This window comes from Homo sapiens, chromosome 12 (genome assembly GCF_000001405.40).
Source record: "Homo sapiens chromosome 12, GRCh38.p14 Primary Assembly".
Taxonomy (NCBI): domain Eukaryota; kingdom Metazoa; phylum Chordata; class Mammalia; order Primates; family Hominidae; genus Homo; species Homo sapiens.
The window spans coordinates 56402875-56964517 of record NC_000012.12 but is presented as its reverse complement, the minus strand read 5'-3'; the positions used below and the strand labels follow the sequence as shown (position 1 = coordinate 56964517).

Here is a 561643-nt window from a genome sequence, read left to right as displayed (position 1 = left end):
AAATGGTATTTCTAGTTCTAGATCCCTGAGGAATCGCCACACTGACTTCCACAATGGTTGAACTAGTTTACAGTCCCACCAACAGTGTAAAAGTGTTCCTATTTCTCCACATCCTCTCCAGCACCTGTTGTTTCCTGACTTTTTAATGATTGCCATTCTAACTGGTGTGAGATGATATCTCATAGTGGTTTTGATTTGCATGCTGCCTTCAAGCATCTGTTTAACAAAGCACATCTTGCACGGCCCTTAATCCATTTAACCCTGAGTGGACACAGCACATGTTTCAGAGAGCACAGGGTTGGGGGTAAGGTCACAGATCAACAGGATAAGAATTTTTCTTAGTACAGAACAAAATGAAAAGTCTCCCATGTCTACCTCTTTCTACACAGACATGGCAACCATCCGATTTCTCAATCTTTTCCCCACCTTTCCCCACTTTCCATTCCACAAAACCGCCATTGTCATCATGGCCCGTTCCCAATGAGCTGTTGGGTACACCTCCCAGACGGGGTGGTGGCCGGGCAGAGGGGCTCCTCACTTCCCAGTAGGGGCGGCCAGGCAGAGGCACCCCTCACCTCCCAGATGGGGCGGCTGGCCGGGCGGGGGGCTGACCCCCCCACCTCCCTCCCAGACGGGGCGGCTGGCTGGGCGGGGGGCTGACCCCCCCACCTCCCTCCCGGACGGGGCGGCTGGCCGGGCGGGGGGCTGACCCCCCCACCTCCCTCCTGGACGGGGCGGCTGGCCTGGCGGGGGCTGACCCCCACCTCCCTCCCGGTCGGGGTGGCTGCCAGGCGGAGACGCTCCTCACTTCCCAGACAGGGTGGCTGCCAGGCGGAGGGGCTCCTCACTTCTCAGACAGGGTGGCTGCCAGGCGGAGGGGCTCCTCACTTCTCAGACGGGGCGGTTGCCAGGCGGAGGGTCTCCTCACTTCTCAGACGGGGCGGCCGGGCAGAGACGCTCCTCACCTCCCAGACGGGGTTGCGGCCGGGTAGAGGCGCTCCTCACATCCCAGACGGGGCGGCAGGGCAGAGGCGCTCCCCACATCTCAGACGATGGGCGGCCGGGCAGAGACGCTCCTCACTTCCTAGATGGGATGGCGGCCGGGAAGAGGGGCTCCTCACTTCCTAGATGGGATGGCGGCTGGGCAGAGACGCTCCTCACTTTCCAGACTGGGCAGCCAGGCAGAGGGGCTCCTCACGTCCCAGACTATGGGCGGCCAGGCAGAGACGCTCCTCACTTCCCAGATGGGGTGGTGGCCGGGCAGAGGCTGCAATCTCAGCACTTTGGGAGGCCAAGGCAGGCGGCTGGGAGGTGGAGGTTGTAGCGAGCCGAGATCACGCCACTGCACTCCAGCCTGGGCACCATTGAGCACTGAGTGAACTAGACTCCGTCTGCAATCCCGGCACCTTGGGAGGCCGAGGCTGGCGGATCACTCGCGGTTAGGAGCTGGAGACCAGCCCGGCCAACACAGTGAAACCCCGTCTCCACCAAAAAAATACAAAAACCAGTCAGGCGTGGCGGCGCGCGCCTGCAATCGCAGGCACTGGGCAGGCTGAGGCAGGAGAATCAGGCAGGGAGGTTGCAGTGAGCCGAGATGGCAGCAGTACAGTCCAGCTTCCGCTCGGCATCAGAGGGAGACAGTGGAAAGAGAGGGAGAGGGAGACCGTGGGGAGAGGGAGACGGAGAGGGAGAGGGAGAGGGAGAGCTGGCCATTTTCATGATATTGATTTTTCATATCCATGACCATGGAATGTTCTTCCTTTGTTTGTGTCCTCTTTTATTTCATTGAGCAGTGGTTTGTTGTTCTTCTTGAAGAAGTCCTTCACATCCCTTGTAAGTTGGATTCCTAGGTATTTTATTCTCTTTGAAGTAATTGTAAATGGGAGTTTACTCATGATTGGGCTCTCTGTTTGCCTGCTATTGGCGTATAGGAATGCTTGAGATTTTTGCACATTGATTTTGTATCCTGAGACTTTCCTGAAGTTGCTTATCAGTTTAAGGACGTTTTGGGCTGACGATGGGGTTTTCTAAATATACAATCATGTCATCTGCAAACAGGGACAATTTGACTTCCTCTTTTCCTAATTGGATGCCCTTTATTTCTTCCTCTTGCCTGATTGCCCTGGCCAGAACTTCCAACACTATGTTGAATAGGAGAGGTGAGAGAGGGCATCCTGTCTTGTACCAGTTTTCAAAGGGAAGGCTTCCAGTTTTTGCCCATTCAGTATGATATTGGCTGTGGATTTGTCATAAATCGCTCTTATTATTTTGAGATATGTTTCATCAATACCTAGTTTGTTGGGAGTTTTTAGCATGAAGTGCTGTTGAATTTTGTCAAAGGCCTTTTCTGCATCTATTGAGATAATCATGTGGTTTTTGTCATTGGTTCTGTTTATGTGATGGATTATGTGTATTGATTTGTGTATGTTGAACCAGCCTTGCATCCCAGGGATGAAGCCAGCTTGATCATGGTGGATAAGCTTTTTGATGTGCTGCTGGATTTGGTTTGCCAGTATTTTATTGAGGATTTTTGCATCGATATTCATCAGGGATATTGGTCTAAAATTCTCTTTTTTGTTGTTGTGTCTCTGCCAGGCTTTGGTATCAGGATGATGCTGGCCTCATAAAATGAGTTAGGGAGGATTACTTCTTTTTCTATTCATTGGAATAATTTCAGAAGGGATGGTACCAGCTCCTCTTTGTACCTCTAGTAGAATTGGGCTGTGAATCCATCTGGTCCAGGACTTTTTTTGGTTGATAGGCTATTAATTATTGCCTCAATTTCAGAGCCTGTTATTGGTCTATTCAGAGATTCCACTTCTTTCTGGTTTAGTCTTGGGAGGGTGTATGTGTCCAGGAATTTATCCATTTCTTCTAGATTTTCTGGTTTATTTGTATAGAGGTATTTATAGTATTCTCTGATGGTAGTTTGTATTTCTGTGGGATCAGTGGTGAAATCCCCTTTATCATTTTTTATTGTGTCTATTTGATTCTTCTCTCTTTTCTTCTTTATTAGTCTTGCTAGTGGTCTATCCATTTTTTTTGACCTTTTCAAAAAACCAGCTCCTGGATTCATTGATTTTTTGAAGGGTTTTCTGTGTCTCTATCTCCTTCAGTTCTGCTCTTAGTTATTTCTTGCCTTCTGTTAGCTTTTGAATTTGTTTGTTCTCGCTTCTCTAGTTCTTTTCATTGTGATGTTAGGGTGTCGATTTCTTGTCTTTCCTGCTTTCTCTTGTGGGCATTTAGTGCTATAAATTTCCTTCTACACACTGCTGTAAATGTGTCCCAGAGATTCTGGTACATTGTGTCTTTGTTCTCATTGGTTTCAAAGAACATCTTTATTTCTGCCTTCATTTCGTTATGTACCCAGTAGTGATTCAGAAGCAGGTTGTTTAGTTTCCATGTCGTTGTGTGGTTTTGAGTGAGTTTCTTAGTCCTGAGTTCTAATTTGATTGCAGTGTGGTCTGAGAGACAGTTTGTTGTGATTTCTGTTCTTTTACATTTGGTGAGGAGTGCTTTACTTCCAACTATGTGGTCAATTTTGGAATAAGTGTGATGTGGTGCTGAGAAGAATGTATATTCTGTTGATTTGGGGTGGAGAGTTCTGTAGATGTCTATTAGGTCCGCTTGGTGCAGAGCTGAGTTCAAGTCCTGGATATCCTTTTTAACCTTCTGTCTCATTGATCTGTCTAATATTGACAGTGGAGTGTTAAAATCTCCCATTATTATTGGGGAGTCTAAGTCTCTTTGTAGGTTTCTAAGGACTTGCTTTATGAATCTGGGTGCTCCTGTATTGGGTACATATATATTTAGGATAGTTAGCTCTTCTTGTTGAATTGATCCCTTTACTGTTATGTAATGGCCTTCTTTGTCTCTTTTGATCTTTGGTGGTTTAAAATCTGTGTTATCAGAGAGTAGGATTGCAATCCCTGCTTTTTTTTTCTTTTTTTGCTTTCTATTTGCTTGGTGGATCTTCCTCCATCCCTTTATTTTGAGCCTATGTGTGTCTCTGCATGTGAGATGGGTTTCCTGAATACAGCACACTGATGGGTCTTGATTCTTTATCTAATTTGCCAGTCTGTGTCTTTTAATTGGGGCATTTAGCCCTTTTACATTTAAGGTTAATATTGTTATGTGTGAATTTGATCCTGTCATTATGATGTTAGCTGGTTATTTTGCTCGTTAGTTGATGCAGTTTCTTCCTAGCATCAATGGTCTTTACAATTTGGCATGTTTTTGCAGTGGCTGGTACTGGTTGTTTCTTTCCATGTTTAGTGCTTCCTTCAGGAGCTCTTGTAAGGCAGGCCTGGCGGTGACAAAATCTCTCAGCATTAGTTTGTCTGTAAAGAATTTTATTTCTCCTTCACTTATGAAGCTTAGTTTGGCTGGATATGAAATTCTGAGTTGAAAATTCTTTTCTCTAAGAATGTTGAACATTGGCCCCCACTCTCTTCTGGCTTGTAGAGTTTCTGCTGAGAGATCCACTGTTAGTTTGATGGGCTTCCCTTTGTAGGTAACCTGACCTTTCTCTCTGGCTGCCCTTAACATTTTTTCCTTCATTTCAACCTTCGTGAATATGACAATTATATGTCTTAGGGTTCCTCTTCTTGAAGAGTATCTTTGTGGTGTTCTCTGTATTTCCCAAATTTGAATGTTGGCCTGCCTTGCTAGATTGGGGAAGTTCTCCTGGATAATAACCTGAAGAGTATTTTCCAACTTGGTTTCATTCTGCCCGTCACTTTCAGGTACAGCAGTCAAACGTAGGTTTGGTTTTTTCACATAGTTCCATATTTCTTGGAGGCTTTGTTCACTTCTTTTTCTCTTTTTTCTCCAAACTTCTCTTCTCACTTTATTTCATTAATTTGATCTCCAATCACTGATATTCTTTCTTCCACTTGAGCAAATTGGCTATTGAAGCTTATGCATGCATCCTGTAGTTCTCATGCCATGGTTTTCGGCTCCATCAGGTCATTTAAGGACTTATCTACACTGTTTATTCTAGTTAGCCATTCATCTAATCTTTTTTTCAAGACTGTTAGCTTCCTTGTGATGGGTTCCAACATCCTCCTTTAGCTCAGAGAATTTTGTTACTCTGACCTTCTGAAGCCTACTTCTGTCAACTCATCAAAGTCATTCTTCATCCAGCTTTTTTCTGTTGCTGGCAAGGAGCTGTGATCCTTTGGAGGAGAAGAGGCACTCTGGTTTTTTGAATTTTCAGATTTTCTGCTCTGGTATCTCCCCATCTTTGTGGTTTTATCTACCTTTGGTGTTTGATGTTGGCGACCTACAGATGGGGTTTTGGTGTGGATGTCCTTTTTGTTGATTTTGAGCTATTTCTTTCTGTTTGTTAGTTTTCCTTCAAACAGTTTCCTCAGCTGCAGGTCTGTTGGAGTTTGCTGGAGGTCCACTCCAGTCCCTGTTTGCCTGGGTATCACCAGCAGAGGCTGCAGAACAGCAAATATTGCAGAACAGCAAATATTGTTGCCTGATCCTTCCTCTGGAAACTTCGTCCCAGAGGGGCACCCACCTGTATGAGATGTCAGTCGGCCCCTACTGGGAGGTGTCTCCCAGTTAGTCTACACAGGGTTCAGGGACCCATTTGAGAAGGCAGTCTGTCTGTTCTAAGAGCTCAAACACCATGCTGGGAGAACCACTGCTCTCTTCAGTGCTGTCAGACAGGGATGTTTAAGTCTGCAGAGGTTTCTGCTGCCTTTTGTTCAGTTATGCACTGCTCCCAGAGGTGGAGTCTATAGAGGCAGAAAGCCTTGCCTTGCTGCAGTGGGCTTCGCCCAGTTTGAGCTGCCCAGCTGCTTTGCTTTCCTACTCAAGCCTCAGCAATGGTGAGCAACCCTCCTCCTGCCAGGCTGCTGCCTTGCAGGTTGATCTCAGACTACTGCACTAGCAGTGAGCAAAGCTCTGTGGGAATGGGACCCACCAAACCAGGCACAGGATATAATCTCCTGGTGTGCCATTTGCTAAGACCATTGGAAAAGTGCAGTATTTGAGCAGGAGTGTCTTGTTTTTCCAGGTACAGTCTGTCACGGCTTCCCTTGTCTAGGAAAGGGAAATCCCCTGACCTCTTACACTTCCTGGGTAAGGCAATGCCCTGCCTTGCTTCGGCTCACCCTCTGTGGGCTGCACGCACTGTCCAACCAGTCCCAGTGAGATGAACCAGGTACCTCAGCTGGAAATGCAGAAATCACCCATTTTCTGCATCAGTCACACTGGGAGCTGCAGACCGGAGCTGTTCCTATTTGCCCATCCTCTCCCTGCTTTCTTTACCTCTGAGGTTGGATTCTCCCTGTGGGATCCTGCAATCCTTCTGCCCCAAAAAACTATTATAGCAGGAGGGAACCTGTTCCTGCTCACTCTTTGCCTTCTCCTTCTCATCCTAGACAGCCTGACCGTGCCCTAGTTTTCAGAGGAGTGATTGATTCTGGGGTGCGGAGCAGGATGAGGAAACTCAGGCTCAGAGAGGGATTTCCACCTAATGTGCCTGGAAACCATGGGTAGCTACCCAATAAGGCCTTTCTATGTTCAGAAGGTCATGGACCAGGAGTGTTGGTATCGGAGCTTTGTAGAGACAGTTTTGACCCCTGTACTTAGAGCAGAGGGGTGTGTTTGCCATGGAGAGTGTGTGTGGGCAGCTGTGTGTAAGCCTGTGTGAGTTCTGTGTATGTTCCTGTGTGAATATATGTGTGTGCTCCTTCATGGACACAGCATGCATGTAGTGGGCATAGCAAGGCAGAGAGAAATCAGGAGACTAGGGGCACATTGCCCAGTAGGAAGATAGTATCTTCCTACTGGGCAGGACTTGAGGTGTGCAAAGGTGTGCATGAGTACTGCAAAAGCAGTTCAAAGAGCAGAGAGGTGGGGCCAGAATAAATATGTTGCAGAAAGGCAGTCATCAGGGAGGAAAGTGAGGATTCCCTGCCAAAATGCCTGAGGGCTTCCCTGCCTACCACAGCCCTCTGTGTTCTTAAATCCTCCTGTCTGAACAGAGGCCAGACTCTGGTTTCCCCCACAGCCTGTCTGTGTCTGTCCTCTGCAAAGCCATGTGGCTCTACCTGGCGGTTTTCGTGGGCCTGTACTACCTTCTGCACTGGTACCGGGAGAGGCAGGTGCTGAGCCACCTGAGAGATAAGTATGTGTTCATCACGGGCTGTGACTCTGGCTTCGGGAAACTGCTGGCCAGACAGCTGGATGCACGAGGCTTGCGGGTGCTGGCTGCATGTCTGACGGAGAAAGGAGCCGAGCAGCTGAGGGGCCAGACTTCAGACAGGCTGGAGACGGTGACCCTGGATGTTACCAAGACAGAGAGCGTTGCTGCAGCCGCCCAGTGGGTGAAGGAGTGCGTGAGAGACAAAGGTAACCACCCAGGTTTGTCAAGTCTGTCTGTGTCTTCCCTCTGTGTGAAGGGACCACCTCCTGTCTGCTCCCTGGGAAGATTCCTACAGTGTCTTTCCAGGTTGAAGTAACAGTAGCTTTCTAATATTTCTCACTTAACAGGCTGCCTGAACCCCATCTCTTTTCAATCCTTAACCTCTCCCGACATTGGAGGTGTCTAGTCTTGGGGAGAGTTTGCCCTGATGAGATTTTCTCTCCAGAATTCCTCTCTATCCTCTCCCTCCTGTCTAAGCAGAAGTCATGTGTTGTTTGATGCTAAGAGCCTGGGTTAGAGATCTGGAGACTTGCTGGAGCATCGTTGAGAAGGGAGCACAGGGCTGCAAGTGTGCACGGAGGCTGTGCCTGTGCTGGAGCCAGGCTTATGTTCCCAGCACTTTACCTTGTTTTTGCTAGGGCCCATCAGCGTCCACTGAGAGCTACGATCATCTCCATCTTCAGAGGAGAGTATCAGCTTAAGGACTGCTTAAGGAAGGCAGAACTAGTAAGGGGTTACTTTTTCTTTCTTTCTTCTTTTCACTACACTAATTCATCTGTCTTATTATAGAGGAAGAAAGAAACATGGATTTATTTTATGTAACAATAAATCAGAATATGATCTTTGTGGAAAACACTGAAAAGAATAAAGATGAAAACAAGTTTCCCTGAAATTGTCATCCACACATAAGTCCTTTTTACAATTATACAAAATTAGGATTTTATATTTTGTTCTTAGTTTCAGTCACCTTAAATTCTCTGGAGAAGATGAACACTTTTCCACCATAATGACTGTTTTTATAAAATTATATTTAATTATTTAGAATACTGTATCCTTCCAATAGCCTTACCTATGTAATCCATACTGAGTGGTTGGATATGAAATTCCTTCCTGCTTTTTATTCATCATAAATGTCATCTTGGTGGACTTTTATTTGCCAACGTCTCTGTAAGTGTGAGTATTGATTGGATTCTTAAAAATGAGATGTCTGGGTGGAGGAATCTGCATTTGCATCAGGGCAGGGCCTGTTATTGAGCAGGGGACAGGTTCATATGCCTGGGCCAACCCTTCCAGATCAACAACTGCCACCCCCTGCCTGGACTCAAGGGACCCTGTGCTCCTGCCCCCTAGCTCTGTGGGTTGAAAACTCTATTGACTTGAAGTCCTGGGGATTGTGTATTTGCATCTTCCAGAGAGATTTTCCCAGAGCTGGGTGAACTTGGGACTAAAGGGAAGGATGAAGAGTGGGCTTCTGATGCAGTAGGAGGAGAGGGTGACATTTTCTGGGGCAGAGGGTGGAGTCTGTGTACTGAGTGGGGTGACGCAACCTTGCTTTCTTCCCAAAGCCTGTGCATTGGAATTCCCCTGTGCTTTCTATAAAAATGTTACTGATGCAGGATGTTTCAAGACCAGTGCCCTGAGTTCAAACACTTGGGAAACAGGATGTTTCCCAAGTTCCCCCAAGCCTAGGATTTCAGGTCTGTCTCTTTCTCTCTTTCCTGTCTCCCTCACTCTCCCTCTTTCTTGTCTCTTATTCCATCAACAGATAGTTGCTGGACAATCACTATATAAGGTGTTAGCACACCTGAAAATGCAGCTGTATGTCTGTAATGTCTGCAACATTCATGTTTAACTAACCAAACATTGGTCTTCATGTTTCCAGACTAATGCATGGACAATAGTTCTTTAACATGATTTCATGCAGTCCTTAAATAGGGGTAATAGCTTATTGTCTTTCAGGCAGTAGGCTGGTCCATGAAGAGTAAATGGAGAAAGACCTGGGTTTTGTGGCCCACCAGCTGCTGAATGCTCAGCCCCCACCCCTGTGATACTGTGGTGTTTGTTATACCCTCCTCCCCATCCCACACCTGTCAGTCTGCCCTCACTTTATTGGGATGTGATTTGCACCCTAACTCTGTCCACCTGCACAGGCACAACACAGTGATGCTCTCTCATCTTCCCACTGTCCCAGGACTCTGGGGCCTGGTGAATAATGCTGGCATCTCCTTGCCCACGGCTCCCAATGAGTTGCTCACCAAGCAGGACTTCGTGACCATACTGGACGTGAACTTGTTGGGGGTGATTGATGTGACTCTGAGCCTGCTGCCCTTAGTGAGGAGGGCCAGGGGCCGTGTGGTCAACGTCTCCAGTGTCATGGGCCGGGTGTCACTTTTTGGTGGAGGCTACTGCATCTCCAAGTATGGCGTGGAAGCCTTCTCTGACTCCCTCAGGTATGGGTCTGGGATGGGGCCCACCCTAGTCTTCCTGCTCCTGTCCTTGTGGGGAAGTCTTTTCCAGGGAGTTCCTTGAATCCCAGCCTGTAAGTTCCTTTCATGAGATCACTCTCTGTCTTCATGTGTGACACCCTCATCTTCCTCTTTCTGGATTGGGCTGGCCATTCACTGGGAAGCACCTTCCTGAGTGCTGGGCGACAGGAGGGGCCCCAGGTCAGAGAGTTTCTTGAACGATACCTCTTCCCTGGATGGATCTCTTGGTCAGAAACTGCCAGAGGCAGAATTGGACCTGGATCTTTGGCTTCAGATCCTACCAAGAGGAACACAGTACTGAGGTTACCAAGCCCAGGACAGGGGAACACTGTGTATCAATGACTAATCCCAGGGAAGGACCCTAAACACTTCTTCCCATTGCACCTTGGTATTGGAGCCACAAAGGCAGACCAGGCAGTCAGTGCTGGATGGAAGAATGCTTTGCACCCTAGAGAAGGAGCAGAGAAAGATCAGCTACAGCAGTGTGTGTTGGTCCCCTAGCCAGGGAGGCTCTCCCAGCAGCTGACACTGGGCATGTGGCTTGCTAACACCCCTCTCTTGCTGTAGTAGAAGGACCCCAACCCCTCCTCCCAGGAATCTGAAATACTTGTAAACCTGGGGCATGCCTTAGGGCCGCGGACACACACAAGCTCATGCAGACGCAAGAGCACTCACTGAGTCAGAAACAGGGAAAGATATTTCCACACCAGGAGATGGGTGCCTGGCTCTGGGGCTCTTCCTCTCTAGGGAGAGAAATGCTTCAAGCCCTGAGGCCATTCCTTCATGGCTCTCTGGGGCCCAAAGACAGCATGCAGGAGATGGTCTTTCCCAGCAGAATTCATATCCAGAGCCCCTTTGACGATGGGTAGAGCATCTGAGTCCACACAACAGACACTTTAGGCCCTTGTCCAAGTGGCCAAAAATCCATCCTTAACAACAAGGTTTTGTCTGTGACTTAAAACTTGATACCTGGGAGAGGGACAAGAGATATAGAATCAAGTGCCAATGCTTATAAGGTTGGTGACCAAGTCAACCTTGCTGGCCATGGTACCCACCTGAGTTGAGGAGAGTCCTGGAGATTCCATCTGAGCTGGGGATTGAAAACTCAAGCTGGGGATTGAGAACTCCACCTGGCAGCCTGGTAAGGAAGACTGGGAAAGGCTCCTAGATGAAGGAATGCCATCAGCCCAGGCCCAGAGTGAGCATTAGCCACCTGCATGTACTGCAGAATCCTCTTGTGGTGAAGGTCAAGGCCAAGCCTGGTGGGGGATGCTGGGCAGGTGGTCATAGGTGGGCTCCTTGAGGGCCTGTGGGCCCTGGACAGGAGTTGTGGCTTATGCTGTTGGCAGTGGAACCCCCTCCAGAAAAGGGATTTGCTCAGGGGAGCTCCTTGGTCCAGTCAGCTTCTAGACTCCCACTGACTGCAGGAAGCCCAGTGGTTGTAAGTGTGGGGAGCCAGACTGAAGACAGATGCTTCTTAGAGGACAGCTGCCATCACCCAGCTCAGAGGCCAGGGAGATTCCTGGGGCAGGAAAACGAGGGAGGGGACTGAGGACTGGAGAGGAGGCAAAATGTGGGAATTCTGGTGATCCACTGGATGTGAGGGACATAGGAGGAGACAGCACTAAGGTGCTGCCTTGCTTTGGAATTGGTAGGATTTAGGGCTAGTAAGCTCAGGTGTGTAAAATATGGAAACTCCATACAGAGGGAATGCCACCATGATAATTATGACCCCTTGATTGCTGGAAATTAAATATTCCAAGCTTTCTATTTTACCCATTGTCCTCATATGTTGTGATATCATAGTTTTACTTTTATTGTTTGTGTTTTACCTTCCAAGACCCCCGAAGTTTTTCCCCTCTGCTTCTCTGTCTTGCAGGAGGGAACTCTCCTACTTTGGGGTGAAGGTGGCTATGATTGAACCTGGCTATTTCAAGACTGCTGTGACCAGTAAGGAGAGATTCTTAAAGAGCTTCCTGGAGATTTGGGACCGGTCCAGTCCAGAGGTCAAGGAGGCCTATGGCGAGAAGTTTGTTGCAGACTGTGAGTAAGCTGTGGACAGTGGGGAGAGAAGCAAACCCTCGTGTGGAATCCTTGGTCTACCATTGGTGTCTGAAGGGCATTAGAGTTTGATCCCCAGGCTCTCCCTTCCCCACAGAGTGGAGACCTTTAGCCCCATTTCCATGATGGGTGCTGTGTGGTCAACTGGTCATGAAAAGCAAGTGTCCAGGCTTCTCAGAACTTGGGACCAGTGTCTATCTGAACCCATCGTTACTGAGGAACAAAGGGAAGCCAGAAAGGGAAGACATTGGTGGCTGATCACAAGCTGGCATTAGAGACAGCTTGTTTTTATGTGCTGAGACTTCTACTGTGGGTGGAGACCATCATTTATGCAGTCCAGATATTCCCAAAGAGAGACAGACATGACTTAGTGTGAGACACTTGCTACTTTCACATGGATGGGCTCCAGCTCAGGGAATTTGGATAAAAGAGATTTGAGGCATTGCTTGACTGGGGGTTGTGGGGTGGCATGAGTTCTTAGACCCTTTCCACTCTAAGTTGAATCCAAAGCAGGAGCGGTTAGAGGTGGAAATATACATGGATTGTTTCTGATTCTTAACAGATAAGAAATCAGCTGAACAAATGGAGCAGAAGTGCACACAGGATCTGTCGTTGGTGACCAACTGCATGGAGCATGCGCTGATTGCCTGCCACCCCCGTACTCGCTACTCAGCTGGCTGGGATGCCAAGCTTCTCTACCTCCCCATGAGCTACATGCCCACCTTCCTGGTGGATGCCATTATGTACTGGGTCTCTCCAAGCCCGGCCAAGGCTCTATGAAGCTAAGGTTGGATGCATGGTTGCATGGATTTGGGGTGTGCTATGAGGGGTGGTGTATCCTTGGGAGAGATATAAAGTGGAGGGAGGGAGCCGTCCGGTCAGTAGGGCACCAATCCCACCTCCTTCATTACCTCCTGGCCATGATTCTCCTGGGAGATAATTCTGCTCTCTGGAGATGTTGGTAGGAAAGTTTCAAGTTACGCAGCTGAGAAACAGGGACCAAATAGTGCTCCTGGGTGCATTGTCACCGTGGGTGGCCACTCAAGGGTCCAAGCCTCTAGGGCCATCCTTGGGCTAACAACTGGGGTGGGTGTGAGCAGGTGGAAGGAGCCTCAGCCCATGCCATTACCTCCTGCTTCCTTATCAGGCTGTGTGTTAATTCTGGGCCAGTCTACACCCTCCCACGGGGTGGAAATGGCCTGGAGGATGTGAGGGCACCCCTCCTCTGAAGATCCCTGTACACGTGGTGTTGGGACTGGAACCATTATGCGGCCCCATAGGCCTCAGGAGTCATCCCAGAAGCAGTGGCTGGGAGGTGGTGTCCTAAGTAAGGATCTGTGCAGAGGACAAATAAATCAGTTTTTGATTTGTCTTGAAAGCATGGACTTCCTTTGACTCTTTTGATGTTGAAAAAGTTGATAGTTTCACCCATGTGCAGTGATTTGAATGTTCTTGTGAAGCTCCACTTGGATTCCAGACACATGAGATTGCAATCCCTCTCTGAGTCTGGGTTCCCACCTTTGCTCAGCACCCAGAGTCACTCCATCCAGAAAGTCAGGTCACTGTCAGCCTCCCTAGGACTAGAAGTCAAAGGCAGAAAAGAGTGAACAGGAATAGATCTCCTCCTAATATTGAATTTTCTGCTAGAAGGAGAACAAGATCCCAATGGGGAAGTCTGATCTTAGAGGCAAAGAAAGGGGAAAAAGGAAAATGGGGATGGGAACTCCCAAGCTGCTGGGAGGGAGTAATGGAGTGACTTACACAAGAGGGTGTCAAGAGTTTTTACACTTTCACTCCTGAAGATGTCCTTTCCCTAGATTTGGGTGGCCTTGGGGAGCAGTGGCAGGAAGAGGCAGGTACCTTCCTGAATATCAGGGGATGAGAGGCATGGCCTGAGAATGGATTTGAAGAGAGAAGTTGGACTATCCCTGCCCTCTCCCAGCCCTTGTTGCCACCAAGGTGAGGGGCAATTGTTTTCTTTCCAGGGGGTTCTGGAGTAGCCTGTGGTCACAGAAATAGACCCAAGGACAAGACAGCAAGGCGACCTCAACAGCCATATTGACAGGCAGGCCTCAGATCCCTTCCCTGGGGCAACTGAAGCCTCCTCCCCTCACCCGTGCCCTCTCTGTGTCCCTTAGTGACGGACCCTCACTTTAAAGTCATTGCACTTTCCCTGTGTCATCCCTCAGGTCCCCCACCATATCCCAACACACCCACCCCTCCAGTGACAGGGAGTGAGAGTCACTGCTGGACTCATCTTTCATATTTTCTCTCCCTTTGTTGAGCCCCTGCTGTGTACTGGAGAGAAATTCCCTTGAATGACCTGGTCCTCATCCTCAATGTCTTCAGTTTTCTGATGATGTCGCAAGTGTGGACTCAACACAGAAAGCATTAGGGGAAAGGGGTGTAGAATCCTGGACTCAACACAAATTGTAGTTGGGAGGTAACTCCCCAGGATTCTCATTTTTCTTTCTTCAGGATAAAAGTCTAGGTCTAGGATATGGAGCCTTTAGGAAGCCCCATGTTGTTTAACAAATCAGTATTTATTGTAGAAACAGAGATTGAGGTCAGATGTTGCAGGGCCACTGAATTTAAAACACGCAATGAGGCATGGTGACTCATGCCCGTAATCCTAGCACTTTGGTAGGCTGAGGTGGGTTGATTACCTGAGCTCAGGAGTTAGGGACCAGCCTGGGCAATATGGTGAAACCCGGTCTCTATTAAAAATACAAAAAATTAGCTGGGTGTGTTGGTGTATGCCTGTGTTACAGCTACTTGGGAGGCTGAGGTAAGTGGATCACTTGAGCCTGGGAGACGAAGGTTGCAGTGAGCTGAGATTGTGCAACTGCACTCCAACCTGGGTGATAGAGTGAGACCCCCATCTCAAAAAAAAAAAAACAAAATAAAACAAACAAGCAAATGAAACACACACAGTGAGGAGCAGGTGGAGATAAATGGCAGAGTAGAAGGCTTCACGGATCATTCTCTCTTCCCCACCCCACACCAAGACACCAAGTTAACAATTGTCTCCGTATCAAAAAACACCTTCATAAGAACCAATAATCAGGTGATGATAACTCTTTAACCTGGTTTTAACCTCATATTGCTGAAAGAGGCACTGAAGAGATAGAAAAAAACAGTCGTGAATCACAGACCCTACCGCTCTCCAAACCCTGGCAGTGGAGGCACAGTGCTGAGAGCATCTCTGGGTGCTGCGGGAGGGAGAACACAGCAATTGTGAGGCACTGAACTCAGTGCTATCCTGTTAGAGCAGGAAGAAAAACCAGACCAAAGTCAGCTGATGCCCATCCATGGAGGGAGCATTTAAACCAGCCCTAGCTACAGGGGAATCACCGATCCCAGCAGTCCTGAGTGCCCACAAACCTCGATACCAAGGGCTACAATGCTCCATGTCTCCAAATAAACTTACATGGCAGTCTAGGCCATAAGAACTGCAACTCATAGGTGAGGCCTAGTGCCACAGGGGAGTCTCTGATCACAGCAAACCTAACTTGAGTGCCCGCAAACCTCGCCACCAAGGGCTACAATGCTCTGTGTCTCCAAGTAAACTTGAAAGGCAGTCTAGGCCATAAGGACTGCCCCTCATAGGCTAGGGGTAGTGCAGAACTAGGCCCAGAGGCACTGGATTAGGGGGACACATGACATATTGAGACGCAAGCTGGGGCAGCAAAGGGGAATGTTTGTATCACCCCTCCCCTAACCCCAGGCTGCACAGCTTGATGTTCCAAAGGAGACCCCTTTCTTCCACTTGAGGAGAGGAGAGAGAAGAAGAGTGGGGAGGATTTTATCATGCATCTTGGATACCAGCTCAGCCACAGCAAGATAGGGCAATGATCAGAGTCAGGAGGCCCTCATTTCAATCCCTAGCTCCCATATGACATTTCTAGACAGACCCTGGGCCAGAAGGCAACCCAGTGCTTTCAAAGAAAGGACCCAGTGCTGGCAGCATTCATCACCTTCTATCTGAGGAGACCTTGGGCCCCAAATAACCAGCACTGATGGGCAGTTACTACACTGAGGACCTTGGGTGAGCCTCTGAGACTTGCTGGCTTCAGGTGAGACTCAGGACATTCCCAGCTGTGGTGGCTATGGAGAGAGACACCTTCTGTTTGAGAAAAGTGGAAGGAAAAGTAAAGGAGACTTTGTCTTGCACCTTAGGTGCCAGCATGGCCACAGTGGAGTGGAGCACCAAGCAGACTATTGTGGTTTGTGATTCCAGGACTTGACTCTTGGATGGCACTTTCTGGACCCACCCTGGGCCAATGGGGAGCCCACTGACATGAATGGTGTGTCCCAGGCCAGGCAGCATTCACCACAAGCTGACTTAAGAGATCTTGGGCTTTAAGGGAATATTGATGGGAGTCTAGCGGTACTCCATGTGGCTTGGGGTGGTGGTGACTATGAGGTCAGGCTCCTCTGTCTTTGGACAAGGAAGAGAAAAGCAGGAAGGATTTGTTGTGTGGAGTGAGTGCCAGCTCAGCTGCAATCCAACAGGACACCAGGTACATTTCTAAGGTTTTTGACTCTAGTCCTTGATTCCTGCACAGCACTTCTGGAACCACACGGAGACTGGGGGACATCACTGCTCTGACAGAAGGACACAGGCCTAACTAGCTTTGTTATCTGCTGATTGTAGAGCCCTTGGGCTTGAGCAAACATAGGCAGTAGCCAGGGCCTTACAACAGGCCTTGAGTGAGACCCAGCACTGTGGTGGCTTCACGTCTGACCCAATGCAGTCATAGTGGTGGTGACACAGGGGTGCTTGTGTCACTCCACCCCCAGCTTTAGCTATCTCAGAACAAACACACACAGAGTTACTCTGTATGTATGGGAGAAAGTAAGGGAAGAGAACAAGAGTCTCTGCCTGATAATCCAGAGAATTCTCTCAGATCTTGTCCCAAACATCAGGGTGGTACATCTACGAGGTTCTGCAAGAACCATAGAATTACTGGGTGTGGGGTGCCCCCTAGAGCAGATACGGATTAGATCACAACACTGAAGTCTTTCCAAATATTTGGTAAGTCTTACAAGAAGGATGACTACAAATAAGCCCAGACAGTGAAGACTACAATAAATACATAACTCTTCAATGCCCAGATACCAAAGAACATCTACTAGCATCAAAACCATGCAGGAAAACACGGCCATGCCAAATGAACTAAATAAGGGACCAGGGACCAATCCTGGAGAAACAGATATGGGGCCTTTCAAACAGAAAATTTAAAATAGCTGTGTTGAGGAAACTCAAGGAAATTCAAGGTAATATAGAGAAGAAATTTAGAATTCTATCAGAAAATTTTAACAAAGAGTTTGAAATAATTAAAAAGAATCATACAGAAATTCTGGAGCTGAAAAATGCAATTGGCATATTCAAGAATGCATCAGAGTCCCTTAACAGCAGAATTGATAAAGCAGAAGAAAGAATTAGTGAACCTGAAGACAGGCCAGTTGAAAACACATAGAGGAGATAAAAGAAAAAATAATAAAAAGCAATGAAGCATGCCTTCAGGATCTAGAAAACAGACTTAAAAGGGCGATTCTAAGAGTTATGGGCCTTAATGAGGAGGTAGAGAAAGAGAATATGGGGTAGAAAGTTTATTCAAAGGGATAATAACAGAGGACTTCCCAAACCTAGAGAAAGATATCAGTATGGAAGTACAGGAAGGTAATAGAACACCAAGCAGATTTAACCCAAAGATAGTAATCAAACTCCCAAAGGCCAAGGGTAGAGAAAGGACCCTAAAAGCAGCAAGAGGAAAGAAATGAATAACATACAATGGAGCTCCAACACATCTGGCACCAGATTTTCAGTGGAAACCTTACAGGCCAGGAGAGAGTGGCATAATATATTTAAAGTGCTAAAGAAAAAATCTTTTAGCCTATAATAGTATAATAGTATATGTGGTGAAAATGTCCTTCAAGCGTAAAGGAGAAAGAAAGACATTCCTGGACAAACAAAAGCTTGTACCATTGTACAAGAAGTGCTAAAGGGAGTACTTTAGTAAGAAAGAAAAGGACATTAATGAGCAATACATAGTACCTGAAGGTACAAACCTCACCGGTAGTAGCAAGTACCCAGAAAAACACAGAATATTATGACATTGTAACTGTGGTGTGTAAACTACTCTTATGCTAAGTAGAAAGATTAAATGATGAACTAATCAAAAAAAGTAACTGAAACAACTTTTCAAGACATAGTCAGTACAATAAGCTATAAACAGAAACAACAAAAAGTTAAAAAGTTGGGGAACAAAGTTAAGGTGTAGAGTTTTTATTAATTTTCTTTGAGCTTGTTTGTTTATGCAAATAATGTTAAGTTGTTATCAGGTTAAAATAATGGGTTATAAGATAGTATTTGCAAGCCTCATGGTAATCTCAAGCCAAAAAACATACGATGGATGCACAAAAAATAAAAAGCAAGAAACTAAATCATATCTCCAGAGAAGAACATCTTCACTAGAAAAAAACAAGAAGGAAAGAAAGAAGGAAAGGAAGTTCATAAAACAACCAGAAAACAAATAACAAAATGGTAGGAGTAAGTCCTTACCCATCAATAATAACATTGAATGTAAGTATCCTAGACTGACCAATCAAAAGACATAGACTGGCTGAATGGATGAAAAACCAAGACCCATTGATCTGTTGCCTGCAGAAGAAACACTTCACCTATGAAGACAAACATAGACTGAAAATAAAGGGATGGAAAAAGATATTTCTTGCCAATGGAAACCAAAAAGAGCAGGAGTTTTATCTCAGATAAAATAGATTTCAAAGAAGGTCACTATATAATGGTAAAGGGGTCAATTCAGCAAGAGGATAAAAGAATAATTTTAAATATGTAATATATGCACCCAACACAGAAGCACCCAGATAGATAAAGGGAATACTATTAGAGTTAAAGAGAGAAATAGGTCCCAATGCAATAATAGCTGGAGACTCCAACACTCCACTTTCAGCATTGGACAGATCTTCCAGACAGAAGAATCAACAGGGAAACATCAGAATGAATCTGCACTGTAGACCAAATGGATCCAATAGATATTTACAGAACATCTCTTCCAATGGCTGCAGAATACACATTCTTTTCCTCAGCACATGGATCATTCTCAAAGATAGACCCCATGTTAGATCACAAAAGAAGTCTTAAAACATTGAAAAAAATGAAATAATATCAAACATCTTCTCTGACCACAATAGAATGAAACTGGAAATAAGAATAATAATTTTGGAAACTACACAAATACATAGAAATTTTAAAATATGCTCCTGAGAGACCAGTGTGGGTCAATGAAGAAATTAAGAAGAAAATTGAAAAATTTCTAAAAACAAATGATAATAGAAACCCAGCATACCAAAACCTATGTGATACAACAAAAGCAGAACTAAGAGGGAAATTTATCGCTATAAGTGCCTACATCAAGAAAAAAAAAGGAAAACTTCAAATGAATAATCTAACAATGTATCTTAAAGAACTAGAAAAGCAAGAGCAAACCAAACTCAAAATTAGTCGAAGAAAAGAAATAATAAAGATCAGAGCAGAAACAAATGAAATTGAAATAAAAAAAAACTTAACATAAGATCAATGAAACAAAAAGTTGCAATTTTAAAGTTAAACAAAATTGACAAATCTTTAATCAGACTAAGCAAAAATACAAAAAAAATAGAAGAAGATCCAAATAAATAAAGTCAGAAATGGAAAAGGAGACATTACAACTGGTACTGCAGAAATTCAAAGGATCACTAGTGGCTACTAGGAGCAATTATATGCAAATAAATTGGAAAATCTAGAATAAATAGACAAATGCCTAGATGCATACAACCTACTGAGATTGAGCCAGAAAGCAATTTAAAACCTTATTATTTAAAACCAATAACAAGTAATGAGATTGAAGCTGCAATAAAATGTCTGCCAGTAAAGAAAAGCCTGGGACCTGATGGCCTCACTGCTGAATTCTACCAAACATTTCAAGAATAACTAACACCAATCATACTCAAACTATTCCAAAAAATAGATGAGGAGGGAATACTTTCAAACTCATTCTATGTGGCCAGCATTACACTGATACCAAAACCAGACAAAGTCACATCAGAAAAAGACTATGGGCCAATATCTCTTATAAATTTTGATGCAAAAATTCTCAACAAAATACTAGCAAACCAAATTCAACAATACATTAGAAAGATAGTTCATCATGATGAATAGGATTTATCCCTTGCATGAAAGGATAATTCAACATACCAAATCAATCAATATAATATATCATATCAACAGAATGAAGCATAAAAGCCACATGATCATTTCAATCAATATTGAAAAGCATTTGATACAATTCAACATCTAGTCATGATAAAAACCCTCAAAAAACTGGGGATAGAAGGAACACACTAATCTCAAGATAATAAAAGCCATATACAACAGGCCAACAGCTAGTATCATACTGAATGGGGAAAAACTGAAAGCCTTTCTTCTAAGATCTGGAACATGACAAGGATGGCCACCATCACTACTATTATTCAACATTGTACTGGAAGTCCTAGCTAAAGCAATTAGACAAGAATAAGATATAAAGGGCATCCAAATTAAAAAGGAAGAAGGCAAATTATTTTTGTTTGTAGACGATATCATCGTATATTTGGAAAACCCTAAAGACTCCACAAGGAAACTATAAGAACTTATAAACAAATTCAGTAAAGTTGTAAGATGCAAAATCAGCATAAAAAATCAGTAGCATTTCTATATGCCAACAACGAACAACATGAAAAAGAAATTTAAAAAGTAATCCCATTTACAATAGCCACAAATAAAACTGAATACGTATGAATTAACTTAATCAAAGAAGTGAAAGATCTCTATAATGAAAACTATAAAACACTGAGGAGAAACATTGAAGAGGACACCAAAAACTGGAAAAATAGCCATGTTCATGGATTGGAAGAATCAACACAATATTATTAAAATGGCCATACTACCCAAAACAATGTACAGATTCAATGAAATCATTATCAAAATACCAACGACATTTTTTACAGACATAGAAAAGTAATCTAGGCTGGTGTTGATTGTCTGGCTTTTCCAGGTGCACACTGCAAGCTCTCAGTGGATCTACCATTCTGGGGTCTGGAGGATGGTGGCCCTCTTCTCACAGCTCTGCTAAGCAGTGCCCCAGCACCCCACATTTCCCTTCCACACTGTCCTAGCAGAGGTTCTCCATGAGAGACCTGCCCCTGCAGCAAACTTCTGCCTGGACATCCAGGCATTTGCATACATGCTGTGAAATCTAGGCAAAGGTACCCAAACCCCAATTCTTGACTTCTGTGCACTGGCAGGCTCAACACCATGTGGAAGCTGCCAAGGCTTGAGGCTTGCACCCTCTGAAGCCACAGCCTGAGCTCTACATTGGCCCCTTTCAGCTGTGGCTGCAGCAGCTGGGATACAGGGCACCAAGTCCCTAGGCTGCATACAGCACGGGGACCCTGGGCCTGGCCCATGAGACCACTTTTTCCTCCTAGGCCTCCTGGCCTATGATGGGAGAGGCTTCCGTGAAGACCTCTGACATGCCCTGGAGACATTTTCCCCATTGTCTTGGGGATTAACATTTGGCTTCTTCTTCCTTAGGCAAATTTCTGTAGCCAGCTTGGATTTCTCCTCAGAAAATGAGATTTTCTTTTCTATTGCATTGTCAGGCTGCAAATTTTGTGAACTTTTATGATCTTTTTCTCTTTTAAAACTGAATGCCTTAACAGCACCCAAATCACCTCTTGAATGCTTTGCTGCTTAGAAATTTCTTCTGCCAGATACCCTAAATCATCTCTCTCAAGTTCAGAGTTCCACAGATCTCTAGGGCAGGGGCAAAATACTGCCAGTCTCTCTGCTAAAATGTAATGAATCACCTTTGCTCCAGTTCCCAACAAGTTCCTCATCTCCATCTGAGAGAACCTCAGCCTGGATTTCATTGTCAATGTCATTATCAGCATTTTGGTCAAAGCCATTCAACAAGTCTCTAGAAAGTTCCAAATTTTCCCACATTTTCCTGTCTTCTTCTGAGCCCTCCAAACTGTTCCAACCTTTGCCTGTTACCCAGTTCCAAAGTAGCTTCCACATTTTGGGTGGCCTTAGAGAGCAGTGGCAGGAAGAGGCAGGTGCCTTCCTGGAGGCCAGGGATGAGAGGCATGACCTGAGAATGGATTTGAAGAGGAAAGTTATCCCTGCCTTCTCCCAGCCATTCTTGCCACCGAGATGAGGAGGAATTGTTTTCTTTCCATGGATGCTGGAGTAACCTCAGGTCACAGAAATAGACCTAAGGACGAGCCAGCAAGGAGATGTCAATAGGCACTGACAGGCCCCAGGTCCCTTCCCTGGGACAACTGAGTCCTCTCCCCCTCACCTGTGCCTTCTGTGGCCCTCAGTGACTGACCCTCACTTAAAAGTCATTGCACTTTTCCTGTGCCATCTCTCAGGTCCTCCACCATATCCCAACACACCCCCTCCTCCAGTGGCAGGGAAAGGAATGGAGACTTGGAACCCACAGGAAGGAAACACCCAGGGCTGCTGGGAGGGGGAATGGAAGGACTTCCACAGTGCCCCCATGGGATCCTTCACTCCTTCTGCCCCAAAAAACTATTATAGCAGGAGACGATCTGTTCCTGTCCACTCTTTCGGCTTCTCCTTCTCATCCTAGACAGCCTGACCATGACCCAGTTTTCTGAGGAGTGATTGATTCTGGGTGCTGAGCGGGATGAGGAATCTCAGGCTCAGAGAGGGATTTCCACCTAATGTGGCTGGAAACCATATGTAGCTTCCCAATAAGGTCTTTCTGTGCTCAGAAGGTCATGGACCAGAAGTGTCAGTACAGCAGCTTTGTAGAGACAGTTCTGACCCTTGTACTTAGAGCAGAGGGGTGTGTTTGCTATGGAGAGTGTGTGGGGGCTGCTGTGTGTAAGCCTGTGTCAATACACGTTTGCACCCACATAAACATCTGTGTGGGCACAGCAATGCAGAGAGAAATTTGTGGACTAGGGAAGCATTGCTGAGTCATAGTAGTTTCCTACTGGGCAGGACTTGGGGTTTGCAACTGCATGCATGAGTACTTGCAAAGGCAGTTCAAAATAGTAGAGAGATGAAGCCAGGATAAAAAAAAATGTTGCAGAAAGACAGTGATCAGGGAGGAAAGTGAAGACTTTCTGCCAAAATGCCTGAGGGCTTCTCTGCCTACCTCAGCCCTCTGTGTTCTTAAATCCTCCTGTCTGAACAGAGGCCAGACTCTCATTTCACCCCAGCCTACCTGGGTCTGTCCTCTGCAAAGCCATGTGGCTCTACCTGGTGGTCCTCCAGGGCCTGTACTACCTTCTGTGCTCATACTGGGAGAGGCAGGTGGTGAGCCAGCTGAGAGACACATAGTGTTCATCATGAGCTGTGACTCACGCTTCAGGAAGCTACTGGCCAGACAACTGAATGCACAGGCTTGCGGGAGCTGCATGTAGGACAGAGAAGGGGACCAAGCAGCTGAGGGGCCAGACTTCAGACAGGCTGGAGACGGTGACCATGGACATCACCAAGACAGAGAGCATTGCTGCAGCTGCCCAGTGGGTGAAGGAGTGTGTGGGGGACAGAGGGACCACCTCAATCCCTCCTAGTGCCTGTTTGTTTCTCTTCTCTCTGTGTCACTAGGGGAGACCTAGTGTCTGCTAACTGGGAACATTTCCAGGACTTTTATTTTCGGGGGCTTGAGCTTTCTGCTTTCCAAAGCAGAAGTCCTAGAGTGGTTGTGGCTGGGCCCAGGGTTAGAGGAGTCCAGGCTGTGGTTAGAGCCCAGTCTCTGGATAACGTTGGGTCCTGACGGTTGGCATGAGACCATCGGGGATGGGGCTGGGCAGGATCCAGGCTTCTGATCTCAGCATTCTCTTACTGGTTCCTTCACACTTGTCCCTGTTGAGGGCTTTAAGATGATCTCCGCTTGATTCACGAGGACACTGGGGCTTGGAGAGCTGAAGGGACTTCACATCAAACACCGAGTGATGAATCCTGTTCCTTTTGGGGAAAGGGAGATCATTGATTGCTTTGTTCTGATTGTAAATGGAAAACATGAAGAAATTATAGAAGAGGATAAGATTGGATAGATAGGAGGATAAGATAGGATTTCTCATTGGAGAAATCATAGAAGAGGATGAGAGTGAAACAACATTCCCCCTAATCCCAGCCTCCAGGGTTAATTTCCCTCTACTTTACACATTCTGGGGTCAGCATTTTCATCATCAAGTTTCTTCCCCAACATAACAATCAAGGTCTCCATATTCCAGCATGTGGAGAGGCCATAATTTGTTAAAGGGATTCTATATTGTTGAATGCCGAAGTTTGTTACCCACTTTTCCTGGCATAAATAACATCTCAGTAGCGATTCTCTACCAAGGTTTGTTGACAGGCTTAGCAGTGCTATTCAAGAAAAGTACAACTATTGAATCAAAGAATCCTCATTCCTTCAAGTCCAGGAAAGGTTTCTGAGTAGGGGAAGGGCCACCATTGCAGGCCTTATTGTTTTTCCAATATTCCTAGGGTCAGTCTCCGTCTCCTGTACCCCCCAGCCCTCACCCACTCACACCCCTGCCCCTGCTGGCCTGGAGTCCGTAGTTCTGTAGCTCTGACTGCTCCAGATCTTTCATGCTATTAGTTTGCTCCCCTATGTCTTCTGTAGAGTCTTCCCCAAAGCTTGCTGGACCCTATGGGGATAGGGCAGAGGTGGCCTTATGAGATGGTGGGAGGAAAAGGTGGTACTTCCTGGGGCAGAGAGTGCAGTCTGGACACCTGTGTGGCATGAGACCTCTTTCCTTCCTCCCCTCCTGCTCTGGCCATTCAGTCCACAGTGAGCTTTGGGACTCCCAGGTACACAAGGTGACCTTTTCTTCCAGGACAGATATTGCCTTGACATTGATGCAGGTTGTAGCACAGCTTGTCCCCTGATGCCCAGTGCAGGCCTGCTCTCTAACTTCCCCCAGTCTTAGGATTTAAGTGTATCTCTCTTAACCAGGATGCAGAAAGCAATTATTTATGTGTTTTTCTTATTCTTTCCTTCCATTTTCCTTTCTCTTCTGTCCTTTCCCCTTGGTTTCTCTGTCTTACCCCATTCCTGTCTTCCTGTTTTCCTGTCTCTGTCTCTCTCCCTTGGAGAGATATTTGTTGGGTCCTGGAGGCATGGGGAGAGCATCTGAGTCCATACAATATACTCTTGTGGCCCTTGGAAGAGTACCCAATAAACTCAGCCTAGGACAACAACAGGGTTTTGGCCCTGACCTAAAAGCTCTGACACCTGAGAGAGGAGCAAGAGAGCCAGAACCATTGTTGCCAGTTCTCATAGGGGTTGTGACCCAGTCAGCCCTGGTGGCCATGGCAGCCTCCTAAGCTGGGGAGGGTCCTGGCAGTGGGATCTGAGCTGGAGATTGAGGATCCCCACCTGGCAGCCTTGAACAGAAATGGGGGAATGACTTTTGTCTTCAGCCCAGACCTAGGGGGAGCCTCAGCTGCCTGCCTGTGCTGTGGGGTCCTCATGAGGTGAAGCACAGGGCCAGGCCTGTGGAGGAGGCTGGGCAGGTGGGTTCATATGGGCTCGTGGAGGCCCTGGACAGGAGCTGTGCCTCATGCTGTTGGCAGTGGAACCCCCAAAGAAGGGATTTGCTCAGGGGAGCTCTTTGGTCTAATCGGCTTCTAGACACCCACTTACTGCAGGGAGCCCAGTGGCTGTGAGTGTGGGGAGCCAGACTGAAGGCAGAGGGACGCTCCTTAGAGGACAGCTGCCATCACCCAGCTCAGAGGCCAGGGAGATTCCTGGGGCAGGAGAAGAAGGGAGGGGACTGAGGACTGCAGAGGAGGTAGAATGTGGGAATTCTGGTGATCCATTGGATGTGAGGGGCATAGGAGGTGATAGCACTGAGATGCTGCCTTGCTCTTGAATTGGTAGGACTTAGGGCTAGTAAGCTTTGGTATGTAAAATATGGAAACCCCAGAGAGAGGCAAGGCCACCATCATAACTTTTATCTGCTATCTGCTGCCCTTCCCAACTCTCCAAGCTTTCTTGCATCTCCCACTGTCGTTGCATGCTGGGTTTGTATTGGGTTTCTTTGTTTTTTGTATTTTGCCTCCCAAAATTTCTTAAGTCCTTGCCCTTCTGCATGTCTGCCATGCAGGAGGGAGCTCTCCCACTTTGGAGTGAAGGTGTCTGTGATTGAACCTGGTCACTTCAGGACCAGTATGGCCGGCTCTGAGAGGCATTTACAGAACCTCAAGGAGCTGTCGGACTAGGCCAGCCCCGAGGTCAAGGAGACGTATGGGGAGAAGTTTCTGATATCCCGTGAGTGAGCTGTGGACAGTGGGGAGATAAAGAAATCCTTGTCTAGAAGTCTGGGTCCATCATTAGTGCCTCCAACAGTATGAGAATCTGTCCTCCAAACTCTGCCTCCCCAAAAAAGTGAGGACATTTATCCCCATTCCCAGGGTGCCATGTGGTCAACTGTTCACCTAAAGGAAGCATCCAAGCTTTCTATAATTGGGACCACTGCCTCATCTGAATCCCTCATTATTTTGAAGAGGAAACTAAAGTCAGAGACAGTGGCTACCAGTGGGCTCATGGGCAGCTGGGTTTAGAGATAGCTGATTTTCATATTCTTAGGCTGTTAGTAGAGACCTTCCATTTATGAGTCCAGATATCTCAAAAAGAGAGGCAGAGGGGGCTTAGAGTGAAACGGATGTTCCTTGGGTGAAGGTTGGGGCACTCTCTGGGGAATATGGATGGATTAGACTTGAGGCATATCATTTGGGGGGCCTGGAATTCTTAGACACTGTCCTCCTAATTCAGAGCTCTAAATGGGAGGGAAGGGATGTGCTAGTACTTTAAGGATCTTTCCTCATCCTTAACATGCATCAGAAAAGCATCTAGAAGGCTTTGGGCAAAATGCAGTACGAATCTATCCTTGTTGACCCACTGCATGGAGCGCTCACTACTCAGCTGGCTGAGACACCAATCTTCTCTACCTCCCCATGAGCGACATGCCTACCTTCCTATGGACGTCACGCTCAACTGGGGCTCTCCAAGGCTGGCTAAGCCCCTGTGAATCCAAGACTGGGGTGCATGGTTGGGTGGAGCTGGGTGATCTGGGTGAGGTGATGTGTCTTGGGGAGAGTAATGGTGTGGTGGGAGGGAGCACTCTTGCCATTTGGATGCCTATCCCAGCTTCTTCCTCATGCCCTCCACAGAATTCCACTGAGATATCACTCAGGACTGGCAACATAGGAGGAAAGAACCAAGGTGTTCTTCTAAAGATTGGGACCCAGTAACGCTCATAGGTGTCCTGTTGCCTTTGAGTCTCTTGGCCAATTCTGAGGAGTCTACACAATGGGAGCGTGTGAGGAGGGGAAGGATCCACAGCCCACACCTTCTCTGCCTCCTGCTTCTTCCCCAGGTGTGCATCAACCTGGCCAGTCTATTACACTCTCTCCATGATGGAAATGGCCTGGAGGAAGTGGATGGGGGCTCCTCTGAATATACCTGTGGATAAGGTGTGGGGCGACAGGGCAGCCATCAGCCTGACCCCTAGACCTCAGGTGCCAGCTCTGGGGGCATTGGCTGGCAGTGGTGTTCTCGATAGGGATTCTGACAGAGGACACAGGAACCAATGTTTGACCCTCTTAAAACCATTGGCTGGCAGTGGTGTTCTCAATAGGGATTCGGACAGAGGACACAGGAACCAATGTTTGACCCTCTTGAAACCATGACCCTCAAAAAACCATCTGGTTACTTTAGTTCTAGAGCAAAAGCTAAAAAGTGCAGCCATGTGCAGCAAGTTGCCTTCTAGTCTGAGGGGAGCATGGGCTGTGAACAAGAGGGAGGAGGAGGCAGGTGCCTTCATGGGGATCTGGGGATAAGAGGGATGAACTCAGGAGGAAATTGAAGAGAGAAGTTGGATTATCCCTGCCCTGTCTCAGCCCTTTCTGCCACCAAGGTGAGGGGCAATTGTTTCCTTTCCAGGAGTGAATCAAGTAGCCTGGGGTCACAGGAGTGCACAGAGGGACAAGGAAGCAATGACATGTCACAAAGGCACTGGCAGGCCTCTTTGTAGCACTTTGTAGCGACCTCTTTGTAGCACTCAGTGACCGGCCCTCACTTTAACATCATTGCACTTGGGAGGGGTGCTGTTTCATGGGGTGAGAAATAGAGTGGTGGGAGGGAGCTCTCAAGTTCAGGGTCATGTACCTCACTTCCCTCACCTCTGTTCTAGTTTTTTTCTGGGACGTTATTCAGGACTCTGGTGATATTAGGAGGAAAGAACCACATTTTGCTGCTTAGGAAGGGAGACCCAATCACAGATAATGGCATCCCACTTCCTTGGGCTCTGAGCTTCATGGCCCACCTGTCAACCTGAAGAATCCACACTTGTGGAAGGTCTTGAGCAACTGGGGGTGGGTGAGCCCACACCTGCTCTTCCTCCTGTCTACCTCATCAGGGTGTGTCTTGGACCTCAGCAGTCTATGCTCTCCCACTGGAGGGAAATGGCCTGGCAGAGGAGAGGGCTCCTCTCCTCTGAGATACCTGTGTGCATGGGGTGGGGATGGGGAGTGCAGCTACCAACCTGACCTATCAGACCTTAGGGGCCAGCTTGGCAAGGAATGCTGTCATCTGAGAGAGGGAGGCATTTCTAGCCCTGGGAAGAAGAGCCTTCTATGTGGTCCTACCTCCCTCACACCCCCCACCCTCATGGACTGTGTGTTTAGTTTGAGGCCAGGGGAACACTGCCAGCATAGAGGCCCAGGAGGTGCTGAGTCAGGCCCAGGCCTGTGCTGGGGCAGTTCTGAGTTATCCTTATGCTAAGTCAGACCCAACTCCTGGACCTCACCTGTGTCCTCAAGGACTGGGATACCCAATGCCCCGGACCTGCTCAGTCTTGAGTGACATGGTCTGACCTGTTTCAGCCAAGACTTCTCTGTTCATTCACCCAGGAGGCAGACAGAGACTGGGAGATTGTTCCCAGATCCCGCATAGGAGGTGCTCTGCCTCAGGTTGGTTATGAAGTAGGTGTGGTTTGCTTTCTACCATTTCCCACCTCCATCCCCTATAAGCTTTAGGTCTGCTCTTTGGGGGTGGGTTCATAATCTGGCCCCCTCCCCTACTTTGTTAAGGAACGGCCAAACCCTGCGGGGCTTTCCCAGGGTGACACCTGCTTTATGTGATTCCACGCTGGTCAGACTTGGCAAATGGTGGATCACAGAGATACATCCTTTGTCCCTTCACACTAGAGAACTTTGTGGTCCCATTTCTGTGTCAGACTCGCTAAGCCATGAAGGTGTGAGCTAGGACCAGGCTCATCCCAAGGAATGGTGACCCTAGATGTTGATCCAAAGAACCACAGAGGCTCCAGCATCATTCCCTGCATCTTATGCAATTCTGGGTGTGGCCCCTCACTACTCACACCTCTGGTTTCCTTATTTCCTTTCCTTTACCACCTTACCTCTTAGCTTTCTGTAAATTATTTGCTAAATTGCCTAGAATCTCTGTTTCTCCTCCAAGTCCCGACCCTGAGAATTTTCTATGTCTCTGGCCCCAGTTCTCTGCTCCTCCTATATCTCATCCCCTCTTACAGTCAAGGCCTCTGCCCAGACAATTCCCTCAGCTGCCCAGTGAACTCATGATCCCTCCTCATCATCTTGCCCAGGGCTGCTTACTGGTGACCTGAGTATGACCCCCACAGGGTGTCAGGCCTGAGTCCCCCAGGTCTTTCTGCTTTCTGGTGGCTAAGCTTCACATGCCAGCCTCCCCTATAGGAGGGCCCTGCTGCCTCTAGCCTCAGGACAATGGAGGTACATCCACCCTAGGAGAAATCCATTGCTTTTCATCCTCTCTCATGATGGAGACTTACCTAAGAATTCCAGAGAGCTGATGACCTGCGACTTGTTTCTCTTGGGGTTTGGAAGGTACAGAACCAATGTTGTTTGTTTTACATTAATAAATTTGTCTTGAGTATTTTCCCTGAAAATAAACTTATTTACATACCTGCACTCACGACAAATGATTTTGATCCCTGGAGACCAAAATCCCCAGGCTGGGTTGGGGGCAGGGTGGGGACAGGATTTCTAGGGGAGCTGTCTGGGGTGAGTCCTCATCTTTCATTTGCCTGCCTTACACCGCCTGGGTGAGCCACCACTCATCACCAACATTACAAGTGGATTATTTCCAATTCTTGGCAGCTTTACCCATCAGGGCAGGGGGAGAGAGGGAGGCAGCTACCAGGGCTGTCAGAGGTGACAAGGCTTCAGGTTGGACTTGAATTTCTTGCATCTGGGCTAATTGCTGTGGTGATGCATCCACCTATAAAAATTACAGCGTGGCTCACCCAGGGACCTAGATTTGTTGCAAGCTGTGGGAGGAAGGAGAGTTCTTCTTCCAGGTGGTTTCCTGCAGACTGCCTGCTAGGGCTCAGAGGACCAGCTTCTTCCCTGCTGTCTCCTGAGCCCAGTCCCTCTTGGCCATCACATTCCCCTTGCCCTATGGCGGCCCTCACAGACCTCTCATTTATGTATCGCTGGTTCAAGAACTGCAATCTGGTTGGCAACCTCTCAGAGAAGTACGTCTTCATCACAGGCTGTGACTCTGGCTTCGGGAACCTGCTGGCCAAACAGCTGGTTGATCGGGGCATGCAGGTGCTGGCTGCTTGCTTCACTGAGGAGGGATCCCAGAAACTTCAGCGGGATACCTCCTATCGGCTGCAGACCACCCTACTGGATGTCACCAAGAGCGAAAGCATCAAGGCGGCGGCCCAGTGGGTGAGGGACAAAGTGGGCGAACAAGGTGGGGCGAATTACATTCTTTGGCTTTCTTGGTTTCTCCTTCTTCCTCTTCCTCTCTCCCGAAGCATCTGACAGTATCAGAGACCCTGATGTCCAGATTGGGTGGGAGGGGTGATGTAGGGAAAGGCCCCTGCCTCAATCTGATTGGAAGCCACTGCATGGTTTGGCCTGTTCACATGAAGGGGTGATTTCCCAAGGAAGTTTTCTGTCCTGGAAACTCAGAGAAACGGGAAAGAGGTCTCAATAGGAAGCGAGGGGGGAAGATGTGTTCTGTGTGTCCAAACCTCTAAAAATGGACGTGCCTGGCTGGGCGTGGTGGCTCACGCCTATGAGCCCAGCACTTTGGAAGGCCGAAGTGGGAGGATCATGAGGTCAAGAGATCGAGACCATCCCGGCCAACATGGTGAAACCCCATCTCTACTAAAAAGTATAAAAATTACCTGGGTGTGGTGGCACGTGCCTGTAGTCCCAGCTACTCAGGAGGCTGAGGCAGGAGAATCACTTGAACCCGGGAGGCGGAGGTTGCAGTGAGCCAAGATTGCGCCACTGCACTCCAGCCTCGTGACAGAGCAAGAATCCCTCTCAAAAAGAAAAAAAAGAAAAAAAAAGGATGTGCCTCTCTGATGTTTCAGCAGTCCTAACCATCAGCTCCTGGGGAAATACAAACACATTTCTTGTTGGGATCAGGATGGGGGAGGGGGAATGAGACAGGAGGCTGGATCCCATGAGTGGGTGCAGTTTGTCTCCTTGACTATGTCAGGCAGGGGAGAAAGAGATCTGGTCTCTTCTTGACATCATGGTGGGTGTTGATTTGACTTCAGGGCAAGTATGTATGTCACAGTGGCTGCTCCTATTGGGAAAGGAAGCTGTGGACTGGGGCTGGCCCAGGACTGTGTGGGGACCTGCCTCATGCACTTCCAGCACACAGGGTGTGGGCCCAGGAACAGGAGGAACAGGATGGCTGAGTTGCAGAAGCAGCAGACTAGAGGAAGTCCTCCCTCCTAAAGGAACTAGTCTGGAGCCCATGCGCAGGTCAGGGCAACAGAGCCCTGGAGCCAGGGGGATCTAGACAGTAACTCCCTGCTTGATTCTTCTCCTTAGCACTTATCACTAGTCAATGTACAATAGATTTTACTTATTTATTGTCTGTTTCCTCTGCTAGAATAAAGCTTCCTGGGGACAAGGATTTTTGTCCCTTTTATTTACTGTACATCCTTAGTACCTAGAATAATGTCTGGCACCTAGTAAGGTACTGAATAAATAGATTTGAGTGAGCTAATTAATTAATAATTCAGCAAGAGTGAGCCTCTGTCTTCAGCAGGCTGTCTCAGCCAGTTCCCTACATTCAGCCTTGAGCCACTTGCCTTAATACCTCACTTAGCATGTGAGTTTCCTGTTGCTATTGTAACAAATAACACAACTGTGGGGTCTGAAGACAATACAAACATATTATCTTGTAGTTGTGGAGGAGTAATGTCTAAAATAGGCCTCACTGATCTAAAATCAAAGTCAGCAGAGCTGTGTTCCTTCTAGAGGCTGTAGAGGAGAATCCGTCTCATCGACTTTTCCAGCTTCCAGAGGCAGCTGGCATCCCCTGGCTCCTGGCCTGCTACCTCCATCTTCAAGGCCCGCAAGGTTGGGCCCAGTCTTTTTCACACTTTTCTCAAGCTCTCTGATTCTCCGGTTTCTGCCTCTTTCCACTTAGGACTTGTGATTATATTGGGCTCACCAGGTTAATCCAGGATAATTTCCCGTGTTAGCTTCCTCCCTAACTTTAAGGACAATTAATTAGCAACCTCCATTCCACCTGCAACCTTAATTCCCCTTTCCCATGTAATCCAGCAGATTCACAGGTTCCAGAGATAATGAGGATGGGGACATCTTTGGGGGACCATTATTTTGCCTAAGCCACTTGGCAATATCCTGGTCTAAGAAACACTGGGAACTGGGGTGGGTAGGGGGATGGGAGAGGAAGTTCTTTCATGCTTTCTCATTGCTCCTGAATGGAGAAAGGCAGGGAGACTGGGTAGGGGCATGGCTTGGGTGGGGACCCCAGCCCTAGAGGGAGGGGTGGACTAGGATTTATGTTTGTGTTGAGACCTGCCCTCAGGAGACAGTGGGATGCGCCTGCAGAGTATCTTGGGGCTGCTGAGGCTGGGGCTGTGGTGCGAATCACCAGGCAGTAGGACTTGGGGAATCCTTGCATGAAGGAGCTGGAAGGGGTCCTTGAGGAGTGTTTAGAGGGGTTTACAGTAGAACCCCAATATGTAAAACAAATGAAAGGAGAGCTTCTCCTGCATTTTCCTCCCCCTAGAAGGCTTGCAAAATACAGCCTGGAAACAACTGTTTTAGTCTAATCTGATGAAGAGCCTGAGGCCCAGAGAGGGAAGTGACTTGTTCAAGGCTGGAGGTAAAACCAGGACTGGACCTGAAGCTCTTCAACCCTGGGCCCCTGCAGAGTTGAATGACAACACTTAGCATTATTTCTTTCCATTTGTACCAACCTAATTGAAATATCTCAAGGATAGTCCTCATCACATTTTCCATAATTATTTTATTTAAATATTTTATATATTTATTTATAAATATTATTATTTCCTTCTAGGCTTGTGAGTTCCTTGAGGGATAAGATGCTGTGTTGTTCATTTTATGTCTCCTTTGCCCTGTATTTTACTTTATTTTATTTTATATCGTTTTATTTCATTTTATTTTTAGAGACAGAGTCTCACTCTGTCACCCAGGCTGGAGTGCAATGGCACCATTATAGCTCACTGTAACCTCGAACAAGGTAACCTGTAACCCGGGCTCAAGTGATTCTCCCACCTCAGCCTCCCAAGTAGCTAGAACTACAGGCACATACCACCACGCCTGACTAATTTTTTTTCTTTTTTTGTAGAGACAGGGGTCTTACTCTGTTGCTCAGGCTGGTCTCAAACTCCTGGCCTCAAGTGATCCTCCCACCTCAGCCTCTCAAAGGGTTGTGATTACAAGTGTGAGTCACTGCACCTGGCCTCCTTCACCCTGTAATTGTCACAGACTAGATAAATGCATGAATAAATGTGTGAAGATGAATGAATGAATGGATTGATTTTGGTAGTATGTGAAATGCAGTTGGTTATACTTAAGTGAATAGAGAGGGAGAAGTATGATGGGGAAGGGATCTAAACATTAATTCATTGGTATGAAAATGAAACTCTTATCCCAAAGCTGATAGCTGAAATGCTGTCACCTAACACCTCGATTGTAGCTAGTACAGAGCGCCAGCTAGCCGGCAGACTTTATGTGAATCAGGAAAAAGTGTCCCTTCAGGGAAAACGAGTTAGTAAAAGACACACCTTCCTTTTATGTTATAGCCTGACCGAGTTATGTCTTGTGCACCTGCTCAACCATCCTTGAGGGCACTGAGCCGGTGGGGAGCAGAACTTGGTTCTTTCCCAGGCCCACTGATGATTTCTGTGTGGTTCATCTCACCCCCAGGCCTCTGGGCCCTGGTGAACAATGCTGGTGTGGGCCTGCCCAGTGGTCCCAACGAATGGCTGACCAAGGATGACTTTGTGAAGGTGATTAATGTGAACCTGGTGGGACTGATCGAAGTGACCCTTCACATGCTGCCCATGGTCAAGAGAGCCCGGGGCAGGGTTGTCAACATGTCCAGCTCTGGTGGTCGTGTGGCTGTCATTGGTGGTGGCTACTGCGTCTCCAAGTTTGGCGTTGAGGCCTTCTCTGACAGCATAAGGTAACTGGGCCCTGGTACTGAACAATTCTGGGTGAAAATCCCAGAGATTAGAGAGGGTTGGGAGTGACAGCATGTGGGCAGGGGAATTCCGCAGACAGGAAGCTAACACAATAGCAGAAGGAAGGTTAGACCTCAAGGTGCTTTCTCCAAGGACCAAGAGCAGGGATGAGGAGAAGAGGTAGGGTGGAAATACAAGGCATCAGGTGGGCCTTCCCTTGAGCGGCACCAGGGTGAGTGAAACCCTGTTTGGGCCTGTGAGAGGAGGGAGAGTCCCCCAAACAGACAGACAGGCCTGGAGGCACAGGTCCCCTCTGGGAGGTCCTTAGAGGAGCGTGCAGGCCTTGTGTATATCCACACCATTCACCGTGTGGGTGTTGAGTGAGGGGTTGCTAATGGGAGGGACCTGGTGGGAGGCAAGGCTTTGGCCTAGATTCTCTATTGACTTCTTCCCGCTGGTTGTGCCTAATGCAAATTGCCCAGAGACTGTTGGGCCAGTTTTGGAAAGGGCTGAGTCCCTAAGGAAGGGCTTATTTGCACAAAGGCAATGCCAGGGCCAAGTACAGGGGTGAGAGAAGCATCTCTAGGTTCCTGAAAGACCAGCCCATCCAGAGGTGACTCTCCGTGATGATTGTCATCTTGGGGCCCAGACTGACTGCAACTCTTCTTTCCCAGGCGTGAGCTCTACTACTTTGGGGTGAAAGTCTGCATCATTGAGCCAGGGAACTATCGGACAGCCATTCTCGGCAAGGAGAACCTGGAGTCACGCATGCGAAAGCTTTGGGAGAGGCTGCCTCAGGAGACCCGGGACAGCTACGGAGAGGATTATTTCCGCATCTGTAAGTTCCTGGGGCAGGAGAGGGGTCTCTGAGGGGGGCGAGTGGGTCTTGGGGTCATTAGCTGGCTTTCCGTTTACAGATGGTGAGACAAAATGCAGAGGAGTTCAGGACCCAAGGTCACATAGTGGCACAGCTGGGGTTTGAGAATAGAGAGCAAGTGGCAGAATCATCACTTCTGGAGCAGCCCGGGGAGTTAAGGGCAATTCAGCCCACTCCTGGCACCTGCCCCCACAGCATCATGATGCAGGGGAATCAGGTGAAAATGCACTGAGATAAATACAGCAAAGAGATCAAGGGCATGGCTGCTGGAGCCGGACTGCCTGGGTTCAAATCCTGGCTCTACTACTTACCAGCTAGGAGACTTTGGACCTATTACCTAGTTTTCCCATGCCTCAGTTTTCTTATTTACAAAATGGAGCTAAAGATAGTGCCTCCCTCATGGGGTTGTTATGAGGGTTAGTATGTGTGAAGTACTTTGCACATTCTGAGTGCTTGTTAATAAAGAAGAAAATGAGCACATGGGGATTTAAAAGGGAGGGTCTCTAGGCAACTCTCTTTCTTTCCCTGAGCTGAGGGTCTCCTGTGAATCATAGGTGTTTTTGGAGGGTAGAGGTGGGACACGGCAGCTGTTTACCCTGCTGCCCCAAAACTTTCTGCCACGAAAGTTGTCTGCTGGATGTCGTACGTCAACAGAGCACAAAGCCAAGTCAGCCATTTTTTTCACTTAATACATACACACTTTATTGCATTTTTGTTTTTTGTTTTTGTTTTGAATCAGTAATACAAAGCATGCAAGGCTGCCATGTCCCAAGCCTGTGTGGGGCTGGAGAGCTGGAGCGGACACAGCAGTATGCCTGCCCTTCACTGCCTGTAGCTTATGGCCCAGTAGGGGAGACAAACATAAATCAAAACACATGTGTTTATGGTAGATGTGGATAAGTGCTACAGAGGAGAAACAGGGTTGTGAAAGAAGAATGGAGCAGGAAGTTGCGGTCCCAATTCAGACTATGGTGAAGGGGAGAGCTTCTGAGTTGACTTTGAGGAGGAATAAGAGTTAGGTGTTGCTGGGAAGGGGAAAGAGGGGATGCGTAGGGACTTTTTTTCTGCAGGAAGGCTCTGAGGCAGAAAACTCCATTTGAGGAACTTTAAAGAAACCAGCAGGTGGGAAGCAATGGGAGGTAGCTGGGGTATACGGAATAAATTAGAGCATCAAAGCACACTGAGGATTAAGGGGTGAGGGAGAGGAAGCTATCAAGGGTGAGTGTTAGCTTTACAGCTTGAAGAACATGGTGAATGGAGGTGTCTTCATTCATTGATTTAGGGAAGTCTCAGGGAAAAATGTTTGGAGTACTCCTTAGATAAATTCATCTTTTAGTGCTAGACATGTTAGGATTCTGTGAGAAGAAAATGTCTAAGGATTTACACTAGTTGGGACTTACTCAGTGACAGAAGATCCAATGCAAATTATTTAAGCAGAAAAGGAATTTCTTGCCTCACCTGACTAAAAAGTTGAGCAAGATAAGCTTCAGGTACAACCTGACCCAGACTGCAAATGATGTTGCTAGGACCTGGTTCCACCCATTTCTTGGCTCTGCTTCTTTTGCACTGACTCCAGTCTCTAAGCTCTCTCCCCTGTGGGAGCCACATTGCTGCAGCCTCTCTTCACCTCCACCTAGGGTGAGGTCTGCTGGGAAAATAGGAGAGTTATTTCCAGTACCTCTCCCAAAAGTCCTAATGTACACTCCGACTTGGAGGACCTTATGGTGACCGCGTCATGGGGGACCACAAGATGCACCCAACCCTAAACCAATCACTGCGCCCAGGGGAATGTGAAGGTGTGATTGGCTCAGGCTGGGCTGTGTGCTCTGCCCAGACCAATGGACACAGTGTGGGGGAGGCATAGGTCCCCAGAGGGAAATCTGCAGCTGTTGGGAACAAGGAGAGAAGATGTTAGCATGTGTGGGGAAGAATATTTATCCTCTGTGTGATCATTCTTAGCAAAGAGTAGTTCAAATTATTTGTGGAGCTGCTTGGAGGCTGGGGTGAAATGGGTTCAGCCAGTGTCTGGAAACCTCACAAAGTCATTTTCTAAGTAAGCACTCAGGGTGAAGAGAGCTTGTAGCATCTTTAGTGTGGTCCATGAAAGAATATGTATAAAGGCAAACTCCTCCGAAAACCTTGTCCAAAAGCTAGTATTGTACTAAAGAATAGTAAGGATTGGGTTTATAAAATATCTTAGGCCAATTCACCTGTAGTCCACACCATAATTTCAGAGGAAAATTTTCAGGCAGTGGTCAACTACATTTAGATAAACGTTTTCCCAAGTGGTTATACTAGAATTTTTGCTTCAGTTGCCCAGTGTTTATTGGGATTCAGAGATGAGACACTCTCCAGGAAACTAGCAGGGAAGATGTGAAAGCAAATACACCACCACATGAAGAATCTTGCTATAATGGACATGCATACAAAACAAAGCAGCAATGCAGACTTCATTCTGCTGTCACAGAAGCCTTACAGAGGTGACAGTTAATGCCTTAGTGAGTTTTGAAGGATGAATAGGAGTACACCAAAAGGGAAAGAGATGGCGGATGTTTCACACAAGAGGAAGGGTGTGAGCAACGTTTTAGTGACCTGACATAGCATTGTATGCTTTTGGAGGCAGTGCAGATTCAGGCTTGTATTCCAGCAGTCCCTCTAATCATGTTGTATAGCTCTCCAAACTTGTTTATCCATTTATAAAGTACAATTCCTCTCTCATGGATTGTTAGGAGAATTAAACAGAAATGCAAAGTACTCAGCTCTGCTACAGTAAGAGCTGAACAAACCTTTGCCATTGCCATTATAGTCTGGCAGGAGTGCTGTGGGTGATGATTGAGGAGGGGAGAGATTAGGAGTCAGATCATGAAATGCTTTGATTGCTATAGTAGGGAGCATGGCTCTTATCCTAAAGGCATTAGAGAGCCTTGTAAATGGCTCTGAAATGAAGGATCAGATTTGTGTCACCGTGGGAAGGATAAAAAGTCCACCTGGGGGACTACTGCAGAAACCCAGTGAAGGAACGATAAAGACATGAAGTTGTAAGTCCTGATGGTTCTGGTGGTGGGGGGTGGCTATGTGACAGACAGAAGAGATATTTAGGAGTAGTCCTAGAGCATCGCTGGGTACAAACTCAGCCAGTTGCTGTGACTGACCAAACAGGCCCCTGGCTTGTAACCCCTAGGACCAGGCCTGATACTTTATAGATTTTGTCCTGCTTAATTCTCCCAATAACAAAAACATTTTCCCAGGTGCCCAGCTCCAAAGCCTATGTCCTTCCTCACTGTGAAGGAGAGTGACAAAGCTGGATGGGTCCTTCCGTCTCCCATCCTACTCCATGCCTAGCAGGGTGCCCAGCACTGAATGGCAGCTAATATCTATTTGAGAAAACAATGAAAGCAAGTGCCTCATACCATTCCCCATGTCTGGGGTAACTTCTCCCACCCCACTGCCTGTGCAAGCCCTCCCCACCTCTCAGAACCCAGTCCCCAGCCCATCTCACCATGTCAGCTTGCTCCACATCCTCAGCCCACAAAGCTTTCCCTGGCGCCGAGGGGGCAGAGAGAGCCTCCTGGGCATCCTGAACGATTCCTTCGACCCTCAGCCCTGCTGCTGGTGGCCTCTGTGCCAGCTCTACGGTCAGAGGTCAGGGTGTGGCTTCCTAAGACATTACTGCTTTATGGACAGTCTGGCTTTGAGTTAGTGTGGCTCTTGTTGAGATCCCAAAATATAGTTTGGCTTTTCCCCTGCATCAGTTTTCTTTCCAGGAAACAGAAAATGGAGTTTCTCGGAGTCTGGGGTGAAGGGGACTGAAGTGATGCTGCCCCATTCTCACCAACCACCCACAAGGGTCCTGGCCCCAAGCGGGTGAATTCCTTGCCTGCCTGGACCATTCTCAAAGTCAGGGCAGCTTTGGCTTCCTCTCCATTTTCAAGTTTTCATACCTTATCAGGGCAGTCTGACTTTGAAGCATCATTTTCCCTGGAGTCCTCAGGGCTCTCAATGAAGCATGAATCCCCCTGTCCTGGGGTGAGGATGCAGATGAGGGCCTGGTGGGTGTGTGGTGTGGCCCTTCTCCCATTTATGTCATGAACTTTGGCAGACTTGTACTATTTGGGTGCTCTGTCCCCATCTCCACCCCTGTGGGTCAATGCAAACAGAACAACTCCTCACATTTGTGAGGGCCCCACGAGGTGCTTGTCTATGCCTTAGATTATTTGAGTGACAGTGGCCTTATGACTGAGGTAGGGGCAGTATTACTATTTTTAAATAATATTTTCTCCTGCATGTTTTTGTTTAAATGTGGGAACTCTAGGAAGTACATAGAAGAAAAAAAAAAGGGCTGTTTTCCCATCATGTTTGCTCTTCTGTACTCCCCCAGTGTCTACCCTGCTGTTAATCATCTTTGTTATTCTCCAGGACAGATATTTTTTGAGATGGAGTCTCACTCTGTTGCCCAGGCTGGAATGCAGTGGCGCGATCTTGGGTCACTGCAACCTCCCACTCCTGAGTTCAAGTGATTGTCATGCCTCAGCCTCCTGAGTAGCTGCGATTATAGGCACGCGCCACCACGCTCACCTAATTTTTGTATTTTTAGTAGAGACAAGGTGTCACCATGTTGGCCAGGCTGGTCTCAAACTCCTGACCTCAGGTGATTGGCCTGGCTTGGCATCCCAAAGTACTGGGATTACAGGCCTGAGCCACTATGCCCAAACTTTAGGAAAGATAGTATTATCTCCATTTTATAGACAATAAAAGTTTAAGCTCAAAGTCATATAACTAATAAGCGGCACAGTTATAAGGAGAATGTGCACAGTTCTTCTCATCACCAGTCTAATGCAATAGTAGGACTTCAATGCACAATTGTTGAATTCAGAAAGATAAATAAGACTATTTGTTTATTTATTTATTTATTTATTTATTTTGAGACAGCGTGTCATTCTGTTTCCCAGGCTGGAGTGCAGTGGTGTGACCTCGGCTTACTGAAACCTCAGCCTCCTGGGTTCAAGTGGTTCCCATACCTCAGCCTCCCGAGTAGCTGGGATTACAGGCATGTGCCACCAAGCCCAGCTGATTTTTATATTTTTAGTAGAGATGGGGTTTCACCATGTTGGCCAGGCTAAGATTATTTATAATAGTCTTATAAATGTGTGTTTGTATAAGGGACCACCTGGAGGGTGTGGCGGACCTGCCTGAAATGTTAGATCAGGGATCTGATGGAAAGGGAACTTGGATGGAATTCGGAAGAAGCCATCTTTTATGAAGAATAACAGAGCCTTTTTCCCCTCTCTGCCCTCAAACAGATACTGACAAGTTAAAAAACATAATGCAGGTGGCAGAGCCCAGAGTCAGAGATGTCATCAACAGCATGGAGCATGCTATTGTTTCCCGGAGCCCTCGCATCCGCTACAACCCTGGCCTGGATGCCAAACTCCTCTACATCCCTCTGGCTAAGTTGCCCACCCCTGTGACAGATTTCATCCTAAGCCGGTACCTTCCAAGGCCAGCGGACAGTGTCTAAACTGGGGAGGATCAATGGGTCAGTGGAGCCTAGAAGTGGGGGAGGAAGGAAGGACCGTGGGGTCACAAAAGGTGGTATCGGTTATCCTGGGGGCATTGGCTGCAAAGGAAGCTTGGCTCAGCTGACACCCACTGCTGTCGAATTTACCAGTAACTTCTAACAGAAGGTGAATGCCTCTTCCCACCCTCTGGGACCCCACAGAAACCTGAGGTGGTCTTTGCAGGTTCAGCGATCTGCAGCAATAGCTCCAAGGACGTCTGTCACCCAATCAGGATACAGCTTTTTCTGGTCCTGGAAAAGTCATGGAGAAGAAAACCAGCTCCTGTGGAATCATGAGCCCCTTTCAGTTATCACTGCCACTGAGAAATACTGTGGGATAATCTTGCCTCCAGGAGAATCTAACCACCTTCCTAATGGGTCCCTCAATATGCATAACTTCATTCACATAACCCATTACTGAAGTATGCGGTAGGGCAGATAGGGAGTGCAAGATTAAATCAGACAAAAGTTTAAAATATTTTCTTTCTTTTTAGATTCTTCTATCTATAGGTTATTGGGATCCACATGAAATAACATTCATTTATTTAATCACCATTAATTTTTCAAATATTTATTGAGTGCCTACTACCTACCGGGCACTTTGTAGGTGCTGGGGGAATATAAAGATGATTAAATCATGGTCTTGGTTTTTTATTGTTTATTTTGTGTTTTGCTTTGCTTTGTTTTAGCACAATATCTAGTAGCTGAGTTAGGACAAACAGCGATAGAAGGAATAGAAATCAGAATACAAATTTTTAGAGCTATGAAGGACCCTGGAGGTCTTCATCCAATACTTCACAAGCTTGGCTGTACCTTGTATCACCCAGTCAATTAAAAAATACAGACTCCTGTGCCAATATTAGAAAATCTGATTCAGTAGGACTGAGATAAGGTCCAGAAATATGTGTTTATAACAAGGACCTATATGATTCTGATGCACCCGAGCAACTTGGAGCCACCAATAATTCCATAGAATAAGTAACTTAACACTCAGAGGGGGAAGTGACCTACCCAAGCCCCCAGTTTAGTAACTAAGACAAGGATAGAAATGAGGCATTCAGACTCCCAGACCAGGATTATTTTTCAGTTATAGGAAAATCAATTTCTCAAATTAGTAACACTGTCAAATAAGTCATTGAACTAATTTTTTTTAAAAAAAGACTTAAACTCCTGGGTCATATGAAGTTCTGTGGAAGAGACTTTTTTTTTTATCTTGATAAATGGTCATGTAATAAAGGTCAAATGTGATTTTTTTAACTAAAATATCTTTAATTTGGGTCTCTTCAACATCTGAAAATAATAAAATATAATCCAGGTACATCTGCAAAGACTCCAAATAAGGTAACACTCACGGGTTCCAGGGGTTAGCTTATAGATATATCTTTAGGGAGCTACTGTGCAACTCACTACAGTTTGTTGTTTGCAGCACTTCTATTCCTGGCACCAAATTCTAAATCAGATAGAATGCATTCAACAAGTAACAGAAAAACCAACTCACACTGGCTTAGACAATGAAGAGTGAGGGCAGGGCCCAGTGGCTGAATGATGGCATTGAGGCTGTAGGCTCTTTCTACTTCTTTGCTCCGCTGCCCACAGTTTTATCTTTACCCTTTGTTGCTGTGGTGTGACTGCCAGGCAAAGGGAACTCTACATTTCCTCATTCACAACTTAGAGAAGAAGAAAGAGCCTGCCTTTCCACAGCATTCAACATTGAAGAAGTTTCTTTCTTAGAGCCCTCATCATGTGTCTCCTTGAATCTCATTGGCCCAAATTGGTTTAGGCTTGTCCACCCCTGGCAAAGAGGTAAATTGCCATGAATTGCTTAGATTAATCACGGGACAGATGGGATGTTGGGAAATCAGTCACAATGTCTACTACCTTGGAAAATGCAAAACTCAGACATTATGCTGTTGAGAGGGTTGAACAAAGGTCAAAAATAAATTTTCTGAAGACACAAAAATTTACTAAGGGGAAACTGGCTAGGTAATATTTTGAGATAATAATTTACACTTTTTCATTCCTCCCTGTTTTTTTTTATTTCCCCTTCTTCCATTCAAATAGATAGCCAATTTGGTACTTCTTTACCTAGGGTGAGATGTTTGATGGGATAAAACACATAAATTTCCTGCACTTTTTCCAGCTTTAGTTTCCCCCAACCCTGATATATTTAGAAAAATTATAGAGTTGTGGGAAAGAAGTAAAACAGAATGTGACTTATGGGTGTACCAAATGACTCAGAGAAAAAGAGACTTTCCCCTATGACAAAGAGATTCACTCTGATGAGATAAGAAGTTGATGTTTGGGGTTCCCAGGACAGGAGGGACCAGGGCCCACTTTCTAGAGCACCTTGGGGGCACACCATGGGGAGGTGACAAGACTCAAGAGAGTCACAGCTACATTGTATGTTTAGGCAGATTCGACTTCAGATGACCTCACAGGAGACTCATGTGTCCCACCATGGCAGGAAGGTAGTAGAAATTTGCTAGATATAAAGGGCATGTAGACTGGAACAGCAGACACTAAAGTGGTAACCTTTAGAAGATAGAAGACTTAATTTTTTGGTCTGAGGGCCATCTCTCCACCTCATCATTAATAGCTGAGGTATTTTTTGAACTTATGAGCTGAGATTCATATATGCTCCAGAGTTACATTTTGGTTGATTTCATATTAGAACCATCACCTTTCTTATATAACTTTTGTATTTTCCTGGAGTTTTGAATTGCCTTTTCTTGTTCATTTATTCAGCTTCTTAATCATTTTTATCTCCATTTTTAAAGTAGGGGAGTAATGTGATCTGATCTATATTTTTAAAAGATCACTGGGGGGCTCTGTGGAGACTGAAATGAAGAAGCAATGGTGGAAGAAAGGAGGCCATTGCATAATCCAGGCAAGAGATGATAGTGCCCTAAGCTGAAATGGTGTTAGCAGAAATGATGCTAATAGATGAAGTCAATATATAATTTGGAGGTAGAACCATTGATGGACTTTAATCATTAGTCAGTCTGTCAAGAAGAATTTATCAGGCTCCTACTATGTGCTAAATGTGGTTCCAGATTCTAGAGTTATAGTGGGGTATAAGACAGAGTCCTTGCCCTCAAAGAGTTTACATTCTAACGGAGGGAGGGGTTGGCCAATAGACATATAAAAAGTGAATGAAATAATTTTATATACTGATAAGTGCCATGGAGAAGAGAAAATATAACAATGTAATAGATGACCAGGGAGGCTGCTTACCTTTTTTTCTAATCAACATTAATGAGGTAAAGTTTGCATAAAAAGAAATGCATCCATCTAAGTGTACCATCTGATGAGTCTTGTCACATGTTTACACCTGTACAACCACCACCAGTCAAAATATAAAACATTTTTCTCATCCTAGAAAGTTCCCTTGTACCTGTCTGCAGTTAATCATCCCTCCTCTCCACCCTGGTTCCAGACAACCACTGATGTGTTTCTGTCACTATAGATTCATTTTGAGACTGCTTACTTTTTAAAAAGACCACTTTTGCTGCCATTGGGGAATGAATTGGAAGAACTGGATTGAAGAGGTGCAAGTCTAGACCTGATAAGAGAAGTGTGACAATAAAATAATAGAAATAAAAATAACTGGCATTTATTGGACATTTATTCAGTCCAAGCACTGCGCTTAGAATTTCCCACATATTATCCATTCAATTTTATTTAATCTCTGCAACAAGTCCTGTGAGGTTACTCCTATGTTATAGAGGAGGAAACTGAGGCTCACAGAGGTAAAGTAATTTGCACAAGATTACACTGCTAATAAATGGCAGAGTCAGAGTGCGGTTCGCCACATGCTACAATAGCAAGCACTTCCAGAGTGCTCACCACATGCCAGACACTGTTCTAAGCACTTTAATTTTCTTTTTTTTAATTTTTTATTTTACTTTAAGTTCTGTGATACATGTGCAGAACCTGCAGGTTTGTTACATAGGTATACATGTGCCATGGTGGTTTGCTGTACCTATTAACCCATCATCCAGGTTTTAAGCCCTGCATACATTAGGTATTTGTCCTAATGCTCTCCCTCCCCTAGCCCCTTACCCTCAGACAGGCCCCAATGTGTGATGTTCCCCTCCCTGTGTCCATGTGTTCTCATTGTTCAACTCCCACTTATGAGTGAGAACATGCAGTGTTTGGTTTTCTCTTCCTGTGTTAGTTTGCTGATAATGATGGCTTCCAGCTTCATCCATGTCCCTGCAAAGGACATGATCTCATTTTTTTAAAATTTTATTATTATTATACTTTAAGTTTTAGGGTACACGTGCACAACGTGCAGGCTTGTTACATATGTATACATGTGCCATGTTGGTGTGCTGCACCCACCAACTCGCCATCTAGCATTAGGTATATCTCCCAATGCTATCCCTCTCCCCTCCCCCCACCCCACAACAGTCCCCGAAGTGTGATGTTCCCCTTCCTGTGTCCATGTGTTCTCATTGTTCAATTCCCACCTATGAGTGAGAACATGTGGTGTTTGGTTTTTTGTCCTTGCGGTAGTTTGCTGAGAATGATGGTTTCCAGTTTCATCCATGTCCCTACAAAGGACATGAACTCTTCATTTTTTATGGCTGCATAGTATTCCATGGTGTATATGTGCCACATTTTCTTAATCCAGTCTATCGTTGTTGGACATTTGGGTTGGTTCCAAGTCTTTGCTATTGTGAATAGTGCCGCAATAAATATAAGTGTGCATGTGTCTTTACAGCAGCATGATTTATAATCCTTTGGGTATATACCCAGTAATGGGATGGCTGGCTCAAATGGTATTTCTAGTTCTAGATCCCTGAGGAATCGCCACACTGACTTCCACAATGGTTGAACTAGTTTACAGTCCCACCAACAGTGTAAAAGTGTTCCTATTTCTCCACATCCTCTCCAGCACCTGTTGTTTCCTGACTTGTTAATGATCGCCATTCTAACTGGTGTGAGATGGTATCTCACTGTGGTTTTGATTTGCATTTCTCTGATGGCCAGTGATGATGAGCATTTTTTAATGTGTCTTTTGGATGCATAAATGTCTTCTTTTGAGAAGTGTCTGTTCATATCCTTCACCCACTTTTTGATGGGGTTGTTTGTTTTTTTCTTGTAAATTTGTTTGAGTTCATTGTAGATTCTGGATATTAGCCCTTTGTCAGATGAGTAGGTTGCGAAAATTTTCTCCCATTTTGTAGATTGCCCGTTCACTCTGATGGTAGTTTCTTTTGCTGTGCAGAAGCTCTTTAGTTTAATTCGATCCCATTTGTCAATTTTGGCTTTTGTTGCCATTGCTTTTGGTGTTTTAGACATGAAGTCCTTGCCCATGCCTCTGTCCTGAATGGTAATGCCTAGGTTTTCTTCTAGGGTTTTTATGGTTTTATGTCTAACATGTAAGTCTTTAATCCATCTTGAATTAATTTTTGTATAACGTGTAAGGACATGATCTCATTTTTTATGGCTGCATAGTATTCCATTGCGCATACGTGCCACATTTTCTTTATCCAGTCTATCATTGATGGGCATTTGGGTTGGTTCCAAGTCTTTGCTATTGTTAAGTAGTGGTGCAGTAAACATATGTGTGCATGTGTCTTTATAGTAGAATGATTTATCATCCTTTGGGTATATACCCAGGAATGGGATTGCTGGGTCAAATGCTATTTCTGGTTCTGGATCCTTGAGGAATCGCCACACTGTCTTACACTGTCTTCCACAATGGTTGAACTAATTTACACTCTTACCAACAATGTAAAATTGTTCCGATTTCTCCACAGCCTTACCAGCATCTGTTGTTTCAGCACCTTAATTTTCATAACAATCCTGAAAGGTGTTATTACTCCAGTTTTAATGAGAGGAAACTGAGGCCCAGAGAGGGTGATTATAATACATAGCCTATAAGCATCTGGCAGAGCAGATTCTTTGAGTTCTGTAATGCTATTATTTAATTGTTTGTCATTGCTTTATTTCATCCTGGGGAGCATCTCTGTACACATGCATTTGCAGCAGGGTTTTCTGGCCAGCAGCTGTAATGTGGCTTGCTTCTGTTTCCAAGAACTTTCTGAAACCTCTCCTAACTTGCCTTATTTGGGGGCCTCTCCTCCAATTTGTTCCCCGTGAAGACAGGGGCCTCTGTCCTCCAGGGGCTTCTTCCTTTCCTGCGGGACATGCCTGCCTTTCTCAGAAATTTCAGAATCTCAGAAAGTTCCCCGGTCTCCAGTGAACCTCAAACAAAAGGTGAGGAGAGCTGGGTGCAGTGGCTCATGCCTGCACATGGACAGATCACTTGAGCCCAGGAGTGCCAGACCAGCCTGGGCAACATGGCAAGACCCCCATCTCTACAAAAAAATATAAAAAGTTATCCAGTCATAGTGGCGAGCACCTATAGTCCCAGCTACCTGGGAGGCTGAGGTGGGAGCATTGCTTGAGCCCAGGAGGTTGAGACTGCAGTGAGCCATGATCATGCCACTGCACTCTAGCTTGGGCAAGAGGGTAAGACCATGTCTCAAAAGAAAAAAAAAAGAAAGAAAAGAAAAGAAATAGTAAGCGCAAGTGAGAGGAAAGAAGAATTCAGAGGAACATGGGGATCATTGAGCTCCTGCCTGGCTAGCATGTTTGGCATGTTCTTATACAGGAGCAGTGTAAATACTGCCTCTACACCAGAGCAAATGGAAACAGAGGATTTTAATGCCAAACTTGGAGCTGTTAGAAGAAAAATCTGAGCCAAATTACATTGAACAGAGTTTGATTGAGCAAAGAACAATTTGAGAATCAGGCAACCCTGGAACCAAAATAGGTTCAGAGAGACTTCAATCCTGGAAGAAAAGTTACGGAGAGAAAAAGGAAAGTGATGTACAGAAAATGAAGTGAGGTACAGAAACAGCCAGAATGGTAATAGCTCAGTGGGCATTTGCCTTATTTGAACAGTTTGAACAGTTGGCCTCCTTTGATTGACTGAAACTCAGTGATTGGTACAGTCTGTTTTCACAGCCAATTAGGTTACAGTTCATTATACAGAGAAAACTGTATCCCAGACTTAATATATGTAAGGAGGAGCTTTAGGCTAAACTTTTTAACAGAACAACAAGGTGTTCCTTTGAAGCCAAGCATGATGATTAACACCTGTAAACCTAGTGCTTTGGGAGGCTGAGGTGGGAGTAGTACTTGAGGCCGGGAGTTTGAGATCAGCCTGGGCAACATAGTGAGACCCTTGTCTCTACAAAAAGTAATTTTTTTTTTTTTTTAATTAGCTGGGCAGAGTGGCACATACCTGTAGTCCTAGTTACTCAGGAGGCTGAGGTGGGCGGGTCACTTTAGGCCAGGAGGTCAAGGCTGCAGTGAGCTATGATTACATCACTGCATCCAGCCTGGGCAACAGAGCAAGTCTTCATCTTAAAAAAAAATTAAAAAATTTTTTAAAAACTTCCTTTTAGAATTTCTGACATGGAACATGAGGGGGGAGGAATGAAAAAATTGGGTGTGCATATTTAACAGTCAAGGACGAGCTTCAACTGGGAGATGAAAATGCACTACAAGTGGACAATTTTTGAAGGCAGAATTGAGACTTTACTTAGGTGAACTATGAGAGGGCATTGTGTATAAAGAGAGAAATGCCAACTCTTCTTTTTAATTTTGCCAAGTAAGGAAAGATCTGAATTTCTCTTTTTACTGAAGTGAAGGAGAAATCCTTGCATGTGGCTCTGTCACCTTTTCTCTTGAGAGACAGGTGATGGGTGAGCCCTAGCTGGCCCCATAATTTGGCCCTAATTATGGGCCCTGATTAGGGGTCTGAGATTAGTTTCCTCTTCATAGCGACACATCCTTGGGTGGTTCCCAGCCACACGTCTCCTAGCTTTCTCAACAGACCGAAGTTAGAACTGGCTGTCATTGGAGCCGACCTTCAAAAATACTTGGCAGGTGGCCAGGCGCAGGTGGGATTACAGGTGGCTCACACCTGTAATACCAGCACTTTGGGAGACTGAGGCAGACAGATTGCTTGAGCTCAGGAGTTGAAGACCAGCCTGGGCAACATGGCAAAATCCCTACTCTACAAAAAATATAAAAATTAACTGGGTGTAGTGGTGGCATGCACCTGTAGTTCCAGCTACTCAGGAGGCTGAGGTGGGAGGATCACCTGAGCCCAGGAGTTTGAGGCTGCAGTAAGCCAAGATCACATCCCTGCATTCCAGTCTCGGCAACAGAGTGAGACCCTGTCCCAAAAACAAAAAACAAACAAACAAAAAACCTGGCAGGTGACAATCTGAAACCAAGGGCTTAGTTTGCAATTTGATCAGGTCTGCCTGCCCTGCTTACTTTTGGTCCCTTGCTTTTTGTTATTCTTTCTTCCTTTATCCGTGAACCTGAAGGCCCCAGTATAGCTGAAGGCTGTTGCTGGATGCTGAATCTTAACCTTTACTGACTATTTGATAGCATTCATAGGTCACCATGGTAATAGTCACTTTAGTTGTTTTTCAGGAACCTGGGCCAGCTCTTGTCCAGTTCAAACTGGTTGAGACTACTGTCCCTCAACGGGGTCTGTGCAGGTGGCCTTTTGACATTGGGGGGCCCAAAACTCACCCTCAGATCATGCTAATGTTTTCATTTTCTGTATATATATTCTATGAAATGCCATGAATTCTGACTATGCCTGCGCAGGATGGATCTGTTACTTCATTTTTCCTTACTGCCAATCATCTTTCCCCATATTTAGACCACCCCATTTCCCTAACCCGTAAATATCCCCAAGCATTATCTTCAAGGAGGCAGATTTGAGAGCTGTTCTCCTGCCTCCTCACTCAGTGGCCTTGCGAACGAATCTTTTCTCTCTTGCAAAACCTGTGTCATGAAGATTTATTTACCATGCATGGGCAGAATGAACCCAACCTGGCCTGTAACAAGTCCCTGAATCAACTGACTGTAGCCAGGAGTCCAAGGTTCTATTAACAGCTTAGCTTTGGTCAGATGCTCATTCCTTGATCAACTAATGGAGGTTGGGGTAGGTGGGATCTCTAAGATGATGACATCTTCTATTTAAACCACATAGTAAGAGTATTTCCCAGAGACAGAGGTAGATAGGTACATGAATGCTATTATAGACCAGCAAGATAAAGGTCAGTTGACTATATTATCATTTTATGTTATAAATATTGTATTTAAATATAATATTCTAAATATTATTGTATTTAAATATAATAGTCTAAATATTATTGTATTTAAATATTTATATTATAAATATGATTGTATTTAAATATCATATAAATATTATTGTATTTAAATAATATTTAAGTAAATATTAAATATAAATGTTAACTTTTAAATATTATTACATATTATTAAATATAATTTAAATAATATAAATATTATTGTATTTAATATTGATATTGTATTTAAATAATATTTATAATATAGTTTCTATAATATAAACATATTAATAATACAATTATAAATACATAATTTATAAAACTAGAAGGGGCCAGGCATGGTGGCTCACACCCATAATCCCAGCACTTTGGGAGGCCAAGGTGGGCAGGTTACTTGAGGTCAGGAGTTCGAGAGCAGCCTGGCCAATATGGTGAAACCCTGTCTCTACTAAAAATACAAAAATTAGCTGTGCGTAGTGGCACACGCCTGTAATCCCAGCTGCTCAGGAGGCTGAGGCAGGAGAATTGCTTGAGTCCAGGAGGCTGAGGCTGCAGTGAGCCGAGATTGTGCCACTGCACTCCAGACTGGCCGACAGAGCAAGACTCTGTCTCAAAAAAAAAAAAAAAAACCTAGAAAGTTATATAACAAAACTCACCAGTAAGTGTTTTTCTTGAACAATAAAAATGAGAAAAATTCTTATTTTAAAATTTTATTTCCAATATTTCTACAACTAACATGTATTAGTGTTTTTTTTAAAATTATACTTTAAGTTTTAGGGTACAAGTGCACAACGTGCAGGTTTGTTACATATGTATACATGTGCCATGTTGGTGTGCTGCACCCATTAACTCGTCATTTACATTAGGTATACCTCCTAATGCTATTCCCCCCCGCTCCCCCCACTCCACAACAGGCCCTGGTGTGTGATGTTCCCCTTCCCGTGTCCATGTGTTCTCATTGTTCAATTCCCACCTATGAGTGAGAACATGTGGTGTTTGGTTTTTTGTCCTTGCAATAGTTTGCTGAGAATGATGGTTTCCAGTTTCATCCATGTCCCTACAAAGGACATGAACTCATCATTTTTTATGTCTGCATAGTATTCCATGGTGTATATGTGCCACATTTTCTTAATCCAGTCTATCATTGTTGAACATTTGGGTTGGTTCCAAGTCCTTGCTATTGTGAATAGTGCCGCAATAACTATAAAGAACTCAAACAAATTTACAAGAAAAAAACAAACAACCCCATCAGAAAGTGGGCGAAGGATATGAACAGACACTTCTCAAAAGAAGACATTTATGCATCCAAAAGACACATTAAAAAATGCTCATCATCACTGGCCATCAGAGAAATGCAAATCAAAACCGCAAGGAGATGCCATCTCACACCAGTTAGAATGGCGATCATTAAAAAGTCAGGAAACAACAGGTGCTGGAGAGGATGTGGAGAAATAGGAACACTTTTACACTGTTGGTGGGACTGTAAACTAGTTCAACCATTGTGGAAGTCAGTGTGGCGATTCCTCAGGGATCTAGAACTAGAAATACCATTTGACCCAGCCATCCCATTATTGGGTATATACCCAAAGGATTATAAATCATGCTGCTGTAAAGACACATGCACACGTATGTTTATTGCAGCAGTATTCACTAACAGGTATTAGTGTTTTTTAAGTAAGTAAAAGGCTGCATTTCAAGCTCACCAAGGCTGTGGGCCCCTTCAAGCCTGACACTCTTTAAATTCTTGGAGGCAGCAACTGTTTTAGAAGGGAAGAATTACTTCTAGAATTCTTCTAGAGTTGTAGCTGTTTTGAACCCTTCTAGCAATTTGCTCAAGCAAGAGTATAGGACCTTTGTTTGCTGTTAACAGTATTTAGAGGGGGTATATTTGATCAGTTTCTTCTTCATCTTCAATTTATGACACTTTTCTGTGCCTTTATTTTACTTGGAAATTCTCATCATAGATTTCCAATGTGTGCTTCTAGATGCCTGTTCCTGATGAAAAGTGTTTTTCTGCCTGCTTAGTTCCTGCAGGTGTCCTCTCCTATAAACCTGTGGGAATGGGTAGTTCCTTATCTTCCAATTTCTAAGCCCTTTTTCAATCTTTCACTGCATTTTCACAGGGTAAGGGTTTGTCTGAGTCCCAGGGACTACCCACTACAATCTTTGTCTCTATTATTTTATTTATTTTTGTATTTATTTATTTTTGAGACAGGATTATGTTCTGCTGCAGTGGCACCATCTCAGCTCACTACAACCTCTACCTCCCAGGCTCAAACGATCCTCCCACCTCAGCCTCCTGAGTCGCTGGGACTACAGGCACACACCACCACACCTGGCTGATGTTTAAATTTTTATGGTAGAGATGAGGTCTCACTACATCACCCAAGCTGGACTTGAACTCCTGGGCTAAAGCAGCTCTCCTGCCATGGCCTCCCAAAGTGCTGGAATTATAAGCCTGAGCCACCATGCCCAGCCCCCATCTTCCTCTCTGTTGATTTGACTTTGCCCATGTACGTTTACACCCTTTCTTCTCCACCATTGGCATAGTTTGGAGCAAACTAAATTCAGAATAATTTCCTGCCTTTTGCATTTTCCATCTGCAAGAAACTTTCTTCCTCTCCTCTCCAGACAGTCTCTTAGGGTCATCCTTTGACATCCCAGTGGCCTGTCCTGTAATTCTTCACACCCTATTCACAGGAGATTTTTCATGAGCTTTGGGCTCAGATCTAGAACCAGGAACACAAAAGAGCCTCCCCATCCCACTAGCAGAATAGCTTCAGTAGTTCCTGGAATTTCTCACATTGGGTTCTGTTCCCTACGTGAAGAAAGAGAGGTTTGCCATTCACAGCCATCTTCTCTAGGTTGATGCTGGGCTCCTTGTTGCTCAGCAGAAAAATGCTACAGCCATCAGGGCTGGATAGAAATGTCAGTCAGTCTCTCTCTTTCTCTCTCTCCCCTTTCTGCCTTCCTTCCTTTCTCTCTCCTTCGCATCTTCCTTCCTATTCTTCCAATCTTTCTGAATGGTTAATCTTTCTGCCATTGAGTGTGGGCAGTTATTCAGGCCACACTTTCTGACACTCACTGCCCACAACTGCCCACACTCAATGGCTCCTGGATTGATAAATTAGTCTCAGTAGATTGTATTCTTATTGTAAGATGTTGCCTCTGCTGCATGTCACAGACACCAAAACTAACAGTAGATTACACACAACAGACTTTTCTTTCTTTCTCATAGAAAAACCTGGAATGATATGGTATTTGGTCTTTATTAAGTTGTCAGGGGCCCAGACTCCTTCTGTGTTTTTGCTCTGCCATCTTATCATCCAAGATGGCTCCAGCCAGCAGGAATGGGGAAAGGGAGGCAGGCCTCCGCCCTTTAAGAGCAAAACATGGATGTTTTGCATACCTCACTGTGGTCACATACATTGGCCAGAATTTAGTCACATTGTCACACCTAGCTGCAAGAAAGGCTGAAACTCTGTTTCTCATTCTGAGCAGCCATACATTCAGCTAAACATTTTATTAATACGAAAGAAGAAGAAAATTATGTATTGTGGGACAGCTGGCAGTCTCCACCACACAGAGTAAATCAATTCTTTTGGTGGATCTTCAGCAACAGGATCTTCTTTCTTTGGTGTTAGACAGGTTTAATGATTGAATTTCTGAATGAATGGGTCAAGTAGTTGGAATTTTGCTAGGAGGAGTAGATTAAACTTTCAGACTCTAGTAATTCTTCTCTTCTAAATGTACCTGGGACTCTCTTAACAGCAGAGAATTGAGGAGAGTTTGGAGACATTTTTATGATCAGCTTTGGTCTTTGCATTGCTTCCTTTGTAGATGAGAGATCCTTCCTGTTTGTTTGTGCTTGGTTTTTTTTTTATTGAAGTATAATTTATTAAATTCATTCATTGAACTTTTTGTAAGTATGCAGTTTGATAATTTTTACTAAATTTATACAATTGTGCACCTATCACATAATCCCATAATAAAATATTTTTTTCATCCAAAGTGCTACCCAGTTCCAAAGTCACTTTCACATTTTCAAGTATCTTTTCAGCAGCACCCCACTCTACTGGTACCAATTTACCATATTAGTCCATTTTCATGTTGCTGATAAGGACATACCAGAGACTGGGTAATTTATACAGGAAAAACGGCCTAATGGACTTACATTTCCACATGGTTGGGGAGGCCTCACAATCATGGCAGAAGGCAAGGAGAAGCAAGTCACATCTTACATGGATGGCAGCAGGTAAAGAGAGAGAGCCTGGGCAGTGGAAGTCCTCTTCTTAAAATCATCAGATCTCATGAGGCTATTCACTATTATGAGAATAGCATGATAAAGACCTGCCCCCCATGATTCAATTACCTTCCACTGGGTCCCTCCCATGACACATGGGAATTGTGGGAGTTAGAGTTCAAGATGAGCTTTGGGTGGGGACACAGCCAAACCATATTAAACAGCATGGGGAAAACTGCCCCCATGATTAAATTAACTCTCACTGGGTCCCTCCCATGACACATGGGGATTATGGGGATTACAATTCAAGATGAGATTTGGGTGGGGGCGCAGCCAAACTATATCATTCTGCTGCCATTCTCTTCCAAATCTCATGTCTTCACATTTCAAAATACAATCATGCCTTCCCAACAGTCCCCCAAAGTCTTAACTCGTTCCTGTACTAACCCAAAAGTTCAAGTCCAAAGTCTCATCTGAGACAAGGCAAGTCCCTTCCACCTATGAGCCTTAAAGTGCCAAAATGATCTCCTTTGACTCCATGTCTCAAATCCAGGTCATGCTAATGCAAGAGGTGGGCTCCCACAGCCTTAGGCAGCTCTGCCCCTGTGGCTTTGCAGAGTATAGCCCCCTTACCTACTGCTTTCACCACTGGCATTGAGTGTCTGCAGCTTTTCCAGGCACATGGTGCAAGCTGTTGGTGAATCTACCATTCTGGGGTCTGGAGGATGGTGGCCCTCTTCTCACAGCTCCACTAGGCAGTGCTCTATGTGGGGGCTTCCACCCCACATTTCCCTTCCACACTGCCCTAGCAGAGGTTCTCCATGAGGTCTCCACCCTTGCAGCAAACTTCTGCCTGGATATCCAGGCATTTCCATACATCCTCTGAAATCTAGGTGGAGGTTCCCAAACCTCGTTTCTTGACTTTTGTGCATCTTCAGGACTAACACCACATGGAAGCTGCCAAGGCTTGGGGCTTGCACCGTCTGAAGCCATGGCCTAAGCTGTACCTTGGCCCTTTTTAGCCACAGCTAGAGTGGCTGGGATGCAGGGAATCAGTTCTGAGGCTATGTACAGCAGCGGGGCCCTGGACCTGGCCCAGGAAACCATTTTCCCTCCTAGGCCTCTGAGCCTATGATGGGAGGGGCTGCCACGAAGTTCTCTGACATGCCCTGAAGACATTTTCCCCATTGTCTTGGTGATTAGCATTTGGCTCCTCGTTATTTATGCAAATTTCTGCTGCCAGCTTGAATTTCTCCCCAGAAAATGGGTTTTTATTTTCTACTGCATTATCAGGCTGAACATTTTTCAAACTTCTATGCTCTGCCTCCTCTTGAATGCTTTGCTGCTTAGAAATTTCTTCTACCAGATACCCTAAATCATCTCTCTCAAGTTCCAAATTTCACTTATCTCTAAGGCAGGGACACAGCACCCAGGCTCAACCCCAATCTTGCTCCAAGATTGGAGCAGGCACAGGGAGCAAGGAGAGGCCAAGCAGCAGGAGCAGACACCCCGAGCCTGCAGGGCTAAGGGAGCCTTCCTGGGCCCCAAGAGTGCAAAAATGCCTGGTTCCACAGTGGTGGCAGGACAGCTGCAGCTGCACCTGAGAGCTCCTGACCCACCAACTGAGAAGGAGAGGGGCTCCCACTTGTCCCCAGAACTCAGGGGCAGCCCAGAGCTCCCCCTTGTCTGGCTTGCAGCCCTGCCCAGGGGTCTGCCTCCGGGAGCAGATTGAGGGCCCTGGGCCTGGTCCTTGGAAGTGTCAGGCTCAGCAGTCACCCCAATGGAGGGCAGACCACAGGGACATGGCCCTGGGCAGCTCCATGCAAAGCATCCTCCCAAGGCTCAGGAACACAGCACCCTCAGGCAGTGGCTGTGCCACTGACTGGGTTCCTGAAGTGGGTGCCGCACCCACTTCCTGCCATGGGCCCCTATAGCGAGGCCCAGCTCTATGTCCTGGACCAGGCCTCTGCACTTCATTTGCAAGTGTGGCACCATCCCAAACCCAGCTCTGCTTCAGGGACCCTCTCTGCCTGACCATACTGCTCCCCCACCAGCAGGTGACTCATCCTGGCCCGAGGGCAGCGGGCTCCAGGGAATGTCCACCTCCTCCCCATGCCCTCCTCATGGCAGCAGCAGGTGAGAGTGGCAACATGGGGCCAGGGTCCAGAGCAGCAGAGGCTCTGGGCTGTGAGCAGATCCCACTTGGCCATGTGAGAGTGGGAGTGGTACAGTCGGTTGCCTCAGGGATGTGGGCAACAGGGGTCCCCTCACCACCACTGCTGCTGCTACAGCTGCTCCTGCTGCCATGCTCCCACCTCCCCGCTGTAGCCAGCACAGTGGCAGTGTCCACTCTAGGCAGACTGCCACTGCCATCAATCCCCCTCTGAAAAGGTACATCTAACTGCCATTAGGATAAGGATGATGACTGATCTCAACTGCTTCATGCTGACAGGAGACATTGTTTGGGGGAAACAGCAGCCGGATCTCTCTCAGAGGCCTATCAAAGGGTCCCTGGTGAAAAAGGGAATCATCGCCTGAGGCTCCAGTTCTATGACTACTTAGAGTTTGATGGCCTGTCCCTCTTGTCTCTTCTGAGCTGCAGTCAGAAATCATTGGGCAGTTCACCTCCACAACTGTCAAAAGCTTCAAATAACTCAAAATAAAAGCTTCCCTAACTCTGAAAAACAAAATAAAGTATTAGCAATATCCCAAACAAAAAGTCAAGAAAGATTACCTTAGTCTTCCACTAGTTCAGTCCACCCAGTCAACTCTTTTTTGCAATCTCCAAAGTTATCAGAAACCTGCGCTGAAGGATTATAATCTGTCTTTGAATAGGATCAAAACAAGACAACAAATGTCTGTGAATATCAAAATGTCCTAGGGTACTTACAGTCAAAAACAAAATTGACAAAGAAATTTGGTCACATCTGTGGTTTACAATAACCCAACACAATAACCTTAATAATGATTGATAAGACATACTCAGACATCAGGATTTTAGAAATGCCATGTAATTTTCAAACATAGATTAACATTATTCACTAAAATATAACCTGAAGATCAAACACTAGTTTATTTTGACAATCTTATGTAACTAAATATGTCAAATAATCCCAATTACCTCTCCTTTGGATGCTCCAGGGGACCTCTGTAGCATCCAAAAGTTTGGGGTTAGAAAAGACAATTTTGAAGCTGAAATTTGATTTTGGGAAGCCTATCAAATATATGTTAAAGGCTTAAAATGCTTAACAGAATTTCAGGTTACCATAAGTCGTCCATTTAGTCAAAATGATGACTCAAATTTTAAAAAGGAATAAACCTTTACTCATTAAGGGGGAAGACCTAGTTTTCCAAACAACCAGTCTCTTGTCCTTCCCTTTTTTTTCAGTAGTTTATTCACAAGACAAACCAAAATTTTTCATTACATGAAAATCTTGTTCAAGAGACAGAAAACCAAATTTTACCCTTGCATTAGTCAACCTCAATTTTTTAATGAAACCTTACAGACAAATCCATCCAATCTTAATCGGTTTGACCATGAGTTGAGATTCTTATAAACCCTTTTTTTTTTTGAGATAGAGTTTCCCTCTGTCACCCAGGCGGGTGTGCAGTGGCAAGATCTTGATTTCAGCTCACTACAACCTCCACCTCCTGGGGTCAAGTGATTCTCCTGCTTCAGCCTCCTGAGTAGCTGGAATTACAGGCATGTGCCACCATGTGTATTTTTAGTAAAGACGGGGTTTTGCTATGTTGGCCAGGCTTATCTCAAAGTCCTGACCTGCTAACCTCAGGTGATCCACCTGCCTTGGCCTCCCAAAGTACAGGGATTACAGGTGTGAGCCACTGCACCCAGCCAAGATTCTTATAAGCCTTTTATAATCCTTTACAAATTTTTGTTAAAGAGCAGGTCAGTGCCTCAAGAAAACCTTGTTGTGCTTTTATTCCAATGTTCACTTTATGGAAAAACCATATTATATCCTTTTGAGTTTGGTCAATATGAATTTCTTTTACAAGATTAATTTTTATAAACCTTCCACAATTTGTTCAAACCTTTAGCTTTTAAACAATCCTTTAACTCTCTAAACTTAGGTATAGATTTACATTCCCATGCCATGTGGTTTCTTTTACCAAAACCACATTTTACTCTTCCTATACACCTTGCATATAAATCTATTTTCAGTAGTCTCAATTACATGTTGAATTAAAGGCATTAAGGCATCTATTTTTCTTAAGAATATTTTATCTAAGCACTTATTTTTCCCTAAGCCAGTCAATTAGTGCTCTTTTGTGTAAATATCACACACATAACACATGTATAATTACACAGACAGACAGAGATCCGGTAGTTGTATAACTTTTCATTTGCCAATCTTCTAACTGGATTACTGGCCTCAGGGTGGAGCCCTTCAAGAACCAGGACTAGGAAAACATGCAATTTCTTTTTCTTTTTTATTCATGACTTTCCTCATCAAAAAGTCATACCTTCATACTATTGGCTTTGAAGATTTCTCCTTACTAATTGTTTTTTTTTTCTTTTTCTTTATTTCTTCTAAAAAAAAAAAGAGATACATGTGCAGAAAGTGCAGGTTTGTTACATAGGTATACGTGTGCCATGGTGGTTACTGCACCTATTGACCTGTCCTCTAAGTTCCCTCCCCTCACCCGCAACCCCCCCACTGGCCCTGGTGTGTGTTGTTCCCCTCTGTGTCCATGTGTTCTGAATGTTCAACTCCCACAGATGAGTGAGAACATGCAGTATTTGGTTTTCTGTCCCTATGTTAATTTGCTCAGGATGGTGGCTTCCAGCTTCATCCATGTCCCTGCAAAGAACATGATCTCATTCTTTATGGCTGTGTAGTATTCCATGGCATATATGTACCATATTTTCTTTATCCAGTCTATCATTGATGGGCATTTGGGTTGGTTCTATGTCTTTGCTATTGTAAATAGTGCTGCAATACACATACGTGTACATGTGTTTTTATAGTAGAATGATTTATAATTCTTTGGTTATATACCCAGTAATGGGATTGCTAGGTCAAATGGTATTTCTGGCTCTAGATCTTTGAGGAATCACCAGACTGTCTTGCACAATGGTTGAACTAATTTACACTCCCACCAACAGTGTAAAAGCATTCCTTTTCCTCCACAGCCTTGCCAGCATCTATTGTTTCCTGACCTTTTTTTTTTTCTTTTTTTGACATGAAGTCTTGCTCTGTCACCCAGGCTGGAGTGCAGTGGTGTGATCTCAGCTCACTGCAACCTCTGCCTCCTGGGATCAAGTGATTCTTCTGCCTCAGCCTCATGAGTAGCTGGAATTACAGGTGCCCACCACCATGCCTAGCTAATCTTTGTATTTTTAGTACAGATGGGGTTTTATCATGTTGGCCAGGCTGGTCTCGAACTTCTGACCTCAGGTGATCTGCCCACCTCGGCCTCCCAGAGTGTTGGGATTACAGGCATGAGCCACCACACCCAGCCTCCCGGCTTTTTAATAATCACCATTCTAACTGGTGTGAGATGGTATCTCACTGTGGTTTTGATTTGTGTTTCTCTGATGATCAGTGATGTTGAGCTTTTTTTCATATGTTTTTTGGCCACATAAATGTCTTCTTTTGAGAAGTGTCTGTTCATATCCTTTGCCCACTTTTTGATGGGGTAAAAATATGCAATTTCTAAGGCCTAATAAATAGGTATAGCAGGATGATAAAAACAGATTTTGAGAGGGATTCATCCACCCTTAATCCCTGGGGTTCCATGGGGTAAAGAGAGTTTTTCCCAAAATGGGTCAGTGGCACCTCATCTGCTTTTCCAAGGGAGTCCCAGGCCACCAGATGCTATCTTGGAGACCCTGGTATGTGCATTAAGAGTGGCCAGACAAAAATGGAGAAAAATAATTCAGTCAACTGAGAAGAAAAAACCTTTTCCAGAAAAACAAACAAGATCCACTAAGAAAAAAGACATAAAGGCCTTTTAAATATACCTATAGCTTGGATATCCATCTTTAAGTAAGCAGTCTTTTAACCATAGCATTTCTTTTTTAAGAAGTCCTTTTAAATATCTTACTACCCAACCTTAGCCATGCCAAATGGCCAGTACTTCTGGTTTTTGAACTCATGGAAAGGCAGAGAATACAGTGGTTTTTTACCATTCCTGCAACCAGTTTGCACAGAAAGAGAGAAGACATAAGTCCAACTGGTAAGAACTTTTACCCTTTTGCCAGCATGTCAGACTTCTGGGTTCCCTTCCCGTTAGCCATGGAGCCCTATTTACCCTGGAGTTTTATGAAGGGTAACAGATAAAGGAAAGTTGTCCCTCCTCAAGAGATTGCCAAGACGTTTAAGGTTTGGGGAAATTAAACTTTTCCCAGTTTAGGGGATGCATCCAAAGGGAGTGTCTTTTAGTACAGAGATGCAATTACCCACCTGTGAAGGGAAGACAGAGAAAGAAAAAATAAAAAAGATTTTTTTCTTTCTCCATAGTCTGAGGTTCAAAGGAGTTCCAGTGATTTATGATGCACTCAAGAAGAGTGCAGGCTGAAAATGGTTCCTTACCCATCTGGAAAGAGGGGAAATGGCATCCCTTTGTTCCTCTCTCTTTCCAGAGAATAGCCAGGGTACATGATGGAGAGAAAAAAAAGGCATCACTTTTTCTTCTTCTGACCTTCTATCCCCAAGTCCCAGTGGCCTTTGCAAGTGTCATCCCATGGGTGCAAGTGCAACCTTCACCCATGTAGCAGGGAGGCCTAGTGGGTAGGAATATTTGCACTTAGCTATGTGCCACCCTATCCTCCTGCTGTCACTAACCTTTGGGTTCCCTAGACCTTATGACGTGAGCATGACCTACATCCACAAAGCAGGAGGGCCTGATCAGCAGGAATTAGTCATGCTCACCTGCACTGTGCCCCTTGACTCCTGTTGTCATCTGCCTCAGGTCTAGTGTTCCATTCCAGGGCTTCAAACTGAAGCTTGGGACAAATAAATGCCTCAGGAGAGTGTACAGATCCATTAAATTAGTCCCAGGTGGCCCTCACCAAATTGCAGCCCACAACTGGCTGGGGCTGCTCCTCTGTTGCTTCCCTATCATAAGCAGGTGAAGCTGTGGGACCAGGTCTTCCTCAAACAAGGGGGAGAAAGGGAATCCCAGGAATTGACCTAATAAGGTGCTTCCCAAAAGGAAAAAAAACTAACCCCTCACATAGAAAAGCTCCCTGTATTCATAGGACTATGTTGGCTCCTGACATTGTAGAGGAATGAAACCTGAGATGCCCCTCACGGTCATGTCAAGAGAGAAGTGGGGCCTAGATTGGAAAGGAGAACTGAAAGTCCTGCTCCAGAGTCCAGAAGGAGGTCCACCCTCCTTCCCTTGACCCCCAGAGTCATCTGGGTCTCCAGGGTGGCAATGGCAGTCTGAACCACTGGAGCCAGTGACAGGAGCCCCAGGACCCATCAGTCCTGCTGGACCATTTGGGAGACCATCCTTGGACCTGGTGACTGGTGTTTAAAGGAACAGTCCACCCTCCCATGATCCCCATCACAAACAGGACAGGATTGAGGTGGCCTCCCCCTGCTGTCCAGACAGTCCCTCCTAAAGTGCCTGGGCCTGCCACATTTGCAGCAGTCAACAGATGTATCTCAGGGACTCTGGGGTCCATGAGCCCACAAGGCAGTTATTAGAACCTCTGCCTTTTTCCTGTACCTCCCCTCACTTTTCTGGACTTCCTCCTGGTTCCCACTGCAAAGACCAAGGTGGCTACTCCCAGGAGGCCCTCCAAAGTACCGTCTGGTCCAACAGCTCATTTCCACAGTCCCCTCCTAATATCAAGGGCTGCCTCTGTGATAAACTCATCCCCTAGGACCAGTTGTCTCTTGACTGAATCAGGAGACAGAGAGATATGCTTTAACAAGTCCCCTCCCAACACTCCAAGGGACTCCCACCCAATCTCTGGTCTACCATGGATAGCCCAGTGAAATCAAGAGGCCTGGTTCCAGTCCCTCACAAGCACTCCAGTATGCACACCTGAAAGTGTTTTCTCCTCCATTCTCTCATTTCATCATTGAGATACCATTTAGGATCCTACAATGGCACTGCTATTCTTTCAATCAGATAAGGCTCCTCCCCCTTCCTGACCCTATATAAAAGATAAAGTTCATCCCCAAAATTCTCTGCTGCTTGCAGCATGGCTGGCTTTTCAGTGGTGGTCAGGCTTTGATTCAGAAGTAACATGACATCCCTCCTGGAGAGCTCAAATACTTGGGTTAAGTTCTGGAAAGCCTCTATATGCCTGTCAGCACCATCAGAAAACTTGCCAAGATCCCCCTTAATTTACCTTAAGTCCTGTAGAGAAAAGGGGACCTTGAACTTAATGGGGCCATATCCACCAGGCATCTGTTGTAGGGACAGGAGTGAGACAAAGACCTGCCTAGAGCAAGGATTTCTAGGCTGGGGCAAGCTTGAGAGAGAACCTGGATAGAGAGGAGGGGAGGAGGTGATTCCCCCGATGGAGGCACCTCTGGAGTTACCTCTGGAGTTTTCTTCCCTATTTCCCTGGGATTGCTCATTGTAGCCTCTCCTGAGACAACTGCTAGGAGGGCTGAATCAATCCTGCAACATTGGCAAAGGTTCAGGTTATCCTGCAAGGCAAAGAAGGCCTGAACATATGGGACCTCAGACCATTTGCCCTTGCATTTACAGAAAAAGTCCAGCTGCAGGATAGTATTGAAATTAACACTTCCTTCCTGAGGCCATACTTCTTTTCTGTGCCTCAAGATGCTTGGCACTAAGTTTTCAAACAAGGAAATGACAAGAACATTTTCACCACAAATTTATGTACAGATACCAAGGCCCACTTTGCTTCATCTGTGCTACTCTTAATCTTCCATTTTATACTTTTGATGACTAAGCCAAATGCTCATTCTACCCAGTACTATTATCTCTGTGGTTTGCAACATCTTTAACATTTAACATTGTATATAAAGAAGAGATAGGAAACATGACAGCCATGAAAGAAAGAAAGAACAATAGGAAAGACTGGAGGTCCTAGTTCTAACACTCTAATGGGTGGTCAGGGACCAGAATTAGTCCAGGGGTCTTTGGATAACACCAAGGTGTAGCCTCAGCCAGATACCCTCAGTTTCCCCAGGGCCTCCTTCCAGTCCCATGTGACAGCTAGACCTCTATAAAGGAAAACTAGGTTGGAACAAAGCCAACATTCCCAATATCCAAGGGTAAAAGGGGATTGACTGTCCTCCCCAGCAAGCCTGTCCTCTGTGTCTTAAGTTCAACAGCCATGCTAGTCACATTTAACTGGTTGACAGAGGCCCAGTATTTTCTTTCATCTTGGCTATTGTGGAATTTAGAGACTCTGAAAAAAGGACAGAAAGAGCAGGTCCACTTTTACTCACCCTTCTGCAGATCCTGGACAAGCCCCCATAATGTGACAGAATCTTTGGGGTGTCACTTTTCTGGCCAGAAACCTGTGGCCAGTGGCACCTTTGTCCAAGTTTTGCTCAGGCCTGCTGGACTCATTCTGCCCACTTGACCTGGAAGACTACACTCAGCTCATGCTACCAGCCTGGATCCCACGCCTTCAAGGGAAACTGTGAGTCATGCACGGAGTGGTGAGTGATGTGTGAGTGAGCGAGGGTTCTGGCCACTGTGCAGTCAGACATACTGGCTGCTGCCACAGGGTGGGGAGCTCCAGGTGCTGCATGGGCACCAGCTCTCTGCAAAGCTGCAGCTGGACCAGGCACACTGCAAGCAGCTTCCTCGCTGGCACTGGAGAATGTGGTAGCACCTGGAAGCTTGGAGACGCAAGGAACTACAGGGTCCCAAAGAGGGAGTCACAGCCCTGGCTCAGGGAGCTCTCAGGTCTGGGCTCCCTGAAGGGCCACAGCTCTTCTCTCCTTCTCTTTGCCCACCATATGCCAAGCAAGGGGCATGTCTCAGCCTTGTTTGTGTTACAGATCTTTTAGCCTTGCCATTCAATGGGTCCCAAGTTCTTGTCCTGCAACCAGGAAGAATGAGGTACACAGACAAGTGGAGGGTGAGCCAGATAAAGAGGAGCTTTATTGAAAGATAGAACAGCTCAGAGGAAACCCACAGGGGACAGCTCCTTTTTGCAGCCAGGGTGTCCTGATGAGTTTTCTGCTCCTAGCAGAGAGGGTAACCCCTCTCTGCACTGCTCATCCCAACAAGTGTTCAGCTATCAGCAGAGATGGTAACTCCTCTCTGCAGCTGGTCATCCCATTGTGTGCTCTGCCTCAGGCCAAGCCCAGGGCTTTTGTGGGCCTCAGAGGGGAGAAAGTGCACACTGATTCATTCATATGTGGCCATGGGCAGGCCCAGAAAAGGCACCATAAGTTCCCACTCCGGTCTGCATGACTGGCAGCCCATGGGGCACAGGAAATGCGGGTCACATGGGTCCCCCCCACCACCACTGCTGCTCCTGCAGCCACTCCTGCCACTACTTCTTGCACTTCCCCACTGTAGCTGGCACAGTGGCAGTGGCTGCTCCAGATAGCCCGCTGCTGCCATCACTAGGTGCCCATCAATGGTGGATTGTGTAAAGAAAATGTGGTACATATACACTGTGGAATACTACACAGCCATAAAAGAGAATGAAATCATATCCTTTGCAGCAACATGGATAGAGCTGGAGGCCATTATCCTAAGTGAATTAACACAAAACAGAAAATCAAATACTGCATGTTCTCACTTATAAGTGGGAGCTAAACATTGGATACTTATGAAGTATGTCAACAATAGTGCCTGGGGACTAATAGGGGACTAATACAGTGGGGAGGGAGAGAGTGGGACAATACTTGAAAAAGTAAATGTTGGGTCTCACTTCCCGGGTGACAGGTTCAATCATACCCCAAACCTCAGCATAAGCATCATGCCATATACCCATGTATCAAACTGCACATGTACCCCCTGAATCTAAAATAAAAGTCAAAATGATTCTTACAATAAATAAATAAATAAATATTTTTAAAAGAAAAGGAGAAAACTGTAGGCCATCTTCTGCCAGCAACCAAGCAAATAGTTTTGACTTTTGATTCATAATAACTGATTGTGAACCTCAAACAGGGCCCTGATCTGTAAAATTTCATTTTTGTTATACCTAACTAAAACAGAGTTGAGAAGCCAGGAAGAAAAAGCACTCTGGACACACATAACATTGCTCCAAAAAATGTAATTATCTGCCAACCTGGCTGCTGAAACTGCCTGATGTAACCCGAAGCCAGTTTTATCTATTAGTTGCTGAAATGACCTACTGCAATTTGAAGATTAATTTTACACCCAGCCCCCACCCACCATCATTCACCAATCAAAAGTTTCCAGCTCACCAGAACATTTACCAGGTGCCCATGAACTTTTTCAAGGAGCAATACATAGCATTTCTGTTTTTTATAAAACCTCCAACTTTCTCTTTGGCCTTCAGACATACTGAAGACCATCCAGTCTGTATGTATGCCCAGAATTGCAATCCTTTCTCCCACACCAAAAAATTATATTTAGAGATTTGTCTCTACATTTTTATTTTAAGTTTGACAGATCCGTGAAGGAAAAGTCCCTCAAAGCTGGTTGGTTTTATCCCAAGAAAGCCAGCTTCCTAAGGTCTTATTCCTTGATGGCTGCTTCTCCCTAGCAGGTTAGGCTTCCCCATTGTCTCATCTTCCCTGCTGCATCTTACATACTTGAATATGCACACAGATACATTGAAAATTTGCTTTCTAGAACAATCCAACTCCAGCTTCAGTAAGACCAGTAACCTATATCTGAGGTACCCCAATGAAGGCCTTGCTGAAGATACTCTCCTCCAAGTGCCAAAAATCAAGGGAAATAGCTTATTCATTTATTCAACTGATTTGTGTTGGGGCACCTACTGTAAGTGAGCACTGTGCTAGGGCCTGGGGATATGATCGTGAACATGCCACAGTTCTCACCCTAGAGCAACTTTCAGTGTCAAGAAGTAGACACAAATAAATAAGAATTTATAATAACATATGATATGCATAATGGCAAGAGAAGAATAGGCTGTCATAGGAACTCATACAAGGCAGAGGCAATTAGTCTAGGCTTGGGAGGTCAGAGAAGATTTCTTGGAAGAAGTAATGTCTGCACTGAGAGTAAGGAATGAGTCAGAACTAGGCAGGCAGCTAACTGGCCTACACTGTGCATTATTCACAAATGTTCAAGACCAGGCAAGTTTAACTCAACCTCTCACCCACTCACCTTACTTCTAGGTCACCTTCTCTACTTTGTCTCCTTGCCTCACCCTACCTATGTAATTTGGCATTTTATCTTCCAGGAATTCCAGCTCATATTGACATTTATTTTAGCCAGATAGGTTTACAAAGGTAAATGTGTAGCAATAAAAGGGATCCTTGGCCTGGCAATTGAGAAACAAAATCCCCAAATTCCTGGAAGCTTCTGAGCATGAGGTGCCAAGCCAATTGGCTGGGCTTCTCTACAAGAGTTCAGGTACCTGATGGGGGTTGGACTAGATAACCTTGAAATTCTAGTCCTGGGTCTACTATTGAGTAACTGTGTGATGTTGGGCAAGTTTCTTTTTTTTAATTTTAAGTTCTGGGATACATGTGCTGAATGTGCAGGTTTGTTACATAGGTATATACGTGCCATGGTGGTTTGCTGCAACTATCAACCTGTCTTCTAGGTTTTAAGCCCTGCATGCATTAGGTATTTGTCCTAATGCTCTCCCTCACCTTTCCCCCATGCCCTGACAGGCCTTGGTGTGTGATGCTCCCCTCCCTGTGTCCATGTATTCTCATTGTTCAACTCCCACTTATGAGTAAGAACATGTGGTGTTTGGTTTTCTGTTCCTGTGTTAGTTTGCTGAGGATGATGGTTTCCAGCTTCATCCATGTCCCTGCAAAGGACATGAGCTCATTCCTTTTTATGGCTGCATAGTATCCCATGGTGTATCTGTGATGTTGGGCATTTTCTTAACCTTGCTAGGCTCTCTTGGTTTTTTATTAGCAAAAGAGAGGGTGTAAGTCCCCAGATGCCTTCCACCTTTAATAGGAAGTGAATCAAGTTTTTATGCAAAGCTAACTAGAATAGATTCTTGAATGGACAGTACCATAGAAAGCAAGCTGAGGTCCTCACTAAAATGAGAAAGATTCTACCTAAAGTGCCAAGGTAACGTTTAGGAATAGAGCTAGTGGGCTTGCAATCTACCCCAATAGCTCTCTCAGGCTTACAATGCACTTCTCTCATAGGTCTTTTTTCCACGTGGTTGAAGAAGGTTTCCATTGTGCTTCTATAGGTTGCACTTACTTATAAATGTTATTGATTGAAGTTAACCAGATCTGTCTCTAGGGACAGACAGCAAGGGACACATACTGTTTCGTATCCCCACACTTGTTACTGCGTCTGGTTATATTCATTTCTCTCTCTTACTAACATGTTTTCCTGGAAGAACCCCTGCTTCTAACTGGGACTAGGCAGAAACCTACAGTAAGTAAGGTAGACCCATTCCACAGCTCACTCCAGGTGTCCAGATGCCACCTGCAAGCTTAAGCCAAACACACTGATGGCCACTAACTCCAATATAATGACAAGTCCTATTCTGATAAATCCCACAATAATATGACCTATTGGCTGAATACATGTTGGCTAAATATGCAAGTCTTCAATATGCTCAAAGAGTCAACCCAAATTCTCTGTTTTCCAATTTCCAGTTCTAGAATAAATAACTTCTCTTTTAACACTCCTGCTGGGAAGGGAAGGTGGTGGACAGCACTTTCATCTAGTTTAAGCCTGGGGTTCTTACATGTTCCAGAGAGCAGGAGGGGGTGCCCGAGGTCGAGACATCCACACAGCTAATAATGTGTGTGTGTGGTGCATGTGTTGGGGGGGTGTGTGTGTGTGGTGTGGTGTGGTTTGTGTGTGTGTTGTGTGTGGTGTGTATGTGGTGCGTGTGGGGGGGTGTGTGGGGTGTGTGTGCAGTGACTGTGTGTTGTGTGTGTGTGATGTGGTGTGTGTAATGTGTGTGTTTGGTGCATGTGTGGTGTGTGTGGTATAGTGTGTGTGGTGTATGTGTGATGAGTGTTGTGTGTGTGGTATGTGTGTTGTGTGTGTGTGGTGTGTGTGTGGTGCATGTGTGTGGTGCATGTGGTGTGGTGTATGTGGTGTGCATGTGTGTGGTGTGTATGATGTGATGTGTGTGTGTGTGGTGTGGTGTGTGGTGGTGTGTGTGGTGTAATGTGTGTATGTGGTGTGTGTGTGATGTGCATGTGTGTGTTGTGTATGGTGTGGTGTGTGTGGTGTGCATGTGTGTAGTGTGTGTGCATGATGTGTGCACAAGGTAAGGATGGTGGAGGAGGGCAAGGGATGTCAAGTTGGTTTTCATTTCATTTGGGGAAAATGAAAGGTGAATGATTGAGCCGTTCATAACTGGCACAGGCATAAGGGGACTGTTTACTACAGACCCATTCTAACCTGCAAATAGTGGTGTCTTCTTGACCCTACAGTGCTGGGCTCTTATGAAGTGCTCATGTTTGTGGGATCAAAGAATGTCACATATGTATTTGCTTCCTAAAGGAAATGTGTATTTGTCAGGCATATTTTCCCCTTGTAGCAATGTTGTTTATGTTGTTCCTGAGCAGATATTAAAAGGAGTGCTTGAGTATACATTTAATAAACCTCACCCGTGTTATAGACCCTGGAGTCTCATCTGTTTTTCCCTTGTTACCATTTACCTTAAAACAAAGGAGCAAACAAGAAAACACACACACACACACAAGCCCTTTTATCATTTTTCCTCATTATATAAGTAACATATGCTCATTGTAAGACATCAGAACACATGGATAAGAAAGAAGGAGGAAATAATAATGAGCATATATGTCTCATTATTATTAGTAGAGATAATAGTATAGTACTAGTACTAATAGATATAGTTAGTAGAGATAATATCTCTACCACTCAGAGACAACCAGTATTAATATGTTTGTGACCATACATACAGACTTTTTTTGATGCATGTCTATGGTTTAAAAATGGATCACAGGGCTGAGTGCAGTGGCTCATGCCTGTAATCCAAGCACTCTGGGAGGAGGCCAAGGTGGGAGGATCACTTGAGCCCAGGAGTTTGAGACCAGCCTGGGCAACATGGCAAAACCTCGTCTCTACAAAAAAAAAAAAAAAGTACAAAAAAAAAATTAGCCAGGCATGGTGGCAAATCTCTGTGGTCTCAGCTACTCAGGAGGCTGAGGTGGGAGGATTGTTTGAGCACAGGAGGTCAAGGCTGCTGTGAGCTGTGATCTTGCCACTATACACACTGTGATCTTGCCTGGGTGACAGAGCAAGATTGTCTCAAAAAATTTTTTTAATTAAACAAATAAATAAATACTGTGTCATAGTGTTCATATGATACTTTTTTCTCTTAATACACATTTAAGTGCTAAATATATTTTATATCGTATTTACATCACAGTGTTTTTATTGTATGACTGTGCCACATCTTATCTATTCTTGGCTGGCTGGATTGTTTCCAATATTTAGCGATCATTCACAGCACTGCAAGATAGTTAAATGTTTAAGTGGTTATTTTATTGTTACCTTTCATATAGTAAAATTTTGAAAATAAAAATGCTGATCCAATGGGTGTGCATATTTTATGTGGTTTTTAAGATTATTTTACGAGCTACCAAGTTACCTTCAGAACGCTCAATCAGTGTCTGAATACCCAGGTCCTTGAGTTCTTGCCAGCCTTAGACACTTATTTATAACAGAAACAAGCAAACAAGACATTTGGTTATTTTAAAGTAATTTTTGTTTTACTTGGCATTTCTTTAATTGCTGGGGAGGTAAAATTTCTTTTCATATGTTTATTGATGTTTTTCTTTTTAGCCAAGTCAGTATTTGAGTCTTTTGTTAATTTTTCTGTTGAATAATTTAAATGCCTTGTTTTCCATGGGAATTATATCAGTGCCTAGAATCGCCCTGACTGGAAGCCCATTTTGTAATTATAGGTGTTAAGTGAGGCTTTGAGTGTGTGCATGTATGTATGTGTGTGTTCTTGAGCAGGACATTTATGAGTAGGAAAATCTTTTCTGGGGATACTTTGATTATTAAAATTAATGTTTGATTTGTTAAACTTACAACTAAAAACATATTTTTTCATAATTTGTTTAATCTATTTTATTTTATTTATACAATTTAGCAAATATTATCAATTTCTTTTTTTTGATAGTGAACATTTAATTTAAACCTGACAAAAAATACATCAATGCATATGCTACCAAGACTTAGTAATTAAATCATATTAGGATTGAGAAGCTCTTATTCTAGCATGATTTCTATATGAGCTGCCATATTGTTCACTTTGACTCTTTTTTTTTTATTGTACTTTAAGTTCTAGGGTACATGTGCACAATGTGCAGGTTTGTTACATATGTATACATGTGCCATGTTGGTGTGCTGCACCCATTAACTCGTCATTTACATTAGGTATCTCCCCTAATGGTATCCCTCCCCCTCCCCCTACCCCACGATAGACCCCAGTGTGTGATGTTCCCCATCCTGTGTCCAAGTGTTCTCATTGTTCAATTCCCACTTATGAATGAGAACATGCGGTGTTTGGTTTTCTATCCTTGCGATAGTTTGCTGAGAATGATGGTTTCCAGCTTCATCCATGTCCCTACAAAGGACATGAACTCATCCTTTTTTATGGCTGTATAGTATTCCATGGTCTATATGTGCCACATTTTCTTAATGCAGTCAATCACTGATGGACATTTGGGTTGGTTCCAAGTCTTTGCTGTTGTGAATAGTGCCGCAATAAACATACATGTGCATGTGTCTTTATAGTAGCATGATTTATAGTCCTTTGGGTATATACCCAGTAATGGGATGGCTGGGTCAAACGGTATTTCTAGTTCTAGATCCTTGAGGAATTGCCACTGTCTTCCACAACAGTCGAACTAGTTTACAGTCCCACCAACAGTGTAAAAGTGTTCCTATTTCTCCACATCCTCTCCAGCACCTGTTGTTTCCTGACTTTTTAATGATCGCCATTCTAACTGGTGTGAGATGGTATCTCATTGTGGTTTTGATTTGCATTTCTCTGATGGCCAGTGAAGATAAGCATTTTTTCATGTGTCTCTTCACTGCATAAATGTCTTCTTTTGAGAAGTGTCTGTTCATATCCTTTGCCCACTTTTTGATGGGGTTGTTTGATTTTTTCTTGTAAATTTGTTTAAGTTCTTTGTAGATTCTGGATATTAGCCCTTTGTCTAATGGATAGATTGCAAAAATTTTCTCCCATTCTGTAGGTTGCCTGTTCACACTGATGATAGTTTATTTTGCTGTGCAGAAGCTCTTTAGTTTAATTAGATACCATTGGTCAATTTTGGCTTTTGTTGCCATTGCTTTTGGTGTTTTAGTCATGGAGTCCTTGCCCATGCCTATGTACTGAATAGTATAGCCTAGGTTTTCTTCTAGGGTTTTTATGGTTTTAGGTCTAACGTTGAAGTCTTTAATCCATCTTGAATTAATTTTTGTATAAGGTGTAAGGAAGGGATCCAGTTTCAGCTTTCTACATATGGCTAGCCAGTTTTCCCAGCACCATTTATTAAATAGGGAATCCTTTCCCCATTTCTTGTTTTTGTCAGGTTTGTCAAAGATCAGATGGTTTTAGATGTGTGGTGTTATTTCTAAGGGCTCTGTTCTGCTCCATTGGTCTATATGTCTGTTTTGGTACCAGTACCATGCTGTTTTGGTTACTGTAGCCTTGTAGTATAGTTTGAAGTCAGGTAGCATGATGCCTCCAGCTTTGTTCTTTTGGCTTAGGATTGTCTTGGCAATGTGGGCTCTTTTTTGGTTCCATATGAACTTTAAAGTAGTTTTTTCCAATTCTGTGAAGAAAGTCATTGGTAGCTTGATGGGGATGGCATTGAATCTATAAATTACCCTAGGCAGTATGGCCATTGTCATGATATTGACTTTTCCTATTCATGACCATGGAATGTTCTTCCATTTGTTTGTATCCTCTTTTATTTCATTGAGCCGTGGTTTGTAGTTCTCCTTGAAGAGGTCCTTCACATCCCTTGTAAGTTGGATTCCTAGGTATTTTAATCCTTTGTAGCAATTGTGAATGGGAGTTCACTTATGATTTGGCTCTCAGTTTGTCTGTTATTGGTATATAGGAATGCTTGTTATTTTTGCACATTGATTTTGTATCCTGAGACTTTGCTGAATTTGCTTATCAGCTTGAGGAGATTTTGGGCTGAGACGATGGGTTTTTCTAAATATACAATCATGTCGTCTGCAAACAGGGACAATTTGACTTCCTCTTTTCCTAGGTGAATGCCCTTTATTTCTTTCTGTTGCCTGATTGCCCTGGCCAGAACTTCCAACACTGTGTTGAAAAGGAATGGTGAGAGAGGGCGTCCCTGCCTTGTGCCAGTTTTCAGAGGGAATGCTTCCAGTTTTTGCCCATTCAGTATGATATTGGCTGTGGGTTTGTCATAAATAGTTCTTATTATTTTGAAATACATCCCATCAATACCTTGTTTATTGAGTTTTTAGCATGAAGGGCTGTTGAATTTTGTCAAAGGCCTTTTCTGCATCTATTGAGATAATCATGTGGTTTTGTGTTTGGTTCTGTTTGTGTGATGGATTATGTTTGTTGATTTGCATATGTTGAACCAGACTTGCATCTCAGGGATAAAGCCAAATTGGTCTTGTTGGATAAGCTTTTTGATGTGCTGCTAGATTTGGTTTGCCAGTATTTTATTGAGGATTTTCACATCAATGTTCATCAGGGATATTGGTCTAAAATTCTCTTTTTTTGTTGTGTCTCTGCCAGGCTTTGGTATCAGGATGATGCTGGCCTCATAAAATGAGTTAGGGAGAATTACCTCTTTTTCTATTGATTGGAATAGGTTTATAAGGAATGGTACCAGTTCCTCTTTCTTCCTCTGGTAGAATTCGGCTGTGAATCCATCTGGTCCTGGACTTTTTTTTGGTTGATAGGCTGTTAATTATTGCCTCAATTTCAGAGTCTGTTATTGGTCTATTCAGGGATTCAAGTTCTTCCTGGTTTAGTCTGGGAGGGTATGTGTGTCCTGGAATGTATCCGTTTCTTCTAGATTTTGTAGTTTATTTGTGTAGAGGTGTTTATAGTATTCTCTGATGGTAGTTTGTGTTTCTGTGGGATCAGTGCTGATATCCCCTTTCTCATTTTTATTGTGTCTATTTGATTCTTCTCTCTTTTCTTCTTTATTAGTCTTGCTAGCGGTCTATCAATTTTGTTGATCTTTTCAAAAAACCAGCTCCTAGATTCATTGATTTTTTGAAGGGTTTTTGTGTCTCTATCTCCTTCAGTTCTGCTCTGCTCTTAGTTATTTCCTGCCTTCTGCAAGCTTTTCCATTTGTTTGCTCTTGCTTGTCTAGTTCTTTTGATTGTGATGTTAGGATGTTGATTTTAGATCTTTCCTGCTTTCTCTTGTGGGCATTTTGTGCTATAAATTTCCCTCTACATACTGCTTTAAATGTGTCCCAAAGATTCTGGTACATTGTGTTTTTGTTCTCATCAGTTTCAAAGACCATCTTTATTTCTGCCTTCATTTCGTTTTTTAGCCAGTAGTCATTCAGGAGCAGGTTGTTCAGTTTCCATGTAGTTGAGTGGTTTTGAGTAAGTTTCTTAATCCTGAGTTCTAATTTGATTGCACTGTGGTCTGAGGGACAGTTTGTTGTGATTTCTGTTCTTTTACATTTGCCGAGGAGTGCTTTGCTTCCGACTATGTTGTCAATTTTGGAATACGTGTGATGTGGTGCTGAGAGGAATGTATATTCTGTTGATTTGGGGTGGAGAGTTCTGTAGACGTCTATTAGGTCAGCTTGGTGCAGAGCTGAGTTCAAGTCATGGATATCCTTGTTAACCTTCTGTCTCGTTGATCTGTCTAATCTTGACAGTGGGGTGTTAAAGTCTCCCGTTATTATTGTGTTGGAGTCTAAGTCTCTTTTTAGGTCTCTAAGGACTTGCTTTATGAATCTGGGTGCTCCTGTATTGGGTGCATATATATTTAGGATAGTTAGCTCTTCTTGTTGAATTGATCCCTTTACCATTATGTAAGGGCCTTCTTTGTCTCTTTTGATCTTTGTTGGTTTAAAGTCTGTTTTATCAGAGACTAGGATTGCAACCCCTGTTTTTTTTTTGGTTTTTTTTTTTTTTTTTTTGCTTTTCGTTTGCTTGGTAGATCTTCCTCCATCCCTCTATTTTGAGCCCATGTGTGTCTCTGCACATGAGATGGATCTCCTGAATACAGCAAACTGATGAGTCTTGATTTTTTAATCCAATCTCCTGTCTGTGTCTTTTAATTGGGGCTTTTAGCCCATTTACATTTAAGGTTAATATTGTTATGTGTGAATTTGATCATGTCATTATGATGTTAGCTGGTTATTATGCCCATTAGTTGATGCAGTTTCTTCCTAGCATTGATGGCCTTTACAATTTGGCATGTTTTTGCAGTGGCTGGTACCAGTTGTTCCTTTCCATGTTTAGTGCTTCCTTCAGGAGCTCTTGTAAGGCAGGCCTGGTGGTGACAAAATCTCTCAGCATTTGCTTGTCTGTAAAGGATTTTATTTCTCCTTCACTTATGAAGCTTAGTTTGGCTGGATATGAAATTCTGGGTTGAAAATTCTTTTCTTTAAGAATGTTGAATATTGGTCCCCGCTCTCTTCTGGCTTGTAGAGTTTCTGTGGAGAGATCTGCTGTTAGTCTGATGGGCTTCCCTTTGTGGGTAACCCAACCTTTCTCTCTGGCTGCCCTTAACGTTTTTTCCTTCATTTCAACCTTGGTGAATCTTACAATTATGTGTCTTGGGGTTGCTCTTCTCAAGGAGTATCTTTGTGGTGTTCTCTGTATTTCCTGAATTTGAATGTTGGCCTGCCTTGCTAGGTTGGGGAAGTTCTCCTGGATAATATCCTGAAGAGTGTTTTCCAGCTTGGTTCCCTTCTTCCTGTCACTTTCAGGTACACCAATCAAATGTAGATTTGGTCCTTTCACATAGTCCCATATTTCTTGGAGGCTTTGTTCATTTCTTCTTATTCTTTTTTCTCTAAGCTTCTCTTCTCGCTTCATTTCATTCATTTGATCTTCAATCACTGATACGCTTTCTTCCACTTGATTGAATCGGCTACTAAAGCTTGTGCATGCATCACATAGTTCTTGTGCCATGGTTTTCAGCTTCATCAGGTCATTTAAGGTCTTCTCTACACTGTTTATTCTAGTTAGTCATTTGTCTAATCTTTTTTCAGTTTTTAGCTTCCTTGTGATGGATTTGAACATCCTCCTTTAGCTCGGAGAAGTTTGTTATTACCGACCTTCAGAAGCCTACTTCTGTCAACTCATCAAAGTCATTCTCCATCCAGCCTTGTTCCATTGCTGGCGAGGAGCTGTGGTACTTTGAAGGAGAAGAGTCCCTCTGGCTTTTAGAATTTTCAGCTTTTCTGCTCTGGTTTCTCCCCATCTTCATGGTTTTATCTACCTTTGGTCTTTGATGTTGGTGACCTACAGATGGGTTTTTGGTGCGGATGTCCTTTTTGTTGATGTTGGTACTATTCCTTTCTGTTTGTTAGTTTCCCTTCTAAAAGGTCCGTCAGCTGCAGGTCTTTTGGAGTTTTTCGGAGGTCCACTCCGGACCCTGTTTGCCTGTGTATCACCAGCAGAGGCTGAAGAATGGCAAATATTGCAGAACAGCAAATATTGCTGTCTAATCCTTCCTCTGGAAGCTTTGTCTCAGAGAGGCACCTGCTTGTATGAGGTGTCAGTCGGCCCCTACTGGGAGGTGTCTCCCAGTTAGGCTACACGGGGGTCAGGGACCCACTTGAGGAGGCAGTCTGTCTGTTCTCAGAGCTCAAACACTGTGCTGGGTGAACCACTGCTCTCTCTTCAGTGCTGTCAGACAGGGAAGTTTAAGTCTGCAGAAGTTTCTGCTGCCTTTTGTTCAGCTATGCCCTACCCCCAGAGGTGGAGTCTACAGAGGCAGGGAGGTCTCGTTGAGCTGTGGTGGGCTCCACCCCAATGTTATCAATTTCTTAAGGGGAACTTAAATTAATATTTCATTGTGTTAATTAAACTCACTTTAAAAACATAAACTGTGTTCATAAATTTAACATATTTAATTTTCTTTTAAAGTATGTCTTTAATAGAATTGTAAACAAAAGAAAATAAATAAATACAATTATCAATTGTATGACTGATAAACCCTAAATAAGCCTTATAAATCAAGTAATACAACATATAAATATGGCAAAGCCATGTTATCTTAAACTTTCTAATATGATTTATAATATAGCACAATTTTCTTTTATCTTAAAATCACAAATCTAATTGAATACTCATTATACATTTAAAAATTGGAATTAGAAAGCAAATGTGTTTGATAATCTATTATGTGAAATTGTTCATAATATGCCACATTCTCTTTTATTTTTAAATACTTAAAATACTGTATAAATCATTTCCAAATTTAATTCAAAATAATAATTCAGGGTTTGGTTTACTTGACTGTCTCTATACATTACCATTTCTATACTCTATTATAAATCTCCTCAGACATTTACCCAATAAAGAGAAAATTATTTCATTCCAAATAATTTGACATTGCCTTTTAAAGTGGCTGAACTTGGATATAAACCTGAGATTTTGATTGGGATAAGAATATTTATAGCTGTAGACATATAGCAAGAATTTTCTCACAATGATGGGGAACATTTATTAGAAGCCCTTTTAAATGCCCCTATGCTGCATGGGGATGCCTCACACAACCCACTACCCCCGCCTTATAGTGGGTGCCCCTAATTCGCACATCCAGTCTGTATTAGTCCATTCTCATGTTGCTATAAAGAACTACCTGAGACTGGGTTATTTATAAAGAAAAGAGGTTTAATTGACTCAGAGTTCTGCAGACTGTACAAGAAGCATGGTCCAGGGAGGTCTCAGAAAACTTACAATCACAGCAGAAGGTGAAGGGGAAACAGGCACATCTTACATGGCCAGAGAAGGAGGAAGAGGATGAAGGGGGAGGTGCTACACACTTTTAAACAGATCTCATGAGAACTCACTCACTATCATGAGAACAGCAAGGGTGAAATCTGTTCCCATTATCCAATCACCTCCCACCAGGCCCCTCCACCAATATTATGTATTACAATTGGACATGAGATTTGGGCAGGGACACAGATACAAACCATATCATTCGGCCCTTGGCCACTCCCAAATCTCGTGTCTTTCTCACATTGCAAAATGCAATCATCTCTTCTCAACAGCCCACCAAAGTCTTAACTCGTTTCAGCATTAACTCAAAAGTTCACAACCAAAAGTCTCATATGAGACCAGGCAAGTCCCTTCCACCTATGACCCTGTAAAATAAAAAACAAGTTAGTCACTTCCAAGATATAATGGGGCTACAGGCATTGGGTAAGTACACTCATTCCAAAAGGGAAAAATCAGCCAAAACAAAGGGACTACAGGCCCCATGCAAGTCCAAAACCCAGAAGGGCAGTCATTAAATGTTAAAGCTCCAAAATAATCTCCTTTGACTCCATGTCTCACATGTAGGCTACATTGATGCAAAGGGTGGGCTCCCAAGGCCTTGGGCAGTGCCACCTCTGTGGCTCTACAGGGTACATCTCCCTCAACTGATTTCATGGGCTGGTGTTGAGTGCCTACAGCTTTTCCAGGTGCACAGTACAAGTTGTCAGTGTATCTATCATTCTAGGGTCTGGAGGATGGTGACCGTCTTCTCACAGCTCCACTACGCAGTGCCCCAGTGGGGACTCTGTGTGAGAGTTCCAACCCCATATTTCCCTTCTGCACTGCCCTAGTAAAAGTTCTCCATGAGGGCTCCACCCCTGCATCAGACTTCTGCCTGATCATCCAGGTGTTTCCATACATCCTCTGAAATCTAGACAGAGGATCCCAAGCCTCAACTTTTGCCCTCTGCACACCTGCAGGCTTAACACCACATAGGAGCTGCCAAGGCTTAATGGCTTGCACCCTCTGGAGCAGCAGCCTGAGACTTATCTGGGGCCCTTTTAGCCATGGCTGAAGCTGACGTGGCTGGGATGCAGGGAGCAGTGTCCCAAGGTTGTGCAGGACATCAGGGCCCTGGGTCCAGTCCACAAAGCCATTCTTCCATCCTAGATCTCCAGGCATCTGATGGAAGGTGCTGCCACAAAAGTCTCTGATGCCTTCTGATACATTTTCCCCATTGTCTTGGCTATTAACATTTGGTTCCTCTTTATTTATGAAAATATCTACAGCCAACTTGAATTCCTCCCCCAGAAAATAGGTTTTTATTTTCTACCACATGGTCAGACTGAAAATTTTCTAAACATTTATATTCTGCTCCCCTTTTAAATATAAGTTCCAGTTTCAGATCATCTCTTTGCACACATGGAGGACCATACACTGTTAGAAGCAGCTAGGCCAAATCTCAAATGCTTTGCTACTTAGAAATTTCTTCTGCCAGCTACCCTAAATTATTACTGTCAAGTTCAAATTTCCACAGATCCTTAGATCAGGGGCACAAGGCTGCCAGTCTCTTTCCTAAAGCATAGCAAGAGTGACCTTTACTCCAGTTCCCAATAAGTTCCTAATGTCCATCTGAGACCTCCTCAGCCTGGAATTCATTGTTCATATCACTATCAGCATTTTGGCCACAACCATTTAACAAGTCTTTAGGAAGTTCCAAACTTTCCCTCATCTTCCTGTCTTCTTCTGAGCCCTCCAAAGTGTACAACCTCTGCTCATTACCTAGTTCCAAAGTTTCTTTCACATTTTCGGGTATATTTATAACAATGCCCTACTTCAGGTATATTTATAGCAATGCCCTACTCCTGGTACCAATTTCCATATTAGTCCATTCTCACATTGCTATAAAGAACTACCTGAGAATGGATAATTTATCAAGAAAAGAGGTTTAGTTCACTCACAGTTCTGCAGGCTGTATAGGAAGCATGGCTGAGGAGATCTCAGGAAACTTATAATCATGAGAGGGGAAGCAGGCACATCTTACATGGCTGGAGAAGGAAGGATAGGGAAAAGGGATAGGTGCTACACATTTTTAAACAACTAGATCTCATGAGAACTTACTGTCACAAGAATAGCAAGGTGGAAATCTACCCTTATGATCCAATCATCTCTCACCAGGCCCCTCCTTCAACATTGGGGATTACAATTCAACATGAGATTTGGGCAGAGACAAAAATCCAAACCATATCATGATGTAAGCCTGCAACTCTCATTCAGGTTGCTTCACCAACTGACTGGATCCAATGGATCCTTTCCAGTTATATTCTAAGCTGAATTATTTTCCTATTCTTTCTATCTGTAATGAGACAATTCTTACTGATATTCAAATGTCATCTTTTTGTATTCTGTCAAGTCTATGTCTGAGTCTAGGGTCGTAATTCTAAGGTCATTCTAGTGACAAGAGGGTTTTTAAATATTTTTCTGGCCAAGACAAGTAAAGCAAGATAAGTACAAAGTATTAAATTTACTTGAATAAATAATCACTGGCACTTAACTAGGTTTAACTGGTTTAACTCCTTCCTTTCCTTCTTACTCTCTCCCCTCTTGTGCAAACCACCACAATCATATATTATCACTTCACTTATAATGTTAAATCCCTAGTTGATGCATAATGTAGCTACTGGCTGTAAGTCAGGAGATGAGCTCAGAATTTGGAATAATTTTAGAAATAATGTCACTCAAATGCAAGATGAGTCATCTTAGAAGAACCTTTACCCAAGAGATGATTTGCAAATGTCTCACTAAGGTGTCATGGGACACTTCAGAATTTCATCAGGGCGAGGCATGTCTCCAAGAAAGCAGGCCTGGAATATAATGTGTGCACATTCCATGCATGTACTCCATACACTGCAGCAAGTGAGAGTAGAAGAGGGTCTACCAGGGGTGATGGGTTTCCTGGATCCTAGGAGAAGGTAGCCAAAGAGAAGGACCATGCCTGGTGGCCTGCTGCCCTGTGCAAGAGAGAGGCTGTTCTGGCCTCAACAGCTGCTGCTGGCTCTCAGGACCCCATACTACTAGAGTGAAGAGAGGCAGTTCATTCCAGGAACTTGATAGAAATATTCTTTAAAAACATCAGATTTCTTTGGCTGTAAACCTGGCCTCATGAAACAACCTTCTGATCTCTAATAGGTGCTCTCAGTGTCCTTGATCTCACTCAGAATAAGTTAGTGGCCCATGATTATGCCCTACGTAGGTTTTCCACCTAGCAGTAGCTTCTCTTGTAAATTGGGTTCTGGGTTTGTAAATCAACTTCCTTTCAGAGCTTGATCTCCTGGGGTAATGGTTGGAATTGAATGTGAGGACCTGCAAAGCTAAAATACAGACATTGCCTGTGAGCTCTTTCTCCAAGTAGAGCTCCCTGGATGGGGTCTAAATTGGCCAGTTGACCTTCTGACCATTAGCTGAGTTTTCTTCAGGCAAACTTTGACTGTGGATATGGTGGATATAGAATTCAGAATCAGCAGATTCTGTTTTTTCTATGGGATAAAACAAATTTTGATGGAAGTGGAAAGAAAAGTTCAAATATGAAAGAAGTTGGCAATTGTTTTCTATCATATGGGAAGTAATGAGCCTTGATGAGGCTTGGTGAATAACAGGGCTATAGCTAGAGCAGAGACATAAGGATCAGTAGCAGTCAAAGTTGTGTGTTATTCCTGACATGGCATGCTCTTTGGGGGCAGCCCAGTGTCATGGGTGGGGAAGCACATGGACTCTGGAGCCAGCTTGCCTAGGACTGATCCCAGGATCTATCACATACAAACTGCGTAACCTTGGGCAAGTAAATTAATTTCTGCATGCCTTAGTTTCCTTAACTGTAAAATGGGTTATTGTAAAGATTAAATGAGATGAGGCACATAATTAAAACTGCATCTGATATATAGAAAGTGAGACGTGTTTACTATTATATTATTACTAGGTGATAGAATATCTATTGTCTAATAATAATTGTGGGATATCTTATTTTTCATGAATTACATGAGAAAGAGAAAACCAACCAGCTTGTTAAGGAGCTGACATAAAGAATGTAAGGGGCCAAATGCAGTGGCTCATGCCTGTAATCCAAGCACTTTGGGACACTGAGGTAGGAGGATCACTTGAGCCCAGGAGTTTGGGACCAGCCTGAGCAACATAGTGAAACTTAACCTCTACAAATAATAAAAACTTAGCTGGATGTGTGTTGCAGGAAGTCAGGGACCCCAAACAGAGGGACCGGCTGAAGCTGTGGCAGAACATAAGTTGTGAAGATTTAATGGACATTTATTAGTTCCCAAAATTAATACTTTTATAATTTCTTACACCTGTCTTTACTGCAATCTCTGAACATAAATTGTGAAGATTTCATGGACATTTATCACTTCCACAGTCAATACTCTTATAATTTCCTATGCCTGTCTTTAATCTCTTAATCCTGTCATCTTCATAAGCTGAGGATGTATGTCACCTCAGGACCCTGTGATGATTGCGTTAACTGTACAAATTGTTTGTAAAACATGTGTGTTTGAACAATATGAAATCTGGGCACCCTGAAAAAGAACAGGATAACAGCACTTTTCAGGGAACAAGGGAGATAACCATAAGGTCTGACTGCCTGCAGGGCCGGGAAGAACAGAGACATATTTCTCTTCTTGCAGAAAGTGAATAGGAAAAATATTGCTGAATTCTTTTCCCAGCAAGGAATAACCTTGGGGAAGGAATGCATTCCCAGGTGGAGGTCTATAAATGGCCGCTCTGGGAGTGTCCGTCTTATGCAGTTGAAGATAAGGGATGAAATATGCCCTGGTCTCCTGCAGTGCCCTCAGGCTTGCTAGGATTGGGAAATTCCAGGATGGTGAATTCTAGTCAGACCAGTTGTCTGCTCTTGAACCCTGTTTCCTGTTAAAATGTTTATCAAGACAATGCATGCTCAGCAGGACATGGATACTCATCAGTAATTCTAATTTCGCTCTTGCCTTGTGATCCTGCTCTGCCATTTGCCTTGTGATCTTTTATTGCCTTTTGAAGCATGTGATCTCTGTGACCCACTCCCTATTCATACACTCCTTCTCCTTCTAAAATCCCTAATAAAAACTTGCTGGTTTTGTGGCTTGAGGTCACCATCATGGTCCTACCAATATGTGATGGCACCCGAGGAGGCCCAGCTGTAAAATTTCTCTCTTTGCACTCTTTATTTGTCAGACTGGCTGACACTTAGGGAAAATAGAAAAGAACCTACATTGAAATATTGGGGGCTGGTTCCCCCAATAGATGTGGTGGCACACACTTGTAGTCCCAGCTACTTAGGAGGCTGAAGCAGGAGAATCCCTTGAGCCCAAGAGATGGAGGCTGCAATGAGCCATGATAGCACCACTGAACTCCAGCCTGGGTGACAGAGCAAGAGGCCTTGTCTAAAAAAATACAAATAAATAAATTAAGATTTGTCAGCTAATTCTTAAGTCTATAATTTTTTATGAATAGCAATGGCCAAGCCTTTTATTTGAATTCATTCAGACAGGATTTATTTTTATTATTCAAGAAATGTTTACATAGCCCATATTAAATGCCAGTCACTGGAATAAGTGCATTGTAAATACTAACTCATTTAATCTTCTGTAACAATCATTTGCTATTTTTAACATGTCAATTCTACGGATAAGGAACCAAGTGAGATGAAAGCTGAGGTTCTAACCTGGGCAGTCAGGCTCCAGTGACATGTGCTGAACCACCGTGTGACACTGATGTCTCCCACCTCCACACAGAATTGTAACTGCAGAGCAAGTGGATTCAAGACCCTGCAGCTCAACAAACAGCTCTGATGCAAAGCATTTTTTCACCTGTTTGTCTTGTTTAAATTTTTTTCTTCATCAGATTGGTATAAGAAAAGGAATTATAGTTTTCATGATCTGAACTGGGCTTAAGGTATACAGAATTTAATTTTTCTTATTGGGATAATAAAGCCAAAAGAAATTAACCACTTGGGGTCATCAGGCAACTGTAGTGCCCCAGGCTTTACATTGAAGCTACACCAAGGATAACAATGTCACTCTCAGTCAGGTCAGCCAAAGTGAAGGCCTGTGAGCTCTTGTAGTAGGTATACAATAATAATTAAATTTAGTAAATTCCTGTCTAGCCTGGAATGCCTATAATTTTGAAGGCATATTACTGGCCTTGCAAAGTTTCTTCTCTTTTTAGAACTTCTGGTGCTGCAAGGATTAAACTCAGTAAGTACAGTGTTTATTTGTTAATAAGAAGGAAATTAGGCAGGTGATTTCTTGAAGCAATCAAAGCCCCATGTTGCTTTTGCTTCTAACAGTGTAAGTCTAACCCACAACAGAATTAAAGGACAAGAACTGTGTCTTATCTCTTATGTTATTTGCACTCAGTGACCAGCTTGTGTTTATTCCATTCAATTGAATCTTGAGATGCAACAGAAATGTGCTGGGTTAAATATTTGACTGGGAGGAAATATACTGAGTCTTAGCTGAACACTTAACAGCAATTATCTTTGGGTAGTCAGATGCCTGTGGTTTTTATTTTCTTCTTTATACTTTTGATATTTCCCCTAAACCACAACCTTAGGTGTTTGCAACAGAAGACTACTTAGAGAAAGAAGAGAATCCTTCTCTCTATCTCATTCCTTTTCAAATTGTGGTTTTTATTTTTACAAACAGTATATGGGCACACAGACAACCAAATAGTTACAAGGGCTGTTATGAAAACCCACAGGAGCTTCCCTCCTATTTCCTTCTATTTCCCACTCCACAGAGGATACCACTTTGGATTATTTTAGCTGATTCCTTTTAGTTTAGTCATAATGGTTATTTCTCTCTTGCAGCAGCAGTTTGAGCAGAAGCAGGCCAAGGTGGCATGGTAGCTTCCCAGTGTCTAAAGCCCTGACTCCTTATACCTTGCTTTACCATCTTTAGGTGTTGTTCTTATTCACATGTTCCAATATGGCTCATTACCAAGTTTTAATTCCAACCAAGAGAAAAGGAAAAATAGGAACAAGGAGCACATACTCCTTTCTTTTAGGGCTGTGAGTTGTAAGCTGAACAAATTTTTTGCCAGCATATCATTAGCCAGATTTTAGTCATAAGTCCACATCCAGATGGAAGAGAGGCTAGAAAACTATTTTTTTTTTATTTTTTTAGTATTTATTGATCATTCTTGGGTGTTTCTCGGAGAGGGGGATTTGGCAGGGTCATAGGACAATAGTGGAGAGAAGGTCAGCAGATAAACATGTGAACAAAGGTCTCTGGTTTTCCTAGGCAGAGGACCCTGCAGCCTTCTGCAGTGTTTGTGTCCCTGGGTACTTGAGATTAGGGAGTGGTGATGACTCTTAACGAGCATGCTGCCTTCAAGCATCTGTTTAACAAAGCATATCTTGCACGGCCCTTAATCCATTTAACCCTGAGTTGACACAGCACATGCTTCAGAGAGCACAGGGTTGGGGGTAAGGTTATAGATTAACAGCATCCCAAGGCAGAAGAACTGTTCTTAGTACAGAACAAAATGGAGTCTCCTATGTCTACTTCTTTCTACACAGACACAGTAACAATCTGATCTCTCTTTCTTTTCCCCACATTTCCCCCTTTTCTATTCAACAAAACTGCCATCGTTATCATGGCCCATTCTCAATGAGCTGTTGGGTACACCTCCCAGATGGGGTGGCGGCTGGGCAGAGGGGCTCCTCACTTCCCAGATGTGGCAGCCAGGCAGAGGGGCCTCCCACCTCCCAGACGGGGTGGCTGTGGGGCGGGGGCGCCCCCCCAACCTCCCAGACGGGGCAGCTGCCGGACCGCGGTGCCCCCCACCTCCCAGATGGGGCGGCCGGGCGGAGATGCTCCTCACTTCCCAGATGGGGCGGCTGCTGGGTGGAGGGGCTCTTCATTTCTCAGATGGGGTGGCCGGGCAGAGGCACTCCTGAGTTCCCAGACAGGGTCGCAGCCGGGCAGAGGCGCTCCTCACCTCCCAGACAGGGTGGTGGCTGGGTAGAGATGCTCCTCACCTCCCAGACGGGGCGGCCGGGCAGAGGCGCTCCCCACATCCCAGACGATGGGCGGCCAGGCAGAGACCCTCCTCACTTCCTAGACGGGATGATGGCCGGGAAGAGGCGCTCCTCACTTCCCAGACTGGGCAGCCGGGCAGAGGGGCTCCTCACATCCCAGACAATGGGTGGCCAGGCAGAGATGCTCCTCACTTCCTAGACGGGGTGGCAGCTGGGCAGAGGCTGCAATCTCAGCACTTTGGGAGGCCAAGGCAGGCAGCTGGGAGGTGGAGGTTGCAGCGAGCTGAGATCACGCCACTGCACTCCAGCCTGGGCAACATTGAGCACTGAGTGAGCAAGACTCCGTCTGCAATCCCTGCACCTCGGGAGGCTGAGGTGGGCAGATCACTCGAGGTCAGGAGCTGGAGACCAGCCCGGCCAACACGGCGAAACCCCCTCTCCACCAAAAAATACAAAAACCAGTCAGGCATGGCGGCGCGCGCCTGGAATCACAGGCACTCGGCAGGCTGAGACAGGAGAATCAGGCAGGGAGGTTGCAGTGAGCCGAGATTGTGGCAGTACAGTCCAGCCTCAGCAACAGAGGGAGACCGTGGAAAGCAGGAGACGGGGATGAGGGAGAGGGAGAGGGAGAGGGAGAGGGAGAAGGAGAGGAAGAGGGAGAGGGAGAGGGAGAGGGAGAAGGAGAGGAAGAGGGAGAGGGAGAGGGAGAGGGCAAAAATTATTTCTTTCCCAACACTGAAAATTCCTTTTGCTACTATAAAAAGGAGAAAATGGGTATTAATTTCTACCCTCCATGCACAGTGATTGGTTCATGAATGAGTTATTGAGGTGGGAAATTAAAGAAAGAAAGAGAAATAAAATTAAAAAGAGAAATAAGCTTTCCTGTATTAGGCTGACTTGTCCCAGAGGCAGAAACAGGCACAGCCCAGACCCAGGAAAAGTCTTGATAATACTATCTAATGTGCCCTGAAGACTCTCCCAGCACTCCCTCAACATAGGGAGGAGAAAAACAAATTTTCCTTTCTCTTATGGTATGAGTTTATAGATTCCTGTTCTCTGTAACTAGTAAATTCAAGTATTCTGTTTTATCTAAGTGGTATAGTGAACACCCTAAACCATCTGAGCAGGGGTGAGATACAGCCATCTGGGTGCCATAGTGAAGGTCATGGAATGCTAGGCACTAGGGCAAACCCAGATAACAAACATCTGGGCTGCATAGCAATGGTCTTGTGTAATCCTGAGTTATGAGCCTGTCACAATTTGATTAACTGTCTTTGTTCTGCCTCTGTATCCTTGCTTTTGCACCATGGTAAGCCTGCTTCAAGCTAGCATGCCCCCTTTTTGAAGTGTGTATAAAAATTAAGTGCTGTCTTTGTTCTAGGCTCAGTTTTTGGATAAGTCTGCTGGGTCTGAGTGTACTCAATAAAGATCTTCCTGTATACACCCCAAGGTCTCTCTTGTCCTACTAATTCCTGCAACATTATGACCCAAGCCAGGCCAATGAGAGTCAATCCTGGGGTTTGTGCTAAAATTATTATGAAACTTGCAATGCTGATAGAATGTAGGCTTGACTACTGGCCATCCTGACCATGTCAAGGAGACAGCTTGACTGAGAATGACATCAACACAATGAGAATGGAACCATGAGATGGAGAGAGGCAGTGTACTAATGACACAGTTTAAGGCCCTGAATCTATCTGGGTAGTTTCTTCTGTAAATGTTTTCTCTTTGAACACAATACTGCATACTAAGATGTTGAACCTTTAGAGTTTCATCCACTGTTCTTCATCCTGGCTGTATTAAAACGTCCCAGGACAAAGCTGGGATTTGTCCTTTGAATTGCCACCTAGAATTGCACAATGTGCAATTCAGCAAACTTGATGTGTGGGATACTAGCTAGAATTTACAAAAATTTCTCCTTGACAGATGTTTATCTCATTCTACTTTCATGTATTACATAATGTCAGGAGGTGGATATCTTGCTACTTCTGCTATTTTCACTCCCACTGCTCTAAGTGGAGCTGCACTGACTGCTGACCTAGATGCACACTAGTATGTGGTTTGTGTCCTTGCTGTTTTCCTGGTGTTCCTGTACCTTGAACTTCCCAATTATATTAGCCAATACAGTCTCTTTTTGTCTAAGCCACTTTCAGTTGGATTTCTGTCACCAGCAACCAAAATAATCCTGACTCATGCTCCAAGTAAGCCTTGTTCAAGGAAGAGACTTTGCATCATATTCTAAATGTTCTAGCCTCGATGGCTTTTCCTAAACTGGAGAATAAAATTTAAAAGATTAATATGTATATCTTTTCCTTGGGAACATACATATAAATATAAAATTATATTTTTAAAGGTTAGAAGGATACACATCAAACTAGTAACAGCGAGTTACTTCCTGAGAAACAGTAAGCAGAGCAGAATTAGGGATAATGATCAAAAGACCCTTTGGTTTTATCTGTAATATTCCAATTTTAAAGATAAGTTTAAAATATTGTGATTTTTAAGTTAGTGATAAAAAAAAAACTTCTAAAAAGCAAGATTATCTTTTCTTCTCCTCTACCAGTCCATTCCTGAGTAGTTCAATTCAAAAACAAGGTAAGCACACATGTTGAAGGGAGGTTGCAGTGCATGATAGGAACCACAATGACCAGAAGGAAGTGTCAGAGCACAAGAAGGTTGAAGAGGGAGTCCACGAAGGAAGGCTGCTTGGGATGAAGTGTTGGAGCCCAAGTGGGGCATGAAGGAAATATGTACATAAGAGGGGCAATGGTGGGCCAGGCATGGTGGCTCGTGCCTGTAATTCCTGCGCTTTGGGAGGCCAAGGCAGGTGGATCACTTGAGGTCGGGAGTTTGAGACCAGACTGGCCAACATTGGGAAAGCCCATCTCTACTAATAATGCAAAAATTAGCCGGGCATGGTGGCAGACACCTGTAATCCCAGCTACTTGGGAGAAGAATTGTTTGAACGTGGGAGGCAGAGGTTTCAGTGAGCTGAGATTGCGCCACTGCACTCCAGCTTGGGTGACAGAGCAACACTCCATCTAAAAAAAAAAAAAAAAAAAAAAAAGGGCAATGGCAAGAGTTTTGAACAATAAGTAAATCTACTAAGGAAATGAAAATAAGAGTGCTCACTGGGAAGGGATTAAGAAATATGGAAAGATAAATGTAAGAATATACAGAGGAAACAACCACTCTCTCTCACTACTTAATCAACATAGAATACTTCTGTGGCCACAGATGTGATGTGTGAGGATTTTTCCCCACAGTGAACCCTGAAAATGTGAGACAGGTTTCAGTTAATTTAGAAAGTTTATTTTGCCAAAGTTGAGGACATGTGCCTGTGACACAGCCTCAGGAGGTCCTGATGACATGTGCCCAAGGTGGTCAGAGCACACTTTGGCTTTATACTTTTTAAGGAGATATGAGACATCAATCAACACTCGTAAGATGAACATTGGTTTGGCCTGGAAAGGCTGGACAACTCAAAGTGGGGAGGGGACTTCCAGGTCATAGGTAGATAAGAGACAAATGGTATAATTATTTGGAGTTTCTGATTAGCCTCTCCAAAGGCAGCAATCAGATATGCATTTACCTCAGTGAGGAGAGGGATGACTTTGAATAGAATGGGAGGCAGGTTTGCCCTAAGCAGTTCCCAGCTTGACTCTTCCCTTTAGTGATTTTGGGGACCCAAGATATTTTCCTTTCACACCATCAACAACCAATTCTCCAGCAGAGTCTCCAAAGGATACAGCTGGGTGTCCTCTAATTCAATTCAATTCTAATACTACCTACCTGGAAATAATGTCAGATTCCATAGGTTGAGGGCTCAGTCCCATAAGATTATTCCAGCTGCTGATACCAATTATAATAGGTTGTCACATATAATTCTGACAGATCAGCTATAAACTGGGGTTCCCACTCTCCCCTCCTCAGGCTTGATTGTTACTAGGATGGCTCACAGAACTCAGGAAAACACTTAATTTACCCATTTATTATTAAGGATATGACAAAGGATACACATGAACAGCCAGATGGGAGAGGCACATGGAATGAGGCTAGTAGGAAGGGAACAAAGCTTCCATGCCCTCCCCAGAACTCCCTCCAGGCAACTCCATGTATTCAGTTATCTGGACGCTTCCAGAACTCAGTCCTTTTGGGTTCTTTGGGTTTTTAATGGAAGCCTCATTATGTAGACACAATTAATTAAAGCATTGGCCATTGGATTATCAACTCAACCTTCAGCCACTCTCTGCTCCCCAGAGGTTGAGGGGGTGGGGGGATGGACTGAAATTTCCAACCCTCTAATCTACATGGTTGGTTTCCCTGGCAACCAGCCTCCCTCTGAAACTAGGGCCCCAGCCACCAGTCATCTCATTAGCATACAAAAGACACTCTTATCGCTCTAGAGATTCCAAGGATTTTAGGAGCTATATGTCAGGAGATGGGGATGAAGGTCAAATATATATTTCACAATATCACAGGAGAAAACTGGAATGAACCCTGAGATTTTGAATTGGCATTGAAGGTATCCATGTTAAAGCATACCATTGGCCCACAGACAAGATAAACTCCTCAGGGCAACTGAGGTGCTCAAATTTAAAACAGAGCCAAGTGGCCATGGCTGGATTTGGGAAAAGTCATGTACTCTCTGTTCTCAGAAGATGTTGTAAAAATATCATAGGACCTCCATTCCTATAATCAAGCTAAACCAGTTCCTGTTGCTATTAAGACAAATAGGGGCCAGCAATCACCCCCATCGGCCATTTTAAAGAAACACCTGACAGAGACTTCTGGTTTGGGGCTTGGAAATAAACCAATCAGAGATAACCTGCCACAGCCAATCAAGGCTCAGCTGTATCAACCAATCAGGGCTTAGCTGCCCCAGTGAGTCCGAACTAAGGAAGTTTCAATCTTTCATTTGCATGAACAGACCTGATTGAGAACCTGGAAAGGAACTTTTGCTATAAAACCGAAACCTCTCTCTGCTCTCTGGAATGCACCTTCATTTTACACTGAAGGCTGGACCCAGCTTGGAAACTGTTTACTGGAATAAAGTTACTTTCCTCCAAATTCCTTTTCAGATAACTTTTTTTAAAGTTTTAAAATGTTCACTTTATTTCACATAACACTTAACCAGATATCATTTATGTCTGAGGAAGAGATAGCCCAGGAGACTGATCTATAGTAAAACATTCTAAGAAATGCAGTCCAATCTTATACATGTCCAGGCATCCCTAGACAAGTATATCATGATGCAGAAATATAGGTATCACTACCACATTTTACACAAAAGGGAATTATCAATAAACTTTAGAAAGTAGTAAATTCACCTGTCCCTTAATATAGGAATATGCAATTGTTACAAAGCCATAGTAAATGGTTTATATTAGGTTGGTGCAATAGTAATTGTGGTTCTGCCATCACTTTTAATGTAATTTTATTTTATGTTATTCTGCTGTTACATAGGGCATAACATTTTCACAAGACTTTTTTGGGACTTCAGTCAATGACGAGCAACACACAATAGTTGTCCAACTAAATAACAATCACTAGACAAACAGGACACCTCCTTACATATACACAAATCTGCATAGAAATGTACTAAAGTTTTAGACTTGGACTTGTGTGCTTTGTTTCCCCTTTCTAGTGTGTTAAGAAGTGACATGTACTTCAGTTTGCCAAAAGAAATGCTAGTATTCTGGCAGCAACATGCTACTTCTATTACATAGTAAAGTAGATACCAGAACTATAAAGGCAGGAAGTGTAAATGAATTTTTATTGGGAAGGAAAGCTGCCAACTTAAACAGCAGCATATGAAGAGTGAATAAGGAAACTCTTATTTACTCTTTCCACAGATTCACATGACCTCCATAATATGTGATATAGGAGACATTTCAATTTGTGACACCTCAACCCAGAAATGGCAAGCGCTTTTCCATTCAATCTGATATTTCTGGATTTCTACTAAAAAGAATACATTAAGAGCATGGAAAAGTTGATTATTGAGAAGAAACCCCCAAAGAGTAAGGGAGGGAATGTAGAAATTAAGACGTTACATCGAACACTGCTGGGGATAGGCCCCCAAATCTGGCCATAAACTGGCCCCAAAACTGGCCATAAACAAAATCTCTGCAGCACTGTGACATGTTCGTGATGGCCATAATGCCCACGCTGAAGGCCGTGGGTTTACCAGAATGAGGGCAAGGAACACCTGGCCCACTCAGGGCAGAAAACTGCTTAAAGGCATTCCTGAACCACAAACAATAGCATGAGAAATCTGTGCCTTAAGGACATGTTTCTGCTGCAGATAACTTGCCAGAGCCCATCCCTTTGTTTCAGCCCATCCCTTTTGTTTCCCATAAGGAATACTTTTAGTTAATCTATATTCTATAGAAACAATGTTTATCACTGGCTTGCTGTCAATAAATATGTGGGTAAATCTCTGTTCATGGCTCTCAGCTCTGAAGGCTGTCAGTCCCCTGATTTCCCACTCCACACACTATATTTCTGTGTGCGTGTCTTTAATTCCTCTAGCACCTCTGGGTTAGGGTCTCCACAACTGAGCTGGTCTTGGCAGAACATTCTTTAAATTATAATTAACTACATTTTTATATCTCCACAGTAATACAAAACACAGTCATTTGCAAAACTGGTTCAGATTACTTAAATACCAGATACATTTTTTAGTCCTCTACATAAGCATTTGGAAGGTACTTAAGTTTATATGAAATTAAGCTATGAATGCTTTTCTACAGCAGTAACTGCACATCAGGAAGGCCAAGACAAACACAAATCAGGGAATGGCATTTTCCCAAAGATGCAGTGTGAAAAAGCTATAAACAGTTAATTCCAAGCACATGAATGGGTTTCTTTGCTATAGGAAATTCAAGTGGAATAAGGAAAGGAGATGCATAAAAAGGTTTCTTGAAGGGAGGAAGGATGACACTCTTTATGCATTTAGTTTTCAGCCCCTTCTACTGCATCACATTCTTCCTTGCACTGTCTGATATCCATAGTGTTAGGTTGTCTCTAAGCAGATAAGGGTGCTGTCTTTGTATGAATCTTCATTCCGTGTATCAAGTTCTGCAGTGTATCTGTTTTATTCAGCATGCAGGTGAGCTCTGCATTATTAAGGGTCTCACAGTAAAATACAGAAAAGTTAAGAGCAAGCCCCAGGTAGATTGGGTGGGTGAGTTGACTCTCTTTCTTGCTTATATCAAATACTTCTTGGTAAGCTCCTTGGGAATTATCTATCTTGTTTTCAATCATCACCACTTGCAACTTCGGCAAGGTACAGGAAGTAATCTCCCTTCATTTTCAATTAGAAGACCTTACTCTCTGGATTAGTTGCATCAGCTATTAAATACTCATCCAGCAATTCCAGGACTGTGGTACAGATGGATCTCAGCTCAGACTCTACTTTCTCCTGATAGCCCTTAATCAGCTGCAACTTCTTGTCGGAGGTAACAGTTTTCTGCTCAATGCTCAAGGTGACCCTCTAGGCAGACCTGTGATCCCCTGACCATGTATGTGTAGGCCACTGAAAGCAGGTTGAGCTCCTCATTGAACAGCTTGGTGCCCTGCTCTGTCACAGCCTTCACCCAGGTAGTGATGTAGTCGTACCATCTGGCCAGCTCAGCCAGCTTGGCCTTCTAGGATCAGCTCCGTCTTCTCCGTGGCAGGCACAGGGCTGTGACTGGGACAGAGGCAGGAGATGAGGAGAGTGAGGGCAAGCCCCAAGCCAGATTGAGAGGAGTTCTCAAGAGCTTCCGCCCAAAGCCATCCCTAAGGAGAGCCTGGCCGCTCCGTGAGGGCAGTGCCTTGCTCAGGCCCTCAAGCCCAGCACTGCCAGAGGAGGCCCATGGGACCACCCTGGCACTCCCTTTTTCAGAGAACTTTCATTCACATTCTTGGCATCAGAAGTGGGATTTGAAGCAAACTACAACTCTCCTCCCTGCATCATCCTAAACCAATACATTAGGGCCTGCAAGAGCCCCTTGGACTCAGTTGTCTTCTTGGCCTCAGTTGTCTTCAGGATGGGAGGTGAGTAGGGGGGTGGCCTTCAGTAAGTCCTCTTGAATTCCCATGCTTTGGCTAAGGTCTCACAGACTTAATTTTCTTCAGGAAGCCTGTTCATCTGGCTCCACAAGGTACCCATTTGCGGGATATGCTTGCACTTTGTAGGGTACATTCATACTTCATGGGGTATGCTTACACTTCAGTTTTGCCAGGATGCATGGACTTCTACTGCACTTGAAAGGATGCATTTGTCAGGTCAGTGCAAAAGTTTTGTGGAGACATTCACGCTAAGGACACTGGAAGGGAAGGGATGTCTTTGTTAAGTCAGTGCAATGGGTAGCTTGTATTTTAAATTTTCTCTGCTGATCAGCCACTTTTCAGCACTCCAGCTGGCTTTATAAGCAAAAATTATAATCCAGGGAGTTACAATTGGCTAAGTCTCTGGAAAAAATTACCTAGGATAATCCTAAACTTCTTTGGCAGAAATGGAGCTCTTTTGAAATTCAAATGTTCCTGTGTGCACAATTGGAATAGAAAACACCAAAACTGCCAGAGATAATGGAAAGTTTTTTTTTCAGATGAGATCTGTCACATTCAAGGTGGTATGGCTGCAGACAGGGAGTCTTTTTTTCCCAATTGGCCTTTTTTTTTTTTTTTTTTTGAAGCAAGTTATCTACAAATGGTTTAGCACCAGGTTTCCCAGGAATGTGCATTACATGACAGGCAAGGGGGTGGCTACACCTTGTTTCCCAGGACTAGGGGCTCTCTGCACTGCAACTGGCCCTTTTGAAAGTTATTTTATTTTATTTTACTTTCAGTTCTGGGATACATGTGCAGAAAATGCACGTTTGTTATATAGGTATACATGTGCCATGATGGTTTGCTGCATTTATCAACCCATCATTTACGTTTTAAGCCCCACATGTATTAGCTATTTGTCCTGATGCTCTCTCTCCACTTGCCCCCACCCCCCAACAGGCCCCAGTGTGTGTTGTTCCCCTCCCTGTGTTCATGTGTTTTCATTGATCAACTCTCACTTATGAATGAGAATATATGGTATTTGGTTTTCTATATTCCTGTGTTAGTTTGCTGAGGATGATGGTTTCCAACTTCATCCATGTCCCTGCAAAGACATGATCTCATTCCTTTTTATGGCTGCATAATATTCCATAGTGTATATGTATCACATTTTGTTTATCCAGTCTATCATTGATGGGTATTTGGGTTGGTCCTTTAGAAAATTCTAAACAGAATCAAAAGGCTACCATTGCCTCCCTTAAGAGAAAATAATTCCAGGCTGGATGTGATGGCTCATGCCTGTAATCCCAGCACTTTGGGAGGACAAGGTGGGTGGATCACTTGAGGTCAGGAGTTTGAGACCAGCCCGGGCAACATGGTGAAACCCCATCTCTACTGAAAACACAAAACTTAGCTGGGCGTGGTGGCGCACACCTGTAGTCCCAGCTACTTGGGAGGCTGAAGCATGAGAATCACTTGAACCAGGGAGGCGGAGGCTGCAATGAGCTGAGATTGCACCACTGCACTCCAGCCTGGGTGACAGAGTGAGACCTTGTCTCAGAAAGACAGAGAGAGAGAGAGAGAGAGAGAGAGAGAGAGAGAGAGAGAGAAAATAATTCCAAATTGAGTGAATGCCTTAATGAAATAGAAAGAGAGATTAGAGCTTTAAGCCTGAAACTAAAACTGCAAAAAACCCTCTGGAAGAAACTTCTTCCACTAGACTCCCCTTTCTGCCACTCTTCCTGTCTTCATTCCCCTTTCTGCCACTCTTCCTGTCTTCTTGTCTTCTTCCAGTCTTTCTTTCAGAAAATCTTTTTGCCACCTGTCCTTTATCCTTCACTTTCTCCTGCCTCTTTCACTCTTTCAGCTGGTTATTTTGGAAACATTTCTAAATTTTTTCTGAACTTGTCTGTGTGTTTTCTTGTAAAATCCTGTGAGAAATTCCTGCAATTGTATGTTACATTGATATCCATTTTAATCCTCTTCTAACACACCCAGACTTCTTGAAAAAGCTTAAATTCTTTCTGTGCTTGAGGTATAAATTTCCTACCTTGTTTTCTTTAAAGCTCGGTAAAGGCTTCAGCCATGTGGAACAGATAAATTTCAACCTGTTCCATTTACAGAAATGCAGTTGGAATCAAATTGTTTTTTTAAACTAATCAGTTTTACTTAACTCATAGCTAAGTTTTAAAACAAAAGCTATAAGATCTTTATTTGTGTCTGTATTTTTGTGTATATATATGTTTACATATCTATTCATATATTGTCTATAATTCCAAATTGTTTTATAAATAAATGAGTACTCACCAGGTGCAATGGCTTATGCCTGTAATCCAAGCTCCTCAGGAGGCTGGGGTGGGAGGATCACTCGGCTCACCTCAACCTCTGCCTCCTGGGTTCAAGCTATTCTCGTGTCTCAGCCTCCCAAGTAGCTGGGACTACAGGCACACACCACCACACCTGGCTAATTCTTGTATTTTTAGGACAGATGGGGTTTTGCTGTGTTGGCCAGGACTTTGAGGCTGCAGTCAGCTATGATTGGGCCACTGCACTCCAGCCTGGGTGACAGTGAGAGCCCATCTCTTAAGAAAAAAAAAAGAATACTCATAGATTAAGCAAATAATCTGAAATGCTTTTCAAGTTAATGTGATTTAGTCATCTTTTGGCAGATGGGACTAGACTAATATTGTTAAATAATTGTTAAATAATTTTAAAAAAATTGTTGTTTTGATGGAAATTGCTGCATCTTCTGAGTTATCAGCAAAATGTGCTTGTATTTAACTTTAGAGTTCTTGCTTTTATAATATTTGCCTGGAAGGCAGTAATGTACAATTGGTTGACAGAAACAGCTTGGGATAATGGCTAGATTTGTTTGATGTCTCTGGAAATTTTCTAGGCATAATTCTTTGAGAGTGAATGGATTTGGTGAATGTGGACAGGATAAATTTTGTAAATTAACTTTTGATAATGGTTTATGTTTTGTAATATGTTTACTTGGGAAGGTTTTTTAAATCTCTTTGGTAAGTATACCCTAAGAGTTTAGTTAAGCTAAATTAAATGATGGATGTTCATTGAATGTCTAGGTCATTTACAGATAAAATATAATGCTGAGATATTTGTTGTTGAATGTAAGTATAGGCTCATATACTGCTGGCTTCTTATTTCCAAGAAAAACAAAAGTTATTTGAATCTGTTAGTAGAAATGTCCTGTTTCATATTAAAGAGTTGTTTTGTTAGAAAGCCTATGTCTCTGGAAATTGTAAAATGTGTATCATGGATTTTTGGTATGTGATTGGTGGTTAAGAGTTGATAACTTCTAGCTGGGTGTGGTGGCTCATGTCTGTAATCCCAGCACTTTGGGAGGCCAAAGCAGGTGGATCACCTGAGGTCAGGAGTTTGAGACTACCCTGGCCAACACAGCAAAACCCCATCTGTCCTAAAAATATAAGAATTAGCCAGGTGTGGTGGTGTGTGCCTGTAGTCCCAGCTACTTGGGAGGCTGAGACATGAGAATAGCTTGAACCCAGGAGGCAGAGGTTGAGGTGAGCTGAAATTGTGCCACTGCACTCCAGCCTGGGTGATAGAGTGAGACTCTGTCTCAAAAGAAAAATTGATAACTTCCTGGGTTTTCTTTGAAAATTAGGGTTTCTAAGAGTTGACATTATAACTAATGTGTGTGATTAAACTACTAGAGATGAAAAAGACCATTCCATATGTAAGCATATGAGAAGTATATGATGTATTTTTGGTAAGGAAGGTTGAAAAGGAAGAGGATTATTTTGTATAAGAAAGAATGTTGTATGGCAAATTTTTCTCCTAGAGTAAAATGATTGGTTATTTAAGAAAGAGAAAGTGTAAGAAAAAGCAGAATGTCCAAGCATATCATAAATGGTCTGAGTAAGTCATGATAAGGTTTATAAAAATAGCATTTATAGAGGAAATTTTCTGTGTCATCACTTTGTCTACAATTGGAGGGAAATTATTTATGGGTCTTACTAGGGATTGAACTTTGATGTGAAAAACACACTGATGCAGATTTTGTCCCGTGTGTTAGAATAGCAAGGTTTCTTTAGAATGTTGATTTGCTCTTAGTAAAATTATAGGAGGTTTTGATTAATTCTGAAATGTGTTTCTTTGACAGCCATCCTCTCAATTACAAACAGTTTCTATTTCTGCCACATTTCTCCCTGGAATCTATCTAACTTCTTTCTCTAGTTTCAGGTTGGAAATACAGCTCTACTTCTTTCTATCCTAAAAAGATATGGTTTTTGCTTGGTTGGGATGATAACATTCTCCTTCAACCTTTTTGTTGACTCCTGTAACATTTTTCTGGTTCTGCCAGTTCACTTTTCATCAGGTTTAACTTTCAGGTTATCTAAATGAACTTACCAAAAGAAAAAGCAATCACATTGCAAGAGATTTTCTTTTCTTTGCCTTGTGGGCAATTGGCCTAGGAAACAAAGATTCTGTTTTACCAAGATAATTTCCTGTGCTTCAAGTTATCTTTATTAGGTTTTTTATTACTTAGGAAAACTGAGCTTTAAAAGGGTTAAGGTTTTTACATTCATGTAACTTTTTCTATTGTTTTTGACATCTTTTGATTGTCAGTCTGGTTAAATGAATAACTATCATCTTGCAGCGAACTTTGATTCTATTGAATCAGATACTTTGAACTTTAAAGCTTGTGACATCTTTGGAAGGTTTCCTGGGATCAAAGCCCTAAATTAAATCTTTTAGATATTATTAGGAAGCATTGTCAAATAAAAATTATTTTTAACTTTCTTTAAGTTGCATGTGTAAATGTGTTATTAAAATGTGTTTCAAAATTTCATGTGATAAAATTCTGAGATATAGTGATATGTGTTGTCAATCAGCTATAGTCCAAAATTGCTTTTCATGGAACTGCTGATCAGTGTCAAGCAAGGTAAAATTGATTACATGAAATTAAGTAATTGATAAGGATAATGTTTTATGACTTTTATTTAGAGCATTCTTGGTCTTACATGTTTTGTTTTTCAGATTCAAGGAAATTTACTTCATAATTTTTTATAGTTTGTAATAATTTGGTAAAATATCCTTTCGTTAACAAAAGTGGAAGCATTTGCTTTTTCTCCCTACTTGAGATCTCCAAAATTTAGAAACTATTTTTGAGTATTCTTATTTTATTTACATGCTCTCTATAAGCAGGATACAAGTGGAATTCTCAGTTATAATATCAAGGTTTTGACTGAAATGTCATATTTAAGAATGTACATAAAATGCCTGGCTTCAAGAGTTCCCAGGCTTACCGTAAGTGAGTCAAAATTGCTACTTCCAGGCATGCCCAAGGACACTAAGATTGTAAGTGAAATCTAAAGTTTGCCTTCATTTGGCTTCCTAAACTCAAAAGGTTTTAAATTTAAGATTCCTATAAAATCAGTGTAAAAAGAAAAACTTATGTTTCCAAAGAAAAACTATATAACTGTTACTATATTGTAGATCTGTACATTGTTTTCAGATCCTTGTTATTTACCTGTAGACTGGACTACACCCTGAATTCTCCTAATTTCCTGATGCCTCTGCCAAACTCCAACAAGGAACACTCTTAGACAATTAACAGGTGCTTACCTGACTTTCTACCTTGCCTGGCCCAGGCTGTTCAAATTGGCTATGAGCTCTTAGTCACAGAAGTCCCACCAAGGGACTAGACAGACCCAGAGCAGGTAGCCACATCACTTCAACAATAATATGGGACAAAGACATAACACTGGTAGTCAATGCTGCCTATGGCAGGTTTCAACCAAAGGGAGTGAAATGTCAAAGTATGCCCCTGGCCAACAGACTAAATGAATTCCCCATGGCTAACTGAGGTGCTCAAAGTTACAGGAAGTATGGCTGAGAAGGCCTCAGGAAACTTACAATCATGGCAGAATGCAAAGGACAAGTAGGCACATCTTACATGCAGGAGCAGGAAGAAAAGAGTGAAGGGGGAGGTGCTATACACCTTTAAACCACCAGATCTCATGGGAACTCACTCACTATCATGAGAACAGCAAGGGGGAAATCTGCCCCCATGATCCAATCACCTCTCATTAGGCCCCCTCCTCCAACATTATGAATTACAATTCTATGTAAGATTGGGCAGGAACACAGATTCAAATTGTATCATTCTGCACTTGGCCCCTCCCAAATCTCAGGCTCTTCTCACATTACAAAATACAATCATCACTTCTCAAGAGTCCCCCAAAATCTTAACATATTTCAGCATTAACTCAAGAGTCCACAGTCCAAAGCCTCATCTGAGGCAAGGCAAGTCCCTTCCACCTGTGAGCCTGTAAAATCAAAGACAAGTTAGTTACTTCCAAGATACAATGGGGCTACAGACATTGAATAAATACACCCATTCCAAAAGAGATAAATCACCAAAACAAAGGGGCTACAGGTCCCATGCAAGTCCAAAATCCAGTAGGGCAGTCATTAAATCTTGAAGCCCCAAAATAATCTCCTTTGGCTCCATGTCTCACATGTAGGCTACACTGATGCAAGGGGTGGGCTCCCAAAGCCTTGGGCAGCACTGCTCCTCTGGCTTGCAGGGCTCAGCTCCCATGGCTGCTCTCAAGGGCTGGCATTGAGTGCCTGCAGCTTTTTCAGGTACATGGTACAAGCTGCCAATGGATCTACGATTCTGGTGTCTGGAGGATAGTGGCCCTCTTCTCACAGCTCCACTATGCAGTACCCCAGTGGGAACTCTATGTGGGGGCTCCAACCTCATATTTCCCCTCCACACTGTCCTAGTAGAGGTTCTCCATGAGGGCTCCATCCCTGCATCAGAATTCTGCCTGGACATCCAGGTGTTTCCATAAATTCTCTGAAATCTAGGTGGAAGCTTCCAAGACTCAACTTTTTCCCTCTGCGCACCCACAGGCTTAGCACCACAAAGAAACTGCCAAGTCTTAAAGGCTTGCACCCTCTGAAGCAGTGGCCTGAGATATATCTGGAGCCCTTTTAACCATAGCTGGAGCTGGAGCAGCTGGGGTGCAGGGAGCACTGTTCCAAGGTTGTGCAGGGCAGCAGGGCCCTTGGCCTGGCCCAAGAAACAATTTTTCCATTCTAGGCCTCTGGACCTGTGATGGGAGGGGCTGCTCTGAAGGTCTCTGTCATGGTTTCAAGGCATTTTCCCAATTGTCTTGGTTACTAACATTTGGCTCCTCTTAAGCCAATTTCTGTAGCTGACTTGAATTCCTTCCCTGAAAATGGGGTTTTCTTTTCTACCACATGGCCAGGCTGCAAATTTTCCAAACTTTTATGCTCTGCTTCCCTTTTAAATATAAGTTCCAGTTCCAGTTTTATGTCATTTCTTTGCTCATGAATATAAGCATAGGCTGCTAGAAGCAGCCAGGCCACATCTTGAATGCTTTGTTGCATAGAAATTTCTTCCACCAGATGGCCTCAATCATCACTCCCAAGCTCAAAGTTTCACAGATCTCTAGAGCAGAGACACAATGCCTCTAACCTCTTTGCTAAAGTATAATAAAAGTCACCTTTGCTCCAATTTCCATTAAGTTCTTCATCCCCATCTGAGACCTCCTCAGCCTGGACTTCACTGTCCATAACACTACCAGCATTTGGTCACAACCATTCAACAAGTCTTTCAGAAGTTCCAAACTTTCATTTTCCTGTCTTCTTCTGAGCCCTCCAAATTGTTCCAACCTCTGCCCATTACCCGGTTTCAACTCACTCACTATCATGAGAACAAAAAGAGAGAAATCTGCCCCTGTGATTCAACCACCTCCCACCAGGTCCTTCCTCCAACACTGAGGATTAAAATTCAACGTGAGATTTGGGTGGGGACACAGATCCAAACCACATTAAGAACAGTCTTATACTCTGTGTTCTCAGAAAGATGTTTTAAAACTATCCGCAGGGTGCGGTGGCTCATGCCTGTAATCCCAACACTTTGGGAGGCCGAGGTAGGTGGATCAATTGAGGTCAGGAGCTCAAAACCAGCCTGGCCAACATGATAAAACCCCGTCTCTACTTAAAAAAATACAAAAGTTAGCTGGGTGTGGTGGCGCCCACCTGTAATCCCAGCTACTCAGGAGGGTGAGGCAGTAGAATCACTTGAACAAAGGAGGCAGAGGTTGCAGTGCCAAGATCGTGCCACTACACTCCAGCCTGCAGCCTGGGTGACAAGAGTGAGACTCCATCCCAAAAAAACAACAAAAACTATCATAGGAACTTCCTTTCTATGATCAAGCCAAACCAGTTCCTTTTGTGAGTGCCAGGATAAACTGCATCCAGAAATATCCCCCCTAGGTAGTTTGAAAGAAACAACTGACAGAAATTTCTGTTGGGGTTTGGAAATCAACCAATCAGAGATCACCTGTCTCCCACTCAGGGTTTAGTTGTATGAACCAATCAGGGTTCAGTGGTATTGACCAATCAGAACTCAGCTGCACTGACCAATCAGAACTAAGTTTTTCCATACTTCATTTGCATAAATAGACTTGACTGGGAACCTGGGCAGAGAAACTTTTGCTATAATACCTGAGTCCTCTCTTTGTTCTTTGGAATGCACCTTCATTTTACAATGAAGGCTGCCATCTCTCCAGTTTGCAATTTGTTCTCTGGAATAAAGTCTCTTTCTTCCAAACTCATTTTCAGAGAACTTTTGTTCACAATGTGAAGTCAAGGTTTTCAGTACATAGAGGGGGTAGGTAGATTAGGTAGATAGATAGATAGATACTTGACTTAGTCTATTTTCTGCTGCTATAACAGAATACCACAAACTGGGTAATTTACAAATAATAGAAGGTTATTTGGCTCATGATTCTGGAGGCTGGAAAGTCCAAGAGCATGGCACTGTCATCTGGCTAAGGTCTTCTTTCTGCATGATAACGTGAGTGGAAGATGGACATGAGCACACAAGGCAGAGAAAGAAGATCGTCCAAACTCATCTTTTTTTCAGAAACCCACTCCCACAATAACCAACCCACTCCTTCAAAAATGGCCTTAATCCATACATGTAGGGCTTCACCCTCATGACCTAATTACCTCTTATTAGGCACCACCTCCCAACACTGTTGCACTGGGGATTAAGTTTCTAACAAACTTTTGGGGGGATACATTCAAACCATAGCAATACTTAAACCTGAATATCTTTGTGTGTTTATATGTGTGTGTGTGTGTGTGTGTGTGTGTGTGTGTGTGTGTGTGTGTGTTCCCTTTCTCCCTGAGAGGGCCTGGGAGCAGCAAGATCTCAATAACAATGCAAACACCTAGTACTAAGATCGTGGCTTCTAAATACCATTCCCCCATTGAAAGGAAACAATCTGCTTGGAGAAATGGCTGACTTCAGGGCTGATGCAGGGAAAATACAAGGTGAGCCAAGCTGGTTTTAAATGGGTCCCACCAGCTAAACAAGTGATAATTGAAGCATCAAAATAATTATTGAAATCAATAGATAATAACCAATCAAATAAGATAGAAAACTTGGAGTCCATACTAATGGACTGAATTGTATTCTCCCACAAGTCATATGTTGAAAGCCTAACTCCCAATGTCTTTGTAGATATGTATTTGGGAATAGGGCCTTTATGAAGTAATTAAGGTTAAATGAAGTCATAAAGGAGGGGCTTTATAAAAAAAGAGACCTCTCTCTCTCTGCCATCTGAGGACACACCAAGAAGACTGCCATCTACAAGCAAGGAAGAGAGCCCTCACCAGAAACCAAACCAGGCTGGACTTTGATCTTGAACTTTCCAGATACCAGAACTGTGAGAAACTTAATTTTTGTTGTTTAAGCCATCCACTCTATGGTATTTTTTTTTCCTTCTTCCATGTGTCCAAGGCATGAACCAAGCATGGGAACAGACCAAAAGCCAAGCTGGGATAAACAAGGGGTTGCTTTGTCCCTGGCTGGTATTAGATGGTCACCACCAACCAGATGCTACTCTACCAGATCGGGAACATCTATGGGTTTTTTATGGTAACCCTAAGCTGACTAATACATTGATATTAATTAATTAGTTAATGGGCAATACAATATTTACATATTTTCATAGTTACCTCCCTACAAAACACTTACTAATTACCAAAGGAAATTATAGTAAAGAAGCCTAGAAGATACCACCTGAACCAAGTGAGGAAAGTGAGCATTGTCAGTAACGGGACAAATTGAAATTATACACCACCTGAGAGTATCTGATAAGAGGAATACAGCTCACTTGTGTGATATTCCTGCTGAATTTAGCCACAAGGAAATATCAGATAAAGCCAAATTGAGGGACATTCTACAACATAAGTTGGTTTGTAACCTTCAAACATGTTTAGGTCATGCATCAAAACACAGGCAACAAAAAACAAAATAGACAAATAGGACTTCGTTAAACTAAAAAGCTTCTGCACAGAAAAAGAAACAATCCACAGAGTGGAGAAAAAAAAAGTGTAGAATGGGGGCCAGGCACGGTGGCTCACGCCTGTAATCCCAACACTGTGGGAGGCTGAGGTGGGCAGATCACAAAGTCAGGAGACCGAGACCATCCTGGCTAACACGGTGAAACCCCTTCTCTACTAAAAAAATAAAAAAAATTAGCTGGGCATGATGTCACAGGCCTATAGTCCTGGCTACTTGGGAGGCTGAGGCCAGAGAATCACTTGAACCCATGAGATGGAGGTTGCAGTGAGCTAAGATTGCGCCACTGCACTCCAGTCTGGGCGACAGAGCGAGACTCCATCTCAAAAAAAAAAAAAAACAACTGTAGAATGGGAGAAAATATTTGCAAATATTTATCTGACAGTAAACTAATGTCCAAAATATATAAGGAACTCAAACAACTCAACCAAAACAAAAACAAATAACCCCATTAAAAAGCAGGCAAAAGCTGAGCACAGTGGCTCATGCCTGTAATCCCAGCACTTTGGGAGGCCAAGGCAGGTAGGTTGCTTGAGCCCAGGAGTTCAAGACCAGCATGGGCAACACAGTAAAACCCCTTCTTCACAAAATAAATAAATAAATAAAAATTAGCCAGATGTGGTGGCATATGCCTGTGGTCTCAGCTACTGAAGAGGCTGAGGTGGGAGGATCACTTGAGCCTGGGAAGCAGAGGTTCCAGTGAGCTGAAATCATGCCAATGCACTCAAAGCCTGGGTGACAGAATGAGACCCTGCTTCATAAAAAAAAGTGGCCAAAGGATATGAATAGATATTTTTCAAAAGAAGACATATATATGGGTAACAGATATATGAAAAAATGCTCAGAAATGCAAAGTAAACCCACAATGAGATGTCGTCTTATCCCAGCTATTATTAAAAAAAAACAAAAAACAAAGAGTTGACAAGACATGGAGAAAAGGGAACTCATACACTTTTGATAGAAATGTATATTAGTACAATCTCTATGGAAAATAGTATGGAGATTTCTCAAAAACCTAAAAATAGAATTACCATTCAATCCAGCAATTCCACTACTATCTATCCAAGGGAAGTAAATCAATATATCAAAAAGATATCTGTACTTGTATGATCATCACAGCACTATTCACAATAGCAAAGATATGAAATAAATCTAAATGTCCATCAATAGATGTATGGATAAAGAAAATTATATATATATATATATATTACACTATTTAGCCATAAAGAATAAAATCATGTATTTTGCAGCAACATGGATGGAACTGGAGGTCATTATCTTAACTGAAACAAGCCAAGCACAGAAAGTCAAAAACCTCATGTTCTCACTCATACATGGCTGCTAAAAAATGTGTACACATGGACATAGTGAGTAGAATGACAGACAATGGAGACTTGGAAGGGAGAGGGGTTGGGGGGTGCAGATGATGAGAAAGAAAGTTAATGGGTACAATGCACATTATTTGGGTGATAGATACCTTAAAAGCCTTGCCTTGACGAATATGCAATCTATGCCTGTAACCCCATGAATTTGTACTAATTTTTTAAAAAGTGTTTAAGTCATTGTATTAGGGTTCTCTAGAGAGACAGAACTAATAGGATAGATATATATATATAAAGGGGAGTTTACTAAGTATTAGCTCACATGATCACAAGGTCCCACAATAGGCCATCTGCAAGCTGAGGAGAAAGGAGAGCCAGTTTGAGTCTCAAAACTGAAGAACTTGGAGTCTGATGTTTGAGGACAGGAAGCACCCAGCACGGGAGAAAGATATAGGCTGGGAAGCTAGGCCAGTCTAATCTTTTTATGTTTTTCTGCCTGCTTTATATTGTAGCTACCCTGGCAGCTGATTAGATAGTGCCCACCCAGATTAAAGGTGGATCTGCCTTTCCCAGCCCACTGACTCTAATTTCCATTGGCAACACTCTCACAGACACACCCAGGATCAATAATTTGCATCCTTCAATCCAATGAAGTTGACACTCAGTATTAACCATCACAGGCATGAAAGGCAAGGAAAGACTGAAGCATTGTTGCAGATTGAAAGAGCCTAAGAGACTGACAACTAACTGCCACATATGGTTCAGAACTGAATCTTTGACTACAAAGAACAATATCTGATCAATTGGTGAAACATAAATAGGGTCTAAGATTAGATGATAGAAATGTAACAATGTCCATCTCCTGATGTTGATGGCTATATTGTGGCTCTGTAGAAGAATGTCCTTGTTAATAGGAAATACAACTAAAGTATTCAAATGTGATAGGGCATCATGTTAGCAACTTGGTCGCAATTCCAAAAAAAAAAAAAAGGTTTTTTACACTGTATTTGCAACTTTTCTGCATATTTGAGATTGCTTCAATATAAAAAAGCAAAGCACAAAATAGAATGTATCATAAAGCAATATTTATGTTAAAATGGGACACTGACTAGCTCTAGAAGAATACCCAAGAAACTAGCAATATTGCTTTCCTCTAGGGAAGAGAACAGGAAAACTGGGAGACAGTCCTGAGGGAGAGGTAAAGACTTACATTTCTTTATTTTTTGAGACAGAGTCTCACTTTGTTGCCCAGGCTGGAGTGTAGTGGCGTGAACATGGCTTACTATAGCCTCAACCTCCTGGGCTCAAGAAATCCTACCACCTCGGCCTCCTGGGTAGCTGGAACTATAGGCGTGCACCACCTTGCCTGGCTATTTTTATTTTTTGTAGAGACGTGATTTTGCCATGTCACCCAGGCTAATCTCAAACTCCTGAGCTCAAGCATTCACCAACCTTGACCTCCCAAATTTCTGGGATTACAGGCATGAGTCACTGCACCCTGCCAAGACTTACATTTCACCTCTTTTATTGAAGTCTTTTTTTACCATATGTATGTACTTTTAATTAAAAATTTTTAATTAATATTTTAAAATAAATAATACATATTTTTAATGTGACCAGAAATTTGATTTCTAGGTATGTACTAGAGAATCACTTGTATATATGTACAATGAGGCATTTAGGAGGATGTTCATTGTAGCATGGTTCTTAGTAATGAAAAATGGAAAACAAGGGTTCATTAATCTAAAAAAGGCATAAATTTAATAGAATATTATACAGAAGCTAAAAAGGACAAAATCTACATGTATTAATATGCATAGATTGATAAACTATCTTGAATAAAAGGGGCATGCTGCAGAATATGAAAATAGAATATATTTTATGTTAAAAAAAATCAGGCCAGGTGTTGTGGCTCATGCTTGTAATCCCAGTAGTTTGGGAGGCTAAAAAGGGCAGATCACCTGAGGTCAGGGTTTGAGACCAGCCTGGCCAACATGGTAAAACCTCATCTCTACTAAAAATACAAAAATTAGCCGGGTGTGGTGGCTTACACCTATAGTCCCAGCTACTCAGGAAGCTGAGGCATGAGAATCTCTTGAACCCAGGACAGAGGTTGCAGTGAGCTGAGATCACGCCACTGCACTCCAGCCTGGGCAACAGAGTGAGACTCGGTCTCAAAAAAAAAAAAAAAAAAAGAAGAAAAGAAAAGAAAATCAACTGTAGAAGATATGTGTAGTTTCTGTAATTCCTTACTGCTCAAGTCACAAGATTTTTTATTTCCCCAATTGCTCCTATAGATAATATCATTACAGCAAAACCTAAGATTTGTCTTTTTAGATGTATTTCAGATTTTTGGATTCAGGCAACTGACTGACACCACCTGGACTCATGGCTCATGACTCAACTGGTCCTGTGGCCCCACCCCCAGAGGCTGACTCAGTGCATGAGGACCATTCTCCACACCCCCATCATTATGTCCCTAGACAATCAGTGACAACTATTCCCTAGTCTCCTGCCCACCAAACTCTCCTTAAAAACCCCTAACCTCTGAGCCTTTCGGAAGACTGATTTGAGAGATAATTCCAGTTCTACATGGCCAGCCTCATGTCAGTTAAACTCTTTCTTTACTGTAATACCACCACAGTCTCAATGAACTGGTTTTGTCTGTACAGTGGGCAGGAAGAGCCCATCGGGTGATGACACTGTGACTTAACCAATCCTATCCCTTCTTTACAAAGAATGTCCAAGGCAAAATATTTTAAGAAAGGCACATAAGTCAGGGAAGGACATGAAAGAGTATGCCCATGCATCTGGGGACAATGTCCAAGTACAAACTCAAAGGGGCAAGAAATACAGACCGCTTCCTTACCAGATCTGAAGAGCTTCAAGAGGAGAGAGGTGTTAGTGCTGCCACTTGCCAGCCCAGTCTCATATCTCTCTCACTGACCCATCCTCTGCAACAGCCATGCTTAGAGACATTTAGTTCCTTGAATATCCAAGTTCATTCCTATCCTTGTCTCTGCCTTTCACCCAGAATGCCTTTTCTCTTCTCACCTACCTGCATGGGTTAGAACTCATTTCCTTTGTGAAGTCTTCTCTCTGCACCAAGAGAAGGTAAGTCACCCTGTCATTGGTGCCCCTGAGCACCTGGTATATACCTGCATTTGTATTTATTGTATAGCCATTACAGAATGTTTTCACCCACAGAACTGGGTTCAGATTCTGGCTCATTTGGCTGTGGAGAATTTTGTCTAACTCACAGAGTTTCTGTAAGGAGTAAATAGGGCACTTGACACAGCATTGCCCTTAAATTAACTCTCTGATGTTCACTCTTTCCTCATAGGAACCATGAGTCAGGTTTAGTGACTTAAGGTACTTAATAAACAATTAATTCTTTAGTAACAGACCCATTCCCATCATTCCCATATGGGGTATATTTTATATATTTTGTATATATAAAATATATATTCATATGCGTATGTGTCTTATAGTAACATTACATTGGTTTTGAAACAGGTAGACATTTTAAAGGAACAGCAATAAGAATAAATCTAAGTCCTGATATCTCCTTTGCATTCCCTAATGAATTATCTTATACATTTGCAAGATTTGGACATTCCACTTCCAAAGGCCCTCATTTCAGATGGCATCAGTAAGAATGCAACCCAGGCCTATCACTCAGGAGTACACTCCTTTAGCAATGGTCAAGTCTTCCTCAGCAGTGAGGCTCTTGCCTCAGGTTGTCACAAAGAGCTTCTACACCATACTTAGAAATGCAGTAGCTACCATCAAACACAGATATTCTCCCATCTCAGCTAGAAACATTGATTACTCTTCTCCTGGCCTTTCTGATAAGGGGATGAAAGTTCTGTGTCACCTCAATGAATCCAATCAAGTTCATATTCAAGATCTTTAAGAGGTAAGGTGCAGTCACTCACACCTGTCATCTCAACACTTGGGAGACCAAAGCAAGAGGATTGTTTGAGGCCACGAGTTTGAGACAAGCCTGGGCAGCATATAAAGACCCTATCTCTACAAAAAAAATTTTTTTAATTAGCTGGGCATGATGGTGTGCACCTATAGTCCAAGCTACTCAGGAGCTTGAGGCAAGAGAATTGCTTGAGCCCAAGAGGTCTAAGCTACAGTGAGCCATGATCGTGCCACTGCACTCCATTCTGGGTGACAGAGTGAAATCCTGTCTCTCAAAAATATATTGAAATAGGGCTGGGTGCAGTAGCTCATGCCTGTAATCCCAGCACTTTGGGAGGCCGAGGAGGGTGGATCATTTGAGGTCAGGAGTTTGAGACCAGCCTAGCGAACATGGTGAAACTCTGTCTCTACTAAAAATACAAAAATTAGCTGGGCATGGTGTTATGTGCCTGTAATCCCAGCTACTTTGGGAGGCTGAGGCAAGGTAATCGCTTGAACCTGGGAGGCAGAGGTTGCAGTGAGCTGAGATTGCACTACAGTACTCAAGCCTGGGCAACAGAGCAAAACTCAGTCTCTCTCTCTTTCTCTGTCTCTCTCTCTGTCTCTCTCTCTCTCTATATATATATATATATATATTCTGTTTTCCAGAGAAATGTGGAATATATATATGTATATATATACACATATATATACACATATATATACATATATATATACATACATATATATACATATATACACATATATACATATATATACACATATATACACATATATACATATATACACATATATATACATATATATACACGTATATATACATATATACATATATATACATATATATATACATATATATATAGAGAGAGAGAGAGGGAGAGAGAGAGAGAGAGAGAGATGAAAATACTTCATGATGGGATAAAGGATAGGAAAACTGTAGAGGTGTCAATTAACATAATTCCTTAAGAAGATAATATGGCAACAGTCTCCAAAAGCCTTAACAATTTTACCCTTTGAATTTATAATTTTACTCCTTGGAATTTATAGTAAGGAAATAATACAAGTGGAGAAGAAGCCTTTTACACAAAATGGTTCTTTGTAAGTTCACATAGAGACTTACAAAGAACTACAAGGCAAGAATAATAAATTCTGAAAAAGAATAAGAGGAGCTTGCTCTGTCAAATATCAAAACTATAAAGCTATAGGTACTAAAAATGTGCTGTGCTGGCACTGAAATTTCCACATTTCTCTGGAAAACAGAATAGAGAACACCAAAATACAACCAAATATATACTATATGGAATAGGTGTATGATAAAAACTGGTCTTTTAAATCAGTAAGGAAAATACTGGCTTTTCAATAAATGGTGTTGATAGAATTGGCTATACAATTGGAAGCAAAACAAATTAGATCCCTATCTCACATCATGAACAAATATAACTTATTTGTAGATTATAATTAGAATTGTTTTGCATTCATATGAGTATTAAAAGAACATATAGGAGAATAGTTTTATTATCCTTGGAGTACAGAAATATTGGGGGAACCCACTCCCAATATTTCAATGTAGGTTCTTTCTATTTTCCATAAGTGTCAGCCAGCTGAGAAATAAAGAGAAAGAGTACAAAGAGAGGAATTTTACATCTGGGCCGCCAGGGATGACATCACATATTGGTAGGACCAAGATGCCCGCCTGAGCCTCAAAACCAGCAAGTTTTTATTAAGGGTTTCAAAAGGGGAGGGGGTGTAAGAACAGGGAGTATGTACAAAGATCACATGCTTCAAAGGGCAAAAAGCAGAACTACCAATAAGGGTCTAACAAAGATCACATGCTTCTGAAGAAACAGGACAAAAGGCAAAAGCAGAACTACTGATAAGGGTCCAACAACGATCACAAGGCAAAGGGCAAAAGTAGAACTACTGATAAGGGTCTATGTTCAGCGGTGCATGTATTGTCTTGATAAACATCCTAAACAACAGAAAACAGGGTTTGAGACAGAGAACCCATCTGACCACAAATTTACCAGGGTGGAGTTCTCCCCACCCTACTAAGCCTGAGGGTACTGCAGGAGACCAGGGCATATCTCAGTCCTTATCTCAACTGCATACGACAGACATTCCCAGAGCAGCCATTTATAGACCTCCCCCCAGGAATGCATTCCTTTCCCAGGGTATTAATATTAATATTCCTTGCTAGGAAAAGAATTTAGCGATATCTCTCCTATTTGCACATCCATTTATAGGCTCTCTGCAAGAAGAAAAATATGCGACCGGGCGCGGTGGCTCATGCCTGTAATCCCAACACTTTGGGAGGCCAAGGCAGGTGGATCACGAGGTCAAGAGATCGAGACCATCTTGGCCAACATGGTGAAACCCCGTCTCTACTAAATATACAAAAAATTTGCTGTGCGTGGTGGCAGTCGCCTGTAGTCCCAGCTACTCGGGAGGCTGAGGCAGGAGAATGGCATGAACCCAAGAGGCAGAGCTTGCAGTGAGCCGAGATCGCACCACTGCACTCCAGCCGGGGCGACAGAGCGAGACTCCATCTCAAACAAAAAAAAAAAAAAAGAAGAAAAATATGACTCTTTTTGCCTGACCCCGTAGGCAGTCAGACCTCATGGTTGTCTTCACTTGTTCCCTAAAAATCGCTATTATTCTGTTCTTTTTCAAGGTGCACTGATTTCATATTGTTTAAACACACATGTTTTACAATCAATCTATACAGTTAGCCCAATTATCACAGTGGTCCTGAGGTGACGTACAACCTCAGCTTATGAAGATAACAGGATTAAGAGATTAAAGACAGGCATAAGAAATTATAAAGGTATTATTTGGGAACTGATAAATGTCCATATTAAAATGAAATCTTCATAATTTATGTTCCTCTGCCACAGCTCCAGCTGGTCCCTTCATTCGGGGTCCCTGACTTCCCACAACATAGAAAGTCTTTTCAAGCATTACACAAAAACCTAAATGAAACAAAGGTAATGATTTATAGACTTGAAAAAAAATTAAAAACCTCTTTATTACCAAAAAACATTTTAAAGAAATTAAAAGATGATTCAACAGAGTGCCAAGACAATTCAATAGGGGAAGAATTTTTTTTCCAAATTGTGTTAAGACAATTGTATATCCATGTGTAAATTTAAAAAAATGAAATTGTACTCCCTATATCACACCACATATAAAATATTAACCCAAAAAGAATGAAAGTCCTAAATATAAGAGCTATAACCATAAAATCCTTAGAAGAAAAAGTAGATGTAGATCTTCGTGACTTTGGATTAGACAGCAGTTTCTTAGGTATGACTCTGGCACAAGCCATCAGAAAAAAAAAATAGATAAATTGGACTTCACTAAGATTAACAAATCTTGTGCTTCAAAGGACACTAGCAAGAGAATGAAACAACAACTCACAGAATGAAGAAGAATATTGCAAGTCATATCTCTCACAGGGATCTAATATCCAAAATATATACTTTTTACAACTCAATAATAACAAGACAAATAGCTCAATTTTAAAATGAGCAAAGGATTTGAATAGACATTTCTCCAAAGAAGATCTACAAATGACCAATAATCACATGAAAAAATGCTCAACATCATTAGTCATTAGAGAAATGCCAATCAAATCAACTATGACATATCACTTCACATCCAGTAGGATGGCTAATATGAAGATGACAGACAATAACAAATGTTGGTAAAAATGTAAAGAAATTGGGACCCTCATACATTGCTCATGGGACTGTAAAATGTTTCAGCCACTTTGGAGAAGAGTTGGGCAGTTCCTCTAAAAATTTAAATATAGAGTTTTATATGACCCAGTAATCCCACTGTTAAGTATATATCCAAAAGAAATTAAAACATATTCACTTGTATATAAATTAAAATATATGTCCGCTTACATAAAAAAACTTGTATATGAATATTCATAATATTAGTCATAATAGCCAAAAAGTGGAAATAACCTAAATGTCCATCAACAGATGAATGGACAAAATGTGGTATATCCATACAATGGAATATTACTCAGCCATAGAAAGGAAGGGAATAATATTTTTGAAGCACCCAGATTCATAAAGCAAGTTATTAGAGACCTTTAAAGAGACTAAAACTCCCACACAATAATAGTGGGAGACTTCAACACTAAACTGACAGTATTAGACAGATCAATGAGGCAGAAAATTAACAAAGATATTCAGGACCTGAACTCAGCAGTGGATCAAATGGACCTGATAGACATCTACAGAACTCTCCACCTAAAAACAACAGGATAGGTATCCATCTCATCACCACATGGCCCATATTCTAAAATCAACCACATAATCAGATACCAACATTCCTCAGCAAATGCAAAAAAAAAAAACTGAAATCATAACAACCACTCTTTTGGACCACAGAGCAATCAAATTAGAAATCAAGACTAAGAAATTCACTCAAAATCATACAATTACTTGGAAATTTAATAAACTGCTCCTGAATGACTTTTGTTTAATAAAATTAAGGAAGAAATAAAGAAATTCTTTGAAATTAATGAGAACAAAAATACAATATACCAGAATCTCTGGGACACAGCTAAGGCAGTGTTAGGAAGGAAATTTATAGCACTAAATGCCCACATCAAAAACTTAGAAAGATCTCAATTTAACACCTAACATCACAACTAAAAGAACTAAAGAACCAAGAGCAAACCAACCCCAAAGCTAGCAGAAGACAAGAAATAATCAAAATCAGATCTGAACTGAAGGAGATTGAGACACAAAAATCATCCAAAAGATCAACAAATCCAGGACCTGATTTTTTGAAAAAAATTAATAAAATAGACCACTGGCTAGGCTATTAAGAAAGAAAAGAGAGAAGATCTAAGTAAACACAATTAGAAACAACAAAGGGGATATTACTGCTGGCCTCACAGAAATAAAAATAACCACCAGAGAATATAATAAACACCTCTGTGCACACAAACTAGAAAACCTAGAAGAAATTGATAAATTCCTGGACACATACACCCTCCCAAAACTAAGCCTGGAAGAAATTGAATCCCTGAACAGAACAACAATGAGCTCCGAATTTGAATCAGTAATAAATAGCCTACCAACCAAAAAAAAAAAGCCCAGGACCAGAAGGATTCACAACTGAATTCTATCAGATGTACACAGAAGAGCTGGTACCATTCCTACTGAAACTATTCCAAGAAACTGAGGAGGAGGGACTCCTCCCTAACCAATTCCAGCATCATCCTGATATCAAAACCTGGCAGATACATGACAAAAAAAAAAAACTTGAGGCCAATATCCTCGATGAACATCAATGCAAAAATCCTCAACAAGATACTGGCAAACTAAATCAAGCAGCACATCAAAAAGCTAATCCACCACAATCAAGTAGTCTTTGTTCCTGGGATGTAAGGTTGGTTCAACATATGCAAATCAATAAATGTGATTCATTACATAAACAGAACTAAAGACAAAAGCCACATGATTATCTCAAAAGATGCAGAAAAGGCTTTCGATAAAATTCAACACCCTTCATGTTAAAAGCTCACAATAAACAAGGTATTGAAGGAGCATACCTGAAAATAATAAGAGTCATCTAGGATAAACCCACAGCCAACATCATACTGAATGGGCAAAAGCTGGAAGCATTCCCCTTGAACACTGACACAAGAAAAGGATGTCCTCTGTCATCACTCCTACTCAACGCAGTATTAGAAGTCCAGGCCAGAGCAATCAGGCAAGAGAGAGAAATAAAGTGCATCCAAATAGGAAGAGAAGAAATCAAACTATCCCTGTTTGCAGATGACATAGCTAGAAAACTCCATAGTCTCAACCCAAAAGCTCCTTCAGCCAATATGCAACTTCAGCAAAGTCTCAAGAAACAAATTCAACATATAAAAATCACTACTGGCCAGGTGCAGTGGCTCATCCCTGTAATCCCAGCACTTTGGGAGGTGGAGGCGGGCAGGTCATCTGAGGTCAGGAGTTCAAGACCAGCCTGGCCAACATGGTGAAACCCCATCTCTACTGAAAATACAAAAATTAGCTAGGCATGCTGACTCACACCTGTGATCCCAGCTACTTGGGAGGCTGAGGCATGAGAATCACTTGAACTCAGGTGGCGGAGGTTGCAGTGAGCTGAGATCACCCCACTGCACTCCAGCCTGGATGACAGAGTGAGACCCTGTCTCAAAAAACATATATATAAATAAAAAATCATGACCATTCCTATACAACAACAACAGCTAAGCCAAGAGCCATATCAGGAACACAATCCCATTCACAATTGCCACAAAAAGAATAAAATAAAATACTCAGAAATAAGCTAACCAGGGAAGTGAAAAATCTCTGCAAGGAGAACTACAAAACACTGCTGAGAAAATCAGAGATGACACAAACAAATAGAAAAACACTCCATACTCTTAAATAGGATGAATCGATTTCAATAAATGGCCATACTGGCCAAAGCAATTTACAGATTCAATGTTATTCGTATTAAACTATAGATGACATTCTTTACAGAACTAGAAAAAACTATTTTAAAATTCACATGGAACCCAAAAAGAAACCAAATAGCCAAGGCAATCCTAAGCAAAAAAAAAAAAAAAAAAAAAAAAAAAAACACGAAGCTGGAGGCATCATATTATCCAACTTCAAACTATATTACAGGGTGACAGTAACCAAAACAGCATGATACTGGTACAAAAACAGACATATAGACCAATGGAACAGAATACAGAGCCCAGAAGTAATGTCACATACCTACAACTATCTGATCTTCAACAAACCTCACAAAAACAAGCAATGGAGGAAGGATTCCCTAATCAATAAATGATGCTGGGATAACTGGCTAGCCATATATAGAATTGAAACTGGACCCCTTCCTTATGCCATATATAAAAATCAACTCAAGACAGATTAAAGATTTAAGTGTAAAACTTAAAACTATAGGCCGGGTGCGGCGGCTCATGCCTGTAATCCCAGCACTTTGGGAAGCTGAGGCAGGCAGATCACAAGGTCAAGAGATTGAGACCATCCTGGCCAACATGGTGAAACCCCATCTCTACTAAAAAATACATAAATTAGCTAGGCATGGTGGCACATGCCTGTAGTCCCAGCTACTCGGGAGACTGAGGCAGGAGAATCGCTTAAACCCAGGAGGCAGAGGTTGCAGTGAGCTGAGATCATGCCACTGCACTCCAGCCTGGGCAAAAGAGTGAGACTTCGTAAAAAAAAAAAAAAAAAAAGTCTAATATCCAGCATCTTTAAGGACCTTAAACAAATTTACAAGAAAAAAAAAATTGAAAACTGGGCAAAGGACATAAACAGACACTTTTCAAAAAAAGACATATATACGGCCAAAAATCATATGAAAAAAACCCTCAACTTCACTGATCATTGGAGAAATGCAATCAAAACCCCAATGAGATACGATAACATCTCACACCAGTCAGAATGGCTAGTATTAAAAGGTCAAAAAACGGCCAGGCATGGTGGTTCATGCCTGTAATCCTAGCACTTTGGGAAGCTGAGATGGGAGGATCGCTTCAGACCAGGAGTTCAAGACCAGCCTGGTCAACATAGTGAGACCCCCATCTCCATTTATTATGTAAAATTTTAAAAGAAAATAAAATAAAATAAAAAAGAAAAAGTCAAAACACAACAGGTGCTGACAAGGTTGCAGAGAAAAAGGAACACTTATCCACTGTTGGTAGGAGTGTAAATTAGTACAACCATTGTGGAAATCAGTGTGGTGATTCCTCAAAGAGCTAAAAACAGAACTACCATTCAACCCAGCAGTCCCATTAGTGGGTGTATATCCAAAGGAATATAAGTTATGCTATCATAAAGACACATGCACATGCATGTTCATTGCAGCACTATTCACAATAGCAAATACATGGAATCAACCTAAATGCCCATCAATGGTAGACTGGATAAAGAAAATGTGATACATACACACCATGGAATACTATGCAGCTATAAAAAAAGAGTGAGATCATGTCCTCTGTAGGAACGTAAATGGAACTGGAGGCCATTATCCTTAGCAAACTAATACTGGAACAGAAAGCCAAATACCACATGTTCTCACTTATAAGTGGGAGCTAAATGATGAAAACGCATGGACACATAGAGGGAAACAACAGACATTAGGGCCTGTGAGAGGGTGGGTGGTGGGAGGAGGGAGAGGATCAGGAAAAATAACTAATGAGTACAAGGTTTAATATCTGGGGGATAAAATAATCTATACAACAAACCCCCATGACATAAGTTTACCTATATGATAAATGTGCACATGTAGCCCTGAACTTAAAATAAATGTTAAAAAAAAAAGAAAACCTAGGATATGCAATTGATCTTAACAGTAGTTATTACTAGGTTGCAGGATTTCCTTTAACTTTTATTTTGTTTTTTATACTTATCTGATATGGTTTGGCTGTGTCCCCACCCAAATCTTCATCTCCAATTGTAATCCCCACATGTCAAAGGAGGGTCCTGTAATCCCCACGTGTTGAGGAAGGGAGGTGATTTGATCATGGGGGCAGTTTCCCCCATGCTGTTCTTGTGATAGTGAGGGAATTCTCACAAGATCTGATGGTTTTAAAAGTATGGCATTTCCTCACCCACTCACTTTTCTCTCCTGCTGCCTATGCTTGCTTCCCCCTTTGCATTCCACCATGATTGTAAGTTTCCTGAGGCCTCCCTAGCCATGTGGAACTGTGAGTCAATTAAACCTCTTTCCTTTATAAATTACCCAGTCTCAGATATTATCTTTACAGCAGTGTGAAAATGGACTAATACATTATCTATAGTCTTCACAATTTCTACAATGAGTTAGATTTTATAATCAGAGAAAAATAAACATATTTTAGAACAACTTGATTTTAGTCCAGAATATGCATGATTTATATTATTCTATGAAAAAAAAATGCCAAGTGCCAGATATTTGTGTCATATAACCCCCTCTCGATAGATTTTGCCCCTCCTACTTTGATGTGCTCACATTGTGTCTGCTGAGTGGATAGTGGGCCATATGTTCCCATCCCTTTGACCACAGTTTATCAGATAAAGGTAGAATTGATCCTGGTTAGCCTATCGTATTATCTGGAAATTGGAATTGGGACTCAGAGCCGCTTGTTAATTCTCTGCTGAGTTATTGAACTTGGAGACCAAGTACGGATAGGGTGCACATTTTCTCTATTATTATTATTATACTTTAAGTTCTAGGGTACATGTGCATAACATGCAGATTTGTTACATAGGTATACATATGCCATGTTGGTTTGCTGCACCCATCAACTCGTCATTTACATTAGGTATTTCTCCTAACGCTATCCCTCCCCCAGCCCCCCACCCCCCAACAGGCCCCGGTGTGTGATGCTCCCCTCCCTGTATCCATGTGTTCTCATTGTTCAACTCCCACTTATGAGTGAGAACATGCAGTGTTTGGTTTTCTGTCCTTGTGATATTTTGCTGAGAATGATGGTTTCCAGCTTCATCCATGTCCCTGCAAAGGACATGAACTCATCCTTTTTTATGGCTGCATAGTATTCCATGGTGTATATGTGCCACATTTTCTTTATCCAGTCTATTACTGATGGACATTTGGGTTGGTTCCAAGTCTTTGCTATTGTGAATAGTGCCACAATAAACATATGTGTGCATGTGTCTTTATAGTAGCATGATTTATCATCCTTTGGGTATATACCCAGGAATGAGATTGCTGGGTCAAATGGTATTTCTAGTTCTAGATCCTTGAGGAATAATCACACTGTCTTCCACAATGGTTGAACTAATTTACACTCCCACCAACAGTGTAAAAGCATTCCTATTTCTCCACATCCTCTCCAGTACCTGTTGTTTCCTTACTTTTTAATGATCGCCATTCTAACTGGCATGAGGTGGTATCTCACTGTGGTTTTGATTTGCATTTCTCTAATGACCAGTGATGAGGAGCTTTTCTTCATATGTCTGTTGGCTGCATAAAAGTCTTCTTTTGAGAAGCGTCTGTTCATATCCTTTGCCCACTTTTTGATGGGGTTGTTTTTTTCTTGTAAATTTGTTTAAGTTTTTTGTAGATTCTGGATATTAGCCCTTTGTCAGATGGATAGATTGCAAAAATTTTCTCCCATTCTGTAGGTTGCCTGTTCTCTCTGTTTCTTTTGCTGTGCAGAAGTTCTTTAGTTTAATTAGATCCCATTTTTCTATTTTGGCTTTTGTTACCACTGCTTTTGGTGTTTTAGCCATGAAGTCCTTGCCCATGCCTATGTCCTGAATGGTATTGCCTACGTTTGCTTCTAGGGTTTTTATGGTTTTAGGTCTTACATTTAAGGCTTTAATCCACCTTGAGTTAATTTTTGTGTAAGGTGTAAGGAAGGGATCCAGTTTCAGCTTTCTACATATGGCTAGCGAGTTTTCCCAGCAATAATTATTAAATAGCGAATCCTTTCCCCATTGCTTGTTTTTGTCAGGTTTGTCAAAGATCAGATGGTTGTAGATGTGTGGTGTTATTTCTGAGGCCTCTGTTCTGTTCCATTGGTCTATCTCTCTGTTTTGGTACCAATACCATGCTGTTTTGGTTACTGTAGCCTTGTAGTGTAGTTTGAAGTCAGGTAGCATGATGCCTCCAGCTTTGTTCTTTTTGCTTAGGATTGTCTTGGCTATGCAGGCTCTTTTTTGGTTCCATATGAAATTTAAAGTAGTTTTTTCCAATTCTATGAAGAAAGTCAGTGGTAGCTTGATGGGGATAGCATTGAATCTATAAATTATCTTGGGCAGTATGGCCATTTTCATGATATTGATTCTTCAGATAGGGTAGACATTTTCAACCACATGTATAGAAATAAGGAATTCAGTCTTCATAGAAAAATAAGATCAATATAGAAGACCAAGAACTTCTGGTTCAGAACTCAGACCTACATAAAGAAGTGTTGTGCAGGAAGGCTTACATGGAAAAAGCAAAAAAATAAAATAAAATAAAATTGAAAATACATAAAGAAGAGAAGAGCATCAGAAAAGGAATAAGTGAAAGTAAAATAAATAATTTTATTCTTAATTGATGTAACAGTTTGTTCAAAATAATAATAGCAGCAATGTATTTGATTTTACATACACACATACACACACATATATTATACTCCCATACCTGTGGGTTCCCCGTTAGTGGATTCAACCAACTGTGGATCAAAAATATTCACACACAAAAAAGAAGGCCAGGCACAGTGGCTCACACCTTTAATCTCAAGTGCTTTGGGAGGCCAGTGTACACGGGAGGATCACTTGACGCTAGGAGTTCAAGACCACCCTGAGCAACATAGCAAGTCCCAGTCTCTACAAAATAAAAAGTTAGCTAGGTGTGGTGGTGCACCCCTGTAGTCCCAGCTACTTGAAAAGCTGAGGTGGGAGGATCATTTAAGCTCAGGAGTCTGAGACTAAAGTAAGCCATGATCATGCCACTGCACTCCAGCCTGGATGACAGAGCAAGACCTTGACTGAAAAAATTGTTTTTCAAAAAAAATTAAAAATAACAATGCAACAATAAAAATAATACAGATTTTAAAACAGTACAGTATAATAATTTACAGGAGGTTAAAATACAGGAGGATGTACATAGGCTATATGCAAAAACTATGCCAATTTGTATAAGGGATTTGAGCATCTGCAGATTTTGGTATTGGCCAGGGGGTCCTGGAAACAATCTCCTGTGGTTACTGAGGGATGATTGTGTGTGTGGGGGGGTGTGCATGTGTGTGTGTCTACATAAATATACACACATATGTACAGAACATATATGTATAAGTGAAATGAATGACAGCAATGATTCAGAGGGGACAGGAGAGAGGAATTAGAATTATTTTGTTATTATTTTGTTATTTTGTTACTCACACTACCCATGAAGTGGTATAGTGTTATTTGAAAGTGGACTTGGATTAATTGTAAATATACATTGCAAACTCTAGGGCAACCACTAAACTAAAAAATTTTAAGGCTGGGCACGGTGGCTTCATGCCTGTAATCCCAACACTTTGGGAGGCCGAGGCGAGCGGATCACGAGATCAGGAGATCAAGACCATCCTGGCTAACACAGCAAAACCCCGTCTCTACTAAAAATACAAAAAATTAGCCGGGTATGGTGGCAGGCGCCTGTAGTCCCAGCTACTAAGGAGGTTGAGGCAGGAGAATGGCATGAACCGGGGAGGCAGAGCTTGCATTGAGCTGAGATTGCGCCACTGCACTCCAGCCTGGGCGACAGAGCAAGACACCGTCTCAAAAAAAAAAAAAAGTTTAGAAAGAAGTACAACTGATATGCTTAAAAAGTAGAAAAAAAATAGAGTCATATAAAATGCTCAATTAAAACCACAAAAGACAGAAAAAACAATAGAAGACAAAAATAGGAAAAAAGAACAAGAGCAACAAATAGAAAACAGCAAAAAATATGATAGATACTAATTCAATTATGTCAATAATCCCTTTGAATGTCAATAGTCTAAATAGACCAATTAATTAACAGGGTTTGTCTGAGGAAATAGAAAAACAGGACCCAACCAGTAGTCTGTCTACAAGAAACCCACTTTTTATATAAAAACATATATAGATTAAAAGTAAATTGGGCCAAGCGTGGTGGCTCACACCTGTAATCCCAACACTTTGGGAGGCCGAGGTGGGCAGATTCCCTGAGGTCAGGAGTTTGAGACCAGCCTGGCCAACATGGCGAAACCCCATCTCTACCAAAAATATAAAAAATTAGCCGGGTGTGTTGGCATGTGACTGTAATCCCAGCTACTCGAGAGGCTGAAGCAGGAGAATTGCTTGAACCTGGGAGGTGGAGGTTGCAGTGAGTAGAGATCGTGCCACTGCACACCAGTCTGGGCAACAGAGCAAAACTCCATCTCCAAAAAAAAAGAAAAAAATTAGCCAGGGATGCTGGTGCCTGCCTGTAGTCCCAGCTACTCAGGAGGCTGAGGCATGAGAATTGCTTCAACCCAGGAGGCAGAGGCTGCAGTGAGCTGAAATTGTGCCACTGCACTCCAGCCTGGGTGACAGCGTGAGACTCTTGTCTCAAAAAAAAAAAAGAAAAAAGAGAGAAAGAAAAGAAAAAGAAAGAAAGTAAGAAAAAAAAATATCAACAGAGTAAACAGACAACCTACAGAATGGGAGAAAAGTTTTGCAAACTATGCGTCTGGCAAAGATCTAATATCTAGCACCTATAAGAAACTTAAACCAATTTACAAGGGAAAAAAAACATTAAAAAGTGGACAAAGGACATGAAAAGACACTTTTCAAAAGAAGACATAACATGTGGCCAAAAAGCATATGGAAAAAAAAGCTCGACATCACTGATCATTAGAGAAATGCAAATCAAAACCACAATGAGATACCATTTCACACCAGTCTGAATGGCTGGTATTAAAAAGTCGAAAAATAACAGATGCTGGGAAGGTTGTAGAGAAAAACACCTATACACTGTTGGGAGTGTAAATTAGTTCAACCGTTACAGAAAACAGTGTGGCAATTCCTTAAAGACCTAAAGACAGAACTACCATTCAACCCAGAAATCCCATTACTGGGTATATACCCAAAGGAATGTAAGTTACTCTATCATAAAGACACATACATGCATATGTTCATTCCAGCACTATTCACAATAGCAAAGAGATGGAATCAACCTAAATGCCCATCAATGATAGACTGGATAAAGAATGTGGTACATAAACACAATGGAATACTATGTAGCCATTCAAAAGAATGAAATCACGTCCTTTGCAGGGACATGGATGGAATTGGAGGTCATTATCCTTAGCAGACTAATGCAGGAACAGAAAACCAAATACTACATGTTCTCATTTATAAGTGGAAGCTAAATGATGAGAACACATGGATATATAGAGGGGAACAATGAACACTGGGGTCTATCAGAGGGTTGAGGGTGGGGATAGGGAGAGGATCAAGAAAAATAACTAATGGGTACTAGCCTTAATACCTGGGTGATGAAATAATCTACACAACAAACCCCATGATACACGTTTACCTATGTAACAATCCTTCACGTGTACCCCGATCTTAAAATAAATGTTAAAAAAAGAAACCTTTCTTCTTTTCTAATATAGGCATTTAGTGTTATAAATTTCTCTCTAAGCACAGCTTAGCCCCACTCCACAAACTTTAATGTACCACATTTTCATTTTCACTCAGTTGAAATATATTCTAATTTTTCTTTGTATTTCTTTTTTAATCCATGCATGTATCATTTAGCCAAATATTTTGTAATTTTCCAACTACTGGGAGATTTTTTGGATACTTTTCTGTTATTTATTCCTAATTTAATTCCATTGTGGTCAGAGAACATACTTTTTAAGGTTTAGAAGATTTTCTTTCTTTCCCAAGGTGAAGGAGAGACCCCTGCCATGGGACTCTCCCTGATAGCCCTCGTGGGCCTGTACTACCTTCTGCGCTGGTAGTGGGAGAGACAGGTGGTGAGCCTCCCTTGAGATAACTGCTTCATCATGGGCTGTGACTCGGGCTTCGGGAATCTGCTGGCAAGACAGCTGGATACGCAAAGCTTGAGGGTGCTGGCTATGTGTCTGATGGAGAAGGAGGCAGAGCAGCTGAGGGGCCAGACTTCAGACAGGCTGGAGACGGTGACCCTGGACATCACCAAGACAGAGAATATCGCTGCAGCCACCCAGGGAGTGAAGGATGCATGGGGGACAGAGTACAGTGCAGGGGATGGATGGCGGGGGCAGTGGGGGAGTCTGTCCTTCAGACAAATTGCTTTGTCCTCAATGTCTCTGGTTAGCCAGATAATGTTCCAGGTACAAAATATTAGGGGTTAGCTTAGGCATATACTGGGGATGTGTTTTCATTGCTGACAGATACATTATGAATGATGACTGTTCTTAGGACTGACAAATACAAGCATTTTTATGAGAACAGTGAATGAATGCTTGGAATCAAGATTGCTCTGAAATATTCAGGTTGTGTGGTACGTGTATATATCTGGGTAGAAGGAGGGAATGAATGAAAGATAGGGAGGTATAGATAATAAAGGTATAGAAACTGGTATAGAAAGCAAACTGCAAGAACAGTGGCCCTCAAAAATCCAGGGCATGAAAATGCTAACTTAGTAAATAAGAGGTGCTTATTCTTTTTCACTCTTATTTGGAGAAACTTACTTCACAAAAGGATTCTTAGCTGCATCCTTTAAAGCAGGAGGTAATTACACTGTCTACATTTTATTTTGCCTTACTGAGGGTGGATCACTTGTGTAAATCAGTGTTTTCCAAGCTTACTTAATCATAAGATGAGAAAGACCTGATTAATCGAGGGGGATTCTTAATAAGTTTTATTATTCAAAAAGTACCCCTAGCTGAGTCTTAGTATGAGGCAATCAAATCACATCTATATTCTGATCACTAAGGCATGGTCTGTGTTTTTCTAGGTGTTGTTTTCCTACCATCAGTTGTAAGCTAGAGTTTTTGAAGCAGCCCAGGGAATTGGCAGAAACTTTGTGAGCCTAACCAAAGACTGTAAGACAAGAGCCAAATTTCAATGATTGCTGGAGAAACTCCAAAGCAGGCCATTTGGGGCCCTCTGGTGGCTGGGGGGTACACCGAGCAGGACAGCAGGACCAGCTGCAGCTGAGTTCCAACATGCCATTTTACACATTCCCTTGACTTATCATGGCAGATCTTGACTCTCATCCTTGCATCAATGTGGCACAGGCCTCAGGGCCAGCTGGCATCCTACACAAGTCCTCTGAGGGGTGAGGGACAGAAAACCCCACAGGGAGAGGCTGAAGCCAAAAGGTCTCCTAATCAGCCTGAGGCACCAGGAATAAACTTAAGGTCCAACAAAGTCAGGTCTTTTGTCCTATTGCCATGAGGAAGACTGCATACCAGGGGACTCATGGGTTGTCTGATCAAAGGAAAAGAGAATTATTATAGGATATGGAGATGAAGCAATTTCTTGATAGACTCCAAGCAAAGCAGGGCTCTGTGAAAAGAGATCAACTCCAGGTCTGGATTACAAAATGGTCCCAAGGTCTTGTTTCATTAGAAAGCACAGTTTAGATGTGAAATGTTTCCAGCAACCCCTATCTAAAGTTCTGCACCTGGGTTATATAATGAGGCTGCTTCTGTGTCAAAGTGACTCAGGCAAGGGTGGGATATTCATTTTTATGATATAATTTTTTTAGACATGAGGTTTTGCTTTATTCCCCAAACTGGTCTCAAACTTCTTGCCTCAAGCCATCCTCCCACCTTGGCCTCCCAAAGTGCTGGGATTATAGATGTGAGTCACCATACCTGGCCTCTTACAATAGAATTTTAAACACTGAAGTGTTTGATAGTCTTTGCTTTTACAGAACAAGATTTCTCAGTGAGTAAAAAGTCTATAGTCACTCAAAGAAAGAGGTCGTTAAGACACTTTACAGTTGCAGCATGTCCTTCAAAAAACCCTTTGGCCAGCCAGAAAGATACTTTCTCTGTTCAAATTAATATTTACTTTCTCAAGGATCAGGGCAGGGCATTGAGAGGGGTGAGTGCAGGAGAGGGAGGTTGGTGAGCAGCACAAGGACTTGCCTTCTTTAGAATTCAATCTGTAGTTATCTTGCATTTCCCTCCTGCACATATCCCTTCTGCTCCAAATTTTGAAAGGAAATAGGGAATTAATATTCTCTCCCTGACCCTGGAGTCCTCCCGTCCCCGGGGCCTTGGGTCCAGGCATGACCAAAGGAAGTGAATATTTTAGCCCTGGGACTATTTCTGTTTGAGGAAAGTAAAATGTCTTCCTTTTGAGATTTGAGCAAGCAAAGCCTTCTTACAGCTCTTGACAGCAGCATAGATTTGTGGTTAAAACTCACAAGGAAACCGCTTAATCTGTTTTTCTTAGGTTTCTGATTTACTTGGCAACAAACTAAGGCCAAAAAAAGGCCGGGAAAATGGAATCCCTTCTGTCTTTGCTCCCGCCTGGCTAGCTTTCTACCCACGTGGATTACCCCCCTGGCATGCTCAAACAGCTGAAGATTCTAATGCCTCATAAATAAAACTGTGTGATAGTTTTTAATAAACAAAAACAAAATCTTTTTAAAATGTGGCTATCACTAGTTCACTGAAAATTACTTGGCTACCATTAATTTGTTTTAACATAATTACTTATCACTTTTCATCTTGCAGGATCAGGAATTTGTTTCAGGTAATGATAACTAATCTATAATTTATTTTTAAATGCCATAATGTTTAGGAACAAATTTAATCAACTAATGAGGTTGATATATTCTAATTACACTCAAATCAGTGTTTTTTATTTTGCTATTGTCCTTATAATCTGGAGAAAATAATGTTTGAGAACCAAAAGAAATTTTGTGGATCCTTGAAAATTTCCTAGACACAGAGCCTACAGTAAAGTGGCCATGCTAGAAATGCTTCTTTATTTCTCTCCTCTTCCTCTCCCTTTTATAGGAATAAAACTCAGACGAAAAAGGACCTCTGCTATCTCAGATATAAATCTGACTAACTGACTAAAGATTGAAGAGTTTCACAAAGTCATAACCCTCCTTGTTTTCAGAAATAATCCCATTACACCTTGAGGACCTAAATCCCAACTTGCTGGTACTGGCAGCTTCCTAGGTTCACCTTGCCCAACTTTTTCCTCCTCTCTGAACCTAACCCTCTTTTTAAAGGCAATTCCCTCCTTGAACACCTCCATGATGATTCTGTTACAGTAGGTAGCTAGTCAGAGGTGAGCAGGGCAGGAGAGGGCCACTCTCAGCCCCCACCACCAGGAATGTCAGGCAATAATCAGGTGATGGTCAGGCAGTTGTTGCATTGTCTCTAAAAAATAATTGGTCACAGCCAGCACCAGCGAAAGCAACCTCCCAATAGATAGAAACACCCAAACCTAGTAATTAGCAGCTTCCCAATAAGATCTCAGGATTAGGCAAGTAGGCTCAAGAATGCACCCTAAGAGGCAAAATGGCAGACAACCTTCCTCTAGGAACACTGGACTGGTAAGGGAAAAACACCTCATATGAGCGTGCCTACAACTCCAGCAAACACGCTGCACATGTGGCCTCTCCCAAGTGCTAGCAGTCCACTGTGTATGCAGAGAGCCCATCCCAAGGGAAGAATCAGGAGAGAAGGACAGCAAGATCCCAGAGGTATGCCAACATATAAAACCCCAGTCAAACCATGTGCTTGATCTCTCAGGTCGATGATTGGCCCTCTTCCAAGCGTACTTTACTTCCTTTCATTCGTGCTCTAAAGCTTTGTAATAAACTTTCACTCCTGCTCTAAGACTTGCCTCAGTCTCTCCCTCTGCCTTATGCCCCTCAGTCAAATTCTTTCCTCTGAGGAGGCAAGAATTGAGGTTGCTGCAGACCCATATGGATTCACTGCCAGTAACATAAGTTGTTGCCGTGACTCAGATATGCTCTGCTGCTAACATACTTTGGTGCCACGTGACTCATGTCATTTCCTGGTGGTAAGACACCTCTATGCCTCTCCTTCTTTGGCTTGAAGCATTCAATCCCCGTACGTGGTTTCCTTTTTCCCTTTTGCTCTCCTGCTTACTAACAAACCCCCAGAATGATTCCTCTCAGCCACAAGTGGCTCTGCTCCCCCTAGTTGATCTCTCAGCTCACCTGATGGGTGGCTCATGGGGTGGGAAGGACCTTGGGGTCCACATTGAGTAGAAGGAGAACCTAATGGTCCTCCAGGACAGGAGGTGCACAAGAGTGGTAGGGCTAAAGCTAAAACCATGCAATGTCTGGGGTCTTCTCTGCTTTTTCAACTAAAATCACCTCTTTCCCAAGAACCCACACTGCCTTTTCTGTTTTCTCCATGTGTATTCTGAAATGGCCTTGTGCACCCACTGGATTGTACTCCCTGGGGGCAAGTCTGCCTCTTTACTTTCAATTCACATGCCATCTGACTTCTTAAACACACAATCCCTGTTATTTGTGCACCCACAGCTCTTGCTGCATCTGCATGGCCACAAAGACACGGGCTCCCTTGAGGATATCCCCTGAGATTTATACTTGTTTTCACCCTACCAGCTTGGATGACCTCAAACTGTTCTCCGTCTGCTGGCACATTGCCAGGACAGACACTAACTGGAACCCCAGGTCTGCCAGCTCCTTATGACTTAACACATGCTTTTCATTCCTGTTATGCCCCAGGGCCAAGTTTTCCTGTGGCTCTTGAAGCAGTTTGTCTGTACGGGACCTCACTCTGTGGTCTTTTAAGGATCCCATGTACTTGCTTTTTTTGACTTTGCACCCTTTTGGGAGGAGGGGAAATTCTTTCTTTGCCATTTGTGATTTCTTACTCCAAGTCCCAAGTCCTCTGGAGGTTACTACTTTATGTCAAGAGGGCAAATAAATGTTGCCCTCAGGAATTCAAGGGCCGCTGTTTTTACAAACATATGAAGGCTTTCCATGAGTATTCTTCTCACTTCCTCCCACTTCCTCCTGTAGCCTCCATTTCTCTAATTAGTTCCATGCCCTTCTCAATATGCATCAAGACCTCCAAGGTCATATTAGAAGGGAGGGAAGTCCAGCCCCCTTGAAGCAGTTAGCTAAAAAAAAAATATGGGAAATAGGAATCTGAGAAAAGAGGTTATCATTTTGTTGCTAGAATGCTCCAAATGAGAGTCACTATAAGGTCATAGAGATAAGGCTATAGGACAGCCTAAGGCTGCAGGTACAACAGACCCATAGGACAAAGATGAAGGTTCGTCCCAGGCTAACAGATTACCATTAGAACAGAGATGCAGGCAAGTTTAGGGGTACATAGTAAGACTGGTTCATTTCAGAACCCCAAGGATTAACCGGGGGCCCACTGTTCACTCCAGTGTCTCCTCTGTTCTCAAGTGGGTAATTGTGATGAGACGGGACCAAGGTTAAGGGTACACACTGAGACCAGTTCATTCCAGAACCCTAAGGGTTAATGGGGGTTGCCCTATTCAGGATAGAAGGAAAGTAAAAGGGTATGCCTTCTTTTTCCTTTTTTCCTTTTTTGTTCTTCTCTGTTTTCTCTTTGCAGATGGGTAATCGCATCATCATACCACAGGACACGTCCCTCGGATGCATCCCCAAAAACTGGGAAAAGTTTGATTCCCCCAAACCTAAAAAAAAACAAAAAACAAAAAACAAAAACTCATTTTCCTTTATAATACTGTTTGGCCTAAAAATGAACTGACAGAAAATTACAAAAGTCAGCCTTAGAACCCAGTGCCCTTATGCAGGAAATCCGCAAATTAACCTCCTCAGTCTTTCATAACTGACTGCAGAATAAGGAGGACAGGGCTAAGAAAAAGAAAAAAAAAACAGGGACAAGGGGCAGGCTCAGCTGTTGGCTGATTTACAAGCTCTCCAGTCCCCTCCAGATTGCCCTCAGAATACCCTCCCAGGTAACTGCCATTGGTGTGGGGAGCCAAGGCATCAGAAGGCAAACTTCCCCAATGGGATAAATGGGAAAAAAGCCCCTCTAGGCTTGTTCCCTCTGCCACAAGCTCAGCCACTGGAATGGGACTACACTGAGGGCTGAAGAGCCCCTGGGACAAGATCCCAACCTTTGATGGCCTTGAGCTGAAAGGGCTCTCCACTCTGGCTGGCTTCCGAATCAGACATCGTCATCAACAGAATAAAGCCAAGGGCAACTCTGGAGACAGCAAGTAAAATTATAAATTTCCCTTTTGGGTTCAAGACTTGCCTACTCTGTCCTAATCTCCTCTGAGCAGCTCTCCTCCAAATCCAGTCAGGTAATGGGGGCAAATGGCACCTCCTCCCTCCAAAAGAAAAGATTCACACCCCTTTGGGCAAAAATATACTTTCCAAGATGGGTGCTTACTTAGTATTTACCCAACCTTTGAATTCATCTTTCCCTCTAGCCCAAGCTTGTACAACCCATAGCCCATAGGCCACATACAGCCAGGACAGCTTTGAATGTGGCCTAACACAAATTTGTAAACTTTTAAAAAACATTATATTTTTGCTTTTTTTTTTTTTTAGCTCATCAGCTATCATTAGTGTTAGTGTATTTTATGTGTGGCCCAAGACAATTCTTCCAGTGTGGCCCAGGGAAACCAAAAGATTGGACACCCCTGTTGTAGCCCTATTTCTCCTGGGAAAGCTACCTAAATCTTTAATCAAAAACTTCATCCTACACAGTCCTGCCTCAGGGGTTTAGACATAGCCCACACTAAATCGGACAAGCCTAAGCAAAAATCTAACTGAGCAGTCTCTTGAGGGGGGATAACTTCTACTGTACGTAGATAACCTCTTATCTGCTCCCCCTTCACAGGACCCACACAGCAACATACAGTACAAATCTTAACTTTCTAACAGAGGGAAAATGATTTGTTTTATTAAAAGATAAAGTAAAGAGGTATTTTTTGTAAGGAAGGTTATAAAGAGGTTGTGTATGAAAAAGGATCTGGTATGGTAAATTATTGTCCTAAAGTAAAATAACTGGTTGTTTAAACAGAGGGATGCTTAGGACAAGTCAGAAAGACCAGGGATGTCATAATTAGTCTGTGTGAGTCATGAAAAAGATTCTTGAAAGGGAATTTATGAAAGAAATGTTATACAATTTTAAAAGTTATTAGGCCCTCTACATGCTTCATAAACCACTGTTATTACTCTTAACTGTGCAACTTGCCTGCTCTAAAAGTAGGTAAAGCCTGGGGACATGCAGAGTTAGCCACGCCCCCCAGCTATGCTGGAAAGAATCCGACTGTATCTGCACTTCTGTCTGGTGTCCTGGGTGCCACATATAATTAAAATCGCACCAGGTTTTTCACCAAAAGTAAAAGTTACTAAGAGTTAACAGTGAAACATGTACTTGAGACTACTGGAAAAACAGCTTTTCATGCAAGGAGTATAAGGAAAATAGAATGTGTTTTTGGTAAAAGATTATGAGAAGGCATGGGAATGTGGATTTTTTTTTTTTTTTTGCCTAAGTTTAGAGGGTTAAAGGATTGTTTTAAGTTAGGATAAAGCTGAAGGTTTAAGCAAGTTTTGGAAGGTTTATGAAAGATTAATCTTGAAAAAGAAATTCTGTATGTGAACATACTACCTAAATTATAGGGGTATTATTCAGTTTATCCATAAATCAAACATTGGAATAAAAGCACAACATGGACTGAGAAGGGAAAAATGCCTCAAGTGAGCATGCATACAACTCTTACAGCATTGTTCTGCTCTTTAACAGAAAATTGTAAAGGGTTATAAAAGGTTTATGAGAATATTACCTTATGTTCAAACTGATTAAGATTGGATAGATTTGTCTATAAGGTTTTATTAAGAACTGGGTTTGACATCAATGTACACTAATGCAAGGTAGTATCTGGCTTTCTTGGGGCTGCATTTGTATAAATGTCTTATTGGTATGTGCTCCAAAATTATGTGAAACTTCTATAATTCTAATACAACAGTATATGTTATCAGTAATAATTATGATTGTTCTGTTAAATTATTGTGTGCCACAGAGGTAACAAATTTCCTTGTCAATTGTGCCTTTAAATATGGCTGCCCTAAGACTTTTTGTCATCGACATAAAATTGTTGTCTTGTTTTAATACTTTTTAAAAGGTGGTTTCATAATCAGCTATAGGACTCGAACAGGTGCTCTGTGTGTGTGTGTGTGTGTGTGTGTGTGTGACAGAGTCTCACTCTGTTGCCCAGACTGGAGGGCAGTGGTATGATCTCAGCTCACTGCAACGTCCGCCTCCCAGGTTCAAGTGCTTCTTCTGCCTCAACCTCCTGAGTAGTTGGGACTACAGGCACGCACCACCACATCTGGCTAATTTTTGTATTTTTAGTAGAGACAGGGTTTCACTATGTTGGCCAGGCTGGTCTCAAACTCCTGATCTCAGGTGATCCACCCACCTCAGCCTCCTGATGTACTGGGATTACAGGGGTGAGCCATGTGCATGGCCTTACAGTTGCTCTTAAATGCAGGTTTCTGATAACTTTGGAGATTGTGACATTAGAATAAAGGGAAAACTTTCAGGATGCTCATGGAAAGCTGAAATGTTCATGAATATCAAGCAGAACAGGAGTTAACTGCATGAACTAAACTAATAAAAGACTAAAATAAACATTTTATGACTTTTTGCTCAAAATATTGCTAATCCTTTGTTTTTCAAAGCCAAGAAAACTTTTCTCATGAGCTATTTACAGCTTTTAACAATTGAGTAAAGTATACTCCTATAAACAAAATTTGGAGCATATTTCTCTCTATCATTTTTCCCCAAAATTTGAAAACTATTTGTGAGTATTATTAACTTACATTAATATAGTTATTTGCATAAGTGCAATAAGAATCTGTTTTTTTCGTATCCGGACACAATTGGAGACACTGCTTATTTTACCAAGGCTTTGACTAGAATGGCATGCTTTCCTTTAAGGAATCAAATTTGACTTATTGAGCCAATAAAAGTCCCTTGGGAAAACTGGCCTCATACCTTGTCTACACAGTCCCTGTACAGGGCTCCTGACCTGTAGTAAGTAAAGAATCTCACTTTGTAACAGGCCCAAGAGTCTCAAGTTATCTTGATACCTCAAGAGGAGAGGAATTTACCCAACTCATACAGGTATTTGATGTCATCAACCCATGGCTAGGCTTAAGGGTTTTAAAAAGTCTCATCCGGGATTCCTTACAGAACAAAGTTCCATCAAAGCCGATTTAAAAAGGAGCCTAAATGGCAAATAATTATTCTTGTTGTGCTTTATGCAAATAAGCCAAGTAGAATAAAGCTAAAACTTATTTTGCAAACAAATTAGTCCTATCATTATTTGTTTTTAATAAAAATGAGGACTGGAGAGAGAAAAATTATGACTCAAGAACTATGGTACACCTGTTATTAGACTCTAGTCTCATTAGTTGTTTTTCAGTTTTTGTCTGCAATTTAGATTGACCCTGCTTATTCCTGTGAACCAACCAGTGGTCTCTGGCTGCAGCTCAGAAAAAACAAGAGGGATAGGCCATCCAACTCCAGATGATCCTCAGTGAGGGATACCGTCCTCTCAATATTCAAGAGTCATCCTTCTGCAGGGGACCCCTAAACTGCCCATCAGTGGGACACGACAGAGGTGAAACCCTGACACTGTCTCCTGTGGACCTGGCTGGATACTGTTTTCACCAAACTACAGAGCCACCCTGCCCTGACAGCTAGCAAGAGGCCAAGACCCACAGAACAACCACCCCCACCCCTCTGTCAGCAGGAAGCAGTTACGGAAGACTGACCTTTGTCCATTTTCCCCCAAAGAATTGAGGTCTTGGACTCTTGAGGGGGAAAATACAGTAGGTAGCTAATCAGACATGAGCAGGGCAACAGAGGGCCACCCCCCATTACCACCAGGAATGTCAGGCAACAATCAGGTGATGGTCAGGCAGTTGTCAGACTGTCTCTCTGAAAATCTGAAAAATAATTAGTCACAGCCAGCACCAGGGAAAGGTAGTCTTCCAATAGATAGAAGTACCTAAAACTGGTGATCAGCAGCTTCCCAATTAGATCTCAGGAGTTGGGCAAGTGGGCTCACGCATGAACACTAAGAGGCAAAACAGCAGATGACCTTCCTCTAGGAACACTGGACTGGTAAGGCAAAATTACCTCAAGTCAGTATGCCTACAACTCCAGTAAATACCCTGCACATGTGGCCCCTCCCAAGTGCTAGGAGTCCCAAGGGAAGAATCGGGGAGAAGAAATGTAAGACCCTGGAAATATGCCAATATATAAAACCCTAAGTCAGTCAAACCATGTGCTTGATCTCCCAAGTCGCCCACTTGGCCCTCTTCCAAATGTATTTTACTTTCTTTCATTCCTGCTCTAAAACTTTATAATAAACTTTCACTCCTGCTCTAACACTTGCCTCGGTCTCTCCTTCTGCCTTATGACCCTCAGTCTAATTCTTTCTTCTGAGGAGGCAAGAATTAAGGTTGCTGCAGGCCCATAGGGATTTGCCACTGGTAACAATTCTAGCCTATAATCCTGTTCTAGATCCTTTCATATTTACTAACAATGAACACTTCATGTACTTGTTTAATATGCTTTTTATATAGAGCAAGTTATAAACTCTTTGAGAGAAAGGATGTTGCCATAATTATATGTGTGCATGTTTAGTATGGATAGAAAATCTTTCGGTCTTTCTCAGGAGCTCTCGGTGGTGCTGGACACAGAAGAATCAGTAAATATCTCCTGCACCAGTTGGTGCTAGTACAGCACCAGGACTAGATCCTTTGTCCTTTCTCATCTGAGAAGAAAACTCAGTAATAGATAGCGGGTGAGGGGGAGCATGGAGCCAAAGGCATGTATTGTGCAAGATGCCACCCTCTAGACCCATAAATCCTTAACTCTTAAAAAATAAAAATAGGGAAGGAGGCTGAGTGCAGTGGTTCACATCTGTAATCCCAGCACTTTGGGATTGAGAGCAAGAGAGCAAGACCCTGTTAAGAAAAAAAGAAAGAAAAAGAAGAAGGAAGGAAGGAAGGAAGGAAGGCAAGTGAAGGAAGGAAGGAAGGAGGAAAGAAAGAAAGAAAAAGAAAGAAAGAAAGAGAAAGAAAGAAGGAAGGAAAGAGAGAGAGAAGGAAGGAAGGAAAGAAAAAGAAAGAAAGAAAGAGAAAGATAGAAAGCGAAAAGAAAGAAAGTGGTGCTGGCAAGCACCACCACTCTCAGCTAATTTTTGTATTTTTGTAGAGACAAGAGTTTTGCCATGTTGGTAGGTTGGTCTCGAACTCCTGGGCTCAAGCAGTGTGCCCACCTCGGCCTCCCAAAGTGCTGACATGAGCCACCATGCCCAGCCCCTTTGCCCAATTTTTAATGGGGTTGTTTGTTTTTTGCTTATAAATTTTTTTAAGTTCTTGTAGATGCTGAATATTAGACCTTTGTCAGATGCATAGTTTGCAAAAATTTTCTCCCATTCTGTAGGTTGTTCACTCTGTTGATACTTTCCTTTGTTGTGCAGCTCTTTAGTTTAATTAGATCCCACTTGTCAATTTTTGCTTTTGTTGTGATTGCTATTTGTGTCTTCATTATGAAATCTTACCCCATTCCTATGTCCAGAATGGTATTGCCTAGGTTGTCTTCCAAGGTTTATATAGTTTTGGGTTCCACATTTAAGTCTTTGACCCATCTTGAATTGATTTTTGCATATGGCGTAAGGAAGCGGTCTAGTTTCAATTCTGCATGTGGGTAGCCGGTTATCCTAGCACCATTTATTGAATAAGGAATCTTCCCCCATTGTTCGTTTTTGTCAGGTCTGTCAAAGATCAGATTGTTGTAAGTGTGCAGCCTTATTTCTGGGTTCTCTGTTCTGTTCCATTAGTCTATGTATCTGTTTTTGTATGAGTACCATGCTGTTTTGATTACTGTAGCCCTTGTAGTGTAGTTTGAAGTTGGATAGTGTGATGCCTCCAGCTTTGTTCTTTTTGCTTAAGATTCCCTTTGCTATTCTGGCTCTTTTTTGGTTCCATATGAATTTTAAAATCTTTTTCTCTAGTTCTGTGAAGAATGTTAATGGTAGTTTAATAGGAATAGCATTTAATTTATAAATTGCTATGGGCAGTATGGCCATTTTAACAATGTTGATTCTTCCTATCCATGAGCATGAAATGTTTTCTCATTTATTTGTATCATCAGTGATTTTTTTTTTTTTTTTTTGAGATGGAGTTTCACTCTTGTCGCCCAGACTGGAGTGCAATGGCACGATCTCAGCTCACTGCAACCTCCACCCGCCAGGTTCAGGTGGTTCTCATGCCTCAGCCTCTCAAATAGCTGGGATTACAGGAATGTGCCACCATGCCCAGCTAATTTTTTGTATTTTTAGTAGAGATGGGATTTCACCATGTTGGCTAGGCTAGTCTTGAACTCCTGACCTCAGGTGATCCACCCCCCTTGGCCTCCCAAAGTGCTGGGATTACAGGCATGAGCCAGCATGCCAGGTCTTCATCTCTAATTTCTTTCAGCAGTGTTTTGTAGTTCTCCTTGTAGAGGTCTTTCACCTTCCTGGTTACCTGTATTCCTAGGTATTTTACTTTTTTGTGGCAATTGAGAATGAGATTGAGTTCCTGATTTGGCTCTCGGCTTGACTGTTAGTGGTCTATAGGAACACTAGTGATTTTTTCACATGATTTGACCATGATCTTTTAGAGAGAGAAAAGTTAAGATCCAAGATACATATTGCCCCAGGAACATTTCCTCCAATGTCTATTTCTAAAGCAATCTATCAGTATTGCAGTTATTTAAATTTCAACTAATGTTTTTTCTCTGTCTGGATATGATGCAAACATACTCTGAATTGATAAAGCTTTTCGGTGGAATAAGGTGTGGGGACATGCCTATGATAGGCCTACAATTATCTGAGTACATCAAGATTCTCACAGGAACTGCCTCACTCTTGGCAGCACACAAAGGTGCCCTGGAATCATTTCCTCCTCGGCTGTGGAAGTCTCTGCAGTCTTGTTTCAGGAATCCTTGTCCTTGACCACCTTTTCCTATCTTTCTAGCTCACACCCTTACAGTAGTAAATGTAGTAAATATCCTTACATCCCACCAGGATCTACACTCACACTCATTCTACCATCTCTTCACTGTCATTCATACCCTTCATGTATTCACTCCATACTCTAGCCAGCTTACATTCCATGAACAATTGTTTCAATCCCTTGTTCATAATCAATTTACTTGCCTGTCTCCAGGAAAAGTGTACTCACTCAGCCATACCACAGCTGGCTGAATCCATCTCTGGCTGCTCCACATGAACATAGCTGAAGAACAACCAAGCTGATGTGTATTTAAATTGACAAAACTTGGCCAGGCATGGTGGCTCACGCCTGTAATCCCATTTGGGGGGGCCAAGGTGGGAGGATCACTTGAGCCCAGGAGTTCAAGACCAGCCAAGGCAGCACAGTGAGACCCCGTCTCTACATTTTAGGTAAATAAATAAATTGACAAACCTTCCTTGGGCCGTGAGTACTGCCCAGCAATTATACTATATTTCCCTAGACCATTCTGTCTCCCACTCTCCTAGGCAGCTGATTTATACCTTTTCTTCTCCCTTCAGACTTCCAGTATCTCCCCCCAATCCCACTTTGAGTCAATAACCTTGCTTCTTACTTTCCTGAGAAAATTGAAGCATTCTAAAGAAAACTTCCACCACTCCCAGCACCATGTGGTTCTCCTGTCAGTGTCTTCCAGTGCATAGCCAGTCTTCTCTCCTGTCACCAAAGATGAGCTCTCCATGAAGCTGTCTCCTGTGCACCAGATCCTACCCTCCACCTCATTCCCCTTTTCTACTCAGGCCAGCCCATCAGCACACAAACACACTGTTTCTCTCACTTTATCAAAAAAAAAAAAAAAAAAAAGGAAAGACAAGCAAAAAAGAAAATGCATTTTGCCCCTCCATGTAATACTGCATTTCTTTGCTCCCCTAATATAGATCACTTCTCCAAAGAGTGGTCTATACATGCACACTTTCACCACTTCTACTCAACATTGTATTGGAAGTTCCAGCCATAGCCATCAATCAAGAAAAAGAAATAAAAGGCCACCACACTGGAAAGAAATAATGATCTCTGTCCATGGATGAGATTATCTTATACATAGAAAACCTTAAAGGTTACACACATACACACACACACACACACACACACACACCTGTTAGATTAATACGCAAATTCTACAAAGTTGCAGGATACAAAAGCAACACACAAAAATCAACTGCATTTCTATACATTATCAATGAACAATCCAAAAGGGAAATTTTTTTAAATTCCATTTACAATAGCATCAAGAAGAATAAAATACTAAGGCATAAACTTCATCAAGGCAGCAAAATACTTGTACACTAAAAACCACAAAATGTTGCAGAAAGAAATTTTAAAAGGCACAAAAATTGGGACAGGTATGGTGGTTCATGCCTGTAGTCCCAGCTGCTTGGGAAGCTGAGGCAGGAGGATCACTTGAGCCCAGGAGTTCAAGGCTGCAGTGAGCTATGATTGTGCCACTGCACCCCAGCCTGGGCAACAGAGGACACCCTGTCTCTAAAAAAAAAAAAAAAAAAGGCCACGCATGGTAGTGGCTCAGGCCAGGCATGGTGGCTCACGCCTGTAATTGCAGCACTTTAGGAGGCCAAGGCGGGTGGATCACCTGAGGTCAGGAATTCGAGACCAGCCTGGCCAATATGGTGAAACCCCATCTCTACTAAAAATACAAAAAATTAGCTGGGCGTGGTGGTGTGCACCTGTAATCCCAGCTACTTGGGAGGCTGAGGCAGGAGAATCGTTTGGACCTGGGAGGCAGAGGCTGCAATGAGCCAAGATTGCATCACTGTACTCCAGCTGGGCGAAGGAGGAAGACTCCATCTCAACAACAACAAAAAAGATGCAAATAAACAGAAAGCACTCCATATTCATGAATTGGAAGACTTAAGATTGTAAAGATATTAATACCACCAAAAGTGATCTACGGAGTCAATGCAATCCCTATCAAAATCCCAACAATATTTTTACATAAATTTTAAAAATCCATTCTAAAATTCATTTGGAATATCAAATGACCCCAAATAACCAAAACAATGTTGAAAAGAACAACAAAGATGGCAATCTCTCACTTCCTGATTTCAAAACTTACTACAAAGCTATGATAATCAAACCAGTGTGTTACTGACATAAAGACAGATACCTAGACCAACGGAATAGAATAGATAACACAGAAATAAACCCTTGCATATATGGTCAAATGATTTTTAACGAGGGTGCCAAGACCATTCAATGGGGAAAGGACAATCTTTTCAACAAATGGTAACGGGAAAACTGAATATTCACCTGCAAAAGAATGAAGTTAGACCTGTACCTTACACTATATGCAAAAATTAACTCAAAATAGATCAAAGACCTAAATTTAAGAACTAAAACTATAAAACTCCTAGAAGAAAATACAGGGAGATGGCCGAGTGTGGTGGCTCACACATGTAGTCCCAACACTTTGGGAGGCCACAGCAGGTGGATCACTTGAGCCCAGGAATTGGAGACCTGCCTGGGCAACATGGCAAGACCCCATCTCTACAAAAAATACAAAAATTAGCCAGGCATGGTGGCATGCACCTGTAGTTCCAGCTACTAGGGAGGCTGAGGAGGGAGGATTGTTTGAGCCCAGGAGGCAGAGGTTGCAGTGAGCTCTGATCATGCCACTGCACTCCAACCTGGGCAACAGAGCAAGACCCTGTCTCAAAAAACAAAAAAACAGGGAGAAAGCTTCATGACGTTGGATTTGGCAGTGATTTCTTGGATATGACACTGAAAGCACAGGCAACAAGAGGAAAAAAAATGGACACATTGGACTACATCAAAATTAGAAACTTCTGTCCACTCCTGAATTTTTGTTAATATATTTTGCTGCCGAAACAAAGAGTTTGCAGGTTTGGTATACCCTCTGATAGTGGGGGCATATTGACAGCTGCTATGTCCATCACAAACACATGCCTTCCTCTGCAAAAGAGTAACTGTGCAGCCAATTATCCTCAAATGACATGAACTTCTTCCTCGACATTTCTCCCTTAAATTTCCAGGGAAGATTTTGATTTATTTACTTAACAAAACAACCCTCGCAAATTTACCAGGTGGTTGAAAAATAATTATAATAGTAATAATAGGCCAAGTGCAGTGGCTCACACCTGTACTCCCAACACTTTGAGAGGCCAAGGCAGGAGGATCCCTAGAGCCCTGAAGTTTGAGACCAGCCTGGGCAACAGAGGGAGACACCATCTCTATAAAAAAAATTTTAAATTAGTCAGATGTGGTAGTACACCTGTAGTCCCATCTGCTCAGGAGGCTGAGGTGAGCAGATCACTTAAGCCCAGGAGTTTGAGGCTGCAGTGAGCTGTGATCGCCACTGCTGCACTGAAGCCTGGATGACTCTGCCTCTAAAAAAAAAAAAATTAATAGTAATAAGAAAATAATATTATAATGGACACTATCACAAAAGGCAAATACCTTAAACTATTCCTGCAGTGTTGTTTTGTCCAGGCCGAAACCAAAACTGGAGCCCCAAAGTCTGTAGCAGGGAAATTCCCAAGAAGGATTATCTGTAAACCATTTGGAGATGGGGCTGGTTGAGATTCCAAAGAGAGAAGCACTAAACACCAGGGTAATTAGTCTAAAGTATTTATCAGGGGAACTTACTTACAAAAGGGGCTGCAGGAATCCTCTCAACAGCAAGCGAAAGAGATGTTCCACCTAGCTATGTCTGCAATAAGGGGGTTGTGTTATGGAGTTTATATGAGGGTTTGAGGAGTTTGGTTAAGGGCTGGGGCTAGTTTCTTTCAGTGTTCTGGACAACAACCTAAACATGTTTACCAGAGCCTGGGAATGTTCAAGGACCTGACTTAACCCTGCAAAAAAACATGCAACTGGCCAGGTCACAGAGTGGTCAAGGCACTCTGTATTTCTTAGTCGGGATAGATAAAAAGGTTGGGAAAACTAGAGGACCCTATGAATGTATTAGCCAAATAGTATTTGATCAAAAGCATAAATGAAAATTGATGATCCCAAGCATTCATGTGGGAAATCAACTTTTTTTCCTAGAGCTTATCCAATAGTCTAGACAAAATTCTATTTCTGTAAAAAGTAATCAACTTATAAGATGTAGCTAAAAGAGTAATGATCAATATTGTTTCAGATTGCCTAGCACATTTTCTCATGTTCCAAATACAGATCTCTGTGTCCTCCCAGTTCACTCTCATCCAACCCAGCCCCCCCCCATGTCATTTAAACAAGGAAAAGATATGACTTTGCTTTTATTATCTAGGTTAGACAAAATGTTCCCTGAGTTTCCATCAAGTTTTAATTTTGCCAAAGAAATATAATCACAGTTTTCTTAAAAGCCTGTCCCAAGTAGTCATGCCTCTATCTCTGAATTTATTGGCTATCCGGTTATCTTAAGCTTTAACCAGCACAAGTTTCTTTGACGAATTCTTACTTGCATTTAGAAAGGTCATGTTCTTCAGTTTCTGGAGATTGCCTTGAGCTGAGAACAGGCTCCATCAAAGGTCATGGATGGCAGAATGGGCTGGCCATGAAAGACCTCTGAACTCCAGTGGAAAAGCAGATGGAACTTGGAAAGTAAACTAAGGCTACCTCAAAACAACGGCCTTTGTCTTAGGGCAGGCAAGTCAATAGATTATATGAAAATTGTTCTGGGCCGGGCACGGTGGCTCAGGCCTGTAATCCCAGCACTTTGGGAGGCTGAGGCAGGTGGATCACCTGAGATCAGGAGTTCGAGACCAGCCTGGCCAACATGGTGAAACCCCATCTCTACTAATAATACAAAAACTAGCTGGGCGTGGTGGCACACGCCTGTAATCCCAGATACTCGGGAGGCTGAGGCAAGAGGATTGCTTGAACCTGGGAGGTGGAGGTTGCAGTGAGCCGAGATAGCGCCATTGCACTCCAGCCTGGGTGACAGAACAAGACTCCGTCAAAAAAAAAAAAAAAGAAAGAAAAGAAAGAAAAAGGAAGGAAGGAAAAAGAAAGAAAAGAAAAGAAAAGTGAAGGGGTGACTTTCCCCTCCACAACTGTGGGTATTTCTAGTTGGGTGGGACGAGAGACTGAGAAAAGAAATAAGACACAGAGACAAAGTATAGAGAAACAACAGTGGGCCCAGGGGAACGGCGCTCAGCATACCAAGGACCTGCACCGGCACCGGTCTCTGAGTTCCCTCAGCTTTTATTGATTATTATTTTCATTATTTCAGCAAAAAGGAATGTAGTAGGAGAGCAGGGTGATAATAAGGAGAAGGTCAGCAAAAAACATGTGAGCAAAAGAATCTATGTCATAATTAAGTTCAAGGGAAGGTACTATGCCTGGATGTGCACGTAGGCCAGATTTGTTTCTCTCCACCCAAACATCTCAGCGGAGTAAAGAAAAACAAGGCAGCATTGCTGCAAACATGTCTTGCCTCCCACCATAGGGCGGTTTTTCTCTCATCTCAGAATTGAACAAATGTACAATCGGGTTTTATACCGAGACATTCAGTTCCCAGGGGCAGGCAGGAGACAGTGGCCTTCCTCTATCTCAACTGCAAGAGGCTTTCCTCTTTTACTAATCCACCTCAGCACAGACCCTTTACGGGTGTCGGGCTGGGGGACGGTCAGGTCTTTCTCATCCCATGAGGCCATATTTCAGACTATCACATGGGGCAAAACCTTGGACAATACCCCGCTTTCAAGGGCAGAGGTCCCTGTGGCTTTCCGCAGTGCATTGTGCCCCTGGTTTATTGAGACTAGAGAATAGCGATGACTTTTACCAAGTATACTGCTTGTAAACATTTTGTTAACAAGGCACGTCCTGCACAGCCCTGGATCCCTTAAACCTTGATTTCATACAACACATGTTTTTGTGAGCTCCAGATTGGATCAAAGTGGTTGGGTCAAAGTGGCTGGGGCAAAGCTACAAATTAACAACATCTCAGCAAAGCAACTGTTTAAAGTACAGGTCTTTTTCAAAATGGAGTCTCTTATGTCTTTCCTTTCTACATAGACACAGTAACAGTCTGATCTCTCTTTCTTTTGCCTACAAAAAGAAAAGAAAAGAAAAGAAAAGGAAAGGAAAAGGAAAAGAAAAGAAAATTGGCCAGGCACGGTGGCTCATGACTGTAATCCCAGCACTTTTGGAGGCCAAGGAGGGAGCATCACTTCAGCCCAGGAGTTTGAGATCAGCCTGGGCAATACAGTAAGACCCTTGTCTCTACAACATATATTTTTAAACAGATATATTTTTTAGTCAGGCATGGTGGCACGTGCCTGAAGTCCCAGGTACCTGGGAGGCTGAGGCAGGAGGATCACTTGAGCCCAGGAGTTCAAGGCTGCAGTGAGGAATGATTAAACCACTGTACTGCAGCCTGGGTGACAGAGCCAGACCTTGACTCAAAAAAAAAGAAAAAAAAAAGAAAAAGTGAGGTTGGAAAACTCATTCATGAATTTAATATATGACCAGGTATATTATTCTCAATCATATTGATGCTTTGGAATATTTCGTCCTCAAATCAATTCCTTTTTTGTTCCTTAAATACCTTAATCTCATATTTTGTAAAAACATAAATTCTGAACGCTAACCTACCCACCCAAGATAAAGATCTTGACATTAAAGAAGTCTCTTTCATTCAAATGATGCCTTGTAATATCTCTCTGCCCTGAGCAAATGTGAACCATGATGAACATGAAAGCCCAACAGTGTCAAAACCATCTATTTCAATAGATTTGTCAATATTTCACACTTGTAAAAAGGTGTTAATGTCACATAAATGTTATATAAGTTACATTAGATGTTCTCCTGGCTGGGTTTACTGAATTTTGCCAGATAGTTTCTGTTTCAGCCTAACCCCAGATTATTTTCTCTTTTAAGAAGTAGAGGGCCAGGCACAGTGGCTCACACCTGTATAATCACAGTACTTTGGGAGGCTGGGCTCCCAAAGTGCTTGAGCCCAGGAGTTCAAGACCAGCCTAGGCAACATAGGGAGACCCCATCTTTAAAAAAAAAAAATTAAAAATTAGCCGGGTGTGGTGGTGCGCACCTATTGTCCCAGCTACTTGGGAGGCTGAGGAATTGCTTGAACCATGATCACACCACTGCATTCCACCCTGGGCAACAGAGTGAAACCCCATATCAAAAAAAAAAAAAAAAAATTAGAAGCAAAAAAATGGGTTTTTCATGTATGTACACTAGGCAGTTTACAAAAGTGAAGAAGATAATTGCTCTTGGTCCTTTTGGATCACTGGCATTTCTCCTCACCATCACTCTATATAATCAGTCACCAAGTCCCACTCATTCTTTCTTTGCAGTGTCTCTAGGATCCATTCTTTCTCTCCATTTCAAAATAAGATAACAGTTTTTTAATGTTTTCTGTAAACTAGAAAGTACTATACAAATGTGAGATATTATTTCCACTATGTTCTCCTTACTCCAGGTCATCATTGTCATCACCTCCTCTTAGTTAGGTCCCTGTACCCTTCTGATACCCCCTTCTCCAGTCTTACTCCTTATTCCCACTAATTTGACATTAAAGATCATAACTATCTTGGTCACAATTGTGTCTTCTCTCTGGGACATAGAAGGTGTAGCAAACATGATAAGCAAGTACTTAATAGCTATGTCATATAAAATGTCCATACATGTTGGTAGACAAAAACATCAAGACCCCATTAGATTAAAGACCACAGAACTATGTATGTATCTGAGAATTGGAAAGTTACCAAAATAATTGATGCTCCTGGTGAGTCCTTCTCCACCAAAAGCTCTTACTTCCCCCAGAGGTAACCACCATCCTGCTACCTATTTTTTTTCCTGTTTTGCTTTATAGATTTACTATATGTTAATATACATACAGATATATAGATATATATCTCTCTCCCTAAACAACGTTAGGTTAGTTTTCCTTGCTGCTTTTGAACTTTATAAAAATCTTTTCACATTACAGTCTTCTAAACCTCCTTTTGTCACTCAGCCTTACATTACTAAGATTAATCCATATCGATATTGTATAGTGTAGTTCATTTATTCTCACTGCTGAATAATTTTCCACCATACGACTATATCACAATTTTTGTCTTTTAAAAAAGTTTATGGTGGCCAGGCACAGTGGCTCACGCCTGTAATCCCAGCACTTTGGGAGGCCGAGGAGGGCAGGCCACCTGAGGTCAGGAGTTTGAGACCAGCCTGGCCAACACGGTGAAACCCCGTCTCTACTAAAAATACAAAAATTAGCCGGCTGTGGTGGCGGGCTCCTGTAATCCCAGCTACTCGGGAGGCTGAGGCAAGAGAATGGCTTGAACCCGGGAGGTGAAGGTGGCAGTGAGCCGAGATCACACCATTGCACTCCAGCCTGGGCAACAAGAGGAAGACTTGCTCTTTAAAAAAAAAAAAATTATGGTGAGTTGTTTTTTTTGTTGTTGTTGTTGTTTTTTGAGACAGAGTCTTGCTCTGTCACCCAGGCTGTAGTGCAATGGCATGATGTTGGCTCGCTACAACCTCTGCCTCCTGGGTTCAAGCAATTCTCCTGCCTCAGCCTCCCGAGTAGCTGGGATTACAGGCGCCCACCACCACACCCAGCTAATTTTGTATTTTTAGTAGAGACGGTGTTTCACCGTGTTGGTCAGGCTGGTCTCAAACTCCTGGCCTCAAACAATCCACCCACCCTGGCCTCCCAAAGTGCTGGGATTACAGGCGTGAGCCACTGCGCCTGGCCACCATAAATAAGAAGACAAAAGTAAGATACATTTATTGTAGGTAATTGGAAAATACAGAAAAATAAAAATAAAGATCATTTGAAATCGCACCACTGTTAGCGTCTTGATTTATATATCATTTTGACCTGTATTTTTAACAGAATTGGATCATACCCAACATAATCTACATTTTACTTAACCATATAACATGAACATTTCCTCATTCATTAAGCATCATCCTTCTACAATTTGACCTTTAATGGCTATTTTTTTTACCGTAACATGGATGATGGATCCTGAAGTTTTTTGAACAAGAGAACTGAGGTTGTCATGAAAAGCCATTCCGAAAAGCAGGATGGGCAGAAGCTAAAGGTGAAAGGCCCGTTCAGAGGCCAGTGATGTCACCTGTAACAGACGCAATCACCTGTTATTCACCATTTTCTGTTCTTCCAAAGGAGATACTTCTCTTCCGTGCTCCCCTTTCCATGAGGGGACTCAGTTCCCACTTGTCTTCTCCCAATTCCCTCAGGAAAGATACAGCCTGAAGGCCCACCAGCACCAGCAAGGGTGACTCAGCATAATTGTTACCTGACTTCAAATCCTTGAAAATGATTTTCAGCAAGTTCATATTTGTTTCACCAATCACTTCATGCCTTGTCAGCTACTGATAAGTCCTTTCTCTTCAACACACACACACACACACACACACACACACACCACCACACACATGATTTATTTGGAAGCAAATTTCTGCTCTACTTTCATGGCCTACTCACCTAGTACATTCTCTGAGAAACCTTCCCCAAATTATTTCCTTTCCCTCCCCTCTCTGAGCAATGACTTCTTTCTCTGAGCCCCACTGTCCCAGCACCAGCTGCTGTTGTCCCACATGGGAGGTAGTTTTTTGCTGCAGTTTAAGCTATGTGCCCTCCCAAGACAGGGATGCTTGCCTCCTGACCTCAGCGGTCCCAGTGCCTGGCTCATGGGAGCTCAGTTGTGTTAAATGGATGCCAATTTGAAAAAGAAAAGAAAAAGGAATATACGAAAGGTTTAGGAGACATCAGATTTCCTTGGGTCTAGGCTGAAAAGAACTCAGTTCTGAGTAACTTTGTTATACAATCACATCAGAAGTTTTTCACAGTGCTATTTGCCATCGTGTTGCCTCGGTGCCCTGCGTGTTCCACATAAAACTGCCATTTTATTACCACTTCCACCCACACCAGAAACCTGCAGTACATCTCAATGAGCAATTCTTTATGTCTGCAAAGATCTAAAGTGCCTGTCCCTGCTTTCTCATTCAATGAATATTTAGTAAGCAACTATTATGTGCAAGGAACAATCTCTTTGGGCAGCCGTCTTGAGACCCACCGCCAGAAGTAAATAGGGGCATTATTATAAATGTACACCCAGACACTGAATAATGACGGATGAGGATGCGTCCAGCTTTACCTCTGCAACTTGTGCTTTCAAAATCAGTACATCCTGTCCTAGCTTTCCCTGTGCCTTTTCAACTTTATAACTTAGGCTGCCCACATGATACAAGCATCTAGAAACAGCTTTTAAAATAAGGCTATTTAAGTTTAGAAAAACTTTGTTGTTCATGATCACTCCTATGCCTAATGAGAAGTAACAGTACCAGAAAAGTAAAGTGCGTCCTCACACAGGCAGAACTGAAGGTCTTATATCTCCTGTAACAAAATGCATCACTCTTCCTCATAACATTGAATTGCACAGAAATAGAAGTTCAGTTTCTCATGCGATAAAGCAGTTAACGCCTGTAATCCCAGCACTTTGGGAGGCCGAGGCGGGTGGATCACGAGGTCAGGAGATCGAGACCATCCTGGCTAACACGGTGAAACCCCATCTCTACTAAAAACACAAAAAAAAAATTAGCCGGGCGTGGTGGCCAGCGCCTGTAGTCCCAGCTACTCGGCAGGCTGAGGCAGGAGAATGGCGTTAACCCGGGAGGCGGAGCTTGCAGTGAGCCAAGATCGCGCCACTGCACTCCAGCCTGGGCAACAGAGCGAGACTCCGTCTCAAAAAAAAAAAAAAAAAAAAAAAAGAAGTTAACAAAGTTCATTCTGTGTTGAGAACAGGGCTGGAGTGAGGTAGAGAAAGCCTGAGACACACAAAGGAAGGGGACCTCCTCAGAGGAGACTTAGGAAAACGTGGTGTTATGGGGAAGAAATATAAAAAAGAATGGTAATCAAGGGGCAGACACTATAGCAACCTCAACTGAAGTAAAGGCTGAGTAGCATCCACTAATTCTGCAATTCACCAGTTACAAGCACGGTTTCAGTGCTGGCAATGAAAAGGACTGAATTGCATTGGATTGAGGAAGGCATGAGGGTGACAAAGTGGAGGGGAGAGTGTAAACTACTCTTTTAGGAATCTGATTTCAAAAGAAGACCAAGACAGGATAGTATCTAAAAGAGGTCCCAGGGTACCAAGAGGGGCCTTTTAAAGACAGTGGAGAGATGCAAATGTGTATCTAGGCTTGGCAGACGAGCCAGTGGACAGGAGAAGCTGAGGATGAGGGTGGGGGTGGGGGGCTGGAGATTGGATTCAGAACAGAAGGGAAGGAATTTGCCCTCCATAGGAGAGGGACACTTCTGCCATAAAACTGCAGGGGAAGAAATTATATTGGGCAGTGGGGAAAACAGGAAATGAAGGGATTTCTCATGTGACACAATTTTCTCTCAGTGTGACAAGTAGTCAGTGGTGTCAGGGCATTGAAAACAATAGTGAGTGTTTAAAATAACACTTGGGGAAATTGGAGACAGCTGGTTAGGGACATAACTGCTGCAACAAGCTCAGTGCTGGACTGCAAGCTCAGTATTGTATTAGCAAGTGAGTAACTGAAACAAAGGATGGTGAGCGTGAGGACACACAGAGGAAGAAGCCACTCTCCCTTCTTCCTCCTCCTAGGAAGAAAATGAAGGCAGGAACATGTTGACAGATTGAAGAAAATGGAAGCAATGGTCAAGGGACCTGCAGTTTCCATGAGGTCAAACAACAGGATTTGGGAGGACAGAAGGGAGAGACCTGGAAAGATAGGACTACGAAATCAGTAATTAGGTACTGAAACTTAAGACTTCAGAGAAGGAGTGGCTCTGAGTGCTTAAAGTCCAGATTGAGGTTATGATCTGTGTGGTTGCCTGAAACAAATGAAGATCACTAAAGTTGGAGAGATCAAGGGTGAAACTAAGATACTGTATCGTCTTCATGAGCACCAAAGACACTCAAAATGATGGCAGGACTGTGACAGAGAGGAAGGTCCTAAGCCAGGTGAAAACATAATGGGTATGGTGGACATTTGGTTTTTGACGGCCCAGCTTCCATTTCTTCCTCTTCTAATGTAGCACCCTGATTTCCTTTTGGAGAATTACCTCTCTCTGTGGTCTGCAGGCTAGGTGGGTATGTAAATCCCAACACCTTGTCCTCCCCTATCCACGGTATGGGCACAACACCTCTCTATCCTCTCTGTCTCTCCCAAAGCTGGGATTACAGGCGTGAGCCACCGCACCTGGCACTTGTTCTTCATTTCTTCTTTCCTTTCTTCCTGTATATCATATTTCCTAAATTTTCTTTCTTTTTTTTTTCTTTTTTGAGACAGAGTCTTGCTCCGTGGCCTAGGCTGGAGTGCAGTGGCGTGATCTCGGCTCACTGCAACCTCTGCCTCCTGGGTTCAAGTGATTCTCATGCCTCAGCCTCCCGAGTAGGTGGGACCACAGGTGCAGGCCACCACACCAGCTAATTTTTGTATTTTTAGTAGAGACGGGGTTTCACCATGTTGGCCAGGATGGTCTGGAACTCCTGACCTCAGGTGATCTCCTGCCTCGGCCTCCCAAAGTGCTGGGATTATAGGCGTGAGCCACCATGCCCAGCCTACAAGAGAATTGTTTTAAATGTGGAAAAAAAAAAGATTTTATGTTTTAATATTCACAAATATGTTATTTTAGAAAAAAAAATTTAAAATAGATTTTAGTAGAATTATTACATGTATTCTAATAAAAATAAAAGCTAATTTGTCAGCCAGGCATGGTAGTCCACACCTGTAATCCCAGAACTTTGGGAGGCTGAGGCATGTGGATTACTTGAGCTCAGGAGTTCGAGACCAGCCTAGCAAAGATGGCAAAACCCCATCTCTACAGAAAATACAAAAATTAGCTCGGCATGGTTTTGTGCACATGCAGTCCCAGCTACTCAGGAGGCTGAGATGGGAGGATCACATGAGCCTGGGAGGTAGAGGTTGCAGTGAGCCATGACTGCACCACTGCACTCCAGCCTGGGAAACAAAGCCAAACTCTGTCGCAAAAAATCCAAAAACAAATTTGTCAGTTAATACATATTTCAAAAATTATTATTTTATCACCACTTTCATTCCCAAAATTGTCCTGGTTTTGACAATAAATTATTTAGTCACCCTATATTTGGGATCATATACTATTTTACATCTGGGTTTTTTTCTTTCTTTCTTCTTTTTTTTTTTGAGTCAGGGTCTCACTGTATTGCCCAGGCTGGAGTGCAGTGGCACAATCATAGCTCACTGCAGCCTTGAACTCCTGGGTTCAAAGGATCCTCAGCCTCCCAAGTAGCTGGGACTACAGGTACATGCCACCACATCTGGCTAAGTTTCTATTTTTTTTAATAGAGATGGGGTCTCACTATGTTGCCCAGGCTGATCTCAAACTCCTGGCTTCAAGCATTCTTCCTGCCTCGGCCTCCCAAAGTGCTGGCATTACGGGTGTGAGCCACTACACCTGGCCTGGTCATTTTTTGCAATTAACATTACATTTTCAACATTCTCCCATGTTCAAATATCTTCAGAACATCCCATTGAGTTTTCTACTTAGGATTTGCATGTCTGTCTCTCTGCACTTGTCCCCATCCCTCCTTTAAAATAAACAACTTGTCTTGAAAGTCAAAGATAGGAATTTAACATTTTTTGCCATGTTATGATTTGCTTTTTTCAATCTGACATATTGATGCTGGAAAGTCGTTGACATCCATTCCTTCCACAGAATATTTACTGTGTTTATATCTGGCTAGCCCTAGGTACTACCTAGCCTAGATACTCAGAGGGGTATACTGTTCTCCAGAATGTTATAATCTACAGTGGCAGAGAAGTCTGTGGATAGAAAACAGAAAGCAGCTCCAGAATACAGTTGATGAAGTGGCACAGGAATCCCTAGGAAGGAAAGGATACCCGGGCGGGTCATTCCAGGTGGTAGGGATAGCATGTATTATAGTAAGATACAAACTAATACTAAGGTACAAGATTTGGATTATTGTTTAAAACCATACTCCAACTCCAAACTTTATTTAACATACATGTAGGGAGACAACTGAACCAGAGATGTTCTTTGTATTTTTTATTCATTCACTCTACAAACCTCCATGTACCAAGTACTGGCAGGCTCCAGGGGAAACTGAAGTCTTCAAAATTTTACAGGCTAGTGGAAGAAATAGCTAAGTTACTCAACGCTTTGGTTATAATGTGGTAAGTGTTAGGGCAGCCATACACCCTGATGTTGTGCTATGACCAGAAGAGAAGCAATTCATCAGATTAAGAGGGATAGAAGGGCAGTTGAGGAGGTGTTCTCAGAAGTGAACCCTGAACTGAGACTTTTTTATTGTAGTAATAAAATATACATAACATAAAATTTACCATTTTAAGCACTTTAAGTGTACAGTTCAGTGGCATTAATTACATTCACATTATCATGCAATCTGCCCTGAGACTTTAAAAAACTATTATTATTCCTTTTTTTTCTTATTACAATCCTCATTGTAGAAAATTTAGGACCAGGTGTGGTGGCTCACGCTTGTAATCCCAGCATTTTGAGAGGTCAAGGCAGGTGGATCACCTGAGGTCAGGAGTTCAAGACTAGCCCAGCCAACATGGTGAAACCCCATCTCTAAAAAAATACAGAAATTAGCTGGGCATGATAGCGGTGCCTATAATCCCAGCTACTTGGGAGACTGAGGCAGGAGAATCACTTGAACCTGGGAGGCAGAGGTGGCAGTGAGCCGAGATCGCGCCACTGCACTCCAGCCTGGGCAACAGAGCGAGACTCCGTCTCAAAAAGAAAGAAAATTTAGGAAATATGATATACAGGAAGAAAGGAAAGAAGAAATGAAGAACAAGGGCCAGGTGCGGTGGCTCACGCCTGTAATCCCAGCTTTGGGAGTCCAAGGCGGGAGGATCACGAGGCCAAGAGTTCAAGACTAGCCTGGCCAACATGGTGAAACCCTGTCTCTACTAAAAATACAAAAAATTAGCCAGACGTTGTGGTGGGGGCCTGTAATCCCAGCTACTTGGGAGGCTGAGGTAGGAGAATTGCTTGAACCCAGGAGGTGGGGTTGCAGTGAGCAGAGATAGCACCATTGCATGCCAGCCTGGGCAACAGAGCAAGACGCCATCTCAAAAAAAAAATAGAAGAAATGAAGGGACAAAGGAAGGAAGGAAGGCAAACAAAGGATGGAAGAACTACAATAATCCCACGGGAGATAAACCTTGTGAATAATCATTGTGTATCCTTCCAGGCTTTTCTTTAGGTGGATGTGTGTATTATGTATCCTATTTTAAAATCAAAGTAGGATCATACAATTCAGACTGATTTGTAGTCCCTTTTCATTTTTGAAGTATATTATGAATATATGTATTAAATATTCTCCTATGATATGGCTGCTTCATTTTTCATAAACCATTTCCCCTATTTTTGACAATTCAGGCTATTTCTCATTTGTTCTTTATTATACGTGTGTGTGTGCACGTGTGTGTGTGGATAGGTAGGTAGGTAGATAGATAGATAGATAGATAGATAGATAGATGGGTTTTTTTGAGACAGGATCTCGTTCTTTCACCCAGGCTGGAGTGCAATTATGCGATTATAGCTCACTATAACCTCCGCCTCCTGGGCTCAACCAATCCTCCCACCTCAGCTTCCTGAGTAGCTGGGATTACAGGCGTACACCCCCACACCCAGCATTTTTTTTTTTTTTTTGTAGAGATGGGGTTTCACCATGTTGCCCAGCCTGGTCTCCAACACCTAGGCTCGAGCAATCCTCCCACCTCAACCTCCAAAAGTACTGGGATTACAGGCATGAGTCACCATCCCTGACCTGTTCCTTATTATATTTTTTTAATGCAGCCAGGAACATTCCTTGTAATTAAGTCTTTGTTGGGTCTGTACTTTATTTCCATAGAATAAAGTCTTAAAATTAAATTTCTGGATGTAAAAATATTCTAATGTTACAACTTCAAATGATGTATACAAACTGAATCAAACAGAGTTGAATCAATTTATAGTCCCACAGTCAGTGGGTGAAAGTGCCCTGGGCCAGGACTTCAGACTTCCTTACGGACTTGCTGCCCCACATTTGGGAAGTGATAGTTGCTGCTGTCACAGAGGTAAAATGTCCGAGTCAAGAAAAACCCTGAAAACCATTCTGGGGCTTTACTTCCTTTAACAAGAAGTAAAGGCCTGACATCAAGAGCTACTTACTTGGTACTCCTGCAATAAGAAGCTCTGCAGGTGGTGAGTATCAACCTGGCCCTCAAATGATTACAGAGGCTTTGGTTGCAATAAGAAGCTCTGCAGGTGGCAATAATATGGAAGTGCTGGGAAGGGAAGAGGGTGGTCTCTTTAAACAATACAGAAGTGGGGAAGGGAAGTGCTGGGTAGAGGAGGGCATGGTCCCTGGCTAGGGCTCTACCCCCATGGACCTAGGTGAGGACAGGCATTTCCTGCCCAAATGTTGCATTTCCCAAGACCTCCCCTGGCCTGCCACACCCCTATTCTGTGCCTATAAAAACCCCCAAGACCCTAGCAGGCAGACACACAAGCTGCTGGATGTTGAGAGGAGCAGATCGGTGGAAGAAGACACGGGCAGCTGGACGTCAAATGGAGCATATCAGCAGAGGAACACACGGGCAGCTGGAGGTCAAGAAGAACGCACCAACAGGCACTGGTATGCCAGCAGGCCACTGACCAGCAGAAGCAGAATGACACAGAATTTGGCCAGGGCAGTTGAAGGAGAGCCCAGGCCGCTGAGTAGCCTGACTCCAGGGGAAAATCTTCCCACTCCATCCCCTTTCTGGCTTCCCCCATCTGCTGAGAGCTACCTCCACTCAATAAAACCTTGCACTCATTCTCCAAGCCCAGGTGTGATCTGATTCTTCCAATACACTAGGGCAAGAATCCAGGATACAGAAAACCCTCTGTCCTTGCAACAAGGTAGAGGGTCTAATTGAGCTGGTTAACACAACCACCTATAGACAGCAAAACTAAAAGAGCACCCCTTAGCACACGCCCTCTGGGGCTCAGGAACTGTAACCATCCACCCCTAGATGCTGCTATAGGGTCGGAGCATCACATTCTGCCCATCTGTATGCTCCCCTAGAGGTTTGAGCAGTGGGGCATTGAAGAAGCGAGCAGCTCCCCTGTCACACGCCCTGTGAGGAGGACAAGATAACTTTTCCCATTCGACTAAGAGTATCAACCTGGCCTTCAAATGATTACAGAGGCTTTGTGTTGTGCTCTCCCTAGCACCCACCCTATCATCTATCCCAAATGTCTTTCTCCTACTCCCAGAACAAGAACCCCATCATGCTGGCTGCAGTAAGGAGGCGCGACTGGGGCTCTATGCTTCATGGAGCCAGCGGGATCTGGGGACAAGCAGGAGCTCCGCCACTTCTGAGTTGGTGGGGCAGGAGCTCCCTGGATGCAGCCACAGCCACCCAAATCATGGCTGCAAACCTGGGCCTCCTGCTGCATGGAGGAGGCAAAAGCCCTGGCACCCCGAATGCTGTGGACCTGAGCCTCCCTGTGCTCTTAGGGAGGCCAGAACTAGGCAGCAGCCCTGACTGCCTAGGCACAGCTGCAACCACCCACACTACAGCTGCAGACCCAGACTACCCTGCACTCTTGGGGGCCCAGGAAGGTCCCACCTGCCCTCACAGGCTCAGAAATCCCTGCTGCTGCTGCTGACTGGCTTTCTGCCTGCTGTTGGCACCTGCTTTGATCTCAGAACAAAGTTGGGGCCAAACCTGGGTGCTGTCGCAGCCCAGTCAGATGTACACATGCTCAGTGCAGTGCTGACATGCCAGCCCCCTGCCAGCTCAGCCCCCTCCAGACATTGGGCACTGATGTGCCTAGGAGGGAAGTTGACAAGGGGCTGAGGGCAGCTCAGCACTGGCCTGCAGGTGCACCTTGGCACCTACAGCCTGGGTGCCATGAATGGCAGCAGGAGGCACACAGGTTCCTGGGAGGAAGGGGGTGGGTCCCTGGTGAGGCCCCACCTTGAGGCCAGGGAGACCCTGAAGACTGGGGGCCAAGCATGCCAGTCCCATGGACCATAGTGGGAACTTGTGGTGTCTTTTGTATGCCTGCCCGTGGCTGCCCATGGACCAACTGGTGCTCATTTCCTCCCCTCTGAGGCCCATTAAAGCCCTGGGCTCAGCCAGAGCTGAGCAGATGTCGGGACAACCAGCTGCAGAGAGGAGCAACCCACTCTAGGGCCTCTTCTCTGCTGAGAGCTGCAGAGTTGATGGAGAGATGACAGGGAGATGACAGGATGACCTGCCTGCAGAGGGGAGCCACCCACTCTAGGGTATCCTCTCTCCTGAGAGCTGTATAGACGACGAGACAACCACCTGCAGAGAGGCGCTACCCTCTCTGCTAGGATCTGAACACCCATCAGGACAACCTGGCTGCAGAAAGGAGCTGCCCCCTGTGGGTTTCCTCTGAGATGTTATATTGCTCAATAAAGCTCCTCTTTGTCTTGTTCACCCTCCACTTATCTACGTACCTCATTCTTCCTGGTCTCAGTACAAGAACTTGGGACCCACTGAATGGTGAGGCTAAAAGAGCTGTAACACAAACAGGGCTGAGACATGCTTCCCCCTTGCTCTCCATGTTGCAGGCAAAGAGAAGGAAAGAAGAGCTGCAGCCCTTTGGGGATCCCAGACCTGGGAGCTCCCCAAGACTGGCCCGTGATTCCTTCTTTGGGGCCCTGCAGTTCCTGGCATCTCCAAGCTTCCAGCCACCACCATATTCCCTGGCGCCAGCCATGGAAGCTGCTTGCGGTGCACCTGGTCCAGCCTTAGCCTAGCAGAGAGCCAGTGCCCATGCCAGCACCTGAAGCTGCCTGGCCCACTGAAGCAGCTGGCATGTCTGACTGTGCACACTGGTCAGACCCCATGCTTGCTCATACACCCTACGCCATTCCGCACCTGACTCACCCTTAGCAGGCATGGGAACCAGGCCAGTAACGTAAGCTGAAAACAGCCTGCTGGGCCAAGTGGACAAAATGAGCCCAGCAGGCCCAAGCAAAACTCAGGCAAAGGCACCGCCAGCCACAGAGGTTTCCAGTGAGAAAAACAACACCCCAAAGATCCTGTAATATTTTGGGGGCTCATCCAGGATCTGTGGAAGGGTAAGTAAAAGCAGATCTGCTCTTTCTGTCCTTTTTTGGAGTCCCTAAATTCCACAATAGCTAAAATGAAAGAAAAATGCCAGCCTCTGTCAGCCAGTTAAAAGCAACTAGTGTGGCTGCTGGACTTAAGACACAGAGGACAGGCTCGCTGGGGAGGACACTGTCAATCCCCCATCACCCTCAGGTTTTGGGAATGTTGGCTTTATTCCAACCCGGTTTCCTTTCATGGAGGTCTAGCCACTGGGTGGAAGACAAAGGAGGTTGTGGGGCAACTCAGAGTATCTGGCTGAGGCTTCGCCTCGTTATCCAAAGGCCCCTGGACTAACTCCAGTCCCCGACTGCCCATTAGGGTGTTGCCACTAGAACCTCCCATCTTTCCTATCTTTCTTTCTTTCCCACTCTTTCTTTCTTTCACGGCTGTCAAAGTTCCTATCTCTACTTTATATACAACGTCGAATGTTAAGGATGTTGTTGCAAACCAGAAATATTACTGGGTAGAATAAGCATTTGGCTTAGTCTTCAAAAGTATAAAATGGAAGGTTAAGAGTAGCACAGATGAAGCAAAGTGGGCCTTGGTATCTGTACATAAATTTGTGGTGAAAATGTTCTTGTCATTTCCTTGGTTGCCAATTTAGTGCCAAGAACCTTGAGGCACAGAAAAGAAGCATGGCCCCAGGAAGGAAGCTTTTCTGTAAATGCAAGGGCAAATGGTCCAAGGTCCCATACATGCAGGCCTTTTTTGCCTTGCAGGGTAATCCAAACCTTTGCTGATGTGGTAGGATTGAATCAGCTCACCTCATGGCCATCTCAGGAGAGCCTGCAAAGGGCAATCCCAGGGAAATAGGGAAGCAAACCCCAGAGGTACCTCCAGTGGGGGAATCAACCCCCTCCACTGTTTTCTCTCAAGCTTGGCCCAGCCTAGAAATCCTCATTTTAGGCAGGTCCCAGTCACAACTGCCCCTACAACAGATGCCTGGTGAATATGGCCCCATTAAGGTCCAGGTTCCCTTTTCTCTACAGGACTTAAGGCAAATTAAGGGGGATCTTGGCAAGTTTTTAGACAGCTCTAACAGGTATATAGGGGCTTTCCAGAACTTAACCAAAGTATTTGAGCTCTCCTGGAAGGATGTCATGTTACTTGTTTTTTTTTGAGACAGAGTCTCACTCTGTCACCCAGGCTGGAGTGCAATAGCGTGATCTCAGCTCACTGCAACCTCTGCCTCCCAGATTCAGGCAATGCCTCAGCCTCCTGAGTAGCTGGTATTACAGGTGTCCACCACCATAACCGGCTAATTTTTGTATTTTTAGTAGAGACAGGTTTCACCATGTTGGCCAGGCTGGTCTCAACCTCCTGACCTCAGATGATCTGCCTGCCTTGGCCTCCAAAAGTGCTGGGATTACAAGTGTGAGCCACTGCACCAAGCCTCATGTTACTTTTGAATCAAACCCTGACCACCGCTGAAAAGCAGGCCACCCTGCAAGTGGCAGAGAATTTGGGGAATGAGCCATATATATATATATATATATATATATATATATATATATTTTTTTTTTTTTTTTTTTTTTTTTTTTTTTTAAAGACGGAGTCTCACTCTGTCACCCAGGCTGGAGTGCAGTGGTGCAATCTCAGCTCACTGCAAGCTCCACCTCCCAGGTTCACACCATTCTCCTGCCTCAGCCTCCTGAGTATCTGGGACTACAGGTGCCCACCACCATGCCCGGCTAATTTTTTGTATTTTTAGTAGAGACAGGGTTTCACCATGTTAGCCAGGATGGTCTCGATCTCCTGACCTCATGATCCACCTGCCTCAGCTTCCCAAAGTGCTGGGATTACAGGCGTGAGTCACTGTGCCTGGCCAATGAGCTTTATATCTTATATAGGACCAGGAAAGGGTATGAGACTTATCTGATTGGAAAAATAGCAGTACCATTGGAGGTTGAAAATTGGACCCCAATGATGAAATAGGAGAATAGAAGAGGAAACACTTTCAGGTGTGTATACCGGAGGGCTTATGAAGGACAAGGACTAAGGCCCTGAATTACACCAACCTATTCATGGTAGAATAGGGATTTGATGAGAATCCCACTGGCTTCCTGGAAAGGCTAAGAGGGAGGGGCCTTGGTAAAACACACCTCTCTATCTCCTGATTCAGTAGCAGAATAGCTGGTCCTAGGCACTGACTTTATCACACAGGTGGCCCCTGATGTCAGGAGGGGGCAGCAGAAACGGGCTGTGGGACCAGATGGTACTTTGGAGGGCTTCCTGGTAGGAGCCACGTTGGTCTTTTGCAGTGGGAACTGGGAGGAAGTCCAGAAAAGAGGGGAGATACAGGAAAAAGGCAGAGGCTCTAATAGCTGCTCTGTGGGCTCATGGACCCCAGAGTCCCTGATATGCACCTGTTGACTACTGCAAATGTGGCAGGCCAGGTCATTTTAGGAGGGACTGTCTGGACAGTGTGGGGAGGCCACCTCGACCCTGTCCAGTTTGTGATGAGGACAATTAGAGGGCGGACTATCCCTGGAGACACGGGTCACCCGGTCCAGGGCCGGCCTCCCTTATAGTGCAGCGGGACTGACAGGCTCTGGGGCTCCTCTCCCCAGCTCCGGTTGTTCAGACTACCATTGCCACCCAGGAGCCCCAGGTGATTCTGGGCATCAAGGGAAGGAGGGTTGACCTCCTTCTGGACTCTGGAGCAGGTCTTTCAGTTCTCCTCTTCAATCTAGGCCCTCCTCCTCCTTTGGCACAACCGTGAGGGGCATCTCAGGTCTCCTTCTGCCACTGTCATAGTCCTGTGAATACAGGAAGCTTTTTCTTGCAACAGGTTAGCTTTTTTTCCTTTCAGGAGGCACCTTATTAGGCCAGGTCCCCAATTCCTGGGACTCCCATTCTCTCCCTTGTTTGAGGAGGAACTGGTCCCACAGCTTCACCTGCTTATGATAGGGAGGCAACAGAGGAGCAGCCCCAGCCAGTTGCTAGCTGCAATTTGGTGAGGGCTGCCTGGGACTAATTTAATGGGCCCATACACCCTCTTGAGGCACCTTTTTGTCCCAAGGTTTCTGATAATTTTGGAGATTGTGAACAGGAGTTTCTTTGAGTGAACGGAACTAACAGAAGACTGAAGTAATCTTTTTTGACATTTTGCTTGAACCATTGATGATCCTTCGTTTTGTTTTTCAGAATCAAGGAAGCTTTCCTTTTGAGATATTTGTAGCTTTTGACAGTTGTGAGGGTGAACCAACCAGTGATCTCTGACTGCAGCTCAGAAGAAACAAAAAGGATGGGCCGTCAAACTCCAATGGTCATGCAAATGGAGCCTCGGACAATGGCTCCCTTTTACTGGAGACCCTTATATAGGCCCCTGAGAGAAAACCTGACTGCCATTTTCCCAAAAACAATGCCCCCTGTCAGCATGAAGCAGTTAAGAATGGTCACTGTCCCTATCCTAACGGCAGTTAGATGTACCTCTACAGAGTGGTGATTGATGGCAGTGGTGGGCCATCTAGAGTGGCCGCTGCCATCACACAGGCTGCAGCAGGGAGGTACAGCCAGAGCTGTATACTCCATGCAGCTGGTGGGAGCCTCAGACAAGTGGGAGCCCTGCCCCTTCTGATTTGTTAGGGTGGGAGCTCCCCAGGTGCAGACACAAGTCTGCCCAAGTTATGGCTGCAAACTGGGCCTCCCAAAGCACAGAGCAAGAAGAAGCCCCACCCCCTGGGGCACAGGTTAAGCTGCCCAAGTCATGGCTGCAGACCCAGGCCTCCCTGTGCTCTTGGGGGTGCTGGGAGCAGGGAGGAGCCCTGTCCTCCTAGGCGTGGCTGCAGCCACCCAAGTCGTGACTGCAGAGCATGACCTCCCACTCCACAGAGCAGGACCCCCACCCCCTGGATGCAGCTGCAGACACCCAAACTGTGGCTGTGAACCCAGGCATCCCTGCACTCTTGGAGACCCAGGATGGTCCTCTCCCCCTGCCCTCACAGGCTTGGAAGTGCCTGCTCCTGCCGCCTGGCTTCTCCCTGCTGTCGGTACCCACTCCGATCTAAGAGCAAAGTCATGGTCAAGCCTGAGCTCTGTCACAGCCCAGCCAGGTGTGTACATGCTCAGGGAAGTGTTGACACACCAGCCCCCTGCCACTTCAGCCCGCCTCTGGACCTTGGGTGCCAAAGAGCACAGGAGGGAAGCTGAGGGGGTGATAAGGGCAGTTTGGCACTGGCCTGCAGGTGCCCCTTGGCACGTACAGCCTGGGTGCCATGAATGGCAGCAGGAGGCAGACAGGTTCCTGGGGGGAAGGGAGTGGGTCCCACGTGAGGCCCCACCTTCAGGCCAGGGAGGGCCTGAAGGCTGGGGGCCAGGCTGCTGCTCCCATAGACTGCAGTGGAAACTTGTGGTGTCTTTTCCAGGCCCATCCATGGCTGCCCATGGAACAATCAGTGCTCACCTCCTCCCCTCTGAGGCCCATAAAAGCCCTGGGTTCAGCCAGAGCTGAGCAGATGTTGGGATGACCTGCCTGCAGACAAAAGCTACTCTCTCTGCTGATACCTGAACACTTGTCAGGATGAATTGCCTAGCAGAGAGGAGCTACCCTCTCTGCTAGGAGCTGAACACTCATCAAGACACCCTGGCTGCAGAAAGTAGCTGCCCCCTGCAGGTTTCCTCTGAGCTGTTCTATCACTCAATAAAGCTCCCCTTCATCTTACTCACTCTCCTCTTTTCTGCCTACCTCATTCTTCCTGGTCACAGGACAAGAACTCAGGACCCACTGAATGGCAAGGATAAAAGAGCTGTAACACAAACAGGGCTGAGACATGCCCCTTGCTTGCCTCATTGTGGGCAAAGAGAAGAAAAGAAGAGCTGCAGCCCTTTGGGGAACCCAGACCTGGGAGTTCCCCAGACCAGGGCTGTGACTCCTATTTTGGGGCCCTGTGGTTCCTGGCATCTCCGAGCTTCTGGGTGCCAATGTGTCCTCCAGTGCCAGCCGTAGAAGCTGCTTGCAGTGTGCCTGGTCTAGCTGCAGCCTCACAGAGAGCCAGAGCCCATGCCAGCACCTGGAGCTGCCCGGCCCACTGCGGCAGCTGGTACGTCTGACTGTGCACAGTGGCCGGATCCCACACTCACTCACACACTCCTCACTGTTCCATGCCTGACTCACCCTTGGCAGGCATGGGTCCCAGGCCAGTAGGGTGAGCCAAACACAGCCTGCCAGGCTGAGTAGGTGAAACAAGCCCAGTGGGCCCGAGCAAAACTCGGGCACAGGGGCCACCAGCCACAGAGGTTCCTGGCTAGAAAAACAACACCCCAAAGATCCCATAATACAATGAGATACCATCTCACACCAGTCAGAATGACTATTATTAAAAAGTCAAAAAATACCAGATGCTGGCGAGGTTGCCAAGAAAAAGGAATGCTTATACACTGCTGGTTGGAATGTAAATTAGCTCAACCATCGTGGAAAACAGTAAGGCAATTCCTCAAAGAACTGAATTCAGAACTACCATTCAACCCAGCAATCTCATTACTGGGTATATACCCAGAGGAATATAAATCATTCCACCATAAAGACACATGCACATTAATGTTCACTGCAGCACTACTCACAATAGCAAAGACATGGATTCCACCTAAATACCCATCAATGGTGGACTGGATAAAGAAAATGTGGTACATATACACCATGAAATTCTATGCAGCTGTAAAAAAGAACGAGATGATGTCCTTTGCAGGAACATGAATGAAGCTGGAAGTCATTATCCCTAGCAAACTAACACAGGAACAGAAAACCAAATACTGCATGTTCTCACATATAAGTGGGAGCTAAATAATGAGAACACATGGGCACAAAGAGGGGAATAACAGACACTGGGGCCTGCTTGAGGGACGCAGGAGGGAGGAAGAAAGAGAATCAGGAAAAATAGCTATCAGGTACTATGCTTAGTGTACTTGGGTAACAAAATGGTCTGTACACCAAACACCCATGACATGCGTTTGCCTGTATTAACAAACCTGCACATGTACCCCAGCCTGAACTAAAATAAAAGTTAAAAGTAAGCTGGGCATGGTAGCTCATGCCTGTAATCCTAGCATTTTGGGAGGTCCAGGCAAGTTAATTGCTTGAGCCCAGGAATTTGGGGCCAGCCTAGGTAACATGGTGAAACCCCATCTCTACAAAAAATACAAAAAGTTGCCGGGTGTGGTGGTGTGTGCCTGTAGTTCCAACAACTTTGGGGGCTGAAGCAGGGGGATTGCTTGAACCTGGGAGGTCAAGGCTACAGTGAGCACTGAGCTGAGACTACACCACTGCACTCCAGTCTGGGTGACAAGATGAGACCCTGTCTCAAAAAAAAGAAAAGAAAAAAAGTTTAATTTTTAAAAAGTTAAAAATAAATAAATACATTTTAAAAATAATCTCTCCCTCACAAAGCATCAGAAAAACAGACTTTACACTTCACATAATTTTATATTTTCTGTGTTTGCTTCATTCAGCAAATATTTATTGAATAACTACTAGGTACAAGATCTTGTATCTAGGTTAAAATTTTATTGACACATTTATTCATTTCTTCCCAAGGACTAAGGTCTTTCGTAATGCCGATGCCCTCCAAACATTCTACACTTTACTTAGATCAGTTGGCAGGATTAAAAGGTCTTCCTGTTAATAATCAGCTTGAAAAAAATTCTTTAAAACAGTGTTTGGCCACAAGAAACTTCCCAGCAATATCCATTACCCTCAAAATTAGCGCAATCTGGTTCCACTTTGTATAATAAAATAATGTGTTGTTTTTCAATTGCTATTGACCCCAGGTTGCAAGTTATATAAACTGAGTGTGCCCAGGTGAACCAAGAATGCAACCATGGGCAGCATCTAAATGCCTGAACCAAGGAAAGGGGATGGAATTAAGAAGTCGACACCAGGCCAGGCAGAGTAGCTCACACCTGTAATGCCAGTGCTTTGGGAGGCCGAGGTGTGAAGATTTCTTGAGGCCATGAATTTGAGACCAACCTAGGCAACACAGCAAGACCCTATCTCAACAAAAAAAGAAAAAAAAAGCAAGAGGACACTTCATGGCATGATCCATGATCCAATCAGATTGAACCCTGGCATCATCCCATGGCATGATCCAATCAGATCATGCCTCCTGGCATTACTGCATTGCAAGATCCAATCAGATCATGCCTCATTACCATCTTCAGACTCCAGCTTGAAAGACAAATTTGAACATTGCCTCCTGTCTTGTGGCCAGTCAATTTGCAATAAAGCTTTGTTTTCTCAAAAGCTGGTGCAATAGTATTGGCTTTTATGCATATCAGGCAGCAAGCCATTTCTTGCTAGGTAACAATGAGAACATAGAAAAGCAGATTTAAATTACTAGTCCCTATTGAAAATATATAGTTTATTTTTTAATTCAACAAGTGCTTTTTACTGTTTTATATAAGGTATAGTAATATGTGTGTAAAGTAGTTCCTATAGAGATTACACAGACCATGACATTTTATTTTTATTATTAAATATTTGAAGAATACAAAATATTATAGACAATATTGATTATCACCTATACTGATGTATCTAACCCATAAGGTGATGAAATAATCTGTACAACAAAACCCCCTGACATGAGTTTACCTATATAACAAACCTGCACATGTACCCCTGAACCTAAAAGTTAAAAAAAAAAAAAAAAAAAGGCCAGCGTGGTGGCTCATGCCTGTAATCCCAGCACTTTGGGAGGCCAAGGCAGGAGTATCACTTGAGGTCAGGAGTTCGAGACTTCGAACTAAAAATACAAAATTAAAATACAAAAATTAGCCAGATGTGGTGGCATGTGCCTATAGTCCCAGATCCTCAGGAGCCTGAGGCAGGAGGATCGCTTGAACCGAGAAGGCGGAGGTTGCAGTGAGCCAAGATCACACCACTGCACTCCAGCCTGGGTGACAGAGAAAGACTCCGTCTCAAAAAAATACATTACTTCAGTTAACATCTCCAATATCCCTCCTCAATCCCCAAAGGTAACTACTGCCAACAATTTGATGTTTATCAGTCTCTCATTCTCAAAAATATTTTAGTACTTTTACTATATACATATATATCCATAAACAATATGTAGCACTTCCTGCAAGTTTTAACTTTTTTTTTTTTGAGATGGAGTTTTGGTCTGTCGCCCAGGCTAGAGTGCAGTGGCATGATCTCAACTCACTGCAACCTCCCCGTCCCAGGTTCAGAGGATCCTCCTGCGTCAGCCTCCCAAATAGCTGGGATTACAGGCACACCAGCATGCCCAGCTAATTTTTGTATTTTTAGTAGAGACAAGGTTTCACCATGTTGGTCAGGTTGGTCTCGAACTCCTGACCACAAGTGATCCACCCACCTAGGCCTCCGAAAGTGCTGGGATTACAGGGGTGAGCCACCACACCCAGCCAAATTTTAACATTTTAAGCAAAATGTCATACCACTATTCACATGTTCTGCAACTTACTTTTTCATTCATTATGTTATTAACTTTACCCACATTGATAAATGCAAATCAACCTCATTCATGTTAACCATCATATAAAAAGGATACATGGATGAACAGGATGGATAGATAATAGTTAGATGTAAACAGACCAAAGGACCAACTGTTGCATGAACATACTACAAGTTACTCATTCTCCTATGAATGGGCATATACATTGTTTTCAGTTTATTATGATTCAAATAGAGCAATGAAGATTCATGTACAAGTCTTCTTGTGTACATGTACATCTACCACCTGTATCTGAGATTGCAATTATTTGGTCATAGGGCAAACATGTTTCAAGTTTAACAGATATTTTCCGAATTGCTTACAGAAGTGGTTGTACAAATTCACACTTGCCCCAGAAGTGTTTAAGCTGCACTTTGGTTTAGAGCTTTATTCATGGTATTGGCTGACTTTTTTTTGCCACTATGAATAATGTAAAATTGTATCTCACTGTGGTTTTACTTTGCATTTACCTGACTACTAGTGAAAATTAGCATATTTTTATGTTTACTGGCCATTCTGACTTTCTGTTCGTCTGTCCAATTTTCTATGAAGATTTGTTTTGCTAATAAATGTATACAAATTCTATTTCTTTTTTTTAAATTATATGTTGTTACTGTAGTTTTTTTGGGTTTTTTTGTTTTGTGTTGTTTTGTTTTTTACTTTAAGTTCTGGGATACATGTGCTGAAAGTGCAGGTTTGTTACATAGGTATACATGTGCCATGGTGGTTCGCTGCATCTATCAACATATCATCTAGGTTTTAAGCCCCATATGAATTAGGTATTTGTCCTAATGCTCTCCCTTCCCTTGCCCCCCACACCCAACAGGCCCCAGTGTATGATGTTCCCTTCCCCGTGTCCATGAGCTCTCGTCGTTCAACTCCCACTTATGAATAAGAACATATGGTGTTTGGTTTTCTGTTCCTGTGTTTGTTTGCTGAGGATGATGGTTTCCAGCTTCATCCATGTCCCTGCAAAGGACGTGAAATTCTTTTTTATGGCTGCATAGTATTCCGTGGTATATATGTGTCACATTTTCTTTATCCAGTCTATCATTGGTGGGCATTTGGGTTTGTTCCAAGTCTTTACTATTGTAAATAGTGCTGCAATAAGCATACGTGTGCATGTCTTTATAGTAGAATGATTTATAATCCTTTGGGACCCAGTAATGGGATTGCTGGGTCAAATGGTATTTCTGGTTCTAGATCCTTGAGGAATCACCACACTGACTTCCACAATAGTTGAACTAATTTACACTGCCACCAACAGTGTAAAAGCGTTCCTATTTCTCTGCATCCTCTCCAGCATCTGTTTCCAGACTTTTCAATGATCGCCATTCTAAATGGTGTGAGATGGTATCTCATTGTGGTTTTGATTTGCATTTCTCTAATGACCAGTGATGATGAGGTTTTGTTCATATGTTTATTGGCCGCATAAATGTCTTCTTTTGAGAAGTGTCTGTTCATATCTTTTGCCCACTTTTTGATTGAGTTTTTTTTCTTTTGTTTAAGTAAATTTGTTTAAGTTCCTTGTAGATTCTGGATATTAGACCTTTGTCAAATGGATAGTTTGCAAAAATTTTCTCCCATTCTGTAGGCTGCCTGTTCACTCTGATGATAGTTTCTTTTGCTGAGCAGGAGCTCTTTAGTTTAATTAGATCCCATTTGTCAATTTTGGCTTTTGTTGCAATTGTTTTTGGTGTTTTAGTCATGAAGTCTTTACCCATGCCTATGTCCTGAATGGTGTTGCCTAGGTTTTCTTCTAGGGTTTTTATGGTTTTAGGTTTTACATTTAAGTCTTTATTTATCTTGAGTTAATTTTTGTATAAGGTGTAAGGCAGGGGTCCAGTTTCAGTTTTCTGTGTATGGCTAGAAATGCATATGGCCAGTTTTCCCAGCACCATTTATTAAATAGGGAATCCTTTCCCCATTGCTTGTTTTTGTCACTTTGTCAAAGATCAGATGGTTGTAGATGTGTGGTGTTATTTCTGAGGCCTCTGTTCTGTTCCATTGGTCTATATATCTGTTTTGGTGCCAGTACCATGCTGTTTTGGTTACTGTAGCCTTGTAGTATAATTTGAAGTCAGGTAGCGTTATGCCTCCAGCTTTGTTCTTTTTGAGACAGAGTTTCTCTCTTGTTGCCAAGGCTAGAGTGCAATGGGGCAATCTCGGCTCACTGCAACCTCCGCCTCCCAGGTTCAAGTGATTCTCCTGCCTCACCCCCCCAAGTAGCTGGGATTACAGGCATGAGCCACCACATCTGGCTAATTTTTTGTATTTAGTAGAGATGGGGTTTTGCCATGTTGGCCAGGCTGGTCTTGAACTCCTGACTTCAGGTGATCTACCTCCTTCAGCCTCCCAAAGTGCTGGGATTACAGGTGTACACCGCCATACCCGGCCTACAATTTCTATTTTTTTGTTTTTGTTGTTTTTCAGTTTTTTTAGACGAAGTCTTGCTCTGTCGCCCAGGCTGGAGTGCAGTGGTGCAATCTTGGATCACTGCAAGCTCCACCTCCCGGGTTCACGCCATTCTCCTGCCTCAACCTCCCTAGTAGCTGGGACTACAGGCGCTTGCCACCACACCTGGCTAATTTTTTGTCTTTTTAGTAGAGACAGGGTTTCACCATGTTAGCCAGGATGGTCTCTATCCCCTGACCTCGTGATCCGCCCTCCTCAGCCTCCCCAACATGCTAGGATTACAGGCGTGAGTCACTGCGCCTGGCCCAAATTCTTTTTCTTAACAATAAAACCTTGTGGTTATCTATGGTGCAAATATATTGCCCAGCTGGTGGCTTGTCTTTTTGCTCTAAGTTAAGGGGTATTTTGATGTAGAGAAGTTCTTAATTTTGGTCAAATTTAACAATCTTCCTTTATGATTAAGTTTTGTGTACCTTATTTCAAGAGGCTTCCCTGTTCTAAAGACATAAATATATTCTCAATGTTTTATTTTAAATCTTTTAAAGTTTTGGTTTTCACATTTAGGTATTTATTGCATTGGGATTTGTTTTTGTGCCTGGTATGGGATAAGTATCTAATTTTATAATTCTCTGTTTTTTAAAAGTTGTCCTCTCACCATTTATTGGGTCATTTCCCCACCACCTCATTTTCCTCCCACTGTCATATCAAGTTTTCATGTATGTCCATTCTATTCTTTTTTTTTTTTTTTCTCGAGACAGAATCTCACTCTGTTGCCCAGGCTGGAGTGCAATAGCACAATCTTGGTTCACTGTAACCTCCACCTCCCAGGTTCAAGCAATTCTCGTGCCTCAGACACCTGAGTAGCTGGGATTAAAGGTGTGTGCCACCACACCCAGCTAATTTTTGTATTTTTCGTAGAGACACGGTTTCACCATGTTGGCCAGGCTGGTCTCAAACTCCCGACCTCAGGTGATCGGCCACCTTGGCCTCCCAAAGGGTTGGGATTACAGGCATGAGTCACTGCACCCGGCCTTTCCACTCTATTGCTTACATCTATTTGTCTATGTTTACCTTGCACCTATTTGTTTATGTTACTACAGTTTTACTGCAAGTCTTAATGTTTGGGGAGGCAAGTTTCCCTCACCTTGTTCTTCAAAATTGTCTTGGTTCTGTTTGCCCTTTTGCTCTCCCAATTAAATTTGAAAATCACCTTCTCAAATTGCAAAAAAAAAAAAAGCTATTGGGATTTTGATTGATTGAATTGGAGCCATACTAAATTTATAAATTATTTTATATATCTTTTTATGATATTGAGACTCCTTATTCATGGGTATTGTATATGTTTACACTTATTTAGGCCTTAATGTCTTCAATAAAATTTTATACTTTTCTGTTTTGTTTGACACCAAGTCTTGCTCTGTCGCCCAGGCTGGAATGCAATGGCGCAATCTCAGCTCACTGCAACCTCCACCTCCCAGGTTCAAGCAGTTTTCCTGTCTCCACCTCCCAAGTAGCTGGGATTACAGGCATGCACCACCATGCCTGGCTAACTTTTGTATTTTTAGTAGAGACGGGGTTTCACCATGTTGGCCAGGCTGGTCTCGAACTCAAATGATCTGCCCGCCTCAGCCTCCGAAAGTGCTGGGATTACAGGCATGAGCCACCACGCCCGGCCAGTTTTATACTTTTCTACAGGAAGGTATTGAGAGGTGACAGCGTGCTGGCAGTCCTCAGAGCCCTCACTTGCTCTCGGCACCTCCCCTGCCTGGGCTCCCACTTTGGTGGCATTTGAGGAGCCCTTCAGTCCCCCACTGCACTGTGGGAGCCCCTTTCTGGGCTGGCCAAGGCCAGAGCCCACTCCCTCAGCTTGCAGGGAGGTGTGGAGGGAGAGACACGAGCGGTAACCGGGGCTGTGTGCGGCACTTGCAGGCCAGCTGAAGTTCTGGGTGGGCGTGGGCTTGGTGGGCCCCGCACTCGGAGCAGCCAGGCAGCCCTGCTGGCCCCGGGCAATGGGGGACTTAGCACCCGGGCCAGTGGCTGTGGAGGGTGTACTGGGTCCCCCAGCAGTGCCGGCCCATCGGCGCTGCGCTCGATTTCTCGCCAGGCCTTGGCTGCCTTCCCATGGGACAGGGCTTGGGACCTGCAGCCCGCCATGCCTGAGCCTCCCACCCCCTCCGTGGGCTCCTGTGCGGCCGGAGCCTCCCCGACGAGCGCCACCCCCTGCTCCACGGCGCCCAGTCCCATCGACCACCCAAGGGCTGAGGAATGCGAGCGCACGGCGCAGTACTGGCAGGCAGCTCCACCTGCAGCCCCGGTGCGGGATCCACTAGGTGAAGCCAGCTGGGCTCCTGAGTCTGGTGGGGACGTGGAGAGTCTTTATATCTAGCTCAGGGATTGTAAATACACCAATCAGCACCATGTGTTTAGCTCAAGGTTTGTGAGTGCACCAATCGACACTCCGTATCTAGCTGCTCTGGTGAGGACGTGGAGAACCTTTATGTCTAGCTCAAGGATTGTAAATACACCAATCGGCACTCTGTATCTAGCTAAAGGTTTGTAAACACACCAATCAGCACCCTGTGTTTAGCTCAAGGTTTGTGAGTGCACCAATCGACACTCTGTATCTAGCTGCTCTGGTGGGGCCTTGGAGAACCTGTGTGTGGAAACTCTGTATCTAACTAATCTGATGGGGACGTGGAGAACTTTTGTATCTAGCTCAGGGATTGTAAACACACCAATCAGCGCCCTGACAAAACAGGCCACTCGGCTCTATCAATCAGCAGGATGTGGGTGGGGCCAGATAAGAGAATAAAAGCAGGCTGCCTGAGCCAGCATTGGCAACCTGCTCGGGTCACGTTCCACACAGTGGAAGCTTTGTTCTTTCACTCTTTGCAATAAATCTTGCTACCGCTCACTCTTTAGGTCCATACTGCTTTTATGAGCTGTAACACTCACCTCGAAGATCTGCAGCTTCACTCCTGAGCCCAGCAAGACCACGAGCCCACCGGGAGGAACGAACAACTCCAGACGCGCTACCTTAAGAGCTGTAACACTCACTGTGAAGGTCTGCGGCTTCACTCCTGAGCCAGCGAGACCACGAACCCACCAGAAGGAAGAAACTCCGAACACATCTGAACATCAGAAGGGACAGACTCCAGACGCGCCACCTTAAGAGCTGTAACACTCACCGCGAGGGTCCGCGGCTTCATTCTTGAAGTCAGTGAGACCAAGAACCCACTAATTCCGGACACAGTATTATACAAATTCTGTCAGATTTATTCCTAGGTACCTTATATTTTTGTTGTTGCTATTGCAAATTATAACATTTTAAAAATTAGTTTCTATATTATGTCTGAGATTTGCTTCAAGACATAGTGATAGAAATGGTTTATAACTAATTGAATAAAACAAGAATTAATTAGCCCATTCTTTTCTGCTGGAGTGCAGTGGCGCAATCTCAGCTCACTGCAACATCTCCCTCCCAGGTTCAAGCGATTCTTGTGCCTCAGCCTACCAAGTAGCTGGGATCGCAGGTGCACACCATGATGCCCGGCTAATTTTTATATTTTTAGTAGAGATGGGGTTTTGCCACGTTGGCCAGGCTGGTCTTGAACTCCTGACCTCAGGTGATCCATCCCCACCTCGGCCTCTCAAAAGTGCTGGGATTACAGGCGTGAGCCACTGCGCCCAGCCAATTAGTCCATTCTTAAATAAAAAATAAAGGAGATAGACATGTCACCTTTTAAACATAGGTGGAATGATGAAGTTGGAAATCACTATTTGCAACCATCGTAGTAATAACTGATTTAGATAAGAATCATTAGTAATTCTAAAAATTACTTGTTAAAGTTTGATGAGGAACAGGACATTTATACAATCTCAAAATAGCCTCACAAATTACTCATTAATTACAAAGGAAAAAATGTTAACTTTGCAGTGGAGAAGCATGGCAGACTCTAAGCAAGGATTCACAATTAACACCAATAATGAGATAAACACATCTATGCTACTGACGTGATGCAGTGAGAGGGACACAATATCACTTCTGTGGCATTTCTGCCAAAATGCATATCCTGGATCTAATCATGAGGACACAGCATACAATCCAACTTGGGGTCGCTTTACAAAATAACTGGCCCACACTCTTTAAAAATGTCAGAAATGTGAAAGACAGAATTGTGAAAAAGAAATTAAACTATTCAAAATTAAGTGAGAACAGGAACATGACAATTGAATGCAAAGTAAGATGCTGCATTTGATCCTGGGGAAAAAATTTAATTGCTATATAGAACATTTTTCAAACAACTGGCAGAATTTATATAAGAACTAAAGATTAGATAATGGTATTACATCAAAGCAGGGTGACCAGATATCTCGATTTACCTAGGACAGTACTCATTTATATTTGTTATCCCTGTGTAAATTTTTTTTAATTTTTTGTGTTCATACATAATAGATGTACTTATTTTGGGGATAACTTGATACATTCATATAATGTGTAAAGATAAAATCAGGGTTCCGTGTAAATGATTAATAGTGCCTCCTGGCCAGGCACGGTGGCTCACACCTGTAATCCCAGCACTTTGGGAGTTTGAGGCGGATGGATCACTTGAGGTCAGGAGTTTGAGACCAGCCTGGCCAACATGGTGAAACCTTGTCTCTATGAAAAATACAAAAATTAGCCGGGCATGGTGGCACACGCCTGTGATCCCAGATACTCAGGAGGCTGAGGCACAGGAATCACGTGAACCCAAGAGATGGAGGTTGCAGCGAGCCGAGATTGCGCCACTGCACTCCAGCCTGGGTAACAGAGCAAGACTCTGACTCAAAAAATAAATAAATAAAAGTGCCTCCTTTCACTCTCAAAAGTAACCCATATAGAGGTCACCCATATAGGGGAAAGTCTGCTGTGGGGATTTCTGAGAAATCTTTTGTTCTCCTCATAGAAGATGATAGATGCAGACATCACCACCATTCTCCCTTATACCATCATTCTCTTTTGTGTGAAAGTTGCCAGAATCAAAATGGAGTCACTAATGTTTAAAGAAAGAAGAGCCCTGACAAATCAAGCCATAGAAGGCCATGAAGAGAAGGTTCTTTATGCTTGTATGCCTCACAAAAAAGACTCTGGAAAAATCATATCCTTGCACAGAAGCCACCAGAAATTTCCATAAAAAACACTGCAAGAACATCTGCCCCAGAACTGCCTGTCCAACCTGGACTGACATCATCCTTGTTATTGATCTTTGTAGCCAAATATAATTATTTTAAAACAATTGTGCAATTTCCCTCTTTTCTTTAAAAACCTTTGTCTTCCTTTACCTCCCTGAATATGCACGTAGTTTACTATGACGGGTATATTCTCATTGCAATACTCTATTCCCAAATAAATGTCTTTTTCTTTCAGAGAGCCTCCCTTTGTTATTTAGGTTGACTTATATGGTGTCACTTGAAAGTGATGTCTGGATCCGCAGCAACCATCTTACAACCTTGAAGTGACAAGCTGGAAGAAAAGGCCAGAAGATGCACATAGAGTTTAATCCTGACAGAGATGAGTTACTGAAGCAATGCCAGTGACCTCCTATCCGCTAATTTACTATTACCTAACAAACTTTTTTCTTTTTTTTTTTTTGAGACAGGGTCTTGCTCTGTCACCCAGGCTGGAGTGCAGTGTTGTGATCTCAGCTCACTGCAAACTCCATCTCCCAGGTTCAAGCGATTCTCATGCATCAGCCTCCTGATTAGCTGGGATTACAGGTGTGTACCACCACCCCTGGCTAATTTTTTTGTTTTGTTGTTGTTGTTGTTGAGACGAAGTCTCACTCTGTCACCCAGGCTGGAGTGCTGTGGCACGATCTCAGCTCACTGCAACCTCTGCCTCCCAGGTTCAAGTGATTCTCCTGCCTCAGCCTCCCAAGCAGCTAGATTACAGGCACCTGCCACCATGCCTGGTTAATTTTTGTAGTTTTAGTGGAGACGGGGTTTCACCTTGTTGGCCATACTGTTCTCGAACTCCTGACCTAGTGATCCGCCCACCTCGGCCTCCCAAAGTGCTGGGATTACAGGAGTGAGCCACCGCACCTGGCCAATTTTCGTATTTTTAGTAGAGACAGGGTTTGCCATGTTGGCCAAGCTGGTCTCAAACTCCTGACCACAGGTAATCCACCCCCACCTCAGCATCCCAAAGTGGTAGATTACAGGCGTGAGCCACCGTGCCTGGCCTAAGAAAACAAACTCTTACTTAAGTCATGCTATTTGAAGCCCGTTCTCCCACTTATGCACCAAACTGAATCCTCTCTCAACCTCCTTGCCATCATTTTAGCAATTCTCCAATCTCTCTCCTACATCATGACTTGTACTAAGTACCCAGTACAATAACTGAATAGAAGAGCTACCCCTATGTCCATCATTGTGAAGTTTTGGAACACCTGCAATAAAAGATAAAGATTCCAAATAAAATAAACATTTATGTACTTATCTTCTAAATAGAGCCTAAAACCTTCCATAGAATAGGGACAAAAAGGAACAAAGGAACAAGAATCAGAATGGCATTAAGGTTCTTAATGGATACGATAAGAAAGTGAAGCAATGTCTTTAAAATCCTGAAAGAAAATTATTTTCAACCCTAGAAGTCCATGCTCAGCTAATCTATTATAAGAACAGAGACCTTTTCTCTTTTTTTTTTTTTTTTGAGACGGAGTCTCACCCTCTCACTCAGCCTGGAGTGCAGTGGTGCGATCTCGGCTCACTGCAACCTCCACCTCCCGGGCTCAAGCGATTCTCCTGCCTCAGCCTCCAGAGTAGCTGGATTTCAGGTGCCCACCACTACACCCAGCTAATTTTTGTATTTTTAGTAAGATGAGGTTTCACCATGTTGGTCAGGCTGGTCTCGAACTCCTAACTGCAGGTGATCCACCCAGCTTGGCCTCCCAAAGTGCTGGGATTACAGGCGTGAGCCACCATGACTGGCCAACAGAGCACGCCTGGCCAACAGAGATCTTTTTTTTTTTTTTTTTGAGACAGAGTCTCACTCTGTCGCCCAGGCTGGAGTGCCGCGGCGCGATCTTGGCTCACTGCAATCTCCACCTCCCGGGTTCACGCCATTCTCCTGCCTCAGCCTCCCAAGCAGCTGGGACTACAGGCGCCTGCCACCACACCCGGCTAACTTTTTGTATTTTTAGTAGAGACGGGGGTTTCACTGTGTTAGCCAGGATGGTCTCGATCTCCTGACCTCGTGATCCGCCCTCCTCAGCCTCCCAAAGTGCTGGGATTACAGCTGTGAGCCACCGCGCCCGGCCAACAGAGACCTTTTTAAACATGCAAAGACTTAGCTAGTAAGAATGAGTTCTGTTAAAATAAAGGAGAAAACCAAGAGGCCATATGCTCCAGGAAGCAGGATTTCAGACAGCAGGAAAGAGATGTAGGGAAGTCCTAGAAAAATAATTGAGTAGCAGAACCAGAGAACAGCCAGCCCACACAGAAACAGGAGGAGAAAGCAGTGAGACCTCTCCCTCTCCCTCTCCCTCTCCCTCTCCCTTCCCACAGTCTCCCTCTCCCTCTCTTTCCATGGTCTCCCTCTGATGCCAAGCTGAAGCTGGACTGTACTGCTGCCATCTTGGCTCACTGCAACCTCCCTGCCTGATTCTCCTGCCTCAGCCTGCCAAGTGCCTGCGATTGCAGGCGGGCGCCGCCACGCCTGATTGCTTTTCATATTTTTTTGGTGGAGATGGGGTTTCGCTGTGTTGGCCGGGCTGGTCTCCAGGTCCTAACCGCGAGTGATCCGCCAGCCTCGGCCTCCCAAGGTGCCGGGATTGCAGACGGAGTCTCGTTCACTCAGTGCTCAATGATGCCCAGGCTGGAGTGCAGTGGCGTGATCTCGGCTCGCTGCAACCTCCACCTCCCAGCCGCCTGCCTTGGCCTCCCAAAGTGCCGAGATTGCAGCCTCTGCCTGGCCGCCACCCCGTCTGGGAAGTGAGGAGCGTCTCTGCCTGGCCGCCCATCGTCTGGGATGTGAGGAGCCCCTCTGCCTGGCTGCCCAGTCTGGAAAGTGAGGTGCGCCTCTTCCCGGCCGCCATCCCATCTAGGAAGTGAGGAGCGTCTCTGCCCTGCCGCCCATCGTCCGAGATGTGGGGAGCACCTCTGCCCCGCCACCCCGTCTGGGATGTGAGGAGCACCTCTGCCCGGCGGCGACCCTGTCTGGGAGGTGAGGAGCGTCTCTGCCCGGCCGCCCCGTCTGAGAAGTGAGGAGCCCCTCCGCCCGGCAGCCGCCCCGTCTGAGAAGTGAGGAGCCCCTCCGCCCAGCAGCCACCCCGTCTGGGAAGTGAGGAGCATCTCCGCCCGGCAGCCACCCCATCCAGGAGGGAGGTGGGGGGTCAGCCCCCGCCCGGCCTGCCGCCCCGTCCGGGAGGGAGGTGGGGGGGGCGCCTCCGCCCGGCCAGCCGCCCCGTCCGGGAGGTGAGGGGTGCCTCTGCCCGGCCGCCCCTACTGGGAAGTGAGGAGCCCCTCTGCCCGGCCAGCCGTCCCCTCCGGGAGGGAGGTGAGGGGGGTCAGCCCCCCGCCCGGCCAGCCGTCCCGTCCGGGAGGGAGGTGGGGGGGGTCAGCCCCCCCCCGCCCGGCCAGCCGCCCCGTCCGGGAGGGAGGAGGAGGGCTCAGCCCCCCGCCCGTCCAGCCGCCCCGTCCGGGAGGGAGGTGGGGGGGTCAGCCCCCCGCCCGGCCAGCCGTCCTGTCCGGGAGGGAGGTGGGGGGGGTTCAGCCCCCCGCCCGGCTGGCCGCCCCATCCGGGAGGGAGGTGGGGGGCTCAGCTCCCCGCCCGGCCAGCTGCCCCATCCGGGAGGTGAGGGGCACCTCTGCCCAGCCGCCCCTACTGGGAAGTGAGGAGCCCCTCTGCCCGGCCAGCCGCCCCGTCCGGGAGGGAGGTGGGGGGCTCAGCCCCCTGCCCGGCCAGCCGCCCCGTCCGGGAGGGAGGTGGGGGGCTCAGGCCCCCGCCTGGCCAGCCGCCCCGTCCAGGAGGGAGGTGGGGGGGTCAGCCCCCCGCCCGGCCGCCCCGTCCGGGAGGTGAGGGGCGCCTCTGCCCGGCCGCCCCTACTGGGAAGTGAGGAGCCCCTCTGCCCGGCCACCACCCCGTCTGGGAGGTGTACCCAACAGCTCATTGAGAACGGGCCATGATGACGATGGCGGTTTTGTGGAATAGAAAAGGGGGAAAGGTGGGGAAAAGATTGAGAAATCGGATGGTTGCCGTGTCTGTGTAGAAAGAAGTAGACATGGGAGACTTTTCATTTTGTTCTGTACTAAGAAAAATTCTTCTGCCTTGGGATCCTGTTGATCTATGACCTTACCCCCAACCCTGTGCTCTCTGAAACATGTGCTGTGTCCACTCAGGGTTAAATGGATTAAGGGCGGTGCAAGATGTGCTTTGTTAAACAGATGCTTGAAGGCAGCATGCTCGTTAAGAGTCATCACCACTCCCTAATCTCAAGTACCCAGGGACACAAACACTGCAGAAGGCCGCAGGGTCCTCTGCCTAGGAAAACCAGAGACCTTTGTTCACTTGTTTATCTGCTGACCTTCCCTCCACTATTGTCCTATGACCCTGCCAAATCCCCATCTGCGAGAAACACCCAAGAATGATCAATTAGAAAAAAAAAAAAAAAAGAAAGCAGTGAGAGGGAAATCTCCAGGGACAGGAGGGTTGGGGGGTTGAAATAGACTGAATAAGTCTATAATCTATTTAATTATTTAGAGAACACTACTGGTAGTGACAGATCTGAGAGAACAACCAAAAAAAGGTTAAGGTAAATAAAAACCTTTGCAAGCAAAAAAGCAAGGCAATAATTAACTCCAAGAAAAACAAAAAATGTTACTATAAAAGAAAAATACTTGATTAAATAGTTAATAATATTCACATACTTAATTATATAAACACTATTCATTTAACCAGAAATGTGATAAAATTATATTCAAACTATAAGGATAAAGGAAATGGGCAGGAAAGTGATGTAAAAAAAAGCCAAATTTGCACCATAACAGAAAGTCAATTGAGAATAGCTAAAATTAATAAAAAATAACAGTATATCATTTAGAAGTTCAGAGATAAATACCAGAAGAAATAGCTAAAAGTTGAGACCATTTGCCTCTGACGAGCAGCAATGAAGGATGAGGATAAGGGCAAGGATTGCCATTTTTCATTTTAAGCTTTTGAATATTAATTGAATTTTTAGCTATATATGTATAACATTATTTTGATTTAAAATTTAAAAAGTAATTTCTTTTTAAAAAAGGAAGAAATATATTGGGGAAAAAAGACTGCTGACAAAAAGAGAAGAGAAAGAAAAATCAAATATTTATTAAAAGTACCATAATACAGACCCATTTCAAGTAAGGACAAACACACCAACATATTTCTTAGTAGTTTCCTCACAATAGATTATTAAAGCATAGAACAATTATTCATATTCATAAAGAAATGACTTCAAAATAGGTTAAATTGTTTTCCATCTACTCTGTTTAATAAGGCAAGAACAAATGATTCACTTTAGACAAATAGTCTCATCAAAAAAGGGCTAAAATAGTAAAGATTCATCACCTAAAGTGGTAAGCTTTGGATATCTGAAATATAAACATGTTAGTACTCTGATGATGCCAGATAAATGAATTTAGGCAAGAAAACACATTGTTACAAAAAGCCTGGGTTCTAAATCAGGATTACTGAGACACTAACAATTTCAGATTTTTGCCTTCATTCCAAGAAGCACCAACCCAGTTTTCTTTAGACTGCCTGGGCTGGTTTGGGCCAAGATCTAGTCAAAATGTAGTCTGCCAGTGATGTAGGTAAATAAGATAGAGGGATGAAGAAAAATTTAGCATCCCAGCCAGCTGAATATCGAGTTCGCGGATGCACCGATGTCAGAGCATGTTCCATGCAGTCAGTGACCAGGTTCAGGTTTGTGCTACAATTCAACAGCCCTTCCTTCATGATATTGTAAACTGTATACAAAAAAAGAAATGGTGGTCAACAATCTTATTCCTTATATTTTTAAGATCATGCAGTCACAGAAGTCTCACCACATCTAATTTCTACAAAATAGAATGATCTAGAATGTGCATCCCAATATGATAGCCACTAGCCACATGTAGCTATTGAGCACTTAAACAATAGCTAATGCACTGGAATAAAAACTAAATTTTGGATTTTATTTAATTTTAATTTTAAAACTCAATCATTTTTCTTTTTTTGTTTGGTTGTTTTTTGGGGTTTCTTTTGAGACAGGGTCTTGCTCTGTCACCCAGGTTGGAGTGTAGTGGTACAATCTCAGCTCACTGCAACCTCTGCCTCCCAGGCTCGTGATCCTCCCTCCTCAGCTTCCCACATAGCTGGGACTACAGGTTCGCATCCCCATGCCCAGCTAATTTTGTTTATTTTTTGTAGACACAAGGTCTCACTATGTTGCCCAGGCTGGTCTTGAATTCCTGGGCTCAAGCGATCCTCCCACATCAGCCTCCCAAAGTGCTGGAATTATAGGTGTGAGGCACCACGCCTGGCCTCAAAACTCAATTCTGATGGCTGGGTGCAGTGGCTCATGCCTGTAATCCCAGCACTTTGGGAGGCCGAGGTGGGTGGATAATTTGGGGTCAGGAGTTCGAGACCGGCATGGCCAACATGGTGAAACCCCATGTCTACTAAAAATACAAAAATTAGCCAGGCTTGGTGGTGCATGCCTGTAGTCCCAGTTACTCAGGAAGCTGAGACAAGAGAATTGCTTGAACCCGGGAGGCAGAGGTTGCAGTGAGCCAAGATCACGCCACTGCACTCCAGCCTGGGTGACAGAGCGAGACTCTGTCTCAAAAAAAAAAAAAAAAAACACACAACTTAATTCTGTTACTAGAGGATTTTTAAATAGGTTTAGAACAACACAGATATGGGAATATACTTTTTCAACTGGAAATTTTTTTAACATTATTGAGATATTCATATATCATAAAATTCAGCCATTTAAAGTGTACAAATCAATAATTTTTAGTATATTCAGAGTTGTGCAATCATCATCACAATCTACATTTAGAACATTTTCATCATCCCAAAAAGAAACCCTGTACCTATTAGAAGTCATTCCCATTTTTCACCGCTGCTGCTACCTCCTCCTCCAGGTCTTCAGAATAATATTCTTATAGGAAATTGACAAATCCCACTCCCACAAAGCTCCTATCACCTGAACAAGAGAAATATAGCCTCAGGGAATGGCCCATAGGGCTCTGCAAAGACTTATCCTCACTGACTTACCTCTTCCCACCTACATGCTTTCTCCTGTCACATTAAGACACATAGTTTGTGGACAAGCCCTTTGTTATCAAAAGGTAAACAATGATGAAGACTGCACTTTAGTTGAGCAGACATCTCACACCAGCCCTGCAATGCTACCAAGGGGCACACCCTCTCAAGGGTCCATGCCTCTAAGTATGTAATACCTCCTAGTGCTCAGGTGCCCTGGCCCACAGAGGACAAGGCAGGGAAGAGCCTGGCCCCAGGCCGCCTATATGTCCCCCTCCTCAACCATGATAGTCATCAGACCAAGCCAACCATGAGACCACTGGGACCTTCCTGACTTCCTTCTGTTCTGGGAATGCTTTATTTAAGGAGCTTTGTCCTGAGAGGATCTGCCAATCATTGTCCACCAACCCTCTTTTCCCCTTCTCATGCAAGGGTACTGATATGGTTTGGCTTTGTGTCCCCACCCAACTCATCTTGAATTATAGTCCCATAATCTCCACATGTCGTGGGAGGGACCTGGTGGGAGGTACTGAATCATGGGGGTGGTTCCCATATGCTGTTCTTTTAGTAGTGAGTTCTCACAAGATCTGATGGTTTCATAAGGGGCTTTCCTCTGCTTGCACTCATTCCCTCTCCTGCCATCCTGTGAAGAGGTGCCTTCTGCCATGATTATAAGTTTCCTGAGGACTCCCCAGCCATGCAGAACTGTGAGTCAATTAAACCTCTTTTCTTTATAAATTACCCAGTCTCAGTTATTTCTTCATAGCAGCATGAGAATGGACTAATACAGGGTACCCATTATCCCTATCAAAAGAAAAAAGCTTACGGGCATCAAAATACTGCTGTCCATAGGTCTCCTTAATATGCTTGGGGGCTTCTTTCCAACTTTGCTTCATTCGCTCTAAGGACTGTGTCATGTTTGTCATTCCCGTTCTGAAGTAGCCAGGTTCAACTATGCTGATTTTCACCCCAAAATGTTGAATCTCACGCCTGAAATAAAACCCCACAAGTTATGATTAAAGACCACCACCATTTCAATGCTTTCAGGAAGGAAAAGCAAAACAAAAAAGATTATAAAATACCTTTACTGAATATTTTAAAGAATAAAGAAATCTCCCTCTCCCTCTCCCTCTCCCTCGTCTCCCTCTCCCCACGGTCTCCCTCTCCCTCTCTTTCCATGGTCTCCCTCTGATGCCGAGCGGAAGCTGGACTGTACTGCTGCCATCTCGGCTCACTGCAACCTCCCTGCCTGATTCTCCTGCCTCAGCCTGCCAAGTGCCTGCGATTGCAGGCATGCACCACCATGCCTGACTGGTTTTCGTATTTTTTTGGTGGAGACGGGGTTTCACTGTGTTGGCCGGGCCGGTCTCCAGCTCCTAACCGCGAGTGATCCGCCAGCCTTGGCCTCCCAAGGTGCCGGGATTGCAGACGGAGTCTCGTTCACTCAGTGCTCAATGGTGCCCAGGCTGGAGTGCAGTGGCGTGATCTCGGCTCGCTACAACCTCCACCTCCCAGCCGCCTGCCTTGGCCTCCCAAAATGCCGAGATTGCAGCCTCTGCCCGGCTGCCACCCCGTCTGGGAAGTGAGGAGCGTCTCTGCCTGGCCACCCATCATCTGGGATGTGAGGAGCCCCTCTGCCTGGCTGCCCAGTCTGGAAAGTGAGGAGCGTCTCTGCCCAGCCGCCATCCCATCTAGGAAGTGAGGAGCACCTCTTCCCGGCCGCCATCCCATCTAGGAAGTGAGGAGCGTCTCTGCCCGGCTGCCCATCGTCTGAGATGTGGGGAGCGCCTCTGCCCCGCCACCCCGTCTGGGATGTGAGGAGCGCCTCGGCCCAGCCGCGACCCCGTCTGGGAGGTGAGGAGCATCTCTGCCCGGCTGCCCCGTCTGAGAAGTGAGGAGACCCTCCGCCTGGCAACCGCCCCGTTTGAGAAGTGAGGAGCCCCTCCACCTGGCTGCCACCCCGTCTGGGAAGTGAGGAGCGTCTCCGCCCGGCAGCCACCCCCTCCGGGAGGGAGGTGGGGGTCAGCCCCCGCCCGGCCAGCCGCCCCGTCCGGGAGGTGAGGGGTGCCTCTGCCCGGCCGCCCCTACTGGGAAGTGAGGAGCCCCTCTGCCCGGCCAGCCGTCCCGTCCGGGAGGGAGGTGAGGGGGGTCAGCCCCCCGCCCGGCCAGCCGTCCCGTCCGAGAGGGAGGTGGGGGGGGTCAGCCCCCCACCCGGCCAGCCGCTCCGTCCGGGAGGGAGGTGGGGGGGTCAGCCCCCGCCCGGCCAGCCGTCCTGTCCGGGAGGGAGGTGGGGGGGGTTCAGCCCCCCGCCCGGCCGGCCGCCCCATCCGGGAGGGAGGTGGGGGGCTCAGCTCCCCGCCCGGCCAGCTGCCCCATCCGGGAGGTGAGGGGCACCTCTGCCCGGCCGCCCCTACTGGGAAGTGAGGAGCCCCTCTGCCCGGCCAGCCGCCCCGTCCGGGAGGGAGGTGGGGGGCTCAGCCCCCTGCCCGGCCAGCCGCCCCGTCCGGGAGGGAGGTGGGGGGCTCAGCCCCCCGCCTGGCCAGCCGCCCCGTCCGGGAGGGAGGTGGGGGGGTCAGCCCCCCGCCCGGCCACCCCGTCCGGGAGGTGAGGGGCGCCTCTGCCCGGCCGCCCCTACTGGGAAGTGAGGAGCCCCTCTGCCCGGCCACCACCCCGTCTGGGAGGTGTACCCAACAGCTCATTGAGAACGGGCCATGATGACGATGGCGGTTTTGTGGAATAGAAAAGGGGGCAAGGTGGGGAAAAGATTGAGAAATCGGATGGTTGCCGTGTCTGTGTAGAAAGAAGTAGACATGGGAGACTTTTCATTTTGTTCTGTACTAAGAAAAATTCTTCTGCCTTGGGATCCTGTTGATCTGTGACCTTAACCCCAACCCTGTGCTCTCTGAAACATGTGCTGTGTCCACTCAGGGTTAAATGGATTAAGGGCGGTGCAAGATGTGCTTTGTTAAACAGATGCTTGAAGGCAGCATGCTCGTTAAGAGTCATCACCACTCCCTAATCTCAAGTACCCAGGGACACAAACACTCTGCCTAGGAAAACCAGAGACCTTTGTTCACTTGTTTGTCTGCTGACCTTCCCCCCACTAGTGTCCTATGACCCTGCCAAATCCCCCTCTGCGAGAAACACCCAAGAATGATCAATAAAAAAAAAAAAAAAAAAAATTAGCTGGGCATGGCAGCGTGCACCCATAGTCCCAGCTACCAGGGAAGTTGAGGTGGAAGGATCGTTTGAGCCCAGGAGGTTGAGGCTGCAATGAACCATGATGATCACACAATTGCACTCCAGCTTGAGCAACAGAGTGAGACCCTGTCTCAAAAATAAAAAATAAATATTGAGAATTGAAGTGTGACATAGTGGTAGAAGACAAAGACCTGGGTCAAAACACAGTTCGGCCAAATTCTGGCTATGGTAGGTGAACTCTGGGACAGATGAGAAAATTTGAGCCTGTTAGCTATATAAAATAGACTAGTAATAATATCTATGTATCAAGATTTGAGGAGTGATGAAATAAGATAGGCGAAAGCAACTAGCACAATGCCTAAGACATATTTCAGTGCTCAATAGCTGTTTTTGTTTTAACTTAAGTTACCTCAGAATATCTGAAAAGGCTTCCACTCCATACTTGGAGACACAGTAGCCTCCTACAAAGAAAGCAACTCTTCCCAGAATGCTGGAGACATTGACAATTCTTCCCCGTGCTCTCCTCACCAAAGGAAGCATGCTCAAGGTCACCTGGATCACACCAATGAGGTTCACTTTGAGCATATTCATAGAGTCCTCAGTGTTCAGCCACTCACATAAGGTAATTGGTGTAAGAATGCCTGCATTGTTCACCAGTCCCCAGAGTCCTAAAACAATTAAAAGTCATATCAGGAGTTTGGTTTCAGGCAAAAATACTCTATTTTGAACTTTGGTGGGGAAAGAATCACTCTTGAGGAATCATAACCACTAACCACCCCCATGAGAGTTTGCAGCCCAAATGATATAACATACAAGTTTGCTAAATATAACTTTTTTTTTGAGACAAAGTCTCGCCCTATCGCCAGGCTGGAGTGCAGTGGCACGATCTCAGCTCACTGCAAACTCTGCCTCCCGGGTTCAAGCAATTCTCCTGCCCTCAGCCTCCCAAGTAGCTGGGACTACAGGCACGCACCACCACACCCAGCCAATGTTTGTATTTTTAGTAGAGATGGGGTTTCACCATGTTGGCTAGGATGGTCTCCATCTCTTGACCTCGTGATCCACCCGCCTCAGCCTCCCAAAGTACTGGGATTACAGGCGTGAGCCACCACGCCCAGCCTGCTAAATATAATTTTTAAATAAAAGGATTGAAAATATTCATTAAAATACTATAAAATTGATCAAGCAGATTTGAGAAAGAACCAAATAAAACTTCAGAAATAAAAGATACAACTATTGAAATTTTAAAATTTGTTAGACAGGTTTAATAGTAGATAGACATAGTGGAAGAAAGAAAGTAGCAAACTGGAAGACAGTAAAGAAAAATATACAGACTATGGCACAAATATAAAGAGATTAAAAACATGAAAGAAAAGGGAAGCAAGACCAAAGTAAAAACATGTAACATATGTCTAATAAGATCCAGAAATAAGGGAGGGAAATGGAATAAAGGCAGTATTTGAAGTAATGATGGCTAAGAATTTTCCAGAACTGATAATGAACAGATTAAAGAAGCCCCCCTGTTTGAAATGTTTGCTTTTTGGTGTCGTAAAGAAATAGCACTTGAACATAAATTTAATTTTTTTAGTAAGGCCATTTTTTTCACTTTTTGCGGAAAGGGTATACTTGCCAGCAGATTTGCCATGAGAGTATACTGAACAAAGGAGACAGGGTCATTTATAACCTGACATGTCTATTTTATTGTTGTGTCTGGTTTTTACTGACTGCAGCAGGACCTCACATTTTATATTTGTCTCGATTGGCTAGCAACTTAGAATTTTTTTTTTTTTTTTTTTTTTTTGAGACGGAGTCTCGCCCAGGCTGGAGTGCAGTGGCGGGATCTCCACTCACTGCAAGCTCCACCCCCCGGGTTCACCCCATTCTCCTGCCTTAGCCTCCTGAGTAGCTGGGACTACAGACGCCCGGCTAATTTTTTTGGTATTTTTAGTAGAGACGGGGGTTTCACCGTGTTCGCCAGGATGGTCTCGATCTCCTGACCTCGTGATCTGCCCGCCTCGGCCTCCCAAAGTGCTGGGATTACAGATGTGAGCCACGCACCCGGCCTCACTTAGAACTTTTTAAAAGAGGCAAAGGCAGAGGAGAACAAAGGAAGGAGGAAGTAACTTGTGGAATGTTGAAAAAGGTAAAAACACCTTCAAATAAGGAAGAGGAACAGGCTATGACCTAATGCTTGTTTGGACCAGTATAAGCACGCCAGGGCAAATATTTAGGTTAAATTGTGGGAGCTAAGAACATAAAGTACATTGATTTCTTTATTACAGCTAGCAGATATTTAAGAATGTTAGTACAGGTCTTTGAATAAATTATGTTTTTAAGAGAAGTCACTATTTATTCCCAATCAGATGGGGAGGAAAGTCTTTGAGGAGGAACCTCCACTTTACTTTTTACACCCCCCAAAAAATAAATCCCAAGCAGTATAAACAGAGAAATCCATACCTAAACACACCAAAATAAAGATCAAAGAAAAAATAAAATCAAAGAAGAGAATATCCTTAAATAGCCAGAAAGGAAAGACAGATTATTTTCAAAGGAAAAACAATTAGGCTAACAACTGACTTATCAAGACATGAACAACAGGAGACAGAAGACTGGAATGGTGTCTTCAATGTGCCAAGAGAAAGTAATTATTAACATAGACTAGCCTATCTGCAAAATTATCTTTCAAGAATGAGGGTAATTAGACATTTTAATAAATTTTTTTTTAAAAAAAAGATTTTGCCCCAGCATCTTCTATAATTCTTAGGCATATATTCGGTAACGAAGAAAGCAATTTTAGATGGAAAATTCAAGAAGGAATAATGAGCAAAAAAAAAAAAAAAGGTAAAAAGAGGATAAATCTAAACAAACATTGCATATTGGAGAGCCAAAAAACAGAACTGAAATACACAGCAGCAAGAGCATGTATGTCAGGAAGGATGACTGAAATGTGAGTGTTCTGAGGGCCTTGGATTACTCAGGAGAAAGGTAAAGATGTTAATTTTACATTTGATAAACCACATATGCACTTAAAATTTCTACTAGGGAAACAGAAATAGAGAATATTATAGTACTTTCAATTTAGTAGTGGAAAAAGTGGAATAAAAATTCAATCAATTCAAAAGAGCATAAAGGAAACAGGAAAAAATGGGACAAATAAAAAGCACAAAATAAGATGAAAGAAATAAATCCAAACATAATAATTAAGGCCAGGCTCAGTGGCTCATGCCTGTAATCCCAACACTTTGGGAAGCTGAGGCATTAAGATCACTTGAGACCAGGAGTTTGAGACCAGCCTGGGCAATGCAGTGAGACCCACTCTACAAAACTTTTTTATTTTAAGTTAGCTAAGTGTGGTGGTGCACACCTGAAATCCTAGATACTCAGGAGGCTGAGGTGGGAGGATGGCTTGAGTCCAGGAATTCGACATTACAGTGAGCTGATCGTGGCACTACACTCCAACCTGGATGACAGAGTGAGACTTTGCCTCTAAAAAAAAATAAAATAATAATAATAAAGTAGTATAGATGAAAGAAATGTTCTACTAAAAAAAAAAATTGTCAGATTGGATTAGTTTTTATATCAGCTATATGCTACTTACAAGAGGCTCACATAAAATACAGAGACACAGAAAAGTTGAAAGTATAAGGATTAAAAAAGACTCCAAGGTGGCCGGGCGCGGTGGCTCACGCGTGTAATCCCAGCACTTCGGCAGGCCAAGACGAGCGGATCCCGAGGTCAGGAAATCGAGAGCATCCTGGCAAACACGGTGAAACCCCGTCTCCACTAAAAATACAAAAAAATTAGCCGGGCCTGATGGCGGACGCCTGTAGACCCAGCTACTTGTAAGGCTGAGGCAGGAGAATGGCGTGAACCCAGTAGGCGGAGCTTGCCGTGAGCCGAGATTGCGCCACTGCACTCCAGCCTGGGCGACTGAGTGAGACTCCGTCTCAAAAAAAAAAAAAAAAAAGAAAAAGACTCCAAGGTAAAAAGTCTTTGTAACTGAAGGGATAGTAACATTATAAACTGAGAGAAGGACTAGAAAGAAAAGTAGAATTGGTGAAGAAAGGCCGGGCGCAGTGGCTCATGCCTGTAATCCCAGCACTTTGGGAGGCCGAGGCGGGCGGATCACCTGAGGTCACCAGCCTGGCCAACATGGTGAAACCCCGTCTCTACTAAAAATACAAAAATTAGACGGGCATGGTGGTGTGTGCCTGTAATCCCAGCTACCTAGGAGGCTGAGGCAGCAGAATCGCTGGAACTCGGGAAGCAGAGGCTGCAGTGAGCTGAGATCGCGCCACTGCACTCCAGCCTGGGTGACACAGCAAGACTCTATCTCCAAGAAAGAAAAAACAAAAAAGAATTGGTGAAGAGGTGAGAGGAAAACAAAGACTCCTTTAGATTTTGTGAGTTTCAGGCACTAGTAGAATTTCCAGATGGAGAAATGCGGCAAGTAGTTGGAAATTCAAATGTGAGGAGTAAGAAACCAAGGGCACAGATAAAAAGGGTAATAGACAAAAGTATGAGTATAGAGGATTCATTCAGCATTTATTGAGCCCTTAACATGTACCAGGCAAGGTGCCAGAAGTTGGAAATATAAAAATGAGTAAGAGAGGCCCATATCTTCAAGGAGCTCACAGTCTAACAGATGGGAAAACAATAACAATACAATAGAAATAAACGGGTATGCACAGCAAAGAGACTATAACTACCCATAACTTCTGACTCTGCCTGGGGGAGTTAAGAACATCCTCAGACAAGAAGCAATATTTTATTATTTTTTTAAATTGAGATGGTATCTCACTGTGTTGCCCAGGCTGGTGTTGAACTCCTGGGCTCAAGCAATCCTCCCACCCCGGCCTCCCAAAGTGCTGGAAGGAAGTAATATTTTAAAATACATTTTAGATTTTCAAAATTTTTTTAGTCAAATCAGTAAATTTTCAAGTTTAAAGTAAATTGTTTTTTAAAAAATTTACACTTTGGGCCAGGTGCAGTGCCTCACGCCTGTAATCCCAGCACTTTGGGAGGCCAAGACAGGCGGATCACCTGAGGTCAGGAGTTCGAGACCAGTCTGACCAACATGGAGAAACCCAGCTCTACTAAAAATACAAAATTAGCAGGGTATGGTGGCGGGCGCCTGTAATCCCAGCTACTTGGGAGGCTGAGGCAGGAGAATCGCTTGAACCTGGGAGGCGGAGTTTGCAGTGAGCGGAGATCATGCCGTTGCACGCCAGCCGGGGCAACAAGAGCAAAACTCCATTTCCAAAAAAAAAAAAAAATTTACACTTTGGAAGGCCAAGGCAAGTGGTTGGCTTGAGCCCAGGAGTCTGAGACCAACATGGGCAACATGGAGAAACCTCATGTCTACAAAAAATACAAAAATTAGCCAGGCATGGTGGTGCACCCCTGTAGTCCCAGCTACTCTAGTGGCTATTCACAAGTGCTATCGTAGCCCACTGTAGCCTCAAACTCCTGCTCAAGCAATGTTCCCACCTCAGCCTCTCAAGTAGCTGGAACTACAGATGTGTAGCCACTACACCCAGCCAAAAGAAGCAATTTCATTGCTACTTTGCAACTCCTAGAGTGAGGAGTTATTTAGGAGATCCAATTACCAGAATCTACTGAATCATAAAACCAAGGGAGAAGGAGAAGAAGGTAATCAAAGAGGAGTTGAATAATATCTAGACAAAATAGAACTTAAAAAGAGAATTTATTCATAATTGCCAAAAACTGAAAACAACCAAGATGTCCTTCAATAGGTGAATGATAAACTGTGGTACATACATACAATGGAATACTATGCAGCGAGAAAAAGAAATGAGCTGTCAGGCTTGACGCAGTAGCTCATACCTGTAATTCCAGCATTTTGGGAGGCTGAGGCAAGAGGATCACTTGAGCCCAGAAGTTCAGTGCTGCAGTGAGCTATTATTGCACCGCTGCACTTCAACCTGGGCAACAGAGTAAGACCTCCATCTCAACAAAACAAAACAAACAAACAAAAAAACAGAAATGAGCTATGAAGCCATGAAAAGACATGGAGAACAGGTGTGGTGGCTCATGCCTGTAATCCCAACACTGGGAAGCCAAGGTTGGAGGATCAGTTGAGCCCAGGAGTTCAAGACCAGCCTGGGTGACATGGTGAGATGACGTCTCTAAAAGAAAAAAAATTTTTAATTAGCCAGGCATGGTGGTGTGTACCTGTACTCCAGCTACTTGGGAGGCTGAGGTGGGAGGATCGCTTGAACCAAGGAGAGTGAGGCTGCAGTGGGCCATGATCATTCCACTGCACTCAGGCCTGGGCAACAGAGCAAGATCCTGTCTCAAAAAAAAAAAAAAAAAAGGCAAGACATGAAGGAATCTTAAATGCATACTGCTAAGTGAAAGAAGCCAGTCTAAAAGACTACATATAACATTATTCCAGCCGGGCGCGATGGCTCACGCCTGTAATCCTAACATTTTGGAAGGCCAAGGCGGGCAGATCACCTGAGGTCAGGAGTTCGAGGCAAGCCTGGCCAACATGGTGAAAACCCATCTCTACTAAAAATATAAAAATTAGCCCGGTATGGTGGTGCATGCTTGTAGTGCCAGCTACTTGGGAGGCTGAGAAAGGCGAATCGCTTGAAGCCGGGAGGTGGAGGTTGCAGTGAGCCGAGATTATGCCATTGCACTCCAACCTGTGTGACAAGAGTGAAATTCTGTCTCAAAAAAATATGATTCCAACTATATGACATCTGGAAATGGAAAAACTATGGAGACAGTAAAAAGAGCAGTGGTTGCCAGGAATGTGGGGAGTGATGAATATGTAAAGCACGAGGGACTTTTAGGGAACTGAAACTATTCTGTGTGATACAATAATGGTGGCTACTTGTCATTACACATTTGTTCAAACCCACAGAACTATATAATACAAAGTGAACCCTAATGTAAACTATGGACTTTAGTTAACGATAACATATCAACATTGGTTCATCAATTGTAACAACTCTGTCTCAAAAAAAAAAGGGAAAATTGTTGAGGGGGTATATAGGAACTCTGTACTTTCTGTTCAATTTTCTATAAACCTAAAATTTCTCTAAGAAATAGTGTGTTGATTTTTAAATATAATGAAATTTTAAAACATTTTTTAAAGAAGACCAAAGATTGACTTCAAGAAATGCCTATATTTTAAGTAGCAGCCAAGATAATCAGATTCTTAAGAACATCTTAGCCTGGGCAATATACCAAGACCGTGTTTCTGCTAAAAATAAAAATAAAAAAAAATTAGCCAGGCATGGTGGCAACCGCTTCTAATCCCAGCTAATTGAAAGGGTGAGGCAGGAAGATTGCTTGAGCCCAGGAGATCAAGGCTGCAGTGAGCTATGATCATGCCACTGTACCCCAACTCCTCAAATATAAAGAATTATGTTTATAAATACTCTACTTCCAATATGAGATAATAGCTTCAAATCTATTGAGCTTATTTTTCAACAACAAAATAAACATTGTTAAGGAAATGAAACGCCACAAAAGACCTCAACAGTCCTTCAAATGACGAGGCCAGCCTTCTAAGCTCAGCTTTGATACACACAGTCAGCCCTTCATATCCATGGATTCAATCAATTGTGGATAGAAAACACAATTTTTAATTTGCATCTGTACTGAACATATACAGACTTTTTTCCTTGTCATTATTCCCTAAACCAGGGGTCTCCAGTGCCTGGGCCATAGACTGGTACCAGCCCATGGCCTGTTAGAAACCAGGCCACACAGCAGGAGGTGAGCAGCAGACAAGCAAGCAAAGCTTCATCTGTATTTACAGCCACTCCCCATCACAGGCATTACTGCCTGAGCTCCGCCTCCTGTCAGGTCAGTGGCAGCAGTAGATTCTCACAGGAGCACTAACCCTATTGTGAACTGCACATGCCAGGGATATATCCTATGCACTCCTGTTGAGAATCTAATGCCTGATGATCTGTCACTGTCTCTTATCACCCCCAGATGGGACCATGTAGATACAGGAAAACAAGCTCAGGGCTCCAACTGATTCTACATCATGGTGAGTTGTATAATTATTTCATTATATATTACAATGTAATAATATAATGAAGTGCACAATAAATGCAATGCACTTGAATCATCCCAAAACCATCCCCACTCCCTGTCCATGGAAAAACTGTCTTCCACAAAACCGGTCCCTGGTGCCAAAAAGGCTGGGGACGGCTGCCCTAAACAATACAGTATAACTACTATTTACATATCATTTACAAAGTATTTAGTATTTTATGTAACCCAGGCATGATTTAAAGTATCCATACCTTAAAGGATGTGCATAGGTTATAACCAAATACTGCACTATTTTATATAAGGGATTTGAGCATCCTCGGATTTTAGTATCCACAAGCAGTCCTTGAACCAATCCCCAGGAGACACCAAGGAACAACTGTATATATAACCTTAGCATCTTCATGCTAAGTAAATAAAAGGAGAAAATATTTCATACCTCTGTCCCCCACATGCTCCTTCACCCACTGAGTAGCTGCAGCGATGCTCTCCATCTTGGTAACATCCAGGGTCACCGTCTCCAGCCTGTCAGACGTCTGGCCCCTCAGCTGCTCGGCCCCCTTCTCCGTCAGACACGCAGCCAGCACTCTCAAGCCTCGTGCATCCAGCTGTCTGGCCAGCAGGTTCCCAAAGCCCGAGTCACAGCCCGTGATAAAGACATACTTGTCTTGGAGGTGGCTCACCACCTGCCTCTCCCGGTACCAGTGCAGAAGGTAGTACAGGCCCACGAAGGCCGCCAGGTAGAGCCACATAGTGAGGGTGCTTCCTTCTCTTTCAATAGAAAGAAAACATTTTATTCCTTCCTTATTATTTAACCAATATATCTATTCAGTATTTGCCATGTGCCAGGCATTGCACTAGGTGATAGGGACTCTTTATTGATTAATACTTAGTCCTACCCTCAAGGGGCCACAGTCTAGAGAGGGAAGTCAGTGAGGTAACCAAACAAATCCAATGCAGTGTGAAAGGTGCCATAACAGAAGTATACACACAGTCTACAAAGGAAGATGACCGATAGCCTAGCACAGAAGGAATGATTTTGGTACTACTTCCTACCAAATAGGATAAGTAAGTTCAAAAAGTGGATAAGGATGACAACATTCCAGGCAGTAACAATGTGTACATGAAGGGAGTCGTGAGCAGCACAGAACTTCTTGAGACCTATAAACAATTCTGCATGAGTGCAGAGCAGAACATACATAAGAAGAGACTGGAGATGAGGTAGTGAAGGGCCAAATCATGAAAGGCCTTGTAAGCCACACTACGGAATCTGGATGTTATCCTGTGGACAGAGTATGCTACTAGAAGACATTAAACAGAGTATGCTACTAGAGTCAGGTGGCCAGATTAAGTTTTAGGAAGATTTGTCTCACAATGGCAGTGGAGGATAGATGAAACAGGTGTGGTGAAGGCAGTGAGATCCATTAGGAGATCCAATAGTTTGGGTGAGTTATTGCAGCCAAAGCAATTTGTAAACCTAGACCAATCAGAAGCATTGTTGAAATGAGTGTTCACAGATGCCTATGTTTCTATATGAAATTCTGGAGCAAAGTCCACCATTTTTTAGTAATCTATACATGTTGGCTGAACTAACATAATTCATAACAACATAGGTAGAGGTCAAATATGGGTATGGGCCCGCTAGCATCATAAGGCCTATACCACAACGCCTGCATGAGGCTAGTCTATGCAATTCAAACTCCTTAGTTTGACATGAATGTCCCCAGCACTCTGGCTACTTAGGCTTCTCTCTTGCATCCTACTCTTTAGCCAAAACAAACAACTTTCAGTCCCCTGCAAAGCACAGGCTTTTTACGCCTCTGCATACACTTCTTTCTACTGGAAAGAAGTAGCCCTCATCTACTTGGCAAATAACACTCTTTTTTTTTTCTTTTTTTTTTTTTTTTGAGACAGAGTTTCACTCTTTTTGCCCAGGCTGGAGTGCAATGGCGCAATCTCAGCTCACTGCAACCTCCGCCTCCTGGGTTCAAGTGATTCTCCTTGCCTCAGCCTCCCGAGTAGCTGGGATTACAGGCACGTGCCACCAAGCCGGGCTAATTTTGTATTTTTAGTAGGGAGAGAGTTTTTTACCATGTTGGCCAGGCTAGTCGTGAACTCCTGACCTCAGGTGATCCACCCACCTTGGCCTCCCAAAATGCTGGGATTACAGGCATGAGCCACCACACCCAGCCATAACACTCATCTTTTAAGTCTCAGCCTAATCATCACTTTCATTCAGCAAACATTAATTCAACAACTACTTGAGTCAGACACAGTGTTAGGCACTGATACACAAGAGTGAACAATACATAGTCCATTTTTCATTGAATTCACAGTCTCATTATGAAGACTGACAACAATGCATTATAACAGAAGTAAAAACAGGAGGCTGCTGGAACACTCAGGAGAGGCTTCTAAGGCAGTTTAGAGAGGTCTGAGAAGCTTCCTAGAGAGAATAAAATATAAGTTGAGATCTACAGGTGTACTAGTCCGTTTTCACACAGCTATAAAGATACCACCCGAGACTGGGTAATTTATAAAGAAAAGAGGTTTAATTGATTCACAGTTCCACATGGCTGGGGAGGTCTCAGGAAAATTACAATCATGGTAGAAGGGGAAGCAAACACATGATGGCAGGAAAGCAAAAGCAAGCAAGAGAGGAACTACCAAACGCTTATAAAACCATCAGCTCTCATGAGAACTCAACATGGGGGAAACCACCCCCATGATCCAATCACCTCCCACCAGGTTCCTCCCTAAACACCTAGGAATTACAATTCAAGATATGATTTGGGTAGCGACACAAAGCCAAACCATATCAAAAGGATAATTAAAAAATAATAGCTAGGCCAGGCACACTGGCACATGCCTGTAATCTCAGCATGTTGGGAGGCCAAGGCAGGCAGATCACCTGAGGTCAGGAGTTTGAGATCAGCCTGGTCAACATGGCGAAACCGCATCTCTACAAAAATACAAAAATTAGCCAGGCATGATTGTGGGCGCCTGTAATCCCAGCTACTTGGGAGGCTGAGGCAGGAGAATCGCTTGAACCCGGGAGGTGGAGGTTGCAGTGAGCCGAGATCATGCCATTGCATTCCAGCCTGGGTGACAGAGCGAGATTCTGCCCATCTCAAAAAAAAAAAAAAAAAAAAAAAATTGCAACCCTTGCCGAGCACTTGCTGTGTATCAGGCTCTGTTCTAAGATGTCACATATATTAACTTTTTGAATTCTCACAAGAACCCTACAAGACAGGTCCCATCATTATTCCTCTGTGTCAGTTCAGATACCAAGACAAAATTAGACATGCAAGAGATTATGGGGGAAACACCCTCAGAGGACAAAGGGGGAAGGCACAGGAATAGGTGGTAATGCAGATCTGACACCTCGGGAAGGAGAGGGGAACAGAAGGAGGAGAAGATAGGAAGAGCTTTAGACTGTAGTAGAGCCCCAAGAAAGTCTCAGCCAGGCCCATGAGCCTGAGCAAAGACTGCCACTGGAGAAGTTCCACACTGGGCTGAACTGGTCCAGCTCCAGTACTGCCATCCTTCTGGTCATTGGCTGACCAGTGCCCAAGAGGAGCGTGCCTCAGTGTAAATACCACAGCAGATCGGAGGGTGCCACAACTGGAGGCTGGAAGTCAACCTCACTCCTCATAGCAGATTTTCTTGAGTGATCTGAGCAATGCACCTCAATGGCTGCCACACTGTTTCATAGGTGAGCACTGAGAGATTACATACAGTACTAGACAGAGGGGACAAAAAATGGTCCAGGCAAGAGACTTTCCTGCCCTGATTTAACCTGCCCCATGGTCTAACAGAATTGACTATACCCTCCTTAGTGTCCCCATTGTGGCCTGGGTTTATCATGATGCCTGCTGTACTTCATTGCACTGCTCTTCCCCATTTTTAGACTATAAGGCCCTTGAGAGCCCAGGTTACATATTAGTCTGCACCTGGCCCAGTGAATGGCACATAGCAGATACTTAATAAATGTTAGATAAATTAAGTTATACTAAGTAAAAATATCCTGATAAAAAATTGAGAGAAAAAAAGCAGGGAGAATGAGCCAGAGAAGTAGGAAAAAGCAAGCTGATGAAAGCCAAGGAAAGGGGGGCTTAATGAGGATCAGCAATGCAACCAGGAGGTCTGCTGGGTAATAGGAGGGCACTGGTGCTCTTAACGGGAAGACTCAGACAGTGAAGGGCACAGAAGCCAATCTTCAGTGGGCTGCTGCATGAATTGGAGGGCAGGAAGTGGAGCCGAGTGGAGACTCTTTTTCAAAAGCCTGGTCTGGGAAGGAGAGGAGAGAAGGCAGTAAGTAGCGAGAGGGCAACTTAGGGTGTAGGCAAGTAAAGTGGAAGGAGACAGTGAAAGGGAGAAAACAGTGGAGAGAGGCATATATTGCTCCTCCCTCCCCCACCATCTTCTCTTTCTCTCCTTTTCCCCTCTTCCCTCTGTCTCTCTCCTTCCTTCTCTGAAGCCCTTTGCCTCTCTCCAATCTGAGAGCTCTGTGTTCTCTAGCCAGCTGCCTCTGTTCTGCCTAAGTGGCATTCCCTGGTGCACTACAGTAACACAGAGAGCTTCAACCTGACTGTTTATTGACTAAAAGGTAATTTTCTGTTGCCAGTCAAAGATGAAAACGTATTTCCCCCATTAGAGAGAAGCTTGGCCCTCACAGTTTCCCCGGGCATTACTATTCAGCCATCGCATGCCTAGCAGCAAGAAGACCTGCAGAAGAGATACACCTGGCGGAATCCCAAACCCTAGGCCAAACCTGAATGTGCCTCGAATATTTCAAATGTCCAAATACCCGAAGTGGCGTGGCCTGCTTGCTTTTACAAACCATTCATCTGCAAAAGCTGTGCAATTACTTTACGTTTTTGCCTTTGACTCAAATTATTTATACACAGTACTTAAGCTGCTATTTCTTGATTTACCAATTTTTGACATTCTCAATTAACTTCCTGCTATGGTAAATAAGAATTCAGCTTTCTTACATCATATTGTCAGTCTCTTCCTTTCTCATCTACACTATGCTATCTGGTTAATTTTATTTAATGAGTTTTGAGGTCGAGCCTAGAAAACACCTTCATAATCACACATGCATAGGTTAAGAACTTCCACTGTTTATTTCAGGTCTGATCCCCATCTTGGGCTTCATCATTGCTTGAAGCTACTCTCCCACAAAGATCTTGAAAAGCTAGGCCAGGCACGGTGGCTCACGCCTGTAATCCCAGCACTTTGGGAAGCTGAGGCAGGCAGATCACCTGAGGTCAGGAGTTCGAGACCAGCCTGGGCAACATGACTAAGCCCCATCTCTACTAAAAATACAAAAATTAGCTGAGTGTGGTGGCAGTGCCTGTAGTCCCAGCTACTTGGGAGGCGGAGGCACAAGAATCGCTTAAACCTGGGAGGCAGAGGTTGCAGTAAGCCAAGATCACGCCACTGCACTCCAGCTTAAGTGACAGAGTGAGACTCTGCCTCAAAAAAAAAAAAAAAAACCTTGAAAAGCTGAAACTGCCCTCTCTGCACAGCCCCATCCTATCTTTGGGGCTCTTCCCCTCCCCCCACTCCCCTCTACTTCTTTCTTCCTGCTCTGCCTTCCTTTTCCTCAGTCTCTCTCTATTACTGCAATCCTCTCACAGTTTCATTTGCCTCCTTATTCAGCACAGGTCTCATAGTTGGCCATTTTAGGGGTGCTTCACTAGCACCCCAAAGCCTTTACCATCCATGTTCTCTAGCTGCCAGCTGCCAAGTGGTGCTAGAGAAAGACCAGAAAACAAACTTTTATACAACAAATCAATGTTATCCTATCTCAGCTGCGCCCCCTCCCCCCCGCCCACCGCCAATATAAGGCAAACCTTCTGTTTGCCTCCATTTGACTCCTCCCTTATTATTTCGCAACAACACCTGTTCCAAATCTTTACTAGCCTTCAAAATTTCCCAACCTCATGTTTACCTAGCTCTCCTTCCACAGATGAGCATACACGTTGCTTCCCTGCCAAAATCCAGATCTGCTCAACCTGGACACTCTAATTCCTACCCACAACATTTTGCCTGTCATCTCAGGGGGTTCCAGGGCCCAGTGAGGCTACCTCTGCTCTAAATTTCTCTGTATTGTCTTCTATCCTCTTTCTTCTGCCTTTCATCCTCCCTAAGACCATCCTAACCTGCCACCCCTTTAATAACCATCCTCTCTCTTCCCCATATGGCCAAAATATTCAAAGGGCAAGCACAGGCCCTCTATTTTCTTGCCACCCACGAGCTCCTTGCACTTCACCTTCCATTCCCATCACTCTCTGGAAACTCTCTCACAGCTCACCAAGGACCTATTAGCAGACAATTCCCAAGGCTTCCTCTCTCTTCTCCTCAGACCTCACTGCAATATTTAGCACATTCTTTTTTCTTATGATTTTATCTGATTCTTAGATCCTAACCTGGCCTTCAGTGAAGAAGAAGAAGATTGCTTTCAGATCGTGCCATGCTCTCATTGGATTCTGTCTGTGACTCCCTGTCACCCACAGGATAAAGTCAGAACTCCTCAGCTTGACACACGATAATAATAGTGAACAGTTATAGAGAACTTTCCTTGCCAGGCACTGTGTGAAACCATATATATATATACACAATATACACACACACACACACATGGTTTCACACATATATATGTGTGTGTGTGTATATTGTATACGTGTGTGTATACATTGTATATATATGTGTATATACGTGTATATATACACGTATACACACACATATATTTTTATATATACACATATATACACACATATATATTATATATACACACATATATATTATATATACATAATATACACAATATATACACATATATATACGTATATATAATACATATATATTATATATGTGTGTATATATGTGTATATATAATATACCCTCTATTGTGTATATATAATATATACACTATATATATAATATATATAATATATTAATATAATATATATGTTATATATTAATATATGTATGTGTATATATATAATATATATACACAATAGAGGGTATATGCAATTATTTTGTTTTTGTTTTTTTTTTGTTTTCGTTTTGTTTTGTTTTGAGAGGGAGTCTCGCTCTGTCCCCGGGCTGGAGTGCAGTAGCGCGATCTCGGCTCACTGCAAGCTCTGCCTCCCAGGTTCACGCCATTCTCCTGCCTCAGCCTCCCGAGTAGCTGGGACTACAGGCGCCTGCCACCACGCCCGGCTAATTTTTTTTTTTTATTTTTTAGTGGAGACAGAGTTTCACCGTGTTAGGCAGGATGGTCTCGATCTCCTGACCTCGTGATCCTCCCACCTCAGCCTCCCAAAGTGCTGGGATTACAGGCGTGAGCCACCGCGCCTGGCAGTGTATGCAATTATTATGCCCACTTTTCACATGAGGAAACTGAAGCACAGATTAAGGCAAGAATTAAGTGACTTTTCCAAGGTGAAACAGAGTGAATAGTAGAGACAGGATCAACTCCAGAGTGTTCACCTGCAGAAGCCTTGCATCTAACCACTGCACTACACTGCCTTTCCCTTTCAAGACCAGCCTGGGCAACATGACTAAGCCCTATCTCTACTAAAAATACAAAAATTAGCTGATTTTTCATGGTCAGGCCATGGCCTACGTTTGCCCCTTGGCTCCTGTCTCTCACAGCCAGAAGCCATAGTTTAATCCTTCTGACTACCCAATTTGAAGCACACGCTTCTCCGTTCACTTCTGAGATGCTCTACTCCCGTTCTCCTACAGCAGTCACAGACAGCGTCCCTTCCCCTTCACCCCTCCCAGCTCCTCCTCTCCCTTCTCTACCCTAAATGCAAGGACTCCTCAATGCCTCTTGATTGGCCTATCACAGAAGCTTTCTCACTAACCCCACAGTGTCACTCTCACTTCCCCTCTCATCCACATAGGGCTGTCTGGTTAATTTCCCTAAAGCGCAGCTCTGCCGATGTCACTCCCTGAATAGCATTCAACCTACTGAAAATCTAAATCTAAAACCTTAGTTGTACAAGGCCCTCCATGATTGGATCTTGACCTTTTCTCCCCCTCCTCTTTCTCACACTGCCTATGTTCCATCAAAACCAAAGAGCTTTAAAATGAAGGAAGTATGATTTGCTGAGCCTTGGAGGACAGATGGTATTTGACATGCAGAGATTGGGAACCAGGGCATTTCAGGCAAAGGGAATAGTGAGAGCAAAGACCTGGAACATGGCAAGTACAGAGCACTAATAAATGGAGATACCAACAAGACTACTCTGGATGATTCCGACTACCTTTTGTCACACGCGTCCCAGTGAAGAGATCACCAAACAGGCTTTGTGTGAGCAACAAGGCTGTTTATTTCACCTGGGTGCAGGCGGGCTGAGTCCGAAAAGAGAGTCAGCAAAGGGAGATGGGGTGGGGTCATTTTATAGGATTTGGGTGGGTAGCGGAAAATTACATTTAAAGGGGGTTTTTCTCTTGCAGGCAGGGGTGGGGGTCATAAGGTGCTCAGTGGGGGAGCTTCTGAGCCAGGAGAAGGAATTTCACGAAGTTAATCACTCAGTTAATGTGGGGCAGGAACAAATCACAGTGGTGGAATGTCATCAGTTGAGGCTATTTTCACTTCTTTTGTGGATCTTCAGTTGCTTCAGGCCATCTGGATGTATACATGCAGGTCACAGGGGATGTGATGGCTTAGCTTGGGCTCAGAGGCCTGACACCTTTCCTTTTCTTTCTTTCCAAGAACCTCTCTGCATGAGCTTTCCTGCCCCAACCCTGATTTTGTGGATAGTATAGAATCATGAGGCTGGGCACAGTGGCTCACACTTGTAATCCCAATACTTTAGAAGGCTGAGGTAGGCGAATTCCTTGAGGAGTTCGAGACCAGCCTGAGCAACATGGCAAAATCCCATCTCTACAAAAAATACAAAAACTAGGCAGGCATGGTGGGGAGTGCCTGTAGTCCCAGCTACTCTGGAGGCTGACACGGTGGGGGGAGGGGGTGGGAATCACTTTAGCCTGGGAGGTCGAGGTTGCAGTGAGCCATGATTGCACTACCGCACTCTATCCTGGGCAACAGAGCAACACCCTGTTTGGAAAAATTAATAAATAGATAATAAGAAAAAAAAGGATTGGTTTTTTGTGTGTGTGTTTTTGTTTTTGTTGTTGTTTGTTTTGAGACGGAATCTTGCTCTGTCGCCAGGCTGGAGTGCAGTGGCGTGATCTCAGCTCACTGCAACCTCTGCCTCCCAGGTTCCAGCGATCCTCCGGCCTTAGCCTCCTGAGTAGCTGGGACTACAGGCATGCAACACCATGCCCGGCTAATTTTTGTATTTTTTAGTAAAGACAAGGTTTTACCATATTGCCCAGGCTGGTCTCAAACTCCTGACCTCGTGATCCGCCTGCCTCAGCCTCCCAAAGTGCTGGGATTACAGGCGTGAGCCACCGCACCCAGCCTAAAAAAAAATTTTCTTAAATAGAATCATGAGGCCAGGCATGGTGGCTCATGCTTTTAATCCCAGAACTTTGGGATGCGAGGCAGGCAGATCACTTGAGGCCAGGAGTTCAAGACCAGCCTGGCCAACATAGCGAAACCTCGTCTCTACTAAAAATACAAAAATTAGTCAGGTGTGATGGCGGGCGCCTGGAATCCCAGCTACTCAGGAGGCTGAGGCAGGAGAATAGCTTGAACCTGGGAGGCAGAGGCCGCAATGAGCTGAGATCATGCCACTGCACTCCAGCCTGGAAGACAGAGTGAGACTCTCTCTCAAAAGAAAAAAATAAAAAATAGAATCATGAGCATAGACTCTGAGGCCAGATGGCCTGGGTTCAAAATCAGGCTTCGAGATTTACTTGTTCTGCAGCCTTGAGTAAGTGAACTGGCCTCTGTTCCTGTGTGCTCGTGTTCAAAATGGGAAAAAGAAACCTCAGTGATTTATTGAGAGGGTTAAATAAGTTAATGCATGTAAAGCAATACATAATTGTTAGATATTAGTATTATTTTGGGTAGTTGTTGTCTTATTATTGCCATATTGCCTTTCTCCCTGAGCCCTGTCTCTTCCCCTGAGCTTTCATAGAAGGAAACTGTGCCATGGGAATGTGCATTATCTGGTGCATTACACCACCACTTTTCTACAGTATGCATAACTCCACATATTGCAACATCCTTAATCATTTCTATCAGCTCTTTATCACTATTTTGGGCCATGCTCGTGCACCTTAACTTCCTTCTGTCTCAAGCGAGGACCTCTCTCTCTGCAATATAATACATGGCAAAGTAAGAAGTAGCCTTTATTCCCTTCTTTGGTTAAAATCTTCAGACATGGGTTTGTCTATAAACTCCAGTCAGCTTAGTCACTGATCCTAAGAGCAAGTCTGTAAACAGCACATGGCTCCCTGAACTGATCCACCATGACATTCTTTTCTTCCCACTTGGGCATACAGGCTAAGTATTCCTCAAGTCAATAATTGTTTTTTCTTTTCTTTTTGATTTTCTTTTTTTTTTCTTTTTTTCTTTCTTCTTTTTTTTTTTTTTTTTTTTTTGAGACACGGTCTCACTCTGTCATGTAGGCTGGAGTGCAGTGGTGCAATCACAGCTCACTGTAGCCTCGACCTCCTGGGCTCAGGTGATCCTCCCACCTCAGCCTCCCAAGTGGCTGGGACCACAGGTGTGCACCACCACACCTAGCTAATTTTTTGTATTTTTTGTAGAGACAGGGTTTCATCATGTTGCCCAGGCTGGTCCCAAACTCCTGAGTTCAAGGGATCCTCACTCCTCAACCTCTCAGAGTTCTGGGATCTTGGCCCAATCACAGAAGGCCCCTTTCCGCTTACCCAAAGTTTCACAAACTTACCCAACAGCTATCAGCATTAACCATTAAAGAGCTTGTTTCCCCCACTGCCGAGAATCCCGTTTTCAGAGGATACCCAGAGTCCCTATTTGTAAGTATGAAATCACTCCCAACTTGTAACCAGTACTCTCCCAAACTTCATGGGAGTAAAGATCAAAAAAGCAGAGCAAGCAATCGTGACAAAATTTCTTTCACGAATCAAAGTTGAAGGATCTTTTAAGATGATAAAAAATCATAATCAAAACCTGTCTCCAAACAGACCATATCCCATATCCCCTACACACACACACACACACACACACACACACACACACACACACACAACCACCCTTACCCACCTACATACCGGACTTGCTTAGGAAGAGTCCAGTCCTAGAGACTTGAAAGGACTTCTTTGCAGACCAGGCAGCAGTCGGCTTCCTCCTGCCCCAACTGCTGCCCACTCCAACCTCTGCATTGCTCTTATAACACCTCCCTCTTGTGGTAAGAGTCCAGGCTGCTTCACTCCCTCATAGGGTTCTCACCAGTGTCATCCTTGATCAGCTGCAGAATCAGATCTGTTACTACCAAAATGAAAAACAGAAAGAAAGAAAAGAGCTGCCCTGACCAGAGAGTCTTGTATGCTCCTCAGCCCCCATCCTCTAATTTTTTTTTTTTTTTTTTGAGACAGAGTCTCGCTCTGTCACCCAGGCTGGAGTGCAGTGGCATGATCTCGGCTCACTGCAACCTCCACCTCCCGGGTTCAAGCAATTCTCCTGCCTCAGCCTCTGGAGTAGCTGGGGTTACAGGCGCCTGTAAAAATTTTTGTATTTTTAGTAGAGATGGGGTTTTACCAAGTTGGCCAGGCTGGTCTCGAGCTCCTGGCCTCAAGTGATCCACCTGCCTTGACTTCCCAAAGTGCTGGGATTACACATGAGCTGACGCACCCAGCCCTCTATTTAATTACTGAGACAGGGTTTCCCTCTGTCACTCAGGCTGGAGTGCAGTAGCACAATCTGGGCTCACTGCAGCCTCGACCTCCCAGGCTCAAGTGATCCTCCCACCTCAGCCTCCAGAGTAGCTGGGACTAAAGGTGCACGCCACCATGCCCAACTAATTTTGAGTTTTTTTGTTTGTTTGTTTGTTTGTTTGTTTTTTGTAGAGATGGGGTTTCACCAGCTTGCCCACACTGGTCTCGAACTCCTGGGCTCAAACGATCTGCCTGCCTCAGCTTCCTAAAGTTCTAGGATTACAGGCGTGTACCACCGTGCCTGGTCCCATCCTCTAATTTAAACTGGAATATTACAATGCAAATCCCCTGCTGGAATGGGGTCAGAGGGCAGGTTGATTTTAGCAAAGCCCACTTCTTAAGACTGCCAACCTGAGATCAGCTGCTGCAAGCTGGGGCTGGCTCAGTCACCTTTCTGAAAGAACTGCAGCTGTTTCATAGCTTGAGCCCTGGACCTAGGGTTGTGTGTGTGTGTGTGTGTGTGTGTGTGTGTGTGTGTATATATATATATATATATTTTTTTTTTAAGTAACAGCTTTATTGAGGCATAATTCACATATCATACCATTCACTCTTTTGAAGTGTACGATTCAATGGGTTTTAGTATATTCACAAGGTTGTGCAACAATCATCACTATCTAGTTTCAGAATACTTTTATTATCCCAAAAGAACCCCATACTCCTTAGCAGTCACCTCCCATTCTTTCCTCCCACACCCCACTCCTGGCAACCAGTAATCTACTTTCCATGTTTGTGGATTTGCCTATTCTGGACACTTCATATAAATGGAATCACACAATATGTGACCTTTGTGACTGGCTTCTTCTGTTTAGCATAATGTTTTCAAGGTTCATCTATTTATCAGTACTTCATTTTAATGTCTGAATCATATTCCATTGTGTGGCTATTCCACGTTTTGTTTATGCATCCATCAACTGATAAACATTTGGGTTGTTTCTGCTTTTTTGTGTTATTATGAATAATGCTGAAACGAATATTTACATACAGATTTTTTGTGTGGACATGGGCCTTCAATTCTCTTGGATATATGTACCCTAAGAGTGAAATTGCTGGGTCAAATGATAACTCTATTTTTAACATTTTGAGGAATTCCCAAACTGTTTTCCAAAGAGGCTGCACCATTTTACAATCTCACCAGCTTCATATGAGGGTTCCAAATTCTCCACATGCTCACCAACACTTATTATCTTTTTTTTTTTTTTTTTTTTTTTGAGAGGGAGTCTCACTCTGTCACCCAGGCTGGAGGACAGTGGTGCAATCTCACCTTACTGCAACCTCTTCCTCCTGGGTTCAAGTGATTCTCCTGCCTCAGCCTCCTGAGTAGCTGGGATTACAGGTGCATGCCACCACACCCAGCTAATTTTTGTATTTTTAGTAGAGACGAGTTTTCGCCATGTTGACCAGGCTGGTCTCAAACTCCTGACCTCAAGTGATCCACTCACCTCGGCCTCCCAAAGTGCTGGGATTACAGGCATGAGCCACCGTGCCTGGCCATATTATCTTTTTTATTTTAGCCATCCTAGTTGGTATGGATTGATATCTCACTGTGGTTTTGATTTGCATTTCCCTAATGATTAATGATGTTGAGCATCCTTTCATGTGCTTATTGGCTATTTGTTTGTCTTCTCTGGTGAAATGCCTATTCAAATCTTTTGCTCATTTTTTGTCTTATATTAAATGTGACGAGTCACAGTACGACCCCGTAGTAAAATCGTACTTAGGGAGAATCACAACAGTACCTCAAACTCAACACATTCAAAACTAAAATGATGATGATTCACTGCAATCTGGTCCTCCTCATTTTCATGTTATTTCCTATCTGCATATGTATTCAACAAATTTAATAAGTGCTTAATAGATGCCAGGCAACTCCCTTCCATCCAGTTGCCCAAGTCTGAAACCTGGGAATCATCCTAGACCCCTTCCTCATCCCCCATGTCCAATCAATATTAATTCTACCTCCTTAAAGTCATTATGTCCATCCCATCCCTTCCATCTCCACTTTACTGCCTTAGCTCAGGCCATCAGTATTTCTCACCTGGTTTCCGGCAACAGTCTGCTAGGATTGCTCCACCTCTGGTTTCTCTCTACCCTCCTATTTGCCCTCTACAGGGCTCCAGAGTTTATTTATAAAACACAACTCTGAGGCCGGGGGCGGTGGCTCACACCTGTAATCCCAGCACTTTGGAAGGCCGAGGTGGGAAGATCACTTGAGCCTAGGAGTTCGAGACCAGCTTGGCCAATATTGCAAAACCCCGTCTCTACACAAAATACAAAAATTAGCCGGGTGTGGTGGCACATGCCCATAATCCCAGCTACTCGGGAGGCCGAGGTGGGAGGATCACCTGAGCCTGGGAAGGTTGAAGCTGCAGTGAGCCATGATCATGCCACTGCACTCCAGCTTGGATGACAGAGACCCTGTCTCATAAATAAACAAACAAACAAACAAAACACAACTCTGATTATGTTTCTACTCTGCTTAAAACCCTTCAATGAGCCAGGAATGGTAGCTCACATCTGTAATCCCAGCACTTTGGGAGGCCAAGGCAGGTGAATCAGTTGAGGTCAGGAGTTCGAGACCAGCCTGGCCAACATGGCAAAACCCCACCTCTACTACCAATACAAAAAAATTAGCTGGGAATGGTGGCACATAACTGTAATTCCAGCTACTAGGGAGGCTGATGCATGAGAATCGCTTGAACCCAAGGGTCATCGCTTGAGCTGAGATGGCGTCACTGCACTCCAGCCTGGGTGACAGAGTGACACTCTGAAAAAAAAAAAAAAAACCCTTCCATGGCTTCCCATTGTCTTCACACAAATCCAAATTCCTATGAAGGAACAAGGCTTAATGTTGTGCTTTAATGTGAATCTGCCAATCCTTTATTTCAAGCAGTCTGCAAGGAGAAAGCTAGAGCCAAAACATGTATAGCCTTATGGCTAACAAGAGAACCTACACAATATTTATATTGGCAGATTGCTTATCTAAAGTCTGGTAGGTTAATTTACAGTTTAGGTTTTAAATACTCAGTTTCCTATACCAAACGCACCAAATAGATTAAAGAGCAATTGCAACGTCCCAGAACACGTTTTATTGGCTTTGTGATCATCACGTGCTCTGTTAGAGGGAACATTCCTGTGAGATCAATCCAAAACTCTGGCATTTAAACAAATATGATGGAACTCTCTGCTACTTTTCAGTAGTTTATGATAACAAGAGACAGAGCTTATCATATTTAAACTGAGATGTGACTTTGGCCCCATTCTCCTTTTGTTTATTATGCTCCTGTGTCAATAGAACATATTTGAAACTGTCCTTATGAACCTTTGAAAATTAATCAGGAAAGCAGGGAGAGAAAGAAATGAAAACAAACCAAGCTTGCAACACATTCAGCATTAATCATTAGGTCAGCCGGCTCTCTGACCTGCTTTCTCATCGTTGTTTAGGCATATTGTCCTAGAATCACATAGATCAGACAGTATAGTTCCCCTTAACTGCTCTATTATAGATAACAACTTGAACATTATAAAATGTTGTTTCCATTTGAGATATCCTTTCAGGTCCTGCACACCAGTGAAACTAATGAGGTCAGCTGATCTGAAGGACCCCATCGACATCAGCAGTTCTGAAGGATCATACAAGGAGCTGACTCACTGAATGCAGTTTCCACATCCTGACGACTTCATCCCTTTGACCCCAACCACTCAATGACCCCAATTTTCCAGTCCCTCATTCTCCACAATCCCCTTAAAAACCCCAGCCCAGAACTCCTCAGGGAGATGGACTTGAAGATCTCCTCTCATCTCCTTGCTCAGCCGCCCTGCAATCATTAAACTCTTTCTCTGCTGCAAACCCTACTGTCTCAGTGTATTGGTATGTTGCTGTGCAGTGGGCATACAAACCTGTTGGTCCTGTAACATATTTTCTAATCTTCTCTTCTTTATTTTATTAACAAGGAAAATAACTAACATAGGAGTACTCCAAGTTTTCAAGCAACTTACTTACTTCAACAGGATTTTAACTCCCAAGGCTTCTTGTCAAATATTAATAGGATCAATAGTTTATTTTCATTTTAACCAAATAAAGTAGATGATGAATAATTTTTACTTCCACACTCCTTAACTTGGCAGGCAATGCTCTGACCATGGCTTACCTCTTAGCCCCATCTCTCACTATACCCTCCCTTGAAGTCTGGGCTCTGTCCATATGAAACTATTGGCAGCTTCCCAAAAGTGCCATTTATACTTTTGTGCCTGTGTTCCCTGTACTAATCTTATCCATGTCTTAAGAACATGGCAAAACAAATAGACAGTTGGGTTAAAAATGCACCTATAATACTTCATTACGCTTTTTTGGGGCGGGGGGACAGGGTCTTGCTCTATCACCAGGCTGGAGTACAGTGGCATAATCACAGCTCACTGCAGCCTCAACCTCCTGGGCTCAAGCAATCCACCTCAGCCTCCCTGGGACTACAGGCATGAGCAACCATGCCACACTAATTATTGTATTTTTTGTAGAGATGGGGTTTCGCCATGTTGGCCAGGCTGGTCTCAAACTTCTGAGCTCAAGTGATCCACCTGCCTCTGCCTATCAAAATGCTAGGATTACAGACATGAGCCACCATGCCCAGCTCATTCATTACACTTTTTTATTTGTGTCTATTGCCCCTAGTATGATATAGCTTTCTCAGAAGCAGAAATAATGTCATTAATTATTTTCCCCACAGTTCATCTCAGTGCCCAACACATATGTTCATTAACTATTTGTGGAATAAATGAATGAATTCATGAATGACTGAATCAACCATACCTTTACAGAATAGATCATCCTTTCAGATGCTAAAAACACCCAGAATAACAATAGGACTTAAACTAGACAGGCAATCAATGAGGCAAGTGTCGAAGTCTGCAAACAACATGGGGCAAGAAACTTGAGGCTGATAGATATACCACAAAAAAAGACTAAAAACGATGGTAGAGCCAGGTAGCATAAGGACTGAAGGAAAAAAGGGGTTTGCACCTATGTGTATGAAATCACAAAGGGAAACAAACTGAATGGTGATACTGCCTCCCAGTGGCATTTGAGATAAAGGCCTCTATGCCAGAGCACTTTTTTTTTTTTTTTTTTTTTTTTTGAAATGGAGTCTCACTCTGTCGCCAGTCTGCAGTACAGTGGCGCCATCTCAGCTCACTGCAACCTCCGACTCCCTGGTTCAAGCGATTCTCCTGCCTCAGCCTCCCGAGTAGCTGGGACTACAGGCACATGCCACCACGCCCGGCTAGTAATTTTTTTGTATTTTTAGTAGAGATGGGGTTTCACTATGCTGGCCAGGCTTGTTTCAAACTCCTGACCTCATTATCTGCCTGTCTCGGCCTCCCAAAGTGCTGGGATTACAGGCATGAGCCACCTGGCCTGGCCCGTTCCTCTGAATATACTTAATATACCCGAGGTGGGCTGATTGCTTGAGCCCAGAAGTTCGAGACCAGCCTGGACAACACGGTGAGATCCCATCTCTACAAAAAATAAAAATAACAATAAATTTAAAATTTAACCCTTTTCCCATTTGCCCCAAGAATACTTGCTGGCAGCACTTGTAGCTGCAGCATTTATCCAGAGATAACTTTGCCGTGAAATATCTTGCTTTTATTATTTTCATATTGCTCTAGTATTACTGACTTTGGAAACAAAAGACATCATTCTATTAACAGCATTCTGTTTTCAGTAGTGGTACTTCCACTTACAAAATACAGTAATTCTGATCATTAAAACTGTCAAATCCTAGAAAATGCTGAATTCCTATGTATGATGTTAACATCATTCTTTGATTAATCCACAATTCTAATTATTCCAATGACTTTAATGTTAGTTCTGTTTAGAAATAACTCCAAGAGGCCAGGCGCAGTGGCTCCCACCTGTAATCCCAGCACTTTGGGAGGATGAGGTGGGTGGGTCGCCTCAGGTCAGGAGTTCAAGACCAGACTGGCCAACATGGTGAAACCCCATCTCTACTAAAAATACACAAATTAGCCGGGCATGTGGGCAGGCACCTGTAATCCCAGCTACTCAGGAGGCTGAGGCAGGAGAATGGCTCGAGCCTGGGAGGCAGAGGGTGCAGTGAGCCGAGATTGCACCACTGCATTCCAGCCTGGGCGACTGAGCGGGACTCTACCTCAAAAGAAAGAAAGAGAGAGAAAGAGAGAGAGAGAGAGAGAAAGAAAAAGAAAGAGAAAGAAAGAAAGAGAGAGAGAGAGAGAAAGAACTCCAAGAACAGTTTTTATATTTTATTTTCACATTGGAAATCAGTCAGATTTGTTTCAGCCTCAAAGAGCATGCTTATGTAAAATTAAATGACTGCTGGCAGCGAGCTGCACTTTTTCCTTCCAAACAGGAAAAGCGTTAAAAAAAAAAAAAAAAAAAAAAAGAGGCTAGGCGTGGTGGCTCACGCCTGTAATCCCAGCACTTTGGGAGGCTGAGGCGGGTGGATCACAAGGTCAGGAGATCGAGACCATCCTGGCTAACATGGTGAAACCCCATCTCTACTAAAAAAATACAAAAAAAATTAGCCGGGCGTGGTGGCGGACACCTGTAGTCCCAGCCACTCAGGAGACTGAGGCAGGAGAATAGCGTGAACCCAGGAGACGGAGCTTGCAGTAAGCCAAGATCGCGTCACTGCACTCCAGCCTGGGCGACTGAAAAAGACTCCGTCTCAAAAAAAAGAAAAGAAAAGAAAAAGAAAATAGGGATGATGTTGGCAACTACCGCATAGAGTTCTCATGAGGGATAAATTCATAAAATGGTACCTGACATCATGGCAAAAGCTATATACAGGAATACCTCATTTTATTGTGCTTCACTTTATTATGCTCCAAAGATATTGCATTTTTTACACATTGAAGCTTTGTGGCAACCCTACATACAGTGAGTCTATTAGTGCAATTTTTCCAACAGCATGTGTTTGCTTCATGTCTCTATGTCACATTTTGGTAATCCTTGCAATATTTCAAACTTTTTCATTATTATTGTATCTGTTACGGTGATCCGTGATCAGTGATCTTTGAGGTACTATTGTAATTGTTTGGGGGTGCAACGAACTGTGCCTATATAAGAAGACAAACTTAATCAATAAATGTTGTGTGTGTTCTGACTGTTCTGCCAATATGCTGTTCTCCTCTCTCTCTCCCTCTCCTCAGGCCTCCCTATTCCCTAAGACACAACAATATTGAAACTAAGCCAATTAACAACCCTACAATGACCTCTAAGTATTCAAGTGACAAAAAGAGCCCCACATCTCTCACTTTAAATCAAAACGTAGAAATGATTAAGCTTAGTGAGAAAGGAATGTTGAAAGCTGAGACAGACCAAAACCTAGGCCCCTTGCACCAAGCAATTAGCCAAGTTGTAAATACGAAGGAAAAGTTCTGTTTTTTTGAGACAGGTCTCAGTCTGTTGCCCAGGTTGGAGTGCAGTGCCCTAATCTTGGCTCACTGCACCCTCCGCCTCCTGGGCTCAGGTGATCCTCCCACCCCAGCCTCCCAAGTAGCTGGCACCACAGGCCTGCGCCACCACACCTGGCTAATTTTTGTAGTTTTTGTAGAGATGAGGTCTCGCTATGTTGCCCAGGCTGGTCTCAAACTCCTGGACTCAGGCAATCCTCCCACCTTGGCCTCCCAAAGTGCTGGCATTACAGGCGTGAGCCACTGCACTCGGCCTTAAATTTGAGACAGAGTGTTACTCTGTCACCCAGGCTGGAGTGTAATGGCACGATACTGGCTCACTGCAACCTCTGCCTGTCTGACTCAAGTGATCCTCCCACCTCAGCCTCCTGAGCAGCTGAGGCCACAGATGCATGCCACCACACCCTGTTAATTTTTCTGGGCTTTTTTGTTTGTTTGGTTTGGTTTGGTAGAGACAGGGTTTTGCCATGTTGCCCAAACTGGTCTTGAACTCCCTGACTCAAGCGATCTGCCCACCTTGGCCTCCCAAAGAGCTGGGATTACAGGTGTAAGCTATCAGGCCTGGCCTGGAAAAGTTCCTTCCCGGAAAAGTTCCTGAAGAAAATTACAAGTGCTACTTCAGGGAACACACAAATGATAGGAAGGTGAAACAGCCTTATTGCTGATATGGAGAAACTTTTAGTGTGCTGAATAGAAGATCAAACCAGCCATAACTTCCCTTAAGCCAAAGCCTCACCCATAGCAAGGTTACTCTCTTTAATTATATGAAAGCTGAGACAGGTGAGAAAGCTGCAGAAGTTTGAAGCCAGCAGAAGTTGGTTCATGAGGTTTAAGGAGAGAAGCCATCTCCATAAGATAAAAGTGCTAGACAAGGCTAGAGGTAGTGGCTCACACAAGTAATCCCAGCACTTTAGGAGGCCAAAGCAGGTGGATCACTTGAGGCCAGGAGTTTGAGACCAGCCTGGCCAACATAGTGAAACCCTGTCTCTACTAAAAATACAAAAGTTAGCTGGGTGTGGCAGTGCACACCTGTAATCCTAGCTATTTGGGAGGCTGAGGCATGAGAATTGCTTGAGCCTGGGTGACCAAGGTTGCAGTGAGCCATGATTGTGCCACTGCATTCCAACCTGGGCGACACAGCGAGACTCTGTCTCAAAAAAATAAGTAAAATAAAATAAAACTATGTTTTTCATGTGACATGTTATTCATGTGACTGCCCACTCTAGCCCACAATTGCCATAAGGTATCATTACACAGTAAGAGTGATTGGCAGATCTCCACATCAATAGCAGATGGGTTCCCTTCATACTTGTAAAGCTCTCCATGATTCTGCAAGCTTCCTATAATTCATATTTTCTTATACCTGGGTGTTCTATTTGAGAGACTAAATATATGAACAGCAGCCAGACCATATATAAAAACAGAACTCTGACCCACAATCTACAGCAACCTGCTGGGGAAACCAACCCCCTTATCTATAATAAACAGCACAGGAAGCAAGCTTGCTACAAGTCAGACTTGTATAAAGTCAAACTGCTATCTCTAATGATGATCCTGGAGGCCAAACAACAACCCCTGTAGCAATGGGCCCAAATGCCTTAACTAGTATCCTACAGCTTCCTTAACAGCTTCCAACATAGGTCCAACCAAAGAAAGCCAAACACCCACCCCTAAACCAATCACATACCGCATCCTACTACTAGTTAGCCCAGGTACAGCTTCTCCATGCCAACAGCCTCCAATCAAAGAATACCTTGACGGCTTCCCTTTTTTATAAAGCTTTCCTACTCCTCTGCCTGCCTTTGAGTCCTGTCAAATGCAAGTGATGATGGCTGACTCCCTTGCTATAGTAAGCTCTGAATAAATAGCCTATGCTTTTCTCATTTGGTTATTTATTTCCACATATTGGATCTAGTAATTCATGAAATTCCATGAAGAACTAATTTCCAAAACTTTTTTTTTTTTAGACACGGTCTTTCTCTGTTGCCCAGACTGGAGTGCAGTGGCACTATCATGGCTCACAACAGCCTGGACCTCCCAAGCTCGAGAGATTGATTGCCCCCTCCCCCCACTCCCCGCCCCCAACCCTTCAGCCTCTAGGGTAGCTGGGACTACAGGCGCACGCAACTACATCTGGCTAGTTGTGTGTGGGTGCGTGTGTGTAGACAGAGATCTCACAATGTTGCCCCAACCGGTCTCGAACTCCTGGCCTCAAGCGATCCTCCTGCCTTGGCCTCCCAAAGTGCTGACGTTACAAGCATGAGCCACCGCACCTGCCTACAAACGTTTTTAAAAGATACTGGTGTCGGCCAGGCGTGGTGGCTCACACCTGTAATCCCAGCACTTTGGGAGGCTGAGGCGGGCGGATCACGAGGTCGGGAGATCGAGACCATCCTGGCTAACACGATGAAACCCCGTCTCTACTAAAAATAAAAAAATAAAAAAATAAAAAAAAATTAGCCGGGCGTGGTGGCTGGCGCCTGTAGTCCCAGCTACTAGGGAGGCTGAGGCAGGAGAATGGCGTGAACCCGGGAGGCGGAGCTTGCAGTGAGCCGAGATCGCGCCACTGCACTCCAGCCTGGGCAACAGAGCGAGACTCTGTCTCAAAAAAAAAAAAAAAAAGATACTGGTGTTATTTCTAAAACATCCAAAAAGTTCACGTGGAGCATCCTTTTTACTTCATCTTAATAACCTAAATCAATATGCTATAGGTCTCACATTTCCGGAGAAGATCCTCTTCCTGGAATGGACGCGGCCTTCTGCCCACAAGAGCGGTGGCCCTAGTGCCCGAACGCGTGGGCAGATCGCAAACTGCTGCGTCTCCCGCAGCCCCCGCGCGCACCAAGTGGGAACTACAATTCCCGGCGGCCCCGGCGGACTGCGGGCCGCCGGGTCAGACAGCCGACCTCGGCCATAAGCGCCTGCGCAGTCGCGGGGCCGCCGGCCGTGCTGTTCCCGCCAATTCCTGTGGTAATCCTTACCGTGGCGAGTTCCGCGCTCAATGGAGACGTTTGACCCCACCGAGCTGCCCGAGCTGCTTAAACTTTATTACCGGAGGCTCTTTCCCTACTCTCAGTACTATCGCTGGCTCAACTACGGTGGAGGTGATGGAGGCGAGGAATGGGTTCGGGAGCGGAGTGTGAGGAGGTTGGAGGCGGGGTGTCCTTAGAATGACAATATGAAGCGCCTTCTGTGCACCAGGCTTTGTGCCGCGCGCCTTCATTTGCTCTCTCGAGCCCGCCCCACCACTTCATAGGTGTAAATGGGCCGAGAGAGGATATAATAAGCCAGCCTGCGGCCACGCTGTAAAAAAAAAAAAAAAAAAAAAAAAAACAGAGCCGCCGCTCCTACCTCTGCGTGGTCAGGCTCACATTAGGTGCCCCGTTTACCTGCAGCGGTGCCCAGGGGGTTACTGGGGCGTAGCGTGAAGCTGCTGAGGCATGGTTTGCATCAGGAGCGGAAGAGCCTCTCTCAGAGGAAGAGAAATACTTTCTTCCTTGCAGCTGAATTTATTAGTGCGAATCGAGGAGAGAGGGGTGGCATTACATATTTAAAATATTTATGCATCTGTTTCATCTTTTGTACCGTTCCCTAGCAAATACGGAATGGTAACTGCTTTCAAATTAGGGACTAGGTCATGTGGATTTTGTTTTGTTTTTCTTTTACATCTACCACGGTGTTGAGCATAGGGGGCTCATTAAAAACATCTTCTCGGGCCGAGTGCCGTGGCTTACGCCTATAATCCCAGCACTTTGGAAAGCCGAGGAGGACGGATTACCTGAGGTCAGGAATTCGAGACCAGCCTGGCCAACATGGTGAAACCCCGTTTCTACAAAAAATACAAAAATTATCTGGGCATGGTGGGTCGCATGCCTGTAGTCCCAGCTACAGCCTCGGGAGGCTGAGGTGGTAGGATCCCTTGAACCCGGGAGGCGGAGGTTGCAGTGAGCCTTTATCGAGCCACTGCACTCCAGTCTGGGCGACAGAGCAGGAAGCAAGCAAGATTCCCTCACCGAAAAAAAAAACTTCTCATTGGCTAAAATTATAATGCCCTGAGCCAAATAAAGTAGCAAATTAACTTTAAAATGTACATTTATTTTGCAGTGATAAAGAATTACTTTCAACACCGTGAATTTTCATTCACATTGAAAGATGATATTTACATTCGCTACCAATCCTTCAACAACCAGAGTGATCTGGAAAAGGAGATGCAGAAAATGAATCCATACAAGATTGATATAGGCGCAGTATATTCTCACAGAGTAAGAAATCTTTTTTTAATATATTTTGTTGTTTTATTTTGTAAACCAAGAATGGGTTGATTCCTCTTGCGTTTTGAGATTAAATTTTTAGAGTTTATTCTAGATGAAAAGCCACTTTTTAATTGTTTGGCAAGTGATTAATCCTTTTTTGTTCTTTGACGTTCTGCATTACTGATGAAATCATTTGGGAGTGAATTGGTTGCATTTTTACTAGGACAAAAAAAATTGAGTATCTAGCTACTAGGAAGAGGAAGTCGACATGATTTAGGAAAGGGAAATAATTAGCCGGGCGTGGTGGTACGCGCCTGTAATCCCAGCTACTGAGGAGGCTGAGGCAGGAGAATCGCTTGAACCCGGGAGGTGGAGGTTGCAGTGAGCCAAGATCGCGCCATTGCACTCCAGTCTGGGCGACAGAGCGAGACTTGGCCTCAAAAAAAAAAAAAAAGAGGGAAATAAAAGAGAATTACATTCTCTTCCACCATGGAAGTTATTCTTTTTTTCTTTTAATTGTTTATTTTTATTGAGGTCAAATATACATATAAAACTTATTATCTTTACCACGTTTAAGTGTACAGTTCAGTCATAATAAACATTTATATTCTTTTTCCTTCATACCCCTGGAGTTATTCTTGATTCCTCTCTTTCTCACATTCCCATACCCATTCTATTAGGAAATCCCTTTGGCTCTACCATAAGTGTATCTAAAATCCAGCCACTACTACCAGTGCTACCAACATTATCATCTCATCTGAATTACTGTAAAAACCTCCTAACAGTTTGCCTTTGTAGAATCTAGAGTCCATTGTCAATACAGAAGCTAGAGTAATCCTTTTAAAACAACTCAGAATCTGTGATTCCTCTGCTGAAAACATTCTCTGGTGGCTGCTCATTTCACTGACTAAAAGTCCTTCTCTCCCCCTCATTCATTCCTGCCACACTGACCCTTGCTCAAGCTGTTTCCACTGCCTAAAACCCATTTCTATACTTGGTTCATCCCCTCACCTCCTTCAAATCTTTGCTCAAATAGCACCTTCTCAGTGAGGTCTACTAAAACCTGCCACTCCTCCCACCCCCTGCCACTGGTATATTCTAAGTACCCTAGAAGAGTGCCTGGCAAGAGACAGTACACTATAAATATTTGTTGAGTGAATGAACAAACCAAAATTGCCCTTCTTCCCCTTCTCAAATATATACACTGGTGGGTGGAGGGAATACATACATAGCATAATAGCTTTTATGTGGAGTTTTTCATGTTATATAACTTGTTACTTGTATCAATCCTCATTCTTTTTACAAAGGAGGAAACAGGCCCAGAGAACTTGAATAGTTTGCACAAGCTCACACACAATTTCTAAATGATAGAGCTGGCACTTAAACCCAGGGTTTCTGACTCTAAATCCCAGACCCGTCTCTCATCATCAAAGTAAGGGGAGAAGAGGTAATAAAAGGCAGGCAGAAAAAAATACTTTGGAGTTGTTTTACTTCCCCTTTATAGGTTGAGAATAAAACTGAAAATGAACTTCTAAGAAGGGTTAGGGTGCCACTCTCTACTTCCTTCTCCTTAATTTCTAAAGGGAGAAAACGTCTCATTTTTTTCTTGGGCCAAGACAGAAGCATCTATAGACCTTTATTTACTTTTTGTGTTTTGTTTTGTGATTTTTGTCAGTTATGTATGCACATGGTTTACAAAATCAAGTACTTCTATTCGGCTTTTAAAAAATCTGCTACCAGGCTGGGCCGGTGGTTCACACCTGTAACTCTAGCACTTTGAGAGGCTGAGGCGAGCAGATAACTTGAGGTCAGGAGTTCAAGACCAGCCTGGCCAACATGGTAAAACTCTGTCTCTACCAAAAAATACAAAAACAGCCGGGCACGGTGGCACATGCCTACAGTCCCAGCTACTCAGGAGGCTGAGGCAGGAGAATTGCTTGAACCCGGTAGGTGGAGGTTGCAGTGGGTCAAGATCACGCCACTGCACTCCAGCCTGGGCGACAGAGTGAGACCCTGTCTAAAAAAAATTCTGCTACCCTTCCCCCTCATTTTTTGCTACCCAGAAGCAACTACTTTCTTTCTTTCTTTTGTTGAGACAAGTCTAGCTCTCTTGCCCAGGCTGGAGTGCAGTGGCTAGTCTCAGCTCACTGCAATTTCTGCCTCCCGGTTTCAAGTGATTCTCCCACCTCAGCTTCCCGGGTAGCTGGGATTATAGGCGCATACCACCACACTTGTCTAATTTTTGTGTTTTTTAGTAGAGACGGGGTTTTGCCATGTTGGCCAGGCTGGTCACGAACTCCTGACCTCAAGTGATCCACCCGCCTTGGCCTCCCAAAATGCTGGGATTACAAGCATGAGCTACCACACCCAGACCCAGAAGCAACCACTTTCTTTTAGCTAAAGCTTTTTTTTTTTTTTTTGAGACAGAGTCTCGCTCTGTCATCCAGGCTGGAGTGCAGTGGCATGATCTCGGCTCACTGCAGCCTCCGCCTCCCGGGTTCAAGCGATTCTCCTGCCTCACCCTCCCGAGTAGCTGGGATTACAGGTGTGTGCCACCACGCCTGGCTAATTTTTTGTATTTTTAGTAGAGACGGGGTTTCACCATGTTAGCCAGGTTGGTCTCGATCTCCTGACCTCGTGATCTGCCCGCCTCAGCCTCCCAAAGTGCTGAGATTACAGTCGTGAGCCACTGCGCCCAGCCCTGTTCAGATTATTTAGAGAGAAATCTTCTAGCTTCCTGCCTGAGTTGGTAGTGGAAGAGTACAGAAGTGGGTGGAAAGGGCTGGGTCTTAACATTCCACATATAAATGTCTAATTATTCCCCTAATATCAATTTGTAATATCAATACAACACACTCTTCAATTGTACTTGTTGTCCAAGTCCAGGGACCTTCTGTTTTATGCTCTCTGGAAAATAATTCAGGTGTCTTCTGCCAGGGAAATGAAAGAGCAGTCACCTAGCTCTGCAAGCTAAGTGTACGAATCTGGGTAGCTAACTGCTTCTTAACTATGCTTTGAACCAATCCTCCTTTTTTTTTTCCTTCAGTCAAGGGTGGCCTTGAAAAATCTTCCTGTTTTTCATCTCAGCTTCACTAAACACGCACTTACTCATTCCAACAATACCTGGTATCACCTATCCCTGAGCCTTTTGGGGGTTCTGAGGTATAAATTGGGTTGCGCCTCTTATCTTTCCTTACTGACAGCCTAAGATTTAGTTTTATGAATCTCCTCAGTAATCACTCCCTTCTGACTTACAGTTATAAAAACTTATGGTGGAATTAACCTCTCAGGTTCTTTTTTTTGAGACAGAGTCTCGCTCTGTCACCCAGGCTGGAGTGCAGTGGCGTGATCTTGACTCACAGCAACTTCCACCTCCCGGGTTCAATGATACTCCTGCTTCAGCTTCCCAAGTAGCTGGGACTACAGGCATATGCCATCACACCCGGCTATTTTTTGTATCTTTAGTAGGGAGACAGTTTCACCATATTGGCCAGGCTGGTTTCAAACTCCTGACCTCAAGTGATCTGCCCGCCTCAGCCTCTCAAAGTGCTGGGATTACAGGCATGAGCCACTGTGCCCAGCTTCTCATAGCCTCTTTATAATAAAGTCTCAATTCAAACTAATTGGGGAGATCTTTTTGAATTATTGAAAAATTTTTAAATACTTCTATGTATGGTAACAAGTAAAGGTTCTTAAAACACCTTGCAATAGGCCATTATTTGTATACGTTCCCTTGTCAGAAAACTAAAAACAGCTTTATTATTATCCTTATTGACCAACAAACATTTATGATGGATATGTATTCATTAAACCCTGCTTTAAGTTGGTGAAAGTTAAGACTCTCATCAATAGTGTATGTGTAAGATCCAAAATAATGAACTTTCACTGTCATAAAGTTGGCATTATATAGTCTCTTTATTTCTGTTTGGCAACTTTTTCCATATGTGTAGAAAATAAGCAGATTTAGCAGTGTGGCAGCTCTTATAGAAACTGATCAATATTTTGTATCTGTAGCCCAATCAACACAATACAGTGAAGCTGGGAGCTTTCCAGGCTCAGGAAAAAGAACTGGTATTTGACATTGACATGACAGACTATGACGATGTGAGGAGATGTTGTAGGTGAGCACTGTGTGTCTTGCTGTTAGGGTGGGTGGTATCACTGACAATGAGTAATGATGACTCTGCTTTAGTTCTGCAGACATATGTCCTAAGTGCTGGACCCTCATGACAATGGCCATACGCATCATTGACAGAGCATTGAAGGGCAAGTATCAGCAGTTTCTGAATGGGGTCAAGTGTAAGAATCGGTTTTCCTCTGACTACTATTAACTATTAGTCTCTGTATTTTGTGATCAAATCTCATTAATTTGTGTGTGTGTGTGTGTGTGTGTGTGTGTGTGTGTGTGTGTGTGTGTGTGACGAGTCTCACTCTGTCAGCCAGGCTGGAGTGCAGTGGTACAATGTCGGCTCACTGCAACCTCTGCCTCCTGGGTTCAAGTGATTCTCCTGCCTCAGCCTCCTGAGTAGCTGGGACTACAGGCGCACGCCACCACGCCCAGTTAATTTTTGTATTTTTAGTAGAGGCAGCGTTTCACCATGTTGGTCAGGCTGGTCTCGAACTCCTGACCTCGTGATCTGCCCACCTCGGCCTCCCAGAGTGCTGGGATTACAGGCGTGAGCTACCACACCTGGCCTAATAAAATAGTTTTTTAAAAAAGAAAGAAATTCCCAGCAGAGAGACCAGGATGGGTAAAGAGATGAAGCAAGAACATGGGGAGCACAGGAAACAACAAGTAATTTAATATACATTAATTAAGGAGTTTATAGATTTGTTTTAAAACCTATTATTTCTCTCTTCCTCAGAGGACTTTGGATTTAAGCATCGTCTCTGGGTATATTCTGGAAGGAGAGGTGTTCATTGTTGGGTCTGTGATGAATCAGTTAGAAAACTGTCTTCTGCAGTACGTTCTGGGATAGTTGAGTATTTGAGCCTTGTAAAGGTAAGATCCTCTTAATTCTAATTTGCATTGCTTTAGTTTCTAGATGTTACCAAGCCTGATATGTTTACTGTCAAAGAAAATGAAACTATCTTTTTTTTTTTTTTTTGAGATGGACTCTCACTCTGTTGCCCAGGCTGGACTGCAATGGCATGATCTTGGCTCACTGCAAGCTCTGCTTCCTGGGTCCAAGCAATTCTCCTGCCTCAGCCTCCCGAGTAGCTGGGACTACAGGCTCCTGCCACTGTGCCCAGCTAAATTTTGTATTTTTAGTAAAGACTGGGTTTCGCCATGTTGGCCAGGCTGGCCTAGAACTCCTAGCCTCAGGTGATTCACCCACCTCAGCCTCCCAAAGTGCTGGGATTACAGACATGAGCCACCACACTGGCCTAAAACTTATCTTTAATGGCATTCACATTGCAGAGTAAATGATCTTACCAATAGATCATTTAAAGTCATAGTAGCTACATGTTTTAAGATATTTCATTTTATTTTGCTATAAATATCTTGCTTTGTGGCATATGTAAAATAATAGATAAAATAGATTTATTATATATAAAATAATAGAACATGTTAAAGTTTGGTTTTGGTTTTGGTTTGTTTTTTTGGTTTTTTTTGTTTTGTTTTGTTTTGTTTTGAGACACGGTCTCACCCTGTCACCCAGGCTGGAGTACGGTAACGTGACCACAGCTCACTGCAGCCTTGACCTCCTGGTCTCAAGTGACCCTTCTACCTCAGCCTCCTGAGTAGCTGGGACTAAAGGCATGCGCCACCACGCCCAGCCAATTTTTTAATTTTTGCAGAAACAAGGTCTCACTATATTGCCCAGGGTGTTCTTGAACTCCTAAACTCAAACTATCCTCCCACTTCAGGCTCCCAAAATGCTGAGATTACAGGTGTGAGCCACTACATCCAGCCTACAAATTTTTTTTTTTTTTTTTGAGACGGAGTCTTGCTCTGTTACCCAGGCTGGAGTGCAGTGGCGCTATCTTGGCTCACCACAACCTCCGCGTCCCGGGTTCAAGCAATTCTCCTGTCTCAGCCTCCCAAGTAGCTGGGATTACAGGCACTTGCCACCACACCCGGCTAATTTTTGTATTTAGCCAGGCGTGTTGGCAGGTGGAAACAGGGTTTCATCATATTGGTCAGGCTGGTCTCGAACTCCTGACCTCAGGTGATCCGCCCGCCTCAGCCTCTCAAAGTGCTGGGATTACAAGTGTGAGCCACTGCGTCCAGCCCTAGAAATGTTTTAATTATAATTATGCATCACTTAACAATAAGGATACATCCTGAGAAATACATCACTTTGCAAAAGTCATGGAGTATACTTACACAGACCCAGATGGTATAGCCTACTATACATCTAGGCTATATGGTATAACCTATTGCTCCTAGGCTACAACCTGTACAGCATGTTACTGTACTCAATACTGTAGGCAATTGTAACACAATGATAGGTACTGATGTAGCTAAACATACCTAAACATAGAAAAGTCACAGTAAAAATACAGTATTGCAATCTTATGGGACCCACCATCTTTTTCTTTTTTTTTTGAGATGGAGTCTCGCTCTTGTCACCCTGGCTAGAGTGCAATGATGCGATCTCGGCTCACTGCAACCTCTGCCTCCCGAGTTCAAGCGACTCTCCTGCCTCAGCCTCCCGAGTAGCTAGGATTACAGGCATGCGCCACCATGCCCAGCTAATTTTTTGTATTTTTAATAGAGATGGGATTCAGGCTGGTCTTGAACTCTTGACCTCAGGTGATCCACCCACCTCAGCCTCCCAAAATGCTGGGATTACAGGTGTGAGCCACCGTGCCCACCATCTTATATGCAGTCCATCATGACTAAAATGTCGTTATGCTGCACATGACTGTATTTATATTGTATACCTGAAGTTCTTTTTTAATGATTTATTTTTCAGGGTGGTCAAGACGTTAAAAAGAAAGTTCACCTAAGTGAAAAAATTCACCCTTTTATCAGGTCTGTTGGAAAAGTCTCCAAGCACTTTAAGGTGTCTGATTTACCGGCATGTGCCTTTAGAGTTACCTTGCTATCAATTTTCACTGCTGGGTAGCATTTTATAATAATAATAGCTATGGTTAATTGAGTGCCTATTTTATGCTGCAGTATTCCTAAAAGGTGCTTTACAGATGTTCTCATTGCTCTTCAAAAAAACCCCACAAGAGACTTGATGGTATCTCCATTTATAGATAAGGAAAATGAGTTTTAGAGAGATTTTATAATGAGCTTGGCATCACACGACAAGTTAGTTGTTAAATTTAGGATTCATGCCCTGGTCTGCCTGACTGTAAAGCCTACTCCAATGCTTTTTCCACTGAATTCACTACTTCTCTAGGATAGTGGAAAAAGCCTTATATTAGGAGTAAAAATTCCTATTCTGCCACTTACTATGATCTTGATAAAATATTGACAAAATATTGCTGCCTCCATTTCCTTATCTCTATGATGGGGAGAACAGCATGCACTCTACCTGTCTCACAGTTGTATCAATGATTAAGTGAAAGAGTAAATGTGATGCATATTTGTAAACTGCAAACATTATATGATTGTTGAGATATTAATACAAGCAATTCACAGTGGAAAGTGTAGGCTGCATCCCACATTCTACTACTGATGTATTATGGTGTCCTGGGTTGGTTACTTTCTACCCTTATTGCGTATATTAACCTTCTAAGTTGTGAGGTTTAAAAAGTAAACATTTCTTGTATACCCATTCTGTGCCAGGTTCTATGTCAGGTTCTTTTCCCTTAAAAGTGTCTCATTTAATTATCATAACCCTGCACAGGGTAGTATTCCCATTTTACCTAGTTAAGTTCTGAAAATGTCATGAAAATAAGCAGTAGTTTTCCCCACAATGGCAGCAATACCTATGTGGCATATGTGTTACTGATAGTGTTGGGACTCTGTTGTTATTGTTGTTCTTACAGAAAATCTATAAACATAATAAAAAAATACTTTGAAGAATATGCCTTGGTTAATCAAGATATTCTCGAAAATAAAGAAAGCTGGGATAAGATTTTAGCCCTTGTTCCTGAAAATATCCTTTCCCGTGATCATTTCTGTGTGAGCTAGTTGTTTTGATCTGTGATATTATAAATGTTAGACATGTCTGCTTGTAAGTTCTCATATACTTATAAGTTTAATCTTTTTTACACAAAATATCTCCTGTATTTCTGGATTTTAGTATCTCTGGTCTGGAACATAATAAAAAATGGGGCCATGTTGCAAATCAGTTTTCTCATTTTGGAAGTTGGTCCTAGAATTAACAGCTAAAGAATGGTGAATTACATAGTCAAAATACATGCAGACCAGGGAAAACTTTACATCATACCTTATAGTTATTTTGGCATTCTTTCTGTTATATCATCACTGTATTTTTACAGGGGAAGATTTCAATGATACAACTGGTGTTGGTTTGGTTTGGGGTTTTTTTGTTGTTGTTGTTGTTTTTAAGACGGAGTCTTATACTGTGTTGCCCAGGCTGGAGTGTGCAGTGGTGTGATCTTGGCTTACTGCAACCTCCGCCTCCCGGGTTCAAACAATTCTCCTGCCTCAGCCTCCCAAATAGCTGGGACTGCAGGCACACGCCACCACGCCCAGCTAATTTTTGTGTTTTTATAGAGACGGGGTCTCACCATGTCAGCCAAGCTGGTCTCAAATGATCCACCCACCTCAGCCTCCCAAAATATTGGGAATACAGGCATGAGCCACTGTGCCCGGCCGGATACAGCTGTTGAGTTTAACATTTGTGGGGTGGGTTGTTTTGTTGTTGAGATGGAGTCTCACTCTGTTGCCCAGGCTGTAGCACAGTGGCACAATCTCAGCTCACTGCAACCTTCACCTTGCAGATTTAAGCAATTTTCCTGCCTCAGCCTCCAGAGTAGCTAGGATTACAGATGTGCACCACCATGCCCTGCTGATTTTTCTATTTTTAGTAGAGATGGGGTTTCACCATGTTGGCCAGGCTGGTCTCGATCTCCTGACCTCACGTGATCCACCCACCTCTGCCTCCCAAAGTGCTGGGAGTACAGGCATGAGCCACCACGCCCAGTCAACATTTATATTTCAAGAAATGTTAATAACTACTTTCTGAATATTTGTAAGACACCCTTGTGGTAATACATACTTAAAACTAAATTGTTCATTGATGTTCCCTAAATGAGTCTGTTCCTTAATGACCCATCACCAATTCATGATGAACTTCAACAAAGCTTCCAAAAGTCTCACAATTCACTTCAGCGTTGGGAGCACTTGAAGAAAGTAGCCAGCAGATATCAGGTATATGCCACTGAAATCTGTATTACAGATATAATAATGCAATTCTTAATTAAATTGATTGCTTTGCCTAGTCAGTTAAAGATGGTTGAAGATCGTTTTTTTAACTTTCTTTAAAGAAATCTTCAACAGTTCCTACTGATCCTCATGTTGGCCTTGTATCTGCTTTTAGAATAACATCAAAAATGACAAATATGGACCCTGGCTGGAGTGGGAGATTATGCTCCAGTACTGTTTTCCACGGCTGGATATCAATGTCAGCAAAGGAATCAATCATCTACTGAAGAGCCCTTTTAGTGTTCATCCTAAAACAGGTACTACACAAGGAAACTAAGGAAAACTAAAAGAAAAATGAGTTGCTATTGGCTTTAGTAAGCATGGCATTAGGTCTGAATATATATAATGTCTATGATTTAAAGGTAGAAGAATTGCTCTGTCACCCAATACCTAAGTCAGTTAAGTAGCTACCAGATGAGTTTCTACTATGTAACTGTTTTTCAGTTGGGTTTCTGAGGTTCCATATTAGATTTGGAGAGGACCATCAAAATCTTAGGACAACAGCTCTCATTGTACAGATGAGAAAACAGTGGCCCAAGATGTAACCCATCCAAGGTCATAAAAAAAAAATTGTGTGTGACTGTATGTGGTAGCTTGCTCCTGTAATCCCAGCACTTGAGGAGGGCAAGGTGGGCAAATCACTTGAGCCCCAGAGTCTAACACCAGCCTAGGCCACATGTCTAAACACCCTTTGTACAAAAAATACAAAAATTAGCTAGACGTGGTGGTGCATGCCTGTAGTTCCAGCTACTCAAGAGGCTGAGGCAGGAGGATCACTTGAGCCTGGGAAGTTGAGGCTGCAGTGAGCTGTGATGGTGCCACTGCACTCCAGCCTGGGCAACAGAGTGAGACCCTGTCTCAAAAAAAAGAAAAAAAGAAAGAAATGAAATGAACTCTACTCCTAGCACTGACAAAAACAAAAAAAAATTTTTTTCGAGAAAGAGTCTCACTCTGTCACCCAGGCTGGAGTGCACTGGTGCAATCTCGGCTCACCGATCGGCTCAAGCGATCCTTCTGCCTCACCCTCCTGAGTAGCTGGTACTACAGGCATGTGCTACCACAGCCAGCTAATATTTTGTAGACAGGGTTTTGCCATGTTGCCCAGGTTGGTCTTGAACTCTTGAGCTCAAGCAATTCACCTGCCCCAGTCTCCCAAAGTGCTGGGATTACAGACAAGAGCCACTGCGCCCAGCCTCATTACGTCACTTTTGAGATGTGTTAAATTCTATATGGTATCCTAGGGGGGTATTATAAAAGAGTAGAGGAATTTCTATTTTATTTCCTAAATGCTTTTTAAAGGTGTCTGACATGTGGGTATCTGTATTGATCTCAAATAAACCAAGCCAATGTAAATATTATAGTTTCATCTATTTTGTTCTATTTTCAGGACTCACTAACTCTGAGATTGTTCTGAACTTAAATATGGAATATTTAAATATACTTTATTTCTAAATATAGAAATAAAAGTAGGGATAAGAGCAACTGGGAAATAGCTCAACAGTCTTCACATTTGCTTATTGGTTTTTGTTTTTGTTTTTTTTCTTTCCTTTTTTTTCGAGACAGAGTCCCACTCTGTCACCCAGGCTGGAGTACAGTGGCGCGATCTTGGCTCACTGCAGCCTCTGCCTTCCAGGTTCAAGCAATTCTCTGCCTCACCCTCCCAAGTAGCTGGGATTACAGGTACCCGCCACCACACCCAGCTAATTTTTGTATTTTTAGTAGAGACGGGGTTTCACCATCTTGGCCAGGCTGGTCTTGAACTCCTGACCTTGTGATCCACCCTCCTCAGCCTCCCAGAGTGCTGGGATTACAGGCGTGAGCCACTGCACCTGGCTGGTTTTTTAAAGAGAAATAAAAGGCATGCTGGACATGGTCATTCACACCTGTAATCCCAGCAACTCAGGAGGCTGAGGCAAGAGGATTGTTTGAGGCCAGGAGTTCTGGGCAACATAGTGAGACCCCAACTCAACAAAAATTGAAAAACTGGCCAGGCCAGGAGCAGTAGCTCACGTCTATAATCCTAGCACTTTGGGAGACAACTGAGGTGGGAGGATCACTTGAGCCCAGGACATCAAGCCTGCAGTGAGCTATGACCATGCTACTGTATGTACTCTAGCATGGGTGACAAAGTGAGGCATTAACTCTAAAAAAGAGTAAGGGCACAGCTAATGTGAAAGTAATTTATATTTCTAAATACTCTTCTTAACAGATAAGTTTAACCCTTTGTCTAAGCCTTAAATAAAAATTTTAACCAAAAATAACCTGTAGGAGATGACTATAATGATTTATAGTCCACAATCATCAGTTTATAACTTTTGTGTCTTACAGGTCGCATATCTGTGCCTATTGATTTGCAGAAAGTGGACCAGTTTGATCCATTTACTGTTCCGACCATAAGGTATGTTTCAGATCATTGATCACTCCTTGTTTGTAATTGTTGTTATGAATTTTAAATAAATTGAATTAGCCTCCTTAGAGAAGTAGTTGCATGGGAATGGTATATTTGGTTATGGAAACCAAATAAGGTTCAAAGGTTAGATGACGATGCCCTAATAGAACAATACAAGATTTTCACCTGCTGTTATGTAAGAAAAAGATTTTAAGGTCAAGTAAATTTAGGAAATTCTGACTTAAACAGATTAAAAGTATCTTTTACTACAGTATTTCACAGTCTTTCATATGATAATATGCATGAAAAACTCCAAGAAGAGATCATGGTGTTTAGAATATCCCAAATTTAGCTGGCCGCATAATTTTTTTACAGTAAATTTTATGGGATTCACATGCTATTATACACTGGATAATGCTGATCAGAAACCAACATTAAACTTCTCTTGTTCGTGGTGAGGCGCGGTGGCTCATGCCTGTAATCCCAACACTTTGGGAGGGCAAAGCGCGTGGATCACAAGGTCAAGAGATCGAGACCATCCTGGCCAACATGGTGAAACCCTGTCTCTACTAAAAATACAAAAATTAGCTGCGCTTGGTGGCATATGCCTGTAGTCCCAGCTACTTGGGAGGCTGAGGCAGAAGAATCACTTGAACCTGGGAGGCGGAGGTTGCAGTGAGCCAAGATCGCACCACCACACTCCGGCCTGGCAACAGAGCAAGACTCCGTCTCAAAAACAAAAACAAAAACAAAATTCTCTTGTTCTGTTACTTGCAGCTTCATCTGCCGTGAATTGGATGCCATTTCCACTAATGAAGAGGAAAAAGAGGAGAATGAAGCTGAATCTGATGTCAAACATAGAACCAGAGGTAAGGTAATATTTTGAAGCTTCACTTTAAATACAGGGTTTTTATATAGATATCCATCTGTCACTCCAGTAATTAATTCTCTGATTCAACTAGAATGGATCAGCATTTGTCCTGGAACTGCATACAATGTTTGTGTCCTTTCTTCAACAGCAGCCCAAGTGGTGTTATTGAATCCAGTCTGATTCAACACATATTTCCTAAGTAACTTTTAATGCTAGGATCTATACTGTAAGATTAAACTATCAATAAGTATGAATAATCAGTCTCTGAGATTCACCACCTATTTATTTAACAACTATTATATATGCAGTACTTTTTTTCTTTGTTTCTGATGCATATAGGTGGGTTTTATGGTAAACATATGTCTAAACTGTTTACCAAGTTGTATATTCAAGAATTTGAAGAAGCTGGCTGGGCGCAGTGGCTCACGCCTGTAATCCCGGCTCTTTGGGAGGCCGAGGCAGGCAAATCACTTGAGGTCAGGAGTTCAAGACCAGCCTGGCCAACATGGTGAAACCCCAACTCTGCTAAATATACAAAAATCAACCAGGCATGGTGGAGGGCACCTGTAATCCCAGCTACTCGGGAAGCTGAGTCAGGAGAATCGCTTGAACCCAGGAGGCAGGGGTTGCAGTGAGCCAAGATTGTGCCACTGCACTCCAGCCTGGGCGGCAGAGGGAGACTGTCTCAAATAAACAAACAAAAAAAAAGAATTTGAAGAAGCTAAGGAATTTCTAAATCTTCCTGCTAATGGAAGGCAAATCTAACACCTAAGAGATACTGCAGGCCAGGCGCGATGGCTCACACCTGTAATCCCAGCACTTTGGGAGGCCCAGGTGGGTTGATCACCTGAGGTCCTGAGTTCGAGACCGGCCTGACCAACATGGAGAAACCCTGTCTATCCTAAAAATACAGAATTAGCCGGCTGTGGTGGCACATGCCTGTAATCCCAGCTGCTCGGAAGGCAGAGGCAGGAGAATCGCTTGAACTCAGGAGGTGGAGGTTGCGGTGAGCCAAGATCACGCCATTGCACTCCAGCCTGGGCAACAAGAGCAAAACTCCGTCTCAAAAAAAAAAAAAAAGATGCCGCATAGCAGCGCAGCACTCCCCAACCTTTTTGGCATCAGGTACCAGTTTTGTGGAAGACAATTTTTGCACGGACTGCAAAGAGAGGGGGAGGAGTTGGGGATGGTTCCAGGATGAAACTTTTTTACCTCAGATCATCAGGCATTAGATTCTGATAAGGAGTGCGCAACCTAGATCCCTCACATGCGCAGTTCACAATAGGGTTCATGCTCCTTTGAGAATTTAGTGCTTCTGCTGATCTAACATAAGGCAGAGCTCAGGCGGTAATGCTCGCTTACTGCTCACCTCACACCTGTAATCCCAGCACTTTGGGAGGCCGAGGCAAGAGGAGCCTAGGAGTTTGAGACCACCCTGGGCAACACAGAGAGACCCTGTCTCTCCAAAAAAAAAAATTTAGCTAGACATGCTGGCAGGCACCTGTGGTCTCAGCTACTCAAGAGGCTGTTTGAGCCCAGGAGGTTAAGGCTGCAGTAAGCCTTGACCACACCACTGTACTCCAGCCTGGGTGTCAGAGAGAGACCTTGTCTCAAAATGAAAATTATGTGGCCGGGCGCAGTAGCTCACGCCTGTAATCCCAGCACTCTGGGAGGTCAAGGTGGGTGGATCACCTGAGGTCAGGAGTTTGGGACCAGCCTGGCCAACACGGTTAAACCCCGTCTCTACTAAAAATACAAAAATTAGCCAGGCATGGTGGTGCACACCTGTAGTCCCAGCTATTCAGGAGGCTGAGGCACAAGAATCACTTGAGCCCGGGAGGCAGAGGTTGCAGGGAGCTGAAGTTGCGCCACTGCACTCCAGCCTGGGAAACAGAGTGAGACTTCGTCTCAAAAAAAAAAAAAGTATAATTTCTTTCTTACTCTTTTTAAAGAACTATTATGAGGATTCTTAATTCCATGCAAACGTAGGATACTACTAAAATCCAAATTTTATGTGAAACTCCTTTCTTATTCTCAATCATATTTTCCCATTGGGTATCATTATAGGTTATATAATTAAATGGATGAATAAAATTGTATATTCTTTTTTTTTTTTTTTTTTTTTTTTTTTTTAGAGAAAGAGTCTTACTCTGTCACCCAGGCTGGTGTGCAATGGTGCAATCTCAGCTCATTGCAACCTCCGCCTCCTGGGTTCAAGCAATTCTCCTGCCTCAGCCTCCTGAGTAGCTGGAGTTACAGGTGCCCGCCACGACGTCCAGCTAATTTTTGTATTTTTACTAGAGACAGGGTTTCTCCATGTTGGTCAGGCTGGTCTCGAACTCACGACCTCACGTAATCCACCTGCCTCGGCCTCCCAAAGTGCTGGGATTATAGGCATGAGCCACCGCACCCTGCCTATATTAAATTTTTTGTTGTATACATTTTTTAAACTATTTTATAAATCAAAGAATACTTAATGCAGGCCAGGCGTAGTGGCTGATGCCTGTAGGCCCAGCACTTTGGGAGCCTGAGGCGGGTGGATCACCTGAGGTCAGGAGTTCAAGACCAGCCTGGCCAACATGGCGAAACCCCATCTTTACTAAAAATACAAAAATTATCTGGGCGTCGTGGCGGGCGCCTATAATCCTAGCTACTCGGGAGGCTGAGGCAGAAGAATCGCTTGAACCCAGGAGGTGGAGGTTGCAATAAGCCGAGATTGCCCCACTGCACTCCAGCCTGGGAGACAGAGCAAGACTCCATCTCAAAAAAAAAAAAACAAGAATACTCAATGTAAAAACTTCTAATAATCTCCAAAAGGGCGTGACCAGAGCCTGAGCAACACAAGACCTTGTCTCTACTAAAAATAAAAAATTAGCCAGCTGTGGTGGCACTCCCTGTGATCCCAGCTACTTGGGAGGCTGAGGTGGGAGGATCATTTAAGCCAGGGAAGTCAAAGCTGCAGTGAGCTGCAATTGCACCACTGCATTCTAGCCTGGGCAAAAAAGCAAGACAGTGTCTCAAAAATAAGACATGGGGCCGGGCACGGTGGCTCACGCCTGTAATCCCAGCACTTTGGGAGACTGAGGCAGGTGGATCACGAGGTCAAGAGATCAAAACCATCTTGGACAGCATGGTGAAACCCCGTCTCTACTAAAAATACAAAAACTTAGCCGGGCATGGTGGCACACACCTATAGTCCCAGCTACTCAGGAGGCTGAGGCAGGAGAATCGCTTGAACTCGGGAGGCGGAGGTTCCCGAGCCAAGATTGCACCACTGCATACCAGCCTGGCAACAGAGCAAGACTCAAAAATAAAGGCATGGACCGGGCGCGGTGGCTCACGCCTGTAATCCCAGCACTTTGGGAGGCCAAAGTGGGTGAATCATGAGGTCAGGAGTTTGAGACCAGCCTGGCCAACATGGTGAAACCCTATCTCTACTAAAAATACAAAAAATTAGCTCATTGTGGTGGCGGGCACCTATAATCCCAGCTAGTCGGGAGGCTGAGGTAGGAGAATTGCTTGAACCTGGGAGGCGGAAGTTGCAGTAAGCCGAGATCGCACCATTGCACTCCAGCCTGGGCAACAGAGTGACACTCTGTCTCAAAAAAAAAAAAAAAGAAAATATATGTATATATATTATATATATATATATAAATATAAAAGACTTGTATGAAAGAGAGTATCATATATCTCAATTTTTATTACATGCAAAAATAATATTTTAGCTGGGCATGGTGGCATGTGTCTGTAATCCCAGCACTTTCAGAGGCCGAGGCTGGGAGATCACTCGAGCTCAGGAGTTCAAGACTAGCCTGAGCAACAGAGTGAGACCTCGTCTCTACAAATACCAAAAAAAAAAAAAAAATTGGTTGGGCATGGTGGTACATGCCTGTAGTTATAGCTACTCAGGAAGCAGAGATGGGAAGATCCCTTGAGCCCAGTAGATCGAGGCTGCAGTGAGCCAAGACGGAACCACTGTACTTCAGTCTGCATGACAGAGTGAAATCCTGTCTCAGTAATAATTTCACCTTTTTTAATGTGACTAATATAGTATTTAAAAGTATGTATGTTTCTCTCATATTTCAATTGGGCAGCCCTAGAGAATTCTTATAAGAAACTTAGTTGTGTTTTCATGTTATTCTTGCTGCCAGTATGCTAATTATAATGTACATTCTTCATAATTTAGATTATAAGAAGACCAGTCTAGCACCTTATGTGAAAGTTTTTGAACATTTTCTTGAAAATCTGGATAAATCCCGAAAAGGAGAACTTCTTAAGAAGAGTGGTAAGACGCTATGCCTTTCCCTTCTATCTAGTTAGATCTTATTATTAGTAGAAATGAGCAATTTTTGAGTTCTAGTCTTTCTTTGCCCTCCTCCCAAAATTTACAGATTTATCTTACTATCCTTAATGTTTTGGAAATTGAGGTTCCTTAATTCAATTTAACACATAGTTATTAAACACATTCTAAGTATCAGGTCTATAAGGGAGACAAAGATGAATTAACATCATGCCTCCTTGCCCTTAAGAAGTACTAACTTGGCCAGGCACGGTGGCTCACGCCTGTAATCCCAGCACTTTGGGAGACCAAGGCAGTTGGATCACTTGAGGTCAGGAGTTCGAGACCAGCCTGGCCAACATGGTGAAACCCTGTTTCTACTAAAAATACAAAAAATTAGCTGGGCGTGGTGGCAGGCACCTGTAATCCCAGCTACTCAGGAGGCCGAGACATGAGAATCGCTTGAACCGGGGAGGCAGAGGTTGCAGTGAGCTGAGATCACACCATCGCACTCCAGCCTGGGCAACAGAGCAAGACTCCATCTCAAAAAAAAAAAAGAAGTACTAACTTAATACAAAAAAAAAAGTACAAAATGCTAAGAAAGAGATTTTATCTGATGGACTCTGAGATTTCATATGAAAATGGTGGTATCTGAACTCCTTTCAGTGTAGCTGCTGTAAGAATTCTAATCCCTAGCCGGGTGCAGTGGCTCACACCTGTAATCCCAGCACTTTGGGATGCTGAGGCAGGTGGATCGCCTGAGGTCAGGAGTTCAAAACAAGCCTAGCCAACATAGTAAAACCCCATCTCTACTAAAAATACAAAAAATTAGCTGGGTGTGGTGGTGGGAGCCTGTAATCCCAGCTACTAGGGAGGCTGAGGCAGGAGAATCACTTGAACCCAGGAGGCAGAGGTTGCAGTGAGCTGAAATTGTGCCATCGCACTCCAGCCTGGGCAACAAGAGCAAAACTCCGTCTCAAAAAAAAAAAAAAACCCTAGGCCGGACACGGTGGCTCACACCTGTAATCCTAGCACTTTGGGAGGCCAAAGCAGGTGGATCACCTGAGGTCAGGAGTTCAAGACCAGCCTGGCCAACACGGTGAAACCCCGTCTCTACTAAAAATACAAAAATTAGCCGGGCGTGGTATTGTGCGCCTGTAATCCCAGCTACTTGGGAGGCTGAGGCAGGAGAATCACTTGAAGCTGGGAGGTGGAGGTTGCAGTGAGCCAAGATCGCACCATTGCACTCCAGCCTGGGCAACAGAGCAAGACACTATCTCAAAAAAAAAAAAAATTTCTAATCCCTAATGCCAATATACTATACCATAAGGTATGAGAAGGATTTCCACAAGCAGAAATATGATAAGATAAAGGGTATGGAGGTGGAAAAAGGCCAAGGGTTGTTCATTCTTGAAGGAACATCAAGAGCAAAGACAGACAGGAAAGCATCCAGTTACTCTGGAAGCCATCAAGTAGTACAGCTAATCTAGTATATGGTGTGTCCAGAAGTGATGGGCTATAAATCCAAAGAAGCAAACTGAATGGCCTTGAATTCCAAGCTTATGTGTTTGGGCTTGGTTTTGGGCTTAATAGGAAGCTTTTAAAAGTTCTGAGGAAGGGAATGCCATGATTTGTAGTTTTTATCTAGAAAGATAAATCTGGGCAAGACAGGGACTAGAATAGAGCCCAAGAGGCCAACTGCGCTATTGCCACTAGAACAGTAGCACTGGAGATCTCCGAAAGGTGCAAATACTGGAACCATCCTTGAGACTTGCTAATGATTTAGAAGTGAAGAGATGAAAGATGGAAGGGAAAATGTTATAGAAGCCAGGGGAAAGAAAAGTGCAAGATTATCAAGTGTCAGGTACAGTAGGAAACTAATAAAATCCTGCTGCATATAATAACTGGAAAGAAACACAAAGAGGATAGCAGTGTCAAATGAAGGGTACTCTAAATGGGAGACATATGAGCATATGTATAAGCCAATATGAAAAAAATCAGCAGATTGAATATTATTCAAGAGATGAAGGCTACTCTAGAAAACTGTGACAATGTTATAGCAATACAAATTATCTTGCCACTTCATTTTTTATTTAAATATGTGATAGTTTAAGCAGTAGTGCCTAAGATAATGCTCTACTCAGTAGACACTCATATGTGTGATTATTGGATGAACAACAACTCTGAGCTTGGAAAGCCTGGTTGAAGCTGCCATTGCAACTGGCCGTATTAAGTCCTTTGTATCCTCACTGTTCCATACTAGCTCAGCCTATGATGTGGACTTCAGCAAATGTGTAAGCAAATCTTTGTGCATGATGTGTGTTAAATAGAAGCATTAGGCAAAAAAGAATGTAAAAGTAAATGGGCTTTGTTTTGTTTCCTTTGCTGTTCTTCCATATATTATCTATTCTATTTTAGATTTACAAAAAGATTTCTGAAGACAGAGCTCCTCAAACCATTGTGGATATCTTCTGCCTTCAACCACAGATCAAATACTTCAAGAGCCATTTAATAAATATGGCAGAACTATATATGTGTCTTAAACCTCAAAGTAAATTTTCCTTGAGAAATAATTTATGTTGAAAAGATTTCCTGGCCAAGTGCAGTGGCTCACACCCGTAATCCCAGCACTTTGGGAGGCCGAGGCAGGCGGATCACCTGAGGTCAGTAGTTCGAGACTAGCCTGGCCAACATGGTGAAACCCCCGTCTCTACTAAAACTACAAAAATCAGTCGGGTGTGGTGGTGCATACAGTAATCCTAGCTACTTGGGAGGCTGAGGCAGGAGAATTGCTTGAACCCAGGAGGCAGAGGTTGCAGTGAGCTGAGATCACAGCCACTGGGCGACAGAGCGAGACTCCATCTCAAAAAAGAAACAAAACAAAAAAAAAAGTAAGATTTCCTGAGACGACCAAGGAGAGTGTCAAGGTTCCTGGAAGGAGAAATAAAAGGAGGCATAAGTGGATTGCAGATAATTTTGTAAAATTCAATATTCTACAAGGATAATTCTAAGGCTTCTGATATAAATACCCAGTTCTACTAGTTGCCATATATAGAGGTAAGTGAGCAGTAATAGGACTGTCATCTCAGCTCACTTGATACGTCATATGTTTGGGTGAATGATGGTTTTGTCCTTAAGTTTTAGACATTTAATTATATCTAGAGGGCCAGGCACAGTGGCTCATACCTGTAATCCCAACACTTTGGGAGGCCAAGACAGGCAGATCACCTGAGGCCAGGAGTTCTTTTTTTTTTTTTTTTTTTTTTGAGACAGAGTCTTGCTCTGTCACCCAGGCTGGAGTGCAGTGGCACGATCTTAGCTCACTGCAAGCTCTGCCTGCCAGGCTCATGCCATTCTCCTGCCTCAGCCTCCCAAATAGCTGAGACTACAGGTGCCCGCCACCACGCCCAGCTAATTTTTTTTGTATTTTTAGTAGAGACGGGGTTTCACTATGTTAGCCAGGATGGTCTCGATCTCCTGACCTTGTGATCTGCCTGTCTCAGCCTCCCAAAGTGCTGGGATTACAGGTGTGAGCCACCACACCCGACTGAGGCCAGGAGTTCAAGGCCAGCCTGGCCAACATGGTGAAACCCGGTCTCCACTAAAAATACAAGAAAATTAGCCAGGTGTGGTGGCGGGCACCTGTAATCCCAGCTACTAAGAAGGCTGAGGCAAGAGAATCACCTGAACCCATGAGGTGGAGGTTACAGTGAGCTGAGATCACGCCACTGCACTCCATCCTGGGCAACATAAATAAAAATTATAAAATAAATAAAACGTATTAAACTTGTGAAAATACTTGGGACTTTTTATGTATCTAGGTACTTCAGTTTTTAAAGTTTGATTTTGTGAGATGGGTTCTAATATGTCCGATTTCTCTTGCCCTGTTTTACAACTAATCTAAACAAAACAGTCATTCTAGTTTATATTCTGTCTTCCGAGAAACATTGAGAAGCAAGCTGTCAGGCTGGTGCTTTTAATGACAATGAAAATTTTCCTTCCTTTGCATTTCCTTTAACATTGTTTCCTCTACAATCAATCTTTTCTTATCTTCTGGTTTATATGAAACAGACTCTATAATGCAGTCAACACATTGATTCCTTGACCTATATTTTAAGAAAATTCCTGCTGGGTGCAGTGGCTCACACCTATAATCCCAGCACTTTGGGAGGCCGAGGCAGGTAGATCACTTGAGGTCAGGAATTTCAGACCAGCCTGACCAGCATGGTGAAACTCTGTCTCTACTAAAAATACAGACCTGGTGATGCACGCCTATAATCCCAGCCACTTGAACCCGGGAGGCAGAGGTTGCAGTGAGCCGAGATTGCACCATTGCACTCCAGCCTGGGCAATAAGAGTGAAACTCCGTCTCAAAAAAAGGAAAATTCCTCGTTGTTTGGTTTTTTCGTTTGTTTATTTGTTTGTTTTTGAGCCAGAGTCTCACTCTGTCATCTAGGCTGGAGTGCAGTGGAGCAATCCGCCTCCCTGCAACCTCCACCTCCCAGGTTCAAGCGATTCTCCTGCCTCAGCTTCCCGAGTAGCTGGGACTGCAGGTGCACGCCGCCACGCCCAGCTGATTTTTTGTATTTTTAGTAGAGACAGGTTTTCACCATGTTGCCCAGGCTGGTGTCGAACTCCTGAGCTTGGGCAATCCACCTGCCTTGGCCTCCCAGGTGTGAGCCACCTCACCTGGCCCAAAAACTCTTCATTATTTGAGCTTATGTGTACTATAGGTTATTAAGTCTTCAGGTTCTAGAAACAGTGGGTCGATTAAAACTCCTGAATACAAAATTACTAGAGACTCATTATTCCAGAACTAATCAGTAAAGAACTCAGAAGGAGAGTGGAAAGACTGGTATGCTTTTAAAAAGAGACTTTTTTTTTTTTTTTTTTTTTTGAGACGGAGTCTCACTCTGTGGCCCAGGCTAGAGTGCAGTGGCGCCATCTCGGCTCACTACAAACTCCACCTCCCAGGTTCGCGCCATTCTCCTGTCTCAGCCTCGTGAGTAGCTGGGATTACAGGTGCGTGCCATCATGCCCAGCTAATTTTTTGTATTTTTAGTAGAGATGGGGTTTCACCGTGTTAGCCAGGATGGTCTCGATCTCCTGACCTCGTGATCCACCCGCCTCGGCCTCCCAAAGTGCTGGGATTACAGGCGTGAGCCACCACGCCCGGCCTCAAAAAGAGACATTTTCAGCTTTCATTATCATTTTATAAATATGTCTAGCATTGAAGTGCCTTAACTCCTGGGCTCAAGGGATCCTCGTGCCTCAGCTTCTGGAGTAGCTGGGACTACAGATATGCGCCACCTTGCCAGGCTTACGTTTTATTTTGTTGTGGAGACGGGGTCTTGCCATCTTACCCAGGCTGGTCTCTAATTCCTGAGTTAAGCAGTTCACCTGCCTTGGCCTCCCAAACTGCTGAGATTACAGGTGTGAGCCACGGCGCCCAGCCAATGTTTAGTTCTTAAAGACAGCAAAAATATACCCAAGGACTACTGACTTCCCCTTTTCTTGATTTGCCAATTCAGTCACATATTAGAACTGTAGAAACAAAGGGGCAAAGAAATGGCTTCTATCTTCAAAATTGCCAACTTAAGAAACACGCTAGCCGGGTGTGGTGGCTCACACCTGTAATCCCAGCATTTTAGGAGGCAGAGTGGGCAGATCACTTGAGGCCAGGAGTTCAAGACCAGCCTGGGCAACATGGCAAAACCCCGTCTCTACAAAAAATACAAAAATTAACTGGGTGTGGTGTTGTGTGCCTGTAGTTCCAGCTACTCGGGAGGCTGAGGTGGGAGAATCGTTTATGCCCAGGAGGCGGAGGCTGCAGTGAGCCATAATCACCCCACTGTACTCTAGCCTGGGCAACAGAGCCAGACCCTGTCTCAAAAAAAAAAAAGGAAAAAAAAATACATCCTTCCTTGGCTAGTCATTACTACAGAGAGAGGAAAAAGTAAGTGGGCTTGCTGGGGAAGAAAGAAAAATTGTGAATATGTACTTTTGTCTAAGGAAATTGGCTATTTCTGGTCCTTCTGAAGGTAAATGGACTAAAGGACTGCATTGAAAATCTTCCAGATCATGTATTTATTAGGTAGAAATTGATTATGTCTACAATTTAATAGTAACAAACTTTTTAAGTTTTATGTAAAGATTACATGGGATAATTTTATGAGATAGACTGTTTCTTTTTCCTTCCAATTAGAGTGTGAGTGTGTGTGTGTATATATACACACAGACTAATTTAATCTTCCAAACAATCCTATCAAGCAGCTACTATTTTTCCCATTTTACAGATCAGGAAACTGACATGAATATATATATAGGTTAATTGCCTAAACTGACCTAATAGATTTAGACAAAGGAGTCTTATTTCAGAGTCTGTCTTTAATGACTCCACAATATTGCCTCTCCTATTTGAGGAGGATTTCAGAATTTCCCATTCCTGGTAAACCCCACTATCTCACTTAATTTTAATTCACCAATCCTAATCCTCATTTCACTACGCTAAGGATTTCAGAAATGTTAAAGTAGCTTTCAAAGCATTTTAAATTTTCACTGCTTCCCTTAAAAGGCGGCCACACCAGGTATGGTGGCTCACACCTGTAATCCTAGCACTATGGGAGGCCGAAGCGGGTGGATTGCCTGAGCTCAGGAGTTCGAGACCAGCCTGGGCAACACGGTGAAACAGGAGAAGTTTTGTGGCAGGAGAATTGCCAGAATCCGGGAGGTGGAGGTTGCAGTAAGCTGAGATCGCGCCACTGCACTCCAGCCTGGGTGACAGCGAGACTCCGTCTCAAAAAAAAAAAAAAAAAAAAGGTGGCCACAGTCGTCTTAAAGCTATTAAATCAGGCCAGGCATAGTGGCTCACACCTGTAATCCCAGCACTTTGGGAGGCTGAGGCAGGCGGATAACCTACGGTCAGGAGTCCGGGCGGGGAGGCGGGTACCTATAATCCCAGCTACTCTGGAGGCTGAGACGAGAATCGCTTGAACCCGGGAGGCCGAGGTTGCAGTAAGCCGAGATCGCGCCACTGCACTCCAGCCTGGGCGACAGAGCGAGACTCCGCCTCAAAAAATAAATAAATGTTGACTGGTTTAGCTAATTCAGGTACAGCAAATATTTGTTGAGTTCTTTTGTAGGGCTGTGGGAAGATATGGGAGGCTTTTCATTAACACAACACTGATTTTACATTCTACTTTTCAAAAATACAGTTGTACAAAGCATGGTTTAAGGTGGGGTCCCAGACACCTAGAATAAATAAGCTTAGAATATCCAAGAAGTGCCAGGGGCGGTAGTTCACGCCTGTAATCCCAGCACTTTGGGAGGCCGAGGCAGGCGGATCACCTGAAGTCAGGAGGAGACCAGCCTGGCCAACATGGAGAAAGCCCGTCTCTACTAAAAATACAAAAAATAGACTGGCGTGGTGGCGCATGCCTGTAATCCCAGCTACCCGGGAGGCTGAGGCAGGAGAATCGCTTGACCCGGGAAGGGGAGGTTGCAGTGAGCCGAGATCGTGCCTTTGCACCCCAGCCTGGGCAATAAAAGTGAGACTGTCCCAAAAACAAAACAAACAGGCTGGGCATGGTGGCTCACGCCTGTAATCCCAGTAGTTTGGGAGGCCGAGGCAGGCGGATTACCTGAGGTCAGGAGTTCAAGACCAGCCTGGCCAACATGGTGAAACCCGTCTCTACTAAAAATAAAAAATTAGCCGGGGGTGGTGGCACACACCTGTAATCCCAGCTACTCGGGAGGCTGAGGCGGGACAACTGCTTGAGCCCTGGAGGCGGAGATTGCAGTGAGCCGAGATCGTGCCACTGCACTCTAGCCTGGCCGACAGAGCGACTCAAAAAAAAAAAAAAAAAAATCCAAGAAGTGCCCAAAATAGCAAGCAAAGGAATTGTATATGTGCCTATGTTCTTTTTTTCTGGGAAGGAGAATCTGCAGCTTTATAATTTCAACATCGGCTAAATTGTCGTGAACCTAAAACAATCAAAAGGGCCGGAATCTATTTAAAGAGTTTATTCAAGGGCAGTGTGAGGATGGACCAACCAGAAAACCTCCAAAGAATGGAGTCAGCCTTCAGAAGTAGAGAAGTTACGATTTCATTTATTTAGGGAGACAGAGGAGTTTTTAGCTGGATTACGTTATCCATACAAGGTTGGAACATAATTACAGAATTTGGTTACAAGAAGTGTTTTTTTTGGGGGGGGGGCGGGGGTACAGCTAACATTGTTTTACGAAGAGTTTAACACGCATGAGTTGCTGTCATCTGGTGACATCGTTTGAGTCTCTCTAGTCATTGAACAGAACAAGAAAAATCGAATTAAATTTATAATCTGAACTGAAGTTATATGTGACCCATCACATCTCTCAAGTTTTAAAATGGGTTTTTTTGTTGTTGTTGATGGGGGGGGAGAGGGTCCAGCAGCTTTTAAATGTTTTCACATCGTGTGTTCCAAAAATAACTGGTTAGCCTAAGTCACTTCCACCCTCCAATGTTGTGAATGCAGTCTCTAGCATTCGCTATTTAATGTCTTCTTCCTGCACTATTTGAGAAATCGCGAGGTCGACTTAATACCGCAGTCGCCACTTCGCGGACCGGAGGGCGGAGTCTGCTTAGTTCTGAGGACTGCGTGGGTCCGCGCAGAGAGCTCCTGCTAGGCCTGCGCGTCCCGTTCTAAATTCTTACCCTTTAGTCCTTGTCACCACCCCCGCCGTGGGAACGGCCTGACAGTCACTCGTCAAAGGAAGTGGCTGCCGGCAGCTCTTGACCCGGAATCGGATCCTAGTCCCACCCCCTCCGCTCCAGGCTTCCTTCTGCAACAGGCGTGGGTCACGCTCTCGCTCGGTCTTTCTGCCGCCATCTTGGTTCCGCGTTCCCTGCACAGTAAGTACTTTCTGTGCCGCTACTGTCTATCCGCAGCCATCCGCCTTTCTTTCGGGCTAAGCCGCCCCGGGGACTGAGAGTTAAGGAGAGTTGGAGGCTTTACTGGGCCACAGGGTTCCTACTCGCCCCTGGGCCTCCGGACAAAATGGGGTCTGCGGTTGGTGTCCTGGCAAAAGCAGGGTAGAAGGGCTGCGGGGCGGGCCCAGAATCCGAGCCTGCAGAGATGGGAGCAGTTGCAGTGTTGAGGGCGGAAGAGGAGTGCGTCTTGTTTTGGGAACTGCTTCACAGGATCCAGAAAAGGGTAAGGGGTCACAGCCTTAGAACCTGTAACACCGTTCTCCCTGTGACAAGCAAGTGTTGGACTTAAAACACCGTCTTTCCCCTCCTGGTACCCCAAAGTCGGCAAACGTAGTCCAGGAGGCCCCAGCCCAGCCAGTGTGAGTATTAGGAGTGGAGGGGGTTCACAGTAGCGTCTGAAGTCTCCCATGATCGAGAGCCAGCCCGGGATCCTCTCCCTCGGGTTGAGAATGCAGTGGGAATTGCTGGCCTTGATAGAGGCGTGAGGGTCACATCATATTTACCTCTTATTCCCAGGTGCTTTGGGGAAGGTTGTCACCAAACACCCTCACGATTTTTTTCTAACAGCCCTCCTCGGAGTTTTTAAGAATACTTATCTCCGGGTTGGGCAAGTGAATGTATCCCAATCAATTTAGGCCTCCTTTTTATTCCCTTCCTTCAGAAATGCCCGGCGAAGCCACAGAAACCGTCCCTGCTACAGAGCAGGAGTTGCCGCAGCCCCAGGCTGAGACAGGTAGGTTTCCCTACCCTCCTTGCCATTAATTAAAATTAACCCTAAAGCCATTTGGTGGGCAAAATGACCAAGGGGAAATACACTTTTTAGGAGGATGGGGTTGCAGCTTTACCAAGGAGGATAGACCGTAAAATTACTATCCTGGAGATACTTCTTTAGGGATTTGGAGTAAAAATAATATTTTTAAGATTCGTGGACGTTAAAAGTACCCTAGCTTGCTTTCTATGTTATGCCTGTCGCCTCAAAAGAAGCTCTCCTGTGGAACCCCCACCTCACATAGGAAAACTCAGCAGGGAATGGGCTCAGTGATTCTTACCTATTGGAACTAGATGACACAGGCCAAGGAGCCCGGAGCATTTGTGAAACTCCAGCCAGCAAGTTGCATCAAGGTTTTAGTTAGCAGAGCTTGGCATTGTGCCTTTATCACATGTCTGGATGAGATGTGTGCTGGTGGTAAATGTGTCCTACTGGGCCCCAGAGTCGTCCTAGGTCGGATAACTTGTTTATGGGTTGGTGGTGCTGAGATACTTCTAGTGTGCTGGAATAGTTCCTGCATCATTGTGTGAAACCCAGGATTGAAATAAATCCTTTTATCCTCAGCGTCGAAATTAACGACTGTGAAGGCTAATTTTAAATTCTGGTTAAAACATATCTCTGTAGAAAACTTAGGAGGAGGTAATGAAAAGTTCTTAAAATGATAGCCTTTCTGAGTCAGTTGTGCAGCGTTAAATGAAGGAAATCTTCAGGCTGTAATTTTCATTCTCACCTTTTTGGTTTTTTTTAAATTTCATTTGTTATTTAAGGGCAATTCCTGTCCCTTTTTGGAGTTACAGTAGAGTTGCTTATAGTTGAAAGCATAAAGTTTCTTCCCACCTGTTTGATTTTAACAGCTGAAGGGATTAATACAGCTGCTAGGAAGGACAATAGGGGGCTCTAAGCTGGAGTATAAACAATATGAAATTCTTGAAGTACAAGGGGCTTAAGGAAGGGAAAAAATAAAGTACTGTTCTCTAAAGATTCTGTAATTTCAGTACAAAACGAGATTTTAGAGATTGTGTCATTGAACAACTTAATTTTACAAATACGAAGATTTGAAATTCAGATGAATTTAGAATAATCTGATTCAAGCTTCAAAACTAATGCATTTACTTCTGAAACAGTCCTTAATGCTATTAAACGTATTCCTGAATAGTCTGAGTTGCATAGTAGGCTTATATTAAGGAAGTACCAATGATAAATACACAAGGTTTTATCTGTAATGATAGTCTATTAGAATGAAGAAGGAAGCTCAAGGAATTGTTGATGGTGTCAAAGCAAGTATTTGAGTGCTTATTCCATTTGAGGTCCAGTCAGAAGAAAACATATTCCATGTTTTTAATTCTGATTCATTATGTTTGGTAGCGTTTTCCTGTAATCGTTAGACTTTGGCCTACCCACTCTCCAGGAAAAACTAGTTGAGCCACCTTGTCTTTTCCATGGTAGGATGCCATAAGAACTTCAGAATTACTGGTTGAGTGAATTTTGAATTTGAATTTTGGTACCACGGGCTTCCCCCCCGCCCCCCTTAACATTCCCTTCTAAGCATTGAGCATTTGTTGATCCAATTCTGTGTTACCTCCTGAATGCCAGAGATACTGTCTTACTGTCATGCCAAACATTGGTGTATTTTGACATAATGAAACACTTAAATTCCAAGTTAAGGAGTGGGGATCCAGTGTATTCTCGCCACTCCAATTGTCTTCTTTGGTTTGTTTTGTTTTGAGACGGAGTCTCACCCTGTCACCCAGGCTGGAGTGCATGCAGTAGCGCGATCTTGGCTCACTGCAACCTCCACCTCCTGGGTTCAAGCCATTCTCCTGCCTCTGCCTCCTGAGTAGCTGGTATTACAGGTGTACACCACCACGCCCAGCTAATTTTTGTATTTTTAGTAGAGACGGGGTTTCACCATGTTGGTCAGGTCGGTCTGGAACTCCTGACCTCGTGATCCGCCCTCCCAGGCATCCCGAAGTGCTGGGATTACAGGCATGAGCCACTGTTACAGGCTCTCCAATTCTCTTCTTCCAAAATAGCACCACAATCTGGTTTAACAAGTTAGGTTACAGTTTCATAATACAGTCCCTACCCTTGTGAGTAAGCTCTCTGCCTGGAGGTCTAATTCATGTCTAATTCATCTTGGATTGATGTCTGAAGAATTAACATCACCTAGGAAGGTTTATAGAGACTATTACAGTCCTTTTGTGGTTGGTTTTCTTGTTTGGGTTTTGTGAGTAAGTAAACTGGTAAGGTATAAAGAAGCTAAGTGACTTTAATACTTGATATTAAATTCTGAAGTGTTTCAACTTTAGGAAGAACTGAATTGTGCTGTGCACCTCCTTCCCAAAACTATTCTAACAGAGTCAGATGTTTCCTAGCCTAGTGGAAGCCTGAAAGTATAAAAGCCTGTGTTTTCTTATTCAGTTCAGATTCCCCATCATCGTCACTGCTCACTAACTTCTTTGTTCCAGTTTTCAGTATCTTTTCTGTTCATGATATTTGGGTGGACAGAGTAGCACAGCTGTTCTTCTCGTGGGAATTCTGTTGGCTGTGAGAAAGACTTGGGAATACAGTCCATTTCAAGAAGTAAGGGGAGGGCACAACTGGGAAAGGATAGAAAGCATGTTGTTCTCAACCTACCAAGAGTCTGTGCTCCCCATTTAGAGATAGGCTGCTCTTAGACTGTTCTCCTCACCCTAAAATAGTTGGTTTACTTTGGTAGAACTTGGGGAAGTGTGAGAAATTAGGAGGGGAATGTCTTCTCACTTGACCACTGAAAAATGTTTGGGGAAGGTTGTTGTTGCCTGTCACCTTTATCTAATCCTGCGTGGTGACTTAGACTGTCAGATTTTAAACTCCAGTGTTTCCTAGGAGGCATGTTGTACCAAGTTGGGCTGCATAACTCACCTTTTTTCTCCTCCCCCTCCCCCTTTCTTTATCTCCTTTTGCCTTTCTCCAGCTGTGCTACCTATGTCTTCAGCCTTGAGTGTCACTGCTGCCTTAGGGCAGCCTGGACCTACCCTCCCCCCTCCTTGCTCTCCTGCCCCACAACAGTGCCCTCTCTCAGCTGCTAACCAGGCTTCCCCATTCCCTTCCCCCTCTACTATTGCCTCGACCCCTTTAGAAGTTCCTTTTCCCCAGTCATCCTCTGGAACAGCCCTACCTTTGGGAACTGCCCCTGAAGCCCCAACCTTCCTACCAAACCTAATAGGGCCTCCCATCTCCCCAGCTGCCTTAGCTCTAGCCTCTCCCATGATAGCTCCAACTCTGAAAGGGACCCCTTCCTCTTCAGCTCCCTTAGCTCTGGTTGCCCTGGCTCCCCACTCAGTTCAGAAGAGTTCTGCTTTTCCACCTAACCTTCTTACTTCACCTCCTTCAGTGGCTGTAGCTGAGTCAGGGTCAGTGATAACTCTGTCAGCTCCCATTGCTCCCTCAGAACCAAAGACTAATCTTAATAAAGTTCCCTCTGAGGTAGTCCCTAATCCAAAAGGCACCCCCAGCCCTCCATGTATAGTCAGTACTGTTCCTTACCACTGTGTGACTCCCATGGCCTCTATTCAATCTGGAGTGGCCTCCCTTCCTCAGACAACACCCACAACTACCCTAGCCATCGCTTCCCCTCAAGTCAAAGATACCACCATTTCCTCAGTTCTGATTTCTCCACAAAACCCAGGAAGCCTCAGCCTGAAGGGGCCTGTTAGTCCACCTGCTGCCTTATCTCTTTCAACTCAGTCTCTTCCTGTGGTGACCTCTTCTCAAAAGACTGCGGGTCCCAACACCCCCCCAGATTTTCCCATTTCTCTGGGCTCTCATCTTGCACCTTTACATCAGAGTTCTTTTGGTTCTGTCCAACTTTTAGGTCAAACAGGTCCTAGTGCTTTGTCAGACCCTACAGTGAAGACCATTTCTGTAGATCATTCTTCCACAGGGGCCTCTTATCCTTCTCAGAGATCTGTAATTCCTCCCCTTCCTTCCAGAAATGAGGTAGTTCCTGCTACTGTGGCTGCCTTTCCAGTGGTGGCTCCATCTGTTGACAAAGGTCCCTCTACCATCTCTAGCATAACCTGCAGCCCTTCTGGCTCCTTAAATGTAGCTACCTCTTTTTCATTATCTCCTACAACCTCTCTCATTCTCAAAAGCTCTCCTAATGCCACTTATCATTATCCTTTAGTGGCCCAAATGCCCGTTTCTTCTGTTGGAACCACCCCACTTGTGGTGACTAACCCCTGTACAATTGCTGCAGCACCTACTACTACCTTTGAGGTAGCTACTTGTGTTTCTCCTCCAATGTCATCAGGTCCCATAAGTAACATAGAACCAACTTCCCCTGCTGCCTTGGTTATGGCACCTGTGGCTCCCAAAGAGCCTTCTACTCAAGTAGCAACCACTCTGAGGATACCAGTCTCTCCTCCTCTGCCAGACCCTGAAGACCTCAAAAATCTCCCCAGTTCAGTATTGGTTAAATTTCCAACACAAAAAGACCTCCAAACTGTACCTGCCTCTCTTGAAGGAGCCCCTTTCTCTCCAGCCCAAGCAGGACTCACCACCAAGAAAGACCCTACTGTATTACCGTTAGTCCAGGCAGCCCCTAAAAATTCCCCTTCTTTCCAAAGTACATCCTCTTCTCCAGAGATACCTCTTTCTCCTGAAGCCACCCTAGCAAAGAAAAGCCTTGGGGAGCCTCTCCCTATAGGTAAGCCAGCCAGCAGTATGACCTCCCCTCTGGGTGTTAACTCCTCGGCCTCTGTAATCAAGACAGATTCTTATGCAGGCCCAGACTCTGCTGGTCCGCTTCTCAAAAGTTCTCTCATTACCCCAACAGTGGCTGCATTTCCTTTGGAAAGTGCTGACCCTGCCGGGGTGGCTCCCACAACTGCCAAAGGTACCTCAACTTATACAACTACAGCCAGCCCTTTTCTAGAAGGAACTGTCTCTTTAGCTCCTAAAAACCACCCAGTTAAGGAAGGTACTCTTACTACTTTACCCTTGGTTCCTACAGCTTCAGAAAATTGCCCTGTGGCTCCATCCCCCCAGAATACCTGTGCTCCTCTGGCTACCTTAGTGCTGGCCCCTGAAATCCCAAAGTCTGTGCCCTCACCCTCTCTTCCCCCAGCTGGGACTCCTCCAGGTACAAAAAAGGTTGATGGTATTTCTCATACTTCAGCATTGGCACCTGTTGCTTCCTCTCCCAAAGAGTGCCCAACTGAGGACTCTGGTGCTTCTGCTACTGCATCTTCCAAAGGAACTCTGACTTACCTAGCTGATTCCCCATCTCCTTTAGGGGTTAGTGTGTCTCCTCAGACTAAAAGACCTCCAACCAAGAAGGGTTCTGCTGGCCCTGATACTCCTATTGGAAATCTCTCATCCCCTGTTTCTCCAGTTGAAGCTTCATTTCTTCCAGAGAATAGTCTTTCTTTCCAAGGCTCTAAAGACTCACCAGCCACGACGCATTCTCCCACTCCTCCATCCCCCAAAGGGGCCCCTACTCCCTCAGCTGTGACTCCTCTGTCTCCCAAAGGAGTAACACTACCCCCCAAAGAGACCCCCACTCCTTCAGTGGTGAATCTGCCCTTCCCCAAAGAGGGTCCAGCTACTCCAGCACCCAAACAGGCTCCTGCTCTATCCATGACTTCTTCCTCCCCCAAAAAGGCCCGAGCAACTCCAGCCCCTAAAGGAATCCCAGCTTCCCCATCCCCCAAAGGGGCCCCCACACCCCCAGCTGCAACTCCTCCCTCCCCTAAAGGAGGCCCAGCTACCCCATCCCCGAAATGGGCCCCCACACCCCCAGCTGCAACTCCTCCCTCCCCAAAAGGAGGTCCAGCTACTCCATCCCCCAAAGGGGCCCCCACACCCCCAGCTGCAACTCCTCCCTCCCCCAAAGGAGGTCCAGCTACTCCATCCCCCAAAGGGGCCCCCACACCCCCAGCTGTGACTCCTCCCTCCCCCAAAGGAAGTCCAGCAGCTACCCCATTCCCCAAAGGGGCATCCACACCCCCAGCTGCAACTCCTCCCTCCCCCAAAGGAAGTCCAGCAGCTACCCCACTCCCCAAAGGGGCCCCCACAACCCCAGCTGCAACTCTTCCCTCCCCAAAAGGAGGTCCAGCTACCCCATCCCTCAAGGGGGCCCCCACTCCCCCAGCTGCGACTCCTCCCTCCCCAAAAGGAGGCCCAGCTACCCCATCCCCCAAAGGGGCCCCCATGCCCCCAGCTGCAACTCCTCCCTCCCCAAAAGGAGGTCTAGCTACCCCACCCCACAAAGGGGCACCCACAACCCCAGCTGCAACTCCTCCCTCCCCAAAAGGAGGTCTAGCTACCCCACCCCCAAAAGGGGCCCCCACAACCCCAGCTGCAACTCCTCCTTCCCCAAAAGGAGGTCTAGCTACCCCACCCCCAAAAGGGGCCCCCACAACCCCAGCTGCAACTCCTCCTTCCCCAAAAGGAGGTCTAGCTACCCCATCCCCCAAAGGGGCCCCCACAACCCCAGCTGCAACTCCTCCCTCCCCAAAAGGAGGTCTAGCTACCCCATCCCCCAAAGGGGCCCCCACAACCCCAGCTGCAACTCCTCCCTCCCCAAAAGGAGGTCTGGCTACCCCATCCCCCAAAGGGGCCCCCACAACCCCAGCTGCAACTCCTCCCTCCCCAAAAGGAGGCCCAGCTACCCCACCCCCCAAAGGGGCCCCCACTCCCCCAGCTGCAACTCCTCCCTCCCTAAAAGGAGGTCTAGCTACCCCACCCCACAAAGGGGCCCCCAATCCCGCAGTTGTAACTCCTCCCTCTCCAAAAGGAGGCCCAGCTACCTCACCCCCCAAAGGGGCCCCCACTCCTCCAGCTGCAACTCCTCCCTCCCCAAAAGGAAGCCCAGGTACCCCACCCCCCAAAGGGGCCCCCACTCCCCCAGCTGTAACTCCTCCCTCCCCTAAAGGGACCCCTACTCTCCCAGCTACAACTCCCTCCTCTAAAGGAGGCCCAACTACTCCATCCTCCAAAGAGGGCCCCACTCCCCCAGCTGCAACCCCCTCCCACAAAGGAGGTCCCGCTATGACTCCTCCCTCCCCCAAAAGAGGACCAGCTATCCCATCTCCCAAAGGGGACCCCACTTCCCCAGCAGTGATTCCTCTCTCCCCCAAAAAGGCTCCAGCAACTCCAGTCACCAGAGAAGGCGCAGCCACCCCATCCAAAGGAGATCTCACTCCCCCAGCAGTGACTCCTGTCTCCCTCAAAAAGGCCCCAGCAACTTCAGCCCCCAAAGGAGGCCCAGCTACCCCATCCTCCAAAGGGGATCCCACCCTCCCAGCAGTGACTCCTCCTTCCCCCAAGGAGCCCCCAGCCCCCAAACAAGTTGCCACTTCTTCCTCTCCCAAAAAGGCCCCAGCAACTCCAGCCCCCATGGGGGCCCCCACTCTGCCAGCTGTGATTCCTTCTTCCCCCAAAGAGGTCCCAGCTACCCCATCCTCCAGAAGGGACCCCATTGCCCCAACAGCGACTCTTCTCTCTAAAAAGACCCCAGCAACTCTAGCCCCCAAAGAGGCCCTCATTCCCCCAGCTATGACTGTTCCCTCCCCTAAAAAGACCCCAGCAATTCCAACCCCCAAAGAAGCCCCAGCTACCCCATCCTCCAAAGAGGCCTCCAGTCCCCCAGCAGTGACTCCTTCCACTTACAAAGGGGCCCCATCCCCCAAAGAGCTCCTCATTCCACCAGCTGTGACTTCTCCTTCCCCCAAAGAGGCACCTACTCCTCCAGCTGTGACTCCTCCATCCCCCGAAAAGGGCCCAGCAACTCCAGCCCCCAAAGGGACTCCCACTTCCCCACCTGTGACTCCTTCCTCCCTCAAAGACTCCCCTACTTCCCCAGCTTCTGTCACATGTAAAATGGGGGCCACTGTTCCTCAAGCATCTAAAGGGCTTCCAGCAAAGAAAGGCCCCACAGCTCTGAAAGAAGTACTTGTTGCCCCAGCTCCAGAAAGCACGCCAATCATCACAGCTCCCACTCGGAAAGGTCCACAGACCAAAAAGAGTTCTGCTACTTCACCTCCTATATGCCCAGATCCCTCAGCTAAGAATGGTTCTAAAGGACCCCTTTCCACAGTGGCTCCAGCCCCTCTACTCCCTGTTCAGAAAGACTCTTCAAAGACAGCAAAAGGCAAAGATGCTTCTCATTCCCCAAAGGGCCCCTTGGCTCCTCCTGAGTCTAAGGCGTCCACCCCTCTAACAGCAGCTGCCTTTGAGAAGGTCCTTCCTAAACCTGAATCAGCATCTGTCTCTGCAGCACCCTCCCCACCAGTCTCTCTGCCTCTTGCTCCCTCCCCAGTTCCCACTCTGCCTCCTAAACAGCAATTTCTGCCGTCCTCTCCTGGGCTGGTGTTGGAATCACCCTCTAAACCCCTTGCCCCTGCTGATGAGGATGAGCTGCTGCCTCTGATTCCCCCGGAACCAATCTCTGGGGGAGTGCCTTTCCAGTCGGTCCTCGTCAACATGCCCACCCCTAAATCTGCTGGAATCCCTGTCCCAACCCCCTCTGCCAAGCAACCTGTTACGAAGAACAACAAGGGTATTTGCCTTGGTTTGCCGTGTGCATGGTGTGTCTGTCGTCCACACCCCTCTTGGGCGCTACCCACCAATACTAACCCTGTGATGCGCCGCTTTCTCCAGTGAATCTGCTTGGGTTTGGATGTAGAACATAGAATGATAATTTTAAATGCAAAAGTTCTAGGAATATGAAACCAAATCTTGGTTTTCATTACTTCAGATAGATACATAGTACATTGTGTATCATTTTTGTGTAATGTGGCCCGGACTACCCTGAGCCTGCCATGCCATCTATTTTACCTAATTGATCTGACATTGAAAACCAAGACCTGCCAGACCTTTTCATTTGCTCTAATCCCTACCACATCACTAACTAACCTTGTCCCTGGGCCTGAGATTTGGTAAAATTATTGGAGAATTGAACTATTTGTATTTATTTTTCCATTATTAGACTTAGTAATGACCAGTTGCCCAGGGACTCCCTTTTCATAAAAATGTAGAAATCTGTTTTTCCTAGCCTGAAAATGGTGCAGGTGTATGCTTTTTTTCCTCAGTAGTCTTTACTGATGCTTGGCCTTTGAATTGAAAGAAATTTATGTGAATTATGTTTGGAAAAACTAGAGATATAGGTCATCATCATTGAGAATCTTCTAATTATATTGATTAGATCACATTGCTGGGGTGAATGGTTTGAAAATGAGGCTGAATATGTGTACGTGTCTGCTTTTGACTTCCTCCAACCCAGTTTAAAAGTTGAGGGGAAAACCACCCAACCTGTTGTGCCTCCACGGTGTGATTTTGGTTTTTTCACTTAAGTGTATCTGGGGGCACCTTCTGACAGAACTTTACAGGGATAATTGGACTATTGGGTAAAATTTTAGAGTCATATGGGTCATTATTTGCCTGTGCCAAGAAACAAAGACCTTGAGGGAAAGAAAGCAGTTACAGTATATTAAACTGCTCAGCTATTTCTAGTGATTAGTCCTCATTTCTGGGGTTAGGGCTGGGTCTTTACTAGATGTGTACCCGCTAGTTAGTGACTAAGTTAGGGGCTATCAAGCTGACTTCACACAAGCCAGTTGGTTTACATTTAACATTCTTAGGTCTAGCATGAGGCATTCACCTCTAGTCCAGGGCAGGCTGTGGTGAAGTACCTTCTCTTATAATTTCTACTATAAAGCAGTAAAAGTTGTTTCTCATCTTAGGGTCTGGAACAGAATCTGACAGTGATGAATCAGTACCAGAGCTTGAAGAACAGGATTCCACCCAGGCAACCACACAACAAGCCCAGGTGGGTATTCTCTTACTAACTGGTATTGGGTCAAAGAAGCAGGGTTGATCAGGGCAACTTTTGTATTTGGAACTGTGAACCTTCATAAAGGAAAACCCACAAGGAGATTGTGCTATCCAGATCTTAGATTCTGGTTAACTAATAGCTGTTTTATCTTCTTAGCTGGCGGCAGCAGCTGAAATTGATGAAGAACCAGTCAGTAAAGCAAAACAGAGTCGGAGTGAAAAGAAGGCACGGAAGGTAAGATTTGAAAAGGATTTCAGGATCTTATGAAGCACCTTTATACAGAGTGGAACTGTTTATTTCCATAGGTTTTTGGGGAACAGGTGGTATTTTGGTTATACAAGTAAGTTCTCTAGTGGTGATTTTTGAGATTTTGGTGCACCTGTCACCCAAGCAGTATACACTGAACCCAATTCTTAGTAGTGGTAGAATCCCGTTGAAAGTAACAGAAGTAGCTAGGTTGGTGGCTCACACCTGTTATCCCAGCACACTGGAAGGCCAAGGCAGATGGATCACTTGAGGTCAGGAGTTCAAGACCAGCCTGGCCAACATGGCGAAACCCCATCTCTACTAAAAATACCAAAAATATATAGCAGGGCATGGTGGTAACGCTCCTGTAATCCCAGCTACTAAGGTGGCTGAGGCACGGCAATTGCTTGAACCTGGGAGACGGACATTACATTGAGCCGAGATTGCACCACTGCACTCCAGCCTGGGCGACAGAGCAAGACCTGCCTCCAAAAAATAAAAAATAAAGTAACAGAAGTTACTACGGCAGAAAACCCATTCTCTATTCTTGTATGAACTTTTCTCAGCCTGGGGAAAGGCTTTGCTTTGGATGTTGTATTATGTTCCTTGCTTCTTTAGGCTGCTTCTAAAGAGGTTGAAAACCTGATACTATTTTCTCTTCTTTAGGCTATGTCCAAACTGGGTCTTCGGCAGGTTACAGGAGTTACTAGAGTCACTATCCGGAAATCTAAGAATATCCTCTTTGTCATCACAAAACCAGATGTCTACAAGAGCCCTGCTTCAGATACTTACATAGTTTTTGGGGAAGCCAAGGTGAGTAAACTTTTCTTGGGCATTGTTCCAGACCAGGGTTTCTCAACCTCAGCACTGCTGACATTTTGCGTCAGATAGTTCTCTGTTATGGAAGGGCTATCCATTACATCCAGTTTTGATTACCCAAAAACTCCATTGCCATATATCTCCTGGGAGACCTAACTACCCCCTAGTTGAGAACCACTGCTCTAAACCTAAACAACTACTCTTTCTACTGTGAGGGCAAGCAGTTTAAAGCTGTACAATAAGTTACCTGAATGGGTTTACAGAGAGTTGTGAAACTATATGATTTATTTTTCAAAGACTGCTAATCTACTCACATGGATCTGTATTTTCTACCCTGTAGATCGAAGATTTATCCCAGCAAGCACAACTAGCAGCTGCTGAGAAATTCAAAGTTCAAGGTGAAGCTGTCTCAAACATTCAAGAAAACACACAGACTCCAACTGTACAAGAGGAGAGTGAAGAGGAAGAGGTATACTAGGAAATCTTTCATAATTTAACTCTCGCCGTATAGCATTGTGTTCGTGTTGGTGAGCTATATTAAAAACTAGATTCAGGAGACTCCAAAGAACTGCTGAAATTGTTCTTGCCTTTAATTTACTGCTTTTTCCCTCTCATCTCTCAGGTCGATGAAACAGGTGTAGAAGTTAAGGACATTGAATTGGTCATGTCACAAGCAAATGTGTCGAGAGCAAAGGCAGTCCGAGCCCTGAAGAACAACAGTAATGATATTGTAAATGCGATTATGGTAAGTGTTCAAGCCTTTGTTCCTTGACTCCCTCTGCCCTGACCAATTATGAGTGACTTTATTTTGTCTTGCTAAATATCAGCCAATTAAGGAACCTCATTCCAGAGCCTCTTCTGAGTTGCCGTATAGGTTTTAGTGGCCTAAATTCTCCTGATTTGCCTGTAAGAGTTTTAGTGACCTGAATTCTCCTGATTTGCCTATAAGAACCGCTAATTATCTTTTCTCTGTTACAGGAATTAACAATGTAACCATATGGAAGCAACTTTTTTTGGTGTCTCAAAGGAGTAACTGCAGCTTGGTTTGAAATTTGTACTGTTTCTATCATAAATAAAGTTATGGCTTCTTGTTGGATGAATTCAGTCGGTGACTGGTCTCTTCCCCGCCACCCCCCCACACCAAAAAAAAAAAAAACTTAAAAAGGTTCTAGTAATTTATTAATTACTCCTAAGGCCTCCCTCATTTGATAAGGTTTAGTGCCACAGATTTCCCACTTAGAATCTCAGACTTTATACCTCTTTTAAGAAGTTACTGGCCAGGCGTGGTGGCTCACGCCTGTAATCCTGGCACTTTGGGAGGCCAAGGAGGGGGCAGATCACGAGGTCAGGAGATTGAGACCATCCTGGCTAACACGTTGAAACCCCGTCTCCACTAAAAATACAAAAAATTAGCCGGGCGTGGTGGCGGGCACCTGTAGTCCCAGCTGCTTGGGAGGCTGAGGCAGGAGAATGGTGTGAACCTGGGAGGCAGAGCTTGCAGTGAGCCCAGATCACGCCACTGCACTCCAGCCTGGGCGACAGACAGAGCAAGACTCCATCTCAAAAAAAAAAAAAAAAAAAAAAAAGTTACTATACTAGGCTGTTAGGACCTTCTTAACTTAAGGAAATACAACTTGACTATAAAGTTTCTCATTTCTGACCAGGCGCGACGGCTCACACCTGTAATCCCAACACTTTGGGAGGCCAAGGCAGGTGGATCTCTTTAGCCCAGGAATTTGACACCAGCCTGGGAAACATGGCAAAACCCCGCCTCTACAAAAAATAGGATCACTGAGTAATCCCTGAGATCACACCACTGCACTCCAGCCTGGGCGACAGAGTGAGACACTGTCTCAAAAAAATAGTTTCTCATTTCCACTTTCTTTCCCAGATGTTAACTGTTAGCAGATCCCGATTCTTCTGTATCTAGTAATCAGCCCCTTCACTGAACTCCAATCTTTCTGAATGCACACTGGGGCTTTTGTGGCCTCTGAGGAGTTTACATTGGTTACATATCGACATGTAAGAGCTTGGTACAGGGTTGAAGAGAAAGTTGGAGGTACATGAAAAAGCTACCTCCTGAAGGGGAAGATTTTGAGTATATTGTAAACTTTCTGCTCTTAAGCATATTCTCTACAGACATTTTAATCTACAAAGTAGCTTCTGATTAGGACAGCCATAATTACATATTAGGACAATAAATGAAAACTAGGACTCTCCCAGGCTAACTAAAACATAACAGTTAGTTTACAGATAGCTACATAGGAATTCCAAGAAAAACTCAGTTTGGGTTGTCAGAGAATGGTTTGGAGGAAATCAAAGGGCTACAATTTAGAAATGGGAAAGTTACAAGTAAATGTAGAGGCAAGAATCCTGAAATGAACATGTGAAAATACACCTAGAAGGAATATGTTAGAATGGGAATAAATGTGGCTAACATCTAAAACTGGGCTTTAGAACTAAAGGAGTTAAGACATTTTTATAGAATTCAGTCTTTTGGTCTCCATAAAAAATGAGGCCGGCCGGGTACAGTGGCTCACACCTGTAATCCCACCAACTTGGGAGGCTGAGGCAGGCAGGGCAGGCGGGTCACAAGGTCAGGAGATCCAAACCATTCTGGCTAACACAGTGAAACCCCATCTCTACTAAAAATAACAACAAAAAAAAGGGCAGCGCGGTGGCTCATGCCTGTAATCCCAGCAGTTTGGGAGGCCGAGGCGGGTGGATCACGAGGTCAGGGGTTTGAGACCAGCCTGACCAACATGGTGAAACCCCGTCTCTACTAAAAACAGAAAAATTAGCTGGGCGTGGTGGCGGGCGCCTATAATCCCAGCTACTCAGGAGGCTAAGGCAGGAGAATTGCTTGAACCCGGGAGGCAGAGGTTGCAGTGAGTCAAGATCGCGCCACTACACTCCAGCCTGGGCGACAGCGAGACTCCGTCTCAAAAAAAAAAAAAAAAATACAAAAAAAATTAGCTGGGCATGGTGGCATGCGTCTGTAGTCCCAGCTACTCGGGAGGCTGAGGCAGGAGAATCGCTTGAACCCAGGAGGTAGAGGTTGCAGTGAGCCGAGATGGCACCATTGCACTCCAGCCTAGGTGACAAAGCAAGACTCCCATCTCAAAAAAAAAAAAAAAAAACAGAGGCCAAGGAGGGTGGCTTCTGCCTGAAATCCCAACACTTTGGGAGTACAGGCAGGAAGATCCTTTGAGCCCACGAGTTCAAAACCAGCTTGGGCAACATACAGAGACCTTGCCTCTACAAAAACTAAAAATACTAGCTAGGTGTGATATTGTGCACTTTGGTTCCAGCTACTAAGGAGGCTGAGGTGGGAGGATCACTTGAGCCTGCTCCCTTGACCCTGCTCCCTTGACCCTCGGTGGTCAGGGCTACAGTGAGCCATGATCGCGCCACTACATTCCAACCTGGGCCACAAGATGCCATCTCAAAAAAAAAAAGAAAAAAAAAGGCATTATTTTAGTAGATGTGAGTGAAAGCTGAGGACTAAGGAGTTTATGACTTTCTCAAAGCCACTAAAAACAGCAGGGCCTTTTGTTTCCCCCAGCTAGGAAGTAGTAGGCTGTACTGTGGGAGCACAAATAGAAATCTGAAGATTGGCTCAGAATGAAGACCTTTCATCTCATTTCAAAACAGTTGATTATTTGATGAACAAAATCTCATGAGAAAAAAGGCGCCTAACAGCCAATCTGAGTCAATCCAATAATTATTTCAGGAAGAAATTTAGATACTCATTCCCAATTTTTTTAAAAACAACTATCTTGTTCAAGACCCTTTTTGCATCACTGCAGTAGTGTTCACTACTTCCCACCTCAAGAATCTCACAACATCAGTTCCCCCTTTTCTTCTGCTATTAATTCCTACCTCTCAGTCTTTCTTATTTATTTAATTTTTTGAGATGCAGACTTGCTCTGTCGCTCAGGCTGGAATGCAGTGGCACAATCTCAGCTCACTGCCACGTCTACCTCCCAGGTTCAAGCAATTCTGCCTCAGCCTCCCAAGTAGCTGAGATTAGAGGCCCACACCACACGCCCAGCAAATTTTTGTATTTTTAATAGAGACAAGGCTTCACCATGTTGTCCAGGCTGGTCTCAAACTCCTGACCTCAAATGATCCTCCTGCCTCGACCTCCCAAAGTGCTGAGATTATAGGCCTGAGCTACCGCAACGGGCCTTCCTCTCAGTCTTTTGCTTCACCACAATTGAAATGCAGATAACTTCCTCTATTACTAGAATGATTAAATTTTTGGTTCTTGGAGTCAAGCAGAGTGGCTCATGCCTGGCTAAGAGTTCAAAACGACCCTGGCCGACATGACGAAACCAAGAAATACAAAAATTAGCTGAACATGTTGGCGCACACCTGTAGTCCCAGCTACTTGGGAGGCTGAGGCACAAGAATTGCTTGAACCTGGGAGGCGGAGGTTACAGTGAGCCAAGATCACACCACTGCACTGTAGCCTGGGTGACAGAAAAAATAAAAAACTATTAGATGACACCAAAAGCAAGAAAACAAGCAACAAAAGAAAAAAAGATAAATTGGACTTCATCAAAATTTAAAACTTGTGTATTAAAGAACAAAACAGTAAGAAAGACAGCCCATGGAATTAGAGGAAATATTTGCAAATGATGTATCTGATAAGGGGATAATATCCAGACTATATAAAGAACTCCTACAACTCAACAAAAACTCTGATTCAAAATGTGAAAGGGCCATGAAGACATTTATCCAAAGAAGATAGATAAATGTCCAATAGCACATGAAAAGGTGCTAGGGCCGGGCGCAGTGGCTCACACCTGTAATTTCAGCACTTTGGGAGGCTGAGGCAGGCGGATCATCTGAGGTCAGGAGTTCGAGAACAACCTGACCAACATGGAGAAACCCCATCTCTACTAAAAATACAAAATTAGCCGGGCATGGTGGCCTATGCCTATAATCCCAGCTACTCAGGAGGCTGAGGCAGGAGAATGGCTTGAACCTGGGAGGCAGAGGTTGCAGTGAGCCGAGATCACACCATTGCACTCCAGCCAGGGCAACAAGAGCAAAACTCCATCTCAAAAAAAGGAGAAAAGGCCAGGCACGGTGGCTCATGCCTATAATCCCAGCACTTTGGGAGGCCAAGGTGGGCGGAGCACCTGAGGTTGGGAGTTCGAGACCAGCCTGACCAACATGGAGAAAGCCCATCTCTACTAAAAATAAAAAATTAGCTGGGTGTGGTGGCGCATGTCTGTAATCCCAGCTACCAGGGAGGCTGTGGCAGGAGAATCGCTTGAACCCAGGAAGTGGAGGTTGTGATGAGTCGAGATCGCACCATTGCACTCCAGCCTGGGCAACGAGAGCGAAACTGCACCTCAAAAAAAAAAAAGAAAGAAAAAAATGTAATTAAAACAAAAAATGAGATGTCACCTCAACCCATTAGGCTGACTACTTATCAAAAAAAAAAAGTGTTAGCAAGGATGTGAAGAAATTGGAACACTTGTGCACTGTTGGTGGGAATGTTAAATGGTGCAGCCACTATGGAATGGTATGGCAGATCCTCAAAAAATTAAAAATAGATTTACCATATGATCCCGCAATTCCACTTCTGGTTTTAAACCCAAAAGAATTACAATCAGGGACTCAGTGTTACAACCATACTCATAACAGCATTATTCACAATAGACAAAGGCAGCAGAAACCCAAGTGTCCATCAACAGTTGAATGGTTAAATAAGATGTGGTATATAGCAACAGGAGAATATTATTCGGCCGGGCGCAGTGGCTCATGCCTGTAATCCCAGCACTTTGGGAAGCCAGGATCGCTTGGCCTGGGAGTATAAAGGATCGTTTGAGCTCAGGACTTTTGAGACTAGCCTGGGCAAAATGGCGAATCTCAGCACTTTGGGAGGCCGAGGCGGGCAGATCGCCTGAGGTCAGGAGTTCGAGACCTGCCTGGCCAACGTAGTGACACCCCTTCTCTACTAAAAATACAACAATTAGCCAAGTGTGGTGGCACATGCCTGTAGTCCCAGCTACTCAGGAGTCTGAGGTAGTAGAATCACTTGAACCTGGGAGGCAGAGGTTGCAGTGAGCCAAGATCACACCACTGTACTACTCACTCCAGCCAGGGAGACAGAGTTAGACTCCATCCCCCCCCCAAAAAAAAAAAAGGCAAAACACTGTCTCTACAAAAAAAACCACACACGCCAGGCACTGGGGCTCACGCCTATAATCCCAGCACTTTGGGAGACCAAGGCGGATGGATCACCTGAGGTCAGGAGTTCAAGACCAGCCTGGCCAACACGATGAAACCCTGGTCACTACTAAAAATACAAAAATGAGCCAGGCATGGTTGTGGACGTCTATAATCCCGCTACTTGGGAAGCTGAGGCAGAAGAATCACTTAAACCCAGGAGGCAGAGGTTGCAGTGAGCCAAGATCATACCATTGCACTCCAGCCTGGGCAATAAGAGCGAAACTCCATCTAAAACACACACACACACACACACACACACACACACACACACACACACAAAATTACAAAATTAGCCAGGCATGGTGGGACGTCCCAGCTACTAGGGAGGCGGAGGTGGGAGGATCCCTTGACCCTGGGAGGCAGAGGTTGTAGTGAGCCATGATCACACCACTACACTCCACCCTGGGTGACAAAGTGAGATCCTGTGTCAAAAAAATATATAAGACTGGGCATGGTGGCTCACGCCTGTAATCCCAACACTCTGGCAGGCCGAGGCAGGCAGATCACCTGAGGTCAGGAATTCAAGACCAGCCTGGCCAACATGGTGAAACCCTGTCTCTACAAAAATACAGAACAAAATTAGCCAGGTGGCTGAGGCACAAGAATCACTTCAACCTGGGAGGTGGAGGTTGCAGTGAGCTGACACAGCACCACTGCACTCCAGCCTGGGCGACAGAGCGAGACTCTGTCTCAAAAAAAAAAAACAAAATTAGCCAGGTGTGGTTGCCTATGCCCCTAATCCCAGCTACTTCGGAGGCTGAGGCAGGAGAGTCCTTTGATCCCGGGAGGCTGAGGTTGCAGTGAGCCAAGATCATGCCATTGAACACCAGCCTGGATGACAAGAGCAAAACTCCAAAACTCCATCTCAAAAAAAAACAGTATGTGTGTGTGTATAAAATATTATTTTATATATATGTGTATATATATATATTATTCAGCCTTAAAAAGGAAAGAAATTCTGTCACATGCTGAAACATAAATTGTTGGCATTATGCCAAATGAAATGAGCCATCCACAAAAGGGCAAATATTGTATGATTCCTCTTTTTTTTTTTTTTTTTTTTTTTGAGATGGAGTCTCCCTCTGTCACTCAGGCTGGAGTGTAGTGGCGCAATCTCAGCTCACTGCAACCTCTGCCTCCCAGGTTCAAGCGATTCACCTCCCGAGTAGCTGGGACTACAGACCTGTGCCACCATGCCCAGCTAATTTTTGCATTTTTAGTAGAGATGGGGCTTCACCATGTTGGCCAGGCTGGTCTCAAACTCCTGACCTCAGGTGATCCGCCCGCCTTGGCCTCCCAAAGTGCTGGGATTACAGGCATGAGCCACCATGCCCGACCCCTGAATGTTTTCTTAAATGAATATTTACTAATCTTCCAGACATCACCTTTTGTTGGAACTCCAGAGTTATAAATGGCCCTCACCATACCGATGCTTTCTAACTGAGCTCCTATCTACCCTGAACACAAGAGATCCTAATAGTTAGGCAGGAATATCATCGCCCTTATTCATCCTGAAGAAGTTACAGAAAGCTGGGCGCACTGGCTCATGCCTGCAATCTCACCACTTTGGAAAGCCGAGGTGGGTGGATCACCTGAGGTCAGGAGTTTGAGACCACCCTGGCCAACATGGAGAATCCCCGTCTCTACTAAAAATATAAAAATGAGCCGGGTGTAGTGGCGCATGCTTGTAATCCCAGCTACTCGGGAGGTTGAGGCAGGAGAATCACTTGAACTCAGGAGGCGGAGGTTGGAGTGAGCCAAGATCGTGCCACTGGACTCAAGCCTGGGCAACAGAGCAAGACTCTGCTTAAAATTAAAAGAAAAAAAAAAAAGGCCAGGCACGGTGGCTCACGCCTGTAATCCCAGCACTTTGGGAGGCCAAGGCAGGTGGATCACAAAGTCAGGAGTTCAAGACCAGCCTGGCCAACATAGTGAAAGCCCGTGTCTACTAAAAATACAAAAAAATTAGCTAGGCATGGTTGGGGGCACCTGTAATCCCAGATACTCTGGAGGCTGAGGCAGGAGAATTGCTTCAACCCAGGAGGCGGAGGTTGCAGTGAGCGGAGATTGTGCCACTGCACTCCAGCCTGGGTGAAAGAGTGAGACTCCGTCTCAAAAAAAAAAAAAGATTAAGGGTTCTCTTATAAAAGGGATGGGGTAAATGTCAGAAGTGTTTAAACCAGGCCAGACACATTGGCTCATGCTTGTCATCGGTTCATGCCTGTAATCCCAGCACTTTGGGAGGTCCAGGCGAATGGATCACCTGAGGTCAAAAGTTAGAGAGCAGCCTGGCCAACATGGCAAAACCCTGTCTCTACTAAAAATACAAACATTAGCCAGTTGTGGTAGCACACGCCTGTAATCCCAGCTACTCCGGAGGCTGAGGCAGGAGAATCGCTGGAACCCAGGAGGCTGAGGTTGCAATGAGCCGAGATCACCCTGCTGCACTCCAGCCTGGGAGACAGAGTAAGACTCCATCTCGAAAAACAAACAAACAAAAGAAACAGGTTGCAGTAAAGGAGCCGGCTAAATCCCACCAAAACCAAGATGGCCACCAGAGTGACTTCTGGTCCTCCTCACTGCTACACTCCCACCAGCCTGACCAACATGGTGAAATACCTTCTCTACAAAAATACAATTAGCCAGGCATGATGGCAGGTGCCTGTAATCCCAGCTACTCAGGAGGCTGATGGGGGAGAATCTCTTGAACCCAGGAGGTGGAGGTTGCAGTGAGCTGAGATCACACCATTGCACTCCAGCCTGGGTGACAGAGTGGGACCTCCATCTCAAAAAAACAGACAAACAGGCCAGGCATGGTGGCTCATGCCTGTAATCCCAGCACTTTGGGAGGCTGAGGCAGGTGGATCACCTGAGGTCAGGAGTTCGAGACCAGCCTGACCAACATGGAGAAACCCCGTCTCTACTAAAAATACAAAAAAAAAAAAAAAAAATTAGCCAGGCTTGGTGATGCATGCCTGTAGTCCCAGCTACTCTGGAGGCTAAGGCAGAAGAATTGCTTGAACCCAGGAAGCAGAGGTTGCAGTGAGCTGAGATTGCACCACTGCACTCCAAACTGGGCGACAAAGCGAGACTCCTCAAAAAAAAAAAAAAAAAAAATTAGCCAGACGTTGTGGCGTGCTCCTGTCGTCCTGGCTACTAGGGAGGCTGAGGCAGAAGAACTGCTTGAACCGGGGAGGCAGAGATTGCAGTCAGCCGAGATCCTGCCACTGCACTCCAGCCTGGGCAACAGAGCAAGAATCCATCTCAAAAACAAACAAACAAACAAAAAAAACTAGACTGTCAGTTAATCTCTTCAGAATTGGGTGGACCTGGTAGGAGAAAGATCTAGTTATGTTCGTACAGATTATTTACAGATGCAAATTTTCCCCCACAAAAGATGGCTTGGCAGGGACTTTATTTATTTTTATTAATTTTTTTTTTAGAGGAAGTCTCTCTCTGTTGCCCAGGCTGGAGTGCAGTGGCGCGATCTCAGCTCACGGCAACCTCCGCTTCCTGGGTTCAAGTGATTCTTCTGCCTCAGCCTCCTGAGTAGCTGGGATTATAGGCACACACCACCACACCTGGCTAATTTTTGTATTTTTAGTAGAGACGGGGTTTCACCATGTTAGGCTGGTCTCGAGCTCCTGACCTCAGGATCTGCCCACCTCGGCCTCCCAAAGTGCTGGGATTACAGGCGTGAGCCACCACACCAAGCCTTATTTATTTATTTTTATTTTTTGAGACAGTCTCATTCTTGCCCAGGCTGGAGTGCAGTGGTGCAATCTTGGCTTATTGCAAGCTCTGCCTCCTGGGTTCACGCCATTCTCCTGCCTCAGCCTCCTGAGTAGCTGGGACTACAGGCGCCTGCCACCACGCCTGGCTAATTTTTTTTTTTTTTTTTTTTTGTATTTTTAGTAGAGACGGGGTTTCACCGTGTTAGCAAGGATGGTCTCGATCTCCTGACCTCGTGATCTGCCCGCCTCGGCCTCCCAAAGTGGTGGGATTACAGGCGTGAGCCACCGCACCTGGCCTATTTATTTATATTTAATTTAATTATTTTTATAGAGACAGAGTCTGTCTTTGTTGCTCAGGCTGGTCTCTAACTCCTGACTTCAAGCAATACTCCTGCCTCTGCCTCCCAGTACTGGGATTACAGGCAAGAGCCACTGTGCCCACCATTTCAAAATATAGCAAAGAAACATATTTTGGGGTAAAATATTTTGATTTCCTTTTTTTTATCTTTTATGTGATGTTATACTAGCATCATGTTGGAATTTTGCTAGTCTCTTTTGTCCTTCCCCCCGCCCCTTTTTTTTTTGAGAGAGTCTCACTCTGTTGCCCAGGCTAAAGTGCAGTGGTTCGATTTCAGCTCACAGCAACCTGGGTCGCCCGGGTTCAAGAGATTCTCCTGCCTCAGTCTCCTGAGTAGCGGGGATTACAGGTGTGCACTACCACGCCCAGCTGATTTTTGTATTTTTAGTAGAGACAGGGTTTCACCATGTTGGCCAGGCTGGTCTCAAACCCCTGATCGGCCTGCCTTGACCTCCCAAAGAGCTAGGATTACAGGCTTGAGCCACCGCACCCCGCCTCGTTTGTCAGTCTTAAAATCTCTTGTTTTATTTTATTCATTTTATTTATTTTATTTTTTTGAGACAGACTCTCACTCTGTCCCTTGGGCTGGAGTGCAGTGGCAGGATCTTGACTCACTGCAACCTCCATCTCCCTGGTTCAAGCAATTCTCCTGCCTCAGCCTCCTGAGTAGCTGGGATTACAGACACACGCCACCACAGCCCGCTAACATTTGTATTTTTAGTAGAGACGGGGTTTTGCTATGTTGGCCAGGCTAGTCTCGAACTCTTTTTGTTGTTGTTGTTTCTGTTTTTCTGAGACGGAGTTTCGCTCTTGTTGCCCAGGCTGGCGTGCGGTAGTGTGATCTCTGTTCACTGCAACCTCCGCCTCCCAGATTCAAGCGATTCTTCTGTCTCAGCCTCCCAAGTAGCTGGGATTACAGACATGCACTACCACACCCAGCTAATTTTTATTTTATTTTTTTGTATTTTTTTGTATTTTTAGTAGAGACGGGGTTTCATCATGTTGGCCAGGCTGGTCTCGAACTCCTGACCTCAGGTGATCCACCTGACTCGGCCTCCCAAAGTGCTGGGATTACAAGCATGAGCCATAGTGCCCAGCCAAGATCTCTGTTTTAATGTTAATGCTGGTCAGTTGTGCCAGAACTCCAAAGGGAAGAGAGTATAATGAGGCATATTCAATGCCTCCCATTCCCCACATTGCCTGAACTACTTTTTCAGGAGTTTGGGGGTCCTCTTGGCCAAATGGGGATCCATTCAGTCAGTTGGGGGGCTTAAAATTTTATATTTTTATTTATTTATTTATTTATTTAGACAGAGTTTCGCTCTTGTTGCCAAGCCTGGAGTTCAATGGCCCAATCTCGGCTCACCACAACCTCTGCCTCTCGGGTTCAAGTGATTCTCTTGTCTCAGCCTCCGGAGTAGCTGGGACTACAGGCGCACGCCACCACACCAGGCTAATTTTTGTATTTTTAGTAAAGACGGGGTTTCACCATGTTGGCCAGGATGGTCTCGATCTCCTGACCTCGTGATCCACCCGCCTCGGCCTGGGATGACAGGCGTGAGCCACCGTGCCCGGTCTAAAATTTTATTTTCTACAGTTCTAACACCCAGAAGTGAGATTGCTGGATTTTTGATTTCTGAATTAAGCACAGAGTTTCCTGACCTGTGTCCCAAGAATTGCCTTTACAGTCCCACTGATTTGTTGATCTAGTTCTTAGAAATCTTAATTAAGACCCGGTGCGATGGCTCATGCCTACAATCCCAGTACTTTGGGATGCCAAGGAGGGTGGATCACCTGAGGTCAGGGGTTCGAGACCAGCCTGCCCAACATGGTGAAACCCCTGTCTCTACTAAAAATACAAATATTAGCTGGGTGTGGTGGCGGGCACCTGTAATCCCAGCTACTTGGGAGGCTGAGGCTGGAAGGCTGAGGCTGGAGAATCGCTTGAACCCAGGAGGCGGAGGTTGCAGTGACCGGAGACCACGAATTACACTCCAGCTTGGGTGACGAGTGAAACTCCGTCTCAAAAAAAAAAAAAAGAAATATTCATTAAATTAGATCTTTCTCTGCCTTTTCATTTGGTATAAATCTGGCTTAATGAAGCAGACACTGCCTACATGCATTTAATGACTCTAAGAAAGCAGCAACTCCCAAAGGACACAAATTAAGGATGAAAGTTTCTAACTGCTCTTGGCCAACTGTATGATGGAGAGTTGTGTCAGGAAGTGAAGAAATTTCCTCTTTTGTTATTTAAAAGGGAGACTAAGAGACTGTGGTTAGCAATTCATAATAGCCTGTGTCTCCAGCCCATGAGAGTCACTTGGGGCCGGCGCGGTGGCTCATGCCTGTAATAGCAGCACTTTTGGAGGCTGAGGCGGGCGGATCACTTGAGGTCAGGAGCTTGAGACCAGCCTGGCCAATATGGTGAATCCTTGTCTCTACTAAAAAAACAAAAATTAGCCGAGCCTGGTGTCAGGCACCTGTAATCTCAGCTACTCTGAAGGCTGAGGCAAGAGAATCGCTTGAAGCCGGGAGGCAGAGGTTGCAGCAAGCCGAGATCGCGTCATTGCACACCCGCCTGGGCGACAAAGCAAAACTCCCTCTCAAAAAAAAAAAAAAAAACAAAAGGCGGGGGGCAGTGGCTCACGCCTGTAATCCCAGCACTTTGGGAGGCCGAGGCAGGCGGATCACGAGGTCAGGAGATCCAGACCATCCTGGCTAACACAGTGAAACCCCGTCTCTACTAAAAATACAAAAAATTAGCCGGGCGTGGTGGCAGGTGCCTGTAGTCCCAGCTACTCAGGAGGCTGAGGCAGGAGAATGGCGTGAACCCGGGAGGCGGAGCTTGCAGTGAGCCAAGATGGCGCCACTGCACTCCAGCCTGGGCAATACAGCGAGACTCCATCTCAAAAAAAAAAAAAAAAAAAAGAATAATTTTTGACCTTGATTTACCAAGCGTGGTGGTGCGCCCCTGTAATCCCAGCTACTCCGGAGGCTGAGGCAGGAGAATCACTTGAACCCGGGAGGCGGAGGTTGCAGTGAGCCGAGATCGGCCATTGAACTCCAGCCTGGGCAACAAGAGCGAAACTCCTTTTCAAAAAAAAAATTAGCCAGGTGTGATGGCGCCCGCCTGTAGTCCCACCTACTTGGGAGGCTGGGGCGGGAGGATCACTCAAGCCCAGAGGTCAAGGCTATGGTGAGCAGAAATCGTGCCACTGCACTCCAGCCCAGGTGACAGAGTGAAACCCTGTCTCAAAAAGATAAAATAAATAAGGCCGGGTGCCGTGGCTCACCTCTGTAATCCCAGCACTTTGGGAGGCCGAGGCAGGTGGATCACCTTAGGCCAGGAGTTCGAGACCAACTTGGCCAAGATGATGAAACCCTGTCTCTACTAAAAATACAAAAATTAGCCAGGTGTGGCGGTGCGCACCTGTACTCACAGCTACTTGGGAGGTTCAGGCAGGAGAATCGCTTGAACCCATGAGGTGGAGGTTGCAGTGAGCCAAGATGGCACCACTGCACTCCATCCTGGGTGACAGAGTGAGACCCTGTCTCAAAAAATAAATAACAAAGAAACAGAAGACAGCCTTTTTAAGAAAAAGGAATGGCTGGTCAACTATGTCAAAAACTTCTGTCAGAGGCCTTTGAAACAGAGCAACTCCATCTTGAATAGGAGCAGGGTAAAATGAGGCTTAGACCTCCTGGGCTGCATTGCCAGGATGTCAGGCATTCTATGTCACAGGATGAAATAGGAGGTTGGCCCAAGGTACAGGTCACAAAGACTTTGCTGATAAAACCAGCATGTGGTAAAGAAGCTGGCCAAAAACCACCAAAACGAAGATGGTGATGAAAAATGACCCCCTCGTCATCCTCACTGTTCATTATATATGCTTATAATTCATTAGCATGCCAAAAGACACACCCACCAGCACCATGAAGGTTTACAGATGTCATGGCAAAGTCAGGAAGTTACCCAATAAGTCTAAAAAGGGGAGGAGCCTTCAGTTCAGGGAATTGCCATGCCTTTCCCAGAAAGCTCATAAATAATCCACCCCTTATTTAGCATATAATCAATAAATAATCATAAAAGTAGTCAACCAGTAGCCCTCGGGGCTGCTCTGGCTATGAAGTAGCCATTCTTTTATTTCTTTATTTCCTAATAAACTTGCTTTCACTTTACCATATGGATGTGTCCAAATTCTTTCTTGCTTGAGGCTCAAGAACCCTCTCCTGGGGTCTGAATAGGGATCCCTCTGTGGTAACACTTCAAAGAGACCAAGAACAGGTTGGGTGCAGTGGCTCATGCCTGTAATCCCAGCACTTTGGGACACCAAGGCGGGTGGATCACTTGAGGTCAGGAGTTCGAGACCAGCCTGGCCAACATGGTGAAACCTCGTCTCTACTAAAAATACAACAATTAGCTCAGCATGGTGGCACACACCTGTAATCCCATCTACACAGGAGGCTGAGACAGAAGAATCACTTGAACCCAGAACCCAGGAGGCGGAGGATGCAGTGAACCACTGTATTCCAGCCTGGGTAACAACAGCTAAACTCTGTCTCAAAAAAAAAAAAAAAAGAACAGAGACTGAAAAAAACGGCCTTTTTTTTTTTTTTTTTTTTGACACAGTGTCTCTGTCACCCAAGCTGGAGTACATGGCATGATCTCAGCTCATTTCCACCTTGACCTCCTGGGCTCAAGTGATCCACCCACCTCAGCCTCCTAAGTAGCTAGGACTGCACCACACACGGCTAACTGTTTTTGTTTTTGTTTTTTTTGTGAAACGGAGTCTCACTCTGTTGCCCAGGCTGGAGTGCAGTGGTGCGATCTCAGCTCACTGCAACCTCCACCTCCTGGTTTCAAGCTATTCTCCTGCCTCAGCCTCCCAAGTAGTTGGGATTACAGATGAGAGTCACCATGCCCAGCTAATTTTTTTTTTTTTTTTTGAGACGGAGTCTCACTCTGTTGCCCAGGCTGGAGTGCTGGAGTGCAGTGGCATGATCTCAGCTCACTGCAACCTCTGCCTCCCAGGGTCAGGCAATTCTTCTGTCTCAGCCTCCCAAGTAGCTGGGACTACAGGCGCCCGCCACCACGCCCAGCTAATTTTTGTATTTTTAGTAGAGACAAGGTTTCACCATATTGGTCAGGCTGGTCTCGAACTCCTGACCTCAGGTGATCTGCCCACCTCGGCCTCCCAAAGTGCTGGGATTACAGGCGTGAGCCACCACACCAGGCCACATGGCTAATTTTGGGGGGGTGGGGGTTTGGTAGAGACAGGTTTTCACCATGTTGCCCAGGCTGATCTTGAACTCCTGGGCTCAGGCGATCTGCCTACCCAAAATAATAGGATTATAGGCATGGGCCACAGTGCCCAGCCTGAAGAAAAGGGCCTTTGAATTTGACAATTGAGTGGCTTTCAGTGTATCCACTTTGGTAGCTTGGGGGAGTGGGAACCAATGAATGGACAGCAAAGAAGTACCTTTAGTGAGAATAGTTTATGGAGTAATCTTAGAAATGTGGAAAAAGTTTAACAGACCACAGCATAAAAAGGAGGCCTGAGGTGGCCAGGCGCGGTGGCTCACACCTGTAATCCCAGCATTTTAGGAGCGAGGTGGGCGGATCATGAGGTGAGGAGATTGAGACCATCCTGGCTAACACAGTGAAACCCCGTCTCTACTAAAAGTACAAAAAGTTTGCCGGGCATTGTGGCGGGCACCTGTAGTCCCAGCTACTCGGGAGGCTGAGGCAGGAGAATGGCCTGAACCCGGGAGGCAGAGCTTGCAGTGAGCCAAGATCGCGCCACTGTACTCTAGCCTGGGCGACAGAGCGAGACTCCATCTCAAAAAAAAAAAAAAGGAGGCCTGAGGAAAGGTTTGTTTTGTCTTGCTTTTTAGAATGGAACACCTAAGCATATTTGTAGACAAAATGGAAAGATTAAGGGAATAAACTGAAGATTCATACTCCTGGAAAAGGCCAGAGACAATGACATTAAGAACACATGCAGATGGCCAGGCACGGTGGCTCACACTGTAATCCCAGCATTTTGGGAGGCTGAGGTGGGCAGATCACCTGAGGTCAGGAGTTCGAGACCAGCCTGCCCAACATGTCAAAACCCTGTCTCTACTAAAAATACAAAAAATTAGCCAGGTGTGGTGGTGCATGCCTATAATCCCAGCTATGCGGGAGGCTAAGGCAGAAGAACTGCTTGAATGTGAGAGGCGGAGGTTGCAGCAAGCTGAGATCGTGCCACTGCACTCCAGCCTGGACAACAAGAGCAAAACTCCGTCTCAAAAAAAGAGAACACACGCAGAAAAGGTCATCCTGTGCTTGAAGTAGGACACTTTTTAAAAAAATTTATTATTATTATTTTTTTAATTGAGACAAGATTTGAATCTATTGTCCAGGCTGAAGGGCAGTGTCATGATCTCGGCTCCCTGCAACCTCCAGAAGGACACTTCTTTAGAGATGGAAGCAAAACAAGATTTCACAAGTTAGATACTACATGGGAGTTAGATATTAACTTCCAGGTTGTAGTACCCAACAAACCTGCAAACGAAAAGCTTAAGTGATCTGAGTTCCTTTGCTGTAAAATATATTTCTGTCATGGATCTGGCACCTAATTCATTCATTCAACAAATACATATTGAGTGGGCAGGCACAGTGGCTCAAGCCTGTAATCCCAGCACTTTGGGAGGCCGAGATAGATGGATCACTTGAACCCAGGAGTTGGAGACCAGCCTGAGCAACATGGCAAAACCCCATCTCTACAAAATACTTTTTTAAATTAGCTGGGTGTGGTAGTGCACACCTGTAGTATCAGCTACTTGGGAGACTGAGGTGGGAGGATCACCTGAGCCTGGGGAGGTCAAGGCTGCAGTGAGCCATAATCACATCACTACACTCCAGGCTGAGCAACAGAGGATGTGTCTCAAAAAAAATGTATATATATGTGTGTGTGTGTGTGTGTATGTATGTATGTATATTCTTTTTGTGTGTGTATACACACAGATACAGAGCAAGAGAGAGAGAGCACGAGAGCCAGAATCAAGTTTAAAAGCCCTTCCCTTAGACTTTCATCTCCTTCCTTCTTCCTATGCCTTCTCTTTGTTTCCTTTGGCTTTTATCCTCTCCTGCCTCATACCAGACCTTGTTCTCCCTGTTATCCTGTCTTCTTAAACCCCTCCTCTCTTTCCACTGGCTTCTTTTCTCACCCATCAAACATGATAAAACATCCCATTCCTAAACAAGCAACAAAAAAAACCCTTTCCTCAACTGCTAAATATAAACTATATTAAATTATATTTCTACTCCTCCATCTGTCCCTTTCAGTCTCAGCTAATGGTGTCGCATTTCACCCAGTCTCCCAAACTAGAAACCTCCTTATCTGATTCCTTTTCTAACTGGTCTTCAAAGTTAGAAATACATCAAAATTCTGGGTTAGCTTTATCTGTCCACTCCTACTGCCACTGCTTTAGTTCTGGGTCTAATCTCTTGCCTAAACTACCATGACTGGTTTGTCCATAGTTTTTCTCCATTACAGCTAAATTATTAATATATTTAACAAACATTTTTGAGCATCTACTATGTGCCAGGGACTCAGAATAGTGAGAAAAGCATGACGGCAGTGGTCTCACTCAAGACATGTGTCCACCAGGCCAGGCACAGTGACTCATGTCTGTAATCCCAGCATCACCATATACCACATCTGGCTAATTTTTTATTTTTTGTAGTGACAGGCTCTCCCTATGTAGTCCAGGCTGGTCTCAAACTCCTGGGCTCAAGCAAACCTCCCATCTTGGCCCCCTAAGTACTGGGATCACAGGAATGAGCCACCCTGCCCACTCAATGGTCTTATTTTCTATAATATAAACTTCAGATGTAAACATAAGATAAGGTGATGTTTGGGGTAGAACAGTGGTCCTCAAAGTTTTTGGCACCAGAAATGGGTTTTGTGCAAGACAAGTTTTTCCATGGTGAGGGAATAGTTTTGGAATGAAACCGTTCCATCAAGCATTAGATTCTCGAAGTGGCCAGGCGCAGTGGCTCACGCCTGTCATCTTAGCACTTTGGGAGGCCAAGGCTGGTGGATCACCTGAGGTTGGGAGTACAAGACCAGCCTGGCCAACATCACAAAACCCCATCTCTACTAAAAATACAAAAATTAGCCGGGCACAGCAGGGCGCAGTGGCTCACGCCCGTAATCCCAGCACTTTGGGAGGCCGAGGCAGGCAGATCACGAAGTAGAGGTGATCGAGACCATCCTGGCTAACACAGTGAAACCCCATCTCTACTAAAAATACAAAAATTAGCCAGACATGGTGGCAGGCACCTGTAGTCCCAGCTACTAGGGAGGCTGAGGAAGGAGAATGGCGTCAACCTGGGAGGCGAAGCTTGCAGTGAGCTGAGATCGCACCACTGCACTCCAGCCTGGTGATAGAGCGACACTCCGTCTAAAAAAAATAAATAAAAAATTAGCCGGGCATGGTGGCAAGCACCTGTAATCCCAGCTACTCAGGAGGCTGAGGCAGGAGAATCGCTTGAACCCAGGAGGCGGAGGTTGCAGTGAGCCAAGATCTCGCCACGGCACTCCACCCTGGGTGACAGAGATCCTGTATCAAAAAAAAAAAAAAAAAAAAAGATTCTCATAAGGCGAGCACAACCTAGATCCCTTGAATGTGCAGTTCACAATAGGGTTCGCATACCTATGAGAATCTAATGCCATCACTGATCTGACAGGAGGTAGAGCTCAGGCAGTAATGCTGGCTCATGGAGCGTTCATCTCTTGCTGTGTGGCTGCTTTCCTAATAGGCCATGGACCAGTACCTATCCACAGCCTGGGGATTGCCACAGCCTGGAGGTTGGAGACGTGGGGTAGAAGATCTTTTTTTTTTTTTTGGAGACAGAGTCCTGCTCTGTTGCCCAGACTGACAGTGCAACAGCACGATCTCAGCTCACTGCAACCTACACCTCCCAGGTTCAAGTAATTCTCCTGCCTTAGCCTCCCAAGTAGCTGGAACTACAGGCATGTATCACCATGCCCAGCTAATTTTTTTAATTTTTTTTTTGAGATGGAGTTTTACTCCTCTATCACCTAGGCTGGAGTGCAATCGTGTGATCTCGGCTCACTGCAACCTCTGCTGCCTGGGTCCAAGCAATTCTCCTGTCTCAGCCTCCTGAGTAGCTGGGATTCCAGGCACCTGCCACTGCACCCAGCTAATTTTTGTATTTTTAGTACAGGTGAGGTTTCACCATCTTGCGCAGGCTGGTCTTGAACTCCTGACCTCATGATCCACCTGCCTTGGCCTCCCTAAGTGCTGGGATTACAGGTGTGAGCCACTGCGCCGGGCCTAATTTTTGTATTTTTAGGAAAAACAGGTTTTGCCATGTTGGCCAGGCTGTCTCAAACTCCTGACCTCAAGTGATCCACCCACCTCAGCCTCCCAAAGTCCCGGGTTTACAGGCATAAGCCACCGTGCCCAGCAGAAGGCCATTTATATTTTTATTTTTTATATTATTTACTTATTTTTTGAGACAGAGTCTCGCTCTGTTGCCCAGGCTGGAGTGCAGTGGTGCAATCTTGGCTCACTGCAACTCCACCTCCCGGGTTCAAGTGACTCTCCTGCCTCAGCCTCCCGAGTAGCTGGGACTACAGGCATGGGCCACGACGCCCAGCTAATTTCTTGTATTTTTAGTAGAGATGGGGTTTCACCATGTTAGCCAGGATGGTCTCGATCTCCTGACCTTGTGATCCACCCGCCTCAGCCTCCCAAAGTGCTGGGATTACAGGCTTCAGCCACTGCGCCCGGCCACCATTTTAAAAATACTTCATTCAATGCATGTCATTTTTACAGGTAAATACCTTCTGACCTTTTTTTTTTGAGACAGACTCTCACTCTGTTGCCCAGGCTGGAGTGCAGTGGTGCTATTTCGGCTCACTGCAACCTCTGCCTCCCGGCTTCAAGTGGTTCTCCTGCCTCTGCCTCCTGAGTAGCTGGGACTACAGGCACGCGCCACCACGCCTGGCTAATTTTTGTATTTTTAGTAGAGATGGGGTTTTACCATATTGGCCAGGCTGGTCTTGAACTCCTGACCTTGTGATCCACCCGCCTCGGTCTCCCAAAGTGCTGGGATTACAGCGCCCAGCGGGTAAATAGCTTTTTTTTTTTTTTTTTTTTTTTTTTGAGACGGAGTCTCGCTGCCGCCCAGGCTGGAGTGCAGTGGTGCCATCTTGGCTCACTGCAACCTCCACCTCCCAGGTTCAAGCGATTCTCCTGCCTCAGCCTCCCAAGTAGCTGGAATTACAGGCGCCTGCCACCACGCCCAGCTAATTTTTGTATTTTTAGTAGAGACAAGGTTTCACCATGTTGGCCAGGCTGGTCTCGAACTCCTGACTTCAGGTGATCTGCCCACCTTGGCCTCCCAAAGTGCTGGAATTACAGGCAGGAGCCACCACACCCGGCCAGGTTTTTGTTTTTGTTTCTGTTTTTTGTTTTGTTTTGAGACGGAGTCTCGCTCTGTCGCCCAGGCTGAAGTGCAGTGGCGTGATCTCGGCTCACTGCAAGCTCCGTCTCCTGGGTCTACACCATTCTCCTGCCTCAGCCTCCCGAGTAGTTGGGACTACAGGCGAAGCCACCACGCCTGGCTAATTTTTTGTATTTTTAGTAGAGATGGGGTTTCACCATGTTAGCCAGGATGGTCTCAATCTCCTGACCTCGTGATCCACCCGCCTCGGCCTCCCAAAGTGCTGGGCTTACAGGCATGAGCCACCACACCTGGCCTGTTTCTGTTTTGAGACAGAGTCTCGCTCTGTCATTTCGGCTGGAGTACAGTGGCAAGTGCAGTGGTGCATTCTTGGCTCACTGCAACCTCTGCCTCCTGGGTGCAAGCCATTCTCCTGCCTCAGCCTCCCAAATAGCTGGGACTGCAGGCATGTACCACCACACCCAGCTAATTTTTGTATTTTTAGTAAATATGAGGTTTCACCATGTTGGCCAGGCTGGTCTTGACTCCTGACCTCAGATGATCTACCTGCCTCAGCCTCCCAAAGTGCTGGGATTACAGGTGTGAATCACTGCTCATGGCCACCCAGGCAGGTTTTGAACTCCTGGCCTCAAGACATCCTCCCACCTTGGCCTCCCAAAATGTTGGCATTACAGGCATGAGCCACCATGCTTGGCCTAAAACATAAGTAATTTTAAAAATGATTTTATTTGCTGGGCGCAGTGGCTCACGTCTGTAATCCCAGCACTTTGGGAGGCCGAGGCAGGCAGATCACCTGAGGTCAGGAGTTCAAGACCAGCCTGGTGAACATGGTGAAACCCCGTCTCTACTAAAAAGAGATCGTGCCACTGCATTCCAGCCTGGGCGACAGAGACTCCATCTAAAAAAAAAAAAAATTTATTTTTTCAAAGACAGGGTCTCCCTACGTTGCCCAGGCTGGACTTGAACTCTTGGGCTTAAGCAATCCTCCCACCTCAGCCTCTCAAGTAGCTGGGACTACAGGTGGCTACTAGTAATGTTTATATTAAGCTGGGTCATAATATCTCTTTTAAGGTTTATGGCCAATTTTTTTTTTTTTTTGAGACAGAGTCTCGTCACCCAGGCTGGAGTGCAGTGGGGAGATCTCGGCTCACTGCCACCTCCACCTCACAGGTTCTGCCACAGCCTCCCAAGTAGCTGGGATTACAAGCACCCACCACCAAGCCTGGCTAATTTTTGTATTTTTAGTAGAGACAGGGTTTCACCGTCTTGGCCAGGCTGGTCTTGAACTCCTGACCTCATGATCCACCCATCTCAGCCTCCCAAAGTGCTGGGATTACAGGCGTGAGCCACGCGTGCCCCGTCTTTTTTTTTTTTTTTTTTTTTTTTTGAGATGGAGTTTCGCTCTTGTCACCCAGGCTGGAGTGCAATGGCATGATCTCGGCTCACTGCAACCTCTGCCGCCCAGGTTCAAGCAATTCTGCCTCCGCCTCCCAAGTAGCTGGGATTACAGGCGCCTGCCACCACGCCCAGCTAATTTTTGTATTTTTAGTAGAGATGGGGTTTTGCCATGTTGGCCAGGCTGGTCTTGAGCTCCTGACCTCAGGTGATCCACCTGCCTTGGCCTCCCAAAGTGCTGGGATTACAGGCATGAGACACCGCGCCCGGCCCAATTTTTATTCCCTATACCCAGGAGACTTTTCTTTTTTTGAGACAGAGTTTTGCTCTTGTCGCCCAGGCTGTAGTGCAATGGCATGATCTCGGCTCACTGCAACCTCCACCTCCTGGGTTCAAGCAATTCTCCTGCCTCAGCCTCCCTGGTAGCTGGGATTCCAGGCATGCGCCACCACGCCCGGCTAATTTTGTGTTTTTTAGTAGAGATGGGGTTTCTCCATGTTGGTCAGGCTGGTCTCGAACTCCCAACCTCAGGTGATTCGCCCGCCTCGGCCTCCCAAAATGCTGGGATTACAGGCGTGAGCCACCGCGCCCGGCCTCCAGGAGACATTTTTACCATTTTGCACCCTTTCCCTTTGACTTCCTAATACAAAATTAACAACTTCTAAGTTGTTATCTTATTAGAAAGCCCCCTTATAAAATAGGATTGTTCTCACCTTCAATTAACAATTTTTTTAATTGCTCAAATCAGTCTATAAAGTTCTCTTTTGCAATTTGTGACTCTGGACATATATTTAAATTCAGTCGTTACAGGAGGATCAATTGGACCCAGAAGTCAAGACTGCAGTGACCTGTGATACCACTACTGCACTCCAGCCTGAGTTAAAGTGAGACCCTGTCTCAAAAACATAAAAAAAAAAAAAAATTTAGCCTGACATTCAGTGCCACCATTATTTGGTTGTGACCTATTTTTTCTTTTCTTTTTTTTTTTTTTTTTTTTTTTTTTACACAGAGTCTCACTGTCACCAAGCTGGAGTACAGTGGTACAATCTAGACTCGCTGCAACCTGCGTCTTCCGGGTTCAAGAGATTCTCCCACCTAAGACTCCTGAGTACCTGGGATTATAGGCACACCACGCCCAGCTAATTTTTGTATTTTTAGTAGAGATGGGGTTTTGCCATGTTGGCCAGTCTGGTCTTGAACTCCTGACCTCGTGATCCGCCCGCCTCGGCCTCCCAAAGTATTGGGATTACAGGCGTCAGCTACTGCTCCTGGCCAAATATTTTGTATTTTTAGTAGGGACGGGGGTTTCACCATGTTAGCCAAGCTGGTCTTGAACTCCTGATCTCCAGTAATCCACTGGCCTCGGCCTCCCAAAGTGTTGGGATTACAGGCGTGAACCAGTGCGCCAAGTTAACTTCCTTTTTTTTTTTTTTTTTTTTTTGAGACCCAGACTCACTCTGTCGCCCAGGCTGAAGTGCAGTGGCGCGATCTCGGCTCACTGCAACCTCCGCCTCCCGGGTTCAAGCGATTCTCCTGTCTCGCTCTCCCGAGTAGCTGGGACTAGAGGCGTGTGCCACCACACCCGGCTGATTTTTTTTTATTTTTAGTAGAGACGGGGTTTCACCATGTTAGCCAGGATGGGCTCAATCTCCTGACCTCGTGATCTGCCCGCCTCTGCCTCCCGAAGTGCTGGGATTACAGGCGTGAGCCACCGCGCCCGGCCCCTTCCCTTTTTTTTTTTTTTTTTGACACAGGGTCTCACTCTGTCGCCCAAGTTGGAGTGCTCACTGCAACCTCCGCCTCCCGGGTTCGGGGTTCGAGCTATCCTCCCGCCTCATACTAGCTAGTATTTGGCATTACAGGCAAGTGCCACCACGCCCTGCTAATTAGTATTTTTAGTAGAGATGGGGTTTCACCATGTTGGGTGGGCTGGTCCTGAACTCCTGACCTCAGGTGATCCGCCCACCGAACTTCCCAAAGTACTGGGATTATAGGCGTGAGCCACGGGCGCCCCGCCCAATTTCCCTTTTTAATGGCATTTGAGCTAGGGTCCAGGTTTCGTAGCTCCCACTACCTGTCCTGCACAACACAGACACTAAATACCTTAGTGCTTATTATGAAGCCCCGTTCTTCAGAAAGGTTTTATAGCACTTTCGTTAAACCTCCTTCCTGTTCAAAATGCAGCGCACTAGAGTATTTTTCCCCAATCCACCGTTAAGCGGCTTCTTCTTAAGCAGGACTGTTTTGGGTCTCTTGGTTGCTACCCCTACTACACCCTACTAATATGTTGCACAAAGCGACGGGGAACCCCTTCTCCCCCAAACGATGTGCGTGGAAACACACAATGTCCTACTCTCTCCATTCCCAGAAACCTAGACTCTCCCCTCAAATACCTTTCCTGGCTCATCTACAGCACTAAGGTCTCAAGGTAGGGGCAAAAGCCCGCCCCAATTGGCAAATGCTCCTCCTCCGCCAAGAACCTCGAATTTCCGCTGTCCCTGGACAGAGCCTCCAACCTTCAGAAAAATGGCGAGGTGGACCCAGGCCCTTGATTCTGAAGTGAGCCCTTTTCCACAGCACAGGCTTTTTACAGGTTTTTGTGGTGGAATGATGACTCAGTGAGCTGATTTACTCCCTCAAGAGTAACCAACGCGCCATTTCAGTTCTCCAGGATCCCGACTCCGTGTCCCTCCGCCTCAGCCTTGCCTCCCACTGTCAACGCAACCGTTTCTCAGAGAAATCGCCGAAGGCGCATGGCAGGGCAGTTGGGCCACTAACGGTTTTCTAACGCGAGAAGACAGAGCGGGAGGAGAGGCGGGAACGCGTAGGGACTAGCAGGGGGCGGAGTGGGGGTGGGGTGGCGGACGAAGGGCGGGGCCGGCGCCAGGAAGGATCGCGAAGGAGCTGGGAGGCCCCGCCCTTTCCGTAGATATCTCTAGAAAGCCGCGCCGGAGCCCAAAAACAAGGACTGCGCACGCGCGGCGGCAAGGCCCGGGCATTTTGCTGCGTCACCAGCCGCCGCCCGGCCTCACCACCCCTCGTTTGCACGCACGCACGTTCATTCTCCGTCCTCGCGCCCCTTTTCCTACACTTTCCTCTTCTCCCCGACCGGAGGAGCCGCTCTTTCCGCGCGGTGCATTCTGGGGCCCGAGGTCGAGCCCGCCGCTGCCGCCGTCGCCTGAGGGAAGCGAGAAGAGGCCGCGACCGGAGAGAAAAAGCGGAGTCGCCACCGGAGAGAAGTCGACTCCCTAGCAGCAGCCGCCGCCAGAGAGGCCCGCCCACCAGTTCGCCCGTCCCCCTGCCCCGTTCACAATGTGAGTGCGACACCCCGCCGAGGGAAGGTCGCCGAGTGAGGCCGAGGCCGCGTTGGGGGCTCCCTGGAAGCGGCCCCCTAGCCTTTCTCGCATCGGTGGTGGCAGTCGTTCCTGCCTGGGGGCGGGAGGTCCAGGATCCTTGTTCCGGTTACCGTTGGCGGGTGGAGGACATTTTTCCTCCAGATGTCTGCTTCCCCCACCCCTGAACCGTTCCTTGGCTTCCCCATGCCGGAAATCCTACTTTTACCCCTTTGGCTGTCTGGGTTACTCGCCTCTTTCGGTAACTTCACCCTAGGCCTTAAGCTCCCGGTAGCTGCTCGCCATGCGGCGCCCTGAAGCGTGAACCTTCGTGGGTCGCCTCTCGGCTGCTTGGGCGCTCCGGTTCTGTTGCTTTGTGGTCCCGGGGCCAGGCCCTGAGTCGAGTGCACCTGTGGTGGGTGCCGCCAGGTGCCTGGCGGAGCTCCTGGGAGAGCCCCACGCGGACCTCGCCGTGAGCTGCAGGTACTGCTAGGCAACTAGAAGGAAGCCATGCCCACGCCGCAACATACTTCCCTCTCCAGTGTCTGGGTTTCTTGAGTGTGGGTACTTCCAGTCCGCCTCCTAACTCCAGTCTCTTGAAAACACGGGAGGTTGCCAAAACTCAGCCGCTTCCCTGGCAGCGAGGAGGAGTTACCATTGAGCAGGTAGTTCCGCACGTGTCGACTTTGGAAAGATACGGACATTTTCTGTGTTTCATGTTCTACTTGAGGTGAGGTTTCACTATCTTGTTACAGTGTAGGATGAAATAGGTATGTAGTAGGCATTTAATTAACCTACAGTCGTCCCAAAGATCTTAAATTTGTGTGGAGGTGAATACAGATTCTATGGCAGTCTTCATTTTACGATGATAAAGGAAAGCCTTGGCGATTTTAACCGGTAAGAATTCTTGGCACTGCCGCGTACAGTGGGAACTGCCGGTTTTACAGGGTTTTTTTTTTTTTTTTTTTTTTTTTGACGGGAGGTTATTTTTCAAGGTACTAACTACGTCCTAAAAGGTATGGAGAACAATTAAGGTGGAACCTTTTTTTTCTTTTGTTTTAGACTCCATTCAGAAGAGAGAAGAGGGGAGTGACTTTATGTCTTTGGAAAAGTAATAAGGATTTGCTTGATTCAAGTCATGATACTGAGGCTGAGTATATTGGCTAGAAATCTAAAGGGATGCGTGAGGCTGAAGCGAGTTTATCACTGGGAACAAGCTTCTAGAGCACAGCATGTTAGAATTTTTGAAGGAGCCCCCTCCCCGAAAGTGATACGTAATCGGGGTTTTAAAAAATTTGAATTAGGCTGGGCGCGGTGGCTCACAACTGTGATCCCAGCACTCTGAGAGGCCGAGGCGGGCGGATCACCTGAGGTCGGGAGTTCGAGACCAGACTGACCAACATGGAGAAACCGCGTCGCTGCAAAAATACAAAAAAAATTAGCCGGGCGTGGTGGCACATGCCTGTAATCCCAGCTACTCGGGAGGCTGAGGTTAGGAGAATCGCTTGAATCTGGGAGGTGGAGGTTGCGGTGAGCCGAGATCATGCCATTGCACTCCAGCCTGGGCAACAAGAGTGAAAACCCGTCTCAAAATAAATAAATAAATTTGAATGTATATAAAATAGTTTTTGCTTTTCTATTTGAAAGCTCTCCTAAGTAATGTAGAAGGGACATCAGTCTTAACCTTTCATACTCTGAAAATCTGTAAGGGGAAATTTTTTGTCAGATGAGGCATTAAGCAGCTTTTAATAATAGAGCCAAACAACATATCTTTTCGCGAAAAGTATGTTTAAAATTGGCTTGAAGTAGAAGCATTTGATGGAGGCCACATGAGATATTTAAATAGGTAAGGAACGGCTATTACTAGGAAAGTAGATTTAAAAACTTGGGTGAAAAGTAAGTGTAAGGCCAGGCGCGGTGGCTCACGCCTGTAATCCCTATACTTGGGAGGCCGAGGCAGGCGGAACACGAGGTCAGGAGTTAGAGACCAGCCTGGCCAATATGGTGAAACCCCGTTTCTACTAAAAATACAAAAACTAGCTGGGTGTGGTGGTGCATGCCTGTAGTCCCAGCTACTCCGGAGGCTGAGGCAGGAGAATCGCTTGAACCCAGGAGGTGAAGGTTTCAGTGAGCAGAGATTGCGCCGTTGTACTCCAGCCTGGGCAATAGAGGGAGACTCCGTCTCAAAAAAAAAAAAAAAAAAAAAAAAGTAAGTGTAGCAGTAGAGAGACTATTCCAAAAAGTAGCCTCTCTAGTTAAAAAATAAAAATGCTACTTTCATGCCGGGCGGGGTGGCTCACTCCTGTAATCCCAGCACTTTGGGAGGCCGAGGCGGGTGGATCACGAGGTCAGGAGATCGAGACCATCCTGGCTAACACGGTGAAACCCCGTCTCTACTAAAAATACAAAAAATTAGCCGGGTGTGGTGGCGGGCGCCTGTGGTCCCAGCTACTTGGGAGGCTAAGGCAAGAGAATGGCTTGAACCCGGAAGGCGGAGCTTGCAGTGAGCGGCGATTGCGCCACTGTACTCCAGCCTGGGCGACACAGCGAGACTGTCTTAAAAAAAAAAAAAAAAAAAAAGAAAAGAAAAAATGCTACCTTCAAAACGAGTGATTCAATGCCACTTGAAGAGTGTTGGGCTGGGGGAAACAAGTGTTTTGAAGAGACCAGCTAAAATATTCTTTTAAAAATAATATATGCCGTTTAGTAAATTCTTCAGGGACTCTTAACAAGCTAAAGACTTAAATTTTAAAATGAAAGTTGTAAGTCAGTTATTTGAAGTGGAAGAAGCCTTTAATGGGTCGTCATCCAGTCTTAAGAATCTGGCTGATAAGGGTTTATTTTGTTGATAACTTGTTTTAAAAGTGTTTTTTTTGGAGACAGGGTCTTCCTCTGTCACCCAGGCTGGAGTGCAGCTGCAACCTCTACCTCCCGGGCTCAAGCGATCCTCCTTGCCTCAGTCTCCCGAGTAGCTGGGACTGCAGGCAAGCACCACCATGCCTGGCTAATAAATTTTTTTTAAGCTCTGGGGAGAGAGAGATTTATGCTGGGTGTCTTAAAGGCTTGGGAGTGTGTTTTCTCATTTGATTTACTCATTTGCTCTTCAGCGATTTCGTAGTTACATTTCTTTAAATCCTAAGTTATAAAAGTTTGTCTCATAATTTACATAAAAGCTCTTAATTTCGGACCTATCTTGGAGAAGGCTGGGATTTTTAGGACCTTCCCCCACTTAAGATTTTCCGCTTAACTAACCTTGCCAGAGGGTGCTACTTCGCATTTTCTTTTTGAATCATTGTCGTTCGACCGATTAAAAATAGAGAAAAAGTAAAATGTTTTATTTATTTTAGAGATGTTGGAAGTTGTTGTTTTTCCTGTCTAATGTCTTGTATATAATTAGGAAGTTGTCCAGAAACTTGCGTCTCTGATTTTGGTAAAAATCTTCCTGTCATTCAGCTGTGTAGGAACGAATCTCCAAAATAAAATTGTCCATCTTTAGCCTGCAAAACAAATTGTCGTAGTGAACATATGCTATATTGTTAATTGCTATAACTTGAGTATCTGATGGTGGGTGGCCTTTGTTCAGTATTGATTTCCTGTGCACTGTAACCTGGCAACTGGATTTTTAATTTTTCTTCCTGTGTTCAGTTAGACTTTAACTAGAAGGCAGTAGAAACTGGAAGTGAAAAATTTCTTGAGTGCAAGCCAGTGTTTTATTGCTAAATTAAGATTCTCCTGACTAATTGGATTTTCTCGGTTTAAAAATCTACAAGCTATCATTTTTGGGTCTTGTGGTTAGCGATTGTCTCTTTTCAGGGGAAAAAAAACCTTTGTAAATATCAACTGTTCAGAACCAATCTCGCTGTTAAACACCTAAGATCATATTTACGTGAGCTCAAAAAATACTCTAGTGAGCATATTTTGCTATGGAAATAGTGTATTGAACTTTTTACTATTTACTGTGTGGATCGGCAATTACAGTTTTGGGGTTTTTTTTGTTTGTTTTTTTTGTTTTTTTTTTTTTTGAGACGGAGTTTCGCTGTCGCCCAGGCTGGAGTGCAGTGGCGCGATCTCGGCTCACTGCAGGCTCCGCCCCCTGGGGTTCACGCCATTCTCTTGCCTCAGCCTCCCGAGTAGCTGGGACTACAGGCACCCGCCACCTCGCCCGGCTAATTTTTTGTATTTTTAGTAGAGACGGGGTTTCACCGTGTTAGCCAGAATGGTCTCGATCTCCTGATCTCGTGATCCGCCTGCCTCGGCCTCCCAAAGTGCTGGGATTACAGGCGTGAGCCACCGCGCCCGGCCCATAGTTTTGGTTTTTGTTTGTTTTTTTGAGATGGAGTCTGGCTCTGTCGCCCAGGCTGGAGTGAACTGGTGCGATCTCGGCTCACTGCAACCTCCGCCTTCTGGGTTGAAGTAGTTCTCTGCCTCAGCTTCCTGAGTAGCTGGGATTCCAGGTGCCTGCCGCCATGCCTGGCTAATTTTTTTTTTTTTTTTTTTTTTTTTTTTGAGACAGAGTTTCTCTCTTGTTGCCCAGGCTGAAGTGCAATGTCACGGTCTCGGCTCACCGCAACCTCCGCCTCCTGTGTTCAAGCAATTCTCCTGCCTCAGCCTCCCGGGTAGCTGCGATCACAGGCATGCGCCACCATGCCCGGCTAATTAGTAGAGATGGGGTTTCTCCATGTTGGTCAGGCTGGTCTCAAACTCCCGACTTCAGGTGATCACCCGCCTCGGCCTCAGAAAGTGCTGGGATTACAGGTGTGAGCCACTGCATCTGGCCTAATTTTATATATTTTTAGTAGCGATGGGGTTTCACCATCTTGGCCAGGCTGGTCTTGAACTCCTGACCTCATGATCCACGCGCCTCAGACTCCTAGAGTGCTGGGATTACAGGCGTGAGCTACTGCCGCAGCCGGCAATGATAGATTCTAGAATGAGGCTGCTTCCCTGCTTCCTCGGTATACCTTTGTAAATTTTTTTTTTTTTCTTGAGGCGGAGTCTCATTCTGTTGCCCAGACTGCAGTGCAGTGGCGCGATCTTGGCTCACTGCAACCTCTGCCTCCTAGGTTCAAGCGATTCTCCTCTCTCAGACTCCCAAGTAGCTGGGACTACAGGCATGTGCCGCTATGCCCAGCTAATTTTTTGTATTTTAGTAGAAATGGGGTTTCGCCGTTTTGCTCAGGCAATCATCCCACCTTGGCCTTCCAAAGTGCTAGGATTACAGGTGTGAGCCACCACGCCCGGCCTTTTTTTTTTTTTTTCTTTTAAATGGAGACGGGATCTTACCGTGTTGTCCAGGTTGGTCTTGAACTCCTGGGCTCAAGTGATCTTCCTCCCAAAGTCCTGGGTTTACAGGTGTGAGCTGCTGCACCCGATCCTTGGTATACCTTTGAACTTGCGGTTTTCCGGGAATATTTCTTCTTTTCTGAGACACTGTCTCACTACTTTGCCCAGGCTGGAGTGCAGTGGTGTCATCACTGTCTGCAGCCTCAAACTTGGGATCAAGCCATCCTCCTGCCTTGGTCCCCCAGTAGTTGGGACTACAGGTGTGCACCACCACACCCAGCTAACTTAATTTTTTTTAGAGACGGGGGTCTCACAATGTTGCTAAGGCTTATCTTGTCTCAAACTCTTGGGCTCAAGCAGTCTTCCCTCCTCAGCCTCCCAGAGTGCTGGAATTGGAGCCACTTGCTCATTGATATTTTAACTTCACCTTCAGCATATGCTCTTTTCCCATTTTGTATTCTGAAGCTGAATAAAATGTGCTGTTGGGGCTTTTCTGTGCCTCAGGTGCTCATTCACATGAAGCCACACTTCATTTGATAGTGCCAATGTCAGCTGGGCACGGTGGCTCACACATGTAATCCCAGCACTTTTGGAGGCCAAGGCGGGCAGGTCACTTGTGGTCAGGAGTTCCAGACTAGCCTGGCCAACATGGTGAAACCCTGTCTCTACTAAAAATACAAAAATTAGCTGGGCACCGTGGCGGGTGCCTGTAATCCCAGCTACTTGGGAGGCTGAGGCAGGAGAATGGTTTGAACCCAGGAGGCGAGGAGGTTGCAGTGAGCCGAGAATGCGCCACTGCTGCACTCCAGCCTGGGTTACAGAGTGAGACTCTTTTTTTTTGAGATGGAGTCTTGCTCTGTCGCCCAGGCTGGAGTGCAATGGTGTGATTTCGGCTCACTGCAAGCTCTGCCTCCTGGGTGTTCAAGCGATTCTCCTGCCTCAGCCCCCTGAGTACCTGGGATTACAGGCGCATGCCACCGTACCTGGCTAATTTTTGTATTTTTTTTTTTAAGTAGAGATGGGGTTTCGCCATGTTGGTCAGGCTGGTCTCAAATTCCTGACCTCAGGAGATCTGCCGCCTTGGCCTCCCAAAGTGCTGGGATTACAGGCATGAGCCACTGCACCCGGCTGATTCTTTTTTTTTTTTTTTTTTTTTTTTGAGATGGAGTCTCACTCTGTTGCCCAGGCTGGAGTGCAGTGGCGTGATCTTTGCTCACTGCAGGCTCCGCCTCCCGGGTTCACGCCATTCTCCTGCCTCAGCCTCCCGAGTAGCTGGGACTACAGGCTCCCGCCACCTCATCCGGCTAATTTTTTGTATTTTTAGTAGAGACGGGGTTTCACTCTGTTAGCCAGGAAGGTCTGGATCTCCTGACCTCGTGATCCGCCCTCCTCGGCCTCCCAAAGTGTTGGGATTACAGGCATGAGCCACCGCGCCCGGCCTGATTCTTAAAATACCCATTTACACAGCACTAATTTGAGAATCATAAAGGGGCTGTCCGAAATAGGATTGGGGCTGTCTGAAATAGGATTGGGGTTCACGAGATCAAGCCATTGCATTCCAGTCTGGACAACAAGAGCAAAAACTCTGTCCAAACAAAAAAACAAAACACAACTACAAATGGGGGGACCAGGTATGGTGACTCACACCTGTAATCCCAGCACTTTGGGAGGCCGGGGTGGATGCATCACCTGAGTTCAGAAGTTTGAGACCAGCCTGGGCAACAAGGTAAGACCCCATCTCTACAAAAAATAACCTGGGTGTGTGGTAGCATGTATCTGTGGTTCCATCCACCATGGAGACTGAGGTGGGAGGATCACCTGAGCCTGCGAAGTCAAGGCTGTGTGAGCTGAGATCACGCCACAGCACTCCAGCCTGAATGACAAAGCAAGAACTGGTCTCAAAAAAAAAAAAAAACTTTTAAAAAACAAAAACTACAAGTGGGTGGAGGGTGCCCTACACTTATCCTGAATCAGGAATAAACACATATGTATTCCCTCATTTGAAAGGAGAACTGGGCCAGGTGTGGTGGCTCACGCCTGTTAATCCCAGCACTTTGGGAGGCTGAAGCTGGAGGATCACCTGAGGTCAGGAGTTGGAGACCAGCCTGACCAGCGTGGTGAAACCCCATCTCTACTTAAAAAAAATTGCTAGGCCTGACGGCACATGCCTGTAACCCCAGCTACTTGGGAGGCTGAGGCAGGATAGTCGCTTGAACCTGGGAAGCAGGGGTTGCAGAGAGGCAAGATGACGCCGTTGCAGTCCAATCAGGGCAGCAAGAGTGAAACTCTGTCCCCCCAAAAAAAAAAAAAGAAAGAAAATTGGGTTGGGTGCAGTGACTCACACCTATAATCCCACCACTTTGGGGGACTGAGGTGGGCAGATCACTTGAGGCCGAGTTCGAGACCAGCCTGGCCAATATTGCAAAACCTCATCTCTACTAAAAATGTGAAAACATTAGCTAGGTGTGGTGACGCATGCCTGTAGTTCCATCTACTCATTGTGAGGCTGAGGCAGGAGGATCACCTGAACCCCGGAAGTGAAGATTGCAGTGAGCTGTGATCGCGCCATTGCACTCCAGCCTGGGCGACAGCAAGACTTTCTCAAAAAAAAAAAAAAACCAAAACCAATAAAACAAAAATGGAAAACCAGCGTTTATGAAATCTCCTTTTGCCTTCCATGAGGATTACACCATCTCTTTTTCTCCTATTAACATATGGAGAGGGCTGGGTGCGGTGGCTCATGCCTGTAATCCTAGCACTTTGGGAAGCCAAGGCAGGTGGATCACTTGAGGTCAGGAGTTAAAGATCAGCCTTGCCAACATGATGACACCTCGTCTCTACTAAAAATACAAAAATTAGCCGGGCATGGTGGCAGGCACCTGTAATCCCAGCTACTCGGGAGGCTAAGGCAGAAGAATTGCTTCAACCTGGGAGGTGGAGGTTGCGGTGAGCCAAGATCATGCCACCGTTCTCCAGCCTGTCACTCCGGGGTGACAGAGTGAGACTCCGTCTAAAAAAACAAACCCAAAACATATGGAGAGGGGGCTGAGTTTAGCTTTAACTTTAGCTTCTAAACTAATTATACTGGATTTATCTCTAGCCTTTCTGCTAACACTGGCTAAACTCATAACCATTGTGTAAGACTGTTAATTCATTTTAATAGTAATATCCCTATAGATTCAAAACTTTCCACCTCTGCATACATTATGTAAATAATCTACTTAAAGCAAAACAACAATAAACCCCACAGGCGGACATTCCATGCTTTTTTTTTTTTTTTTTTTTTTTGAGGCAGAGTCTCACTCTGTTGCCCAGGCTGGGGTGCAGCAGGGGCACATCTCAGCTCACTGTAGCCTCCGCCTCCTGGGTTCAACCGATTCTCATGTCTCAGCCTCCCAAGTAGCTGGGATTACAGGTATGCTACCATGCCCAACTAATTTTTGTATCTTCAGTAGAGACAGGGTTTTGCCATGTTGGCATGGTTGGTTTGAACTCCTGGCCTCCAGTAATCTGCCAGCCTTGGGCTCCCAAAGTGCTGATATTAGATGTGAGCCATCACTCCTGGTCTCCATGCTTCTCTAAGTCAGGGTCTTGCTATGTGGCCCAGGCTGGAGTGCAGTGGTACAACCATGCTCACTATAACCTCAAACTCCTTGTCTCAAGCAATTCTCCCACCTCAGTGCCCCCCAGTTAGCTAGGACTACAAGCATGTGTCACCATGGCCAGCGATTTTTTTCTTTTTGGCAGAGATGTGGTCTCGCAGTGTTGCCCAGGCTGGTCTTGAACTCCTGGCCCAAAATGATACTCTCACCTTGGCCTCCTAAAGTGCTAGGATTCCAGGCATGAGGCACAGTGCCCAGCCTATTCCATGCTGATGTGACAAGCATTTCTAAGCTCAATAGAAGGGCTATATATACCAATCCAAGCAATTACATTTTGCATAACCTAAAATCCTCTATAGTCCTATCTAAAAGGTCTCTTTGTTAGCCTTGAAAGGACAGAGACCGTATTTGTTCCTAAATACCATAATTTTAATATGTTAGTATCTGGTGAGTTATAACTCTAATTTATAAAACACTGCAAGCACCCTTCACTATAAAAAATTGATGCACCAAAGAAGCTAGATGGAAACAGTTTGCTAGGAAAAGTGTCCCAGTTATTTTAATCCATTTGATAGTTTTACTATGTGCAATGCACATTTTATTATAAAAGACAAAACAGGCTGGGTATGGTGGCTCACTCCTGTAATTCCAGCACTTTGGGAGGCTGAGGCGGGTGGCTCACCTGAGGTCAGGAGTTCGAGACCAGCCTGGCCAACATGGTGAAAACCTGCCTCTACTAAAAAACAAAAATTAGCCAGGCTTGGTGGCGGGCGCCTGTAATCCCAGCTACTCAAGGGACTGAGGAAGGAGAACTGCTTGAACCCAGGAGGCAGAAGCTGCTGTGAGCCGAGATCACGCCACTGCACTCCAACCTGGGCGACAGAGCCAGACTCCATCTCAAAAATAATAAATAAATTAAAAATACCTATTTGTAATATGTGAGGAATGAGACATCAAAGTTCTGCTATGGAAAGGAAAAAAGTAGTTCCTGGAGTTCATAAATGGTTTTTCCTTCTTAGGTATCAAACACCTTGCCTATAAATGTCTGACACCAAGCTGTCTCCCACATACTCATTGCTCAGGGAAACCGTAAGATATTTGAGATCTTCTGTAATCAGCTGTAGTACTATAAAACTTTCTGAATAAACCTGCTAGTCCTGTGGCCTGTGGCTACCAAATCATGTGCCAAGATGTATCAGGGCCCCATGGAGGAACTCACAACTACCTTGGGATATTTTAAATTTCAGAGTAATTCAGTGATACTCAACATAAGCCAAGACACTAAGCAAACTATTAGTTTCAGGTTGTTCAGTTTCAATATGAGATTGTACTGCAAACCCCTCCATTAAGTTTCATCTTCTAAAAACTGAATTTCTGGTGGTTGCTATAACTCAAAAAAACACAGGTACCCACCCCACCAAAAAAAAATAATAATAATAATGGGGAACAAGGAGTGAGATGATAGAAGTCATTTCAAAGTTTGAGAAGTTATATAGTATCCAAAAGCCATACACATTCCATTGATAGGTATGGTTATATAAGAAACTATATATATTTTTCTTTCCAATAATGTAAATTCGTTTTTCCAATAGCTACTAGGCTGCTAAGACAATATAGTTATGTTGCTTGGATACAGCTATGTCATCAAAGCAACTGCTAGTTACTCCTTTTGGCTTAAGAGCACAACAAAACTCCTCAGACACCAAGGGCACTATATACCAGGAAGGCTTGTGAACCTCTGTCCTAGCGAGTTATTTTATGTGGTAGTTTCCACTCTAAGATACAAAGGTGAAAGCTGTTCAAGGTAATGTTTTATGGAAAATGTAGCACTTTTTTTTTTTTTTTTGGGTGGTGCGGAGAAGGAGTCTCACTCTGTCGCCCAGGCTAGAGTGCAGTGGCGCTATCTGGCTTACTGCAACCTCTGCCTTTCATGTTCAAGCAATTCTCCCGCCTCAGCCATCCTAGTAGCTGGGATCACAGGTGTGCACCACCATGCCCAGCTAATTTTTACATTTTTAGTAGAGACGGGATTTCACCACGGTGGTTGGCCAGGCTGGTCTTGAACTCCTGACATCAGGTGACCTGCTCACCTCAGCCTCCCAAAGTGCTGAGATTACTGCCATAAGCCACCGCACTTAGCCAGCACTATTTTTTTTTTTTTTTTTTTTTTTTTTGAGTCGGAATCTCACTCTCTCACCCAGGCTGCAGTGCAGTGGCACGATCTCAGCTCACTGCAACCTCCACCACCGGGTTCAAGGATTCTTGTGCTTCAGCCTCCCAAGTAGCTGGGACTATAGGAGCGCGCCACCATGCCTGTCTAATTTTTGTATTTTTAGTAGCGATGGGGTTTCACCATGTTGTCCAGGCTGACTTCAAGTGATTTACCTGCCTTGGCCTCCCAAAGTGCTGGGATTATAGGCATGAACCACCACGCATACCCACTTAGCACTTTTCTATCAAGCAACTCTTGTGGCTTTCCACATTCCGTCTTTTGAGCACTCTTTTTTTAAAAAAATTACTTTCTTGCTTTGGTTTTAGACCCTGAAGCATTCTTCTTTTAACATCCCCAGGAGATAAAAGAATTTTTCTTTGTTCAAGAAAGACTCAAGGTCAAATATCACTCTCTCACTGCCTCCATAACAAATTTTAGACTCTCAGGACTCCATTATCATGTTGTCAAGTATGCAGAAGCTAGTTTAGATTATATAATAAAACAAACTGGAAGTACAGAGACATGGTTAGTTACTTTGCAATAAAAGGACCGCTGGAGAAATTATTGTCCCTTTTTGTGAAGTGAAAAAAAATAAGCCTTCTGTCAGAAATGCTGGGTTCCAATCCTATTTTGGCTTTTTTTTTTTTTTTGGGGGGGGAGACACAGCCTCTCTCTGTTGCCCAGGCTGTAGTGCAGTGGCGTGATCTCGGCTTACCGCAACCTCCACCTCCACCTCCCCCTCCCCCTCCCCCTCCCAGCCTCCCAAATAGCTGGTATTACAGGCATACGCCACCTCGCCTGGCTAATTTTGTATTTTTAGTAGAGACGGGGTTTCTCCACGTTGGTCAGACTGGTCTCAAACTCCCAGCCCCAGGTGATCCATCAGCCTTGGCCTCACAAAGTGCTGGGATCATGGGCTTGAGTCACTGCGCCTGGTCTGCAGTTTTTGTGTTGTGTTTTGAGACGGAGTTTCACGCTGTTGTCCAGGCTGGAGTGCAATGGCGTGGTCTGGGCTCACTGCAACCTCCACCTCCTTATTTCAAGCGATTCTCCTGCTGCAGCATCCTGAGTAGCTGGGATTACAGGTGCCCATCACCACACCCAGCTAATTTTTTGTATTTTTAGTAGAGATGGGGTTTCATAATGTTTGCCAGGCTGGTCTCTGAACTCCTGACCTTAGGTGATGCACCCATCTCAGCCTCCCAAAGTGCTGGAGATTACAGGCGTGAGCCACCGCACTCGGCCCTGTTTGTAGTTTTAATGTGTTAGCCAACTTGTATAAAGGGTCAGCCAGTAAATATTCAGCTTTGCAGGCCACAAATATCTCTTATCTCATTCACATTTTTTTTTTTTTTTTTTTTGGTCTCATTCTGTTGCCTAGGCTAGAGTGCAGTAGTGTGATCTTGGCTCACTGCAACTTCCGCCTCCTGTGTTTTTTTAAAAATATACATTTAAAAAATGTAGGAATCATTTTTGGTTCATGGCCTAACCACAGGTTTTGATAATTTAAATTTGTTTTATCTGGGACATGATCATATAGCTTGCTAAGGCTTTTTTTCTTTTTCTTTTTCTTTTTCTTTTTTGAGACAGAGTCTTGCTCTGTCACCCAGACTAGAGTGCAGTGGCGTGATCTTGGCTCGCTGCAACCTCTACCTCCTGGGTTCAACTGATTGGCCTGGCTCAGTCTCCCAAATAGCTGGGACTACAGGTACGTGCCACCACGCCCAGCTAATTTTTGCAATTTTAGTAGAGACGGGGTTTTACTATATTGGCCAGGCTGGTCTCGAACTCCTGACCTCGTGATCCGCCTGCCTCTGCCTCCCAAAGTGCTGGGATTACAGGTGTGAACCAGCACTTTTTTTTTTTTTTTTTTTTTTTGAGACCGAGTTTCACTCTTGTTGCCCAGGCTGGAGTGCAATGGCCTGATCTCGGCTCACCGTAACCTCCACTTCCCAGGTTCAAGCGATTCTCCTGACTCAGCCTCCTGAGTAGCTGAGATTACAGGCATGCACCACCACGCCTGGCGAATTTTTTTTTTTTTTTTTTTTTTTTTTTTTGAGATGGAGTCTTGCTCTGTTGCCCAGGCTGGGGTGCGGTGGCCTGATCTCAGCTCACTGCAAGCTCCGCCTCCTGGGTTCATGCCATTCTCCTGTCTCAGCCTCCCGAGTAGCTGGGACTACAGGCGCCTACCACCATGCCTGGCTAATTTTTTGTATTTTTAGTAGAGACAGGGTTTCATCGTGTTAGCCAGGATGGTCTCAATCTCCTGACATTGTGATCCTCCTGCCTCGGCCTCCCAAAGTGCTGGGATTATGGGCGTGAGCCACTGTGCCCGCCTGAATTTTTTGTAATTTTAGCAGAGACGAGTTTCTCCGTGTTGGTCAGGCTGGTCTCGAATTCTCGACCTCAGGTGATCCACCTGCCTCGCCTCCCAAAGTGCTGGGATTACAGGCGTGAGCCACCGCGCCTGGCCTGCTAAGGCTTTCATAAGAAAGTATCACACACTGGGTGGCTTAAACAGCAGAAATTTATTTCTTCACATTTCCACGAGGCTGAAAATCCAAGGCGAAGGTGTCAGCAGGATTAGTTTCTTCTGAGGCCTTTCCTTGGTTTGCAGATAGCTATCTTCTTTCTTCCCTCTGTGCTAATCTCTTTATATAGGAGGACAACAGTCATTGGATTAGGGTCTATCCTAAGACCTCATATTTACTTGTCATTTAAAGACACTTTCTCCAAATACAATCCCATTCTTAAGATGTACTGGGGGTTAGGACTTCAATGTATTAATTTTGAGGAAACTGATAAAATTCTAGATTGCTGAATTTGAGGAAAGGAGATTGATTCTCCTGGTTTCAGTGAACTTAATGTAAAAAGTGAAGCTCTGATGTACCAGTGTTTTTTGTTGTTGTTGTTTGTTTTGAGACAGAGTCTCTGTTGCCCAGGCTGGATTGCAGTGGCATGATCTCAGCTCACCGCAGCCTCCACCTCCCGGGTTCAAGTGATTCTTGTGCCTCAGTCCCATCCCTCAAGTATCTGGGACTACAGGCCTGCATCACCATGCCCAGCTAATTTTTTTTTTTTTTTTTTTTTTTTGAGACAGTCTCGCTCTGTTGCCAGGCTGGAGTGCAATGGCGCAATCTCGGCTCATTGCAACCTCCGCCTCCCAGGTTCAAGCGATGCTCCTGCCTCAGCCTCCCAAGTAGCTGAGATTACAGGCGCCTGCCACTGTGCCTGGCTAATTTTTGTATTTTAGTAGAGATGGGGTTTCACCATGTTGGTCAGGCTGGTCTCGAACTCCTGAGCTTAGGTGATCCACCCACCTCAGCCTCCCAAAGTGCTGGGATTACAGGCGTGAGCCACCGTACCCTGCTTTTTTTTTTTTTTTTTTTTTTTTTTTCCGTATTTGTATTTGTAGTAGAGTCGGGGTTTCGCTGTGCTGGCCAGGCTGGTCTCTAGCTCTCCTGGCCTCAAGTGACCCACCTGCCTTGGCCTCCCAAAGTGCTGGGATTACAGGTGTGAGCCACTGCACCCAGCCAAGTAACATAATTTTTGATAGGACTAGATAAACGGCTAACTCTACTAAGCATTGTTTGGTTTTTAAATCTTTCCTATTATGAAATTGGAATCATTCTGAAACTAAATCTTGTTAGACCCATAGGTTTTAACTTGGAATGTAGCTGTTAGGGTAAAAATGTAGTTTTTGTTTAAAATTGTAACAAACTGCCCTGAAATAATGCTATAATGGTGTCGAAGGTTAGTATGTGAATGTTTAGTTAATGAATTCCAGCTTGACTTTCCCTACTTTATCCTTTTGTAGGCAGCCTGCTTCTGCAAAGTGGTACGATCGAAGGGACTATGTCTTCATTGAATTTTGTGTTGAAGACAGTAAGGATGTTAATGTAAATTTTGAAAAATCCAAACTTACATTCAGGTAAGTTAAGCTTTTTATCCAATGATGTAAAATAGTCATTCACACAACTGAATAACTTTGACTGGCTTGTCTTTTCATTGAAGTTATTATTAATCTTTGTCTCTTTGAAGAGGCTTAATTCTTTCTTTATTATTTTATACAGTTGTCTCGGAGGAAGTGATAATTTTAAGCATTTAAATGAAATTGATCTTTTTCACTGTATTGATCCAAATGTAAGTAGTCTTTATGCTTTAATCCAAATTTTAGTTGTGAGGAAACAGACATACCAAGTATTCTTTTTAGCAATGAGCATTAGTTCTGTTTTTCTTAACAGTGAGGCAAACTATGTATATTTACATTTTGTAGAATATTTCCTCCAAAATTGGTTTCTGCATACTTTTTGTTTTTGCTATCACTGTTTGGGCTTAGAGTAGTATCCTTGAGGCTCGTCTCATCTTTTTTATTTGTTTTGTTTTTTTGTTTGTTTGGTTTTGTTCTTTGAGACTGCTGCAGTACAATGGAGCGATCCCGGCTCACTGCAACCTCTGCCTCGTAGGTTCCAGGGATTCTCCTGCCTCAGCCTCTGGAGCAGCTGGGATTACAGGCACATGCCACCATGCCTGGCTAATTTTTGTGTTTTTAGTAAAGACCATGTTGGTCAGGCTGGTCTCAAACTCCTGACCTCAGGTGTTCCACCTGCCTCGGCCTCCCAAAGTGCTGGGATTACAGGCATGAGCCACTGCGCCCGGCCAAGGCTTCCCTTATCTAAGAATAGAATCTTTAAACCATTCTGTGGTTATATCATTTTTAGTTAAAGTTTTTAAGGTTTTATTCTGTTTATCGTGTGCAGGAAAGAAAAAAATGGTACCAGGTTAAACTTTAAACTTTATTGTTGTGCAGATTATTTCAGTAGGAAATAGAAGGGAAAAAAAAATTTTTTTTTAAATGAAACTTAAAGGGGGTTGGGGCAGTTGGATAGTTTGAAGTTTTTAGTAGTCAAGGGCATGTTTCAGAGTCCAGAGAAAATTTAGGTAAAGAAATGAGAAAGGTGAGAAATGACAAGCTATTTTCTATCATGTAGTGATGCTGGAAAGATAAATGGTATGATGGTCCTTTTGTTTTTAGGATTCCAAGCATAAAAGAACGGACAGATCAATTTTATGTTGTTTACGAAAAGGAGAATCTGGCCAGTCATGGCCAAGGTTAACAAAAGAAAGGGCAAAGGTAGGTTTCATTTTCCTTTTTTGAAAAGTTTGATATTTTTATTTTAGGTAATAAAAGATGTACTTATTTGATGTAAGGAATATGGCTGTGTTTTTGTTTCACAGCTAAGTATAAAGCCTCATGTTCATGTTTTTTGTCTACTCAGTTTTAATACGAAGTGTGATCAGAATATCAGTTATTAACTGGTGTAGAATCTTTTGTACTTAAGAGACAGACTTTGCATAAATTACTCAGCTATCACATGGGAGGGGACAAAGCTTGGTGAAAAAATAATCAACTGAAAATAGTTCTTACTAGTAAATTTGTTTTCAAAAGGTATGTTTAACAATTTTCAGTGTTTTTTTTCCCCCAAAACAGGGTCTCTCTTTGTCACCCAGGCTGGAGTGCAGTGGCACGATCTTGGCTCACTGCAGCCTCAGTTTCCCAGGCTCCAAGTGATCCTCCCTCCTCAGTCCCCCAAGTAGCTGGGACTGTAGGGGCATGCCACAACACCTGGCTAATTTTTGTATTTTTTGTAGAAAGGGGTATCACAGTGTTGCCCAGCTTGGTCTTGAACTTCTGGGCTCAAGCAGTCTCCCCACCTCAGCCTCCCAAAGTGCTGGGACTACAGGCATGAGCCACGACACCAGCCTAGTCTTTTTTTTTAGGTAGTCTCATGCCACTCATGCCAGAGTGCACTGGTGTGAACATGGCTCACTGTAGCCTCCACCTGGGCTTAAGCGATCCTCCCACCCACCTCACCTCTCCAAATAGCTAGGATTGTAGGAATGTGCCACCACGCCCAGGAAATTTGTTTTTTTGTTTTTTCCCCAGATACAGGATCCACTATTGCTCAGGCTGTCTCGAACTCCTGAAGGATTACACAACTAGTCTTTCCACCTTGGCCACCCAAAGTGTTGGGGTTACAGGTGTGAGCCACCTCATTTAGCTTAGTCTATTCTTTGTGTGCTAATTACATGCCCTCCTAAAAATACAAAGTCACAGTTCAAAAAATATTGTTTTGCCAGGCACCAGTAGCATGTGCCTGTTGTAGTTAAAAGCTACTCTGGAGGGTGAAGTGGGAGAAATACTTGCGCCCAAGTCTGGGTTGCATTGCCATATGTCAGGTAACCACGCTAAGTTAACATCAGTACGGTGTTGTCCCAGGAAGCGGGGACCACCAGGTTGCCTGAAGAGGGTAAACAAGACCCTTGGTCAGAAACGGAGCTGGTCAAAACTCACATATTGATCAATAGTGGGATTGCACCTGTGAATGCTTGCTGCACTCCAGCCTGGGCAACATAGCAAGACCTGGTCTCTTTAGAAGAAAAGAAAACGTAGTCTTAAGGTTCATGCCAAATGCAAATTAGCCTAATCTTAGGGTGATATTTGTATTGATTTATAGCTTAATTGGCTTAGTGTCGACTTCAATAATTGGAAAGACTGGGAAGATGATTCAGATGAAGACATGTCTAATTTTGATCGTTTCTCTGAGGTAAGTTCCTTTAAATGGACCTCTCCCCATTCGAAGCACACGGTACCTGTCTATGTAGTCAATTTAATATGGTTTTGGGCACCTAATGGTATTCATGATGCATGTTATTTTATTTTTAAGACCATTTTGCAGTCATAGTAAATAGATGTTAACAATGGCAATTTTAATCCTGAAGTTGAACCATTTTAATGATTTTAAAAGGAATTAGTGTTAGCTACAAAAGTTACAAAAGTTAATGCATTAAGACAAACTAACACAGCTAGTTTGCTAATTTCATCATTGGGACTTTTTTTTTTTTTTTTTTTAAAGCATGATTGCAGTAGTTGACTTGGATTTTGAAGTCATAAAATAAGACTATAAACTTTTGGCCGGGCACGGTGCTCACACCTGTAATCCCAGCACTTTGGGAGGCCAAGGCTGGCAGATCACGAGGTCAGGAGATCTAGATCATACGGGCCAACTTGGTGAAACCTCATCTCTACTAAAATACAAAAAAAATTAGCTGGGCATGGTGGCGCGCACCTGTGGTCCCACCTACTCCTGAGGCTGAAACGGGAATTGCTTGAACGCTGGAGGCAGAGGATGCAGTGAGCCGAGATCGTGCCACTGGACTCCAGCCTGGCGAAAGAGCGGGACTCGGTCAAATAAATAAATAAATGCAGAACGATAAACTGTTAAACACAAGAATCATAGGCTGGGCGCGGTGGCTCACGCCTGTAATCCCAGCACTTTGGGAGGCTGAGATGGGCGGATCACCTGAGGTCAGGAGTTCAAGACCAGCCTGACCAACATGGTGAAACCCCGTCTCTACTAAAATACAAAAATTAGCCGGGTGCAGTGGCGGGCGCCTGTAATCTCAGCTACTCAGAAGGCTGAGGCAGGAGAATCGCGTGAACCCAGAAGGCGTGAACAAAATTAGCTGGGCGTAGTGGTGCATGCCTGTGATTCCAGCTACTCGGGAGGCCGAGGCAGGAAAATCACTTGAACCCGGGAGGTGGAGGTTGCGGTGAGCCGAGATCGCTATTGCACTCCAGTCTGGGCAACAAGAGCAAAACGCCGTCTCTAAATTAATAAATAATTAAATAAAACTACAAAAAAATAGCTAGGCGTGGTAGTGCACGCCTGTAATCCCAGCTACTCCGGAGGCTAAGGCAGGAGAATTGCTTGAACCCAGGAGGTAGAGGTTGCAGTGAGCCGAGATCACACCACTGCACTCCAGCCTGGGCGACAGAGCAAGACTCTGTCTCCAAAAAAAAAAAAAAAAAAATTCATGGTGAAATGTTTACCATGAGATATACAAGGAAAAAAGTTTAAGAAAGTCTGTTTTCTAAGATGTCACCCAAATAACGTTGCCATGGCCCAAGAATAAATGATTCATCTCTATATAGGCAGAATAGACTTTATCAAATGTAGTAGAATAAAACTAAGTACAGAAAGAACATTAGTGTATAAGTCGAATGCATACTGATGAAATCCATTTCTTGTTGCTATTTGAAATTTTTCATTAACTAGATTTTGTATTTTGAGACCTTAAGAGTTAAATAAAAGGAGCTAAGTTTCCAGCTTTATGCAACTGCTTATTTAACAGTTCTCCACACGTGACTCTGGCATGGTGATTTCAACAGGAAGGGAGGATGTTCTATTCATATTATTTTTTAATTGTACTTTCCTTACCTGTAGAAATCGGTGCCACCATTTACCTAGCTGTGCAAGCCATTGTGTTGCTTAGGCAGGTCTTGAACTCCTGAGCTCAAGTGATCCTCCTGCCTCAGCTTCCCAAAGTGCTGGGACTACAGGCCTGAGCCACCACCCCCAGCCTTATAACACTGTTTTTGTTTTTTGTTTTTTGTTTTATTTTGCTATCTTTGTTGTCCAGTTTTTGTTGTTATCTCTTACATATCTCTTGAATATGTACAGTTTTCTCTTGCTGTTTATCTTAAGCACGTAGCGTTATGCTTGGTACATTTAGCATTTTTCCTGCCCAAAGAAACTTAAAGTATTGAGTAGTGCTTTTGGAGGTAGGGAAACTCCCAGTTACTCATTTCATTCAAGATAGATTGCCCAAAATTTTTATACTGAATCCTTTTTTGTGTGTGTTTAATTAATTGAGGTAAGAGCACTTCACATGAAATCTACTCTTTTAACAGACTATTTATTTATTTTTTTGAGGCAGAGTTTTGCTCTTGTTGCCCAGGATGTAGTGCAATGGCACGATCTTGGCTCACTCCAGCCTCCACCTCCTGGGTTCAAGCAATTCTCCTGCCTCAGCCTCCCAAGTAGCTGGGATTACGGGTGCCCACCACCATGCCCGGCTAATTTTTGTATTTTTAGTGGAGACAGGGTTTCACCATGTTGGGCAGGCTAGCCTCGAACTCCTGACCTCAGGTGATCCACCCGCCTTGGCCTCCCAAAGTTCTGGGATTACAGGCATGAGTCACCAGACCTGGCCACGCCCAGCTATCTTTTAAGTGCATGATACAGTATTGTTAACTATAGGCATAATGCTGTACAGTAGTAGGTCTCTGGAACTATGCATTTTGTGTAATTGGAATTTGATACCTATTTAACAGTAGCAACTCTGCATTTTCCTTCCCCCCAGCTCCTGGCATCTACCATTCTACTCTCTATTTTTGTGTGTCTGACTATCTTAGGTATCTTACATAATCTTAGGTATCTCATATAAGTGGAATCATGCAGTATTTGTCCTGTGACTGGCTTATTTCACATAGCATGACGTGCTTCAGATTCTTCATTGTGTTTTGTCACATAAGGCAGATTTTTTTCTTTAAGGCTGAATGATACTTTTAGGCTGAACACATTCCATTGTATGTTTGACTATCTTTTTAAGGTCCTTTCCCATTCTAAAATCTGGGTAATCATGTATTTTTGAAGTTTGATTTTTTTTCCATGCATATGTGATTTTATTTTTCTAAAATTTAAACATTACAAAAATGGTTTAAACTTGAGAAAATAAGTTTCTCATCATCTGATAATAGTTTAAGTTTAAATCATTTCTTGGTTCTTCACAATATCTAAAACCATGATGAGAATACCAGGCCTGGCACAGTGGCTTGCTCCTGTAATCCCAGCACTTTGGGAGGCCGAGGCAAGGGGATCACTTGAGGCCAGGAGTTCAAGACCAGCCTGGCCAATATGGTAAAACCCTGTCTCTACCAAAGATACAAAAACTAACTGGGCGTGGTGGCATCTGCCTGTAATCCCAGCTACTCAGGAAGCTGAGGCAGGAGACTCCCTTGAACCCGGGAAGCGGAAGTTGCAGTGAGCCGAGATTGTGCTGCTGCACTCCAACCTGGGCAACAGAGCAAGACTCCATCTCAAAATAAAAAAGGCTTGGCATGGTGGTTCACGCCTGTAATCCCAGCACTTTGGGAGGCCAAGGTGGGTGGATCACTACAGCCCAGGAATTCGAGACCAGCCTGGGCAACATGGTGAAACCCCGTGTGTACCAAAATACAAAAAATTAGTTGGGTGTGGTGGTACGCGCCTGTAATCCCAGCTACCCTGGAGGCCGAGGCATGAGAATTGCGTGAACCCAGAGGCGGAGGTTGCAGTGAGCTGAGATCACGCCACCATACTCCAGCTTGGACGACAAAGCTAGACTCTGTCTCAAAAAAAAAAGAATACCTTAATACATGTTCCACCTAACTTAAGATAGATAGCTGTGCAACTACAAATGAATCCCATTCTTTTCCTTAACCACCAGAGGTAACCACTACTCAAGTAGAATTTTTAATGTTTGTCAAACCTGTTGCATGAATAGCTTTGCTTTTCTTTAGGGAAAATTTAGTTTTAATTTCCATATGGGTTTTTAGGATTTTGTATAATTACCTATAATCTTCCTTTTCCAGAAGGGAAAGATGCTTATATTTGCATTTTGCATTTTTTGATATCTGTGGCAGACTTAAGGTTTATTCTGAAGCATACAGCATTAATAATTAGGGCCTAACTTAACATCATTTTTAAAACTAATTTTTACACTTCAAATAGATGATGAACAACATGGGTGGTGATGAGGATGTAGATTTACCAGAAGTAGATGGAGCAGATGATGTAAGTCTAAAAATTCTTTTTTCTGTTTACTTTCATACTATTAAATAGTAAGAAACAACATATTTACAAATGGTTTTATATAGATTCACAATTACTTCTTATTTTCTAAAAAAAAAGAAAAGGGAAAAGCAATTTTTAAAATGTGCCCATTTTTGACGAATGGGGGTATCTATTAGGGAACTGGTTGTACCGTAGACCATTCCTAAATGGATTAGATTTCCAAAGAATCATTGTATAGAGACATTATATATTAATACCGTACTCAATTATAACAGTCAGTTTAGGCCGGGCGAGGTGGCTCATGTCTGTTATCCCAGCAGGCCAGGTGGGCAGAGTACGTGAGGTCAGGAGTTCGAGACCAGCCTGGCCAACATGGTGAAACCCTGTCTTAAAAACTTAGCCAGACATGATGGCAGGTGCCTGTAATCCCAGCTACTGGTGAGCTGAGGTGGGAGAATCGCTTGAACCTGGGAGGCGGAGGTTGCAGTGAGCCAAGATCACACCATTGCACTCCAGTGTGGGCAGCAGAGCGAGGCTCCATCTCAAAAAGAAAGAAGAGAGTCAGTTTATAGGTATGATTTTGACTAAGAAAGTAAGTTAAATAGGTTTTATGTCAGGATTGGTCAGAGACCGATAAAACAGATGGACATTGGGAGGCGGAGATGGGTGGATCATGCGGTCAAGAGTTTCAGGCCAGCCTGGCCAAGATGGCGAAACCCCATCTCTACTAAAAATACAAAAATTAGCCGGGCATGGTGGCGGGTGCCTGTAATCCCAGCTACTTGGGAGGCTGAGGCAGGAGAATCGCTTGAACCCGGGAGGCAGAGGTTGCAGTGAGCCGGATCTCGCCACTGCACTGTAGCCTGGGTGACAGAGCAAGACTCCATCTCCCCCCACCCAAAAAAAAAAAAAAAAAAAAGATGGACATTGGAAATCTGTAAGAGGAAGATACACTAAACTACTTTTCTCAACATCTTTCCAACCCCAGCATCCTGTTAACATCTCCCAGAAAGTTATTTAATGCTATTTAGAAAAACACTTAATATTCACTCAACAGCTAGGATTAGAGTTCACTGTCTTCTATCAGTCCATTTTTCTTCATATTGATCCATGTTTTCTCTTTGAATGCCGAGATAGGTTAATTTAGGAATGGATTCAACGGGTGGGCTAAATTGTCACCAAAAGGCACACATCATTTTTTATAGGTAGATAAATCCTCTGCTGTACATCCATTCACCTTAGGTAAACCTAGTCAAGTCCAATGACTAAATTTCTAGGCTTGATATGACTACCTACCTGTGCTACTTTAGTCAAAAATATAGCACTTGAACTTTTTTAGGTAAACTGTTCAGTTAGCAAACGAATATTTGATCAGCTCGGTAACTTTATTTTCCCTCTTTCAGGATTCACAAGACAGTGATGATGAAAGTAAGTGTATATAAAAAGTATGTTTATACAGTGATACTTTGCATCAAAAAACAAACTCAAAATAGAGATGTTAACTTCTTTGGAAGTAAAGTAATTTTTTCTTTATGACCTTGAATAAATAACCAAAGCAGAAATGTGAATAACTTGATAGCAAGACAACCTATTAATTCATTGGGCAACTATGTATTTCGATTTTTGGTTGCTTTTCCTTTAAGACAGTAAAATTGGTAGATTATTCACTTGTACTATATACTAATATTTTTAAAAATTCTTTCAGAAATGCCAGATCTGGAGTAAGGAATATTGTCATCACCTGGATTTTGAGAAAGAAAAATAACTTCTCTGCAAGATTTCATAATTGAGAGAATTCCTGAGTTGATAGCTCTAAAGGCAGATATGCTGTATTTGCCTACTTTAACCCATTTTTCAACCTGTTTGTTTTTTAAAAGGCTTCACTAAGGGTTGATATGTACCATTGTATGGGGCAATTTTAAGTCAGCTAAGGCAATAACCTTATGCATGAACATTTCCCAGACTTTCATGAAGCTGTTGAGGTCCTAGGCAATTAATGCAGCAGTTGCGATAAATAAAAACATCTCACCTAAGTCTCCTTTTCTTCATAACATAGATACTGACATGATAGGAAGCTCTCAGCTTAGGGAAAGAGAATAAATTTTAGATTATAGAACATGGATTCAAAAGTGACTGGAACAAATTGGCTGACACCTTACTGGTAACCTGCTATTCTTCTGGTGTTATCCTTCAGGATTGTTCCACTAAAATTTATTTTTCAAAAAATTTACTTCACATTATTCTATGTAAGTGATGACTTGTCAGTGTTCCAGGTGTATCTTAGCTAAAACTAGAGAATGCCCTAACTTAGATGGTTTTTGAAGCCTATACAATTGGTATTGTTTGACCCTTAAGCTTTTACATCTCTTAGCATGGAGGACGAAGAAAGCTGTACATTGTTGCTTGAGAGTCTGTACATTTAGTCCAGATTTGTATTTGCACTGTCAGTATGGCAAATGAGTGAAAAATGTTTAATACACTATTGGATTTTTTATTTCCTTTTTTTGATTCAGCTTATACCCGGGCTGAAAACCTCAATTTATGTTCATGACAGTGGGGATTTTTTTAAATGTCTACATTCTTTCTAATAAACTGTTGGAAGACTTCTTGGCTGTCCTTTTAAGTGTCTGGCTTACTGTAATTTTTATGTATTTACCATTTACTGGAATGGAGTTTATTTGAGGAAGAATTTGGGATTATTCCTCTGTTTGAAAAAAGAGGCTTGCTGTAATGTCACAGGAAACCTTTTAAAAGTGGATCTGTAATAGCATATTGTAGATGCACTTTGCAGCAGTTGGAAAAGAAAGTGTTGTGTGATTTGATTGAAATAAAACTAAATGTGTTGTCCTCCTAAATCTTTGAACTTCTGCATTTTGGCAGTTTTCATTCCCTCACAGCTTCTGTATTTGTCATAATGTAGAAACACTATGTATTTTAGTGTTTCTTTGTCAGATATTCAGGACCTGTGTTGCAGGCAGTTAAAGTGCTGGTGATACAAAGATTAATATTTCAGATGATTGCTGAGCTCAGAGAGCTCACAGGCTAGGGGAGACAAACATGAGACAAAAACTTGATGGAAAGTGCGATAATAGATACGCATAATGTATTACGATGTGTAGTTCTTAGCTTCAGGGGGGAAAACATTTTAAAAAAACTTGTTTTTCTTCAAAAAATTTATACTTCAGTTTTGGGAATTAATGATTCACTGGCTTACTGCCCAGCCTTGAAACGCATTATACAGGCCGGCACGGTGGCTCCCACCTGCCTTTAATCACAGCACTCTGGGAGACTGAGGCGGGCAGATTGCTTGAGACCAGCCTGGGCAATGTGGTGAAACTCCCTTTTTTTTTTTTTTTTTTTTTTTTTTGGAGACGGAGTGTTGCCCTGTTGCCCAGTGCAACTTCCACCCTCCAGGTTCAATCGATTATCCTGCCTCAGCCTCCTGACTAGCTGGGATTATAGGCGCACTCCACGTACCCAGCTAATTTTATTTTTAGTAGAGCTGGGTTTTCACCATGTTGGCTAGGCTGGTCTCGGACTCCAGCCTGCCTCGGCCTCCCAAAGAGCTGGGATTATAGGCAGGAGTCACCACGCCCGGCCTGCGAAACCCCATCTTGACAAAAAAATAGCTGGGTGTGGTGGCATGTTCTTGTAATCCCAACTACTCTGGAAGCTGAGGTGGGAAGATCACTTGAGCCTGGGCCATTGGGGATGCAGTGAGCCAAGATTGCACCACGAACTTTTCTGTAGACAAGTGTCTCAAAAGCCGGGCACGGTGGCTCACGCCTGTAATCCTAGCACTTTGGGAGGCTGAGGCGGGAGGATCGCCTGAGATCAGGAGTTCAAAACTAGCCTGGCCAACATGGTGAAACCCTGTCTCTACTAATAATCCAAAAAAATCAGCCAGGCGTGGTGGTACATGCCTGTAACCCCAGCTACTCAGGAGGCTGAGGCAGGAGAATCGCTTGAACCCAGGAGGCAGAGGTTGCAGTCAGCCCAGATTGTACCATTGCACTCCATCCTGGGCTGCAAGTGAAACTCCATCTCAAAACAAAAAGACGGTCTTGCCCAGGCTGGAGTGCAGTGGTGCAATCATATCTCAAGCACCACACCTGGTGGACTTTATTCATATATTTTGTAGAGATGGGTCTCCATGTTTCCCAAGCTGGTCTCGAACTCCTAGGCTCAAGTGATATGCCTGCCTTGGCCTCCACAAGTGCCAGTATTAAGGTGTGTGTCACTGTGTGTCACCTGGCTATAATTTTAAATATTTTGTGTTCAAACATTTGAACAGGTTTTCATCAGTCCTTATTGCTTAGGTATCAGACCTTGTGCGTTGTACCTCATCTCTAATTCAAAGCTTCTGTTAAGAACATTTTCTGGGGCGGGCAAGGTGGCTCAATTCTGTAATCACACCATTGAGGCGCCACTGCACTCCAGCCTGGGCGGCAGAGCGAGACTGTCTCAAAAAATGTTCTGGGCTGGGCGTGGTGACTCATGCCTGGCCAACATGGCAAAACCCCCTCTCAAAAAAAAAAAATGATCAATTTAAGATTGTGAGTGAAATTTTTTAAGTTTAGATGAATGGGTATAGCATATTTTTTGTCCATATTGATAGGTTGTGATATTGGTGCTATACGGTTCCCTAAACTTAGCTATTTCCAAGGAGGGCAGATTGAGGGTGATTGCTACAGTAGCATGAAGGTTTTCTCCCCCATTTTAGTTCTAAGCTAATTGAAATTTCTCCTGTTTAGCAGGAATTCTTTTGAGAAATTTTTGAAAATACAATTTTTTATTTGTGGATCACCCAGCATTGTACCAAATAGGAAAAGATGTAGGCTAGGTAGGGAGGAGGCTGGCACTTTGTGAAAAACTTAACATCTAGTTGCTTTGATAGTGATTAAATAAATTGATAACTAAGGGTGTAATAGGGAATACAGAGTAGGACTTCCTGGTCGAATCTAGCAGCCTGTGCAAATAAGAGGACAACTGAAATGGAGTTCTAGGGTGGCAGTAGGATGGAGAATTTTAACAGTGAATTCTAAGGATTTTTGTAAAGGCCTGTTCTAACCCCTACATTCTGTCATCCTTGAGCACTTGAACCTTGAACAACATGGGTTTGAACCCCTTTTAGGTGGATTTTTTCCAACCAAATGCAGGTCAAAAATACAGTATTTGTAAAATGCCAAACCCATGAATACGGAGGGTTCTGTCTGATTTTGGTATGCTTGGTGGTGGAGGGGTCATGAAACCACTCCTCTGGAATATACCAAGGGACAATTGTGTTTTTTTGTTTTTTGTTTTTTTGAGACAGAGTCTCGCTCTGTCGCTGAGGCTGGAGTGCAGTGGCACAATTTCGGCTCACTGCAATCTCTGAATTCCCAGGTTCAAGCAATTCTCCTGCCTCAGCCTTCCGAGTAGCTGGGACTACAGGCGTGTGCCACCATGCCCAGCTAATTTTTATATTTTTACTAGAGATGGGGTTTCACCATGTTGGCCAGGCTGATCTGTGGGTTTCATTTAAACATTGACCACAATTAAATGTTGAATGTCTATTCCTGCTAGTAAAAAGCGTCGTATATCGCCACCAAATATCTTTCCCTCAACACAGTATGGTGAAATACATTTCAGAAATACCATAGCATGAGTAATGTTTTGCAGGTGGATTTGGAGGTAAAGAAACAAGTTTGTGCAGTAATTCAAGTGGTAAGAGATGAAGGGCTAAATTTAGGCAATGGTAATGGGATCTGGAATCCAGGTATATGTAGGTGGTCAAATAAGGCTTGGTGACAACTCATTTAAGATATTGCCAGGCTTGGCCGGGTGCGGTGGCTCACGCTTGTAATCCCAGCACTTTGGGAGGCCGAGGCGGGCAGATCATGAGGTTAGGAGTTGGAGACCAGCCTGGCCAACACAGTGAAATGCTGTCTCTACTAAAAATACAAAAATTAGCTGGGCATGGTGGCATGCGCCTGTAATCCCAGCTACTCAGGAGGCTGAGGCAGGAGAATTGCTTGAACCCAGGAGGTGGAGGTTGCAGTGAGCTGAGATCAAGCCACTGCACTCCAGCCCACGGGACAGAACTAGACTCCATCTCAAAAAGAAAAAAATAATGATATTGCCAGGCTTGCTTTGCTCTTCCCAGATAGTCTAAAGTGACAAATCATTTGTTCGCAAGTTGTATTGTCAGTCTGGGTAATTTCATTGTTCATGTGAAGAACTTATCCAGAACTCACTCCTAAATTATTTATTTATTTATTTATTTAGACACGGAGTCACTTTTTGACATGGAGGCATGATCTCGGCTCACTGCAGCCTGTTTCCCAGGTTCAAGCGATCCTTCTGCCTCAGCTCTCTGAGTAGCTGGGATTACAGCCATGTGCCACCACTCCTGGCTAATTTTTGTATTTTTAGTAGAGATGGGGTTTCACCTGGTTGGCCAAGCTGGTCTCAAACGCCTGACCTCAAGTGATCCACCCACCTCAGCCTCCCAAAGTGCTGGGATTACAGGATTGAGCCATTGTGCCAGGCCAATCCTGAATTTCTTTTCTTTTCTTTTTTTTTTTTTTTTTTGAGACGGAGTTTTGCTCTTGTTGCCCAGGCTGGAGTGCAGTGGCGTAATCTCAGCTCACTGCAACCTCCATCTCCCAGGTTCAAGAGATTCTCCTGCCTCAGCCTTCCCAAGTAGCTGGGATTATAGGCATGCGCCACCAAGCCCAGCTAATATTGTATTTTTAGTAGAGATGGGGTTTCTCTGTGTGGGTCGGGCTGGTCTCAAACTCCCGACCTCAGGTGATCTGCCCACCTTGGCCTCCCAAAGTGCTGGGATTACAGGCGTGAGCTACCCTGCCCAGCCCCAATCCTAAATTTCTTAATCTCAAATCCAATGGCCTTCAGTTGAGTACTTAGCAACCCATTCCCATTATGTATCTCATCATCATGAGTGAAAGAACTGCAAAGCTGCTTATACTACAACTAAGTGTCATGCAGTCTAACTGCCCCTCAACCACTGTTCCTTCTCTGGCCTCACAGCTAATTAGCCTTTATAGCTTTAGTTACTTCCCTATTTCTATTGCGCTGTGATTCATCTTGAACCTATTCTCAAACAATCAAAATCATGGAGTTTTTTGTGATAATGTGGATTCCTAGGTCTTATCTCTGAGATAAGCTTGTCCATGTGGGGCCAGGGATTTGGAATATTATTGATAACTAGAAACCAGTGATTCCTAAAATGTGATCCCCAGACTAGCAGGATTAGTTTTGCCTAGGAACTCATTAGAAATACAAATTCTGGCCCCCAAATAGACCTACTAAATCAGAAACTTTGGAGGTGGGGTCAAGTGATCTGTCAAGCCTCTCCGGGTGATTCTGATGTATGCCAAAGTCTCATTACTGTTTTGGATCTAAAACGTAGGTTCTCATTCGGTTGGTCCTACTGAGATAGCCATGTGCAGTGTGATGTTTTGTGATGAAGGAAATGTTCCATATATCCAGTGTCCGATAGGTAACTACTAGCCAAATAGAGCTACTGAGGACCTGAAAAGCTAGTGCAATTAAGAAATGATTTTTAAATAAAAATCATTACAGGCCAGGTGCGGTGGCTCACGCCTATAATCCCAGCACTTTGGGAGGCCAAGGTGGGCAGATCACGAGGTCAGGAGTTCGACACCAGCCTGGCCAATATGGCAAAACCCTGTCTCTACTAAAAATACAAAAATTAGCTGGGCGTGGTGGTGTGCACCTGTGGTCCCAGCTGCTCGGGAGGCTGAGGCAGAGGAGTCGCTTGGACCCGGCAGGCAGAGGTTTTGGTGAAAAGAGATCGTGCCACTGCACCCTGGGCAACATAGCATGACTCCGTCTCAAAAAAAAAAAAAAAACCATTACATTAAATCTTACTAAATTTAAATAATCCAGTTTGGGCACCATGGCTCACACCTGTAATCCCAACTCTTTGGGAAGCCAAGGCCTGAGCTCAGGAGGGAGACCAGCCTGGGCAATATGGTGAAACCCCATCTCTACAAAAAAAAAAAAAAAAAAAAAACCATGGTGTGGTGGTGCATGCCTGTGATCCCAGCTACTCTAGAGGCTGAGGTGGGAGGATCCTTGAGCCTGGGAGACAGAGATTGTAGTGAGCTGAGATCATGCCACTGAACTCCAATCTGGGTGACAGAGACCCTGTCTCAAAAAACAAAACAAAAATTTTTAAATAATCCTATATGGTTAGTTACTACCATATTAGATAGTGCAGAGTTTGATGATACTGACGTAGGTGGTTTCAGGTCCACTGATGATTCATTAACCAAATTCTTACTTGCCTAAGATGATATGGGGAAATCCAAGCATGATAAATTTGGATACTACAGAGAAAATTAACATCAAAAATTACATAGGTCAATGTGCCAGGCACAGTACCTCACGCCTGTAATCCCAGCACTTTGGGAAGCCAAGGCAGGTGGATTGCTAGAGCCCAGGAATTCCAGACCAGCCTGGACAATATGGTAAAACCCCCTCTCTACTAAAAACAAAAAATTAGCCTGGCATGGTGGCACAAACCTGTAATCCCAGCTACTCGGGAGTCTGAGGCATGAGAATCATGTGAACCCAGAGGGTAGAGGTTGCAGTGATCTGAGATCGTGCCACCATACTCCAGTCTGGACAACAGAGTGAGACTCCATCTCAGAAAAGTCGCCTGGCGAGGTGGTTTATGCCTGTAATCCCAGCACTTTGGGAGGCCAAGGCAGGTGGATCACTTGAGGTCAGGAGTTTGAGACCAGCCTGCCCAACAGGATGAAACCCCATCTCTACTAAAAATACAAAAATTAGCCGGGGATGGTAGTGGGCACCTGTTATCCCAGCTACTCGGGAGGCTGAGGCAGGAGAATCATTTGAACCAGGGAGGTGGAGATTGCAGTGAGCCGAGATCCCACCACTGCATTCCAGTTTGGGCAAAAGAGCAAGACATTGTCTCACAAATAAATAAATAAATAAATAAATAAGCCTGGGTGAGGTGGCTCATGCCTATAATCCCAGCACTTTGGGTGGCCGAGGCGGGCAGATAACGAGGTCAGGAGTTCAAGACCAGCCTGGCCAACATAGTGAAACCCCGTCTCTACTAAAAATACAAAAATTAGCCATGCATGGTGCTGCATGCCTGTAGTCCCATCTACTTGGGAGGCTGAGGCAGGAGAATTGCTTGAACCCAGGAGGCAGAGGTTGTGGTGAGCCGAAACTGCGCTTCTGCACTCCAGCCTGGGCAACAGAGTGAGACTCCATCTCAAAAAATAATAATAATAAAAATTAACAGGCCAGGCGCAGTGGCTCATGCCTGTAATCCCAGAACTTTGGGAGGCCGAGACAGGTGGGTTACGAGGTCAGGAGATCGAGACCATCCTGGCTAACATGGTGAAACCCCGTCTCTACTAAAAATACAAAATATTAGCCGGGCGTGGTGGCGAGCACCTGTAGTCCCAGCTACTCGGGAGGCTGAGGCCGGAGAATGGTGTGAACCCAGGAGGTGGAGCTTGCAGTGAGCCTAGATAGTGCCACTGCATTCCAGCCTGGGTGACAGAGCGAGACTCCGTCTCAAAAAAATAAAAAATAAATAAATAATAGGTCAAAACATACCACTAAATTAAAAGATAACATTAGAAGAAAACATTTACAACATGCTTAACAAAGCATTTGAAGAACACTTAATCATGACAAGCCAAAAGGAAAAAATTGACAAAAGATGGAAACAAGTAATTAACTGAAGATATACAACTGACCAACAAACATGAAAATATTCCATCTTACTAGCCATTAGAGCTGAGCGTGGTGGCTCATGCCTGTCATCTCAACACTTTGGAAGGCCAAGGAAGATGGATTGCTTGAGCTACCCCCGTCCCACCACCAGACTTGAAGGTAGCCATGGGCAATATGTTGAAACCCCCCCTTTTTTTTTTTTTTTGAGACAGAGTTTCGCTCTCATTGCCCAGGCTGGAGTGCAGTGACATGATCTTGGCTCACTGCAACCTCCACCTTATGGTGGTTTCAAGCGATTCTCCTGCCTCAGCCTCCCAAGTAGCTGGGACTACAGGCACACACCACCATGCCCAGCTAATTTTTTGTATTTTTAGTAGAGACGGGGTTTCACCATGTTTGTCAGGATGGTCTCGATCTCTTGACCTTGTGATCCGCCCACCTCAGCCTCCCAAAGTGCTGGAATTACAGGCGTGAGCCACCATGCCCAGCCAAAACCCTGTCTTTACAAAAATTAGCAGGGCCTGATGGTGTGTGCATATGACTGGTCCCAGCTACTCGGGAGGCAGAGGTGGGAGGATTACTTGAGCCTGGGAGGTTCTAGTTCAAGAACTACTTGAACCCAGGAGGCGAAGGCTGCAGTGAGCCGTAATCACTCCACTGTACTGCAGCCTGGGAGACAGAGCAAGACCCTGTCTAAAAAAAAAAAAAAAAAGTGGCTCATGCCTGTAATCCCAGCACTTTGGGAGGCCAAGGCAGGCAGATCATCTGAGGTCGGGAGTTCAAGACCAGCCTGGCCAATATGGTGAAACCCCTTCTCTACTAAAAATACAAAAAAATTAGCCAGGCATTGTGGCGGGAGCCTGTAGTCCCAGCTACTCATGAGGCTGAGGCAGGAGAATCACTTGAACCTAGGAGGCAGAGGTTTCAGTGAGCCAAGATCGCACCACTGCACTCCAGCCTGGGTGACAGATCAAGACTCCGTCTCAAAAAAAGTTAATTAAGTCAATAATTTCATTATATTAGCCACCTTTAAAAATAAAGTTTTGGCAAAGATGCTGGGAACCTGGTAAATTAGCAAGATGGTTTGCGAAGGCAATTTGGCAGAATCTTATTTAAGTGAGCATATTTTAAGCCAACATGTTTAGGAATATGTATTAAAGGAGTACTAGGGTCAGGCACGGTGGTTCATGCCTGTAATCCCAGCACTTTGGGAGGCTGAGACAGGCGGATCATGAGGTCAGGAGTTCGAGACCAGCCTGGCCAACATGGTGAAACCCCCGTCTCTACTAAAAATACAAAAATTAGCTGGGCCTGGTGGCATGTGCCTGTAATCCCAGCTATTTGGGAGGCTGAGGCAGGAGAATTGCTTGAACCTGGGAGGTGGAGGTTGCAGTGAGCAACCTTTTTGTCACCAGGGACCGGTTTTGTGGAAGACAATTTTTCCATGGATGGGGGTGGGGGATATGGTTCATGAAATAATTATACAACTGACCATAATGTAGAATCAGTGGGAGCCTTGAGCTTGTTTTCCTGCAACTAGACAGTCCCATCTTAGGGTGATGAGAGACAGTGTCAGATCATCAGGCATTAGATTCTCATAAGGAGTGTGCAACCTAGATCCCTTGCTTGCTCGGTTAACAATAGGGTTTCCGGCAGGGCACGGTGACTCACGCCTGTAATCCCAGCACTTTGGGAGGCTGAGGCGGGTGGATCACAAGGTGAGGAGATCGAGACCATCCTGGCTAACATGGTGAAACCCTGTCTGTACTAAAAAAAAATACAAAAAAATTAGCCAGGCGTGGTGGCGGGTGCCTGTAGTTCCAGCTACTCCAGAGGCTGAGGCAGGAGAATGGCATGAACTCAGGAGGCAGAGCTTGCAGAGAGCTGAGACCATGCCACTGCACTCCAGCCTGGGCGACAGAGCGAGACTCTGTCTCAAAAAAAAAAAACAAAAAACAAAACAAAAAACAACAATAGGGTATCAGGGGAACCAGCCCCTAATATTTCAACATAGGTTCTTTTCTATTTTCCCTAAGTGTCAGCCGGTCTGAGAAATAAAGGGAAAGAGTACAAAAGAGAGCAATTTTAAAGCTGGGTGTCCGGGGGAGACATCACATGTCAGCAGGATCCGTGATGCCCCCTGAGTTGCAAAACCAGCAAGTTTTTATTATGGATTTCAAAAGGGGAGGGGTGTACGAATAGGGTGTGGGTCACAGAGATCACATGCTTCAAGAGCAATAAAATATCACAAGGCAAATAGGGGCAGAGTGAGGTCACAGGACCAGGGCAAAATTAGAATTGCTGATGAAGTTTCATGTCCCACTGGGCACACATTGTCATTGATAACATCTTATCAGGAGACAGGGTTTGAGAGCAGACAACCGATCTGACTAAAATTTACTAGGCAGGAATTTCCTAATCCTAATAAGCCTGGGGGTGCTACAGGAGACCAGGGCTTATTTCATCCCTTATCTATAACCATATAAGACACACACTCCCAGAGCGGCCATTTTAGAGACCTCCCCCTGGGAATGCATTCTCTTTCTCAGGGCTGTTCCTTGCTGAGAAAAATAACTCAGCGGTATTACTCCTATTCGCTTTTGTAAGAAGAGAAACATGACTCTGTTCTGTCCGGCCCCACAGGCAGTCAGGCCCAATGGTTATCTCCCTTGTTCCCTGAAAATCGCAGCCATCCTGTTCCTTTTGGATGTCCAGATTTCATATTGTTCAAACACACATGCTCTACAAACAATCTGTGCAGATAATGCAATTATCACAGGATCCTGAGGCAACATACATCCTCAGCTTATGAAGATGACGGGATTAAGAGATTAAAGACAGGCATAGGAAATTATAAGAGTATTGATTGGGGAAGTGATAAATGTACATGAAATCTTCACAATTTCTGTTCAGAGATTGCAGTAAAAACAGGCGTAAGAAATTATAAAAGTATTAATTTGGGGAACTAATAAATGTCCATGAAATCTTCACAATTTATGTTCTGCTGTGGCTTCAGCCGGTCCCTCCGTTTGGGGTCCCTGACTTCCCGCAACAATAGGGTTTCCATTTTTATGAGAATCTAATGCCATCACTGATCTGACAGGAGGCAGAATTCAGGTGGTAACGTGAGCAGTGGGGAGAAGCTGTAAATACAGATGAAGCTTTGGTCACTCGACCACAACTCTCCTCCTGCTGTGTGGCCTGGTTCCTAACAGGCCATGGACGGGTACTGGTCTGTGGCCCAGGCACTGGGGAACCCTGCATTATATGTATATGAAACAGAAAGTGAGTGGAATGTATGCAAAAAGTTTTTTCAATGGTCATTTTTGGGAAGGACAGTGGAAGTTTTGGAAGTAATGGTGAAAGAACTCATCCTGTACACCTAGAATATGTTCATATGTTACTTGTGTAATAAATAGTGCTTCCAAATTGTGACCTAAGAAAGGAATATTGGATTTCTGAAAGAGAATATTTCAACTTGGGAATGGCTGTGGAAGTAGGCTGCTTATGTGAAATGGGAATGTGAAAAACTAATTGGAATTGAAGTGGTTGAGGATCTCTGAAGCCAGGGCATTGAATGGGTTCTTTTCGTGGAATTTGAAATAATCCGGGATGATTGTCAAGAAATGTAGTAGAGACCAAAAAAACACATTCCACCAATTACCAGAGTACTGGAAGGATGTGGGGGTATGACCAATGTGGATAGCAGTAATGAAAGGATTTGGTGGAAAATGTAATTTTCACTTCAAGATGAATTTTAAATTACAGAGCACAGTCATTTGGAATTAACTTCAGATAAGAAACCAGATTGGGTGGGTCTGTGTGGTTCCTATTCCCCTGTGAAAAATAACTTGTACTTTTTTTTTTTTTTTCCATTCAGGTTCCATTTATTTTTGACATTTTTACATAACCATCCTTGCAGGGGTAACTCCTGCATCACTCTAGAACTTCAGGTTCCGTCCCTCTCCCTCTCCCTCTCCCCCTCCCCTCCCCCTCCCCTCCCCCTCCCCCTCCCCCTCCCCTTCCCTCTCTCCATGGTCTCCCTCTGAAGCCGAGCCGAGGTTGGACTGCACTGCCGCCATCTCGGCTCACTGCAACCTCCCTGCCCGACTCTCCTGCCTCAGCCTGCCGATCGCCCGGGACTGCAGGCGCGTGCCGCCACGCCTGACTGGTCTTTGCTGGAGTGCAGTGGCATGATCTGGGCTCGCTACAGCCTCCACCTCCCAGCCTCCTGCCCTGGCCTCCCAAAGTGCCGAGATTGCAGCCTCTGCCCGGCTGCCACCCCATCTGGGAAGCGAGGAGCGTCTCTGCCTGGCCGCCCATCATCTGGGATGCGAGGAGCCCCTCTGCCCTGCCGCCCAGCCTGGGAAGTGAGGAGCGCCTCTTCCCGGCCGCCATCCCATCTGGGAAGTGACGAGCGTCTCTGCCTGGCCGCCCATCGTCTGAGATGTGGGGAGCGCCTCTGCCCCGCCGCCCCGTCTGGGATGTGAGGAGCGCCTCCGCCCGGCCACGACCCCGTCTGGGAACTGAGGAGTGTCTCTGCCTGACCGCCACCCCGTCTGGGAGGTGAGGAGCGTCTCTGCCCGGCCGCCCCGTCTAAGAAGTGAGGAGCCCCTCCGCCCGGCAGCTGCCCCGTCTGGGAAATGAGGAGCGTCTCCACCTGGCAGCCGCCCCGTCTGGGAGGGAGGTGGGGGGCAGCCCCCGCCCAGCCAGCCGCCCCGTCCGGGAGGGAGGTGGGGGGCAGCCCCCGCCCGGCCAGCCACCCCGACTTGTACTTTATATAAAATATCACTTGGACAATCTGGGTCTCAATCAAGAAATACGTAGGAAAGGCCGGCCGCCGTGGCTCACGCCTGTAATCCCAGCACTTTGGGAGGCCGACATGGGCGGATCACGAGGTCAGGAGATCGAGACCATCCTGGCTAACACAGTGAAACCCTGTCTCTACTAAAAAAAATACAAAAAAATTAGCCGGGCGTGGTGGCGGGTGCCTGTAGTCCCAGCGACTCGGGAGGCTGAGGCAGGAGAATGGCGTGAACCCGGAGGCGGAGCTTGCAGTGAGCTGAGATCGTGCCACTGCACTCCAGCCCGGGCAACATAGCAAGACTCCATCTCAAAAAAAAATATGTAGGACAAAAACATGTTACAACTCTAAAATAGATTACATTATTTATTCAGAATGCTGGTTAAGGCATATCTCAATCTGAGCTAATCAAGCTTATTCTATTTTAGACATTATTACTTATATTAATAAATTTAACTGATTTCAGAGGAGAGGGAGAGGAGGTTGTTAAAGGCCAACATTGATAGCAACAGAGTGAGAAAAATTAAGAGTTCACAAACTTCAGCTTAATGGTCTCATGGAGAAATAGCTCTTTTTTACTTTTAACTTTTTTTTTTTTGAGATGGAGTCTCCCTCTGTCGCCCAGGCTGGAGTGCAGTGGCGTGATCTTGGCTCACAGCAAGCTCCGCCTCCAGGGTTCACGCCATTCTCCTGCCTCAGCCTCCCGAGTAGCTGGGATTACAGGCGCCCACCACCACACCTGGCTAATTTTTTGTATTTTTAGTAGAGACGGGGTTTCACCGCGTAAGCCAGGATGGTCTCAATCTCCTGACCTCATGACCCACCTGCCTTTGCCTCCCAAAGTGCTGGGATTACAGGCGTGAGCCACCATGCCCGGCCCTTTTTTTTTTTTTTTTTTTTTTTAATAGAGACGGGGTCTCCCTACATTGCTCAGGTTGGTCTCAAACTCCTGGGCTCAAGGAATCCTCCCATCTTGGGGTCCCAAAGTGCTGAGATTACAGGCGTGAGCCATGGAGCCCCACCTCATTAACACTGAAAGCATTTAGCATTGCAATGTGATAAAAAGGTTTGTTGAATGAATAACCCTAATACCCAAGAAAAGTTAAATTACTTGGTAATTTGATAAGAGGACAAATGTGTGATACATTTCAAAAAGTGATGATCTTCGGTTACCTGGTATGAATGTTTTTCTTAGAAACTTGGATTAAGAAATGTCACCAGGCGCGGTGGCTCACGCCTGTAATCCCAGCACTTTGGGAGGCCTAGGCGGGCGGATCACGAGGTCAGGAGATCGAGACCATCGTGGCTAATATGGTGAAACCTCGTCTCTACTAAAAATACAAAAAAAAAATTAGCTGGGTGTGTGGTGGCAGGCGCCTGTAGTCCCAGCTACTCAGGAGGCTGAGGCAGGAAAATGGCATGAACCCGCAAGGCAGAGCTTGCAGTGAGCCGAGATCATGCCACTGCACTCCAGCCTGGGCAACAGAGCGAGACTCTGACTCAAAAAAAAAAAAAAGAAATGTCAAAGTAGGCCAGGAGCAATGGCTCATGCCTGTAATCCCAGCACTTTGGGAGGCCGAGGTGGGTGGATCACGAGGTCAGGAGTTCAAGACCAGCCTGGCCAACATGGTGAAACCCCATCTCTCCTAAAAATACAAAATATTAGCCAGGTGTGGTGGTGTGCGCTTGTAATCCCAGCTACTCAGGAGGCTGAGGCAGGAGAATTGCTTGAACCTGGGAGGCGGAGGTTGCAGTGAGCCGAGTTTGTGCCACCGTACTCCAGCCTGGGTGACAGAGCAAGACTCTGTCTCAAAAAAAAAGAAATGTCAGAGTAGGCAGGGGGCAGTGACACACGTCTGTAATCCCAATACTTTGGGAGTTCCAGGTGGGCGGATCACCTGAGTTCAGGAGTTCGAGACCAGCCTGGCCAACATAGTGAAACCCTGTCTCTAGTAAAAATACAAAAAAATTAGCCAGGCATGGTGGTGCGCACCTGTAGTCCCAGCTACTTGGGAGGCTGAGGCAGGAGAATCACTTGAACCTGGGAAGCATAGGTTGCAGCGAGCCGAGATAGCACCATTGCACTCCAGCCTGGGCAACAAGATTGATACTGCATCTCAAAAAAAAGAAAAAAATGACAGAGTAATGTGTTTAATGGTTAATAATACTCTAATTTTGCCAAGACCCAAATTGATGATACAAAACCAAAGTTCTCAAATCAGATTAAGTCTTGCTGGAAAGGTTGGGAGAGGGAGGAAGTCTTGGAGCTTCTTCACTTTTATATAAAATTATCTCTTTTTTTTTGAGATGGGGGTCTCACTATGTTGCCCAGGCTGGAGTGCAGTGTCGCAGATATTGGCTCACTGCAACCTCCATCTCCTAGGCTCAAGCAATCCTCCCACCTCAGCTTCCTGAGTAGCCTCCTGCAATGGTGCAATCTTAGCTCACTACAACCTCTACCTCCTGGGCTCAAGCCATCCTCCCATCTTAGCCTTCCCAGTAGCTGGGAATACAGACATATACCACCATGCCTGGCTAATTTTTGTATTTTTGTAGAAACAGGGTTTCACCATGTTGCCCAAGCTGGTCTCCAACTCCTGGACTCATGTAATGCCCCCATATCAGCATTCCAAAGTGCTGGGATTATAGGCGCAAGCCACCATGCCCAGCCTGTAAAATTATCCTTGTTCAGGTCAGAAACAGATGAGGCCATAGATATGATATAACAGGCTCACAAATGACAAAAGGAATCTTTATTTTGATTTCTTTTTCATCTCTGCTTTTTTTTTAAGCAACCCACATTGTCTAGAATTTAAAAAACATCCTCAACATTATTTGCCCTATATTACTTTTTCAAGGGCATTATACTAAACAGACTCTGCTCACAAAATGTATGAGAGGAACAAATTATTGAATGGATTGGATAGGATAACATTGACATTAGTCAATAGTAAACAAAAATAATAATATCATGTATATATAGGGCTAATTTTGTGCCAGGCATTGTTCTCAATGCTTCTTTCTTATATTAGTCTACTTAATTCTCAAAACAATCCTAGGATATAATCCCCATTGTTAGTAGTAGTATCCCTTTTATGGATGAGGAAACTGATGTAAAGAGATTAAATAACTTGCCCAATGACAGCTAGTGAGTGGCAAACACAAGATTCCCAGCCTGGCTCCAGTGGCAATATGCAATATTCTCTTTTTTTTTGAGATGGAGTTACACTCTTGTTGCCCAGGCTGGAGCGCAATGGTGCAATCTCAGCTCACCGCAACCTCCGCCTCCTGGGTTCAAGTGATTCTTTTGTCCCAGCCTCCCAAATAGGTGGGATTACAGGCCACCACACCCAGCTAATTTTGTATTTTCAGTAGAAACCGAGTTTCTCCATGTTGGTCAGGCTGGTCTTGAACTTCCAACCTCAGGTGATCTGCCCGCCTTGGCCTCCCTAAGTGCTGGGATTATAGGAGTGAGCCACCGCGCCCGGACTAATTTTTTTGTATTTTTAGTAGAGGCCGGGTTTCATCTTGTTGGCCAGCCTGGTCTCAGGTGATCTACAGGCCTTGGCCTCCCAAAGTGCAGGGATTACAGGTGTAAGCCACCACACCCAGCCAAAATCCTATGTTTTGATGCAGTCCACTGAAATTAGTTTTGATCCCACTCCACCATGGAATGATTTCCTAGTTGCCAAACCCAAACCCAGAGGATTTTTTTCAGCCCTAATTTTTTTTTCTTCTTTTTTATTTTTCTTTTTTTGTTGAGACAGGGTCTCACAACGTCAGCCAGCATGGAGTACAATGGTGCAATCTTAGCTCTCTGCAACCTCTACCTCCTGGGCTCAAGCCATATTCCCATCTCAGCTTCCCCAGTAGCTGGGACTACTGGCACATGCCACACCTGGCTAATTGTGTGTCTGTGTGTGTGTGTGTGTGTGTGTTTATTTTTTTACATATTTTTTAGAGACAAGGTTTCACCACGTTGCCCAGGCTGGTATTGAACTCCTGGGCTCAAGTTATCCACCCACCTCGGCTTCCCAAAGTGTTGGGATTACTGGGCTGGCCGTGCCCAGCCCAGCCCTTTTTACTTATTTTATTATTTATTTATTTATTTATTTTTTATTATTATTTTTGAGACGGAGTCTCGCTCTGTCACCAGGCTGGAGTGCAGTGGCACGATCTCAGCTCATTGAAACCTCCGCCTTCCAGGTTCACGCCATTCTCCTGCCTCAGCCTCCTGAGTAGCTGGGACTACAGGCGCCCGCCACCACGCCCAGCTAATTTTTGTATTTTTAGTAGAGACGGGGTTTCACCATGTTGGCCAGGATGGTCTAGATCGCTTGACCTCATGATCTGCCCACCTCGGCCTCCCAGAGTGCTGGGATTACAGGCGTGAGCCACCGTGCCCAGCCTATTTTATTTTATATATTTATTTTATTTTTTTAGAGAGTCTCACTCTGTCGCCCAAGCTGGAGTGCAGTGGCGCTATCTCGGCTCACTGCAAGCTCCGCCTCTCGGATTTACGCCATTCTCCTGCCTCAGCCTCCCAAGTAGCTGGGACTACAGGCGCCCGCCACCACGCCCGGCTAATTTTTTGTATTGTTAGTAGAGACCGGGTTTCACTGTGTTAGTCAGGATGGTCTCGATCTCCTGACCTCGTGATCCGCCCGCCTTGGCCTCCCATAGTGCTGGGATTACAGGCGTGAGCCACCGCGCCCAGCTAATTTTTGTATTTTTAGTAGAGACGGGGTTTCACCATGTTAGCTAGGCTGGTCTCGAACTCCTGACCTCAGGTGATCCACCTGCCTCGGCCTCCGAAAGTACTGGGATTACAGGCGTGAGCCACCGCTCCCAGCCTACCCTAAGAATTTCTATTCACATTTCATAGCTGAGGTCTCTCAGCTTCCTTCAAGGTGGACAATTCTGTATCTCTAGGTGACCCAATTTTATCCCCTCGTCTTTCGTGCACCCAGTTTATGCTAACCAGGAACCATCACATTATTGCATTGTTTGTTCACCTGGACCTTAAAAGGAAGGTTCTTAGTCTTATTTATCTTATTATTGAGTCTCCTCAATGCCCTGCTAAAGTACTGGTTACATTAGTTTATTTCATTTTAATAGGTTTAAATGATAAAGATCCTGTCTAGGTTGCTAATCTGTGCAATCGCCTGGGAGCTTGCAATCTCACTACTTCGAGAGAAAAACCTTATTTTGGCTCTAAAGAGGGCTCCTGACTTCGCCACGCTCACCTTCAGTGGTGCTTCACCGCACTACCACTTCCCTAACCACCGCCCCTATGGCTGTCACCTAGATCAAGGACCTATCTAAGGAGAAAGCCCAAGGACAGGCAAAGACAGGCCACGCACTTTCAACAGGAACTCGGCCCCTTTCCTAAACGTAGTTCCTCTGATTACCCTGTCCAACGGACGTCGCTATGATCCAATTAAGTTTTGAGGCTCAGAGTGACGCCCTCTAACCTCACACTGTCCAATAAAAAAAGGAGTTTCAGATTAGCACCAGTTTTGACCAATGGATGAGAAGATCAGCGTGTATTAACCTGTAGAAGCAGCACAGAGAATGATGAGCAGCCAGTTCACCCAATGGACCTGCCTACTGCAGCGTAGGCCTCGCCTCAACGGCAGGAGAGCAGGCGGCTGCGGTTGCTGCAGCCTTCAGTCTCCACCCGGACTACGCCATGTTGGGGTTTGTGGGTCGGGTGGCCGCTGCTCCGGCCTCCGGGGCCTTGCGGAGACTCACCCCTTCAGCGTCGCTGCCCCCAGCTCAGCTCTTACTGCGGGCCGCTCCGACGGCGGTCCATCCTGGTAAGTGCTTTTCTCTAGGAGCTAACGTTCCATTTTGCCGCCCCATGACCTTGAGCCGGGGAACGATGGTAGCTCGGGCCTAAGGGATCCGTGGTGTTAAAAGGATGCCTGGAGCCGCGTCTTGCTCTCTAATGGCTGGAGAACAAGAATGGGACACCCATAGGAGGTTTCTTCGACCCAGCTCTGTCCCATTTTGTATAAAGTCCTTTGTGTGACGGAAAAGGTGCGGGCAGGTGCGTTGACCTTCCGGTTGAATAGGGGTACTGAACTCTCGAAAAATGGGGTCTTGTGCATGCGGATGGGAAGGCTGTGCAGGCGCTTTATCGATCGCTGCGCGGCCTTCCCTCTTGGACACGCGTTCCGTACAAGCGGAAAGAGGCCTGACTTCGGCTGAGTTTTCCTCTCCTTGTGTGTTAAGTCCTGGCTTCCGATGACCTTTAACTGGCCTGACCCCAGCTCCTTCCAATATCTTTTGTCTGTTAGTCAGGGACTATGCGGCGCAAACATCTCCTTCGCCAAAAGCAGGCGCCGCCACCGGGCGCATCGTGGCGGTCATTGGCGCAGTGGTGGACGTCCAGTTTGATGAGGGACTACCACCAATTCTAAATGCCCTGGAAGTGCAAGGCAGGGAGACCAGACTGGTTTTGGAGGTGGCCCAGCATTTGGGTAAGTAGAGTTTGTTAGGAATAGTAAAGACCTTGTGTAGCCCAAATATCCCCAAAACCAAGCTGTCTGCCTTCTATGATGATTTTATCAAAATGACTTTCGTTCTTCTGAGTTTGCTGAAGCCACATTTAGGTACTGAGAAGGAGTCTTGGTCGATTTAGGTCTTGATACCAATTTATCCTTATGTATAACCCTGCGATGCCTGTATCTAACAGGTGAGAGCACAGTAAGGACTATTGCTATGGATGGTACAGAAGGCTTGGTTAGAGGCCAGAAAGTACTGGATTCTGGTGCACCAATCAAAATTCCTGTTGGTCCTGAGACTTTGGGCAGAATCATGAATGTCATTGGAGAACCTATTGATGAAAGAGGTCCCATCAAAACCAAACAGTAAGTTGCTCTTATTGCATCTATGCACAAAGGAACTTCTGTTATTTGCAGTTTTACACATTAAGGTGACATGTTCTCCTAAAGCAGAATTTTTCTTCTGATACGTTCGATTATTAAAATCACACAGTGCAGTTTCACCTGAAGAAATTAGGATGCAGAATTTCTGATTGACAAAAGCCTACTACTTGAGGTTTTTTTTTTTGAGAGGGAGTTTCGCTCTCGACTCACTGCAACCTCCACCTCCTGGGTTCAAGTGATTCTCCTGTCTCAGCCTCCTGAGTAGCTGGGATTACAGGTGCATGCCATCATGCCCGGCTAATTTTTGTATTTTTAGTACAGATGGGGTTTCACCATGTTGGCCAGGCTGGTCTCGAACTCCTGATTTTGGGTGATTCCCCCCCCACCTCGGCCCCCCAAAGTGCTGGGATAACAGGCATGAGCCACTGCGCCTGGCTAGTTGAGTATTTTTAAGACTCGGTCTTATGGCTTAGGTTTAGGAGTCTCCAAAACTTGTAGGTTTTTGTATTTGCTATTGCTATGTGAGGGAATGCTGTTAGGTTAAGGCTCAGTAAAATGAAAAATTTATGACAGTTAAAGTCAGGGAATGGGATTATTGTTTCCTAAGATAATAATTTTCTTTATTGCAGAAAGTTGGGTTAGATCCTAGATGATAGTTTATCTGATTTATGTAAGAAAGGGGAGGTAAGACTGTGGTTCCTCAGGTAAAGGGATGGACTTGAGAGTTGATAGGGAGGGATATATAAGATTATCATTTGCTTTCAACAAGGTGAATAGATACTATCCTCTCTTCTACCTTTACAGATTTGCTCCCATTCATGCTGAGGCTCCAGAGTTCATGGAAATGAGTGTTGAGCAGGAAATTCTGGTGACTGGTATCAAGGTTGTCGATCTGCTAGCTCCCTATGCCAAGGGTGGCAAAATTGGTATGTTATTAAGGGGTACATATTTTCCAAACCTAATATGGGAGGAAAAACTCATACAATGTTATGAGTGGATATTGACATCTATTCCTCACTGATGAGTACGTTCTGACTTTCGTTCTTCTGAGTTTGCTGAAGCCAGATGCAATTTCTGAGAAGGAATAGGATGGAAGGAAGCAATTACTTTTTTTGAAGTTTGCTTATTTAGGAAAGCAGAACTCTTAAATATTCTTTCTTTTCAACCTCTTATAGGGCTTTTTGGTGGTGCTGGAGTTGGCAAGACTGTACTGATCATGGAGTTAATCAACAATGTCGCCAAAGCCCATGGTGGTTACTCTGTGTTTGCTGGTGTTGGTGAGAGGACCCGTGAAGGCAATGATTTATACCATGAAATGATTGAATCTGGTGTTATCAACTTAAAAGATGCCACCTCTAAGGTAAGCATTGAGCTAATTGATGTCCACGTGGTAGTTACGCCAGGAAACTATTGCCAACTGAAGCCATGTTCTATATTTTCTATTTAATTTTTTTTTCTTTTTAAGAAAATGTTAATATTTTCATTTTCGTGTCCCAGGGCCTACAAAGGAAACCTGTTAGTGTTTTCCCCCCCAACTTCCAATACACAAATGGACATTTTCTTTCCTCTTTGATACTGACATTAAATAACATTTCCAGGTTTTCTTTTTGGTAGATAGTCCCATCATTTGAAAGCTAATTTTGGGAGGGCTGGATTGGACGTGGTACATATGTTTCAGTTAAGCCTATTTTGTACTTTTCACTTAACTTGAATAGGTTTTTATTTCCTTTCTACTATAGTTTTGCCTTACTAATATAAGAAGCTGTCTTTTTTTTTTGAACTGCATCTCTAATAGGGAAAAGAAACTTGCACACAAAAACGCTGACACCTTCTGAGAAAGGATCTGTGGTCGTTTCTCCGATTTGGGAACCTTCAGTATGTGGCTTCTCTACTCCTTTGTCAGGTTTTACGATTATGTATGATTACTGCAGGTAGCGCTGGTATATGGTCAAATGAATGAACCACCTGGTGCTCGTGCCCGGGTAGCTCTGACTGGGCTGACTGTGGCTGAATACTTCAGAGACCAAGAAGGTCAAGATGTACTGCTATTTATTGATAACATCTTTCGCTTCACCCAGGCTGGTTCAGAGGTAAGAGGGAAGGCTTGAGAGGACCTGGTTCATCTGGCCTTTCTTCGGATGAGGCTAAGGATGTAGACACCTAAGACCTTTTTTTCTTTTAGGTGTCTGCATTATTGGGCCGAATCCCTTCTGCTGTGGGCTATCAGCCTACCCTGGCCACTGACATGGGTACTATGCAGGAAAGAATTACCACTACCAAGAAGGGATCTATCACCTCTGTACAGGTAAGAAAAATTACATAGATGAAGATCTGATTTGTATAAAGGCAGGGTGCAGTGGTGCATCTCAGCTACTGAGGAGGCTGAGGCAGGAAGATTGCTTGAGCCCAAGAGATCAGCCTGGGGAACAAAGCTGTATGTATGTAGAGAGATGTATAAAACTGACTGGGCCAGGCGTGGTGGTTCATGCCTGTAATACCAACACTTTGGGAGGCTGAGGTACGCGGATCATGAGGTCAGGAGTTAAGACACCACCCTGGCCAACGTGGTGAAATCCCGTCTCTACTAAAGATACAAAAAATTAGCTGGGCGTTGTGGCAGGCGCCTGTAATCCCAACTACTCAGAGGCTGAGGCAGGAGAATCGCTTGAATCCGGGAGGCAGAGGTTGCAATGAGCCAAGATTGGGGCACTGCACTCCAGCCTGGGTGACAGAGTCAGACTCTGCCTCAAAAAATTAAAAAAAAATAAATGAAGGTATACATTTAAATGTAGATCACAAAGCAATGGTTTCTAGTCTGAGGGGAGTCCGGCGCTATATGGAAACTGAGCATTAAATATTTACTGTATTAGGGCTGAGTGCAGTGGCTCACACTTGTAATTCCAGCACTTTGGGGCCGGGCACGGTGGCTCACGCCTGTAATCCCAGCACTTTGGGAGGCCAAGGCAGGCGGATCATGAGGTCAGGAGATCAAGACCATCCTGACTTAACACAGTGAAACCCCATCTCTACTAAAAATACAAAAAATTAGCTGGGCGTGGTGGCACCTGTCTGTAGTTCCAGCTACTCGGGAGGCTGAGGCAGGAGAATTGCTTGAACCTGGGAGGCGGAGGTTGCAGGAGGTTGTGGTGAGCTGAGATTGGGCCACTCACTCCAGCCTGGGCGGCAGAGTGATAATCCGTCTACAAAAAAAAAAAATTTACTGCATTAATGTACTATACATTTTCAAATATATATAGATGGGATATATAGTAAAATTACATAAATTTTACATATAGTAAAAATGTGGCTAAACTGTAGGAACTTTTCATGATTCAGTGTAATGAACTATTGTGCAAGAAGTTTTTTGTTCTTGTTTTTAATTCTTTTTTTTTTTTTTTTGAGACGGAGTTTCACTCTTATTGCCCAGGCTGGAGTGCAATGGGTGCGATCTGGGCTCACTGCAACCTCCTCCTGGGTTCAGGTGATTCCTTTGTCTCAGCCTCCTGAGTAGCTGGGATTATAGGTGCCCGACACCAGGCCCGGTTAATTTTTGTATTTTTAGTAGAGACGGGGTTTCACCATGTTAGTCAGGCTGGTCTTGAACTCCTGACCTCAGGTGATCTGCCTGACTCAGCCTCCCAAAGTGTTGGGATTATAGGCTTGAGCCACTGTGCCCAGCCTCTTTTTTATTTTTTTATTTTTTTTAATTTTTATTTTTTTGAGACGGAGTCTGTTGCCTAGGCTACAGTGTGGTAGCACAGTCTTGGCTCACTATAACCTCCACCTCCTGGGTTCAAGCGATTCACCTGCTTCAGCCTCCTGCATAGCTGGGATTACAGGCATGCATCACCATGCCTGGCTAATTTTTGTTTCCGTTTTTTTTTTTTTTTTTAGTAGAGACCCCCGTCTCTACTGGTGTCGAACTCCTGACCTCGTGATCTGCCCTCCTTGGCCTCCCAAAGTGCTGGGATTATAGGCATGAGCCACCGTGCCTGGCCCCCAGCCTCTTGTTTTTAATTCTAAAAGTGGGCATTAAAATAGTTAAAATAAAAGATGAAGAACAAAAAGAATGATACTAAAAATTCTTCCATCATGGCTGAGAGACCAGATAATCTGTCAGCTTATTCAGCAGGTATTAGGGGTGGTAAGAAGGGTCTTTTGAGTGCTAAGAATATGGAGTGAGATGATAAAGATAGGTCAGAAAGGGGGATGGCTTAAGTAAAATTACTTTGGTTCGCTGGGCGTGGTGGCTCACGCCTATAATCCCAACACTTTGGGAGGCCAAGGCGGGTGGATCACGAGGTCAGGAGTTCAAGACCAGCCTGGCCAAGATAGTGAAACCCCGTCTCTACTAAAAATACAAAAAAATTAGCCGGGTGTGGTGATGGGCACCTGTAGTCCTAGCCACTCGGGAAGCTGAGACAGAGAATTGCTTGAATCCAGGAGGCAGAGGTTGCAGTGAGCCGAGATTGCACCACTGCACTCCAGCCTGGGCGACAGAGCGAGACCCTCTCAAAAAAAAAAAAAAAAATTTACTTTGGTTCCTGTTCTTCATGGGATCTCACTTTAGGCTATCTATGTGCCTGCTGATGACTTGACTGACCCTGCCCCTGCTACTACGTTTGCCCATTTGGATGCTACCACTGTACTGTCGCGTGCCATTGCTGAGCTGGGCATCTATCCAGCTGTGGATCCTCTAGACTCCACCTCTCGTATCATGGATCCCAACATTGTTGGCAGTGAGCATTACGATGTTGCCCGTGGGGTGCAAAAGATCCTGCAGGTGAGTATATTACTATGTGGGATCAGTGTCCGGAAAGTCAAAAAGAGGGCCTGTGGGGACTATATGAGGACTGGATCTTTCTTAGTGATTTGTTTTGGAGCAAGGAAAGTTGAGGCTGGCAATTGCTAGTGAGAGCTAATGAGGTCTCTTGAGTTTCCAGGTACTTAACGCTTTGGAATGCAATATTTTTCTTTCTTTTTTTTTTTTTTTGAGATGAGTCTCACTGTGTCTCCCAAGCTGGAGTGCAGTGGTGCCATCTCGGCTCACTGCAACCTCCGCCTCCCAGGTTCAAGCGATTCTCCTGCCTCAGCCTCCTGAGTACCTGGGATTACAGGTGCGCGCCACCATGCCTGGCTACTTTTTGTATTTTTAGTAGAGACCAGGTTTCATCAGTTGGTCAGGCTGGTCTCGATCTCCTGACCTCATGATCCACCCACCGTGGCCTCCCAAAGTGGTGGGATTACAGACGTGAGCCACTGCGCCCGGCGGAATGCAATATTTTTCTAACAGCACCAAACTAGGACTATGGAGAACAAGACACTGATCTTTCTTGGCTGAGGGCCCTCATAACACCACCACCTTCTCTGCCCCCTAGCATGTAACTTTCCCTTTGTTAGCTTGTCCAAATTAAAGGAATGAGAATACTTAACTCAGTCTTCTTTTTTCTCATAGGACTACAAATCCCTCCAGGATATCATTGCCATCCTGGGTATGGATGAACTTTCTGAGGAAGACAAGTTGACCGTGTCCCGTGCACGGAAAATACAGCGTTTCTTGTCTCAGCCATTCCAGGTTGCTGAGGTCTTCACAGGTCATATGGGGAAGCTGGTACCCCTGAAGGAGACCATCAAAGGATTCCAGCAGATTTTGGCAGGTGAGATTTTGAGTACAAATCTTGAATGTTTACTGTGCTGTGGTCCCATTCCAACAACCGTCAAGCAATATATGTAATATACTATGCTTAATTATATTTTTTAATTTAAAAAACAAACTTACCCATTGATTTTGTTTGAAAATACTCTACATTTAATTTGAGTGTGATTTGTTACTTGATTCTCTAGCTCCCTTTTATTTTATATGTATTTTTTGAGACTGAGTCTCTGTCGCCCAGGCTGGAGTACACTGGTGCAATCTTGGCTCACTGCAACCTCCACCTGCCGGGTTCAAGTGATTCTCCAGCCTCAACCATCCAAGTAGCTGGGATTACAGGCACACGCCACCACGCCTGGCTAATTTTTGTATTTTTAGTAGCCATGGGGTTTCACCATGTTGGCTGGGCTTGTCTCGAACTCCTGACCTTAGGTGATCCGCCTGCCTTGGCCTCCCAAAGTGCTGGGATTACAGGTGTAAGCCACCGTGCCTGGCCCATGTGTTCTTAATTCATACTGTATCATATCTTGTAAATTTGATTTGTGAGGGAAATTTAAGCTTTCTAAGATGACATGAATTCATCACATTCTAACTGATGGCCTGAAGTGGTGAGGAATGTTACATGATGCAGAAAGTTGATATCCCTCCGCTTCTTACTCTTTTTTTTTTTCTCCCCCATCATACAGGTGAATATGACCATCTCCCAGAACAGGCCTTCTATATGGTGGGACCCATTGAAGAAGCTGTGGCAAAAGCTGATAAGCTGGCTGAAGAGCATTCATCGTGAGGGGTCTTTGTCCTCTGTACTGTCTCTCTCCTTGCCCCTAACCCAAAAAGCTTCATTTTTCTGTGTAGGCTGCACAAGAGCCTTGATTGAAGATATATTCTTTCTGAACAGTATTTAAGGTTTCCAATAAAATGTACACCCCTCAGAATTTGTCTGATTCTCTTGGTTCTGACAACATAGTCAACACTGAAGGGTTATGTATTTAATTTTAGTTTTAGAGACACGGTGTCTGGCTGTGTTGCCAAGACTGGTCTCTAACTCCTGGGCTCGAGATCTCCCACCTCAGTCTCCTGAGTAGCTGGGGCTACAGGTGTATGTAGTCTCACATCACCAGCACTGTTTTCAACAATTAGATTTTTAGAGTGGCTATAAGAAGCAGTTTCAGCATGAAGTGGGCCATGTATGTTTGAAATTGGTCCTTAAAAATAGCCATTCTCTTTTGTTGATGGACAACCGTACCTCTTGTGAGGGGTTTCCTGTGGGTAGTGTGATCTTAGTAGGGCCTCAGTTTTGGGCCTTTTGTTCAATACAAATTGATTTTTTTTTTTTTTTGGCCTCTATTCCATGTGGCACATCCCTACTTCTTGGTTAAAAATAGGACTTTTTTGAAGGGCATATTGGGAAAAACTCGTTTTAGAAATAACTTATTTCCAGGGGTTAATCTGAGTTTAATGAATTAAATTTTCAAGAAATAGTGATGAAGAATACTGATCTTTGTTAAAATGGAATCAAAAGGGTTCTCTACATCTTGGTTAGGCCTTCATGTCTTCAGAAAGTGTACTTAACTACTTCCTGACATTTTGGGCAAGCCTAAATAAAAGTTGCTTGTGATTCCTTGAGGCTATGCAGAGGCATATAATACCATAAGGCCTAGTCCACCCTCTGTGAAGATCCCCTTATGAAAGTCCAGAAAAGATAATCTTACAAGGGAATAGCAATTTTCAGAGTTGCTGGCTTGGGCTTCTAAACTAATGAAGTTAGGTTATTTTCCCTTCATTTTAGCCGACTGAGAGGTGCAGGGGTAGAAGATATATTTTACCATTTCAATTTAAAAGAAGCGTGCAAGGTCAGATTGGGTTCCTCTTGTGTTCTTTTCCGGGACCAGACCCATCCGACTGCCCTCTCGCGGTAGCACTGGAGACTCTGCAAGAACTCTGATCCCATTTTCAAATCCATGAAGGCCATTTGCTGGGATGTGGCTCTCAGTTAAAGACTGTTTACAGACCAGCTGGGGCTTTTGTCCTGGGGAGGAGCCTGTATCTATAAGCTCCACCCGCTGAGTCCATCAAGTTAGGTAGAAGCTGGGCGGGGACAAGCTGAGCTCCAATTCAGAGGCCCCTGGGGGCTGAAGGTTGGGGAGGGCTTTTTGGCGCGGGGCCAGGGGTGGAGTAGGGGCCTCTAAGCTTCCTTCCATCTGCCTGTGACGTCCTTGGCAGCAGCCTCTCCCGCAGTCTCTCCTGTGTCATGATCTGGACAGAAGGTGGAGCCCCTGAGCTGCTTGTGCTGGTAGTTTGCTCCCAGAAAAGCTGGGATTTGGGGAAATGCTGAGTTATGGGGGTGTGGACACTTCCTCTAGGTCCTGACTCTGGAGTGGGTAAGAAGCTGGTAGAAAAAGCCCTAGGGTACAGGTCAGCCCTTTCTGCTTTGTTTTCTCACGTCACCCGATACAGACCTGGGAACTGAAATCCTAAAGGTCTTTTGCATCCCTCCACCCCTTCCCCCAACATGTTCACGTCCTTCAGCGTTTATCGAGAACCTTCTCCCTCTCAGTAGCTGCAACTATTTGTTTCCTTCCCCCTTTGCCGGCCTCTTCTACCATGCCACTGGAGTGTCAACACAGCTCTCTAACCTTCCTCCATATTTCTCCTGGTCTGCCCTGTCCTCGCCTCCTCCCTCTCTCCACCCAGAGAAAGCCCCGCCCTTCCCTCCTCCCTCCCCACCCCAGTCTGTCACACAGGGACATCACCCTACAGCAGTTCAGGCTGTGTGGTTCGCAGGAAGCATACACTGGCTTTTTGATTCTTGCTAGTTCCCAGCTCACAGTTTGGGAGGATCCAACACCAACCTTTACGTGAAGTGGAGGCCCAAGGACAGTGAGGAGCTGGGTGGTCCCAGCCTGGAGCTGTGCCAGCCTGACATGGGTGAGTATGGGGACCAGCCCCGGGGAAGGCCTGAGGGATGCCTACTCCCTCCCTGGCTGACTCAGCAGGGGTGGGGCCTAACCTTTGCTCATTTGGGGGCTGAAGGAGAGGAAACAGGACTCTGGGGGACGGGGGGCACAGGGCTCAGCTAGCGAGGCTGCCGACCACGGGATCCTGAGTATGGGCAAGCCCCAGTTCTAAGGAAGAGCCTGAGACGCATCTTAGGCCAGGGCTTTCCCAGCCCCCTCCCCGCCGCCCCGTGGAGGATTGCCCCTGCTCCTCCCCATTTAAGCTGTTGAGATTCAAGGAAATTTTGACAGTACTCACTGCTAGCCCCCACAAAAGTAAAGCCGGCTTTTGGCAGTGCTGGAAGGTCTTTAAAATGCCTCCCCTCCCTCTCATTTTTCTAAGGCCTTTTAAGTCTGTCTTCTCTCCTCCCCCACCTTGACCCACCTTCAGGTGGGGGCTGCACTGAGCAGCTGCTTCCTGTTGCCCCAGAGACTGAAGCAAGGGTGGTGGTGGTTGGGGGAAAACTGAACCAAAGTCGATTCTCATGGTCCCACATCAGCCTCACCAGGGCTGCTATTGATGGCCCCCACACTACAGTCACTGAGGGCACTGAGTGGGACGCAGGATTGAGGTTGAGAGGATAGGAGGTTTTTGCCTTCGTGGCTTCCTGATTCCAAAGGCCCCACAGCCGTAGGGATGGAGCCCTGAGGAGCTGAAACACGGGGAACCAGTTCACCTAGTAGGGCGCTGCGCGTGACCCCCAGCAGGCTCGGCCTTGAGTTCCCTCTCCTGCACCCCTAGGCCTCCTAGGAGCCCATGTAGCTCTTTCTGCCTTCCCCGGCCTCTTTTGTGAAGCGGTCTTTGCTGGTGCCCTGGGAGCGCGGGCAGAGCTCTCCCAAGTCCTTCCTTTCGGACCTACCACCATCCCCCACTTCACCGCAGAAGTTTCTGTCTCTTTCTGGGATCCGTTCTCTTCCTCCCATCTGGGATCCTTCCTGGTTCTGGCCCCTAGGAGACGCCACCCGCTATCCTCTCCCCCAGTGGATCCTTCGCGACTGCTCTCCTGAGCGGTTGTCCTCACCTCGGTAGTTCCTGCCCCTTTAAGCACCACCTCCTCCCCTCCGCCGCCGCCGGCCCAGGGCTGGGGGAGGAGGCGCAGCCGCCGCCCGGCTCGGCCACCTGCGCCTCTGCCGCCGCCGCCGCCGCCTGCGGCCCGGCCCTGCTCCAGGTGAGGCCCGGCACCCACCTCCAGCTCCGGAGTCCCTTGGCGGGCCGTTCCTGCGGTATCCTGCCCCGGGATCCCTGCTGCCCCGGGATTCGGGATCTGACTCTCCCCCTGAGGGAGCTGCCCTTCCTCTCTCCCCTGAACTATCTACTCGCCCATTTTCCCCCTGTCCTCCGCGACCGGAATCCGGAGGCTTCTCACGCCTCTCCGCCATCGTCTCCCGAGTACCTTTCCTATTCTGGGCCCAGGATCTCCCCCTCCCCCGCGCCTTCTTCGCCAGAAAAATCTCCCGCGGTCTGGGTTTCGCCTCCTCCCCTCTGAACTAGCGCTTTCCCACGCCTTCCTAACCCCAATGGGAGGGGGGATACCCACCCCAACTCCTCTCCTTCCCCGTAGTAAGGGGGGCGGGGGAGCAACATCGACAGCACTATCTGTCCCTGCTCCGCTCAGCCCTTTAAGTTCAGCTAAGTCCCATCTAAACCTTTTCTGTAGTCCTCACCCCACCCTACATCTCCGGGAGCTTGGGGTCCAACCTCAGCACCGCCTACTGAGCCCAGGTGGGAAGGACTCTCCTCCTGGGCCTAGGGTTGGTCGGTGCAGCCTAGGAAGGCCCCTCCCCCAGAACCTGGGAGCTGGGGGCCAGGGCGCTGCCGGAATCTTGTGCTTCAGGGCCTCAGGGACAGTTGGGAGAGAGTGCGTGGGGAGCTGGGGCTAAATCTCTAAGGGAGTTGGGGCGATGGGGAAGGCAAGAGAAGTCCAGTCTTCTCTGTTCAGATGCAAAGGAAGCCCCCCGACTCCCTAGGAAATAGGGGCTTTCTCTAACTTCCAGGACCACCATAGAGAATCCCATTGGGAAGTTTGGAAACAAGTCTGTGTGAATCTGAGGAGCCACCTGTCGACTTAAAGGGGAGAAGGGGGCCGGGTGGAGTGTGCTCGCCTGTAATCCCAGTACTTTGGGAGGCCAAGGTGGGCAGATCACTTGAGGTCAGGAGTTCGAAACCAGCTTGGGCAACATGGCAAAACCTTGTCTCTACAAAATATACAAAAATTAGCCAGTCGTGGTGGCGTGTGCCTGTAATCCCAGCTACTATCGCTTGAACCTGGCAGGCTGGAACCTGGCAGGCGTAGGTTGCAGCGAGCTGAGATCACAACACTGCATTCTGGCCTGGGTGACAGAGCAAGACTGTCTCAAAACAAAACAAAACAAACAAACAAACAAAAGTGGGGGAAGAAGGGGAGGGGTGTTTTCCTTGTGATGTGTTATGGGAGAATCTAGCCTTCCCAGATTGTAGAGGGGGTGAAGACTTTTGCTTTAACCTGGTGGGGGGGTCTAGTTGGAATGGTTACCCGGCTAAGAGCCATCTCCCTGCTAGACAGATCCTGTTAACAGTATGATCCATTCAGCCAGTGAGGGGAAGGCAGGTCTTTAATAATTATCCCACCTCCATTAGAGAATTCCCCCTCCACCCCCAGTCCAGCTGCGCCCCTAGCTATGCTCTTTCATTTCCCACTCCTCACTTCCAGAATTAGGGGACTGGCTGCCAAGATCTGCTTCAGACTCTTCTAAGTCATGTTTGGAGGGGGTGCTGGGGGGAGGAGAGGGTGTTCAGCAGTGGTGTTTGGGGTTGGATGCCAGGAGTATCTGGTGGGGGAGAGGGAAGGATGTAGAGGGATGCAAACGAATCCCCTTCTCTCTCTTCCTCCTCCCAGCCCTAGCCATCTGGCTACAGAGTGGAGCCAGGCACTGTGGCAGCTGACCCCAGAGTCAGGGAGGTGCTGCAGGAACACAGGGAGGGTGAGAAAGGGGGTGCAGGTGCTAATTTGTCCCTCCCCATTCTCTTCATGACTAGTCCACTGGCCTGGCTTGAGGGAGGTTCAGCCTATTCCCTGGAGACTCTCCTTACAAGTTGCTGATAAAATGACCATTTGCCCCTTCCCCTTTCTAGTAGCTTCCTGAAGGGAAATGGGTGGGGAAAAGAGAGGTGGGTGGGTGATCAGCCACATCTGATGGGATTGAGGAGTGTTTCGGGACATTTGGGGTCAGTCTGCCCTCTCTCGTCTGGATGGGGGGAGAAGCACAGCTGCAGCATGGGGTGACTTCTAGCAAGAAGTAAACATCCAGCTGTTGGGCACACTGTCACCCCAACCTCATCCTTCCTCAGAGCAAGGAAGATCCTGATTAGATGAGATGAGGTGGGGTCTCATTCAGGAATGAGGATGATTGTAGTCTTTCTGCACCAGATGGGAAGAATGGATCCTACCTCATTTTCTTTTCTAATCCCAAGTGGTCCTCTCCTATCCAACACCCCTCTTCCTAACCGCTCCTGGCTGGAATAGTCCTAAAGGTTGCCCTGGAGACTAGGCCTGGGGCTCGGAAGGGGTGGGGGCGGTCAGTGGGGCACAGGAGTAACCGGCTCTTCCGGAGCAGAGTGGAGCCAGTGGTGGGTGTGTGTGGGTGTGGGGAGGGGCGTGGCTACACCCGTCTGACGGGCGCAGGCTCCTCCCCTGCCTGCCCAGTCCCCGACTGGCCCCCTTTAAGATTGGGAGCAGGAGGTAGGAAGATTCTCCCTCATCTGCTCTGGAAAAGGGCAGGGAAGACAAAAGGATACCAGCTTCCTTACCCACACCCCCATCCCGCCGCCCTTGAGGCCTCAGTTTTATGCCTTTCTTCACCTGCCTTAATTTTTTATTTGGGGATAGAGAGGCATTTCTTAGCAGAAGTTTGCCAGAGCCCTCCTTTCTCCAGAAGGAAGGAAACCTCTACCCTGAGTGTGACCTCTACTTACTCAGGGACTTGAGGTCAGCAGGCTGTTGGAGGAGTATTTTTTTTTCCCCAAGGTGACCTGTAAATCTGTTGTTTTGACAGGGAGGAGAGAAGGGTTTTGGTTTCCACCTGCCTATTCCCTCCACTGGTAATCTACTTATCTCGAGAGAGGAAGAGAAACCCCCTTAGCCTTCTGTGTCTGTGGCCCACACACTCTGTGAGCCTTTGCTAAAGCTAGCTTCCTTCTTATCCTCTCTGAGCCATTTGTAGTGGGGGGGTGGAGGGGTGGAGTCTTTCCCCAAAATTCAGGAAGAGCCCACCCCTCTGTGGAGTAAGGAAATCCAATGTAGACTGATGGATCTCACCCCCCAACTCTGCCCATTTTTCAGATCTCTTTCCTCCTCAGACCCCCAGAGGAAAACGTATTTGTTGACACCCCAACTTGCCAGAGTTTCATCATCCCCACTCTGTTGCTTTTCCAGAATATTCAGCAGCCTGAGCTTTGCACAGTTTAGGCAACTGTTTCTAGAACTGCATTGCATTGAATTAAATGGGAATTATCTTCAAGGCTGCAAAGTGTTGAGTTGCAAGGAAAGGAAACCTGGTTTCCTTTCTTGTCATATTTTATCCACTGTTTGACATTGAAGAAGTCATTGAACCTCTTTGGGTCTTAATTTCTTCATTTGATGAAGGAGAGAAGGTTGAACTAGAATTTTTTTTTTTTTTTTTTTTTGAGATAGAGTCTCCCTCTGTCACCCAGGCTGGAGTGCAATGGCGCGATCTCAGTTCACTGCAACCTCCACCTCCCAGGTTCAAGCGATTCTCTTGCCTCGGCCTCCTGAGTAGCTGAGATTACAGGGGCACGCCACCACACCCAGCTAATTTTTGTATTTTTAGTAGAGACCGGGTTTCATCATGTTGGTCAGGCTGGTCTTGAACTCCTGACATCATGATCCACCTGCCTCGGCCTCCCAAAGTGCTGGGATTACAGCCGTGAGCCACCGCGTCCGGCCTGAACTAGAAATTCTCTAAGCTCTAACATCATATGACACTGTTCTTCATCCTGGTGCCCTGCAGTGGACATTTTAGGTGACAGCCAAACTCTAGTCCTCTGCTAGATTTTACTTTTCTGAGTTTTCACACAGTTATGTAGCCCTGTCAGAAAAAAATTCCCAGAACCATAGAATGGGTGGACATTTGTGGCATCTTTTTGCTGATTAGTTTTCAGCTTATCCTTTACTTCTCTGACTGCATTTAGGCTACACTCAGGTCTTTGCTGTCTGGTTCCAGAGCCGAACCTTCTTTCCCCCACGCACAGGAATCTTTCCTTTCCGGTGACCAGGGCCCTGCAGATGTCGCCAGGAAAGTGGTGATCCAGGCAGGACCAGGCTGCACTGAAGGGACAGAGGTGAGTGGGTGGCTGACTCTTGCCTCTCCCCATCCCTTTACTGAATCGCGACCTGAGTGACTAACCTTTCTATTTCCACGTTTCCATTACCCTACCTGGGAAATAACTGCCCCCGAAATTCCCCTGACTCTTACCCCTACCAGCCTGTTAGAGAAGTGGCACCTGCCTTTGGGCCTAGACGTTTGGTCTAGTCTTTTAAGTTAACCTTGGGACTGTGGCATGCCTTTCAGTTTGCCCTGTGTGAAGCAGGACCACTGCCTCCATGAGATGCGGGTGCAGAGGGAGCTGCCAGGTGGGCAAGGTGGCCAGAGTTGCAGGAGGCACAGCGGCGCTAGGACCCAGGTCCGGGTCGGAAAGATGGGCTGGCGGGCTTTAGGACCCTGTGGCGGAGGCCGCGTGGGGAGACTCTCTCCCGGCCGAGGCTTCTCCGCCCCCTCCGGCTCCGACTCACTCCTCCCCCGCCGGCCATGTTGGCTCCTCTCGGGCCCCGCGGTTGAGCCGCGTCCCCCTCCCCCTTCCCGAACCCCGGACCCCAGACCCCCTCCCCAGCGGGCGTCTCCACCCGTTCTGGCGCCCGGAGCGCGGCCATGTGAACCGCTTGTACCCCGGGGAGAGACGAGCCCCGAGCCCGGCTGGACGCCGCTGCCTCAGGTTTGTGGGGTCTGTGGCCAGGGGCCTGAGGGGGAGGGAGCCCCGCTTTCATCCGAGGCTTCCCTCGGGGAACAGAAGCTCCAGAGCCGGCTTGAGCCTTGCCGGGGCGGGAAGCCGACGGGAGCTTATTTCCTGCGAGGATCCAACCCGAGGCGAGGGTCTCCTTGCTCTGGGGTCTGGGAGGAGAACAGGGCTGGTGGGGCTGCTGAGGACCCCGGACGGGGCCGCGGGGGCAGGAGGAGCTGTAGGGGCTCCCGGCGACAGTGAGGAGGCGGAGAAGCCGCCTGGCTGGTGGAGATGACTCCTGTGGGGGACTTGGGGTGGAATCCCCGGGAGGGGCTCCACCTCCTCGGGTGGGGGTGGGGATTGCCTGAGCGCGAGGGGTGGGTGAGGGGGTTCCCTTGGCGGGTTAAAACGCTCCGTTTGCGGGGAGCTGGGCGTTTTGACTGTGGTGAGTGGAGGGCGGAAGGGGTTTCCAGGGGTCTGAGGGTGTCTCCCTCGGGGAGCGCACCCATTCTCTTGAGCGTGAAGATCAGGAGAGGGCCTTCCTTGCTGAGGGTGGTGCTGCGCTTGGCTTGGGGCCCTCGCGTCCCGGGAGAATCGCGCACTCCGGGGATGGAGGTTGATAGGGCTTCCGCTGAGGCTTTCCAATTTGAGCTGGGCTGAGGGGCAGAAGGGAAGAATAAAGAGGAATTCCTTTTTCCAAGGAGATTCCTCACTGAGGGGATCCCCGCTTCCGTGGCAGAAAGATGATACCGCATCATCCCTTTCTTTCCCGGTGTTCCCAGTTTTCAGGAGAAGGCAATGTCAATAGCAGTTGTCCTTTGTAGGGTTAATTGGAGTGAGAGATTTGTCTGCTTTGGGGGACGACGGAGGGGATAGCTTTCCACCTCTATCTGTACACAAACAGCCCCTCCCCCAGCCTCCCGCAGGAAGTGGCCGGGAAATGGCAGCTGTGCGTTTGCTGCTGCGTGTCTTGTTGTTTTGAAATGTCCATTTTAATCAGATTTGGTTTCATTTTCTGAAGCCTTCTGGGCAAGCTTGGATCTTGCCAACCATGTGGCCCGAGAGACCTTTCGTTGGACTTTTTTTTTTTTTGTAAACTTGTCAACTGGAAGTAGTCAACTTCAGTTGACTCACGTATCCCAATCCCTTCTCCAGAACATCTCTGTCTTCCTGTCTGGTTTCGTTTTGTTTTCCCTTTAGCTAGAGGTCATAGAGAAGCAAACTCAGTTATCTACCAGCGGGGTACGCTCTATGTAAGTGATGCAAATTCCCTCAGCATAGAGAGCTGTCAGGGAGACTAGAGAGCTTTTGTGGCACGAGTAGCTTCTTGGGGTCCTACTTTAGTATAGTTATTATGACAGTTTCTATATTGCAGAGCACCTGAGCAAGTGAGCTTGTGAAGAAGGGTAGATTCTAAGAAATGGACGAAGAGGAAGGGGTGAGGAAGATTTAACTATTAGATGGATTTGTGTGTCGGGGGTAGGGACTGATTAACAGACTGAGATTGGTGAACTCAGTCCTTGGTGGTGATTCTAGCCTAAGGGCAGCCCCTGTGGGAAGCTTGTTATTTGACTAAGGGGTGCTGGAGATACTACCTTCTGCAGAATCAACTAATTAGAATAGTACAGTTTGTTATCATATGACTTACTCTTTAATCCATAAAAGAACGTCTCCCCTCTTATTCTTCTTGGAGATTGGTAAGCTTTTCCTCTGTTCCCTGCAAAGTCGTGCCCAGATTTTTTTTTTCTTTCTTTTCACTTGATAATCCCAGGATATTTCTCCTGTAACATATAGTGATGGACTGTGTGCTATGTCCCCAGGCATTTTGTGGCACACTGGATTTGGTTAGGGGCAACAGTTGGCCACAGAATTTTATTTTTCTTTCTTTTCTTTTTCTTTTCTTTTTTTTTCTTTCTGTCTTTTTTTTTTTTTTTTTTTTTTGAGACGGAGTTTTGCTTTTGTCGCCCAGGCTGGAGTGGTGTGATCTTGTCTCACTGCAACCTCTGCCTCCCGGGTTCAAGCGAGTTGCCTGTCTCAGCCTCCCGAGTAGCTGGGATTACAGGAGCCCGCCACCGCATCCAGCTAATTATTTTATTTTTAGTAGAGACGGCGTTTCATCATGTTGGCCAGGCTGGTCTCGAATTCCTGACCTCAGGTGATCTACCCACCTCGGCCTCCCAAAGTGCAGGGATTACAGGTGTGAGCCACCATGCCTGGTCTTCTCTTCTTTTCTTTTTTTTCTCTTCTCTCTCTCTTTTCTTTTCTCTTTCTTTCTTTCTTTTTTTTTTTTTTTGAGACAGGGTCTCACTCCGATGCCCAGGCTGGAGTGCAGTGGCGCCATCATAGCTCACTGCAGCCCCGACCTCTTTGGCTCAAGTGATCCTCCCACCTCAGCCCCCTGAGTAGCTGGGACCACAGACACGCACCACCACATCCAGCTAATTTTTTGTAATTTTTGTAGAGGTGGGGTTTTGCCAGTTTGCACAGGCTGGTCTTGAACTCCTGGGCTCAAGTGACCTGCCTGCCTTAGCCTCCCAAAGTACTGAGATTACAGGCATGAGCCACCATGCCCGGCCTATGACCCCAGGACCACAGGATTTTAGATTTTGAAAGATAAAGTTTTGTTTTTTTCTTTTTCTTTTTTTTTTTTTTTGAGATGGAGTCTCGCTCTGTTGCCCAGGCTGGAGTACGGTGGCACCATCTGGACTCACTGCAACCCTCGCCTCCCAGGTTCAAGCGATCCTCCTGCCTCAGCCCTCCAGTAGCTGGAATTACAGGCATGCGCCACCATGCCTGGCTAATTTTTGTATTTTTAGTAGAGAAGGGGTTTCACCATGTTGGTCAGGCTGGTCTCGAACTCGAATTGAGCCTCCCAAAGTGCTGGGGTTACAGGCATAAGCCACAGGGCCAAGCCTTGAAAGATAACATTTTCAGATTATTTGGACTATTCTGAAAACTACGTAAGCCTGTCATTTAAATCATCTTTTCACTATTTATTTTCCAGGCAAAAACCCCTCCCACCTAGATGAAGATCCCTAGATTAAAGATCCAGTATGGGAGCAGATAGACACTTATGATTGTGTGAAAGTGGCATCATCACTAGTAAGATAGCAGCATCATTGCTCTTCTCACTGGGGCTGTTGGGGTTTTTGATATTCTGGAAACAGTAAAAACAAGTCCATCTGATGTCAGCATCCTTTTTCTTGCCCCTGATTAGTTCCTTTAAGTTGCTGTCTGATGGGGTTGATTTGATGCTGATTTTAAGTTCCCCTTTCTTCAGCCTTTGCTTACCTGAATTGGCACTTGACAGAACAGCAAGTTGATTTTCCCTGTTGGGGGTTAAAAGAGTAAAGAAAGGAGAGATAACTACTCTTGAGTCTTTGGACTTTTAAAAGAAAAGCTGATTTTGAGAAAATAGTGATTTCATTTGATACATGATTGAATTGGGAGCTGAATGAAGCAAACCTTTCATGGCCTTCTTATAAAATGGGTGCATTTTTCTGTCAGAGAAATATATTTCTTAATATTTCAAGCTTCTCGATGAAAGAAAAAATCTGAGGTGTAAAGAGAGCTGTATGGGCTGACCCCAGAGCCAGTCTAGAATGAAGGGTTCATCTTGTAGTCTTGCGGCTCTGGAATCAAGTATTACTGGGAGAGAAGCAAAGCTTGTTAGGGTTACTGACAGTGTCTTCCTGCTGTTGACCTTTCTTGTCACCACTGAAGAGGTCAAGCACCAAACTGCTATTTTTACTGCTGAAACAGTATAGAAGTTAGTCATTGATAATGATGTTTGACCTTGTGTAAGATGTATCAAGAGCAGCAATAATGCCAAGTATAAAATTTGAGATAATTCCTGGGGTAAATAACCTTCTTGGTTTGTTTCTTAGGATGTTGGTGTCCTCATATGCCTTATATATAGCCCAAGATGAATAGTTTCTCAGTATTATCTCATGTGGGTCAGTAGGACTATTTTTCACCAGCTTGTTATTATCAGTCTGCCTAATTTGGAAATTTAAAAAATTGTGCAAAACAAAAAAGCCCATCTTTGAAGATATCTGATACTTTGAAGATACTGTCACTAGCAGTAAAAGTAGCATTGGCTTAGTGTTTTGTCTTTTCTCCTCTTTAAAGAGAACAGTTATTATGGGGGCATTTTGCAGACTAAAATACTGTAATCTTGCCAAAAATTTACCAAAGAAAGGAAGAAGTTTTTTGTTGTTGTTTTTTTTTTTTTTTTTTTTTTGAGACGGAGTTTCGCTGTGTCGCCCAGGCTGGAGTGCAGTGGCGCGATCTCGACTCACTGCAAGCTCCGCCTCCCGGGTTCACGCCATTCTCCTGCCTCAGCCTCCCGTGTAGCTGGGACTACAGGCGCGCGCCACCATGCCCGGCTAATTTTTGTATTTTTAGTAGAGACGGGGTTTCACCGTGTTAGCCAGGATGGTCTCGATCTCCTGACCTCATGATCCGCCCGTCTCGGCCTCCCAAAGTGCTGGGATTACAGGCGTGAGCCAAGAAGTTTTTAAAAGATAGATGGTCTTCCTACTTTTAGTCTTTTGAGGTTGGACTCTGTAACCTGCCTCATGAATGGGGTCCTTAACCTGCCTGCTTAGCTCATATTTGGGGGTGGAAAGGGTGGAGTCCTTAACTGTTAGAGTTTAAATTCTGGCTGGGCACGGTGGCTCAGCCTGCAGTCGCAGCACTTTGGGAGGCTGAGGCGTGCGGATCACCTGAAGTCAGGAGTTCAAGACCAGCCTGACCAACATGGTGAAACCCTGTCTCTACTAAAAATATGAAAATTAGCCGGGTGTGATGGTGGGCGCCTGTAATCCCAGCTACTTGGGAGGCTGAGGCAGGAGAATTGCTTGAACCGGGGAGATGGAGGTTGCAGTGAGCAGAGATCGTGCCACTGCACCCCAGCCTGGGCAACAGAGCCACACTGTCTCAAAAAAAAAAAAAAAAAAAAAGAAATTCTAAGAAACAATCAGAGCTGAAAGAGGGAAATTACCTTAATATAACCTCTGGACTGTGGCTTTTAGTGTCCTGCAATTTCAGAGGCATTCCTGGTCTTCTGAGAGTAAAGTGACTGGAAATGTGGCAGAAAACTTAACCTGTAGTTTCTTTAATTAACAAATATATAAAAACCTATTATATGCCTCAAGTGTTCAGTTAAACCAAGTAGAATGTTTTATTAATTCAGAGCTTACGTTTATTTATTTTTTTATTTGGTTGAAAACGGTGGTGTGATCATAGCCCACTGCAGCCTCCAGGTCCTGGACTCAAATAATCCTCCCACCTCAGCCTCCGGAGAACCTGGCACTACAGGCATATGCCACCATGCCTAGCTAATTTATTGGCTTTTTACATTATCAGTACTTCCCTATTTTCAGGCCTTATTTTCTTCAAGGAATGGCTATTTAAGTACGTCAAGATTTGAGGCCTTTCTTCTCTCTTGAAATTTTTATCTCTGTGAAGAATGAAGCTGAGTTTTTTTTTTTTTTTTTTGTTCTCTGAAAATAGTAAGAGCAAAGCCCATGACCTTCATTGGATAAGTAAGCTGGTAGTGGCAGAAAAGGTAGATTTACTCATTCATTTCTTCAGTCCATGGACTCAACAAATATTTCCTTTGGTTCTTTTGTATACTTAGCACTAAATTAGGTGCTAGGGATATAATGGTGGAACTTATATCCAACTGATGCTGTGGAACCGACATAATGTAGAAGAAATAAGGACAGAGAACAGTCATCTTTGAATTCTTCTGAACAGCCTGGACGTGACAGTTTTCTTTGAGTAGCCCCCTCTTAGTATAATCTTCCTTCTTTCATTATCTTTGTTCTGCCTCACTTGGAGTCCTGACTAGGGAAGGTAGTTAAGGAGAGGATGGATATTTTGAGCCTCAGTCAGTATATGATATAGTTTGTCCGAGTCAGAGTTCAAGGGAAGCTTGTTACTAGGGCACTCAGAATGGGTTATCGTGATTGGAGAAGAGGGCATATTTATTCTGTGGCTTGGTACTTGGAATTTTTTTTTTTTTTTTAGTGTAGAGATAGGGTCTCACTGTGTTGCGCAGGCCAGTCTTGAATTCCTGGCCTCAAGTGATCCTGCTGAGGTTATAGGCATGAGCCACCTCTCCCAGCCTACATGGAACTCTTATTGGTGGAGGAACATGGCTTAGCCAGGGAGATGAGGTTTTTAGATACAAAAGCCAAAGCGTCCTCATTTGCAGTGTCAGGAACTGGGAACAGTGAAAACTTGGAACTTTCCCAAGGTGTGGGGCAGGAATGGGACAGCTTTTACATTAGAACAGGGTTTCTCAGCCTTGGCACTATTGATAACGTGGGCCAGATAATATCTTCGTTGTGGGGGGCGCTGTCCTGTTTGTTGAAGGACGCCTAGCAGCATCTTTGGCTTCTGCTTACTAGATGCCAGTAGCACATACCTTCAGAGATTACTAAATGTCCCCTACGGGGCAGAATTGCCCCTGATGAGAACCTCTGTATTAGAGTGTGGTGGGTAATCCAGAGATGTGTAGAGTTAAGAAATATCCTTCATGATGTTCACAATTACAAAGCTAAAATGTAGTGGTGTGATTTTTACTCTAGAATTTGCCTTTGCTGTTTAGTCAAGATAAACATTTGAAATCTCTCTCACCCCCCAACCCCATTTGTGAGATTTTGATGTACTACATGAGAAGAATGAACCCAAGAGCTGCAGGGACCACTGCAGTATCCAGCTGGAGGGTGTTAATGTGTCTTGTTGTCCTGGGGGGTAGCCTCAGAGGCTGGAGGGTTAGAATTGGTCAGGGAGGACACCTGTAACAGTGTTGCAATATATAATATTTATTTCAACACTTTGTGCATTGTCAGCCTTTTTCTTTTTTTTTTTTGAGATGGAGTCTCGCTCTGTCGCCCAGACTGGAGTGCAGTGACGCGATCTCGGCTCACTGCAACCTCCACCTCCCGGGTTCACGCCATTCTCCTGCCTCAGCCTCCCGAGTAGGTAGGACTACAGGTGCCCGCCACCACGCCTGGCTAATTTTTTCTATTTTTAGTAGAGACAGGGTTTCACCGTGTTAGCCAGGATGGTCTCGATCTCTTGACCTCGTGATCCGCTCACCTCGGCCTCCCAAAGTGCTGGGATTACACGAGCCACTGCTCTTGGTGTTGTCAGCCTTTTTCTATTAAACCATGTCACAGGCCCACAGAGTAGCAGCTCTTTGATTGGAACTGGGAGAAAAGCAACCTATTCGGCCCTGTGGGGAGGGCTTTATTGCTTCAAGCTTATAGGGCAATGTCCCTTACTCTTATAAATGAAACATAGGAGCTCTTAAAAGATCCATTTATGTATAGCTGGGACTGGGCTGGGTGCTTGAATGAATGTACTTCCTGGTATGAGAGTCATCTGCTACTCTAGGGGTTGGGCACTGGCTGATTTCTTTTCTCATTTGGTGAAAATCCTATTAGTTCAAAGGGAGATGCTCTCCTTTGCTTTACTGTTCTTACTAGCTCTGGATGGGAGGACAGAGTTTACCTTTAGGGTTTATTGTGAAAAGCATCTTGAGTAGGAAGGTTAAAATGAAATAAACCTAGGTTCATTGTTGAGAGGAGGTGTTCACATGTTTTTCGTATTCCCATACTGTGACATAATTAATTCCCATATTTAAGTGACATCTGAAATCAGGAGTCAAATTGTATATAAGGAAGTCTGGCTGGATCATCCCTAGTTTTAAATTATATTTATTTTATATGTAGACCGTTTAGACCTGATTATCTTTTTTTTTTGGAGATAGAGTGTTGCTCTGTCACCCAGGCTAGAGTGCAATGGTGCGATCTCAGCTCACTGCAACCTCCATCTCCTGGATTCAAGCAATTCTCCTGCCTCAGCCTCCTGAGTAGCTGGGATTACAGGTGCCCGCCACCACGCCCAGCTAATTTTTTGTAATTTTAATAGAGATGGGGTTTCGCCATGTTGGCCAGGCTGGTTTCGAACTCTTGACTTCAGGTGATCCACCCACCTTGGCCTCCCAAAGTGCTGGGATTACAGGCGTGAACCACTGCGCCTGGCCAGGCCTGATTATCTTTTTGAAAACTACACAGTCTTTTACTGTTTGTCTAATAATAGTAGCTAATGTAGTCCTGGTAAGGTGGCTCACGCCTGTAATCCCAGCACTTTGGGAGGTCAAGGTGGGAGAATTGCTTGAGGCCAGGAATTTGAGACCATCATGGGCAACATAGCGAGACCCTGTGTCTACAAAAAAATTTAAAAATTAGCCAGGTGTGGTGGTGAGCACCTGTAGTCCTAGCTACTTGGGAAGCTGAGGCAGGAGGATTACTGGAGCCCAGGAGTTCCAGGCTGCAGTGAGCTATGATCATGCCACTGCACACCACTCTGGATGACAGAGTGAGACTCTGTCTCAAGAAGAAAAAAAAAAAACTAACGTTTATGGAGTGCTTGCTGGATGACAGACACTGTGCTGGGGCTCTAATTTAGATTTTCTCATTTCATCCTCACCAGTCCTTAAAAGTGGGTACAAAAATTGTTACAGATGATGAAACTTAGGCCCAGCAAGTATAAGTAACTTGTCCAAGGTTAAACAGCTAGCTAGTAAATAGTAGAGTTGGGATTTGAACCTAGAGCCCACTACATTGTGCTGACCACATTGCATAGCACAAAGACAATTTTATGTGTCTAGGAAGCTTCTCGTAAATGAAGTGGTTGTGGTTCTGATGACAGTTCAGAAGAGACAGGTGGAGAAACTGATCTCACATACTAAATAACTTCCCATTCTTTTTAATTCTCTGATTTCTGTGAGCCATCGACATGTTGTTATTAATATTTACAAAAACAGGATATGCTGTGCTTTTCCAGAGCAGCAGAGAGGAGGTCACAACTTTGTTCTTGGATTCAAATAGAGAATGGAAAAATGAACCGTGACCCATCATTGAGGAGGATATAGTCCACTGCACATAGGATGGAAGTTGCATGTATCCTCCACACCAGGGGAGGTGTACAAAAAACTGGGGAGAGGAGAGGTGAGGATCAGATGAAATTGGCCCTCTAGGCATAGTATTTCCAGGACTTCTGAAGTGAAGAGTGTCCTCCTTGCTCTGTGGTATAAGCTTTGGAAGGAACCTAACTGGAGACTAAGGAATGAACTTTCCTTTAATTCTTGCACTTAAGAAGGATTATTAATCTCATGATGCTTATCTTTCAGACCCCCTACTGCTGAGGAGTAGCTGTTAACTATACTAGGGAAATCCTGACTGGGCGCAGTGGCTCATGGCTGTAATCCCAGCACATTGGGAGGCCGCGGTGGGTCGATCACTTGAGGTCAGGAATTCAAGACCAGCCTGGCCAACATGGTGTAACCCCGTCTCTACTAAAAAGATAAAAAATTATCTGGGCGTGTTGGCGGGTGCCTGTAATCCCAGCTGCTGGGGAGGCTGAGGCAGGAGAATCGCTTGAACCTGGGAGGTGGAGGTTGCAGTGAGCCGAGATCACACCCTTGCACCCCAGCATGGGCAACAAGAGGGAAACTCTGTCTCAAAAAAAAAAAAAGGAAATCCTGGAGGACCCTGTGTGTTTTGTTTGTTTGTTTGTTTTGTTTTGTTTTGTTTTTTTGAGACAGGGTTTCGCTCTGTCACCCAGGCTGGAATGCAGTGGCATGATCTTGGCTCACTGCAATCTCTGCTTCCCAGGCTCAAACAATCCTCCTGCCTCAGCCTCCCAAGTGGCTGGGACTGCAGCTGCTCACCATCATGCCTGGCTAACCTGGGGTCTTTTCACTATAAAGACTCCATTTTTTCACTGATGCATGGCAGGTTTAGGTCTGCTACTTAATTTAGAGCAAGCTTGTCCAGCCCACCCAGGACAACTTTGAATCTGGCCCAATACCAATTTGTAAACTTTCTTAAAAGATAACATGGAGATTTTCTTGTGATTTTTTTTTTTTTTTTAAAGCTCATCAGCTCTCATTAGTGTATTTTATGTGTGGCCCAAGACACTTCTTCCAGTGTGGTCCAGGGAAGCCAAAAGATTGGACACCCCTATTTAGACTAAAGATGAGATATCCTATATGGGAGATAAGTAAGTCCTAAAAACTTTTTCCCTTAAATCAACAAATGCACATTGCTTTTAGTTTTTAGAGATGGGGTCTTGCTATGGTGCATAGGCTGGACTTGCACTTTTGGGCTCAAGTAATCTTCCTGCCTCATCCTCCTGAGCAACTGAGACTACAGGCAGGAACCACCATGCTCAGCTAACTTTTTTATTTTTTGTGGAGACAGAGCCTTGCTATGTTTCCCAAGCTGGTCTTGATCTCCTGACCTCAAGTGATCTTCCTGCTTCAGCCTCCTGGAGCACTAGGATTACAGGCATGAGCCACCATGCTTGGCCTATTTTTATTTTTAAAATTTCAGTTAAAATTGATTAAGATACAGACAATTCCCACATACTATGCAGGGTTTATATATCATGCTCAGACTTATGTTATATTCACATTTATACTAATGGTGTCTAATTTTAGTAATGTAGCATATTTATGAATGTAACTCTTGCAGACTTTGGCCAGTGGGCATATATATTCTTTTCTTTTCTTTTTTTTTTTTTTTTTTGAGACAGGGTCATGCTCTGTCACCTAGGCTGGAGTGCAGTGGCATGATCATGGTTCACTGCAGCCTCGACCTCCTGGGCTCAAGTGATCCTTCTGCCTTAGCCTCTCGAGTAAGCTAGGACCACAGGTGTGCCCCACCACACCCTGCTCCTTTTTTTTTTTTTGAGATGAAGTCTCGCTCTTGTCCCCCAGGCTGGAGTGCAATGGCATGATCTCCGCTCACTGCAACCTCCGTCTCCCAGGTCCAAGCAATTCTCCTGCCTCAGCCTCCCGAGCAGCTGGGATTACAGGTGCCTGCCACCACGCCCAGCTAATTTTTGTATTTTTTAGTAGAGGTAGGGTTTCACCATGTTGGCCAGGCTGGTCTTGAACTCCTGACCTCAGGTGATCCGCCAGCCTCGGCCTCCCAAAGTGCTGGGATTTCAGGTGTGAGCCACCGTGCCTGGCCTTCACACCCTGCTACTTTTAAAATGTTTTGTAGAGATCGGTTCTCGCCATGTTATCCAGCTTGGTCTTAAACTCTTAGCCTCAAATAGTCCTCCTGCTTTGGCTTCCAAAGTATTGGGATTATAGGTGTGAACCACTATGCCAGGCCTCATCATATATGTACTTAACCAGTGTATTCATTCTTTTTTTTTTGAGATGGAGTTTCACTCTTGTCGCCCAGGCTGGAGTGCAATGGCGCAATTTCAGCTCACTGCAACCTCTGCCTTGCGGGTTCAAGCGATTCTCCTTCCTTAGCCTCCTGAGTAGCTGGGATTACAGGTGCCTGCCACCACACCCAGCTAATTTTTGTATTTTTAGTAGAGACAGGGTATTACCATGTTGGTCAGGCTGGTCTCGAACTCCTGACCTCAGGTGAGCCACCGTACCTGGCCTGAATTCTTCTCTTTTTTAAAATGTAGTAACATAATTCAAGGAGTTGCTTTTTCTGTATCAAGACAGATTATGTTTCTCACATATCAAGTTGGTATGCACTAGGATGTCACAAGAATCCGATTGATATGTTAGAGTTTACCAATAATTCTGGCTTCTGCTTGCTTTCTTTCCTTTCCTCTGTCAAAGTTAAATTCATTCTGATCAAGGGCTTCTTATCATTCTTAGTAGTATTCAGAAAGGGTGAAAAACTTTTTAGCCATACCTCAATGAGCCATTGCACTTTACAAATATAAGTATCTTGCTATTTTATTTTCCCTGTGACCGTTTCTTTATATTTAAGCCACAAAACTAAAACATTAGGAAATAACCATAATAGACATAACAGAATAATATTTTTTGGGATACCCTCATATTTAATCAATTTTCCACTGCTGACATTTTTCTGACCTGTGTTCTTGGGGAGCATAAAGAGTAGAAGTATTGCTGGATGATTCGAGGTTTGCCATTATGATCACCTTCCTGAAATGTATTCTCCTTTTCAAATCCCTTTACTAATGTAACTACTATCTTGAGATATCTAGGGCTATGGATAGGATAATTAGAAATTATGTTTAGCTCAAGTTTAATAATGAAACAAAGAGTGTTTATCAAATATGCTTTTCTGTCAAAAAGATGGCTTTGAGAACCTTTTGTGGGCCTGGGAGGGAGACTTTACCTTGGGGATAAAAACAAAAGGATGGAGAATGTTAAGTGGTACAGTAGAGGCTAATATCTAATATAGAAGGGTAACCTGGGCTGAGTGGGGCTTACACAGAGGGAAGACTCCTCCAGGTTTGTATCTTGGTTTTTCTCGCTAACTTGCTTTGTTTTTTAATCTACAAAGCTGGCTTTAAAAGACTGTTTTCATAGGTTCATTGCTCAGGCTAGAGGCATATTTTCTCCTTCTCTTTTCTTATTCTGTACCTTCCCTCACACAGTACTTAGGTAGGAGAAGGGTAAGTAGGTGGAGGGGAGGGGTCATTGCCCCTGGAAGATTCCAGGTGACATAACCTTGTTTAACCGCCAGTATTTTTTTTCCCTCTCTCTCCCCTCCTGCAGAAATGGAGGCAAACGACCATTTTAACTTTACTGGCCTTCCCCCTGCACCTGCTGCCTCAGGACTGAAACCCTCTCCTTCCTCAGGGGAGGGCCTCTACACTAACGGGTCTCCCATGAACTTCCCCCAGCAAGGGAAAAGTGAGTGTGAGGGCTGCTTGGCCTGGGGAGGGAATGGGCATCATCCCTTTAGGGCAGATTCATGGGGGGATATTTTGCTCTACTTTGCTGCTGGAGAGAAATCAACTTCTAAGAACAAGTTCTAGGGTTTTTTGGAAACATTTTTTGTATTGATTTAAGGTTGGAAGAGATTAGAAAAACCCACTGGCTTTTTCATCTTAGCCTGTTCTTCTGTCAGCCCTGTTCCCCTGGCTGCTGACAGAGCAGTGAAGTGGCTACTGCTGCTGATAACCCATGAGAGAGATAAAGTGCTAGCCTTCTAAGAAGCTGTTTTTAGAGGTTAGGGAAGCTACACTGGGCCAGGACTGAGAGTTGAATGAAGGTTGCAGTGTATTTATTGCCTTTTAGTTTGTACATCAGAGAAAGGCAGATGCTAGAAGTACTTATTCCACCTTCTGTCCTTGGATGGAAGGTAGGGACAAGGGAAAGTTTAATGCTTACCTAGTTCCCCCAGAGAGAAGTTCATAATTCCATATGGAGGTGTTGCTGCCAGGATTGGGTCTTTTCCTGGATTTGGCTTACCAGTTGCTCTGTACCATGACTCGCCAGGTACCTCTGTAATCTTGCTTGGGTTTCAAGTCCTTTATACTTGGAAGCAGAGAGAAGCCCACATGCTTCCCTCCTTTCTTGTAGCAGAAAAATCCTGCTACTTCTCCCTCCGATCCTCTCGAAGAGGGTTGCAGATGGTAGAAGCTCCTTTATTTCATTGGATTCCACCCTACCCTCAAGCTTCCTTAATATCTTGGTTCTTTTTGATTGATTGTCCTCCATCCCAGAGGTTGCCATTGATGATGAGAGCTGAATTCTACAGCACACAAAGTGCCCCCCCTACCCCGCCAGCTGGCATATTACCTTCCAATGCCTATAGGGAAGGGCCAAGCCCAGCCTTCTGAGCTGGGTTCTTGTCGCTGTGGTGACTGCAAATTCTATTCTTAGCCCAGCACAAAGTGCTGGATCTGCATGTGCCAGTGAGGTGGAGGTTGTTCCTTTTGGTACCACTGTGGGGCCAAATAGGCACTGGGGAAAGGGGGCCCCTAGCGAATTCAGTCATGCCCCTCCAAGGGAAGAAATCCCCTAGGGAATGAGAGTAGGGCAGAATGCAAGTCACTGTAGGGAGTCTGCAAACAGTTTCATTTAATTAAAAACAAAAAAAAAGGCCAGGCGTGGTGGCTCACGCCTGTAATCCCAGCACTTTGGGAGGCCGAGGCAGGTGGATCACGAGGTCAAGAGATGAGACCATCCTGGCCAACACGGTAAAACCCCGTCTCTACTGAAAATACAAAAATTAGCCGGGCGTGGTGATGGGCGCCTGTGGTCCCAGCTACTCGGGAGGCTGAGGCAGGAGAATCACTTGAACCAGGGAGGCAGAGGTTGCCGTGGGTCGAGATTGCACCACTGCACTCCAGCCTGGTGACATAGCGAGATTCCGTCTCAAAACAAACAAACAAAAAATAAACCAAAAAAAAGCCAGCAGTAAGCAGCAGCAACCAGCTCTGCTGGTGGCTCTCATGGTAGGCCTGGAGAGCTCTCTAGCCCCCTACTCAGCCTCAGCAGCAGTTGCTAAACCTACATCCAGGAGCCTCTGGGCTTGGTGTTCTCCAGAGACCCAAAAACTAAATATAGCAGGGGAGGAATCCCCCTTCCCTTTACCATGTCTTTTTCTAGTCAGTGCTATTACTTTGAGTTTGTTTTGGTAAAGTTGCTTGCCTACATATCTGTAACTGACCTTTTCTTTCTTTCTCTGCCAGGTTTGAATGGGGATGTGAATGTTAATGGCTTATCTACTGTATCTCACACTACTACTTCAGGGATTTTGAACTCTGCTCCCCACTCCTCCAGCACCTCACACCTCCATCACCCCAGCGTGGCCTACGACTGTCTCTGGAACTACTCACAGTACCCATCTGCCAATCCTGGCAGCAACCTCAAGGACCCACCCCTTCTCTCCCAGTTCTCGGGGGGACAATACCCACTCAACGGCATCCTTGGGGGCAGCCGGCAACCTTCATCCCCAAGTCATAACACTAACCTTCGGGCTGGGAGCCAAGAGTTCTGGGCCAACGGTACCCAGAGTCCCATGGGGCTTAACTTTGATTCACAAGAACTGTATGATTCCTTTCCTGACCAGAATTTTGAGGTGATGCCCAATGGACCCCCTAGTTTTTTCACCTCCCCACAGACTTCTCCTATGTTGGGATCTAGCATTCAAACCTTTGCACCCTCCCAGGAGGTAGGCAGTGGTATCCATCCTGATGAGGCAGCAGAAAAGGAGATGACTTCAGTTGTGGCAGAGAATGGCACTGGCTTGGTAGGCAGCTTGGAGCTGGAAGAAGAGCAGCCAGGTATAACTGGGTTGGTGAACTGGGTGGGGAAAGGAAAAATGGAGCTCGGGGGGGATAGTGGCTTTTTGAGGTGAGAAAAACTTGTCTTTCCAGCTCTCTGCAGTGGAGGCTGATTTGCATGTTGGTGATTAGCAATTAGCAGAGCCAAGTGGCTGGTGTTTTTGTGGCAGCAGCACCAGCTCGCGAGTGGGAGTGCAAATTATTTCAAGCTCATGCAGAGCTTCTGGCCTGGAGAGGGCAGGTGGGCGAGCCCGAAACAGCCCCAACAGACACCCTGCATCAAGAAAGGCTTCTTTCAAAATATACGGAGTGGTTAGGGTCTAGCAGCGGGCATTGAGGCTGTTTTAACTGACTGTGGCAGGATCAGACTGGCTGTTAAAGTCGTCTGAGCCCAATGTAGTGATTGGCATGCGAAGGAGGGAAGGAAGCAGGCAGAGCATATCATTATTTGTCTACTCAGTTTCCTTTTTTTTGTTGTTTAGCATTAGTACACGTGACAGCCCCTCTCATCTTTTCCCTCAAAATAGATAAAAGCTTAGCTTCCAGTTGATTCCTGGTACAAGGGTAACCACCACTCTGTAAAATTACAGGATGTTTTCTCGTTTCCCAATGGATGGAGGAGATATCTGAGAACATGATAGAGATGTTGTATCAGACCCCACTCTCTTTTCCTCTCTTTGCCTGCTGTAGGATTGATTTTACCAGCACATCTCTGCTCAGAGTATCTTGATGTGATCGGTTCCCAGCAATGAACTGGCCGCAATAAATGTTGAATGAATGAACATCCTTCTAGCAAAGATTGACTGCCTAGTATAGCTAAGTGAACCAATATAAGGCACTGATTTTGACTTTTGGTCTCTCCTGTGATTTCCTAGAACTGAAGATGTGTGGCTACAATGGCTCTGTCCCTTCTGTGGAATCGTTACACCAAGAGGTCTCAGTCCTGGTCCCTGACCCCACAGTGAGCTGTTTAGATGATCCTTCACATCTTCCTGATCAACTGGAAGACACTCCAATCCTCAGTGAAGACTCTCTGGAGCCCTTCAACTCTCTGGCACCAGGTAGGTTTGGAGGCTATGTCCCTTTAACTTATCCATGCAGAGTAGCCAAACTTTACCTGAAAGAGACAGTAAAATGGGAAAAGTATTAGGCAATCAGGGGCACTGGGGCTTCCAGGTAGGCCTAAGGCAGACCACAGTTACATGCCACAGGACTTGGTGCCCTAACTGAATTCTGAGCTGAATTGGTTCATGTCCCAGGTTCTTTCCCAGTATTCCTTTTGGCCAAGAGCTCTGGGCTGTAATAATTCACTGGGTAGGGACTTATTATCACACAGTTGATCTTTCTGGGTTCTGACAAACTAGGAAGAAAACATTTGTCAGTGAGCAGTTACCTTTTACTCCACTGAAGTACAAGAAAGACATATTTTATGATAAATCCTAGAATTTTGCATAGGTCTCTGGGTAGATAATACCACCAATGCCTTTCCTTTCATTTTCACCTTGTAGAGATGAGGTCTTGCTATGTTGTCCAGGCTGGTCTTGAACTCTGGCCTCAAGCAATTCTTCTGCCTCGGCCTCCCCTCAAACTTTTATGATCCCTATAATCTCATGACTACTCTTTCAGGGAGAAGGCTTTACTTGTTACCTAACTTAATATTAGGAAGAATCTTCACATTGTGGGAACTAGAATTGGATGTTTTCTGACCAGTGTTTCTTAAATCTTGCTTTCTGATTTTTTTCTCATTATCCTGCTCTGATTTTTCTACCCTTGTAAACAGAGCCAGTGAGTGGAGGACTATATGGTATTGATGACACGGAGCTGATGGGTGCAGAGGACAAGCTGCCTCTTGAGGACAGCCCTGTGATTTCTGCCCTTGATTGCCCTTCCCTCAATAATGCTACTGCCTTCAGTCTCCTGGCAGATGATAGTCAAACATCAACCTCTATCTTTGCCAGTCCCACCTCTCCACCTGTCCTAGGGGAGTCTGTCCTGCAAGGTAAGTGACGGTAGGTAGGACAAAGAAAGACCTTTACCTGAGAAAAGATGAGAGAATAAGTTTCATAGTTAGGGCCTTAAGAGTGGGAAATCTGGCTGGGCGCAGTGGCTCACGCCTGTAATCTCAGCACTTCGGGAGGCCGAGGCGGGTGGATCACCTGAGATCAGGAGTTTGAGACCACCTGGCCAACATGGTGAAACCCCGCCTCTACTAAAAATACAAAAATTAGCCAGGTGTGTTGGCACATGCCTGTAATCCCAGCTACCTGGGAGGCTGAGGCAGGAGAATCGCTTGGCCCCAGGAGGCAGAGGTTGCAGTGAGCCGAGATTGTGTCGTTGCACTCCAACCTGGGCAACAGAGCAAGACTCCATCTCAAAAAAAAAGTAGGAAAGCAAGAGCACCTTGCTGGGAGCTGAGGGGCTATGGGATAGTGTATGGTGGAACTAAAAGAGGTATAGGCTGCTATACTCCGACCTGTGCCCTCTGCTTTGAAGAACTTGTGAGACTTGGAATTTGTAGGGAGAAGGAGGCTAGAAGCTTTATTGGCACCAGGTAAAAGGTATTTCTTCACACAATGACATCTGTAGCAACTTTACCCTTTAATCCTCATGATTGGTTGGGAGAAAAAGCTACTTCTTTTTCCAACCCTAGGGAAGACCCCTTGAAGTAACCCTGTTTAGCTTGGTCCAGGGTTGACTGAGTAGATTCTCTTGTTTTATGTGATGCCTTTTTTTTTTTTAAAGCCTATCCTGTCCCTTTGGATTCTAGATAACAGCTTTGACCTGAATAATGGTAGTGACGCTGAACAGGAAGAAATGGAAACTCAATCTTCAGACTTCCCACCATCCCTGACCCAGCCAGCTCCTGATCAGTCATCCACTATTCAGCTACATCCAGCAACCTCACCAGCAGTCTCGCCAACAACCTCCCCAGCAGTCTCCCTAGTGGTTTCTCCAGCAGCCTCCCCAGAAATCTCTCCAGAAGTTTGTCCCGCAGCTTCTACAGTTGTCTCTCCAGCAGTCTTCTCAGTGGTCTCTCCAGCTTCCTCAGCAGTCCTCCCAGCAGTCTCCTTAGAAGTCCCGTTGACGGCTTCAGTGACATCCCCAAAAGCCTCTCCCGTAACTTCCCCAGCAGCTGCCTTTCCAACAGCCTCCCCAGCAAATAAGGATGTCAGCAGCTTTCTAGAAACCACTGCTGACGTGGAAGAGATCACTGGAGAAGGACTCACTGCTTCTGGTAGTGGTGAGTATCCAGATTCTATTCTATCCCTGTCTGGTTCCAAGAAACTTTTCTGTCCCATGTTGTAGTTAGCCTTTCCCTATTGGCCTATTGTTTAAATATTTTGCTTGAACTCTTAACTTGGGTATCCCTTCCTCCCAAGGTGATGTCATGAGGAGACGTATTGCTACCCCAGAAGAAGTTCGTCTTCCCCTCCAACATGGGTAAATGCTCTAGTTTGCTACATTTATTGACCTTGACAAGTTTAATGCACAACTCTAGAAAGAAGGGAATGCCTCTTTTCCTCTGAGGTGGGGGAGGAATGGGCCAGACAAGAGTAGATTACAGGACAGTTATCTGCAGTGATAATGTTTCTTGGCATGAGATTCCTAGGTTTTCCTTCTTCTCTCAAGGTCTGTCTTCCATCACCTATTCTTTTTTCATCTTGTAGTGACTCAATTTTGCCCAAGGAGCTCCAGCTATTATCTTTTCCAAACCCTAGGGCTCACATCCAAACCAGCTGGCTTGTCCTATTTCTGTGGACAAGGGATAGTAATGAATGAGGAGTGACTTAGTACTAATGAATTGAGGTGGTTTTGTTGTTTTAATGCTCTTAGGAGAGGTAAGGGCAGGAACAGTACATGACCAAAATGAACAAACTAGCTGACACCAGGGCCTTGTGGAAATAACTGCCTTCCTGGATCTTCCCCACCCCTGCCCCTCAAGGCTACTTGTGGTCACCAAGTCTGAGTACTGCTTAAAATTTTGAGAGAAAGATTAGAGTTAGTCTTAGAACTAACTCTGACTAACTTTGTGTTCTGCTCAGAACACAGAGTTCCTAACTAAACCCTGGCATATTGAGTCTTTTCATGGAATCAGCAGCAAATTTATTTTTCTGCTTGCCTCCCTGCCCTTTGTCTTCTGTCTTTATTCCCCTTAGGTCTTTATCCTCTTTACTGGAAATCCAGTAACTGCCCTGAATGGCTCAGGGAGGGGTTTCTGGCAGCTTATCTCACTGATTTTGTAAAGGAGGGATGGAGATCTCTCTGAGCTTGTGCAGTTTGGTGTAGTGCTTTTCTCCTAAGGGCCTTGATGTATTTGCTGGAGCTCAAGTCAGCCTTCTAGCCAAGCTTATCTCTCTTGGTGCTTTTGCATCTGCATGCAGTTCTAGAGATACAAATGTGGGGAGGGCCATCTGCTCAGAGGGCTTCGCGCTTAGGTGGCATGGGAGTGGGTAGGGGTGTGACCTGGCGGCAGGGCCCATGTGCTTCTCTGGCAGGTGGCGGAGAGAGGTGCGCATCAAGAAGGGCAGCCACCGATGGCAGGGGGAGACCTGGTATTATGGCCCCTGTGGGAAGAGGATGAAGCAATTTCCAGAAGTGATCAAGGTAATGTAGCTTTTTTTAAAGGACTGCTTTCTTGGGCTCAGTGGACTCCTTTCCACTGCCCAAGACTCCGTTCTTGGGCTCAGTGACAACAGGCTGGCATTGTCTGCTCTGGGCCTGTTCTGCTTATGCCTTTGCTGGCCAAAGACATGGTAGGATCCAACTTTATTAATGTTACTTTACTTCTTCCTCTTAGTACCTGAGCCGCAACGTGGTACACAGTGTCCGCCGAGAGCACTTCAGCTTCAGTCCCCGTATGCCTGTTGGAGATTTCTTTGAAGAAAGAGACACGCCAGAGGTGCAGACCCAAGGGTTAAATATGCTTTTGTCCCTGAGGAAGAGTTGGTGGACAAGCTGCAGCTTCCTCTCGTGGGGTTTGAAGGTTCTGGGGCATTGAATGGTTCCGAGGGCCTCGTGGCCTGCACTGATTCCTTACTACTGTAACAGTCTCCCTTGCTACCTTAGGGCTTGCAGTGGGTGCAGCTCTCAGCAGAGGAGATCCCGTCGAGGATTCAGGCAATTACTGGCAAACGGGGTCGACCTCGAAACACTGAGAAGGCTAAGACTAAGGAAGTCCCCAAGGTGAAACGGGGTCGAGGTCGGCCACCTAAGGTCAAAATCACTGAGCTATTGAACAAGACAGACAACCGCCCCCTAAAGAAACTGGAGGCCCAAGGTACAGTGGTATTTCTTACTTTGGGATTCTGCTCCCTCCATGAGGTATCTAAAATGTTGATGAATTGCTAATACCTGGATTTCCCAGGAGTGTAACTAACATTATCTGGGAAGAATGAATCTGAATCAGCTTCTCCTTGGAATCCAGCATCCTAGTCCCAGCGCTTGGGAATACTACTTTTCCAGCCATGGTCTTTCTTGAGTTGCTGTTACCAGTGAAACCTTGGGCTGCCCCCAGGTGTGTTTAGCCCAGAGGAGAGGACTTTCTTGCCCTTTCTTTCCATCTTTTAGCTCCTTATCATATACTGGTTCAGTTGTACCCTTTTACCTTACCCATTTCTACTATCATGGAGGTTCAGAATTCACATCTGAATTCAAAAGATAATTGGGAGCCAGGCATGGTGGTGTGTGCTTAATAATCCCAGTTACCCAGGAGGCTGAGGCAGGCAGCAGAGGATCACTTGAGCCCAGGAGTTTGGAGGCTACAGTAAACTTCAGTTGTGTTATTGCATTCCAACCTGGGCAACAGAGCAAGGCCCTGTTTCTAAAAAAAATAATAGGCCGGGCACAGTGTCTCACACCTGTAATCCCAGCACTTCGGAAGGCCAAGGCGGGCGGATCGTGAGGTCAAGAGATTGAGACCATCCTGGCGAACATGGTAAAACCCCGTCTCTACTAAAAATACAAAACAAAAAATTAGCTGGGCGTGGTGGTGTGTGCCTGTAGTCCCACCTACTTGGGAGGCTGAGGCAGGAGAATAGCTTGAACCTGGGAGGTGGAGGTTTCAGTAAGCTGAGATTGCGCCACTGCACTCCAGCTTGGTGATAGAGCTAGACTCTGTCTCAAAAAAAAAAAAAAAAAAAAAAAAAGCCAGGCACGGTGGCTCACGCCTGTAATCCCACCACTTTGGGAGACTGAGGAGGGCAGATCACCTGAGGTCGGGAGTTCAAGACCAGCCTGACCAACATGAAGAAACCCTGTCTCTACTATAAATACAAAATTAGCCAGGCATGGTGGCGCATGCCTGTAATCCCAGCTACTCGGGAGGCTGAGGCAGGAGAATGGCTTGAACCCAGGAGGCAGAGGTTGCAGTGAGCTGAGATCACACCATTGCACTCCAGCCTGGGCAACAAGAGTGAAACTCCATCTCAAAATAATAATAATAATATAATAATAATAATAGGCACTGTTTTAGTGGATGGACAGGTGAGAAATACCTACATTTTTCAGTAAATAGTGTGTTTACCCTGGTGTAGTGTGAAGAATGTGAAAAAACTTAGTCTTTTGATTTTCACTCAGACATCTAGCCGTGTCATGTTTCAACCAAATGACCTAGAACAAGTCTCATTTTGTTTTTTTTTTTTTGAGACAGAGTCTTACTCTGTCACCCAGGATGGAGTGCAGTGGCACGATCTTGGCTCACTACAAGCTCTGCCTCCTGGATTCACCCCATTCTCCTGCCTCGGCCTCCCGAGTAGCTGGGACTACAGGTGCACGCCACCACACCTGGCTAATTTTTTGTATTTTTAGTAGAGACGGGGTTTCACCATGTTAGCCAGGATGGTCTCGATCTCCTGACCTCGTGATCCGCCCACCTCGACCTCTCAAAGTGCTGGGATTACAGGTGTAGCCCCCACGCCTGGCCCTTTTTTTTTTTTTTTCCAGATGGAGTTTTGCTCTTGTTGCCCAGGCTGGAGTGCAATGGCGCGATCTTGGCTCACCGCAACCTCCCAGGTTTAAGCGATTCTCCTGCCTCAGCCTCCAGAGTAGCTGGGATTACAGGCATATGCCACCACGCCCAGCTAATTTTGTATTTTTAGTAGAGATGGGGTTTCTCCATGTTGGTCAGGCTGGTCTCGAACTCCTGACCTCAGGTGATCCGCCTGCTTCAGCCTCCCAAAGTGCTGGGATTACAGGTGTGAGCCACTGCACCCAGCTAAGTCTCATATTTTAATCAAAGCCTTAGGTAGTTCATCTGCCCATAATATCTGTCTTAGAGGGTTGTCACGTAGACATGTGGTGGCGTTTCTATACCAGAAACAAAATAATAAATATTGTCATGTCAGGGCCAGGCACGGTGGCTCACGGCTGTAATCCCAGCTCTTTGAGAGGCTGAGACCAGCGGATCATGAGGTCAGGCAATCAAGACCGTCATGGCTAAAACGGTGAAACTCCGCTTGTACTAAAAATACTAAAAATTAACTGGGCGTGGTGGCACGCGCCTGTAGTCCCAGCTACTGGGGTGGCTGAGGCAGGAGAATCGCTTGAACCTGGGAGGTGGAGATTGCAGTGAGCCGAGATTGTGCCATTGCACTTCAGCCTGGGCGACAGAGTGAGACTCCGTGTCAAAAAATATATATATGTATATATAGTCATGTCAGAAACATCAATTATGAAATACTCTTGTTTGCAGAATTATACTTCCACAAGTCTTCCCGAAAGGAAGAAATTCAGAACTTTTAGTGAAGCAAGACATGGAGCTGAGCATGATCAATAACTATGTCAGTGATTCTTTTGAGGTGTCCACTGTGTGGGCCTTTTTTCTGGCACACCCTTGGTTAATCAGTGCTTCTAACTACTACCCTCTTTCCCTGGCAGTTTGGCTTGCTGTATCCTTTCTCTGCTTTCTGCTCTAAAATCAGTCCGTGGGTTTCTGCTCTTGTCAGGTATCCTGGGAGAGAGATTGGCTCCAAGGCTACTCTGCCATTGTGGCCTCTTTTCTATCAGCAGGACACCTTCTAAAGCAGTCTGATTGGAGCCAGGGGCTGGTGCTTCTGGGCAGGAGATGTCATTTGAGTTCTTTGTGCCACCCCCATAGCAGGTGCCTCTCCTACATTTTTTCCCCCAATGTTTTATTATGTATACTTAAAAAAAAAAAAAGCTACTCTAGATTCTTCAGGGAGCTGCTTGGGAGGCCAGCTTTGAGACGGGCATGTGTTGCCCTGGATGCTAGAGAACTGCCTTCCTGCCTCACTTGTTTCATTTTTCTTTCTGCTCTCACAGAAACATTGAATGAGGAGGATAAAGCAAAGATTGCTAAAAGCAAGAAGAAGATGAGGCAGAAGGTTCAACGGGGAGAGTGTCAGACTACTATCCAAGGGCAGGTGAGGGACATCAGAGAGATGAAACAGTAGGTTAATTTTTCCTACAACTTACTTCATCTTTTATTTTCATTTCCCACATCCGTCACTCCCTGTGTAGCAGCATATCTTCATTACCCTGAAATTTCTTGCACTTGATTTAGAGAATTGGGTTTGTTCAAAAATAACGTGGGCATCTCTAGGGTGAGAGAATTAATCCATTGCCAACCCCTCATTCCATCTCTCACCTCTCCTCCCCAGCACCCTTGTCTGTTTTTGAATCCTAGCCCAAGCAGAGATGCTTTCAGAGTTTGAGGAGAAATGACTTCCCTTATGGTTTACAGGCCAGAAATAAGCGGAAACAAGAGACCAAGAGCTTAAAGCAGAAGGAAGCTAAGAAGAAATCCAAGGTAGGTGCATGTACAAACTTGCCAAGTATAATTTCGAAGCCACTAAACTGATTTTGCAGGACATGTACATCAGTCTTGTTTTATAGTGAGATTTCTGGGCTGTGAGGTTGGGAGGACTGGGACCAGGGAAGGATAGTGACTGATATCTTTATGGCAGTCTTGGTTCCTCTCTTCCTTGGGTAGGCTGAGAAAGAAAAAGGAAAGACAAAGCAGGAAAAACTGAAGGAAAAAGTCAAGAGGGAAAAGAAGGAGAAGGTAAAAATGAAGGAAAAGGAGGAGGTGACCAAAGCCAAGCCAGCCTGTAAAGCAGATAAGACCCTGGCCACACAGAGGCGCTTGGAGGAACGGCAGAGGCAGCAGATGATCTTGGAGGAAATGAAGAAGCCGACAGAGGATATGTGTCTGACTGACCACCAGGTAGTGAGGAGAGAGTAACAGTTCCTGGGTCAGCTGGGAAGACTTTCCTTTAAAAAAAAAAAAAGGACTTCTGCAATGGGAGAGACATTTCCATTAAAGATTAAAGGAAGGCCGGGTGCCATGGCTCACACTGTAATCCCAGCACTTTGGGAGGCCGAGGCGGGCAGATCGCTTGAGCCCAGCAGTTCAAGACCAGCCTGGGCAACATGGCGAGACCTCATCTCTACAAAAAATACGAAAATTAGCTGGGTGTGGTGGCATGTACCTGTAGTCCCAGCTATTTGAGAGACTGAGGTGGGAGAATTGCTTGGGCTTAGGAGGTCGAGGCTGCAGTAAGCAGAGATCATGCCACTGCACTCCAGCTTGGGTGACAGAGTGAGACCCTATCTCAAAAAAAAAAAAAAAATTACATAAAAATTAAAGGAAGAACCTCTTGTAGACATGCAAATTGTCATCTTCTGTTATGTTTAACAGAACTCTCTACTCACTTTTCTCTCTCTAGCCCCTGCCTGACTTCTCACGAGTCCCTGGTCTGACATTGCCCAGTGGAGCCTTCTCAGACTGCTTGACCATTGTGGAGTTCCTGCATAGCTTTGGCAAGGTGCTGGGCTTTGATCCTGCCAAAGATGTGCCTAGCCTGGGGGTCCTGCAGGAGGGACTCCTGTGTCAAGGTGACAGCTTGGGTGAGGTGCAAGACCTGCTGGTCAGGCTGCTGAAGGCTGCACTCCATGATCCTGGCTTTCCCTCCTACTGTCAGGTGAGTGCAAGTCCCTCCCAAAGTAACCAGGACAAGTAAAGGAGATGTAACTACTTAGTGTTTCTCTTTTCCTTATATTTTTCCATTTCTTTTTCTTCCTGACTCCTCTCCTTATTTTATTTTTCTTTATTTTTTCCTTTTCTTTTGTGGTCTTCTTTCGTATTCTGTCTTAACCCCCATAGTTCTCTTCTGATGTATTTTCCTCTTGCACATTCACCCAACTTGGTTGTGCATCTTTCCCTACTCACCCCCATTATGCTGTCCTCCACACAGTCCCTAAAGATCTTGGGGGAGAAGGTGTCTGAGATCCCACTGACAAGAGACAATGTGTCAGAGATCCTGCGCTGCTTCCTTATGGCATATGGAGTAGAGCCAGCCCTCTGTGACCGCCTGCGCACCCAGCCTTTTCAGGCCCAGCCACCCCAGCAGAAGGCTGCTGTCCTGGCCTTCCTTGTGCATGAGCTCAATGGCTCCACCCTCATCATCAAGTGAGAGGCTGGGAGTGGGGATGGTCATTGTATCCCTTGCATCAGAATGGGGTGGAGGACTTGTAGCCTTCCAGAAGTCCTCAGAAATGTGTGTTCACTGCCATGTTCTGAAGATGCTGGAATGACTTGGGACTGAATTGCAGTGCCCTCCCTGGGAGAGCCTAAGCCTTCTGCCATTCACCCAATCTGGGTTCTAGGCTGGAACTCCTTTTTCAGCTGCAGCCCCTTTACCCTTGAGCCTCCTTTCCCTTTTTTTGTGCTGCCACTTCATCCTATTCCCTATTCCCCTGCAGTGAGATTGACAAGACTCTGGAGAGTATGTCCAGCTACAGGAAAAACAAGTGGATTGTTGAAGGCCGGCTCCGGAGGTAGGGACCAGACAGAGAGTAGAGCCTCAGAGAGGAGAGAAGTGGGGCGGGTGAAGCATAGCCAGGGTTTTGGCTTGAAATGTGATGCTTTAGCCCCTTCCCTGGGTTTGGGACCTTACCAGGGCCCAGGATGGTTTAGAGTCAAGGTATTTCTTTTGTGGCACTATCATGTTCCTCACCAGTTTCCCGTAATTTTTTTTTTTTGAGATGGAGTCTTCCTCTGTCGCCTAGGCTGGAATGCGATAGCGCAATCTTGGCTCACTGCCACCTCCGCCTCCCAGGTTCAAGCGATTCTTCTGCCTCAGCCTCCCAAGTAGCTGGGATTACAGGCCCATGCCACCACACCTGGCTGATTTTTGTATTTTTAGTAGAGACAGGGTTTCACCATGTTGGCCAGGCTGGTCTCGAACTCCTGACCTCAGGTGATCCGCCTGTCTTGGCCTCCCAAAGTGCTGGAATTACAGGTGTGAGCCACCACACTTGGCCTTCCCTTAATCTTTCTCCATCTATTTCAAGGCTGAAAACTGTTCTGGCCAAGCGAACTGGGCGGTCTGAAGTAGAGATGGAAGGGCCAGAGGAATGCCTGGGACGGAGGCGCAGTTCTCGGATCATGGAGGAGACCAGTGGCATGGAAGAAGAGGAAGAAGAGGAGTCTATAGCAGCTGTCCCTGGCCGCAGGGGTCGAAGAGATGGAGAGGTACTGGCCCAAGATCAAGGAAAGTGGGAGTTAGAAAATAAATTCCTCTTTCTTGAATCTGATAACCTCCTTTTTCATAATGCCCATGTGTTTCTCCCTAGGTTGATGCCACAGCATCTAGCATCCCAGAGCTAGAGCGCCAGATAGAAAAACTCAGCAAGGTATTGTGCTTCTAACCTCCCAAGAGTTGGAGATATGGGCTGGGCAAGAATTGATCAGCTTCTTTTTTAAACTGAATTTTAATTTTTATTCTTTTGAGATGGGGTTTCTGTTACCCAGGCTGGAGTGCAGTGGCACGATCATGGCTCACTGCAGCCTCAGCCTCCTGGGCTTAGGTGATTCTCCCAAGTAGCTGGGACTACAGGCAGGAGCCACCATGCCTGGCTAATTTTTGTGTTTTTGTAGAGACAGTTTCCATATGTTACCAAGGCTGGTTCTGAACTCCTGGGCTCTAGCAATCCACCTGCCTTGGCCTCCCAAAGTGCTGGGATTACAGGCGTGAGCCACCGCTCCCAAACTTAATCACCTTCTGAATTAGGCCCAGATGGCATCACTTTTATAGAGGGACTGAGAGCCATTGCCTTTCTCTGATATACTGGATGAATTCACCACTGTCACTCTGGAAATGTGTTTATTCATCTTCATTTTCATTGTCTACCCAGCGTCAGCTTTTCTTTCGCAAAAAGCTGCTTCACTCATCCCAGATGCTTCGGGCGGTCTCCCTGGGTCAGGACCGCTACAGACGTCGCTACTGGGTATTGCCGTATTTGGCTGGTATCTTTGTAGAAGGAACAGAGGGGAACTTAGGTAGGTGTGCCTGTGGGAGTGTGGATTCTGAGTCCTATCAAACAAGAATTAAATAATTCCTTTTCCTTAGTAGTCTTGGGCTTCTTTCATTTTCTGATAATATAGCGTAATGGTTAAGAGCACAGATTTTAGAGTAAAGCTGCCTACCCACCTGCTCTGCCATTTCCAGCTGTATGATTCTGTTTCTTCATTTGTGAAGTTGAGATAATAATAGTGTATGTACTTCATAAGGCTACTGAGAGGATTAAAATGAGTTAAGTCTCTTAGAATAATACTTAACCCGTAGTTGTTTCGCAATAAATGTTAGCTTATGATTGTGCTGCTGCTGCTGATTACTTGGGAGAATAGTGTTTCTTCCCCAGATACTGTGTTCATTGGCATATAAGCTCTTCCCAGTGGAATCTCAAAAAAGGGGGACTAAGTCCAAGAGAAAAAGAAAGTATAGGTCCTAAGTTTATATACCCTCTTACTTTTCCCTTGTATGTCAGCATATGGCTTAACTCTTTACTTCTCTTTACAGTTCCTGAGGAGGTGATAAAGAAGGAAACTGACTCCTTAAAAGTGGCAGCCCATGCGTCACTCAACCCTGCCCTCTTCTCTATGAAGATGGAGTTAGCTGGCTCCAACACCACTGCCAGTTCTCCTGCCCGGGCCCGAGGCCGACCTCGAAAAACTAAGCCCGGGTCTATGCAACCTAGGCATCTTAAGTCCCCTGTCAGGGGTCAGGATTCAGAACAGCCCCAGGCCCAGCTTCAGCCTGAGGCTCAGCTTCATGCTCCTGCCCAGCCCCAGCCTCAGCTTCAGCTTCAGCTTCAGTCCCATAAGGGGTTCCTGGAGCAAGAAGGCTCCCCTTTGTCACTGGGTCAGAGCCAGCATGACCTCAGCCAGTCAGCCTTCCTGTCTTGGCTGAGCCAGACTCAGAGCCATAGCTCCCTGTTGAGCAGCTCAGTCCTCACACCTGATAGCAGTCCGGGAAAACTAGACCCAGCTCCATCACAACCCCCGGAGGAGCCAGAGCCTGATGAGGCAGAATCCAGCCCTGATCCTCAAGCACTCTGGTTTAACATCTCAGCCCAGATGCCCTGCAATGCTGCCCCCACACCGCCCCCTGCAGTTTCTGAGGACCAACCCACTCCCTCCCCTCAGCAGCTTGCCTCCTCCAAGCCAGTAAGTAGCCAGAATTAGTAGTATGCACTTGATTTCATCTTGCCACAGGCACCATTGCCTGGGTGTGGAGCTGCTGCCTGAAGTTGAGGGAACCTATAAACATGAAAACATCCTCATTTCCTTATGTCTCATTTTATTCACAGATGAATAGACCTAGTGCTGCCAACCCTTGTTCTCCAGTGCAGTTCTCTTCCACGCCCTTGGCTGGGTTGGCCCCTAAGAGGCGAGCAGGAGACCCTGGAGAAATGCCACAGAGTCCCACAGGGCTGGGACAGCCCAAACGGAGAGGGAGACCTCCCAGTAAGTTCTTCAAACAGATGGAACAGCGTTACCTAACCCAGCTGACAGCCCAGCCTGTCCCACCTGGTGAGTGACCTTGGAGTGAGGGCATCCGGTGTGGGCAGTGCTTCACAGCTGGCGCCCCACATATATCTCATCTGCTCACAGAGATGTGCTCAGGCTGGTGGTGGATACGAGATCCTGAGATGTTGGATGCCATGCTCAAGGCCCTACACCCCCGAGGTATCCGGGAGAAGGCACTTCACAAACACCTTAACAAGCACAGGGACTTCTTGCAGGAAGTCTGCCTGCGGCCCTCAGCTGGTAAATACATTCCTACACCCAGCTTGAGCTGAAGAGCCCAGGATAAGCATTGAGCTGCTGCTAGGGACAACAGCCTGATGGGCCTCTCCCTCTGCCACCTCTCTTCTCAGACCCCATCTTTGAGCCCAGGCAACTACCTGCCTTTCAAGAAGGGATTATGAGCTGGTCCCCCAAAGAGAAGACATACGAGACAGACCTAGCAGTGCTTCAATGGGTAGAGGAGCTGGAGCAGCGGGTTATCATGTCTGATCTGCAGATTCGGGTATGCTGGGATTGGCACTGTGTAGGAAGGTTGGGGAAAAGCATTAGTCCCTTATGCCCTGTTAGAAAAAACCCTGGGTCCCTACTTCACAGGTGACCTACCTTAAGTGGGTCTTGTTTTTGTTTTTTTTTTTCCTATGCCAAATTTTCCTCCTTTTACAGTGAGTTTTATTCCTCTCTCTTAACTGAAGGGCTGGACATGTCCTAGCCCAGACTCTACCCGTGAAGACTTGGCCTACTGTGAGCACCTCTCCGACTCCCAGGAGGATATCACCTGGCGAGGTCGGGGCAGGGAGGGACTGGCACCTCAGCGTAAAACTACCAACCCTTTGGACCTGGCTGTGATGCGGCTGGCTGCCCTGGAACAGAATGTAGAACGGCGGTACCTGCGGGAGCCCCTCTGGCCAACTCATGAGGTTGTGCTGGAGAAGGCCCTGCTTAGCACACCTAATGGTGCCCCTGAGGGCACCACTACAGAGATGTGAGTGACTCCCACCCTCCATTCTTGGTCTTGGAGAGAAAGGGATAAGTTCCCTCTTTAGTGGATCCGCTCCTTCTCCAAAGATCACCACTTTCTCCCTCCAGATCATATGAGATCACCCCTCGCATTCGTGTCTGGCGCCAGACCCTCGAGCGGTGCCGGAGCGCAGCCCAGGTGTGCTTGTGCCTGGGCCAGCTGGAGAGGTCCATTGCCTGGGAGAAGTCTGTCAACAAAGTGGTAAGAGGCTGAGAGAGCCTGGAGAGGCTGAGGGGCCAGCCAGCAGGGGCGGGGTGGGGTCACTGGCAGGTAGAGGCTGGAGAGCTCATTCTGCCTCCTCACAACCTTGGTCCAGACATGTCTAGTCTGCCGGAAGGGTGACAATGATGAGTTTCTTCTGCTTTGTGATGGGTGTGACCGTGGCTGCCACATTTACTGCCATCGTCCCAAGATGGAGGCTGTCCCAGAAGGAGATTGGTTCTGTACTGTCTGTTTGGCTCAGGTAAGGCTTCTGCTCTTTCTTTCCCACACTCAAACAGAAATCAGAGATTATCCTCAATCTCTCCTCTCCTTGGAAAGAGTCCTAGACTGGGTATTAGGGGACCTGGGTTCTAAGTCCTTTTTTGGACAAGTCACTTAAATTCTATAGCTTTAATTGCTGTCTCTATAAAATGAGAATAACTATACCTTCCCTTTTACCTACTTCATTGGGTTATGTGAATAAACCAATGCCGGCTTATGCATGATAGTATTTTGAAGCCTTAAATCATATTTAGGCAGAGATTGTAGTAGGGCAAGCAGTGCATCTCCAGCTGTTGCTAATCTCACCTGTTTCCTATACTAAGCAGGTGGAGGGAGAATTCACTCAGAAGCCTGGTTTCCCAAAGCGTGGCCAGAAGCGGAAAAGTGGTTATTCGCTGAACTTCTCAGAGGGTGATGGCCGCCGACGCCGGGTACTGTTGAGGGGCCGAGAAAGCCCAGCAGCAGGGCCTCGGTACTCGGAAGAAGGGCTCTCCCCCTCCAAGCGGCGGCGACTCTCTATGCGGAACCACCACAGTGATCTCACATTTTGCGAGTGAGTTGAGTGAATCCTGGGGGGACAGTTGGCTCTACCTCTGCCAGAGGAAAGGGCTGGGAGGGGTCAGTATATTTGCTTCCTGAGATGGAGCCATCATTGTCCCTCTAATGATAGGATTATCCTGATGGAGATGGAGTCCCATGATGCAGCCTGGCCTTTCCTAGAGCCTGTGAACCCACGTTTGGTGAGTGGGTACCGGCGCATCATCAAAAATCCTATGGATTTTTCCACCATGCGGGAGCGGCTGCTCAGGGGAGGGTAAGTAGATGTGGGTGAACCGCCCGGTCTTTGCTACTGCTGCAACTCCTACCCAGCTCACAGTTTTGCCCCTGCCCTGTCCAGGTACACCAGCTCAGAGGAGTTTGCGGCTGATGCCCTCCTGGTATTTGACAACTGCCAGACTTTCAACGAGGATGACTCTGAAGTAGGCAAGGCTGGGCACATCATGCGCCGCTTCTTCGAGAGCCGCTGGGAGGAGTTTTATCAGGGAAAACAGGCCAATCTGTGAGGCAAGGGAGGTGGGGAGTCACCTTGTGGCATCTCCCCCCACCTTCCAAACAAAAACCTGCCATTTTCACCTGCTGATGCTGCCCTGGGTCCAGACTCAAGTCAGATACAACCCTGATTTTTGACCTTGCCCTTGGCAGTGCCCCACATCCTCTTATTCCTACATCCCTTTCTCCCTTCCCTCCTCTTGCTCCTCAAGTAAGAGGTGCAGAGATGAGGTCCTTCTGGACTAAAAGCCAAAAAAAGAAAGAAAAAAATAATTTTTCTTTTCTGTTTTATTTGCTAATTAAAAATGGGGAGGGGGAAAGTCGTCCCTACTTCCTCCTCCCTGCTTCCTCTCCTCCCCTGTACGTGCCCCAGCATTCTGGGGTTATTTAACAATAGCAATAGTTCTAGTGAATGTGTGAAACCAAGAAACACTCTGTACTGTGTGCGGACCCGCAGTGACGGCCAGTAAAGTGGACTTAACTCCCAAGTGTGTCGCGCCGGACACCGGGCCCTGGACATGCTGCTTCCATGTTCAGTCCCTTCCCTGCTTCTCGCTGTCTTTCTTTTCCCACCTCCCACCCCCCAGTTTTCAGATTTTCTCTCATCCAATAATGTAAAACTATCGTGTACGGGTTCCTCCCTCCTTTTCTCTTCTCCCAAATCTTTTCCCTTCAAAGGAAAAAAAAATGTTCAGAGGTCCCTGTCTTCTGTCCCCATCTTCCTGCCGATAGCTATCCCCTGTATGATGTTGGATGCTCCTCACATGCTGAGTTTCCAGCCTTTTCTGAAACTCAGTAGCTGGGGAGAGGGCAGGGAGGCTTCCTGGGCCTTCCAGCCTCCTTCCCCACCTCCTTCCCAAACCCTCTTGGGAACTCCTCAGGGACAACTACTGCTGAGTTTGGGTGCACCCTAAGATGGAGGCCAGGTAGCAATGGGGCCGGCCTCAGAGAGAGCGCTGTGTGTGTGTGTGTGTGTGTGTGTGTGTGTGTGTGTCGGCCTCAGAGCGCGCTGTGTGTGTGTGTGTGTGTGTCAGCCTCAGAGCGCGCGCTGTGTGTGTGTGTGTGTGTGCGTGCTTGTGACCCTGTATTGTTTGATAGGATCCATTCAGTTTCCCCAAGTACCTGTTTTCATTCCCATTTTTCCCATTGTTTAAAACCATCACTTTTTTGTCTTTGGGAAACCACAGGAACAATTTCTCTGGAGACAAGGCTGTGTCTCTCTCCTGGTCATTTTTGTTCCAGCCTCTTCAGACTGTGCAATCTTTCAGCAGGAACTCCCTCTCTTCTCGGTAGCTTTGAATCTTAAGCTTCTACGGGAGAGTGGTAGAACTGGATCATTTCCTAATCCCATTTAGTTGTGCTTTTCTTCATTTACTTCATACCCCAGGACCCCTTCCCCAGCAGCAGAGACCCTGGAGCACAGGAGAGTAGGGAGGAGGGGTTCTGGGTCCATCACTGCCCTACATGTGACTATGTCCAAGTTAAGCCCCCAACACGAGAGGAAAGCTGCTGACTCCCAGCTATAGCCATGGGCACTTGGCCCCCTGCTTTTCCTGCTCAGCAGAGCCCCTCCCTTCAGAGATTACGGGTACTTGCACTGGGGAGGTGGCTGCTGGCTGGCCCAAGCAGAGAGCTGAGGCATCCAAGAAATGTTCCATTGGGGGGTGGGGGTGCCAGGTGAGGTGGAGCATTCCTTGTATTCTGGCAGCACTGAAGAGCCACTGAAGGGGGTAGGGGCAGTGTAGGTCCTGGGGCAGCCCCTTTATTCCTTTATGCCCCTTCTCCCTCATAGCCTATTTCTAAAGTCGCCTTTTCTGTCAGATAAACCTCAAAACTTTTAATTTTATTTGAGATTTTTTTTTGCTTTTAAGAGGTGGATTGAAGAATATTTGAATTGACTTTATATTATGCATAAATATTTATATTTTATCTAAATAACTGCGCTGTAACAAACTTTGTGTTAGACAGTTGAAACTGTTAGAGTTGGGGGCTCTGCTTTTTCCCCCTGGCAATTTTCCCCTGGTATAAGATGTGCTAGATTAATTTCATTGTGAGGTGGATGGGGGAGTGAAATTGTGAGGTGGATGGGGGAGTGAAATCTCCATGGTTCCTGCTTTGTGTTCCTCTCCCAGCTCCATCTCTTTCCCTAGGGACCAGGCACTCATATGGCGGGGTGGGGTCCTAGCCTCAGTTTGAAGAAGTGGGGGCTGGAGCGGGGTTGGGGGTGGTAGGGATAGGGCATGATCAAAGGGGCCATTTCTTGCTTTTCTTTCCTCATCTTCACTGCCCCCTTGAGCTAGGTGGATTTTCTCTTCATGACAAGAGTATTTGGTAGGGAAAGCAGGTTTAAAATAAAAAGACAACCCACCCCCTGCCCTTTTGCTTCCCTCCCATCAGTCTGGTTGACAGGAAGAAACCACACCATCAACACCAACAAGTTTCTGTGTTCCTTTTACAGCAAAAGGGACTTTTTATATAACCAAATGTGGTGTTTTAGTGACTTTTTGATAATGTACAGTTTTTTGTGAATTTAAATTTATTTCTTTCTATATTTTTAGGACCAATCTCATTTTTAATAAGGTTAAAAAGAAAAAAAAAGTCTAGCGAAAAAACTCCTGTTTTTGCCATGTGATGTTCCACAAGTGCAGCTGTAGAAAAGTGCTTGTCAGTTGTTGAATAAAAAAAACCACATTTGATAGAGATTCAAAAGACTCTGTGTATTCATCTTCCCTTCTACACACCTGAGGGGGAGACGGCGTTGGGATAGGTATGACTGGCTTAAGAGACCACAGGCAAGGGAACAACAGGGGCTCCTGTTCCATACCCTCTGTGTGGATGGAAAGGGTCATTAGTGCTCCTGCCTAAATGTCTGGCTGAGTTGCTGGAGCAAAGGGGGATTCAGTGCATCCAGGTCCTGCCTTGTGAGATGTGGCCCCAGCTTCCTAAGCTGCCACCTCTGTGTTCCTGTCATAGCAAATATGGGACCATCACCAGCTTACCACTTCCCACTCACGGATAAGACACCAAGACGTAGACTTTTGTGTTTTATTTAAAAAAAAAAAAGTGTGAAGTAAGACAAAATGGACCTCTACCAAGTTGTAGGGAAGGACAAGGAAAAGACCAGGGGTAGAAAAGGAGTGTAAGTTTTAGAATGGTGGCATTGGCATAGATGTGGGAAGAGTATAAAACTAGAAGAAGTCTCCAGATAAAAATATGCAAAATATGTCTGTTTAAGTATAAACATTTTCTGTCCACATGCAAAGAGGTGTTTACCCACCCAAAAAGGGTATATGTTGGAGTGGGGACTTCACTCGCGCTGGATATGTATTACCCTCCAGCCTGGAAACTTTGTCTTGGTGCAACCCCCTAAACTGTATGTTAAGGTAGAAAAGGAACATTCGCTTCCAGCCTTATAAAAATGACAGACTCCCTCTTTGGTGTTTGGTTACCTTCACAGCTATACGCCAGCCACTGAGCAGCTTTCTTGTCCTCTTAAGTTCTAAACTCTGCTCCTATGCTGGTGTCCTCCAACCATTACTTATTACCCTAAGCCGTCACTGCACAGCCTACTCCCCTGGCCTATCACAGCAGGACCTATCTGGAGAGTTCACACTATTCTAGGGCGATCAGTGAGCTAAAAATCCCAGAGAAAACACTGTAGGAATAGAAATTCCCAAGTTTAATTCCCAAGAGTTTAAAAATTATGAGCCTTTTCTAGCCCCCACCTTCCCAACCCTCAGAGAAGGACAGTAAAGAAATCAGTGAATCCAGGTATTTACCTGTTGTTGAATTGTGAGGTTGTGAGGTAGACGTGTAACAAGGACAAGGAAGTTTGGGGATCTGCTTGGAGAATGAAGGTTTATTCAAAACAAGTGGACAGGTCAGGGGTAACGGGTGATGAGGGCACCTGGCTTTTGTAATCATGTGGGGACTGTCCCCTGGGAGGTGCAGCAAAAATCAGAACGGAGACAGAAGCTCACAGTCTGGTTTTAGCTGCCAACTCCTATGGAAGTCCATAGCTGACTCCTATGGAAGGCCTACCAAATGAGGAAATTTCAGGAATTTGCTAATGCGTGGGAGGATTGAAAATGTAGGCAGCACAGAAATAGAGTAGTTGGTTTAAACGGGAATCAGGAAGGATTGGTATAACAAGGCACAAGATTTGGAATTTACCCTTTACAGACTGGCTTTTATAACACCCACCCTCGTCTCTGAAGCCTGCTGATTCAGGGCTAGCAGAGCCTAGGGGCAAGTTTGGGCCAGATCACCCACCCAGTTTATTGCCCTTGGCTAAGAATGCAAAGCCCCTCATGAGCGCAATGCTGCCACTTGCCCAGAAGGTGGGGCATGTGCACAAGGCAGCAGCAATAGTTCTTTTCTAGAAGACTAATAGCCACTGCTACTAGGGATTCCTAGGACATTCCAGCAAGGCCTCTCACAGCATCATATGACGCAAAGTAACAGCCCACGGGTTGACATTGGAGTGACAGGCCTCAACTCCCAATGGGTTGACATTGGAGTGACAGGAGTAGGCACTGGAGGCACTAAGGGAGGGTGAGTGAGCTGATTGTCAAGTTAGGAAAGGAAAACGAATGGAGTGGAGCTGAAGTGGCCCAACCCAGCGCATGGCCTGTGAAGCAGCAAAGTCTGGTCTTCATCTTCAATATGAGTAATGTCCTCTTACCACTCCTTATCTGTTACTGACAAGGTCTATTACCCTTTAGAGCCACCAGGCTTCCTGGCCTGGGCAACTCTACAAATTCTTTAGTTAAAAACACTACAAAGGGCCGGGTGCAGTGGCTCACGCCTGTAATCCCAGCACTTTGGGAGGCCAAGGCAGGTGGATCATTTGAGCCCAGGAGTTCAACACCAGCCTGGGCAATGTGGCAAAACCCTGTCTCTACTAAAAATACAAAAATTAGCCAGGCATGGTGGCAGGCACCTGTAATCCCAGCTACTCAGGAGGCTGAGGCAGGAGAACTGCTTGAACCCAGGAGATGGAGGTTTCAGTGAGCCAAGATCACGCCACTGCACTCCAGCCTGGGCGACAGAGCGAGACTCCGTCTCAAAGAAAAAATAAAAATAAAAAAACTGAAAAGGCCAGGTGTGGTGGCTCATGCCTATAATCCCAGCACTTTGGGAGGCCGAGGTGGGTGGATCATTTGAGCCCAGGAGTTCGAGACGAGGCTGGGCAACATGGCGAAAACCTGTCTCTATTAAAAATACAAAAATTAGCTGTTTGGAGGTCAGGAGTTGGACACTAGCCTGGCCAACGTGGTAAAACCCCATCTCTACTAAAAATAAAAAAATTAGCCAGGCATGGTGGCACAAGCCCATAGTCCCAGCTACTTGGTGGCCGGGGAAGGGGTGGCTGAGGCAAGAGGATCACCTGAGCCTTGGGAGGTCGAGGCTGCAGTGAGCCATTATGGTGCCACTGCACTCCAGCCTGGGCCACAGAGTGAGACCCTGTCTCAAAAAAACAAAACAACAAAACCAAAAAACCAAAAACATTAAAAACAACATCTCATCCAAGCATGGAGGCTCACACCTGTAATCATAGCACTTTGGGAGGCTGAGGTGGGAGGCTCACTTGACAGGAGTTCAAGACCAGTCTGGGCAACATAGTAAGACCCCTGTCTCTACAAAAACTTAAAATAACGAACTGGGCTTGGTAGTATGTGCCTGTACTTCCAGCTACTTGGGAGGCTTAGGTGGGAAGAACCCTTGGGCCCAGGAATTCAAGACTGTAGTAGACTACGACTGCATCACTGCACTCCAGCCTGGGTGACACAGCAAGACCATCTCTAAAAAATAAAATAAAGGCCGGGCGCGGTGGCTCACGCCTGTAATCCCAGCACTTTGGGAGGCTAAGGCGGGCAGATCACCTGAGGTCAGGAGTTCGAGACCAGCCTGGCCAACATGGTGAAACCCCATCTCTACTAAAAATAAAAAAATTAGCCGGGCATGGTGGTGGGTGCCTGTAATCCCAGCTACATGGGAGGCTGAGGCAGGAGAATTGCTTGAACCTGGGAGGCGGAGGTTGCAGTGAGCCGAGATCGTGCCATTGCACTCCAGCCTGGGCGACAGAGCAAGACTCTGTCTGAAAAAATAAAATAAAATAAAAACATCTCTCTCCATCATCATCTCCACATCTTCCTGACCTCTCTACTGGCACCCTCCTCCAAAAAGTCCAATCAGTTTAGGGTCTGAGTATCATCTCAGAGCCTGAGATGAGGAGTAATAACACCGATAGGAGATGGCTAGGCAGGCTCAGAGCCTATAAAGGATTATGCCATCTGAGGAAAGGACTCTAGTGTGTTCTAGCTGACTGAAAACAGAAAAATGCCAAGTACTAAAATATTTTAAGAATGTTATGAGCATCTGTAATGAGTGGGGGTGAGATGTAAAGTACAAAGAGAGTAAGAGCTGGGCTCCATGAAGACAGCATTCAGAAAACACTAGGCATAGTGTTTAAGAGCCCAACCCTTGGCTGTGAGCTGGAAGGCTCCCCTATGTTTCCTTCTGCCATCAACCCAACCAATTAGACTATTTCATGGGAGAAACAGTATCCCTCCTTTCTTCTCCCTCCTTTCCTCCAAACACTCACCCACTGTTACAAATGAACTAACAATTAGGAGAGGAAATGAGTGTAAACCAAATGCACCAAAAAAGAAATTCCTCAGTGCCATTAGCCACTGCAAAATAACTTCAGGCCCCCATCACTTCCCATGCCCAAACCAGAAACACTCATTAATACAATCTAACAAGTAGATTCACATGAGAAGAACTCCAAAAGGTAAATTCAAAATTCAAAACAAAAAATTAGAGCCATTTAAACATTTTAAAATATATATATAGAGAGAGAAAGAAGACAGAATCAGGAGTTCTGTGAGGCAGAGGAGAGGGGAGTGGCAATATCAACAATGGTTTCTATGCGTGAAAGGCCCTTCCTAAACCTCCTACCATAGCAAAGCTCCCCCGGTCTATCAGATGAACAGAATTCTAGATTTGTTTTCTCTTTCTCTCAAAGGCCACTGACAAGAAAGCAGCTATGGTATATTTTCCTTGACTGAGGGCTGGAGACTCAAAAACAAAAGCTATCTGCCCAGCCAGAGCCCTCTAGAAGGTTGCTGGGCTTGGGGCTATTTTACACTGGATAAGCCCTTCCTGAGTTTGGAAGCATCAATTAGAAGACTGCGGCAATTTGTCCTTTACGCTTTATATCCTACCCATTGCCCCGCACTCCCTCACCCCTAGGATGTACATAGAAAGTCGACACTAGGGGCACTGGGACTCTCAATTCTAGGGTGGCTGGGAAGGGAGGGAAAGCTGGGCCGAGCTCTACTTGTGACAACTGATACTACAGTTTCTTTTCCCCTGCTGTCACCCCCTTCCTCTCCCTATGGCCAGCCTAATGAACACCTGTCTCTCTATCCTCCATTATTTGCCTTTGTCTGACTGTCTAGTGGAGAGGCACCTGGCCTTGAAGTGCAAGGGAGTCAAATTCTCCTTTCAGTGCATAAGGGAGTGACTGGGAGAAGACAAGAGCAGGATTTTATTTCCTAGAAGATGGGTGAAGTCTTTCTTCAATCTGTCTCCATGTGTATAGAGTCACATCTTGCAGAAGGGGACAGTTAAAGACCAAGACATAGGCTTTTTTAAAGGACTCCTGACCTCATAAAGAGTTGGAATTTATTGCTCTTTGCTACCCTAGCTCCCCGTTGTCCTTCCACAGAAGGAACATTATTTCTGATGTCCTGGTTCCCTGGGCAAAGGGTCCAAGCACACCGGGGCAGGGCAGGTTGCTCTGGACAGTTTAGAGAGCTTTGTCCTTTCCCACCATTGCACAGCACACACCAGAACAATGCCCACCTGAATCCCTCTGAGTACATGTGTGCATTCAGCATGGAGCCACAGCTCTTTCAAGAATCACTCTTGCTATATGCAGAGTTATCAAAAGTCAAAGTCTGGGGAGAATTCAAGGATCCCAGTCCAGTCCTTCCCCAACAGTTGCATGAGTGTCAAAAGGCACTGTTTGTCCAGGGTTGGGGTGAAAATTTACCCTAACCCAGGAGGCAGGGACAACACTGTCTATATCAGTGTTTCCCAGTCTTGGCAATATTGACCCCTGGAGTCAGATAATTCTTGGCTGGGGGTAGTGGGGACTATCCTATGCAGTGTAGGATGTTTAGCAGCCACTAGATGCCAGTAGCACACACATCCCACCTCCAGGCGTGGCAATCAAAACTGTCTCTAGATGTTGCCAAAGGCCTGAGGGACAAAACCACCTCTGATTGAGAACTCCTGGTCTGTGAGTGAAGCAGCAGATCTTCCACCGTGTGGAAGGAGCCTATGTGGATTCAACTAGGTCGCAGCTGCAAAGGCTCTGAGCACAGCAATGTGTAACAGGGAAGAGAGGGGCCATGAAGCCCAGGACAGAAAATATCCTCCAGGAGGCAAGAAAGCAGGTACTCCCAAAAAGCTATACCTCAGATGCTGTTGGCCTTGGCAGTGAGAAGAGTTGATAAAAGTCAGTAAGTCCATTCTTCCGGAACTTGCCAGGGAAGACCTAGTCTTCAACCAAGTTTGGCTCAAGGGTGTGTTCCCAGGGCTGTGGAGTTGTCTCTTTAGTAAGCCTGGGTCACATCTGTGCTTTCTGAAGCCAAAGTCTAGTTTTTTCTCCCAGGGTGTGGCAGGGTGGGGGAAAGAACAGCCACTTCCATGGCCTACTTAGTGTTCTGCCTTGTTCCTTGCCCAGCCTGCCCCCCAACCCCAAATTCCACATGAAATTTCATTTTTAAAAATCCATAAAATTAAAAGCTGTAAAAGGGCAAAGTAGGCAGGCTCAGCTGTTTAGAAAAGAGAAAAAGAAGAATCTGGACAAGAGAAAGAAGGCATAATATGGGTGAAGAGGAGATGGGGTGCATGAGCTGAGAGCTTTACAAAATAACATTTTTAGAGCCTGCATACTTTTTAAAACACATACACACATGCATCAAAAAAGTCCATAACTAAGCTCAGTAAGTAGGGCTCCTTCATCGATGTTCCAGCACCACACCTTTCTGTTCTGTTTTGGTTTGTAAAGAAATAATTACAAATTGTTTTAAAAGCATTCCCAAATAATTCCAATACATCGAAAACTTTTTCATATAGATGAGAAGCTGCGACCACCATGTCTCTTCAAGGTAGGGGAAAAGTACGTTGCAGTTAAAAACAAAAAGCTTTCTTTGCAAAAGAAGAAAAGTTTTTTTGATCTCCTTGAATGTAGCACACAAAAAAAGTGATGGTTCCCCCAGGCTCCATCAGCAATAGTAAAGGGCAGGAACGTAGAGATTTCTTTTTCCAGGCCCAGGCCTGTGAAAAACGATGGCTAAGTGTTAGTCCTTAGCAGGGCCGACGGATGGTCTCCATTCCTGGTTAACCCTCTGGAATCTGGGAGCATGAGTATCTCCAAGAATTCATTTCTATTCAGTAAAGATGGGGAGGGGAATCCTAAAGAAGGCACAAGCCAGAGAGGAGACAAGACAAACATGAGAACCTGTCTGACTTCAGGCCGGGCTGAGCTGCTGTCTGCCAGTGCAGCCCTCCCTGCCCCCCAGCATGTGGTTCTTACCCACTGTTACTTGTTGAACTGGAAAGAATAGACCCCATGCTCTGAGGGTGCGTCCACTGCCACTTGGTTCTGTTGGCCGCTGCTCTCCTGTGCCATAGCCAAGGAGGGGGGTCATCTTGCGCATTCCTTTCCTCACCTCCACTACAGCAGCCTGACCAAAGCCCACCCTACATCGAGTGCCCTCCCAAACCTACCCACTCTCCACACTCATGTGTGAGTGTTTCCACCCACACCACCACTTCCCCAACCTTCCTACAGCCTGTCCTCTTCCCAAGACGCATTAGTCAATACAAGCCAGCATCCTGGTGTCAACTACTGGCTGGCCAAATGTAAGGAAGGGCCTCATTCATGAACTCAGACCAAGTCCTTCTTTCCTACATCTGCTGTTGTTTTTTTTTTAAATATGGAACGCTTCACAAATTTGCATGTCATCCTTGCACAGGGGCCATAATCTTCTCTGTATTGTTCCAATTTTAGTATGCATGCTGCCGAAGCGAGCACATCCTTCCTACGTTCTTCGTATACCTACCAGCTATTTGTGAACACAGAATCAGCATCATTGTGAGAGAAAGATCTTGATCAGGGGGAAACCTGCCTCCGTTCATTTTCCTAATCTCAATCCAAAGAAATGATAACACCCTTACCTCGACTGAAACACTGGAAGAAGGCACAGGGGTGTACTGGGAGATGTAAGCTCCTTGCATAGCTGCAGCCGTCGGCATATACTAGAAAGAGAAACATCAACAGGCTTACAGCAGTGATTTTTGGCTACATTTGAAGCAGCTGAGGGGCTTTAAAAAAAATACTGACACCTGTATTCTACCCCAGAGATTCTATTTTAATTGGTCTGAGCATTTGCATCTTAAAAGCACTTCAGGTGGTTCTAAAGTACACTGTTAGGGAGACGTCTCCCTATATGACTTATTTTCCTCCTCTTTCCTGACTTTCTTCTGCTTTTCCTCAACACACTCCCTTCTCTACCCTTGAGCCCTTTCTATGCAAAAAGGAATGCAGTAGGCCTAAAAGAAACCTAATGAGCTTCCTCCATCCTTCCAGGTACTATTTTGATGAGGATTCCTAGGACGTGTGTGTATCTTAAACTAATATGCAGACAGAAGCACTATTCACAAGGTGCATGAGTAGGAATCAGTTAAAAGGGGTGGGCTGGGGAGCAGAATGGCTGTATTCCTGGCTCATGGAGCACTACCATTGTAGTTTATGTCCTGTTCTGAGTGTGCCCCGGATGACACTGAAGTAATTCCATCATTATTCATAAGTTACTTACGCTGAAGAGTATTACACAGGTATGCCTTGCTCAGTAGGAGAGTTTACAATCAGAAATATCCTGCTTTACCGTGCCTGTGCTGCTGAGGGAGAGATGGCCCAGTTGCTGGGTAAGGGGTCCCATCATGGAGGCAGGCTGGAGAGAAATGGGATGGTCCATCCCTGGTGTCAGAACTGAACCCTAGAGGCAGCAACAAAGGACAGGGTTAGCTGCAGCATCCTGTGAGGCTGCCTAAAGCAGTGATCGGTGGCTGTCAGGACCACTGGAGACAGACATTTAAGAATCCTGGGAAATGGTAAGTGAGCAGCAACCCAACTATGCAACAAGAATAGGAACTCTGCCTGTCAGTGTGGAAGGACCCTCGTCTAAGAATAACAAGCTTAGGTCTTACTGCTGGGTTGCACAAGGGTCTGAGCCAGAACTCACACCCACATCTCCTGGCATCAAAGGCCTTTTTTTTTTTTTTGAGACGGAGTTTCACTCTTATTGCCCAGACTGGAGTGCAATGGCACGATCTCAGCTCACTGCAACCTCTGCCTCCCGAATTTAAGCAATTCTCCTGTATCAGCCTCCTGAGTAGCTGGGATTACAGGCACCCGCCACTACACCTGGCTAATTTTTGGCATTTTTAGTAGAGACAGGGTTTTGTCATGTTGGCCAGGCTGGTCTCGAACTCCTGACCTCAGGTGATTTGCCTGCCTTGGCCTCCCAAAGTGCTGGGATTACAGGCGTGAGCCACAGTGCCCAGCCAGTTTTTTCTTTACATCAAATTGCCTCTTTGGCTTCTGCCCACTTCTGAATACTCACTGAAGGCTGCATGAGGTATGAATGGTGGTGCATCCAGGATGGGTTAGGTACTTGTAGAGGAGATGTCTGAGTCACTCTCTAAAACAAGCAAAAACAAAAATGTTAATTGCCTGGAAACTATTATTCAGCCCACAGATCTAATAATGTTCAACAAAGCTCAGAAAAGTTTGAATGCCCCACTCAAAATAGAAACATTAAGAAAAACTGTTTTTAAAATATTAGCAATTCTTAAAACTCAATAAATAATCCAGTTTAAAAAAGGGCAAAAAGGAGTTCAAAATTATAGTGAGCTATGATTCTGACACTGCACTCCAGCCTGGGCGACAGAGTGAGACCCTGTCACTAAAAAAATTAGTAAAAAAAAAAAAGGGTTTGGAAAGATATCTCTCTAAGAAGATATACAAATAGCCAATGAGTACATGAAAGAGGTTCAAATGCAAATCAAAACCACAATGGGATACCACTTCATACCTATTAGGATGGCTACAATTATTATTTCTATTTTTTGAGACAGAGTCTTGCTCTGTTGCCCAGGCTGGAGTGCAGTAGCGGGACTACAGGTGTGCACCACCACACCTGGCTACTTTTTTTTTTTGAGACAGGATCTTGCTCTGTCACCCAAGCTGGAGTGCAGTGGCAGGATCTCAGCTCACTGCAAGCTCCGCCTCCCGGGTTCACACCATTCTCCCACCTCAGCCTCCTGAGTAGCTGGGACTACAGGTGCCCGCCACCATGCCCGGCTAATTTTGCTTTTGTATTTTCAGTAGAGACAGGGTTTCACCGTGTTAGCCAGGATGGTCTCAATCTCCTGACCTCGTGATATGCCCGCCTCAGCCTCCCAAAGTGCTGGGATTACAGGCGTGAGCCACCGTGCCCGGCCCACACCTGGCTACTTTTTGTATTTTTTGTAGAGACGGGGTTTCGCCATGTTGCCCAGGCTAGTCTTGAACTCCTCAGCTCAAGTGATCCGCCCACCTCAGCCTCCCACAGTGCTGGGATTACAGGTATGAGCCACAGTGCAAGGCCAGCATGACTACAATTAAAAGGATAGAATAACAAGTGTTTTACACTGCCACTGGTGGGAATGTAAAATGGTGCAGCTACTCTGGAAAATGCTTTGGCAGTTCCTCAAAAAGTTAAATATAGAGTTACTATGTAGCCCAGCAATTCCACTCCTAGGTATATATCCAAGTGAAATGAAAACATATGTCCACACAAAAACTTGTATATCAATGTTTATAGCAGTATTATTCATAATGATCAAAAGGAAACAACTTAAATGATGACCAATTGATAACTGGATAAACAAAATGTGGTATAGCCATATAATGGAATATTATTCAGCTATAAAAAGAATGAAGTACTGATAAATGCTACAACATGGATACATCTTGAAAACATACTAAGTGAAAGAAGCCAGACGCAAAAAAATCATATTGTATGATTTTACTTTTGTGTAATCACACAATCATACAATTTTCTGAGCTTTGCCTATTATATCCAGAATAGGCAAATCCATAGACACAGAAGTATATAATGGGTTGCAAGGACATTTCAATTAAAATTGGATTTGAAATAATCCAATATTGGATTAAATAATCCAAAAAGTGAGATTATTTAATAATTTGGCGCTAGGCCAACTGGTTAACACTCTGAAAGAAAACAGACTCCTATCTTATGCCATACACAAAGATAAATTCCTGATGATTACACATTTAAATGTAAATGTAAAACATAAAATCTTAGAGACCAGATACACAGTATAGAGACAGAGAATACTTTTTTAAATTAAGACAAGAAATTTAGCCGGGCGCAGTGGCTCACGCCTGTAATCCCAACACTTTGGGAGGCCGAGGTGGGTGGATCACCTGAGGTTGGGAGTTTGAGACCAGCCTGACCAACACAGAGAAACCCCATCTCTACTAAACATACAAAATTACCCAGGCATGGTGGCATATGCCTGTAATCCCAGCTACTTGGGAGGCTGAGGCAGGAGAATCACTTGAACCCAGGAGGCAGAGGTTGCAGTGAGCTGAGATTGGTCCATTGTACTCCAGCCTGGGCAACAAGAGCGAAACTCGGTCACAAAAAAAAAAAAAAAAAAGACAAGAAGTTCAAAAGTTATTTATTTATTTATTTTTTGAGACAGAGTCTCACTCTGTCGCCGAGGCTGGAGTGCAGTGGCGCGATCTCGGCTTACTGCAAGCTTCACCTCTCAGGTTCACGCCATTCTCCTGCCTCAGCCTCCCCAGCAGCTGGGACTACAGGTGCCCACCACCATGCCCGGCTAATTTTTTGTATTTTTAGTAGAGACGGCGTTTCACTGTGTTAGTCTGGATGGTCTCGATCTCCTGACCTTGTGATCCGCCCTCCTCGGCCTCCCAAAGTGCTGGGATTATAGGCGTGAGCCACCGTGCCTGGCCTCAAAAGTTATTTATAAAAGAAAAAGACAAATTTAACTATATAGAAATTTTAAACTTTTTTTTTTTTTTTTTGAGACATGGTCTTGCTCTGTTGCACAGGATGAAGTACAGTGGCGCGATCACAGCTCACTGAAACCTCAATCTCCGGGCTCAAGCAATTCTCCCACCTCAGCCTCCTGAGTTACTGGGATTACAGGCACGCACCACCTCACCTGGCTAATTTTTGTATTTTTTGTAGGGACAGGGGTTTTGCCATGTTGCCCAGGCTGGTCTCGAACTCCTGAGCTCAAGTGATCTGCCTGCCTCTGCCTCCCAAACTGCTGGGATTTCAGGCATGAGCCATCACACCTGGCCAAATTTTAAACTTTTATATGGCAAAAACTAGTGATTCCCACACTATGGTCCCTGGACCAGCAGCAGTGGCAGCAGCATCACCTGGGAACTTGTTGGACATGCAAATTCTTGCCTTCCACCCATCTTACTGAACCAGGAACTGGGTGTGGTGCCCAGCAATCCAGTTTTCAATAAGCTTTCCACATGATTCTGATACATCGCTAAAGTTTGAGGACCACAAATTCAACAGCCAAAAAATAAAATTGGAAAAAAATTTGTAACAAAGATAACATTTAGAAGATTAATACTTACATGGAGTTTTTATAAGTTGATGGGAAAAGAACAAATAACCAAATAGAAACATGGACAAAGCATATGAATAGCAATCAGAGAGAAGCCAATCAAACTATGACAAATGAAATGGTTAAATTCACCTATAGTAAGGGACATGCAAATTAAAATAACGATGTACTTTACATTCATCAAGACAGGAACAATTTTTTTGTTTTTTTTTTTGAGACAGAGTTTCACTCTTGTCGCCCAGGCTGGAGTGTAGTGGCGCGATCTCGGCTCACCACAACCTCTGCCTGCTGGGTTCAAGCAATTCTCTGGCCTCAGCCTCCCAAGTAGCTGGGATTACAGGCGCCCGCCACCATGCCCAGCTAATTTCTGTGTTTTTAGTAAAGACTAGGTTTCACCATGTTGGCCAGGCTGGTCTCGAACTCCTGACCTCAGGTGATCCACCTGCCTCGGCCTCCCAAAGTGCTGGGATTACAGGTATGAGCCACCGTGCCCAGCAAGACAGGAACAATTTTAAAAGAGCAGTAGCACCTATGCCTGGAAGGAAATGGGTACTTTCATACATGGCTGGTAGAAATGTGAGGTGACACAGCCTTTGTGGAAAGCAATCTGGCAACATCTATAAAACTGAAAATCCATATAGCATTCAACCTAGCAATCCACCTCCTGGGACTCTAGCCCCCAGAAATAGAAGCATTCATATATAAAAATATAGCACAAGGGTGTTTAGTGGAGCATTATTGATAGCAGCAAAAAAACGAATCTAAGTGAATGCCCCCATTGGGTATAGCTAAAGAATTCTGGCATATCTGCAGCATGAAATATAATGCAACCATTAAAAAAGATAAAATTAGAGCAGAGGATCTCAACATTAGCTGCAACAGAATCACCTGGAGGGCTTGTTAAAACCCAGATCACGGCTGGGCGTGGCGCAGCACTTTGGGAGGCCGAGGCGGGCGGATCACCTGAGGTCAGGAGTTTGAGACCAGTCTGGCCAACATGGTGAAACCCCGTCTCTACTAAAAAAAACAAAAATTAGCTGGGCGTGGTGGCGCATGCCTGTAATCCCAGGTACTCCAGAGGCTAAAACAGGAGAATCGCCTGAACCTAGGAGGCGGAGATTGCAGTGAGCCGAGATTGCACCACTGCATTCCAGCCTGGGCAACAGAGGGAGACGCCCTCTTAAAACAAACAAACAAACAAACAAAAGCCCAGATCACTGGGCCCCATCCTCAGAGTTTGTAATTCAGTAGATTTGGAGGGTAGTCCAAAATTTCTGTTTCTAAAAATTCTCAGATGATGCTGATGCTGCTTGTTCAGGGACCACACTTTGAGAATCACTGGTGTAGGATACTGTTAAGTGAGATGAGTGAATGTAAAAATATATTTAATCTGGTCCAATTTTTGTAAAATAAACAACTCCCCAAATGCTATACATATGTGTATTCATATGAAAAAATATGACAAATGCTACACAGTAGGACATTAACATGAGTTTACTTGTGGAGGTGGTGGAGGGGGAGTAAGAGGACACCATTAAAACTGTATACCATATATATGACCACATGCACAGATCATCTTTTACGCTGTTATGTAAAATTGTGTGTAATATGATTAAAAGGAAAAACAAAAAACAAGTAGTTCCTAGCCTTATATTACTTCACTTAAAGCACAGTAGTAGGGAAAACCACCACACCATTTTTCAGGCATGAACATACCTGATACGAAGACACAGGAGAGGAAAGGTATGGGGAGAGTGCAGACTGAGCAAGCATCCTGTTGGGGGTGATGTTATAGGGGGCTGGGTAAAACCTGTGGGAAGGAACCTCAATCAGTACTGAGTCACAGGAAACCACAAGGGAAGGGTCCCAACTGATAGGCACAGCCAACGTTCCCTTGACTTTCAAATAGAGAGAATCAAGATGAATCATTTGAGTGTCTGGACACAGGCCATTATCATTTTCAGGTGGCTTGATTATATAAAACCTTACCCATTCTGAAGAGCTGTGGTGGGGTCATAGGTCAAGGCCATGACGCCCTATAAAGAAAGAACACAGTGTTCACATTGTGAGCCCTTGAGTGAGAATAGGAGCTGGCCCAGAATGTCCAAGGCTGGGAATGTTTTGGTTTAACAAATTAAAGCCTAGACAAGTCCCACTACAGCTGTTTCAGAGTTTTTCTAATTGTGCAGGCCGCAAAGCCACACTCGAGAACAAACTGGCAGTATGTTCACAGCCAGCATTTCTCAATTACGTACTGTAGCTCTCAAGCTTTCCACCTAAGCTCACAGAAATCATGCCATGATCATTTCCGTTCCACTTTAATGTCGTTAGTACTCCTGTCTCCTCAGAGGTCCTCTTACCATGTCTGCATTCCTTGGCCAAGCCCGTCCATTTTGCACAAATTTTCCTTGGTTCTGTCGTTTCTTTGGCCCGCCATCAGCAAATTTGCAAAGCAAGGGATCGGATGGGGCTGCCGAGAGAGAAGGCAGATGGGCAGCTGAGTCCCACCTCATGTGGCCCAGGCACAGTCATGCAAAGCTGCTCCAGAATCTTCACTGGAAGTAACAACCTGTGGCCCTCTCAGCCTGAGCCCCAGATGCCTCACCTGGTACTCCAGGGGGTGTCTTAATATATTTTCCATTAAAGTGGGTGATGATGGCTTCACACTTCTCTGTGGACTCCATCCTAAGGAGCATAAGAGGGGTTAGGCTCTAGCTTCTCCAGGATCTGTGCTCTCCACACATTGAAAGAGAAAGCAAAGCTCTAAGTTCCCAGCCCCACAACTGCTCCAAATGTTATGACTACAGAAACACAGAGTGTCTGCCACACAAATTCAAGGTTCTTGAAGAGGTAACCCCAGCTTGTAATGAAGGTTCTTTCAACTGGTCCCTGTATGGGATCCTCATAGGAATAATGGCAGTCTTCAGACTATTAACATGGGCCCTCTCTTGTATCTGCCATATAAATAAGAATACAAGAAATAGAGGTTGTTACCATTATTTTTTATTAGAAAATTCTGAATGAAAATTGTTCCTTTAATTTGATAAAATTGTACAAGCTAAGAATTTGCCAATATTTATTTTTTGCTCCTTGTTGTAATTAAGGTCAAGGTCTAATTAGCTATTGATAATATCATTAATATTTCATGAATCTGTGGAAGGAAAAAGCAATAAGAAAGAGTTCATGGCCCATAGTGATAGAAAAAGGAATGTTGGAGTCTACTGAGTTAGTTTCTTGTTGGAGAAAGAGAAATAAGGAATCAGAAGACTGAGATTCCAGCACCACTTCGCCACCCAGAGCTCTGTGAGTTAGGACACTCACAAAAACCCTCTGATCCGCCGGGTGCGGTGGCTCACGCCTGTAATCCCAGCACTTTGGGAGGCTGAGGCAGGCAGATCACTTGAGGTCAGGAGTTTGAGGCCAGCCTGGACAACATGGAGAAACCCCATCTCTACTAAAAATACAAAAATTAGCCGGGAGTGGTGGCACTTGCCTGTAGTCCCAGCTACTCAGGAGGCAGAGGTGAGAGAATCGCTTGAACCTGGGAGGCAGAGGTTGTAGTGAGTCGAGATCACGCCATTGCACTCCAGCCTGGGCAACAGGGCGAGAATCTGTGTTAAAAAAAAAAAAAAAAAAAAGGCCAGGCTCAGTGGTTCACGCCTGTAATCCCAGCACTTTGGGAGGCTGAGGCGGGCGGATCACAAGGTCAGGAGATCAAGACCATCCTGGCCAACATGGTGAAACCCCGTCTCTACTAAAAATACAAAAAAAATTAGCTGAGTGTGGTGGTGCGTGCCAGTAGTCCCAGCTACTCGGGAGGCTGAGGGAGAAGAATTGCTTGAACCTGGGAAGCAGAGGCTGCAGTGAGCTGAGATCATGCCACTGCACTCCAGCCTAGGTGACAGAGCAAGACTCCGTCTCAAAAACAACAACAAAAAACAAAGCAAAACAAAAAAACCCCTCTGATCTACTCCTTATTTGTGCTTTAGAGATAACATCCATCTACCCTACCACATGGTGTTGTGTAGATCAAAGGAGATAATGTATATAAATGTGTTCTACAAATTATAAGGGACTATATAGAACAAGGAACAGTATTTTCACCTATTTCCATATTTAAATTAACTCAGTATATTTAATCTATTTCCCCATATTTAAAGTAAGACTCACATTTTCTGTGCCAATGACCACCAGAAATATGAACCATTCCTATAAAAGATTTTTTTTTTTTTTTTGAGACTGAGTCTTGCTCTGTCGCCCAGGCTGGAGTGCAGTGGCGCGATCTCGGCTCACTACAAGCTCTGCCTCCTGGGTTCACACCATTCTCCTGCCTCAGCCTCCCAAGTAAGCTGGGACTACAGGTGCCCGCCACCACACCCGGCTAATTTTTTTTGGTATTTTTAGTAGAGACGGGGTTTCACCCTGTTAGCCAGAATGGTCTCCATCTCCTGACCTCGTGATCCGCCCGCCTCATCCTCCCAAAGTGCTGGGATTACAGGCATGAGTCACCGCAACCAGCCAAAAGAAGATATTGTTAAAAGTCCTTAAATTGAGCCTTTTAGAGAAAACCACACATTAGGTATCGTAGAGCTGTGGTCTTCTGTTGGGTACTTCTACCCCTTACAGTCTTTCCAAAGGGTAAGCAGGCCGTGGAGCATTTCAGAATCTCAAGTTTCTCAAAAACTGTTAAATCTGATCTTCCTGAGGGAGAGCTCCTGACGGCTAATGATCAAGGCTGAAGTCCCCTCTTACAATAGCTCCTCTCAAATGGTTTCCAATTCTTTAGAAACAACAAAGTTGGGGGACTTTAGCAAGTTGTCAATTCACACATAAAAAATCAATTTTGATGACAGAACACCTTGGTTCTTGGCATATAATTCAGAAGGATTTTTTTGTTTGTTTTTTTAGATGGAGTCTCGCTCTGTTGCCCAGGCTGGAGTACAGTGGTGCAATCTCGGCTCACTGCAACCTCCTCCTCCCAGGTTCAAACGATTCTCCTACCTCAGCTCCCAAGTAGCTGGGATTACAGGCATGAGCCACCACGCCTGGCTAATTGCTGTATTTTCAGTAGAGATGGGGTTTCACCATGTTGTCCAGGCTGGTCTCAAACTTCTGGCCTCAAGTGATCTGCCTGCTTCGGCCTCCCAAAGTGCTGGGATTACAGGCACAAGCCACCACACCTGGCCAGAAGAAATTTTTAAAATTCCTGTTTTAACAAAATCCTTTCCACTCCCATCTACTTATTTATGAGAACAAGGTTTCTCAGCATGAAAACAAAAAGCAGAAACAGAACTGGCATTAAACTCTCCCTTGTTACAGTAATAAACAATATTAATTTATGCTTACCTGTCCTAATTAGAAAAATCTAAACAAAACAAAACCTATCCATGTCATAGATGCTTCTGTATATGCAATAAAATTTACTTCTATAAAATAATTTGGCCAGGTGTGGTGGCTCACCTCTGTAATCCCAGCACTTTGGGAAACCGAGTTGGGTGGATCACTTGAGGCCAGGAGTTCGAGACCAGCCTGGCCAACTGGGTGAAACCCTGTCTCTACTAAAAATACAAAAATTAGCTGGGCATGGTGGCATGCACCTGTAATCCCAGCTACTTGGGAGGCTGAGGCACAAGAATCGCCTGAACCCGGGAGGCGGAGTTTACAGTGAGCTGAGATCACACCACTGTAATCCAGCCTGGGCAACAGAGCGAGACGCCATCTCAAAAAAATAAAAAAAAAAATTTGGGCCAGGAACAGTAGCTCATGCCTCAATCCCAGCACTTTGAAAGGCTGAGGCAGGAGGACTGCTTGAGCCCAGGTGTTCAAGACCAGCTTGGGCAAAACAGTGAGACTCCAACTCTACAAAAAAATTAAAAAATTAGGCCGGGTCCAGTGGCTCACGCCTGTAATCCTAGCACTCTGGGAGGCCGAGGCAGGTGGATTGCCTGAGCTCAGCTCAGGAGTTCGAGACCAGCCTGGGCAACATGGTAAAACCCAGTCTCTACTAAAATACAAAAAATTAGCCGGGCGTGGCGGCATGTGCCAGTGGTCCCGGCTACTTGGGAGGTTGAGGCAGGAGAATTGCTTGAACCTGGGAGGCAGAGGTTGCCATGAGCCAAGATTGCAGCACTGCACTCCAGCCTGGGCGACAGAGTGAAACTCCATCTCCAAAAAAAAAATTAAAAAATTAAAAAATTTGCTGCCCCCACCATCCCCCCACCAAAAAATTAGCTGGGCATGGTGGTGGGGGCCTGTAGTTCCAGATACTCAGGAAGCGGAGGTGTAAGGATCACTTGAGCCCAGAAGGTCAAGGCTGTAGTGAGCCAGGATCGTACCAATGCACTCTAGCCTGCACAACCGAGTGAGACCCTGTCTCAATAATAATAATAATAATAATAATAATAATAATAATTTTGTATGAACATTTTATTTTATTTTATTTATTATTATTATTTTTGAGATGGAGTTTCGCTCTTGTTGTCCAGGCTGGAGTGCAGTGGTGTGATCTCGGCTCACTGCAACTTCTGCCTCCTGGGTTCAAATGATTCTCCTGCCTCAGACTCCTGAGTAGCTGGGATTACAGTAGCTGGGATTACAGGCGCTCGCCCAGCTAATTTTTGTACTTTTAGTAGAGACAGGGTTTCACCGAGTTGACCAGGCTGGTCTCGAACTCCTGACCTCAGGTGATCCACCCACCTTGGCCTCCCAAAGTGCTGGGCTTACGGGCGTGAGCCACTGCCCCTGGCCTTGTATGAACATTTTAATATATTTATGTTGTCTGGGCAATTGTGAGCTCATCATTGTAAAGATAACTTTTTTTTTTTTTTTTTTTTGGAATCTCACTCTGTCATCCAGGCTGGAGTGCAGTGGTGTGATCTCAGCTCACTGCAACCTCCATCTCCCAGGTTCAAGTGATTCTCTCACCTCAGCCTCCTAAGTAGCTGGAATTACAGGTGCCCACCAACACACCTAGCTAATTTTTATATTTTTAGTAGAGACGGGGTTTCACCATTTTGGCCAGGCTGGTCTCAAATTCCTGACCTCAAGTGATCCGCCCACCTCAGCCTCCCAAAGTGCTGGTATTATACAGGCATGAGCCACCATGCCTGGCCAAAATTTTTAATTTATATACATATTTTTGTTGCAGAGAAGTATGACAAGATGATCCATAAAGACTTTATAAAAATATTTTACACTAGAATACAATTCTATAGAGAAATGGAATAGAAACAAAATTCTATAGAGAAATGGAATAGAAACACAAGTTCAAGAAGAAAAAAGGAATATAAGAATGATATGAGATTTATGACTCTAGTAGTCCCCCCTTATCCTCAGGAGATACATTCCAAGTCCCCTAGTGGATGCCTGAAACCATGGATAGTACCAAACCCTAGATATACTACGCTTTTTCATCTGATGGCCACAATGGCTACTAAGTGACTAATGGGTGGGTAGCATTTGCAGTGTGGATACTTTGGACAAAGGGTGGGATGGAGCGGACAACATGAAATTTTTTATTTATTTATGTTTTTGAGACAGAATCTCACTGTGTCACTCATGTTAGAGTGCAGTGGTGTGATCTTGGCTCACTGCAACCTCTGCCTCTCAGGTTCAAGCAATTCTACTGCCTCAGCCTCCCGAGTACCTGGGACTACAGGTGCACACTACCACTCCTGGCTAGCTTTGTATTTTTAATGGAGATGGGGTTTTACCATGTTGACCAGGCTGGTCTTGACCTCCTGATCTCAAGTGATCTGCTCGCCTCGGCCTCCCAAAGTGTTGGGATTACAGACATGAGCCACCGAGCCCAGCCTGAAATTTAATCATGCTACTCAGAATGGCATACAATTTAAAAACTTTGTAACTATTTCTGGACTTTTCCATTTAATATTTTCAGTTGACTGTGGGTAACTGAAACCATAGAAAGTAAAACCATAAATAAGGGGGGACCACTCTATTTTTTTTTTTTTCTTTGAGATGGAGTTTTGCTCTTGTCGCCCAGGCTGGAGTGCAATGGCGTGATCTCAGCTCACCGTAACCTCCGCCTCCCAGGTTCAAATGATTCTCCTGCCTCAGCCTCCTGAGTAGCTGGGATTACAGGCATGCGCCACCATGCCCAGCTAATTTTGCATTTTTAGTAGAGACGGGGTTTTTCCACGTTGGTCAGGCTGGTCTCGAACTCCCGACCTCAGGTGATCTGCCTGCCTTGGCTTCCCAAAGTGTTGGGATTACAGGCGTGAGCCACCATGCCTGGCCGAGACTACTGTATTTAATTTAAAAAAAAATAGCCCTTTTTTTTTGAGGGGGGGTGTAGGGGTAAGGGGGACTAGGAAGTGGCTGGGGGTCCTATGGGCCCATAGCTCCATCCCCAGGGCAAGACCCACCCCATCTGCCTCCAGCCCTACCCATATTCCTGTATTGATTTATTTATTGAGACAGGGTCTCACTCTGTAGCCCAGGCCAGAGTGCAGTGGTGTGATCATGGTTGACTGCAGTTTTGACCTCCTGGGCTCAGGTGATCCTCCCACCTTAGCCTCCCAGGTAGCTGGAACTATAGGCACGTGCCACCATGCTCAGCTAATTTTTTTTGTTTGTTTTGTTTTTGTAGAGATGGGGTTTCACATGTTGCCCAGGCTGGTCTTGAACTCCTGAGCTCAAGTGATCTGCCCGCCTCAGCCTCCCAAAGTCGGGTTTTTTTTTGAGACGAGTCTCACTCTGTTGCCCAGGCTGAAGTGCATGTCGCCCAGGCTGAAGCGCCTTGGTGCAATCTGGGCTCACTGCAAGCTCCGCCTCCCGGGTTCACACCATTCTCCAGCATCAGCCTTCCGAGTAAGCTGGGACTACAGGCGCCCGCCACCACGCCCGGCTAATTTTTTGTATTTTTAGTAGAGATGGGGTTTCACCATGTTAGCCAGGATGATCTCGATCTCCTGACCTCATGATCCGCCCGCCTCGGCCTCCCAAAGTGCTAGGATTATAGGCGTGAGTCACGGAGTCCGGCCAAAGTCAGGTATTTTTTAAATGAATGATTTGTGTATCAGATTGCTATGATATTTAGATCTCATTTGAATACATTTTTAAACGAAGTAACAGTTTTATTTTAAATGCCAATATTTATAATTTGCTGGAAATCATACTTTGCATGAATCTGAATATATGAAGAAAACTTGTAGACATTAACATAGAAACATATAAGAGATTTCATAGTTTTTCAAAAGTCTCTAAAGCCACAGTTCCTAAACTGTGCTCTCAGGCACTGTGGGTGGCTGTGGTGAACTCAGAGGGTCACAACGAGGGTTATTTTAACTCTTTGAAGAAAAACAGCAATATCTGTTGGAGAATGTGTGCACTACTAACTCAAAATTGTACACTGCTTCAACATTAGTTCCCCCTACAATCCTTTTGATAGATAACATCATATTTTCACAAAGCTGGGTTTAAATAGTTGCTATGACAAAAGCAAATACCATAAGAAAACCAATACGTAACAGGAAATGAGTGTGTAGGTGTCCATTCTGATACCAAATTTTGAGAAGTTGTGCAATTCCAACAGGCACATATTCCATTAGTAAGTATAGTTAGAATGAAATAAAGACATGCTCTCTTTCAATGTTTGTGTATTATTTTTTCAAACAGCTACAAAGTTGTTAAAGCATAAACACTTCTTAAGCTGTATGGACCATGAAGTTACTGCTGTCAGGAAATTTTTTTAAAAAGTTGTGTGGACTGGCTGGGCGCAGTGGCTCATGCCTGTAATCCTAGCACTTTGGGAGGCTGAGGCGGCTGGATAACCTGAGGTCAGGAGTTCGAGAACAGCCTGGACAACCTGGTGAAACCACATCTTTACTAAAAATACAAAAATTAGCTGGGCATGGTGGCGGGCGCCTGTAATCCCAGTTACTCAGGAGGCTGAGGCAGGAGAATCACTTGAACCCGGGAGGCAGAGGTTGCAGTGAGCCAAGATTGTGCCATTGCACTCCAGCCTGGGCAACAGAGTGAGACTTCGTCTCAACAACAACAACAACAACAACAAAAATACAAAAATTAGCCAGGCGTGGTGGTACGCACCTGTGGTACGCGACAGAGCGAGACTCCGTCTCAAAAAAAAAAAAAAAAAGTGTGGACCATTCAGTTACTTAATAAATTGAACTGTTAGGTATTTCTTTTGGTCTAGGGTGAAAAACTATTAGATAACTAAGGGTGGCACAAACTGAGAAAGGTTAAGAACCTCTGCTCAACCTGCAAAATAAGTTCGATGGTCCCAAGCCTAGGAACTCTCCTTTAGATATACACGGGATTGCCAGCAGGTGGTGCTACTAAGCTTGAGTCAGCTGGGGAAGAGGAACTATTTCTTTTCTTCTTCTTCTTTTTTTTTTTTTTTTTTTTTTTTTTGAGATGGCGTCTCGCTTTGCTGCCCAGGCTGGAATGCAATGGCGCGATCTCGGCTTACTGCAACCTCCGCCTCCCGGGTTCAAGTGATTCTCCTGCCTCAGCCTCCCGAGTAGCTGGGACTACAGGAGCCCGCCACCATACCCAGCTAATTTTTGTATTTTTAGTAGAGACGGGGTTTCACCAGGTTGGCCAGGCTGGTCTCAAACTCCTGACCTCAGGTGATCCACCCGCCTCAGCCTCCCAAAGTGCTGGGATTACAGGCGTGAGCCACCACGCCCAGCCAAGAGAAACTATTTCTTGTTCCCAAGGTCTGAAACACTCAGAGTAAGGGGGTGTTCACGGACCAGACAAGATATAAAGCAAAAAGGGGTGCTTGGCTCACTTAGTCCAGTCATTTTGAAACTAAAAAAAAAAAAAAAAGTCAAAAGAATCTCCTTTCAAATAAAATCTTAAAATAAATAAAAGCAGAGCCATTTCTTAAGTGGGCTAAGGGAGGCTGATACCCTACGACAGTGAGGGCAGATACCAAAGCCCAAAGAAGGGCACCTGGGAAAACTGCAGGTATAGGGAATACTGTGGGAAAATTACTCATCTGAATCAATCTCCACTTCAGAGAGTGAACCAAGGCTCACAAGCTCTGATATCACAGGTGCAGAATTGTTCTGGAATACAGGTCTCCCAACAGATCTGAAAAGGAAGATCAAAACTTCTACCTCATCCTACTGCTCTCAAAGCCAGAAGGATCAGGGCTCTGCTCTAACACCCACTCCTGTAAGACCCTGGGCAAATCATTTCTACTGAAGAGTTCACTTTCCTCATCTGTAAGATAGAGAATATTTATCTCACAGGGATGTTGTAAAGATTAAATGAGACAAGATGAGAAATACTCAGTAAACTATAAGAATATACAGAATTTTTTACTCTGGTTGGGTCTGGATTAAAGGAACAAAGCCTAGAGTACTTCCCTAGGAAGTAGTAGGGAGCTTAGCCGAGTGTGGTGGCTCATGCCTGTAATCCCAACTGCTTAGGTGGCTGAGGCAGGAGGATCACTTGAGCCCAGATGTTCAAGAGCAGCCTGGGCAACACAGCAAGACCCCATCTTTATAAAAAAAATATTTAGGTGGGGCTAATGGGTTTTTGAGTATTGTAACCTATAATAAAATGAACCTTTTTTTTTTTTTTTTTTTTGAGACAGAGTCTCACTCTGTTCCCCAGGCTGCAGTGCAGTGGTGCGATCTCAGCTCACTGCAACCTCTGCCTCCCAGGTTCAAGCAATTCTCCTGCCTCAGCCTCCTGAGTAGCTGGGATTACAGGCATGCGCCACCACGTCTGGCTAATTTTTGTATTTTTAGTAGAGACGGGGTTTCACCATGTTTGCCAGGCTGGTCTCAAACTCCTGACCTCAGGTGATATGCCTGCCTTGGCCTCCTAAAGTGCTGGGATTACAGGTGTAAGCCACCGCACCTGGCCTAAAATGAACTTTTGACTTACCATCAAGTATTTTTGAATAATAGTAAAGTATTTTGACCTTGTGTGGGAAAGGCATAGATTTTGTTTTCTGGTGACCCCCAAGTGACATTTGTTATTAACCTCATCATTTCCCCACTCCTGCCATCCTCACCTTGCAAAGCCAACACCTCTGCTGGTCCCACTGGTATCTCGAAGGATACGGGTGGAGATAACCTGGCCAAAGGGCTTCAGCATCCCCTCCAGTTCCTGCTCATCCATTGACAGTGGGAGGTTTGAGATGTATAAATTTGTGGGGTCCTGTTCCTGTTGCTGTGGAAATAACAGTGAGAAAATGAGGCTCACATCTCTTATCCCTCTCCCACCCTCAGCCCTCCCCACAAATGACATTTCAGAAAAGAGACTATAGGAAGGGTCCCACATAAACAAAGATTATTCTATTTGTTAACACCCAGTCCCACTACCACGGGTTGTATATTGAGTTCCAGGAGGGAGAAGTGCAGATTTAATATTTCTAGTACTATACAAGCCCATCATACAAGTCATAAATGGTGTTTGGCTGTCTCTTTTAGAAACAGGCAGAGCAGCATTCCCGCTCTCCCCCAGCAGCCGGTCCCAGAGGCTGGATTCCCTCAGACTGCCTTGCTCCTTGGCTGGCTTGTTTTGAGCAGCCCCTCCCCACTTCTCTTCCAGCCACGCAGAATCCTCTAAGTAGGAATGCCTGTTCACTCCCTGATGGAGGAAGAGCAGGAGGAGGGGAGAAGGGAACAGGGAGAGAGCCAGATGCAGAGTTCACTGTGTCACCACGGAGCCCTGAAAGCTACAGTCTCCTAGGACCCTGAAGGCTCCTAAACCTTTGAGCTTTTGTCAGAGGGTTTTACTCCTGGAAGAAGAGGTAGGAGAGCCCTTCCAGGGGACAGAATGTGCAAAATGGCAATATCATCCAATAGTTGTATTTTTAAGAATTTAAGCAGTCACTCTGCCCTAAACAGTGGTCACCAGCAACCTTAATCCTCTTCTGCCTTTTCCTTTTGTTTTCCTTTTCTTTAACCATTACAGAAAAGGTGTCTAGCAGGCCTGCCTCACAAGCTCTATGTATAATACTCATAACAGCTTCAGAAAGGCAAAGGGACAGCCAGGCGTGGTGGCTCATGCCTGTAATCCCAGCACTTTGGAAGGCTGAGGTGGGCGGATCACAACGTCAGGAGATCGAGACCATCCTGGCTAACACGGTGAAACCCTGTCTCTACTAAAAATACAAAAAATTAGCTGGAGGTGATGGCGGGTGCCTGTAGTCCCAGCTACTTGGGAGGCTGAGGCAGGAGAATGGCGTGAAGCCGGGAGGTGCAGCTTGCAGTGAGCCGAGATTGCGCCACTGCACTCCAGCCGGGGCGACAGAGCGAGACGCTGTCTCAAAATAAATAAATAAATAAAATAAAATAGAAAGGCAAGGAGACAATCCCACCTAACAGAAGAAGTGAGAGAAAAGCTTCTAGATTTCTAGTAGTCTAGGTGAAGACAACAGTTTCAGACAGATCTGAGAAGAGACAGTTTCCTCCCTTGATGTGGCTTCCCTCCTGCCTCCCCAGCCCACTACCCAGCCCGTATGGGGAACAACATTAGGAGGTGGAGAGCATTGTTCTGAAATTCTGAGTTGCACAATTGACTTGTTCAGAGAATGTTGCAAAACCACCACAAGCTGTCTGGTAGGGAAGTGGGGCCAGGGTGAATAATATAGGGAACACGGGGAAGCAGCAGGAGTACCGGAAGAGGCCACCTTACCTTTCTTGCTGCCAATAACTTGGTGAAAGGAAGAGAGCTGATAGAGCTACCTGCCATAGACTTTGAATACATCTTCCTCCAGCAGCCAGGGGTGCTCATGGACTGTCTAGAAAGCACCACGGATAGCCCTTGCCCACTCAATTTCATGGTTCTTAAGCCCTCTGGAAACCTTAGAACTGGAACTTTGGTGCTAACCACAAACCCCTTGGAGGAACAGACATGGGGTAGTACCCTTACCTTTGCCATCTGTGCCTGTACACCGCTGGCCTTCAGTGCTGTTACAGCTTTCTGTGCTGCTGAAGGGCTGTCAAAATCTACAAAGCCATAGCCTGGAACAGAGGAAACAGCATCACTAGGAAGTGGGAGGTGTAAGGAACAGAGAGGTCCAGGCTTTTCAGGAGACAGAGGAAGAGTTATGATCCATGTAACAGAAATGGGAGGGAGAAAGAGCTATTGAGAGGTTTCAGGTAGTTATCCACATGCTCCTCAAACCCTGAGATGTGATCTACTTTGTGGCTAAGAATGCCAAGGCAATGAGCTACTCTGGTGTCCCTGCCCTTCTCCCTCCCCCTTAAGAAATTTGAGGTTTCAGGAACTAGGCTCTGCTAATAACCCAAAGCCCCCCTACACCTCTAAAAGAATTCACTCCCCTCTTTTCTTGATATACCCCAGAAATGCTAGGCATGTAGGGAATGCAGCCTCTCCAGAGCAGACCACCAGCCACCTGCTGGAAGAAGACCCTCACCACCCCAGCTTATAGCCCTTTCTCTTCCTTCCACTCTTCCAGCTCTATCTAGAACTGCTCAAAACCCCAATAAAACTACTCACCCTCAGAAAATAACACCCACCAAAACACTCCCCAAAAAAGGCATTTACATGACTTTGCTAAGCAGAAGAAAATCTCACTTACCCACTTCTACCACCTCATCCAGGGAAATACAAAGTCCAAAATAAGCTCAGTAGACTCAAAGGTGTTTTGTACAGTCTTCTGGCCTTGGGGCCCCTAAACAGCATTTTCAGCTCTAGCTATCTGGTCACCAAAGAATCTAAATATCTCCTAATCTTTTAAGCCTAAAAACTTCAGGGACTTCTCGCTGACACTGTAGACTCAGGACTCTCAGCAGTAAAGGGCAGTGTCAAGGGATGGCCTCACTTACTGGTGCTCTCCAACACCAAGGACAGTTGTTCTCTCACCTTTACATTTGTTTGTGGTCTTGTCCAGTATGGCCTTAGTGGAAACAATCTTGCCATATCTAAGGGAGAGGAAAATGCAAAGTAATAATCTGGGGGGCAGAGACTAAGAATAGGACAGAGATTCAGACATCTCAACAAATCCATGCCCTTTCCATGATCTAACTTTTCCTACTCAAACCTTCATAAAAATAAAAAAGAAACGGGGGCCGGGTGCAGTAGCTCACACCTGTAATCCCAGAATTTTGGGAGGCCGAGGCTGGAGGATCACTTGAGGTCAGGAGTTTGAGGCCAGCCTGGCCAACATGATGAAGCCTCATCTCTACTAAAAATACAAAAATTAGCTGGGCGTCACGCCAGTAGTCCCAGCTACTTGGGAGGCTGAGGTAGGAGAATTGCTTGAACCTGTGAGGTGGAGGTTGCAGTGAGCCAAGATGGCACCACTGCATTCCAGATTGGATGACAGAGCGACACTACATCTCAAAAAAAAAAAAAAAGAAAAAAAAGAAATGGGTTAAAAATGCCACACTTAATATAAACCCATCCTCCCCAAAGGTACCTAAAAGAAATAAGGTAACTGTAGTCCCTATAATACCAACACATTTCTCTCTTCTTTCCCAGCTAAGACTCACACACTAGTTGGAAAGAGATGACTGTCTTTTGGGGAAAGAAGCTTGGCAATGTCCACACGAAAGAGTGTGTAGAGGCAGAGCTCTGGCTGGAATTCCCTGAGGACTAAAAAGAATCCTTGCCATTACTTATTTTCTTTTGGAAAACACCACTGATCCTATGAAAAAACTATAGACATTTTTCTTCTCTGATATCCTATTTCCATCACCCCTCCACTGACCCCTTTAATTGAAGGTCAACCTGAGCCAAATTGCTTTGGTTCAAATCCTGGTTCTGCCACTTTTTAGCTATGCGTGATCTTGAACAAGTCATTGAACCTTTTGGTGTCTCAGCCTCATCATCTGTAAAATGGAGATAGGATTGTTAGGACTGTGAATTAATAAACAGAAATCATTAATGTGTACCACATGGTAAGCACTTAAAATTTTTAATTGCTATTATTATATTCAAGGAACCTCAACTTTAATATCTCTTTGCCTTACTCTAAGACTTCTATTTCTCATTGTCAAGATTTGAGAGTGTTAGGGAGGGGAGTGGGAACTGTAGTATTAAAAAAAAAATTGTGTGTGTGTGTGTGCATCAGGGTCTGGCTCTGTTGCCCAGGCTGGAGTGCAGTGGTGTGAACATGGCTCACTGCAGCCTCGAACTCCTGGGCTCAAGCAATTCTCCTGCCTCAGCCTCCTGAGGACCAAAGGTGTGTACCACAATGTCCGGCTAATTTTAAAAATTATTTGTAGAGACAGGATCTTACTATGCTACCCAGGCTGGTCTTTAACTCCTGGCCTCAAGCAGTCCTGCTGCCTTGGCCTCCAAAAGTGCTAGGATTACAGCTGAGAGCCACCATGCCCAGCTCTAAGAAAATCATCTTATAAACAAAAAACCATCTAAATTTTGGTGATAAGGCCAAAGGGCTGCATATCCTTTCTTCTTCTTCTTCTTCCTTCTTCTTCTTTCTTCTTCTTCTTCCTCTCCTTCCTCTTCCTCTTCTCCTCCTTCTCCTTCCTCTTCTTTTTTTTTTTTTGAGATGGAGTTTTGCTGTTGTTGCCCAGGCTGGAGTGCAATGGTGTGATCTCAGCTCACTGCACCCTCCGCCTCCCAGGTTCAAGCGATTCTCCTGCCTCAGCCTCCCGAGTAGCTGGGATTACAGGCGCCTGCCACCACACCCAGCTAAGTTTTACATTTTTACTAGAGACGAGGTTTCACCATGTTGGCCAGGCTGGTCTCAAACTCCTGACCTCAGGTGATCCACCCGCCTCAGCCTCCCAAAGTGCTGGGATTACAGGCATGAGCCACCACACTTGGCCAAGTTATAGATTTTTGTCCAGTAAAAATGCAAATTATTTCTGTGCAGTAGATAAAATAATTGCAAAGGTTAGTGGCTTTACTATCCTATAGGACATAAACCAGTTTTTATCTAATGTAGCAATCTTATTCCAACATTCTTTCTTCATTTCCTATAAATAGTTCCTCAAATGCTCTTTGAACTCATTTTGCCATCCTGCTGGTTCCCTCATTAATGAGTTATAAAAATCTTTGACACATATTCATTTTATATTTGCATGACAGTTGTGTTTTCTTTTTGTTTTCTGAAACAGAGTTTCACTCTTGTTGCCCAGGCTGGAGTGCAGTGGCGTGATCTCGGCTCGCTGCAACCTCCGCCTCCCGGGTTCAAGCGATTCTCCTGCCTCAGCCTCTGGAGTAGCTGGGATTACAGGCATGCGCCACCACACCCAGCTAATTTGGTATTTTTTAGTAGAGATGGTGTTTCACCATGTTGGTCAGGCTGGTCTCGAACTCCTGACTTCAAGTGATCCACCTGCCTCAGCCTCCCAAAGTGCTGTGATTACAGGTGTGAGGCACTGTGCCCAGCCTAACAGTTGTGTTTTTCAACTTTTTGAAAATTATACTTTGGTAGCAGAGTCATGTGGAACTTCTAAAACTTGAGTAGTAGTGTATCACAGATCAGGGATTATATTAGAAGCGTTCCACTAGAAAAAAGCCTCTACATTCCACTCCAGGAGGGTGAAAATATTAAAGAGACAGAACAGAAATCACTAACAAAGTCAGAAGTACAAGAGCTAACTGAAAATAGTTGTCAGGGAATGAATTTGAGAATAATACCCCAAACAAGCAATTTTCCCATCTCTCCTTCCATCCCTAAAGAACATATGATGATTGATTTGTTTTCACTCCTTGGCGGCATCTCACTGACTTTTTTAGTAGAACTTCTGTGATCCAAAGGATTAGACAGAATAAGCCAAGCAATGCCCTGAAAGCTGGGAACAGAACACATTAAAAGGAGGGTGAGGATGGATGTGGCTATCCTAGCCCTTCCAGGCTACACACTTGGATTCATTCCCAAATTGAGGCAGGGGAGGGACTCATGAGAAGTCTGACTGTGGGGCAGAGGACACAAGTGCTGCTATCCTTATGAAGGCCCCAGGGTGGAGCTTGCTGTGGTCTAGCAGCTGAGACTTTGAGCTCAGAATTTCCACTGCAGCTGGCAACAGCTGGGTCACTGCTGCTGCTTCCTTGAAGGAGCCCCTCCGAGAAACAGGAGTTCCAGTCCTAGACTCCACGCCTCTCCTTCCCACATGCCAGACTTTAGGATCCAGCAATATTTACTTCCTCTACAACCCAGGGAGAGACAACTGGGACAAAGGCAGGAAGTCCGTCTACGCATGAGAAACATCCTTCCTAGAAAGGCTTAACTCCCTGCTCACAGCGGACAGAGGGCTCCACCCACCTGCTCTGCTCAGCCTCCTAGTCAGGACTCCTCTGGCACCTCTTTCATTCCTGCCTCACTCCTGCCTCTCCACAGTCCCCTTTTGGGCTCCTTACTTCGATCCTACATGCTGCCCTTGACTATACTTATGCTTCAGACACAGCAAAAGATAAGGCAATTGTTCAGAAAGGCAAAATAAAAATCCCTCTGTATCTGTGGGTTTCCCACTTGTGGATTGAACCAGCCATGGATTGAAAATATATAGGAAAAAAAAAAAAGTCTTTCTTCTAAGAGAGGTTCAGGGAAAAAAAACTAAAAAAATAACTGTTGGGTACTATGCTTAGTACCCAGGTGACAAAATAATCTATACACCAAATACCCAAGTCCCGAGTTTACCTATGTAACAAACCTGCACATGTACCCCTTAACCTAAAATAAAAGTTAAAATGTTTTTTAAAAGAAAGGATGGTTGCATCTGTACTGAACATATACAGACTTTTTTCTTGTCATTATTCCCTAAACAATACAGTATAACATTTATTTACATGGCATTTGTATTGTATTGAGGTATCATAAGTAATCTGGAGATAATTTTAAAGTATATAGGAGCATGTGCATAGGTTATATGCAAATACTACACCATTTTATTTTATTTTATTTTTATTATTTTGAGACGAAGTCTTGCTCTGTCACCCAGGCTGTGGTGCAGTGGCGTGATCTCGGCTCACTACAACCTCTGCTTTCTGGTGGCGTGATCTCGGCTCACTGCAACGTCTGCTTTCTGGGTTCAAGAGATTCTTCTGCCTCAGCCTCCTGAGTAGCTGGGACTACAGGTGCCCACCACCACACCCAGCTAATTTTTGTAGTTTTAGTACAGACGGGGTTTAACCATGTTGGCCAGGCTGGTCTCCAACTCCTGACCTCAGGTGATCCACCCATCTTGGCCTCCCAAAGTGCTGGAATTACAGGCATGAGCCATCATGCCTGGCCACTATACCATTTTATCTAAGGGACTTGAAGCCAGGCTCAGTAGCTCATGCCTGTAATCCCAGCTTTTGGGGAGGCCGAGGCAGGAGGAATGATTGAGCGCATAAGTTTGAGACCAGCCTGGGCAACATGATGAAATCTCATCTCTACAAAATTTACAAAAAATTAGCCAAGCATGGTGGTGTGTACCTGTAGTCCTAGCTACTCAGGAGGCTGAGGTGGGAGGATTGCTTGAGCCCTGGAGGCTACAGTTAGTTGTGATTACACCACTGCACTCCAGCCTTGGTGACAGAACAAGATCCTGTCTTAAAAAGAAAAAAAAGCGTAGGGACATGAGCTCAGTGAATTTTGGTATCCATGCAGGGGGACAGAGGAGGTCCTGGAACAAATCCCCCCCAGATACTGAGGAACGAATATATGGTAGTCTAATCAAGATTCTTCTCTGAGCGAGGCACGGTGGCTCACACCTGTAATCCCAGCACTTTGGGCGGCCGAAGTGGGCAGATCACCTGGTCAGGAGTTCGAGACCAGCCTGGACAACACAGTAAAACCCCATCTCTAGCAAAAAAAAAAACAAAAATTAGCCCGATGTGGTGGCGTGCGCCTATAATCTCAGCTACTTGGGAGGCTGAGACTCAGTCTTAAAAAAAAAAGATTCTTCTCTGTCTTGTGATGTGAGAGAATTTTTGTAGCACATTATATTTAGTACAAGAAACAAAATTTAGAAATCAAGGACCTATATTAGTATGATACTCTTTCGCTCCCTCAAAAACCAACATTTCTGCTAATTCCCACCTCTCAAAAATTACTAGTCCAAGACAGTCCCCTTAATTCCACTTACATACCTTTCTAGCAAGGTAAGCTGAGATAACGGACCAGTTTTAAAATTTTTTTTAATATATATTTTTACTATATTTTTTATAGAGACAAGGTCTCACTATGTTGCCCAGCCTGGTTTTGAACTCCTGAGCTCAAGCAATCCTTCTGCCTTGGTCTCCCAAGGTGCTAGGATTACAGGTGTGAGCCACCACGCCCGGCCCAAGGACCAGTTTTTTATATACACCAGACTTTATTTTTTATTGCTTATTATTTTTTGAGCTGGACATCTGTGCACTCTTGCCATTTTTCCAACATTCCTAATTGGGCAATTCCATGAATCAAATCTACTAAAAAGAACTCCGAAGGGTCTTCATGGGGTAGATACAGAATAATTGTTCCTATCTCCACCTTCTTTATCTGCTAATTTGAGGTCTCCATTCCCAAGGAATATCTCCAGCAGCAGAAAGTCTCCAAAGTGCATGATTTGATTGGCGAGTCCCACTTTCTTCCATCCCCACTGCCAGCTCTCTCATGCCTTCTAATTAACATCTATAGAGATATTAAACTTCTCTATTCAAGGTGTAAGGACAGCAGTCTTTCCACTAAGACCATCAGGTTGGGGGAGGTGCTGGAAATAAAGTTGGATATTAGGCTTTAAAGGCCAGTCCCACACTGGCTTTCCTTAGAGAAACACATAAAGGCTTTATAATATATATCAGTAGCAGGTAGATTTTTATTTATTTTTATTTTTTTGAGATGGAATCTCACTCTATTGCCCAGGCTGGAGTGCAGTGGCATGATCTCGGCTCACTGCAAGCTCAGCCTCCAGGGTTCACACCATTCTCCTGCCTCAGCCTTCTAAGTAGCTGGGACTACAGGCACCCGCCACCATGCCCGGCTAATTCTTTTGTATTTTTAGTAGAGACGGGGTTTCACCATGTTAGCCAGGATGGTCTCGATCTCCTGACCTCGTGATCCGCCCGCCTAGGCCTCCCAAAGTGCTGGGATTATAGGCATGAGCCACCGCACCCGGCCAGTAGCAGGTAGAATTTTTTAAGAGGCTGCTGAGAAAGTTTGTGTCTATGGAGTAGAAACAAAATGCCATTGCCTTTTAGGATAAGTGAGCTGGCAAGGCCAGGAGTGGTGGCATGCATCTGTAATCCCAGCTACTGAGACAGGAGGATCACTTGAGCCCAGGAGTTCAAGACTAGCCTGGACAACATAACGAGACCCTGTCTCAAAACCAAATCTATACTGTCCCTGGAAGCCTACGCACATGTACTCCAACTTACGGCTGACACAGCTTGACAAGATCTTGGTCAGTAGTGCCTGGTTGCAATCCTCGGATGTATAGGTTGGTTTTGCTCAGCTGGTCATTTCCATTGCTTCCACTACTGCTGTTAGGTGTACTGTTGCTTGGGCTAGGTGGTGCCATCTGCTGAGCCAATGACACATATGGCTGCAGGGAGACATGAGGAAGAGGTAGAAGGATTATCCATTTACATGTTGGAGAGTGAGGAAGATCCTGGACCTCTTGAAAAAATGATTCCAAACTATATATAATCACAAATGTGCACTCACTTGGACACACATAGTTTGTTCCTTAGCTCTATATTTTAGCAGAGAAGAAGAAATTAATACCACATTGTGAGATAGCCCAAAGACTTAAAATCCTGTTGTAGCTTTTAATACATCCTTTATATTTCCTATTCCTTTTTCCCTCTTTTTGCCAGCACTTACATTAGGATTTCCCAGATAACAGTCTGTAGGCTGGGCGTGGTGGCTCACACCTGTAATCCCAGCACTTTGGGAGGCCGAGGCAGGCGGATCATGAGGTCAGGAGATCGAGACCATTGTGGCTAACATGGTGAAACCCTGTCTCTATTAAAAATACAAAAAAATTAGTTGGGCATGGTGGTGGGCGCCTGTAGTCCCAGCTACTCAGGAGGCTGAGCCAGGAGAATGGCGTGAACCCGGGAGGCAGAGCTTGCAGTGAGCTGAGATCGCGCCACTGCACTCCAGCCTGGGCGACAGCACGTTTGGAAAAGAAATGCAGGACGGGCGCGGTGGCTCACCCTTGTAACCCCAGCACTTTGGGAGGCCAAGGAGGGGGGGGGTGGATCACGAGGTCAGGAGTTCAAGACCAGCTGACCAACGTGGTGAACCCCCGTTTATACTAAAAATGCAAAAAAAAAAAAAAAATTAGCCAGGTGCAGTGGCACTCGCCTATAATCCCAGCTACTCAGGAGGTTGAGGCAGAAGAATGGCGTGAATCTGGGAGGTGGAGCTTGCAGTGAGCCGAGATCACGCCACTGCATTCCAGCCTGGGTGATAGGGCGAGACTCCATCTCAAAAAAAAGAAAGAAATGCAACTCAAAACCACAGTGGGATACCATCTCCCAAAAGTCAGAATGGCTAGTATTAAAAAGTAAAAAAATAACAGATGCTAGTGAGGTTATGAGGTTATGGAAAAAAGGGAACACTTATACACTGTTGGTGGGAGTGTAAATTATTTCAACCATTGTGGAAGACAATGTAGTGATTCCTCAAAGACCTAAAAACAGAAATATCATTTAGCCCAGCAATCCCATTGCTGTGTATATACCCAAAGGAATAGAAATCATTCTATCATAAAGACACAAGCATGTGTATGTTCGCTGCAGCACTATTCACAATAGCAAAGATATGAAATCAACCTAAATGCCCATCAATGGTAGACTGAATAAAGAAAAGATTGTACATATACACATGGAATACTACGGAGCCATAAAGAAGAATGAGATCCTGTCCTTTGCAGGAACATGGTTGGAGCTGGAGGCCATTATCCTTAGCAAACTAATGCAGGAACAGAAAACCAAATACCACATGTTCTCACTTATAAAGTGGGAACTAAATGATGAGAACACATATTTACATTAAGGGGAACAATACACACTGGGGTCTGTCTGAGGGTGGAGGGTGAGAGGAGGGAGAGGAACAGGAAAAATAACTAATAGGTCATGAGGCTTAATAACTGGGTGACAACATAATTTGTAAAACAAACCCCCATGACACAAGATTACCTGTATAACAAACCTGCACATATACCCATGAACTTAAAATAAAAGTTAAATAAATTTTAAAAAGAATCACTTTGAAATTTCCATTTAATTACTAGTTCTGCAATAATAATAATACACTGGTCCAGGCACAGTGGCTCACACCTGTAATCCCAGCGCTTTGGGAGGCTGAGGTGAGAGAATTGCTTGAACCCATGAGTTTGAGACCAGCCTGGGCAATATAACAAGACCCCATCTCTACAAAAAATACAAAAATTAGTTGAGGCAGGGTGCAGTGGCTCACGCCCGTAATCCCAGCACTTTGGGAGGTCGAGGTGGGTGGATTGCCTGAGCTCAGGAGTTCAAGATCAGCCTGGGCAACAGGTGAAACCCTGTCTATTAAAATACAAAAAATTAGCCAGGTGTGGTGGCATGCACCTGTAGTCCCAGCTACTCAGGAGGCTGAGGCAGAAGAATGGTGTGAACCCGGGAGGCAGAGGTTGCAGTGAGCCGAGACTGCACCACTGCACTCCAGCCTGGGCAACAGAAAGAGACTCCGTCTCAAAAAAAAAAAAAATTATGAAGGTTGTGATAAATATATATTTCATAAAGATAAAACGCAGTCAAGAAGACTATGACCTATGGCCGGGTACGGTGGCTCACACCTGTAATCCCAGCACTTTGGGAGGCCGAGGCGGGTGGATCATTTGAGGTCAGGAGTTCAAGACCAGTCTGGCCAACATGATGAAACCCCGTCTCTACTAAAAATACAAACATTAGTCAGGCGTGGTGGCACATGCCTGTAATCCCAGCTACTTGGGAGGCTGACACAGGAGAAATGCTTGAACCTGGGAGGCGGAGGTTGCAGTAAGCTGAAATCGTGCCACTGCATTCCAGCCTGGGTGACAGAGGGCGACTCCGTCTCAAAAAAAAAAAAAAAAAGAAGATTGTGACCTAAATCCTTTTTTTTTTTTTTTTTTTTTTTTTGAGGCAGAGTCTTGCTCTGTTGCCCAGGCTGGAGTGCAGTGGCCCGATCTTGGCTGACTGCAACGTCTGCCTCCCAGGTTCACACCATTCTCCTGCCTCAGGCTCCTGAGTAGCTGGGACTACAGGCGCCCGCCACCACGCCTGGCTAATTTTTTGTATTTTTAGTAGAGACGGAGTTTCACCGTGTTAGCCAGAATGGTCTCGATCTCCTGACCTCGTGATCCGCCCGTCTTGGCCTCCCAAAGTGCTAGGATTACAGGCATGAGCCACCGCGCCCGGCCGTGACCTAAATTCTTAATCACAGTTCCTGAGTTTAGAATAAGGAGTTCACTGCTGGAGATCATTAAATAAGATATGTCCTTCTTGGCCGGGCACGGTGGCTCACGTCTGTAATCCCAGCACTTTGGGAGGCCGAGGTGGGGAGATCACGAGGTCAGGAGATGGAGACCATCCTGGCTAACACGGTGAAACCCCGTTTCTACCAAAAATACAAAAAAATCAGCCAGGCTTAGTGGCGGGCGCCTGTAGTCCCAGCTACTCAGGGAGGCTAAGGCAGGAGAATGGCGTGAACCCAGGAGGCAGAGCAGAGCTTGCAGTGAGCCGAGATTGTGCCACTGCACTCCAGCCTGGGCAACAGAGCGAGACTCTGTCTCCAAAAAAAAAATGTCCTTCTTTATCTCTAAGGAGTTGCTATTATTGATCCTTAGCTGAGAAAACAAAGCTGCTTCTCTGAATATGAGACTGTAGGTCTGTCAGCGATGAGGGTGATGATGATGATAGCCACGATGTCAACAGTAACAATGATAATAAAAGCAACTGTCAGCTGGCGCGGTAGCTCAAGCCTGTAATCCCACCTGCTCAGGGGGTTGAGGTGGGAGGTTGGCTTGAGGCCAGGAGTTAGAGACTAGCCTGAGCAACATAGTGAGACCCTAACTCTTAAAAAAACAAAGAGGCCAAGCACAGTGGCTTAAGCCTGTAATCCCAGCAAATTGGGAGGCTGAAGCAGGCGGATCCCTCAAGCCCAGGAGTTCAAAACCAATCTGGGCAACCTGGTGAAACCCCACATCTATAAAAAAAAAATGCAAAAATTAGGTGTGCATGGTGGCACACACCTGTAGTCCCAGATACTCACAGGGCTGAGGTGGGAGGATCACTTGAGCCTGGAAGGCAGAGGTGTAAATGTTGCAGTAAGCAAGATCGTGCCACTGCACTCCAGCCTGGGTGACAAAGTAAGATTCTGTCTCAAAAAAAAAAAAAAAAGGAAAAAGAAAAAGGAAGGAAAGAAGGAAGGAAGGGAGGGAGGGAGGGAGGGAAAAAAAGAAAGCAACTTTAGTAGCACCATACTATGTGCCAAGCACAAGCAGATGAAGAGACCACCTGCCTCAGTTGGCGTTCATCTATCCCCATTCTCAATGTGAGATAATGTTTCTGAAAGAAAGTATCAGTGATGCCAGGACTGTCCAAACAAGAATACAAGGGTTACTGGGGAAATAAATAAATTGAAGAGAGGCAGCTGGTGGCTCACGCCTGTAATCCCAGCACTTTGGGAGGCCGAGGCTGGCGGATCATGAGGTCAAGAGACCGAGACCATCCTGGCCAACATGGCAAAACCCCGTCTCTACTAAAAATACAGAAATTAGCTGGGCGTGGTGGTGCGTGCTTGTAGTCCCAGCTTCTCGGGAGGCTGGGGCAGGAGAATGGTGTGAACCCAGGAGGAGGCAGAGCTTGCAGTGAGATGAGTTCTCGCCATTGCACTCCAGCCTGGGCGACAGAGCAAGACTCCGTCTCAAAAAAAAAAAAAAAAAAAAAAAAGCCCGGGCGAGGTGGCTCATGCCTGTAATCCCAGTACTTTGGGAGGCTGAGGCGGGTGGATCCACTTGAGATCGGGAGTTGGAGACCAGCCTGACCAACATGGAGAAACCCCGTCTCTGCTAAAAATACGAAATTAGCCGGGCGTGGTGGTGCATGCCTGTAATCCCAGTTACTCAGGAGGCTGAGGCAGGAGAATCGCTTGAACCTGGGAGGCAGAGGTTGCGGTGAGCTGACATCGCGCCATTGCACTCCAGCCTGGGCAACAAGAGCGAAACTCCGTCTCAAAAAAAAAAAAAAGAAAAGAAAAGAAAAAAGAGGCTATTGGTTTGCTGCCATGCTTACCATCTTGGTTTTAATACTAAGGTCTTAGCTATAGTTTAAAAATATGACTTAGTCAATAATAAACTTACTACAAGGCCTGAAAAAATTCTTAGAAAAGAAGATACGGCTCAGAAGAAAACAACTTTTCTGCCTTTATTGAGCTTACAGTCAGCAAAAATACTGTGGGACTGGTCCCTCTCATCAGGAGGTAAATTCTTTAGGCTTTTTGCTCTATAGTAAGCCATTGCTTACTATAAAACAACTTTTATCTCTTGCTATTCTCACGTACCTTCTGAAATTGCTGCATAGGTTTGACACCAAAGAAAAATGGTGGAAAAATATTCACTTTTAAGGGTAAGAGAATACAAGGGGGGAGAAATGGTTAAGAAAGCCCCTAAGTAAAGCTTATCTGGCTTCCTAAAACACTTTGGAGACAAAGACCCTGTAAACTAATAATATGTTTACCTATAATATGTAAGAGAGAAAAGGGTAATACGTATGAGCACCCAGGGAACTGACATATTCTTACCGGAGAAGGGAAGAATAAAAAGAAGCTATGGTTTCTCCAGAACCCTACCATGGATTCCCTTCTTATGTTTCTCAGCTGAGGAAGTTCTAATTCTTCAACAAGAGAGCATCATAAATGCGTTTATTTCCAAATTGATAGAGAGATGAAGGCTAGGGTAGGCAATGGCTTACTATAGAGCAAAAAGCCTAAAGAATTTACCTCCTGATTAGAGGGACCAGTCCCACAGTGTTTTTGCTGACTGTAAGCTCCATAAAGGCAGAAAATTGTCTGAGTTGCCTATCTTTGAATCCATAGTGACTTTATTGATGAATAAATAATATCATCAGTTAATATTATCAGTTAATATCATCATCATGAATGAGCTGCCTTCTCAGCTCCATTCAATCACTGATAAAGTGAACTACCAAGGGAGCAGTTTTACCTCTATACTTCTTTCATGTTATTTTGGCCTTAAATATAGTTCAGAATGTGGTTAGTATTAGTTCTCAGCAGCTGCTTAAAAGCTAAAAGACAGGCCAGGCAAGGTGGCTCACACCCATAATCCCAGCACTTTGGGAGGCTGAGGCGGGTGGATCACCTGAGGTCAAGAATTCAAGACCAGTCTGGCCAACGTTGTGAAACCCTGTCTCTACTAAAAATACAAAAATTAGCTGGGTGTGGTGGTGCGTGCTTATAATCCCAGCTACTCCAGAGGCTGAGGCAGGAGAATCGCTTGAACTCGGGAGGCAGAGGTTGCAGTGAGCCCAGATCGCGCCACTGCACTCCAGCCTGGGTGACAGAGTGAGACTCTGTCATCAAAAAAAAAAAAAAAAGCTAAAAGACAAAGTCATGTTTAGTATAAGAGGAGATTACAGTGACATACTTTTACATTAAATACTTTAGATCATATGATCCCCAGAGATTTTTATAGGGTATCTTACAGCATAATTCTCTATCCTTTATTTATTATTTTTCAGGTCTCGCTATGTTGCCCAGGCTGGTCTTGAACTTCTGGGCTTAAGCAATCCTCCAGCCTTGGCCTCCCAAAATGCTGGGATTACAGGCCTGAGTGAGCCACTGTGTAGTATTATTTAAATACTACACCACCAATTTATAGGGAATTGAGGTTATTTCTCACTCCCTCTCTCCTTTTTTTTTTTTTTAAGACACAGAGTCTAGCTCTGTCTTCCAGGCTGGAGTGCTGTGGCATGATTATGCTCACTGTAATCTCAAACTCCTGGGCTCAAGTGATCTTCCTGCCTCAGCCTCCCAAGTAGCTAGGACTAAAGGCACACACCACCACACATGGCTAATTTTAAAAAACATTTGTGGTGGCTTATGCCTGTAATCCCAGCATTTTGGGAGGCTGAGTGAGGGGACTGTTTGAGGCCAGGAGTTTGAGACCAGCCTGGGCAACATGGTGAGACCCCCATCTCTACTGAAAATACAAAAATTAGCTGGGCATGGTGGTAGGCACCTGTAATCCCACCTACTCAGGAGACTGAGGTGGGAGGATCACTGGAGCCCAGGAGGTGGAGGCTGCATGAGCTGAGATCGTGTCACTGCATTCCAGCCTGGGTGACAGAGTGAGACCTGGTCTCAAAATAAAATAAAATGCATAGAGGCGGAGTCTTGCTATGTTGCCCAGGCTGATCTTGAACTCCTAGCCTCAAACAATCCTCCCACTTCAGCCTCCCAAAGGGCTTGGATTACAGGTATGAGCCACCATACCTGGCCAAGGTCTTCTTCTTCCTTTTTTTTTTTTTTTTGAGACCAAGTTTTGCTCTTGTTGCCCAGGCTGGAGTACAATGGCGCGATCTTGTATCACCGCAACCTCCGCCTCCTGGGTTCAAGTGATTCTCCTGCCTCAGCCTCCCGAGTAGATGGGATTACAGGCATGTGCCACCATGCCTGGCTAATTTTGTACCAAGGTCTTCTTAATATTATGTCTGAAAGATCTCAGTCTCAGTCCTAGACAATTAAAAAAAAACAAAACAGAAGGAATTGCTATATAATTTAAACAAAAGTAACTTTCTGAGTCAGAGAGAGGTAGTCCTCAAGATGTTGAGGGCCAGCTCACTAAGTAGGTATCCAGGTACTTGGCTGCCTGCCTCAAAGCCCTAAATCTTTTTTTTTTAAAGTGTATATATCCTTTTATTCAGAAATTCCACTTGTAGGGATGCTTATATATGTGCACAAATATATATGTACAAGGATATTCATTGCATCATTCGTTATAATAGTAAAATACTGAAAAAGCATATACTCATCAATGAGAAAACTGGTTACATAAATTATAGTGCATACATAAAAGGAGTACCATGTAAGCCATTAAAAATAATATGGCACATCCATGTATCTTTTCCTGGAAGGATACTAAAAATATACTACTACATGAAAAAACTAAGCTGTTTAGTACCGCCACTACCACTGTTAATATTACTATTTTATTTTATTTATTTATTTAAAACATTTTATTTTAAGTTTCAGGATACATGTGCGAGTTTGCTATATAGGGAAACAGGTGCCATGGTGGTTTGCTGCACCTATCAACCCATCACCTAGGTACTAAGCCTCACATGCATTAGCTATTTATCTTGATGCTCTTACCCTGCCTGTCCATACAACAGGCCCCAGTGTGTGTTGTTCCCCTCTCTATGTCTATGTGTTCTCATTGTTCAGCTCCCATTTATAAGCAAGAACATGCAGTGTTTGGTTTTCTGTTTCTGTATTAGTTAGCTGGGGATAATGGCTTCCAGCTCCATCCATGTCCATGCAAAGGACATAATCTTGTTCCTTTTTATGGCCACATAGTATTCCATGGTATATATTTACCAGATTTTCTTTATCCAGCCTATCATTGATGGGCATTTGGGTTGATTCCATGTCTTTTCTATTGTGAAGAGAAAGCTCTAAATCTTTAAATATGCTTTCCACAAAGGCATCTCAAGTTCTCCTGGATCCTTGACAGCTGATAGGGGAAACATCAAGCCTCTGCAGACAGATGACAGCTCAATATGGGTGAATTATCTATATCTGCAAAGGAAGGAGAATTTTGTCCTTCGTTCTAATTTTAGAAGAATTCGGCCGGGTGTGGTGGCTCACGCCTATAATCCCAGCATTTTGGGAGGTCAAGGTGGGTGAATCACTTGAGGACAGGAGTTCAAGACCAGCCTGGCCAACATGCTGAAACCCTGTCTCTACTAAAAATACAAAAATTAGTCGAGCATAGTGGCATGCGCCTATAGTCCCAGCTACTCGGGAGGCTGGGGCAGGAGAATCGCTTGAAGCCAGGAGGCGGAGGCTGCAGTGAGCCGAGATCGTGTCACTGCACTCCAGCCTGGGTGATAGAGTTAGATTCCATCTCAAAAAAAAAAAAAAAACAAAGAAATTAAATTACAAGAATTCTTTTTTTAAAAAAGACTCAATTTTTACAGACTCTTCGTCAGATGCAGTGGCTCAAACTTGTAATCTCAGCACTTTGGGAGACCAAGGCGGGTGGATCACTTGAGCCCAGGAGTTTGAGACCAGCCTGGGCAACATGGTAAAACCTCGCCTCTACTAAAAGAAATACAAAAATTAGGCTGGGTGCAGTGGCTCATGCTTGTAATCCTAGCACTTTAGGAGGCCATCGTGGGCAGATCACCTGAGGTCAAGAGTTTGAGACCAGCCTAGCTAACATGGTGAAACCCCATCTCTACTAAAAGTACAAAAATTAGCCGGACTTGGTGGTGTGCGCCTATAATCTTAGTACTGGGGAGGCTAAGGCAGGAGAATTGCTTAAACCTGGGAGGCGGAGGTTGTAGTGAGTAGAGATCACACCACTGCCCTCCAGCCTGGGCGACAGAATAATCTTTATCACATACACACACAAAAAAAGAAATACAAAAATTAGCCAGGCATGATGGTGCATGGCTGCAGTCCCAGCTACTCAAGAGACTGAGGTGGGAGGATGGCTTAATAGAGTGATACTCTGTCTCAAAAAAGACTCCTGGCAGGGTGCAGTGGCTCACGCCTGTAATCCCAGCACTTTGGGAGGCCGAGGCAGGCAGATCACATAAGGTCAGGAGTTGGAAACTAGCTTGGCCAACATAGTGAAACCCCGTCTCTGCTAAAAATACAAAAATTAGCTGGGCGCCTGTAATCCCAGCTACTCAGGAGGCTGACACAGGAGAACTGCTTGAACCTGGGAGGATGAGGTTGCAGTGAGCCGAGAGTGCACCACTGCACTCCAGCCTGGGGGATAAAGCGAGACTCTGTCTCAAAAAAAAAAAAAAAAAAAAAAAAGGACTCTTAATTTTAAAAGAATAACTATTACTGATATTTGGCACTTGTTGTATATGGTGCTAAGTATTTTATTTATTTTTTGAGACAGGGTCTTGCACTGTCACCCAGGCTGGAGTGCAGTGGCATGATCATGACTCACTGCAGCCTTGACCTCCCAGGCTCAAGCAAGCCTCCCACCTCAGCCTCCCGAGTAGCTGGGACTACAGGCACTTGCCACTACATTTTTTAATTTTGTAGAGACACGCTATGTTGCCCAGGCTGGTTTCGTACTCCTGGGCTTGAGGGATCCTCCTGACTTCGCCTCCCAAAGTGTTGGGATTACAAGTGTCAGCCACTGCACCTGGCCTGTGCTAAGGATTTTATATCTACCATCTCAGTTATCCTACCTCTCTTGCTTTCCTTCTGCTTTTACGTGTGGCTGCTCACTCTGAGAAGGGAGTGATGCTTCTGGGAATAGAAATGTCCTTTCCACACGGGTGTCTTCACACATCTTTATATGCTAAATTCCAGTCATCCAACTAACCTTAAATCTGCTGTTCCCTAGCATCCTGCTTTGAATTTGAATAATCAATCAAAGTTTCCTTTTCTGTCTTGGTAACCAAGTGGGTACTGTCTAGGTTTCACTGGCAGATCCAAAGTCAAAAAAGCCCCAGCCTTGAGACTACTTCCCACCTCCAGGGAATAAAACTGAAATTCCTGCATTTCACACAAAAAAATCAGTGAAATACTAGAACTTTTTAAAAACATTACTTCCTTTACATGCCTACGTTTCTAAGGCAATACATTAGCTTTTAGTTAATAAATCATACTTCAAGACTCGTCATCACACTACCAGGCTTTTCATGCCTTCCTCTGTCACCCAGGCTGAGTGCAGTGGCACGATCTCGGCTCACTGCAACCTCTACCTCCTGGGTTCAAGCGGTTCTCCTGCCTCAGCCTCCCACGTACCTGGGACTACAGGCGCATGCCACCATGCCCGGCTAAGTTTTGTATTTTTAGTAGAGACTGGGTTTTGCCATGTTGGCCAGGCTGGTCTTGAACTCCCGACCTCAGGTGATCTGCCCACCTCGGCTTCCCAAAATGCTGGGATTACAGGTGTAAGCCACCATGCCTGGCCTCAAGTACTCAAATGTTTACTAAGTGAATGAATTAACCCATGTTTATTCTGAAAGCATTCAACATATATACATCAAGCAGGTAATCTCAAATTCTGCAAGTCTAAAATTAATTTCTGTACCTTTTCCTGAACTCCCTTATTTCTAATATCTCTTAACTTGTCTGACTGCCTCTGTTCTCCTACACCTCCAAACCACCCTCAATAATGCAGCTAGCATTAGCCTTCTCAAGTATATGTGATCATGTCATTTCTCTCTATATAAACCCATTAATGTTGCTCATTCACTTCCAGTCTACTTCATAAGAAGACTCATACCTAGAATACTCTTTTATTGGATTTCTTTACATATTTCTTTGCTACATGATGATATGCTACCATCCCTTACTTCTAAAAGCAAATCTAATATCATCCCAGACATCTAAGATTTTAGGCCACATGTGATGGCTCTGCTTAAATCTTGAAATCATGAGGGGCACAGTACAATTATGAGTCCTCTTCTAAATACCACTAATTCAAATGACTTCCGCCATTCCACCTCATGAGCATAAACCAAGGTTATGAGTAAAAACCTGCAAGGTTTCGTTTTCTAGGAGCCAAATAAAACCGCATGCCATTCAAAGGAGTGAAGCAAATTGATGGATGTTAGAGCAGAGATCTATCCCTTTTTTTTTTCTTTTTTTTTTTTTGAAACAGGGTCTTGCTCTGTCACCCAGGCTGGAGTGCAGTGGTGCGCGATCATAGCTCACTGCAGCCTCAAACTCCTGGGCTCAAGTGATCCTCCTGCTTCAGTCCCCCAAGTAGCTAGGAATACAGATGCATGCCACCATACCTGGCTGATTTCTAAATTTTTTGCTATGTTGTTTAGGCTGGTCTTGAACTCCTGGCCTCAAGCAATCCTCCTGCCTCAGCCTATCCCTTCCCTTCCTCCCTTCCTTTTATTATTTATTTATTTATTTATTTTTTTGATACAGAGTCTTGCTCTGTCACCCAGGCTAGGGTGCGATGGCGCAATCTCGGCTCACTGCAAATTCTGCCTCCTGGGTTCAAGCGATTCTCCTACCTCAGCCTCCTAAGTAGCTGGGATTACAGATGTGTGCCACCACACCCAGCTAATTTTTGTATTTTTAGTAGAGACGGGGTTTCATCATGTTGGCCAGGCTGCTGTCAAACTCCCAATCTCATGTGATCCACCCACCTCGGCCTCTCAAAGTGCTGGAATTACAGGCGTAAAGCCACCATGCCTGGCCTTTTTTTGTTTTGTTTTGTTTTTTTGAGAAAGGGTCTCACTCTGTCACCCAGGCAGGGTGGAATGTAATGACATGATCACAGTTCACTGTAGCCTCAACCTTCCAGGCTCAAGTGATCCTCCCACCTCAGCCTCCTGAGTAACTGAGACTACAGGCACATGCAACCACACCTGGCTAATTTTTGTATTTTTGTAGAGACAGGGTTTCACCATGTCGCTCAGGCTGGTCTCAAAACTCCTGAGCTCAAGCAATCTGCCCACCTCAGCCTCCCAAAGGGCTGGCATTACAGGTATGAGCCACTGCACCTGGTCTAGTCTATCCCTTTCTTAAGAGAAACCTGGAGAACTGACAATTCAGCCAATTCATGTCTTCTAATAACCCTGACATTGATTCTCACATGAAAATGACATTTAGGACATATCAATAAATAGCAAATGAGATTTAAGATTTAGAATCTGCTGCAGTTTATGAAATCCACCATAGTATAGGAGGATTAAGGAAAACATCTGGCTCTTCATTTTCTTTTTTTTGCGAGACGGAGTTTCGCTCTTGTTGCCCAGGCTGGAGTGCAATGGCATGATCTCAGCTCACTGTAACCTCCGCCTCCTGGGTTCAAGCGATTCTCCTGCCTCAGCCTTCTGAGTAACTGGGATTACAGTGCCCACCACCACGCCCGGTTAATTTTGTATTTTTAGTAGAGACGGGGTTTCTCCATGTTGGTCAGGATGGTCTCGAACTCCTGACCTCAGGTGGATCTGCCCGCCTCAGCCTCCCAAAGTGCTGGGATTATAGGCATGAGCCCCCGCACCTTGCCTGGCTCTTCATTTTCTAGCATAGGGCCTGACATAAGACTGATGGCCCTTGAGAACCATTTCAAACTAGTATGAGTGATAATACAGTCCTATCCTTCCCTTCCCCAGAACATTCATTAATCTGAGGGAAAGGCTGGTGGGGACGTGGACATAAAAATATATAACTCCTTCATCTTTCACCCAGAAAAAGAAAAATCGAATTCCCCTGTACCTGTAGCAGAAACTTCATGTTTCCTGTCTTACTGAGTCGCATGAAACTAGGAGAAAAGAGAGTGTCCTTCCATTTGCTCTCTTTCAAGAGATTATAATGATAGAAGGAGGGTGGCACAATGCCTACTTCCCAATCACTAGGTTTTCATCAGATCTTTTAAGAGAATGATCCAATCAGACGAGCTACTTGTAATTATAATCTAGTATAAGTAAAACATTGTCTTTAAAGAAGCTGTATTTCTGGCCCGGCCCAGTGGCTCAAGCCTGTAATCTGAGCGCTTTGGGAGGCAGAGGCAGGTGGATCGCTTGAGGTCAGGAGTACAAGACCAGCCTGGTCAACATGGTGAAACCCCGTCTCTACTAAAAATAAAAAAATTAGACGTGGTGGTGCACATCTGTGATCCCAGCTACTCGGGAGGCTGAGGCACAAGAATCACTTGAACCTGGGCGTCGGAGGTTGCAATGAGCCGAGATCATTCCAGCCTGGGTGACAGAGTGAGACTTTGACTCAAGAAAACAAATCAAAACAAATAAAGAAGTTGCATTTCTGAAAATTAAGCTCTCCGATCAAGTGCTCATTTAGTTTAGGTTCATAAAATTTATGAATCCTGTATCCATTCATTTGCCATCAAAGTCATCCTCACCCTGGGCCCTTAACTATGAACTGCCAGAGCAGTAGAAAACTCAATCCCACATCTGATACCTAGCTAAGTTCCTGGCACATAATAGGCATGGATATTTGTTAAAATGAGTGAAATAAACACATGGTTTGCTAATTGTGTATCATGTTAATAAATCCCTAAAAAGTCTCACAGATACACAATCCAGCAGCCTAACATCAAAATTCCTAATGCAACGGGAATGTGGATGATCCACAATACATATTCCTGGAGCCAGTGGTCTCCAGGACATATAACATAACTGAACGTTTGCCTAAAATACATTATTTCCTGGGTTCCAAGTCATTGTATCACCTAATAAGAGAAAGTCCACTTTCTCTGAGAAGTAACAGACCCCATAATAATTACCCATGAGATCCTTTGCACTATTTCAGTCATTCAGCAAATATTTGTTTGTTTGTTTGTTCTTTGAGACAGAGTTTTACTCTGTTGCCCAGGCTGGAGTGCAGTGGCACAATCTCAGCTCACTGCAACCTCTGCCTCCCAGGTTCAAGCAATTCTCCTGCCTCAGCCTCCCAAGTAGCTGGGATTACACGCATGCGCCACCATGCCCGGCTAATTTTTGTATTTTTAGTAGAGATGGGGTTTCACCATGTTGGCCAGGCTGGTCTCGAACTCCTGACCTCATGTGATCTGCCCACCTTGGCAGCCTCCCAAAGTTCTGGGATTACAGGTGTGAGCCACCACATCCAGCCAAGCAAATATTTGAATACCAACTATGTACAAACACTGCTTGATGCTCTGGGGACTCATAGATGAATGGTGTATGAGTGACGTATTTCATAATATATTTATTTATTAACATGCTCCACAGGGAGGTACATAATAAATTTAAATGCACATCCACAAGGAGTCACTAACAAGTTCACAAACTAGAGCTTACAATCTAGAAAAGTAGCAGAATGGGCTGGGCACGGTGGCTCACACCTGTAATCCCAGCACTTTGGGAGGCCAAGGTGGGTGGATCACCTGAGGTCAGGAGTTCAAGACCAGCCTGGCCAACATGGTGAAACCCCGTCTTTACTAAAAATACAAAAAAAATTAGCCAGGCGTGGTAGTGGGCACCTGTAATCCCAGCTACTTGGGAGGCTGAGGCAGGAGAATCGCTTGAACCTGGGAGGCAGAGGTTGCAGTGAGCTGAGGTCATGCCATTGCACTCCAGCCTGGGCAACAAGAGCGAAACTGTCTCAAAAAAAAAAAAAAAGAAAAGAAAAGTAGCAGAACAAAATATTTGTGCTAATGGTATAAGAATATGAAAGAAGACACAATTAATTCCTGAGGGTGAAGTCTCTCAAAAAAGACACTTGGGCCTTGAAAGGATAAGCAGAGCAATAATTAATTATTTTTTTAAATAGAGACAGAGACTCATTATGTGCCCAGTCTTGTCTCAAACTCCTGGACTCAAGCAATCCTCCTACTTTGGCCTCCCAAAGTGCTGGGATTACAGGCATGAGCCACCATACCCAGCCAGAACAATAAACTTTTTTCATTTTTGTTTTTTCAGATGGAGTTTCGCTCTCATTGCCCAGGCTGGAGTGCAGTGGTGCGATCTCAGCTCACTGCAACCTCTGCCTCCCAGGTTCAAGCGATTCTACTGCCTCAGCTTCCTGAGTAGGTGGGATTACAGGCACCCGCCACCATGCCTGGCTAATTTTAAAAATATTTTTTAGCAGAGATGGGGTTTCACCATGTTGGCCAGGCTGGTTTTGAACTCCTGACCTCAAATGATGCCACCCGCCTTGGCCTCCCAAAGTGCTAGGATTACAGGTGTGAGCCACCGCACCCGGCCCAGAATAATAAACTTTTAATGGAAAGCCATCAAGGAAATGCAAATCAAAATCACAACAAGCTATCACTTTATACCTACTAGAATGGCTATAATAAAAAAGACAGATAAGTTCTGGTAAGGGTGTAAAGAAATTGGAAACTGGAAACCTCGTATACCATTTATGGCATTGCAAAACGATGCAGCTGCTTTGGAGGATAGTTGGGCAGTTCCTCAAATGTTTAAAGCATAAAGTTACCATGTGACCTAGCAACTCCACTGCTAGGTATACACCTAAGAGAATTGAAAACATGCCCACACAGGGCCAGGTGTGGTGGCTCAAGCCTGTAATCCCAGCACTTTGGGAGGCTGAGGCAGTCGGATCATTTGAGGCCAGGAGTTTAAGACCAGCCTGGCCAACATGGTGAAGTTCTGTCTCTACTAAAAATACAAAAACTAGGCTGGGCACGGTGGCTCATGCCTGTAATCCCAGTACTTTGGGAGGCTGAGGCAGGGGGATCACAAGGTCAGGAGATCTAGACTATCCTGGTTAACACAGTGAAACCCTGTCTCTACTAAAAATACAAAAAAATTATATTTTTTGTATATAAAATATAATATACATTTATTTTATATTATTTTATTATACATATTATATTATACATTATATTTTACATTATAATGTACAATATATTATACATTATATTTTACATTATAATGTACAATATATTGTACATTATATTTATAATGTATTATAATGTATTATTATTTTTTATAATGTATTATTTTATAATGCATTATACATTTATAATAACCCATGGTGGCGGGTGCCTGTAGTCCCAGCTACTCAGGAGGCTGAGGCAGGAGAATGGCGTGAACCCGGGAGGTGGAGCTTACAGTGAGCTGAGATCGCACCACTGCACTCCAGCCTGGGCGACAGAGCAAGACTCTGTCTCAAAAAAAAATAAAAATAAATAAAAGTACAAAAATTAGCCAGGTGTGGTGGTGCATGCCTGTAATCCCAACTACTCGGAAGGTGGGGTATAAGAATCACTTGAACCCGGGAGGCAGAGATTGCAGTGAGCCAAGATTGTGCCACTGCACTCCAGCCTGGGCAACAGAGTGAGACCCTGTCTCAAAAAAAAAAAAAAAAAGAAAAGAAAGGGAAGAAAACATATGCTTACACAAAACCTGTACACAAATTTCACAGAAGCACTATTCATAATAGCCCAAAGTGGAAAGAAGACAAATGTTTATCAACTGATAACTGGATAAATAAAATATGATATATTCATATGATGAAATATTTATTCAGCCATAAAAGGGAAGAAAGTACTGATACATGGTACAATGTGAAGTAAGCCCAATAACATTATGCAAAGAGACAGAAGCCAATCACAAAGGACCACATGTTGCATGATTCCATCTATATAAAATGTCCAGAATAGGGCAATCTATAGATATAGAAAGTAAATTAGTGACTACTTAGGGCAATGGGAGAGGAGCAATGGGAGGATTAAGTGGTGATAGGTAAGTGGGTAGGATTTCCTTTTGGGGATAATAAAATGTTCTAAAATTGATTATGGTAGTGGATGCAAAACTGCATATACTAAGAGCCACTGAATTGTATACTTTAAATGTATGATGTGTGAACTTTAAACTGTATGATGTGTGAATTATATCTCAATAGAGCTGTTATAAAAATGTGATGAGGTACATGTTTATAGCAGCACAATTTGCAAATGCAAAGATACGGAACCAACCTAAGTGCTCATCGACCAACAAGTGGATAAAGCAAATGTGGTGTATATACACCATGGAATACTACTCAGCCATAAAAAGGAACAAAATAATGTATTTTGCAGCAACTTGGATGGAGCTGTAGGCCATTATTCTAAATGAAGTAACTCAGGAATGGAAAACCGCATGTTATATGTTCTCACTTATAAATGAGAGCTAAGCTATGAGGATGCAAAGGCACAAGAGTAATATAATGGAATTTGGGGACTGGGAGGGGAAGGCTGGAAGGAGTGTGAAGGATAAAAGACTACATATTGGGTACAGTGTAAACTGCTCAGGTGACAGGTGCACTAAAATCTCAGAAATCACTGCTAAAGAACTTATCCATGTAACCAAAAACCACCTGTACCCCAAAAACTATTGAAATTTAAATACATAGTTTAAAAAAATGTGATGAGGGCCAGGTGTGGTGCCTCATGCCTAGAATCTTAACACTTTGGTAGTGTGAGGCAGGTGGATTGCTTGAGCCCAGGAGTTCAAGACCAGCTTGGGCAACACGGCAAAGTCCCAGCTCTACAAAAAAGAAAAAAAAAAAAATTAAAAATTAGCTGGGCATGGTGGCATGTGCCTGTAGTCCCAGCTACTCAGGAGGTGGGAAGATCACTAAACTTGAGAGGCTGAGAATGCATTGAGCCATTATTGCACTACTGCACTACAGCATGGCAACAGAGCAAGACTGTCTCAACAACAACAAAATGTGATGAGGATGGGTAGACAGAAGAAGACATTCCAACCACTAAAACTATCTTGAGACGTTAGGTTACCAGACGTTACCATGAACTGGCATAGAATTCAGCCTAGGTGGCATCACTCTACTTCATTTCCAGGTAGAAAAGTCAGTCACAGGATAAATATATTTTACTGAAGCTCAAATCATGTAAGAGAAAGAAACAAATATTTCCTGCAACTCCTCTTCCTAAAAACAACAATGTAAAACAAGAAAGACATCTCTAAAACAGAGCCTGAGGCAGAGAATACACGCCACATAACTGCCCAGCATAGATGGGTTTTTTTTTGAGACAAAGTCCCGCTCTGTTGCCCAGGCTGGAGTGCAGTGGTATGATCTCGGCTCATTGCAAGCTCCACCTCCTGGGTTCAAACGAGTCTCCTGCCTCAGCCTCCTGAGTAGCTGGGATTACAGGCATGCGACACCACGCCTGGCTAATTTTTGTATTTTTAGTAGAGATGGGGTTTCACCATGTTGGTCAGGCTGGTCTCGAACTCTTGACCTTGTGATCCCCCTGCCTTGGCCTCCCAAACTGCCGGGATTAGAGGCGTGAGCCACCACCCCTGGCCTATAGCTGGTTTTAAAAGGTGACTCTATGGCCGGGCATGGTGGCTCACACCTATAATCCCAGCACTTTGGGAGGCTGAGGTGGGCGGATCACTTAAGGTCAGGAATTCGAGACCAGTCTAGCCAACATAGTGAAACCCCATCTCCACTAAAAATACAAAAATTAGCCAGGCGTGGTGGCGCACGCCTGTAATCCCAGCTATTTGAGAGTCTGAGGCAGGAGAATCACTTGAACCTGGGAGGTGGAGGTTGCAGTGAGCTGAGATCAAGATTGCACCACCGCACTCCAGCCTGGGGGACAGGGCAAGACTCCACCCCCGCCTCCAAAAAAAAGAGGTGACTCTAGGCCAGGTGTGGTGGCTCATGTCTGTAATCCCAGCACTTTGGGAGGCCGAGGCGGGTGGATCCTTGAGGTCAGGAGTTCCAGACCAGCCTGTACTCTACCCTGGGCCACAGAGCAAGACTATCTCAAAAAAAAAAAAAAAAGGTGACTCTCAGTACTTTTTTTTTTTTGAGACAGAGTCTTGCTCTGTTGCCCAGGCTGAAGAGTAATGGCATGATCCCAGCTCACAGCAATCTCTGCCTCCTGGATTCAAGTGATTCTCCTTCCTCAGCCTCCCAGGTAGCTGGGATTACAGGCGCCTGCCACCACGCCCAGCTAATTTTTTCGTATTTTTAGTAGCGATGAGGTTTCACCATGTTGGCCAGGCTGGTCTCGAACTCCTGACGTCAGGTGATCCACCCGCCTCGGCCTCCCAAAGTGTTGGGATTACAGGCGTGAGCCACTGCGCCCGGCCTTCATGGACAGTTTGAAATGAAGTATGGGGCTGGGTGTGGTGGCTCATGCCTGTAATCCCAACACTTAGAGAAACCAAGGCAGGAGAATCATTGAGGCCAGGAGTTTGAGACCAGCCTGGGAAACACAGTGAGATACTGTCTCTATATAAAATTTTTCAAAAAAGAAATTTGGAGGCTGAGACAGGAGAATTGCTTGAACCCAGGAGGCGGAGGTTGCAGTGAGCTAAGATTGTATCATTGCACCCCAGCCTGGGTGACAGAGTGAGACTTCATCTCAATAAATAAATAAATAAATAAATAAAAATAATAAAAAGAAATGAAATATGGGATGGTTAAAAAATAAATAAAGAGGCCAGGTATGGTGGCTCACGGCTATAATCCCAACACTTCGGGAGACAGAGATGGGAGGACTGCTTGAGCCCAGGAGTTTGAGACCATCCTGGGCAACACAGGGAGACCCTGCCTCTACAAAAAAATTTTAAAATTAGCCTAACATAGTGGTGTGCACCTATAGTCCTAGCTACTCAGGAGGCTGACCTGTGAGGATCACTTGAGCCGAGGAGGTTGAGGCTGCAGTGAGCCAAGATCGGGCCACTGCACTCCAGCCTAGGCAACACAGTGAAACCCTGAATAAAAAAAAAAAAAAAGAAAAACAAGAAAAAAAAAAAAGGAAACACAGGGACAGTCAATGGTTTTCGTTAACTATAAGCCCCATTTTTAAAAAAAAAAAACCCATACTTTAAATATGCTCAAATCAGTAGTCTAAAATGACACCAAAAAACAGGTAAAGGGATTTAGTTTACCATTTTACCTGAATCATCAAAAAGTCTACTAGAGCCAGGTGCGGTGGCTCATGCCTGTAATCACAGAATTTTGGGAGGCCAAGGTGGGAAGATCCCTTGAGCCCAGGAGTTTGACATCAGCCTGGGCAACATGGCGAAACTCTGTCTCTACAAAAAAAAAGAAAGAAAAATGCAAAAATTAGCTGGGCATGGTGGCATGTGCCCGTAAGTAGTCCCAGCTACTCTGGATGCTGAGGTGGGAGGATCACCTGAGTCCACAGAGGTTGAGGCTGTAGTGAGTGGTGATCATGCTACTGCACTCCACCAGGATGACAGTGAGACCCTGTCTCAAAAAAAATAAATCTACTAGATTTAAGCATTGATCTAATAAGTGAAAATGGAACCCAATCAAGAGAATCTTGTATCATCTTTTAAAATTTTTTATGTTTATTTTATTTTTTGACTCTTGCTTCTCTCTGGATTGTTATCATCTTAGGGAAAAACACTTATTCCCTACTCCAGATGTTTCTTTCAATGTAGACAGCCAAGCGTTTAGCATATCACCCCTCCCTTCTTAGTGACTAGAAGAAAAACACAGCTCCTTCTTTCCTATTTTGAGATCCAGCTAGCTGCAGAGAGTATACACTCAGCTTTGCTACTCTGAACTGGTCAAATTTTACATGGGTAAGTGCCCACACGAAGAAGTGCATAGGTTTTTGTTTGGTTTTTAAGTACTGCTTGTATTTAGGTGGATAAATCTGTCTAATTCTGGATTCAGTATTAGAACATCTACTAGCCCACAAATATAAGCTATCTTCTTGAATATTAGTTTTATTAGTAGTAAGTGTTACTTTATTTCTGTCAAACTTTTTCGTATTTCTCAACTGGATTGAAGTAAGAGGAGTGCTTCCAATTGAAACCCTCAAACCCCAACAATCTTTAAGAGCTATGCAAATATTATTTTTGGTAATTGAAATAGTGGGGTAAAGGTTAGAGTACAGCCCTACCAGTTTGCAAATCCTATTATTTGTAAAATAATAATTTAATAGTAATTCAATTTGAGTTAAAGTAAATCAATTTCATTCCTAATTAATGTCTTCATTTTACAAATGAGGGAAAATCAGATTCACTTTTTATATAACTAACTTAATTTTTCACTGTTCATTCAGCAACTGAATAGGCAAGGAATCAATGTTTACTCAATTTTTTAAAAAGTATTTTTCTTGACTATAAATCCCATTAACCAACAGAAAATGGTTAAAACACTGGCTCAAAAGTCGCAGAGACTTAGCGGTTTTGGGGTTTTTTTTTTTTTTTGAGTCAAGGTCTCACTCTGCTGCCCAGGCTGGAGTGTAGTGGCACAATCATGGTTCGCTGTAGCCCCAAATTCCTGGGCTCAAGTAATCTTCCCACCTCAGCCTCCCGAGTAGCTGCGACTACAGGTGCATGCTACCACACCTGGCTAATATTTGAGTTTTTTGTAGAGACTTAGTCTTGCCATGTTACCTAGTCTGGTCTTGAACTCTTGGGTTCAAGTGATCCTCCTGCCTTGACCTCCCAAAGTGCTGGGATTACAGGCATGAGCCACCAAGCCCAGCCAATATTTAGGTTTAATTCTACCATTGTCTTGTATTAGCTGTGTGACTTTGGATAAGTTGCTTGACCTCACCTATAAAATGGGGACAGTTAACAACACCTATGAAATAGGACTGTTGTGGGGATTAAAATAAATGCAGGTAGCCAGGTGTGGTTATTCTTGCCTATAATCCCAGCTACTCTGAAGACTGAGGTGGGAGGATCACTTGAAGCCAGGAGTTCGAGATCAGTCTGGGCAACATAGTGAGACCTTGTCTCTATAAAAAACAGTTTTTTAAAAATCAGCTGGGTGTGTTAGTGTACACCTGTAGTCCCGGCTACATGGAAGGCTAAGGCAGGAGGATCACCTGAGCTCAGGTGTTTGAGGCTGCAGTGAGCTATGATCACACCACTCCACTCCAGCCTGGGACAGAAAGTGAGATCCCCTTTTGCAATAAATAAATAAATATATACATATATGTAAATACAAATAAATACATAAATACATACATACATACATGTAAAACTCTTATCATGCTGCCTGAAACATAAAAGGAGCTGACATCTATTCATTCAATAAATATTCAATGCCCACTTTAGAGTACTAGGTACTACGTTAGGTACCAAGGACAAAATGCTTAGCTAAACCAGACATGGCTCTGGCCCTAATAAAATTTTCAGGAGTATTTAGTGGGGAGAGAGACATTAATCAAATAATCATAAAATAATTTAATAATTACCCACTGTGATAAATGGGCTACCAAAAAAAAGACAAAAAGAAGGCTGTGGCCTATTTTCATTAGACTAGTCAGAAAGATGACATTTAAGTATGAAAGACTTCAAGGATGAGAAGAAACTAGCCATTCGGAGAATGAAAGAGATCATTCCAGAAAGAGGGAGCACACGGTTAAAAGCTATAAGGTGGGACTTTGGAAGGAATAGAAGGCCAGTGAAGCTGGAATGTAATGAAGCATCCGGCCTCTCAGTTTTTAGAAGGTTTATGTGAGTTAAATTTTATAAAGGGCTTAGAACAGTAACTGGTATGCTCAGGAGGCTGAGGGAGGAGAATCACTTGAACCTGGGAGGCAGAGGTTGCAGTGAGCCGAGATCACGCCATTGCACTCCAGTCTGGGCAACAAGAGCGAACGAAACTCCATCTCAAAAAAAATAAAAGAACAGTAACTGGTATGTAAAAATACTGTCTATTATATAAAATAAAACTAAGAAAACAAGGTAATTATTAACTCCAGGGAAAACAAAAATTGAACAAAGGAACTATTATCATAGCATATTATATAGCTTAGCTAGAAATAATACTTATAAAATCATAATAATATAAATACTGAATACTGGTTTAACTAAAAATCATGACACAACTTATACACAGAAGGTGGGAAGAAAGGGGAAGCTGGAACATAAGGGCACGGGGTTTAAGAGAAATAAATCTTTACCCTCTATAACAGAAAGGCAATATCTGATTTGCTGAATCAATACACAAACATAGACTTATAGAATTGCTGAATTCTGGCTGGGCGCAGTGGCTCACGCCTGTAATCCTAGTACTTTGGGAGGCTGAGGTGGGTGAATCACTTGAGTTCAGGAGTTCCAGACCAGCCTGGCCAACATGGTGAAACCTCATCTCTACTAAAAATACAAAAAGTTAGCTGGGCGTGGTGGTGTGCACGTGTAATCCCAGCTACTTGCGTGGCTGAGGCAGGAGAATTGTTTGAACCTGGGAGGCGGAGGTTGCAGTAAGCCGAGATTGCGCCACCGCACTCCAGCCTGGGCACCAGAGCAAGACTCTGTCTCAAAAAAAAAAAAAAAAAAGAATTTCTGAATTTTATATAACTAACAACGAATGATTTGAAAAGGAAATTAAAACTGTTCCATTTCTAATAGCACCAAAAATAATAATATGCTTAAGAATAAGGTTAACCAAGGAGGCAAAAGACTTGTACAGTGAAAGCCAAAAACATTACTAAAAGAAATTGCAGAAGACACAAATATATGGAAAGACACTCCATGCTCATGGATTGGAAGCATTAACATTGTTAAGATATCAGGGCCAGGTGCGGTGGCTCACGCCTGTAATCCCAGCACTTTGGGAGGCCAAGGCGGGTGGATCACGAGGTCAGGAGTTCAAGACCAGCCTGGCCAAGATGGTGAAACCGTATCTCTACTAAAAATACAAAAATTAGCCGGGCTTGGTGGCAGGCGCCTGTAATCCCAGCTACTCAGGAGGCTGAAGCAGAGAATTGCTTGTACCCGGGAGGCGGAGGTTGCAGTAAGCTGAGATCACTGCACTCCAGCCTGGGTGACAGAGTGAGACAGCCTGAGACTCCGTCTCAGAAAAAAAAAAAAAAAAAAAAAAAAAAAGATATCAGTACTACTCAAAGCAATCTGCAGATTCAGTGTAATCCATATCAAAATCCCAAAAATGGGCTAGGTGTAGTGGCTCATGCCTGTAATCTGCAGATTCAATGTAATCCCTATCAAAATCCCAAAGATGGGCCGGGTGTGGTGGCTCATGCCTGTAATTCCAGGCACTTTGGGAGACTGAGGTGGGTGGATCACATGAGGCCAGGAGTTCGACACCAGCCTGGCCAACATGGCAAAACCCCATCTCTACTAAAAATACAAAAATTAGCTGGGCATGGTGGTGCACGTCTGTAATCCCAGCTACCCGGGAGGCTGAGGCAGGAGAGTCACTTGAACCCAAGAGGTGGAGGTTGCAATGAGCCGAGATCATGCCATTGCACTCCAGCCTGGGCAAAAAGAGCAAAACTCTGTCTCAAATAAATAAATAAATAAATAAATAAAATAAAATAAGCAAAGGACTTGAATAGACTTATCTCCAAAGAAGATTTACAAATGACATTTCACAAATGTGAAAAGACGTTCAACATCACTAATCATTAGAGAAACAGAAATCAAAACCATGGGATACCACCTCACACCCATCAGGATGGCTACTTATAAAAAAAAAAAAAAAAAGGCAGAAAACAACAAGTGTTGGTAAGGATGCAGAGAAATTGGAACCCTTGTGCAGTGTTGAAAACAGGACAGTGGTTCCTGAAAAAGTTAAAAATAGACTTGCCATATGATGTAGCAATTCCACTTCTGGGTATATACCCAAAAGAATTGAAAGCAGTGTCTCAAAGGGACACTTGAATGTATTTGTACACTCAAGTTCATAGCAACATTATTCACAACAGCCAAAAGGCAGAAGCAACCCAAGTATCCATCAATGGGAAAATGAATAAACAAATATGTGCTATATGTTGTACATACAATGAAACATTATTCAGGGTGAAAGGCAAGGAAACACTGACACAAGCTACAACATAGGTGAACCACGAGGACATTACACCAAGTGAAATAAGACAGTCACAAAAATATTGTATGATTCCACTTACATAAGGTACATAGGATAGTCAAATTCATCGAGACAGAAAGTAGAACAGTGGTTGCCAGAGGCTGGAGGGAGAGGAGAATGTGGAGTTGTTTAATGGGTATAGAGTTTCAGTTTTGTAAGATGAAAAGAATTCTGGAGATGGGTTGCACAACAATGTAAATGCACTTAATGCTACTAAACTGTATACTAAAATGTTCAAGATGAGCCAGGCAAGGTGGGCGCCTCACGCCTGTAATCCCAGCACTTTGGGAGGCTGAGGTGAGTGGACTGCTTGAGGTCAGGAGTTCAAGGCCAGCCTGACCAACCTGGTGAAAACTCGTCTCTACTAAAAATACAAAAATTAGCCAGGTGTGATGGCAGGTGCCCGTAATCCCAGCTACTTGGGAGGCTGTGGCAGGAGAATCACTTGAACCTGGGAGGCGGAGGTTGCAGTGAGCCAAGATCATGCCACTGCACTCCAGCCTGCACAACAGAGCAAGACTCCGTCTCAAAAAAAAAAAAAAAAGTTCAAGATGGTAAATTTTATGTTATGTATATTTGTCACAATTAAAAATAAAAATAGGCCAGGTGCAGTGGCTCATGCCTGTAAACTCAGCACTTTGGGAGGCCAAGGGGGGCAGATCATGAGGTCAGGAGTTCAAGACCAGCCTGGCCAGCATGGTGAAACCCCGTCTCCACTGAAAATACAAAAAATTAGCCAGGCATGGTGGCAAACGCCTGTAGTCCCAGCTACTAGGAAGGCTGAGGCAGGATAATTGCTTGAACCCACCAGGTGGAGGTTGCAGTGAGCCAAGATCACGCCACTGCACTCCAGCCTGGGAGACAGAGTGAGACTCCATCTCAAACAAACAAACAAAAAAAAAAAAGAAAGAAGGAGAGAAGGAGAGAAAGAGAGAAAAGAAAGAAGGAAGGAAGGAAGGAAGGAAGGAAAAGATCTTACTAAGAAAAAGAGTAGGAGGTAAGGAAACAGAGACTCTATATGGACTACTCTTTCAAGAAGCTCAGGCCAGGCATGGTGGCTCATGCTTGTGATCCCAGCACTTTGGGAGGCTGAGGTGGGAGGATTACTTGAGTCCAGGAGTTCAAGAACAGCCTGGGTAACATGGTGAAACCCTATCACTACAAAAATACAAAAATTAGCCGGGCAGAACTCCTGACCTCAGGTACTCTGCCTGCCTCGCCCTTCCAGAGTGCTGGGATTTTTTTTTTTTTTTTTTTTTTTTTTTTGAGACAGAGTTTCACTCTTGTCACCCAGGCTGGAGTGCAATGGCGTGATCTCAGCTCACTGCAAAATCCACCTCCCAGGTTCAAGTGATTCTCCTGTTTCAGCCTCCCGAGTAGCTGGGATTACGGTGTGCGCCACCACGCCCAGCTAATTTTTGTATTTTTAATAGAGACAGGGTTTCGCCATGTTGGCTAGGCTAGCCTCAAACTTCTGACCTCAGGTGATCCACCCACCTGCCTTGGCCTCCCAAAGTGCTAGGATTACAGGTGTTAGCCACCACACCAGGACAATCGTTAACCTTAATGATCATTTACTATGTGCCAGGCATTCATTACTAACAGCTCAATAAAGTAGATACTAGTAGTATGCCATTAGATATGGAGTTATGGGGGGAAAAGAAGGTCAAGGATAATATTAAGGTTTTTGGTCTGAGCATATGGAAGAATGAAGTTGCCATTTACTGAGACAGAGAACAGTTTTGGCAGGGCAGGGAGGAGAAGAGCAGGCAGGAGCTCTGTTTAAATATGTTAAGTTTGAAATGTCTAATAAATGTCTAAATGGAGGTGTCAGGTGTAATGTTAAATATATAAATCTAAAATACAGGAGGGCAGTCCAAGTTGAGAGTTCCAGTCCAAGTTGAGAGTTCCGTCATACGGGTGCTATTCAAAGCTATGAGACTGGATATAAATTTTTTTTTTTTTTTTTTTTGAGATGGAGTCTCCCTCTGTCACCCAGGCTGGAGTGCAGTGGCACAATCTCAGCTCACTGCAACCTCTGCCTCCTGGGTTCAAGTGATCCTTCCACCTCAGCCTCCCGAGTAGCTGGGACCACAGGCATGCACCACCACGCCTGGCTAATTTTTGCATTTTTGGTAGAGACAGGGTTTCACCATGTTGCCCCAGCTGGTCTCAAACTCCTGAGCTCAAGCAATCTGCTCACCTCAGCCTCCCAAAGTGCTGAGGTTACAGGCATGAGCTACTGCACCCGTCCAAGACCTGGATAAAACTATGAAGAGAGAAGTATAGACAGAAAAGAGGCTCAAGGACTGAGTCCTGGGGTACTCCAAGGTTTAGAGGTCAGGAAAATGAGGAGAAACCAGGAAAGGAACCAGAAAAAGAGAGGCCATAGAAATAAGAAGAAAACCAGGAGAGTGTGGCATTCCATAAGTCAAATGAAGAAAGTTTCTCAAGGAATAGAGTGATCAATTGTATCAAGTGTTGTCGATAGGTTAAGATGAAAGTTAAGAAATAAACATTTACTGGGGCTGGGCGCCGTGTCTCACGCCTGTAATCCCAGCACTTTAGGAGGCTGAGGCGGGCGGATCACGAGGTCAGGAGATCGAGACCATCCTGGCTAACACAGTGAAAATCTGTGTCTACTAAAAATACAAAAAATTAGCCGGGCATGGTGGCGGGCGCCTGTAGTCCCTGCTATTCGGGAGGCTGAGGCAGGAGAATGACGTGAAGCTGGGAGGCGGAGGTTGCAGTGAGCCGAGAACGTGCCACTGCACTCCAGCCTGGGCGACAGAGCGAGCCTCCATCATAAAAAATAAATAAATAAATAAACATTTACTTAATAACATGAGTCACTGCAGACTTTCAAAAAAGCAGTTTTGGTGGAGTGGTAGGAATAAAAGCCTAATTAGTTTGCTTTAAGAGGGAATGAGAGAAGTCTGACATTATCAAAAAATGGAAAGGATGTAAATCTATGACAAATTTTATACATTGTTGATGGAAACAGATTTGGTACAATACTTTGGAAATAAATTTAGCATTATCTCCCAAAGTGGAATATTCGCATACCTGATGGCTCAGCAATCCCACTCTTAGGTAGAAACCCAAGAGAAACTCTAGCACAAGGATACTATATACAGAAGAATGTTCAGAACAGCAATTTCAAAAACAGCAAAAATGAACAAACACAATCTAGAAACAATCCAAAAATCCCTTGGTAGGAGAATGGATAAATTACAGTATATTCACAAATGAAATATTGTAAAGCATGAAAAAATGGATAAACCACATCTATATGCAACATGAATGAATCGTGAAAACACAAAACTGAAGGTAAAAAAACAAAAACAAAAACAGAAGACTATGTGCTGCAATAAGACACTACAGCAGTGGTTGCAAGCACAGATTTGGAACTAGATTACCCGGGTTCAAATCCCAGTTGGGCCATTCACTAGCAGTATGATTTTCAAACTCTCTGTAACTCACTTTTCCTCATCTATAAGATGGGAATAATAATAATGAAGTTGTAAGGATTAAATAAGATAAAATATAGTTATATAACTATATATTATATAGATATAATTATATACAGTTATACAAAGTACTTAGAACAGTGCAAACAAGTTAATTAAACATGATTTTAAAACTATGTTTTTTGGGAAAGACTTTCAGTCCAAAATGGCAGTATAGAAGTAAACTGGCTTCACTTTCTTCCACAGAAAACTAAAACTATGTTTTTAAAAAGTAACAGGGCTGCTGGGCGCAGTGGCTCATGCTTGTAATCCCAGCACTTTGGGAGGCCAAGGTGGGCGAATCACTTGAAGTCAGGAGTTCGAGACCAACCTGGTCAACATGGTGAAACCCTGTCTCTACTAAAAACACAAAAATAAGCCAGGTGTAGTGGCATGCGCCTATAGTCCCACCTACTCAGAAGGCTGAGACATGAGAATTGCCTGAACCCGGGAGGTGGAAGATGCAGTGAGTTGAGATCACGCCACTACACTCCAGCCTGGGTGACAGAGGAAGATCCCGTCTCAAAAAAAAAAAAAAAAAAAAAAAAAGTAATAGGGCTGGGTGCCGCGGCTCACACCTATAATCCCAGCACTTTGGGAGGCCAAGGCAGGAGGATCGCTTGAGGTCAGGAGTTCGAGACCATCTTGGGCAACATAGCGAGTCCCTGTGTCTACAAAAAAATTTTAAAATTAGCCAGGTGTGGTGGTGAGTGCCTATAGTCCTACCTACTTGGGAAGCTGAGGCAGGAGGATCACAGGAGCCCAGGAGTTCCAGGCTGCACTGAGCTACGATCATGCCACTGCACTCCACTCTGGATGACAGAGTGAGACCCTGTCTCCACAAAAAATTTAAAAATTAGCTGGGCATGGTGACGCACATCTGTAATCCTAGCTACTCAGGAGGCTGAGGTGGGAGGATTGCTTGAGCCAGGGAGGTCGAGGCTGCAGTGAGCCACGATCGAGCCACTGCACTCCAGCCCGAGTGACAAAGTGAGACCCAGTCTCAAAAAATAAAATAAAATAAAATAAAATAAAAAGCAAGAGAGTAATAAATACAGAATTTAGGACAGTGGTTAGCTCTAGAAGAGGTGCAGAGGATGAGATGGAGAAATTCATGTGTACGTAATTTACAGGCAATGAATCTAGTCTAGTACTTGAGAGTACCTCTTACAGGTGTTCCTCTATTATTACACTTTATAACTACATGTAAACTTTTGTATTATCTGACAATATATTCAAGATAATAAAAGAAAAAAGAATGGAAGGAAATAAATTGGAGACAGCAAGTATATATGATTCTTGAATAGATAGCTCTTTCAAGATGTTTTACTGTAAAGGGAAGAAGAGAAATGAAACAATGGCTAGAAGAAGAAGAAAAAGTTTTTTTTTAATTTAATTATTTTTCTTTTTTTTTTGAGACAGAGTTTCGCTCTTGTTGCCCAGGCTGGAGTGCAATGGCACAATCTTTGCTCACTGCAACCTCCATCTCCCAGGTTCAAGCAATTCTCCTGCCTCAGCCTCTCTAGTATCTGGGATTACAGGCATGCGCCACCATGCCTGGCTAATTTTGTATTTTTAGTAGAGACGGAGTTTCACCATGTTGGTCAGGCTGGTTTCAAACTCCTGACCTCCGGTGATCTGCCTGCCTCGGCCTCCCAAAGTGCTGGGATTACAGGTGTGAGCCACCGCACCTGGCCAATTTTTTTTTCTTTTTTATACTCCATAGGTTCACAATTTTTAGACAGAATTTCATTCTTGTAGCCCAGGCTGGAGTACAACGGCACGATCTTGGCTCACTGCAACCTCTACCTCCTGGGTTCAAGCGATTCTCCTGGCTCAGCCTCCCAATTAGCTGGGATTACAAGCATGCATCACCATGCCCAGCTAATTTTATATTTTTTAATAGAGACAGGGTTACCACGTTGGCCAGACTGGTCTCGAACTCCTGACCTCAGGTGATCTGCCCACCTCGGCCTCCCAAAGTGCTGGAATTACAAGCGTTGAGCCACAGTGCCCGGCCCACAATGTTTTTTTTAAATAAGAGAAAAACAGCCAATATACAGGCTGATATGTGATTATAAACATTACCAATCCTCAAAATAATTCGACAAAATATATCAGTACTTTTTTTTTTTTTTTTTGAAATGGAATCTCGCACTGTCGCCTGGGCTGGAGTCCAGTGGCAGATCTCGGCTCACTGCAGCCTCTGTCTCCCAGGTTCCTCGCCTCAGCCTTCCAAGTAGCTGGGATTACAGGTGCCCACCACCACGCCCAGCTAATTTTTTTGTATTTTTAGTAGGGACTGGGTTTCACTATGTTGGCCAGGCTGGTCTCGAACTCCTGACCTCTGATCCGCCCGCCTCAGCCTCCCAAAGTGCTGGGATTACAGGCATGAGCCACCGCGCTGGGCCAATATATCAGTACTTTAAGATGAAAAATTCAAGGTCAGAAAGCCTAAGACACCTGGCGCTGGTCACACAGCTAATATGTGACAAAGCCACATTTAAATTCAGATCAATCAATAAATAATTACTTAAAAATAAATTCAGATCTATCTAACTCCGTATTTCAGGGTTTGTATAGAACATAATGCTTCCTTCCTTTGCTTAACCTTGATTTAGTGCCTACCATAGGCACTAAATGTGATAGCTTAATCACATTTATTAGGATATATATTTTTTGAGTATCTACTAGATAGGCCTAAGATGCTATATTAGGTATTTGGGGAGATAATAAACTGAATAACACTGTCTCTACCTTAAAGAGCTTACACTCTAGCAATGAAGATAAGACAATTACCTAAATGATTCCAATACAATGCAAAATTATATAAACACCATATAAGAAGCATAAAACATTATGGGGGTTCAGAAAAAAGTCCCCTTTGGAAAAAACAGTCCCCTCTGGGGCTGGGAAATGGAGGGATTAGCAGAAGCTTTATATAAGAGGTAATTTTCAACTGAACTTAAAGGGATGGGTAGGATTTTTAAAGACAGTTTTGACTGTGAGTTCTTAAAGGGCCACAGTCATGCCTTAACCCCAGGGCCTAGCATGCTGCAGCTGCTCAATAAACCTAAGTAATATGAGTGAAGTAAACAAATGAAACGAAAGGCCATTCCGGAATTAAGCAACAACAACAAAAAGGATCAGAGGCTGAATGCATAAGGCACAAGAACGACAAAAAGATCAGAGTTGGAGGGACGTGAATATGCATATTTTGAGAATAAGTACCAAGTAACTGGTCATGATTCTCTTTACATTTGTCTCCTACATCTCCCATCTTTAAGAAAATTATCTCAGCCAGGTGCAGTATCTCATGCCTGAAATCCCAGCACTTTAGGAGGCTGAGGTGGGAGAATCACTTGAGCCCAGGAGTTTGAGACCAGCCAGGGCAATATAGTGGGACCCCATCTGTACAAAAATTTAAAAATTAGCCAAGTGTGATGGCGTGAGCCAGTAGTCCCAGCTACTCGGGAGGCCAAGGTAGGAGAATCGCTTGAGCCCAGGAGGTTGAGGCTACAGTGAACCATGATTGCACCACTGTGTTCCAGCCTGGGCAACAGAGCAAAACCCTGCCTCAAAAAAAAAAAAAAAAAAAAAAAAAAAAGGAAAAAGAAAATTCTCTCTTGACAGCACCGCTATCCTCTTCTAGCTTTTATCTCATTTCTCTGGTCCCTTTTTTTAAAATAACAACTCTACTGAGACATAATTCACATACCATACACGTCACCCATTTAAGTATAAATTCAGGACTAGGCACAGTGGCTCACGCCTGTAATCCCAGCACTCTGGGAGGCCAAGGCAGGAGGATCGCTTGAGCCCAGGGGTTTGAGACAAGCCTGAGCAACATAGCAAAAGCCTGTCTCTATAAAAAAAATTTTTTTTAATTAGCTGGGCATGTGGCGCTGTAATCCCAGCTACTTGGGAGGCTGTGGCAGGAGGATCCCTTGAGCTCAGGAGTTTGAGGCTTTAGTAAGCTATGATTGTGCCAATGCACTCCAGCCTGGGCAACAGAGTGAGACCCTGTCTCTAAATAAAGAAAGCATAAATTCAATGGTACTTAGATCACAGAGTTGTGCAACCATAACCACAATTTTAGAACATTTCATTATCCCAAAAAGAAACACAATACCCATTACCAGTCACTCCCTATTTCTCCACTAAGCCCTAGGCAACCACTAATCGACTTTCTGTCTCTATAGATTTCCGTATTCTGGGCATTTCCCATAAATGGAATCATACAACATGTAGTCTCTTATGACTGGCTTCTTTCATGAGCGTCATGTTTTTAAGGTTCATCCACATTTAGCATGTATCAGTATTCCATCCTTTTTTCTTTTTTTTTTCCCCTAGAGATTTGTTTTGTTGTTGTTGTTGTTATTGTTGTTGTTGTTGTTGTTGGGACAGAGTCTTGCTCTGTTGCACAAGCTGGAGTACAGTGGTGTGATCCACTGCAGTCTCCACCTCCCAGCCTCAAGCAATCCTACCACCTCAGCCTTCCGAGTAGCTGGGGCTACAGGTGTGTTGCACACCAGCACGCCTGGCTAATTTTTGTACTTTTTGTAGAGATGGGGTTTTGCTTTTGCCATGTTGCCCAGGCTGGTCTAGAGCTCCTGGGCTCCAGCAATCCACCTGCCTCGGGCTCCCAAAGTGCTGGGATTACAGGCATGAGAAACCACACTCAGCCTAGTACCCCATTCCTTATTATTGTTGAATAATATTTCATTGTATGGGCATACCATGTATTTTATTTATCCATTCATCAGTTGATGGACATTTGGGTTGTTTCCACTCTGGACTATTATGAATAATGCTCCTATGAACATTTATGTACAGGTCTTTGTGTAACATATGTTTCCATTTCTCTTGGGCATATATCTAGGAGTGGAATTCCTGGGTCTTTCCTTAACCTTTTGAGAACCTGCCAAGATGTTTTCCAAAGCAGCTGTACCATTTTACATTCCCACCAGAAGTGTATAAAGGTTCCAGTTACTCCACATATATTATGTCTCTCTTTCTTTCTTTCTTTTTTGATACAGAGTCTTGCTCTGTCACCCAGAATGAAGACAGTGGGGCAATCAACCGCAGCCTTGACCTCCTGGGCTCAAGCAATCCTCCCACCTCAGCCTTCCAAGTATGAATAGCTAGGACTACAGGTGTATGCCACCACACCCAGCTAATTTTTGTATTTTTGTAGAGATGGGGTTTCACCATGTTGCCCCGGGCTGGTCTCTAACTCCTGGGCAACACGGTGCCGAGGAGATATTTGTCCTTTCGATTATCTTTTTGATTATTGACTGTCTTTTTTATTATCTGTCTTTTTCATTATAAACAGCCTACTGGGTGTGAAGTGGTATCTCATTGTGGCTTTATTTTATATTTCCTTGATGGCTAATGATGTTAAGCATCTTGCCATAGAGCCTGTGGATAAACATCGATTCAGATGTTTTGCCTACTTTCTATTTGGGTTCTGCTCTACATCTTAATCAATGTTCTTAAGAGATTAGTGTATATATACCATCTATACTTCCTTACTTGTTTTCACTCATCAACCTATTCCAACCTTGATTTTGCTCCCCATACCTCTGAAATTGCTTGTCAAAGTCATCAACCACCTTTACACTAACAAATTCAAAGACTATTCTTCAATCCTCATCTTCCAGCATTATAATTTTATGATTTGCACACTTGACTTTTTTTTTTTTTTTGATACATGGTCTCGCTCAGTTGCCCAGGCTGCAATGCAGTGGCATGATCATGGCTCACTGTAGCCTCGACCTCTACCAGCTCAGGTGATCCTCCCACCTCAGGCTCCTGAGCAGCTGGAACGACAGGCACACACCACCATATGTGGCTAATTTTTGTATCTTTTGTAGAGACAGGGTTTTGCCATGTTGTCCGGGCTGGTCTGGAACTCCTAGGTCAAGTGATCCTCCCACTTTGGCCTCCCAAAGTGCTGGAATTACAGGCATGAGCCACTGTGCCTGGCCATACTTGCCTTTTAATTCCAACTGACTTCTTAGTCCAGTTGATATTTTCCTTTGTCCTGTTTCTGTTCTGTATTTTTTGTTATATTGCATATTGCATATTCTCCTATGGAATAAGAAATGTAAACCAGCAACCAAAGGGCATATCCAGAAAACTGCATTAACGTAACTGGCCAGTAGAGCAAATGTAACAGTATCAAGGGGGCATGGTGGGGGGGTGGCGGGGGATGGGGAAGATAAGGAAAGGCCAGACAGATAGTAGGTGTTGGGCTAGAGATTTGCACTTTGTTCAGCAGGTAATATATAGCCATTAAAGTTTTTTTTTTGTTTTTGTTTTTGTTTGTTTTTGTTTTTTTGAGATGGAGTCTCGCTGTTGTCGGCCCCGGGCTGAAGTGCAATGGCGCGATCTCGGCTCACTGCAACCTCTGCCTCCCAGGTTCCAGCAATTCTCCTGCCTCAGCCTCCCAAGTAACTGAGATTACTGGTGCCTGCCACCATGCCTGGCTAATTTTTGTATATTTAGTAGAGACAGGGTTTCATCCTGTTGGCCAGTCTGGTCTCAAACTCCTGACCTCAGGTGATCCACTCACCTTGGCCTCCCAAAGTGCTGGGATTACAGGCGTGAGCCACTGCGCCCGGCCTACCACTAAACTTTAACCATTTGAGTTAACTTATTACTGATAACAGAACAGCTGCCCCAGTCAAGAGATGTTAGACCGACAAGTTCTTAATTCTCAGTCCTATTACATTTGATTTGATGGAAACTAGAAGGAAAAGTAGTAAACATACACAGAGAAAATTCTCTATCCTGTTAGAAGTACTAAGTGAATCCAGCACTGTTTGTCACTTCTCTCTCCTGAGTAAACACTCATGACAATCTCAGGTAACAAGCTTCTCAAAGAATGAGGATCTGGCAGTACCCACCAGTCAGCCTTACTTTCATCACCTCCTACTCCCCATCAGTCTTCAATATATTAACATTGAGAAGAAATAGAAATGTATGAAAAGTACGTTGGAGAAGGCAAATTATCCTAAGTTAAACACAGTCCCTTTTCTTTTTTTCCAAAGGAAATGGTTGTTGATCCTATGAGGAGTTAAATTATAATAACACATGCCAGAGAGATGATGTCAAGAAAGGCGTGGTTAGGCCCTTTACAAGTTTGAAATTCCTTTAGTCCCAAACATTTCCTCTTTCGATCTCACCTATACTCAAATCTCTCTACTTTGGCAACTTCTTCAAACATTGAAGAAACAGTGTTGAGACCCTGTCTCTTTTTACTTCAGCCTTTTTTTTTTTTTTTTAATGAACCAAGTTACTGAAGGGCATTAAAACTGATGTTTAAAAAAAAAAAAACACAAAATTATCTTGCAGAATCCCTCTTTGAAATCCACATTTTTCCCCTTCAGTAACTATTTTAATTCCAAAGAAAGGAAAAAAAAATTTAACACTACTTCCTGAGAAAAAAGTCCGCCTTTATTAGGCATTATACATTTGTTGACGGCATTCCCATATTTACCACCAGCCAATAAAGAGTAAGAAAACTATGACTGTCATGGGCTCCTCAGGAAACATCTTTCCTGATAAGTGAAGTATGTATTTCAAAATAAAATAATCCTACCTTTTATGTTTTATTTTATTTTATTTTATTTATTTATTTATTTTTGAGATGGAGTCTCACTCTGTTGCCCAGGCTGCAGTGCAGTGGCACAATCTCGGCTCACTGCAACATCCACCTCCTGGGTTCAAGTGATTCTCCTGCCTCAGCCTTCTGAGTAGCTGGGACTACAGGCGTGCACCACCATACCCGGCTAATTTTTGTATTTTCAGTATTGACGGGGTTTCACCATGTTGGCCAGGCTGGTCTCAAACTCCTGACCTTGAGCCATCTGCCCACTTCCACCTCCCAAAGAGCTGGGATTACAGGCGTGAGCACCAAAGTTAAATTTTTACAATAACTTTCATTAGTTTCAGTAAGAAACAGTAACTTTTATATAAAAGTTATATATAGGTAGGGCGTGGTGGCTCACGCCTGTAATCCTAGCACTTTGGGAGGCCGAGGTGGGCAGGTCACTTGAGGTCAGGAGTTCGAGAACAGCCTGGCCGACATGGTGAAACGCCATCTCTACCAAAAATATAAAAAATTAGCCAGGCGTGGTGGTGGGCCTCTGTAATCCCAGCTACTCAGGAGGCTGAGGCAGAAGAATCACTTGAACCCAGGAGTCGGAGGTTGCAGTGAGCTGAGATCGCCCCACTGCACTCCAGCCTGGGTGACAGAGCGAGACTCTGTCTCGAAAACAAACAACAAAAAAGTTATATATAAAAGTTGGCTGAGGTGGGAGGCTCGCTTAAGCCCAGGGGTTGGAGATTGTAGTGAGCCGAGATCATGGCACTGTCCTCCAGCCCAGACTGCAGAGTGATACCCTGTCTCAAAATAAATAAATAAATAAATGGGCCAGACAGTGGCTCACGCCTGTAATCCCAGCACGTTGGGAACCCGAGGCAGGCAGATTGCTTGAGGCCAGGAGTTCAAGACCAGCCTGGGCAACATGGCAAAACCTCGTCTCTACTAAAATTAGAAAATTTAGCTGGGCCTGGTGGCGCACACCTGTAGTCCCAGCTACCCAGGAGGTTGAGGCGGGAGAATCGCTTGAACCCAGGAGACTGAGGTTGCAGGGAGCCAGGATCGCGCCACTGGACTCCAGCCTGGGTGACAGGGTAAGACTCTGTCTCAAAATAAATAAATAAACAAATAAATAAAATTTAACTGAGTATGGAAAATACACAAATTACATAAGCAAATGCATCTACAACCCTTTCCAAAACAGAAACACAGTAAGCCCTACTTGACAAGACAAAGAGCAACGTAATAATGCTATAGTTTAAAAACACCCTCCCTGGTCATCTAGTGTTGAGGAAAAAAATTAAGTAAAATAAAAATAAAAATATGGGGCCAGGCGCAGTGGCTCATGCCTGTAATCCCAGCACTTTGGGAGGCCGAGGCAGGCAGATTACCTGAGGTCAGGAGTTCAAGACCAGCCTGACCAACATGATGAAACCCCGTCTCTACTAAAAATACAAAAAAATTAGCTGGGCGTGGTGGCGGGCACCTGTAATCCCAACTAGTCAGAAAGCTGAGGCAGGAGAATCACTTGAACCCAGGAGGCGGAGGTTGCAGTGAGCCGAAATCACGCCACTGCATTCCAGCCTGGGCGCGACAGAGCAAGACTCCATCTCAAATAAATAAATAAAAATATGGGCCAGGCTTGGTGACTCAAAGTATAATCTCAGCACTTTGGGAGTCCAAGGCAGGGCAGATCACTTGAGGTCAGGAGTTTGAGACCAGCCTGGCCAACATGGTGAAACCCCGTCTCTACTAAGAACACAAAAAAATTGTCCGGGTGTGGTGGCACTCCTGTAGTTCCAGCTACTTGTGAGGCTGAGGCAGAATTGCTTGAACCTGGGAGGCGGAGGCTGCAGTGAGCTGAGATCACACCACTGCACTCCAGCCTGGGTGACAGAGCGAGACTCCATCTCAAAAAAAAAAAAAGTAAAAATAAAAATATGAAAACCCTCCACGTTCACAAACTTATATAGGCACAAAAGGAGTCATATGCATGGCCACAGAGTGATGCACAGATACAGCATCCTTACATCTGATCATAACATTGACTTATAAGAACCCAAAGAATTGACAAATACATTAGTAATTAGTAATTATGTATCTACCTATCCTCCCCAACCAATTCCAACAATTCCTGAATTGTCAAACCTTACTAAGAGATTTCAACCCAAACCCACAACCATACCTCTTGTCCCCTATACTATCCTAGATTTAGAAGCTAATTAACTTTTTCCTATACTCCAAGGTGGGAGAGGGAGCAGAGAGCAAAAAGAGATTTTTAGATAGCTTCAAATACGTGAAACCTCTAATAGGGAAGCAATTCATTTTGGGAATTCATTTTATTTTAATGAGTTCTGGGTAACCTGAGAGAACTAGGAGGGAAAAAAATCAGGAAAGAAATTTTCACATGGTACTCTACAAGGTTTGAAAAGAATAAAGACATGTGAAATATTTCCCTTTCAAATATATACGTATAATATATAATGTATTATCTATACATATATTTGATAAAGGGATGTCAGTATATGTACATATAAACATATATTGATAACCAACAAATGTGTATAAACTCATATTTCATTTCTTTTTGAGATGGAGTCTTGCTCTGTCACCCAGGCTGGAGTGCAGTGGCACAATCCTGGCTCATTGCAACCTCTGTCCCCCAGGTTCAAGTGATTCTCCTGCTTCAGCCTCCTGAGTAGCTGGGATTACAGGCGCGTGCCACCAAGCCCAGCTAATTTGGGGTTTCACCATGTTGACCAGGCTGGTCTCGAACTCCTGACCTCAAGTGATCCACCCACCTTGGCCTCCCAAGTGCTGGGATTACAGGCATAAGCCACCATGCCCAGCCTCATTTCTTTTTTAAAGTAAATTTTATTGTGTATATTTAAGGTATACAACATGTTACGGGATACATATAGATAGTAGAAAGGTTACTATAGTGAAGTAAATTAATCATCCCACATAATTGTCCCTTTTGTTTCTTTTTGTGGCAAGAGGAGCTAAAGTCTGCTCATTTAGCATGAATCCCATATACAGTACAACTTTATCATCTATAGTCCTCATGTTGTACATTGGATCTCAGGATTTGTTCATCCTACATATCTACTACTTTGTATCCTCTGACCTATAGCTCCCCATTTCCTCTCCCCTCTACCCATATTTCTTCAGGATATAAACAAAATGAGTACCACACAGACTAAGCCCATAAATCAACATTAAGTGTTTTGGGTCTAAACATTTACCCACTGCATTGATCAGACACTTGTGTTTAAATCCACCTCTAATGGTCTCATTAGGTACATGAGAAAGCAGCAGGAATCGTTCCTCACCCTCCAACATTCCATTAGATGAGCAAAAGATTCCCTAAATGTCTATGTCACATTTTTTCTTCAAAGAACAGCTACAACACAAAGAGAGGGTAAAGAGTCTTCTTCCTGCTACAGCATGAAATTCCTCCTAATCAGTATGCTGTGCGCCCTGAAATGCCAGAAACTGCCAAATATATTCCTTGTCAAATATGGACAAGATTGTCCATCTCTCCCCATGTGCCCAAGGACAGCACAATTCTCTGGCAGCCATGGGTTAATCATAAAGACTCCTAGGATCACTGCAAAGTCTGGCTATCTGCAGAGGTCCAAGTATCAGTTCAAATACAAGATCCAAAGTATCACAGCGCTCTGTGCCTTAATCCCAAGGTGCGATGTCTCTCAAGACTCCTTCTCTATAGGCTGGGTGGGGTAGGATCTGTAGTCTAGAAGAGTATACCCAGCTCTTGATAAACTGTTGTGGTTTCTCTGACTATCTATGATTTCAGCTATCTAATACTACTGGTGGTATGGGTAGGAGGGAAGGTTGGGGAGAGAATGGAAACAGTTAATCAAAAAATAAAATAATCTTGTGGGGTGGGGTGGACTGGGGGACAGGGTCTGAAATGACATATTATCCTTGTGGAGATTGATACATCAGCAGGAAGTCAAACTAACTTCATTTCATAAGGATACAAACTTGCAAGCTTGATTTGTTTTTAATTCCCCTGTCTTTTCAGGCCTCGCAGAGACTGAAAGTTCCCTGAACTCCAGAACCAGTTGAGGAAAGATGCAGAAAGCAGTAGTGGAAAAGGGAGAAGCGCGGTGAGGAATTAGGAATCTTGAGAGAGGAAGCCCCTTCCCCTCTTTAAAAAGAATGTAAAAACCAAGGGCATTGCAAGATCCCCAGAAAAAGAAGTAGCTAGATACCAAAAAAGCGCTTTTCCCTACCTTCTTGTTGTTTCTATTGTAGCCAAAAGTCGAAATCCCGGGCCTGGAAGTCACGGATAGCAGCATTTTCTCTTTAATGTTAGGGAACGAGCGAGAGAGAGAGAGAGAGAGAAAGGGAGGGGGTAAGAAAGACGGGGAGGGAGGGAGGAGGGGAGCGAGGGAAAGGGGGAGAGGGAGGGAGGAAAAAAGGGAGGGGGAGGAGAAAGGAGGAGAAAAGGAGCAGGAGGAGAGAGATGAAGGGGGGCTGCGGGCAGAGAATGAGCTCGGGCTGCTCCTTTACGTCACTGAGAGAAGTTAACAGAGTCTGAATGAGGCAGAGGCACTTCCACTGGGTCCTAATGCCCAAGATGTTTTTTTTTGTTTGTTTTTCATAGTCTCAGGAGTTAAAGCTAGAAAGAAGAGTTCTTAGGTCTAACCCCTTTCAAATTTATCCCCTTTCCTCTATGAACAAGTTCCGATTCTCATATAAAGACAATGAGGGCTTTATTTCCACCCTTAGATCTCAGCTATAAGATTTCAAGCTTGATTTTAAAGGGGCTCCTGAGACATTGCCTTGGAGAACACGCAAAAAAAAAAAAAAAAAAAAACAGAGTTAGAGTGTGTGAGATAAGCTCAGGGCTTCCCCTACTTTACACTTACAGTGATTTTTTTTTTTTTTTTTTGAGACAGAGTTTTAGTCTGTCACCCAGGCTGAAGTGCAGTGGTGCAATCCCGGATCCGGCTCACTGCAACCTCCACCTTCCGCAATTCTCCTGCCTCAGCCTCTCGAGTAGCTGGGATTACAGGTGACCACCACCACACCCAGCTGATTTTTGTATTTTTTAGTAGGGACGGGGTTTCGCCATCTTGGCCAGGCTGGTCTCGAACTCCTGACCTCAAGTGATCCACCCACTCAACCTCCCAAAGTGCTGGGATTACAGGCATGAGCCACCACCCCTGGCCCATTTATAGTGATCTTAATGTACAAAGGAACAAACAGAGGAACACACCAAAGAGCAGAGCTAAGCAAAACAGAGTATGGGGTATAACTAGTTTCAGATCCTTAGATGTGTTTCTCTTGGGTCATACCAATGGGCTGATGCCCCTCACTCCTATTTCAGATTCTCCGAGGAATGAGTTCATACTTAAGAAGGAATTATCAGACTGGACTATATCATGAAACTTGGTGCCTTGTTATTTCTCTAACAATTGCAGGCTATCTTATTTAACACTTTACCCTGCTATTTCCTCATCTTTAAGATCCATGAAACTGAAACAATTACAGTAACTCACCAAACCTGGAGTTTATGTCTAAATTGAAGTCTACAGTTGGGATGTCTGCTTTGAGTTGTCTTTGAGCTGTTTAAAAAAAAAAAATACTTAAGAAGCATATGCTTCAACAGAATAAAAACACAAAATTCTTAGGAAGGAATACAAATTTCAGAGTCAAGAACCTAATAGAGTTGCAACACTTACCTCTACTAGTTTCCAAAGAATGTCTTTGTAGGCGTAACCTTAACAAGAAAGGAAACCAAAAACTTAAGAATGATATCCAGTAACCCCTACCAATCCAAGTGCAATAGGGATGTTAAATGAAAGCCTTCAAATCCCTTCATAAGGCCACCTTGCTGCCATCCTAAGTAGTTTCTTGAGATATAAATTAACCCTGTCTGTTTTGTGACAACAAATATTAAGCCCAAACCCTCCCTCAAATGAAGTTCTGGTCTCTATTCTAGTTTCCGTGTCACTTTTTTGCTATGATAATGGAACAGACAGTATTAGTATTCTGCAGAGTAAATATACATACCCTACCCCCAATCTCTAACTTTCATTTCCAATAGGACAGGAAGTGCCTGCTCAGCTCAGGGGACACAGGAAGGGTGGGAGAGCCTCAGTGTGGGAATTGCAACTGAGACTGGAAACACAGCAGCCAAATGCAGTAAATAAATAAATGAAGGCATCACTCAGTGATATCTTTTTTTTTTTCTGAGACAGAGTCTTGCTCTGTTGCCCAGGCTAGAGTGCAGTGGTGCTATCTTGGCTCACCGCAACCTCTGCGTCCCGGGTTCAAGCGATTCTCCTGCCTCAGCCTCCCGAGTAGCTGAGACTATAGGCATGCGCCACCATGCCCGGCTAATTTTTTTGTATTTTTAGTAGTCTTGTTGGCCAGACTGGTCTCAAACTCCCGACCTCAGGTGATCTGCCCGCCTTGGCCTCCCAAAGTGCTGGGATTACAGGAGTGAGCCACCGCGCCCGGCCCATATATATATATATATATATTTTTTTAAGTCCTTTTTCTGCTCTCAGAGACTCTCATTAACCAATTTATCCTTGCTGTTTAGGCCCTTGGATGATATCTTCTCCTTTACCCTAACAATGTGGTACAGAAACCTTTCTCTTGAAGGCCTGATTCATAAAGGCAATCAACCCAATTTAACTTTTTTTTTAAGTCTAATTTTTCTTTCTACTTTTTTTTTTTCCCCCTGAGACAGAGTCTCACTCTGTCGCCAGGCTGGAGTGCAGTGGTGCAATCTTGGCTCACTGAAACCTCTGCCTCCCGGGTTCAAACGATTCTCCCGCCTTAGCCTCCTGAGTAGCTGGTACTACAGGCATGTGCCACGACGCCCAGCTAATTTTTGTATTTTTAGTGGAGACGGGGTTTCACCATGTTGGCCAGTCTGGTCTCGAACTCCTGACCTCAGGCAATCCACCCGCCTTGGCCTCCCAAAGTGCTGGGATTACAGGTGTGAACCACGGCACCCGACCGAAAAATCTAAATTTTTATAATCTGGTAAATTAGGACCACAGAAGTAAAATGACCCGGATATGCAAACTGATGCCAAAGGTGTATTATGTTAAAGAGCACCAACAAAACTGGAAACTAAATCCTTCATTCTGGTGAGTATATGTATTATAAACATATATTTTTTTTTATGACAGGGTCTCACTCTGTCACCTAGGCTGGAGTGCAGTAGCACAATCACGGCTCACAACAGGCAGCTTTGACTTCCCCAGGTTCAGGTGATCCTCACACCCATCCCACCCCTCCCCACCCTGTAGCTGGGACTACAGGCATGCACCACCACACCTGGCTAACTTTTGTAATTTTTTTTTTTTTGGTAGAGACGGGGTTTCATCATGTTGCCCAGGCTGGTCTTGAATTCCTCAGCTCAAGCAATTTGCCCACCTCAGTCTCCAAAACTGCTGGCATTACAGGTGAGTATATTTGTAAAGGAGTTATGGAATTCTGTGGAAATGATGGGGAAGGTAATGGTGTTCTGTGGTTAGATTCAGGAAGTATACGGGAGGAGGAAGAATCCTACTTCCTCCAGTGTATTTACTTTGACGCCCTTCTGCTTTGCCCATTACATTGCCCACATTTTTCCAGATTTAGTCAATGCCTCTCTAATTCTTGGTTCTCATGAACCCAGCACTCAGGAATTGTTTTGAAGGGAAAAAAGCAAAATGAGAGTTATCTGTAACTTCTTTGGGGAAGAGACATTTGTACCTGATTCAATATAGGCTTGTTTGTGATTTCTCCAGAAAAACAACTCTTTTAAACAAGTGTCCAAGGTGAAGGAGTAGGGGCTAGGTCAACCCCAAAATGTAGCTGAAAAATGTCCCAGCACTTTGGGAGGCTGAGGTGGGCAGATTGCTTCAGTCCAGGAGTTCAAGACCAATGTGGGCAACATGGCAAAACCCCATTTCTGCTAAAAATACAAAAAACTAGCCAGGCATGGTAGTGCATATCTGTAGTCCCAACTCCTCAGGAGGCTGAGTTGGGAGAGCCATCTGAGCCTGGGAGGTCGAGGCTGCAGTGAGCTGAGATGGCGCCACTGTACTCCAGCCCAGGCAACCAAAGTGAGATCCTGTCTCAAAATAAAAGAAAAAGAAAAATAAAGAAAAATGTTTGCATGCCTCTATTGGCCCCTCCATATCAGAGTGGAGAATTCAGAAGAATGTATTACCTGTAGATGTGCTGGACCCTAGCCAGACATTCCAATGGAGACAGGCTGGTGTGGTATATGTGGTTGAAAGCAATGAGACAGGTCAGTTTGCGTGTGAGGCTCTGATTGTGGCTAAGAGACCTGAACAAGGTATATTAGAGCCAAAGAAACATTTTTCCCTAGGTATAAATACTCCCTGTGGATTATCTTCTCATTCCACTGATTAACTTTTGTGTCCAAAAGGCTATGTAATGGAAATAGTCCAAAAAGTTGAGTTTATTGGCCAGGTGCGGTGGCTCATGCCTGTAATCCTGGCACTTTGGGAGGCCGAGGTGGGCGGATCACTTGAGGTGAGGAGTTCGAGACCAGCCTAGTCAACATAGTGAAACCCTGTCTCTACTAAAAATACAAAAATTAGCCAGGCGTGGTGGCACACGCCTGTAATCCCAGCTACTTGGGAGACTGAGGCAGGAGAATCGCTTGAACCTGGGAGGCAGAGGTTGCAGTGAGCTGAGATCATGCCACTGCACTCCAGCCTGGGCAACAGAGTGAGACTCTGTCTCAAAAAAAAAAAAAGCTGAGTTTATTTCCTGGTAAAAAAGATGAGATTATGTCTTAGGGAAAAGTAAAAAACAAAACAAAACAAACAAACAAACAAAAACAGTTTATTGAACATACCAGTTTCCTTAGGCAAGAAATGTTAATGAGCTACATCAAACAATAAAGCAAAGCTTAGCCGTGACCCCTTCTGATGTAGGATGGAATGACAAAATTGGTCTAAAACAAAAAATTGGAAAAGTTTGTCTTTTTACCTCTTTGACTTACCTTACTGGCAAACAAGGAAAAAGACAGCTCTGAAGAATTATTTCTTTCACACCTGGATATCAGTGCTAACAGGCCTCTTCTCCTATAGCAACAGATATTCCTGGACAAACATTGCTTCAGAGAATATTCTAATAAAATTGTCAAATGGACTTTTCCTTTGCCGGACGCTGAAGGAATACAGGAACCAAATCATTTAGAATCACTGGGCTAGAAAATTAGCATATTGTAGAAAGAAAAGACTAGAATGAATTCTATGTAACCCAGAATATACTACATTGATTTTATGGTGGTATTCATTGTATTCTCTTTTTATTTTTATTTTATCACCTACCAGAAAGATATATTCTCTAAATGTGTGTTTCCTTCACACCTGAGGCATTAGTTTTGCTTGGCCTTGGCCTCATCTATCCCTAAAATAAACAACTCAGATGATCCCAATAGGGCCCACAACTGATTCAACAATTAGGCTGAATCAAATGAAACTGCTGTCTCCATAGGTCAAATCTTAATCTTTTCATATCATTGAATACTAGCAATTTCATATGGTTAAATCTAAATATTGCAAGAAGTATGAGACTGCGGGGATGATAATGAGCCAAAACAGTAATTAATTGGATAGTTCCTTCCCCTTGTCCTCTCTCATTTTCAGATTAAAAAAACAAATCCCAGAGAGGCAAGCTCACTTACACAAGGTCATAGGGGTCAAATAGTAGCATAAGTGACACCAGAATCCAGATTTCTTCTTCTTCTTTTGTTTTTTTTTTTTTCTTTTTTTGAGATGGAGTCTCACTCTGTTGCCCAGGCTGGAGTGCAATGGTGTGATCTCAGCTCACTGCAACCTCCGCCTCCCGGGTTCAAGCAATTCCCCTGCCTCAGCCTCTGGAGCAGCTGGGATTACAGGCACATGTCACCATGCCTGGCTAATTTTTGTGTTTTTAGTAGAGACGGGGTTTCACCATGTTGGCCAGGCTGGTCTCAAACTCCTAACCTCAGGTGATCTGCCCTCCTCGGCCTCCCAAAGTGTTGGGATTATAGCTGTGAGCCACTGCTCCTGGCCAGAATTCAGATTTCTTGACTCAATTCTATCCTTTCTATTTGCCCGTAAAATTAAAAATTCCAGTAAATATGTACTTTGGGGTCAGAAATAATAAAGGAATAATCCTAGGAATCCAGAAGTGAAAGATTCAACTATTTTCCTCAAGCCAGCCCCTTACCTCAAGTAGTAGTCATATTCAATATTCTGACTTATTCTTAACTTACACACTGGGTAATATTTCTAGGGATAAACTTACAACACAAACAGCAAGAGGTTTGTTGAAAACCACATTTGCTGAGAAGCACTCCTAATGAAGATTCTACCTGAGTTTTGATTCACTATATATTTAGAAGATAATTTGCTTAAAATCTGATTTCCAGATAATTAGGACCATATCCTAAAACTCTCAGGTGAAACATAAGATTTAAATGTAAGGGCTGGGCACAGTGGCTCACACCTGTAATCCCAGCACTTTGGGAGGCAGAGGCAGGCAGATCACTTGAGGTCAGAAGTTCAAGACCAGCCTGGCCAACATGGTGAAACCCTATCTCTACTAAAAATACAAAAAATTAGCCAGGCGTGGTGGTGTGGCCCTGTAGTCCCAGCTACTCGGGAGTCTGCTGCAGGAGAATCACTTGAACCCAGAGGCAGAGGTTGCAGTGAGCCGAGATTGCGCTACTGCACTCTAGCCTGGGCAACAGAGGGAGACTCTGTCTCAAAAAAAAGAGAGAGAGAGAGAGAGATTTGAATGTAAGAAATAATTGTTTTTCTATTTTTCCTGTTCATATGGTGCTGAAAAAGTAATTGTTAAAATATAAATATACATTAGTTATAAGGTCACTAGTCATGAGCAGCCTTTACCAGAAGCATAAGCTTGATGAGGACAGAGACCATGACTGTTTTGTACACCATTATATCCTTAGCATTCAGGAGGACCTGGCTAATTTAAAATGTTAAAATATTTGTTAAATGAATAAATGGACTGTCTCAGAACACAAAATTTACATTTGAAAAAAATGTTACTAATTAAAAATGGTAAGACTGGGCGCAGTGGCTCACACCTGTAATCCCAGCACTTTGGGAGGCTGAGGTGGGTGGATCATGAGGTCAGGATATCGAGACCATCCTGGCTAACACGGTGAAACCCCGTCTCTACTAAAAATACAAAAAAAATGAGCCGGGCGTGGTGGTGGGCACCTGTAGTCCCAGCTACTCGGGAGGCTGAGGCAGGAGAATAGTGGGAACCCAGAAGGCAGAGCTTGCAGTGAGCCAAGATCTCACCACTGCACTCCAGCCTGGGCAACAGAGCAAGACTCTGTCTCAAAGAAAAAAAAAAAAAGGTCAAAGTAGTGCTGGCAGTGATGGAATGGCACATTAGAACATCTAGGAGCTTTTCCTTTTATGTTTACAATATATTGTTTTCTTTTTTTCTTTTTGTTTTTTGAGACACGGTCCTCTAGGGATCCTCCTGCCTCAGCACCACCCCCCAACAAATAGCGAGGACTACAGGCACATGCCACCAGGCCTGGCTAATTTTTAAATTTGTTATAGAGACAGGGTTCTCAATATGTTGCCCAGGCTAGTCTCAAACTCATGGCCTTAAGGGAGATCCTCTTGCCTCAGCCTTCCAAAGTGCTGGGATTACAGGTATGAGCCACCATGCCTGGCCTGATTTTTTTTTTATTGCCTATTTTTGTGTCTTGGAAGTCAGAGAGCTTGAACTTACCTGTGTCTCCTAACAGTAGAGTAAGCCCACTCCCACCTGTGGACTAAAGTTAAACTGCCATTAAAGACATCACATCAAGAGCTCCATTACAAATTTGTATTCCTATAACACTTTGTTTGAAATTTTCATAGCCTATTTTCTTTTTTTGAGACAGAATATTGCTCTGTTGCCCAGGCTGGAGTGCAGCAGCACAATCTCGACTCATGCAGCCTCTGCCTCCCAGGTGCAAGCAATTCTCCTGCCTCAGCCTCCCCAGTAGCTGGGATTACAGGTGCATGCTACCATGCCCGGCTAATTTTTGTATTTTTAGTAGAGAGGGGGTTTTGCCATGTTGGCCAGGCTGGTCTCAAACTCCTGAGCTCAAGTAATCTGCCTGCCTCAGCCTCCCAAAGTGCTGGGATTACAGGTGTGAGCCATGACAGCCGGCCTTTTTAGGCTATTTTGGACTCTGCTTCACAGTTCCGCCTCCACCTCTTGCTCCTAGATTGTCAACTCCTAGAAGGCAGGCACCAACTTTACTAATCTTATTATCATTAACAGCTAAACATAATTTAACTCGAGATTATTCACTGAAAGAATACAATTTTCACTTTTTAAGTATTTCACCTTCAGTGGGAAAGTGAGCGCCCAATAAATAGAACAGTAAGAGAAACGCTGCCACCTCCTGGGTAAAACGGGTTGTGTCTCCTTTAGCAAATACTGGGAAAAGAAAGTATAGAATTTGTAGTGGGTAGATCAGAAGTTTGAAATTCAAACCCAGCTCTACTGCTTGCTGTGTTAGTATATGTGCTGACAAAGTGGGCACCCACTTGCTGTGTTAAACTGGAAAGTCACGTTCTTAAAACATCAGTTTCCTCTTCTACAAAACGGGCATATAAGTAGTATCTGTACACTTCTTAATATACTACTCTGTTCAATGGGCATCTAATAAGTATCAGTCCTGCTTATCTCTCAGGGATTATCAAGGCAGTCAAATCAGGTGACTATAAAGTACTTTGTTTAATATATAGTATTTTACTATATAAAAGTACTTTATTATATAGTATTTTACGAATATGAAATATATTTTTCACCTATACTTGATATTTACTACACCATGTTGAATATAACAAATCCATCTTATTTTTTACTATAAACTTGGGTTATGAACCTGCAGCTAGAGAGTCAAAGCAAACTTGTCAAATTTTAGATTGCTAAAGACAAACTTCTTTTTTTTTTTTTTTTTTTGAGATAGGGTCTTGCTCCGTTGCCCAGGCTGGAGTGAAGTGCCTTGATTATGCCTCGCTGCAGCCTTGACATTCTGGGCTCAACTGATCCTCCCACCCATGCCTCCTGAGTAGCTGGGACTACAGGCACATGCCACCATGCCTCACTAATTAAAAAAAATTTTTTTAACTTTAAACAAATTTTTATTACACAAAAGTTGTCACATAATTGGATATTTCTCTACTTTGTACACAATTATTCTCACTCTCCACAGAAAGGCTGCTTAACTTCTCATCTGGTGGTGGCAAGCACTAAAAATCCTGATTTTAACAGAATAGTAGTAAAAATGCCTCAGTGATTTAAGTTGAAAGCCATACATTGGTACATGGCTCTTTTACCCAGTATCAGGAATGTACAAATGTTTTTTATTCAAAAATACAAAATAAATTATCTATAGGCATGGACAATGACAGCAGTAAACCATTATATATTTTGTCAACTGAAACCAGTAACTGATGGTTATAGTGATTTTCAGCCAGCCTTTTTCTTCATTTTTCTCCAACTGACTTCTCTGAAGTTATTGGTGAGGAACACTGCCTTGGGCTTCCTGTCACAGTTCATTAATAAAGGTAAAGCACTAGTCTAGGAGTTAGAACATGCCACTTCCCATACCACCTCCCATTCTACCCATTGCACCCATTCCAGGGTCCTTCTCTTCTTTAGGAATTTCTGTGACTACAACTTCTGCTGTAGTTAACAGAGAGGTCACACCAGCGGCATCCAATAAAGCAGTTCTCACAACCTTTGTTGGGTCAATAATTCATTTTTCCACCATATTCACAAAATCTCCAACCATAGCATCATAACCAGCTTCTGAGGAAATTTGCGTAATTTTCTCAACTATCGAAGATCCTTCAACACCTGCATTCTTAGCAATGGTCATTGCTGGAATTTTGAGTGTTCTTTAATAATTTCTGTACCAATTTTTTGATCTTCATTAGCTGGAGTCAATGAGTCCAAGGCTAGAATGCATCGAAGCAGGGCACAACCCCCTCCCAATACAAAGCCTTCTTCAACAGCAGCTCTTGTAGCATTAAGGGCATCCGAACTCTGTCTTTCTTTTCATTCACTTCAACATCACTTGTCCCACCAACCTTCAGCACAGCTACTACATCTGAAAGTTTTGCCAGCCGTTCATTCAGTTTTTCCTTTTCATATTCACTAGTTGTGACATCTAACTGCTCAATGATTTCTTGAATACGTTTTTCAATTTGAGCCTTGTCACCTTTTTCTTTTAAGAGCGTGGCATCATCTTTGGTCACAATGACCTCTCCAACGTTTCCTAAGTCATGAGGCTGAACATCTTCAAGATTTAGGGTCAGCCCCTCTTCTCCAAACACTGCACCACCAGTAGCAATTGCCATATCTTTAAGCTGGTTCTTTCTATTGTCACCAAACCCTGGAGCCTTGATTGCCACATCCTGAAGACCAACCTTTAGCCTATTCAAGACGAGTGTACTTAGAGCTTCTCCATCAACGTCTTCAGCGATTATGACCAAAGGCTTACGGTGAGCATTGGCAATTTCAAGAGCAGGTACAACGGACTGGACACTAGAAATTTTCTTTTCGCTCAACAGAACATAGGCATCCTGGAATTCACATTTCTGACCTTTTGATGTATTAATAAAGTATGGAGAAATATAGCCTCGATCAAACTTTATGCCTTCAATAATTTCTAATTCATCATTCAGTGTTTTTCCATCCTTTACTGTGATGACACCCTTTCTTCCAACCTTTTTCATTGCATCAGAGATATTGCCAATTTCTTTGTCTCCGTTTGCAGAAATTGTAGCAACCTGTGCAATTTCTTCAGGGGTGGTCACAGGTTTAGACTGCTTTTTAAGTTCAGCAATTACAGCATCAACAACTAACATCACACCTCTCCTGATTTCCACTGGATTAGCACCTTTGCTAATCTTCTCGATGCCTTCCTTGGCTATAGAGCGTGCCAGTACAGTAGCAGTGGTAGGGCCATCCCCAGTCTCTTCATTTGTGTTATTGGCAACATCTTGAACAAGTTTAGCTCCAATGTTTTTATATTTATCCTTTAAGTCAATTGACTTTGCAACAGTCACACCATCTTTTGTTACTTTGGGACTTCCCCAGCTCTGCTCGATAATCACTGTTCTTCTTCCCTTTGGCCCCATTGTAAGGGCTACAGCATCGGCTAAAAGGTCTATACCTTGAAGCATTAAGGCTCGGGCATCTGCACCGAATTTTACATCTTTGGCATAAGCCCCAGTGAGATGAGGAGCCAGCACCCTGGACACCAGTCTCATCTGGCGAAAGACTGTGGGTAACCGAAGCATTTCTGCGGGGCGGCGGCAGGGCGTGCACGCAGCGAGACAGGTCGTCGGCGGCGAGTGAGGGCTAAAAATTTTTATAGAGATGGGGTCTCACTATGTTGCCCAGGCTGGTCTCAAACTTCTGCACCCAAGTGATTCTCCCGCCTTGGCCTTACAAAGTGCTGGGATTACAAACATGAGCCACCATGCTTGGCCTGCCTTCTTTAAATGTTAATGCAGGTTTGCTATCACCAACCTATTAAAATGTGATTTTGAACATAAAAATATGCTCACATTAAAACTACACGGAGTAGGCCGGGCGCGGTGGCTCACGCCTGTAATCCCAGCACTTTGGGAGGCCAAGGCGGGCGGATCACGAGGTCAGAAGATCGAGACCACCCTAGCTAACACGGTGAAACCCCGTCTCAACTAAAAAATACAAAAAAAATTAGCCGGGCGTGGTGGCGGACGCCTGTAGTCCCAGCTACTCGGGAGGCTGAGGCAGGAGAATGGCATGAACCCGGGAGGCGGAGCTTGCAGTGAGCGGAGATCGCGCCAGTGCACTCCGGCCTGGGTGACAGAGCGAGACTCCGTCTCAAAAACAAAAACAAAAACAAAACTACACGGAGATACCATTTCTCACCTGCCAGACTGGCAAAAATCCAGAAGCTCACAACAAACTGTTGGTGAGACTGTGGGTTAAAAGGTACTTTCAGCCTGGGGAATATAGCAACACCCCATCTCTAAAAAAAAAAAAAGAAAATGTTTTTAAATAAGCCAGGCACGGTGGCATATGCCTGTAGACCTAGCTACTCACAAGGGTGAGATGGGAGGATAGCTTGAGGCTGCAGTGAGCCAAGATCATACCCCTGCACTCCAGCATAAGCAACAGAGCGAAACCCTGTCTCTACAAACAAACAAACAAACAAAAAGGCGGGGAGGGCACTTTCATATATTGCTTGTGAAAAGACAAAATAAAATAACACCTTTCACACTATCTACCAAAATTATATGTGTATTTACCCTTCAACCCAACAGTCCCACTTGTAGGAATAGATCCGAAAGATACAATGGCAACAATAAAAAGAGACAGTACATATAAGGCATCTTCACAGCAGTAAGCAAGAAAGCTATCAAAGACTACTGGGGGTATGTCAAAAGGATTCAAGAATCAACTTTAGAAGCTGGGCATGGGGGCTCACACCTCTAATCCTAGCACTTTAGGAGGCTGAGGCAGGAGGTCTGCTTGAGCCCAGGAGTTCAAGACCAGCCTGGGAAACACAGTCTCTATTGAAAAAAGTCAAAAATTAAATGAATAATATTTAAAAAGAATCAACTTCAGTGGGTTGCTATTGTCCAAAGATGGTACAGTTTGAGCATCAAAAAAAATAACTACAAAGAATGTAAACACGCCAAATTTAATAAAATCCGTAAGTTCATAATAATTTTTCAAAACCCTAATTGATCATCTTTAAGAGGATATTACATACTCAACTTACTATTCCTAAAACTAGCAAATAAAGGAAAACAAGTTGAATATATAGCCTGCCTTTTCTATATGAATTGTTTCTCAGAATAACCAAGTAGTTGATGAAGAAAATCCTCCTTTATAGATGAATACAAAATAATAAAGAAATAAGGAATAGGCTGGGTGCAGTGGCTCACGCCTGTAATCCCAGCACTTTGGGAGGCCGAGGCGGGCAGATCACGAGGTCAGGAGTTCGAGACCAGCCTGGCCAACATGGTGAAACCCCGTCTCTACTAAAAATACAAAAAATCAGCCAGGTGTGGTGGCACGTGCCTGTAATCCCAGCTATTCGGGAGGCTGAGGCAGGAGACTTGCTTGAACCTGGGAGGTGGATGTTGCCGTGAGTGGAGATCCTGCCATTGCATTCCAGCCTGGGCGACAGAGCAAGACTCGGTCAAAAAAAAAAAAAAAAAAAAAAAAAAAAAAAAAAAAAAAGGTTTCTGAATTCAGTTTGCTAATAATTTGTTAAGGTTTTTTTTTTAACATCTATATTCATAAGAGATATTGGTATATAGTTTTCCTTTCTTGTGATACACAATCAATTTTTAATATAATGGTTTTAGCAGCCTTTGATAATTATTGCCTTGATCAACTGCTTTATTAAAGGTTGCAAAGTGGTGCTCTTTTGTTGTTCCTTATTTCTTTTTTTCTTTTTGTGATGGAATCTCGCTCTGTTGCCCAGGCTGGAGGGCAGTGGCGCAATCTCAGCTCACTGCAACCTCCGCCTCCCGGGTTCAAGCGTTTCTCCTGCCTCAGCCTCCCGAGTAGCTGGGATTACAGGTGCACGCCACAACGCCTGGCTGATTTTTTGTATTTTTAGTAGATACGGGGTTTCACCACTTTGGCCAGGCTGGTCTTGAACTCCTGACCTGGTGATCCGCCTGCCTCAGCCTCCCAAAGTGCAGGGATTACAGGCGTGAGCCACCACACCCGGTCCCAGAAACATATTTTTTTAAAAAGGTGGGCCAGGCATGGTGGCTCACGCCTGTAATCCCTGCACTTTGGGAGGCCGAGGCAGGTGGATGATTTGAGGTCAGGAGTTTGAGACCAGCCTGACCAACATGATGAAACCCTTTTTCTACTAAATAGAAAAAACATTAGCTGGGCATGGTGGGCATGCCTGTAATCTCAGCTACTTGGGAGGCTGAGGCATGAGAGTCGCTCAAACCCGGGAGGCGGAGGCTGCAGTGAGCTGAGGTTGCACCACTGCACTCCAGCCTGGGCAACAGAGTGAAACTCCATCTTGAAAGAAAGAAGAGAGAGAGAGAGAAGAAGAAAAGGAGGAGGAGAAGGAGGAGGAGGAGGAGGAGGAAGAGGAGGAGGAGGAGAAGAAGAAGGAAGAAGGAAGGAAGGAGAAGAGAAAAAGAAAACAAAAAAGCTTTAGGCAGCCAGGCACAGTGGCTCACACCTGAAATCCCAGCACTTTGGGAGGCCGAGGTGGGCAGATCACATGAAGTCAGGAGTCGAGACCAGCCTGGCTGACATGGTGAAACCCCATCTCTACTAAAAATACAAAAATTAGCCAGGCATGGTACCACCCATCTGTAATCCCAGCTACTGGGGAGGCTGAGGCATGAGAATCACTTGAACCTGGGAGGTGGAGGTTGCAGTGAGTTGAGATCGTGCCACTGCACTCTAGCCTAGGTGACAGAGTGAGACTCCATCTCAAAAAAAATAAAAGGTTTAGGCCAGGAGCGGTGGCTCACACCTGTAATCCCAAGATTTTGGGAGGACAAAGTGGGAGGATCACTTGAGCCCAGGAGTTTGAGACCAGGCTGGACAACATGGTGAGAACCTGTCTTTTAAAAGTAAAATAAGTTATAAAATAAAATAAAATACATAAAATAAAAAAGGTTTATACCCCATGACCAAGTGGGATTTATTCCAGGAATGCAAAGCTAATTAAATGTTCAAAAATTGGCCAGGCACAGTGGCTCACGCCTGTAATCCTAGCACTTTGGGAGGCCGAGGCGGGCAGATCATGAGGTCAGGAGATCAAGACCATCCTGGCTAACACGGTGAAACCCCGTCTCTACTAAAAATACAAAAATTAGCCAGGCGTGGTGGCAGGCGCCTGTAGTCCCAGCTACTTGGGAGGCTGAGGCAGGAGAATGGCATGAACCCGGGAGGTGGAGCTTGCAGTGAGCTGAGATCGCGCCACTGCACTCCAGCCTGGGCAACAGAGCAAGACTCTGTCTCAAAAAAAAAAAAAAAAATCAAGTAACACAATATGCCATGTTAAAACAGAACAACCAGCTGGGCACAGTGGCTCACGCCTGTAATCCCAGTATTTTGGGAGGCGGAGATGGGCGAGATGGCTTGAGCCCAGGAGTTCAAGACAAGCCTGGGCAACATGGTGAGACCCTGTCTCTACAAAAAATACAAAAATTAGCTGGCATTCAAGCAACTCCTGGACTCAGTATCTTTTTTATGGCTGGGCACAGTGACTCATGCCTGTAATCCCAGCACTTTGGGAGGCCAAGGCGGGTGGATCACGAGATCAGGAGTTCAAGACCAGCCTGGCCAAGATGGTGAAACCCCGTCTCTACTAAATATACAAAAAAATTAGCCAGGCGTGGTGGTGGGCACCTGTAATTTCAGCTACTCAGGAGGCTGAAGCAGTGAATTTCTTGAACTTGGGAGGCAGAGGTTGCAGTAAGCAGAGATCACACCATTGCACTCCTGCCTGGGCGACAGAGTCAGACTCCATCTCAAAAAAAAAAAGATCTTTTTTATATCTTTTTTATTAATCCTTTTAACGTTTAAAAACATCTTATTGGACAACAAGGCCTCCAATAAAATATATAACAGAAGCTGTGATACCAAGCCTGTTCCTGATAAACTCTATCAGGTTTTAGACATTCCTTTTCTTCTTTTCTTTCTTTTTTTTTTTTGAGATGGAGTCTTACTCGGTCGCCAGGCTGGAGTACAGTGGCATGATCTCGGCTCACTGCAACCTCCACCTCCCAGATTCAAGCGATTCTCCTGCTCAGCCTCCCGAGTAGCTGGGACTACAGGCACGTGCCACCACGCCCAGCTAATTTTTGTATTTTTAGTAGAGACGGAGTTTCACCATGTTGGCCAGGATGGTCTCGATCTCTTGACCTCATGATCCACCTGCCTCAGCCTCCCAAAGTGCTGAGATTACAGGTGTGAGTCACTGTGCCCAGCACTTCTTTTCTTTTTGAGACAGAGTTTCCCTCTGTCACCCAGGCTGGAGTGCAGTGGCCACAACCTCGGCTTACTGCAACCTCTGCCTGCCGGGCTCAAGCAATTCTCATGCCTCAGTGTCCTGAGTAGCTAGGATTACAGGTATGCGCCAACGTGCCCAGCTAATTTTTATATTTTTAGTAGAGATGGGGTTTCTCCACGTTGGCCAGCTGGTCTCCAAGTCCTGTCCTCAAGTGATCTGCTGGTCTTGGCCTCCAAAAGTGCTTGGATTATAGGCATATGCCATGATGCCTGGTCTAGACATTCCTTTTCTTGTCTCATTTGCTAAGAGCTTTGAAAATATTTGCTTGAAAGACATTTATCAAATAATTTTTCTACAATGACTTGAGAGGATCATATAGATTTTTCTCTCTTAATCTGTTGATGTGGTGCGACTACATGTTTTCTAATATTACACCATTCTAGCATCTTTGGGATAAACACGACTTTGCCACGTGTGTGTGTTCAATTTTCTAATATTTTATGACTTTTGCATTTATTTCTTTATATAAAATTGGTCTATATCTTACTTTTCTTATACTGTCCTTGTCTAGTTCTGGGTTTAAAGTTTACAATAGCTTCACAAAACAAGTTGTGAAGTGTTCCTTCTCTTTTTATTTCTTGGAAAATCTGTTCTTTGAAGACTGAAGTCTTCAAAGTACTGCCACATAAAAGTACTTCAATAGTACTTCGCATAAAATCTGTATATATTTTTTTCTATGTCAGTATTTAAAGTACAAAATCTCTAATCTCATCAAAATCTCAGTATTTCCCAGCATTCCTACAACACTCTAGAGTTAGTGCCCTCTCCTAGTCTTTACTATAGCTGTTCTAAACATTTACCACTCTAAGTTTTCTACCTCATTATTTCACTCTGCATTCTTAGCATATCATATTTATCTGCTATCTTCAACCTTGATATCTCTACTGGCTTTCCTCCTCCACATGTGGATACATGATGACCTTTTAAAAAGACAAGATAGGGCCAGAAGTGGTGGCTCACCCCTGTAATCCCAGCACTTTGGGAGGCTGAGGTGGGTGGATCATGAAGTCAGGAGTTCGAGACCAGCCTGGCCAGTATGGTGAAATCCCATCTCTACTAAAAATACAAAAATTAGCCGGGCGTGGTGGTGCTCGCCTGTAGTTCCAGCTACTCAAGAGGCTGAGGCAGAAGAATCGCTTGAACCCGGGAGGTGGAGGTTGCAGTGAGCCGAGATGGTGCTACTGCACTCTGGAGCAACAGAGCGAGACTCCGTCTCAAAAAAAAAAATTAAAATTAAAAGAGAGATGAAAACATACATAAAAAACAAATAAACAAAAGCCCTTCCCTGTACCCTATGTTCTTCTGTAGATATTCTTAGTTTTCCCCATAATCAAGAGTAATCTACATTTGCTAACTGTATGTCCTCATCTCTCATTTGTTTTTCTCCACTCACTTTTAATTGTATTCCAAGTTATGTTAGAGTTGGGAAATTACTACTGGGTTATATTTATTTTTTATTTTATTTTATTTTATTTTTTTTGAGACAGAGTCTCGCTCTGTCGCCCAGGCTGGAGTGCAGTGGCGCCATCTAGGCTCACTGCAAGCTCCGCCTCCCAGGTTCATGCCATTCTCCTGCCTCAGCCTCCCGAGTAGCTGGGACTACAGGCGCCCGCCACCACGGCCGGCTAATTTTTTGTATTTTTAGTAGAAACGGGGTTTCACCGTGTTAGCCAGGATGGTCTTGATCTCCTCACCTCGTGATCCGCCCATCTCGGCCTCCCAAAGTGCTGGGATTACAGGTGTGAGCCACCGCGCCTGGCCACTGGGTTATATTTAAAAAGCAACATAATCAGATTTGCATTTCTGCAAGACCACTTGTGGCTATACTGTAACGAATGGAAGGGAGTAAAACTGATGGGAGACCTAAATTAAGAAGCCTCACTAAGATAGTAGCAATGGGAATGAGAAGTGGATGGATTTGAGTCCCATTATCGGATGTAAAGGATATGGAAGCAGGAGAAATAAAGGATCACATGTGAACCTCTAGCTGAACAATGGATTTTTTTGTCATTGTAGAGATGGTAAGTCTCCAGCCTGAGCAACGTGGCAAAACGCTGTCTCTAAAAAAAATACAAAAAATTAGCTGGGCGTGGTGGTGTACACCTGTACTCCCAGCTACCCAGGAGTCTGAGGTGGAAAGATCACCTAACCCCTTGGAGGTCGAGGCTGCAGTAAGCCATGATGGCGCCACTGCACTCCAGCCTGGGTGGCAGAGTGAGACCCGGTCTCAAAAAAAGAAAAAAAAAAGAAGAAAAGAAAAAAGAAAGCTGACCTGACCACATAAAGAGAAAACATTTCTACATGGCAAACAAATCCACAAATGGAAAACCAAAGTCAAATGATAAACTAGCAGGGAGGGGAGAATGTATGCAACTCATTTCATAAAGAGCTAATTTCCAAAAAGTTCCAGCCGGGCGCAGTGGCTCACGCCTGTAATCCCAGCACTTTGGGAGGCCAAGGCGGGTGGATCACGAGGTGAGGAGATCGAGATCATCCTGGCTAACACGGTGAAACCCCGTCTCTACTAAAAATACAAAAAAAAAAAAAAAAATAGTCGGGCGTGGTGGTGGGCGCCTGGAGTCCCAGCTACTCGGGAGGCTGAGGCAGGAGAATGGCGTGAACCCGGGAGGCGGAGCTTGCAGTGAGCCGAGATCGTACCACTGCACTCCAGCCTGGGCGACAGAGTGAGACTCCGTCTAAAAAAAAAAAAAAAAAAGAAAAAGAAAAAGAAAAGTTCCTAAAAACACATATTAAAAGCCTAATATCTGGCCAGGCACAGTGGCTCACACCTGTAATCCCAGCGCTTTGAGAGACTGAGGCAGGAGGATCACTTGACGCTAGAAATTTGAAAAACCAGCCTGGACAACACAGCAAGATCCCCTCTCCACACACACACACACACACAAAATACAAAAATTAGCTGGGTGTGGTGGCATTCACCTGCAGTCTTAACTACCTAGGAGGTTGAGGCAGGAAGATCAATTGAGTCTAGGAGTTTGAGATTACAGTGAGCTATGATCTCACCATTGCACTCTAGCCTGGGTGACAGAGCAAGACCCTGTCTCTTAAAAATATATATAATAATAATAATAATAAAACTTAAAAATTTTAATATCCAACAGATAAATGGACAAAACATAGGAATAAACACTTCATAAAAAAGGAAACACCAATGGTTCTTAAATATATAAAAGATGTTCAACCTCATTCATAATTTTTAAAAAGTGAAATAAAAACAATACTGAGATAAGTCGGGCGCGGTGGCTCATGCCTGTAATCCCAGCATTTTGGAAGGCGGGTGGATCACTTGAGGTCAGGAGTTCGAAACCAGCCTGACCAACATAGAGAAACCCCATCTCCACTAAAAATACAAAATTAGCCAGGCGTGGTGGCGCTTGCCTGAAATCCCAGCTACTCAGGAGGCCGAGGCAGGAGAACTGCTTGAACCCGGGAGGCGGAGGTTGCAGTGAGGCGAGATCTCGCCACTGCACTCCAGCCTGGGCAACAAGAGCGAAACTCCATCTCAAAAAAAAATAAATAAATAAAAATAAAAATACAATACTGAAATAGCATATTACACCTACTGGCATGGCAAGCACACAAAAAAAGTGATAACCGGCCAGCCACGGTGGCTCACGCCTGTAATCCCAGCACTTTGGGAGGCCGAGGCAGGCGGAGCACCTGAGGTCAGGAGTTCGAGACCAGCCTGGTCAACATGGCGAAACCCCATCTCTACTAAAAATACAAAAAAAAAGTTAGCCGGGTGTGGTGATACATACCTGTAATCTCAGCTACTTGGGAGGCTGAGGCAGGAGAATAACTTGAACCCGGGAAATAGAGGTTGCAGTGAGCTAAGATCGTGTCACTGCACTCCAGCCTGGGCAACAGAGAGAGACTCCATCTCAAAAAAAAAAAAAGTGATAACCAACTGAAGTGAGGGAGGAAAAACAGGCACTCTACTACATTGCTGGTAAAACTGAAAAATGGCATGACCAGTATGGACGGCAATTTGTCAACATCTTTAAAAATTACAAATATATATACTCTTTGACACATCAATTATACTTTTAGAAATTTATCCTACAGTTATATTTGCAAACTTGCAAAATGACAAGATATACAAGCTTATTTACTGCAGCACTGTCTGTAATAACTAAGGTAACCATAAAACATATATTACCCAAATTGGAATACTGTTGGAACAGAAAGAGGACAGTATTCATATACAAGCTGGGGCTGGGTGTGGTGGCTCAAGCCTGTGATTCCAGTACTTTGGGAAGCTGAGGTGGGTGGATCACTTGAGGTCAGGAGTTCGAGACCAGCCTGGTCAACATGGTGAAACTCTGTCCCCACTAAAAATACAAAAGTTAACCGGGTGTGGTGGCTCATGCCTATAGTCCCAGCTACTCAGGAGGCTGAGGCAGGAGAATTGCTTGAACTCAGGAGGTAGAGGTTGCAAGAAGACAAGATGGTGCCACTGCACTCCAGCCTGGGCAACAGAGCAAGACACCATCTCAAATTGTGGACAGCAAGCCACCCAGGCACCGAGGCAAGAGACAGAGGACACGAGCTGTTCCAGTATAATAGAATATAAAACAAGAATAGTTATACCAGATATAGATCTTAGATATGATTGTATATGAATATCATTAATCATTAGTTTGTAGCAATTTTTATTCCAATATTATGATAATCCTCGCTCTATAATCATAGCCTAGGAAAAACCACGCCATACAGAGATAGGAGCTGAGGGGACATAGTGAGGTGTGACCAGAAGACAAGAGTGCGAGCCTTCTGTTATGCCCGGACAGGGCCACCAGAGGGCTCCTTGGTCTAGCGGTGACGCCAGCGTCTGGGAAGACGCCCGTTATCAGGAGGATCGTGGTCCAGCGGTAGCAAAAGGTGTCAAGGAACAACACCCGCTACTTAGCAGACCGGGAAAGGGCGGGGCGGGGGGGGGGGTCTCCCTTTCCCCAGGGGAGTTTAGAGAAGACTCTGCTCCTCCACCTCTTGTGGAGGGCCTGACATCAGTCAGGCTTGCCCGAAGTTATCGGGAGGCCTAACCGTCTCCCTGTGATGCTGTGCTTCAGTAGTCGCACTCCTAGTCTGCCTTCATGTTCCATCCTGTACACCTGGCTCTGCCTTCCAGATAGCAGTAGTAAATTAGTGAAAATACTAATAGTCCCTGATATGCAGAAATAATGATGTAAGCTGTCTCTCTCTCTGTCTCCTCTCCCTCTCTGCCTCAGCTGCCAGGCAGGGAAGGGCCCCCTGTCCAGTGGACACGTGACCCACGTGACCTTACCTATCATTGGAGGTGACTCACATTCTTTACCCTGCCCCTTCTGCCTTGTATCCAATAAATAACAGCGCAGCCAGACATTCGGGGCCACTACCGGTGTCTGCGCATTGGTGGTAGTGGTCCCCCGGGCCCAGCTGCCTTTTCTCTTGTCTCTTTGTCTTGTGTCTTTATTTCTACACTCTCTCATCGCCGCACACAGGGAGAGACCTACCGACCCTGTGGGGCTGGTCCCTACATCTGGCGCTCCGACGTGGGGCTCTCCCTCGCTGTGTGAAGTTGCGCCCTGAGTGCGGGATCAGCGGAGGAGTTCAACGAGAGATTCCTGAGGATTGCAGTCAATAAACTTGGTGGTAAGCTTGAGCACTCAGAGTTTTCCGGGGACACCATGGGACAGGCCAGTACAAAGTATTCGGCTTATTTAAATTTTATAAAAACTCTTCTTAAAGAAGGAGGTGTTAAAGTTTCTACTGAAAAGTTAATTGAACTATTTGAGGTTGTAGATCTTCTTTGCCCTTGGTTTCCGACTCAGGGAACTCCAGAACTTAAAGATTGGGATGAGATTGGCAAACAATTCAAAATTGCTCATAAAGGGGGACATTTTATCCCACCCACCATTTGGTCAATCTGGGCTTCGGTTCGCTCTGTCTTAGACTCCTTATAGACTCAGGAGGACAATATGGAGACTGATCCCTCTTTCCTCTCCTCTGAGGAGGTCGAGGAAGCTCTCAGCTCTCTTTCCCCTGATGATACTGCACAAATTGAGAACGTAATTTCAAAGGAGGACTTCCACTCTGACATGCCTGCGCCACCGCCACCTACGCCAGAGGCCACTGCACCCCCATTGCCGCTTTATGATGATCTTTTAACTGACCTAAATGTACTTATCTCCCCAATCAGCAAAACTCAGCTGAAACATATCAACAGCCATTGCGGCCAGACCCTCCTGTCTCTCCTCACTCTTTCAACACTGCCGCCGTGCAAATAGCAGATGAGACCAGGCAGCCTGTAAACGAGTCTATAAATTACGTTTCTATGCAGCCCGGTACAGAGGCTCCGCTATATGAACAGCTTGGAAAAGAGGCTTCCAATTCTCGGCCCGGTAATGAGGCCCTCAATCCTATTTCTTCTAATCGGACTCAGAGTCACAGGCTCCCTTGAAGCCTGGTCCCTTTCCTATAAATCAGACTCGGGTAGAGTCACAGGCTCCCTTGAAGCCTGGTTCCTTTCCTATAAGTCAGACTCGGGTAGAGTCACAGGCTCCCTTGAAGCCTGGTCCATTCTCTGCAAATCGGACTCAGAGTCACAGGCTCCCTTGAAGCCTGGTTCCTTTCCTGCAAATCGGACTCAGTTACAGTCACAGGCTCCCTTGAAGCCTGGTTCCTTTCCTATAAATCAGACTCGGGTAGAGTCACAGGCTCCCTTGAAGCCTGGTTCCTTTCCTATAAATCAGACTCGGGTAGAGTCACAGGCTCCCTTGAAGCCTGGTTCCCTTCCCACAAATCGGACTCAGTTAGAGTCACAGGCTCCCTTGAAGCCTGGTTCCTTTCCTATAAATCAGACTTGGGTAGAGTCACAGGCTCCCTTGAAGCCTGGTTCTTTTCCTCCTAATCGGACTCAGTTAGAGTCACAGGCTCCCTTAAAGCCTGGATCCTTTCCTACAAATCAGACTCAGTTAGAGTCACAGGCTCCCTTGAAGCCTGGTCCCTTTTCTACAAATCAGACTCGGGTAGAGTCACAGGCTCCCTTGAAGCCTGGATCCTTTCCTACAAATTGGACTCAGTTAGAGTCACAGGCTCCCTTGAAGCCTGGTTCACACTTGCCGTGGCAGCCTGGTTTTCAGGCCCATGAAAGACCTGCTCAGCAGGTAATCTGCTCTCACCCTGGCTTTCAGTTTTTCGACTCTCCTTCTATTCAAAATTCTACCTCTTTTTCTGCTCCTGGTCTGGTCGCAACTGCTGTTGCCAATACTACCATTGCCGCTCATAAGCAACAAATTACATACATCCCTGAAGATGACACTCTGCTTACGAGGGCTATAGTTCAGGCAAGGGAATATGGGGATCCCGAAGCTTGGCAATTTCCTGTAATTTTACAACCCCCAGTACCTGCCACCCCAGCAGTACAAAACCACCCACAGCCTGTTGTTGATCCTGCCCAGCAGGCGGCTGACCCCACAGCTCAACAAGATCAAGAGGCTGACAATTAAGCCCCTCAGCCTGAGAATCGGCTGCTTGGGTAAATAATCAGGCTCTGCAATTGCCTGCTCCTGGGGCACAGCCAATACCTGGCATTCCCGCTGTTCAGGCGGTAATTCAGCCTGACACCATCCATCCAGGCCAGGTTCAGCTACGCCCTGCTACATAGGAAAGTTTTTCTTTTAAATTCCTCAAAGATTTTAAGGAATCAGTGAAACAATATGGCACCAACTCTCCTTTTGTCCATTCCACATTAAAAGCCTTAGCAGAAGATAAACGTTTGGTACCCTATGATTGGGAAATTTTGGCAAAATCAGTCTTATCTAAATCCCAATATTTACAATTCAGGACTTGGTGGGTTGATGCTGTCCAGGAACGCATTCGTCTTAATCAGGGCTCTAATCCTCTTGTTAACGTTACGGCTGACCAGTTACTGGGAATGGGTCAATGGGCTGCAATCCGACACCAAACTATACTAAATGATGAGGTTATTGAACAACTGCGAAAATGTTGCTTAGATGCTTGGGACAAAATTCAAGATGATGGTAAAGTATGCCCATCTTTCACAGCCGTCAGACAGGGACAACATGAGCCCTACCCAGACTTTATTGCTCATCTTCAAGACGCAGCAGAAAAGGCTATTCCTGATAGCCACGGCCAAAGACTTGTTGTAGAACTTATGGCTTATGAACAAGCAAATCCAGATTGTCAGGCGGCTATTCGCCCCGTCAAAGGTAAAATTCCACCAGGTGGTGATATACTCACCTCCTACATTAAAGCCTGTGAAGGGGTGGGAGGAACTCTCCATACAGCAATGATTATGGCACAAGCTATGGCCTCTATTCGAATGCCTGGACAATTCTCTGGCCAATGCTTCATATGCGGCCAGAATGGACATGCAAAAAGAAATTGCCCTCGGCGTGCAGGTCGCCATCCTTTACATCACCAACAACAACAACAAAAAACTTTTCAGCAACAAGATGCCCCACCTTCTACTGTATGCCCACGATGCCAAAAGGGTCTTCACTGGGCATCTCAATGCCATTTCAGATTTGATATTGATGGCCATCCTTTACGGCCTTTTAAAAATCAGGGAAACAGGATGAGGGGCCGGCCCCAGGCCCCTCTAAACAATGGGGCATTCGTCAACTCTCAGCCCCGATGTAGGGACCAGCCCCACAGGGTCGGTAGGTCTCTCCCTGTGTGCAGCGATGAGAGAGTGTAGAAATAAAGACACAAGACAAAGAGACAAGAGAAAAGGCAGCTGGGCCCGGGGGACCACTACCACCAATGCGCGGACACCGGTAGTGGCCCCGAATGTCTGGCTGCGCTGTTATTTATTGGATACAAGGCAGAAGGGGCAGGGTAAAGAATGTGAGTCACCTCCAATGATAGGTAAGGTCACGTGGGTCACGTGTCCACTGGACAGGGGGCCCTTCCCTGCCTGGCAGCTGAGGCAGAGAGGGAGAGGAAGCAGAGAGAGAGACAGCTTACATCATTATTTCTGCATATCAGGGACTATTAGTATTTTCACTAATTTACTACTGCTATCTGGAAGGCAGAGCCAGGTGTACAGGATGGAACATGAAGGCAGACTAGGAGTGCGACTAGTGAAGCACAGCATCACAGGGAGACGGTTAGGCCTCCCGATAACTTCGGGCAAGCCTGACTGATGTCAGGCCCTCCACAAGAGGTGGAGGAGCAGAGTCTTCTCTAAACTCCCCTGGGGAAAGGGAGACCTCCCCCCCCCCCGCTTCCCGGTCTGCTAAGTAGCGGGTGTTGTTCCTTGACACCTTTGCTACCGCTGGACCACGATCCCCCTGATAACGGGCGTCTTCCCAGACGCTGGCGTCACCGCTAGACGAAGGAGCCCTCTGGTGGCCCTGTCCGGGCATAACAGAAGGCTCGCACTCTTGTCTTCTGGTCACACCTCACTATGTCCCCTCAGCTCCTATCTCTGTATGGCGTGGTTTTTCCTAGGCTATGATTATAGAGCGAGGATTATCATAATATTGGAATAAAAAGTAATTGCTACAAACTAATGATTAATGATATTCATATATAATCATATCTAAGATCTATATCTGGTATAACTATTCTTGTTTTATATTTTATTATACTGGAACAGCTCGTGTCCTCTGTCTCTTGCCTCGGTGCCTGGGTGGCTTGCCGCCCACATCAAATAAATAAATAAATAAATAAGCTGGGACAAGTGGCATGAGCTTAGAATGTCCCAGGCAAACAAGGAAATACGGTCATTCTAGCAATAATGACAAATATTCACCAATAGGGAATTTGTTAAATAATTATAATACATCCAGACAATAGAATACTATGAAGGAATAAAAGGAAGCACATTATGTACTGATTTGGAAAGTTCTCCAAGATGTATAATAAAAATTGTTAAAGGCAAAATACAAAACAGTGCTTATAGCATGCTGCCATTTATGCGAAGTAAGAATAAATATAACTGCTTAGATACGGATAACATACATCTGGAAGGATATATTGAAAACCAATGACACTGTTTGCCTCCAGGGAGGGAAGCTGGATAGCTGGGAAACAGAAGCAGGATAGCGACTTCATTACATGCCCTTTTGAATTCTGAACCAGCTGAATAAATAAAATTATAAAATAAAATGGCTCCAATAATGAGTTGACTACTTGAAAATTTTGATGACGTATTTTTCCCCTGCTTGTGCTTCTATATTAAATAATAATAATTCTGTTAAAGATTGTGATTCTATAGAGTTCTTTAAGCAGTTTTTTTTTTTTTTTTTTTTTTTAGATAGAGTCTCACTCTGTCGCCCAGCTGGAGTGCAGTGGCGTGATCTTGGCTCACTGCAACCTCTGCCCCCCGGGTTCAAGCAATTCTCCTGCCTCAACCTCCCGAGTAGCTGGGATTACAGGTGTGCGGCACCACGTCTGGCTAATTTTTTGTATTTTTAGAAGAGACGGGGTTTCACCATGTTTGCCATACTGGTCTCGAACTCCTGACCTCAGGTAATCCGCCCACCTCAGCCTCCCAAAGTGCTGGGGTTACAGGCGTGAGCCACTGCGTCCGGCCTAATTCTGCTATAAACATAAGAATATGTTTCATACTGTTCCAGGCAAGCCAGGAAATATGGTGATTCTAGCAATAATAAAAAATGGAGGCCAGGCTCCGTGGCCTCATGCCTGTAATCCCAGCACTTTGGAAGGCTGAGGCGGGTGGATCACCTGAGGTTGGGAGTTCAAGGCCGGCCTGACCAACATGGAGAAAACTCATATCTACTAAAAATACCAAAAATTAGCCAGGCATATTGGTGGGCGCCTGTAATCCCAGCTACTCAGGAGGTTGAGGCAGGAGAGTTGCTGGAACCCAGGAGGCGGACGTTGTGGTGAGCCAAGGTGGCACCATTGCACTCCAGCCTGGGCAACAAGAGTAAAACTCCATCTCAAAAAAAAAAACAACAAAAAAAAGGAAAGTAACACAAATATTCACCAGTAAGGGACTTGTTTAATAATAATTTAAAAACAAAACTAAGATGATATTTCAGAGAAATTTGAAATCAAGTACCAGTACTGTTAATAACTATCACAGAAATTTTATATGTAGTATAAAGTGATCTGCCCGCCTCGGCCTCCCGAGGTGCTGGGATTGCAGACGGAGTCTCGCTCACTCAATGCTCAATGTTGCCCAGGCTGGAGTGCAGTGGCATGATCCCAGCTCGCTACAACCTCCACCTCCCAGCCGCCTGCCTTGGCCTCCCAAAGTACTAAGATTACAGCCTCTGCCCAGCCACCACCCCATCTAGGAAGTGAGGAGTGCCTCTGCCCGGCCGCCCATCGTCTGGGAAGTGAGGAGCGCCTCTGCCTGGCCGCCCCGTCTGGGAGGAAGTGAGGAGTGCCTCTGCCCGGCCACCCTGTCTGGGAAGTGAGGAGCACCTCTGCCCTGCCGCCCCATCTGGGAGGTGAGGAGCGCCTCTGCCCGGCCACCCATTGTCTGGGAGGTGAGGAGCGCCTCTGCCCGGCTGCCCCGTCTGGGATGTGAGGAGCACCTCTGCCCGGCCGCCACCCTGTCTGGGAAGTGGGGATGGCCTCTGCCCGGCCGCCCCGTCTGGGATGTGAGGAGCGCCTCTGCCCAGCCGCCGCCCCCTCTGGGAGCCGCCCCGTCTGGGAAGTGAGGAGCGTCTCTGCCCGGCCTCCCCGTCTGGGAAGTGGGAAGCGCCTCTGCCCGGCCGCCCCGTCTGGGAAGTGGGGAGCGCCTCTGCCCGGCCACCTCGTCTGGGAAGTGGGGAGCGCCTCTGCCCAGCTGCCACCCCCTCTGGGAGCCGCCCCATCTGGGAAGTGAGCATCTCTGCCCAGCCGCCCCGTCTGGGAAGTGGGGAGCGCCTCTGCCCGGCTGCCCCGTCTGGGAAGTGGGGAGTGCCTCTGCCTGGCCATCGTCTGGGATGTGAGGAGCGCCTCTGCCCAGCTGCCACCCCCTCTGGGAGCCGCCCCATCTGGGAAGTGAGCATCTCTGCCCAGCCGCCCCGTCTGGGAAGTGGGGAGCGCCTCTGCCCAGCTGCCCCGTCTGGGAAGTGGGGAGTGCCTCTGCCCAGCCGCCACCCCCTCTGGGAGCCGCCCCATCTGGGAAGTGAGCGTCTCTGCCCAGCTGCCCCGTCTGGGAAGTGGGGAGTGCCTCTGCCCGGCCGCCCTGTCTGGGAAGTGGGGAGCGCCTCTGCCCGGCCGCCCCGTCTGGGAAGTGAGGAGCATCTCTGCCTGGTCGCCCCATCTGGGAAGTGAGGAGCACCTCTGCCCAGCCGCCACCCTGTCTAGGAATTGAGGAGCGCCTCTGCCCGGCTGCCCCATCTGGGAAGTGAGGAGCACCTCTGCCTGGCCACCCGCTCTGGGAAGTGAGGAGCGCCTCTGCCCGGCCGCCCCCTCTGGGAAGTGAGGAGCGCCTCTGCCCGGCCGCCCCCTCTGGGAAGTGAGGAGCACCTCTGCCCAGCCACCCCGTCTGGGAAGTGGGGAGCGACTCTGCCCAGCCGCCCCGTCTGGGAGGTGTACCCAACAGCTCTGAAGAGACAGCGACCATCGAGAACGGGCCATGATGACGATGGCGGTTTTGTCGAAAAGAAAAGGGAGAAATGTGGGGAAAAGAAAGATCAGATTGTTACTGTGTCTGTAGAAAGAAGTAGACATAGGAGACTCCATTTTGTTCTGTACTAAGAAAAATTCTTCTGCCTTGGGATGCTGTTAATCTATAACCTTACCCGAACCCCGTGCTCTCTGAAACATGTGCTGTGTCAACTCAGGGTTAAATGGATTAAGGGCGGTGCAAGATGTGCTTTGTTAAACAGATGCTTGAAGGCAGCATGCACATTAAGAGTCATCACCACTCCCTAATCTCAAGTACCCAGGGACACAAACACTGTGGAAGGCTGCAGGGACCTCTGCCTAGGAAAACCAGAGACCTTTGTTCACATGTTTATCTGCTGACCTTCTCTCCACTATTATCCTATGACCCTGCCACATCCCCTTCTCCGAGAAACACCCAAGAATGATCAATAAATACTTAAAAAAAAAAAAAAAAAGAAAATTCATACAGTTAAAAAAAAAAAAAAACTTTCCTGAAAATCAGAAAACTAGAATGACAGTTTTTTTGCAAACTGACAGGTCAAAGTAGGTGATGTAAAAAATTTCAAATTATATACAATCTTAATAAAATATGGCTTATGGAGCATTTCACTTAGGTAAATGTGGTTAAAAGTTAATTTAACCTAGTCTTTTAGAGAAGGGTCTCATTTGTTCACTACAGAGTAATACAAGATTCTGACATCTTTCATAGTCTTTAAGTCAAAGAAAAACAAGTATTAAAATACTATTTCTCTAGCAATAACTTGGAGAAGGGAAAAAAGAAAAAAGAAAATGCTATCAAGCAAACCCCGAAGGTATTTTCTTCTTGCTGTGTTGGCAAAGGCTTTCAAATTCCTTCAAATTAGCTTTCGCCTACAGACTTTTCTAAATCCTTTTTAGGAATTCTAGCAAAATCTACATTATTTTAGTATATTTTGTTGATTAAGACTTGCTAGAATCTACTTTAATAGCTATTGGAGAACCCAGATTATACAAGATATTATTTGGAAAAATAGAGAAAATGCATGTTAGGCATCGTAAATGGACCAGTGTGATGATATGTTTTTTAATAGGCTTATATTTATATTTTTTCAGTCCTATAAATGTTCATTTTGTTATTGCTAAACCAAAGAAGAATTAGGAAAGCACACTGGAGTAGATCACAGACACGCTTAAACTTTTATTAAATTTCATTTACTCCATGAAAGTCTAGCATCAAGTTAAAACATGCATCCCATACCTACATCCTCAGTTTCATTGGTCCCCATTCTTTTTTTTTTTTTTTTTTTTTTTTTTGAGATGGAGTCTCGCTGTCACCCAGGCTGGAGTGCAGTGGCGCGATCTTGGCTCACTGCAACCTCTGCCTCCCAGGTTCAACTGATTCTCCTGCCTCAGCCTCCTGAGTAGCTGAGATTACAGGTGCATGCCACCACGCCTGGCTAATTTTTGTATTTTCAGTAGAGATGGGGTTTCACCGTGTTGGTCAGGCTGGTCTCGAACTCCTGACCTTGTGATCTGCCCACCTCAGTCTCCCAAAGTGCTGGGATTACAGGCATAAGCCACCACGCCCGGCTGGTCCACATTCTTATACCCACGTTTCATTCCAACCAAACTAGAGGTAGAGTCCCTCAAATGTTCCTCTCAGGCTATGTTTATTCTTGTAGAGCCCTCTGTCTGAAACACCTCTCGTGCTTTAAAAACCAGCTCCTGTCAGTCACCATTCCTCTTCTATCCCAGTGGCCCTTCACCCCCAGCTTAGTTAGATGTCCCCTTTATACTTTCTTCTGCATGTCTCTACATCACAGCATTTTTCATTAGGAATTTTAAACATAAGCTTTCTCATTTCTCCCAGTAGAAACTGGTTTATTAAATTTTTAAATTTCTGGATTTTCCAGCACTGGACCTGGCACACTGAATGCCAACAAATAAATATTAATTGAGTGAATGGAAGCTCATTATGTCAGAGCCCCAAGTACTTACATTTTACCCAGTAAAATACAAGTTTATCTTTTACAAATGGAGAAACTAAGGCAGAAAGGAGTTTGTAACAATAGTATCATTAACAAAGATTAATAAAAAAATGAACTAATCTTTTACTTGGACCAATTAACATCCTAGCTACAGTCTAAAGAGTAGAACAGGCCAGGTGCGGTGGCTCACACCTGCAATCCTAGCACTTTGAGAGGCTGAGGCGGGCAAATCAAGGGGTCAGGAGTTCGAGACCAGCCTGGCCAACATAGTGAAACTCCGTCACTACTAAAAATACGAAAATTAGCCGAGCATATTGGCGGGTGCCTGTAATCCCAGCTATTCGGAAGGCTGAGGCAGGAGAATTGCTTGAACCCGGGAGGCGGATGTTGCAGTGAGCCAAGATCACACCATTGCACTCCAGCATGGACGACAGAGCGAGACTCCATCACACACACACACACACACACACACACACACACACACAAAATAGAGTAGAACAAATGAGTCTCTAAATCATAAGAAATAAACAAACTCCAAACATCAATTTCCTATCACAGAGGATTAGCTTTTCCTTCTTTCTTTCTTTTCTTTTTTTTTTTTTGTTTGAGACGGAGTTTTGCTCTTGTTGCCCGGGCTGGAGTGCAATGGCGTGATCTCAGCTCACCGCAACCTCCGCCTCCCAGATTCAAGCAATTCTCCTGCCTCAGCCTCCTGAGCAGCTGGGATTACAGGCATGAGCCACCGCGCCCGGCCCGGATTTAGCTTTTATTAAGGATTCAAAATCATTAAGTCTAATCCTCTCTCACATACCACAAAACTCTGGCACAGCCATGGACTAACCTAAAAGCCCACTGTTAGAGACACAAAGAACTTTCTTTCAGTTATGAAAATCTTCATTTCTAGCTGCCCTTGTCATAGTTGGCTAATAGTTTTGCACAAATTAAACTAGATGATGAGTATTTTTCAAATTAGAAACAAAAAGAGGACCTGACCCTGCCAAGCTTTAACCACCTGGGACAACAAACTTGTTCTTCTCCAGCATCTTATACTTTACACAGTACCATTGGCCTCCCAAGTCACCAGTTCATGCTCCATCCTCATGCAAAGACAGCAATATTGTATTGGAGACAGTTAGTCCAAAGGTCCAAGTGCAGCTGGAGCTAGTTCTCTAAGCAAAGAACCTCTGCTTCCATGCATAGATCTTCTTCACTACCCAACCAGTTCCTATTAGTGGAAGAGTGCTGGGAGAAAGAGAGTAAGGAACTCATTAGAGTATAAAGCTAATTCAAAGAGGCAGAAATAGGAAAAAAAGGAAGCAAATTACTTCTGGGTAATGTTTAGAAATTCCCTAACAGATGGTATTTTTCTCTTGAATAGATCAAAACGTTTCAGATAAATCATATTTCTATGAAACAAGGATAAGATTCGTCTGTTACGTATGAAAAAAACTAATGCAGGATTGAGTTTACGTTAAGTATTGAGACCCAGAACTCTGCCTCTTGGGCAAAGCCAAGCATAAAGCAGCAAGCCCTCCCAGAATTAGACGGCTTTCCACGGACAGGAGAACAGATACAGCAGACACAGAATGACTACAGAAGGCGAAAACAAGCAAAAACAAATGTCACTCCATCTGGTTTTAAGCCAAATAAGCCCTCCAACCCTAACCAAGGCAAAGGAGAACTGCCTTTCCACAGAACACACCTGACTGGTTTCAGTACTTGTTTTCCCACGAGTACCCTTGAAACTCATTTTAATCCAAAAATGAAAACTATGGGACAAGCACGGTGGCTCATGCCTGTAATCCCAGCACTTGTGGGAGGCTGAGGCGGGCGGATCATCTGAGGTCAGGAGTTTGAGACCAGCCTGACCGATATGGCGAAACCACATCTTTACTAAATACAAAAAATTAGCTGGGCGAGGTAGCAGGCGCCTGTAATCCCAGCTACTAGGGAGGCTGAGGCAGGAGAATCGCATGAACCCAGGAGGCGGAGGTTGCAGTGAGTCGAGATTGCGCCATTGCACTCCAGCTAGGGCAACAAGAGCAAAACTTCGTCTCAAAAACAAACAAACAAAAACTAGTATTTTGTGATACAGCCAGAACTATCACAAGGAAAAGACTCCCAGTACTGTATCATAATACTTCCACATAAAATACCTCCTTTAGGGATGGGGTCATTTCTCCCGGGATAATTCAATTCAATGCTTAATTTTTGAGAAGGGCTGCATGAAGGAGAGACTTGTAGTTAAAAAAAAAAAACGGGTCTAATTTCTGGTTCTGGTACTTACTAGCTGGGTTACCTTATGCGAGAATTCTTAATTTCCTAGTCTTAGTTTCCTCACCTTCAAATTGAGACTAATAACTACTTTGTAGGTCTCTGGTAAGAGGGAGAGAGAAACTAAGCGGTTGGAACACCATGGGCACTCAATAATAGCTATCATTTACATAATGAGTCCCTACTAAATATGGATGCTGGGTTAGGCGCTGCCGAGATACAAGGTGAAAGTTCTAGCTGCAAATGGCAAAAGTCCTGAATGTTCTTGGATTTCAAAATGCTTTTTGTATATCGCCTCTTTTCTGCCCGTGAGGAGGACAAGGGCAAACAATTAAAATAGGAAAAATGTGGGGAGCACTTCATGGTTTATAAAACGTTTTTCTGCGTGCCAACTTATTTTAATGTCTTAACTTTCCAGATTTGAAAACAAGTCCTACACCAAATAAATGGTAGAGGGACACAAACTGGAACCCAGGCTTCCTAACCGCCAGAGCGACCTTCCCGCCGCCCAATGCCTCCCTGAGGTGCTGGTCGGCTGCTTCTGCCCGGGGTACCCAGCAGTCATCCTACTCTCCACTCAGCACCACCGCACGTCGGCCGCGCGCCACGCTACCCGCCGGGTTACTGGGCGCTGGTTTGGCCTTCGGAGGTCGAGGCTCTCTGAGTGACCTCCTGAACTGGGCTCACTCTTACTTAGCCTCCTCTCTCGAGGCAGCACCCTCCTCTCTACACGACAACTCCATCATTCGCAGCCCCACGGTGTTCCCGGGGAGCGCCTCCCGCCCCCACCGGCTTCGCCTCAGCTTGTCCTCGCCTTTCCCGCCCTCAGCATCCGCGGATACCCGCGCTCGCCGGGCCCACGCGGAAGCATCCGCAGACTGTCGCAAGGTCCCACCGTCTTGCTCTCATTGGGCAACCTTACCCTTTCCCCGCCTCAATGTTTTTGCTTCCTCAGTGATTGGACCTGGGCATTGTCCATTCCAGCTCCCAGGCACCGCCCTCTCTCCACCCACTAGAAAGCCACCCGGGTTCTCCTTCATCCCCAACGCTCCTCACCTAGCCCCTGTCCTGAGGGTGCCCCTAACCCTGGAGCCAGCTTTAAAGGGGCAGGCCCCTTCTCCTGCCCCAGCCCCAGCCCCACCCACCGGGCCCACATTCTCCGTCTTCCAGGTCCAGCGCTCCCTCACAGAACTCCCCCGCACCTTGTCTCGCTCGCTCCGCCCCTCCTTCCCAGCCACAGCTAGAGGTCCCGGGCGCACCTGCAGAGCCGGAGGCTTGCTGGGGCATGCGCTCCATGAAGGCTCTGCAGAAGGCCCTGAGCCGGGCTGGCAGTCACTGCGGGCGAGGAGGCTGGGGTCACCCGAGCCGGAGCCCCCTCCTTGGCGGGGGCGTCCGGCACCACCTCAGTGAGGCCGCGGCGCAGGGCAGAGAGACGCCACACAGCCACCAGCCGCAGCACCAGGATCAGTAAGGCTCCTGGGACAGGGCAGGGGACGGGCTTGCCCCCACTCCCACTGTGGTTCTCGCTAGTTCCCGAGTGCCCTTCCAAGGCAGCGCCGCTCATCTCCCCTCTCCTCGCTCACTAGCCCTCGGTGCCTTTTCCTTTGGATGTGGGGCTTTGGGTGCGCCGCGCTCGGGCGGTAATCTGCCGTCTGCCTAGGAGTGCGTTCGGGCAAGCGGGTCCTGGGGATGGCGCCTGTCCAAGGTGCGCACTTAACCCGGATCACAGATGCGCGCCGAGTGTTGCTTGGCTCACGTGTCTGAGTGCAGGGCCGGGCTCACGCCGCCAGTCCTCACCTTCCCTAGTCCTCGTGTGTATTTTAGGAGATGCGTGGATGTGGAACAGCCTCCTGCCTCCGGTCCAGGTGTACTGGGGTCTGTGTGTTGTGTTTCTGCGTGTTCTCGGCAGGTAATGTGTGATGCGCGTGTATTATTGGTGCGCAGGTACGTCCATAAGTGTTGGGTGTGTGCGTAGCAGTGCTCCCTGAACAGCAGAATGGGGGGGAATTTCCAAACTGGTTGTTGAATGGGGAGAATATTTGTAATGGAGGAAAGGTCTTTAAGACGCAGATTTCCCAAACCAGAGCCAGTCAGAGCCTTTATTTGTGCTGCCCAGGCTCCAGAATCTAAAACGTTCTCTTCCTTTGGGTGTTTCTTCCACCCAGGATGCCAAACCTTTATCTTCCCCACCGCCTAGGACACACTTGGTGGCTGAGCCTTTTTCTCTGAGACCCAGACGGTGCTGAGCAGGAAATCTTGTCCTCCCCAGAGGGCCAGCATAGACACTGTCCAAAGAGCCCCTGCTCTACTGTAGCAGGAACAGGAAATGGGCCATCTCCCTCGTCGCTGCCATCTCCCTGATGACACTCAGAAACATGGACACCATCAGTAAAGTAGCCAGACTGACACAACACTACCTCACCACTACTCGAGTCTCTGACACAACACTACCTCACCACTACTCGAGTCTCTGTCGTAAGGGACACCAATAGGTATTATTTATTATTAATGACATTATGCAGTACTTTTATTTCTTTCTTTTTTGAGACGGAGTCTCACTCTGTCACACAGGCTGGAGTGCAGTGGCACCATCTCGACTCACTGCAATCTCCACCTCCTGGGTTCAAGTAATTCTCCTGCCTCAGCCTCTCGAATAGCTGGGATTACCTCGAGTAGCTGGGATTACAGGTGCGCGCCACCACAACCCGCTACTTTTTGTAGTTTTAGTAGAGACAGGGTTTCACCGTGTTGGCCCTGCTGGTCTTGAACTCCTGACTTCAGGTGATCCGCCTGCCTCAGCCTCCCAAAGTGCTGCGATTACAGGCATGAGCCACCACGCCCGGCCCTTTTCTCTTTTTCATAGTCATGGTGTCTGCTTATCCATATTACACAGTACTTTCCCATCAGCTTCTTCTTAAAGAGACACAGAACATTTAAAGGATAAGCCCTCTCCCTCCTGTTCTAGTCTCCACCCCAACTTCCCCCCAGGTATTCACCATGGGAGAAATAATGGTGGGATACAGCAAAGGCTGAACTTCCCTCATCTGTCCGCCTTCTGCAGAGTAGGGAACTAGAGGTATCCCTGGTTCCCCACACACACACCTCCTTATCCAGTGGAGTCTGGTGATGGAAGTGTTTTTAGGGGACCTTGTTTCTTCTGCCCAGGGAACCCCCTATCATATCCTCGGACTGGTGCTCCCCAGGCAGAAAGGGTTGAGAGCACTGGAGAGTGATGTGCTCTGGCAGTGTGACACCATGATGGGGTGGGGTTCCTGTGTTTGGGGGAGGAAAGAGAGCAGCAAAGAGGAAATGCGCTGTTATTCAGGTTATTGTTTGTTTAATATTTAGCTATTTAGCTGTATTTATGACTTTTTTTTTTTTTTTTTTTTGGAGACAGAGTCTCTTTGCCGCCCAGGCTGGAGTGCAGTGGCGCAATCTCGGCTCACTGCAACCTCTGCCTCAGCTTCCTGAGTAGCTGGGATTACAGGCACCCACCACTACGACTGGCTAATTTTTGTATTTTTAATAGAGATGGGGTTTCACCATGTTGGCCAGGCTGGTCTCAAACTCATGACCTCAGATAATCCACCTGCCTCGGCCTCCCAAAGTGCTGGGATTATAGGCGTGAGCCACCGTGCCGGGCCATATTTATGACTTTAAAAGAAACACAAGAGTATCAAGAGGAAAATATCCCAACACAAAGAAATGATAAATGTTTGAGATGATGGATATACTAATTACCCTTATCTGATCACTATAATCCTGTGTATTGAAACATTGCTATGCATCCCATAAACATGTGTACAATTATGTTTCAATTAAAAAATATATAAATTTAGAGCCAGGTGCAGTGGCTCACACCTGTAATCCCAGCACTGTGGGTGGCCAAGGCAGGGGGATCACTTGAGCTCAGGAGTTCGAAACCAGCTTGGGCAGCATGGCAAAACCCTGTCTCTGCCAAAAAAAAAAAAATACAGAAATTAACCAGGCATGGTGGCGCATGCCTGTAGTCCCAGCTACTTGGGAGATTGATGTGGGAGGATCACTTGAGCCCTGTAGGTCGAGGCTGTAGTGATCCATGATTGCATCACCACACTCCAGCCTAGGCAACAGAGCAAGACCCTGTGTCAAAAATAAATAAATAAGTTTATTACTTAAAAATTTTAAAAAGAAATATCCCAGTATTAGAGATAACCAATTAATATTGTGATATATTCATATATATCCTATATATGTATATGTAATTTAACAAAAATGGGATAATAGTCATATTCTTGAACTTATCTTTTTCATTTATGAACAGCTTTTAATATCATCGAATGTGTATGACATTGTCATCTTGTCATTTTAAAAGATTCCATTGTTTGAGGTATCATAGTTTATATAACCAGTCTTCAATTTGGTTACTATATAGTCTTGTACACTTGTTCAATTATTTCATAAATTCCAAGGAAATTTTGCCCCCAGAGATAATTTGATGTCATTAATATCATGTATAGTCTTCTAGAGATATTTTATGCATAAAATACATGCTGATACTACTTTACCTTTTTTTATACAAATGGTATCCTATAAACAATGTTCCTATACCTTGCTTTTTTGGTATCATACTATACACATTGCTGTTGTACGTTGCTTGTTTTCCCTCAACATTACATTGGTGATCCATCCATATCTGAGGGATATGCAGTTTTTTTAGGCTTGTGATACATTCAGTGGTATAGCATTATTTCCTGTCTTCTGTTGGCTTCCAGGCAGAGTCCTGCCTTCAGAGTGTTCCTATGTACTTTCCTTCTTGAGTTATCCCTCAGATAGCTTTTTTCCTCCTCTCCCCCCTATAGGCATTAGCTTCATTGTGACAACCGGATTTCCCCAGAAGCAGGAAAACTCTTCTGGTATTCCCTCTTCTGGTACTCCTCCTGACTCCAAACACACACATGCCTAGTCTATGCCAAGCTGTTTGAGTATTATTTTTTAATCCATTGTTTCAATAGATAATATATTCCATATGGTTCAAAATTCAAAATATACAAAAGATAGTGAAAAGTATCCTCCCATCCCTTTTTCCTGGCACCTATGTCATCTCTGTAGAAGGAGATGAATCAATCTTACCTATTTATGTATTTATGTATTTGAGATGGAGTCTCGCTCTGTTGCCCAGGCTGGAGAGCAGTGGCGTAATCTCAGCTCACTGCAACCTCCGCCTCCTGGGTTCAAGCGATTCTCCTGCCTCAGCCTCCTGAGTAGCTGGGATTACAGGTGCGCGCCACCACACCCGGCTAATTCTTGTACTTTTAGTAGAGATGGGGTTTCACCATGTTGGTCAGGCTGGTCTCGAACTCCTTACCTCATGATCCGCCCACCTTAGGCTCCCAAAGTGCTGGGATTACAGGCATGAGCCACCATGCCCAGCCAGTCTTACCTATTTCTACCTAAATGGTCTTCTAGAAATATCCTGTGCCTGAATAAGCAAACACATATATATTTTTCCCTTTTAAACCTGTGCTTCAACCTGAGAAAACTGATATAAGAAAAAAAAGAAAAAACAAATGAAAAAATAAAGCTAGCACTAAAGAACTTACTCATGTAACCAAACACCACCTGTTCCCCAAAAACCTATTGAAATAAAAAAATAAATTTAAAAATAAAAATAAATAAAACTGGGCATGGTGGCATACACCTATAGTCCCAGCTACTAGGGAGGCTGAGGCAGAAGGATCACTTGAGCCCAGGAGTTCAAGGCCAGCTTGAGCAATACAGCTAAACCCCATCTCTAAAAACAAACAAACAAACATAAATACTACCACACGCTTCTTTTAGTTAATATTATACTGTTCTACAGCACGCTTCTTTTAGTTAATATTATATCTTAGAGATAATTCCATATCAATTCTTAGAGCACACCCCAATTTCTTTTTTTTACACTGCATAATATTGCATTATATGAATATACCATAATTAATCAGTTCCCTATTGTTGCACATCAAGTTGTTTCTAATCTTACTATTACTAACAGTGTGATGAGGGCCGGGCGCGGTGGCTCACTCCTGTAATCCCAGCACTTTGGGAGGGGGAGGCAGGCGGATCACAAGGTCAGGAGTTCGAGACCAGCCTGGCCAACATGGTGAAACCCTGTCTCTACTAAAAATACAAAAATTAGCTGGGCGTGGTGGCACGTGCCTGTAATCCCAGCTACTTGGGAGGCTGAGGCAGGAGAATCACTTGAACCCAGGAGGCAGAGGCTACAGTGAGCCGAGATCACACCATTGCACTCCAGCCTGGGTGACACAGCAAGACTCCGTCTCAAAAAAAAAAAAAAAGAAAGAAAAAGAAAAAAGAAAAAACAACAATGTGATGAATAATTGTAAATATGTTATTTTTGAGGTGTGTGAGTATACCTGTAGAATAAATCACTGAAAGTCAAATTACTGGGTCAAAGATCTTTGAAGGGTCTTAATCGCAACTAGCTGTCATATTTGGAAATAATCTGATAAAATAACTCTGCTTGGCTGGGTGCGGTGGCTCACGCCTATAATCCCAGCACTCTGGGAGGCTGAGGTGGGAGGATCACTTGAGTCCAGGAGTTTGAGATCGGCCTAGGCAACATAGTGAGACCCCTTTTCTACTTAAAAAAACAATAACTCTTCTAAATATTTTAACATATTAATGGAAATCTTGAAAACTAAGAAGTCTTCAGTACCTGGAATTTTAGGTGTTATAAGCCAGAGAGATACTTTGGGACACAGGGACCTTGCTAGCAATACAACTTAGTAATTCTTATCGAAGACCCACTGTGTGCTAGGGACTTTGCTGAGGGCTAGGAAGACAAAGATGTATAAAACACAAAGACCTAACTGTGGAGCAAGGGAGATTCTTCTGTCAGTAAGATGGTGTGTTGTGTCAAACCGGCAGCATAAGCAATATCTGGAGGTTTGGGGAAGCCTTTACAGAGTTGGTGACATTTGATCTGGACTTTGAAGAATGAGCAGGACCATACTAAGCAAAGGTCCTTCTATGCAGAAGTTACAGCATAAGCAAAGGCCAGGAAGCCTCACAGTTCCTGGCCCATTTTGGGGAACCATCTATATTGCCTGTTATATCTGGAGTGTGGGCATGATGGGGAATAGGAAAGTTAAGTGGGCAGGTTTTATTTATTTTACTTTATTTTTTTTTTAAACAAAGTCTCACTCTGTCACCCAGGCTGGAGTGCAGTGGCACAATCTCGACTGACTATAACCTCCACCTCCCAGGCTCAGGCAATTCTCCTGCCTCAGCTTCCCAAGTAGCTGAGATTACAGAAGCCCACCACCACACCTGGCTAATTTTTGTATTTTTAGTAGAGACGGGGTTTTACCATGTTGGTCAGTCTGGTCTCGAACTCCTGACCTCAGGTGATCTGCCCGCCTTGGCCTCCCAAAGTGCTGGGATTACAGGTGTGAACCACCATGCCCGGCCAATTGGCAGGTTTTAAAGAGCTTTTGATGTCCTACCAAGTTTTTGTTTGTTTGTTTTGAGATGGAGTTTTGCTCTTTTTGCCCAGGCTGGAGTGTAATGGCGTGATCTCGGCTCACTGCAACCTCTGACTCCTGGGTTCAAGCAATTCTCTTGCCTCAGCTTCTGGAGTAGCTGGGATTACAGGCAGATGCCACTATGCCCGGTTAATTTTGTATTTTTTAATAGAGACAGGGTTTCACCATGTTGGCCAGGCTGGTCTCAAACTCCTAACCTCAGGTGATCCGCCTGCCTCAGCCTCCCAAAGTGCTGGGATTACAGGTGTGAGTCACCATGCCCAGCCTACTTCTTATTTCAAGTGCTTATTCTGTAGGCACTGGGGAGCTACCAAACGTTTTTGAGTAGAGAAATTACATTTGAGTTTAGAAAGATCACTGGCACATTTTGACTGGGCGTGGTGGCTCATACCTGTAATCCCAGCACTTTGGGAGACTGAGGCAGGCGGATCACGAGGTAAGGCGTTCGAGACCAGCCTGACCGAAATGGTGAAACCCCGTCTCTACTAAAAATACAAAAAAATTAGCCAGGCGTGGTGGTGCACACCTGTAATCCCAGCTACTCAGGAGGCTGAGGCAGGAGAATCGCTTGAACCCAGGAGGCGGAGGTTGCAGTGAGCCGAGATCGCGCCATTGCGCTCCAGCCTGGGCGACAGAACCAGACTCCGTCTCAAAAAAAAAAAAAAAAAAAAAAAAGATCACTGGCACATTTTAGAAGGTGGATTGAGGCAACAAGAGCAAAACTCTGTCTCAAAAAAAAAAAAGATGGATTGAAAGTCAAGAGAGTGTAGTGGCAATTAGGTAATAGGGAATAAGGAGCTGATGATAAACATGATTTATTGAACATTTACTTTGTGTCAGGCAGTTTTTCACAGAATATTATCTTAAGCCTCACATCACCCAGGTGAAGTAGACATTACTACCCTTGTATTACAGATAGGAAGCAAGTTCAGCAATATTAAGCGACCTGCTCAAGATCACACAGCTATTAAGGGGCAAACTCTGGTCTACTACACCATGCTGGCACAGGGAAAAGGAGGAGAGGGTGGATTTGAGACATTATGAGGCAGATTCATCCAATGTTGGTGACCAACTAAGCATGGACTTAAGGTGTGGCAACTATCAAAATGATGCCACATTTCCAGCTTGGCACCCAGGTGGGTGGTAATGCTGTTAACCCAGGTGGGAAACAAGAGGAGAAGAAGAGGGAAGGAAGTGAGATGACTCAGGTTTGGACATATTTTTCAGTGCTTGTGGGGAACCTATAGGTGGAAGTGTGAGAAGGGAGCTAAAAATAAAGATCTGAAGGTCAGGAGTAAAAGCTAGAGAAAAGATCTACAACTTCTTAGGACAGACATGAAAGTTAGATTTATAGGGATAGATCAGATGGCTTAAGGAGGAGGCATAGAATGAGGACACTCACCTACTTATAAGCCCATGTTGCAGAAGGAGGAGCAGGTAGCAGTTCTCAGGCCCCACTTTCCTCCCCATTCTCTGCCCCCAAACAGTGATTCATCAGAAAGTGGCATGCTGTCCCGCCTGGGTGATTTGCTCTTTTACACTATTGCTGAAGGACAGGAACGAATCCCTATCCACAAGTTCACCACTGTAAGTTGCCCTCTACCTGTTCAGGATCCTAATTCCTTAAGATCTCTGAAAAGTGGGGAAAGGAGGGTATGACAAGTGCAGGGCAGCTAATGGGTTGCTACATGAGGGTGAAGCATACAGATGGATGAGAATCCAGATGTCTAGGCTGACAAGACAAGCCCATCCCTGCCCCAGGGTCAGAAGATTAAACCCTCTGGAAAAAGGACAGGAAACCCTTGTTAGCCTTCAGAGCTACTCCATCCCCTCCTTTCTTATTCTCCAAACCCATTTGTTCCACCTATTGTAGTGGTTGGGGTTCAGCTAATTGGGTATCCAGTGGGAAAGATTATGAGGAGTACATCACTGTCCTTGTAGCTGACCTTTCTGGCCTCTTCTTTCCTCTAAAGGCACTAAAGGCCACTGGACTGCAGACATCAGATCCTCGGCTCCGAGACTGCATGAGCGAGATGCACCGCGTGGTCCAAGAGTCCAGTAGTGGTGGCCTCTTGGACCGAGATCTCTTCCGAAAGTGAGGGCCCCAGAAACAAGGGCACTGCTCTCTGAAAACTGTCCTGTGGACATAGACTCTCAGAGCAGGGAGGAATTTGGGAATTGTATAGTTCAATTCCTCATTTTATTTTATTACTTATTACATAAGTTATACATGAATACTCATCATAAGAGTTCAAACAATATAGAAATACATGTTCTCCTTTCCCTCCCTACTCAATCCCTGTCCTCTTTTCCCAGAAGTAAATATTAGCAGATTAGTGGGTATCTTCTAGATAATGTCCTATGTACTGACATACATACATGAATATATATAAATATACTTTTATGATTTAGGATTTTTTAAATATCAAGGTAACATACATACATATTATTCTGGTATTTATTTTTTTTCTCATATCCCAAGACATAGTGTCTTTCCACATCATTAAAACCCCTCATTTTAGAGGTACGGAAACTAAGACCTAGAAAGGTAAACTGATTTGCCAAAGGTAACAGAGCTGTTGATCCCAAACCTGAAGACCACTCAACCTTCTTTATTCCCAATTTCCGTGGCTCCAGAGTGAGTCCCAGCTGCATTTCTCTAGCCCCCTAATCCAATCGTGTCTGGGATCCAGGTGTGTGAGCAGCAACATTGTGCTCCTGACCCAGGCATTCCGAAAGAAGTTTGTCATTCCTGATTTTGAGGAGTTCACGGGCCATGTGGATCGCATCTTTGAGGATGTCAAAGAGCTCACTGGAGGCAAAGTGAGAGTCAGGGGACTAAGGGAGGGGTCAGGGACCTGGGCCAGATTTTTTTTTTTTTTTTTTTTCCTGAGACAGAGTTTTGCTCTGTCACCCGGGCTGGAGTGCAATGGTGCAATCTCAGCTCACTGCAACCTCCACCTCCCAGGTTCAAGCGATTCTCCTGTCTCAGCCTCCCGAGTAGCTGGCATACACCACCATGCCCGACTAATTTTTGTATTTTTAGTAGAGATGGGGTTTTGCCATATTGGCCAGGCTGGTCTCGAACTCCTGATCTCAAGTGATCCACCCACCTCGGCCTCCCAAAGTGCTGGGATTACAGGCATGAGCCACCACACCTAGATATACCTCGCTTCTCAGAGATTTCCTGGGGCTGGGAGTCCTATGAATGAGAGATGAGAAGCAGAACTTCTGTAAATGGTGACATGGCTTCATGTGTTTCTATACACGATTCCTAGAGCAGGTGAGGGAATCAAGATCGAATAGAGCCTTCAAAGGGATTTATAGGGTAACTGAGCCTAAGAACCAAAAGGGGAAGGTTGCCTCAGAATTCTCCTTTTTTAACTTCCATTGGCTTTACTGCTATCTCTACAGGATTGCGGATACACAAAGATATGGCCTTCTAGGACTTAAGGCTCGGGCATTTCTGGGAGCAACAGGCAGGAGGGAACCCCTCTGCCCTATAGAAGACAGAATTTTAGCTTTTATCTAAAAGATTCTCTTGACCCTCAACCTCAACTCTGTTCCTCTTCTCCACATCCATCTCCCTTTTCTCTACCCACTCATGTCCAGGTGGCAGCCTACATCCCTCAGCTGGCCAAGTCAAACCCAGACCTGTGGGGTGTCTCCCTGTGCACTGTGGATGGTCAACGGTGAGATGCTGGGCAAGAGGAAGGGGAGGCAGGGCACAGGTGCCGAACACAGGCCAACCCCTTTCATGGCATCTGTCTGCCTCCAGGCACTCTGTGGGCCACACAAAGATCCCCTTCTGCCTGCAGTCCTGTGTGAAGCCCCTCACCTATGCCATCTCCATAAGCACCCTAGGCACTGACTACGTGCACAAGTTTGTGGGCAAAGAGCCAAGTGGCCTGCGCTACAACAAGCTCTCCCTCAATGAGGAAGGTGAGCACTACCAAGGCTCAGACCGTACTTACAGCTGTCCCCTTCTCCTTATCCCCACCCCATCTCCCAGCCTTTTTTGTTTCTCTGCCCTTCCTGATTAGCCCTGTCATGCCTTTCTCCCTAGCAGTCTTTCTTGTCTAACCCACAAAGTGAGCGGGCTGTCAGGGAGGCTTTGTTCAGTGGCTAAGACTCTTGGTGGTTTGTATTTCCCCAGGAATCCCCCATAACCCCATGGTCAATGCTGGTGCCATTGTTGTCAGCTCCCTGATCAAGGTCAGTGCCACCTTAACCTTCTGATAGGTATTATCCTCTAAGCTCCTGTGTTCCTGTATCCCTCATATTTGTTCAGCTCTCCAGGGAGACTGGTGGGGCTCTGATTCCTTTGAGGGTCCCCAGAAGGCACATGAGGCACAGCAGGGACCCACATGTTATGCTGACAATGTCAGTATAAGAGACTGCACCACCTCCGTCATCCCCACTCAGTACTGTTCCCTGCCCCCACCCATGAGTCTAGAGCCTAGAGCTTTCTGACCCTTAGAGAAGTGAGCAGGTCCTGACCCCTGCCTAGGACCAAGGGCCAAATGCCAGAGACAAGGGGAGGACAGCACTATTGGGCACTGATTGGCCACTTCTGGGTGTGGGACACCTGCAGGCAAGGGTGAATGGCCAGGCCAGGGCAGTTATTCACGTCACCTGGAACTGTGAGTTGGCCTTGAACAGGGTGTCAGACTAGCCCATCAGCTGTAGGTCTCCCAGGGCTTGAGCAAGAACCTGGGAGCAGCTGGGCAGCAACACCCTGGAGCCAATCACAGCCCCTCCTGGGGAAGGTGGTGTTAGGAATCCTCCCCTCAGGGACTCAGGTATCAGAGTCCCTGTGGTATTGACTCTGTAGTTGACACATGAGTAAGCAATGAGTCTGGGTGAGGAAAAGAGGCTGAGTCTCTCCCCTTGTTCTGTGATGGCTCCATCTACAAACCTGTATCTGGGACCTGCCTCATCCCATTCCCATCTAAGTAGGACCTTTTTTAAAAAATATAGAGGCCAGGCGCGGTGGCTCACGCCTGTAATCCCAACACTTTGGGAGGCCGAGGTGGGCAAATCACGAGGTCAGGAGATCGAGACCATCCTGGCTAGCACGGTGAAACCCCGTCTCTACTAAAAATACAAAAAATTAGCCAGGCTTGGTGGTGGGCACCTGTGGTCCCAGCTGCTCGGGAGGCTAAGGCAGGAGAATGGTATGAACCCGGGAGGCGGAGCTTGCAGTTGAGCCGAGATCCTGCCACTGCACTCCAGCCTGGGCGACAGAGCAAGACTCCATCTCAAAAAAAAAAAAAAAAAAAAATTGAGGCAGGGTCTCTCCTATGTTGCCTAGGCTGGTCTCAAACCCCTGGTCTCAAGCGATCCTCCTGCCTCAGCCCCCCAAATTGCTGAGATTACAGGCATGAACCATCATGCTGGCCAATGGGATGGAGTAAAGCTCCAGCATGGGGTGTAAGGAATGGGGATGGAGATCAGGGATAGGGTGGGGCTAGGAGACAGGATTCGAGTCAGGAAAATGAACGTGGGAGTCAGGGATGAGGGTTTGGATTGAGAATGGAAGTGGGATGGCCCAGCAAGCTGGCTCATGCCTGTAATCCGAGCTACTTGGAGGCTGAAGTGGGAGGATCGCTTGAGCCTGGGAGGTCAAAGCTGCAGTGAGCCATGATCGTGCCACTGCACTCCAGCCTGGGTGACAAGGGTGACAAAGCAAGACTGTCTCAAAAAAAAGAAAGAGAAAGAGAGGAGCCAATGGAAGTGCGGTGTTTTCAGAAGGATAAAAAAAGGGCCATTATAAAATTGAACACATTTGCAGCAGCAGGACCAGACTAACACTAGAACTCCACTAGATCCTTCTGACCCTTCCCTCTGTCATCCTCCTACACTTAGAATGCTGACATCTCTCTCTTTCTCTGCAGATGGACTGTAACAAAGCAGAGAAGTTTGATTTTGTAAGTTCCCTTGCTACTTAGCCCCTGGCTGCATTTCGCCATGGCATGCTGTCCTCTCCAGCTGCCCCAGTGGCTCTCTAACCCCACTACCAGGTGCACCAGCCCATACTAGAAGCCTTATTTCCAGAAATGTGGAAATCTGCTGGCCTCAGAGAGGAAAGCCTCTTGACAAGACCTGAGTTCAGAAGGGCTAGTCAACCTGTGAGGTATTAATAGAGCTTCTTAACCAAGTGGAGCCTCAATGTCCCTTTTTCTCTTCCAGGTGTTGCAGTATCTCAACAAAATGGCTGGGAATGAATACATGGGTTTCAGCAATGCCACGTAAGTCCCTACTCAGAGGACTGACTGAAAGCATTGTGGTGTATGTGTGTGTACTTAGGATGGGGACAAGAGGAATGGGGGAGAGAGAATCTTAGGAGGAAGAAATCCCAGGGGAACTTTGGCCCTCCAGCTTCCTCTGAGTCCCTTCATAAACATTTGTTTATCTTGTAAAATAATTTGTTCCATTTCTAATTAGTACATAATGAGAGAGGCAGTGTGATGGTTTGTGCCTAAGCCCTTTCTTGCCAAGACTTTCAAAGCCAAAAACTTCACCAGTTTTCCTAGATGACTAGACAGTTTGGGGTGTTTGGTTTGGGTTTACTTTATAACAAAACTATGCTGAGTGTTTGCTCAGGTTCAGAAATTTCCTCTAATATTACTGTGAGAAGTTATAAAGGGGTTCATTTAGTTTGTGGTGTGATGTAGTTCTGTCTCTCCAGGGAAGGTAATTTTTCCCCTTCTCCCAACACCCACTCCTCCAACTTCAAGTACTAAATTGGGTGTTTGCTTCAGATTCCAGTCAGAGAAGGAAACAGGGGATCGGAATTATGCCATCGGCTATTATCTCAAGGAAAAGAAGGTAACCAGAAGAGGCCGGAAGAGAAAGTCCCTGGGAATTCTGCTGCTAGTGGAAGGGCAGTAGGGGTTGGGGGCTTCAGCTGAGACCCTGACAGTGTGAAAGGGCTGATGTCCTGAAGAGAAATGCTCTCCCCTCTCTTCCTTGCAGTGCTTTCCTAAGGGGGTGGACATGATGGCTGCCCTTGATCTCTACTTCCAGGTAAGAAAACACTGCTCAGGGCCGAGGGAACAGGACAGACTGTCCTTGCCCTTGCCCTTTCCCTACACCCGAGGGTCCCATGTGCAGGTTCACGTCACATCTTCACCTATTCTTTGTTTTCATAGCTGTGTTCTGTGGAGGTCACTTGTGAATCAGGCAGTGTCATGGCAGCCACCCTCGCCAACGGTGGGATCTGCCCCATCACAGGCGAGAGTGTGCTGAGTGCTGAAGCAGTGCGCAACACCCTCAGCCTCATGCATTCCTGCGGCATGTATGACTTCTCTGGCCAGTTTGCCTTCCACGTGAGTTTCTGGCTCTGCTATCCATCTGTCATGAGCCCAGTGCTAAGAAGAGAGAACACTGACTCTCTCAAGATAGAGGTGGAAGCTTGTTCCTGCCTCTCATTCACTAACTTCCAGGAAGGCAATTAGGTTGAGACTCCTTAGACGAGTTTCTCAAAAACACCAAGTTCCTCGAATATATAAAGAGATGTCTTTGGGAGGCCGAGGCAGGTGGATCACCTGAGGTCAGGAGTTCGAGACCAGCCTGACCTACATGGTGAAACCCCATCTCTACTAAATACAAAAAATTAGCCGGGGGTGGTGGTGTGCACCTGTAATCCCAGCTACTTGGGAGGCTGAGGCAGAAGTGCTTGAACCTGGGAGGCAGAGGTTGCACTGAGCCGAGATTGTGCCATTGCACTGTAGCCTGGGCAACAAGAGCAAAACTCCATCTCAAAAAAAAAGAAAAAAAGAAAAAGAAAAACAACCAGAGGTGTTGCAGCTCCTGAATTGTGCTTCACATTGCTGGCTCTTCTCCTTGGGGTCTCAGCTTAGATGTCATTTCCAAAGAAAGACTTTTCTGACCACCCTATCTCATGTGGCCCCCCTCTACCTCTATTTACAGCACCCTACTTCTCACTATTTATCACAATTACTTTAAACATTACGTGTCTATTTATTTACCTGTTTATTACCTATCTCCTAACACCAGAATGGAAGTTCCTAGTTCTAGCACAGCATCTAGCACAGAATGCTGTAAGTATTTCAAAAAATATTTTCTAGCTGAATCAATGAATTTAAGGGAAGGAAAGGACAGGAGTAATAAAAGAAGCTAATTAACAAGCCAAAAGGTTGAGGTGGATTGTGGTCATGCAGTCATTTGTAAACTTGTTAAGAGTACAGCCTAACTTGTTTATTTTCTGATTTGGGGCACACCCACTTTATCCTCAGCTTCAGTTCTGTTCCCCAGGTGGGCCTGCCAGCCAAGTCAGCTGTATCAGGAGCCATCCTCCTGGTGGTACCCAATGTCATGGGAATGATGTGCCTGTCACCCCCATTGGACAAGCTGGGGAACAGCCATAGGGGGACCAGCTTCTGCCAGGTGAGATGCTTTGCATATAGTACTTACTATTTTTGAAGCAATAAATTTGTTTAATGGTACCACTTTTACTATAATAAAGCAATTTTGAGCTCCTACTAAGTGTAAGGAGTAAATAAACAATATATTTGGCTTACAATTCTAGAAGTTGGTGTCTCTCTTCAATTTCCACAACTATGACAACCTGAGGCACTGTGCTCGGAAGTTAGACCCACGGCGTGAAGGGGCAGAAATTCGGGTAAGGAAAACTCCAGGTGGCTTGTAAGAATATTTCAAAGGCCAGGTGCGGTGGCTCACGCCTGTAATCCCTGCACTTTGAGAGGCCAAGGCGGGCGGATCACAAGGTCAGGAGATCAAGACCATCCTGGCTAACACGGTGAAACCTGGTCTCTATTGAAAATACAAAAAATTAGCCAGACGTGGTGGCACGCGCCTGTGGTCCCAGCTACTTGGGAGGCTGAGGCAGGAGAATCGCTTGAAACCGGGAGGCAGAGGTTGCAGTGAGCCAAGACCGCGCGCCACTACACTTCAGCCTGAACGACAGAGCGAGACTCCGTCTCAAAAAAAAAAAAAAAAAAAAGAATATTTCAGAGTAGCACATTCCATAACACTTCAGCAATACCCTTGGACTAAGCATCCATGGAGGAGGGTCACAGGGCACAGCTGGCATAGGTGAGTTCAATTAATGTCATGTGGGTATGATTTGTGTTCCAGAACAAGACTGTGGTCAACCTGTTATTTGCTGCCTATAGTGGCGATGTCTCAGCTCTTCGAAGGTAATGCTACTGTGACCAAATATACACAATAAAATACTCCTGGTCAGAGATTTTACTAGGAGGCAGCGTAACAAAATAGTTAAGTGCTTCAGCTTTGGAATTAGAATGGATATAGATTGCATTTAAATGAAATTTTTTTAAAAAAGGAGATTTTTTTTAAAAAAAGTAAACTGTCTGCTCTATGATAATTAATGTTAGCCATTGTTATTGAGTGTTAAGAGCAGTGTCCTAGGAAGTAGGTACCCTGCCTCAAATGGGCACTTACCACAGGTAGGCAGTGAGTGATATTTCTGGAAGGATCACATTCCCATCTCTCTAATATGAGTATAACAGTCTCATCTGGATATGGAAAAAAGATTATTCAGAGCCAACAAATCTGGCTATAGGCTGTTTCACTTTCTCTGAAACTCATCCAGTCTGACACCAGTTCACAAAGAACACCTGTGATTCCAGTCTGATCTAGGCAACTCTAGCTGCTTTCCCACTACCCTCAGGTTTGCCTTGTCAGCCATGGATATGGAACAGAAAGACTATGACTCGCGCACAGCTCTGCATGTTGCTGCAGCTGAAGGTACTGAAGGGTTAAGGAGGGGAGGAGGAGGGTAATCATAAGACCCTTTCTTTTTCACCAAAAGTACCTTCATTATATGTGCCCTCAAGGTTATAGGGGCAGCAACTAGTTTTATCTAGACACCCTTCGGTTTGCAGCTAGACTATGACTGAGTGCTGCAGGGTACAAAATGGGAAGAGGCCTTTTCCCCTCCCCTCTTGGTAAAGACTTCAGTGGCTAAGTGTCTGCACCAAAGGGTTCAAGACCTGCGCCTTCTCATTTTCCTTCTGCCCATATTCCTAGGACACATCGAAGTTGTTAAATTCCTGATCGAGGCTTGCAAAGTGAATCCTTTTGCCAAGGACAGGTGAGGAATAGGCTAAAAGTGGAGGAGGGTGGGCACAGCTTCTCCACCTACCCTCCAGCCACCATGCAAATATATACAACCACCACTCTCCACGTCTCCTTTGCCTGATCATATCATTATTCCTCTCAGGTGGGGCAACATTCCCCTGGATGATGCTGTGCAGTTCAACCATCTGGAGGTGGTCAAACTGCTTCAAGATTACCAGGACTCCTACACACTCTCTGAAACTCAGGCTGAGGCAGCAGCTGAGGCCCTGTCCAAAGAGAACTTAGAAAGCATGGTATGAGCACAGGTCATGGACAGCCCCTGCTCAAGAAAAAGCATGAGCTGGCCACACATGTAATCCATAACCACCAAAAATACTATGGAGAGCTACACTGCTTCAGTGGGGACCAAGCAGTCATTTGGTGACTTAGGCTAGTGCTTTCTATGGGAGTCAAAATACCCCATTCCCTCAGCAGACAGAGTACAGAGAAGGGCCTCAGAGGACACCTGCAGTACAGCTATCCAGAGAGACTGGGCTTCAAGGTACAGCCTAATGGCTTGCCCCACTCAAAACCATCCCAGCTCTTCACCCAGGTCTCCTCTTCCTCTCCCTGAAGAAACCATCATGAGAGAGATACTCTGGTGGAGGGACTCTAGCTACCATGCACATGTACATATCCACAGAATATGGGAAGTGGGAATGGCTATATACATGGCTTTAGTAGTCTGGAGAAATCTACTCCCCTTGGCCAGGACATGCTGCTGCTACTGCTAACAGCCAATTTTATAGACAGAGAAAGTATTTTGTGTTCAAATAAACTTTAATTACCAAATCATTTTTGCTAAACCCAGTCCTTCTTTCTTCCCTAGGGGTATCTAGCTTCATCACCATCATAGAAGGTAGAAAAAGATGGAATCACAGGGTCAAAGCACAGCTTCTCTACCTACCCTACCAAACAGTACATATTCACTTACCCCACCAGGTTTTTCTCAACTCCAAATACTGCTTTAGGTTAAGTGTATTCTGCTGCCAAGGGAAGCATAGGTTTGAGTCTAAACAGGCTCTGAAACAGATTGTGCAAAACCTCAGGCCTCCTTCCTTCCTCGGGAAGTTCCAACTGTGGCAGAAATGAAGATGGAACTTCTCAAGAATAAACAGTTTTGGCCGGGTGTGGTGGCTCACGCCTGAAATCCCAGCACTTTGGGAGGCCAAGGTGGGCTGATCACATGAGGCCAGGAGTTCGAGACCAGCCTGGCCAATATGGCAAAACCCCATCTCTACTAAAAATATAAAAATGAGACGGGCATGGTGGCACACACCTGTAATCCTAGCTACTCAGGAGGCTGAGGCACGAGAGTCGCTTGAACCCAAAAGGCAGAGTTTGCAGTGAGCCAAGATCATGCCACTGCACTCCAGCCTGGGTGACAGAGTGAGACTCTGTCTCAAAAATAAATAAATAGTTTCTAGCACTCATCCCCTAGATATCCCCCAAGTGTCTCTCTTCCCCTTTGGTCAAGGTTATAACTGGGATAATGATTATGACAGACTGGCTGGGTGTCAGAGGTACAGATTTAAGGTAGATGGACTCAGGGTAAGGATAGCTACAGCTGTGTGGGGCTGAAGGTCTGTGGCACTGAGCTACTGGGGAAGGAGGGCTCTGTTTTCATTTTGACACACTGAGTTAATAAAGCACTTACTGAGGGAGCCAGAGCCCAAACTCTAAATGTGCTGTAGAAAAAGGGCCAAGTCATTGACTGCACCACTCCTTCAGCCAGAGGTAGAAAGGATTTACTCTTCAGCCATCTGGTAGAGCCCCAAGAACAAGTTACATGTGGACAAAGGGAGGGAGAGGTATCATGGTGATTAATAAATTCAAACAAAGCTGAATGATAAGACCCCAGGATGGAATACAGTCTGAGAAAGGCCTGGGCAAAGGGAGGCAGAGGGACTGAAGGAAGCAGGTCAAGGAAGATACACCCATGGTAGCCTAGGAAATTGGCAGTAGTTGGTGGGTGGGGAAAAGGAGGGTTTGGCTGTATGCCTAGCTTTCACAAGGTAGGGGATGAGGAAGATGATCATGATATTGCACAGAGGACCCAACACTGAATTGTGGGAGCTAGAGGTTGCTTGAGGCAAAGTAAAAAGGCTTCGGACACTTTCAAAAGGAGGCTGGCCAAAGGCGTGATTAGGGACTCCAGTAATGGACATACTAGAGGCCCTCGGGCACCTCAAGCCCTGAATGGGTCAGCAGCTCCCCATCCCAGAGAGCAAAGGCAGGCACCACTGGACCCCGGAAATCTGTCTGTAGCGTGTGAACCACAGAGACCTGGCTCACATCCACCAGGCTCAGCTTCTGGGCCTCATACTCCAGCAACAGCCCCACCTTCTCTGGCTGCCCAATACCCTCAACTGGGGCTTTCTCGTTGGCCAACATGGTGTACCACTTGCGCTGGGCATAGGTGAACACCCAGGAACGATCATCAACACCAATGCAGCTATCCCGGGACATGTCCACATCTGCCACTCCTATCCGGAACTGCTGGGAGCGCTTCACTGTCACTTCCCAGTAGTGTCTGCCACTGGTGACCGCTGTGTCTGCCAGCACCACTGCCCACTCCCGGAAGCGCTCCACATTCAAGGCCACCTTGGTGGGCTCCAATCCCACCAAGCCATATTTGACACCCGTATCATCTCTGAAGAGTGCCAGGCTGCTGTGGGCGGTTTTTTCTTCCAGTTTGAAACTGACGCCTGCGGGCAGAGCAAAAAGACGGGATAATAACAGGGGCTAGAACCCTAGGGCTGGTGATATATTCAGATATGAGGCAGGCAGCCATGATACACGAGCAACTAGGGAAGAGTCAGAATGCCAAGCGGGCAAGAGAGTCGCGAGGTCGCTTTACTACGGATAGCTCACGGAGCTGAAAAACTCGGATTGAGTAAGTCCCGGAATTTAAAGAAACCAAATGGTATCACAGGTTTGGAATCTTAAGACCAAGGCAGGTGGGGAAGGAAAAGACCCGAGAGGGTTGGAGTTGCTTCTCGGAGTGGGGTCTGGGAATAATAGACGGCAGCCATTCTGGAGGTAAAAGAGTAAAAAGAGATAATCCTACCTCTCTGGGCCTCTGTGGAGGCAACTCCCAATCGTTTGGCTCCCCAGCGGCACAAGCGCAAAGAACGTGCAAAAAGCAGCGCCATCTTGCGCCTTGGATGAACCGGGCACGCCTCCCGCTTACAGACACAGCCATCTGCCCGCCCGCTCCCCTAGCACGTGGTGCGCGAGGGGCGGCCGCGCAGTGTTATGACGTAGGCGACGCCCGGGGGCGGGCGGCCGCCAAGGTAGTGGTTTCTGTTCTGTTTCTGCCCGCGGTTAATGCTGCTTATTCAGTTTTTCTGCGTAGACGAACGCTGCTCACATTTGAACTACGTAAAACTTTTAGAGATATAGTGTAGCCAGATGCTTAGAAGTATAGATTTTAAAATTAGACAGTACTGTAATTAGCTTTGATCCCGGCTTCACTGTGTGAGTTTGGGCAACTCACTCCACTTTTCTGAGCCTTAGTGTTCTAATTTATAAAATAGAAATTATATACAGACCTTAGTAATAATTAAGTGAGAATAATCTAGGCCGGGCGCGGTGGCTCACGCCTGCAATCTCAGCACTTTGGGAGGCCGAGGCAGGCGGATCACGAGGTCAGGAGATCAAGACCATCCTGGCCAATATGGTGAAACCCCGCCTCTACCAAAAGTACAAAAATTAGCCGGGCGTGGTGGCGCGCGCCTGTAATCCCAGCTACCCGGGAGGCTGAGGCAGGAGAATCGCTTGAACCAGGGAGTGGGAGGTTGCAGTGAGCCGAGATTCTGCCACTGCACTCCAGCCTGGTGACAGAGCAAGACTCCATCTCAAAAAATAATAATAATTAATCTAGATATATATTGGCAAATAGCAACCATTGGGTAATTCACAGTTGTTTATAATTAATAGTAAATACATAAATACTGTTAATGTTGGTTTTGTATGTTCAAGGCTAGGAACGGATGGTTTAACTCAGCATTCAGTTTTCTGAACTTAACCAAGAGTAGCAATATTTTGGTTCAGGGTATGAGGTAGGAGATTATGGACAGCCTATATTGAACATTTCGATCTGCATTCCATTTTATTTTATTTTTTGAGACAGGGTCTCATTCTGTCACCCAGGCTGCATGCAGCACAGTGGCGCAAACACAGCTCACTGCAACCTTCATCTCCGAGGCACAAGCGATCTTCCTGCTTCAGCCTCCCATGTAGCTGGGACCACATGTGCACGCACCATGCCCCGTTAACTTTTTTGTAGAAACGGGGGTTTCGCTTTGTTGACCAAGTTGTTCTCGAATTCTCGGGCTCAAGCCATCCTCCCACCTTTGCCTCCCAAAGTGCTGTGATTACAGGTGTTAGCCACTATGCCAGGCCTACATTTTTTTAATCAGTCCACTTCTCAAGGTTCTGCTGGCCAGTGCAATAGCAACATACATCCCACCTCCATCCTCCTACCCCTCAAAAAAGGATTTTAGATATATATTTTTAAAATGTATATTCTGAGACGGAGTGTCACTCTATCACCCAGGCTGGAGTGCAGTGGTTTGATCTTGGCTAACTGCAGCCTCTGCCTCTGGAGTTCAAGCAATTTTCCTGTCTCAGCCTCCTGAGTAGCTGGAATTACAGATGCCCACCAACCACACCTGGCTAATTTTTTTTTGAGACTGAGTCTCACTCTGTTGCCCAGGCTGGAGTGCAGTGGCGCAACCTTGGCTCACTGTAACCTCCGCCTCCCGGGTTCAAGCAATTCTCTTGTCTCAGCCTCCTGAGTAGCTGGGACTACAGGCGCATGCCACTACGTCCGGCTAATTTTTGTATTTTTAGTAGAGACGGGTTTCACCATATTGGTCAGGCTGGTCTCAAACTCCTGACCTCAGGTGATCCACCCATCTCAGCCTCCCAAAGTGCTGGGATTACAGACGTGAGCCACTGCACCTGGCCTAATTTTTGTATTTTTAGTAGAGACAGGGTTTCACCATGTTGGCCAGGCTGGTCTCGAACTCCTGACCTCAAGTGATCCACCCACCTTAGCTTCCCAAAGTGCTGGGATTACAGGTGTGAGCCACCACACCTGGCTTCTGGCCTAGATATTTAAAAGCCTAAATAACTAACCAAAAATTCTTCCTCCTCTCCCAGAGTGGTAACTGCCTTGAATGATGCACATGGCCCTAGTTCAGGCCACTGTCATCCTTGGCCTTAAGGCTTTCTCATTTCTTTTATTTATTTATTTTATTTTATTATTTTTTTTATTGAGACTGAGTCTCACTCTGTCACCCAGGCTGGAGTGCAGTGGCAGAATCTCGGCTCACTGCAACCTCCACTGCCCAGGTTCAAGCAATTCTCCTGCCTCAGCCTCCTAAGTAGTTGGGACTACAGGCGCCCACCACCACGCCCTGCTAATTTTTGTATTTTTAGTAGAGACAGGGTTTTGCCATGTTGGCCAGGCTTGTCTCAAACTCCTGACCTCAGGTGATCTGCCCGCCTCTGCCTCCCAAAGTTCTGGGATTACAGGCATGAGCCACCGCGCCTGGACAAGGCTTTCTCATTTCAATGTAGAAATGTGAGTAGCTTCTAAGCTGATCTGCCAGCTTCTATCTGTCTGCTTCTAATTCAATGTCGGCATTACAGTCAGACATGCAACCTCCCTGCTTAAATCTGTTAATGTGCCTGCCTCAAATTCCCTTACATGGTCACAAGGCTTTACATGATATGACTACTGCCTACCTTCTTTGTTCGTTTTCACAAAACATGATTTCTTCAAGAGTTCACAGGGCCATTGCAGTATAATTCACTAGGTGCCATGATTGAAGTCATACAGGATGCTCAGGAAACAAAGGAGAAACCTCTGATTTAGTATATTTGAGAGTGGTGGGAAGAGACTTCCCAAAAGCCATACCTATGGCTTGAAAAGCAGAAATGGTTAAGCAAGTGAGGGAATCTCATGAATTGCAACCCATATTCAGCCAGTTGCCCAGAAACCATGGAGTCCTTGGCTTGTCTGTCTCCTCTCACATATCTGATTGTCACTGAATCCCTATCACATTCCCCCTACTCCTACCAGCCCCCACTGTCAACTGCATCAGCCGTCTAACTTGTCTCCATTCTCCCCAGTGCTGCTGAGTGAAACCTATATCACCCATTAGGTTGTGAATCCTTTTTTTTTTTTTCTGAGACAGAGTCTCACTGTGTTGCCCAGGCTCAAGTGCCGTGGTGTGATCTTGGCTCACTGCAACCTCCGCCTCCCAGGTTCAAGCGATTCTCTTGCCTCAGCCTCCTGAATAGCTGGGATTACGTGCACCTGCCACCACACCTGGCTAATTTTTTTGTATTTTTAGTAGAGATGGGGGTTTCACCATCTTGGTCAGGCTGTTCTTGAACTCCCGACCTTGTGATCCACCTGCCTCAGTCTCCCAAAGTGCTGGGATTATAGGCATGAGCCACCACTCCCGGCTTAGGTCATGAATTCTTAAGAAAGGTGATTAAATACTGTGTTCTCTTTGCCCCAGGGCCTTAGTGTTCCCTTTACCACAGAATATGTGCTCATTAAAACGAATGAGTATAAAAGGAGAGGGTGGTTGGGCATGGTAGCTCATGCCTGTAATCCCAGCACTTTGGGAGGCTGAGGTGAGAGGATCACTTGAGCCCAGGAGTTCGAGACCAGCCTGGGCAACATAGGGAGACCGTATCTCTACAAAATAAATTTTAGAATTAGCCAGGTGTGGTGGTGCACGGCTGTAGTCCCAGCTAATTGGGAAGCTGAGGCACGAGGATTGCTTGAGCCCAGGAGGTCGAGGCTACAGTGAGCCTGGGCAACGAAGTGAGACCCTGTCTTAAAAAAAAAAAAAACAAAACAAAAAAAAAGTTTTGTTCCCATATTTTTTGGACTGCAGTGGCTCATTCTCTCCACCAGTTTTTTTTTTTTTCTTTTGAGACAGAGTCTGGCTCTGTCACCCAGGCTGGAGTTCAGTGGCGTGATCTCAACTCACTGCAACCTCCGCCTCCCAGGTTCAAGTGATTCTCCTGCCTCAGCCTCCCGAGTAGCTGGGACTACAGGCATGCACCACCATGCCTGGCTAATTTTTTGTATTTTTAATAGAGACGGGGTTTCACCGTGTTGGCCAGGCTGATCTTGAACCCCTTTCCTCAAGCGATCTACCCGTCTTGGCCTCCCGCCCGGCCTCGCCACCAGTTTGGAGTGCAGTGGCCCATTGTCTCCACCAGGGGTCAGCATGGCCCAGACTTTTCAGTCAGCTAAATAACGTGAGAAGAGAGCTTAGAGATTTCCTTCAGCAAAGTCCTGCTCTGTCAATACTTTGCATTTTGGTAGTAATGGGAAGGTTCCAGGATTGTGTTTCTGTAGGATTTCCCCTTTGGTTCCTGTGAGAGCTGAAGCAATCACTACACATCCCTCACACCGTCACTTAAGACACATCCATTACTTTATTCCTTATTCAGGGAATAGCCTTGCTTGTCATCTCTTGTATTATTTACCTTTTACAGGCTGACCATTCATTTGATAAATTCACCTTCCTCATTCAGATGATTTAGCTGCCTCGTTGCTCATTGTAATTATAATTCTTTTTTTTTTTTAAACAGATTCTCGCTCTGTCACCCAGGCTGCAGTGCAGTTCAGCTCACTGCAAACGCCGCCTCCTGGGTTCAAGCAGTTCTCCTACCTCAGCCACCCAAGTAGTTGGGATCACAGATGCGCACCACCATGCCTGGCTGTATTTTTAGTAGAGACGGGGTTTCACCATGTTGCCCAGGCTGGTCTCGAACTCCTGGCATCCAGTGATCCGCCCACCTCAGCCTCCCAAAGTGCTGACCACACCCAGCCTATAATTCTTAACTTAAATGCAAAATAATTAGAATATGATAGAATTTTACTTAACAGACAAAACGGGAAAGACATTGAGGCAACAGGAACAGCTTAGACTAACGCACTGGGTTATGAAATTTAGAACAGAGTATTGGAAGGAACCACAAGGAACACAATATTGCCAGAGTCTCATGTTGGGGAGACAAGGAAAGCAGTTGGAAAACTTGAGGCTGGATGATGAAGTGGCTTACATGCCGTGAGAAGGAGTTTAGACTGTCTTTCAGGCATTCAGGAACTGTTGAAGGGAACACAGAGAAGTTACAAATTATGGGTACCATATAAAGATAAAGCTGGCAGCAATATGGAGAATGAATTGGAAGGGACGAGACTAGAAACAGGGACAAACAGGGTCTGAGACCACTAAAGTTCTCAGGTGAAATGTGGTGCAGACTCAGTTAACTGAGAGGTAGAATTCTTGGAGCTTTGGTGACATTAGATGGAAGTGAGAGGATGAGGGAAGGTGTCAAAGCTGATTCATAAGTTTCTGACTTTCTGACTTAATAAGGGAATGCAGAAGGAGAAGCATGTTTGGATGAGAAGATAATCAGTTCAGTTTTGGACGGGCTAAATGAAATGTTCTATAGATATATGGATATGCATCTCAAGGATGAAGTGGATGTAGATGTAGATGAGGTCATCCAAAGAGAGGGTATAGGGTAAGTAGGGAATAAACGGAAGGTACAACCCTAAAAAATACCAATACATGAGATAAATATAAAATGCTTAGAACAGAACCTGACCATAGTGAGCACCGGTCTGCTTGGCTTGAAGTTGTATCTGACTCCCTAGGAAAAGAAAGGAGGAGGCAAGGTGGGCTAATCTCTTTATTACTTGATTTCTTGGATTACCCCATTTCTAATTTGTGGGAATCCTGGCCTGATCCAAGTGCTAATTGGATCCCTTAACTATGGATGGGAGAAAGATGATGCACTCAGTGCTTGGTGATTGTTCTGGACTTTGCCAGTAGTCAGCAGTCAGCAAAGCATAACCAGAGAAAGAGGGAGAAGGGCAGGGGGTGGGGAGGGCCTCAGGAGCTAGCCAAAGGGGCTGCTGGGCTGGCTTGTGCTATGCTGGGGCCTTTGTCCTGCTGAAACTGTCCACACAATGGAGCTGGGTTACATGCTGACCTGGCATTCTGAGTAGGGGGCTGGGATAGAGATTCTGTATGGTGGAAGCAGAGATGGATAGTCACCTAGTTCCTGAGGACTGCATCTCCATTCATCCACAATGAAATCACTAGAGAGGATGTTCAATATATGATAATAATAACTTATGTTTATATGTGATTCACACGTCAATTCATTTATACTTTGATTTTTTTGTTTTTTAAGAGACAGGTCTGCCTACATTGTCCAGGCTGGATTTAAATTCCTGGGCTCAAGCAATCCTTAACCTCAGGCTCCCAAATAGCAGGGACTACAGGCATGTGCTACTGCACCCAGCTCATTTATTTGTATTTATTTTATTTTGTTTTTATTATTTTTATTTTATCTATTTATTTATTTTTTTTATTTTTATTTTTTTGTGAGACGTAGTCTCATTCTGTCACCCAGGCTGGAGTGCAATGGCATGATCTCAGCTCACTGCAGCCTCCACCTCCCGGGTTCAAGCCATTCTCCTGCCTCAGCCTCCCAAGTAGCTGGGACTACAGGCATACACCACCATGCCCAGCTAATTTTTATATTTTTAGTAGAGACGGGTTTCACCATGTTGGCCAGACTGGTCATGAACTCCTGGCCTCAAGTAATCCGCCTGCCTCGGCCTCCAGAGTGCTAGGATTACAGGTGTGAACCCCTGCGCCTGGCCTTTATTTATTGTTTTGAACAGAGTCTCCCTCTGTTGCCAAGGCTAAAGTGCAGTGGTGCCATAAGCTTACTGCAGCCTTGAACTCCTGGCCTCTGGTGATCCTCCTGCCTTGGCCTCCCAAAGTGCTGGGATTACAGGCATGAGTCACCATGACTGGCTATTTTTCCTTTTACATTTTATTTATTTATTTTATATATAATTTATATATATAATTTATTTATATATATTTACATTTATTTATATTTTTACAATCTGGCCGGATAGGCAGTAAAATACTATTTTGTTTTCTTTTAAAGAGACACAGTCTCGCTCCGTCACCCAGGCTGGAATGCAGTGACATAATCATAGCTCACTGTAGCCTTGAATTCCTGGACTCAAGTGAACCTTCCACCTCAGCCTCCTGAGTAGCTAAGACTATAGGCACGTGCCACCACACCCTCTAATTTTTAAAAATTTCTTATAGAGACAGGGTCTTGTTATGTTGCCCAAGCTGGACTTGAACTCCTGACAAGGTAGTCCTCCTGCCTTGGCCTCCCAAAGTGTTGAGGTTACAGGCACGAGCCACCACACCTGTCCAGCGTAGATCGTTTATGGAACTCAAACCTGATATATTCTTCAGGTCCTGATAATATGAGCTGGCTAGGGAGTAGCTGCAGTAAGATGGTGAGTCAGTCCTGGACATCCTTAGAGGTGACTATGGTAATCACATGGGACCCACTGTGGAGGAACACAGCAAGAAAAATAGCTCTGCCTGCAGATTTCCTAAGCTATATAGACCCACTTGCTCTCTATTACTATGGATTATGGTTGTATAGCACTCTCTGGGACTAAGCAATGGAGCCTTCCTTATTGAAGTGGGGAGTAAGCTAGGATCACTGTCACTGTCCTAAAGTTTGAAAGACTGATCATTAGTAATCAAGAGCTAACTCAGTTAAGTATAGAGACAAATGAGAATTCAGGGTGATTACTGCTAGGAGCCATTAAGATTTATAATAACTTTGTAATTACTCAAATTTGTTATTTTACAAATCCTTTCTCCATTTTCATAGTCCCTGTTGGAAAAAACTTCAAAAACATTTGTATACTTACTTAATGCCAGAAGAAAAGAAAGGTGGAGAATCTATAGCTAAAAACATTTTGCAACCCCTGAAAAGAACCCCAAATACAAGAATGAAGTAGAATAATAGCAAAGGGGGGAACAAGTGAACAAGAAAAAAAGAGGAAGATGAACTGGAGTGTGTCCTGGCATCACCCGGGAGGGTTAGACCCCAGAAATCCCCTTATTCCTAGGCAATTCTCCAAAGTCACCTTCCTTGGCAGATTTCTTTTCTTTTGTTTTTGTTTTTATTTTGTTTTGTTTTTTAAGACAGAGTCTCACTCTGTGGTCCAGGCTGGAGTGCAGTAGTGCAATCATGGCCCACTGCAGCCTCAACCTCCACAGGCTCAGTGAACCACGCTAAGGCCTGGTTATTTTATGGTGTTGTTTTGAGACAGGGTTTCACTCTGTTGCCCAGGCTGGAGTGCAGTGGCACCATCACAGCTCACCGCCTCAGCCTTCCAAGTAACTGGGACCACAGGTGCATCCCACTTCTGAAGGGAGACACAGCCTTTTTTTGTTTTTTGTTTTTTGTTTTGAGATGAAGTCTTGCTCTGTCGCCCAAGCTAGAGTGCAGTGGTGCAATCTCGGCTCACTGCAAGCTCCGCCTCCCTGGTTCACGCCATTCTCCTGCCTCAGCCTACCGAGGAGCTGGGACTACAGGCGCCTGCCACCACGCCCGGCTAATTTTTTGTATTTTTAGTAGAGACGGGGTTTCACCGTGTTAGCCAGGATGGTCTCGATCTCCTGACCTCGTGATCCGCTCGCCTCGGCCTCCCAAGGGCTGGTATTACAGGCGTGAGCCACTGCGCCTGGATTGTATTTGTTTTTTGTTGTTTTTTTGTTAAAAAGGCTAGGCTAAGGCTGGGTGAGGTGCCTCACGCCTGTAATCCCAGCACTTTGGGAGGCCAAGGCAGGCAGATTGCTTGAGCCCAAGAGTTCAAGATAAGCTTGGGTCACACGGCAAAACCCCATCTCTACAAAAAATACAAACATTAGCTAGGTGTGATGGTGCATGCCTGTAGTCCCAGCTATTTGGGAGGCTGAGGTGGTGGGAGGATTGTTTGAGCCTGGGAGATTGCGTCACTACACCCCAGCCTGGAGTCTCACCTTTTTTGAGACAGAGCAAGACCCCGTCTCAAAAAAAAAAAAAAAAAAAAAAAAAAAAAAGGCCAGGTTCTATGGTTATGCTTGTAATCCCAGCACTTTGGGAGGCTGAGGTGGTAGAATCGGTAGGTTGGCTTGAAGCCAGGAGTTTGAGACCAGCCTGGGCAACGCAGTAACACCTCATCTCTACAAAAAATTTTTAAATAAGCTGGGTGCAGTGGCACGTGCCTGTAGTCTCAGCTACTCAGGGGGCTTAGGTGGGAGGATTGCATGAGCCCAGAAGTTTAAGACTGCAATGACCTTTGATAGCGCCACTGCACTCCAGCCTGGGCAACACAGTGAGACTATGTCTGTAAAAAAAATAAAAATAAAAGGCTAGGCTAGTAGAAAACAATAAGCATACTAATTGTATGTAAATCTATGCAAAAACTCAAGTAAGCTTTTAAGAGTTCATCTCTAGTTAGGTTTGAAAGAGGCTGGCATTTATCTAAGTGGGGAGACTGATGTCAAAGGAAATGGGCCGAGGTTTAGTTCTCCATGGAATTCTTGTCAATGTTTGATGAAGAATAGAGGCAAGAGGATGGTAGCTGCAGATAAGGAAAGCTAGCCATTTTATTTGTCGTCTATAAGAGATTGAATTAACTGCCCTTTGCTGTTCCATCTCTTATTATAAGAGGCTACAGGATTAGTGGGTAGAGATAACCCATTCCTGTTAATAAAACCCCATTGAGTGGCTTCTGTTTACTTTTTAAATTTTTTAATTATAATTTTTTTTTTTGAGACGGAGTCTCACTCTGTCTCCCAGGCTGGAGTGCAGTGGTGTGATCTCAGCTCACCACAGCCTCCACTTCCTGGGTTCAAGTGATTCTCTTGCCTCAGCCTCCCAAGTAGCTGGGATGACAGGTGAACACCATGACGCCTGGCTAATTTTTTTGTGTATTTTTAGTAGAGATGGGGTTTTGCCATGTTGGCTAGGCTGGTCTTGAATTCCCAACCTCAGATGATCCGCCCACCTCAGCTTCCCAAAGTGCTGGGATTACAGGTGTAAGCCACCGCACCCAGCCAAATTTTCAATTTTTTTTGAGACAGGGCCTGACTCTGTCACCAAGGCTGGAGTGCAGTGGTGCCATCTCAGTCCACTGCAACCTCTACCTCCCAGGCTCAAGTCATCCTCCCACCTCAGCCTCCCCAGTAGCTGGGACTACAGGTGTGTGCCATTGTGCCTGGCTAATTTTTGTATTTTTTGTACAGGAGGGGTTTTGCCATATTGCCCACGCTGCTCTCTGACTCCTGAGCTCAAACGATCCTCCTACCTCAGCCTCCTGATTTGCTGGGACTACAGGTGCAGGTAGCTCCTGTTTTTAAGTGCTTTATTCTGTGCCAGACACTGTACTAGTCTCTTTACCTACATTATCTTATTTGATACAGAGGAAACTGAGACTCAGAAAGCTTATGCTAATCTGGCCAGGTGCAGTGACTCAGGCTTGTAATCCCAGCACTTTGGGAAGCCTCGGCAGGCGGATCACTTGAGGCCAGGAGTTCGAGATCAGCCTGGCCAACGTGGTGAAACCCTGTCTCTACTAAAAATACAAAAATTAGACAGGTGTGGTGGCGTGCACCTGTAATGCCAGCTATTTGGGAGGCTTGAACCCAGGAGGTGGAGGTTGCAGTGAGCTGAGATGGCACCACTGCACTCCAGAGTGAGAGACTCTGTCTCAAAAAAAAAAAAAAAAAAGCAAGCAAGCTTATGCTAATCTAATCTATTCGGCAAATATTTATTTACTGCCTTCTGTGTGTTAAGCACCAGGTTCGCACTGGTGAAAAATCAGACATGGGCCCTGCCCTCCTGGAACCTATATATAGCGGGGATAACTTGCCCAACTAGAAAGTGGTAAAGCATATATTGTTGTCACTGCTGTTTTTAATTAATTTGGGGTACACAGAATATTTTGTTGTTCATGATATCCTCTCCTCATTGGCCTATATATATGGCTCCCACTTATTTGTTTTTAATAATGATAATTAAGCATCATTTCTAACCATCCATCCAATAGAAAAACTAGAACCTTGACAATTACTATTATTTTATTTTATTTTATTTTATTTTTGAGACTGAGTTTCGCTCTTGTTGCCCAGGCTGGAGTGCAGTGGCACAATCTTGGCTCACTGCAACCTCCACCTCCCGGGTTCAAGCGATTCTCCTGTCTCAGCCTCCCGAGTAGCTGGGATTACAGGCACCCACCACCATGCCCGACTAATTATTGTATTTTTAGTAGAGATGGGGTTTCACCATGTTGGCCAGGCTGGTCTCCAACTCCTGACCTCAGGTGATCCGCCTGCCTCAGCCTCCCAAAGTGCTGGGATTACAGGCATGAGCCATTGCCCCCAGCCAACAATTACATAAAGTTACACGATGTGCTACCCAAGTTTCTCGTGGGTATATAAGTGAGAAGTGGAGTTGCTGAGTCAGAAATTATGTAATTTGACCTGGCATGGTGGCTCACACCTGTAATCCCAGCACTTTGGGAGGCTGAGAGGGGCAGATCACTTAAGGTCAGGAGTTTGAGACCAGAGTGGCCAACATGGTAAAACCCCGTTTCTACTAAAAATACAAAAATTAGCTGGGCATGGTGGTGGGCACCTATAGTCCCAGCTACTTGGGAGGCTGAGACATAAAAATTGCAGAGGTTGCAGTGAGCTGATTGTGCCACTGCACTCCAGCCTGGGCAACAGAGTGAGACTCTGTCTCAAAGAAAAAAAAAAGAAATTATGTAATTTGTTCATCTTTATAAGTAGGTGTTAAACTGTGTCCCAAAGTCATTATCTCAGGTGGGGAACAGTGCCTCACGCCTGTAATCTCAACACTTTGGGAGGCTGAGGTGACAGGATCACTTGAGCCCAGGAGTTTGAGGCCAGATTAGGCAACACAGTGAGACCCCATCTCTACAAAAAATAAAAAAGTTAGCTGAGCATGGTGGTAAACACCTGTAGTCCCAGCTATTTGGGAGGCTGGGGTAGGAGGATCGCTTGAGCCCAGGAGGTTGAAAATGCAATGAGCTGTGATTGCACCACTCGACTCCAGCATGGGTGACAGGGTGAAACCCTGTCTAAAAAAAAAAAAAAAAAAAAGTAATATCTCAGTTTATACTCCCACCAGCAGTTGTAACTGGTTCTTTTTTTTTTTTTTGAGACGGAGTTTCGCTCTTGTTGCCCAGGCTAGAGTACAATGGCGTGATCTCGGCTCACCACAACCTCTGCCTCCCGGGTTCCAACGATTCTCCTGCCTCAACCTCCCGAGTAGCTGGGATTACAGGTACCCACCACCATGGCCAGCTAATTTTTCGTATTTTTAGTAGAGACGGGGTTTCATTATGTTGGTCAGGCTGGTCTCGAACTCCTGACCTCAGGTGATCCACCCGCGTTGGCCTCCCAAAGTGCTGAGATTACAGGCGTGAGCCACCGCACCCAGCTGGTTCTGTCACTTTTTATCCTCACCTAATTGGACCAGAGTATCTGTGGCCAAAATCTCTGCTCTTAACACCATGATGTGCTACCCTCTCTCTTTATCCTGTCCAGGGGAACTTTTCTGGAGGCAGTGTGAACCCTGCATGCTTCCTGAGGCCAGCAGTGGTGACTGGGATCTGGGAGCATTACTGGGTGAGATGCACTGAGGGTTACAGGGCCTTAAGTCAGGAGACTGATGAGGCTTCTAGAATATAGGAGATTCCAATGACTTCTAGTGGACTGTTTCTCTTCTATGTAATTGAGAGCTCCAAACCCTTTGGGTGCTCTCTGACCTGTTCTCAGCAACTCTTCCTGCCAGTGGATAGGTTAGATGGACCCTCTACCTTCACTATAACTCTCTTTCTGTCCATCCCCAAGCTGGGTATTATGAGGAGAAAGCACAGCCCCTGATCTGTGTTCCTTCTCTCTCCCCACAGGTGTACTGGGTAGGACCCATGCTGGGCACCATTCTTGCAGGCCTCACCTCGAATTTCTGCTCTCTGGTGCTTCATGAGAAAAGTTTGTGGCCGGTATGACTTGCCACTATGTGGAGATGGTAGAACCTATCAGTATGTCCCATTCTACCTTCTCCATCACCACACAACCCCACGCCTAGGTCCCAAGTCCCTCACCAAGCCCGAGCACAACTGAACCTCTTTCCCCAAACTTTCCTTCCCCATATTATCCTTTTCCCTCTCTTTGATCGGCTGTTTCCCCAGATCTGATCCCAGCACACCCATACCTTTCCCTGGGGATCAAGGCTTAGGGTGTGCTGATCATGGCTGTATTAAAGGACATTAGACCTTCCCATTGCTTCATAGCCATGACTGTTTCCTTCCTTTCAGTACTTCTTGCTATGACCATGTGAGTTAGGAAAGATGAAATACAAGCTGATTCTAAGGTTTAACTACGAGTCCCTTTCTTATTCCTATCCCTCCAACCCCACTCCCAGCCCATGCAGGGATGATAGTGTCTTCTCTCTGTCGGTCCCTGTAGTTTAAAAAGCCAGGCCTAGGGTTTGAAAAGGGAGGTGCTGTCATGGACTGGGGGTAGGGAACCCGGGCTCAGAGAAAGCCAGACGCAGCAGAACTATTTTGTCCCAGAGCTGCAGGGTCCACAGATTCCAGCCCAAACTAGCCAATGGGAGAAAGGCTTCTAATCCCTGGGAACTAAAGAATTCTCTTTAGTTATCCAACTTCCCTGCTGAACCCCACTCCTTACCACTCCCCCCAACCCTTACCCCTGGCAGACTCAGAGGAGGCTGAGGCCCCCAGGAGCTCAGCCCCAAATGCCATGAAGTGAGCTCAGCTTGATGGACCTTCCAAAGAGAGCTGAAGAGTATTCTAATGTTGATGTCAATCAGGACAATGAACCCCAATTTTGACACACACAGAAGGGCAGACTCTTCCAGTCCTGCTGTTCTTCACCCCCACTTCTCGTAGTCTCTCTTGCTGTGACCCCAATCCCACCCTCACTGCCATGGCTCTCTCGGCTCATCTCCCAGTTGAGAAAGGCGGGAAAATCCAGCATTTTTACCATGTAGGGGAGGGGACTTAGCCCTCCACAGCTGTGAAGGGGTTAAGAGGCTGGGCCTGCTACCTCAGCCTGCCCCTCCCAGGGATTAAGAGTCCTCTATAAAGGGGACTGTCCACCCAGACAAGGCCATGGGGGTAGCAGGGACCCAGGCACTGTGACCATCCCCCCTGCCATGTGGGAACTGCGATCAGCCTCCTTTTGGAGGGCCATATTCGCTGAGTTCTTTGCCACCCTCTTCTATGTCTTCTTTGGGCTGGGGTCCTCACTGCGCTGGGCTCCTGGACCCCTGCATGTTCTGCAGGTGGCTATGGCATTTGGCTTGGCCCTGGCTACACTGGTGCAGTCTGTGGGCCACATCAGTGGAGCCCACGTCAATCCTGCAGTCACTTTTGCTTTCCTTGTGGGCTCCCAGATGTCCCTGCTCCGTGCCTTCTGCTATATGGCAGCCCAGCTCCTGGGAGCTGTGGCTGGGGCCGCTGTGCTGTATAGCGTTACCCCACCTGCTGTCCGAGGAAACCTAGCACTCAACACGGTAATGGTTGGCTGAGAGGGGATGGGGAACCTGGTGTCCTGTCTCTCTATTGCCCTGACTCCCTGACTGGTGCAGGTGAATCAGCTCCCCTGGGGTCTGGGACAATATGTGCATGTGTGAGCATGTGTGTGTTGAAGTGGTGAGGATTGACAGGTGGTTTAGAGCTTTAAGGAAGGCATAGGGCCCTGGACTGAGAATTAAGAAACCTGAGTTTGAGTTTCAGCTTTCCTTCCAACTCCTTGCAGGTTCTTAAGGAAACTTATTTTACCTTTCAAGGCCTCAGTTTCCTCATACATGTAAGTGGCTGCAATCATTTCCATCATGAAGGAGCACTGTTAGGAGATGGTAAGATGCAAATACAATGATTATGAAGGGGGTTGTATTATCCTTCCTCTCCACGGACCTGATGCCGTAACGAGATCCTTGCCGGGGAAGTCTTGAGGAGGTAACACTGTGGCAGCCCTCCTGAGCTGTCTCTCTTCTTCTTCCTTTGCACAGTTGCACCCTGCGGTGAGCGTGGGCCAGGCAACCACAGTGGAGATCTTCCTGACGCTCCAGTTCGTGCTCTGCATCTTTGCCACATACGACGAGAGGCGGAATGGCCAACTGGGCTCCGTGGCCCTGGCCGTTGGCTTCTCCCTTGCCCTGGGGCACCTCTTTGGGGTAAGCAGGAAGGAGAGCAACTTCTCATTCAAGGATTCCGGGGCCCCTAAACCTTTCCCAACTTTTAAGGGTTCTTCCTGCCTACTTCACTGTCAAACATGAACATTGTCCATTGCACTCTCTACTGGCACAAAGGAATCAACTCTGCCCTATCCCTCTCTTGTGACTGCTATATCTAGTCCTTCTTGACCCCAAGGTAGAAATGAACGTATCATGGCTAGACATGGGCTTTGCCTATGGATCCATAGTCTGTTCCCAGACAGGGCATCAGTTGCCCTCACCCCATTGCAGGAACCCCTGGAGAGTCATGCAGGCTGTCCCTCTCCACTTGCTGCTGGCTGGAGAAAAGATGGCAGCTCTCAGGGGCAATGTGGGTTGTGGGGAGAGAAGCTGGGGTGCAGTAGGGGGGTGTCTCAGTTACAACTGTCTCTTTTGCAGATGTATTATACTGGTGCAGGCATGAATCCTGCCCGCTCCTTTGCTCCTGCCATTCTCACTGGGAACTTCACTAACCACTGGGTGAGTGAAGGGAGAGGGGCAAGATCCTGAAGCCCTTCTGGATGGTTGTGGACTGCAGGTTCCAGGCTGGATTCCTGCTTTCCTTCTGCGTGTGTTGGCTGCTGTACCAGCACTCAGCTAAGGGGGCTGTCAGAGAGTTTGGCATGCCTGTGTGAGCAGGATTCATGATTTTGCTAGAAGGAGAGGCTCTTGCTCATATTTTTCCTTCTCTGGTTAGTCAGGGAGTATGCACTGAGTATTCACTGGTTGCTGAACTAGCGGGTATGAAGAGAGACAACTAAATATGAGCAGAATAAATTCTGCTCTCAGAGATCAAGATGTGTTGTGAGCACAGATGGGCCTCAGCCCCATTCCAGTTCTAATACGTTATCGGCTTTGTGTGTGACCATGGGCAAATAATCACTCTGTGCTTCAGTTTGTTTTACTATAAAATGGGACATTACGAGAAATGTGTGAAAGTTATATGTGAGAAACATTTAGCACAGAATCTGATATAAAGTAAGCACTCAATAAATATTGGTTATGTTGATGTTGTGCAAGCCAAACATATGGAAATAATTTAAAAATTTTTCAAAGCTGTACACCCATTTTCATAACAGCATTATTCACAATAGCCAAGAGGTAAAAGCAACCCAAGTGTTCCTCAGTGGATGAATGGATAAACAAAATGTGGTATATACATAAATGGAATATTACCTGTAAAAAGGAAGGAAATTGTGACACATACCACAACATGGATGAATCTTGAGGACATTATGCTAAGTGAATAAGCCAGTCACAAAAAGACAAATACTGTATGATTACATTTATATGGGGTATTTAGAGTACTCAAATTCACAGACGCAAAGTAGAAGGATAGTTACCAGGGGCTGATGGGGGTGGGGTGGAATAGGCAGTTGTTTAATGGGTATAGAGTTACAGCTTTGCAAGATGAAAAAGTTCTAGACATAGGTTGCACAACAATGTGAATATACTTAACACTACTAAACTGTACACTTAAAAACATATATATATTTTTTTGAGATGGAGTCTCCCTCTGTCACCCAGGCTGGAGTGCAGTGGAGCTTGATCTCAGGATCTCAGCTCACTGCAACCTCCGCCTCCTGGGTTCAAGCAATTCTCCTGCCTCAGCCTCCTGAGTAGCTGGGATTTCAGGCGCCTGCCACCACGCCCAGCTACTTTTTGTATTTTTAGTAGAGATGGGGTTTCTCCCTGTTGGTCAGGCTGTTCTCAAATGGCTGACCTTGTGATCCGCCCGTCTTGTGATCCGCCCGTCTCAGCCTCCCAAAGTGCTGGGATTACAGGCATAAGCCACTGCGCCTGTCCAAAAATATTTAATATGGTAAATTTTATATGTGTTTTACCACAATGTATAAAATTTTTTTGAAAGCAACATACAAACTAGTGCAAATTGATAACAAATAGAATATACACATGCTAAGGTGTGGGATAAAGGAGTAATTTGATGAATCAGAAAATAAATGGTGAGTTTATTGTAGATATCAAGTGTACAATATCTTGTTTTCCACTAAGGTGGCTGGAAAAAGAGCAGCGTTGCTACTCTGTCCCCTCCCCAAGCCTGAGTATTCCTTTTCTCTTTCTACAGGTGTACTGGGTAGGCCCAATCATTGGAGGGGGTCTGGGCAGCCTCCTGTACGACTTTCTTCTCTTCCCCCGGCTCAAGAGTATTTCTGAGAGACTGTCTGTCCTCAAGGGTGCCAAACCCGATGTCTCCAATGGACAACCAGAGGTCACAGGGGAACCTGTTGAACTGAACACCCAGGCCCTGTAGAAGCTCCAGCTGAATAGAGGGAGTAGAAAGCTTCTGAGTTTACGTGGAGGGGTTTAGCCAGCCCCTAGATGAAGAAAGAGACTGTGGGGAGGGTCATGTACTTCTTTATTTTTTAACTTATGTATGTGGTTGTTTTTTTTTTTTTTTTCCTTTTGCTGTGTGAAATCTTTCAAGTTGCATTCATGAGCTGGTTGGTGCAAACTTCCCTTCCTCCCCATCCCACCACCCTTCGCCGTGTGTGCTGATTGTGCATATGAATGTGAGTGTGGCTGTGTCTGAGTTTTGGGGCATGAGAGCTAAGGAAGCAAAAAGAGGTGCCATCCTATACCTCCCTTCCTCGACCCAGTATGGTGAGTACTGGGTAACCGACACCTTAAGTTTCTGGCCTTTACCCTGCTGCCAGTCAAGTGTGTGGCTCTTGATTTCTGAGGGAACAGAGAAGCAGGGAGTTACTCCTCACACGAGGCAGATGGAGAGAAGTGGAGGAGACAAGGCTTCCAAGGGTTAGGAGAAGGGACTCAAGGGAGGTGGGTGGTGAAAACGGAGTATTAGCCCCAGATCAGGATGTAGGTGTACCGAAGAATTGGGGGGAAGTTAATGGGAATATATAGCCTACTTATCTTAGGGATGCTTGCCCCAGGGACTTGGGTGGGGAAGTAGCTCTGAGAAAAGTGAACACTAGGATTTAGCTGTTCTGTAAAGCCACGTAAACCTGTCTACATCCGCTGGCTGGTTGTGTTCATTCTGACATAATGGATCTCTTCAGAGGTCCTGGGCCAAAGAGCTTCCAACCTAAATAGAGCTTGGGCAAGCCTAGAATCTAGAAAAATTAAGCAGCTTAACTGGTCAGCCTGACATCCACTGTTGTGGCTGCCTGGCAGATGGTATTTAAGCCCCACAATTGTTCCCTAAGGCCAACACAGGAAATCTGATTCCTGGAGCAAATAAATGAACGGGTGGTAGTAGGGGGCATGAGGGGAGAGGCTTTGACTCTGTTCTAATTTATTTAGAGCAAATCAAAACACTCCTCAAATGGCATCTTTCTGCTTTTATCACTAGTTCCGTGTTTTTTTTCTTGTTTTGTGTCTGTGTATTTTCATTTCTCTGTCATCCGTCCTTTCATCTTGAAGCAAATCTCTTCTAACTCCCTCATACCCCAGAAATTGATTCCTTCTATTCAAATGCTTAATAATTCAGGAGATTATTATTTGTTTGAGCCCTATCTTCTTTTTTTTTTTGAGAGGGGGTCTTACTATGTTGACCAGGTTGGAGTGCAATGGATATTCACAGGCACGATCATCGCACACTACAGTCTAGAAATCCTGGGCTCAAGCGATCTTCCTGCTTCAGCCTCCCCAGTAGCTGGGATTACAGGGGGCCAGAGCACAGCCCTATTTTCTTTTCCTTTTGGCAAGATCATCTCAGCAGAGGCCAGAAGAGACCCTCAACTGTTCAATGAATATTTACGGTTGCTTTCTTCCTTTTATGAGCCTCTTGCATACTTTGAAAGCTTTAAATTTATACCTATAATACAACGGACATCCCCTATCCCAGAAGACCATTCCTCCCTGTACTTCAGCTCTTTACTTCCTCCCAAATAAAACCTAACTTTTCTAACTAACTATTTAAGACTTGGAATAGTCCGCTTGACTAGAAGAAGGGGAAGAATGTTTGTAAATTCACCTCTAATCGGACTTTGATTCTACTATAATTCAGCAGAAAATTCATAGCGCTGTGATTTTTAGATCGACCTCACATAAAACAGTCCCTGCACTCGCTTCCCTTTTCCTTCCTTCTTCACCAATCTCCGCCCCAGTTCGCTCGGAGTCACGTGGACCAGCCCGGCTCGCCCCGCCTCGCTCTTCGCGCAGGCGGGGACCGGTCCAGCTGAGCCTGGTGGCGGAAAGGCTGCGGCCCCGCGCCAGAGGGCCGGTGGCTCCTCCGGGCTTCTGAGGACCCGCAGGGAGCGGGTGAGTGAGTGTGTGGCGAGAGGGCGCTAAGCGGACACGGGGATCCTTTCGAAGCTATGGGGGCATTCTCGGGAAACGCTGAGTCCCTTTTCCCGCCACCCGGTTTAGAGCCAGGGGGCGGGGCTCGTGCTGCAGGCGCGCACGCGCAATTCTGTACTCTGCTCCTTAGTCTCCCGCGCCGCGTTCCCGGGTCTCACCGGACGCGGGCTTAGCCCTACGCTGCTCCGCACAGCTTGGGTCTCCCGCGGGATGGGGTTGTGATGGAAAGGGGCTTGGAATTCCTGAATTAGAACAGAAAGTGCCTGAGGGAGTTCCACTTCGGAGCTTAGCATCTAGTTGAGACCTCCTGAAAAAAACCGGTGTGTGGCCTGGCGGTCAGCAGTGGTCGGAATTCACAGGCCGCTTTACTTATATCGTGGGTTTTATGGAACGGATTTCTCACTCCCTCCCTTCGTTGCCTTGTTCGGGTTTGTCACCTGGACCTCAGCCGCTAATGAAGCTTTTTTCCTTGAGCCTCTCAATTCTTTGCCATTCGTGCTTCGACTAGTACTTTCAATTTTTTATTTATTTTATTTTATTTTGAGACGGAGTCTCGTTCTGTCGCCCAGGATGGAGTGCAGTGGCGCCATCTCGGCTCACTGCAACCTCCGCCTCCCGGGTTCAAGCGATTCTCTTGCCTCAGCTTCCTGAGTAGCTGGGATTACAGGCGCGCGCCACCATGCCCGGCTAATTTTTGTATTTTTTTTAGTAGAGATGGGGGTTTCACCTTATTGGTCAGGATGATCTCAAACTCCTGACTTCGTGATCCGCCCGCCTCGGCCTCCCAAAGTGCTGGGATTATAGGCGTGAGCCACCGCGCCTGGCCTGTTTGTTTTTTTTGGTTGTTTTGTTTTGTTTTGTTTTTGAGATGGAGTCTGGCTCTGTCGCCCAGGCTGGAGTGCAGTGGTCCGATCTCGGCTCACTGCAACCTCCGCCTCCCCAGTTCAAGCGATTCTCCTGCCTCAGCCTCCCCAGGAGCTGGGATTACAGCTGCCCGCCACCACGCCCGGCTAATTTTTGTATTTTTAGTAGAGATGGGGTTTCACCATGTTGGCCAGGCCGGTCTCGAACTCCTGACCTCAAATGATCCGCCCGCGTCGGCCTCCCACAGTGCTGGGATTACGGGTGTGAGCCACCACACCCGGCCCTACTAGTACTTTGTACAAAGTAAAGGTAGATCATCTGATGTTAAATTTAAAACTCCTCTTTGACCACCCACAGTTAGCCTTAAATCCGTAGGTGGGTGTCTGTGGCCTCTCAGTCTGGCCCTGACCCTCTCAATCTCATTTTGTAAATCTCTTACGCACCTGACTCCTGGCCACGTGGAAAGATTGTGGCTGCCCTCTTTCATATCTCAGTACTTAGTTCCTGCTGTTCCTTCTGCTTGGAAGATCTTGACACTGCTCTGCCAAGCGAACTTCTCTTTGAAGACTGAGCTTAATTGTCCCTCTGAAAATCAATGTATCCAGCTTCCTATGCCAAGTTAGTCACTTCTTCCTGTGTGTCCCTGAAGTTTTTTACCCCCCTCTATTACCAGGGGCACTGATACAGCTCAATAAAAGATCAATAAAAGGTTACTGAGCTCCTAACATGTACCATGCACTGTGCTTAGCGCCAGGCTTACAGAGATGAGTAGGATGGAGAGTTCCCGACCCTTAAGGAACTCAAGTCCTAAGGAAAACACATGTAATTGAGTCTTCTGTGGTTACAGTGAAAGGGTCATCAAGAAGTCCTTCCTGGCTTCCTTCCTCCTCTCACTGCACTCACACCATCTTACATCCTGATGCCTCCAAATCTTTAGCTCCAAACTCTTCTCCCTCATCTTCCAGACTTCTCTGTTTCAGTTCAATTTAGTAAAGCATTTATTGAGCACTTACATTGTGCTGCGTAATGATGATTCCTGATGTGAAAGAGTTTACGTTTTCGTGCAGTTAACATAGGATAGTTAGAATCACCTGAGGAACATTGTCAAAACACTTGCCTAAGCCCCATCGCTGGAAATTCTGATCCTGTAGCAAGGCTCTGAAAGTTCAAGGGTGAATAAGAATTCCTATCTCTACTAAAAAAAAAAAAAAAAAAAAAAAAAAACAAAAATTAGCTGGGTATGGTGGCATTTTCCTGTAATCCCAGCTACTTGGGAGGCTGAGGCAGGAGAATCACTTGAACCCGGGAGGCGGAGGTTGCAGTGAGCCGAGATTGCACCATTGCATTCCAGCCTGAGTGACAGAGTGAGACTCGTCTCCAAAAAAAAAAAAAATAAAAAGAATTCCTGTCCTCAGGGAATCTAAGGCTAATGGAGGGAGATAGACTTTGATTTTAACTATTATATACAACATGAATTGTAAGTACCATGTTGGAAGTCTGAATATGGTACACAGTAGACATTAAGGAAAAGGAGGTCACTTCTGTATGGAGAAGTCAGGAGGAAGTCCCTTTTGGGCAGTCTTTTTTTTTTTTTTTGAGATGGAGTTTTGCTCTTATTGTCCAGGCTGGAGTGCAGTGGCGTGGTCTCCCAGGTTCAAGCGATTCTCCTGGCTCAGCCTCCCAAGTAGCTGGAATTACAGGCACCCACCACCACACCTGGCTAATTTTTTTTATTTTTAGTAGAGACAGGGTTTCACCATGTTGGCCAGGCTGGTCTTGAAGTCCTGACCTCAGGCGATCCATCCGCCTCAGCCACCCAAAGTGCTGGGATTACAGGCATGAGCCACTGCGCCTGGCCTGCACAGAGTCTTCAGAGCTAAGCTGATATTTGGATGGGAGGCCATTCTAGATAGAGTAGTGGCTTGAGAGAGAAGCGTGAGAGGTAAACAGGAGAGAGATTCATGAAAGACTTTGTATTGTAGGCACTGGAGGTCACTGAAACTTTAGTTTTGTATAGTAATGCATGCTAATAGTAAAGAATTCAAATAGTACCAAAGGGAAAGACAAATATTTCTCCTATCCTAGATCCCCTAGTTCTCAGAGACGATCACTATGAAGTTTCTTATGTATCCATTGAAGTGTTCTAAGCAGGATTGTTATATGCCTAAATCAGGTAACCATATTGAGGCTAGATTGAACAAGACTGGAGGCAGCTGCATTCATGCCTGTAATCCCAGCACTTTGGGAGCCCAGGTGGGTGGGTCGCTTGAGCCCAGGAGTTAAAGACCAGCCCGGGCAACATGACAAAACCTTGTCTCTAGAAAAAATACAAAAATTAGCAGGGTGTGGTGATGTACCCTATAGTCCCAGCTATTTGGGAGGCTGAGGTGGGAAAGTCACTTGAGCCTGGGAGGTTGAGGCTGCCGGGAGCTGTGATTGCACCACTGCACTCCAGTCTGGGTGACAAAGTGAGACCCTCTTTCAAAAAAGAAAAAAAGTCTGGAGGCAGAGAAAGAGGATAGGAAGAGGTTGAGTAACCTAAGCAAGAGCTACTCAGGAACTGAACTAAGGCAGTAGCAATTGGGATAGAAGGATAGACAGCAACTGATAGAAGAACTTAAGGAAGTTAAGTGAGATGGAGCTAAGGTGACTCCTAGGTTTCTTTTTTTTTTTTTTGAGACAGAGTTTCGCTCTTGTTGCCCAGGCTGGAGTGCAGTGGTGCGATCTCAGCTCACTGCAACCTCCGCCTCAAGCGATTCTCCTGCCTCAGCCTCCTGAGTAGCTGGGATTACAGGCATGCACCACTACACCCAGCTAATTTTGTATTTTTAGTAGAGACAGGGTTTCTCCATGTTGGTCAGGCTAGTCTTGAACTCCCGACCTCAGGTGATCCACCCGCCTCGGCCTCCCAAAGTGCTGGGATTACAGGCATGAGCCACCACATCCAGCCTCTTTTTTTTTTTTTTTTTTTTTTTTTTTTTTTTGACGTGGAGTTTCGCTCTTGTTTCCCAGGCTGGAGTGCAATGGTGCGATCTCGGCTCACCGCAACCTCCACCTCCTGGGTTCAAACAATTCTGCCTCAGCCTCCCAAGTAGCTGGGATTACAGGCATGCACCACCACACCCAGCTAATTTTGTATTTTTAGTAGAGATGGGGTTTCTCCATGTTGGTCAGGCTGGTCTCAAACTCCCAACCTCAGGTGATCCACCCACCTCAGCCTCCCAAAGTGCTGGGATTACAGGCATGAGCCACTGCGCCTGGCCCTAGGTTTCTTTTAATAAGGTGAAACTCTTAGCCTTCTTCACTGAGGAGATAGTGTCAGTCCTTGAGAGAGCCAAAGTGGAGACAGACTTGGGAAGATGAGTTCAGCTTTAGACCTATTGAGTGTAAGGTATCTTTGAGACATAAAGGTAGAGAATGCTATTCAGTTAGTCAGTTTAACATACGAGATTGTCAACTCAATAGCTCAGAGGGGCCAGAAATACAGATTTGCTGGCTTCTGGCTTGGGTGGTAGTTGAAGTGCATGGGAGAGGGTGAGTTTGCCCAATCAGGCCGCGTACAGTGAGAAGGGAAGAAGGCTAAAGATGCAGGCCTAAGGAAAATCAGCACTTAAGTAGGAGGAGGAACAGCCAATAAGAGATCAAAGGGGAAAGTTTTATTTTATGTTGGATTTTTCCCCCCTTAAGATGAGCTAGGACAGGTGTGGGGGCACATGCCTGTAATCCCAGCACTTTGGGAGGCTGCGGTCGGAGGATAGCTTGAGCCTGGGGGCTTGAGGCTGCAGTGAGCCGAGATCGCACCACTGCACATCACTACACTTTTGAGATACTGCCTCAAAAGAAAAAAACAGATGGAATAGCCTTGAGCAACTCATAATATATGGGGATGGGGCTAGTATAAAGGGAAGGTTGGAAATAAGGAATAACCAACTAAGGGACAGGAAGTGATTAATGAGGATCACAGAGTACTTAGATTAGAAGCAAAGAACTAAGGGTGGGTGTTTGAAATATGTATGTTTTTAGGCTTGGGTGGAGAGAGTTGAGAGAGTTCATGTCTGATAACCTCAATTGTTCCTAACAGGAAGGAAGCAGATAAACCAGGTGGGAGGCAAGGAAGCAGTAGAGTGAAGGGGCTTGAGGATAATGATGAAAGTTAGGAATAGTGGTTCTTTGGGAAGAGACAATGAAGGGGACCAAGAATACAGAAATGAGGCTGGGCACGGTGGCTCATGCCTGTAATCCCAGCATTTTGGGAGGCCGAGGCAGGTGGATCACGAGGTCAGGTGTTCCAGACCAGCCTGGCCAACATGGTGAAACCATGTCTCTACTAAAAATACAAAAATTAGCCAAGCGTGGTGGCGGGCACCTGTAATCCCAGCTACTTGGGAAGCTGAGGCAAGATAATCGCTTGAACCCAGGAGGCGGAGATGCAGTGAGCCGAAATCACGCCACTGCACTCCAGCCTGTATGACAGAGCAAGACTCTGTCTCAAAAAAAAAAAAAAAAAAGAATACCGAAATGATTTGCTGGACCAGGCTGAAGGCCCTGCTCAGGTTGCAGGCTATACATGTTATCGGGGGAACCAGCCCCCAATATTTCAATGTAGGTTCTTTTCTATTTTCCCTAAGTGTCAGCTGGTCTCATAAATAAAGAGAAAGACTACAAAGAGAAGAATTTTACAGCTGGGCCTCTGTGGGTGCCATCACGTATTGGTAGGACCATGATGGCGACTTGAGCCGCAAAACCAGCAAGTTTTTATTAGGGATTTTAGAAGGGGAGGGGGGTACGAATAGGGAGTGGATCACAGAGATCACATGCTTCAAAGGGCAATAAAAGATCACAAGGCAAAAGGGCAGAGCAGGATCACAAGGCAAGGGCAAAATTAGAATTACTGATGAGGGTCCATGTCCCACTGGGCACACATTGTCTTGATAAACATCTTAACAGGAAACAGGGTTTGAGAGCAGAAAACCAGTCTGACTAGAATTCACCAGGCTGGAATTTCCCAATCCTAGTAAGCCTGAGGGCACTGCAGGAGACCAGGGCATATTTCATCCCTTATCTCAACCGCATAAGACAGATAATCCCAGAGCAGTCGTCTATAGGCCTACCCCTGGGAATGCATTCCTTCCCCAGGGTTATCAATTATTAATATTCCTTGCTGGGAAAAGAATTCAGTGATATTTCTCCTACTCACATGTCGTTTATAGGCTCCCTGCAAGAAGAAAACTATGGCTCTATTCTGCCTGACCCCCCAGGCAGTCAGACCTTATGGTATCTTTCCTTGTTCCCTGAAAATCGCTGTTGTTCTGTTCTTTCTCAGGGTGCCCTGATTTCATATTGTTCAAACACACGTTTTACAAACAATTTGTACAGTTAATGCAGTGATCACAGGGTCCTGAGATGACATACATTGTCAGTTTATGAAGATGACGGGATTAAGAGATTAAAGACAGGCATAGGAAATTATAAGAGTATTGATTGGGGAAGTGATAAATGTCCATGAAATCTTCATAATTTATGTTCACAGATTGCAGTAAAGACAGGCGTAATAAATTATGAAAGTATTAATTTGGGGAACTAATAAATGTCCATGAAATCTTCACAATTTATGTTCTTCTGCTGTGGCTTCAGCCGGTCTCTCCATTCGGGGTCCCTGACTTCCCGCAACATCATCTATCTTATATCACTATAGAGGGTCGTTTGGTTTTCTCCAGCACATCTGGGCCTAGATTTGAATTGAAGTCTAGGAAGCAGATGGTTGCATTGATCTGAGGTTATGTATGGTCTTTTGCAGGGTGAGTGCACTGAAAGGAAAAGAGATAGAGGCCACACGGGAAAATGGCCAAACTGATGTATATAGTGATACAGTAGTAGGATATGTGTGACCCTGGTTTGATCATTTTGTTTTCTAGCTCAGAAATCTTCAGTGGCTCCCTGGCTTAGGTTCTAAATCTTTGAACTGATGGACAAAGATGAGGTTTTTCCCATAAAGCTGGTTCCAGCTGCTTTTCCATTGCTTTCCTGTTGGACTCATCTATTCATAATGGCTCCCTCTTTGGTTTTGCACTGGCAGTTCTCTGCTTAAATGCCCATCCTATTCCCAGCTGCCTTAATCCTATGCAGCTTTCAAAGGCCCAGTTCTAATCATGCTTCCTCAGACAAAACCTCCTTGACCACTTTAACCTGAAAAGAGTACTAGTTTTTTAGTTTTTTTCAGTATCACGTATTTAGAGCTTGTACTGCCTTATCTTTTACATTGTTTGTTCTATATTTGTGGATTTTATTTCTGCAACTACATTTCTTTTTTTTTTTTTTTTTTTGAGACGGAGTCTCACTCTGTCGCCCAGGCTGGAGTGCAGTGGCACGATCTCAACTCACTGTAACCTCCACCTCCCTGGTTCAAGTGATTCTCCTGCCTCAGCCTCCCGAGGAGCTGGGATTACAGGCACCCGCCACCACACCTGACTAATTTTTTGTTAGTTTTAGTAGAGACGGGGTTTCATCATGTTGGCCAGACTAGTCATGAACTCCTGACTTTGTGATCCACCCGCCTTGGCTTCCCAAAGTGCTGGGATTACAGGCGTGAGCCACCGCGCCTGGCCTCTGCATCTACATTTCTTAAATTTCTTTAGCGCTACCATTGCACCTGCACGCTATCTTTTGCCAGGAAGGTTCTCCCTAAGCATTTAGTAACTGACTATAGAGTCTGACAGATGGAGAGGAAATTAATATTTGGGGCGGGGGAGGGGTTCTGTTTGTTTTGTTTATTTGTCTTTTGAGACAGGGTCTCACTCTGTTACCCAGGCTGGAGTGCAGTGGCACAATTTCAGCTCGTTGCAACTTCAACCTCCTGGGCTCAAGTGATCCTCCTGCCTTAGCCTCCTGGGTAGCTGGGACTAAAGGTGTACATCAGCATGCCCGGCTGATTTTTGTGTTTTATTTTTTGTGGAGACTGGGCTTCGCTATGTTGCCCAGGCTGGTCTCAAACTCCTGGACTCAAGTGATCCTCCCACCTCAACCTCCCAAAGTATTAGTATTACAGGCGTGAGCCACCATGTCCAGCCAGGGATTCTTACTTTGTGCTCAGCACTGGGTAGAGTGCTTAATATCACTGCTTCTCAAACTGTCTTGGTAAAGGACCAGGTAGATTTTTCCCTCAAGCTGTTGCAGATCAGTAGTGTTCTAAAAGCACTTCTGTAAAATAAAATTACTAGAAAAATAACATTTAAAAAGACATAGAGAATACAGGCTTTTTATTATTATCATCATTAGATTCAACAAACATTGGCTGGGTGCAGTGGCTCATGCCCGTAATCCCAGCACTTTGGGAGGCCGAGGTGGGTGGATCACTTGAGGCCAGGAGTTCAGCAGCCTAGGCAACATGGCGAAACCCCATCTCAACTACAAAACACAAAAAAATTAGCCTGGCATGGTGGCACAGGCCTGTAATCCCAGCTACTTGGGAGGCTGAGGCACGATAATAGTTTGAACCCGGGAGGCAGAGGTTACAGTGAGCCAAGATCACGCCACTGCATTCCAGCCTGGGTGACAGAGGGAGACCCTGTCTCAAAACAAAACTGTAAACTGCCTGTCAAATTGCCCTAAGATGTTCTAAGTGCTAATGCTTTCTTTCTGTACTTACCTTGATGCAGACTGCTAATAGTTTGTGGATTGGCAGTGGTCTGAAGACCAAGGTTTGAGTAGCATTGCTTTACATGATCTCATTTACACTTCCCTAATATCTTGTGAGGGTGGGTATTATTATTATTTCCTCAGTATACTGATAAGGAAAGAGATTTAGTTAAGCCACCTGCTCAAGTTCACCAGTTTAGTACCAGACAGAATTGGAATTCAAGTGCTAGATGCCATTTTGTTCATACTACTGGGTCTCAAAGAGGATCCTTGGAGCAGAGTTGGTTTGGGGCAGGTAGAGTGTTTTGTTTCGTCTTCAAAAAGTAAGTTTATTTGGTCGGGCGCAGTGGCTCATGCCTGGTATCCCAGCACTTTGGGAGGCCCAGGTGGGCAGATCATGAGGTCAGGAGTTTGAGACCAGCCTGGCCAATATGGTGAAACCCCATCTCTACTAAAAATACAAAAATTAGCTGGGCATGGTGGCGCGTGCCTGTAGTCCCAGCTACTTGGGAAGCTGAGGCAGAAGAGTTGCTTGAATCCAGGAGGTGGCGGTTGCAGTGAGCTGAGATCGTGCCACTGCACTCCAGCCTGGGCGACAGAGCAAGACTCTGTCTCAAAAAAAAAAAAAAAAAAAAAAAGGTTAATTTGAATTGCAAATACATTTAATATTTTATCTGTTGTTTTCTTTTGGTTCTTGCATTTTAATGCCTCCAAGTATTGATTTCAGATGCATATTGCTTCATCTGAACTGCTTGATACTTAGTTGAGTAGGAAAAGTAACTAACATCCCTTTTAAATGTCCAGTTCCATTGGCTCTGTGGTGTTTGACAAAGTTCTCACCTGGTCTATGATGAAATGTGAAAATAAAGTCAATGTAATGAATTTTTTCATGAAGTCATATTTATTAAATTTGAAGGACAGTATTTTATCCTGAGATTTTTGTCTGTAGTTTTTTTGGTGTTAAAATGGTAGAAACAGAATGCGTATAGTAATTGTGTGGAGTGTTGTTTATAACGGCTGTTTGAGATATAATTCATATACTGTAAAATTCACCCTTTTAAAGTGTACAATTCAGGCTAGGTGTGGTGGTTCACACCTGTAATCTCAGCACTTTGGGAGGCCAAGGCAGGAGGATTGCTTGAGGCCAGTCAGGAGTTTGAGACCAGTGTGGGCAACATAGGGAGGTACCAGCTCTACACAAATTTAAAAATTAGCCAGATGTGGTATTGAATGCCTGTGGTCCCAGCTGCTTGGGAGGCTGAGGTGGGAGGATTGCTTGGGCCAAGGAGTTGAGGCTATAGCGAGTCATGATTGATCTGTACTCCAACCTGGGCTGGTCAACAGAGTGAGACCCTGTCTCAAAAGAAAAAAAAAAAAAAAGAAAACCCCTGTACAATTCTGTGATTTTTAGTATATTCAGAGAGTTGTACAACCATTTCTGCCCACCTCAGCCTCCTAAAGTGCTGGGATTACAGGCGTGAGCCACTGTGCCCATATCAGCCTATTGCATTTGCCTATTCTGGACATTTCATATAAATTCCATCATACAATATATGACCTTTTGTGTTTGGCTTCTTTTTTTTTTTTTTTTTTTTTTTTTTTTTGAGAAGGAGTTTTCACTCTTGGTGCCCAAGCTGGAGTGCAGTGGCACGATTTGGGCTCACTGCTACCTCCACCTCCAGGGCTCAAGCGATTCTCCTGCCTCAGCCTCCCGAGTAGCTGGGATTACAGGCGCCCGCCACCATGCCCAGCTAATTTTTTTGTATTTTTAGTAGAGACAGGGTTTCACCATGTTGGCCAGGCTGGTCTCAACTCCTGACCTCAGGGTGATCTGCCCACCTTGGCCTCCAAAAGTGCTGGGATTACAGGTGTGAGCCACTGCACCCGGCTGTGTTTGGCTTCTTTCACTGAACATGTTTTCAAGTTTCATCTACTTCATGGCATGTATCAGTCAGTATTCCATTCCTTTTTTTTTTTTTTTTTTTTTTTTTTTTGAGACAGAGCTTTGCTCTGTCATCTAGGCTGGAGTGCGGTGGCGCAATATCAGCCCATTGCAGCCTCCACCTCCCAGGCTCAAGTAATTCTCCCACCTCAGCTTCTCTAGTAGCTAGGACCACAAGCACACACCACCACACTCGGATAATTTCATTTTTTAAATTTTTTGTAGAGACGAGGTCTCACTATATTGCCCAAACTGGTCTTAAACTCCTGGGCTCAAGTGATCCTCCCGCCTTGGCCTCCCAAAGTACTGGGATTTCAGGCGTGAGCCACTGAACCTGGCTGTGCCCTTTTTAAATATAGACTTTCAAATTTGAGTTAGCATAATTAGGAGGCAGGAGGATCACTTGAAGTCAGGAGTTCCAGAGCAGCCTGGGCAACATGGTGAAACCCTGTCTCTACCAGAAATACCAAAAAATTAGCTGGGCAAGCCAGGCACGGTGGCTCACGCCTGTAATCCCTGCACTTTGTGAGGCCAAGACGGGCAGATCACCAGAGGTCGGGAGTTTGTGACCAGCCTGACCAACATGGAGAAACCTCGTTTCTACTAAAAATACAAAATTAGCTGGGTGTTGTGGTGCATGCCTGTAATCCCAGCTACTTGGGACGCTGAGGCAGGAGAATCGCTTGAACCCGGGAGGGAGGCAGAGGTTGCAGTGAGCCAAGATCGTGCCACTGCACCCCAGGCTGGGTGACAGAGCGAAACTCCATCTCAGAAAAAAAAAAAAATGTTTATCAAGCCCAGTATTAACACTCTCGGAGCGAGAGAGCAGACTGACCTCTGCAAAATGAGATCAGCATTAGTTTGGTGTAGTTTGGGTCTTTTTATGTGTTTTTTTGGCTGCCTAATCTCTAGTCAGTGTCTGCCTTTTTGATTGATGGGTGTGTTGCTTAGTGCTTGCCTGCTGCCTCCATCCCATAATTTTAAGTACATGCATGATATGCAGTCCATGTGCATGAGCGTTGATGAGTTGATTATCATACGGGGTCATCATAAGGACACTTTTTCTCTTTGATGCATATGACTTGCCCTGAAGAGCTGCCCCTTGCTGGTTTGGTCTTGATCCTGCGGGCCATGGGGTCCTTGCTTGCTTCTCTTAGCTTACTTTTTGTTTTGGCCTGCTTAACTTCTGCCTTTTATCTTGCTTCTTGCTCACCTACCCCTTCACCTTGCTTCTGCTCTCATGTTCTTACTCATTCTGCCCTTTATCCAACTTTAAATTCCCTTTACTATTATCCTGCCTCATTTTCTGTATTCTGCTTCCTCAGTTACAGTGAGCCGTGATTGTACCACTGCACTCCTGGGTGCCAGCCTGGGTGCCTGAGTGAGACCCTGTCTCAAAAAAAAAAAAGCTATAAAATCATTTTGCAAACTTGAGTGTACTAGGAAAAGGTATTACTATTTTTGGTTTTGTACAAATGATTTCCTTTCTTTTATGAATTATTTTCTTCAGTTATATTTTCTGAAATCAGTTTACTGTTTCAAAGGGTATGACCCAGGATAATCTGTTGATTCAAAATTCGGCAAATATTTATTGCATGCTTGGCTGGGCGCAGTGGCTCAAGCATGTAATCCCAGCACTTTGGGAGGCCGAGGTGTGTGGATCACCTGAGGTCAGGAGTTCAAGACACATCTGGCCAATATGGTAAAACCCCGTCTCTACTAAAAATACAAAGTTAGCCTGGTATGGTGGCGTGCGCCTGTAATTCAAGCTACTTGGGAGGCTGAGGCAAAGAATCACTTAAACCTGGGAGGCACAGGTTGCAGTGAGCCGAGATCACGCCACTACACTCCAGCCTGGGCAACAGAGCGTGAGACTCTGTCTCAAAAAAAAAAAAAAAATTGCATGCTCGCTATATGCCAAGCTCTATTCTAGGCACTGGAGAATGCAGCAATGAGCAAAACAAAATGAAGCCCTACAGCATGGAGCTTTCCTTTTGTTGGACTGGTTTATGATTTTTACTATATAAATCAATGATTTCTAAATGCTAGAAGAACACTAATATATGATGACATTTCCATCCGTCTGAAGTGAAATGAGAAAAATAAGGATAATGTATTCTTACTGAATTCTGACCACTGTTCGGTGTTCTAAATTCCTTTCTGAGGAGCCTGGAGAGAGCCATGTCTGCAGCCCATCCATCTTGCTAAACAGGTCACTTGGACCCAGTATGTTATGGCTTGCTCTCATAACTTGACTCTGGCATAGCATCAATCACACGATGGTTAGCAGACTTCCTTAACTAACTTACGCTAATATTAAACATTCCTTTCTACTGACTCCAACTTTTTATTTTTATTTATTTCTATTTATTTTTTGAGATGGAGTCTTGCTCTGTGGCCCAGGCTGGAGTGTGGTGGCGTGATCTCGGCCTACTGCAACCTCTGCCTCCCGGGTTAAAGCGATTCTCCTGCCTCAGCCTCCCAAGTAGCTGGGACTACAGGTACACACCACCACACCCAGCTAATTTTTGTATTTTTAGTAGAGACAGTGTTTCACCATGTTGGTCAGGCTGGTCTTGAACTCCTGACCTAAGGTGATCCACACACCTCGGCCTCCCAAAGTGCTGAGATAACAGGCATGAGTTACTACGCCCAGCCAAGACTTCTTAAATTAGTGTTTTCTTGGACTGCAGTTACTCATTGGCTAAGAATAAGTCTCTTTAAATATTTGTCAGAGTTTGGTTTTTCCATAGACAGTATGGAGTTTTTCATAGTGATTATGGATTTTAAAGGACATAGCTGAGATTATATCATATACTGTATACTTTTTCGGAGTGTTAAACAAGCTGTTTCTTTTTTTTTTTTTTTTTTAAGACGGAGTCTCGCTCTGTCGCCCAGGCTGGAGTGCAGTGGTACAATCTCTGCTCACTGCAAGCTCCACCTCTCGGGTTCACTCCATTCTCCTGCCTCAGCCTCCTGAGTAGCTGGGATTACAGGCGCCCGCCATCGCGCCTGGCTAATTTTTTGTATTTTTGGTAGAGAGGGGGTTTCACCGTGTTAGCCAGGATGGTGTCAATCTCCTGACCTCATGATCCGCCCGCCTCAGCCTCCCAAAGTGCTGGGATTACAGGCATGAGCCACCGTGCCCGGCCAACGCCCAGCTAATGTTTGTATTTTTAGTAGAAGATGGGGTTTCACCATGTTGGCAAAGTTGGTCTCGAACTCCTGACCTTAGGTGATCTGCCTGCCTTGGCCTTCCAAAGTGCTGGGATGCCACCGCACCTGGCCTACAAAAATTTTTTAAAAGGCCAGGCATGATGGCACATGCCCAGAGTCATAGCTACTCAGGAGGCTGAGGCAGGAGGACTGCTTGAGCCCAGGAATTTGAGGTTACAATGAGCTGTGATCATGCCACTGTACTCCAGCCTGGGCAACAGAGTGAAACCCTGTTTCTCTTTTTTTTTTTTTTTTAAAAGAAGATGATTCTTTGGGAGATAGTGATAGGGAATGTACCAGTTTCTATTCACTCCATTTCCTCACCTGTTCTGTTAGATGCTGATTTCTACTGAAATTACCAAGGTTTAAGAGTAACTTTGGAGAGGAGAGTGAAGGACCTTTCTCTACACATTCGCAGTGTCTCAGAAGCCTCAGGGCTCCTGAGATGTATTAGATCCTTGGTGGAATCACTGTATGGCCAGAGCTCGGTTTTTTTAATTCCTGTGGTACATCAGAGCTGTGTCTGCCTGGAAGAGCCACAGAAAGTGGAGGGTGACAGGGTTGAGCAATTTATTTTTTCCAGAGACTCTGTAGACCAGGCTGGAGTGTAGTGGTGCAATCACAGCTCACTGCAACCTCAAACACCTAGGCGCAAGTAGTCCTCTCATCTCAGCCGGCCTCCCGAGTAGGTAGGAGTGCAGGTGTGTGCCACAACGGTTGGCTTTTTGTACAGATGGGGTCTCACAATGTTGCCCAGGCTAATCTTGAACACTGGGGCAAATGATCATCATGTCTTGGCCTCCTAAAATGCTGAGATTATAGGCATGAGCCACTGTGCCCAGCCAGGGTCTAACAATTTTATTTATTTATTTATTTTGAGACAGAGTCTCGCTCTGTTGCCCAGGCCAGAGTGTGGCGGCATGATCTTGGCTCACCACAACCTCTGCCTCCTGGGTTCAAGCCACTCTCCTGCCTCAGCCTTCCGAGTAGCTGGGATTATAGGCATGCGCCACCACGCCCGGCTAATTTTGTATTTTTAGTAGGGACAGGGTTTCTCCATGTTGGTCAGGCTGGTCTCGAACTCCCAACCTCAGGTGATCTGCCTGCCTTGGCCTCCCAAAGTGCTGGGATTACAGACGTGAGCCACCGCGCCTGGCCAGGGTAGGTGCTTAATTCATAGGCTGGAGCCTCTTTGGTTTTGATCAGGTAGAAGCCATTATTTAAAACTTTCTCTGGGGCTGAGAGCAGAACTTTTGGTTGTGACAAAAGTCAAACATTTGAGGATCTTGTTCAGAATATTCTGAGCATTAGGGCCTCGTCCTGTTCCTATCTTCTTTTCATGGAGAGGAACTTACATTTTTTATCTTTCTCTATTTCTCCAGGCCTCATCATTTCTGTCTCCTGTTTCTCCACTTCCTTCTCTGTTGGTTGGTCCACTGATGTATGGACTTGCACATGATGAACTGTGAACTTCTAGCCACATGTAGTGCCCTTGGGTACTTGGAGGGAGACACTTACCATAAGGAACCAGATTGCTTAGGTGAGTACCTTTTTGATGAAACAGGAAAAAAATTGGCTTGAATTAAGGAGGTCTGTTGAATTCCTCAAACCATGGGTGTGAAAAGATGTGGGTCTGGATGGAGCTTCTTCCAAGGTTCCACATGCATGTTTTGTTCTGTCTCTGAAGAGAGCGTGAAGGATCTGATCCGCTATTTGAGGCATGAGGATGAGACACGAGATGTGCGGCAGCAGCTGGGGGCAGCCCAGATCCTACAGAGCGACCTTCTGCCCATCCTCACCCAGCACCACCAGGACAAGCCTCTCTTTGATGCTGTTATCAGGTTGCCTCCCTAGCTTTTAAACTTTTGCCACCTGCCAGGCTTTGGTGTTTGAGCTGATAGGTTTGGCGTTTGAGCTGGTAAAGAAACTTAACAACTTCTCCCTCCTTCATTGTCTCCCAGACTGATGGTGAACTTGACACAACCAGCCTTGCTCTGTTTTGGCAATCTGCCTAAGGAGCCCAGCTTTCGGCACCATTTTTTGCAGGTGCTAACTTATTTGCAGGCCTACAAAGAGGTGAGGATTTCCTTTGGAGTCCCTGGGGTGGAATATGGGGCAGTGGTGAAGAAGTGGATGACTGCTACTTAAGATCAGGTTCCCTATTTCACAGGCCTTTGCCAGTGAGAAGGCTTTTGGAGTCCTCAGTGAAACCTTGTATGAGCTGCTGCAGCTGGTGAGTGAGTCTTCACCTTACAGGATACCATGGGACAGCATTTTGCACCTTCTCCGGGCAGAGGAGGAGATGCTGAGATATGGTCCCAGTCCTTGGGGATGTGGTAGTCCGATCCATAGTCTCTGGCTGCCTCAGTACTGTTTGAACTCTTTCTTTTTAATCCTGCTTCTCTTCTATGCCTGGGTCTTCCAGCCAGAGTACATACTGCCTGCCTTCCACAGGGAGTCTCTTCCTCTTACTCTCTTCTGGTTAGGGCTGGGAGGAACGGCAGGAGGAAGACAACTTGCTGATTGAACGGATCCTACTGCTGGTCAGAAATATTCTCCATGTCCCAGCTGACCTTGATCAGGAGAAGGTGAGGGTCTTGGGTGTTCTGTGTTCTTGTGCATGGTTAGGTTGAGCTGCCTTTTTTTTTTTTTTTTTTTTTGAGACGGAGTCTCTCTCTGTCGCCAGGCTGGAGTGCAGTGGTGCGATCTCAGCTCACTGCAAGCTCTGTCTCCTGGGTTCACGCCATTCTCCTGCCTCAGCCTCTGCCTCCTGAGTAGCTGGGACTACAGGTGCCCGCCACCATGCCTGGCTAATTTTTTTTTTTGTATTTTTAGTAGAGACAGGGTTTCACCATGTTAGCTAAGATGGCCTCGATCTCCTGACCTTGTGATCCACCCACTTTGGCCTCCCAAAGTGCTGGGATTACAGGCGTGAGCCACCGCGCCCGGCCAAGCTGCCCTTTTTGGGCTATTCTGTCCTCTGACAAGTCTGGGAGAGGAGGCTTGGTCAAAGAATGAGTTGGAGAGCTTCAAGGCAGGGCAGTGGGATTGAATGAGCTTCCTTTCTACCCTCACCACTCACTGCTCAGAAGATTGATGATGACGCCAGTGCCCATGACCAGCTCCTCTGGGCGATTCACCTCAGCGGCCTGGATGACCTGCTCCTCTTTCTGGCCAGCTCGTCTGCTGAGGAGCAATGGAGCCTACATGTGCTAGAGATTGTCTCCCTTATGTTTCGTGACCAGGTGAGACCCTGGCCTATTGCCCGAGTCCCCTCCGCCCATGTACTTTTCTGCTGTACAGCCAGAATTGCTCTTGTGATAATGGCTGCATTATCTGGGGAAGGCAGGCGACAGCAGGAGTAGCCATGTCTTGAGTTCAGTAGTACCCCCTTATTCATGGTTTTCTTTCCTTGATTTCAGTTACTCACAGTCAACCATGGTCTGAAAATATTAAGTGGAAAATTTCAGAAATAAACATTTTAGAAGTTTTAAACTTGTACATTGTTCTGAGTAGTGTGATGAAATCTTTTGTCCCTGTTTGTCCTAAACAAGATGTGAATCATCCCTCTGCCCAGCATATCCACAGTGTATACCCGCCTGTTAGTCATGTACTAGCCATCTTAGTTATCAAATTGAAAAAACATAATAGAATATGTGTATGTGCGTATATATATATGTATACATGTTCTGTTTTCTGATAACTATATATATAGCACATATATACATTCTATAAAACATAGAACGTACATGTTCTATGTATATGTGTATACACATACAAATATATATATGTATATATGAATATATACATATATATATTTCAGTACTGTCTGCAGTTTCAGGCATCCAGTGGGTGTCTTAGAACATTTCCCCCTCAGATAAGGGAGAACGACAGCACAATGCCCCATTAATGGGGTTCTATTTTGTTCACTCTTTGCATCCCCAGTAGGCGTGAACTCAGGATAAGGAATGACTGTCCTCCTGATTCTTCCCTCTTTGTTCCAATCTAGAACCCCGAGCAGCTGGCGGGAGTAGGGCAGGGACGCTTAGCTCAGGAGCGGAGTGCAGATTTTGCAGAACTGGAGGTGTTGCGCCAGCGAGAGATGGCAGAAAAGAAGACTCGAGCCCTCCAGCGAGGCAACAGGTGAGTGACAGAGAGGCAGGTTCTTTTTCCTACATCATGGAATGCTGAGGGCATAGAAGGCAAATTCTAAGGTGGGGTGATTGAACAACATTTTAGTGTTTTTTTTTTTTTTTTTTGAGACAGAATTTTGCTCTTGTCGCCCAGGCTGGAGTGCACTGGCACGATCTCTGCTCACTGCAACCTCTGTCTCCTGGGTTCAAGCGATTCTCCTGCCTCAGCCTCCCCAGTAGCTGGGACTACAGGCGCATGCCACCATGCCAGGCTAATTTTTGTATTTTTAGTAGAGACAGGGTTTCACCATGTTGGCCAGGCTGGTCTCAAACTCCCGACCTCAGGTGATCCGCCTGCCTCAGCCTCCCAAAGTGCTGGGATTATAGGCGTGAGCCACCGTGCCCGACCAACATTTTGTAGTTTTAACTTGCTCCAATGTGCCGATGATAGAGAATGGAGATAAAGTTTCCAGAGAACTGAAAAATCACCTTGGACCTTTTTGTTTCTGCAGGCATTCTCGATTTGGGGGCTCCTATATTGTCCAGGGGTTGAAATCCATTGGGGAGAGGGACCTCATCTTTCACAAAGGCCTTCACAACGTGAGTATTCTTACATCTGGAGTGGGAACATAGTGGAGTTGCATAGCTTAAGCAGGGTAATCATCTTAAGAGTTCTTGGCTGTGCCTGGTGGCTCACACTTGTGGTCCCAGCACTTTGGGAGGCTGAGGCAGGAGGATTGCTTGAGCCCAGAAGTTCAAGATCAGACTGGGCAACATGGCAAGACCCTGTCTCTAAAAAAAAAATTAAATTAAAGGTTGGGTACAATGGCTCATGCCTGTAATCTTAACACTTTGAGAAGCTAAGGAAGGAGAATTGCTTGAGCCCAGGAGTTCGAGACCAGCCTGGGCAACATGGCAAAACCCTGTCCCTACAACAAGTGAAAAATACTAACTGAGCATGGTGGCACCCGCCTGTGGTCCTGACTACTCGGGAGGCTGAGGTGGGAGGATTCCTTGAGCCCAGGAGTTCAAGGCTCCAGTGTGCTATGATTGCATCATTACACTCCAGCCTGGGTGACAGAGCAAGTTCTTGTCTCAAAAGAAAAACAAAAATTAGTTTCTTCTGAGAAAATTGACGAGAGCTGCAAGGGGAAAGTGGTATTTAGGAGTAATTCTAATCCCCCAACCGACACACCCAGCTACGAAACTACAGTTCAGATTTGGGAAAGCAGCCGAAAAAGGTGCCTAAACGTCGCCAGGCCGCCCGAGAGCTGTCCATTCAGCGCCGTTCTGCCCTCAATGTGAGGCTCTTCCTCAGAGACTTCTGCTCTGAGTTCCTGGAGAACTGTTACAACCGGCTCATGGGATCAGTAAAGGTGAGAACCTGTGAAGGATATGGAGATAATCAGGAATGGAATAGACAGGTGATGATGCAGCTGTTGGTGGGTAAGAAGTGGGGAGGAGCTCGGGGAGGCTGCCCCTGGAATGTGGACTCGTAGGTGGGAAGGATATACAGTTAGGATGTCCCTGAGAGATAGTGAAAATGCCAGGAACGAGTGGGCTCCTGGCATGACAAAAGAGGCTCTGGAAAAATTGCCTCAGAGGGAGAGGAAAGGGAGAACAGGAGAGAGTTGGAAATTGTGGATCCTAGAGTATTATAGCGGTGTCCCGGCGTGGTGGCTCACACCTGTAATCCCAGCGCTTTGAGAGGCTGAGGCAGTGGATCACTTGAGGTCAGGAGTTCAAGACCAACCTGGCCAATATGGTGAAACCGTATCTCTACTAAAAAAAAAAATACAAAAAAAAAAAAAAATTAGCCGGCATGGTGGTGTGCATTTGTAGTCCCAGTTACTCAGGAGCCTGAGGCAGGATAATCACTTGAACCTGGGAGGCAGAGGTTGCAGTGAGCCGAGATCAGACCAGTGCACTCCAGCCTCATCATGACAGTGCAAGACTGTCAAAAAAAAAAAAAAAAAAAAAAAAGACCAGGCGCAGTGGCTCACGCCTGTAATACCAGCACTTTGGGAGTCCAAGGCAGGTGGATCACCTGAGGTCAGGAGTTTGAGACCAGCCTGCAACATGGTGAAACCCCATCTCTACTGAAAATACAAAAAATTAACTGGGCGTGGTGGCGGGCACCTATAATCCCAGCTACCCAGGAGGCTGAGGCAGGAGAATCGCTTGAACCCAGGAGGTGGAAGTTGCGGTGAGCCGAGATCATGCCATTGCACTCCAGCCTGGGCAATAGAGTGAGACTCCGCCTCAAAAAAAAAAAAATTATGACGGTGTCCAGCATCCATTCCATCATCATAGGACAGGAAGGAAGAAGTTGGAAGCCCTGGAGTCATGGTGATCTTTTTTTTTCTTTTTTAAATGTCAGGATCACCTGCTTCGGGAGAAAGCTCAGCAGCATGATGAGACCTATTATATGTGGGCCTTGGCTTTCTTCATGGCCTTCAACCGAGCTGCCTCCTTCCGGCCAGGCCTGGTTTCTGAGACCCTCAGTGTCCGTACCTTCCACTTCATTGAGCAGAACCTCACCAACTACTATGAGATGATGCTGACTGACCGCAAGGAAGCTGCCTCCTGGGCACGCCGGTGAGTGGGATGGTTACTGGAGATACAGTGAGCTAGGGATCTGAATGCTTGAATTCTGGCTGGTGCTTTTTTCCTGATTCAGGGTTCAGGTGATCAGTCTGGGGAGCAAGGACTGGCTGGGAAATTTAGTTTGGGTGGCACATTTTTTTTTTTCGCTGTGGGAAGTTGCTGTTTCCATGGGCCATTGCCCTAAGCTGTCCTCCATTTCACCGTTTCCCGTCAACTCTCAGGATGCACTTGGCTCTGAAGGCCTATCAGGAGCTGCTGGCAACAGTGAATGAGATGGACATATCTCCAGATGAGGCTGTGAGGGAGAGCAGCCGCATCATCAAGAGTGAGGCCCTGGCCTGGTCCCCGATCCCAGCCTGTCCCATCTCGTGATGAGAATCTCATTCTTCCCAGTCCCAGCTTCATCCATCTCTCCTTTTCAAGCTTTCCAGAATAGCCCTTCCATCCCTTTCTCTTCCCCATTCCTAGACAATATTTTCTATGTGATGGAGTACCGAGAACTATTCCTGGCACTTTTTCGAAAGTTTGATGAGAGATGCCAGCCCCGCTCTTTCCTTCGTGACCTGGTGGAGACCACCCACCTCTTCCTCAAAATGTTGGAGCGATTCTGTCGGAGCCGTGGGAACCTGGTGGTGCAGGTACTGGGCAGCCCCACAATGTAGAAAGAGCTGTAAGGGAGAGTCAAGGAAGGGGGGCTCTTTCTTCTCACAGTTTGTACAGCTTAAGTTCATCTGTTAAACGTGCTCTGAACTACGACAGCAAGAGGTTTGTGGGTGTTGGCCAGTGTGAGTCTACTACAGTTTCCTTCTCCCATTAGAATAATCTCTGATCTGCCATAAATATTTTAGTTCAGTCAGGAAACATTTATTGAACACCTACCACATGCCAAGTACAAAAACCCTGGGGATTCATAATTTTAGAGTCTAATAATTATGCTATAGCATTTTCTGGTTATACCTTGAAAGCATTGTGGTGAGGTGGAAAGAGCCTTAAATTGCGGCCAGGCATGGTGGCGCACACCTGTAATCCCCGCGCTTGAGGAGGCCAAGGTGGGCAGATTACTTGAGGTCAGGGGTTCAAGACCAGCCTGGCCAACATGGTGAAACCCCGTCTCTACTAAAAATACAAAAATTAGCCAGGCGTGTTGATGCACACCTGTAATCCCAGCTACTCAGAAGGCTGAGACAGAATCGCTTGAATCCAGGAGGTGGAGATTGCAGTGAGCCAAGATCATGTCACTGCACTCCAGACTGGGTGACACAGTGAGACTCTGTCTCAACAGCAACACAAAGAGAGCCTTAAATTGAACTTTAGAAAGTCTGGAATCTAGTCCTGTATTGGTTATTATTGGAATAAGCTCAAGCTGGTCGTGTCGGTCTCCAGATCCATAAAGTTGGGATTGTGACAGTTGTCCATGAACCCAAAGTGGAATCAGTGAAAAGCCTAGGACAGGCTGGGCACAGTGGCTCATGCCTGTAATCCCAGCACTTTGGGAGGCCACAGTGGGTGGATCATTTGAGGCCAGGAGTTTGAGACCAGCCTGGGCAACATGACAAAACTCCTTCTCTACTAAAAATACAAAAATTAGCTGGGTGTGATGGCACGCACCTGTAGTCCCAGCTATTTGGGAAGCTGAGGCACGAGAATTGCTTGAACCCATGAGGCAGAGGTTGCAGTAGGCCAAGATCATGCCACTGCACTCCAGTCTGGGCCACAGAGCAAGACTCTGTCTCAACAAAAAACAAAAACAATTCACCAGCATGGTGGCACATACCTGTAGTCCCAGCTGCTCAGGAGGCTGAAGCACGAGGATCACTGGAACTTAGGAGTTTGAGGATGCAGTGAGCTGTGATTGAGACATTGCACTCCAGTCTGGGTGAGACCAAGACCCTATCTCTGAAAAATAAAATTATTGGTTCACATTAAAATAAAAAAAACCCTGGGACAAAATGCAAACTCCAAGGAATTTGTATCCTGGAAACACAGAGACTTTGCTTTGTATAAACAGATTTTGGGCCAGGCGCGGTGGCTCATGCCTGTAATCCCAGCACTTTGGGAGGCTGAGGCGGGCAGATCACTTGAGGTCAGGAGTTCACGACCAGCCTGGCCAACATGGTGAAACCCTGTCTCTACTAAAAATACAAAAATTAGCCAGGCATGGTCATGCGCACCTGTAATCCCAGCTTCTTGGGAGGCTGAAGTGGGAGAATCACTTGAACCCGGGAGGCGGAGGTTGCAGTGAGCCAAGATCATGCCATTGCACTCCAGCCTGGGCAACAGAGCAAGACTCCGTCTCAAAAAACAAACAAACAAACAAAAATTAGCCTGGCGTGGTGGCACACACCTGTAATCCCAGGTACTTGGGAGGCTGAGGCAGGAGAATCGCTTGAACCCAGGTGGCAGAGGTTGCAGTGAGCCGAGATCACGCCATTGCACTCCAGCCTGGGCAACAAGAGTGAAATTCTGTCTTAAAAAAAAAAAAAAAAAAGATTTTGTACCAGAACCTTCCTATAACTCTAGTTGCTACAGCTTAAAATTCTGTCATAACTGGACTTGAAAGATGCAGTAGTACCAACGAGACTTTGCTAAAGGGTATTTTTGCACTCAGAGCTCTGTGGTATTATCTGTAATACTAGGTACTATCATTTATTGAGCATTTACTGTGTGTCAGACACTGTGCTGACGTTTTCATGTAATCCTCACAGTAGCGCATGTGCCCAAAGTGGTTAAGCAACTTGTCCAAAGTCTTGTTAGTAATACTAATTCAATACTCAAATCCAGATCTGCTGGACTCCATGCTCCTAAGTTTTGGTGTGTTTGATTGTAAGTTCTTTAATGGAGCATGACCTTCAGGGGCCTCTCAGTTCATCCTGTTTGACTTTTCAGTACCCACACCAAAGACTGGTTCACAGCCCTGACTTGGGAGAAGCAGGATTTGGGTATTGACTCACTCTCCTGCTTTTCTTTTTTTTAATTATTTATTTATTTATTTATTTTTTTAAGCAGGGTCTCGCTCTGTTACCTAAGCTGGAGTGCAGTGGCTGAATCTCAGCTCACTGCAACCTCTCCTTCCCGTGCCCAAGCGATTCTTCTGCCTCGGCCTCCCAAGTAGCTGGGACTACAGGTACACACCACCATGCCTGGCTAATTTTTGTATTTTTTGTAGACACAGGGTCTCGCTGTGTTGCCCAGGCTGGTCTTGAACTCCTGACCTCAAGCGATCCACCTGCCTAGGCTTCCCAAAGTGTTGGGACTACAGGTGTGAGCCACTGCGCCTGGCTGTCCTACTTTTCAGGAGAAAAAATTAGAGGCTTTATTTACATAGTGCTTTGCATTTTATGAAGCTTTTCCATGTGTCTTATTTGATCCTCATAGCATCTGCTTATTCTGTAGACCTCTTGAGATAGCACTGCTTTTGGCAAACCTCTGAACTCAGGAAATGGGTCAGGAGTTTTGCCATGACATCTTATGCTCACTCACATTATAGCTTTTATCCACACTCTAGTGTAATTACCTTTCTACTTCCTGTCTCCACCACTAGAGTAAAAGCTCCTCAAAGGGAAGGAAATATGCTGTTCACTATTGCTTTCTATTACCGATGGATAGCAGATAATGGGCACTCTGTGAATGTCCAGTTAATTAGTTTTGTAATAGAAAAGACACTGATGGGGAAAGCCCTCTTTAGCTCTCTTGACATCCTAATACAATTCTTTCCCCACAGAACAAACAAAAGAAGAGAAGGAAGAAGAAGAAGAAGGTCCTAGACCAGGCCATTGTTTCTGGTAATGTCCCATCTAGCCCAGAAGAAGTGGAGGCTGTGTGGCCAGCCCTGGCTGAGCAGCTACAGTGCTGTGCCCAGGTAGGTGGTTACAGAAACCCTGTCTTTTTTGAGAATAGTGCTCAGGGTATACAATCTGGGTTTTCCACTCCCTCCGCTCCCATAGCTTTATCCATCTCTAGAATTCTGAGCTCAGCATGGACTCCGTGGTTCCCTTTGATGCGGCCTCAGAGGTGCCAGTGGAGGAGCAGCGGGCAGAAGCTATGGTACGGATCCAAGACTGTCTCCTGGCTGGCCAGGCCCCACAGGCCCTGACTCTCCTGAGGTCTGCTCGGTAAGAACCCTGCCTGCTCATCCTCTTGGGCTTTGGGGGAAGGAGGAGGCCATCACTGCGGTACAGTGTTCTCAGTCTTCAAAAGAGAGTTGTCTCATCAAGGCTCTGGGACTGTATACCAACTGACTCCTGGGGCGTTTTGATTGGTTTGTTGGGTTTTTTTGTTTCTGAAAAACATTAAAAAAGCATAGTTAATTGAGAAAAAAATAAAGAAAGCAAATCCTCACTTGACATCATCAATAAGTCCTTGGTAATTGCAGCTTTGAGTAAAATGACCTACGGCATGTTTCTTATAACGTTAAGAGAAAAAAAACTGGTTTTGTTATACATTGTTTCACTTAAAGTGGCAGTATCCAAGAACCTATTGAAGACATTAAGGGCGGACTTAACTTTAATTCTAGTAGCCAAAGATATGCATCATTAACATTTTGATGAGTAACCATCCAGAGGTTTTTTTGCTCCGTTACATGTAAAAATATCGTATATACCTTGTTTTACAAAAATGAAATACTGTACATGCTGATTTATAGTAATTTTTCACTTCTCAGTATATTATGAGCATGATTTCTCATCAGATATATTTCTGTAATTGTTAATGGCTTTAAAACACCATTGTGTGAATATGTACATTTGTTCAACCAGGTGTCAAACATTTAGATTGTTTGCATTTTGTTCTTAGCTGGTTTTTATTGAATTGTGGCTTATGAGGAAAATTTTCCCTGGAGTCTTTGTTTCATTTGAGGTAACAGTTTGCATTCTGTTTCTGGCCAACAAAAGAAATAAGTCTAAATTCCTTCTTCTACTTCGAATTATAAATTTAAAGCCAGATTTCCCCTGGGTAAAGCCTTTTTTCTATCTGTGCTCCAGGGAGGTGTGGCCTGAAGGAGATGTGTTTGGCTCTCAAGACATTTCTCCAGAGGAAGAGATCCAGTTGCTGAAACAAATCCTCTCTGCTCCACTTCCCCGTGAGTCTCCACCCTTCACATCTGTCTCCTTCCAGCTCTTTTCTAGCACCAACATAACAGAGACTCAGTAATCCTCCCTCTGTCTATAGGGCAGCAGGGCCCAGAGGAACGTGGGGCAGAGGAAGAAGAAGAGGAGGAGGAGGAGGAAGAGGAGGAGTTGCAAGTGGTCCAGGTGTCGGAGAAAGAATTTAATTTTCTGGACTACCTGAAACGGTGCGGGCTGAGAGGCCTGAGTTGGTCCTAGAGTGGCGATTGTGCGGCTGTGAGGATGAGCTATGTCTTCCTTATGCTGACATCCTCTCCCTCCTTGTTTTGGTGCAGCTTTGCATGTTCAACTGTCGTTCGAGCCTATGTGCTGCTACTAAGGAGCTACCAGCAGAATAGTGCCCACACTAACCATTGCATTGTGAAGATGCTGCACCGGCTGGCCCATGACCTCAAAATGGAAGCCCTACTTTTTCAGCTGTCAGTCTTCTGCCTCTTCAATCGTCTGCTTAGTGACCCTGCTGCTGGAGCCTACAAAGTGAGGGGATAACAAGGAATGGGGTTCTGGAAGGGTATGGGAACCCTCAGGTAAATAAATAATCTTCAGGAGATAGAAGGTGCTGAGAGGTGTCAAGGGCTGGGAGATGGGAAAACAATGAGAAAGTAGACAGGCAGGTTGAGGGAGCTGCATGGAGAAGGACAGAAGAGAGTGAGTGAGGAGGGGGCAGCTGGGAACAGCTATAGAGAAAATACCTAGAGGGCCAGGTTCGGGTCTGCATTGGACCAGAGAGGCCTCATAGTAACCTCCTTCTCCTACAGGAGCTAGTGACTTTTGCCAAATACATCCTGGGCAAATTTTTTGCACTGGCTGCAGTCAACCAAAAAGCCTTTGTGGAGCTGTTGTTCTGGAAGAACACAGCTGTGGTTCGAGAGATGACTGAGGGCTATGGCTCCCTGGATGACAGGTGAGCTTGAAGTTGGCAAAGGGTGGGTGGGGGTAGGGGAAGTTTGATGCAGAGTCACAGAATGTCAAAGCTGTTAAGAGCTTGCATGTCATTTAGCCCACTGTTTCTTTCCCTATTATGGGTGAGAGAACAGGCTCAGGAGGTGAAATGCTTTACCTAAAGTTATCCAAGAGAGGAGCAGGGACTGGAGCCTAAGTCTAGTGTGTATCTAGTTTCCTTCTCCATCACCAGCCTCCATAGAGGTAGTCACTGTTGGGAGCTGGGTGGTTGCCCAGAGGGAGTCTGTGTGCGACCTCTCCCAAAATGTGCTGGGAAACCATGAGGATTTGTAGAAATGTTTGTCCTCTTTCCCTTAGTATCTCAGCCCCTCTCCTTTCACACTTAGTCTCTTTTTCCCATAATATTCTCAGTCCCTAGAGTCAGAATGGTCAGGGTTCCATTGGCCCAACCTGGAAAATCTCTTAGTTTGACTTTTAGGTTCTTACGTGGAAGGAAAGTGAGGGGAAGGAGGCACACTGTAGGCCTCTGCTGGCTGGCCTCTTTCAGTTACCTGCCTTGTCCTTCCTGTTCTTTTCAGAACTGATCAGAGAAGGCCTTTGGTCTCCTCTTTTTGGGCCAAGAACCTATATGCTCCCTTTCTCCTTTCACCATTCAGGTCTTCCAGTCGCAGAGCACCTACATGGAGCCCCGAAGAAGAGGCTCATCTTCGGGAGCTGTACCTCGCCAATAAGGACGTGGAAGGTGAGAGGCCTTGGGATCTGGAGAGTTTATGAGGAGGGCAGCTTGAGCTGTGGGACCTTCTTTACTGCCTTAGTCCTTCCCCACGCCAGGGCAGGATGTGGTGGAAGCCATCTTGGCCCACCTGAATACTGTTCCTCGAACACGCAAGCAGATCATCCACCATCTGGTACAGATGGGACTGGCTGACAGTGTCAAGGACTTCCAAAGGTAGAGAGGCACATGCTCTGGAGGCTATTGGGATGGGGACTCGTGATCACTTCCTGGGCTTCCTCTTCCACTGACACCTTCCTAATCAGGAAAGGAACCCATATTGTACTGTGGACGGGGGATCAGGAGTTGGAGCTGCAGCGGCTTTTTGAGGAATTCCGGGACTCAGATGGTGAGTAAGCTGGAAACTCAGGGGACCTTTGAGATGAAAGCCAAGCTATCCATTTATTTTGGGGCTGCCTTTTATTCCCAAGGAAAGATTCTCCCATCCCTTCTGTTCACTTACTATATTTGTAAGTGTCATTTTTGGATGAATTGAGGTACCCTCTTTCCAGAGACCTCTGATTTATTTTACTCATCTCTTTCCCTGTTACCCTTGGGTATTCACATGCTTGCTTTTTATAGATGTCCTGGGTCATATCATGAAGAATATCACAGCCAAACGCTCACGGGCCCGAATAGTGGATAAACTCTTGGCTCTGGGGCTGGTGGCTGAGCGGCGGGAGCTGTACAAGAAACGGCAGAAAAAGTTGGCATCCTCCATCTTGGTAACAATCTGACCCTAGCTCTGCTGGCATGGGCTCACTTCCCTTGAAGTGGTCCTTAGGAGCAGTCCACCTGGATTCTTCCTGCCTGAGGCTGTTCTGACCAGGTCCTTCCGAGAGAGCAGGCGCGGGGGGGTGCGGTGGTCAGGAACGAGGAGACTCCACTAAGTTCCTTGTGTTGCCTTCATTTTCATTCCCCCAACCCCCAATGAATTTTAGCCAAATGGAGCGGAGTCCCTGAAAGATTTTTGCCAGGAAGATCTGGAAGAAGAGGAAAACCTGCCTGAGGAAGACAGCGAAGAGGAAGAAGAAGGGGGCTCAGAAGCAGAACAAGTCCAGGGTAGCTTAGTCCTTTCAAATGAAAACCTTGGTCAAAGCCTGCATCAGGAAGGTGAGGACTTTGGCTGGGAGAGATGTCTCAGGTGGAGGGCTTGGGAGTAGGGTCAAATGTAAGTTTCCCTCATTTCCTTAGGCTTTTCTATCCCGCTCCTATGGCTCCAGAACTGCCTGATCCGAGCAGCTGATGATCGGGAAGAGGATGGTGAGTGGACAGGTGACACTTTTAGGAGAAGAGCCCTGGAGGCTATTGGAGACCTACCTGGTCATGGGATGGAGAACCAGTTCTTCCCTTATATCTTCACCATATGACTATTGACCCTGTCTTAGGCTGCTCCCAGGCCGTTCCATTGGTGCCACTCACAGAGGAAAATGAGGAAGCCATGGAAAACGAACAGTTTCAGCAGCTGTTGCGCAAGCTAGGGGTTCGGCCCCCTGCCTCTGGGCAGGTAAATATGTCAGTTACAGTGTCAACCAAGGCGTGTTAGTCCTATTTCCAAATACATCTCCTCCTCCTCCTCACTGTCATGGTGGTCCTCCTTATCCTTATCGTCATCTTGGTCCTTCTCATTGTCTTGTCATCTCTGACCAAGATTCCTGCAGCAGCCATTCTGCTAGTCTTCTTTTCCTCTCTCTAATCTCCCCTTCCCCTAGATCCATCTTCCAGACTGCCTCCAGATTTATCTTTTTAAAATATAGTCTTGATTACAGTTGTCCCTTAGTGTCTGAGAGGGGATTGGTTCCAGGACCCCCCTGCCCACAGATACCAAAATCTATAGATGCTGAAGTCCCTTTTTGTAGTATTTGTAAATAACCTAGGTACAACCTGTATACTTCGTCATTTCTAGATTACATATAATACCTATACAATGTAAATGTTAGGTAAATAATTGTTATACTGTATTGTAAATATATATATATACATTTTATTTATATATATATATATACACACACACACACACACACACATATATATATATATATATATTTTTTTTTTTTTTTTTTTTTTTTGAGACAGAGTCTCACTCCATCACCCAGGCTGGAGTGCAGTGGCTCAGTCTCAGCTCACTGTCGCCTCAACCTCCCAGACTCAGGTGATCCTCCCACCTCAGCCTCCTGAGTAGCTGGGACTACAGGCCTATATTACCACTCCCAGCTAATTTTTTGTATTTTTTGTAGAGATGGGGTTATGCCATGTTGCCCAGGCTGTGTATTATTGTTTAATGTTGTATTGTTATTTTTTTTTAATATTGTCGATCTACAGTGGTTTGAATCCACAGACTCAGAACTTGTGGATATGGAGGGTCAAGTCCTCTGTCCAGAGCCATTGATGGTTCCTTACTGCTTGCAGGACAGAATCCACAAACTCCAAATGGCATCCCCATCCTTGGCCAACCTTTGCAGCCTCACAGCCACACCACTCACACACCGACTTTACATCATAGTCACCCTGGTAGGCTTTTTCATGCCTCCAAATGGTTAATCATGCCAGTCCCTCTATTGGAAGGCTGCAACCGTGCACACAGGGTGACACACACACACACACACACACACACACTCCATCTGTCTTACTGATGGACCTCTACCCAGTCTTCAAGAGTCTGCTCAATTGTCACCTTGTCAGAGAAGCAGTCCTTGTCATTCTTTCAACCCCTGAAGTAAAAATAATCACTTTTGCAGCTGTGATTTGTTCATGCCCCTGATGCAGCCTTAATCCTGTGGAATCTGCTGGGTATGGTGGCTCACGCCTGTAACCCCAGCACTTTGGGAGGCTGAGGCAGGCGGATCACCTGAGGTCAGGAGTTCAAGACCAGCCTGGCCAACATGGCAAAACCCTGTCTCTACTAAAAATACAAAAATTAGCCCGGTGTGGTGGTAGGCACCTGTAGTCCCACCTACTTGGGAGGCTGAGGCAGGAGAATTGCTTGAACCCAGGAGGGTGAGCCTTTATTGCTTTGCCACGGCACTCTAGCCTGGGCAACAGAGTGAGACTCTGCCTCAAAAAGAAAAAAAAAAAAATCCTGTGATACTACAGTACATTTGTTCTTTTTCCCATTGGATTGTGAGTTATTTGATAGCAAGGATCATACCTGATTCACCTTTACATCCCCAGGATTTATTTATTTATTTATTTATTCAATTGACAACTATAGCCAGGTGTAGTGGCTCATGCCTGTAATCCCAGCACTTTGGGAGGCTGAGGTGGGAGGATCGTTTGAGACTGGCCTGGGCAACACAGCAAGACCCTGTCTCTACAAAAAATTTTAAGTAGTTGGGCATCATGGTGGCATGCACCCCTGTGGTCCTGGCTACTTGAGAGGCTGAGGCAGGAGGATAGCTTGATCCCAAGAGATCGAGACTACAGTGGACCATGATTGTGCCACTGCACTTCAGCCTGAGTGACAGAGGCAGACCCCTTCTCATTTAAAAAAAAAAAAAAAAAAAGAACAACCAAAAAAACCTATAACTGGGAACCTCCTAATGTAGCAGGCACTGTGCTAGGCACTGGGTATATATTAGATAGTAAGTATTATAATAAATAGAGTTCACAACCCTTGTGGATCTTCACCAATATTGGGTCATATATATTCAATGAATATCATACTCTGGGAAACAAAAAGCTGGTCCTTTCCCTTTTCAACTTTTTGGCCCCTGTAGGAAACCTTCTGGCGAATTCCAGCCAAGCTGAGTCCTACCCAGCTCCGGAGGGCAGCAGCTTCTTTGAGTCAACCAGAGGAGGAACAGAAGCTGCAGCCAGAGCTGCAGCCTAAAGTCCCTGGAGAGCAAGGCTCTGATGAGGAGCACTGTAAAGAGCACCGAGCACAAGCCCTGAGGGCCCTCTTGCTAGCCCACAAGAAGAAAGCGGGCCTGGCATCCCCAGAGGGTAATAGTGCGACAGCCATCTTCTGAGTATTAACGTGTCAGCCATGTTGGTCTAGAGGGCAGGAAAGGTGTTCTGAGAATATGAGGACCGAGTTCCTAATTTTGTGTCATTTATGGTCATTGCAGAGGAAGACGCTGTTGGTAAAGAGCCGCTGAAGGCAGCACCCAAGAAACGACAATTGCTGGACAGCGACGAGGAACAGGAAGAAGATGAGGGCAGGAACAGAGGTAGGGAATTTGATGGGACCTTCTTTTTCTTCTCTAATCCTGAAGACAAACTCTACCACGTCCTTACCCCTTAACATATTTAGATATTCTCTCTCTCTCTCACCCCCATCGTTCCCACAGCACCAGAGTTGGGAGCTCCAGGAATCCAAAAGAAGAAACGATACCAGATTGAGGATGATGAGGATGACTGAAGAGCTAAGAAGCCTAGGGGTAGAGATAGACACGTTTTTAGATGGTGCATTCAAGTCAGAGTTGGAAGGGTCATACAGGACCCAGAAGCTCCTCTTACTGGACAGAGCAGTAGAATCCCAGGCTCTTTCACGGATTTAGGCTGAGAAACTTCAGCAGCAGTATTGGACTTCTCTGCTGTCAGTCTTTGTTTCTCCCAGTTTTTATCGGTATGCCCCAGCAGCTCTCTGGAGATTTAGTTCTCTTCTTCTAGGAACCATTTCTTTTGGTTATTGGAGCTCCTTAGCAAATAAGAGGAGTGAGTGAAATAGAGAAAGCACCCCGGACCCCTTTTATTGGTCTGTTCCTTTGGCTTTCTCTTGGAGGTGGGTCGCAGCACCAGATGGGGAGCTTTATGACATGACAGGCGGGAGTTTTGTACCACTTTTAGAAGATACCAGATGCCTCTGTCCTCATTTTGTTTCCTATGATCATCCTCTAGATACCAGATAGAGGCCCATTCCTGCATTTGAGATAGGGTTGGAATATAGTACTCTAGATGATGAATGTGTTTGCTTTGTGTTTGGTATTAAACATGTAAGATTAGAAGTTCTCATCTCAGTCTGACTTGGCGATATGTCTAAGTTCCCCAGCCCTTCCCCTGCTGTGCTCTTGAAAGAAGAACTTAACAATTTTAGGGTAAAAAGAGACCAACAGACCGGCACAGTGGCTCAAACCTGTTGTCCTAGCACTTTGGGAGGCTGAGGCGGGCGGATCACCTGAGGTCAGGAGTTTGAGACCGGCCTGGACAATATGGCGAAATCCCATCTCCACTAAAAATACAAAAATTAGCCGGCCATGGTGGCATGCGCCTGTAATCCCAGCCACTCGGGTGGCTGAGGCAGGAGAATTGCCTGAACCCAGGAGGCAGAGGTTGCAGTGAGCTAAGGTCACGCCAGTGCATATGCCTGGGCGACAGAGCAAGACTCTGTCTCAAAAAAAAAGAAAAAAAAAAAAGACCAACAACCTTCCCTTTTCTTCCGCTTTCCCTACAGAAGACACAGAAAAGCATTTTTGCCTCTAGATCCTTTTGTCTAGGGTAAATTCTTAGGGTGACAAGAGTATGCGGCAGGAAGAAGGAGGAGCCATAAAGGAAGAGAAGCCAGCTTGTTGGCATGGGGCATAGAAAAGGACAAAATCTAGGCATGAAAAGGATGGATAAATACTGCAAATATTATGTTCTTACCCATTCTTGGAAACGTCAGCTTTCTTGCTTCCTGTGCTTCCAGCCGAGGTAGGGCAAAGGTGAGATTGAGAAAATAGCCATTCAGCTCAGGAAGGCTTCTAAGTAAAGGATGGATTTGGATTGCCCTGTTGCTTTGACTTTTCATTTTTATTTTTTCCTGAAAAGATGAGGATCTCCCATAGCCTCTAAAAGTGGGAGTGAAGCTATTTCCATGGTAATTGAAGTTTCCAAGGGCTAGACACTTTCTAGCTCTGGCCAGTCTTGGTGTCTCTTCATCCTGAGCTTTTCTTCACTTCGCAACCTGAGCACTGCTTCCTTCCAGCAGGGCTGCTCTGTTTTCCCTCCATGATCCGGGCTGTGCTGCTCCTTTGCTGTGTCCTGCTGTCCCCAGTATCTGCCTTTTTTTTTTTTTTTTTTTTTGGAGACGAAGTCTCGCTCTGTCACCCAGGCTGGAGTGTGGCAGCATGATCTCGGCTCGCTGCAGCCTCTGCCTGCCAGGTTCAAGTGATTCTCTTGCCTCGGCTTCCCAAGTAGCTGAAATTACAGGTACGAGCCACCACGCCCCGCAAATTTTTTGTATTTTTAGTAGAGACAGGATTTCACCACGTTGGCCAGGCTGGTCTTGAACTCCTGACCGAAGGTGATCCGCCTGCCTTGGCCTCCCAAAGTGCTGGGATTACAAGCGTGAGCCACCGTGCTCGGCCTAGCAGCTGCCTTTTTTTTTTTTTTTTTTCTTTTTTGTGATGGAATCTCACTCTGTCACCCGGGCTGGAGTGCAGTGGCGCAGTATCAGTTCACTGCAACCTCTGGCTCCTGGGTTCAAACAATTCTCCTGCCTCAGCCTCCTGAGTAGCTGGGATTACAAGCATGCACCACCACACCTGGCTAATTTTTGTATTTTTAGTAAAGATGGGGGTTCATCATGTTGACCAGGCTGGTCTGGAACTCCTGACCTCAAATGATCCTCCCACCTCAGCCTCCCAAAGTGCTTGAGCCACCGCATGAGCCGGTGGCGTGATTACAGGCATGAGCCACCGCATCCGGCCGTGGCTGCCTTTCTAAGAAATGTCCAGAACTGGACCCTGACTTTCCATCCCTCTTTGAAATTTCCAGCTCCAGTTTCTTCTAGCAGTGTTTATCAGTATAGAAAATTTACTATGTATTGGCCGGGCATGGTGGCTCACACCTGTAATCCCAGCACTTTGGGAGGCCGAGATGGGAGAATGACAAGGTCAGGAGATCGAGACACTGGCTAACACGGTGAAACCCCATCTCTACTAAAAATATAAAAAATAGCCAGGCATGGTGGCGGGCACCTGTAGCCCAGCTACTCAGGAGACTGAGGCAGGAGAATGGCGTGAACCCAAGAGGCAGAGGTTGCAGTGAGCTGAGATCGCACCACTGCACTCCAGCCTGGGTGACAGAGCGAGACTCCGTCTCAAAAAAAGAAAAAAAAAAAAGAAAATTTACTATTTATTAGGCACAAGAGGTATTTTTGTCCTTTTCCGTTTATTTACCCTTTGGAAATTTTTAAATGAGAAGAGGAGTAAAAAGCTATTTCTTACATATTTGAATCACAGCCGTCTGATTTCTCCTTATTCTGGGTCTCTTGGATTAAGCTGGGAATGTGGGAGCAAGAGGTAGATACTGCTTTTGCGGCATTTCTGACACCTAAACAAGCTCTGATTAGTCAGTACATATCAATTCAGGTATAGATTGGGAGAACCTATAGATCACGATGACAGTCACACATGTATGAAAGGGAGAAAGAGAAAAATTACAGTGCTACTCAGAAAATCTTGGCCAAGTTGATACAGAGCCCCAGAATGAAGATTACATGACTGAGGAGTCCCATGTCTGGCCGACTTGGCTGGGCTCTAGCACTGTCCACCTGTCATTGTCTCAGAGCAGCCTGTAGAGAGGGATGCTGCTGTGATCACTGCAGAACATTCTAAAGAGTGGAAGCTGTCGGCCAAATAGAATGTTCACTCTGTGTTCTCTTGAAGGGAGATCTGAGCAGAACACCACAGGGCAAATAGGCAAATGTTTGCCAAAATTGTGCCCTTACTGACCTTAGAGACAAGCAACTGTCCCCTCTCATGAGACAGAGAACTGGGACTGGAATAACCTACCTGGGAAAGCCCACCTCTCACTGACTACCCTCTGGTAATTTGGTGCTCTCAAATATTTAAGTAGAAAGTGAAGCAGAGGAAGGCCCTGGTGACCAGGGAATAGGAGAAGTCAAATAAGATCAGTGCGGTACCATTTCCTATGTAACTGGGCTTTAACCTAAAATGAACACAAGCCTGGAGGTAATGGGTGAGTGAAACGGTCTGTTTTCTAACTCCCACTTCAGCTGATCATTTACTGCTACATGTTGCACACACTCTGGCTGCCATTTCATATGGAACCCAAACTAAGGCCCTGATGTCCCTTGCTTCGTATTTGCAGAGCCCTGGTTCTGCCAGACCTGGCTTCCAAAGTTCCTGCCTGGTGTCTTCCATATGTCCTCTCTACCCAGGATCTAGTAGGCCCGGCACTAAGGAAAGCCCTGGAGCAGGCTGACTCCTAAACTTGATGCCAGGCCCTGAAGATTTGGCTATACAGGGTGGGATGTGTGAAAGCCACATAGTCCCATACACACCAGCTCCAAGGATTCTGGAATTTCAGTGGCATAAGGAGGAGCATGCCAGGTGATACCATGGCCTCTGTTCTGCAGGTGTTAAGACGGGCTTCAATCAGACCCAGGAAAAGCCAGATGTGTCTTTCCCACTGAGTACTGTGAGCAGGGGCAGGAATATCCTGAGCACAATGTGTTCCAGTTTTTGCCAGGAGTGGGAACCTACTCCTGGCAGTGGCAGCCCATCTGGAGTGGTCACTGCAAAGACGCCAGCTGCGGCTGGGGAGGTGTGGTGAGGGCTGCATGCTCCACAGAACCAGGGAGAGCCAGGAACAGGCAGGAGCCCCGCCCCCTTTCAAGTTGGCGGGTCCCCACCCTCCTGGGTGCAGCTACAGCAGCACAGCCACAGCTGTGGATCCAGGCATCCCTATGCTCTTAGGGGCCTACGAAGCCTCACTGCCCCCGCAGACTCAGAAGTGCATGCTCCCACTGCCTAGCCTCTTCCCACTCTGTTTTTAGAGCAAAGTTGAGGCCAAGCCCAGCACTGTTGTGACCTGGCCATGTGTGCACACCCTCCTGGCGGTGCTGACACACCAGCCCCCTGCCACCTTGGCCCCCTCTAAACTTTGTACACTGACAAGCATGGGAGAGGGGCTGAGGGGGAGCCAAGGGTGACTTGGCAGGGGTCTGCAAGTGCCCCTCAGCAGGAACAGCTTGGGTCCCGTGGATGACATTATTGATGGTGGCAGAAGGCAGGCTCCTGGGTGGAAAGGTGCAGGTCCAGTGAAGTACCACCTTTAAGCCAGGGACAGCCTGAAGCCTGGGTGCCGGACTGTCACTTCTGGGTGGAGTCCATCGCCCAGAATGAGAACTCATGATGCTTATTCTGGGCCATCCATGGCCCAATCAGCATGCACTTCCTCCCTTCTGAAGCCCATGAAAACCTTGGACTCAGCCACTCACAGAGACATTGAATCGACCTGCATGTGGAAAGGAGCTACTCACTGCCAGTCTCCTGAGGGCTGCTGTGTCGCTCAATGAAGCTCCTCTCTGCCCTGCCCTCCAGTTGTCTGTGTACCTCATTCTTCCTGGATATGGACAAGAACTCAGGACCCAAGGAATGGTGGAACTGAAAGAGCTGTAACACAAACAGGGCTGAAACACGCCTGCCGCCCCCCCCCGCCCGGCCCTGTCACTCCACTGCTTGCCACTATGTGGGCGACTAGAAGAAGAGAAGAGCTGTGGCTCTTTGAGAAGCCCAGACCCAGGGGCTCCCAGAGCCAGGGCTATGACACCCTCTTTGGGGCTCTGTGGTTCCTGGTGTCTCCAAGCTCCCAGGTGCCACCGCATTCCCTGGTGCCTGCAGTGGAAGCTGCTTGCAGTATGTCTGGTCCAGCCACAACCTCACATGGAGCCGGTGCCTGGAGCTCCCTGTCTGCTGCAGCCGGCATGCCTGGCTGTGCACAGTGTGGCCAGACCCCATGCTCACACACCCCTTGCTGCTGCACATCTGGTTCACCCATGGCAGGCATGGAATCCAGGCCAGTAGCACAAGCAGAGCACAGCCTGCCAGGCCAAGTGGGTGGAACAAACACAGTGAGCCCGAGCAACACTTGGGCAAAGGCACCACTGGCCACAGAGGTTTCCAGCTGGAAAAGTGACATCCCAAGAATCCCATGACACTACTATAAACTGGCACAGCTTTGTACTATGCTGCTCAGATAGAACTGGTCAGACAAGGCCAATGGGTCAGAGGTAGTTCTCTCTGCTAGAGGTGAGTCTCGCTGAAGAGCCATAGCTTAGAACCTGGGGCTGGGAGTTTTGTGCTATAAGAAAATTGGATAGGAATAGAAGGGATGAATTCTAATTTTTTGGCAAGCTGTATATGTGGTGTTCAGAATCCAAAATAAACATCACCTGATATCCACAGGATACACAATGATGAAAAATACAATGATTAAAAAACGTGCTGGCCAGATGTGGTGGCTCATGCCAATAATGCCAGTACTTTGAGGGGCTGAGGTGGGAGTATCCCTTTACCCCAGGAGTTTGAGACCAGCCTGGGCAACATAATGGGATCTTGTCTCCACAAAGAATTTCAAACATCAGCCAGACATGTTGGCTGAGGCAGGAGGATCTCTTGAGCCCTGGAGTTTGAGGTTACAGTGAGCTATGATTGTGTCACTGCACTCCAGCCTGAGCAATAGAGCAACACCCTGTCTCTTAACCAAAAAAAAAAAAAAAAAAAAAAAACAATTATTTTAAATGTGTTGAGGTTTCTTCTATGGCCCAGATATGGTATACCTTGGTGAGTGTTCTATAGGTACTTGAGAATGTGCATTCTGCTGTTGGAGTATTCTATAAATGTCAATTAGATGGGTTGATGATATTGTTAAGTTCTTCTATATTCTTGCTGACTTTGTACGTAGTAAGTCTATCAGTTGTTGAAAGAAGCGTGTTAAAGTCACCAACTATAATATTGGATTTATCTATTTTTTTCTTTTAGTTCTGTTATTATTATTTTTAAATAGAGACTGGGTTTCTCTTTGTCACCTAGGCTACAGTGTGGTGATGTGATCATAGCTCACTGCAGCCTCAAACTCCTGGGCTCAAGCTATCCTCCCATCTCAGCCTCCCAAGTAGCAGGACTACAGGCACCCATGCCTGGCTAATTTTTAATTTTTAAATTTTTGTTTATGTTTGTAGAGATGGGATCTCACCATCTTGCTCAGGCTAGTCTTGTACTCCTGGGCTCAAATGATCCTCCTGCCTTAGCCTCCCAAAGTGCTGGTGGTGGCAGAGGCTGCTGCCATCATGCCAACTGTGCAGCTGGGGCTGCAAACTCCATGGAGCCATTGGGAACCCTGTCCCTTCTGAGTTGGGATGGGAGCTCCTGGGGTGCCGCTGCAGCTGCCTAAACTGCAGCTGCAGATCCAGGCCTCCTGCTCTATGAAGCAGGCAGGACCCCCACCCTCCTGGGCTGGGCTACAGCCACCCAAACCGCAGCTGTAGACTGGAGCCTCTCTGTGCTGTTGTGGGAGGGCCAGGAGCAAGCAGGATCTACCTTCCCGGGTGCCGCTGCAGCTACCCTCCCAGGTGCAGGAGCCAGGTGTCTCTTCAGCTTGCACCCTTAGGGGCCCCAGGAAGGACCCTCCCTCATCCTTGCAGGCTCAGGGGTGTCTGCCTGCCCTCTCTCCACTACTGGTGCCCGCTCCAATCTTGGAGCAGGGGTTGGGGCCAAGCCTGGGGGCCATGAATGGCAGCAGGAGAGAGATTGATTCCTGGGCAGAAGGGGGTGGGTCCCCAGTAAGGCCCCCACCTTTGGGCCAGGGAAGACCTGAAGGCTGGGAGCTGGGCTGCCAGTCCCATGGACCAGAGTGGGGACTTGTGATTCCTCTTCCAGGCCTGCTCATGGGCCAATTGGCACACACTTTCTCCCCTCTGAGGTCCATGGGTTCAGCCAGAGCAGGGCACAGGATGGCCAGAGGATAAAGAAGGCAGAGATACCATGGGCCACCCTCTCCAGGGCCTTGTCTCTGCTGAGAGCTGAACACTCCACAGGATGAGCTGTCTACGAAGAGGAGCTACCCACTGTGGGTCTCCTCTGAACTGTTCTTTTTTTTTTTTTTTGACAGTCTCTGTTGCCCAGGCTGCAGTGCAGTAGTGTGATCTCAGCTCCCTGCAACCTCTGCCTCCCAGGTTCAAGCAATTCTCATGCCTCGGCCACCCTAGTAGCTGGGATTACAGGCGTGCGCCACCACTCCCAGCTAATTTTTGTATTATTAGTAGAGTCAGGGTTTCACCATGTTGGCCAGGCTGGTCTCGAACGCCTGACCTCACGTGATCCACCTGCCTCAGCCTCCCAAAGTGCTGGGGTTACAGGCATGAGCCACTGTGCCCGGCCTTCTCTGTGCTGTTCTAACACTAAATACAGCTCTTCATCTTCTTCACCCTTCATTTGTCTGCGCCCCTTGTTTTTCCTGGATTAAGGACAAGAACTCAGGCACCACGGCCACAGAGGTTTGTAGCCAGAAAACATTTACACCCCAGAGATCCCATAATATTTTGGAGGCTTGTCCGGGATTTGCAGAAGGGTGAGTAAAAGCAATTCTGTCCATTTTTTTCAGAGTCTCTAAACTCCACAATAGTAAAAATGAAGGAAAAATACCAGGCCTCTGTCAGCCAGTTAAAAGTAACTAGCACAGCTGCCAGACTTAAGACATGGAGGACAGGCTTGCCGGGGAGGACACTGTCAACCCCCCATCACCCTCGAGTATTGGGAATGTTGGCTTTGTTCCAACCCAGTTTCCCCTCATTGAGGTCTAGCTGTCGCATGGGACTGGAAGGAGGTCCTAGGGTAACAGGGTATCTGGCCGAGGCCATACCTTGGTGTTATCCAAAGGCCCTTGGACTAACTCCAGTCCCCGACTGCCCATTGGGGTGTTGACACTAGGACCTCCAATCTTTTTTATTGTTATTTGTTTATTTCTTGCTTGCTTTCTAGGCTGTCATGGTTCCTATCTCTTTTATATACAATGTTAAATTGTAACACCTGCCCCCACAGCTTCACCTGCCTGTGATAGGGCGGCAACATCCTTAAATGTTAAGGATGTTGTTGCAAACCAGAGAGATTTCTGGATAAAATGAGCATTTGGCTTAGTCATCAAGTATAAAATAGAAGGTTAAGGGTACCACAAAGCAAAGTGTGCCGTCATATCTGTATGTAAATTTGTGGTGAAAATGTTCTTGTAATTTACTTGATTGCCAATTTAGGGCCAAGCACCTTGAGGCACAGAAAAGAAGCATTGCCTCAGGAAAAAAGCTTTTCTGTAAACACGAAGGCAAATAGTCCAAGGTCCTTTATGTGCAGGCCTTTGCCTTGCAGGGTGCCCCAGACCTTTGCCAACATTGTAGAATTGATTCAGCCCTCCTAGGGGCCATCTCAGGAGAGGCTGCAAGGGGCAATCCCAGGGAACTGGAGAAGCAAATCCCAGAGTTACCTCCAGCGGGGGAATCAACTCCCTCCGCACCTCCCTATCCAGGTGCTTTTCCAAGCTTGCCTCATCCTAGAAATAATTTTAGACTGTTCCCAGTCTCACTCCTGCCCCTGCAACAGATGCCTGGTGCATATGGCCCCATTAAGGTCCAGGTCTCCTTTTCTCTTCAGGACTTAAGGCAAATTAAGGGGGATCTTGGCAGGTTTTGAGATGGCCCTGAAAAATATAAAAAGGATTTCCAGGCCGGGCGCGGTGGCTCACGCCTGTAATCCCAGCACTTTGGGAGGCCGAGGCGGGCGGATCACAAGGTCAGGAGATCGAGACCATCCTGGCTAACACGGTGAAACCCCGTCTCTACTAAAAATACAAAAAATTAGCCAGGTGTGGTGGCGGGCGCCTGTAGTCCCAGCTACTCGGGAGGCTGAGGCAGGAGAATGGCGTGAACCCGGGAGGCAGAGCTTGCAGTGAGCCGAGATCGCGCCACTGTACTCCAGCCTGGGTGACAGAGCGAGACTCCGTCTCAAACAAAAAAAAAAAAAGAAACGGATTTCCAGAACTTAACCCAAGTATTTTAGCTCTCCTGGAAGGATGGCCATGTTACTTTTGAATCAAACCCTGAACACTGCTGAAAAGCAGGCCACTCTCGTCAAGTGGCAGAGAATTTTGGGGATGAGCTTTACATCTTGTATAGGGCCAGGGAACAGGAAGAGCCTTTTCCAGTTGGAAGAATACCAGTGCCATTAGAGGACCCTAAATGGGACCCCAGTAATGAAATGGGACAATGGAAGAAGAAATTCTTTCAGGTGTGCATATTGGAGGGCTTGTGAGGGACTGGAACTGAGCCTCTGAATTGCACTGGGCTATCTGTGGTACATCAGGGATTGGATGGGAGTCCCACTGATGTCCTGGAAAGGCTAAGAGGGGTCTTGGTAAAACACACCCCTCTATCTCCTGATTCAATAGAGGGACACCTGGTCATAGGGAATGAGTTTACTACTCAGTCAGCCCCTGATATCAAGAGGAAGCTGCAGAAGCAGGCCATAGGACCAGGTAGTATTTTAGAGGACCTCCTGAAAGCGGCCACCTCGGTCTTTTACTATAGGGATCAGGAGGCCCAAGAGAAGGAAAGGAAACACAAGAAAAAGGCAGAGGCTCTAATAGCCAGCTTGCAGGCTCACAAACCACAGAGCTCCTAAGTTGTACCTGTTGACTGCTACAAATATGGACCATTGGAGGGAGGACTGTTCCCAAGACACCAGTCCCCAGGTACAGGGCTGGTCTCCCAAATGATGCAGCAGAACTGATGGGTCCCGGGGTTCCTTTCCCTGGCTTTGGTAATTTAGACCACCATTACCATCCAGGAGCCCTGGGTGATTCTGGGGATCAAGGGAAGGAGAATGGACTTCCTCCTGGACTCAAGCGGTCCTTTCAGTTCTCCTCTCCAATCTAGGCACCCCCCTCTCTTAGCATGACTGTGAGGTACATCTCAGGAAAAGCCCAACATTTTAGTTGTCACCTTGGGCCAGGTCCCCTATTCCCGAGACTCCCTTTCTCTCCCTTATTTGAGGAGGACCTTCCCCCACAGCTTCACCTGCTTGTGATAGGGAAGCAACAGAGGAGTGCCCCCTGCCAGCTGCTAGCTGCAATTTGGCAAGGGCCATCTGGGACTAATTTAAAGGGTTCATACACTCCTGAGGCATCTTCTTGTCCCAGGCTTTGGTTTGAATCCCTTGAATGGAACACTAGACCTGAGGCAGATGACAGCAGGAGTCAGGGCACAGCACAGGTGAGCATGGCTAATTCCTGCTGATTAGTCCCCCCCACTTCATGGGTGGAGTGCATCCTACATCACTGGACTCCTTTGACCCTCAGACTCTGGAGAAAGAAAAAAGCTTTTTCCCCTTCACAGGACTTCAGGGCCAATAGGGCTCCATGGCTTGGGGGAAGGGAACCCAGAAGCCTGACATGCCAGTAAAAGGGTAAAAGTTGTGGGACTTCTGGCTTCTCTCTCTCCATGCAAACTGGTTGCAGGAATGATATAAATCACTGTATTCTCTACTCCATGGTTCAGTTGGCCTTTTTGGCATGGCTAAGGTTGGGTAGTAAGATATTTAAAAGGGGCCGGGTGCAGTGGCTCACGCCTGTAATCCCAGCACTTTGGGAGGCCAAGGTGGGTGGATCACTTGAGGTCAGGAGTTCAAGACCAGGCTGGCCAACATGGTGAAACTCTGTCTCTACTAAATATACAAAAATTAGCTGTGTGTGGTGGCATGCACCTGTAGTCCCAGCTATCTGGGAGGCTGAGGTATGAGAAACGCTTGAACACAGGAGGCAGAGGTTGCAGTGAGCCCAGATTGCACCACTGCACCCCAGCCTGGGCGACAGAGTGAGACTCTGCCTTAAAAAAGAAAAAAAGATTTAAAAGGACTTCTTTAAAAGGAGCACTATGGTTAAAAGTTAGCTTAACTAAAAGTAGATGTTCATAGATATCCAAGCTTTAGGTATACTTAAAAGGCCTTTATGTCATTTCTCTGTTTTTCTGGTGAAGGGTCTTTTCTTCTCAGTCGACTGAATTATCTTTCTCCATTCTTGTCTTGCCACTCTTGATGCGCACATGAGGAGCCCCAAGATATCCTCTGATGGCCTGGGACTCCTTGGGAAAATGAAAGAGGTGCCACTGACCCATTTTGGGAAAGACTTCTGTTTTCCTCATGGAGCCCCAGGAATTAGGAGCAGATGGATCCCTCTCAAAATGTTTTTGTCTTCCAGTTATGCATACTTATTAGGCCATAGAAACTACATGTTTTCCTGGCCCTGCTTCTTAAAGGGCTTAACCCCAGGGCCAGCAATGCAATTAGGAGATTGGCACATGAAAAATCTTAAAACTACTGGATCTCTGTCTGTTTCTGTGTGGATATATATGTGTCAGGTGTGTCATGTTTATATAAAAGAGCTCTAACTGATTGGCTTAAAGGAAAATAAGTGTTTAAATCAAATATTTCGAAAGAAAAATAAAGCTGTAATGCCTTTTAGTTCATGGCTATCACTCTAGTGGAACAGGAAGCATGAGAAAGTATGGCCTTACACAGCTCATAGTAGGCCGTTGCCTCTGGAGGGAAAACGTAAAGTGGCACTGGTGCCCACCTAAGGTCAGAGTAAGACTGGATCCCAAAGGGGGATGCTCCAGGGGATCCTCTGGACTTCCACCTCTCCAAAGAGGATGCTTTTGGCAGAGGTTCTGAGGTCTACTAATAAGCCCTCCTTAGAACTTTTTCGCAGTTGCAATACTGTTTGGCCCCAGTATTGCATGGAATCTGGAGTTACTGCTGAAAGGGAAAGTGGGATGCCATTGCCTGTATCCAGGCTTTTATGCTGTTGTTCTAAGCAGGGGGCCTGGTTAGCCTGTGATGCTCTCCTTTGGTGCTGTTTGACCCCAGTGTTCTTTGAAGTCTGGGGGAGTTTGGCCTTTAAATATCAAACTGCCATGGAAACTGCTTTACCGGAAATTTTGTTTCACAGTTGTATTAGGGATATATATATACAGCATTTAGGTATTGTTAACTATGCAATAATATTGGGGTTGGTGATTGGTGCATTTCTGGTTGTGGGAAGGATAGTTGTATTATGTTAGGCACAATTATTACCTTATTATTGTCTTTATTCGAAAATTATATATGATCTCAGGAGATGTGTACATATATATGTACATATATGTGTGTATATATATGTGTATATATATATATATGCGTTTACTAATTATTAACTTATATGATCACAAGGTCCCATGATAGGCTGTCTGCAAGCTTGAGGAGCAAGGAGAGCCAGTCCGAGTCTCAAAACTGAAGAACTTGGAGTCCGACGTTTGAGGGCAGGAAGCATCCAGCACAGGAGAAAGATGTAGGCTGGGAGGCTGGGTCCATCTCACGTTTTCACATTTTTCTGCCTGCTTTATATTCACTGACAGCTGATTAGATTGTGCCCACCAAATTAAAGGTGGGTCTGCCTTCCCCAGCCCACTGACTCAAATGTTAATCTTCTTTGTCAACATCCTTGCAGACACACCCAGGATCAATGCTTTGCATCCTTCAATCCAATCAAGTTGACACTCAGTATTAACCATCACAAGTCCACCGCTTGTCAACTTGAACCCATACACATCTCCTAAGATCATACATAATCTTCGAATAAAGCCAATAATAAGGTCATAATTGTGCCTAACATAATACAACTATCCTTCACATAACCAGAAATGCACCAAACCCCAACCCCAATATTATTACGTAAAGTTAACAATACCTAAATGCTGATAGGACAACAATAAATTTTATGTCACATGATAAAGGAAAAGGAAATAAAATGAAGATATTTTCTTAGTACAAGTGTTTACATGCATAAGCGTGTTTTTAACAAAAGGAGAAAATACTCATGACAATTACAGTCCTTGTTTCTGCAACTGGTCACGTGGTCATAGCTGGTATTGATGACTACCTTCTTCTACTACCCATTCTGTATTCCCTTTGCCTTCAGCAAGCACCTCAGCAGGTCATGGTTTTTTTCCTGGTGGAATGACCCAAACCTTTATTCCTGAGGGGTCTGGACTGTTTGTCATCTGCCTGGATTGGGGTATTGTAGTTTCCCATTGACTTTAATCATGGGGCATGGTAATACTAAGAGGTGCCCTAATGGATCTCCTATATTCCATGCATACTCTTTCTTATCTATGTTGTGGAGTAGTAGACTGATTTCATCTTGATAGTGCGGGTCAATCACCGCAGCCAACACTGTAATTCCCTTCTTAGCCTGTTGACTTAAAGGTAGGAGGAGCCCAAAGTGTCCAGTTGACAATCTTAACTTCCAATTTAATGGAATCATTGTGTCTACTGGTGGCAGCATTCCTCCCTCTGGAACTAAGACATGTAGCCAGCAGAACTTAATGTTGCAGGAACAGGAAGCAAAAATTTTGCTAGTGGGTCACTGGGGGTGATGGTGAGTGGTGCCACTTCCACTTCCACCCCCTTGATTCCTGAACCTGTGAATCCTGGCTATGGGAGAAACTAACATATATTGGATGCTGATTCAGAGCGTACATGGCCTTCTGGACAACTTTGCCCCAGCCCTGCAGAATATCGTCACCTAGTTGGTGTTGTAATTATGACTTAAAAAGGCCATTCCTCCATTCTGTCAATCCAGCTGCTTCAGGATGATGGGGAACATGGTAAGACCCATGAATTCCATGAGCATGAGCCCACTGCTGCACTTCTTTAGCTGTAAAGTGAGTGCCTTGGTCAGAGGCAATGCTGTGTGGAATACCATAATGATGGATAAGGCATTCCGTGAGTCCACGGGTGGTAGTCTTGGCAGAAGCATTGCGTGGAGGATGGGTAAACCCATATGCGGAGTAAGTGTCTATTCCAGTGAGGACAAACCTGTGCCCTTTCCATGATGGAAGAGGTCCAATATAATCAACCTGCCACCAGGTAGCTGATCACCCTGAGGAATGGTGTCATATCAAGGGCTCAGTGTTGGTCTCTGCTGCTGGCAAATTGGGCACTCAGCAGTGATCGAACGCAGGTCAGCCTTAATGAGTGGATGTCCATGTTGCTGAGCCCATGTGTAACCTCCATCCCTGCAACCATGGCCAGTTTGTTTATGGACCCATTGGGCAATGACAGGGGTGGCTGGGGAAAGAGGCTGAGTGGTGTCCACAGAACAGGTCATCCTATCCACTTGGTTATTAAAATCCTCCTCTGCTGAGGTCACCCTTTGGTGAACACTCACATGGGATACAAATATCTTCAGTTTTGACCACTCAGAGAGGTCCATCCACATACCTCTTCCAAGTCCCTGACCATCCAGCCAAACCATTGGCTAACAGCCGATGAATCAGTATATAATCGCACATCTAGCCATTTCTCCTGCCATGCAAAGTGCACAACCAGATGCACTGCTCAAAGTTTTGCCCGCTGGGAAGATTCCCCTTCACCGCTGTCCTTCAGGGATG

The 561643-nt window shown here is 45.2% G+C and overlaps 13 protein-coding genes, 1 long non-coding RNA gene, 4 other non-coding genes and 5 pseudogenes across 101 annotated transcripts, besides 58 other annotated features; 14 read left to right on the top strand and 9 right to left on the bottom strand.

Moving 5' to 3' along the window:
• Positions 6190-6438: an origin of replication, noted in NCBI's record as "promotes replication of a plasmid". NCBI's record gives the evidence for it as "EXISTENCE:genetic transformation evidence [ECO:0005027][PMID:16954389]".
• Positions 6261-6389: an origin of replication, noted in NCBI's record as "peak of nascent strand synthesis determined by PCR amplification of labelled nascent strands". NCBI's record gives the evidence for it as "EXISTENCE:nucleotide analog incorporation evidence [ECO:0001107][PMID:16954389]".
• On the top strand, positions 6910-13087 carry RDH16 (retinol dehydrogenase 16). Of its 2 annotated transcripts, NM_003708.5 has the most exons (4): positions 6910-7368; positions 9354-9612; positions 11528-11691; positions 12272-13087. In NM_003708.5, the coding sequence occupies exons 1-4, from the start codon at positions 7056-7058 to the stop codon at positions 12487-12489; spliced, it is 954 nt and encodes a 317-aa protein (NP_003699.3). In that variant the 5' UTR covers positions 6910-7055; the 3' UTR covers positions 12490-13087. The 2 variants fall into 2 exon arrangements, with proteins under 2 accessions (NP_003699.3, NP_001307037.1); NM_001320108.2 differs by lacking the exon at positions 9354-9612.
• A 9748-nt stretch (positions 13088-22835) lies between these two features.
• On the top strand, positions 22836-23345 carry LOC100420982 (retinol dehydrogenase 16 (all-trans) pseudogene; annotated as a pseudogene).
• SDR9C7 (short chain dehydrogenase/reductase family 9C member 7) lies at positions 30110-41385 on the top strand. Its single transcript, NM_148897.3, has 4 exons — positions 30110-30557; positions 34034-34292; positions 34965-35128; positions 40468-41385. Exons 1-4 carry the CDS (start codon positions 30257-30259, stop codon positions 40683-40685), a joined length of 942 nt encoding a protein of 313 aa, NP_683695.1. The 5' UTR covers positions 30110-30256; the 3' UTR covers positions 40686-41385.
• Positions 83459-83753: a silencer, noted in NCBI's record as "tiled region #4868; HepG2 Repressive non-DNase unmatched - State 23:Low". NCBI's record gives its function as "represses a minimal TATA promoter and a strong SV40 promoter by Sharpr-MPRA in HepG2 cells {active_cell/tissue: HepG2}" and the evidence as "EXISTENCE:reporter gene assay evidence [ECO:0000049][PMID:27701403]".
• YWHAQP3 (YWHAQ pseudogene 3) lies at positions 91917-92912 on the bottom strand (annotated as a pseudogene).
• On the bottom strand, positions 103010-103143 carry LOC124900330 (small nucleolar RNA SNORA48). The gene has a single exon (XR_007063633.1). It is a non-coding gene; the product is annotated as a small nucleolar RNA SNORA48 (small nucleolar RNA).
• Positions 159199-159848: an enhancer, noted in NCBI's record as "H3K4me1 hESC enhancer chr12:57198454-57199103 (GRCh37/hg19 assembly coordinates)". NCBI's record gives its function as "activates a minimal SCP1, AML or CMV promoter by ChIP-STARR-seq in naive H9 embryonic stem cells {active_cell/tissue: H9 hESC(naive)}" and the evidence as "EXISTENCE:reporter gene assay evidence [ECO:0000049][PMID:30033119]".
• On the bottom strand, positions 176728-201194 carry HSD17B6 (hydroxysteroid 17-beta dehydrogenase 6). Of its 6 annotated transcripts, XM_024449251.2 has the most exons (6): positions 201096-201194; positions 190353-190684; positions 182286-182544; positions 179502-179665; positions 178504-178616; positions 176728-177393 (listed from the first exon to the last, which is right to left on the bottom strand). In XM_024449251.2, the coding sequence occupies exons 2-5, from the start codon at positions 190663-190665 to the stop codon at positions 178573-178575; spliced, it is 780 nt and encodes a 259-aa protein (XP_024305019.1). In that variant the 5' UTR covers positions 190666-190684; positions 201096-201194; the 3' UTR covers positions 176728-177393; positions 178504-178572. The 6 variants fall into 6 exon arrangements, with proteins under 6 accessions (XP_024305019.1, XP_005269265.1, XP_006719735.1 ...); XM_005269208.2 differs by lacking the exon at positions 178504-178616; XM_006719672.2 differs by lacking the exon at positions 178504-178616 and having other exon boundaries at positions 190353-190679.
• PRIM1 (DNA primase subunit 1) lies at positions 212195-232938 on the top strand. Its single transcript, NM_000946.3, has 13 exons — positions 212195-212322; positions 213323-213480; positions 217486-217592; positions 217664-217737; positions 218337-218473; positions 220395-220453; positions 221422-221531; positions 222681-222772; positions 222942-223083; positions 225155-225224; positions 225993-226084; positions 230273-230371; positions 232784-232938. Exons 1-13 carry the CDS (start codon positions 212220-212222, stop codon positions 232801-232803), a joined length of 1263 nt encoding a protein of 420 aa, NP_000937.1. The 5' UTR covers positions 212195-212219; the 3' UTR covers positions 232804-232938.
• Positions 212259-212553: a silencer, noted in NCBI's record as "tiled region #96; HepG2 Repressive non-DNase unmatched - State 1:Tss, and K562 Repressive non-DNase unmatched - State 1:Tss". NCBI's record gives its function as "represses a minimal TATA promoter and a strong SV40 promoter by Sharpr-MPRA in HepG2 and K562 cells {active_cell/tissue: HepG2 | K562}" and the evidence as "EXISTENCE:reporter gene assay evidence [ECO:0000049][PMID:27701403]".
• Positions 239144-239273: an enhancer, noted in NCBI's record as "active region_6519". NCBI's record gives its function as "activates an Ori minimal core promoter by ATAC-STARR-seq in GM12878 lymphoblastoid cells {active_cell/tissue: GM12878}" and the evidence as "EXISTENCE:reporter gene assay evidence [ECO:0000049][PMID:35858748]".
• On the top strand, positions 239219-252091 carry NACA (nascent polypeptide associated complex subunit alpha). 7 transcript variants are annotated; one of them, NM_001113203.3, is made up of 11 exons: positions 239219-239255; positions 239995-240066; positions 243059-244792; positions 244922-244981; positions 248312-248647; positions 249831-249916; positions 250079-250156; positions 250835-250981; positions 251328-251456; positions 251610-251732; positions 251966-252091. In NM_001113203.3, the coding sequence occupies exons 2-11, from the start codon at positions 239997-239999 to the stop codon at positions 251978-251980; spliced, it is 2778 nt and encodes a 925-aa protein (NP_001106674.2). In that variant the 5' UTR covers positions 239219-239255; positions 239995-239996; the 3' UTR covers positions 251981-252091. The 7 variants fall into 7 exon arrangements, with proteins under 7 accessions (NP_001106674.2, NP_001352825.1, NP_001106673.1 ...); NM_001365896.1 differs by having other exon boundaries at positions 243059-248647; NM_001113202.2 differs by lacking the exons at positions 243059-244792; positions 244922-244981; positions 248312-248647.
• Positions 239364-239413: an enhancer, noted in NCBI's record as "active region_6518". NCBI's record gives its function as "activates an Ori minimal core promoter by ATAC-STARR-seq in GM12878 lymphoblastoid cells {active_cell/tissue: GM12878}" and the evidence as "EXISTENCE:reporter gene assay evidence [ECO:0000049][PMID:35858748]".
• Positions 240473-240592: an enhancer, noted in NCBI's record as "active region_6517". NCBI's record gives its function as "activates an Ori minimal core promoter by ATAC-STARR-seq in GM12878 lymphoblastoid cells {active_cell/tissue: GM12878}" and the evidence as "EXISTENCE:reporter gene assay evidence [ECO:0000049][PMID:35858748]".
• Positions 243583-243702: an enhancer, noted in NCBI's record as "active region_6516". NCBI's record gives its function as "activates an Ori minimal core promoter by ATAC-STARR-seq in GM12878 lymphoblastoid cells {active_cell/tissue: GM12878}" and the evidence as "EXISTENCE:reporter gene assay evidence [ECO:0000049][PMID:35858748]".
• Positions 263601-263660: a silencer, noted in NCBI's record as "silent region_4566". NCBI's record gives its function as "represses an Ori minimal core promoter by ATAC-STARR-seq in GM12878 lymphoblastoid cells {active_cell/tissue: GM12878}" and the evidence as "EXISTENCE:reporter gene assay evidence [ECO:0000049][PMID:35858748]".
• Positions 263601-263763: a biological region, named in NCBI's record as "ReSE screen-validated silencer GRCh37_chr12:57094539-57094693".
• Positions 263609-263763: a silencer, noted in NCBI's record as "fragment chr12:57094539-57094693 (GRCh37/hg19 assembly coordinates)". NCBI's record gives its function as "represses an EF-1alpha promoter that drives an FKBP-Casp9 reporter gene in an ReSE screen in phorbol 12-myristate 13-acetate-treated (for megakaryocytic differentiation) K562 erythroleukemia cells {active_cell/tissue: K562(+PMA)}" and the evidence as "EXISTENCE:reporter gene assay evidence [ECO:0000049][PMID:32094911]".
• Positions 274246-274771: an enhancer, noted in NCBI's record as "H3K27ac-H3K4me1 hESC enhancer chr12:57083531-57084056 (GRCh37/hg19 assembly coordinates)". NCBI's record gives its function as "activates a minimal SCP1, AML or CMV promoter by ChIP-STARR-seq in naive H9 embryonic stem cells {active_cell/tissue: H9 hESC(naive)}" and the evidence as "EXISTENCE:reporter gene assay evidence [ECO:0000049][PMID:30033119]".
• Positions 275298-275347: an enhancer, noted in NCBI's record as "active region_6515". NCBI's record gives its function as "activates an Ori minimal core promoter by ATAC-STARR-seq in GM12878 lymphoblastoid cells {active_cell/tissue: GM12878}" and the evidence as "EXISTENCE:reporter gene assay evidence [ECO:0000049][PMID:35858748]".
• Positions 275824-276349: an enhancer, noted in NCBI's record as "NANOG-H3K27ac-H3K4me1 hESC enhancer chr12:57081953-57082478 (GRCh37/hg19 assembly coordinates)". NCBI's record gives its function as "activates a minimal SCP1, AML or CMV promoter by ChIP-STARR-seq in naive H9 embryonic stem cells {active_cell/tissue: H9 hESC(naive)}" and the evidence as "EXISTENCE:reporter gene assay evidence [ECO:0000049][PMID:30033119]".
• Positions 275998-276187: a silencer, noted in NCBI's record as "silent region_4565". NCBI's record gives its function as "represses an Ori minimal core promoter by ATAC-STARR-seq in GM12878 lymphoblastoid cells {active_cell/tissue: GM12878}" and the evidence as "EXISTENCE:reporter gene assay evidence [ECO:0000049][PMID:35858748]".
• On the top strand, positions 276234-301169 carry PTGES3 (prostaglandin E synthase 3). Of its 12 annotated transcripts, NM_001282604.2 has the most exons (9): positions 276234-276520; positions 277601-277649; positions 291453-291566; positions 291709-291778; positions 292671-292769; positions 294154-294243; positions 298252-298314; positions 299718-299742; positions 300020-301169. In NM_001282604.2, exons 2-9 carry the CDS (start codon positions 277636-277638, stop codon positions 300037-300039), a joined length of 495 nt encoding a protein of 164 aa, NP_001269533.1. In that variant the 5' UTR covers positions 276234-276520; positions 277601-277635; the 3' UTR covers positions 300040-301169. The 12 variants fall into 12 exon arrangements, 11 of the variants coding, with proteins under 11 accessions (NP_001269533.1, NP_006592.3, XP_005268633.1 ...); NR_104219.2 differs by lacking the exon at positions 277601-277649 and having other exon boundaries at positions 276234-277268; positions 298252-298886; NM_006601.7 differs by lacking the exon at positions 277601-277649.
• Positions 276848-276967: an enhancer, noted in NCBI's record as "active region_6514". NCBI's record gives its function as "activates an Ori minimal core promoter by ATAC-STARR-seq in GM12878 lymphoblastoid cells {active_cell/tissue: GM12878}" and the evidence as "EXISTENCE:reporter gene assay evidence [ECO:0000049][PMID:35858748]".
• Positions 277078-277127: an enhancer, noted in NCBI's record as "active region_6513". NCBI's record gives its function as "activates an Ori minimal core promoter by ATAC-STARR-seq in GM12878 lymphoblastoid cells {active_cell/tissue: GM12878}" and the evidence as "EXISTENCE:reporter gene assay evidence [ECO:0000049][PMID:35858748]".
• Positions 278574-278633: a silencer, noted in NCBI's record as "silent region_4564". NCBI's record gives its function as "represses an Ori minimal core promoter by ATAC-STARR-seq in GM12878 lymphoblastoid cells {active_cell/tissue: GM12878}" and the evidence as "EXISTENCE:reporter gene assay evidence [ECO:0000049][PMID:35858748]".
• Positions 280355-280434: an enhancer, noted in NCBI's record as "active region_6512". NCBI's record gives its function as "activates an Ori minimal core promoter by ATAC-STARR-seq in GM12878 lymphoblastoid cells {active_cell/tissue: GM12878}" and the evidence as "EXISTENCE:reporter gene assay evidence [ECO:0000049][PMID:35858748]".
• Positions 282718-283597: an enhancer, noted in NCBI's record as "H3K27ac-H3K4me1 hESC enhancer chr12:57074705-57075584 (GRCh37/hg19 assembly coordinates)". NCBI's record gives its function as "activates a minimal SCP1, AML or CMV promoter by ChIP-STARR-seq in naive H9 embryonic stem cells {active_cell/tissue: H9 hESC(naive)}" and the evidence as "EXISTENCE:reporter gene assay evidence [ECO:0000049][PMID:30033119]".
• Positions 293772-294068, top strand: RN7SL809P (RNA, 7SL, cytoplasmic 809, pseudogene; annotated as a pseudogene).
• Positions 302686-302735: a silencer, noted in NCBI's record as "silent region_4563". NCBI's record gives its function as "represses an Ori minimal core promoter by ATAC-STARR-seq in GM12878 lymphoblastoid cells {active_cell/tissue: GM12878}" and the evidence as "EXISTENCE:reporter gene assay evidence [ECO:0000049][PMID:35858748]".
• Positions 303847-304047: a silencer, noted in NCBI's record as "peak1743 fragment used in MPRA reporter construct". NCBI's record gives its function as "represses an SCP1 promoter by STARR-seq MPRAs in K562 erythroleukemia cells {active_cell/tissue: K562}" and the evidence as "EXISTENCE:reporter gene assay evidence [ECO:0000049][PMID:32103011]".
• Positions 306502-306551: an enhancer, noted in NCBI's record as "active region_6511". NCBI's record gives its function as "activates an Ori minimal core promoter by ATAC-STARR-seq in GM12878 lymphoblastoid cells {active_cell/tissue: GM12878}" and the evidence as "EXISTENCE:reporter gene assay evidence [ECO:0000049][PMID:35858748]".
• Positions 318017-318725: an enhancer, noted in NCBI's record as "OCT4-NANOG-H3K27ac-H3K4me1 hESC enhancer chr12:57039577-57040285 (GRCh37/hg19 assembly coordinates)". NCBI's record gives its function as "activates a minimal SCP1, AML or CMV promoter by ChIP-STARR-seq in naive and primed H9 embryonic stem cells {active_cell/tissue: H9 hESC(naive and primed)}" and the evidence as "EXISTENCE:reporter gene assay evidence [ECO:0000049][PMID:30033119]".
• Positions 318017-318776: a biological region, named in NCBI's record as "OCT4-NANOG-H3K27ac-H3K4me1 hESC enhancer GRCh37_chr12:57039577-57040285".
• Positions 318447-318776: an enhancer, noted in NCBI's record as "active region_6510". NCBI's record gives its function as "activates an Ori minimal core promoter by ATAC-STARR-seq in GM12878 lymphoblastoid cells {active_cell/tissue: GM12878}" and the evidence as "EXISTENCE:reporter gene assay evidence [ECO:0000049][PMID:35858748]".
• Positions 318534-326343, top strand: ATP5F1B (ATP synthase F1 subunit beta). Its single transcript, NM_001686.4, has 10 exons — positions 318534-318681; positions 319165-319347; positions 319563-319737; positions 320560-320681; positions 320931-321115; positions 321687-321845; positions 321938-322060; positions 324326-324538; positions 325211-325412; positions 326095-326343. Exons 1-10 carry the CDS (start codon positions 318555-318557, stop codon positions 326193-326195), a joined length of 1590 nt encoding a protein of 529 aa, NP_001677.2. The 5' UTR covers positions 318534-318554; the 3' UTR covers positions 326196-326343.
• Positions 318726-319436: an enhancer, noted in NCBI's record as "NANOG-H3K27ac-H3K4me1 hESC enhancer chr12:57038866-57039576 (GRCh37/hg19 assembly coordinates)". NCBI's record gives its function as "activates a minimal SCP1, AML or CMV promoter by ChIP-STARR-seq in naive H9 embryonic stem cells {active_cell/tissue: H9 hESC(naive)}" and the evidence as "EXISTENCE:reporter gene assay evidence [ECO:0000049][PMID:30033119]".
• Positions 319417-319491, top strand: SNORD59A (small nucleolar RNA, C/D box 59A). Its single transcript, NR_002737.1, has one exon. It is a non-coding gene; the product is annotated as a small nucleolar RNA, C/D box 59A (small nucleolar RNA).
• On the top strand, positions 320764-320838 carry SNORD59B (small nucleolar RNA, C/D box 59B). The gene has a single exon (NR_003046.1). It is a non-coding gene; the product is annotated as a small nucleolar RNA, C/D box 59B (small nucleolar RNA).
• On the top strand, positions 326200-368922 carry BAZ2A (bromodomain adjacent to zinc finger domain 2A). 39 transcript variants are annotated; one of them, XM_047428148.1, is made up of 32 exons: positions 327643-327675; positions 328225-328336; positions 333653-333742; positions 343265-343428; positions 346986-347123; positions 348911-349504; positions 350380-350565; positions 351285-351503; positions 352272-352745; positions 352885-352945; positions 354001-354109; positions 354303-354404; positions 354572-354782; positions 357785-357885; positions 358206-358271; positions 358455-358688; positions 359191-359445; positions 359719-359933; positions 360227-360301; positions 360818-360998; positions 361100-361159; positions 361661-361805; positions 362326-362972; positions 363116-363338; positions 363420-363575; positions 363686-363837; positions 364028-364317; positions 364401-364554; positions 364670-364816; positions 365160-365389; positions 365507-365650; positions 365735-366906. In XM_047428148.1, exons 4-32 carry the CDS (start codon positions 343368-343370, stop codon positions 365898-365900), a joined length of 5796 nt encoding a protein of 1931 aa, XP_047284104.1. In that variant the 5' UTR covers positions 327643-327675; positions 328225-328336; positions 333653-333742; positions 343265-343367; the 3' UTR covers positions 365901-366906. The 39 variants fall into 39 exon arrangements, with proteins under 39 accessions (XP_047284098.1, XP_047284104.1, XP_047284103.1 ...); XM_047428147.1 differs by having other exon boundaries at positions 327643-327789; XM_047428164.1 differs by lacking the exon at positions 327643-327675 and having other exon boundaries at positions 328159-328336; positions 348911-349299; positions 349390-349504; positions 364422-364554.
• Positions 327126-327637: an enhancer, noted in NCBI's record as "NANOG-H3K27ac hESC enhancer chr12:57030665-57031176 (GRCh37/hg19 assembly coordinates)". NCBI's record gives its function as "activates a minimal SCP1, AML or CMV promoter by ChIP-STARR-seq in primed H9 embryonic stem cells {active_cell/tissue: H9 hESC(primed)}" and the evidence as "EXISTENCE:reporter gene assay evidence [ECO:0000049][PMID:30033119]".
• Positions 327339-327633: an enhancer, noted in NCBI's record as "tiled region #9353; HepG2 Activating DNase unmatched - State 5:Enh, and K562 Activating DNase unmatched - State 25:Art". NCBI's record gives its function as "activates a minimal TATA promoter and a strong SV40 promoter by Sharpr-MPRA in HepG2 and K562 cells {active_cell/tissue: HepG2 | K562}" and the evidence as "EXISTENCE:reporter gene assay evidence [ECO:0000049][PMID:27701403]".
• Positions 327611-327780: an enhancer, noted in NCBI's record as "active region_6509". NCBI's record gives its function as "activates an Ori minimal core promoter by ATAC-STARR-seq in GM12878 lymphoblastoid cells {active_cell/tissue: GM12878}" and the evidence as "EXISTENCE:reporter gene assay evidence [ECO:0000049][PMID:35858748]".
• Positions 328664-329176: an enhancer, noted in NCBI's record as "H3K4me1 hESC enhancer chr12:57029126-57029638 (GRCh37/hg19 assembly coordinates)". NCBI's record gives its function as "activates a minimal SCP1, AML or CMV promoter by ChIP-STARR-seq in primed H9 embryonic stem cells {active_cell/tissue: H9 hESC(primed)}" and the evidence as "EXISTENCE:reporter gene assay evidence [ECO:0000049][PMID:30033119]".
• Positions 328664-329380: a biological region, named in NCBI's record as "H3K4me1 hESC enhancer GRCh37_chr12:57029126-57029638".
• Positions 329061-329380: an enhancer, noted in NCBI's record as "active region_6508". NCBI's record gives its function as "activates an Ori minimal core promoter by ATAC-STARR-seq in GM12878 lymphoblastoid cells {active_cell/tissue: GM12878}" and the evidence as "EXISTENCE:reporter gene assay evidence [ECO:0000049][PMID:35858748]".
• Positions 329431-329660: a silencer, noted in NCBI's record as "silent region_4562". NCBI's record gives its function as "represses an Ori minimal core promoter by ATAC-STARR-seq in GM12878 lymphoblastoid cells {active_cell/tissue: GM12878}" and the evidence as "EXISTENCE:reporter gene assay evidence [ECO:0000049][PMID:35858748]".
• Positions 330011-330060: an enhancer, noted in NCBI's record as "active region_6507". NCBI's record gives its function as "activates an Ori minimal core promoter by ATAC-STARR-seq in GM12878 lymphoblastoid cells {active_cell/tissue: GM12878}" and the evidence as "EXISTENCE:reporter gene assay evidence [ECO:0000049][PMID:35858748]".
• Positions 331287-331336: an enhancer, noted in NCBI's record as "active region_6506". NCBI's record gives its function as "activates an Ori minimal core promoter by ATAC-STARR-seq in GM12878 lymphoblastoid cells {active_cell/tissue: GM12878}" and the evidence as "EXISTENCE:reporter gene assay evidence [ECO:0000049][PMID:35858748]".
• Positions 333886-333955: an enhancer, noted in NCBI's record as "active region_6505". NCBI's record gives its function as "activates an Ori minimal core promoter by ATAC-STARR-seq in GM12878 lymphoblastoid cells {active_cell/tissue: GM12878}" and the evidence as "EXISTENCE:reporter gene assay evidence [ECO:0000049][PMID:35858748]".
• Positions 333986-334035: an enhancer, noted in NCBI's record as "active region_6504". NCBI's record gives its function as "activates an Ori minimal core promoter by ATAC-STARR-seq in GM12878 lymphoblastoid cells {active_cell/tissue: GM12878}" and the evidence as "EXISTENCE:reporter gene assay evidence [ECO:0000049][PMID:35858748]".
• Positions 334256-334605: a silencer, noted in NCBI's record as "silent region_4561". NCBI's record gives its function as "represses an Ori minimal core promoter by ATAC-STARR-seq in GM12878 lymphoblastoid cells {active_cell/tissue: GM12878}" and the evidence as "EXISTENCE:reporter gene assay evidence [ECO:0000049][PMID:35858748]".
• Positions 336814-337315: an enhancer, noted in NCBI's record as "H3K4me1 hESC enhancer chr12:57020987-57021488 (GRCh37/hg19 assembly coordinates)". NCBI's record gives its function as "activates a minimal SCP1, AML or CMV promoter by ChIP-STARR-seq in naive H9 embryonic stem cells {active_cell/tissue: H9 hESC(naive)}" and the evidence as "EXISTENCE:reporter gene assay evidence [ECO:0000049][PMID:30033119]".
• Positions 368325-444113, bottom strand: RBMS2 (RNA binding motif single stranded interacting protein 2). 15 transcript variants are annotated; one of them, XM_024449115.2, is made up of 15 exons: positions 443884-444113; positions 443701-443766; positions 401935-402101; positions 395485-395543; positions 394528-394619; positions 392663-392820; positions 383255-383334; positions 383010-383119; positions 382639-382685; positions 382366-382459; positions 377592-377669; positions 376859-376964; positions 376144-376224; positions 375500-375586; positions 368918-375240 (listed from the first exon to the last, which is right to left on the bottom strand). In XM_024449115.2, the coding sequence occupies exons 3-15, from the start codon at positions 402075-402077 to the stop codon at positions 375032-375034; spliced, it is 1344 nt and encodes a 447-aa protein (XP_024304883.1). In that variant the 5' UTR covers positions 402078-402101; positions 443701-443766; positions 443884-444113; the 3' UTR covers positions 368918-375031. The 15 variants fall into 15 exon arrangements, with proteins under 15 accessions (NP_002889.1, NP_001401390.1, XP_005269116.1 ...); XM_047429297.1 differs by lacking the exons at positions 443701-443766; positions 443884-444113 and adding exons at positions 422130-422268; positions 442429-442698; NM_002898.4 differs by lacking the exons at positions 443701-443766; positions 443884-444113 and adding an exon at positions 442429-442698 and having other exon boundaries at positions 368325-375378; positions 376854-376964.
• RNU6-343P (RNA, U6 small nuclear 343, pseudogene) lies at positions 375897-376000 on the bottom strand (annotated as a pseudogene).
• Positions 382323-382372: an enhancer, noted in NCBI's record as "active region_6503". NCBI's record gives its function as "activates an Ori minimal core promoter by ATAC-STARR-seq in GM12878 lymphoblastoid cells {active_cell/tissue: GM12878}" and the evidence as "EXISTENCE:reporter gene assay evidence [ECO:0000049][PMID:35858748]".
• Positions 398099-398636: an enhancer, noted in NCBI's record as "H3K27ac hESC enhancer chr12:56959666-56960203 (GRCh37/hg19 assembly coordinates)". NCBI's record gives its function as "activates a minimal SCP1, AML or CMV promoter by ChIP-STARR-seq in primed H9 embryonic stem cells {active_cell/tissue: H9 hESC(primed)}" and the evidence as "EXISTENCE:reporter gene assay evidence [ECO:0000049][PMID:30033119]".
• Positions 398466-398515: a silencer, noted in NCBI's record as "silent region_4560". NCBI's record gives its function as "represses an Ori minimal core promoter by ATAC-STARR-seq in GM12878 lymphoblastoid cells {active_cell/tissue: GM12878}" and the evidence as "EXISTENCE:reporter gene assay evidence [ECO:0000049][PMID:35858748]".
• Positions 398637-399175: an enhancer, noted in NCBI's record as "H3K27ac hESC enhancer chr12:56959127-56959665 (GRCh37/hg19 assembly coordinates)". NCBI's record gives its function as "activates a minimal SCP1, AML or CMV promoter by ChIP-STARR-seq in primed H9 embryonic stem cells {active_cell/tissue: H9 hESC(primed)}" and the evidence as "EXISTENCE:reporter gene assay evidence [ECO:0000049][PMID:30033119]".
• Positions 441520-442263: an enhancer, noted in NCBI's record as "H3K27ac hESC enhancer chr12:56916039-56916782 (GRCh37/hg19 assembly coordinates)". NCBI's record gives its function as "activates a minimal SCP1, AML or CMV promoter by ChIP-STARR-seq in primed H9 embryonic stem cells {active_cell/tissue: H9 hESC(primed)}" and the evidence as "EXISTENCE:reporter gene assay evidence [ECO:0000049][PMID:30033119]".
• Positions 451333-453577, bottom strand: HSPD1P4 (heat shock protein family D (Hsp60) member 1 pseudogene 4; annotated as a pseudogene).
• Positions 451538-451653, bottom strand: SNORA105C (small nucleolar RNA, H/ACA box 105C). The gene has a single exon (NR_132789.1). It is a non-coding gene; the product is annotated as a small nucleolar RNA, H/ACA box 105C (small nucleolar RNA).
• Positions 476011-476440: a silencer, noted in NCBI's record as "silent region_4559". NCBI's record gives its function as "represses an Ori minimal core promoter by ATAC-STARR-seq in GM12878 lymphoblastoid cells {active_cell/tissue: GM12878}" and the evidence as "EXISTENCE:reporter gene assay evidence [ECO:0000049][PMID:35858748]".
• Positions 476357-493566, top strand: GLS2 (glutaminase 2). Of its 5 annotated transcripts, none has more exons than NM_013267.4 (18): positions 476357-476581; positions 484131-484230; positions 484617-484738; positions 485337-485466; positions 486256-486335; positions 486422-486585; positions 486800-486858; positions 488541-488573; positions 488836-488894; positions 489408-489474; positions 489622-489672; positions 489798-489974; positions 490924-491055; positions 491198-491290; positions 491767-491828; positions 492323-492399; positions 492682-492745; positions 492875-493566. In NM_013267.4, the coding sequence occupies exons 1-18, from the start codon at positions 476400-476402 to the stop codon at positions 493029-493031; spliced, it is 1809 nt and encodes a 602-aa protein (NP_037399.2). In that variant the 5' UTR covers positions 476357-476399; the 3' UTR covers positions 493032-493566. The 5 variants fall into 5 exon arrangements, with proteins under 5 accessions (NP_037399.2, NP_001267725.1, NP_001267726.1 ...); NM_001280796.2 differs by having other exon boundaries at positions 489335-489474; XM_005268797.1 differs by lacking the exon at positions 476357-476581 and adding an exon at positions 476919-477023.
• Positions 476601-476820: an enhancer, noted in NCBI's record as "active region_6502". NCBI's record gives its function as "activates an Ori minimal core promoter by ATAC-STARR-seq in GM12878 lymphoblastoid cells {active_cell/tissue: GM12878}" and the evidence as "EXISTENCE:reporter gene assay evidence [ECO:0000049][PMID:35858748]".
• LOC124902944 (uncharacterized) lies at positions 477186-477678 on the bottom strand. Its single transcript, XR_007063331.1, has 2 exons — positions 477566-477678; positions 477186-477531 (listed from the first exon to the last, which is right to left on the bottom strand). It is a non-coding gene; the product is annotated as an uncharacterized LOC124902944 (long non-coding RNA).
• Positions 484810-495940, bottom strand: SPRYD4 (SPRY domain containing 4). The gene is made up of 2 exons (NM_207344.4): positions 495842-495940; positions 484810-495479 (listed from the first exon to the last, which is right to left on the bottom strand). The coding sequence occupies exons 1-2, from the start codon at positions 495924-495926 to the stop codon at positions 494941-494943; spliced, it is 624 nt and encodes a 207-aa protein (NP_997227.1). The 5' UTR covers positions 495927-495940; the 3' UTR covers positions 484810-494940.
• Positions 495093-495222: an enhancer, noted in NCBI's record as "active region_6501". NCBI's record gives its function as "activates an Ori minimal core promoter by ATAC-STARR-seq in GM12878 lymphoblastoid cells {active_cell/tissue: GM12878}" and the evidence as "EXISTENCE:reporter gene assay evidence [ECO:0000049][PMID:35858748]".
• Positions 495643-495692: an enhancer, noted in NCBI's record as "active region_6500". NCBI's record gives its function as "activates an Ori minimal core promoter by ATAC-STARR-seq in GM12878 lymphoblastoid cells {active_cell/tissue: GM12878}" and the evidence as "EXISTENCE:reporter gene assay evidence [ECO:0000049][PMID:35858748]".
• Positions 496013-496192: an enhancer, noted in NCBI's record as "active region_6499". NCBI's record gives its function as "activates an Ori minimal core promoter by ATAC-STARR-seq in GM12878 lymphoblastoid cells {active_cell/tissue: GM12878}" and the evidence as "EXISTENCE:reporter gene assay evidence [ECO:0000049][PMID:35858748]".
• Positions 496203-496272: an enhancer, noted in NCBI's record as "active region_6498". NCBI's record gives its function as "activates an Ori minimal core promoter by ATAC-STARR-seq in GM12878 lymphoblastoid cells {active_cell/tissue: GM12878}" and the evidence as "EXISTENCE:reporter gene assay evidence [ECO:0000049][PMID:35858748]".
• On the top strand, positions 507965-515016 carry MIP (major intrinsic protein of lens fiber). 3 transcript variants are annotated; one of them, XM_011538354.2, is made up of 6 exons: positions 507965-508005; positions 508269-508349; positions 508634-508726; positions 510763-510927; positions 511366-511446; positions 513053-514859. In XM_011538354.2, the coding sequence occupies exons 3-6, from the start codon at positions 508652-508654 to the stop codon at positions 513236-513238; spliced, it is 507 nt and encodes a 168-aa protein (XP_011536656.1). In that variant the 5' UTR covers positions 507965-508005; positions 508269-508349; positions 508634-508651; the 3' UTR covers positions 513239-514859. The 3 variants fall into 3 exon arrangements, with proteins under 3 accessions (XP_011536656.1, NP_036196.1, XP_016874795.1); NM_012064.4 differs by lacking the exons at positions 507965-508005; positions 508269-508349; positions 508634-508726 and adding an exon at positions 509861-510264 and having other exon boundaries at positions 513053-515016; XM_017019306.2 differs by lacking the exons at positions 507965-508005; positions 508269-508349; positions 508634-508726 and adding an exon at positions 510471-510609.
• Positions 515092-548155, top strand: TIMELESS (timeless circadian regulator). 3 transcript variants are annotated; one of them, NR_138471.2, is made up of 29 exons: positions 515092-515208; positions 530287-530444; positions 530592-530745; positions 530866-530980; positions 531075-531137; positions 531391-531492; positions 531994-532149; positions 532914-533047; positions 533550-533637; positions 534237-534413; positions 535418-535635; positions 535866-535969; positions 536113-536282; positions 539366-539503; positions 539605-539756; positions 540624-540721; positions 540811-540893; positions 541043-541244; positions 541526-541671; positions 542327-542412; positions 542502-542619; positions 542709-542791; positions 543025-543167; positions 543384-543555; positions 543637-543705; positions 543831-543949; positions 546159-546384; positions 546510-546611; positions 546732-548155. NR_138471.2 is itself a non-coding variant. In NM_001330295.2 (29 exons), exons 2-29 carry the CDS (start codon positions 530348-530350, stop codon positions 546800-546802), a joined length of 3624 nt encoding a protein of 1207 aa, NP_001317224.1. In that variant the 5' UTR covers positions 515092-515208; positions 530287-530347; the 3' UTR covers positions 546803-548155. The 3 variants fall into 3 exon arrangements, 2 of the variants coding, with proteins under 2 accessions (NP_001317224.1, NP_003911.2); NM_001330295.2 differs by having other exon boundaries at positions 531997-532149; positions 540811-540934; NM_003920.5 differs by having other exon boundaries at positions 540811-540934.
• Positions 515349-515438: an enhancer, noted in NCBI's record as "active region_6497". NCBI's record gives its function as "activates an Ori minimal core promoter by ATAC-STARR-seq in GM12878 lymphoblastoid cells {active_cell/tissue: GM12878}" and the evidence as "EXISTENCE:reporter gene assay evidence [ECO:0000049][PMID:35858748]".
• Positions 515549-515668: an enhancer, noted in NCBI's record as "active region_6496". NCBI's record gives its function as "activates an Ori minimal core promoter by ATAC-STARR-seq in GM12878 lymphoblastoid cells {active_cell/tissue: GM12878}" and the evidence as "EXISTENCE:reporter gene assay evidence [ECO:0000049][PMID:35858748]".
• Positions 515691-516211: an enhancer, noted in NCBI's record as "H3K27ac-H3K4me1 hESC enhancer chr12:56842091-56842611 (GRCh37/hg19 assembly coordinates)". NCBI's record gives its function as "activates a minimal SCP1, AML or CMV promoter by ChIP-STARR-seq in naive H9 embryonic stem cells {active_cell/tissue: H9 hESC(naive)}" and the evidence as "EXISTENCE:reporter gene assay evidence [ECO:0000049][PMID:30033119]".
• Positions 520652-521285: an enhancer, noted in NCBI's record as "OCT4-NANOG-H3K27ac hESC enhancer chr12:56837017-56837650 (GRCh37/hg19 assembly coordinates)". NCBI's record gives its function as "activates a minimal SCP1, AML or CMV promoter by ChIP-STARR-seq in primed H9 embryonic stem cells {active_cell/tissue: H9 hESC(primed)}" and the evidence as "EXISTENCE:reporter gene assay evidence [ECO:0000049][PMID:30033119]".
• Positions 539933-541132: an enhancer, noted in NCBI's record as "BRD4-independent group 4 enhancer chr12:56817170-56818369 (GRCh37/hg19 assembly coordinates)". NCBI's record gives its function as "activates an origin of replication core promoter dependent on BRD2, P300/CBP, MED14 and CDK7 cofactors, and independent of BRD4, by STARR-seq in HCT116 cells {active_cell/tissue: HCT116}" and the evidence as "EXISTENCE:reporter gene assay evidence [ECO:0000049][PMID:35650434]".
• Positions 540873-541120: a silencer, noted in NCBI's record as "fragment chr12:56817182-56817429 (GRCh37/hg19 assembly coordinates)". NCBI's record gives its function as "represses an EF-1alpha promoter that drives an FKBP-Casp9 reporter gene in an ReSE screen in HepG2 liver carcinoma cells {active_cell/tissue: HepG2}" and the evidence as "EXISTENCE:reporter gene assay evidence [ECO:0000049][PMID:32094911]".
• Positions 548156-561643: the final 13488 nt, after the last annotated feature.

Coding starts and splice junctions, on each gene's coding strand:
- ATP5F1B (NM_001686.4), top strand. CDS start 318,555: ATGTTGGGGTTTGTGGGTCGGGTGGCCGCTGCTCCGGCCTCCGGGGCC. Junction 318,682..319,164: donor TCCGACGGCGGTCCATCCTG/GTAAGTGCTTTT, acceptor TTTGTCTGTTAG/TCAGGGACTATGCGGCGCAA. Junction 319,738..320,559: donor GGTCCCATCAAAACCAAACA/GTAAGTTGCTCT, acceptor CTACCTTTACAG/ATTTGCTCCCATTCATGCTG.
- TIMELESS (NM_003920.5), top strand. CDS start 530,348: ATGGACTTGCACATGATGAACTGTGAACTTCTAGCCACATGTAGTGCC. Junction 541,245..541,525: donor CTGCTGCTGGAGCCTACAAA/GTGAGGGGATAA, acceptor CTTCTCCTACAG/GAGCTAGTGACTTTTGCCAA. Junction 542,792..543,024: donor GGAATTCCGGGACTCAGATG/GTGAGTAAGCTG, acceptor TGCTTTTTATAG/ATGTCCTGGGTCATATCATG.
- SDR9C7 (NM_148897.3), top strand. CDS start 30,257: ATGGCGGCCCTCACAGACCTCTCATTTATGTATCGCTGGTTCAAGAAC. Junction 30,558..34,033: donor GGACAAAGTGGGCGAACAAG/GTGGGGCGAATT, acceptor TCTCACCCCCAG/GCCTCTGGGCCCTGGTGAAC. Junction 35,129..40,467: donor AGAGGATTATTTCCGCATCT/GTAAGTTCCTGG, acceptor GCCCTCAAACAG/ATACTGACAAGTTAAAAAAC.
- NACA (NM_001365896.1), top strand. CDS start 239,997: ATGCCCGGCGAAGCCACAGAAACCGTCCCTGCTACAGAGCAGGAGTTG. Junction 240,067..243,058: donor GCAGCCCCAGGCTGAGACAG/GTAGGTTTCCCT, acceptor GCCTTTCTCCAG/CTGTGCTACCTATGTCTTCA. Junction 248,648..249,830: donor TGTTACGAAGAACAACAAGG/GTATTTGCCTTG, acceptor TTCTCATCTTAG/GGTCTGGAACAGAATCTGAC.
- HSD17B6 (XM_005269208.2), bottom strand. CDS start 190,665: ATGTGGCTCTACCTGGCGGCCTTCGTGGGCCTGTACTACCTTCTGCAC. Junction 182,545..190,352: donor GGAGCATGTGGGGGACAGAG/GTATGAAATATT, acceptor TAATTGTTTTAG/GACTCTGGGGACTGGTGAAC. Junction 179,666..182,285: donor GCCTTTTCAGATATTCTGAG/GTAACTTAAGTT, acceptor GTTTTATTTCAG/GCGTGAGATTCAACATTTTG.
- RBMS2 (XM_006719541.5), bottom strand. CDS start 442,494: ATGCTGCTATCCGTGACTTCCAGGCCCGGGATTTCGACTTTTGGCTAC. Junction 376,965..377,591: donor CATACCTCATGCAGCCTTCA/GTGAGTATTCAG, acceptor TGCTGCCTCTAG/GGTTCAGTTCTGACACCAGG. Junction 375,587..376,143: donor CTTCCAGTGTTTCAGTCGAG/GTAAGGGTGTTA, acceptor GCTATGGCACAG/GAGAGCAGCGGCCAACAGAA.
- GLS2 (NM_013267.4), top strand. CDS start 476,400: ATGCGCTCCATGAAGGCTCTGCAGAAGGCCCTGAGCCGGGCTGGCAGT. Junction 484,231..484,616: donor CTATCCACAAGTTCACCACT/GTAAGTTGCCCT, acceptor TTTCCTCTAAAG/GCACTAAAGGCCACTGGACT. Junction 488,574..488,835: donor AAGCAGAGAAGTTTGATTTT/GTAAGTTCCCTT, acceptor TTTCTCTTCCAG/GTGTTGCAGTATCTCAACAA.
- MIP (NM_012064.4), top strand. CDS start 509,905: ATGTGGGAACTGCGATCAGCCTCCTTTTGGAGGGCCATATTCGCTGAG. Junction 510,928..511,365: donor CCCTGGGGCACCTCTTTGGG/GTAAGCAGGAAG, acceptor TCTCTTTTGCAG/ATGTATTATACTGGTGCAGG. Junction 511,447..513,052: donor GGAACTTCACTAACCACTGG/GTGAGTGAAGGG, acceptor CTCTTTCTACAG/GTGTACTGGGTAGGCCCAAT.
- RDH16 (NM_003708.5), top strand. CDS start 7,056: ATGTGGCTCTACCTGGCGGTTTTCGTGGGCCTGTACTACCTTCTGCAC. Junction 7,369..9,353: donor GGAGTGCGTGAGAGACAAAG/GTAACCACCCAG, acceptor CCACTGTCCCAG/GACTCTGGGGCCTGGTGAAT. Junction 9,613..11,527: donor GCCTTCTCTGACTCCCTCAG/GTATGGGTCTGG, acceptor TCTGTCTTGCAG/GAGGGAACTCTCCTACTTTG.
- PTGES3 (XM_017018716.2), top strand. Junction 291,567..291,708: donor AAATCCAAACTTACATTCAG/GTAAGTTAAGCT, acceptor TATTTTATACAG/TTGTCTCGGAGGAAGTGATA. Junction 294,244..298,251: donor ATTTTGATCGTTTCTCTGAG/GTAAGTTCCTTT, acceptor CACTTCAAATAG/ATGATGAACAACATGGGTGG.
- SPRYD4 (NM_207344.4), bottom strand. CDS start 495,926: ATGGCGCTGCTTTTTGCACGTTCTTTGCGCTTGTGCCGCTGGGGAGCC. Junction 495,480..495,841: donor CTCCACAGAGGCCCAGAGAG/GTAGGATTATCT, acceptor CTCTGCCCGCAG/GCGTCAGTTTCAAACTGGAA.
- PRIM1 (NM_000946.3), top strand. CDS start 212,220: ATGGAGACGTTTGACCCCACCGAGCTGCCCGAGCTGCTTAAACTTTAT. Junction 213,481..217,485: donor GCGCAGTATATTCTCACAGA/GTAAGAAATCTT, acceptor TTGTATCTGTAG/CCCAATCAACACAATACAGT. Junction 220,454..221,421: donor AAAATTCACCCTTTTATCAG/GTCTGTTGGAAA, acceptor TTGTTCTTACAG/AAAATCTATAAACATAATAA.
- BAZ2A (XM_047428139.1), top strand. CDS start 327,660: ATGATCTGGACAGAAGGTGGAGCCCCTGAGCTGCTTGTGCTG. Junction 327,702..328,224: donor CCCCTGAGCTGCTTGTGCTG/GTAGTTTGCTCC, acceptor GATTCTTGCTAG/TTCCCAGCTCACAGTTTGGG. Junction 363,576..363,685: donor CTGCCTGCGGCCCTCAGCTG/GTAAATACATTC, acceptor CTCTCTTCTCAG/ACCCCATCTTTGAGCCCAGG.